The 576,716-nt window shown below is 38.3% G+C and overlaps 5 protein-coding genes across 8 annotated transcripts in view; 2 read left to right on the forward strand and 3 right to left on the reverse strand.

Moving 5' to 3' along the window:
* Positions 1 to 106,761: 106,761 nt before the first annotated feature.
* On the reverse strand, positions 106,762 to 347,863 carry UMAD1 (UBAP1-MVB12-associated (UMA) domain containing 1). Of its 2 annotated transcripts, none has more exons than XM_081243394.1 (4): positions 347,599 to 347,863; positions 322,572 to 322,671; positions 182,953 to 183,026; positions 106,762 to 108,638 (listed from the first exon to the last, which is right to left on the reverse strand). In XM_081243394.1, the coding sequence occupies exons 2-4, from the start codon at positions 322,651 to 322,653 to the stop codon at positions 108,381 to 108,383; spliced, it is 414 nt and encodes a 137-aa protein (XP_081099520.1). In that variant the 5' UTR covers positions 322,654 to 322,671; positions 347,599 to 347,863; the 3' UTR covers positions 106,762 to 108,380. The 2 variants fall into 2 exon arrangements, with proteins under 2 accessions (XP_081099520.1, XP_081099519.1); XM_081243393.1 differs by lacking the exon at positions 347,599 to 347,863 and adding an exon at positions 332,734 to 332,785.
* On the reverse strand, positions 246,452 to 248,114 carry LOC308622177 (protein transport protein Sec61 subunit alpha-like). The gene has a single exon (XM_081243391.1). The coding sequence runs from the start codon at positions 248,095 to 248,097 to the stop codon at positions 246,526 to 246,528; it is 1,572 nt and encodes a 523-aa protein (XP_081099517.1). The 5' UTR covers positions 248,098 to 248,114; the 3' UTR covers positions 246,452 to 246,525.
* An 82-nt stretch (positions 347,864 to 347,945) lies between the features above and the next one.
* On the forward strand, positions 347,946 to 351,160 carry RPA3 (replication protein A3). Of its 2 annotated transcripts, none has more exons than XM_081243396.1 (4): positions 347,946 to 348,029; positions 349,202 to 349,276; positions 350,101 to 350,209; positions 350,776 to 351,160. In XM_081243396.1, exons 1-4 carry the CDS (start codon positions 348,003 to 348,005, stop codon positions 350,856 to 350,858), a joined length of 294 nt encoding a protein of 97 aa, XP_081099522.1. In that variant the 5' UTR covers positions 347,946 to 348,002; the 3' UTR covers positions 350,859 to 351,160. The 2 variants fall into 2 exon arrangements, with proteins under 2 accessions (XP_081099522.1, XP_081099521.1); XM_081243395.1 differs by having other exon boundaries at positions 347,950 to 348,101.
* Positions 351,161 to 383,244: 32,084 nt separating this feature from the next.
* On the reverse strand, positions 383,245 to 424,249 carry MIOS (meiosis regulator for oocyte development). Of its 2 annotated transcripts, none has more exons than XM_081243387.1 (12): positions 423,864 to 424,249; positions 422,757 to 422,856; positions 416,107 to 417,448; positions 415,677 to 415,775; positions 405,359 to 405,613; positions 402,480 to 402,649; positions 399,503 to 399,568; positions 397,533 to 397,691; positions 393,368 to 393,520; positions 391,532 to 391,736; positions 386,456 to 386,585; positions 383,245 to 385,293 (listed from the first exon to the last, which is right to left on the reverse strand). In XM_081243387.1, exons 3-12 carry the CDS (start codon positions 417,398 to 417,400, stop codon positions 385,197 to 385,199), a joined length of 2,628 nt encoding a protein of 875 aa, XP_081099513.1. In that variant the 5' UTR covers positions 417,401 to 417,448; positions 422,757 to 422,856; positions 423,864 to 424,249; the 3' UTR covers positions 383,245 to 385,196. The 2 variants fall into 2 exon arrangements, with proteins under 2 accessions (XP_081099513.1, XP_081099514.1); XM_081243388.1 differs by having other exon boundaries at positions 416,107 to 417,451.
* A 21,632-nt stretch (positions 424,250 to 445,881) lies between these two features.
* The window catches only part of COL28A1 (collagen type XXVIII alpha 1 chain), a gene marked incomplete at its 5' end in the record, with an annotated part of 152,152 nt that continues 21,317 nt past the window's right edge, over positions 445,882 to 576,716 (forward strand). The window contains 29 exon segments of the mRNA XM_081243661.1: positions 445,882 to 446,002; positions 446,877 to 447,433; positions 454,097 to 454,117; positions 455,920 to 455,976; positions 457,608 to 457,640; positions 457,644 to 457,661; positions 459,523 to 459,564; positions 463,739 to 463,765; positions 468,366 to 468,410; positions 471,567 to 471,611; positions 472,676 to 472,729; positions 495,366 to 495,425; positions 496,541 to 496,609; positions 503,881 to 503,949; positions 506,434 to 506,502; positions 509,792 to 509,860; positions 515,237 to 515,305; positions 522,422 to 522,493; positions 523,250 to 523,318; positions 527,892 to 527,951; positions 528,576 to 528,644; positions 532,099 to 532,167; positions 532,437 to 532,505; positions 544,031 to 544,099; positions 546,285 to 546,323; positions 546,325 to 546,354; positions 574,246 to 574,314; positions 574,868 to 574,948; positions 575,038 to 575,073. Of these exon segments, the coding sequence (XP_081099787.1) occupies positions 445,882 to 446,002; positions 446,877 to 447,433; positions 454,097 to 454,117; positions 455,920 to 455,976; positions 457,608 to 457,640; positions 457,644 to 457,661; positions 459,523 to 459,564; positions 463,739 to 463,765; positions 468,366 to 468,410; positions 471,567 to 471,611; positions 472,676 to 472,729; positions 495,366 to 495,425; positions 496,541 to 496,609; positions 503,881 to 503,949; positions 506,434 to 506,502; positions 509,792 to 509,860; positions 515,237 to 515,305; positions 522,422 to 522,493; positions 523,250 to 523,318; positions 527,892 to 527,951; positions 528,576 to 528,644; positions 532,099 to 532,167; positions 532,437 to 532,505; positions 544,031 to 544,099; positions 546,285 to 546,323; positions 546,325 to 546,354; positions 574,246 to 574,314; positions 574,868 to 574,948; positions 575,038 to 575,073 (2,157 nt within the window).

A 576,716-nucleotide genomic window follows, 5' to 3' on the forward strand; every position in this document is an offset into this window, starting at 1 on the left:
TCTTTGGAAAAAATGTCTACTCAGATCCTTTGCCCATTTTTAATTGGATTGTTTGGTTTTTTTGCTATTGCATGAGTTGCTTATATATTTTGGATATGAACCCCTTATCAAATATGTTGTTTGCAAATATTTCTCCCATTCTGTAGGTTGTCTTTTCATTTTTGTTGATTGTTTCTTTTGCTGTGCAGAAGGCTTTTTAGTTTGATGTAGTTTCACTTGTTGATTTTTGCTTTTGTTGTGATGCTTTGGGTGTCATAACTATAAAATCCTTGACACGACTAATGTCAAGGAGCTTTTCTCTATGTTTGTTTTTTTTTAAGATTTAATTTTATTTATTTTTGGCTGCGCTGGATCTTCGTTGCTGTGCACGGGCTTTCTCTAGTTGTGGTGAGCAGGGGCTACTCCTCATTGCGGTGCACGGGCTTCTCCTTGTGGTGGCTTCTCTTGTTGAGGAGCACAGGCTCTAGGCGTGTGGGCTTCAGTAGTTGCAGCGCATGGACGCAGTAGTTATGGAACACAGGCTCTAGAGCACAGGCTCAGTAGTTGTGTTGCATGGGCTTAGTTGCTCCATGGCACGTGGGATCTTCCTGGACCAGGAATCGAACCTGTGTCCCCTGCATTGACAGGCAGATTCTTATCCACTGTGCCACCAGGGAAGTCCCTATGCTTTGTTTTTAAAAGAAGTTCAGAAGAAGCAAGAGAAAGAGGGGATATCTTGTTTTTTAACTGATAAATAACAAAAGAGTAAGTATGCAATTATTCCTACCTGGATAGAAAATAGTGATGAGGACCACCAGTTTTTCAGCTTTCATCTCCACAGCAATGCCTATCACCAACTATGATGCCAGGGGCACATCCCCTAAGCTGATACATAAGTAGAGTTTTATCATTTAACTAAAAGACTATATTGTACAAAGCCAGCACATTCAGAGGCTAAATAAAGATTTGGGGACCAGAAAACTGCAAATATTCTCTCTTTGCTGTGACATTTCATTTGTTTTATTTCCAAACATGGTGTGAACAGTACATGAGAGCAGTAGTGGTCCTATGAAGAGACTGTGCTTGATTATCATAATACTATTTTTTTAATGAGAGTTTAGAGTGATTAAAATGTGTCGATTAATTTCCTCCTCTGTGACTGAATTTTACTTTTTACCACATAAGTGTGTTGAGTGACTGTTGTTAAGGTGCAGTCAACTCATCAGCAGTGCTTGACTAGAGAAGTTATTAAAATTATTTTAAACTTTTTATAGCACAGTGTCCTACCAAGCATCCTATTGAAAAGGTTCATATTAATATATTTAATAAGCCTACATGAGGATTTAATAGCAATAATACTAGCATCAGGCCTTAGTAACTCCTCACCAGGTCACTTATTAAATGCCTTCAAAGTGCGACACTCTTGTATACTCTGTAAGGGATCCTTGTTTTCACACTTTGGTAAATTGTAGTCTCTCAGAGGTAAAAAGGTAATTTCTACAGATAAAGGTAGAAACCATGTCTAAACACAGGTTTTCCATAAGAAAGTGCAAATAAAGCAAATGGAAGCAATGGGAGGGAAAGATCACTTTTGAGGAAAGGCTTCAGAAAAGAAGAGTATGAGGAAATCTTGTCACTAGGGATACACAGGATGTGTTAGGAGATGATCGAGCAGTCTGCCTCGACTGATGGTAAATGGAAGATAAGTCTTGGTCTGTTGATGACATGTCATGGAGGTTGCCAGGCAAGCCTTGCCCTTTATCAAGTATGCAGGGAGGAGCTGTTGAAGATTCTTGAGTGGGTGGGAGAACATGAATGGAGCTGGGCTTTTTGAATATTAATGCAAGAATACTTTACACCCTGGATGGAGACTGTAAACTGGAAGATGATTTAGTAGACTTTGAGAATAGTCCATGGGAGTTTAGGTAATGAGAGTTAGGGGAATGATAGGGGACATGGAGGGGAGGAAAAGATGCAGGTGATACTCCTTCTTAGCTGATGGACCTTGAAAGTAGGACGTCAGACAACTCTGAAGCTTCAGACTTGGATGCCTAAGAGGATAGTGGTGGCTTTAACAGGAATAGGGAACCAAGAGAAGGAGTAGGTTTGGGAGAAGATAATGAGCTCATCTATAAATAAGAGAACCAGAGGATATTCAAGTGGAGACAGTTTTTTCCTTTGTTTTATTGAGATATAATTAACATATAGCACTGTATAAATTTAAGGTGTACAGCATAAAGACTTGACTTACCTATATTATGAAATGTTTACCGCAGCTAGTTAGTCAACATTCATCATATCATTTTGATACAAAGGGAAAAAAGAGAAAAAAAAGTCATTTGGAGTTTTTAAGAGCAGTTTTTAAATGATCGTTGAGAAGAGCATAGGTATGGTTTGGGGGGTTATCCATGTACATATGATAGTTGAAGCCATGGGCACAAATGAAGTTGGCGAGGGAGAAAAGTATAGAAATAAAGAAAAAGAGGATCAAGGACAAAATTTTGAGAAATTATACATTAGTGGAGGAGGAAAAGTAAGCAAATAAACAAACAATCCAAAGAAAACAAAACTAGGAAACAAGGCAGAAGGGAAGCACTTCTTAATTAAAGAATTTGGTGTCTCAGAGGATGTTTGGTAGATGTCTGTGGGGTATCTGGGAGCTCACATCCCCTTCTCTAAGAACTAATCGTCCGTCAGCACACGGAAGGTTTGGAAATGACAGCTATGTTTGTACAATTTGACCTTGTTCTTCTGACCATGGTTGGTTTGACCTGAGTTAGATAACTGACCAAAGCTGCACCAATCAGGTTTTCTCCCCTGGGAATTTGGAATTAAGAAATACAGTGTTATTCTATTAAGGGCATGAATTGGGTGATCACAGAAACCTGTGCATGGGGTGACCATCTTCTGTCACAGAAACAGAAAAGTGGAGGAAACCTGCCTTCTGAAAGAAACGAATGAAGTGACTTGCAGAAAATCAAAATGAGAACAGATGACCTGAGAGAGAGAGAGAGAGAAACTGAGAGTATGTTTATTTTCCCATGACGACTATTTTCTGTCTTATCCCTTTTCTTCAATCTTCTAAAACCATCCCCACACCTGCCTACCCCTGATGCAACTCCAGTATATTCCTACCATCAAATCTACAAATCTTTTGGCATTTGGACCCATCTCTCCTTTCTTTCTTCCTCTCCTATCAAAAGCCATTCCTCTACTTATGATCTAAATTCCTTCCCCTCTTCTTAGGGGTTTCATTTCTTCAGTTATTCCCTTCCTCTTGTTCATCATCAAATTCTTGATTATCCCCAATATGTATAAACATGCTCCACCCTAACATTTAGAAAAAAACAAAGATTCTTATGCTATCCCTTTCCATCTGTAGTACTAATTCTCTGATCCCTTCACAGCAAACCTTCTTTAGAGAGATGTCTGCAGGTTAACTCTGATTTCCTATTCAATCTACTCGAATCTGACTTCCACCCCCACCATGCCAATGAAAACTGCTGATCAATGTTGTCAACAGCCTCCATATTGCTGGACCCAGTGGATGTTCCTTGGACCTCATCCTACTCCAGCTTTTAGCAGTTTTCAACACAGTTGGTCAGGCTCAACTTCTTGAAAACAAAATCTCTTCTATTGGCTGGTCTGTCTCCTAATTTTCTAACCACTGCTGTTCAGTGACCTTCAGGGGTTTTTCCTCCTCTAGTGCCCTCTAAAAACTGGGCTCTATTCTCTGCTTTCTTCTCTGTGAACTCACCTTCTTGGTAATCTCAGTCATTCCCATAGCTTTAAATACTAAAAATGGTGACAAATTCCCAAATTAATCTCTTTAGCCTAGACATTTCCTCCAAAATCTGTATTCACATATTCATTTGTCTGTATGACATGTCAAGTCTCCGTGAATATCTGAAATCAATGCATCTGAAATAGAACTAAACTCTCAATTTCTATAAACCTGCTTTCCTCCCCTCACTATTAAAAAGAAATTCTAGGGCTTCTCTGGTGGCGCAGTGGTTGAGAGTCCGCCTGCCGATGCAGGGGACACGGGTTCATGCCCCAGTCCGGGAAGATCCCACATGCCGCGGAGCGGCTGGACCCGTGAGCCTTGGCCGCTGAGCCTGCGCGTCCGGAGCCTGTGCTCCACAACCAGAGAGGCCACAAGAGTGAGACGCCCGCGTACCGCAAAAAAAAAAAAAAAAAAAAAAGAAAAGAAATTCTATCTTTACTTTTTCCCACTTCAGTAAATGGTATCACCATTCACCCAGTTATTGTAAACAAGACAACCCAGGCAATATTCTTGATTTTTCACTCTCCTTCCCTCCCCAACTCTAACCTATCCACTGGTCCTCTTATTTGCTCCTCATGAATAGATGTGTAGTCCATTCACTTCTCTCCATCTCCTCTGCTACTACATTAAACCAAACTGCCATCATCTCTTACCTGAGCTATTGCTATAGCTGCCAACTGGTCTTCTACCTTCTACTCTTGCCTCCTTTAATCTATTTTCTGCTCATCAGTCAGGGTAAACCTGGAAATACATTGGACCTTGTTGCCTGCTTAAATCAGTTCAATGTCTTCTGATTAGTTTGCAATGAGATCCAAATTCCTTTAAATACTTAAAAGGCCTGGCCTGCTCTGGCTTCTGCCTCCTTCTCCAACCTAACCTCCCTCTATTCTCCCCCTCACCCTTTAAGTTCCAGCCACAGTGGCCTCCTTTCACTTCCCCCGAAACACCACTGCAGGGCCTGCACACAGGTGTATCCTCAGCCTAAAACACTCCTTCCACAGCCCCAGTCCTCAGTTGCCCTGCGTGGCTCCCTCACATTCTTCAGATTTCAGTTTAAATGCCATGTCTTCAGAGTATCCTTTCTGAGTCCTTGCCTGTCACTAATAACCTATAATAATGTATCATTAGGTCAGTTTGTTTCATCTGTAGTGCTCATTACATGGTGTAAATACACATTTGTTTGCCTGTTTATGTAAGCCTTCCCCACTAGATTATTAAGTCTCTCAAGGCAGGGACCTTGTCTCTTCTGTTTACTACTTGGTCACTGAACACCTAGGACTGCCTGGAATATAGCAGGTGCCCGAGAATTATTTGTTAAAACTTTATTGGTTACTGATAGCTTCCTAGTTCCTGATGCTAATCCTTGTGCAGCCCTATTATACTTTCTGAGAGAGAGTTTCTTTGGTCTTATATTACCCTCCCCCTTGCTGTTCCAATCATTTGAATAGGTTTCTGTTCTTATAGTTCAATGATCACTAATTGATAAAGTTTTTAAAAGGATGGGGTGATCAGCAATGTCAAAAGCTGTTAGATGGGGAAGAAGTTTAAGGGCTAAGCAAGGCCATTGGATCTCATCACTGGAAATCTTCACACTAATAGTGTCCATAAAATATGGCTCTGTGGAAGCCAGGGTACAGTTGGGTTGATGAGAAGGGTGAGAAGATGAATGCAAGTAATGTAGAGTTCTCTTCTTGAGAAATTTGACGGTAAACATAAGGCATGCAGTAAAATGGGATCTTGGAGTTCATCAGAGTCCAAGAAAGTATATGTTGCTTTAGTTTAAAAAGAATAGGGAAGAAGCATCTACTGATATGCCAATAGAAGCCAAAAGAGAAAAAAATGAAGTTGGACTGAGGAGGATTCATAGATTTTGTTTCCATGAGGCAGTAGAGGATTTGATCAAGAGCACAAGTTTGACAAAATGGGACAATGTTTCCCCCTCCATTTACAGGAAGAAGGGACGTTAAGAGAGTGAAAGTAAAGAAAAAATTTATGTAGAGCAAAGGAAGTTGAGCATGGCCATTTGAGGAGGTAGCAATGTCATCTACAACTGGTTGTCAAGGGGAATCTCTGGAAAGACTTCCAGACCACACATCCATCCCTTTATTCCATTACCTCCCTACCCAAGATGGTAGATGCTCTCCACTGCAACTGCCGCAGAGACTCACTGCTGCTGAGGGCCACAGTGGTTGGTGGGAATGTGCCTTATTTCTTAGGTGGGGTGGAACAGAAAAAAAGCCTGCAATCACTGAGGAGAGGGGTAGGAGAGGGGTAGTCAGAAGGGAATATTGGGGTTTGAAGAGCTCTGACATCATGAGGAATATGACAAGGACATAGAATTGTTTTCCAAACATATATCTCATCAGGCATTCCTGGGGCCCTTCTAAAAATACAGATTTCAGCCTCATTCCCTAGAGAGTCTAATTCAGCAGGTCTGGGAACAGGAGGGGTAGGACTGTATAATTTTTAACAAGTTCCCCAGGCGATGTTTATGATTTGGCAAATTTGGCAAACAGTGGATTAGAAATGAATAAAAGTTCACTAAATTTAATTGCAGGCCCCAAATATTTTCTCAGTGTTTAGCCAAATACAAAGAGATGTTGATAACTGACGTCAATTCGTGGAAATTATCCAAAGAAAACAGTTTTCAGTGGATTGGTATCTAATTCTATGGTTCCAAATAATATGCAGCAATATTTAAAATGTAAGACTAGTTTATGGATATTTCTTTATAGAGAATTTCATTGAGGAAAAGGTAAATGGAATGGACCAGCTAACAGTTATTTTTCATAATATAATAACAAGTCAGATGTTTTAAAGCCTGTTCTGCTTCTAGTTTGCTTACCTCCCAAATTAATAAGCTAAACATAATAAAAATCTAAGAATGTAACTTGATCTTACCCATTCCTAACATTCTTAAAGGAGATCTTTAGCCCAATAGCGCTAGAGCTGCTGAGAGCAGATTCAGATCCATTTAAAATATTTTTTCCATTCCCTCCCAGAAAGAGTTATTTGTACTGATATACAACAGTTGGGCCCCAGACCACTTACTGAGACCACAGGGCCTCACTAATTTGTACCAGTTTTCCTCTATTCTAGTTGGTCCTGACCATCAGGTATAAATTAGTGCTAAATCAATATTAGCTGATACTTCCCCAGGTGTGGGAAGTATGGAAACCCGATCACATGAGCAAACACAGCCCTTCTTGGCTACATTTAAAATAAGGTGGTTATTATTACACTACATGGGGAAAAGGCTTTTTTTTTCTTTTTTTAAAGAAAACTCATGCCACCTTAATTTGCATTAACTTGATAGACTGATATCAATAGTCAGAATCAATTTTCAATTGTTATAGTTTCCCTAACACCCTTCACACTTCCTTCATTCTTTCAGGGAGGCTTCTTCTGCCTTCCTATTTCTTCCCACCTCCAGCCATGCCATATACCCCACACCATTTTTCCTTTCTAGTACTACTTACTCATCGGGTTGAGTAGAGAAGCCAAAGGTGACTTAGTTTACATACCTGCTTTAATTGCTCATCTTGGGTGGAGCAGTGTCTTAAATAAACTTCAGTTTTGCCACAGCACCATTACTCAGTAAGGTATTTATACAAGTGTCATTTAATCACATGAAAATAAACAAGGCACTTAAACTTGTTATTGAGAAAGAAGCTTTAGGCTTTAGCTGCCCACTCTCCTTACTCAAGAGCCAATCTTGCCTCACTTATTCTTAGAAAACTTTTAAGCAGTTTTCCTTAAAGAAAATCTAAGAAAATCAGGCAGAGCAAAGTACTGTGAGTCAGGCTTAACCTACCTTTACCTTTGAAAGAAATGGTTCCTTTGTTAGTTATCAATAACAAGGAATCTTGTCATTTCTCTCAATATTTCCAAGTCATAGCTACTCATAGCAGAGCTATGCATTCAATGCATTCATAAATATTGAAAGCATATATGTTCAGTGTTTAACCATAGATGAAAACAGAAACAAATATTCAACATTCCAAAGAAATGGTGTGAATCTACATGATTTTTTATCTTCTATATCCTGAATTGTATAGAAATTTCATAGTATTTTTAAAGCACTTTCATAAATATGACCTTTTTGCTTGTAATAATTCTGTGAAGTAGTTATACTATTTCCATTTTACAGATGGGAAAATTGAGGCTTGAAGCCTTGGCCAGGGTCACAGCACATGAGAGATTCAGAGCTGGGAATCAGCTCTCCTGACTCCAGGCCCAGTGTTTTTCCCTCTCTATAAAAATTGCCTTTATAGCAGGAGAGTCAGGGATATGTTCACTCAGTAATAGAGAAGTATGGATCGTTTCCACCCCTGGTCTTTGAAGGACCTATGAGCTGATAGTGTATGTGAGAGAGGACACTTCCTGCCTGAGAGATTGATTACTTACATTCAGAGCAACCTGATGTTGCACTCTGATAGGAGAAGGACCTGTCTAAAATGTCCTAATTGCTTTAAACATCCAGAGTTCCCAATAGGAAGACAGGGTGTGGTAATTATATATCTTGCTTTTGGCTTATCTTCTCCATATCCTCACCCTCACAGATGTCTTTCAAACATTGGTAATTACAGCTTTCAGAGCCAAAGCCTACAAACTCATAATCCACACAGATGACATACTAAAATCTACTCAAATATGTAAGGCTGAAGAAAGTTTCAGTGCTACTGGACTCACATTAAAAGAAAACTGCTTACAAAAGAGGTAGCCTTTATTTCTATGTCACTACTGCATAGACGTGTAATGGTTTCTTGTTGATCTGTGAGGGTGTGTATTAACTCATTTGCCTCTAAATGTAATCAGTAACTTAAGAATAAAGTACACAGGCAGATGACAAGACCATATGATTAAAAGCAAATAGTCTGGCATTGGAAAACGGATCCAAATTAATGAAACTAACTTGAAACAATGAAGGAACTGCTTCTAAGCAAGAGGAAGAATCAGTATCAAGAAATAAATACAACACAGGAAAGCAGTTGTCCTTGTCATGCTGGCCTATAAATGGAACCTGAGTTAATAACATCATAATCTCTAAAGAATTCAGCAAGTTCTTGCTATAGTGGCAGTGAGATAATATATAAAGTATGGTGGAATTTCCCACCATCTGTATCACTGGCGAGACCAATGGTAATATATCCTGTATAACGTGGTGTCCCACAATTTAGGAGGGTCTGAATGTTTAAAGAATTATGAAAGTAGACTCTAGAAAAAGTCAAACTAGTTCAGAGGACTTAATAGTGATCTTCAGGTTTATTTAGTGCCATAAATATGGTATGTGCATTTTCTTTTTTTAATTGTAGAAAGAATGCAAGGAAATCTTACAAATTTGAGAAAGACAGGGTAAGTAAAAAGGACTAGCATATGTTCAGCAGCTACACTGTGCAGGGCACTCTATGTACATCATCTCATGGAATCTTCCAGAAACCCTGCAGTGGAATCCTCATAGAAACTGAGAATAAGAGAGAGTAATAAACTCAAAGATCAGAGGCCTTTATCTGGTAATTGGTCCTAGGGTCTATGTACCTTCAAAGCCTGTACTCCTGACACCAAGTCTCTGTAATACTACAGTGGGTAAGGTTATGGATATTCTTCCCTCATTAAATTCAAGATAGTTTCTAGAAAGATATATCTAGGACAGTGATATATTCCTATCTAGAAATAGGAAAATGGACTAAATTCCTCTGAGGTTGCCTTTAGCTCTGTGATTTTAGATTAAAATTCAGATCAATAGAGATTTAGTCCAAGGCTTTTATTGAGCACATTATTATAATTTTTTAATCATTAAAGATCTAAAACCTATAACATGAGTAAGACTTTAGGAATTTATATTTAAAGTTTTTCCACCTACTTAACATGTCCAACAATAAGGAATTGTTCCAATAATTAGAGTATAACCATACAATGGAATTCTATGTTAGAATTATGTAGAGGAAATTTTAATGATTATAAGAAAATGTTTTGATATACTATTATCAAAAGAATTTTTAAAAATCAGAAAAACCAAACCAAGCTATAAAGTATGTTTCCAATTGAATTTAAATATATCTTTACATATGCATGGATAAAAGCAACTGAGAGAATATATACCAAAATATTAACAGTGGTTCCTGTGGGCACTGGCATAACCAATGGCTTTTATTTTCATATCTGGGCTTCTCTACATTTTTCTAAATGTAGGAAAAAATAGGTCTTACACATATTACTAGAAAGAATGCTTTACATACCACACATGTGCCTGTGCACACACACCTGCAAACACAATTTTCTGCAAACGTTTTAAAACTTAGAAATAAAATAACAATATATTATGAACGCAATTATGTATAGGATAAGGGAAATTTATTAAATAGCCTCAAGCCCATTGGTGGCAGCAAACTGTCTGTGTACCCATTACTGAAAATAAAATTGGCCCTTCAATTAATTTCTTATTATGCTAAACTTATTATATAGGACTACCAGAGTTTAGTTCCCTGCCTAAAATCCTCTACTCAGAAGGCACACAGAAAACACACAGCTAAGCATATGGTACCGTGTGTGTAAAATGGAGATAATAATCACACCTAGCTCACAGAGTTCTCAAAAGAGTTCAATAAAATAATACTTTTAAAGCTCCTAGCACAGTGCCTGGCACATAGTAAGCACTCAATAAATGCTGGCTATCTTGGTTATTGTGTTCTACTGAGAAGCTGAAGAACAGAAGAATTCTACAGAGGAAGATGGTTGTTGATCTAAGCAGTTCATATCTGTCAGCTGGCACACATACTTCATTTAAAAATAACCTTACAATTAATGTAGGTTGTGTCCAAAGGAACCTCTGGCACATTGTAATTGCATAGTACATTTCATTCACCACACTTATCAAAGTTTTAATGAGTAATGAAAACAGGAAATGAAGCCATGAGATAATTTCATTTTTCCTTAATCATTCTGCTTATGTTTATATTACCAAAAATGACTGAAATATAAAGAAAATATTAGCACTTGATAACTACACTGTTATTTGAATCTGCACTTACAATTTCTATTTGTGATTAAAAACAGCTTTGAATTTAGATACGTCCCTTATTATATAATACAAACAAAATGTCATCTAAAATTCTTTTTTGAAAATATCATCGTCCATTTGGAAACTATCTTAGTTCAGGCTGCCGTAACAAAAATACCATAGACTGGGTGGCTTAAAAAAACCAAACATTTATTTCTCACAGTTCTGGAGGCAGGGAAGTCCAAGATCAAGGTGCCTGCAGATTTGGTGTCTTGGTGAGGCCCTGCTTCCTGGTTTGTAGAGAGCCGTCTTCTCACTGTTTCCTCACAGTGTGAAAGGGCCCAGAAATCTCCCTGGGGTCCCTTTTATAAGGGCACTAGGGCCATTCTTGAGAGCTTCACCCTCATGACCTAATCACCTCCCAAAGGTCCTACCCTCTAATACTATCACATTGGGGGTTAGGATTTCAACATGTGAATTTTGCCAAGACACAAACATTCAGTCTGTAGCAGACACACACACACTTGCTTAAATGTGTTTTAATCATCTGTTAGATAAAATTGGAATGGTTAAATGTCCCACGGTTTTTAAGGGAAATTGTTTTAGTAGGAGTCACATTTCTAGATGAAGACACATTAACCCAATGATTTCAAAGAATATGGCTTGGGTCTGGTATCACATTTCAAGACCAAGAATTAGAACCTCAGTTACTTACTAAGTGAAAGATACTACAATTATAATTGATAAGAAAACGGCTCAGAAATATGAGTGGGATTTTAAACAACTAAATTTGTTTGTCTCCCACTCTGATTGAATCCAGAAGTATTTATTTGGGGGAGCAAAAAATCCAGATGACTTGGAGGCAAATGTTTCTGTTCGTTGAAGAATAAGGATGTCTTTTGCCAAATGCAGCCATTTCCAAAACGCAATTAAGGACTATGACTCACATATCAATCCTGCCCTTTCCTATCTCAGCCTTCATTCTCTGACCATCTTCTCTGAATTCCCTTGCAGGATTCCCTTCAGGACCATTGCTAATTAATGCCTTCTGGAATCCACCTTCCTCATAGATATTGAGGCTTTTCCCACCTTTTCAGAAAAAAGTTTGCCCTGGGTGATATACAGAAATCTTTGCTCAGCCTCAACCAACTTGTTTTCTAGCTAACAGGTTTATTTGTGGCCCCAGGGGGCAGGATAGTGAGAGAGGAGGCTCAAAAGACCATTACCTTTCAGTACACAGCAAGGTAAACTAATTCCACCAAAGATCACAGGTTTCTATATTTCCTTGAATATGCTTTTTTTAAAACTTCATCAAAATTTCATGTTTTAAATATTTTTAATATTTCTATTTCTCTCTTGTGCTTGAAAGATAATCATTTTAAAGCAAGAAAAGGAGCAGACAAGGTAAAACTCAAAGAGGAAAGGCTGGGAACTGATACAAACTTGTAAGACAGTTCCCTCACTGTCTCCCACTCAGAACGAATTCATATTTGACTGGCTAGTGGCTCTACATTTATATTCCAGGTAGAAAATTACTTTTGTGCATAAATAGGGACTGTTTCTTTCTCTCTGCAAGGGGCAACTACATGATTCTAGATTTGGATACTAGAAAGCAGCTGCCAATATGGGGCAGAACAATTTAAAAGAAGATGGAAATATGGACTTTGATTTTAGAAGGTGTAGAAGAGAATAGATATCTTACGCAACTGAAAGAACATATTTGGATCTGTAAGATTAAAAGAGCCTTGAACGAGGCTGTACTTTGTGTTGGACAGACTTCCTTAGACAAGAAAGAACCCACCTGAATGCTGAGGGACAAATCAGTTAAGTGGCCTAAGTTTCACTGTCTTTAACTATAAAATCTGGTGATTAAACTGGCCAAGCAGAAGATATGATAAACACAGATGGGAATAAATCTGCATTTTCCAAGCCTGATGAATTTTAAAAAACTAAGTGACTAACTGAAATCTTGAAGATGAAAGAACCCAGACATGCTTCTTGAAGTAAAAAGGGGTCTAACTTAAAATTCTGTTGTCTCTGAGGATACATTACAAAGAGATAAAGAGACTCAAGACCACATGGATGACCTCTGCTTCCACTCTGAGACCATAAAGTTCGGTCTAGAAAATGAGTATTCTCTATAGAAACATAAATGTTACAATATGAACATTTTGCTTTGATTTCAATCCAAAAAAATAAACAAGTTAAATGTCAAAGATATCTATTCTAATTTTAACTTCTCTGTACATAACCTAATATGTAGTAGGCGCTAAAAATCTGTCCATGGTATGTGACTGAATATTCTTTATGCAATGTGTAGGTTTAAATAAATGCCAAAGTTCATTTGTAAGATACTTTTTCACATTTTAACATCTCTGAAATTGGATCAAATTTGAAATTAATGGTATATGATAGTTTAATTGGCAGCATCTTTTTTCTTAGTATCACTTTAAAATAATGATACAACTTAACAATAGATAGTGTCTTAGATTTGATGAAATACAATATTCAATACAGTTTAAAAATCAAAACTCCCATCTAGAGACTTCATAGATGTTTTAGTATTTGAGAGTTATCTTAAGAGTAAGCTGGAAAATTCCTTAAAAAAAAAAAAAAAAAGTTCCTGAGAAAAATCTGTTCTTGGGAGCAGAGGTGACATGCATGGTCAGGGGGAGGTAGGTGGGCAAAGAAAATGAGCCTAGTGTTGACATCAGTGATTTAGGTCTGGCATCAAACTCCTGCCCCTTTCCCTAAGCTCCCAAACCTGGGTCTAGTCAGCGTCAGTCCCTTTGCATTGTGTTGTCAATCACTGGTACACTGGAATCCACGGAAAAGGTTCATATAGACTAATAGCGGAATAGTAGGTAGGTAGGTGTAATGTAGGTAGTAAGTGTAATGTATTTTCTAGGTATTTATCCAAGGTTTGGCTGTAGGAGGTGTCTTTTACTTTTAAAAGATTCAAATCTCATGAGTCTTATAAAGTAAATGTGTTTTTAAAAACTTTTAATTACAGCATTTTTTCACCCTTTTTAGATCAGCTCAAAACAGCATCAGTTCTTGCATAAGGGCTTCAGAGATCTTAGGTTAAAGGAACAAAGGAGTCAGTATTATTGACTATTAAAACCAACAACTTATTGTTTAAAAAAAAGATGAATATATACATATATATAGCTATGTAGATAAGGCAGTAGGAGGGTGTGGCAAAATTGGTTACTTCTAAATAAAAACTATCAGTTTCTTTTCTCTCATTGTATTTTTAAACTTCACCATAGTAAACATGTGTTTGAATTTGCAGTAATTAAAAATAAGCAATAAGAGTTTTGTTTTTTTTTTTTTTTTTTACAATTAAACCCTGGGTACGATGAAATACAGCTGGAATCTTCAAGGGTGCATCTTCAAGGTTGCATTTACTTAATAATTTGTTGCAAGAAAGGTACAGGCACCATCCAGTCCTGCCAAAGTACACTTTAAAGTTAGTTACACATGAGACAGTGAGGGCTCTCAAGCTGATGCAGAAGGAATAATTCTGCCTTCTGTCTTAATAGAGATAGAGAAAAAAGAATTTTGCCTTCCATCTTGATAGAGACGGAGACTTCTGCGTGTTTCTGTGCATTGATAGTTTATGTGTACACACGCAATTTGCTTTCTCTGGCCAGGACACAGCAAGGAGCAGTTCACTCAACAGCATACATTTCTTGATCTGGATATTGTTCAAAATGCTGGCTCTGATGAGACTTTTATTTGGATGTTGCCTCAATCCCTTAAAGCATAAAAACCCTTCAGTACAGGTCTTTCTCCTACTGTAATCACATTTGTGCCAAATTAAAAATATTGCTAAGCACTACTTGAAAATAAGTGATGCAATAAACATCATCTTTTGCTTAGCTGTTAGCACAATATTAGGATGTTGTGCTTCCTTGACCATGTATTTGGTAGAAAATTATATTTCTGCTTTTTAAATTACTCAAAAAAGTCAGTATTATTCAGGTCCTTTGTTTCTTCAAATCATGTTATTAACATGTATTGACATATATAGTTCTTTCTTCTTTTATCTTAGGTGTATATAATTTTATCAGCTTTGCAGGAAAAACAGGTACCCTCAGGGTCTGAACTGGTATTTGAGGAGATAAGCTCACTTTTAGCTTATGCCTAATAACATTACATTATTGTTTAGAAAGAGATAGCAGGCTATGTCTTATAAATTTTAATATACTCTTTCTGTCATCGAATAACAACTGAGTTATCCTACTGATAAACCATAGGACTCGTACTGAACTGTGGATGATGTCTATTCACTCTATTTTTGCCAACTAAGAGTACAGAAAAATATTATGCAATGGCCAGCACCCCAGTGACTTTAGGAGCCTGTATACAGTTAGTGCCTCTTCACATATTGTTCATGGAGCATTTTTTCCAATGATTTCAGAAGGAGAACAAAAAGGGAATGGAAAGGATAATCAACTGAATATTTGTGAAATTGGGCAATGGAACATCCCTAAGCCTCAGTTTCCTCCCTGGTAAAATAAAGAAGATAGTTGCTTTCTCACAGGGTGGCTGTGACTGTTAAGTAGGATGATGTAATTAGATGAAAACAGTTTGTAAAGCACTATGTTGGTTATTATTATTGCATAAATATGAGCATTGAACACATTGGGAAAGACCTTATTAAATGGGGTGCTTTAGCACTCAGGGGAGCCATTACCTGGGGAGTTAGAGAAGGGACAGGTTGAGCACTGTTGATGCTGGCACTGCAAAAGCCACTCCCCAAATTTCCTGGTTTGCGGTGACATTCAGCTCATTCAAGGTAAAGGGGCCATCTGCCCCTCTCATAGCAACAGAATTCCCCTTTTGGCAAAGATGTCTGATATGGTGACTGATGTCACCACTTAATATCAGGAAACGTGGGAGTATTAATGAAAGGAGGTTAGCATTCTCTTGAGGAAGTTCAAGGAAGCTTTTCCAACGGGGAATTGAGATGGGCAGCAAACTATGATTTAAACAGCTAATGGGCATTAACTAAATATACAACAAGGAAAGCTGGTCAGGTGAAATACAGATCAACTCTTCCTGTCTCTACAAACACACCTAAGTCCTGTTAACACAGTAGCTCCACACCCCAAGTAAGAGAGTTAAAGATAACGGACTAGATGACGCCAGTGTCCTGGGGGCAGGAAGATGCCTGGTGGCTGAAGAGATGTGCTCTGCTTGCTGTAAGCAGAGTTTCTACCACCATCATCTTATTTTGCAACAACGGAGACAAACAAAGGGGATTTTCCTGAACAGCCTGAGTGACAAAGAAATGAGGCAAATGATTGAGAAACTGATGGGCCTTCATCGAAGAGCAACAAATCTGATTTATCAGCCTGAAGGGACTGCCTTCAGAGGGAAGATGAAAGAGACAAGTCTCCCAGCATGACCACTGGCTCTAACTAACAGGGACTGGCTCATCAGCCACAAGGACTTGAAGGGTGTAAATAGCGGGGACGGGGAGAAATTATTTAGTGTGGTCCAAGGGGACGGCAGGAGGAGTGATGGAAATGAAAGTCAAAACAAAGATAATTTAGACGGCTGGACAAGTCTCATGCCCTAATGGAGAGATCTATTATAGACTGTGCTGCCCTGGCCCCCAGGAGGGATGGAGGCCCGGTCGCTTGTGCCATTTGCAATTGGAAAAGGCACTAAAACGTAGATCAGCATATTGGAGAGGGAAAAAAACCAGCACATGCCCTCAGAGAATCGGTGGGATGACTTAATAGGTCTTTTCCATCTCAAATTACTGCAATGTGGCTTGTGTGCATGGGGACCTGAGTTGCTAGAATAATTTTCCATCATCTGGGCTTCTTTTCTGTTACTACAGGGCCCCAGTGAAGAGATGATAATAGGTCATGGAGAGCAGTTTCTGCATTATAAATAGAAGCCTAAGTGTGCTGATGCTTTAGTGTGATGGCAGAACTGAGTAGGTTAAGTTTCACATTGTGATGTCAGGGTAAATAAATACATACACATACTGATTGAGACAAACAAAACAACATCCATGTACTGATTGAGACCCAAGACAAAGGAAAGGAGCTTTGCCACATTTGGATGGTTAGCTGCCTACATGAAAGTTCAAGTAGTTTATTATCTAATCTAGGAAAATAAACGTCAGAATACTTAAACGCTATCTTAAAAAAAAAAGATTATTTGGTCTTCAAAAACTATTAAGAAACAGTTACTGTGTAGGAAGTTTAGAACTCACGTTTTGAACATATTTCTGTCTGTCTACAGCTGCAGTTGTATTAGCAACTGACACATTCTGAAACTCACGCTGGCCCAGAAGGGCACACGCGTGTCATGAGGCAGTGCCAACCTGGGTAACAACTGCAAGTGCAAGGGTGGGCATAACTTAGTCAGATGGAAACTGGGGCAGGCAGAGAAGGGCTGGTGTGACCGTGATTGCTAGAAGGAGCACAGCTGTGACCATCACAACCCCTCCCAGCCAGAAGATAACACAGATGCAGGGGAACAAAAATGATCACAGGGTGACAGGAGGGAGAGGCAGTGAGAAAGAAAGCAAAAAAAATCTAGGAGGGGGGAAACCCACAGATGCAAGTTCCTCGCAGGTGGAGAATATCACGGTTCCTGATAAAAATATTGTATGTGGTTGGGCGTAAGTTAAACTTGGCGTTCTGGAACACTGAAGTTTGCTACAAACAAATTCAGGGTTTGACTTACACCCGACAGATATAGGTCAACCCTCATCCTGCTCTCAGCAGCTGTAGCCAATGGGAGACAAAGCTGCCCAGCATACCAGTTTAAGCTGCTGCTAATAGATGGAAATCAACCTAACCCCATTTCCTGCCTCTCTGCTGTCCTTACTTGTCTATTCATGGCCAATTTAAGCACAGGCTGAGCTGCTGGCTTGCTGTAACTGCTGGGAGACTGATGGGGTAGAATCTGATGCTGGCATATTCCCTTCTTATCTAGGTGAAAGATCTGTTTTTAAGCCCTTAAAAGGAAGACTGTGTAAAAATGCAGTACTCCCTCATTAGCCTAAGGGCTATCCTAAATTCATAGATTTTCCTGATCTTTCACTCCAAGGAAGCTTTAGAGATGTTTAGACAGAGGGAAATCCACAATGGAAGGCTCTTTCAGAAAGGCTACAGCAGAGGTTAAATGACTTGCCCAAGGTTACTCAGAAGGGTGACTATAAAGGCAGAAAGAGAACCAAGAGTGGTCTGAGAAGAATGGGGGAAATTATCAAATTAAATCTGGAGAAAGAACATCGTCAATGATCCTCACAGTTAAAGATCTGTTGGAAATCCCAGTTCACTAACACACGTTCCTTTATCCCGGACATTCAGACTCTGAACTTAAAAGTGAGTTCAGATATGTTCCTATGCTCAAGTTCTTAAAACTGTCTAACCTGTTCTCCTCAGCAAAAGTGACAGTAGATCAAGCTAAGTCTGGTCATGTAGCTTCAACTGTTTACTCACTAAGGCCTATAGCCAAGAGCCTATGGAGTTGAATCAGAGGTTGAATTTTAGAAGAACAAGCCTTATGCTAAATGTCCTGTTGTAACTACATATCTTTCTGCAGCGTTTTATGCCTTGTTTCTTTTTTTCCCCTGGATTACAGACCAATTGGGCCAAACTAGAGCTTTAGAAGCAGAGAATTCCATAACTCAGAATCTTTGATTCACATCGTTTGCTATTTTCTCTTCATTACCTTAAGGGAGCAATGAAACCCTGCAACTACTTTGCCTACTGCTGAAGCTTCCAGAGGATATTCCTGACTGAAAGTGGTCCACGTTCTGAAATAAGAGGTTCCTTCGTGTCCTTTGTGTTTAAATAAACAAAATTAGGCTAAAGAATATTTGGAAAACATTTAAAAGAAAATAAGTCACCCATAAAATTGCCAGCCAGTAACAACCACAAGAACATTTTTGTGCTTCCTCATTTCTAGACACACGTATACTTTCCAAAATTTGTCATAAATGTTTCCAAGGTTTTTTCGTATTTTGCCAAATTGCTCTCCAGAAAGATTAAATCAATTTATAATCCATTTTCAATGAATAATTTTTTTAATGCAAACAAACTTTAAAATTGCAAGTTGAACAATGACACCTCACTGACATGTTTGTGTTCTTGCATCTGCCTCACTCCTTAGGCTGACCATTTCCCCCCATGATTGTGGCCAGTATTAGTGGACCTTGTATTTGATTCCTCAACAACAGTGTGGTTTCTGGAATTGACCCTAGTGCCAGGAATGGGTCTAGATTAACACAAACCAAACATGGTAATCCAATCTCTCTTGCCAGTGAACGTTTCAAAATCAGAACATGGCATCCTCTGACAGCAGAACTGATCCAGCTTGGTCCTAAAGTGACTCAGTGAAGCTAAAGAGAAGAACTTGTATTTTTTTTTGATAAATTTATTTATTTATTTTAATTTTGGCTGCGTTGGGTCTTCGTTGCTCCACACGGGCTTTCTCTAGCTGTGGTGAGTGGGGGCTACTCTTCGTTGTGGTGCACGGGCTTCCCATTGTGGTGGCTTCTCTTGTTGTGGAGCACAGGGCTCTAGGCGCATGGGCTTCAGTAGCTGTGGCTTGCAGGCTCTAGAGCACAGGCTCAGTAGGTGTGGTGCACAGGCTTAGTTGCTCCGCGGCATGTGGGATCTTCCCCGACCAGGGCTCAAACCCGTGTCCCCTGCAATGGCAGGCAGGTTCTTAACCACTGCACCACTAGGGAAGCCCAGGATTTGTATTGTATTGCTAGCAAAGAGACTGCATTTCTCCTCTGATGAATGTGAACAAGAAAGCATGCTGTCCCCGGTGATCGTTGGGTACCGTCTCATGATCCTGAGGGAAGCCATCCTGTCCTTCTGCTTATGTGATACAGTGGGTTTCCTTATTGTTTAGGCCAGTTTTATTTGGAGTTTCAATTTTTACAGTGAAAAATTGTCATAACTCTTTCTGTTCTATGGGGTTTTTTTGTTTGTTTTGTTTTTGTCAATTCCTGTTGGGTGTTATTAGTATTTGTATTGTTGATGTGGCAAGAACTCTACTGAGATATAGTCTTCTTGTCTTTATATTCTGAATATATCTCTAAGTTTACCACTTATCATTTACTCTTTACTCTTGTTTAATATGGAGATTATAATTTAAGTCTATTAAATCCATCAGTGTTTTTCTGCATGATATATTCCATTGCTTTTACTTTTATTCATTCATTCATTAAAGAGTGTGTGTGTGTGTGTGTGTGTGTGTGTACACTACAAGGTGCCAGGCACTACGAGAGGCAATAAGACTATTGTGAGACAAGAAAGACACAGTCCCTGTCCTCATGGAGTTCATATCCTGGTGGGGGATTGAGAATATGTTAGACATTAACTGAAAAGCCACACAAGTGTGTGTAAGCTACTAAAGGATAGAGGCTACAGAGGGAAGGACACAGTATAGGAGAGCTTTCATGGAGGGTTAGGTCTAGTTAGGGAAGTCAGGGGAAGCTTTCCTGGGGAAGTGGTGACTGAGCTAAGAATGATAAAGAGGAATTAGGTAGTTAGCTAAGAGCATTATAGGCAGTGGAAATAGCAGGTGCAAAGGTCCTGCCCAGGGGCAAGCATAGGAAACAGGAAGGACTGAAAGAATGTAGAGCATAATCCGCATCCTCAGAGGGGCCTGGTATAAGTGAAGGTGGAAGGTTGAAGGGTGGGAAGTGGGGGATGCTGACCACGCAGGGCCAATAAGTCCGTTTTAAGGAGTTGTGTCCCCTTCCTAAGATCTATGGGAAATCACTGAAGGTGTCATCTTTGACAACCACATTACTTTTACCTCCAAACATCCAATCTAATAACAAGTCCTAACAATTTTGCTTTCTAAATATCTCTTCAGTCTATCCACTTCAATCCATCCACTTCTGTTCGTCATTACCAACACTTCCTCAGCCCATTCTATCATCATTTCTGTCTGGACTAGTGGAATAGCTTCCTCAATGATCTATTTGCACCTACTCTTGCCCCACTCCAATCTATTCCTGCATGGTTATGGGAAGACAGACCTGACCTTGATACCATTTGATGACACAGAAAACACTGAAAGAGGACCAGTTTGTTTTTCATTAGTTTTGTTCTTGAGAGGTTGTGGAGTGGGCAGTTCATGAGTTTAATCTTGGACCTGCTGAGTTTTAAATATCCCTGGGATGTCCTAGAGAAGAAGCCAAGTAGGAGGTGTCTGTTAGGTAGATATCTTCTGCCTCCCCATCTAGAGCCACTCTCCACCCATCTCTACACTGTTACCTGTCCAGAGACATTGACCTGTGTGGGATGTCAAGAGTCCATGTATCCACAGCACGTGCTCCCGTGTGCTCTGCCTTCTAGTTGCGTTCAGCCCATAGGAGGTACATGAAGGAAGAAGCGTGAAGGCTGAATATTTACTCTATACGATATACATCTTGCATCATCTCTTCCTCTTCCCCACCTCCTCCTCTTTCCACCCTGCCTCCTTCAAACCCTCCTCCTCTGCCTCCTGTTCCTCCTGCTCCTCTTCCTCCCACCTCTTCCTCTTTTTTTCTCTCTCTAATCCAGTAATCATTTCCACCTCCTCCTTTTTTTTAAAATTAATTAATTAATTTTTGGCTGCGTTGGATCTTTGCTGCACCCGGGCTTTCTCTAGTAGCGGCAAGTGGGGGCTACTCTTTGTTGCAGTGAGTGGGCTTCTCACTTCGGTGGCTTCTCTTGTTGTGGAGCACGGGCTCTAGGTGCGCGGGCTTCAGTAGTTGCAGCACGTGGGCTTCAGTAGTTGTGGTTTGCGGGCTCTAGAGCGCAGGCTCGGTAGTTGTGGCGCACGGGCTCAGTTGCTCTGTGGCACATGGGATCTTTCCGGACCAGGGCTTGAACCCCTGCACTGGCAGGTGGATTCTTAACCACTGAGCCACCAGGGAAGTCCCTAACCTCCTCGTTTAAGCCTAGGCGGTAAAAGCTCCCTGAGATGCTGGACTACTATCCTCTGTTGTTTTCCCCAAACCCTTTGCAAATGATCTCTTGACTACAGTCTCCTTAATTATGGTACATTTGAGTGTGCCACCTGTCTCTTTCAAGGATTCTGACTTATACTGATAGGTAAGAAATGCCTGGGGGAGAGTTAAATTTGAGTCATCTGAGTAGAGGTGGTAATTGGAGCCGTGGGTATAAATGTGAATATCTTGGGAGACAGTGTAGAGAAGGAATGGGCCCTGAGGAACTCAAACTATATAATGGCTTTCAGAGGAGGATAATCCTGCAAAGGAATTGGAGAAGTAACAACCAAAGTGAGGTGAAAAATCAGGGCAGTGTGTGTCATAGAAGTCAAAGGAAGCAAAGGGAAGAAAAAGTGTTGGTAGTCAAGGTTATCAGTTGGTTCTGCAACGTCATTGGATTTAGTGACTTTTACCATCGTGAATCTGTTACGTATTTTCTGTGCTCCCTCTGAATAATGATCTAAATTTTTTTACGTTAACTTATCTATAATTTATTTTAGGTAAATACAGTAAAAAAATTTTAGAACGTATTTTAAGGTAAAAAATTAACTACCCTTCCTTAGCCATTATTCCAACATTATTTATTTTATACTTTCTCTATTACCATTATTTCCTCCAACATTCACTGTTTCTAAAAATATAAAGAGATGTTTGAGCACTTTCTACTAGATGTTTAAGAGCTTTCTATTTGACTGTATCATAGTGGTTCAATGGTTGTCGCTTTATCATTCATTTTAAAATGTATCCATTAGAACAAGTCTAACCTCTTAATTTTAATTTTCAGAATTCTATTATCAATAGCTCCATTTATTCTTCCAGATAAACTTTATTTTTTAACATCTTTATTGAAGTATAATTGCTTTACAATGGTGTGTTAGTTTCTGCTTTATAACAAAGTGAATCAGTTATACATATACATGTGTCCCCATATCTCTTCCCTCTTGCATCTCCAGATAAACTTTAGAGCCATTTTATCAATTAAAAAAAAACTTCATTGTGATTTTGTTTGAGATTATTTTAATCCTGTAAATTAAATTGGGAAGAAGTTAAATCTTTATTATATTGCCTTTTAGCCAGAAACTTGATAGATAGATAAGTCCATTTATCTACAAATCTCATTTTTAACTCTAAGAAAAGTGTAACCATTTTCTTCAAATAATATGTTAATATATTTTGTGAAAGTCATTTCCAAATATTTTATATTTACATTCTTCTTTCTAATGTTTCTTAGATATTCTTTGCTACTCTTTCTCTGACTTTTTTTGGTATAGGAGTAATATATATTTCTGGTAGAAAAAATGAGAAGAAATCAAGAAAAAAAAACCCTAAATATAATTCTAATAGTCAACACCCAGATTCCAATACAGTTAACTTTTTGGTGTACTCACTAAACACTTTTTATATTCTTATGTATGTGTATTTTTATATTTCTTATGTAAATGAGATATCATATTGTTCTGTAACTTCTTTCATCTGCTCTACAAGGAATATCTCATGTCAATGTATTCACTTCATTGCTGGATGCTATTCTGTTATACAGATGTACCTCAATTTATTTAACCAGACCTTTATTGGGGACCTTTGTTGTTGTTTCTAACTTTCCAGCATGAAATCATTCTGTGATAAAGTTCTTTTTACCTCCTCAATTCCAAAGAGCCTTGACATTTTATTAAGTATCAGATATATACAAAAGAATATTTACAAAATAAATGTTTAAGGATTAAAAAAAGTAACAATGACATGATCACTTGTGCATCTAGTGCCCCATTTAAGACATAGAACATTTAAGCCCCTATGTGTCCCTCTCCAGTCCCATCCTTCCTAATCATTCCATATATATATATATATATATATATATATATATGTATGTATATATACATATATATGTATGTATATATGATTTTTGCATGCTTTTGAACTTCATATAATTGGAGTTTACCATATGGGTCTTTCTGGGACGTACTTTTTCCACTTAATAACATGTTCCTGAGATGCATGCATGTTGTTGCAAATAACTACAGTTTATTCATGTTTATTTCTGTATAGTATTCAATTATATGAATATACCAGAATTTTACTCCATTCTACTGATGGTGAATATTTTGGTTATTTCTAGTTTTTGCTCTTACAAATATGCTACTATGAACATCTTGTACCTATCTCCCACTACATGTGTACAAGAGTTTCTCTCGGCCAAACATCAGAGAGTAGAATTGCTGAGTCAAAAGGCATGCATACCTTCAACCTAATAGATAATGCAAATTATCTTCCAAAATGGTTGAAATAAATTTACTCTCCCACAAACACGGTATAAGAATTCAGTGGTTCCACATCTCCAATTCCTGGTATTCCACATTTAAAAATTTTTGTCAAGCTGATGAAATTGAAATAATATGCCACTGTGGTTTTAATTTGCATTTCCCAGATTACAAATGAAGTTGAACATATTTTCATATGTTATTTTACCATTTGTGTTCTCTCTTCAGTGATAAGCCCATTCAAATCTTTTTCCCATTTAAAATAAATTAGGTTGTAGTTTTCTGAATGGCTTATAGTTTTGATATGGTCTGGATACTAACCCTTTGTCATATGGGTATAGCAAATACCCTCTCCCAGTGTGTGGCTCATCTTTGCACTTCTGTTATGGTATATCTTTTTTTTTTTTTTTTTTTTTTTTTTGTGGTACGTGGGCCTCTCACTGTTGTGGCCTCTCCCGTTGCAGAGCACAGGCTCCGGACACGCAGGCTCAGTGGCCATGGCTCACGGGCCCAGCTGCTCCGCGGCATGTGGGATCTTCCCAGACCGGGGCACGAACCCATGTCCCCTGCATCGGCAGGCAGACTCTCAACCACTGCGCCACCAGGGAAGCCCTGTTATGGTATATCTTGACGAACAGAAGTTCTTAATTTTAATGTAGTTGACTTTAATAATAATTTCCTTTACTCTCTGTGCTTTTCTGTCTAGCTTCAGAGATTCTTCTCATCCTTTAATTGAAAAAGGCATTTTCTTTTATTACTTTCAAAAAGTTTAAAAATTCTACCTACTTTTGAGTCTTTTAGACACCTAGAATTGATTTTTGGCATGTGGTGTGAGGTAGGGGTTCAAATACATTTTTTTCTATATGAATAACCAGTTGTCTCAGCATCAGTTATTTAAAGCTCATAGTTTCTCAACTGATTTTCAGTGTCCACTCTGATACACTTGAGAATCAACTTGCCAGGTTCCATTATCCATTCCTCAATGCCCACCAGTCAAAATAAATACTTTGTTGGGATTTTAAATGTAATAAAATATATCTATGGATCAATTTGAAAAGCAATGACAACTTTATAATATTGAATCTTCCTATCATAAACATAGTATCTCTTTCCATTTATTTAAATTTCCTTTGATTCCTCTCAGTCATTTTATGATTTTCTGTATACAGGTCTTACTCATATTTTGTTAAATCTCTTCCTAGGTAATTAGTATTTTTGATACTACTGTAAATGGCATCTGTCTTTTTATTACATGTTCTAACTTTTTGTTGCTGGTATATAGAAATGCATTTTTTAAATATTGACCTTATAAGTATCAATTTTACTAAAAAAAAATCTTAATTCTATTTTTATGTATAGATACTTTTGTATTTTCTATGTAAAAATCTTATCTCCTGCAGATGGCTCCCTAGTTTCTGCTCTCTAATCATTATAAATTGTATAGAAATTTTATACTATCTGATATTTCCAACACCTGACTGACTTTTTGTGGGTGATGAGTTGCTTGTTATTTTGCTGGGTCTCGCTCAAGATGCTTTTCTTTTTTAATTGTGAATTCATATTTCTATGGGAATTATTTGAAGCCTAGATAGAAGGGAGTTCATTTAAAAAGGATTTGCATGTGTTTCTGCCAGATGCTCATGGGTACTACTGAAGGAGGGCCACTTTAAACTAAATTCTCAGCTTGAAGGTTTTCCAGACCACCCAGGTAGTGCAACTCTGGCAATAAAACTCACACATGAGGGCTAGCTTGTACTTAGAAACTTTCAGGAAAGATTTTTCTTCTCCTTTACCAGTGCCAAATTTTAACATAAGCAAATGTCCTTGTTGTCTGAAATGGGGGCAAATTTATTTCTAGTATACCCTTTCAAGCTTTATGTAGGATTGTCTTTTATACTGCCCTCTTTGGGCTGGACCTAGGCTTTGTCAACTATCATCCATATTTCACAAGGCTGTGAACACTGGATCTCAAGATCCCCTGATTTGTCAAAAGTCCTCAGTGCAGGGCTTCCCTGGTGGCGCAGTGGTTGAGAGTCCGCCTGCTGATGCAGGGGACACGGGTTCGTGCCCCGGTCCGGGAAGATCCCACATAAGTCCTCAGTGCAAAGGCCATTATCAGTGCCTGGGTTATCTCACTTGGGCCTTGTTTCGAATTCATTTTGGCCTTACTTTATTAGCAGGTCACTGATGCATTTAAAAAAATATATATTTCTATATTTTATTCGTTGTTTTTAGTTATTCTCAATGGGAAGTTTGTTAAAGGCATGTAGTTTGCTAAGCATCCCCCACCTCACTTCAGCTACACCTTCTTATATCCTAGATCTTCTAATTTCCAATATCTATTTCACCTCCTAAATCTCAATTTCAAATATCTTCTCTATGGCCATCATCTCCTATCTTTGGGTGCCTCTAATTTACCAGTCCCACCTTAACAATTCTCCAACCCTATTAGGACTCCCAATTCAGTCACCTCCAAATATTCACTGTCCATTTACTCAGGTTCTTCCTCATCCATATTAGAGTCTATGCTGGGTCTCTGTGTTGCAAAATACAATAAAAATAGTGCCTTCTGTAGTTGTGCCATGCTATGGTACTGACTTTGTGTTTCATCATCATAATCACTCCCTTATACACACGTCTTTTTTTTTTTTCTTTCTCCTTCTCTCATCTGATATGGCACAGTTATTGATTAAACTCACATTTTTCTGCCTACTCTGTACCTAGTTCTGGAGGAAAACAAGCAACTAGGCTAACTGGTTTCCTTCTAAATTTATGTGGCTTCAGGATGTAGAGAAATCCTTCTGTATTTCTCTAGTCAGTCCTCTCTACCACCTTTCAAAGCAGCTTCTCTCTGCAAATCCCCAGCCTTCCCTGACCCCGGCCCCCTTTCTCAGTTGATGGCTTCCCTTATTCCATTGAGACAATGGACTCTAACACTGAAGAGCATCCCCATCCACTCACCACCAAACTCCCTGCATTTTTAATAGATTCTCATCTTTTCCTCTTGTGACTTCAGATGAACTATCTATGTTCATATCTAGGGCCATCCTATCCACTTGTGCACAGGATCCCACCCCCTTTTTCTCCCCTCCACCCCTCACTATCAATGGTTCTCTGTCATTCTGACGCCCCTCCTGCTCTGAGAATGAACACAACCTGTCAGATTTTTTTTTCTTAACATAAGGGACAACTTCTTCTGGGAAGATGAAGTTGATGTACTTTCCCATATTCCTCCAGCTAAGTGAAACTAAAACCCTTGGACACTACATATAAAAGAAACATAAGAAGGCTGAAAGGTAGAGAGAGGAAGGCAGATCAGCTAGGGACTTTGAGACCTGAGGAATGACACATGTTTAGTTCCTACGTTGTTTGTTTGTTTACCTCATATATCCCAGACTTGGAGCTGAAGAAGCTAGCAACCTGCAAACGCCAACAGGCACAGACAAAAAAAAAAACCTTCAACCAAAGCCTGCTCTGCTTAGCCAGAGAACCAAGAATGGGTCAGCCTAGTGAAATAGAAAACTTCTAGAATTATCTAGGCAGCTCTACTCCAACCAAAAACCACAGGAAAAAAAAAAAAAAAAAACTGTGGCCCCACTCCCACCCATGCCAGCCAAGTCCTAGAGGGGAGACTAGACTTCAGCCTTCCGCTAGGCTGTACCAAGGCACCCCAACACACCTGCCAAGGTGGCGGCAGAGAAGGATACATAGGGAGCTGGGATTTTCATCCCCACCAGGCATGAATGATACACACTCTCCTCCCTCCCCTCTCCACAGTACCAGTGGAGAGCACACGGGCAGCCTGGCCTTCCACCCCCCACTGGCAGTAACAAGGCCTCTCTCCCCAGCCCAGATGGGGTACTGCCAGAGAAGGCCTAGGGGAGCTTCAGGGCTTTTGCCACCACCCAGCGGTAATAAGGCACTTCTGCCCCTCCCAGCCAGGTAGGCATCCATGAAGGCCACGTGAGAAGCTGGCACTCCCACACCTGCCCAGCAGTAATGAGGAGCTCACAGCTGTAAGAAAGTGTGGACTTTGCCTTCTATGTCACTGTGTAACCCCAGTGCCTGGAATGACAGGGGCTAGTTGCATGATCTTGCTCAAATCACTCATCCCTTCTGTGTCGCAATTTGTTCCTCTGTAAAATGAGAATGAAAATAATAGTATCTACCTGTAGGTTGCTGTGAGGATTAAATGAGTCGATACATATAAAACTCCTAGAATAGAAAGTGTTAGCCATTGCTGCTGCTGCTGGCATTGTCATTATTCATTCCTTACTGATTTATGTGCCTCTTAAAATATAGCTTTAGCCGTATCCCGTGAGTTTTGATTTGTAGTGTTTTCATTATTTTTATTTTCTAAATATTCTATAATTGCAATCATATTTCTCCTTTTATGCCCAAGAGATATACAGAGGATATTTTTGAATTTCCAAGTGGGTGGGAAATTTTTGTTTAAATGTTCCTAATTTATAGTTTTATTGTTCTGTGGTCAGAGAATGTCTGTGCACTTTGTGCTTTAGGAGATTTGTTGATGTTTTCTTTATAGTCCAGTACATGATCTATTTTAAAAAATAAATTCTTCAATTAAAATAGTTTTTCCCCTTTTCCTCATTGTGAAGGATACATCCTATCCCTAGCATAAAAGCTGGAAACATACTTTCCAACACACCAAACTAGACAGTTAAATGAAATAAAAGCTTCAATCATGTTGAGTTAACATGCTTTATTCCCATTCAATTTGCAGTAAGCACAGATTGCAAAGTTCCCCAGAGGGAGAGAAATGGGAGCAGGCATACTCAGACTTCAGGTGTGATTTGTTAGTTGTTCGTCTGCTGCCTCTTTTCTCCCTCTAATTTTTTCTTGTAAAGAAGGCATTTAATTCTAGTTGAGGCAGATTGTAATTTCAAAAAGTGGCCACAGCAATATTTCTGACCCCACATGCTGTTCCAGGACCTTGCCACTTCCCATCAAGAGGTGAAGTCTATTCCCTTCCCCTTGAACTGGGGTAGAACTTTATGACTGCCCCAACAAAAACAGGATGGGGTGGATGCATGACTTCCCAGCTGGGTCATAAATGGCAATATAGCCTCTGCCTGACTGTCTGGTGATGCCCACCCTTGGAAGCCAGTCACCATGTTGTGAGGAAGCTCGGGCTACATAGAGAGGCTACTTGTAGGTGTTGAGGTCCCAGCGATAGCCACCATCAGTCAGCAGACATATGAGTGAGTGAGTGAGTGAGTGAGTCTTCAGGGGATCTTAGCCCCAAGTCATCTGCACAGCCCCTGTCTGAATTGTGACCCACAGACCTAATAAGCATTATAAACAGTTGTTGTACCTCATTGAGTTGTAGGGTAATTTGTTCCTCAGCTCTAGTAACCGTATCTCTAAGGATACAGTGACCCCAGCTAATCAGAAAATTCCAACTAGAAGGTGGGTGTTATAATGAGAAAAACATTAGACTAGGACCTGGGAGACCTAGGTCATGTTCTGGATTAACTCATAATTGACCTTAGGACCTGAATATATCATGTAACCTTTCTGAGTCCTAACATTTGAACCTTTCAGGCCCCTTCAAGTTCTACCATTAATTAAGGTCTTGATATAGAACAATATGAAAAGGTTTCATATTGGAAATACTCGATCTCTTGAGAGACTGCATATCTATATGTAATCAATGACATTCTTGGTTTTACAGTTAACTCTCACAGGGAAATCTTATTTCCCTCATTTCCAAACTATTGGAAAAATTTTCCAAAGTATTGACAGCAGAGGATAGGATCATTTTTTATCAACCCAATTTTAGCATAAAATAAATTAGAAAGCTAGCTGGGCCTTTGCTGCAAAACGTGGGCTCCCCAGTCTCAGTTCATGGTAATATATTAACCACTGCTTTAATTCTCAACTTTTATATTGTTCAGTGATCTTTGCCTGCTATTTTGGGTGTTCTTTGTTAGTTACCAGGTGACTTGTTGCCAGAATATGCTTACAGAGATTTTACTGTCTCTCTCTAGATTCAGCACTTTGAGAACGTTAAATGTGCCTTGCAAAGCTAAATCTGCTATGGGATATATAAGGCTGGTCTCTCATCAGTTGTAATTCTCTGGTAGTTGCATTGTTAAGAGGAGTCATCTATTATTCCACATACTACATTCCAGAAGAAGCTAAAGCAAGTGTTTAATGCATGCTTTCCAGTGTACAATACTGCACAGTCCCTAGAGTGTGATGACTTGGGACAGCTGCCCCAAGTCAATATTCAGGGGACCCAGCCATGCTGGCAGCTTGTCAGTGACTCAAGGAGCACCAGCTGGGACCCTGTAACATGCTTGTACCACACTCACAGAGAAACAGTCTTTTTTTTTTTTTAATAAATTTATTTATTATTTATTTTTGGCTGTGTGGGGTCTTCGCTGCTACGCGTGGGCTTTCTCTAGTTGTGGAGAGCGGGGGCTACTCTTCGTTGGAGTGAATGGGCTTCTCATTGTGGTGGCTTCTCTTGTTGTAGAGCACAGGCTTTAGCCATGCGGGCTTCAGTAGTTGTGGCACACGGGCTCAGTCGCTGTGGCTCGCGGGCTCTAGAGTGCAGGCTCAGTAGTTGTGGTGCACAGGCTCAGTTGCTCTGCGGCATGTGGGATCTTCCCAGACTAGGGCTCAAACCCGTGTCCCCTGCATTGGTAGGCGGATTCTTAACTGCGCCACCAGGGAAGTCCTGAGAAACACTCTTAACTTGCCTCCCTTTCCTGGAGTCACCAGAATCACTGCCTATTCCCTTTGTACCCCAGCGTTCCCACCACAGAACAAAGTTAGTAGGTTACCTTCTGATATGAATTGTATCGTCCCTGAGAAGCAGTTGTTTCCTATGTCTGTTTATGACAGTTGCATTTTGTTATTTTAATGATGTGATTTCATTAAATATTACATAAATAGATGAAATACGAAGACAAAGAAAAGAGTTGTTTCTATGAGCAAGTCAAAAGCTTCATAAAGTGTGAGTGATATAGCTGCAAAAGAGTGTGGGAAAAACTCTAGAAGAATTCTGCACTCAGATCGCTTCCCCTTTATCTATAAGTTTTCCTTCTCCTTTAAAGACACCCATACTTTAAATCTCAGTTAATGTTATGGATGTTCTTTATTCAAGAGTGATGCCCTGTGCTCAAAAGCCTTGCTCCTATGTCAAAAGATTGGTCAACTGATATATGCTTGTTTTCAGTTAAACAAAATGTTTTTGGAAATTTTCATTTTTTGACTTGTTACTTTAACCTACTTTTTAACAGAGCAGCACATGCTCCTGAGGAATAAGTTGGCTTGAACTGTACATAAATTCAGCTCATCTCTACTTTCTGTTTCATCACAACAAATAAAGAACTGTGCAGACTGCCCTTTCCTGCTGCCAAACTACAAACTGCCACTTTGTGATTTTGTTTTCACAGCAAGGATACTCTTCAGCTTTAGCCAGATCCCCCCAAGCCATTTCCCCCTCACTTTCCAGATTAATTCTGGAGGAATGTGATCTATTCCAGCCCCCAGAAACCTCACTGGGATGGTTCTAAGTTCATTTACACAGGGAATCCTCTGCTATTTACCCAAATCTAAAAGGCTCCCCTACCCCTTGCCCCAGGCAATTCCCTAGTACAGCACCTGGTTCCTTCTCTTCTTTGCTTCAACCAGTGTTTATTGGGCACCTATCATATGTCAGGCTCAGCGCCAGGTACTAGGTGTGCTTTAGTGAATAAAATATGTTTATTTTATATTGTCAACAACAGATATATAGTATGCGCAGAAGAGCAGTAGCTACGTCTTTTTGTCTTTTATTTTAATTGATAAATTGGTAAACTAATGAGGGAGAATTTCCATAGCACTTTTGACTTGGGAAATTGTTAGTTTATGTCATTATGTATGCATTTATATATGGTATGTATTTATTTGCATTTCTGTGGAAATTAAAAGGGCATGTAATACTTTAGTTTAATCTTAGGGCTAACAAACTTTTTCTGTAAGGGGGTCAGAGAGTAGATATTTTTGGTTTTGTGTCTTAGGGTGTCTTTCACAACTACTAAACTAAGTAAGCTGTTACAGCATAAAAACAGTCATAGATAATGCATAAATGCATGGGAGTGGCGGGGTTGCAATACAATTTTATTTACAAAAACAAGCAGTAGCCCTAGTTTGCTGACCCCTGGAATCTATTAAAATACCTTACTGCTTCTCCTACTAGCAATTAAACTTGCTCAAGCCTCTTCCCTTTAAAAAAAAAAAACAAAGTCCCACATCACTGCAAGAAGTTGTCTTGTACACACCATCTCTACCTCCCCACCTCTCATTCACCTCCAGTGCTAGAGAATCTGGCCTCTGCGCTCACCGCCCACTGAAATTGCTCTTATCAAGGTCACCAACAACCTCTGTGTTGCTAAATCCCTGAGAGTCTCCAGTCCTCTCTTTCTTACTCACTCTCTCCACAGCTTAGAACACAGCCAGCCACTCCCTCCTCCTGGAAACACTCTCTGCTCTTAGCTTCTGAAACCTCACAGGATTCGTTTTCCTTGTACAATAGTAGCCACTCTTTCTGCCATCAAAGGCTCCTTTCCTCTTGACAAACTCTAAATGGCAGAGTTGCTCAGGCCTCCATCCTAGGTTCTATTGTCTCTCCTTTGGGGACCTCATCCACTCTTTTGCTTCAAATGATGTACTGAAAGCTCCCACATTTATTTCTGCAGCCCAAATCTTTCCCGCATTCCTGCTTCACATATCCAACGGCCCTCTTGACATTTCAAATCTCTCAGGTGTCTTAAACATAAAGTGCTGAATAAATATGATTGAATAGATAAATGAGTTTACCTCGTTGCCCAAGCAGAACCCAGAGCCTAATCACTAACCCATCCCTTTTGCTCATCTCACGCATTACCCAAATGTAAGCCTTCTCTTTCCTAACCATCTCCTGAATCTTTCCCTGGCTCTCTATACCGAATTTCCAGGCTACCACAGTTGCGTCTGTTGCTAAAATATTGAAATACTTCCATACTGCTTGCAAAGAGCTGCTAGTCTAAGCCCCAGTTGTGTTGGCCTCACCTCTGGGTTCCACCTGTCTATCCAGCCTGGCCCGGCAGAGAGACGTCTGCAGACCCTGCTCAGTGCTGAAGCTACCATCCATCCTGATGAGTTAATGCTCATGCCAAACTGATTGTTAAATATTTTAATATCATGTCTACCTAATAGCACTGTTACTAAAATATTCTGGCACTAGGAAATTCTTTCTCACCCAGTTCACTGGAAAAGCCATCCAGCTGATCTCCCTACCTCTTCCTTCTGCCTTGTTCATCTCCAGACTCTGCATAGCAGCCAGAATGACTTGTCTAAAATACAAGTTGATTGCATCTCTCCTCTACTTAAAACCTTTAAACATGGATAACCATCAAGATAAAACCACAACTCCCAGACCTAAATAGACATCTCTCCAAAGAAGACATGTAGATGGCCAAGAGGCACGTGAAAAGCTGTTCAACATCACTAGTTATTAGAGAAATGCAAATCAAAACTACAATGAGCTATTACTTCACACCAGTCAGAAAGGGCATCATCAGAAAATCTACAAACAACAGATGCTGGAGAGGGTGTGGGGAAAAGGGAACCCTCTTGCACTGTTGGTGGGAATGTAAGTTGGTACAGCCACTATGGAGAACAGTATGGAGGTTCCTTAAAAAACTAAAAATAGAACTACCATATGATTCAGCAATCCCACTACTGGGCATATACCCTGAGAAAACCATAATTCAAAAAGACACATGCACCCCCAATGTTCATTGCAGCACTATTTACAGTAGCCAGGTCATGGAAGCAACCTAAATGCCCATCGACAGACGAACGGATAAAGCAGATGTGGTACATATATACAATGGAATATTACTCAGCCATAAAAAGGAATGAAACTGAGTCATTTGTAGAGACGTGGATGGACCTAGAGACTGTCATACAGAGTGAAGTAGGTCAGAAAGAGAAAAGCAAATATCATATATTAACGCATGTATGTGGAACCTAGAAAAATGGTACAGATGAACCAGTTTGCAGGGCAAAAATAGACACAGAGGTAGAGAACAAATGTATGGACACCTGGGGGGAAAGTGGGAGGGGGTGGTGGGATGAATTGGTAGACTGGGATTGACATATATATACACTAATAGGGATAAAATAGATAACTAATAAGAACCTGCTGTATAAAAAAAAAACAAAATTAAAAAAAAAAAAACAAACCCAACTCACTAATAAGGTTCACCAGACCCTTCATGATCTGACCCTTTTTCATCCTTCATATCTCACCTCCTCAGATCTCCTCTGGGCCCATCTTAAGTAGGTTCTTCCTGTTACTCTCTCCTCACACCCATTTGTTTTCTTCATTGTATTGATCACAATTTGACATTAGTGTTGATTTTTTTTTTTTTTTTTTTTTTTTTTTTTTGCGGTACGCGGGCCTCTCACTGTTGTGGCCTCTCCCGCTGTGGAGCACAGGCTCCGGACGCACAGGCTCAGTGGCCATGGCTCACGGGCCCAGCCGCTCCGTGGCATGTGGGATCTTCCCGGACTGGGGCACGAACCCGTGTCCCCTGCATCGGCAGGCAGACTCTCAACCACTGCGCCACCAGGGAAGCCCTAGTGTTGATTTTTAAAAATCTTTTTCTCCTACTAAACTATTAGCTCCCTGAGGGCAGATACCATGTCTATCTTTTGTACTGATAGGCCCCTTGCCACTGAATATTTAAGTTGATAAATCTGGGCCCCTGAATCCCTTTTAGCTTTGTTTTTCACCACTTTCTCCCTTGTAATCTATGGTTTAGCTGTATGCACTCAACAAATATTCAATAATCATTTGATTACAAACTATTCTCAGTTCCTTAAACATTCCATGTAATGGAATACTTTGCCTGGAATACTTTGCATCATTATGTCCTTTCCCCTGAACTCCTGCTTACCTTTCAGGTATCAACACTGTCATTACACCCTCCAGGACAGAACTCTTAATACTATAATTAGTATCTAGTGCTTTCCTCACTAGATGGTAAGCTTGTAGAAGGCAAGAACCATTTGTCATTTCTCATAGTTGCATCTAAGGCACCTTGCTCAGTACCTAGCTAATATTTAGCGGACCAATTCAGCCCTAAAGCAGACACCCCAAGTCCTGAGAGGGAGTCAGTGAATTTACATCCATTTAGGTGGCAATATACTATTTGTAAATGGGATATCTTCTCCCGAAGGTAAGGGTTTTTGCTTTCATGGGAAACATGGGAATTTTCCCATGGAAATTCATTGGAATGAATTTTCCCTTAGCGACATGCTTCTGTGATTTTCAGTGACTTCACCTGGAACTCACTGTTTGGCTTTATGGGCAGAAAGTGGTTTTTAGTGGGAAGTACAAAATATAGGTTACTAAAAAGATCTTTAGTGAGACTGGGTTTTGTAATGTCTTAGAGGACATAACAAGATAGCAGTTTCCCTTCTTTGAAATATTTTTTTTTATATGTTCATCCTGAATTCAGTTAAAAAAACAATCTCTTTCCTCTGCTTGTTAATGGTGGTTTTATGGTTTCATTCTTCTGGGCACATAAATATGTTATAATATAAACAAGCCAATGGTGTAATGAATCACTGCAGTCTTATTGTGCGTCTGTTTTTACTACAAATGTTGGGGAAAAAAGCTATTCACGCTCTGCATTTTTAAATCATGCTAATGTGATTAGTCATTATGATCGTACTTACTCTTCGTGATGGAGGCAAGATGTCTAAGCATCCAATGTACTTGTGAGGGGCCTGATTAGTGCTTGAGATCCAATCAAGAAGCTGCTGATGAAGTTCACATAACACATTAAAAAGTTACTTAGGACAGAGGAGTTGATCGTTGCTTATATAAGATTGTATACACAAATAAAATAAGTGTAAATTGTCCTAATGTACATTTTTATTCTTCCATGAGAATTTCAACTGCTACCATAACCTCTGAATATATTTTGCCAGGATATGTCCAGACCACTGTTTTTGTAATCAAAGTGTGAAAATGACAGAGTAAGCTGCTATTATTGTTCAATAGGAAAATTCACACATCCACATCACTAAACAGGTGTTTTCAAAGCCCGGACTTCAAAATAGTTCACCCATTCTAGCATTTTGATGTTGTAATCAAGCAAAATGAAAAACAGAAGAGACACATTTTGGTTGATTATTAGCCTGCCAAATCAGATTGTTCCTGTTATTGTCTTACACAAACACCAAGCTCAGAGGGAGAAGTGGGGAGCAGGGAGAAAAATATGGATGTGTGTGAGAAGAGAGAAAAGATGATTTTAGAATCTTAAGCGAGTCCAATAAATTGAAGACTTGTTAACAATCTCAGAAACAAAAGTCAGTAGAAAAAGTAGTATAATACTTTACATTCAGTTTTTTAAAAGACTTTTTTTAGGAGTAGAACCCTCTTTTCAGAAGGCATCTTATGAAGAAGCACAAATATATAAAACAGATAGGAAGAATATTTTTAGTAAACATTGCATTAGTTCAGATTTATCATATTTATTCAAATTCAATGAAAAAACAAGCCTGTTTTGATGAATGCCAAAAATTAAAATTAGGGGGTTAATGACAATTATCTTAAGTGAGCTTCAGCAACCAATTTATTTCTGTGATTTCTTACTTCTTGCGTATTATCAAGATTTTTCTTGGGCTTCCCTGGTGGCGCAGTGGTTGAGAGTCCGCCTGCTGATGCAGGGGACACAGGTTCGTGCCCCGGTCCGGGAAGATCCCACATGCCGCGGAGTGTCTGGGCCCGTGAGCCATGGCCGCTAAGCCTGCGCATCCGGAGCCTGTGCTCCGCAACGGGAGAGGCCACAAAAGTGAGAGGCCCGCATACCGCAAAAAAAAAAAAAAAAAAAAAAAATTTCTTGATTACAATGATAAACTGTTGGAAATGGTAAAAATAGAGTTTTTAAACAAGTTGCCTTGTGATCTAAGGATACCAATCCATTTCTAAGTAACAAGAGGGAGCTTCATTTGTCCTGAGGGCTGCACCAAGAGAGTTAACCTGGCGAGGCCAGTAAGCATGTTGTTGGCCTCTACTGTAGTAACATTTTGTAGGTGACACACTTGAATATGCCTTTTTTTAAAAAAAAAATAAAGTTTTGTAGTAGTTAAAAATTAAGTAAAATTCCAATGAAATATTTTCTGACCCCTTGAGTCTCCTCGAGGACATGGTAGGGTGAGGAAGAGTGACGACACTCTTTTGGCTAATCCTTGCTGAGTTGGAGACTCCTCCACTATACAAGGAGGATTTTTTTTTTTTATGGATTTTTTTTTTTTTATGGGCTTATGGGCCCAGCCGCTCTGCGGCATGTGGTATCTTCCCGGACCGGGGCACGAACCTGTGTCCCCTGCATCGGCAGGTGGACTCTCAACCACTGCGCCACCAGGGAAGCCCCTAGGAGGATTTTAACAAAAGATTTGTCAGCCTCCCCTGCCGCCACATGTCACCCTGCTACAGGCATAAATGGTGTATTCCTTTTCCAGTATTATCTATCTCAGTTAATGGCATCACCATTTTAGGAGCTGGGGCGGGGCCCCTTCAACTTCCCTTCTTCCTCATCCCTAACATTTAATAGCTCATGAAAGTCTATTCATATCATCTCCAAAGATTATATGGAATCCATTCTCTCATCTCCCTCCTCTTCTGCTGCAATGACCACAAGACTTGAGCCTTACCTTACCCCTCACAGCCAGAGTTTCCATTCTGAGACACACATTAGATCTGGTTATTCTCCTGTTTCAAAGCTAGTAATGCTCTCTGTCTCTTACCTGGTTAAGGCCAGACCCCTCAGCATGGTACAGAAGGCCCTTCACAGGCTGACTCCACCATTCTCCAACCTCACACACCTTGAATTCGTTACACTGTATGCACCTTATTCTTTGCACCTGTTTTCTTTGTGCCCGGAGAACTCTTATTCATCCTTCAAGTTCCAATCCAAACATTATCCCCTTTCCAGAGCATTTCTTGATTTCTCCAGGCCAAGCAAATTGCACCTCTTCAGCTTCCTTTGTACTACATATGCTTGTAGCATTTGCTCCATTTTCTTTTACTGGGATTATCTGTTTATGTGTCTCTCTTTTCTCCAATATACAGTGAACTCTTAATGAGCAGATTGTATCTCACCCATCTTTTTATCCTAAACACCTGCCATCATACTTGATATGTGCCCGAAATATGGGAAACCGTCAGTGCATATTTTTGAACTTTTTTCTTTCTTTTTTTTAACAGCATTTCATGTGGAGTTTGTTCCTGATTTGTATAGTGATAAACTAGCAGAAACCACAGTGGCATCCTGTAGTGTCCCCGTTGCCTAAATTGTCAGTTTCTTTTCTCTTTCAGGCTCTCTATGCCATTGGCCACCTAAATCCTTTATCTCCCTCCAAATCCATTAGCATATTTCGGAATTGAATTTCAAAACATCTTTTCTCTATGGTGTTTGCTTTCCCAAATTTATTTATCCTATTCCCTCCCAGGTTATATGATACTTCCCTAGTGTTTGGAGTCTCAAAAGAGAACTGATTTCTCCTCTTGGTTTTAGCAGGTCAGACTTTTGAGGAAGGCTCACTTATCCTGCTCCAAGTAACCTTGGTAGAGACTCCCTTTCATTTTGTTTCCCCACTACATTTTATAATCCTTCCCAAGAGAGCTCATATGCAAGCTATCAGTGATTTGCAAATATTAGGTCCTCTGCCTCCATATTTCTTGAGCCTTGAAGTGAGGTTTGGATCTTAATCGTTTTTGTATATTCATGTGCATATGCTACATCTATTAGATTATTGTCCTTGTCCATCTTTATAATTCAATCAAAATCTATCCCATGATATCATTACTGCTTACAAACTCAGTTATTATTCCTGATCATTTGGATGTTTTACAGATTTTTATCATCTTTTATTTGCTTCATGATTTTACTTGAAGAGAATTTAATAACACTTACTGGGATGGTTATTCTTTCTCAACCACTCAACGGTACCCACCCCTTTTCAAGGCATAACATTTCCTATTTCCAGTCCTCTCTGGGTTTGAAAAAATAGTTTGGCAATGGTTCACTAAGAATTGTAATTTAATCCTTTGGAATAACAGGCTTTTCATCTGTGCTCCCTGCAATGATCCGACAGTCTACCGCACAATCAGTTCCTTAGAAAAGAACAATGCTGCTCAAAAGAAAAAAAGTAGGGCAACATGGGAAAAATACATACATACACACACACACACAAGGCCTTTTATAAAATTTGTAAATTTAAATTAACCTGCAGAGTGAATGGCATCAAAATATGAATTATCACTACTTTTCAAAAGAAGAATTAGGACATTTTTGACAGCAAGTGCAAATGAACCGGAATGAATGTCTATGTTTTTGATCCGGACTGTGTAAACACAGGCTCATAACTAGGTAGTTTTGTGTTTATATTGGTGGAGTCTCTAAAGTTATAATTACAGATCCAGGGACAATGCAACATTCAAGAAAGGACAAACACAAGTCTAATTCTTACCTCTCATGGCCTTTGACCTTAAGAGTGTCCACATTTTTTGGTGCCCCTGTATTTTATGGAGCAGGTTACTGTAAAAATTGTACAGATGAAATCCTATATGTCTACAACACATATGTTTGTTTAAATAGGATTGGGCTATTATAAAATGTCCTCCTTTTGAGACAATTATAGGCCATCAGCAATCTGCATAGTAATTTATCACCTCGTTTTCAGTCATTATCACTGTTAGTCAACCATGTGTTCTACAGCCTTAACATCACAGAGAGTTCACTGGGATTAGTTGGGTGTTCTAAGATTCATTATCATCACTATTATTACTACAAATGACACCATTTATTTAGCACCAACAATGTGCTGAAGAAAGCAAGTTGGCACAATCTAAAAGGGATAAGAAACAATCCCACACATAAAAGGAGCCTGGGACTTGAGCTCCAGGCAAGGATGAGCGAGGGAAGATAAGATGACTGGCAGGCTCTCAGGAAAGGGTATTGGGGTGATACATTTTCATACCCAGAATGCAGTCTCCTGGAAGGACAAATACTTTGCAAAAATCCTTTTATTTCTCCCAATGGCCTGATGATCAATGGAAAGTAAAGACAGCTGACCAGAAGGCATATTTAAGATGAACCAATTTGGACAAACTGCCCATGTTAATGGCACAAAATTATTTTTTTCCGCAAAGCCTATTGGACCTAGAACTCTCTCGAATCTTTCTGAGCCTGAAGTTGGTGTCTGAGTTCACCTGTCTCAGGTTCCCCCATTCTACCAGCACAGGCTTCCTATGTGACATCCAGAGAAGGGACCCACTAAGTTAACTGAGGTGGGGTGTCAAGAGGCTGGCAGTCTGAGTTTAGCAAACAGAATACTGCATAATATAAAAGCATACATTTCCTTCTGATCTGATTATTATTGCAAACAATTTAAGGCTCTACTATGCCTTATTTGGCGTATAAAGGACACCAAGTCTAATACTCTTTTTCCTTTCTATAAAATATAAACAATCAAAGTTCAGTGACCTAAATGTGATTGTAAAATTTGGCTTGGAAAGTAAGTTAAAGAAAAAGCAGAGAAGATTTTTTTTTTTTTTTTTTTTTTTGTCTTTCATGGTATCAGCCCAAGCTTTGAACGAAGCTTAAGAATGAAAGAAGTCATTTGGAGAAGATGTTTGTGTTCCTTCTTTATGTGTTTTTTTAATGACTTTGCAAATTTATAGTAAAGCAACAATTCATATCAATAAAAATTCATTTTATATTGACAATAAATACATTCAAAATCATCTTAAAATCTGAATTATTAATGAGTAAAATCTGAATTATTAATGAAATTCTCAGTTTGCATGAAAAATCATACACTTTTCTTTATGTGAGATGTGATATAATTTTTGACACTTTACAAAGAGTTATAGGATAAACTGTAATTGCTGGGATGGGATTTGCAATAGGATAATTATTTGATCTTTCATATATCCTTATGACTTCTGGTTATAGAATTAAGGCTAAAGAGACTCGATATCTTAATAGGCCCAGATTTTCCACAATGTCTAAAGGTTCATAATCCCTTTATTATACTCCAGTTAGCATCCGTGCACATAAATGTAACTGAGAATTGAAAAAAGCCTTTTTACACCTGATTATTTCAGTTTGGTATTCTTGGTGTGAGACAAGTACATTTTTATAGAAAATGGCTGCAGAAGAAAAAAGTAATACTTGAGAAGATACAGAGTCCAATAATTCTTAAGTATCTGGGAGGATTTTAAAAGTCAACATAAAAACAAAAAATTTTGGTGGGCTTTTTCAGAAAGCAAAATGAGCCAGTATATTTCATCACTTATTTATGGTTTTGGAAAAAAAATTTTCTACAAACCTACACCAGCTAAAAAACCCTTCCCACAATGACTGGTGCCATTTGTGAGGTTACTATGGGCAGAAGATGATTGAAAAAAATATATAAATTACAAATATTGCAGTTTTTCATTGTCTTCATGAGAAACTAATCTTTTTAGACCTTCAACCTGGGGGGGTAATTTACATGCCCAATTATGAGAGATCTCATGGAATGATTGTGCACCTGCATTTGGTGAAACAGAAAGAAAACTCTCTTGTAGAGTAATGTACCATATGCAAATTGAGGGATCAAAGGAGCACAACAGCTGGCATGCAAAGAATATCTTACAGATTTTTAGGGAACACTGGTCTGGGGGCATTCAGAACTTCCACCAAGCTTGCAAAAGTGCACTGTGCAACTTAGGTAACCTTAACTGGAGTATGAATGAAAATGGCTTTTGGAGAAACAGCTAAATGTTATGGCCAAAGTCCAAACCTCATTGGCACTGATAACTGGGCAGCAAGCAAAGTGGGAAGAGCCATTAACAAATTCATTAATTAGGCTCCTCTTTACATTCCTACCATCAACTGAAAGCATACGTTTAATTTGCACCCTGCTTAATTTGTTTCAATCTTTTTTTTCCATTTAAAAAATTTATTTATTCAAGCAGAGTTGATTTACAATGTGTTAATTTCTGCTGTACAGCAAAGTGTTTCAGTTATACATATACATATATTCTTTTTCGTATTCTTTTCCAGTATGTTTTATCACAGGATAATGAATATAGTTCCGCGTGCTATACAGTAGGACCTTGTTGTTTATCCATTCTATATATAATAGTTTGCATCTGCTAATCCCAGACTCCCAGTCCATCCCTCCTCTATCTCTTCCCCCTGGGCAACCATAAGTCTGTTCTCCATGTCTATGTGTCTGTTTCATAGATAAGTTAATTTGTGTGATATTTTAGATTCCATATATAAGTGATATCACGTGGTATTTGTCTTTCTCTGTCTGACTTACTTCACTTAGTATGATAATCTCTAGATCCATCTATGTTGCGGCACACGGCATTATTTTTTATGGCTGAGCAGTATTCCATTGTATACATACACCACATCTTCTTTATACATTCATCTGTTGATGGACATTTAGGTTGTTTCCATGTCTTGCTATTGTGTGAATAGTGCTGCTATATTTCAATCTTTATTGCTAGAAAAAGGTAGCCTGCTTGAATTTCATAAAGACGTATTGGTGGCACACTGCTTATGTTTCCAGGGCAGAGTGGACACATCTTTGGTCAACACGTATATTAAATGACAGTCGTGCTCGAAGTCTCAGCCCTTCTTGAGCAAAGAAGTTATTATTCATCAGAAAGGGACTGCTAACAAGACCTTAGAGACAGTGTTGTCTATGGAAAGAGCTCTGGACCATCTGCAGCTTTAACTTGCTCATCTGTTAAATGGGGATAATAACATTTGCCCTGCTCACGTCAGATTTGTTGTGAACATCAGACAAAGTCATAATAGATGAAAGCACTCTGTAATGTGTAACACGTGACATACATAGTGCAAGGGATTATTCTTAAATTATGAATTCACTAATATCTCTTCTTAATTTATAGATATTAGAGAAGTCCTAAATCCCCAAAGAGATTAATGCAATTGTAATTATTTGACCCTTACATTTATTTTGGTTAATAATCACATGCATCTCTTATTTAGGCAATAAAGCTGAATTTCCTTTTTGAGACACCTTTCTTCCTATACTCAAGTCTGCTTTTTCTGTGTTTGTACAACTCACTGAGCTCAGCCAAGACATCAACAGGGAAGTCCTCTTGTTGATTAAAATGGGTTATTTTGGCACTTATGTCCTAAATCTAATCACCAAAGACAAGACAAAACAAAACCAATGTCCCATTCCATGCAATCCCAGAACCCTGAGCTGTCCTCATTCTTGGTCCACTGACCAAAAAACTACCATTTTAGGCAAAAATTACACATAGCACTGCTCTTCTATGTAAGCTTTAGAATAACACATTCATAAGAGAAGCATGGACATATATACAGTACCAAACGTAAGGTAGATAGCTAGTGGGAAGCAGCTGCATAGCACAGGGAGATCAGCTCGGTGCTTTGTGACCGCCTGGAGGGGTGGGATAGGGAGGGTGGGAGGGAGGGAGACGCAAGAGGGAAGGGATGTGGGAACAGATGTATATGTATGACTGATTCACTTTGTTATAAAGCAGAAACTAAAAAAAAAAAAAAAAAAAGAATAACACATTCATAATATTATACTAAGAAGCATCATCAAAAATAATCAAGATTCAGTTGTGTTCACAGAGCACAGTTTATTGTTGCAGCCTTAATTTTTCTCTTTCTAGAAAATTCACAACTCGGCATCTGGTCACAAAATTCCAGAAGCCCTTGGCCATTCCAATAAACTTTGAGGTGAAGAGGTGGATAAGCCCTGGGATGGGACATCCTTGACTTAAATTTTACATGCCTATCATATGGAGACCAATTTTTCTTGCTCTTTTTGTCTACCTACATTGTCATTTCCTTTGAAGGGGGAGAAGGCCTAGTAACCAAATGTATATTTTGCAAAAAAAATGGTAGCCTTTTTTATGATAAACCTGAGTTATAATAGTGACCATGTACAATGCTATCTTTCTCCACCTCTCTGGAAGTGGCCTCTAGACTTGAAGTCCTGGGAAGCCCTTCTTCCTTGTTGCCTTCAGGTAAATGGGCTGTCTCACTTTGTTAGCTTAAGGCTAAAGGCCCACTCTGGGGCTAATATTTCCATTTGTAAAAAAGCACCCTTGAGTCGGGGATCTCAAAGCTCCTTTCAGCTCTGAAACACTCATGGGTCATTGAGTGACACTTTTAAAGATGATCCAATTTAGTCCATGCATAAGCCTGATAAACACACTCTCAAAACTTGGGTCCTACCCTCAACATCTCTTACTTCCTACCTCCTTTATTAACTTGAGCTTTCATTCAAATTTCTACAACTGACAACCATCTAACAAAAACCCACAACTAAAATAAGGTTCTTGCAAAAGACCATTCAATTTCATCTTATTGGAACCATTTGTGTACTCCATGGAAAAAAAATATGGATTATTTCACTGTGAACAATTACATTTTGAACGACAAATATTTACTAAGATGATCACTGGAAAGCAATGCTAATTATTAGTTAACCACTTTAGCTGGCTAATGTCTTATCTAAGCTCTGTCATAACTGGCCAAGTGGCCTAGAATAAACTTCAGTTTCCTTATCTGTAAAGTGGAGCTGACCCAGCTCTTGAAAAGTATGTGTAATCACTGAGTCTCTGAGGGCGAATGACCACCTGGGACCATCTGAGACTCTTTGGGGGGTGCATTTACTCTTTTTTTTTTTTTTTTTTTTTAATTTATTTATTTATTTATTTTTTTAATTAGTTTCTGCTTTATAACAAAGTGAATCAGTCATACATATACATCTGTTCCCACATCCCTTCCCTCATGCATCTCCCTCCCTCCCACCCTCCCCATCCCACCCCTCCAGGCGGTCACAAAGCACAGAGCTGATCTCCCTGTGCTCTGCGGCTGCTTCCCACTATCTATCTACCTTACGTTTGGTAGTGTATATATGTCCATGCCTCTCTTTCGCTTTGTCACAGCTTACCCTTCCCCCTCCCCATATCCTCAAGTCCATTCTCAAGTAGGTCTGTGTCTTTATTCCCGTTTTGCCCCTAGGTTCTTCATGACATTTTTTTTTTTAAATTCCGTATATATGTGTTAGCATACGGTATTTGTCTTTCTCTTTCTGACTAACTTCACTCTGTATGACAGACTCTAGGTCTATCCACCTCATTACAAATAGCTCAGTTTCGTTTCTTTTTATGGCTGAGTAATATTCCATTGTATATATGTGCCACATCTTCTTTATCCATTCATCCGATGATGGACACTTAGGTTGTTTCCAGCTCCGGGCTATTGTGAATAGAGCTGCAATGAACATTTTGGTACATGTCTCTTTTTGAATTATGGTTTTCTCAGGGTATATGCCCAGTAGTGGGATTGCTGGGTCATATGGTAGTTCTATTTGTAGTTTTTTAAGGAACCTCCATACCGTTCTCCATAGTGGCTGTACCAATTCACATTCCCACCAGCAGTGCAAGAGTGTTCCCTTTTCTCCACACCCTCTCCAGCATTTATTGTTTCTAGATTTCTTGATGATGGCCATTCTGACTGGTGTGAGATGATATCTCATTGTAGTTTTGATTTGCATTTCTCTAATGATTAATGATGTTGAGCATTCTTTCATGTGTTTGTTGGCAGTCTGTATATCTTCTTTGGAGAAATGCCTATTTAAGTCTTCTGCCCATTTTTGGATTGGGTTGTCTGTTTTTTTGCTATTGAGCTGCATGAGCTGTTTATAAATTTTGGAGATTAATCCTTTGTCAGTTGCTTCATTTGCAAATATTTTCTCCCATTCTGAGGGTTGTCTTTTAGTCTTCTTTATGGTTTCCTTTGCTGTGCAAAAGCTTTGAAGTTTCATTAGGTCCCATTTGTTTATCTTTGTTTTTATTTCCATTTCTCTAGGAGGTGGGTCCAAAAGGATCTTGCTGTGATTTATGTCATAGAGTGTTCTACCTATGTTTTCCTCTAAGAGTTTGATAGTTTCTGGCCTTACATTTAAGTCTTTAATCCATTTTGAGCTTATTTTTGTGTATGGTGCTAGGGAATGATCTAATCTCAAACTTTTACATGTCCCTGTCCAGTTTTCCCAGCACCACTTATTGAAGAGGCTGTCCTTTCTCCACTGTACATTCCTGCCTCCTTTATCAAAGATAAGTTGGCCATATGTACGTGGGTTTATCTCTGGGCTTTCTATCCTGATCCACTGATCTATCTTTCTGTTTTTATGCCAGTACCAGACTGTCTTAATTACTGTAGCTTTGTAGTATAGTCTGAAGTCAGGGAGCCTGATTCCTCCAGCTCCGTTTTTCGTTCTCAAGATTGCTTTAGCTATTCGGGGCCTTTTGTTTTTCCAAACAAATTTTGAAATTTTTTGTTCTAGTTCTGTGAAAAATGCCATTGGTAGTTTGATAGGGATTGCATTGAATCTGTAGATTGCTTTGGGTAGTAGAGTCATTTTCACAATATTGATTCTTCCAATCCAGGAGCATGGTATATCTCTCCATCTATTTGTATCATCTTTAATTTCTTTCATCAGTGTCTTATAGTTTTCTGCATACAGGTCTTTTGTCTCCTTAGGTAGGTTTATTCCTGAAACCATTTCCACTAAGATCAGGAACAAGACAAGGCTGCCCACTCTCACCACTCTTATTCAACATAGTTTTGGAAGTTTTAGCCACAGCAATCAGAGAAGAAAAGGAAATAAAAGGAATCCAAATTGGAAAAGAAGAAGTAAAGCTGTCACTGTTTGCAGATGACATGATACTATACATAGAGAATCCTAAAGATGCTACCGAAAAACTACTAGAGCTAATCAATGAATTTGGTAAAGTAGCAGGATATAAAATTAATGTACAGAAATCTCTGGCATTCCTGTACACTAATGATGAAAAATCTGAAAATGAAATCAAGAAAACACTCCCATTTACCATTGCAACAAAAAGAATAAAATATCTAGGAATAAACCTACCTAAGGAGACAAAAGACCTGTATGCATTTACTCTTTGAGGCCATTCGGGGAACCATTTAGTACTGTAGCAATGACTTACTATTGTTGCCCTAGTGGTCCCAAAGACTTAATGCACTTTCCATAAATCTCTTGCTTTCTCTGTGTATATCAACTAATATATCAGATGGTATCTTTGACAAATCAATTTGCTTGACACAAGTGGGTGGGCATTTTACTCCCAGACAGTACTTTCCTCTTCTTGGCTTATAAAAGAACCAGAGCCAAACCCCACCAGGCATCTACACAGCACTCTACACAACAGAGTACTTTGGGATTATTTATGAAATGCAGAGTTGCTAACTGCTGTAACCTCCTCAGTGCCACTCTTGTCTTCTCTGATCTTAAGAAGAGCAGTGCTGAATTAGAGGTACTTGATAGTCTTGATTTTAACATTATCAATAATAGCTACAGGCTGTGAACATCTATCTATCCACTTGTCCTCCTTTCCTTCCATCTAGACTCAGAGAAAAAGGGACTTTCAAGAAGGTGAATCTACTTACATTCTGGATCACTTCCTATCTGCTGTCTCCCCAACTAACATTTTGATCAAATATTCATAGTCTCTCCTGCATCATCAATCTTTTTTTTTTTGCTACCTTTTTTTCAAACTCTGTGAAAAGCTCTAATCTTTTAAAACAATTTTTATTGGAGTATAGTTGATTTTCAGTGTTGTGTTAGTTTCTGGTGTACAGCAAAGTGACTCCATTATACACATACATATATTCATTCGTTTTCAGATTCTTTACCCATGTAGGTTACTACAGGATATTGAATAGAGTTCCCTGTGCTATACAGTAGGTCCTTGTTGATCATCCATTTTATATATAGTAGTGTGTGTATGTTAATCCTAAACTCCTAATTTATCCCTCCTCATCCTGCGTTTCCCCTTTGGTAACCATAAGTTTGTTTTCAAAATCGGCGAGTCTGTTTCTGTTTTGTAAATAAGATCATTTGTATCATTTTTAAAAATTAGATTCCACGTATGAGTGATATCATATGATATTTGTCTTTCTCTGTCTTTTACTTCACTTAGTATGATAATCTCTAGGTCCATCTATGTTGCTGCAAATGGCATTATTTTGTTCTTTTTTATGGCTGAGTAATATTTGATTGCATATATGTACCACATTTTCTTTATCCATTCATCTGTCGATGGACGCTTAGGTTGCTTCCATGTCCTGGCTATTGTAAATAGTGCTGCAGCGTACATTGGGGTGCCTATATCTTTTCGAATAATGGTTTTCTCCAGATATATGCCCAGGAGTGGGATTACTGGATCATACGGTAGTTCTATTTTTAGTTTTTTAAGGAACCTCCATTCTGTTCTCCATAGTGGTTGTACCAATCTACATTCCCACCAACAGTGTAGGAGGGTTCCCTTTTCTCCATGCTGTCTCCAGCATTTGTAGACTTTTTGATGACGGCCATTCTGACTAGTGTGAGGTGATACCTCATTGTAGTTTTGATTTGCATTTCTCTGATAATTAGTGATGTTGAGCAGAAAAGCTCTAATCTTAAATAAATCATACCCTCCCTGGATTTTATGCCCTTGTTTGCCTCTCGTCCACTCTTTGCTTTCTTCTCTAGTTATGCTTGTGAAAAAGAAGTCCATTATTACTGTCCTCACTTCACTCACTCACTCACTCCCTCCATAACCCAGCATAGCCTTCTCTGAATATGGTAGTCATTGGTAACGGTCTACCTCCTCTGGGTTTTCAAAGACCTGTAAAATATTTGTGATCTACAGAAAAATTGATTGGCTTAAATACAAAAAGGAAACTACAATTTTTTTTAAATTAGTACTAATCTCAAAGGGAAACATTTTAATCTCATGTCTTTTATGAGATAAATTTAATGTGGAGTTTGGCACATTTTAATGTTTGCTTTAATAGGAGGCGGGATCTCCAGAAATCAGTGTGTCCAGGATCTAGAATTTTAAGTGACCCTGTTCAGAAATACCCTAATTGCCAAATCAGGTGGACCATCTTCAGTCCTATTAAAAAGTGGCACAGTATTTGATAATGTTGACCATATCCTCCTTTCTCTTCCCTTGGTTTCTGTGATACCAAATCTCCTAGTTTTTTTTTTTTTTTTTGCCTTATGCGGGCCTCTCACTGTTGTGGCCTCTCCCCTTGCGGAGCACAGGCTCCGGACGCGCAGGCTCAGCAGCCATGGCTCACAGGCCCAGCCGCCCCGCGGCATGCGGGATCTTCCCGGACCGGGGCACGAACCCGTGTCCCCTGCATCGGCAGGCGGACTCTCAACCACTGCGCCACCAGGGAAGCCCCCAGATCTCCTAGTTTTTAACTGATATCTTTGATCACTTCTGCTCAGACTCCTCCAGATTCCTCTTCTATCCCCAGAGTTCTATCTTGGTTGTCTTCTTACTTAATATACTTTCCTTGGCAATCTCATTTTACCCAGGGTCCTCTATTCACTTATATTCTGAACTCCATCACCATCCGTGCTGGCACCTCAACTTCAACTGCTGTCATCTTTGACCCTGAAAATCTGCTCTTCCTTTCATGTTCCTAGCTGAGTAAATGGTACATTGTCCCTTCAACAGCTCAATCCAGAAGTCTGGGAGACGTCTTATACCTTTCTTTCCCTCACATCTTATATCCAGTCAATCACCAATTAATTCAGTTCCTTTATTCTCTTGAATATGCCCACTTCTCTCCATCTTTTAAAAACACAATTCTGGTTTTTCTGCTCTCATGCTTAATCCTTTCAGTGGTTGCCACTAACTTGGGATGAAGACCAAAACCTTACCATGACTCATAAGATGCTCCATGAGCTGGCCTCTGCCCGCCTCTCCAGCTTCAATTCCAGTCACTCTTCTCTCCCCACTCCTCTCAATACATAAACTGTAGCCAGACTGGTGTTCATCGTAATTCACTCTCACAACAATTCTCCCCTTTTCACAAGATGTTCCTTATTTTAGAACATCGTTCCACCCACTCTTCCCCTAGGCAGGCCTCCCTTGAATCTCCAGATTGTGTCAGCTGATCCTGTGCCTGTCACCATCCACTACAGTCACACTCTCATTACAGTCTGCGCCTCACCTTCTGCAGCTCTCCAACACACTTTATTTATTTATTTATTTAAATTTTACTATACGCCAAAAATTTTATTTTGGCATATAGTTGACTTACAGTGCTGTGTCAGTTTCAGGTGTACAGCATAGTGATTCAGTTATACATAACATATATTCGTTCTTTTTCAGATTCTTTTACAGAGTATTGAGTAGAGTTCCCTGTGCTATACAGTAGGTCCTTGTTGGTTGTCTATTTTATATATAGTACTGTGTGTATGTTAATCCCAAGCTCCTAATTTATCCATCCCCCACTCCATGTTTCCCCTTTGGTAACCATAAGTTTGTTTTCGAAATCTGTGAGTCTGTTTCTGTTTTGTAAATAAGGTCATTTATATAATTTTTTAATTGGGTTGGCCAAAAGTTCGTTTGAGTTTTTCCATAAGATGTTAGATTCTACATATGAGTGATATCATACGGTATTTGTCTTTCTCTGTCTGACTGACTTCACTTAGTATGATAATCTCTAAGTCCATCCATGTTGCTGCAAATGGCATTATTTCATTCTTTTTTATGGCTGAATAATAGTCCATTGCATATATGTACCACATCTTCTTTATCAATTCCTCTGTTGATGGACATTTACATTGCTTTCATGTCTTGGCTATTGTAAATATTGCTGCAGTGAACAACGGGGTGCATGTATCTTTTCGAATTATGGTTCCAACACACTTAAAATTCTATGTGCAATGTCTGTTTTCCCAATAAGAGTGCCTAATATTTATTAAGTACTTCCTATGTGTGAGACATTTTTATGTACACTATCTCATTTTAATCATTATAACAACTATGAGGTAGGTTCTATTATTACTCTAATTTTATAGATAAAGAAACTGAAGTGCTGAGAAATTGAAGGCCACATAGCTAGTGAAGGGTAAATTACAACTGGAACCCAGGCAGTCTGTATGCAAAGCCCATATGGATCCATGGTTAATATGCTTCAGTGAAACAATAGGCTCCATAAGGGCAGGGGCCAGATCTTGTACCTCCAGAGTCTAACACAGGATTGGCACATAGTAGGGACCGGACCAACAAGGAATTGCTGAAATAATACAGTACAAGTTCCTAGGGTGGTATACAGGTCCACCATATTCTTACCCTCATCTACCTCTCTAGCCTTTTCTCCCAGTGGGCCTGTCCCCTCCTCCCCATGCCCTGTCTTCTAGCCATATAAGCAGTTCCCTGAACAGGCCATAGTGGTTCACACCTCTGCCTTTTGTATGTTCATTAACTGCCTCCCTCAGTCATCCATTCATTCACTCACCATGCATTCATTTAATGAATACCTACTGAAGGCCAGGCAGAGAGAAAAGTCCTATGATAGATGTATGCTACTGGAACACAAAAGAGGGATGTCTAAATAAGACTGAGGAGTCAGGAAAGGCTCCCAAGAGAGGTCACACTAAAATTGTGTTTTCATTTCCCTGGAATGAGCATAGCTGCCTGGCAAGACCCTATTTACCTTTCAGGGCTCTGCTCAAATGTCTCTTCCAGTGCTCTCTCCACGGCAGAACTTACAGGGATATTGTACTACATGTCTATAGATGACAGCCTCCCCCAACAGACAGTGAGATCGTCTTACTCTCTTTGTGAATCAGCCTCAGCACAGTGAGTTCCTGGCACAGAGTAGATACCCAATAAAGCACTGATGCATGAACAAATAAAATAATGGTTCTTTTGGGGAAAACACTCCTCTTAAATTCATTGTACAACTCTGTGCATTTGCCTGAAACCATACAATTTGGCTTCGTTTACAGAATAGACATATTTCCTTAACAATATTTCCTTAACATACAAATAAGAGAGATCGGGGGACCACTGACACCTAGCATCATTGTATCATTTTATTTTAGACACAGATATATAAACCACATAAAAACACTTCTGTAGGGCTTCCCTGGTGGCTCAGTGGTTGAGAGTCCGCCTGCCGATGCAGGGGACACGGGTTCGTGCCCCGGTCAGGGAAGATCCCACATGCCGCGGAGCGGCTGGGCCCGTGAGGCGTGTCTGCTGAGCCTGTGCGTCTGGAGCCTGTGCTCCGCAACGGGAGCCACAACAGTGAGAGGCCCGCGTACCGCAAAAAAAAAAAAAAAAAAAAAAAAACTTCTGTAAACACACACACACACACACACACATACATACACACACACACTCACCCATATGGTTTTGTCAATTTGTGAATCTAATACCTTGAGGAAATAAGAATTCACACCATCAGGCCATTCTCCTGAAAGCTCTGGATACTGTGGAGAATATTACATGACAGAATGTTAGTATATTTTCTGAAAGGCAAGATGATCCTAACAATTCTCTCATCAATGAAAAGGACATTTTAATTATTGAAATAGGCCGTAAATGTTAGGCAGTTAATGTGTTTTGTGCACATGTGAAAAAAAAATGATGACATTATACCTTTTGGACTAACATCAAAGCTCACGTCTGTCACACTCTTCTTTTTGGGTTTGTCATATGGAGGGCTCTTTGAAAATTGTAATGAGATGCAAACTTACCCCAATGTCCCCTTCTCTACTAACACATAAAGGATGGGTTTGACTCTCTGGGGACCAAAGCTCTTATGGGAGCTGCTGAGGATGATGCCTGGCATTCTGCAATCCTGTGTCTGTTTGAATGTATAACCTTGAGCTACCTCTTTCTCGCTCGGGATAAGTTATCTCACCTGCCAAATGAGTAGGTTGGACTAGAGCAGGGGTCAGCCAATCTTTCTGGTCAAGAGTGAAATAGTAAATTTTTTTGGCTTTGAATCACGTGGTCTGTGTTGCAACTACTTAACTCCGTTATTGTAGTGTGGAAGCGATCATCCAAATATGTAAACAAACAGGCATGCCTGTTTTCCAATAAAAGTTTATTTACAAAAATGGTGGGCCGGATTTGGCCAGTGAGTCAAGAGTTGCAGAGGCCTGGACTAGTTGAATTCTAGCATCCCTTTTAAGCTTTTTTCTGCCATGGTATTTGGTTTCAATCATCTTGTGAGAGATCAGAATTCAGGGACGGCTGGGAGAAAAGAGGAGCACACTTTAAGAATCATTGGCTGGATGAGATGACTATATTTGACTTATCTTTTCACTTGGAATCTTTTAACTTTGTAGCATAATGCCCCTATTATATTTAGCAATTAGAGTGCCATCACAAAGTAAAATGTAAAACCATTATTCCTTGAAAAGAGAAAAGGCTTGCAGTATGAAATGATGCATGCAAGGAGTGTGGGTGATAATTTACTCATATAATCATTTCTATTTCAGTTCTGTGGCAAGTATTTCTGGAGATGGCTCACGGCAAGGAGATCTTTAAAGATGTGCACATCATAATTAACCTTTTTATATACTCTGATAGAAATATCAATAGTCTTTTCTCTGTTAGCAGTTTTAACTTTACTTATGGCCTATGGAATGGTTTGAATTAAAGAATGATGATTATAAGAAAAAAAAACCTTTATACTTTGGGTTTAAAACAAAACATGCATATTCTTCCTGTTATTTTTATTTCATGGTTAAGTTCTAGACAATGAAATCTCTATTTCTTTTTTCTCCCTGGCAGAGGAGATTAGACAACTAACTGGCTAGTACTTCTGTAGCACATAGATCAGTGATTCTCTAAGTGTGGTTGCTGGACCAGCAGCAGCAGTGTCAGCATCAGCATCACTAGGAACTTGTTAGAAATACAAATCCTCCAGCCCTACCCCAGACGTACTGAATGAGAAACTCTCAGGCTGGGACCCAGCAGTCTGTATTTTAACAAGTCTTCCAGGTGATTCTGATGCCCGATCAAGTTTAAGAACCACCAATATAGATGATCACTTTCTAGAAACACAAATTAAAGGGAAGACCTGACCTCATGCAAACAGCAGAATGAGTCTACAGTAGAGGCACATTCAGGAGGTGCAGAATAAAGGCAATAAGGCTCTAGCCATAAATTACAGGAAGAAAAGGGGCCAAGAAAGGAAAACAATAGAGAAGAAGAGAGAGATAGTACTTGGATGAGTGAGAACTAGAAAACCCCAGAGGTTCTGTTTGCAGCTGTGACTAAGCTCAGAGATATCACCATCACTTCCAGTCTCAAAGTCACCCATTTAGCAATCCTTACCATGACTGATGGGTGAGGACTATGCTAGGTGATGGGGACATGGGAATGAAGAGGCTACTCTTGGAGGCATTTTTAAAGATCCTTAAGTATCTTTGAAGATCTCCTTGCCATGTGAGCCATATCCAGAAATACTTCCAAGTGTTTCACAGTCTTGGAGTGAAAAATGACAAGAAATGGTTCCCTTGAGAATTTACAAGTAACTAATTATCAAAGTCAAAGGGAGAAACTGGATGGCAGGAGAGAGAGTAGAGACAGGATAAAGAGAACAAAGATAAAAGAGGAGAAATAAGAGGATAAAGAGAGTGAGCACTAAACAATTTTATTTGTATTAGAACATTGAGGAATCTGTCCTTTTAATCCCTCCAATTGCTCAATGGCAAGTTCTGTGACTTGGAGATATGGATCCCTAACAGTTCTTTGTCCCCTCACTGTTCCACTGAACAGAACTGCAGAGCTGCCACCAAAAGCCTTCCCTTCCCTTATGATGCTTACAATTGACAAAAACCAAAAGTAACACAGCGATGTAGACCAGTAAGCTGTGTATGTCAGAAACATCGTGATCTTACACTAACATTACCTGGTCACTCTTCTAATTCTGTGGCATAGTATTAATAATCTTAGAGCCTCATCTTAAAGTCACCTTTGGGTCCACAAGGAGAATGTTACAGATGAAACCATGTTATTAGAAACTAACACAAAATCAAACATCATAGTGCTTTTAGAGTTTGGATGATTTCTAAAAGTCTCCCTGTCAAACAGACTCACATGTTCTAAAGAATGACTTTACTGTTTTATAGAAATAATATGCATGTCTATCCTTGTTTTAAAAAATTCAAGCAATACAGAAAGGTACAAAGGAAGAGGTAAATAATTTCCCCAAGTAAAGATTACTAATGTTTGGTGAACAGAATGCATAAATACAAAGAGAAGGATAGATAATTAGAGGTGGTTTCAGACAGAGGGATCATATGGTATGTGCTATTTTTTAAAACAAAGTTTTTATTTTGGTATAATTTTAGATTCACAGAAATGTTGCAAGGATAGTACAGAGTATTACCCAGCTTCCTCTACTATGGACATCTTATATTACCATGGTACATCTAACATATTTAAAACAAACATTGATATATTACTATTATCTAAATTCAAGACTTTGTTTGAATTTTACCAGTTTTTCCACTAATGTCTTCTTGCTGTTCCAAGATTCACGTTGCATTTACTAGTCAGGTATTGTATTAGTCGGGATTCTCCAGAGAAGCAGAACCAACAGGATGTGTGTGTATATTGTATAATAAATAAATAAATTTGTTTATTTATTTATGTATTTACTTATATGAATTGGCTCATGTGATTTTGGAGGCTAAGAAGTCCCAAGATCTGCAGTTAGAAAGCTAGAGACTCAGGGTAAACAGTGTATAGTGTCATTCTGAAAGCCAGTAACCTGGAGCCCCAGGAAGACCTGATGTTTCAGTTCAAGTCCAAAGACTGAAAAAAAACAATGTCCCAGCTCAAATCAGTCAAGCAAGAGGAATTCTTCTTTACTTAGCCTTTTTGTTTTATTCATGTCTTCAATTGATTGGATGAGGCCCACCCACATTAGGAAGGGCAATCTGCTTTACTCAGTCAATGTTAGTTTCATGCAGAAACACCTTCACAGACATACCCAGAATATGTTTGATCAAAAGTCTGAGCACCCTGTGGACCATTCAAATGTTAATTTCATGCAGAAACACCTTCACAGACATACCCAGAATATGTTTGATCAAAAGTCTGGGCACCCTGTGGACCAGTCAAGTTGACACACAAATTAACCGTCACAGGTGTACATACTATTTGTAATTTATTAATTTTTATTATTAAAACTTATTTTAAATTTATTAACTTTTAATCCAACTTGCTAGGTCATTTTTTAAGTGATACCCTTTACTTAAAATGCTCACAGTAAGCACACAGCTCTCTAGCTGCCCCTACTCTTCTGTCCCCATCAGTTCAGCTGGATACTTTCTAAGAGTCAACTGTGTTTGAACCCAAACATTTAAAATCATATAACTTAATTAAATTGTATAAAAACTGATAAAATACCAATGCAAAAAGAATAAATCATTGTTTCCATAAAGAACAGGGTGAGTGTTAGGAAGACTAGATAAATGTAAGGTTATTCAAAATTTGCCTTCAAATTAGGTGTGAGCATGACAATAGTAAAATATTGGGAGGTAGAGGGGGATCTAGGAGGATGCTGCACTCAGATTTTCTCCCAAATGTCTTTCAGTTCTTGTTTCATTTTAAAGAATTCAAAACTGAAAATCCTGGAGAGTGCGTTATTGGCGTAGTTCATGCAAAAAAGATGGCCAGGGGGGAATTCCAATCAGGGGGCTGCTCTCAAAGGAAAGATCTTGGCCCCAAATCAAAAGATTGGCAAATAACTATATATTTGGATTATGTTAAAATAAAATATGCATTTGGGGAAGATGAAAAATTTCCAAAGATGAAAAGTGGTGATAATTGTACAACAATGTGTGTTCTACAACTAGTGTCATAGAGCTGTACACTTAAAAATGGCTAATATGGGGACTTCCCTGGCGGTCCAGGGGTTAAGACTGTGCCCTTCCGATACAGGGGGCGTGGGTTCGATCCTTGCTTGGGGAACTAAGATCCCACATGCTGAGTGGCCAAAAAAAAAAAAAAATTAAATTAAATCAGAAAAAAAAATGGCTAATATGGTAAATTTTACATTATCTATATTTTATCACAATAAAAAAATTAAATATGCAAAGTAGGTATGCTTATTTTTTTCAGATTCCATGGTTTCAACAAATATTTTTTTAACTTACAAATTTTTGTATTTGATAAGAGGGCTTATTCTATATTAAATTTACTTTTATTTTAATTCAATAGAAGAAAGGGACACCAATATGAAATTGAATGATTTTCAGGTAAATGATCCCTTCTGTGATTTTAAATAAAGAGATTTTAATTCTCTAACATTGCTCTAAATTTAAGAGAAAAAAAAATACTTGAAAAACTTTGAGGTTAGAACAGTGTTTCTCAATCTAAGGCAGTGCCAACTCCTTAGGATGTTTTAGAAATGAGTGGACATGTTTTTGGTGGTCAGAATAACTGAAGTGATCCTGGCATTTAGTGCCTGGGCTCTAGAGATGCCAAACATCTTAACAATGCACAGGACCTTCGTAATATCAAAGACATGCCCGTCCTCAAATTCACTAGTTCCCCCAGTGACAAACACTGAGGTAGAGTCAATATATTTTTTAAATTATGCTTTAATTTTGCATAGTCTCTATTGACTTTCTTATGAAATTTGAGTAAACAAACACCAGTTTACCTTCTTTCACCTCTCCTAACCCCATTTTTGGTTAGTTTTACTATTCTGTATAGTGCTTGGGTTTTAACATTTATATCCTGTTCTGAAACCATCATTCAAACAGTTGTTTACTCTTGATTATATTGATATTTTAAATGATTTGGTGCTCACCACCAGACTGTTTCTTGCCTTGGCTTCTCCATTTCTGCACTCTTTACCTTTGACTGATCTACTTGGTTGCCTTGAGTTTGTCATACAGTAGTTTTTAATTAATTTAATTTTTATTCCAAGAAAAGCTCATGGATTTTGATTTCTTTGCATTCTTTCATGCTTACTATCTATCTGTTGCATTTATACTAGGAGGTAACTTGATTGGGTTTAGAACTTTCAAGTCATGAATTCTTTTCATCAGAACTTTGTAGACATTGGGGCAATGTCTTTGGTTTTCAGGGTGGGGTGGGGAAGCCTGGGGTTAATCTGATTTCCTCCTTTATTCCTGACTTACTTTTTGTTGGTATACCTATATTATTATAATTTTAAAGGTTACAAATATTATATTTTGACATAATATTTGATATATACAAGAGATTAAATATAAAATATGTAAATTATAAATAATCAAAATAAAAACTTTTAAATAATCACTCAACTCAAGAACTGAAAGAATCACCAATACCATTCATTGCATCTGCCTATGGGTTCCTCCTCTGTTCCATTTCCTTCTCTTCCCCCTGAGGGAGCAACACTCCTGTATGTTTATCCTGCCTTTGCAGTATTCCAAATAGTTTTATCATGTATGTATATATCCATAAATAATATATGATTTCATTTTGCCTTTTAAAATTTAACTTAATTGTTCTAAAGATTCATCCCTTTGTGTTACTATAGAACACTCATTTTTAATAACATTACTGATACTAAATTTACATACCATAATGTTGTTCACCCATTTAAAGTATGTAGTTTGGGAATTCCTGGCAGTCCAGTGGTTAGGACTCTGCACTTCCACTGCAGGGGGCACGGGTTCCATCCCTGTTGGGGAACTAAAATTCCCCAAACCACGTGGCACGGCCAAAAAAAGAAAAAAAAATTATACAGTTTGGCAGCTGTCAGTATATTTACAGACTTATATGACCATCACCATCTTCTAATTTTAGAGTACTCTAAACACTTCCCCCAGAAACTTTAGACCTCTTAGCAGTCATTCCCAGCCCCTTCTTCCCCTGTTTCTCCATACCCTAATTGTCTCACCACCAATGATCTGTGATACCATCTCTATTACATATAAAGTTTTCATATATGCTTGGGTATATTTTCGGTTTCATTCTGTCACTCTCCATTTGTCAATCTTTCTAACTCTCTGCCAAGATCACAGTCTTAATTATTATAGCTTTATAGAAGATCTTCAGGATTACGAACCAAGATGATGGAGTAGAAGGACGTGCTCTCACTCCCTCTTGCTAGAACACCAGAATTACAACTACCTGCTGGACAATGATTGACAGGAAGACACTGGAACTCACCAAAACAATACCCCACATCCAAAGAAAAAGGAGAAGCCACAATGAGATGGTAGAGGCGCAATCACAGTAAAAGCAAATCCCATAACTGCTGAATGGGTGACTCACAGATGGAGAACACTTATACCACAGAAGTCCACCCACTGGAGTGAAGGTTCTGAGCCCCATGTCAGGCTTCCCAACCTGGGGGTCCAGCAACGGGAAGAGGAATTCCTAGAGAATCAGACTTTGAAGGTTAGCGATATTTGATTGCAAGACTTCAACAGAACTGGGAGAAACAGAGACTCCACTCTTGGAGGGCACACAAAAAGTAGTGTGCACATTGGGACCCAGGGGAGACTGAACCAGACCTACCTGCTAGTGTTGGAGGCTCTCCAGCAGAGGCAGGTGGTGGCTGTGTCTCACCATGGGGCCAAGGACGCTGGCAGCAGAAGTTCGGGGAAGTACTCCTTGGTGTGAGACCTCCCAGAGTCCCCAATTAGCCCCACGAAAAAGCCCGGGTAGGCTCCAGTGTTGGGTTGCCTCAGGCCAAACAACCAACAGGGAGGGAACCCAGCCCCACCCATCAGCAGTCAAGCAGATTAAAGTTTTACTGAGCTCTGCCCACCAGAGCAACAGTCACCTCTACCCACCACCAGTCCTTCCATCAGGGAACTTGCACAAGCCTCTTAGATAGCCTCATCCACAGAGGGCAGACAGCAGAAGCAAGAAGAACTACAATCCTGCAGCCTGTGGAACAAAAAACCACATTCACAGAAAGATACACAAGATGAAAAGGCAGAGGGCTATGTACCAGATGAAGGAATACGATAAAACCCCAGAAAAACAATTAAATGAAGTGGAGATAGGCAACCTTCCAGAAAAAAAATTCAGAATAATGAGAGTGAAGATGATCCAGGACCTCGGAAAAAGAATGGAGGCAAAGATCGAGAAGATGCAAGAAATGTTTAACAAAGACCTAGAAGAATTAAAGAACAAACAAACAGAGATGAACAATAAAATAACTGAAAGGAAAACTACACTAGAAGGAATCAATAGCAGAATTACTGAGGCAGAAGAATGGATAAGTGACCTGGAAGACCGAATGGTGGAATTCACTGCTGTGGAACAGAATAAAGAAAAAAGAATGAAAAGAAATGAAGACAGCCTAAGAGACCTCTGGGACAACATTAAATGCAACAACAATCGCATTATAGGGGTCCCAGAAGGAGAAGAGAGAAAGGACCCGAGAAAATATTTGAAGAGATTATAGTCAAAAATTTCCCTAACATGGGAAAGGAAATAGTCACCCAAGTCCAGGAAGCGCAGAGAGACCCATACAGGATAAACCCAAGGAGAAACACGCCAAGACACATAGTAGTCAAACTGACAAAAATTAAAGACAAACAAAAATTATTGAAAGCAGCAAGGGAAAAAAGACAAATAACATACAAGGGAACTCCCATAAGGTTAATGGCTGATTTATCAGGAGAAACTCTACAAGCCAGAAGGGAGGGGCATGATATACTTAAAGTGATGAAAGGGAAGAACCTACAACCAAGATTACTCTACCCATCAAGGATCTCATTCAGATTAGATGGAGAATTCAAAAGCTTTACAGACAAGCAAAAGCTAATAGAATTCAGCACCACCAAACCAGCTCTACAACAATTCTAAAGGAACTTCTCTAAGTGGGAAACGCAAGAGAAGAAAAGGACCTACAAAAACAAACCCAAAACAATTAAGAAAATGGTCGTAGGAACATACATACTGATAATTACCTTAAATGTGAATGGATTAAATGCTCCAACCAAAAGACACAGGCTTGCTGAATGGATACAAAAACAAGACCCATATATATACGGTCTACAAGAGACCCACTTCAGACCTAGGGACACATACAGACTAAAGTGAGGGGATGGAAAAAGATATTCCATGCAAATGGAAATCAAAAGAAAGCTGGAGTAGCGATACTCATATCAGATAAAATAGACTTTAAAATAAAGAATGTTACAAGAGGCAAGGAAGGACACTACATAATGATCAAGGGATCAATCCAAGAAGAAGATATAACAATTATAAATATATATGCACCCAACATAGGAGCACCTCAATACGTAAGGCAACTGCTAACAGCTCTAAAAGAGGAAATCGACAGTAACACAATAATAGTGGGGGATGTTAACACCTCACTTACACCAATGGACAGATCATCCAAAACGAATATAAGTAAGGAAACAGCTTTAAATGACACAATAGACCAGATAGATTTAATTGATATTTATAGGACATTCCATCCAGAAACAGCAGATTAAACTTTCTTCTCAAATGCGCATGGAACATTCTCCAGGATAGATCACATCTTGGGTCACAAATCAAGCCACAGCAAATTTAAGAAAATTGAAATCATATCAACCGTCTTTTCTGACCAGAACACTATGAAATTAGAAATGAATTACAGGGAAAAAAATGTAAAAAATACAAACACATGGAGGCTAAACAATACGTTACTAAATAACCAAGAGATCATTGAAGAAATCAAAGAGGAAATCAAAAAATACCTAGAGACAAATGGCAATGAAGCATGACAATCCAACACCTATGGGATGCAGCAAAAGCAGTTCTAAGAGGGAAGTTTATAGCTATACAAGCCTACCTCAAGAAACAAGAAAAATCTCAAGTAAACAATCTAACCTTACACCTAAAGGAACTAGAGAAGCAAGAACAAACAAAACCCAAAGTTAGCAGAAGGAAAGAAATCATAAAGATCAGAGCAGAAATAAATGAAATAGTAACAAAGAAAACAATAGCAAGGATCAATAAAACTAAAAACTGGTTCTTTGAGAAGATAAACAAAATTGATAAACCATTAGCCAGACTCATCAAGAAAAAGAGGGAGAGGACTCAAATCAATCAAATTAGAAATGAAAAAGGAAAAGTTACAACAGACACCGCAGAAATACAAAGCATCCTAAGAGACTACTACAAGCAACTCTATGCCAATAAAATGGACGACCTGGAAGAAATGGACAAATTCTTAGGAAGGTATAACCTTCCTAGACTTAACCAGGAAGAAATAGCAAATATGAACAGACCAATCACAAGCACTGAAATTGAAACTGTGATTAAAAATCTTCCAACAAACAGAAGTCCAGGACCAGATGGCTTCACAGGTGAATTCTATCAAATAGGAAAGAGCTAACAAGCATCCTTCTCAAACTCTTCCAAAAAATTGCAGAGGAAGGAACACTCCCAAACTCATTCTATGAGGCCACCATTATCCTGATACCAAAACCGGACAAAGATACTACAGAAAAAGAAAATGACAGACCAATATCACTGATGAATATAGATGCAAAAATCCTCAACACAGTACTAGCAAACACAATCCAACAACACATTAAAAGGATTATACACCAGGATCAAGTGGGATTTATTGCAGGGCTGCAAGGATTCTTCAATATACGTAAATCAATCAATGTGATAAACCATATTAACAAAATTAGGATTAAAAACCATATGATCATCTCAATAGATGCAGAAAAAGCTTTTGACAATATTCAACATCCATTTATGATAAAAACTCTCCAGAAAGTAGGCATAGAGGGAACCTACCTCAACATAATGAAGGCCACATATGAGAAACCCACAGCAAACATCATTCTCAATGGTGAAAAACTGAAAGCATTTCCTCTAAGATCAGTAACAAGACAAGAATGTCCACTCTCGCCACTGTTATTCAGCATAGTTTTGGAAGTCCTATCCACGGCAATCAGGGAAGAAAAAGAAATAAAAGGAATACAAATTGGAAATGAAGAAGTAAAACTGTCAGTGTTTGCAGATGACATGATACTATGCACAGAGTTTTGATTTGCATTTCTCTAATAATTAGTGATGTTGAGCAGCTTTTCATGTGCTTTTTGGCCATCTATAACTGTCTTTATTTCACTCTGAGTTTGATAGTTAATAGCTATTTTCTCTCAACACTGAATATACTATTCCATTGCCTTCTGTTTTCTGTTATTACAGTGGAGTAGTCTGCTGTGTATGAAATAATCATTTCTCTGGGTGCTTTAAAAACTTTTGTCTTTGTTGCTCTACAGAGTCACTATGAGGTAACATCTAGGCATTGATTTTTTTGTCATTTACCTGGCTTGGGAACATTATGATTTCCAAAATGTAAATAAATAGCTTTCAGAATTTCTGGAAACTTCTCAGCTATTATCATTCATTGATTAGCTTTATTCTCTCTTTTTGTGGCTCTCATTTGACATATGTTAGACTTTCTAATTGTATCCTCAATATTTTAAATTATTCTCATATTTTCCAGTCCTTTTTCCTTTTTGAATTATATTTTGGTTAATTATTTATTTCTGTCTTCAAGTTTATATGCATATATACATAAATCAATCGAAGTCTATATAGAAACTATTATAAATACAATTTAATATATAGACAGGCATGACTATATGGAAAACACCTTGGGGCCCCAGTAGGGAACTATAGAATCCCAGTCTTGTCTCTCTTTAATAAGCATGGTCTTTTTTAAAAAAATAAATTTATTAATTAATTTATTTTTGGCTGCATTGGATCTTCGTTGCTGTATGCAGGCTTTCTCTAGTTGCAGCGAGCGGAGACTACTCTTCATTGCAGTGCATGGGCTTCTCATTGCGGTGGCTTCTCTTGTTGTGGAGCACAGGCTCTAGGCACGCAGGCTTCAGTAGTTGTGGCACGTGGGCTCAGTGGTTGTGGTTCACAGGCTTTAGAGCACAGGCTCAGTAGTTGTGGCGCGCAGGCTTAGTTGCTCCATGGCATGTGGGATCTTCCCAGACCAGGGCTCAAACCCATGTCCCCTGCATTGGCAGGTGGATTCTTAACCACTGTGCCACCAGGGAAGTCCCAGCATGGTCTTTAAGCTCAAAATAATTGTACACTAGAACATTTGTGTTTACTTATACATAAAAGCAAACAATTCCTGGTAAAGATGATAATGAAGTGGATTAGCTATGTTAATCCATATTATGCTATGTCTCAAGTAGTGTTTTAAACAGTCTCTCCATTGAGTTAACTCATGGGTTGAAATTATAAATTATATGAATACACCAATGAAGAAAAAAGAAGTGGGATTCCTTGTGGGCTCATCAACAGTCCTCAGGAAATCTGTCAACACAAACAGTCGCTAGCATAGCACAAAATTAATAATATAGCCCAGGGAGAGCAAGGGGGAAAGCTGGAGGCAATCAGTGAAGGACTCATTTCAATTTAGGGCAGCCTGTATCAGAGAACCTGAAGGGAAAGAATTAGAAATGCACCCTCTGATATACCAGCATTCCAACAAAGTTATGAACAGCTGCTAGGAGTGACCTTGGGATTTCTTAAATTCCATCTGATAGTTTCTATTTTATTAATTTTGTTTAGGAGAAGCATTTTTAAAGTTAAAATAATTGGGTTAATGTCTTAAACTTCATTTTAGATATTTTGAGGATTGGGGGTGGAGAGATGTTTCTTTAAGTTTTTTTTTTAGATGACTTAGCCATATAAATCATTATATGTCCCTTTTCAAAAGTTTGCATAGATTATTTTCCTCCTGGGGCGTTTAAGTGTCTTTAATTTTTATTTCCATGTTAACATTGCAAGGGAAGATAATGTACCCACAAGTTTTTTCCTCCATTGACTTTCCCATTCAGGTTTTAATTCTCCATCCCCCCCACCCCCAAAACCTCTGGCATGTAGCTCTACTTATCAAAAGCAGGTATTGTTTTAGTCAAATGTGACACTAGTTTGAATATAGTTGGGCTGAGGTATTTTCTTTGGGGGGAACTGTGAACCTTTTAAAGTCCGTATTGCTAAGATTGTTCACAGCATGGTCCACATCTGCTACTACTCTTGAAAAATACTAACAGATGAAGATATTTATGAATTTAATGGATGAGAGTTGAGGTATGGAGCTTGGAGTGGCAGAGCCTGTATCACCCCTTAAATGGTGGGAGACACTAAGATAAGTCGATTTGGAGGGAAGGGGACACAGAAGAAGGTGGTTTCAACAAGCCACGTCTGTAACTGGCATCCTCAGAGTCAACTTCTAATTTTTTTTTCTTCCAGTTTTATTGAGATATAATTGACCTACAGCACTGTATAAGGTGTACAGCATAATGAATTGACTTATACATACATCATGAAATGATGAACACAATAAGTGTAGTGAGCATCCATCATCTGATATAGAGACAAAATTAAAGAATAGAAAAATATATTTTTCCTTGTAATGAGAGCTCTTAGGATTTACTCTCTGTACAGCACCACTGCTAATTTTTCTGTAAACGATTATTAATTTAGTGGATTTCTCAGGACCTTAATTTCTTCTCTTCAACTTCTACCTTTTATATAAGAGCATGGAACATTATGGAAGATACATTTAAATTATCTACATGTCACATACTTTCAAATCTGCTAGAAAGTTTAAGTGTGAAATTGCTGATTTATTTTTACCTGAAATGTCAACAAAGCCCTACCCCCAGCACCTCAGGGGACTGGTCTCTGTATCTGGGTGTGAATGGGTACTCCATCAGATTCACTGTGCCTGGGGGGCTGTAAAATGAGATGCCATCAGCTTAAACATCCTTTGCCTTCTAAGTTGCCTTGTATTACTATTATTTTTAATAGCAATGATAGTTTCATTTGTTAAGGAAATCAGCCTTAACAGTTAAATTCTGACTTAACAGTGGGAGCAGTTGGTGTCTCATAACACAATAGATTGTTTCTGATTTCCTGAAGAGATGTCCTTGTTAAGTCTCTTGACACAGAGTCAGAAGTTAGGGTAGTGAGAGAGTCTGGTTACCCCTGGAGCCCAGTGGGAAGCAGGCGACAGTTGGCATTTTCTCAGGAGATCCAGTTTACTCATTATTTCAGTGTTTGTGCGAATGAACACCTTCAAAGTGAAATTAATTTCCCTTTGGATTACTTAGGATATTATTTTTAATGCTGAAGTTTTCCACATGATCCTTGGCCACCCTTTTTTCCCCCCCAGAATGATTGATAAAGAAAAAAAAAGTCACATGATTGTTTCTAACAGCACATAAAAATAGATTTTGAGAAATGTTGTTATTTCCTGTGATTCTGTTGTAGATATTCTTAGTGATGATCATTCTTCAGAGGGGAAAAATGAAACAGAAAGTTTACTGTTATGTATTAAAATGAAATTTAAGTGTTTTATTGGGATGAGGGGGTGAAGCTCTCCCCAAAACATCCAGAAATGAAAATCCACCTACTTCCAAACAATTAAAACCTTGCTAATCGAGAATAAGCTTCAGAATATTAAGATCATTCTGGACCTGCCTGATGTCCTATGTATTTTACATCTGTCACCCCAGATCTGGTCTGTGAGTGAAAGGAGGGATAGAAGGCCTTTCTTAATCTCTCCAGCTGCTCCCACTCCTACCAGAGCATCTCTGGGCTGTGCCTAGAGGACAAGAGGCAAATCAGAGGAGCATGAAATCAACCCCAGCTTCCGCTTCCTCTTCTTACCACTCTCCCATCCCGTCAAGACCTCCAATTCCGAGTGGCTGGAGGAGCTTCTGATGCCGGCCAGGTCCCCTCTGCCAACTGTGCACTTGGGCAGCCTCTCGGGAAGAACATATTCCAAGCTGCCAAACATTCAGTGTCACTTGCTTAGCACTAAACTTTTAGACGACTTTCCAAGCAGGCAATATTTGGGGGAATTTTTCTGTCACTTCCTTAGGAAGGGCTAAGTAGGATAGGTTTTTAATATCCTTACAAGGAGCTGTGTTTAATAAGTTATTAAATAATTCTGGTAGATAAAATGCACTATAAGCATGACAGTAAAGGGTGAAAAAATCTAATATTTCAACTTTATTTTTTTAATTTTTATTTTATATTGGAGTATAGTTGATTAACAATGTTGTGCTAGTTTCAGATGTAGAGCAAAGTGATTCAGTTATACATATATTGTATCTATGCTTTTTCAAATTCTTTTCCCATTTAGGTTATTTAGGTTACAGAGTACTGAGCAGAGTTCCCTGTGCTATACAATAGGTCCTTGTGGGTTATCTATTTTAAATATGGCAGTGTGTACATGTCAGTCCCAAACTCCCAATCTATCCTCCCCCCTCTACATTTCCCCCATGGTAACCATAAATTCCTTCTCTAAGTCTGTGACTGTTTTTGTTTTGTAAATAAGTTCATTTGTATCTTTTCTTTGAGATTCTGCATATAAGCAATGTCCTGTGAAATTAGTCTTTCTCTGTCTGATTTACTTCACTTAGTCTGATAATCTCCATGTCCATCCATGTTGCTGCAAATGGCCTTATTTCATTCTTTTTTTTTTTTTTCTATTTTTAGGGGTTTTTTTGAATTTTTGAATTTTATTTTAATTATTTCTTTATATAGCAGGTTCTTATTAGTTATCCATTTTATACATGTTCGTGTATATATGTCAATCCCAATCTCCCAATTCATCACACCACCACCACCACCGCCGTCCACCACTTTCCCCCCTTGGTGTCCATATGTTTGTTCTCTACATCTGTGTCGCTGTTTCTGCCCTGCAAACCGGTTTATCTGTACCATTTTTCTAGGTTTCACATCTATGCATTGATATATGATATTTGTTTTTCTCTTTCTGACTGACTTCACTCTGTATGACAGTCTCTAGATCCATCCACGTCTCTACAAATGACCCAATTTCATTCCTTTTTATGGCTGAGTAATATTCCATTGTATATATGTACCACATCTGCTTTATCCATTCATCTGTCAATGTGCATTTAGGTTGCTTCCATGACCTGGCTATCGTAAATAGTGCTGCAGTGAACATTGGGGTGCATGCGTCTTTTTGAATTATGGTTTTCTCTGGGTATATGCCCAGTAGTGGGATTGCTGGGTCATATGGTAATTCCATTTTTAGTTTTTTAAGGGACCTCCATACCGTTCTCCATCGTGGCTGTATCAATTAACATTCCCACAGAGTGTGCAAGAGGGTTCCCTTTTCTCCACACCGTCTCCAGCATTTGTTGTTTGTAGATTTTCTGATGATGCCCATTCTAATTGGTGTGAGGTGATACCTCATTTTAATTTATTAATTTATTTTTTAAAATTTATTTTTAACATCTTTATTGGAGTATAATTGCTTTACAATGGTGTGTCAGTTTCTGCTTTATAACAAAGTGAATCAGATATACATATACATACATCCCCATATCTCCTACCTCTTGCGTCTCCCTCCCACCCTCCCTATCCCACCCCTCTAGGTGGTCACAAAGCACCAAGAGTAATTCCCTGGCTTCCCACTTGAGAAGATACCTGTCTCCATGCCAAGCATTCTATCAGCTTTCAGTTTTGGATTTTGGCTCCCTGAGACTGGTCACTGCTGATCTGCCTCATTCTCTTTGTCCTAAAGAATGTCCTTAGGTGCTACAAAAATACACAGGCGTCCACCACCACCTCTGAGTGATGATAAGAAGGAAGCACCACCTCCTGTGCCTCCCTGCCTGGTCTACACAACCTTCAGCAACCACAGCAGCAATCCTGTATATGGCGCCCATTTTAATTCTGTACACAAATAATTAAGTAAAAGTATAGTTATTATGGGCCCCAGGAGCACAAGGCACTATGGAAAATAAAAGCAATGTGCAGGTTTCTGCCGAGTTTTGCAGAAAGCAATACAGCGCAAAGCAGTGGTCAGTCAGGTGCAAGTCCAAATTCCAGCTCCATTACTGTTACTGGTTATATGACCTTGGGAAACTGATGTTCTTGGGCCTTGGCTGCCTCTTCTATAAGATATCTGGATAATATAGCCTATCTCATTGGTAAAAACTAATGAGATAATACATGTAAATTTCCTACTAGCACCATGCCTAACTTTTCATAGATTCAAGAAATAATAAGTAAATATCCTTCTTTATTTCCCATCCCCTTTTGACTACTCAAAACCTTTCTGCTTCCAAACAGAATCCAGTTATCACCAATGGGTGTTTCTCTCTACTTCCCCATGTCTACTGTTGGCAAAAATGAAGCTTCTAAAATTAACACAGGATGGTATCTATATCACAGACTGCTTACAGTCTACCCAATATTCATCATCCCTTTCTTCCTTATTACTGGACCCTGATTTTGCTGAAGGTGGTAAAATACTAAGCAAAAAACCCATTTCCTAGGGTCCCTTGCCACTAGCGGTAGCCTAGTGTGTGATACAGAACAGTCAGTAAAACTCTTCTTAGAGATTATTTGGAAAGTTTCTGAACACAGGTATTTTTATTCTCCCTCAACTAGCTTCCTTTTTCCAACTTCCTGGAAAGTCGGTATGATGGCTGGATTTGCAGTAGCTATCCTGCAACTATGAGGAAAATATCAAGACTCAAAATATGAGCCTTGACATACTTGAGCTCCTGAAAAATGCTGCCACCACCTTCCACCAGACTTCATATCAAATGGGAAAAATAAAGGCCTAAATTTAATCCACTGCCTTTCAGCTCTCTGTAACTCTCTTCTGAGCCCAGTTCCAAACTGATTGAGGAATTTCCTAAATTTAGGGATTTCCTTCAATCCCATTTTGGCATGAGTATCAAGGCATCAACCATAATTTCCTTCCAATTTAAAAAGAAACTCTTATTGAGTGTCCAGTATGTGAGATACTGTGTATGTAGACATAGAAATATTACCTACTGACTCATTTTTTTTAAACATCTTTATTGGAGTATAATTGCTTTACAATGGTGTGTTAGTTTCTGCTTTATAACAAAGTGAATCAGATATACATATACATACATCCCCATATCTCCTCCCTCTTGCGTCTCCCTCCCACCCTCCCTATCCCACCCCTCTAGTTGGTCACAAAGCACTGAGCTGATCTCCATGTGCTATGTGGCTGTTCCCCACTAGTTATTTACTTTACATTTGGTAGTGTATATATGTCCATGCCACTCTCTCACTTCGTCCCAGCTTACCCTTCCCCCTCCCCGTGTCCTCAAGTCCACTCTCTATGTCTGCATCTTTATTCCTGTCCTGCCCCTAGGTTCTTAAAAACCTTTTTTAGATTCCATATATATCTGTTAACATATGGTATTTGTTTTTCTCTTTCTGGCTTACTTCACTCATTATGACAGACTCTAGGTCCATCCACCTCACTACAAATAACTCAATTTCATTTCTTTTTATGGCTGAGTAATATTCCATTGCATATATGTGCCACATCTTCTTTATCCATTCATCTTTTGATGGACACTTAGGTTGTTTCCATGTCCTGGCTATTGTAAATAGAGCTACAGTGAACTTTGTGGTACATGACTCTTTTTGAATTATGGTTTTCTCAGGGTATATCCCCAGTAGTGGGAATCCTGGGTCGTATGGTAGTTCTAGTTTTACTTTTGCAGGGAACCTCCATACTGTTCTCCGTGGTTGTATCAATTTACATTCCCACCAACAGTGCAAGAGGATTCCCTTTTCTCCACACCCTCTCCAGCATTTATTGTTTGTAGATTTTTTGATGATGGCCATTCTGACTGGTGTGAGGTGATACCTCACTGTAGTTTTGATTTGCATTTTTCTAATGATTAGTGATGTTGAGTATCCTTTCATGTGTTTGTTGGCAATCTGTATATCTTCTTTGGAGAAATGTCTATTTAGGTCTTCTGCCCATTTTTGGATTGGGTTGTTTGTTTTTTTGATATTGAGCTGCATGAGCTGCTTGTAAATTTTGGAGATTAATCCTTTGTCAGTTCTTCATTTGCAAATATTTTCTCCCATTCTGAGGGTTGTCTTTTCATCTTGTTTGTGGTTCCTTTGCTGTGCAAAAGCTTTTAAGATTCATTAGGTCACATTTGTTTATTTTTGTTTTTATTTCCATTTCTCTAGGAGGTGGGTCAAAAAGGATTTGCTGTGATTCATGTCATAGAGTGTTCTGCCTATGTTTTCCTCTAAGAGTTTGACAGTGTCTGGCCTTACATTTAGGTCTTTAATCCATTTTGAGTTTATTTTTGTGTATGGTGTTAGGCAGTTTTCTAATTTCAATCTTTTACATGTAGTTGTCCAGTTTTCCCAGCACCACGTATTGAAGAGGCTGTCTTTTCTCCACTGTATATTCTTGCTTCCTTTATCAAAAATAAGATGACCATATGTGCATGGGTTTATCTCCGGGCTTTCTATCCTGTTCCATTGATCTATATTTCTGTTTTTGTGCCAGTACCATACTGTCTTGATTACTGTAGCTTTGTAGTGTAGTCTGAAGTCAGGGAGCCTGATTACTCCAAATCCATTTTTCTTTGTCATGATTGCTTTGGTTATTCAGGGTCTTTTATGTTTCTATACAAATTGTGAAATTTTTTGTTCTAGTTCTGTGAAAAATGCCATTGGTAGTTTGATAGGGATTGCATTGAATCTGTAGATTGCTTTCGATACTATAGTCATTTTCACAATATTGATTCTTCCAATCCAAGAACATGGTATATCTCTCCATCTGTTTGTGTCATCTTTGATTTCTTTCATCAGTGTCTTATAGCTTTCTGAGTACAGATCTTTTACCTCCTTAGGTAGGTTTATTCCTAGTTATTTTATTCTTTTTGTTTCAGTGGTAAATGGCATTGTTTCCTTAATTTCTCTTTCTGGTCTTTCATTGTTAGTGTATAGGAATGCAAGAGATTTCTGTGCATTAATTTTGTATCCTGCAACTTTACCACATTCATTGATTAACTCTAGTAGTTTTCTGTTGGCATCTTTAGGATTCTCTATGTATAGTATCATGTCATCTGCAAACAGTGACAGCTTTACTTTTTTTTTCCGATTTGGATTCCTTTTATTTCTTTACCTTCTCTGATTGCTGTGGCTAAAACTTCCAAAACTATGTTGAATAATTGTGGTGAGAGTGGGCAACCTTGTCACGTTCCTGATCTTAGTGGAAATGGTTTCAGTTTTTCACCACTGAGGACAATGTTAGCTGTGGGTTTGTCATATATGGCCTTTATTATGTTGAGGAAAGTTCCCTCTATGCCTACTTTCTGGAGGGTTTTTATCATAAATGGGTGTTGAATTTTTTTCGAAAGCTTTCCCTGCATCTATTGATATGATCATATGGTTTTTCTCCTTCAATCTGTTAATATGGTGTATCACATTGACTGATATGCGTATACTGAAGAATCCTTGCATTCCTGGGATAAATCGCACTTGATCACATTGTATGATCCTTTTAATGTGCTGTTGGATTCTGTTTGCTAGTATTCTGTTGAGGATTTTTGCATCTGTGTTCATCAGTGATATTGGCCTGTAGTTTTCTTTCTTTGTGACATCTTTATCTGGCTTTGCTATCAGGGTGATTGTGGCCTTGTAGAATGAGTTAGGGAGTGTTCCTCCCTCTGCTATATTTTGGGAGAGTTTGAGAAGGATAGGTGATAGCTATTCTCTCAATTGTTGATAGAATTCACCTGTGAAGCCATCTGGTCCTGGGCCTTTGTTTGTTGGAAGATTTTTACTCACAGTTTCAGTTTCAGTGCTTGTGATTGGTCTGTTCATATTTTCTGTTTCTTCCTGGTTCAGGCTCAGAAAGTTGTGCATTTCTAAGAATTTGTCCATTTCTTCCAGGTTGTCCATTTTATTGGCATATAGTTGCTTGTAGTAATCTCTCATGATCCTTTGTATTTCTGCAGTGTCAGTTGTTGCTTCTTTTTCCTTTCTAATTCTACTGATTTGAGTCTTCTCCCTTTTTTCCTGATGAGTCTGGCTAATGGTTTTTCAATTTTGTTTATCTTCTCAAAGAACCAACTTTTAGTTGTATTTATCTTTGCTATTGTTTTCTTTGTTTCTATTTCATTTATTTCTGCTCTGATATTTATGATTTCTTTCCTTCTTCTGACTTTGGGGGTTTTTTGTTCTTCATTCTCTAATTGCTTTAGGTGTAAGGTTAGGTTGTTTATTTGAGATGTTTCTTGTTTCTTAAGGTAGGATTGTATTGCTCTAAACTTCCCTCTTAGAACTCCTTGTCTCTTGTAACATTCTTTATTTTAAAGTCTATTTTATCTGATATGAGTATTGCTACTCCAGCTTTCTTCTGATTTCCATTGGCATGGAATATCTTTTTCCATCCCCTCACTTTCAGTCTGTATGTGTCCCTAGGTCTGAAGTGGATCTCTTGTAGACAGCATATATACAGGTCTTGTTTTTGTATCCATTTAGCCAGTCTATGTCTTTTGGTTGGAGCATTTAATCCATTTACATTTAATGTAATTATTAATATGTATGTCCCTATTACCATTTTCTGAATTGTTTTGGGTTTGTTATTGTAGGTGTTTTCCTTGTCTTGTGTTTCCTGTGTAGAGAAGTTGCTTTAGCATTTGTTGTAAATCTGGTTTGGTGGTGCTGAATTCTCTTAGCGTTTGCTTGTCTGTAAAAGTTTTAATTTCTCCATCAAAGCTGAATAAGATCCTTGCTGGGTAGAGTAATCTTGGTTGTAGGTTTTTCTCCTTCATAACTTTAGACATGTCCTGCCACTCCCTTCTGGCTTGCAGAGTTTCTGCTGAAAGATCAGCTATTATCCTTATGGGGATTCCCTTGTGTGTTATTTGTTGTTTTTCCCTCGCTGGTTTTAATATTTTTTGTTTGTATTTAATTTTTGATAGTTTGATTAATATGTGTCTTCGCATGTTTCTCCTTGGATTTATCCTGTATGGGACTCTCTGTGCTTCCTGTACTTGATTAACTATTTCCTTTCCCATATTAGGGAAGTTTTCAACTATAGTCTTTTCAAATATTTTCTCAGTCCCTTTCTTTTTCACTTCTTCTTTTGGGACCCTTATAATTCGAATGTTGGTGCAGTTAATGTTGTCACAGAGGTCTCTGAGACTGTCCTCAATTCTTTTCATTCTTTTTTCTTTATTCTGCTCTGCAGTAGTTATTTCCACTATTTTATCTTCCAGGTCACCTATCCATTCTTCTGCCTCATTTATTCTGCTATTGATTCCTTCTGGAGAATTTTTAATTTCATTTATTGTGTTGTTCCTCATTGTTTGTTTGCTCTTTAGTTCTTCTAGATCCTTGTTAAACGTTTCTTGTATTTTCTCCATTCTATTGCCAAGATTTTGAATCATCTTTACTATCATTATTCTTAAATCTCTTTCAGGTAGACTGCCTATTTCCTCTTCATTTGTTAGGTCTGGTGGGCTTTTACCTTGCTCCTTCATCTTCTGTGTGTTTCTCTGTCTTCTCATTTTGCTTAACTTCCTGTGTTTGGGGTCTCCTTTTTGCAGGCTGCAGGTTCGTAGTTCCCGTTGTTTTTGATGTCTGCCCCCAGTGGCTAAGGTTGGTTCAGTGGGTTGTGTAGGCTTCCTGGTGGAGGAGACTAGTGCTTGTGTTCTGGTGGATGAGGCTAGATCTTGTCTTTCTGGTGGGCAGGTCCACATCTGGTGGTGTGTTTTGGGGTGTCTGTAGCCTTATTATGATTTTAGGCAGCCTCTCTGCTAATGGATGGGGTTGTGTTCCTGTCTTGCTACTTGTTTGGCATAGGGTGTCCAGCACTGCAGCTTGCTGGTCATTGAGTGGAACTGTGTCTTGGTGTGGAGATGGAGATATCTGGGATATTTTCACCATTTTATATTACGTGGAGCTGGGAGGTCTCTTGTGGACCAGTGTCCTGAACTTGGCTCTCCCACCTCAGAGGCAAAGCTCTGACGTCTGGCTGGAGCACCAAGAGCCTGTCACTCACACGGCTCAGAATAAATGGGAAAAAACAAAGGAAGAAAGAGAGAGAGAGAGAGAGAGAGAGAGAGAGAAAGAGAAAGAGAAAGAACGAAAGGAGATAAAATTAAATTAAATTAAAAAGTTATTAAAATAAAAAATAATTAATAAAAAAAGTTTTTTTAATAATAAAAAAAGAAAGAAAGAAGAGAGCAACCAACCAAAAAACAAATCCACCAATGATAATAAGTGCTAAAGACTATACTAAAAAAAAACAAACGGGTAGACAAAACCCTAGGACAAATGGTAAAAGCAAAGCTGTACAGACAAAATCACACACAGAAGCATACACATACACACTCACAAAAAGAGAAAAGGGAAATAAATATATATATCATTGCTCCCAAAGTCCACCTCCTCAATTTGGGATGATTCATTGTCTATTCAGGTATTCCACAGATGCAGGGTACATCAAGTTGATTGTGGAGATTTAATTCGCTGCTCTTGAGGCTGCTGGGAGAGATTTCCCTTTTTCTTCTTTGTTTGCACAGCTCCTGGGGTTCAGCTTTGGATTTGGACCCTCCTCTGCATGTAGGTCGCCTGCGGGCGTCTGTTCTGCACTCAGACAGGATGGGGTTAAAGGAGCAGCTGGTTTGGGGGTCTGGCTCACTCAGGCCGGGGGGAGGGAGGGGTACAAAATGCAGGGCGAGCCTGTGGCAGCAGAGGCCTGTGTGATGTTGCACCGGCCTGAGGCGTGCTGCGTGTTTTCCCGGGGAAGTTTTCCCTGGATCATGGGACCCTGGCAGTGGTGGGCTGCATAGGCTCCCAGGAGTGGAGGTGTGGAGAGTGACCTGTGCTTGCACACAGGCTTCTTGGTGGCTGCAGCAGCAGCCTTAGCATCTCATGCCCGTCTCTGGGGTCTGCACTGATAGCCTCGGCTCGCGCCTGTCTCTGGAGCTCCTTTAACCAGCGCTCTTAATCCCCTCTCCTTACTTACCAGGAAACAGAGAGGCAAGAAAAAGTCTCTTGCCTCTTAGGCAGTTTTGGACTTTTTCCTGGACTCCCTCCTGGCTAGCTGTGATGCACTAGCCCCTTCAGGCTGTGTTCATGCCGCCAACCCCAGTCCTCTCCCTGCGTTCCGACCGAAGCCCGAGCCTCAGCTCCCAGCCCCGCCCGCCCCAGCGGGTGAGCAGACAAGCCTCTTGGGCTGGTGAGTGCTAGTCGGCACCGATCCTCTGTGCGGGAATCTCTCCGCTTTGCCCTCTGCACCCCTGTGGCTGCACTCTCCTCCGTGGCTCCAAAGCTCCCCCCTCTGCCACCTGCAATCTCAACCCGCGAAGGGGCTTCCTTGTGTGTGGAAACCTTTCCTCCTTCACAGCTCCCTCCCACTGGTGCAGGTCCCGTCCCTATCCTTTTGTCTCTGTTTTTTCCTTTTTCTTTTGCCCTACCCAGGTACGTGGGGAGTTTCTTGCCTTTTGGGAGGTCGGAGGTCTTCCGCCAGCGTTCAGTAGGTGTTCTATAGGAGTTGTTCCACGTGTAGATGTATTTCTGATGTATTTGTGGGGAGGAAGGTGATCTCCACGTCTTACTCTTCTGCCATCTTGAAGCCCCTCTCCCTCATTGTAGTTTTGATTTGCATTTCTCTAATAATTAGTGATGGTGAGCAGCTTTTCATGTGCTTCTTGGCCATCTGTATATCTTCTTTGGAGAGATGTCTATTTAGGTCTTCTGCCTATTTTTGGATTGGGTTGTTTGTTTTTTGAATATTGAGCTGCATGCGCTCTTTATATATTTTGGAGATTAATCCTTTGTCTCATGATTCATTTGCAAATATTTTTTCCATTCTGAGGGTTCTCTTTTCATCTTGTTGGTGTTTCCTTTGCTTTGCAGAAGTAAGTTTCATTAGGTCCCATTTGTTTATTTTGTTTTTATTTCCATTACTCTAGGAGGTGTATCAAATAGATCTTGCTGTGATGTATGTCATAGAGTGTTCTGCCTATGTTTTCCTCTACGAGTTTTATGGTGTTTGGTCTTACATTTAGGTCTCTAATCCATTTTGAGTTTATTTTTGTGCATGGTGTTAGGGAGTGTTCTAATTTCATTCTTTTACATGTAGCTGTCCAGTTTTCCCAGCACCACTTATTGAAGAGACTGTCTTTTCTCCATTGTATATCCCTGTCTCCTTTGTCATAGATTAGTTGACCATATGTATGTGAGTAAATCTCTGGGCTTTCTATCCTGTTCAATTGATCTGTATTTCTGGTTTTGTGACAGTACCATATTGTCTTGATTACTGTAGCTTTGTAGTGTAGTCTGAAGTCAGGGACTCTGATTCCTCCAGCTCTGTCTTTTTCCCTCAAGACTGCTTTGGGTATTCAGGGTCTTTTTGGTCTCCATAAAAATTTTAAGATTTTTTTTCTAGTTCTATAAATATGCCATTGGTAATTTGATAGGGATTGCATTGAATCTGTAAATTGCTTTGGGTAGTATAGTCATTTTCACAATATTGATTCTTGCAATCCAAGAACATGGTATATCTTTCCCTCTGTTTGCATCATCTTTAATTTCTTTCATCAGTGTCTTGTAGTTTTCTGCATAGAGTTATTTTGTCTCCTTAGGTAGGTTTATTCCTAGGTATTTTATTCTTTTTGTTGCAATGGTAAATGGGAATGTTTCCTTAATTTCTCTTTCAGAATTTAAATCATTAGTGTATAGGAATGCAAGAGATTTCTGTGCATTAATTTTGTATCCTGCAACTTTACCAAATTCATTGATTAGCTCTAGTAGTTTTCTGGTGGCTTCTTTAGGATTCTTTGTATATAGTATTATGTCATCTACAAACAGTGACCGTTTTACTTCTTCTTTTCCAATTTGTATTCCTTTTATTTCTTTTTCTTCTCTGATTGCTGTGGCTAGGACTTCCAAATCTATGTTAAATAATAGAGGTGAGTGTGGACATCCTTGTCTTGTTCCTGATCTTAGAGGAAATGCTCTCAGTTTTTCACCTTTGAGAATGATGTTGGGTGTGGGTTTGTCACATATGGCCTTTATTATGTTGAGGAAGTTTCCTTCTATGCCCACTTTCTGGAAAGTTTTTTATCACAGATGATTAAATGCTTTTTATTCTTCAATTTGTTAATATGGTGTATCACATTGATTGATTTCAGTTTATTTAAGAATCCTTGCATCCCTGTGATAAATCCCATTTGATCATGGTGTATGATCCTTTTAATGTGTTGTTGGATTGTGTTTGCTGGTATTTTGTTGAGTATTTTTGCATCTATATTCATCAGTGATATTGATCTGTCATTTTCTTTTTTTGTAGTATCTTTGTCTGGTTTTGGTATCAGGGTGACTGTGACCTCATAGAATGAGTTTGGGAGTGTTCCTTCCTCTGCAATTTTTTGGAAGAGTTTGAGAAGGATGGGTATTAGCTCTTCTCTAAATGTTTGATAGAATTCACCTGTGAAGCCATCTGGTCCTGGACTTTTGTTTGTTAGAAGATTTTTAATCACAGTTTCAATTTCATTACTTGTGATTTGTCTGTTCATATTTTCTATTTCTTCCTGCTTCAGTCTTAGAAGATTATACCTTTCTAAGAATTTGTCCATTTCTTCCAGGTTGTCCATTTTATTGGCATAGAGTTGCCTGTAGTAGTCTCTTAGGATGCTTTGTACTTCTGCACTGTTTGTTGTAACTTTTCCTTTTTCATTTCTAATTTTATTGATTTGAACCCTCTCCCTCTTTTTCTTGATGAGTCTGGCTAAAGGTTTATCAATTTTGTTTATCTTCTCAAAGAACCAGCTTTTAGTTTTATTGATCCTAGCTATTGTTTTCTTTGTTTCTATTTCATTTATTTCTGCTCTGATTGTTATGTTTCTTTCCTTCTACTAACTTTGGGTTTTGTTGTTTCTTCTTCCTCTAGTTCCTTTAGGTGCAAGGTTAGATTGTTAATTTGAGATGTTTGTTGTTTCTTGAGGTAGGATTTTATTGCTATAAACTTTGCTCTTAGAACTGCTTTTGTTACATCCCATAGGTTTTGGATTGGCATGTTTTCATTGTCATTTGCCTCTAGGTATTTTTTGATTTCCTCTGATTTCTTCAGTGATCTCTTGGCTATTTAGTAACGTATTGTTTAGCCTCCATGTGTCTGTGTTTTTTACTTTTTTTCCCCTGTAATTGATTTCTAATCTTATAGCGTTGTGGTCAGAAAAGATGCTTGATAAGAATTCAATTTTCTTAAATTTACTGTGGCTTGATTTGTGACCCAAGATGTGATGTATCCTGGAGAATATTCCGTGTGCACTTGAGAAGACGCTGTGTAATCTGTGTAAACACAGTGTAATCTGCTGTTTGGGGATTGAATGTCCTATAAATATCAATTAAATCTATCTGGTCTATTGTGTCATTTAAAGCTTCTGTTTCCTTTTTTATTTTCATTTTGGATGATCTGTCCATTGGTGTAAATGAGGTGTTAAAGTCCCCCACTATTATTGTGTTACTGTCGATTTCCTCTTTTAGAGCTGTTAGCAGTTGCCTTATGTATTGAGGTGCTCCTATGTTGGGTGTATATATATTTATAATTGTTATATCTTCTTCTTGGATTGATCCCTTGATCATTATGTAGTGTCCTTCCTTGTCTCTTGTAACATTCTTTCTTTTAAAGTCTATTTTATCTGATATGAGTATTGCTACTCCAGCTTTCTTTTGATTTCCATTGTCATGGAATATCTTTTTCCATCCCCTCACTTTCAGTCTGTATGTGTCCCTAGGTCTGAAGTGGGTCTCTTGTAGACAGCATATATATGGGTCTTGTTTTTGTATCCATTCAGCAAGCCTGTGTCTTTTGGTTGGAGCATTTAATCCATTCACATTTAAGGTAATTATCGATATGTATGTTCCTATGACCATTTTCTTAATTGTTTTGGTTTTTTTTTTTTTTTTTTTTTTTGCGGTATGCGGGCCTCTCACTGTTGTGGCCTCTCCCGTTGCGGAGCACAGACTCTGGACGCGCAGGCCCAGCGGCCATGGCTCACGGGCCCAGCCGCTCCGTGGCATATGGGATCCTCCCGGACCGGGGCACGAACCCGTATCCCCTGCGTCGGCAGGCGGACTCTCAACCACTGCGCCGCCAGGGAGGCCCTTGGGTTTGTTTTTGTAGGTCCTTTTCCTCTCTTGTGTTTCCCACTTAGAGAAGTTCGTTTAGCCTTTGTTTTAGAGCTGGTTTGGTGGTGCTGAATCCTCTTAGCTTTTTCTTGTCTGTAAAGCTTTTGAATTCTCCATCTAATCTGAATGAGATCCTTGATGGGTAGAGTAATCTTGGTTGTAGGTTCTTCCCTTTCATCACTTTAAATATTTCATGCCACTCCCTTCTGGCTTGTGGAGTTTCTGCTGAGAAATCAGCTGTTAACCTTATGGGGGTTCCCTTGTATATTATTTGTCATTTTTCCCTTGCTGCTTTCAATAATTTTTCTGTCTTTAATTTTTGCCAATTTGATTACATTGTGTCTCAGCATGTTTCTCCTTTGTTTTATCCTGTATGGGACTCTCTGCACTTCCTGGACTTTGGTGGCTATTTCCTTTCCCATGTTAGGGAAATTTTCAACTATAATCTCTTCAAATCTTTTTCGGGTCCTTTCTCTCTCTTCTCCTTCTGGGACCCCTATAATGCAAATGTTGTTATGCTTAATGTTGTCCCAGAGGTCCTTAGGCTGTCTTCATTTCTTTTCATTCCTTTTTCTTTATTTTGTTTCGCAGCAGTGAATTCCACCATTCTGTCTTCCCGGTCAGTTATCCGTTCTTCTGCCTCAGTTATTCTGCTATTGATTCCTTCTAGTGTATTTTTCATTTCAGTTATTGTATTGTTCATCTCTTTTTGTGTATTCTTTAATTGTTCTAGGTCTTTGTTAAACATTTCTTGCATCTTCTCGTTCTTTGCCTCCATTCTTTTTCCGAGGTCCTGGATCATCTTCACTATTCATTTGATTATTCTGAATTCTTTTTCTGGAAGGTTGCCTATCTCCATTTCATTTAGTTGTTTTTCTGGGTTTTATCTTGTTCCTTCATCTGGTACGTAGGCTTCTGCCTTTTTATCTTGTCTATATTTCTGTGAATGTGGTTTTTGTTCCATAGGCTGCAGGATTGTAGTTCTTCTTGCTTCTGCTGTCTGCCCTCTGGTGGATGAGGCTATCTCTGTTTGATTCTTTTTAATGGCTGAGTAATATTCCTTTGTATATATGTACCACATCTTCTTTATCCATTCATGTGTTTATGGACTGAGGCCAACGTAGATACAGGGAAGTTGTGGGGATTTGAGAAATGGCAATGAGATTTCTTTTGATTAAGTTTAGCGGTAGTAGCTGTTTTTAGACTTTCCATATGTTTTAGTTTAGATGAGAAAGTAGCAACCTAGGAAGGCAAATGGATCTTTATCCTTGGAATGGTAAATAAGCTTCTCCCCTCTTTTAAACTGAGAACCAGCAAGCAAATATAATTGTTACTAGAGAGAAATGTAAGACTTTCTAGAAACTTCCTCAAAGAGGTTCAGATGGAGAAGCCCTGGAAGGCTCTCTATGTAAATTGGGATCTACATAAGCCCAGAGAAACAATGAGCTTAGATTACAGTGACTGAGAAGAGCTAAATGTTAGTGAGGTACTTATTTGTACCTGGATACATGTAATTCTTTAGTCCTAGCACTATATATGACTTTTATAAAAAGTATGTGTAAAATGTAGAGTGTAGGTTTTATTGTGTGGCTTTTAATTAAACAGAATGTTCCTTTATATTTGTATTTATGTGATACAATAAAGTTTTATTTTATAGGAGAAAATAATAATTGTTCTTTGGCTAGGTTGGTACCATGCTGTAGGAAGTCCTAACCAGAATGGTTCCACCCAGCACCAAAGCACTGGCATCCACCAGGCCGAACTCAAACTGCATGGTGTGTCAAATGATATAAGGGATGCAAATAAAGTAAATAGTTAAAGGAGCATTTATTATTACATTAAGAGATATTTCCTGAGCATCTCTATTCATTCTACTCCATCCCAAAGGCCGAGATGTTAGAATTCCTTACCATATCCAGGAAACCAAAAAGGGATGGATAAATCTAGACAAAGAGTTTCATCTGGGTCTAAGGAAACCTACCTCAAACTTTATGAAATTCCTGTTTGGGGCTGTATGTTTTTCTTCTTCAATATAGATCATCTCCAACCCCACTGCACCTTAGAATAAAGGTGATAAGGTAAAAAGAAAAAAAATGAACCAGAAATTCCAAAGTTAACGAAATGGTTGAACACAATTATGCAAAAGCTAGGAAGCCCAAAATTAATGTTTTCCTATAAAGGATGGAGGATGATGAGTTGGGCTATTAAATGAGTACTGGAGGATGCAGAAAGGGCCATAAGGAGGATTTACTGTTGTTGGGACAGCTTTCACCTAGCATTTCATGACATTTGTGCTTTCAACTTTACAGAGAGACAATTTCATTCCTGCAGTTAAAAAAAAAAAAGCTGATATGTGATAAAATTAATACTACAAGGAGATGAGAGAAGAGGTGAATTAAGTTGATTTGAAGGAAAATGTTTCAGAAGAGATGAATACACATACTCAATTATGTTTTTTGAGATGATAGCTAAAAGGCAATAAGATTTCCAAGTCCCAGAGTTGGGACCAGCAACAATTTCAAGTCAAATGCTGGGAGGATTTGTACCAGCGACCTCTAAGCCAGAAGAAATCCTATAAAGACTGGTACAGTGTCCAAGAAGATAAATCCAATGCTTAGATATGAACATTTTGTAAGATTATCCTGTGACTTTTCATGTGTTGGAATTAATAGCAGTTCCCTAAGCCAAAATTTAGTCTAGAATATGTGCCTTTCTAGCAAATAAAGTGGTTTGTAGTTGTTATAGTGATTTTAAATGAGTATGGTCAGTATAAAAGTGACTGCCAAAGTGATCTATTATAAAAGACAACTTTTATTAATAATTCTCTGAACACTTTATTATACAAAATCAATAGGCAACTGTATTGTGTACCCAGGAGCATAGCTAGTTCTTCATACAAACCACTTACTTCAGACACCCAGACAGCAATGGGCACCCACTTCCCTCAGGCCATCAGTCAGCATGACATTGCTAAGGTGTATTTTAAATTGATAATGTTTTGGAGAGTAACAAAACAAATAAACAATTGTCTTTTTTTTTGATAGTTTACTATGTGTTAAGCACTAAGCAAAGGGTTTTAAATAAATAAGAAAGGTCTTCTGGCCAGTGGATCAAATGTAAACTGTGTGAGTAGGGACTGTGCCTTTTTCTGCCTTAAACAGAATAGATATACATGAATGAGTTCATTTGCTCTCCACAAACAATCTCATGAGGAGAGAAAGGCAGGTACCATCCTCCTAATTTGTTAAAGGAGGATGCTGATAAATAGTCAAGTCACTTGTTAAGTGACTTGCCAAAAGTGGTGGACAGCATCAGCTCTAGGGAGGAGTACGAGGGAGATAGGGTCCAGTGTTGCCTCTTTCTATGTGGACATTAGGCATCTTGTCTTTGTGCTTGGCAGGAACCATGGTTAGATTCGGAACAGGTAGAGTCAATCCTGGCATACAGTCCTGAGGCAACCACTGAGTGAAGAGGAACCTTTTAGATCACTTTGATTTGAGCCAGTGCATTCTCATACTACCATCTATTTTTTTCTATCAGAAAAAAATTGCTTTACTAAGTATTATTTACAGACACTATTGCCAGTAGTTGCCACATATTTGCCACTTAACTACTGGCTAGGTTCTCTGCTAAGCAGTTGACATATAATATCTTCTTTAATTCTTACCTCAACACTGTGAAGTAAACATTATGCCCATTTCATAAGAAAATGGTCATATAACTTGTCCAAAGTCAAGGAATCAAACTTAGACCTACTGAATTTCATGGCTCATAAACTTGTTTGCCTCACCATCTTTACTTATTATTCTATGATGTGAGTAATCAGCTGCTGATCCAGACACATTTTAATACTGTGGGTGTATTTCTAGACCTTATTTCTTAAAACATTAGAGAGATGCCTCTTTGAATAATGCAGACATGAAGAAAAGGGGGGGGGGGATTTACTTGTTTGAAAGGCATATTCCAGTGAAACTAGTGTGATGAAAAAGAGACAAACATAAAAAGGTATTACAGTCATGAATAGAGAGACATGAAAGTGAATTAACTGGGATGACTAGTGACTGCAACAATAGTCAAAGGGATGCATCTAATGAAAACACCCAGCAGGATGCCTAAAATTAACTCACCATTCACAATATAGAGATCCCATATTATCTTATTTTAGGTAATAGTATTTCTCACCTTTTCTGAAAAATATTCCTTGTTCCACCTCGTTGCTTAGGCTATTACAATGTTTCTCAACCTTTTTTTTTTTTTTAAGTTTTGCTCCCTCAGAGAGAAAAAAATAATTTAAATGCTTCCTTATACAGAAATGAAATACTGGGATAAGATCTGTTGGGTAAGGAGGGCCACAGACCATTTAATATCTAAGACATATTTGCTTTCCCAGGAAACAAGTTGCCCTGTTGAGAATGTTTGGGTTATAAAGCTACTTGATCCCTTCTCCTACATCCTATATCTGCTATTACTTCTAAACTGTAAGGGGTTATGGCTAAATAACAGGTGCTCAGGAAAAGCATATGGATGGTCAGCATAGCATTTCATGGGTGTCTCATTAACTCAGTGTATAGCAAGTTAGTCCAGTTGATCCATAGCTCCTGTTAACTACAAGGCCATTTGTTCAACTGCATAGGCTGCTCAGAAGAAGAAAGGCTGTAAAGTCAGATGTTCGGGTTCAAACCTCAGCTCCACCACTTCTCAGCAGTGATACTTTGGCCCATCATCTAACCTAGTGGTCCTCAACTAGGGGCAACTTTGTGCACCCTCCCCCCAAGACATTTGGCAATGTCTGGAGACAGTTTTGATTATCAAAACTGGGGGGTGGGAGACTACTGTTACCTAATGGGTAGAGGCCAGCGTTGCTGCTAAACATCCCCCAATGCACAGGTCAGCCCCTCACAACAGGGAATTATCCAGTCCAAAATGTCAGCTGCCAGGTTGAGAAACTTTGAGTTAACTTCTCTGCTGCTCATTTTTGTCATTGTGCCAGATGGTGTTCATTCCTTAATGGACATTTCCAATCCATCTCCTTGTTGACTCCACTGAAGAGGTTGGAAACACTAAATACTTATTTTGCCAGCCTCCCTTGCCTTGCAGCTAGGGATAGCCCGGAGGCACAGTTCTGCCCAGTAAGAGATAAGTGGAAATCTATTAGAGGCATAAGGAAAGTTTTGTTTTTTTCCTGAGACAAGAAACAGATCAGACTGGTGTCATCCCCTTCTTAGCTGCTTTCTACCTCAAACGTGGAAGTAATATAGAGAGTTGCAGCCATCTTCTTACTATCGTTAGGGAAAGGCAAGAGATTCAAAGAGAGGATGACCTAGGTATTGTTGAGGCCATGAACCAATGTCATATCACCCTCTTGTACTTCTTGTTATGTTAGAATATATAACTCCTATTTGTTTAAACATTCCTGATATACTCAAATTTAAAATTAGGATAATAATAGGTTTTTTCACTAATTTTTATTGAGGTAAAATATATAATAAAATATGCCATTTTAACCATTTTAAATGTACAACTCAGTGGCATCAATTACAATACATTTGCAATGTTGTGCAACCATCACCACTATCTATTTACAATTTTCAACACCCCAAACAAAAACTCTGCGCTCATTAAGTAATAATTGTCATCCACCTTCTCCCCAACCTGAAATCCCTGCTAACCTCTAATCCACTTATTGTTTTTATGAATTTGTCTATTCTAGACAGTTCATGTAAGTGTAATAATACAATATTGATACACAAGGCTTATTTCACTTAGTATGTTTACAAGGTTCACCCATGTTGTAGCACATATAAGAACTTCATTCCTTTTCATGGCTGAATGATATTCCAATGTATTCCTAATTTTGTTTATCCATTCACCTGTTGATGGGAACTTGGGTTGTTTCCACCTTTTGGCAATGACAGCGTTTTAAAAGATTAAATGAAATAATATACCTAAAGCACTTAGAACAGTGCTTGGTACCTAAGAAGAACTTAGCAAATGTAAGCTAAAATTATTACTGCTATCACTAAATACCAACCTGTCACATCCACCCTGTCAACTGTCTTTTGTTCCAAGGGGGAATGTGCTAGTATGTATGTGCACTGGCATAAAACTGTGATCAGAACCTACTGTACAATTCAAAGCAAATGATACTCTCATGGATCTGTGACCATGTGTGGGTGTGATGGACAACAACCACTTTCATTTATCCATTCATCCTTCCATACGTCTATCCATTCAGAGTTTATTGAGCATCTCCTATGGGAGAAATCCTATGCTTCAAACCTAAGCTAAAATGACACACAATTGATTTGTTAAAAAAGACAAAGAAGAAAAGAAGGTGCTTAATAAACATTTCTGGTGATTATGGAATAGTTCTACACTCAGTCATAAGGTTCAAAAATGTCTCTAGGACTGTGTTATTTCTCCAGAGTTATCAATGAACGAGGCGCCTGCCTTATGAAGTCCTCATCCTGCTAAGTACTTTTTAAACAGATTCATAAATATTGTTGACTTTCGTCCTTTACACCTAATGTCTCAAGGTAAAAAACAAAAGCTTGGTATAGTGACTGTCACGACTGGTGCCAAGAAGAATGCCATTGCCTAAGTGAGAAAAACTTCTACCTCCAAGTAACAGGGATAGGCAGAGAGTAGAGACGTGTGCACAGCAGGCCAACTTTTTAGCTGGTGAGAGATAAATTTTTTGGGAGAGGATCTGGTGTAGGGTGGGGGCTTATACTGACGAGCACATTAAAACAAGGAGTAGGAAAAAAGTGTGGAGGAGGAAATGATAGTAAATCTGATGTCAGTGGTGATAGAAGATCTTATTTTGGCATAGAAGACCATTTAGATGAGTGTGGATGGTCAACATTTAAGATCAACTACTGGAATGTTTGGAAGTGAGGTATTCAAGGAGCATTTGCTATGTGCAAAGTGTTTTATAACATAAGATAATTATCAGCTTGCCCTGGTGTATCTTACAATTTATTTAGTCAAAATCCACCCACACAATATCTTCAGAAAGCAAGTGGAAGAAATAGTGAGGAAATAAGAATGCTGTGGGGTTCTGAGATGGTACATGAACTCCACGCTTAGAGAACATTCATGAGGGAGCTAGAAACTGAACTGCACTGAGTAGTGGTTGGCATGCAGGAAAGAAAGGAAATACCATCAATAGAGGAAAGACAGAGCACTAGAAAGGAGGTGGTGGGCTGAATAGGCAGTAAAGATGTTGGCCTGACTGGACCACCATGGGAAATAAGGTTTAATGGGAGAGTAGTGCCCAGAAAGAGACAGGCACTAAGTAGCTCATTATTTTCAGGTCAGTCACAAGATAATATGGCTTCATTTCTAGGTGCTGGAGATTCTCATTCCGTTTCCCTAGTCCCTCCCTTGCCCACTTTTTTCATATCTTGTTGTAGTTCATTTCACACAATGTAGGCAAGGGGAAAAATATTAATGTTTCAAAAAAATAAACTAGCTCCCAACAAATTTTCTCGGGATCCTTTGAATAACTACCACACACCCTCCCAGTCACATCTTTACATGAGTTTCATTTAAATTGGCTCACTTACCTGGCATTTCCTAATGATGTAACCTATCACTGGTGCTCCAGCTGATACTGTGATTGCTACTGGCTATTTTATACTCTGGAATGAAAAGTGGTAACAATAGAGCCTCTTGTGTTTTATGTTTTGTCAAAGGCTGGGTACATTTCTGGCATTTCGTACATAACAAGTGTAACAAAGCAGGCCTGGGCCGAAGGATATGGCATCTGCTGGCCTCTGGCACAACAAAGGTGGCAAGCCCAGTGGTCTACGACCTGTAGGGTAGTGATAGACGGCCCTGGGAAATGAGGCTTTTATCACAATCTACATGAAAAAAGAAATAGTGCCTCCAGTGTATCTCCATGAACACTAGAAAAGCCTTAGTGGAAATAACCTGCACCCAGGAGACAAGTGCTTTGCTTAATGAGGATTTTAATCCTACAGTTGTTCTCTGATAAGTGTACATTGCCAAGCATAGAAACTTAGAGTCACTTAAAATTACAAGGGTGTATGGTGTTAGGGAGTGTTCTAATTTCATAATTTTACATGTAGCTGTCCAGCTTTCCCAGCACCACTTTTTGAAGAGGCTGCCGTTTCTTTCTTGCCTCCTTTATCAAAAATAAGGTGATCATATGCGCGTGGGTTTATCTCTGGGCTTTCTATCCTGTTCCATTGGTCTATATTTCTGCTTTCATGCCAGTACCATACTTTCTTGATTACTGTAGCTTTGTAGTATAGTCTGAAGTCAGGGAGCCTGATTGCTCCAGCTCCATTTTTCTTTGTCAAGATTGCTTTGGATATTCGGGGTCTTTTATGTTTCTATACAAATTGTGAATTTTTTTGTTCTAGTTCTGTGAAAAATGCCATTGGTAGTTTGATAGGGATTGCATTGAATCTGTAGATTGCTTTGGGTAGTAGAGTCATTTTCACAATATTGATTCTTCCAATCCAAGAACATGGTATATGTCTTCATTTGTTTGTGTCATCTTTGATTTCTTTCATCACTGTCTTATAGTTTTCTGAGTACAGATCTTTTACCTCCTTAGGTAGGTTTATTCCTAGGTATTTTATTCTTTTTGTTGCAATGGTAAATGGGATTGTTTCCTTAATTTCTCTTTCTGGTCTTTCGTTGTTAGTGTATAGGAATGCAAGAGATTTCTGTGCATTAATTTTGTATCCTGCAACTTTACCAAATTCATTGATTAGCTCTAGTAGTTTTCTGGTCACATCTTTAGGATTCTCTATGTATAGTATCATGTCATCTGCAAACAGTGACAGCTTTACTTCTTTTCTGATTTGGATTCCTTTTATTTCTTTTTCTTTTCTGATTGCTGTGGCTAAAACTTCCAGAACTATGTTGAATAATAGTGGTGAAAATAAACTCAAATGAATTAAAGACCTAAATATAAGGCCAGACACTATAAAACTCTTAGAGGAAAACATAAGCAGAATACTCTATGACATGAATCACAGCAAGATCCTTTTTGACCCACCTCCTAGAGAAATGGAAATAAAAACAAAAATAAACAAATGAAACTTAAAAACTTTTGCACAGCAAAGGAAACCATACACAAGATGAAAAGACAACCCTCAGAATGGGAGAAAATATTTGCAAATGAAGCAACTGACAAAGATTTAATCTCCAAAATTAGCAAGCAGCTCATGCAGCTCAATATCAAAAAAACAAACAACCCAATCCAAAAATGGGCAGAAGACCTAAATAGACATTTCTCCAAAGAAGATATACAGATTGCCAACAAACACATGAGAAAGGATGCTGAACATCACTAATCATTAGAGAAATGCAAATCAAAACTACAATCAGTCATCACCTCACACAAGTCAGAATGGCCATTATCAAAAAGTCTACATACACTAAATGCTGGAAAGGGTGTGCAGAAAAGGGAATCCTCTTGCACTGTTGGTGGGAATGTAAATTGATACAACCACTGTGGAGAACAGTATGGGGTTCCTTAAAAAACTAAAACTAGAACTACCATACAACCCAGCAATCCCACTACAGGACATATACCCTGAGAAAACCATAATTCAAAAAGAGTCATGTACCAAAATGTTCATTGCAGCTCTATCTACAATAGCCAGGACATGGAAGCAAGCTAAGTGTCAATCAACAGATGAATGGATAAAGAACATGTGGCACATATATATAATGGAATATTACTCAGCCATAAAAAGAAATGAAATTGAGTTATTTGTAGTGAGGTGGATGGACGTACAGTCTGTCATACCGAGTGAAGTAAGTCAGAAAGAGAAAAACAAATACCGTATGCTAACACATATATATGGAATCTAAACAACAACAAAAAAAAGGTTTTTAAGAACCTAGCGGCAGGACAGGAATAAAGACACAGACCTACTAGAGAATGGACTTGAGGATATGGGGAGGGGGAAGGGTAAGCTGTGACAAAGTGAGAGAGTGGCATGGACATATATACACTACCAAACATATAATTTTTTTTTGCGGTAAGCAGGCCTCTCACTGTTGTGGCCTCTCCCGTTGCGGAGCACAGGCTCTGGACGCGCAGGCTCAGCAGCCATGCCTCACGGGCCCAGCCGCTCCACGGCATGTGGGATCTCCCCAGACCGGGGCACGAACCCGTGTCCCCTGCATCGGCAGGCGGACTCTCAACCACTGCGCCACCAGGGACGCCCTCAAACGTATAATAGATAGCTATTGGGAAGCAGGGAGATCAGCTCGGTGCTTTGTGACCACCTAGAGGGGTGGGATAGGGAGGGTGGGAGGGAGGGAGACAGAAGAGGGAAGAGATATGGGAACATATGTATATGTATAACTGATTCACTTTGTTATAAAGCAGAAACTAACACACCATTGTAAAGCAATTATACTCCAATAAAGATGTTAAAAAATAATAACAATAATAATTTTTAAAAAATCAGTCATCCTTGGAAGGCATTACTTGGACTGTTTACTAAACAGAGCAAGTAGAGAAAATGGATCCCACAGTGGCTAATGTTAATTTTTTCTTCCTTTTTCTCCCCCTAATCAAATATAGCTTTCTTTTAAAAGTAAAAAAATTATAATAATAATAAAAAATAACGTTTCTAGGGTGGTAAACCTAAGATGAGTAGAGATAGTTTCAGGAGACAGTCTTTCAATTAGGAAAAGAAAAGAAACTGTTGACCCTTGATATTCATTTAACACAATGTTTTAATCAAGAATAGGAAGGTAATAAAGATTAAGAACTTCCTTTCAAATTTATTTTGGGAGACTGTTTTTGCTGAAAAGGTGTCTAATGAAAAATTTTATTACTTCTTGACGTTATAAAGTACTTGTAAGCTGTTATTTAGACAACAGAAATGCAGAATTTTGTTAACCAACATAATAGTGTTTTTTTTCCTTTTGCTTTTTATAGACTAAATGAAAGTTTTAAGAGATTGGCTACTATTATTTTCTCCATCTGTTGAAAATGATGTATATCTTCATCTTTACATCTAGGGAGAAGGAAATATCCATGAAAATGATGAACTTTAGAGGTTGCAATAATTTATGTGGTGACCACAGTGGTTAGAAATGTGATTGACTAATATTGTACAAAATCGTTATAATCCACTACAGAGATTAAAAAGTTGAATTCATGCAGTAAACTGGCTACAAAAGAAATGGACCAGTTAAAGAATATTTTAGAATGTTTTGATTGCATGAAAAATCAACATGATGGTTGTCTTAGGTAATTTTTTGTTTTTCCTCAAAAGTAAAATAAAAAAAAAAAAAGTAAAATGAGCTTGTCCTTCATGAATGTGGACTACTACCAAAAGGGTTAATATTTCCAAAACCTTCAGTAAGATTAGGTTACATAAAAACAAATGCCACAGCCCATTAAAAAAGCAGGCATTTAATTTTTATGGTGTATATTTAAATCTACACAAATCTATGATTTAAAAAGCCATGTAATTTAATTAGTATTAATCAGTGTTGATTTAATAGAAGGCAGAAGAAATTTTCTGCTCTGTGTACATTAAGGAAAACCAAAAAATAAAACCCAAGTTATGATAGATGGATGCACAGTCACTTAAACCCCCCAGATTTAATCTAAAGACTTAATCAACACTGTCTAAAAGGTTATATTATATTAGTACTAATACAGCTAACCAAACCAGAAGTATATTTCTACTTTCATAAAATTTAAGAGCTTAATTATTTAAGATTCAAGATAAATTTGGCAGCATTAAGGAAATGTAGTATATTCTAGTACAAAACATCTAAAATGTTGCAAAAGGCTTCCGACAGAGACTCAAAGGCAAATATAGATGAATCATAACCTCATACATTTCCTTGAATCAATGGTGATTCTAATATAGATGAATAATAACTTCAAACATTTTCCTTGAATCAGTGGTGATTCTATCATGTGCCCATTTGACCAACTTGTACTAAGCACACACTATATGTCAGGCATCATGTTAACCACGGAAGTATATATATGTTAGGATCCATTCACAGAGCTATGCAGTAGACAAGTGAACAATTACAATATCTGTGGGTCAAGAACCTTGAAAGAAGAGCACACAGGTTAGTACAGGACCATGGGAGGACATCCACTCCAGCTTAGGAGGAATAAGAAAAGGCTTCCCAGAGGAGGTGCTGCCTGGTTGAAACCTTGTAAAAGAATTTACCACAGGTTGGGTCACTTGAGATCGTTGGAATGAATGCAGTTTCTGTAGGGCGCATAATACTTTTAAAAAATGTCTCATGGGAGGGAGACGCAAGAGGGAGGGGATATGGGGATATATGTATACATATAGCTGATTCACTTTGTTACACAGCAGAAACTAACACACCATTGTAAGGCAATTAATAAAGATGTTTTTTAAAAAATGTCTCTTCTTCCGTTACAGTGTGTGTTTTGCAAGGACACATTCATTTTTTTAGCCCATTTTGTGAACTCTATTGTGCTGATGTTTTATGCAAGTTGATGACTAGTGACTAATGAAAACAATGTTAGTACATTGTTGCTGCAAAAGTGTAATGTGATGTGGTTTTGCACTTAACAGAAGCTCTAGTTGTGAATGTTCACAAAAAGCCTCTTCTGTGATGGACTGCTTTTAGTGAGTCTCACTAGTGGTTTTACACCTGCAGAGCATTGAGGGCTGGGCTGACTTTTGAGAGGACTGAAATTGCTTCATATTGTGATCCTAAATGTATATTCACTATATTCCATAGAGCATCCCTTAATAAGTATTTTATGACTGGAAAACAAATAAACAACAAAACAAATAAACAGTAAGAAGAAGGAAGGTCAGGGCAGTACAGGCAAAGAGAAGAGAATGTGAGGATGGTGAGAGAAGGCAGGGCATGTTCAGGAGTGTAGGGCATTGCTCACTGGGGCAAGAATGCAGAGGACTGGGTAGGAAGAGCACGAGGTGAGGTTAGAGAGGCAGGTGGGGGCCCCTATATGCCTTAAGTTGCTTCAATTCTCTGGAAGATACCAGAAAGCTATTGAGGGATTTAATCTGTTTTTCAATAAGTTCTTTTTGTCTTTAGTGTAGAGGATGAATGGGAGAGGGCTAAACTGGGTACAGGGAGATCAGTTAGGAGAAATGACACCAGCCTGGACCCAAGTAGGGGCAGTAGGTATGGAGAAGAGAGGACCCGTTTGAGAGACAAGTCTTTAAGATATATAATTAACAAAAGTTTATCATCGATTTAGTTTGGAGGGGTGTAGAAAGGAAGAATGGATAGACTCCTAGATTTCCTGCTTGAGTAATCCAGGGCCTCAAATGATATGGTCAGGACCTTGAAACTTGGAGGGAAGGATGGCTGTCAGCAGTATGCCAGCAAAAGAAGTGCTGCTTTCTCCTTACATCTAGTATCAGCTGATGGAAGGATGCTGACTGGATCGGGTCAGGCTATGTGTCTGCCTGACACATAGTAACTTCCCATCAGGACCACATGGAGTGAAGAAGGAATTTCCCAAAGAAAAGGGAAGCAGAAGGGGGGGTGGTATGTGAGAAAGAGTGTGGAGCAAACAGAAACAACAGCTACCATGGTCTGCTGTACAAGCTGAGAGTAAGAGTCAAGAGAGATGTCTGATAGCAAATTATGGCTATGGATATGGAAGTTAAGAGACTTCTGGGCTAGAGATCAATTTGGGTGTCAACACTGGCAGATAGGCCTGAATATGATTGCAGGGAGAAGTCAGAAAGGGAAGAGAAGAGAGCCAAAGATGGAATGCTGGAGTGAGGAAAAGAAGTCCCCAGTGGTCCAAGAGGGAATGGTCTCAGAGATGGAAGGAAAACCAGAAAAGCAGTATCACAGCAATCAAGGGTAAAGACAATTTCAGGAGAGTAGACTTAATCAACAGTGATAACTGCCTCGAAGAAGTAGAGATAAGGCATTTGGCAGGTTGGAGGTGACTCTTGTATGAACCAGCTCCATGGGGGTTCTAAGCAGGGATGGGAAATCAGATTACAGAAAGTTGATGAGTGAATAGAAAGCAAGTGGAGACACAAATACAAACCCCTCTCCTGAGAAGCTTGACACTAAAGAGAAGGAAAAAAGTTTATAGCTGGAGTTGGGGTAGAAAGATCTAAACATGTCTATATAAGGGAAGAGAAGTGGTTGAGTAGGAGATGTGAGATAGGTACAGAAGAGTACTAACATAAAGGTGCAGTACTGCTCCTAGAAAAACATTTTTTTTTTTCTAAAGCAAGTTCATTTAAACCCAAATGTGCTCAAAGGAAACCATGTGAAAAAGGAAAACATTTTCAAGAACAGGTCAGATAGGATTAATAAACTCTGGGACAGGAATATACATAAACACGACCAAAAACATACAAGGGAAAGTAGGCTGCTGGATAAAACCTCAAATGAGTTAATCCACAGCACCAAAATACACTGTGTTGTCTAGCATCAGTTCTTACTCATCATGAGGACATACATAGTCATTATGGGCAGAGGAAAACACAACCTGAAAAACATGGAGAATACCCCAAACAGACAAAAGGCACAATTTGTAGAAGCTTGGTAAACTAAGCATTACTTTCAGCTGTGGAAACATAGCATGATACCTTGGGGAACTTACTGGGGCCTGAAAAATGACAAAAGTTTTGAAATTCTATTCCTTGGCTTTTGGGAAGTCTCCTGTGTAGATAATTTCATGATTTATTTCATTGGTTCACTCAACCATTCAATGAATCCTGATGGAGGATTTATTATGCGCTAAGCATAGTCTGACAGAACATCAACAAGAGAGCACAGGTTCTTAAGGAAAATGGGGTGGTGGCTGTGCTTAGAAAAAGCATATTCAATTCATCTACTGTCTTTGGAATAGAAAATACACAGTAAAACCTGTCACAATTCTTGGCTGTTGGAATATAGAGAGGATACTGTGTAAAAGACATTGTAGGGCACATTGGCTTTAAAAGATGGAGAACCACTGGCCTAAGGATTCAGGTATTTCTCTTTAGAAAAGATTCAGTAAGATGAAATCTGAAGATTCATTCCTCCTCCATTAAATTCAATTTCTAATTACAGGCTATGAAGCAGGCAAAACAAGGAGAACGTGTATGTTTGTGGAAATATAGATATAAATGCTATTGATTATTAGCTCTTCATGGCTCTTACCAGTTTAGTTCACTTATCTTAATCAACCCATTTCTACTACTGCCCATAACTTTAGGGTTAGGAACCTCAAATACCTCTCTGAGATAGAAACTTCTAGATTTGCCTCATAAACAGGAGCCAAGTCTCCTGAAAGGGGAAGAGGAATGCTTAGTGTTACTGCTCTAAGCTGTGTTAAGTGATGGTTATAGCTGGTATAGTGTGAGATAGAAAACGGGATACAGTCTGTTCCAGGCTCAGAAATACACATAAACACACATTCTCATGAAGATCCAAAACAAGGATGGCAGGGGAGACTATAGGAGGAAAATAAGTATTTAGGCTTTGTCTTAGCCCAACTGCCTGTTTGCTTTTCCGCATCCATTTCTGTCTTTCTGGTCCTGAGAAGGCCTATTCAAACGACTAAGCTAACAATGCCACACACAGCATATGAGTGTACAGTGTACCCTGTAGGTGTAAGAACTCGGCTTTGTTTTGCCCTTGTTCTTGAACAAAAACTTCTTCGTTAGCCGCCCAAATGTTCCTTGTCATAATGCAGAAATACATTAATTGCGAAACAAAATAATTTATGTACCTTTTGGGAAACAAAATTAAAAGAAAAAAACATACATATAAACACACATATGCACGATGAAACTGTTCCTTCTTCCATGTGTCTCAGAGTTATAGCCAACACCTGTGGCCACACAAGGGGCAGACTTGGCAGCTGCAGAACCCAGATGTCAGACACTGGATTGTATGTCCCTGGCAGCACTCCTAAGTGGGAGGCCGTCTCCTTAACTGACCTCTGAAATGGTCTATTGTCTGACTCCCTCTCTGGCCTGGGCAGTAACTAACAAGCTGTCTGTGAGCCTGGTTCAGAGTTAGCATACTGATGGGCTGTTCTGGATGCAATTATCCTTTGCCTTACCTTTGATTGTAAGGAATTTATTTCCTTTGTAGGGGTGAAAATTGGGACTGGGCAAATTCTTGACAAAGAACTATATTCAGGTTTCTTCCAAGGACAAATAAGATGCTTTTTGCTTTGATTGGTACTTTTTGTCACAGAAATTGGATGAGATCAATTTCATGTTTTAGCACACAGGGTTTTGGTTAATCAGAAGTAAAAATAAGAGTTTCTTGGGCACCTCCCCCTTCTAATAAAAGACTGAGTTTCCTTATACTGCTTCTTAAACTTACTTCTCAAACGTTGAAAATGAACCATTTCTTTCTTTAGAAACTTAAGGAGCTACAACTTTTTGCTATTACTAAAAAAAAAAAAAAAAGTCTATCTATTGTAGAGAAGAGCTCTTTGTATCATGAATCCTCTTGGTTCTTTAAAGAGGAACATGGTTACACTATAAACTTGCCTCCACACCACTTGCTGAAGAACGGCATTATGTGTAAGATGCATTCATCACGGGAATGAGATGGGAAAAGGCCAAGTATCTAAGAGGGTTCCACTCACAATGCAACACTTGTAGCCTTGCAGGGAAGGTCTATTGTGGACACAGCTACAGTCATGGCCAGTTAAGGAAAAACACATCTGATATTTATAGGAAGATGAATTCTGGGGAAATTATAGAATATATTATCATATCCAATGTCAAATAGTATTCATCTGCACCATGTAAAATGTTCCAAATTATATTTATTGACTTTTCTAAAAATGTAAATATGTATCTTGGCCACCACTGATTTATATTTGGGGGGGAAAGGGATTGAATATTCATGAGTTCCAATATGAAAAAGTAAGTGATTGAGAAAGAAAGAAAGAAACAGATAGATAGGTAGATAGGAGAGAAGAGGCATATCTCTCATAGGGAAGAATTCCAAATAATTTATGTGGCTATTCACCCCTCAAGAAGGTGAAGCTTAATTCCATATCCCTTGAGTGTTGGCTATGCCTTGTGATTTAATTCCAAAGAGTAGAGTTTAAAAAGGATGGGGAGAGAGGTACTTTACAGTGGTACTTTACAGAGGTACTTTACAGTGGCGAACACGACCTTGGCCAGGCGATAATTGTTAACATCAATATGTCATGTTGATAGCATGTATCCTTGATATGATATGAGCTCATCGAAGGGCACTTTACCTTTGCAGTCTTCCTCCCAAAACCCATAACCATAGTCTCATCATTTGAAAATATTAGGTTAAACCCCAGTTGAGGGACATTCTACAAAACACTTGACCAGTACTCCACAAAACTGTCATGGCTGTCATAAATAAGAAATGTCTGAGAAATTGTCACAGCCAAAAGGAGGCTAAGGAGACATGACTAAATGTAAAGTGTTATGCTGGATGGGATGCTGGAAGGGCAAAAGGACATTAGAAGAAAACAGAAATCCAAATAGAGTGTGGACTTTAGTTAATAGTAATGTCTCAATTACTTAGTTTTAGCAAATGTATCATAGTAATGTAAGATGTTCAAAATAGTGAAACCTGGGTGAGAGGTATACAGGAACTCTGCACTATTTTCGTAACTTTTTAATAAATCTGTAACTATGTATTCTAAAATAAAACATTTCTTAAATTAAAAAAAAAGGTGATCAACATATTGCTATATTGACTGTAGCAGAGTTCCTATGCATCTTTCTTTTTCTCTTTTTCACCCCACCTATCTACCAAACTATATGGCATAAAGAGTCATTTTCCTGACACATAAGAATCCTCTTTCAGGCCAATGTAGTGTAAATGACGTGAAACTTATTGTGAAGATTTTAGATTTCCCAATAATATTTAGGTCATGCCCTTAGTAATATGACACTAATGCTCAAAAGATAATATCCACAAACCCGTATTTCTCAACAGCTTAAAAGGTGTAATAACATCCTTCAACCATGTATCCAATATACTTATATTGCATGTGAATGTTATTAATGACATTATTAATAAGACAATGTATTAACCTCTGAAGGTAACATACTCTTTGTTAGATTACAGTGTTCATTTATTGATCAGTTGTTATCATGAGAGGTAAGGGGGTAGGGTCCCTACACCACTGTTTTAGAACATGGATGAGATTATTTCTTTGCTACTCCATTCTGTCCTTTAGAATGATAATAAATCAGGTCTCTGGGAATTTTAGAAAATATTTCTTTCTACATACTGTTTTCTTTCTTCCTTTTTTTTTTTTCTCCTGAGTTTGCAAGACTTAAATTGCATCAGCCAAATAGTTGCTCTTATAAGATGTTATAAGGAGTGGTGTTTTTTTTTTGTTTTGATGGTTAGCATTTTTTAGCAATATAGTATTGTTTAATCATTAAAAAATTTTTATTTTATATTGGAGTATAGTTGATTAACAGTGTTGTGTGAGTTTCAGGTATACAGCAAAGTGATTCAGTTATACATGTATCTATTCTTTTTCAAATTCTTTTCCCATTTAGGTTATTACAGAATATTGAGCTTAGTTCCCTGTGCTATATAGCAGGGCTTTGTTGGTTATCTATTTTAAATATAGCAGTGTGTACATGTTAATCCCAAACTCCCAATCTGTTACTGCCCTCAACCTTCCCTGCTGGTAACCATAAATTCAATCTCTAAGTCTGTAAGTCTCTTTCTGTTTTGTAACTAAGTTCATTTGTATCATTTTTTTAGATTCTGCATATAAGCGATATCATATGATATTTGCCTTTATCTGACTTACTTCACTTGGTATGAGAATCTCTAGGTCCATCCATATTGCTGCAAATGGCATTATTTCATTCTTTTTAATGGCTGAATAATATTCCATTGTATATATGTACCACATCTTCTTTATCCATTCATCTGTCAATGGACATTTAGGTTGCTTCCATGTCTTGGCTATTGTAGGCAGCACTGCAGTGAACACTGGGGTGCATGTATCCTTTTGAATCAGGTTTTTCTCTGGATATATGCCCAGGAGTGGGATTGCTGGATCATATGGTAGCTCTATTTTTAGGGTTTTTTAAAGGAACCTCCATACTGTTCTCCATAGTGGCTGTACCAATTTACATTCCCACCAACAGTGTAGGAAGGTTCCCTATTCTCCACACCCTCACCAGCATTTACTGTTTGTAGGCTTTTTGATGATGGCAATTCTGAATGGTGTGAGGTGATATCTCTTTGTTGTTTTGATTGGCATTTCTCTAATAATTAGTGATGTTGAGCATCTTTTCATGTGCCTCTTGGCCATCTGTATGTCTTCTTTGGAGAAATGTCTATTTAGGTCTTCTGCCCATTTTTTGATTTGGTTGTTTGTTTTTTGGATATTGAGCCACATATCTTTAATCCATTTAGGTCTTTATGTTTGCATATGGTGTTAAAGAATGTTCTAGTTTCATTCTTTTACATGTAGCTGCCCAGTTTCCCCAGCACCATTTATTGAAGAGACTTGTCTTTTCTCTATTGTATAGTCTTGCCTCCTTTGTCGTAGATTAATTGACCATAGGTGCATGAGTTTATTTCAGGGCTTTCTATCCTGTTTGATTGATCTATATTTCTGTTTTTGTGCCATTACTATACTGTTATGATGACTGTAGATTTGTCATATAGTCTGAAGTCAGGGAGCCTAATTCCTCCAGCTCTGTTTTTCTTTCTCCAGATTGCTTTGGCTATTGGGGGTCTTTTGTGTCTCCATACAAATTTTAAGATTTTTTTGTTCTAGTTCTGTGAAAAATGCCATTGGTAATTTGATAGGGATTGCACTGAATCTGTAGATTGCCTTGGGTATTATAGTCATTTTGACAATATTGATTCTTCCAATCCAAGAACATGGTATATCTTTCCATCTTTTTGTGTAATCTTTGATTTCTTTCATCAGGGGCTTACAGTTTTTGAAGTACAGGACTTTTGTCTCCTTAGGTAGGTTTATTCCTAGGTATTTTATTCTTTTTGATGCGATGGTAAATGGGATTGTTTCTTTCTCTTTCTGATTTTTCATTGTTAGTGTATAGAAATACAACAGATTTCTGTGTATTAATTTTGTATCCTGCAACTTTACCGAATTCATTGATGAGCTTTAATAGTTTTCTGGCAGCATCTTTAGGATTCTCTATGTATAGTATCATGTCATCTGCAAACAGTGACAGTTTTACATCCTTTTCGAATTTGGATTCCTTTTACTTCTTTTTCTTCTCTGATTGCCAAGCCTAGGACTTCCAAACTATGTTAAATAGAAGTGTCGAGAGTGGATATCCTTGTCTTGTTCCTGATCTTAGAGGAAATGCTTTCAGCTTTTTTACCATTGAGCTGTAGGTTTGTCACATTTGGCCTTTATTATGTTGACATATGTTCCCTCTATGCCCACTTTCTGGAAAGTTTTTACCATAAATGTGTGTTGAATTTTGTCAAAAGCTTTTTCTGCATCTATTGAGATGATCATATGGTTTTTATTCTTCAATTTGTTGATGGGGTTTATCACACTGATTGATTTGCAGATATTGAAAAATCCTTGCATCCCTGGGATAAATCCCACTTGATCATGGTGTATGATCCTTTTAATGTATTGCTGGATTCAGTTTGCTAGTATTTTGTTAAGGATTTTTGTGTCTAATGGCTTGTAATTTTCTTTTTTTTTGTGATATCTTTGGTTTTGGTATCAGGGTGACGGTGGCCTCATAGAATGAGTTTGGGAGTGTTCCTTCCTCTGTGAGTTTCTGGAATAGTTTCAGAATGATAGGTATTAACTCTTCTTTAAATGTTTGATAGAATTTGCCTGTGAACCTACCTGGTCCTGGACTTTTGTTTGTTGGGAGTTTTTTTGGCTACATTTGGTCTTTATTGCTGCACATGGGCTTTCTGTAGTTGTGGCGAGCAGGGGATACTCTTCGTTGTGGTGTGCAGGCTTCTCCTTGTGGTGGCTTCTCTTGGTGTGGAGCATGGGCTATAGGCATGCAGGCTTTAGTTGTAGCACATGGGCTCAGTAGTTGTGGCTCATGGGCTCTAGAGTGCAGGCTCAGTAGTTATGGCACATGGGCTTAGCTGTTCTGTGGCATGTGGGATCTTCCCAGACCAGGGATCGAACCCACGTCCTCTGCACTGGCAGGTGGATTCTTAACTACTGCACCACCAGGGAAGTCCTTGTTGGGAGTTTTTTAATCACAGTTTCAAATTCAGTACTTTTGACTGGTCTGTTCATATTTTGTTTCTTCCTGGTTCAGTCTTGGGAGATTGTATCTTTCTAAGAATTTGTCCATTTCTTCTAGGTTTTCCATTTTATTGGCATATAGTTCCTTGTAGTAGTCTCTTATGATCATTTGTATTTCTGTGGTGTCCACTGTAACTTCTCCTTTTTCATTTCTAATTTTATTGATTTGAACCCTCTTCCTCTTTTTCTTGATGAATCTGGCTAAAGGTTTATCAATTTTATTTATCTTCTCAAAGAACCAGCTTTTAGTTTTATTGATCTTAGCTATTGTTTTCTTTGTCTCTATTTCACTTATTTCTGCTCTGATTTTTATGATTGCTTTCCTTCTACTAACTTTGGGTTTTGTTTGTTCTTCTATCTCTAGTTGCCTTAAGTGTAAGGTTTGGTTATTTATTTGTGATTTTTTTGTGTCTCCTGAGGTACAATTACATTGCTATAAACTTCTCTCTTAGAACTTCTTTTGCTGTGTCCCATAGGTTTTGGATTCATCCTTTCATTTTCATTTGTCTCTAGGTATTTTTTGATTTCCCCTTTGATATCTTCAATAATCCATTGGTTGTTTAGTAGCATATTGTTTAGCCTCCACATGTTGGTGTTTTTTACAGTCTTTTTTTCTTGTAGTTGGTTTCTAATCTCATAGCATTGTGGTCAGAGTAGATGCTTGATCTGATTTCAGTTTTCTTAAATGTATCAAGGCTCGCTTTATGGCTCAGCATGTGATCAGTCCTGGAGAATATTCCATGTGCACTTGAGAAGAATATGTATTCTGCTGCTTTTAGATGGAATGCTCTATAAATATCAATTAAGTCCATCTGGTTTAATGTGTCATTTAAGGCCTGTGCTTCCTTACTGATTTTCTGTCTGGATGATCTGTCCATTGATGAAAATGGGGTGTTAAAGTCCCCCACTGCATATTATTGTGTTACTGTCGATTTCTCCTTTTATGGCTGTTAGTGTTTGCCTTATATATTGAGGTGTTCCAATGTTGGGTGCATATATATTAACAATTGTTACATCTTCTTCTTGGATTGATCCCTCGATCATTATGTAGTGTCCTTCTTTGTCTCTTATATTAGTCTTTATTTTAAAGTCTATTTTGTCTGATATGAGTATTGCTACTCCAGCTTCCTTTTGGTTTCCATTTGCATGGAATACATTTTTCCATCCCCTTACTTTCAGTCTGTATGTGTCCCTAGATCTGAAGTGGGTCTCTTCTAGACAGCATATATATAGGTCTTGTTTTTTTATCCATTCAGCCAGCCTCTGTCTTTTGGTTGGAGCATTTATTTTTTATTTTTTTTTAAGTATTAAAGAAAATAACTTTACTTAAAAATTTTTTATTGGCGTATAGTTGATTTCCATTGTTGTGTTACTGTTTGCTGTACAGCAAAGTGAATCAGATATACATATACATGTATCAACACTTTTTGCATTCTTTTCCCATATAGGTCATTACTGAGTAGAGTTCCCTGTGCTATACAGTAGGTCCTTATTACTTATTTTATATATAATAGTGTGTATATGTTGATCCCAATCTCCCATTTATCCCTCCCCCACTTCCCCCCTGGTAACCATAAGATTGTTTTCTACATCTGTAACTCTCTGTTTTTAAAATAAGTTCATCTGTACCATTTTTTTAGATTCCACATATAAGTGATATTTGTCTTTCTCTGTCTGACTTACTTCACTCAGTATGACAGTCTCTAGGTCCATCCATGTTGCTGCAAATGGCATTATTTCATTCTTTTTTTTACAGCTGAGTAATATTCCATTGTGTATATGTACCACTGGTTGGAGCATTTAATCCGTTTACGTTTAAGATAATTATCAATATGTATGTTCTTATTGCCATTTGGTTAATTGTTTTGGATTTGTTTTTGTACGTGTTTTCTTCCCTTCCTGTTTTGTTCTCTCCTCTTGTGATTTGATGAGTAACTTCAGTGCTGTGTTTGGATTCCTTTTTCTTTTTTTGTGTGCATATCTATTGCAGATTTTTGGTTTGTGGTTACCATGAGGTTTTTATATAGCAGTCTATATACAGACAAGATTGTTTTAAGTTGCTGGTCTTTTAATTTCAAATGCATTTCCAACATCCTGCATTTGTGCTCTCCTCTTCTCACAATTGCTGGTTTTGATATCATATTTGTGTGTGGATGATTTCCTACCTTTACTTATGTTTGCCTTTACTGGAGAGCTTTCCCAGTCGTAATTTTCTTGTTTCTAGTTGTGGCCTTTTCTTTTCCGCCTAGAGAAGTTCCTTTAGCTTATGTTGCAAGGCTGGTCTGGTGGTGCTGAATTCTCTTAGCTTTTGCTTGTCTGTAAAGCTTTTGATTTCTCCATCAAATCTGAATGAGAGCCTTGCTGGGCAGAGTATTCATGGTTGTAGGTTCTTCCCTTTCATTGCTTTAAATATGTCATGCCACTCTCTTCTGGTCTGCAGAGTTTCTGCTGAGAAATCAGCTGATAACCTTATGGGGATTCTCTTGTATGTTATTTGTTGCTTTTTCCTTGCTGCTTTTAAGATTTTCTCTTTGTCTTTAATTTTTGTCAATTTGATTACTATGTGTCTTGGCATTTTCCTTCTTGGATTTATCCTGCCTGGGACTCTCTGTGCTTCTGGACTTGGGTGACTGTTTCCTTTCCCATGTTAGGAAATTTTTCAGCTATTATCTCTTCAAATATTTTCTCAGGTCCCTTCTCTCTCTCTTCTCCTTCTGGGACTGCTATAATGCCAATGTTGGTGCATTTAATGTTGTCCCAGAGGTGTCTTAGACTGTCCTCATTTTTCATTCTTTTTTCTTTATTTTGTTCCGCAGCAGTGATTTCCACCATTCTGTCTTCCAGCTCACTTATCCATTCTTCTGCCTCAGTTATTCTGCTATTGATTCCTTCTAGTGTATTTTTCATTTCAGTTATTGTATTGTTCACCTCTGGTTGTTTGTTCTTTAATTCTTCTAGGTCTTTGTTAAACATTTCTTTAATCTTCTTGATCCGTGCCTCCATTTTTCCCCCAAGATCTTAGATCATTATTATTATCATTACTCTGAATTCTTTTTCAGGTAGATTGCCTATCTCCACTTCACTTAGTTGTTCTTCTGGGGTTTTATCTTGTTCCTTCATCTGGGACATAATCCTCTGCCATGTCATTTTGTCTAACTTTCTGTGACTGTGGTTTCCATTCCACAGGCTGCAGAGTTGTAGTTCTTCTTGCTTCTCCTCTCTGCGCCCTGGATGTCTAAGAGGCTTGTGCAGGCTTCCTGGTGAGAGGGACTGGTTCCTGCCCATGGTGGGTGGAGCTGGGTCTTTTCCCTCTGGTGGGCAGGGCCAAGCTAAGGGGTGTGTTTAGAGGGCTGTGGGCTCAGGAAGACGTTAAGCAGCCTGTCTGCAGATGGGTGGGACAGTGTTCTTGCCCTGTTGGTTTGGCTTGAGGTGTCCCAGCACTGGAGCCTACAGGCTGTGGGGTGGGGCCACATCTTTGTAAGAAAATGGTGGTCTCCAGGAGGGCTCACGCCAATAAAGTATATTTTAATAGAAGTAATTTACAATGTTTTGTTAATTTCAGGTATATAGCAGTGATTCCATTATACATATACATAAAATTTTTTTCAGATTCTTTTCCATTACAGGTTATTACCAGATATTGAGTATAGTTCCCTGTGCTATACAATAGGTCCTTGTTGTTTACCTATTTTATATATAGTATGTATTTGTTAATTCCCAAATCCTAATTTATCTCCCCCCACCCCTGCTATCCCCTTTGGTAAACCATAAGTTTGTTTTCTATGTCTGTGAATCTATTTCTGTTTTGTAAGTCAGTTCATTTGTATCATTTTTTTAGATTCCACATATAAGTGATATCATATGATATTGGCTTTATCATACTAAGTAAAGTAAGATAATCTCTAGGTCCATCCATATTGCTGCAACTGGCATTATTTCATCTTTATGGCTGAGTAATATTCTAGTGTGTGTGTGTGTGTGTGTGTGTGTGCGCGCGCATATATGCCACAACTTCCTTACCATTCATCTGTTGATAGACATTTAGGTTGCTCCCATGTATTGGCTGTTGTAAATAGTGCTGCTACGAACATTGGGGTACAGGTATCTTTTTGAATTAGAGTTTTCAATTTATACTGTTTTCAATTTATCATTTTACTTTGAGAAACAGAAAAAAAGTGTTGGTGTCAATGAATGTTTACTTAAAAAAACTATTTGGGTTTCCAGAATTGTTAACAAGAAATATGCTCTTGTTAATATTTAATGGTACAATTTTAAAACTTCAGTTAATCAAGGTTTAATTAAACAGATTAATAGATTGGTCAGAATCTCCTCTCTAATTCTGTTTTTAGGAAAGAATGCAAATGTTGTTACATAAAGCTGGAAAAAAAAAGAAAAAAAAGATGAAACTTCTTGAATGTGTTTTAGGGTTAAAAATAAGATTCAGTAAAATTGCTTGTACATTCTATGCCTATAGTACTTTACAATGATAACTTGTATTGAGGAAAAGGAACATGATGCTTGATAAGAAGAGGGGAAAAAAGTGTTCCCTATGGAATTCTTAACTAAGGAATTGCAGAAGAGTCAACCAACATATTTTAGCAATATTTTTCTTAGTGAGGTATTTAGTATAGAAAAAAATAATGGGGCAGAAGGGATCTACAATATAAATATAGGTAGCTATATATTTTTATATTACTCGTTAAGCAGTTCAGTTAGTATGTATTTTGCATTTCGTTAAGACTGTTGTATGTGTCATTAGTAATGAGAATTATAAGAGCTCCCTTTCCCAGAACACCTATGGTGTGTTCAAGCTTTATGCTGCCAGGCATTTGACATACACCATCTAAAACCTAACACAACCCTGCAAGATGCATACAATTACTATTTAACTGGAGAAGGAACTAAGGACACAAGAAATCAAGGGACTAACTCCAAATCCCACAGCTTCTAAGTGAGGGAGCCATTACAAACTCTGGCTGCCTCAAATGCCCCAGAGCATACAAGCTTTGTTATTATTCATATTATAATTATTCACACTATTAAAGGAAATCTTTATCACTAACTAGGTGACTTAAATCATTTAACCTTTCTAGGCTCCAGGTTTCTCTTTGGTAAAATGGAGTTGGCTAGTTGATTTGTAATGTTTTTCCAGTTTTCAAAAAGTAACATTGATTTATATAGAGTAAGAAAATTAAAATGGACATTTTTACAATGTTTTTTGTTAAAAATAGGTCATTAACACTGGCCTTTACTAAATCTTGTGATGATGGGGATCTACCTTAAGATGTTCATGTGATTTCTCCCAAATCTCTAGTCTTATTAAAGCCAGGACTAGTGATCTTACCATTTTCAATGTTATTCCTTAAAACTTACATATAAGAGGAAATTTCATAATTTTCTCTGGACTACAAAAACTATGTACTTAAATCTTGGCCTTTCAAAGAATCAATAACTTGTACTCAGATATGAATAATGCAAAGAAAACCATTTTTCTGATCTGAAAATAATTAAAATACCAGTTTTTAAAAAATTAATGTTTATTTAAATATATTTTATAGACAAATGAAAATACTTATAAGCATATTTATAACATGGTAGACATACATATAAATGAAATGTATAAGTACTTTAGACAAAATTTAACACACAGACAAATTGATAACATGCTTACATTTGGCTTTAACATTGGCTATACATTAACACAGATATTGAAAAAAAGATATGTTTTCACAAAAACTGCTATAAAATGGTCACATTTGTCTTAGTAATAAGTTAGATTTCTTTGATGTTTTATGAAAACTATGTGAAGCTCTAATTTAATCAATCATTCACCTCATATGGTAGCATTATTTGTAAGTGAAACATATTTCTGTCAATAGAAATGTACATTTAACTTTTAAATAATTTAACATTTTATCAAGACCATGATACATATATTAAACAAACATGCATGACACATTAAAACTTGAATAATTCATGTACCTTTATGCACAGTATTTAGTTTTGCTATGGCACTCTACCTTTGTGAAAAATATATTTAAGATTTGGCACAGAATCAATAAACTGTATTGCCACTAATCAGAACAAATGTGATTTAAATTTTCCATGGCATAGAAAATGCTCTATCACAATTTACCTCTTCCCTTTACAGTTTATGGACCAATGGCAGTTTTCTATTTTAGTTGGAATAAATAACAGATATTCACGAACTAAAAGTCCTGTTTAGGTGTTTTGCCTACACTCTAACTGGAAATGAGTCAGTTGCAGTTTTTGTAGCAGTAAAACATTTCCATCTGTATTGTGCCCAACGAATTTCTAAATAAGGGCTTTACCAGCAATAATACATATCATTATGAGATGCTTTTCTTTGGGAGGCAGAGAGGTTGAAAGGAAATATGAATCTCTTCATAAACCGGGAACATAGGTGGGAAGGAGAACAAATGCCAACTGAGGCAGAAGCAGGGAACGTTCTTTGGAAAGCTGGTGAGAGAGCAAACCGTGAAGTAGCAAAAAACAAAGGCAGGAACTCAGGACTCCACCAAGGTAGAACAGACTGCCACGGGATTAAGGAAACTAAAATCTGTCACTCAGAAGAAACAGTATCCAGAGCATTCTTCTTATAGCATTCTTATATCAGCAAACTACCATTGCTTTCTAGGAAAAGTTGTAAATTTCCACATCAATGTCTAAATCAAGACTGAAGAAATTAAGCTAACTGCCAACTTTTTTTTTCTTTTTTCTGAATTCATTAATAAACACAGTGGAAGGAGAAAGGGGATAACATTAAGTAAGCTTCTTCCAAACCAGAGAAGAGAAATCACACTCCCTCTAAGTGGAGACTTCAGTTTCTTGTGGTAACTAAGAAAAATCCCTCAGTTCTTTTTCACAGTTTTTCTAAGATAAATGTGAGGTTTTGTATTTTGAGAGACCGGTTGACGGAATCTACTCCTTTCATAAAACCTTGATAAATTAATATTTGTATTTATTATTAGGGGGAAAAGGAAGTAGTAGATCTTAAGTTTACTTTTTATACAAATATGCTTTATTCTAAAAAAAAATAGAGCAATGAATGTAATATTATTTGCTTTATGATCCTTGCTTTTCTGAGGGCCTTTAAGGGCCTTTAAACAGGGAGATGTCAAAAAACATCACACAGGTTAAATAAAACAGGCAAACTTTTGTCTTAAAGCTGTTAAGGTGCAAATAGACATAAAGATTACGAACCATAGAGCACTGAGTTTTCAAGAGTGAAATCATACCAAAACCTTGATAAGTTTTCGCTGACATCATAGGAGAGTAAGTGGTCGGGAAGGTCACTGATGGTGCCCTGCACGGCCAGCACATGCGGGGCCAAGGTGAAGGGTACGTCGCTCAGAAGCTCGGCCATTAATGAGCTGTTTTCCAGAGTCTGGCCTGCCTTATTTTCCATCTCGGGGCCTGCTACAGTCACACTGGATGAGTTTTCTTTGCCAATCTAAAAATACATATATATTTAAGTCATTTAGACCTTATGGACTTTGAGGTTATATGGCATTAATATATCAAAATGTGGCATTAATATATCAAAGTGATTGAGAAATGTGGAATATATAAACATTCCCAGATTAGAACGCAGCTATTTACTTACTTGAGAAATAAATCCATCTATATCTCTACTAGGTTTTATTTATTATTATTTTTAATTAATTTATTTATTTTTGGCTGCGTTGGGTCTTTGTTGCTGTGAGTGGGCTTTCTCTAGTTGCGGCGAGTGGGGGCTACTCTTCTTTGGGGTGCATGGGCTTATTGCAGTGGCTTCTCTTGTTGTGGAGCATGGGCTGTAGGTGCACAGGCTTCAGTAGTTGTGGCGCACAGGCTTAGTTGCTCCGCGGCATGTGGGATCTTCCTGGACCAGGGCTTGAACCTGTGCCCCCTGCATGGGCAGGTGGATTCTTAACCACTGCGCCACCAGGGAAGTCCTCTACTAGGTTTTAAAATGAATCCTAAGCCCTACTCTTATTCAGATGGACCACCTACAGGCCCCTCCAATACAAATGGGCCCTCTTGCTGTTTCACTAGCCCAGATAATGTCCACAAAGTCTTTCTCTGCTTTTCCAAATCTGATGTCAGCTTTCAGGCTCCACAGAATTCCCAGCTTTCCTCTGAAATCTTATATCAACATAGTTCAAAGTGACCTTGTTCACTTGAGAATGACTATGGGGCAAATTGCCCAGGATATTATTTGGCATTTATTTCCTTTACATGTCCTTGCTAGTTGCTGTTTCACGTGCTTATGTCTTATCCCCAACTAGAATCTTGGGTCCTTGAGGGCAAATAATCTATTTACCTATCTTTGTATTCTCTGTCTTGCATACGTTACTGCTTTACCCTAATACATACTTGGGAATTTACCTCTAATGTGTACCATACATAGTGGTCAATAACCTGCCTTTCGCTGGAAGTAAAATCCTATGTGTTATGTAAGTTATTAAAATAAGAAGAATTGATACATTTTGTTCATTTTCTTTAAAGTTGGTACGTCTTGCATACAGGAGTTTACCAAAAGACATGCAGCACTAGGGTGTTCATAGTAGCACTCAATGCAAGCCCTGAGCTGGTATCCATTCATCAATAGTAGAATGGATAATAAACAGAAGTATATTTACAGCAATGAGAACGAACAACCTGCCACTACAAGCAGCTGAAACCTAACTCAAACCAGGTCAGGCAAAAATTTATTCCCCCCCGCCGCCCCCAGTCTCATGCAGAATCAAACTCCCGAGTCTTTACAAGGCCCATTGTGATCTGGCCTCGGGTACTTCTCGGACCTTAGCCCGTCTGGTCTGTCCTTGCTCAGGCCCCTCTAGTTCCACTGTCTCCTTGCTGTGGCTCGGGCACAGTCTGCCTGCTTCTGCCTCAGGCCTTTGTTTTCCAGATCCTCCGCCCAAGAGGTTCTTCTCCCACATAAACACAGGGCTCTTTCCCTCCCCTCCTTTCCAGTGGTGGCCCAAATGTCACCTTCTCAGTGAGGCCGTTCCTGACTGTTTCATTAGACTGTTTCCTGTCGCCTCACCTCGTCCACTCCAGCATTCCCTGCCTGCCTCTCCTGCTTCTGTCCTCTCTATAGTCCTTGGCACCTGGTTATAATGGTATATAATTTATTCTGATTATCATCCCTCAGAAGCTTAAGGAGTTTTTGTCTCTCATGTTCACTGCTGCATCCCAAATGCCAGGATGAGTGTCTAGCGTTCAGTAAATATTTGTTGAATAAATGAAAGCAGACAAGACTTTTGCCTGAATAGGGCTTATATTATAATGGCTATAAATGCTGATAAATTCCTATCTCTAAGTCTAGAGGAGAATGATTGTCTGTGTAAGAAATAACAATTTTGTAAAACTTTTTATGGAAGTGCAAAATACAAACAGAAATGGGGTACATCATAAGTGTATAGCTGGCTAAGTTTTTTTTTTTTTTTTTTTTTTTTGCGGTACGCGGGCCTCTCACTGCTGTGGCCTCTCTGGTTGCGGAGCACAGGCTCCAGACGCACAGGCTCAGCGGCCATGGCTCACGGGCCCAGCCGCTCCGCAGCATGTGGGATCTTTCCGGACCGGGGCACGAACCCACGTCCCCTGCATTGGCATCGGCAGGCGGACATTCAACCACTGCGCCACCAGGGAAGCCCTAGCTGGCTGAGTTTTAACCAGTGAAACACCTATGAGCAACCGCTACCCAGATCAGGAAATAGAAATGACCCTATTTCTATAGGGTCATAGAAAGAGAGTGTGCTCTCTTTCAGTCACAGTCAACTCCCTGACCCCTAGATCACCATTCTGTCTTCTAACAACATAAATTGATTCACCTATTTTTATATTTTAAATGAAGGTAATCATACATTTTTGTTTGCAGCTTTTTTCGCTCAACATTCTATGTATGAGATTCATCCATGTTGTTGCATGTGGGATTAAACATTTTTGAAGAACATATTTTTGCAGAGGAGATACATTCTGACTGATGGCTTAAAAGAATTGTTTGGCTGCCATGTTGATAGCAGGCAGTGAGGGGTACAGGGCCAGGGAAGGAAGTAGGAAGACCAGCTGGGAAAGACAGATGATGGTGATGTGGATTAGGGATGTGATAGCAAAGGTGAGAGAAAGCGGTTGGGTTTGGGATAGACTTAAAGGTTAAAGTCAATAGGATGTGCTGATGGAACAGATGGTGGGGTGTGAGAACAAGAGTGGAGTCAAGAATGAGGCCCAAGGTTTTGGCCTGAGCAATAAGGATGGGTTCTCCATTCACAGGGATGGGGCTTGGACGGGAAGATCAAGAGTTCAGTTTTGGATGTCCCCTGTGCCTAGCAGACATCTACGTGGAGCTGTTAGTAGGCAGAGGGATGTAATTCAAGTCTGGGGCTAGTGCAATCTGGTGGAGAAAGTCGGCTTGGTGTGTGTTTAAAAGAGGATGGGAGGAGAGAAAGTGAAGACAAATATGAGAACAGACTGTTTTCCAGACATTATGCTGTAAACGGGAAAAGAGATATGGCCAGTAGCTGGAAAGGGAAGTGGGGTCACGAGAACTGTCTCTTGATTTTTCTTTTTCTTTTTTTTTTTTTTTTTGCTGTACGCGGGCCTCTCACTGTTGTGGCCTCTCCCGTTGCGGAGCACAGGCTCCGGACACGCAGGCTCAGCGGCCATGGCTCACGGGCCCAGCCACTCCGCGGCATGTGGGACCCTCCCGGACCGGGGCACGAACCGGCGTCCCCTGCATCGGCAGGCGGACTCTCAACCAGTGCGCCACCAGGGAAGCCCTCTTTTTCTTTTTTAAGTTGGGAGAAACAATGTCTGTTTATATGCTAAAGAGAAGGAGCTCCTAAGAAAGGAAAACTCCAGGGAGATTCTGTAGAGAAGGAACTGCTCTTTTCACAGGCATCCCCCAACACCTAGAACAGAGGCTCTCAAGAAATACCTGTGTAGTAAAATGACTCTGGATGAATGAAGTTACCAAACACATCCCTATCAAGAGTTGTTTTACAGCTTCATGTGAAAATAAAATACCAGAATACTTTCTTAGGATGGCAACTAGAACAAATGTAACCTCACCCAGTGATGACAAAGCTTTTTAGAAAGGTCCATGTATGCAATGAATGGATAGAAACTGCTTCCTGAAACCTGACTGGGATTTAAATAGTAAGTGTCCCTGGGTCAGCCAAGAGCACAGGTATCAGTGAGTAATGATGCCACAATTCCAGCTTCTTTAAAGGGCATCACTATACACTGGTTTCCTCAAGATTACAGATGCACCAGGGCTTTGGTTACCATGGGCCAGCATGGCAGGGTGTTTAAAAACACAGAGCACAGAGCTAGACTACTTGGGTACACATCCTGCCTATTAATAAGCAAATGGCCTTGGACAAGTTATTCAACTTCTCTGCATCTGTTTCCTTAGCTGTATTAGGAAATCAATAGTAGTACCTATTTCATAGAATTGTTATGAGAATTATATGAAGTACTATAAGTAGTAAGTAATTTATGAGTAAGTAGAATAATGCTTAGCACATGTTAAAAGTCAGTGATAAATAAAAACTTTAGGAATGTCAGACCTCTCTTGGCTTTAGCTAAAGTCTAGGATCCATCCATTTCTTTTGTATTTTTTTTTGACATTCACATATGGTTCAATCTTACCTTCCCCTCTCCTCTTATATCTTGCCTTCTCTCTTAATCTCATGGGCAAATATTCCCTAGATCTGTTGATCGCATTCCATACCTGAACTTTCTTCTCTTTCTCCCTTGAGTACAGAAGGTTCTCCAGTTTCATTAGCCAAATCATCTCCTTTCTTAAACAAAAGCATTCTTAAAATCTCACCTTCTCCACTAAAAAGGAGGTATGTTAACCCGGAGCACTCTGCTTTCTAAACGTACAACTTCTAAGGTTTACCTCTCTGGCAGCAATGGTTATTCCTTTGTTCATGCTTTTATTAATGCTCTTCCCTTTCCTTTACAAATCATTCTTGTCTGTCAGAGCATAATTCCTTGAGGACAAGACTATATCTAGTATAATAAAGGCATTGAGCCATGTGGTTTCTTGTTCAAGGTCTCCTGATAAAACTGCCATATGCCATAAGCAGAAGGGGGCTGCTTCATCCACCTGGGCCTCAGTTCTCTATTCTGTAAAATGAGTGGTGAGGGGCAAAAACATAATGATGATGGTGGTGATGGTGACAGCAACTAGCGTACATTGAACACTTTGTGCCAGGCTCCATCTAAGCGGTCTAAGTATATGAACTCATTTAAGTCTTGCAACAGCACTGTAGGGCGTGTCCTATTACTAGTCTCATGTTAAAAACAAGAGGACACCGAGGCACAGAAAGGTTAAGGAAGTTGTCTCAGGTTACACAGCTAGGTAGTCTGTGGTAAAACTGAGAATCAAACTCAGTGATCTTGAAAGTTCTGTATTCTAGGATCTTGTACCTTTCAGCCATGCTTTGGGTAGACTGGCTGACTGGATGAACAAAGCCTCAAAAATTTAGGGGACAGTACTGGAAAATATGACAGTTACTAACATAGCATCTTGGCTTAATTTAGAAGGAAAAAATGACTCTACTAGCTTTTACCTTTAGGAAGAAAGGATTGAGAAAATCATTAAGGTGACAGATATTAGACTGAGGAAGGATGGAAAAGGAACTATAACTTAAGAGATATTTATCCCTGGAAATGAATCTACCAGTAGCCTGGATAAACCATGGGGAAAACACCATGGACAGTGAAACAAGATTGTCTATGAGTTGATCATGGGTGAAAGGGAGAGATAGGAAGGTACGTGGGCAAGTACTACAGTATTCTTTCTACCTTTGTATATGTTTGAAGACTTTCCAAAATAAAAAGTTTCCAAAATTTAAATTAAGTTAAAAAACACTGTGGACACAGTGTTCCACTAAATGCCTCCTAGAAGGCTCTGAGTATCAGCGGTGCTATATGTCTTACTCCAGTATCTATTTCTTAACCGTTGGCTAGAGTGCCACGTTCCAGTCTCCAAGGAGGCTGCCTGCCCTCTTGGCAGCAAGGGTGAGTGCCATGATGCAGCTGCTGTTGGCATGCTGAGAGTTGGAAGGGGAGAAATTATAAGACAAAATAAGAGTAAGTCACAAAGAAAATGGGAGTCAAAATTCAAGGACCCTACACCCACTAACCCTGATCACTGAGTCCCTAGCTTGGCAGCCAATGGCAGCAGAGGTGGGGGGCTGAAGGCTGAGACAGGTGCATGAGTCCCCCTGCAAAAAGCAGCCTTCTCTCTTAGACACAAAGTCTTTCAATTTTTTTCATTTGCATAATACAATGGGTGTTTAAAGGGAAGAATAAGTACGTTAACCACAATTGAGCAGGAAGAAAAGAATCAATTAACCTTATGGTTAATAGCCAAATTAAAAAAAATACTTCAAATATTGTGTTCATAAAGCATATTTGTTACTTTTGTGATTAATCCTGGTCACAGAAATGCTGCTATGATAATATTCTTGAATGTAAGTCCCTTCATATAATCTAGCTTTATTACTTCTTTTTCAAATTAACGTTTGCCCTTACACGGGTGAACATGAGTATACCATGTCAGAATCTTTGTTCATCTCAGGGAGAAAATAAATTTCCTTATCTGTATCGTGACAACAAACAAAGTTTACAATTAATCAGCTGTTTTCATGTTTGTATAAAAATTATTTCTTGGGCTTCCCTGGTGGCGCAGTGGTTGAGAGTCCGCCTGCCGATGCAGGGGACACAGGTTCCTGCCCCCGTCCGGGAAGATCCCACATGCCGCAGAGCGGCTAGGCCCGTGAGCCATGGCCGCTGAGCCTGCGCGTCCGGAGCCTGTGCTCCGCAACGGGAGAGGCCACAACAGTGAGAGGCCCACATACCGCAAAAAAAAAAAAGATTATTTCTTGTTCATCAGTTAACCTGTTAAAAAAGGGCTGGCCAGGTTTATCTTGGGTTCCTTACATTCTATTATCTTTGCTTCGAATAATTCAAAGTGGTTTATAGGCACTATTCTTCCCTTTCTTGCAGAAGGGCTGTAAAAATTCATGAGGTTCAATCTGTAAAATCTTCTTAGAGCTTAGGAAAAAACACACTCCAAGAGTACAAGGCACATCACACTTTTTAGTAAAGTCTTAGAAAGATGAAGTCACTTTCCCAGAGCAACAGAAGGTTCGTGGCATCCTTGTGAGCCTCACTCTTGGGTGTTTGGAAGCAAGGAAATGGAGGTTTAAGAACAGACTACTACATTTTTCCTGGCACAAAGGCTCCACTAACCGCCATGAAATCTATTAAGGGGAGCCAACTCTGCAAACCTGCTAACAATTTGGAGACTTCATCTACTTAGCCACACCAGGCTAAAGTATGAATAGTTTATTAATATGAACATCACCTATATGTGGCATCTTTTAAAACCTCCTGCCTTTTTCTGCAACCCGTGTCTCAGAGAAGTAGAGATAAAATAGTGTCCTATAAAAGCAAAATACTGAAGCATTAAAATTTAGAAACCAGCCTTAACCCCAACAGTAACAGAACGTATTAAAAGAACATGAAACCAAATACAAAACACCCATCTATCACATTCAATTTACATGCAAAGAAGGTAGCTATATCAAGCATTCTTCTAGGAAACGAGTTATAGTAAGAAGAGGTAATATCCAGCTCTGGCTGTCTATGCCTTTAAATTCTACGTCTATAAATAAAAGACATGTTCCCTTGAACAACAGCGCGAACAGGGAACACCGTCACTTTATCTCCTCAGATAACTATCCATTCTATTTTGGCTTCAGCTGCTATCTGCTTGCTTTACATCAGCGTCTTGATGGGGCTGGGGTAGGGGGCAAATCTGAGTCAGAAGCATCAGGGGACAAGAGGTTAGGAAAAGGTGATACAAGTAATGGCACAGTTAAGGCAGTACTCAAGCTTCTTATTTCTTCTAAGAAGTTACTTGCCAATAGATGTCCGGCTAGCTGATAAAAGCCAGAGGATTGGGCTCTTCCACCTACATAAGTCCTAAGCAATAGTCTCCTTTCAATTGGGAGAAATTATATTGCAGAGGTAGAGACTATTTTCTGTTTTCTGCAAATCCCCACTACCCAGAACAGTCATACCTGCACATGACAAGCACCCATTAAATATTTTGAATGGCACTGAATCTGGTCCCCTTGTTCCTCAGATACCCTAGACTTTTTTTTTTTTTTTTTTTTTTTGCGGTACGCGGGCCTCTCACTGTTGTGGCCTCTCCCGTTGCGGAGCACAGGCTCCAGACGCGCAGGCCCAGCGGCCATGGTTCACGGGCCCAGCCGCTCCGTGGCATGTGGGATCTTCCTGGACCGGGGCACGAACCCGTGTCCCCTGCATCGGCAGGCAGACTCTCAACCACTGCACCACCAGGGAAGCCCTAGACTTGATTTTTAAATTAAGGGGTTGGTCCAAAGAAACAAACAAAAGCCCAGTATACTTTACCACTGATGCAGATAAATTAGGCAGAGGAGAGCTGAAATCACTCAAAACTTCTGTGTTCCATGTGACTTGGGCTCCTAGTTCAAGGATACTACATATTTTGGTAGCAAACTAAGAGGCTAGGTTAGAAAGCAGGTATTTTCTTTGCTCCCTTTTCTTTCTGATTTATGACATCATTTCAGTTTACATTTTGGTTCATTTCTTTTGTTTCATTATTTGCTCCCCTTTTCTCTTCTTTCTTTTTTCCTCAGTGTTTCCACCTGCTCAAGCTTCCTGATTCTCCCATCTTTCTTTAAAAAAGAGAAAAAAGTTCTCCTGACTTCCTCTTTTCAGAACTCCAGCTGACTGTAAGTGAAGAAGGAGAAGCAAGCCGGCTGTCACTTGCTTCTGTAATCTGTTCCATGTATTCTTGGAAAAGTGGCTTCACTAAAGCCAGAAAATCTTCTGTACTAGCCAACTGGAGTGGGGGAGCAGTGGGAAGAGGAAAGAAGAGCATTTTAGGAAATGAACCTGGAAGAACAGTTGTGTTCAGTGTGGGATCCTGTTTCATACTGGTTTTGAAAATACAAAGGGCTGTGGCAGTGATTTTTTTAAAAAAACATTTAAAAAGTTTATAAAAATTCGTGATCTTTAACCTTAAGCTGTCCAGACATCTCCTATTTTCCCAGTAAGCCTCCCCCATTCATTCTTTACAACATGGATTTCACCCCTTCTCTTCTCTCGCCCGACATCATCACCTTCCTCCTTGCTGTCAGCAGGTGGTTAGCCTCCTACTTAATAGAGAAAATAGGAACCATCAGCTGAGGATCTCCTCTACCTGCTGTATCCAAAAGACTTATCTACATTTGAACCCATCTGTGCTTCCCTCCTGCCACAGAGGGCAAGTTGCCCTCCTCCTACCCAAAGCAAACCCTTCCCCGGTGCTCCACATTCATCTTGTCCCCACTCTTCAAGGACATGGCTTCATCAGTCAGAAGGTGTCCTCTAATTGCTCATCTTTCATATAATCAGTTCACCATTTACAGAAAATTCTCCTCAAGTCTATATGGCCCATTGACATCTCACCCACTGAACTCCCCTCCCACACTATCTTTCTACTTTGTTTCTCAGCCCGGCTGAGACCATTGCTGACACTGGCTATCTGCTTCATTCCTCACCCACTACCATCTGCCTCTCTATCTCTGCCCCTCCCCTGCCACTGATTTCTCCAAGGTTACTCATAATCACTCTTTTGCTAAACTCAGAAGATGACGTGAAGTGCTAAACTTACAGGACCTCTTCGTTGCACTTAAAACAGGTGACTCTTTGAGTTTTTATTTCTTGGTTTCTGTAACACTTGTTAGTTTTTCCTTCTGTTTTTTTTTTTGCCTATTTCTGAAATGGTATTTTCCAGGGCCTCATTTCTGTTCCTTTATTCTTAGTCTCAACACACTTCCCTGGATGAGCTTATCCATATCCAAGGTGCCTACTGCCCTTCTCCTCCACCCAAAGTACATAAGTATGTTGATAAATGCGTGTGTACACCCCCCCATCTCGAACCCAGCTTTCTGTCTAGAGCTCCTAACCCATGTGTTCAAACCCTATTATACATTTTCTTTTGCATATTCAATAGGGATCTTAACTGTGTGTTCTAAACCTTGCTCTCATCTTTCCCCTAAGTCTACCCCAAACCTAATGCTCTCCTAATAAATATTTTCTCTATTGGTGAAGGGTACTAACACAGTTGCCCAACACAGAAACCTAAATTATCTTCGACTTCTCTTTCCCTCTCACTTCCTCTATCCAGTAAATGACAGAGTCCTATTGACTCTGATGTTTTTAAAGTCTCCCCAAGTCCATCCATTTCTCTTTAGGTCCACTGTCACTGTCTTAGTGCAGGCCACCAGGGCCTCCTGCCATGAATGTTACCAGAGCTGCCCTCTATACTACATTCTCCCTATCCCTGGTGATGTCTAAAACCCATGCTCTTCCTTGCTTAAAACTCCTCAGTGCCTTTGGAGAAAAGCACAAACTCCTTCTTATCATAGCACGTAAGGTATGATCTGGCCTTGCTCATCCCTCCAGTTTCTTTTATTACCGTTCTCTAAACTCTTTACTCCATTTAAATGATTGCTGTTAGCCAAACACGCCAGGCTCTCTTTTTAGCTGTGAGCCTTGTCTTATTTTCAATCACTTTTGCCTAAATTAGGACATCTTTCTCTCTTTTACTACTCCCTTCATCTTGCCTATAGGATGCACTTCAGGACTCTTTTAGAAAGATTTCCCCAACTAACTCCTCAAACCTGGGCCATGTCCCTGTCCGTGTGTTCCCTTAACAGTCTGTGCATACCTCTCTCACAGTATATATCATGGTGGAATCGAATTCTGTCACCATCATAAAACTATGGGCAGCTCAAAGCCAGGGACAATAGATTTCCTCTCCATTTCCCTAGCAATCAGAGCAATGCCTGGCTCATGATAGGTGATCAATACATGTTTAGTGAATGGCTAAATAATTTAAATTTCTTCATATTATGTTAATCCTGGATTTCTGCATTTGTGTGTTTGTTCCTAGTAAGACTTTACCACCTCTTTTCCACAATATCACTGACATGTGATACATGTCAGACAGAACTTAAAACTAGTTTGAGACCCCAGCTACATCTATTTCTTGAAGAGAGAGACAGGTTGTTCTTGACTTGCCAAATGAACCATTTCACAAATATGTCTTCCAAAGGAAGCTCAATGTGGTCCTGCCACAATAGAGATGAAACTGTTTGGGAAATATTTTTACCAGAAACCTACCTTTCTTTCACTGAGAGAAGGACAGAAGCTAACCTTAGCTACTCCAAATTCCCCTTAATCAACTGTCTTAGTCTGTTCAGGCTGCTTAGACTAGGTAGCTTATAAACAACAGAAGTTTATTTCTCATGGTCTGGAGGCTGAGAAGTCCAAGATCAAGGTGCTGGCAGATTCAGTGTGTGGTAAGGCCTGCTTTCTGGCTCACAGACTGCCCTCTTTTTGCTGTAACATCCAATGGCAGAAGGGTCCAAGGAGCTCCCTGGGGCCTCTTTTATAACGGCCCTTATCTCATCCATGAGGTCTTTACCCTCATGACCTAATCACCTCCCAAAGGCCCAGCCTCCAAATACTCTCATACTGGAGATTAGTTTCAACATGAGAATTTTGGGGGGATGCAATCAGTCTATAGCTTCAACCTGCCTTGCTTAGGAGCCAGTGTTTCTCCACAACTATGTGGTACAGTCTGACAGAGCTGCAGAGTAGCCTGTGCTTGGGGGCAGGGGTATGGGGTACAGGGCCAGCAACAGGGCAGCAGGACTAGGTAAGCAGTGTAAGGGGAGGAAAGCCTGAGAGATGACAGCTGAAGAGGTGGGTAGGAGAGGGGATGGGGAGGTAAATGCCATTTATTTAGTTTCTGTTCACCTCTGTTAAAGAGAAAAGCCTCTTTCTTCTTTGGTTCCCATAAAGACGGATTTTTCTTTAAGCACCCTGGCCTTCTGCCCACCCCCTACTCCTCCCCAAGGAGGTAGAATGAGCTACCTGGTTGGTGGAAGATAGCCAAGGATCCATGTTTCTAGATGGGGGAGATTGAACCACCCAAGATCCTGAGGCCTGGGGGAAGTCTCTTTTTCCTTCTCTCTCTACTTGGACTAGGGGAGACAAGTAATCAGGGTAAGAGTGTGTGCTGTGCTGACTTAAACTTTCCTCACAGTCTAGACATGGGTTATTGGGACTGTGGAAGTCCATTTTAGCTGTTACACTAAGCCGCCTCCTCCATCCTAAGCTCTATCAGGCAAAAGGGTGAGCACCATCTTGTTTCTCTGTTTGCTGGCTCTTTGGTCTTATTTCTCCATTGGCTCAGGATGCAGGTGAGGAAAAGCAGTGCCCTGTATTAGGACGTTAGGACCCCACCAATTTCTACTTCCCAAAGCAACTCCATGTACAGTAAAAAAAAGAGAGGCATCTTAAACACATCGAAAAATAGAAACAAACCAGCAAAAACAAAGTGATGCGGATATGAAATGATCTGGAAATTGAAAATATAACAAAGTAGGGCTTCCCTGGTGGCGCAGTGGTTGGGAGTCCGCCTGCCGATGCAGGGGACGTGGGTTCGTGCCCCAGACGGGAAAGATCCCACATGCCGCGGTGCGGCTGGGCCCGTGAGCCATGGCCGCTGAGCCTGTGCGTCCGGAGCCTGTGCTCCGCAACAGGAGAGGCCACAACAGTGAGAGGCCCGTGTACCACACACACACAAAAAAAGATGTTAAAATATAACAAAATAATGGTTTTTAAAACTTATGTGCCCTATAAATGCTCTATGAAACAACTTATTTGTATGATTTTATCAGTTTCATAATTCAGTTAAATCTATGAGATCAGAAAAGTTCTAATCAGAATCTTAGAAAAATGGCAATTAATATTTGCTTAGTGCTTTACATGGTTTTTGAAGTTGTCTCACATACGTTATTTCATTTGAGCCTCACAACCCACTAAATCTGATTGGGAAGCTGTTATTTCTATTCTCATCTTCCGAGGCTCAGAGTTTAGTGATTATCTAAGGTCACACCACTACGAACTGACAAAGACTTGTACTCAGGGTCTCCTGACTTAGAATCTGATGTTCCCACTCCAATATAAAGGTCATCATCAAGAGAAATAATTTTAAAGTTTACCTGTCTGGTTGTTTTATTTTTTAAAGAACTTAAATTTAACAGTTTCTCTATGGACAAGTGTTTTCTGGAGGAGAGGATGAAGTTCCAAAAATACAGACTGTGCCACTCTAGAAACAGTGTTTAAAGTAACGGTTCAGCTAAGCATCTTATTACTAGGTTAAATCTATCAAGCTGGATAAAAAATGTAATAGCTTAGAAAACTGCAGCATCTGATCACCGCCAAGGTTACACAATGGCTTAGGCTTTTGTGCACAAATTCTTCAAGCTTGTTATGTACACCACAGTTCTGAAGAATTTGATACCGCTTATTAGTCACACTGGAACCTACTTAACCTCCCATTTACATAGTTTTATTTATTTCAAATATCTATTCAACTTCTTCAAAATGCAATGCAACAAGATCATATTTTTTCTAGGTAATTTCAAAGGGAAACAATGAAAAATGATCTTGCACATTTCCTCAGCACACTGAATATTAATTTCATTGTAATGATTTTCATTTTGTAAAACAATAAAGTACTTCAACTGTCTGCATATATAATCAGAAAGAAAATGGAATACTTTTCTATTTTTCAAGCTGGTAAGAGAATATAAATCTATATATTTGTTTTTGTATAACTAGATGTTTAAATGTATATCATTAGATATTTATAATTAGATATAAAAACAAATATTTTGGGCCTCCCTGGTGGCGCAGTGGTTGAGAGTCCGCCTGCCGATGCAGGGGATACGGGTTCGTGCCCCGGTCTGGGAGGATCCCATATGCCGCGGAGCGGCTGGGCCCGTGAGCCATGGCCTCTGGGCCTGCGCGTCCGGAGCCTGTGCTCCGCAACGGGAGAGGCCACAACAGTGAGAGGCCCGCATACCGCAAAAAGAAAAAACAAAAACAAAAACAAATGTTTTATACTTATATAATATTGATTGAATGGAAATAATACCATAGGATACTAGTAGGAAATACAAAAAGAAAGTAAATCTAAAAATATTAAGTAATAGCTATATGCTGGCTTTTTTGGCATGTGCTTTGATGAAATGAACATTTAATAAATTCATAACCTAAGTATAATATACATTTTTAAGAACATTTAGATTTTAATCAATTCATGTTAAGGTTGTTGTTTGAAGCCAGAAAGCTAATCTGTTTTGCTGTTCTTTTAACTGCAAAATTTATATTTTGTCATTGTTTTATCATTATTATGTAAAAACATAAATACACAATTTTTAGTATGCACTTCAAATTGTCATGCCCATAGCCAGAATTCAAAGACAATTATCAGTAGGATCTCATGCTCACACTGCATATAAACATCTTTCTAATCTCAGGAAACAAATAATTCTTTAAGAAATAGAAAAATACTAGTTAAGAAAAGCCTTAGTTTCTTTGTAAATTGAATTTGATGTGTGGAATGGTCCACACACTTGAAAATACTATGGTTGGTGAATACACAATTGTACGTTTTCACATACAGATGCAAGTGAAAGAGAAATGCATCATACCAAGTTGAGTACAGAAATTATGAAGGTAGGCTAATTAAATTCCACTCAGAGAGCATTTGAGTGATAGTGTTACCTCGGTGTGCTGTACCTAACCTAGAACTCCACTAGAAAAACAGTGTTGGGAAAACAAGAGGTGAGCAGAAAGCTGTGTCACTTGACTTTGGCTCTCACTTGCAAAAAGGTTATATTTCAAAATAGAAGATGGGGCTGGAAAAGTAAACACAGCTGTGTTTTCTCCACCCCAGTGTGAGAATGAAGGGGCTCTTAGGAGTGGCAGGAAGCTAAGTCACTTCTTGGTGCACACTCAGAGCCCCAAATAGAATGCTATTATTTCATTTTATGGCTAACTCAGGATAATATTTTTTATTGTGGTAAAATATACACAACATAAAATTTATCATCCTAACCATTTTTTTTTTGCGGTACGCGGGCCTCTCACTGTTGTGGCCTCTCCCGTTGCGGAGCACAGGCTCCAGACACGCAGGCCCAGCAGCCATGGCTCACGGGCCCAGCCGCTCCATGGCATGTGGGATCCTCCCGGACCAGGGCACGAACCCGTGTCCCCTGCATCGGCAGGCGGACTCTCAACCACTGCGCCACCAGGGAAGCCCCATCCTAACCATTTTTAAGTGTATAATTCAGTGGCACTAAATACATTCACAATGTTGCACAATTAACACCATTATCCACCTCTAGAGCTTTTTTATCATCCCAAACAGAAACTTCATTCTGCTCTTGATAATAAGAAACAAGCATTTAGGAGTCAAATATGAAAAATACAGGCAGGTACTAATCTTTTAATAATTCACTATTATTAAGAACTCTGACTATATTTTCTCAGGCCAATGAGTCCACAACAGAGATGAAATCCTATATATCTACAATAAACAGATGTAGGAAAATTATTATTATAGTATTCATATTATAATTAGAATAACAATAAAGAAGATAAAACATATTAAAATTATCTTGAATGTCAGTACTTGAAAAAAGGCAAATTAAGTTGTACGAGCTGAATGTTGGTAGAGAATCTGAAAGGTACTTCAGAGCACTGTAAAGATTGCTGGTCTAGGTTTGTTGTGGGGTTTCTTAATTAGAAGTATCTCTAGGAAATCTGGAGAGCTGTGTTCATTAAGATTTTTTTGTTTTACTCCCATAAATAGTAAGGTGACATGGTAGAATTTTCCCGAAGTTAAGTGGCAAAATCTGATAGAGAGAAGGGGTATAAGAAGGATGTATGTGCATGAAAGAAAGCAATTCATTGGAAGTAGGAATGACTGGTTATCAGCAGTGAAAGTGAGAGTACAGTCCATCTGCTAAGTGACAGAAATGGAAGATGGGATGTGATAGGAAGAGCATCACACAGCTCCTTTTTGGCCACCAGGAGACTTTACCATGGATCAACTTGCTTTTCACAATAGCCAACCCAGGGAGCAGCCTGGAGGGTGGGAGGAAGAAGTAGCACCATGTAAATCTAGGACCCAGCTATCTGCATGGTGGTTCTTGGTAATCTGAGCACTAGTTTCCAAAGATCTAGTATTTCACCAAAGTTTCTACGTAGTCAATTTTCAGAACACAGTACAGATTTTCCTTTAGCCTTCTAGAAATAATTGCTATGGCTTCAACTGCCAAAGTGGCTTAAAAATGAACACCTGTAATTTCCAAAAGTGTTCTTAACTGTACAGATTCTACACTCAGAATCCAACAGAGCTCTGTTTTCCCCTCCTAGGCCTTTTTTGCAGGTGAGTTGATGATGGGAATTCTCTGAAGAAAGTAGATAATTTATGGCTACCCATGAGGATGGAAATAAGGGTTTAGATTATGAACTCTGATATACACTAATAAGTAAACTATATTAGTTACTAGTGGCTAATTATATTAACTTCATTTTGGTTCAGTCGTAATGTTCTAATAGTGTACTTAAGTCTACTACCACAGATAGTTCACATTTAATGAGCACTTATTTGCCAGTCACTATTCTAAGTTTTTTACCTGTGTTATCTCATTTAATTTTTCCGTTTAAGAGATGGGAAATACTGAAATGCAGAGAATTTAGTCTAATTTTAGAATTAGACTTTTAGCTGCTATTCTATTCTGCCTCACAAGTACAACAGAGTCTAAGGAAACATCACTTTGTGCCTTTTTAAATGTCATGTAATTGCTTCTAAAGACCAAAAAAGTATCTTCTTCAGAAAGGGTTGTAGGATACTTTTCTAATAATCATACTTTCTTTTTCTTTCAAAACAAAAACAAAAGCACATGGGATGCTAAGATACCAATTTAAAAAAAAAAAAGGAAAAAACATTGGGTGTTGTATTATGTCTCATTTTTATATCTAGCTGGATACGCTAATTCTATGTGGATCTTAGAAACCCTGAAATTATAGACTGTTCAGACTATTTTAATCCCTAAAAGCACAGTTGTGAAGCCTCAGTAATATATTTTTAAAATAACCTTTTTACCTTAACCAAATATATTCCAGTTAAATTTAAGAACCTAAAGTAACCACATACTGTCCTTTGTTCAATGAAGATGACTCTTCCTGAAACACACCCTCTGTGGTCAATTTTCCAGTGACAGGGGCTGACTGCATTCAATTGCCCACATTTCCCAGCTCATGGCTCTTGGTGAGCAATGGCAAAAAGGTGCCAGGTGGCTGGAACCTGGGTTGCAATTTGTTCTCAGGAAACAGAGAAGATACGTTGCCTTTAACGGGCCCAAACACACGATCTGGGTCTACTTAACATTATTCTTGAACCAACTATGTTATGAGATTATATCACAGGCAAGAGAAGAGAATGAGAACATTTCCGGGACTCAATATAGTTGCAGACTTCTGGGTGGACCCTTAAATGCAGAAAAAAAGGGAAGTACATCATCACTATTTATGCCCAAAGTAGCACAAATAAAAGTGGTGCTTTCATGCTCAAAGTGCACAGTTGATTTTAAAAAGGCTCACGAGTGCATTTTTACTTCCTATTTATTCAATTGCTTTGAACTAAAACCTAAACAAAAATTGATTAAAGTGTTGTAGTTCAAAATAGAAATTTCATGGTGATTGCTTGAAAAGACATAAAAAAGATCTGGATCATCAACTAGAAAAAGTAAAGCAAATCACAAGTTTTAAAAACAATTTCAAATTACTGAGTAGCTAATCACTGAGAGGAAAACAAAGAATATTTTCACTTGCACAAAATTTACCCAATTTATGCTACTCCTTCAGTTTTCTTTTTCACAACCCAAAAAAGTTAATCTGTTTTTGAAAAGAGATCGGGACTGACAATGTACATAAAGTGTCTGCTTTCTGTTGCATGAGGTTTGTACTGTCTCCTAGTATGATTTACATGAGCTTAGGGGAAATCAATTAATATAATACATCACATCAATAAAATAAAAAATAAAAACCAATATCATCTCAATAGGCTCAGGAAAAAAATGTGAAAAAACTCTAATACCCCTTCATGATAAAAACACTCAACAAATTAGGAACTGAAGGGAACTTCCTCAACCTGATAAAGGACATTTACGGAAAAGTCAAGCTAATATCATACTTTATGGTGAAAAACTAGATGCTTTCCCCCTAGGATTTTGAACAAGACAAGGATGTCCACTCTTACCACTTCTATTCAAAATATTACTAAAGGTTCTAGTCAGGGCAGTTAGGATATCAATAAACAACAACAACAACAAAAAATAACAGATAGACAGCATCCAGATTAGAAAAGAAGTAAAATTATCTCTCTGCAGACATAACATGACCTTATTTATAAGAAACTCTAGGAAACCCGCCGAAATACTATTAGAACTAATAAGTTCAGCAAGGTTGCAAAATGCAAGATGAATATACAAAAATCAGTTGTAGTCATCTGTAGAATCAATGCTATCCCTATTAGAATCCCCACTGATTTCTCTGTTGAAGTTGACAAGCTGATCCTAAAATTCATATGGAATTACCAGGTATCCAGAATTGCCAGAACAATCTTGAAAAAGAACAACATGGGAGGACCCATACTTTCTGATCTCAAAACTCACTACAAAGCAACAGTAATCAAGACAATGTGGTACTTGCATAAGGATACACACATATATTAATGGAATAGAACAAAAAGTCCAGAAATAAACCTATGTGTCATTGGTCAACTGATTTTTGACAACGGTGCCAACATCATTCAATGGGGAAAGAACAGTCTTTTCAACAAATGATGCTGGGATGCACAGTCACATACAAAGGGAAATTGGACCCTTATAACACACCACATACAAAAATGAACTCAAAATGAATCAAAGTCCTATAAGAGCTAAACTATAAAACTCTTAGAAGAAAAAATAGGGGCAAATCTGCATGGCCTCAAATTTGGCAATGGATTCTTAAATATGACACCAAAGCACAACCAACAAAAGAAAAAACAGATAAATTAGACCTCATCAAAACTGTAAACTTCTATGCTTCAAAGGACACTATCAAGAAAGTGAAAAGGCAACCTGTAGAATGGGAGAAAATATTTTCAAATCATATATCTGATAAGGGATATGCATCTAGAATATATAAAACTCTTACAACTCAATAATAAAAAAAGATAACCTATTTGAAGAATAGACATTTCTTCAAAGCAGATAAATGGCCAATAAGCACGTGAAAAGATGATTGACATTATTAGCTGTGAAGGAAATGCCAAAAAACCCCCCACAAAACCCTCAAGATACCTACAGTGAAACACTTCACACCCATTAGGATGGCTATAGTCAAAAAGTCAGATAATAACAACTGCTGGCTAGGATGTGGAGAAACTGGAACTATCACACATGCTGGTTGAAATATAAAATGGTGCAGATACTTTGGAAAACTGCTTGGCAGTTTCTCAAACGTTTAAACAGAGAATTATCAGTCCCAGCAATTCCACTCCTAGATATACACTCAAAAGAATTAAAAACAGGTATTCAAAAAAATACTTGTATATTTTTATAATAGCATTATTCATAACAGCCAAAAGGTGGAAACAATCCAACTGATGAATAGATAAACAAAATGTGGTATATCCACATAATGGAATATTATTTAACAATTAAAGGAATAAAAAGAAATGAAATACTGGTACATGTTTTAAATGGATTACCCTTGAAAACACTATGCTAAGTGAAAGAAGTGAGTCACAAAAGACCACATATAATTCTACTTATATGAAATATTCAGAAGAGGCAAATCTATTGAGACAGAAAGATTAATGGTGAAAATTTCACCTTTACTTCCAATAGATCAAAGCTACATCTTCAAGTAAAAGATGACATATTGGTCATAGTGAGTGTTTTTTATTTTCTTGAACCCTCAATCAGACTCATATAGGAAACATTTTCATTCTTTTGCCAACATATTTTTGAAAACCATAAATCCATATTCATTTTTAAATTTCATCTAAGCAGTGTGTAATATTTAGATAAACTTGAAAGGAATATCGGAGATTCTACTATATCTAATGCACTTAAAAAACACTAACATCTTTATAAGCTCTTCCTCTACACTAATTACCATGGCCCAATTCCTTCTCTTCATTTTACTGTTAGCTTCATTGTAGTAATAATCATCCTTAGATACATGAACTTATTGAACTTATGGAAGAAAAAAGCTCTTCTATTAAGAGATAGCCTTCTATAAAAATTTACCTTTCAAGTTTAGTAATTATAAAAATTTGTAATATATTTATATTGTTTTGATTGATTATATATTACCAATAATTAAAATAATAATTCAGAAGAAATTTTCTAACACTTGGCCTATGGTCATAGTAGATATATATATACACATACATATATATACACACATATATATATATTTAATTTATACTAATATCTTTTGTTGCTAAGAAATATGGTATAGTAATCAATAAAAGACCTTCAAGATAAAAGATTAAACTCAGTGGATAGAAATCTGAGTTCAAGTAGAAAAAGGAATGATGTAAAATTTCTGATTGTTAAAGAGCCTGTGCATGTATTTTTTAGATGGATGATGTCATGTGTCAAACTGCTATGAGATTTCAATTTCATTGGACATACATGAAAGAATGATAAAATAGTTTTATGCTTAAATGTCAATATTTACAATATGTGGGAAATCCCATCCTTTGCAACTGTTAAACTTATGATAGAAAATTTTTATGACATCTTAGTATAAGGTACATTATTATTAGACTTCTTTTAAGAATAACTGGTCTAGAGTATATATACAAAATTGTCTTCACATTTGAGAGATTTTGCCAAATTGCTCTCTAGAGTAGTTGTCTACACTTATACTGACTGTGAGCATTTTCTTTTTCATACAACACCACCAAAACTCGGTGATTTTCAGGTTTTTTAATCTTTCCCAATCTGAATGAGAAAAGGTATCATATTTTAATTTGCCTTTGCTCCCCAGTTCTAACACTCTTTGCTTCAATTTAATGCTTTAAGTCTCATCTTAAATACTATTTCCTCAGAGAGACCTGCTCTGTCCACCTCATCTTAAAGTAGATCCTCCCAAGTACCTCTAGCTGTTCTCTATCTCATCGCATGGCTTATTTCCTTCACTATATTTCCAATGACCTGATGTAATTTTATATATTTGCCTATTTTATTTTAGATTCGTTTTTATCTCCTACTAAAATGCAAACCCTGTGAGTCAGGGCCCCTGTGCAGTCAGTTGTATACGTAGTACGTAGCACAACACCTGGCACACAGTAGACACTCAATAAATACTGCTGAATGAATGAACGTTTCTGTGCTGAGTAATGGACTGGTGTTATCTTCCACCCTTCCTTCAGAAGACCTCCCACAATCCACTGGGACCATAATCCCTGCCTCCTGGTCTTCCCCTTGGCTACACTCCTTAATTTTATTCTGGATGAACTTCTATGTGCATACCGCCACAAATGCTTTTGCAGTGAACTGTGTTGAACTGTAGAAAAGACAATATAAATATACTGGATAAGGGCTCCCCAGCTATGTGATCTTGGAAAAGTTGCTGTATGTTTCTGCACCTTGGTTACTTAATCTTCATATGTCTCAGTTTCCTCATCTGTAAAATGGAAATAAGTGAGCCTACTTAGTGAGATGCTGTGAGAAATGAATAACACTGATAAAGCTCCTTAATATGGTTCCTGGAATACAGTAAGTAAGGACTCAGTAAATGTTAGTTATTATTTCCTTGCCAACTTTAATGAAATTTGAAAATATAAGTTAAGTCTATCTGCCACATTCAGTATTATCCTAAATATCAACATAAGGGAAATACGTTAAGAAATCCAAGTAATATAAAATCTAATCATAACTTGAGTAACAGGTAGACTAACATCACTGTAAGAATCTGGCATACGGAGTTTTTCAAGAACAAGAGAAATTATTTTATTATCCTTGCAAATTGAGAAAGTAGTATAAATAGGGCTGGCAGATATGACAGACTTGCCAGGGTACATACAGCTTTTTAAAAACCTTTCCTTCAGAAATACAGATAATTGACCTCATAATTCTAAAAGCAGTCTTTACTTTCTAGTTATCTTTTTCATTAAGTTTGATGACTGGATAACAAAACAGCCAATAACAAATTTTTTAACATCTTTATTGGAGTATAATTGTTTTACAATGGTGTGTTAGTTTCTGCTTTATAACAAAGTGAATCAGCTATACATATACATATGTCCTTTTTTTTTTAAACATCTTTATTGGAGTATAATTGCTTTACAATGGTGTGTTAGTTTCTGCTTTACAACAAAGTGAATCAGTTATACATATACATATATCCCCGTCTCTTCCCTCTTGCGTCTCCCTCCCACCCTCCCTATCCCACCCCTCTAGGTGGTCACAAAGCACCGAGCTGATCTCCCTGTGCCATGCGGCTGCTTCCCACTAGCTATGCACCCTACGTTTGGTAGTGTATATATGTCCATGCCACTCTCTCACTTCGCCACAGCTTACCCTTCCCCCTCCCCATATCCTCAAGTCCATGCTCTAGTAGGTTGGTGTCTTTATTCCTGTCCTACCCCTAGGCTCTTCATGACATTTTTTTTCTTAGATTCCATATATATGTGTTAGCATACGGTATTTGTTTTTCTCTTTCTGACTTACTTAACTCTGTATGACAGTCTCTAGGTCCATCCACCTCACTACAAATAACTCAGTTTCGTTCCTTTTTATTGCTGAGTAATATTCCATTGTATATATGTGCCACATTTTCTTTATCCATTCATCTGTTGATGGACACTTAGGTTGCTTCCATGTCCTGGCTATTGTACATAGAGCTGCAATGAACATTTTGGTACATGACTCTTTTTGAATTATGGTTTTCTCAGGGAATATGCCCAGTAATGGGATTGCTGGGTCATATGATAGTTCTATTTTTAGTTTTTAAGGCCAATAACAATTTTTATAATGATTTCCTGGCTGCCAAACCCAAGTGGTAGGAACAAGGTAGCATTCCAGTCAAGATTTCACCAATTTCTCTTTTCCCTTCCTGTAACAATGCTCAGAGCAATAACTTCTAGCAAGCATTTCAGTAATAGTAACCTTTATTCAGCATATCCTCTATGGTCATTTTTGAGACCATCAGAAATGTCACTTGACTTTGCCTTCCTTGATGGAAGTACTACATTTGGTACTGAGTATAATTTTAACTAACCTGTGAACACTTTAGATACTAGACCAACTGCTGATGTAGGAACTAGAGACTTCCTGGAGTGAAACCACACATTCAACCCAATGACCAAATTCACGGGAATGAATTAACAACTGCCAAAATATATTCTCTTTTTGAAAATAGTAATGTGTCACTTTATCTTGAGATGGCAAACTGAAAAACAGACTGACCATAAGGTGTACTTTGATACATTTAGTAGCATAACAGATTCTGTTAAATTCAGTTAAAGTCACTATGAAGGAATAAATGACACAGAGACTTGTCAAGCTGAAAGGGGTGTCAATTAATAATATTAACAAATGTTAAAAACACTCACTATGACCAATATGTCATCCTTTACTTGAAGATGTAGCTTTGATCTATTGGAAGTAAAGGTGAAATCATTAAAAGTTATATGCCAGATAATATATTATTGGTTCCAAAGAGCTTCCAGTGGTGCCTGAAACTTTCCAGAATTCTCTTCCTCATTTAGTACTAAGTTAAAAAATTCCTCATTGGCTTAATTCATATTGGCTCAAATACATCAAAAGATGATTACCAACTAAAAACATTTTAAGAATTCTGAAACTACATGTAAGAAAACCAAATGGCTTTTTAAAAATTTATTTATTTATTTAAACAGGTACATACTGCAATTTTATTACAATCGCACAAACGAAGTTAGCATGTAGGAAATTTAAATGAAACAGTACTGTAAAAATAGCAGAGAACAAAAAAATCTAAAAAGGAAGTACACCTAAAGCATGAGAATTCAACATTCATTAGTGTTTCATCTTCAGATTTGATTGACACTTGATGATTGCAAATTCTGAAACAAACTTGGAGATCATGGTGACTACTGTGAAGAGATTTCAGCAACAGCACTAAGATTTGTACATTCAGTTGGTTTGCAATTGACTTGTTAGCCAGTTACATAGTGTATAGTACAGATTTGTCACAGGTCAGATCACAGCATTGAAGGAAAGCACCACCTTCCTGTAATTAGAAAGGATCCCCTAAACTGCACTCAGCTTAAGACATCTAATGTAGAAGCCAAATGGCTTTAAGAAATTTCGCCACATGGGTATAAATACGGACCTTCATTTCTGGAGTTAAAAAATGTGCATTCTAATTATAAAAATGACAAAGGCAGTATAATACAGAGGAAAAGAAATGATTTAGGAATCAGAAGATCAACTGTATTCATCTATTTAAAAAATATTTGGGTCCCTATAGTGTGTCTGGCACAATGCTGGGCAACAGACAGAGTGGGGAATAAACAGCCATGGTGCTGCTCTGGTGAGGATATTGGGTTGGCCAAAATGTTCGTTTGGGGTTTTCCGTAACATCTTACGGAAAAACCCGAACAACTTTTTGGCCGACGCAATAGTACAGAGGGGATATTGGGCAAAACATAAGAAAACCAACTGTGGGAAGTGTTGGTTGCAAGAATGGAACAGCAGGCAATGAAAAGAAATGGGATGGGTAGTGGGCAAAGAGGAGTAAGATAATGAATGCTGACTAAACCTATGATGAAGTATTTGAAAGTGAAAAACCTTTAAACTTATGTGACTCAATTGCTATTCTTAAATGTTAAAATATTTGAAATTTGGGAACAATTATTATTGAAAATTATTTGTTGCAATATTCTAACTCTCAATACATATCAAATTTTAAAATCTAATTCAGTGTTATAATGGTATCTGGTATAGTTACCAAAGCATAACCAAAGATTATCAAAATTTTACCATGATTTTGAAAAGCCAATTTAAAAGAACCCTACTATTTGAATGAGCTTGTTTTTTTGTTTTGTTTTTTCTTTTGAGAATAGGCCAGTGGACAAATAAGAAGGATATTTGCCAGTAAGATAAGAAGGATATTGGCATGTCTAGTGCCTTTTTAAAAAGTTGAGATATAATGAACATATAATACTATATTAGTTTCAGGTATACAACAAAAGAATTATTTGTATATATTGCAAAAAGATCACTGCAATAAGTCCATTACCATTACCACACAGTTGCAAAAATAATTTTTTTCTTGTGATAAGATCTACTCTCTTGGCAACTTTCAAATATACAATAGAGTATTATTAACTATAGTCACCATGCTGTACATTACATCCCCAGGACTTATTTTATAACATGAAGTTTGTATCTTTTGACCACCGTCATCCACTTCTACTCCCAGCAACCTCCACCTCTGGCAACGACCAATATGGTTTTTTTGTTTGTTTGTTTTAGATTCCACATATAAGTGAAATCATATGGTATTTGTCTTTCTCTGCCTGACTTACTTCCCTTAGCATAACACCCTCAAGGTCCATCCATGTTGTCACAAATGGCAAAATCTCCTTTTTTATGACTGAAATATTCATATATATAACATTATATATAATATTTTATATATATATAAATACACACATATATATAAAATACATATATATATCTCACTTTTTTTTATCCATTCATCCATTGATGGACACTTAGGTTGTTGCTTCCCTTTCTTGGTGACTATAAATAATCCCACAATAAACAGGGGGGTACATATAACTTTTTGAGCTAGTGTTTTCATTTCCTTTAGATAAATACCCAGAAGTGGGATTGCTGGATAATAGGGTAGTTCTGTTTTTAAGGAACCGCCACACTGTTTGCTGTAGTGGCTGCACCAACTTACATTCCCACCGACAGTGCACATGGGTTTCCTTTTCTCCACATCCTCACCAACACTTGTTCTCTCTTGTCTTTTTGATAATAGGCATTCTTCAGGTTTTAGGTGATGTCTCATTGTAGTTTTGATTTCCATTTCCCTGATGATTAGTGATGTTAAGCATATTTTCATATAACTGTTGGCCATCTGTATGTCTTCTTTGAAAAAATGTCTATTCTGATTTCTGCCCATTTTTTAATCACATTGTTTTTGTGTTATTGAGGTCTATGAGTTCTTTATATATTTTGGATATTAACCCCTTATCAGATATACAGTTTGCAAATATTTTCTCCCACAGTGTAGGTTACTGTTTAATTTTGTTGATGGTTTCCTTTGCTGTGTAGGAGCATTTTAGTTTGGTCCCACGTGTTTATTTTTGCTTCTGTTGCCTTTGCTTTTGGTGTGAAATCCAAAAAAATAATCACCAAGACCCATGTCCAGGAGCGTACCACTTATGTTTTCTTCTAGGAGTTTTATGGTTTCAGGCCTGAGGTTCAAGTCTTTAATCCATTTTGACTTAATTTTTATGTATGGTGTAAGATAGTGTTCCAGCTTCATTCTCTTGCATGTGGCTGTCCAGTTTTCCCAACACCATTTCCTGAAAAGACTGTCATCCCATTGTATATTCTTGCCTCCTTTGTCATAAGTTAACTGACCATGTGGGTTTATTTCCGAGCTTTCTATTCTATTCCATTGGTCTACATGTCTGTTTTTATGCCAATACCATACTCTATCTTGATTACTATAGATTTGTAAAAGTTGGAAATCAGGGAGTGTGATGCCTCCAACTTTATTCTTGTTTCTCAAGAATGCCTTGATTATCCAGGGTCTTTTGTGATTCCACACAGATTTTAGGATTGTTTTTTTCTATTTCTGTGAAAATGCCGTTGAAATTTTGAACAGGATTGCTGTGAATCCATAGATTGCTTTGGACATTTTAACAAAGTTAATTCTTCCAATCCATGTGCACAGAATATCTTTCCATTCATTTGTGTCTTCTTCAATTTCATTCATCAGTGTCTTACAGTTTTCAGTGTATAGGTCTTTTACCTCCTTTGTTAAATTTATTCCTAGGTATTTTATTATTTTGGGGCAAATGGAAAAAATACTACTATTTAGATGAGCTTTTTAATAAAGTCTCATCTGTTTACATTTTATATTATAAATGTGATATTTTATGCCTATTGTATTTGTAATGAGAGTATCTCTGTCTATAAGTGTTGTAAGGATTGTGATATCTCTCTGATAACAATTAAAAACTTACATATATCTATGGAAAAGAAGATGTCCTTAATAAGCAGATTTGACCAAGAACTCTTACTTCAATGGTAAAAGGTTTCTGGGAAAGAGGAGGAAGAGGCTAAAAATATAAGAACAAACACTTGCTCTTTTATCTTCTCTTTGTACTAAGGTAAAATTGATAATATGAAATATTACGGAATATTATGCCACACATATATGTATGTATGTGTCATTCAAACCTGCACAACCACCCTATACATGAGTAGTATTATCCCTAATTTAGAGACAAGGAGAGTGAGGCACAGAGACATTAAATAATTGGTCCAAGGTCATAGTTCATACACCACAGAACACCACTCTATACGGCCCTTAAAACTGAACTCTGGATGACTTTTCTACACGTGAGCAATTCTTTAGCTCAAATAAAGGCTGTTCTCACAATACTCACATAGAGAGTTCTAAAGCTCAGCAAGAGAAAGTAACTAGTTGCCTAGCAATTTACCAAGGAAATATATAGCCTGGAGGCCTCACTTATTACTAATATCATTTCCTAGTAATATGCTAACATGATAGTATGACTAGAGCTTACCCAATAAGAAATTGAAATTTATGACATATCTGTATTACAAAAGTACAAATGAGATGGAAAATTCTAGTATGGTATTTACTGGATCTTTTTAAAAAATATTTTCCACTGCCCTAAGTGTTCTGTTTGCAAGATTTTCATAAGGAAAACTACCTCCATCTTAAGAAAAGCTAATAACTGAAATTTCAAATTCATAAAACAAATTAAAAGGATTTTTTACTTGCACTATAGAAAAAAAATCTTTGCTCTAACTAAAGGGTTCAGTGAAGACTTCTAAGGATAGACACTTCCTCCTATAAAAAAGTATAAGAGTCACAAAAAGCTGGTATCACTGAGAAGGGCACTGGTCGCTTTACTACTTACTACTATACTAAGATGCTTTGTGACTTAAAAAAAGCAAGTCACTTAATTCCTATGAATTCTATTTGATTTTCTTATCTCTAAAATGAAGGGGTTGGATTAGAGGATCTTTTTAGATCAGTCCTGTTAAATAGAAATTAATGAGAGCCATACATGTAATTTAAAAATTTCCACTTGCCATGGTAAAAAAGGAAACAGGTACAATTAATTTTTAACAATATATTTTACTTAACCCAATATATCTAAAATATTAGTTTGAAAAACAATAAAAAAATTAATGAGAAAATTTAGATTCCTTTTTCCAGACTACGTCTGTGAAATCCAGTATGTATTTTATACTTAACAGCACACAATTCAGATTCAACACAATCCAAATTTCATGTGCTCAACAGTCACGTGTGTAGAGGCAGTTGTAGAAGTCCATTCTCCAATAATTTAGGTAAAATGTTTCAGGAGTATTCCACTATTAAAAGTAAGGCACACCAGGAGAAATTAGGCTTAATGAAATTAGCTATCCACACAGTGTGGTTTAACAGCAGCACTGTAAAGGTTCTCAACTGCAGAAGCCTGAGAATCTACCTATGATGGGCATTTCTTTGTGGTACACAGAAATTATCTGTGTTTCTCAATGATTTACAATATAAATCGTAGAAAGATAAAGAATTGACAAATTAAGCATTAGTGCAAATTGAAAATCTTTTTAGAAGCATATGGGCTGTAAATAGCAAATTAAAGGGTCCTTAATACTTGATGTGGATGTGAGTTTTGCGTTTTTCATATTAGTTGGATCACTAGCATCTTACATGACTTTGGGGGAGTAGGGATCAGAAACCTGTGGAGCGTAGATGCCTGAGAAAAATTTTACCTACTTATGATTTAGCCTTGCATTCTTATACTCTAACTGTACTGGGAATTTACAGCCTGAACTAAAATAGGAAAAATATAAAAAGAAAAAAAAAATCCAGATAGTCACTTGCTAGATGGAGTCACACCAAAAGAAAAGCTGTCATTCTGACCTGAGCATCAATTAATGACAGCTGTGGCAGAGTGAAGTTGGGGAAGGAATTACCACCAGAAGTCAGTATTGTAAAATGCCCCTAGGCTCCTCTAAGAAGAGGTATTAACAAGACACATTAAAAGTTATTGATAGAAGCATAGTTAGGCAAACCACTTTAAAAGAATCAGGCCCTAATTGACGAGTGAAATTTAAACCTTGAGCTGCACCTTGACAGGAGAAATGGTAGGACTGTGGCACGGAGCTTACTGAAGGCAAAAATCTGCACGGTGCATAATTTGTGCCCTCTCATCAACCGGTTCCCACACCTTGAGATACACATGAAGATTCTGCAGGAATTGTATCTGCAGGTGACCACGTAATGAATGTGTGGGGAGGCTATGCCAGCCTCTTGTTAAGGGGAAGGAGGACAGGGAACCAGAGTGGTCACCAAAGCAACTTCAGCCACGTGTTTTTTTTTTTAAAGATTTAATTTTTAAAAATTTTTGGCTGCGTTGGGTCTTCGTTGTTGTGCAAGGGCTTTTATCTAGTTGCGGCGAGTGGGGGCTGCTCTTCGTTGCAGTGCTTGGGCTTCTCATTGCGGTGGCTTCTTGTTGCGGAGCACAGACTCTAGGCACATGGGCTCAGCAGTTGTGGCTTGTGGGCTCTAGAGCGCAGGCTCAGTAGTTGTGGTGCACGGGCTTAGTTGCTCCATGGCATGTGGGATCTTCCCGCACCAGGGCTTGAACCCATGTCCCCTGCACTGGCAGGCGGATTCTTACCCAGTGCGCCACCAGGGAAGTCCCCAGCCACATTTTATTCAGTCAAGTGGATGGAGGCTATGAATTTAGGATAAGGATTCGTGTTGTTACATGAAAGCATTTACTCCCTCCCACGGGCAAGCAGAAAAGGATGCCTTTGTCATAAACCAAGAATTAGTATCTCAGTTTATTCTTGTTAGCAAAGCTCAATGTTAAACTTATAAAATTTTATGTGTGAGGGAGGGAGAGACTCCCTGCTAATATTTGAGATTGGAGGTAGGAAGGGTTTGGGGGGATTACAGAATATACATTACTGAGCCTGGAGCATGTTAGCTGTTCAAGTAATGTCAATTCAGTAAATTGTGGAAGTGGGATTGTAACCTAGGTCAGTCTGGCCCCAAAGCTGGAACTTTTTATCCTAGATGGAAAAGATTTTATCTGAGAATTACGAGGTGATAAGAAATCGCCACTGCAGAAAATACAGCAACCAAGTTGTAATAAATCTTCCTTCCTTTCTATACGCTCTTAAGGTTATCTCCAGCCTACCAGTCCCATGTTCGTGAACAGGTTTAAACTCAACTGAAATATATGGCACAACAAAACGTTAGATTATATTAAATATCACAACTATAGGCAGTTTACTTGCTCTCCTTTCATTTATTCTCTAAGTGTAAGAACAAGAATAGGACTCTTAATTGCCAATCCATGCAGAGACTGGTTAAATGAAACGGGTGTACAGATCTACATAAAGCTCTAGAGGGAATCAGTAGTAAAGTACTCTAAGTTCTGAGAATCTTTCATTTTAAAATAAGGTTTACCGTTCCTCACAGAAGAATCTGCCAGATTTTATGCAATCATTTTAGTTCTAGAAGCACCCAATAAGCAATTGATTGGGCCAAGAGTAGACAAGTGTGGGCCCTGACAGGGATACCTACATGCTAAAGCAGCTGACCTTTTACAAATTTTGCAGTCAAGTGCTCAACCTTAAAAGCAGGGGGCTTAATATGGCATCTTGTGTTTTTCTTAAAGTGGCAAGGAGACTTTATTTAGTTGCTGCAAAGTAGGTTCACTAAATAGATTTTGAAATTTGTGCATCCAGACTGCTGTTTGAAGGGCTGGCAGTATGGGATGGGCCATCTTAAACACAGTCATATGTGAGAAATGGTGAGATTCTCCACTTGGCACAGATGTGGGTGTCCCCACCTTTCACTGTCACAGAACAGACTGCAATAGGGTTTTGGAACTGCCTTTATACCTCAGAGACTGAGAGCTCTGGGAGGAAATGGACCGTGTCTATCTTATTCATAATTGTATTCTATCTCCAACCCTGAGAACCATGCATGGCAAAGAACAGGTGCTTAGGAAATATTTGTTGAATGGGGAGAAAAAGAATTTCTCAAGGAGGCTAAAAGAAACAACGGTGGACCTCCAGTGACCAAGATTTCTGAAGAATATGTATTGAATGAGAGATGTACTCTTTTTATTTTTTTCCCTAGGGTAATAATAGCTTTCTTCAGATAGTGAACTTTCTTCTCAATAAAATATTCACATAATAGCAGTCCAAAAATTCAAAAGGCAACTTGATTTGCTTTGCTATATTTTACTGAGCACCATCAGGAAAATGCCCACAGGTTATCAGAAAACAATACTATTTTTCTTTTAGACCTTAATAAAGCATTCTAAATTTTTGATGGCTCACAATAAAAACTTTTAAATGTCCTATTCTTATGCCCATATAGGTAATGCCAAATCATGTTTTAAACCTGTCTAGGTCTTGGTCATGCTTATCAAAATAAATTAAGGTCCATCTTTTAGACTAGAAGTACAGCACTGACAACAGAACCTGAATGATAATAAAGACAAAAACCATTACATGTAGCAATTTCTAATTTATAAAGTATTCCACATCCATAACCTCATTTGCTTTTAATAGCAACCCTGTGAAGAAGCCAGAGAGAGAGAGAGAGTTACCCTCATTTTACAGAGTGAGAACTGGGGCTCACAGAGCTAGGTCAGTGTCACACAATTAGTAAATGAAAAGTTGGCAATTTCAGGTGTGAAATAAGGACAGAAACACAGCTGAAGTATTTAAAAGATGACTGATTTATAAAACAAACTTTGGTTATTCTACTGTCTTTGCTTACCTAACATACCCAACAGAGACGCTGTACAGGAATGACATTCTTTACTGGAAAGGATCATTATCCAGCCTTGTCATCACTATTTTTGCTTTATATAGGGCCATGGAGAAAAGTGTATGTCTTCCTCTATCAGGTGATAGGTTTTTAAATTAGCTCTTTTATTTATTTATAACACAAGCTGATAAGAACTATCATGGAGGACAGAGAGGACTGGGAATAAAACATAAGAGGTTATGTCTCTTTATAGCAAACTAAAATCTGGTTGGATATAAAGGGACAGATGTACCTTATTCTTCTTCAAACTAGAATAGAACTAATCTGGAATGTTCCAGTTGGGAATATTTCCCAATTCTTTCTTTGACGTTATCTTTTCTAAGGTGCTTGCCTGCCAGCTTTCCTGGTGAGCCAGTGAATCTACATGAAAACATGCTTTTGTGTGCAATAACACAAAAATAAGATTATTTATGTTACATTGTTAGTCTGTACCTAGTATTCTTTGCATTCTTTAGTGAGACTACATCTTGAGGAGTCACTAAAGTACCTACAAATACACATTAGCTTTATTTATTTTTTTTAAGGTTTTTTTGATGTGGACCATTTTTTTTTGAAGTCTTTATTGAATTCGTTACAATACTGCTTCTGTGTTATGTTTTAGTTTTTTGGCTGCGAGGCATGTGGGATCTTAGCTCCCTGACCAGGGATTGAACCCTCACCCCCTGGACTGGAAGGCGAAGTCCTAACCACTGGACCGCCAGGGAAGTCCCTACATTAGCTTTAAATAGTACTGCTCACCCTGACTGATAACACTCTCCCTTTGTGGAGGAAGGGGCAAGACTGTAAAAGATGCACATAAAGCAATTTGAAGACATAAAATACTAGTGTTGTATGTTTAATGTTTGTCTCCTCTCTCCACTCCCAACTCCGCGACAGGAAGCCTGAAAGACAACTAAGGCTTTTAGGTTCCTATTAGTGGGGCAACACTCATCAGCTTGTCTTAGCCTTTAGGTTTGACAAGAGAAAATAAGGTCTATTAGGCAATTATTTGGCTCCCAGGGCAGGGAGTTGCATCCAACTCCTGACCAGCTGGCTTCTGATGCCTGCGGACTGCCAAGTCAGGCAATGATGGGATGGAGCTCCTTCTTGCTTTAGTATTACTCTGGAAGGTCAATTAAGAATACTGCCAGCTCCTAGGGTTTTTTTTTCCCCCAAACTCTATTAGGAACCCTTCTTGATGATCATCTAAAACTAGTGATTTTTAACCTTTTGTAAAGACCCTTTGAGAATTTAATAAAAGCTCTGGACTCTTCTCCCTGGATAATACTACTGCTGTTGCCACTGTCAATAATAATGATAATAATAACAACAGCCGTGTACTTCCATGGTCATCTTAGACCTTGAGATTAATAATAAAAATTCTAATTCCAGAACTCTATTTCATGCATCACACATGTTCACTACCACCTCCTAACAATCTACTTCACACACTCTAGAAGCTGTACTCTGGCAAGTCAGTGACTCACAAAGATAGCCAAGCCACTTTTTCATTGTCCATGATATCATTATATCTTTTGCTTCTTTATCCAGCATGGATTCTGTTTCATCACTGTAATTATTTCATTGCACACACCTTCCACTGCCTTGTTTGTTCCTACCTGGTTTTTATCTAGAAAAACCTCAAGCCCAGTTAAACCCAATTTTATGCCAACTGCAAACCTTCATGCACTTGAGTAGCTGGATGTGGGTTGGAGGAAAGCACAGAATCATGCTGACTAGTTTAAATTTTAAATTTTAAATTTATGGCCAAAAATCTCTAGAGATCATCTTCCCTTCCCACCAACAAATCTACCAACCTACTTGCAACTGCACCATATAATTTCCCCCAACCCCCATTAAATTGGATGAACTGTCCCTAAGACCAAACCATTCATTTGTACACTGCATCACTCACCTCTTAAGAACTTTGTTCTTGAAATGACCCGTTCTTTGTCCTCATTATGACTTTTATGTCTTTACCACTCCTATGAGTATCCAACATGGTATAACATCTACTTTTTTTAAAAAAGTTTTTATGCGCATCTCTCTCCTCCTACTGCTCTACTGCCCTGCTCTTCCGTGTGGTAAAATGCCTCGAAAAAGTCTCCATCCTTGTTGTTTCCACACTTCCTTACCCCATCCCTACTGTGTATTTTAGTTCATTTCTCAAACAATGAGGAGATAATATATTAAAAATATGTGTAAAGCACAAAGGACAAAATACAGCAAACACCTGTATTTTTCCACTCAGTTTAAGGAACAGAACATTACTAGGAACTCTGAAGTTGACTCTGCGTCCCTCTTGCCCGCCCCGCCCCCAATTCCCTTCCTTCCCTCACTAGGAGGTAAATGCTGTTCCTATTTTTCCAGCTATATTGAAATATAATTGACATAAAACATTATATAAGTTTAAGGTATACAATGTGATGATCTGGTATAAATATATATTGTGAAATGATTACTAGAATAAGGTCACTTACACCTTAATCACCTCACATTGTTACTGTGTTTGTGTGTGTATGTGTTGAGAACATTTAAGATCTACTCTCTTAGTAACGTTCAAGTATACAATACAATTCATCCTCTAATTGGAAGTCTGTATCTCTGGCCAACATCTCCCTACTTCTGCCAAACCCTGGCAACCACCAATCTACTCTGTTTCAGTTCAGTTTTTTTAGATTCCACATATATGAGAGATCATACAGTATGTTTCTGACTTATTTCACTTACTATAATGTCCTCAAGTTTCGGCCATGTTGCTGCAAATGGCAGGATTGCCTTCTTTTTTATGACTAATATTCCATCATACATACAGTTGACGCTTGAGCAACATGGGTTTGAACTGCATGTGTCCATTAATACACGGATTTTTTTCAGTAGTAAATACTGCAGTACTACAAGATCCAAGGTTGGTTGAATCATGAATACAGAGGACCCACATACACTGAAGGCCAGCTACAGGTTACAGGCAGATTTTTGACTGTGCAGTGGGTCAGCTTCCCTAAACCCCATGTTGTTTAAGAATCAACTGCGTGTGTGTGTATTTATATTTATAAAAATCATACTTTCTTTATCTATTCCTCCGTCAATAGACACCTGGGTTGTTTCCATATCTTTCCTATTGTAAACAATGCTACAGTGAACACAGGGGTGTAAATATGTCTTCAATAGTGATTTCATTTCCTTCAGGTATATACCCAGAAGTGGGATTGCTGGATCACATGGTAGTTCTAATATATATATATATATATATATATATATATATGTTTATTTATTTATTTATGGCTGCACTGGGTCTTCATTGCTGAGAGCAGGCTTTCTTTTTAGTTGTGGCGAGTCGGGGCTACTCTTCGTTGCAGTGCACGGGCTTCTCATTGTCGTGGCTCCTCTTGTTGCGGAGCACGGACTCTAGGCGCACGGGCTTCAGTAGTTGCGGCACGCAGCCTCAGTAGTTGTGGCTCATGGACTCTAGAGCACAGGCTCAGTAGTTGTGGCGCACGGGCTTAGTTGCTCCGTGGCATGTGGGATCTTCCCGAACCAGGGATCGAACCCATGTCCCCTGCATTGGCAGGCAGATTCTTAACCACTGTGCCACCAGGGAAGCCCTAGTTCTAATTTTTTAAGAAACCTCCATACTGTTTTCCATAACAGCTGCACCAATTTACATTCCTACCAACAGTGGGTTCCCTTCTTTCCACATCCTCACCAACACTTGTTATATCTTGTCTTTCTGATAACAGCTATTCTAAAGGTATGAGGTGATATCTCATTGTGGTTTTGATCTGCATTTCCCTGATGATTAGTGATCACCCTTCCACGTGCCTGTTGGCCACTTGTACGCCTTCTTTTACAAAATGTCTATTCAGGTCCTCTGCCCATTTTTTAATCTATTGTTTGATTTTGTGCTATTGAGTTGTATGAGTTCTTTATAAATTTTGGATGTTAACCACTTATCAGATATATGGTTTGCAAATACTTTCTCCCACTCTGTAGGTTACCTTCTCATTTTGTTGATGGCTTCCTTTGCTGTGCAAAAGCTTTTTAGTCTGGTGTAGTCCCACTTGTTTATTTTTGCTTTTGGCATCATATTCAGAACATTGCCAAGACCAATGTCAAGGAGCATACTGCTTACGTTTTCCTTTAGGAGTTCTACCGTTTCGGGTTTTACATTTAAGTCTTTAATCTATTTTGACTTACTTTTTGTAAGCAGTGTAAGATAAGGTTCCAATTTCATTCTCTGCATGTGAATATCCAGTTTTCCTAGCACCATTTATTGAAGAGACTATCTTTTCCCTATCACATTTTCTTGGTTTCCTTGTCAAATACTAGTTGACCATATGTGCCTGGGTTTACTTCTGAGTACTTCTGTTCTATTGGACTATGTGTCAGTTTTTAATGCCAGTACCACACTTTGATTACCATAGCTTCATAATATAGTTTGAAATCAGAAAGTTTGGTGCTTCCAGCTTTATTCTTCTTTCTCAAGATTGCTTTGGCTATATGAGGTCTTTTGTGGTTCCATATGAATTTTAAGATTGTTTTTTCCATTTCTGTGAAAAATTCCATTGGAATTTTGATAGGGATTGTACTGAACCTATAGATAGCTTTGGGTAGTATGGACATCTTAACAATGTTAAGTCTTCTAATCATGAACAGGAGATATCTTTCCATTAATTTGTGTCTTCTTTCTTTCATCAATGTCCTATAGTTTTCAGTGTACAGATCCTCTACCTCCTTGGTTAAATTTATTCCTAAGTATGTTATTGTTTGATGCTACTGTAAATGGGATTTTTAAAATTTCTTTCTTCAGATAGTTCATTGTTGTGTATAGAAGTGCAACTGATTTTTTGTTTTAATTTTATTGAAATATAGTTGATTTACAATGTTGTGTTAGTTTCAGGTGTACGGCAAAGTGATTCAGTTATACATATCTATCTATTCTTTTTTAGATTCTTTTCCATTATAGGTTTTTACACACATTGAGTATAGTTCCATGTGCTATACAGTAGGCCCTTCTTGGTTATCTATTTTATATATAGTGGTGTGTATATTTTAATCCCAAACTCCTAATTTATCCCTCCCCTCCTTTTCCCTTTGGTAACCGTAAGTTTGTTTTCTATGTCTGTGAGTCTATTTCTGTTTTATAATAAGTTCATTCTTTTAAAAGATTTTTTATTTATTTACTTATTTATTTAATTTATTTTTGGCTGCGTCGGGTCTTAGTTGCGGCACACAGGATCTTCACTGAGGCATGCCAGATCTTTCATTGTGGCATGTAGGCTCTTGGTTGCGGTGCGCAGGATTCTCTCTAGTTGTGGCATGTGGGTTTTCTCTTCTCTAGTTGTGGTGCACAGGTTCCAGAGCACATGGACTCTGTAGTTGTGGCGTGCAGGTTCCAGAGTGTGTGGGCTCTGTAGTTTGTGGCACGCAGGCTCTCTAGTTGAGGCGTGCGAGATCAGTAGTTGTGGTGCGCGGGTTTAGTTGCCCCATGGCATGTGGGATCTTAGTTCCCTGACCAGGGATCGAACCCACGTCCTCTGCATTGTAAGGCAGATTCTTCACCACTGGACCACCAGGGAAGCCCCTAAATAAGTTCATCTGTATCAATTTTTAGATTCCACATATAAGCAATGTAATATATTTGTCTTTCTTTGTCTTACTTCACTTAGTATGATAATCTCTAGGTCCATCCATGTTACTGCAAATGGCATTGTTTCATTCTTTTTTATGGCTGAGTAGATTCCATTGTCTGGTTGATTTTGTATCCAGCAATTCTACTGAATTCATTTATTAGTTCTAACAGTTTGGGGTAGCATCTTTAGGGTTTTCTATATAATGATAGTCTGAATTTGTGTATAGCCTTGCTTTGCTTTTCTGTATAGTTGTATCACAAATATTTATAGCTCTAAGCAATATACTGTATAGCTTGGTGTGTTTCAAATTTCGTATAGTTGTATTTATTCTTCTGTGGCTTGCTTTATACCCTTAATACCATGTTAAGATTCATCCATACTGCCACATGAAGAAGTTTTAAATCCATTTTCGCTTCCTTTGAGTATTCCATTTATGAATAAGCACTATTTATTTATTCACTCTGTGGATGATGGATATCTGTATTGTTTCCTGTTCCTACTATCATGAATAGTGCTACTGTGATCATTCTTCTACATGTCTACCAGTGTATTAGGATATATGCCTAGGAGTGGAATTGCTAGGTCATAAAGGAATCACATGCTCAATTTATGAAGAAAGGCCAAATTATTTCTAAAAGTATATTCATGAATGTTCCATGCATCCTTGAGAAGAATGTCTATTATATAGATCTTTGTGGTCAATATCAACCTTGTTAATTCTGTTGCTCAAATCATTTACCCTCTTCTTGACTGTTACTGTCTATTTCAAGGTCAGCACACTGTAGCCCATCAGCCAAATCTGACCCACAGCCTATTGCTGTACAGCCCAGTGAACTAAGAATAATGCAATGAGAAATATATGACAGAGACAATATGTGCCCTGCAAACCTTAAAATATTTACTATATGGTACTTTTTAAGAAGAAGTTTGCTGATCCCTGGGCTATTTGATAAAACAATTACTAAGAGAAGTATATTGCAATCTTCAACTCCAATGACAGATTTTTCTTTTTATTCTTGTGCTTGTGTTTCTTTCCATTTTTACTTTACATAATTTTAATCTATGTTGTTAAGGGCATGCAACTTTACAATGGTCATATTTTCCTTGTGAAATGAACCTTTTACCATGACCTAGTGACCCTCTATCTTTGGCAATACCTTTTGCCTTAATGTTTATTCTGACTATATTTGTAGTTATGTCATCCTTTTCCTTGAAACCTTTCTCTACCCTTAGGATCTACACGGGTTTCATGTAAATCACAATACTGTTTTTAGAGTTCTTTTAAGCTAGTTTATCTTTCCAATCAATCTAATAAACTTTTTAATTGGAGGATTCTGTTAGTTTACACATATTATAGTGACTGATATATCTGCAATTATTCTGCCATCTTATGTGTGTTCTTTGTTCCTCTTTCTATTCTTTTCCTTTCTTTTGGGTTGACTGAATGTCTTTATTCCTTTTAAAATCTCCACTATATTTAGAAGTTATGCTATTTCTTTTTAGTGATTACCCTAGAAATGTTAACATGCACTTAACAGAGAATAAATGCCAGTGATTTTACCATCCTCCTACATAAAATAAGGACCTTAGAATGCTTTAATTTCAGCTACTTCCTTCCTAAGTTATTTGCTATAAGCTATTACTATTTTTGTTTTATAAATCAACTTTAGCTTAGATTTATTCTCATATGAACCACTTTCTTAGTTCATCATTCCTTTTTGAAGCTCAGGTCTTCCATCTGGGATCATTTTCCTTTTGCCTGAGTATATCATTTAGAATTTCTTTTAGAGAGGGTCTCTGGTGTATATTCTTCCAGGTTCTATATAGCTGAAAAAAAATTTATTTACCCTTATTCTTAAAATTTTGCTGAATATGGAATTCTTGGTTGACAATTATATTTTCTCACCACTTTGAAGATATTATTTCACTGCCTTCTGGCTCCACTGTTGTTATTGACAAGTCAGCTTTAAGTCTACTTTCCTTTGAGGCAATCTTTCAAGATATCTTAGTTGTCTTTGGTGTTGTGTACCTTCACTATGATATGTCTAATGTGGATTTCTATTCATTCTTTTTGGAATTTTGGGGGGCTTCCTAAATCTGAAGATTGATGTCTTTCACCAGTTTTGGAGAGTTATTAGCTCCTATCTTTTCAAATACTGTCTTTGCCCCATTCTCTGATTTTGACCCCTCTGCTTCTGGAATTCCAGTTAAGATGTAGGTTAGACCTCCACATTTCATTATATTATAATATTAGTTATTATACTAATAGCTATTATTTTATTATAATATATATATAATATTAGCATCCCCCATGCTACAATTTGCATTTCTGTATCTCTGTGTTACATTTTGAGTAACTCCTTTAGATCTTTTAACCCATAAAAATCTCTCCATTTATGTCTAATATGCTAAATGTCAACCTGTGCATTGAGTGACTATTTTTAATTCCTAATGTCTCATTGTGTTCTTTTCCAAATATGCTAGATCTTTTTAAAAAGTCTCTTGATTCTTATATTTTCAAACCTGCTTATTTTTTAAATACAGTAAACATAATTATTTTGTATTGTATGAGATATACCAATATCTGAGACCTTTATAGATCTGATTCTTCTATTTTTTGTTAACTCTCACTCATCCAGCCTTGTTTCCTTCTGTATTTTATGATTTCTGACTGAAGAACTAATATTCCTTGGAACTGTATCTATGAGAATCTTTTAGGCTTGACGAAAAGGGATTCCCCAGAAAGGATTTATGTTTGTTCGTTTGCTTCTGCCTGAGCCTGAGGACACTACCAACCCAGGAAAATTTAAGCTAAGTTTTTGACTTCAGGTTTCTTTGACCCTTTAAAAGGTATTATCAAGTAACTGAAAAATGTAATGGCAAAATTTTAAAAGAGACCAAATGACAGAGTACAGAGGGAAGAGAACTGAGATCTAAACTACTACTAAAGGTTACTTTGAAAAAGAATGAGTCTTGAGACCCACATACTATGCTATATATGATAAACTTTTAAATTTCAAAGGAAAATAAACTAAAGAATGAAACAGAAAAAACAAGTTACCTACTCAGAAGACAGTGGAGTGATATGTACTTTTGAGCAAAACAAAAATTGTGACATAAGAATTTTATAGCCAGTAAAATTACTGTTCATATGTAAAAACAACAGAAAACCAGTGTTAAATATGCAAGAGCTTAAACCTATATTCAAGCCATTCTTAAAGTAATCTAGAGATGTTTAACATCATAATTAAGAAATTCAGGAAGATAAAATTATTGTATAAAGATTGATGGTAAGCATGAAAAGCAGTTAAATATGGAGATAAATTACTGTAATTGCTATAGATATAAAACCAGATTAAGAACAGTTATTTAATATAATTAATAAAATCTAACTTTTAAGATTATATTGATAAAGACTGTAAGTAAGAAGGAGTGTGGAAGATTACATTTTACATGTTACAAAGGGGGAAAGGATATAATTCTTGGATTTGACAGGCAAAATTTAGATTAGAGAATGTTTTTAGAGACTATAAAATAACCACTTACATAAAAAAGAACAATAACATCTTCCATATCATTGGAGAAAAAAACCAAAAAGATATTATCCATAGGAATGAAAAGAACAAAAACTAAAAGGAAGCAAGAGACTCCAGAAAACCTAAAATAAGAAAACTGATGTAAGATCACACATATCAGCTATTTTGATAAATGTGTTTTAAATCCCTTTATTGAAGGAAAAAAATATTCCCCTCCGTTAACTAAAAGATAAGACTTTTACCTTATCATGCTGCCTGTCATGCTAGCACATAATTCTATTTTATTTTCTTCATAGCACTTATAATACTATTAGAATTATTTTGTTTATTACCCAATTCTCTGCACTAGAATATAAGCTACATAAGAAAGGACCATGGCTGTCGTGCTCATGCCTGTATTGTCAGGGAGCTCAATAAATATGTGTTGTATCAATCAGTGAATGAGTGAATGACTAGAAATCACAAGAAAGATTAAAAATTAAAAGGCAAACAAAAAGAAAATAGAGGTTACAATTAAAATTTCATGTAAAAAGTGAGAGCAAAACACTTTTAAAATGTGTAGAAGAAATATAGGGTGGGGGAAAAGGGTTATTATGGGATTATATGATACCATGTGTGTGAAACTTTTAAAAATTGTAAAGCACTATAGAATTGAAAGAATCTTTCATTCAATAATATATATAGAGAGAATATATTTTTGTTGTTGGTGAAAGACAAAATCCATAATGAACTTTAAAGGTCCCAAATCTTGTTATATCAAATTAGAGGATTAACATAGACAAAACAAAACAAAAACATAGAGATACAGACAGAAAATGATAGAATTACAATGATGATGAGTGACTAGTAGTCACTAATATACTTCTAATAGTCCTTGATAGATTAGGTAGATAAAACATAAATAAGAATGTAGCATATCTGAATAATTTACCCCCTTGAATGTATATGTGTGTATTTTATATGCATAGAAATAACTTTGTACCCAAAACAGTATTTTCTAAGTATACATATATTGTTTAAATCAGAAAATAATCATTACTAAAGTACTTGGAGATTCCATCAGAAAAAAAGTTTTTGACAAGCTTTTCTTCCCCAAAAGGTGTTAGAAAAATAATTCATGGAATTGAAATAAAAATTTGGAATACACATTTTCTAGATGGAAAAAAACTTTAAGTCTAAGTGTCTGCAAACTGTTACTACAACTGGTCTAACATTTTTGTAAATGTCGTATTAACTAATACCTTCTAAGTAATACAATCTCAAACAGATAAATACATTGCAGGAATATCTCATAAGCCTAAATGAGTGGACAGAAAAATGGAAGAATGCTTTCTGAAAACACTAGTGCAGTACAGTTCTATAGTCACATGTTAAGTAATGATGACTTTTCTTTTTTTTTTTTTTTTTTTTTGTGGTATGCGGGCCTCTCACTGTTGTGGCCTCTCCCGTTGCGGAGCACAGGCTCCAGAGCACAGGCTCAGCGGCCATGGCTCGCGGGCCCAGCCGCTCTGCGGCATGTGGGATCTTCCCGGACCGGGGCACGAACCCACGTCCCCTGCATTGGCAGGCAGACTCTCAACCACTGTGCCACCAGGGAAGCCCAATGATAACTTTTCTGCATTAAAACTATGTTAAACTTGATTTCAGAATGCTGTGTGCAACTCCATATGCTATGCCTTGAAAAATGAAAGGGAAAGAATGAAGGTAACATTTATTGAGCAAATATGTGTTGTTCTGATGTATAACTGCATATAATAATCAGTGCCTAAAAGTATGGCTGTTTTCATTCATTTAGGAAATATTTCCTGAGCACCTCCACTATGCCAGGCATTGATATATGCACTGGGAGGGACATATAATAAAATCATGTGAAATATATTGTCTAGTAGTAGATGGTGATAGGTAATATGAAGAAAAATAAAGCAGAAAGGAGGGATGGAGAGATTTGGGGAATTATATTTTAAATAAAGTCAGTCAGGAAAGGCTTTCCTGAGAAGATGATAACGGAACAAACACTGATAGGTGATGAGGGAAGTGTGTTCCAGGCCAGGACAGCCAATGCAAAGGCACTGAGACAGGGGCAGAACAGCCGGGAGGCAGTGAGGCTGGAGCAGCATGAACAAGGAAATTGGTAATGCGAGAGGGGCTATTGGGAGACCAGATAGTGTGGGGCCTTGAGGTTATGGTTGAAGACTCTGGCTTGTAATTGGAAGTGATCTGCCTTATGTTTTTTTGTTTTGTTTTCTTTTTTTGCGGTACACGGGCCTCTCACTGTTGTGGCCTCTCCCGTTGCGAAGCACAGGCTCCGGACGCGCAGGCTCAGCGGCCATGGCTCACGGGCCCAGCCGCTCCGCGGCATGTGGGATCTTCCCAGACCGGGGCACGAACCCGTGTCCCCTGCATTGGCAGGCGGACTCTCAACCACCGTGCCACCAGGGAAGCCCTGCCTTATGTTTGAAAAGAATCACTGTGTCCTTTGCATAGTTGAGAATAGAGCACCAAGGATGGAAGAGAGAATTAAGAAGCTACTATAGGCCAAAACCACAGGATATGAAGTCATAGCACAGCCTGAACTCACACTCTGTGCTACAAGTCCACCTCTGTCACATGCACTGCTAGCATATTGATGGAAATGATTATATTAATAAAATTACCAGTATTATTACGTAAAAACAAAAAAAGAAGCTACTCTAGTAATCCAGGTAGGAGATGATGGTTGCTTGGACAGAGGTGGGACTGAAGAGAGCAAGAAGTGATGGATTCTGGATGTAACTGAAGGTAGACTCAACAGAATTTGCTGGTGGATTGGATGTAGGTAGGAGAGATAAAAGGAGTCAGCATAACTCCAAAGAGTCAGCCTAAACAACTGGAAGGATGAAGTTTCATTATTTGCATTTTACAGAAAAGGTATCTAGATATCATCCCAAAGCTCACAGTCGTTCCACAATGCCTCATTACTAGAGAAAAAGGCAACCAAAATTATGTGAATAGGGATTTCCCTGGTGGCGCAGTGGTTAAGAATCCGCCTGCCAATGCAGGGGACACGGGTTCGATCCCTGGTCCGGGAAGATCCCACATGCTGCAGAGCAACTAAGCCTGTGTGCCACAACTACTGAGTCTGTACTCCAGAGCCTGCGAGCCACAACTACTGAGCCCGTGCACCACAACTACTGAAGCCTGTGCGCCTAGAGCCCGTGCTCCACAACAAGAGAAGCTACTGCAATGAGAAGCCCGCACACTGCAAGGAAGAGTAGCCCCTGCTCGCCAAACTAGAGAAAGCCCGGGCGCAGCAACAAACACCCAACGTGGCCAAAAATAAATAAATTTAAAAAAGAATTATGTGCATAGAGCATCTACCATATGCATTACAGACTTCTCATTTTACAAATGAAGGTTGAGAAGACTTTTAAAAAGATAGTTGGTAATAGTTTCCTGAATTATGAGATTTTTTGTCCAATGACATGGTGAAACCTGAAAATGTTAAAAGGCTGGAAAAAGGATAGGAAATTTATGGATGACAGAATTGTATCAGGTTATCTAGGGATGTTAGGGATACTCGGGTAGATCTCCACATTCTTGAAGCTGATAGCATGATATATTATCCACAGAACCTCCTTGGAAACCAGTGTTGGGCGGAATGAGATAGAGAACAGACTCTCCTAAGATTAGATACGAGAATACTATTTTGCTCTGGCTTCTTCATTCCAAGTGTTTCAAATAGAAACTTGAAAAAACAATGTTCTAGCTGCTTTTCAGTGACTAAATATATTCTTTAAGCATACACACAGAGCTATATTTTGGACATTTATCATATATGTATAGCTTGCCAATTAGTTTTTCATAGGATAAAGGTTAATAGGCTCCAAGAAATGTACTTGTTTAATGTCTTCAAGCTTTCTGTTTATATTCTCTCATTTGCCATGTTAATAGGATGCCTCAGCAATACGAGTTGATTTTGTTGTTGTTGAGATAAAATATAATTCTTTTCCACCAGGCTTACTGGAAACATGACACTGGCTATCTAGAATTAATCTTCTTCTGTCCTGCTATCTTTGTCTATTTGTATAAACATGCCATCATGTGGTAATTCCCAAGAGTGAGTTCTCCTAAATCTGCCCCCGCTCCTGACATCACTATTTCAATGAAAGCTACTTCCCTCTTTCTTCCCAGTCATCTTGACCCAGCTCCTTCCTGTGCTTTGACTCTATGTCAGGACAGTTGCCAAGATCAAGAAATACTAACTCATACCTTCTGGAGATAATAACTCTCTTTTTTACTCCCAGTGCCAACCCTCCAGAGATGGCTCTGGTCTTAATTCTGGCGACCTCTCTGAATGCATCTCCTCTTCTCTAGTCTGTCCTGGCTGTACTTCACCTGGCATGCTGGGGCCAGCTTCATTTTAAAGTATAGCTCTGGTTTTTCACTCTATCAAAACCATACAGTGGCTTCATGTTGACAGCTGAATTAAGTATACATTTTTCTACCTACCTTTCAGGGCCCTCCACAATGTGACCCCAAGCTGTCTTTCCAGTCTTATCTCCTGCCATTTCCTTTACAAGGTCACTACAGCTCTAGCAGAACCAATCACTATTCCCTGAACCTGCCTCCTTTTTAGCAGCTTGGTACTTCTGCTTACACAAAAACGTTTCCTCTTGTCTATCAAAAGTTGACCTATCCTTCAGGTCCTAGTCCAAATGCAGCTCCTAAGAAGCTTCTGTGGACACCCCTGGCCTGATCAGTGTGATCACTACCTCCCCGGAGCCCGCCCCCCCCCACCCCAGAACTTTGTTTGTACAGTGCTGATGGCAGTCTGCAGACCTGAGCACCTTTCTTATCTTCAACACTTTATTCTAAGCTCCTAGAAGGTGACAAGTGTGCTTTGCTCATCTCTGAACCTCCCATGGTGGTAGGATCCTGCCTTACACAAAGTCAGGTTCAAGGATTATCAGTGACAAGAAGTGTTAAAGAGTCGACATTTCAAAAGAGGCTGTTTTTAAATGTATCATTAAAAGCCATGAACATTCCCCTCTCACTTAATTACAGGATATCAGTGGAGACAAACAGATAAAGCAGTATCTTCCTGGTCTCTTCAGTAGTCTTTCTACTCTCCCTTATAAATAGAATTTACATTATAGTGATTAAAAGTCCCCTGTAAAATGATGTCAAGAGGCCATATCTGGAAAGAGAGGATCAGTGCTAATCTGTTCCTGACTCGCTCTTCAGTGAGTAAGGGGAATATGAGATGATCTGTTTGGATTAAAGACAGAAAGGAGATGGAGTTTTCAAGGGAGAAAAAAGGTTACAAAAGAAAAACCTGTTTCACAAAATGCAGTCTGTGGAAAATCTTTCAGCTGAATGTCAAGACTAAGAAAAATCAATAAAACCTTTGAAACCCGAACTACGTGAAAGGCTTTTTAGGCTTGATGGCAAAAGACAAAGCTATGGCTTCAAGAAAGTAAAATCTTTCTCCAGTGATGGCAAAAACAATTCTTCAATATTCAGGAGCCTTCATAGCCCCAAAATATGCTTAGCACAAATTGCTTATTACACAGATAGGGACAGTCAAGATTCAAAGGGCCAGCGTTTCCAAAAGGACTTTTACCAAGGCTGTAATTAGTTCTTCTGGCAAAAACTGCATACACGTCTAATTGCACACACAATTGGCTAATTGTATCTTCAAAATAAAGGGTGAAGGGTTAATTGTATCCACATCTGGCCACAAAGGAAGAGACTGTCCTTTGAAAATATGACACTACACTTAGATGAAAATTTGCATTAAACAGCCATCCCTATTACTACTAATAATTATAATAATACCACATGCTTACAAATTAATACCTTTCATCTTGATCCTGAAAACACTTTACAAACATTAATTAATCTCACAATACTACTATGAGGTATGAAAGGCAATTATCCCAACGGTGTCAATGAGGAAATACAGGAAAGTTAGGTAATTGTCAAAAAGCCACAAAGGGAATTGGAGTTCCTGGCCCCTGGCTCTGAACACTGGCCCTGGTTACCAGGGAGGGTCGATGGGAGTCTGGTTCCCATAATCAGCAAAAATGAGCCTGAAACCAATGCAAAACTAAGTAATCACATTTAAGAACAGTGAAAACTGGTCTGTGATTTAGACACTACTTTGACTTCTTTTATTTTATTTTTTGGTGGTATGCGGGCCTCTCACTGTTGTGGCCTCTCCCGTTGTGGAGCACAGGCTCCGGACGCACAGGCCCAGCGGCCATGGCTCAGGGGCCCAGCCGCTCTGCGGCATGTGGGATCCTCCTGGACCGGGGCACGAACCCGCGTCCCCCGCATCGGCAGGCGGACTCTCAACCACTGCGCCACCAGGGAAGCCCTGACTTCTTTTATTCAAAGGAAAATAGAGAGCATTCAGAATGGAGCCAACAAGTAGAACTTTTTTGTTCCTTTTGGTTTTATGATCAAGTATTTCAGATAATGAAAAAAAGTCCAGAAAGTCATGTGATGCATCCCTAATAAATGGTACTTTCAAAAATATGTAAGAGGAATAAGTTTCTGCAAGGGATGGGTACTTAGAAAGTTCTGGCTATAGCAGCTGTGAGGTAAGGACATGCTGGACATAAAGAGGTAAGGGGCTAAAACCAAGTAAAATTAATGTTACCTTAATTCTAACCGTTGTGAATTTACATCAAATTACTAGTCAGAAGCATCTAATTAACACCAGCCCAGAGTATCTAACTTAGTACAAATAAATTTCCTTATAAATGTATATATTAGTATTTGGGTCAGCTTAATATCTTCTTTAAGAATGAGTGATATGAGGATTCACGCTTAACAACAAAACATACATTTTAAGGATTGACATAATTTATAATTATTTTTATAAATAATATGGCAGGGGAGGGGAAGATGGGAATACAAGTTTTTCTTTCTTTCTTTCTTTTTTCTTTTAAAGTATAAAGCTCTGACACCATGTAAAGAACAGATCAGAAAGGCAAAAATCAGGAGTCAAAGATCTGTCAGGAGGCTAATACATCGGATGAGGGATGATGAGGGTCTGATCTCTGGTCCTGGCAGAGGTAAAGGAGAGGACAAACAAGAGTCTCTGACAGAACCTAGTGAATAATTAAATGTGAGGAAAAGGATGCATTGCACATGACTCGAACCCCTAAATCCTACCTGACCAAGGACATCCAGGCTGATACTGCATGTTTGCTCTAATGTCGTATTAGGACTAGTGTCAGTTGAATTAACATATCATAAATATTTTTCATACATATATTTTTCATCAGTAAATATTTGTATCATAGTTTTAACCAATGAAAAGTATAAAACATTGTTTTTTAAAGTTAGAACATGAAATGTATCTTTTTTTTAAATAAAAAAGAAATGTGCTATTTTTCAGCCAGACTCCAGATATGAGACCTAAAGCACCATGGTTATGTTTCTAGCTCATGTTTCTGCATTTTCCTTTTTCTGCTCATTTACATTTATAAGAAGGAAAATGAGCTTTAATTTTTTTTTTCCCCAGAGATTCAAAGGATTTGTACCCACTAAGTGTCTTTGTATCTCCCTCCCACATTGCCAGGGATAATGCAAAACTCTGATCAAAGCAGATGCTTAAAACTTACTGGTTAAATGAATAAATTTCAGAATTAAATAAAAATTAAAGTCAAATAGAAATCACCTGTTCCCCAAATATGTAGAGACTTATTGCTGTTAGTATTAGACTGCCTGTTAAATGCAGGTGTGTTAGTGATGGCTGCTGTTCATTAAATGACAATTAAAACATGTCACCAGGAAAAATCCATTTCCTAAATAATTTACCCTTATCACCACATTTGTTATGAAAAATTGCTAGCTGCTAAATCCAGAAACAAATCCTCAATAGCAATAGTGCTAAGAATTGCCATAGATAGAAAAAACAAGAAAATATTTGAGAGATATTGCAACGCACTTATGTTTCCCTAAGGAAATGACATGACTATATGGTCAATGTTACAGAATTAGAAATTCTACCCCTTATAATAGTGTTCCATCTTTGTGTTTGAAGGGAAACCACTGATTTTTACCTACCCTAATTTAAAGATAACCTTATTGTCAATGACATCCTAGTCACATACAAAATAGAGGTCAACGTTTCAGATTTGACATTCAAAGGCCTAGATGATCTGGGCTGATGGACTTCTAGTCCTAATTCCCTCTGATCTCCTGGTCAGTGATTCCTGAGGAATGAGGGTTTGTACCATTGGTTGTGCAAGTGCTGAGGAGGAGGGGCCCTGGGAGGCTGGGGTTCAGGAGGGCTTCATGGACAAGAAGGTAGGCAGAGTGGAGGACAGGGTAGGTCAGGGGCTATCTCCTTTCTTCTCTGGATCAAAGCCTTTAGGGGCAGCCCCTCAGCTCCTACACGTGTGAGCATATATGTGTACACACAGAGGTTGGCAGGGGTAGGGGCCCTGGGGAGTGACCTAGCTGCAGTGAGCTCAGAACGAGGGGCTCTGGAAAGCCTGAGGCAGAGCTGTGGCCCCCGACTATGACTCAGTGACAGTGACTTGGCAGTTAGGTATTTGGATTGAGTCCATCTGAACTCAAGTTTGGGCCACATGTTAGCTCAGTGACCTGGGCAAGACATTTCACTTTCCTAAGCATCAGTTTTCTCAGCTGTAAAAATGGGAAGAATCAAATGATATATACATACACTGCAATCAGTACAGTACCTAAGCATAGAAGAAAAGCAATAAATAATATCTCTTATTATTACTACTAAATGTAAATCCAGAACACCAGAGCTCTGGGAAGCAGTCTTCCAACCTCATTCATCCATTTAACCAACCAGCAACTATCAAAAACCACTCTGCTTCTTAAAACACTGGGTTGAAAACTCAAATGAAGAAGTCAGTAAAAATATTTTGAACTTGATAAAAGGTTCTCAAAAGTATTTTCCCAGGAAGATGGTAGTGGTGAATGGCAAAGAAACTCTTATTCTACCACTTTCACACTTTCAGAACATTATTCAATAACCTGACACATTAAAAAGAAGAGGACAGCTCTGAAAATGGCCTCACAACTTCCTGAAACAAATGCTTACCACGAAAGTCATCTACATCATTTTGGTTAAAAACTAATTCTACAAACAACCTATGAGACACGGTGTTACATTTATTTATGTATTTCTGACTTTATATACACGTGAATTGAAATTTTTGCTGCTGGTTAACAGTAACACTAAGAACCAGATTTAGCAGCTAAGAACTAATTGTCTTATTGGATGCAGAACCTCATCTTTGTCTGAAACACCAAGCCATTGAGCCAAATATCCCTTCACAACTGACTGATCACAGAACACTGCATTTCCCCTCTAAAAAACTCAATCTGATTTGGATTTTACCATTACTTCTACTTCATTATGTATTTAAAAAATTTAATATTATCATTTTCTTAAGTCATATTTTAGCTGGCAAGGAAAGTTGGTTTTACATTTACAGTACTGGCGTGAAATTTTCTCTTTAATTATATGTATCGAGTTAAAACTTGGGTCAATTTAAAAAATATGAATAATATTTTAAAATACTAAAAGTATTTAAAGCATATAAGTATATAAAATACATTAATATAAATATCCTAAAAACAACAGGTGGTACAAGTCAAAGGTGGGGGGCTACCTCCGCCATTTTGTTTGCCTGTCCCCATCTATTCATCTCCCACCTTTTGCAGAAGGTCCTCCTTGGCCACTGCAGCCATGGTGATGACTCTCTGAAATCTGAACTTCTCCTATAGAATTTAGTCTACATTATATGATTTCATTTTTACCATATAATTAACACATAATCATATGCTATAATACACCATAATTTAAATTTTCATGTGTCTGCGTCCTGGACTATTAGACTGATAAAACACTTGTGGGCAAAAAGAATTCATTCACCTCTGTGGCACTGAGCATAGCACTATGCAAACAGTGGGCATGCTAATAAATATTTCCTGAATAGTTTTATAATTCCTTATATTTATATTTCATTTAAATAAGTGCACTTCAAAGGAAATTCTATCATAATTATAATATTAACTAAAATAAACTAATTTTTAGTCCTAAGTATTTATTTGAATGATCCCATAAAGGCAAAAACAACAGATTATTTGCCCTCATTTGGATTGTTGTAAGATTACTAGTTACATACCAGTGGGCTTTTCCCCTTCTTCCTTAGTTATAGATATAAATCATGGCAATGTGCCTAGCTACCAACATTTCCCAGCCATTCCTGCTGGTAGAGGTAGCCAATGAGATGCTGTTGGATGGGGCTTTTGGAAAAGCCATTTAAAGGGGGCTTGCTTCTGCTTCAATCCCCTCTTTCTGTGGTTGGAGATGCAGTGGCCATATTGTAATCAAGAGGCAACCTAGTATATGGGAGCCACATACTAAAGGTGGTGGAGTAGAAAGATAAAGAGTCTAGGATATTGAAGGTATCATGGAGTCATTATACTGGCTCTCAATTGCCTAACTTAGGACATTTTCAGATGAAGAAAAAAACGCTGATTTGTTTAAACCACTAGTTTGAGTGTCCATTACTGGCAATCAAATGCAATTCCTGATTCATCCAGGTGCAGACACATCACAGGCAGCACCTAGGTTATACTATCTGACAGGTGATTAAAAGTTCTCCTGCTTTCTCAAAAACACCTTTTCCTTGGTATTATATAGACTATCAATAAAGTATATCATGCCAGTATTATTCATTCTTTGGAGACAGGAGTTGAAAGCATCTGTTAAAATGCAAATACTGTCTGAGAAGAGTTACACTTTAGGCTATCAGTATAATTGAATATCTCATTGTGAATTAATTTATTAACTTCTGTGATTGGGTAGGTCCTGAGGGGATGGAACACAGGACAGGTACGTTTTCCTAAAGGAAGACTAGTCAAGAAAGGAGCAATGTCAGGCTACTACAGTAAGAATCTCTTCTTCCCTCTCCTGGCCCCTGAACCCCATCCCCATCCCCTGACTGAATTCCCACCCCAAAGAGACAGATGGTCAGCCTTAGGGGTAGAAGGTACAAAAAAATGAAAGGAGAGATACAGAACCTGAAGGGAAAGGGTGCCAAAGGCAAACTTACGTTTATTACATAAGGCTGCCCATAACCTCTCCTCTCTATAGGAGTACTTTATTTAATCTACAAGAAAGTTCCATAGTTAGCTAATAAACAGCATGGTAGATTAGCTATTCATTTGAAAATTAAAAATCACTTTTCTATTTACCAAGTGATGTGAAAGAAAGGACAAAACTGTGGTAGTGAGCAGCTAAAGCACAGGACCAGCTCAACGGGACTGGATTTACCTAAATTTTTTACCAGTGGACAGTTGATCCATTCAGGCACGCAAACACCTCTCCAGTGCTTGCTATTTTCTAGGCTCTGTGCTAGACACTAGAGATTTGGAGATGATGACGACGACGATGATGATCGTGTCTTATCTTCAAAAAACTTGCAAACCTCTACAGGAGACAGACATGTAAATAAACTATTACAACACTCTGGGATGTATGTGACACCACAAGTGTATACAAGAGCTGAAGTAGGAGAACAGAATTCACTTTGAGAATAGTGAAGGGTGGTTAGGGAAAGCCTCCCAGAGCAAATGATATCTATGCAGGGCTTTCAAGGATGAATGGGACTTTGCTAGGGAGATAAAAGGGGATAGGCATTCTAGTTAGAAGGAAGAGTGCACACAAAGCTGGAGATATGAATTAGCATGCTAAATTCGAGGACTACAAGTATTTGTTACTGCTGTAGCATCAAGTGCTGAGGTAGAAGTAAAAGAAGGGGAAGTAAGTAGAGCCCAGGTCAGGAAGGGCATTGAATGCCACACTCATCAGTGTGGACCTTATCTGATGTTAGTCACGGGAGCTGAGCCAGCGGTATGGTAAGATTTATATTTTAGAAAAATCACGATTTAGAAGAGAGCAGGCTGGAGGGAAGAATATCACCTAGGAAACCTTTATAATAATGCAGATGACAAGGGACGAGGTCAGGCATGGTAAGGGTTTGTCTGGTTCTGCTGCGTGGAGGAGGGTGAGGTGCAGGGAGAAGGAAGGTAACATCTTTCACCTGGACTGCAGTGTTCATTTTGGAAGAGTCACTTTTCACCCACCGGCCCACCACATTTATAAAGCATACAGGAGGGCTTCACTGGTGGCGCAGTGGTTGAGAGTCCGCCTGCCGATGCAGGGGACACAGGTTCGTGCCCCGGTCCAGGAAGATCCCACATGCCGCAGAGAGGCTGGGCCCGTGAGCCACGGCCGCTGAGCCTGCGCGTCCGGAGCCTGTGCTCCGCAGCTGGAGAGGACCGCGTACCGCAAAAAAAAATAAAAATAAAAAAGCATACAGGAGATGCATTTTCTCTCTGAATTCACTTTTTGAAGTTTCTTTCTTTCTTTCTTTTTTTTTTTCAGGTACGCAGGCCTCTCACTGTTGTGGCCTCTTCCGTTATGGAGCACAGGCTCCGGATGCTCAGGCTCAGTGTCCATGGCTCACGGGCCCAGCTGCTCCGCGGTATGTGGGATCCTCCTGGACTGGGGCACAAACCCGTGTCCCCTGCATCGACAGGCGGACTCTCAACCACTGCGCCACCAGGGAAGCCCCTGAAGTTTTTTTCTTTATCTGTAATTATACTGCTAGAGATTTCATACTAAATGAACCCAAAATAGAGGCAGCTTAGAAGGAGAATCCAAATTCTGCTGTAGGTGTCCTCTTAGCTTTCAGAATCAGTATTACCACTTTATAACAGAGTGTTTTCTTCTTTTTAAAATGAAAAGGAGAAGAGATGAGAATAGACCCCTCCCTGTCTCCCCCAAAATATATGGATAAATGAGAAAACATACTTGAAGCACTTTGAGTTTCAAAGAACTATAGCTATATTATGATATCTCTAAGGGCTGGGTTAGAATAGGATGACCAGCAAACCAAGCATGGAACTTACTCAACTCAGGAGGTCTCTGAGTTAATAAGAGAGCTGAGTTATGCTTATGGTTGCTAAAGTGAATATGGGTGACTTTTTAAGTCTAAGGATGATGCAAATATTGCATGGGACAAACGTATACTAAAAATTATCTGTTGTTTATCTGAAATTCAAATTTAACTGGGCATCCAGTATTTTTATTTGCTAAATCTGGCAGTTCTAGTTATGGTAGTACTTTAAAGGGGAAAAGTCGGCTTAATTAACGACCTGTGCATCTTGTTTGTGGCATTCTGGTTTCTTTTATGCAATAAGAAATGTTTTAGCTACATATAAGGGAATTCTGAAGCACGACAATATAAAAATGTGAGCATAAATGGCCACTAACTTCCAAAAACCTTACCAACAATGTTGGAAATCTCACCTTCTAAAAACTGTGCTGTTGAAAACAGCAAAGGGGGAGCATTCCTAACTAATGAAACAGTATGTTACCATTTTTAAAGAGAGAATAAATAATGTTCATTGACATATTATAAGTATTACAACTTCAAAGAAAAGTATTTCTAAAAAGCAAACAATCCACAAGAATATAGAGGCATAAAAACTCTGAAAGAGATAACATTTAGAAAAAAGTTTTTTAACAAAGCATACATTCATGATAAATGACAGAAAAGAGACCCACCCCCCAAAACGTTTTTCACGTTCCTGGAGGTCTTACTAATATGTCCTCAACTGACTACCAGGAAAAGAGAGTGACAGGGCCATATCTGGAATCCTGGGCAAGGTGGAGAAGCCCAAATGTCCAAACTGGGAATCTTGCAACATTACACTAAAGCATTGTGGCATTTTTTTTATGCACTTTAAGCTCACTTTTACTACTTCCAGAACTCTTTCCTCATTAAGGCACAGATATAAAAACTGGGAGCTACTTATAGGGTAGATACCAAATAGTCTGTCTGCTGGTGAGATACAGACCTTCACCTTGCATACATAACAGCTGGAGAAAAAAGAGCCCTTATTCATCAAATTTAAAAAGCGCTCTCTCATTTCATGCTAATTGTATGGCCTTTTGCATGATATACAAAAGATTGCCTAAAATGAAAGGAATTAAAAAGAAAACTACCAGTCTCGGAGGTTTTTTTGGAACAAGATTAACTTATTACTTTTTTAGAGAAAGTAGTTGACAGAGTAATTCAAGTATTACATTTATTTTTACAGAATGACCTTTATAGGTTTTATTATTATCAACGTCTTTCCAACTGCCTCTTGCTGCCTAACATAATGTGGCCTCATTCTACTAATCTCAGTGCTCCAAAACCCTTTAGAGATTATTATCAAACAGTTCATAAATTATAGAATTTAAAATAAAGTACATAAAGATTTTATATGATTTTTTTTTCCAAGCAAAGGGAGGCTGATACTCATAAATGTTTGCTTCCCAGCTCCTGCAACATGTCGGTTCTGCTTCAACTGGTTTCTTACAAAAGTGCAATATCAAAAATTCATTTGTAGTGATGGATATTTATTATCAATAATAATATACAATAATATAATAAGTGACAATATTATTCAAGGGTTGTAAATAAGATGATAAGCTGTGATAATTTATGACATACCATGAATTATGGTATATGGTGATATATGAAGTGGGTCTTTGAAAACCTGCCTGAATTTAGATTAAAGTTACTAAAAATATCAACCAATTATTAACAACCATGTAAAAGCCGTCAGGGGAAGAGGTGGAAAGCAGAGAAACGGTAGGTGCAGTTCATTCATTTGGGGACAAAGCTGCACTTATTCCTTCCAGAACTATCTACCGATTGCTATCAGCCAACTGAATCAGGGTTGGCAATTGCAAAGAACAGCCGCTTCAACATGCAGCCCTCGAAGAAAGCAAAAGAATGACTGGGCTGCCGAGGCTCCCAAAAGGATTGACCATTCAAGAAATTAAAAGCTGAAGCAAACATGCTAATAACTGATGTTTACTATACACGTTAAGGCTTTTTTAACCTATTAGACTGGCATTGTCCAGTAAAACTATAAGGCAAACCACATTTGTAATTTAAAATTTTCTCATAGCCATAGTAAGTTAAAAGAAACAGGTGAAGTTCATTTTAATACTTTTTTTTCCTAACTCAGTATATCCAGAATATTATCGTGGCAACATGTAATCCACATAAAACATCACTGAAATATTTTACAATCTTTCTTTCTTTTTTTTTTTTTTTGCAGTACGAGGGCCTCTCACTGTTGTAGCCTCTCCCGTTGCGGAGCACAGGCTCTGGACGCACAGGCTCAGCGGCCATGGCTCACGGGCCCAGCCGCTCCGCGGCATGTGGGATCCTCCCGGACCGGGGCACGAACCCGTGTCCCCTGCATCGGCAGGCGGACTCTCAACCACTGCGCCACCAGGGAAGCCCCTACAATCTTTCTTTCATACCAAGTCTTTGAAACCCAGTAGGTATTTTACACATATAGCACATCTGAATTCAGACTACTGGTCACATTTCAAGTGATCAACAGCTACATGTGGCAAGTAGCGACCACATTAGGCAGTGCAGTTAAAACTTCACAGCTTGGAGAAAAAAAAAAAAAAAAGGCCTTGCTCTTAATTATTACCTAATGTTTTCCTGTGAGTCAAATCTCAAGCCACCAGTGAGGTTACTTATTCTCTGTGTTAATGAACACAGTAAAAACAAAAAAGCTATACCACTAGAAACAGGGGTTGAATTCTAAGAGGTCATGCTTAATTTTCATTAATAACAAGTATTTATCTATTAAACTACTTGCTTTCCCTGGCCACATTTCTGATCCTGCCACAAGTTTCAGGAGTCTGCGTTTTTCTCTGAGGATCTAATTATCAGCCATATCACCCAACATTCAGTGAAGTTTTCCCATCTTTACTATTTGCCACTTGAATAAAATAGTGTTCCAAAGTAGTAAATTATGTAATTCCTAAATCCAAACTGGTTTATGACTAATTGGTAAGAATCATGGAGTTTCCTCATGAAAAGAGTTCCAAAAAATCAAGAAAAGAATAACTAAAAACAAATGAGTATCAAAACATACTAAATTCCAGGCTAACAAGCTCTTCGGCCCTTATGAAACTACAAAGGACCGCGTAAGGGCTTGCATGCAAAACCGAAACTCAACAAGCCATTTTCAGGAGCTGAGGCAGGGATGATCATTAGTAGAAAAATAAGTGACGGAGAGGTGCCAGTATTTAGTCCTCAAATCTGAATATTCAAAATGTAAAATATTTAACATTTCTTTCAAAAATGAATGCCAGTTTATATTTTTCTTCTTTCACATTTATTGTTAGAAAATTTTTATTTCAAGTTCGGGTTTTGACTTGACTGACAATTTCAGGCAATATATTAGAAACCAAAAAGTTAGTGGAATTATACATTTTATTATCAACACCTAAAAAGATCTTGAGATAGAAACAGAATATTCCTCTTAGTCAATTATAATGAGGTGAAGTAATAGGTTTAAATGTCAGAAAAACTAAGCATTCTCATATTCTGCTTTTATCCATAATTTATCTATAATTTAGCCTATAATTCTCATATCATCCTCAGATCTCACACTCTCCTGTAGCTCCACCTTTCTTTATAAGTAAAACTCCTTAACACTTAACTCGACTGAGGAAAGCAGTAGCATGGCGAACTGATTCATTTGGTTAATTGATGGTTAGCTATGTGATGCCCTGAATTTTGCTTGAGGGACGGACTGCCTCTGAGACATGGTTATAGCCTCCAATCCTGGAGTTCAATTATGGGCAACTGTCTTACATGATCTTGCAATGATGAACTTTTAAATGTATCGATATAACAAATTTTTTTCACCACAAATCTTCCACAGAGCAATAACCCCAACATTTTTAGACATGGAGAACAATGTTTAACAGAGCCTTGCCCCAAATAAGTGTTTAAGAAATACAGAAATAAATAAAATGGCCTGATAGTTCAAAATGGACTTGGATTAGAAACTAGGGAATTATCTATTAACCAGGCTAAGCAGGTTTTAGTTCGGCAATGATAAAAATGCAAAGTTACTCATCGGATCTTTTAGTGACTAAAGAACGTTACACCAGAATCTGAATCCATTTTTCTTTCAGAGCAAAACTACAACTGAAGTTGAAAGCACAGAATCTGATTTCAGTTCTCAATGTCAATAGGCATGAAGTGGAGGTTTAAAAAAACAAGTAAAACTCATGGAGATTATCCAACTAACAATGGGGCACCTCCTTCTGTTCTGAATCAGTGGCCCTTTTTGCACAAATGTGATTTCTGAGGGTCGCTGTAGGTCTGGTGTACAAGGGCTAAAATTCTCTTTCGTTGACTTTGGACTTGAAAGTTCACCCTGGTGAAGGCTACCCAGGCACTGGTTAACTGAAATGCTACTGCCATTGCTTCCTTCTTTCCTTCCTTCAACAACTATTTATTTGACACTTACCATACGTAAGTACTGTTTTTAGGCATTAGAGTTTCAGCAATAAATGAGACAGAGAAGATCGCAGCTTTCAACAATCTTACATTCTTCCAGTTATTACCTGTAACTTGTCAGATATAGCACACTATAAGCAACTGTTGAATGTAAACAGTATTTGATATACTAAAAATTGGGAATTAAAATTTTAAGGAGTAGCAATAATACCCATGGTCTAAAGAAAAGTTTCCGATGCTTATCATTTACTTATTTTGCCAACATCTTAATTCTTGTGCAAGAAAGTCTTGTACTATTTTCAATAGCTAAGGAAGGCAAAACACATGCCAAAAACACTTAGGAATCACTACTTAAAAATAAGAGAAAAAACACTTAAAATCACTTTTTAAAATACCACTTAAAATGTGTCTTCAGTCAGGAATGGATGCCAAAACAATCAATAAAAAGGAGAAATGTCCAAAACACAACAGAGTTTTGAGGAAAGGCATAATACATAATAGAACTAAGAGACTCTTTAGGATTTGGGAATCAGAATCATCACTGAGCCTGCCTAATGGGAATGATTAAAGATAACCTGAGAAACTAACAGAAACTATGGCAGAACCTGATGTAAATAATTCAATTTGGAAAGATGGAGTAACTTTACAAATATACTGCCATTAATCCAGCATTGAAAAAGTAAGGAATTTGGCCAAAGTTAAGTGTTTCAGTTCTACGGTAATGAGCTGAACAAGTTATTCTGTCTTTGGTCTAATCTAAATGTTCATTCCTGCATGCAACTAATATTAAACATTTATTGAGTGCCTGATACATGCCATGCATGGTGCTAGGCACAGAGAACACAATGCTGAAGCAGCCAGGATCCCCAGGTCATGATGCTCTTGGTCACCATACAAGGAGCCAGAACACAGGTGTGTAAATGTGCAGAGAGAGCAGAAGAGAGGACTTTATGCTGCCTGAGGGAGACAAAGACGGCGCCGGAGTTGAAAGATATTTGAGCAGGAGATTGAAGGAGGATCGGAACTACTCAAAGTGCCCATGAGGGGTGAGGCGTAAAGAAGGCACTGCAGGAAAAAAGGAAAATTGCACGCATAAACTCCAGGAGAAAGGAATATGCTCACGGCATGGTAAGAAACCCTGTAAAACGACACAGGACAGACCTGGATTTTTTTTTTTTTTTTTTTTTCCCGGTACGCGGGCCTCTCACTGTTGTGGCCTCTCCCGTTGCGGAGCACAGGCTCCGGACGCGCAGACTCAGCGGCCATGGCTCACGGGCCCAGCCGCTCCGCGGCACGTGGGATCTTCCCGGACCGGGGCCCGAACCCGTGTCCCCTGCATCGGCAGGCAGACTCTCAACCACTGCGCCACCAGGGAAGCCCGACCTATATGTTTATACACTGGGCAGGGCCAGATCATGAAGGGACATGCACACCAGACAAAAGTTACTGGATTTTATCCTAGAAGAAGCTAAGAGCCGCCTATGTCATCAAATAAGGCAACTACATGGTCAGATCTGTGGCAAATGGACTGAATGAAAGTAAGACTAGGGATGAGGAGGCTATTTCAGAATGTCTTTGCAATAGTCCATGTGAGAGACAGTAAGGCCTGACCCAGTGCAGGTGGAGTGGAGAGGGAGAGGACAGGACAGATAAGTGAGCTAGAAACGAAGTGACTTGGTGATCAACTGGGTTAAGCTTGGGGGAGAGGAAGAAGTCAAGAGTAATTCCCTGGCTTCCGACTTGAGAAGATACCTGTCTCCACGCCAAGCATTCTATCAGCTTTCAGTTTGGGATTTTGGCTCCCTGAGACTGGTCACTGCTGATCTGCCTCATTCTCTTTGTCCTAAAGAATGTCCTTAGGCGCTACAGAAATACAGAGGCGTCCACCACCACCTCTGAGTGATGATAAGAAGGAAGCACCACCGCCTGTGCCTCCCTGCCTGGTCTACACAACCTTCAGCAACCACAGCAGCAATCCTGTATATGGCGCCCATTTTAATTCTGTACACAAATAATTAAGTCAAAGTATAGTTATTATGAGCACAAGGCACCATAGAAAATAAAAGCAATGTGCAGGTTTCTGCCGAGTTATGCAGGAAAGCAGTACAGCGCAAAGCAGTGGTCAGTCAGGTGCAAGTCTGAATTCCAGCTCCATTACTGTTACTGGTTATATAACCTTGGGAAACTGATGTTCTTGGGCCTTGGCTGCCTCTTCTATAAGATATCTGGATAATATAGCCTATCTCATTGGTAAAAATTAATGAGATAATACATGTAAATTTCCTACTAGCACCATGCCTAACTTTTTGTAGATTCAAGAAATAATAAGTAAATATCCTTCTTTATTTCCTGTCCCCTTTTGACTACTCAGAGCCTTTCTGCTTCCAAACAGAATCCAGTTATCACCAATGGGTGTTTCTCTCTACTTCCCCATGCCTACTGTTGGCAAAAATGAAGCTTCTAAAATTAACACAGGATGGTATCTATATCACAGACTGCTTACAGTCTATCCAATATTCATCAGCCCTTTCTTCCTTATTACTGGACACTGATTTTGCTGAAGGTGGTAAAATACTAAACAAAAAAAAAAACCATTTCCTAGGGTCCCTTGCCACTAAGGGTAGCCTAGTGTGTGACACAGTAGAGTCAGTAAAATTCTTGTTAGAGATTATTTGGAAAGTTTCTGGACATAGGTATTTTTATTCTCCCTCAACTAGCTTCCTTTTTCCAACTTCCTGGAAAGTCGGTATGATGGTTGGATTTGCAGTACCTACCCTGCAACAATGAGGAAAATATCAAAACTCATAAAATATGAGCCTTGACATACCTGAGCTCCTGAAAAATGCTTCCATCACCTTCCACCAGACTTCTTATCACATGGGAAAAATTAAGGCCTAAATTTAAGCCACTGCCTTTCAGGTCTCTGTAACTCTTCTGAGCCCAATTCCGAACTGATGGAGGAATTTCCTAAACTTAGGGATTTCCTTCAATCCTATTTTGGCATGAGTATCAAGGCATCAACCATAATTTCCTTCCAATTTAAAAAGAAACTCTTATTGAGTGTCCAGTATGTGAGATACTGTGTATGTAGACATAGAAATAAATATTACCTACTGACTCACTTTTTTTTAAACATCTTTACTGGAGTATAACTGCTTTACAATGGTGTGTTAGTTTCTGCTGTATAACAAAGTGAATCAGTTATATATATACATATATCCCCATATCCCTTCCCTCTTGCATCTCCCTATCCCACCCCTCTAGGTGGTCACAAAGCACCGAGCTGATCTCCCTGTGCTATGAGGCTGCTTCCCACTACCTATCTATTTTACACTTGGTAGTGTATATATGTCCATGCCACTCCCTCACTTAGTCCCAGCTTACCCTTCCCCCTCCCCGTGTCCTCAAGTCCATTCTCTGTGTTACCTACTGACTCATTTAATTCTTACAGTAACCTTTCAAAGTAAGTAGTGTCATTCTCATTTTACAGCAAAGGGACAGGAAGGTCTGAGAGGCTAAGTACTTTATCAAAGGTACCTTAGTGATACAAGGCGAGCTAAGATTGTAACTCCATGTCTATCTGATGATGAAGTTCACATCCTGGCAGCTATCCATGCTACTGCAGGGGTTCTGTGAACTCACTCCTGTGAGGAACCATGACTCCCAAGACAATGTCTCTCTAAATTAAGTACTCACTTTTCCTAGGTCGTCCGTACTGATATCTAAAATTCAACTGGGAAACCATCTTAAAATGTATGTCTAGAGCATGAAAAAACAGTGTGTAGCAGGAGACCACGAAGTGGTTGATGTGGCAAGGGTGAGAGCTGCCTATGCCTGAGGTACACTCTGCCTGAAAGCAGCTAGGCAGGGCTGACAATCTGGAAAGGAGGCTCCTTTTACCTGGGGCCTCCAGTCAACAAGGACCCTGAAGAAATCACGTTAAACTGGAAATCAGCGTGTGAGCCTGAGGCATGGGAGAGAGAGTAAGTAAAGGTGTCCAATGTCACACACATTCTCACAGTAAAAAACAACTCATGATCTTGTCACACATAATTTTTTAAAAGAGGAGTGAGAGACAAAATTGGGAGTTGTGTATATATCTTATAACCTATTAAAAAACACTTTAAATACAGACTTGTTCTATATAAGTATTATACAAATATACATATAAATGCATATTTTAACTCTTTCTTCTTCACAATGAATCTGAAACAGCCAACAAGAAGATTCACAATAAATTTAAAAATCATAACCAGGAAAAATATAAAATAGGAGTATGAAATAAGAGGAAAATAAAGTAAGCAGACATATATCCTATAGGGTCCTAAACAGTTACTAAAACTGAGCTGTAAATTTAGGTCTGAGCATCCTCTTGCCAAAGGAAAATGGAAAAAAATGACTAGGTACAAAATTCACAATGGCCATGAGAAAAAGAGAATATTACCACCTCAGGAGAAACAAAATATTTTCTGTTAGCATAAAAGCAATAAGAAATCAGAAGACCTAAGTTGGACTTCACACAGGGGAAACTATATAACAGAGCAGACAATGTCTCAGCAATTCCTCCATAGTAAATGTCACAGTGTGTTCCACACAACAGTTTCTCACAGAGTTATTCAATCAAGCTGAAAAACAGTTCAGGGAACGCAATCTGTGCAGGACTGAGGCAATGAGATAGGAATATACGGCTCTCCAATGGGCCGGCTTGATCTAGTAATAAATCCCGGAATATCTACATGAACAAAGAGACAGCATTTTCTTTAAATTATTCTCCAACCGAAACCAACTTAAGAAGTAGGATTATGCAACAGTTTCCTGACTCTTTTCAGTTCAGAAGTTCTGAGAAAGTTTTCAGGGGCTTTTTATTATGTAAATGGTACTTCAGTCCACTGGCACTGTGCTCTTAGGTGTAGCACTTATGTGCCAATCTTTCCTCCTTCTCCAAGGAGAAATCGGCATTAAAAGGCAGAGAAAAGGTAGGCTGCATTACTTTAAAAAATTATGGCTTTTTGCTTTTACATTAGGAGGTTCTACTACACACACTTTCTATTATATAACTAATGTTGGAAAAAATATATGAATTCACACCCATAATGATTTCTTAACTAAGGTAAAAGGCAATGAGTGAAAGGCATGTACCTAAGAATATGACATTCCAAACATGGACATTAAGCAGTCCTGAACAGGTAGAAATTAATATCAATTATGAACAGCGTAGGATGAACACAGGAGTTCACTGAAAAAAAAAACTGACGTATAGTAAGAAATGGGGCCTGTTAGGTCTGGAAAGAAATGTAAAATCTATGTAAATTTAGCTGAGCTTAACTAAGGTGTAATTTTTTCTATGTATTCATATTGATGCACTCTCATAAGCATATTCACAGGAATCCTCAGTAAGGTACAAAGTGGAATATTCAGAAAATGCCAATTAGGCCAAGTACATACCTGCATGCCAGTTTTTCCACTGCATAAGGAGTCAGATGAAATTTATCCTTCAAAAGAATCTCTAGTTGTGTGTGAAGACAACATAAATAACGTTGTGCTTTAACTTAAACTCTCTATAGAGTCACAGGAAGTTACGACTGTAACATGAACCAAAGGAGGAAAAATAAGGACCATTTGATACTAATTAAAAAACGGGATTAGAAAAAAGATGGCTGTGGGAAATAGGGAACAGTTGTTCTCCCAACATGGACCTCTCACCCTGCTGATTCTGTGGTTTTTAAAACTACAAAAGTGAAAACTGGAAAAATGACAACAAAATTACTACCAACAGATAAACAGAACATTCTCTATGGTTTTTTAAATAATTTCTGAATTGGAGATAGAAAACTAAATTTGCTAAGCAAAAAACTAGCATTTCCACATTTATTTCCTCCTTCTAAACACATACAATAAACACATATTGGATCTAATGTAGCTCCATGCAATGCAATTACAGGTTCCCATTCTTTGATTCTAATTGCAATCAATTGCAATGAATCAACAGATGAGGCAGGTGATTAAAGTCACATAACTAACGAACTAAGACTGCTAAAGTTAAATAAATATCATTGTGGTCACTTTAAGCTACCTAGCTTCATCAAGCAGAGCTACAGAAGCAGCAGGTTAGCAAGTTTCTGGCAAGGAATAATTGGTGCTGAGTAACAGACTGTGTACATGAGCAGAAACACTGCATAAAATTCACATTGCTGGCTTACCCACACCATATGTGCATTTTGGATGGAAACAGGGGCAGCTCTCATACACCTCACATAGTTTGGCCTTTTCTGGCTAGGATGAATAAACATTATGTTTCAGTGTGCTAGTTAACCCCAATGGAAACGAGAAAATACCAGAATTATGACTTCTCAATTCTAATTTTTTCCAGCAAAACTGAAACTAGGACAAAGACACAGTGGTAACAAAAATATACAAATTTGAAGTTATGGAAAAGATCTTTACAAATACTGATAAGCATGCCTCAAGTTAATTCATCTTGCCAATGTTTTGAGCTATCAACAACCCACAGTAATCTGATTGTCAAATATAAAAGTAAAAAGTTTATAGATTTAAAGAAATAATAAAGTATTTCAATTGTTCTTTACCTGTGGCCAAATTTATCATTTTCCCAAACAGACTTTGTAAGCAAGAGCAAGGACCTTGAAAGTGGTTTTTGCAATCTGACAAGTTACCTGCAAGAACTTTTGCACAATTCCTTCCTAACAAGCATGAAAGCCTGATTAATCAATACCTAAAATCTTCATTATGCATCAGATTCTCCCCCTCCCCCGCCCTCCACCCCCCAATCAAAGCAGCAGTATAAAGGTTGGCGTTTGGTGGCAAAATTCCAATTCACTTTCCAAAGAGGTAAACAGCCAGGACTTCTGGGGAGGAAAAGATCTCAGACACTGCATCTAATCCCCCTACTTCACTGACTAAGAATTGAAGTTGAAGAGAAGCTTAGCAACTTGTCCTAGATCAAACACTTGGTGAGCAGAGGAATCCAGCAAAAATGTACTTTCTACTATATTATATGGTCCAGTAATTCAAGTGAAAATAAAGATTGGAGAGAAGCACCCTACAAAATCTTTTGCCCAAAAGGTATCTTGCATAGCAGGATAAACACATCAAAGAATTAAATTTACCATTTAAATGATATAAACAGTGCAATAATCCAACTGTGCTTCATTTCCCAGTAAATCACAAATTTGAAATGGTTCTATATTAGGAGAAACAAAACCCAAAAATCCTTGCACTCATCTTGGATAAAATTATATTCTCATAAACTAACTGTTATAAAGGGAGAAATTAATATCTTCAAACTAAGAGTCTCAGAATCATAGATATAGAGGAAAAAGCAAGATTTGTAGACAAATACATGTTCAAACCAGTAACCCACAACCTTTTGGGGGAAGGGGGAATATGACTTTATAACTGATACAATGACACTGACAGGTAAATCAATGAGAACAGTCTGGGCCACATGACTTCCAATGATATGTGAAGAATAAACTCCAAGTCACCTCACTCTTCTCCCTGCTGGAAAGTCCCCTAGGTGAGAGGACAGATGTTTTGACAAACCATGATCAGATGTAATGCTCTGTGATCAACTAATTAAGAGATCTTAAACTTAAATAAACCGAGGCAGGAAAGTACCTACATATCTCCTAAAGATCATCCTCAGTAGACTGTTCCATCATTTTTACTGCCATCCAAAATAGTTCTTCTGTTAATAAGCAATATCCTCACCATCAGACTTACTATCATTTAAAATATAAGATATACTCATTATAGACAAATAGGAAAATCCGAACACTGGACAGTATGATTTAACCTATTTATCATTCCAAAGGCAACTACTCTTAATGTTTTTATGTATTACATCATACTTTTCTGCACAGTTTTTATATAGCAATAATCATATTGTAAATATAATTTTGTACCTCAAATCTTCTAACTGAAATTATGAAACCAAGAGTCTTCATATTTTATTGAAAACTAATCATAAATTTCACTTACGAAAACTAAAAAATATTCCATTAAGTGGATTGCCATCTGTCTGCACATACAACTTCTTGTGGATTTAAAAGATGATTTTCTCAGAATAGAATCCTAAAAGTGGAATTACTGTCAAAGTATATTAACGTCTTTATGGTTCTTGATACTTTCAAAAATGCTTACCAAAAATGGTTGTACCAATTTAAATTGCCTTCAGTAGCAATTCCCATTATACCTGTATTTGGACTATGAATATCTTGTGAGAATTAACAGTTTCATAATCATCTTTATACCCCCCATGAGGCAGGAGACAGATGGGCCCCAGGCTGAACAGTTTCTCCCCTGTGGACAGAAACTCCATAATAGCAGAAACTCCATACAAGCAGGGTGATGGAGGAGGCTGGGCCCTGTCCAGATAAAAGACCAAATATTCCTCATTCTCGAAGTCAAGGAGACCTCCCCGACTACACATGCGCAGAAAGGCCCCTTGGAGGTCAAAAAGGGAGGGGGCACCACCCCATAGTAAGTGATGTCAACTAACCATAGTCCTCTTCACTAGAATCCTTCTTGGCTAAGAGATGTGCACGCACACAGGGAAGGACCCTGAGATATAACAAATATGGACTCAGAACCAGGCAACGCAAGATGACTGGTCAAAGGAAACCCGGAAGAAGTGTCCCATAAATGTGATTCAAACTACCACGAGGGCGCGGCTCTCTCTCTGAGCCCACCCGTGTGTCTATCCACACGTACTGTACTCTTTTTCCTCCTAATAAACACTTTACTTGCTTCACTACTTTCCGTCTCTATGTGGAAAGTCGCTTCTACACAGCTGACGGGCCAGGGCCTTGTCACTGGCCACTAGTCCCTGGTGGTCTGGTGGCTAAGATTCAGCGCTCTCACTGCCGCTGCCCGACCTCAATCTCTGGCTGGAAACTGAAATCCTGTTTCAAGCTGCCGCAGGCTGAGGCCACCCAAGATCACCCATACCTTAAATTTATAAACTTATATACCATAATTATACTAAAAAATTCTTAAAACCGAAATCCTGACAGCCAGTGGATGAATGTTTGCTATTCTTGAAACTATTCTTGAAAATCACTCGAGTCTCTTTTTTCCTCTACCACTCAACCTCAATTCTTTTCTACACACGAGTAGGTCTTTAATAGGATAATCTTATACCCCCTTTTAAGGAGTGGTAACCAAAGTCTACATCATATGGAATTTACAAAGTTCAAGGATATTCTCATTCATTTTAATGACTACATAAAAGAAAAGAACAAGGAAATTCATCCCTACCGAGTCTGAAGGCTCCTATAGCTTTGTTAAAAGACATAAAGGAAGTTCAAAAACACATTAAAAGAAAAGTGAACATTTCATTCATATGTATTCATTCTATATCTTTTTCAAAAAATCAATTTTTGTTCCCTAAATTACTCAACTATGAATTTCACATGTAACTCAACAATTTACAAATATGCAAATAAGAAATTACAAATACTGTGTACTAGATTGAGATGTGTGCTTCAAATGACATGAATAAACAAAGTCCCCCATATCTTTACTGTACTTTCCAGGGATTCTAATATTATGCACTTAACAATCTTAGCAAACACTTTGTTGCTGCTGCTACTACCTTACTGTTTTTGCAACTGCTATTAAATTTCCTAGTACAAATTGGCTGTAAGATTATTTTAGATCTTCATTAAAAAATTTATATTAAACACGCAATAAGCTACTTTGGTTAACAGAAGTTGGGAGATTATTAGTGTCACAGTTTATTATTATAAGTAATTTTTGAGTCTTCTGTCAGTATAACCACAGTATCTCAATACCACCAGCTGATAATAATCTTTATAAATCCTACTTTGCAGCTATACCATCTGTTAGTTATTATTTTATACGTCTCCATATGCATATGTGAATTAGCTGTCATTCAAAACAAATATACAAATGGAATTGTGGTTTTGTGGGGAGTTTTTTATTGGCTTGTTTTTGTATTTTGTTATCTTTAAGCTAGTGAACTAAATAAATAAACATATTCCTCTGTCTTTGAGACCAAAAATAAATGCAAATTTCAGTTATACAAATACAAACTTCCAGTTATAAGTCATGAGAATGTAATGTACAGCATGGGGAATACAGTCAATAATACTGTATTAACTTTGTATAGTGACAGATGGTTAACTAGACTTACTGTGGTGATCATTTTGCAATGCATACAAATGTTGAATCACTATGTTGTACACATGAAGCTAATATAATATTGTATGTCAAATATATTTCAATTAAATAAAGAGGCTAACAAAAATGCAAATTTAAAAATACTTTTTGTAGTACAAATAAAAGAAATTTAAGTTCAACAAACAATCTAGAAGTATCTGCTAAAACTGGTTAAAATTAATAGTCACCAAAATTGGATATAATTATATTAAAAAACTGATATTTCCATATTCATAGCTCTCAAAGTACACCTACAGACCAAAAAGCAATAGGTCCACTAGTAAATTAGTAGCTAATATGGCTCCAGTTTTCACAATATAAAACACTTTCCACGACTGAAGATTAGAAAAGAATGACTACTTACTTACTTGTAACGTTAGTTCCCTGAAGAGATGAATCATAATGACAAAAATTCAAAACCAGGCCCCCCATTAATCTGTAGGTTTATTCCCCTGAGCTGTAAATAACTAGGCTCCTATAGTAGCAGAGAGCAATAAGTAGTTGTAATGTCATTACAACTCACTACCAAAATTTACCCAGAAAGGCAACAAGAAAAAAAGAAGGAAAAGAAGGAGGAAGATAAACTTACAATTGGATAATTAGTTCCAAATTATCACTTTTTCCCCAAGTACTAGAGTCTAATGACTTTAATAAGCCCAAACACGGTTTACAGGAGCTTTATACACTACACACCAAAAACATGGTGAATTCTGTTGAGTTACCAATGGCAATTAAAACATAAGACGAAAGCACAACCTGGGAGAAACCACATTTGATGACTAAATAGTTCAGTGTTCCCTTAAGTTACTCTATTTTAGGTAATGATACTTTAGGATCATATACAGGGAAAGCTAAGGTACAAACAGTAGTAAATAATTAAAGTCATCATTAACAGAAACCCTGAAATATTTAGAGAGGGGGATTAAAGAAGAGAAAAATGTACTTAAGAAATTATGATTTCCTGGAATGAATGCTATATTATTTTCAGTTTCTTGAAGTAAAAAGTCCCACTAATTACTTATACAAAAAAATATGCTGCTTTTCATAGAGTCTTTTGTGTATTAACATAAGTTATACTCCAACTTTGTAAAATGTAACTTATTTGATGCCCAAACCAGATCTCCTTTTTTTCAAATTATATTTCATCTAGATGTTAGAATTTCCATGATGTCTGTGAGACAGCTGTACTTGGAGAGGCAACACAGTTTTGAAGTATACTTGGGCTATAAAGTGTAAGGGAAAACATCATAAACTACTTAACAAAATATATATATACATTTTTAACATGTTTATTGGAGTATAATTGCTTTACAATGGTATGTAAGTTTCTGCTTTATAACAAAGTGAATCAGCTATACATAAACATATATCCCCATATCTCCTCCCTCTTGCATCTCCCTCCCACCCTCCTTATTCCACCCCTCCAGGCGGTCACAAAGCACCGAGCTGATCTCCCTGTGCTATGAGGCTGCTTCCCACTAGCTATCTACGACAAAATATTTTAACTGCCATTTAAAACTACAGTATAGCATAGGCCAAGTTCCATTCATTTTAAAAAATATTTTATTACCTGTCATTGAGATACATGTGGGGAAAGTAGTTTCATACCATGATTTGCTTCTGTATGTCTAAAATGTTTTTAATGAGGGATTTCATTTCACAGGAATTTATATTAATCATATAAAATTAATTGTATAAATAGTAAAAAAATTTTTTTCATGGTTCAAAGCTTACCTAATACATGAAGCCTTGCTTGATTCTCCCTAATGATATTTCTTCCTCCACTAAAGTCTCAGTTATCTTTGTAGTTATGGAATTTAAGAAACTTATTTATTCCACTTTATATTATAATGACGTGTGGAGTTTTCTAATTTTCATGAATAGATTGAGAATGTCAGGTTCTATAAGTTAGAATCACGGAGTCTTACATATCTTCATATCCTCTCCGCCCCATGTCCAACAATTCCTCGAAAATAGTAGGCAATCTATATGTTTATCTGAATTCACCAAAAAAACTTTTTGGGGATACTAAAATCTACCTTCTCCAAAGGGTCTTTAGAAAAACAACTTACGTTTTGGTAATTAAGAGTGTTATTTTGAAGCTCTATGGAACCCACACTAACTGACCAAATATGTTTTCGTTATCAATAATATTTTAACATTTGTTGTATAGCCATTAAAAATGAAAATAATGAGACTTTCCTATTAGGTACAATAGTTACAATGTTTTAATCAGATGTATGTCTTTCAAAAAATCAACTGAGGGGCTTCCCTGGTGGCGCAGTGGTTGGGAGTCCGCCTGCCGATGCAGGGGACACGGGTTCGTGCCCCGGTCTGGGAAGATCCCACATGCCGCGGAGCGGCTGGGCCCGTGGGCCATGGCCGCTGGGCCTGCGCGTCCGGAGCCTGTGCTCCGCAGCGGGAGAGGCCACAACAGTGAGAGGCCCGCGTACAGAAAAAAAAAAAAAAAAAAAAAAAAAAAAAAAATCAACTGAAATCATTATACTTTGCCTTGCTAATGTATTGAGTGTCAAAAATAATCTAAATTAACAGATTTTTTTTATGGGTAACTCCTAAGAAATATAAGAAAAACATTTTTTTTTACAGTGAGAAAAAAATAACTGTGTGTTGATAATGTAAGATGGAAAACAGAACTAAATGAAGAGATTGACTCATAAGACAGCATTTGCAGAAGACCACTTATTATTCATGTATCCATCTAGAAATCACTGACTGGGCACCTATGTCACATCATATGTGTCTGTGCAGAGGCTGTAACGGTCAAGAAGGTGGAGTCTCCACCTTCCAGGTACTCACAGTATAGTGAAGTCATAAAAGACAACACAAGTAGTAAAAGGACACTGTGGTTATCTCTGGCTGGGACAGCAGGGAAAAGAGTTCACAACGAAGGTGTCACTTGAAAAGGGTTTTGGTTTTAAGATTTATTCTGTAGATTTCAAGGCATTTGGGGGCCTGAACTAAAAACAAAACAAAACAAAAACCCTGCTGTTCTTTTTCAGAAAGGGATTTGGGAAAGAAGCTGCTTGTCTATACTAACAGTCAAGTGGACAGATGAGGATGGAGTATGAGGAACCAGATTTGGAAGATATTTAAATCAAGAAGAACATCAACACCAAGAATCAACAGGACTTGATGACAGATTTGATAAAGGGGGGCTGAGAAGAATGAGTCAAATGACATTTTTAGGCCTTTAATTTGCCAAGACAGATGATGACATTCAGTGAAATCTAGATTATCACTTAACAGCTGTTTATTGAGCACCTTCTATGTTCCAGACATTATTCTAGACCCACAGTCTATTTTCACTGTAGTCAGGAGAGGCAGACAGTAAACAAGTGGATAATCTGAAATAGTGATAACATTGATGGAGAAAATAAACAGGGTTACGTGAGAGTGACTGGGGGAAGAGATGCTTTAGCTGAGGTCTTCACGAAGACTGACACTTGAACTAAGACCTGAATGATAAGGAGGCAGGCAAGTGAGGCTCCAGTAAAGAAGGGGTAGCAAATGAAAAGGCTGAGCTAGGAAAGAGCTTAACATGATCAAGGGACAGAAAGGCAGCTGGTGGACGGGGATGGGGTTTGGGGTATGAAGAGAAATGAAGTCTGAGAGCACATGGAGCTCCTTGTAGCCCACCGTAAAGAGCTTAGCAGTGGTTCCAATTACAGTGGGCAGCCAGCACGTTTGAAGCCAAGGAGTGATGTGATCTGATTCAATTTCTGCGGGCTGTGAAGAGAACGGACTTAAGGGGGAAGAATGGAGGCAGAGAGTCTGGGCGAAAGTGGTGGCTGAAATTCCTAGCAGTGCCCATGTTAAGAAGGGGTCAGAGTCTGGATATAGAGGGAGAGGTGATAGGACTTACAGGTGGAACTGCATGTAGACTGTGAGGGAAAGAAAGGAACCAGGGGTACCTCAGGGGGTGTGATTCTAAACCACTTTATAAAGGGTGGTGTTATTAAACAGTGATGGTGAAAACTTGAGCAGAGAGAAGCTTCAGGGTGGTGGGGTCAGAAATCAATAGTTCTTCTTTGCTCAAGTAAAGGCCGAACTGTTTAGAAACTTGTAAGTGAAATGGCAGGTAGACAGCTGGATACAGTCTACAGGTCTGGGGAGAGGCCTATGTGGAGATATACTCTGGGAGTCATCAGACTCTTCAACGATTTTAAAACCATGAGACTAGGTAAGACTCATCTTGACCCATCAAGATAGATTATGGGGGGGCAGGGGTAGGAAACATGAAGCAATGTTTGTGGTTTTCGATTTTTAAAGCAAGGAATAATAAATTCCATTTTGGACGCTTAAGGTGGGGATAAGTGATTAGTTGGCTTTTCTGTGGTGAATCACACTAGACTCTAAAAGTATTTTAGTATTACCCTCTTGTACTGTGACCTAACCCTCTGACAGCAACTGGTGTCTTCCCAATCCCCAGCAACTATTCAGAGAGAAGGCACTTTTATCTGTTATACCATGAGTATAAAAATCTAGTCTTAATGGTTAAGAACTGATTATATAGTGGAGAGACTAGGAAGTAGCACAATAATGAGCTCGTTTCAAATCTCTGAGGATCTATTCTCAAAAGTTTCTTTCCTTCAAAATTAATCTTGAAATTCTTCCTATCAATAAATCGACATTGAAAAATAATTGAGTTCCGCAGACATTTCCACTGAATCACATACATAACTAAGCAGTTAAATTCAAGTAATCACGGATGATTTCTAAACCATCTTGGTGGTTCTTTCCTAAAGCTCAAATATATCAATCTTTATTTCCTATCAAAGATGCTACTTATGTTCAGAACTCAATAAATATTTGAATAAATAAAAGAGATCAAGATGCTTCAACATATAGACAGGAAATTTTTCTTTGTCCTTGTGTCTTTTTTCTCAGTACTATATACTCAGCCCCTTGCACAGTGCATTGAATACAGTCAGTGCTTAATAAATATTTGTTGCATGCATTAATAAAAAAAAACAATGTACAGTTTTATGGGAAAGATGGCTCTTTTCTTCTTCTACATCAATTTACTTCCCATGTAACTTCTTTCAATGTTTTTCTCTTGATTATAAAATAATTTACTCACTGTGGAAAATATAAATACAAAAAATCTCTCTTCTTAAGATGAATATTACTCTCTATTTATAACTCATGATTGTATTCATTCATTCATTGAACAAATTTTTTTGACTTCCTGTTCTGTGCTAGGCTTTGCAGATACGGTGATGAATCAAACAGGTCAGGTTCCCTGGTGTCACTCCAGTCGTATGCAATACCCTCACGTTCTACATGTAGAATATAAGTAGAGGTGTGTCACCACATAGAAGGTTTCAAAATCCATGGATATCTCTTCCACTCTAATAGTTAACAATCCCCCAAAGTCTTAAAAATGACTACTTCAGTGATTAAATAAGGTTAGTATGTTTCTACACAGAATATGAAAGTATGTGAACTACACTTTCACGTACCCACAAAGAGCAAATAATTTTCTCAGGTGGAAAAGAACAAAAGCCTTAGTCTTTTTACCAAACAATGTCAAGGAGTGTACTTTGACGGTGGAACTGCTAATGTAAGACAGTTCTGAATAAGTTATTTTCAAACCTTTCTCTATAGGTTCTTACATTACCTATTTATTCAAATGTAATAGAAAATAATCTGTCAAGTAAAAATAATTCAAATGTTTTAACTTCAGTGTTCTATTGCTCTTTTTCCAACAGAGAGTTTCCATTACCAGCACTGGGAAAAGCTTAGTACTTAGGAAGTTGCTCCTGCCTGCCATACCCTGACTTTCAGCAGATCACCTGTTCTCCTGATACCTAGGCACCTATTTGCATAGCAAGAGTGGAAGTTACTATTTATCCTCAGAGGTATACATAATCACATTGACTTATTCGGTTTTACCCCAAAAGGACTCATTGAGTTTCACTTACCTCCAAAGTCTCATTGCCTTCTATGTCTGAAGTTTTGCCTCTTGCTGCCACTCTTTGCTCATGAGCTGTATCTCCTATGAAGCAAAATAAAAAAATAAAACTTTACCATACCACTGTGCCAAACTGTCTACTATTTATTTGAAATATCTTTTGCGTGTTTCACATTGTGGAAGCAATTACTACTTCCTTTGTTACAAAGTAAACAAGTTAATATTTAAGAACAGTAATTTTATAAAGGTCACAGAAATCATCTGTAAATCCATAGATATACAATCTAAACCAGAAATGTATCCTGCTTTATATAGGTTTACTCTGGAAAAATCAAGTGAATTTATATTTTGTAAATCAAGTCATACTTCAAATAAACTAGGAAAACTTATAATTTGAAGATAAAGCAAATTATTTTCAAACATTAAAAGTCTTTAAAAAAAGTCTTTATATGGGCTTCCCTGGTGGCACAGTGCTTGAGAGTCCGCCTGCCGATGCCGGGGACACGGGTTCGTGCCCCGGTCTGGGAAGATCCCACATGCCGCAGAGCGGCTGGGCCCGTGAGCCATGGCCGCTGAACCTGTGCATCCGGAGCCTGTGCTCCACAACGGGAGAGGCCACGACAGTGAGAGGCCTGCATACCGCAAAAAAAAAAAAAAAAGTCTTTATAATATGAGTAACTGTCCTTCAAATTAGTTTTTTAATAAGGTTTACTCTTTATAAGTGTTTATTTGTGTCTCTGTGGATTTGCCTCAGAGTAGATATATATGTTTGCATGTAGTAATTAACCATATGTCAAACAATTTTTACAGCAGGAAAGAACAATGAACAAATTCATAGATTAGCATTCAGTTAATAGTTTGATTCCTACAGGTGGTGCCTGGGAGGGTTATATTACTAAACAAAGTTGGTGACTAGGCTGCCTCTAAGGACATAGGACAGACAGAAATATAGTTAGTTAAGTACAGGCATAATTTAATGTATTAGTGTCCTATTATAATTTATTAACTAATAATCTGTGATTAACACATGGTAGGTAAAGAAACAATCAGCGTACTTCTTAAAAGCATAATGAGAGGTTAATTTAGTAATTTGTAAACTGCTCTTCCCATAAAATTAAGCCAGGTCAGGAATGTCTACAACAGGGAAGATTACAAAATTCATATATAATGACTTGGCTGACACTAAAGGTTAGGAATTTGTTAACATAGGGAAGGTCACAGTCTTCATTGGAGGTAACAAAGTATGAAAGTCTGGGCTGGGCTTAAATTTTCCATAGTGAAACACAAAAGTTAAGTTTACCAATGGCTATAGTCAAGAAAGGGCCCTGTGAAAATTTTAAAGAATTAAATAAAATTCTGTTAAATTCTAAAACCACAAAGCAAGAATTCAGTTGGTAGTTTATTTACTTAAAAGATAAAGGAAATCCCCTAAATGTTTAAAATCCAAGCACATCATGCATATTCCAGCCTACAAGTTGTGTTCTCAGCTAAGTAATACAGCATTATTACTATTGGGTGGAACCCAGCACACAGTAGGCGTTCCATAAATGCTAGCTGAGTAAATTAGTGAACTTCTATTTATAGTTTCTAGTCTATAAAACTGTGATAATACTAGATGGTATGTAATAAAAGCTTTATTTGAGCATATGGTTAGTGTTTTTCCTCTAAAACACATTTGTGAAACTTAAAAGGCAAATTTATTAAATACCATTATGATGTATTGTTATTAGTGATCTGTATGTGGAGCATAACTTGTTAGATTTTAAAAACAGTTAATGATTTTTTAAAAGAATCATACTGAAACAAAAGCATTAGGAACTTTTAAATTACATCTATAGGATAATAGTTAATAGTTGTTAAGTGAAAAATTATGTCAACTTACGTTCATGACCCAGGATGTCAAACAACAATTTTGATTTTTTAAACTCATTGTTTAAACTGACCATTTATTTGCACATCAGGAAGAGTCTTATTTTCAGAAATCCCCCTTGTCTCTGAAAGTTAGCGATAAGCTAACCAACCCTCGGTTTACAGATAGCAAAACCAATGCACAAGTTGTTTAGTTTGCTTGGGTAAAGGCAATGAGACCACTGAGACCACAACAGCATGAGCAGCCAAGGTAATGCAAGTTTCTGTATATCGAGGTCAGGCGTGTTTAATAACTCACATGCCTGAGGTTGATACGGAAGTATGTGGCATCCAATATGAAAGGTCATTTACTCAAGAAAGATTTTTTTTCACCTTTTAAAATGATTATTGGGCCATCTCCTAGCCATACAAACACTATTTGGCTGAAATCATTCAGCACAAAGTCTGTGCTTCCTTTGCCAGTTTCCGATTCCAAGGTGTGTATCTGTACCACACTTTCTCCATTTCTCCCTACTGCTTGAATAACCAGAAAGGTTATCAGCCAGTATTCTTGACATCACACAACACATCTGCCTGGAAGCAACTGTACAATCACTATTTCCTGGAATTCCATATCTGTCGATGACTCAGAACAATAACTGATTACAAGGAAAAATGCCATCTGCGAGATGATTCTCCATAAACAAAGGCACAAAATGAAAACTACACAAACAACAAACAGAAAAGAACAGGTCACAGTGAAATATAACTTTTGAAGGTTTTTTCCTCCCACTGAAGAATTATTTGATCATGGTAAAAATTCAATTATTTTCTCTAACTTGTTATAACCCACGTGAAAGTTAGATACTTCAACAATAAATAAAGATGCATGTGATGAACGTGAAATAAGGTACTTTAGTTTTCAGACATCAGTTAATTCTAATTTATGTGCTGTATAGATTCAAAAATTTCATTTGCAAGTCAGCTGTTTAAAAGGAAGCACAAAAACAACAAAATAGATGCAAACTATTACATGTAGAATGGATAAACAACAAGATTCTACTGCATAGCATAGGGAACTATATCCCTTCTCCTGGGACAAACTCTAATGGAAAAGAACACAATAAAAGAATGTCTATATGTGTATAACTGAGTTACTTTGCTGTACAGCAGAGATAGGTGCATTGTAAATCAACTATACTTTGATAAAAAATGAAAAGAAACAATAAAAATGTTCACAGTATTTACATTTCATAATGTCTTGTTTATAACACCACAATTGATTCTCACTACGGCGCAGCAAGACATCCTCCCCGTTTCCCTCCTCCCCCAGTTTACTGTCGGCAGAGATACTCAGGGACTCGCCTAAAGTCTCCCAAGTAGAAGTCAGCCATAGTGGGAGGAGAGTGCAGTCTCCTGACATATCTTGGGGGGACTATGTGGTCCGGGGGAAGGTTCCAACGGATGGTGGCTGAGGTGGGGAGAATCGAGCCCCTAAAATGGGGATCAGTGCGAAGAAGAGCCCAGGGCTCCGAAACCTGGTCCAACCCCACGGGCCCCCCTAACACTTCTCTCTACTCCATTTGTCTTCCATAGGCCCCATGGGTTATCTGGTCTCTTCCCTTTCCGCTGATAATGCCAAATACTCCTGATCAGAACAAGCCTCTGTCCTTCCTTCTGGTCCTTCGAGGCACACACACGGTCGGTCCCCTTGATACTTTCCCATAAGTTTGAAAGGCTGGAAACAGTTTTGTAAGAGGCAAAATCCCTCTTAAACTACAGCTATGCAACTTTCTTGGTTTATTTAGAGTGAGTAAACAAGAAAAGGACGTATATGCATACTAATGAAGCTCTTTTAGAATTTAAAGGACTGAAGTGAAATTCATCTGTATTTTAGATTAGTGGGGCTACATAGTAAACATTTTAGGCTCTGTGGGCCATATTGTCTCTGATACAACTTCTCGACTCTATCATTGTAGCCAGGAGCAGCCATAGATAATATACAAACCAATGCATGTGGCTGTGTTCCAATAAAATTTTGTTTACAAAAACAATTTGAGTCAGGCTGTAGTTTCCAGATCCCTGTTTTAGAGAATATATATACTCCACCTTTTAGAGGATAAAAAGCTGAATTATGTTACATGAGGAAATGAGAAAGGGACATCATTAGCGTATGATCGTGATCCCATTCTACTGGGTGAATTTGGTCGAGGGAGAGGAGAAAAGTGATGAAGAGTGAGCACCAGGTACAAGAGAAAGTGAAAAGAGCAGAAACCCTCAGTGATGGGAGGGGGAACCTGAATGCCTGTTTGGATCCCCCGGAGGAGATTTGTTTTGGGGAGGGGCGATGGGTGAGTAAGGGAGCACCTTCACTCCTTAGGCCTCCTTCGATGTGGAGGAAACTCTAGAAACATTCACCCCAGCCTCCGTCCACTCTCCAATCCCTGGGTTGGTGATCTGGAAAGACTCAGCTGCACATGGTTCTCCCCTCCCCCTTCTCGTGGGGAGGACCAGAGAGAACTGGGCTCTGTCTGCTCCGACCCTCCACAAGGGCCTCCTCCCACTTGGGGAAGCCTGCCCCAGCCCAGAAGATCCTGTAACAGGATGGAGTTCAATCTAATTCTGGGGTTCAGATTAGGAAACCCATCTGCTCCTTGATGGAAGCCACATTCTTCAACACTAGCTTTATAGGCAATAAAGATGAGAATTTGGTCTCCATCTGTTTTTTGGTTTTTTTTTACTAAATTGGCCAGATCTTATCTGGGTAAGAAGGGTGTTATTATTGGAATGCCCTAGAGTCCAACAAGACTGGGAATGGGCTGGTATGGACAGAATTGGAGCCTGCCTACGTATGAAAAGCTGTGAATACAGAAATCTGTTTTCTTTCTTTTATTGGAGAGGAATTATCTAGAACTTCGTATCTGAGAATGCAGTCTACAAAACACTAGTTTCAAGGGGTTTGCATGGAAAAAATATTTCTGTGGTCAAAAGTATGAGAAAAAGCTACAGAATGCATTCCCTTCCAACTGATTTCCAATGCACTGTAACATATTAAAGGCTCTGAGAAACTCTTCAGTAAAGAAAGTAAAAAAATGTTTTCCCAATGTTTTTTACTATAAAGCCACTTTATTCACTGGATACCTATTAAACATCTTGCAGAGTGACACACTGTGGGAAATGCTGATAGAACATTTCTGAAGTTAAGACTGAATATGAAATATATTATTTTTACCAGACTTTTAAGAAGACCCTCAACATTGCCAAATGTGTTATTTAGCTCTTGAACATTCATTTTATACAATGTTAACTCACACTTATTTTCCTTTAGATGATTCTTTTCACAACTCCCTGTTAATTCATTTAATTGCATTTGGGGCAGACTTGCAGAATGGACTGCATTCTACTACATGATTCTGATTCCAGAATAGCTGATAATCTGCAGAGGAGAAAAGGATAGCCAGACACCTTGAAGACACAGGAGAAAGCCCCAGTGCTCAGAAATATCTCCCCCACAAATTCTACCAATTAGAGATTCATTAGGGTTAATGAGCTCCTCTTTTAAAATGCAAATACCCTCTGGGAGTGTTTGCTTATTAGTCATTCACCAAGTGAAGTAGTGGAAAGAACAGTGGAATGGCCCCTCCATTAACTCCTTTTCATTCTTCAGTCACACACTCATTATCCAAGGCGGCCTGGCACTGCGGCAAGAGAATGGCTTTGGAAATGATAGAACAAAACCCAAATCCTTTACCAAATCCATGACCTTGTGCAAGTTACTTAACTTCTCAGACCCTCAATTTCCTCATCTGAAAAATGGGAATCACGATACATAATAAAGCTATTATACAGATTAAATGAGAAAACATGTTAAACACTAATTGCAGAGAAGAAGGGAGGGAAGCTGGGGCAAGATAAACATTTTGTCAGGTGTTGGTGTCAACTGCTGCTCTGCCCTTGTGAGTAGCGATTGCCATGATCTTCAGCATAGCAGAGGTGAAAGAAGAAGCCCTCTCCCACTATCTCATTTAGTGCCCGTGGCAGGGTTGTGAGGTAGGCTTTGTTATATCCTTTTAAGAATGGCAGACCTGGTGTTGGAATCCAAGTCTGCTGACAATGCCAAATCATCACATAATACCATGCAGCTTCCCATTACTTATCAAAACTTGAGTGAAGTTATCCAACTCAGTTTCACACGCTTTACATTTAAGTCTCCTCCAGTTCAGTTGCATTTTCCCTTCCACTTTTTCTAATACTGTGCACTTGCTCCCCGTTTTCCACTATAATGAAGAAAGGAGGGATAAAGAGAAAGCCAAAGTACTAATTGCTGAAGACATGCCCTGCCCAGGAGCCTGCTGCTGTCAGGCCAGGATTCTGAAGACAACTGTGACCCCACAAGAAAATAAACCAAGAATAGGAACACCTAAGCCATAGAGGGAGGAGTGCAGTCAGCAAACAAATGGAGGAAAAGGTTCGAGCTGACTAGGAATGAAAGAAAAACAAATGAAAATGGCACCAAGAACATATTAAATTAGCATACCAAGATTATTATACCCAAATTCGTTAAGGATGCTTACAACTAACACACTGGCATCAGTCTGATAATGAAGTGAATACTCAAGTAAACATCTGTTGATTCAACTGTATGTGGGAGAGGGACAATGAGAAAGATAATTCTACACACACACTCACTAAGAGCTTATAAAAAGAATTATAAATGGTTGTTAAAACACGAAGAAAAATTAAAATTAAGGGTTCGGTAAAACAGGCAATGTATTTTATAAGATATCAGTGTGGATTTTAATTTTAACACGTATTTATATACAACTTTTAGGCATCATGTTAGATTTCAACATTATGACTGCTCCTAAAAATCATACAGCTAAAACTTTGCTTACTGCATTGAAAGCTTAGGGTCACACTGGATACTTAAAGGCACTGACTCACAGAAGTAAGAATACCAGCAAATCCAACTGAAGTCAGACTCACTGATCAGTCCTCCTGGCCTGCTCTTAATTAACTAGTCCTAGGATTCCACAGATTTCTTTAGTTCTGAGTCTTGTCACTTTGTAGCTATGAGTAAAAATTTTTCTGGAAGATTTTAAGCAACCCCAAAACATCAATTAAGTATTTAACACTATGTTAAACAGTTAAGCCCAGGCATTCTTTTAGGCTGGAAGACTAGAAACTCAAAAGGCCAAATTAACTTTGTACTTGTACATTTGTACAATATTGTATCACGCTGTACAAATATGCATTCAAAGGTTTTTTGTTAATAGCTTTCTTAAATCAGAGTAAATTTACATACTGCAAGAGTACGTTGGGCTGATCATTCCTGACCCTGAATCCCAAAATGATGCTGAAAGAAAGCTCTACACAAAGGGCGGCTCTGAGCAGTCCACTGACAGGTTCTTAGGCCCTGTTGCAAACAAACAGGACTGACACAAAAAGGATTTTCAGTGCGTATGGTTTGAAACATAAATCTGTAAATAGAAAAAAAAAAAAAAAAAAAGGCTCACTCTACCAGTTTATCTGGTATCCTGAAACAAAGACTCAAATGTTCTGCCTGTTGTAGGTGAAGATGATGGCATTGATCCATCACCAATAATGCAAACTAGGCTGGAGATCACTGGCATCAAGTCACTCACACTCAAAGAGTGTCCAGTCTCCTTTCTAACCAATAGAATAAACCTGTAGAATTAGTTGTTGGTGTCAGGAGTTCTGCTCAGTCAGTTTTCCACACAGAAAAATAAGTGACCCCATGAGAGCAAATGTGTGTTTCAACCTATAGCATCAGTTGGTCTAATCAGAGATATTAGGTAGGTAAGCTGTCAATCTCTTGAAACTGAGTTCTTACATTGATCAAAGAGTTGTAGTGTAACAGAAAACTGCAAAGAAAATTTCTAGCAGAAACAATAAAAGCAGTATATGAAACATTACAATCAGCTTCACGTTGTTTCATTCATTCAACAAATATATGTTAAATACCTATTTATGTGCCATATTATCATGCTGGGCACCATATGAACTATAGCAATACCATTCCTGCCCTCACAGCATTTACAGTCTAGAGGGGATTTCAGCCAAGAAAATGGAAATCACAAAAACTGGTTGTAAAAACTAGCCAAAAACTGAAAATTATGGGAGTACCAAATCAACTAAGGAATAGAAATCTGAATGAAGCACACTGTGGAAAAAGTGGCCAGCTATAACAAAAACAAGCTTCATATTAGGGCTTTTCTTCCCTCCAGGTCCTTTCATTAAAAATAAAGTATGTAACAGTCAGTATCATTACTTTTAATGGAAGTCAAATATATCAACATGCTCTTGTATCACACAAAAGTTTGAAGAGAATATTTCTAAAAATACCAATATTACTTGAAGAAAAGTTGATAATAAAAAAATAAATCACTTGCAAATCACAACTAGAAGCAAAGCCACACATGGTGGATGTGATGAGGTGGCACGATGTGATTACTAGATGAAGACAAAGAGTTTGCTTTCAAAATGCAGAAGAGGCTAGTTGGCTTTACTGAAGACGTCACACTTCTCATTTAGTTATACAATATAAGTGTGTGACATTACTGTCCTGAGGGTCACAATATGTCATACTTAAAATGCTTATATAGGACAAGAGATTTGGTCCCTTTAAGAACTCAGGTAAAACTAAACACCACAAGGTCTGAGGGAGAAAGTCCTAATCTGTTCACTGGTCTACTAACTAGAAGCAGGTAAAGAGCAACAGTGAATCACCAATTAGCCTCCTGAGGAGGAAGGACCCTGACTGGGCCCGGGTGAAAGCTGAGGATTGCAAACTCAGGCCTGGCCATCCTTTGTTATATTTATGGAACTTTTAGTTGGGCTATGATATACAGACAGAATGGAAAAGAAAGTGGATCATGGGCTAGCCTGGGATGAATGTGCCTTAAGGGAAAGCAGGGGCTGAAAGTAGCAGAGAGCAGGGCCTTCATATGCATCAACAAGTAAATTATGAGACATCTCCTTGCCAGTGGGGCACTGCACCTCACATTTCAGTATGTGTAAAAATCACCTGAGGTGCAAATTCCTGATTCTCACAGGAGATTCAGACTTGCGAAGCTTAGTGAAGGGCCTAAAAATCTAAATTTTTAGTAAGCATTCCAGGAGATTCTAATGTAGTTGATTCACAAACAATACTTTGAGAAACAATGAGATAAACTGACTGAGATAAGTTTACATGGCTGACAGATTATCATCTGCCTAATTTGGGGCATGACTGTGCCCTCCCTCCTTTTCTCCTTCCCTCTCACATTGTTTAAATATTTAGAGAGTACATATATATCTCTGTGCTAAAGTTGGGGCCCAATACGTTCCCAAAAGAACTGAAAGCAGAGTCTTGAAATATGTGCACACCATGTTCATAGCGGCATCTTTCACAAGAGTCAAAATGCGGAAGCAACCCAAGTGTCCATCAACGGATGAGTGGATAAACAAAATGTGGTATATGAATACATACAATGGAGTATTACTCAGCCTTTCAAGGAAGGAAATTCTGACATAATGCTACAACATGGATAAACCTTGAAGGCATTGTGTCAAGTAAAATGTCAATCACAAAAGATACATACTGTTATGATTACTTTTACATGAATGTCTAGAATAGTCAAATTCATAGAGATAGAAAGTAGAATGGTGGTTGCCAGGGGCTGGAGGGAAGAGGAAGTGGAGAGCTGTTGTTTAATAGGTAGGTAGAGAGTTTGAGTTTTGCAATATCAGAGTTCTAGAGACTGACTTACAACGTTGTGAATGTACTTAACAAAACTGAACTGTACATTTAAAAATGGTTAGGATGGTAAAACTTATGTGTATTTTACCATAATTAAATATAAAAATTTAAAAAATAAGATGTGCTATTCTCTATTTAGAGCAATAAAATGGTAGAAGTTAAAGATAAGTCTACTGCTGGTCAATACTACATTTTACAATTTATTTTAGTTTTGTTCTAATTAAGTGTCTACATACAGATGTTATAATTAGTATTTATTCCATATTTATGTTGTTACTTAAATACATATGTATATTTAAAGAAAAAAAGAAAAAACAAGTGAAGCAAAACGTGTGTTTTCTTTCTTTCTGCTACAGAATTCGTTATGGCTCAATAAAGGGCCTGGCTACAAGAAACAGTTTGAACACACTTTGTACTTTGTACTACTCTGTACTAGTACAATAATGTTGTTTCTGTCGATGTATATCTGCAAACTTACTTGTACATACATTACCAGGTAACAACACAGTGGTAACAATACTGAATATCAACATGCTATACTTTTTAAAAAAAATCTCAACTGCTGGTCATAAAAATTGAAATTTTTGAATAACGTGAATCAAGAAAGCTAAAATATAAAGTACTAGATAAACAGATGAAGCACAATTATAGGTCATGCAAAACTTCAGAGCTAATATGCCTATCTTTTAAACATCTAATGCAAAACACCTAAACTTCCTCTTAGGAAGAGATATGTTTCAAGCCCCTTAAGCCTTGATGTCGCTAGGATGGGGCGGGGAGGTGGCTGACAATGAAATCCAGGCTTTGGGTGGACAAGATCAATATCAACAAATAAATTCTAAGGTCCCCACTGCTGGCTTGAATTTTCTTCCCACAGGAATCCCACCAAACCCGAGAAGTTAAGAGAAGGAAAAGAAGAAGAGAGTAAGAGGGTAGGAGTCAGTGGACAAATCAGACTTTGAGAGCCCACCACTGGTAGATCCTAATCTAACAACGAGGGGACACTGACGTCAGGAGCTCCAAAATAGGTTGACGGCACAAAATCAGAAAAGTGTAAGGGCAGAAACCCATTAAGAAGAAAGGAGTGCCCCGGTGAGAATGAGCAGATGACATGGCTAAAAAGTATGAGAATTTACTTGATGACAAGGTGAAAAGTGATGATGGGAAGAGGAAGAATCACTCTTTGCCTGCAATATTCCTCAACCTAGACCTCAACCAGCTAATACGTACTCTACCTTCACATCTCACTACCTCGCGACCCAGCAGAACCCATGCCCCCTTCACATGCTCCCATTTATTCTCATTCTCCAAAGCACTCCCCACATTCTCAGTCATTTAATTATTTGCACTTACTTGCTTAACAGTTGTTGTTTCCACTAGACTGTCAGCTCCACCAGGACAATGACATGCTTATTTGCTACAATATCCCCAGCACCTAGTACAGTAGCTGGCACCCAGTATGTACATGGTAGGCCCTTATGAAATAGCTACTGTTTGACTGACACATTACAGCAAATGTGGCCTCGTCATGAGGAGGGTGGCACACGGTTTCAGAAATACAAGTTTCTGATGAAACTATGGGATAAATAAAGGAAGCTAAAGAGGATGCACTATGACTGGTAAAAGGAAATAAGTTTATTAATAGCACTTAGAAGTGGGTGAAAGGTAGAGGCTGAAGAAAAAGGCTTACGGAGACATCAACAGTCACAGCTCTATTGTAAAGTTTGGACAGGATTTCTGCAGAGAAGAGATTTTACCAGGTTCTATGTAGTTACAGTGAGTTTGAGAAAACTGAATGAAATATAAGAGGTGGCTAAGGTTCCAAAGGAATTCTGATAAAGTATTTTTATGTATCTTATTGTATTTAATGCTGTATTTTAAAGGTTACTACTGATGCGTATTTGGCAAAATTTAAAATGCCTTCTTTAAAAAACACAGTACTGCATTAGAAATATGTACTAACATATTTGTGATATTTTAAAAATTCTTCTAAAAATAGTTTTCATGTTCAAAAAAATCTGCAGTTCTTTCAGTTTGTAAAGAAGAAATCATTAATTTCAAGCCTGGTTAAACAATAAAACCATTTGTTACTTTTAAGTTATGAAAACTGTATTATGTTTATGTACTTAAAACTTAAATTCCTAATTTATTACCACAAAATTCTACAGGACTGCTGAGTTTCATGAATTCGATATTCTTGAAATTAGAATTTGTTTACTAAATCCCTATTATATACTTATATCTTCATGACAGTGATTTCAAATAAATTCAGTAGTCTTCTAGGGGCTGGCTCCGTGAATTAGAATTCATCCAGACACGTGTCTAACTGAAACATGTAAAAAAAAATTCCAATCTTCAATAACAGTTTTTTAAGGCTTAAAGAACTATATAGAATAGACATATGCAATCTATTAAAAGAACTTAATTTGGCTATTATGTCTTGATTTGATTCCAGTTTTTTCCTAATTATAATTTTTTTCCTCATTGATCTGTTTTTATCCTGTACCTAGAAAGAACACAAAACGTACGCTTTTAAAATATGACATTTAACACCTGCCCACCTCCCTTTTCCCATCTCCTCTCCCCCTCTTGTTGATGGTGGTATCTGGTCTTAGATAGGCTGAAGGCACAGGGTTCCCTCCAAAAACCACTATTGATACCACTGCAAAAACAAGACAGCAACAACACAATGTAGAGAGGTTGGCTTGCTTCCCTCTCTTCTAACTGCATATTCAAAAATAAGCTTTTTTTTTTTTTTTTTTTTTTGTGGTACGTGGGCCTCTTACTGTTGTGGCCTCTCCCGTTGCGGAGCGCAGGCTCAGCGGCCATGGCTCACGGGCCCAGCCGCTCCGCGGCATGTGGGATCTTCCTGGACCGCGGCACGAACCCGCGTTCCCTGCATCGGCAGGCGGACTCTCAACCACTGCGCCACCAGGGAAGCCCCCAAAATAAGCTTTTATTGATCTTAAACATCTGTGAGATGACTCATACATTGGTTTATTTTTTATATACATGTATACACACAATATTTCAAATTGAAAGCAACGTCTCAATGGATCAAGACTTATTAAGTGCTGTTGTCTATAACAGAGTAGAAAATTTATAACTGTAAAAATGAAACATGCACATATTATTTTAAATGCACAGTGAAGAAAACCCATTGGTGTTGTGTTTTTCTTGTATGCCAGTAATTAAGCCACTACTGTTGGCACTGTTTGGTTTTCTATTTTAACACTGAAGGAGTGAAAGTATTTCCTATATTTATGAATTTACTATGAAAATCTTGGCAAAAAAAGAAAAAAAATGTCTGTCTAAAATGTGTGGGTGAAAACTGTTAATCAAGTGTGTTTCTACTTTTTTTCCCCCCAAGTTGGACACCATCTGTAAACCCTAGCTTGCTTCAGGGGATTTCACTGTTATATAAAATCAGTAAAATTAAAGTGGAGTAGTTGTATATATGCAACATTGTGTACAGAGGGGAGAGACTGAATAGTATTAAACATTTTCGTCTTCCTTTACCCTTTATCCCCTACCTAATATCTAGTCTACTTTTTTAAATTTCAAACTTCACTGCTCTCTGAATTGATAATTTCAATTTTCATATTGTTATTGGAAACCATATCTAATAAAGGTTTTAGTTATTCCCATGCACAGTAAGGAAATTCTCGTTTGCTGAGGTTTTGTTTCAAGAAACTGTATTGGCATGTATTTGAGAACAAGTTTTATTGTTTCCTCTGTTGTACAGTCCAAACTAATCTATGTTTATGGATTTTTGACTGAAATGAAAGACCTTAAGATTAAAGTATATTTAATATTAAAAATAAAAGACACACTATTAACCAAGCAGCTCTGTTATGTAAAGCTGTCTAAGAGTAGTTGCTTCATTCAAATCAACCTGTCTCAATCAAATTTATCCCCTTCTCCCACTCGCCACTTTGACCACCTCCAGACTTAATGAAGCAAACCTCCCTCCTGCGGCTATCATATTCCCTCTCTTCACCCTATAAAAAAGCACATCAACCCTAGCGAGAGCAAGGCCCCCGAAACCAGAGCACAGGAGCAACAGTCAGAGCATCTCAATCTAAGGAAAAAGCAAAACGTAGCTCTCCCCACCCGGCTTCTTGAGGGGGAAAATACTAAATGCTTACTTCTCTGTATGGTGCCAACTGATCTGTAGACCACGAACCTACCTACACATCTCTTTGCAAAAGAAGTTGTGAAGAAAAGCATAAAAAGAATATAGTTTTTTGTTAAGCCTGATTTTAAGATTACAGCAAATAGTGTGCTTAAGAAGTTGTTTCTCAGACTGGGAGACAGTATATAGTAGTGGGATAAATAGCTGGAGAACTTAGATTGAGGCCCTGAGTTCTCAAAACTGTAAATGGACCCATCCATATTCAAATATCAGTAGAAGACAAAGACATGATACTGTGGTCTGAATGTTTCCCCTCAAAATTCATATGTTGACATCCAAAGCCCCAAAGAAGATGGTATTAGAAGGTGAGGCCTTTGGGAGGTGCTTAAGTCACAAGGGTGGAAACTTCAGGAATGAAAGAGACCCCACAGAGATCCCTAGCTCTTTTCACCATGTGAGGACACGGCGAAGAGGCCTCGGCTCTGAACCAGGAAGAGGACCCTCACCAGAAAGCAACAATGCTGGTGATGTGATCTTGGACTTCCCAGCCTCCAGAACCGTGAGAAATAAATTTGTTATTTATAAGCTACCTAGTCTCTGATATTTTGTTACAGTAGCCTAAACAAAGACACGTTCCAAAATCAAAATAAATAAATTATTTGTGGCTTAGCTGTCATTCCTGGTTATCCGAACTGTTTCCCTACAAGATTAAGCTTGTCTTTTTTTTATAGTACGCGGGCCTCTCACTGTTGTGGCCTCTCCCGTTGCGGAGCACAGGCTCCGGACACGCAGGCCCAGCGGCCATGGCTAACGGGCCCAGCCGCTCCGCGGCATGTGGGATCTTCCCAGACCGGGGCATGAACCCATGTCCCCCGCATAGGCAGGGGGACTCTCAACAACTGTGCCACCAGGGAAGCCCTAAGCTTGTCTTTTTATTTCCCAATTTCTATGGGCAGAACATTTTTTTTTCAGTCAGTCTAGCTAGCTAGCTATCTGGGTCTTTCTTCCTTTTCTTTCTCTTCCTAAATAATTGAGTCCCAGCAAGGTAAGAAGGGGCAGGAAGACGAAGAGCTAGTGAGGAGAGTGGGGTGGCTGAGGCAGCAGTGGCCTGGTGCAGGCTGCTGAAGATGGGCCTGGGTCATCTCACTGTGCCATGAAGCGCTCGAAGAAGGAGGGTGACGATTTGGAGGGGCTTCTGCTGGCCCAAACTGGTCCATTTTAAGCAGCATAATAGATAATGATAGTAACAGATTATAATCCATTAAAATATCCATAAATAAATGATAAATGAGCATCTACAGCTTTGATGGTTAATTTCCTGATGTTGATAACTGATGCAGGAGGTATCCCTGCTTTGGGGAAATACACACTCAAGTATTTGGAAGTAATGACATATATTGTTAATTTACGTTCAAGTAGTAAAACAATAAGCTCTTTGAACCATTTTTGCCAATTTTCTACAAGTTTGAAATTATTTCAAAATAAACGGAAAATAAATGAGAGGAATAGTTAGGAAGGTTAGAATACATAGACATGATATAAGGATAAAGACAGAGAAAGTGGAAGAGATTTCAATGGCTCCTTTAACCCACCAACCAAAACAGAACTAATCCTTTACTCTTTTCACCTTTTTACCATTTTCACTCATAAGTGAGTGAATGTAGTATGCGTAGTTACCCAGGGATGTTTCACGTGTAACAAAAACTCTAACACAATTCAGATAATTAAGGAATCTTTCTAAGAAGGAGGAGCAGAAACAAATTTAAAAATACATTCAGATAATACAATAATGTGCAACCAGGCTAGTTGTGTTTATTTTCTTATATAGCACTTTTCCTTAAAAGATTTTAAGCAAATATGATTTTTCTACTCTTCAAGGAAATTGTGACAGCTTGAATGGAGAGACAAAATCTTCACAACAACTTTATGAAGAAATAATTTTGTTTATTTAACAGGTGAAGAAAATAATGAAAAAGAGATTTTAAAGTTCCTAGCATCATAAAATGCCTAAGTGGTAGAGCCAGCATTCAAACTAAACTCTGTGTGGGTTCAAGACCAACATCCCTTCTCATAGAGTTGTAAAAGGAAACAGTTAATTCTGAATTCTCTCCTTGAACAATATCCACCTTCAGAATGGCATACTCTCATAGGCAAACACGATCCATTTATCATCTTAAATTTCTTCTTTACTTAGCCTCCTTTTTGTGAATGTACTAAATGAGAGTAGACAGAGTGCAATGTCTATTTCTGGTTTCATTTCGCTTAACCAGAAGTACTGACCGCTTTATAACATTGTGCAAAACAAAGTGAATACCACAGGGTCCCTGTTGAAGCAGTTTTGTTATTGGTTTTTTAAGTAGGCAATTGATGCAATTGTTTCTGGCTCTGATGTTTCATTTCTAGTTTCTCTTAAGGACTTAGAATCAGTTTTACACCTCTCTAATGAAAGCATATCACTTTACTTCAACAATTTACAAGAGTTCATCTTTCAAACTAAAATTTGGTAGTTAAGACACAGAAGCAACCTTTGAGCTTATCTTGGCTACTATCCTCCATCCCTACTTTGAAACCCATTTTATAAGTGAGACATGGAACATGATGTCTTTACTGTCCACCCTCATGCTCACCTTCCAGCCCCAAAGCTTAACACCCACAGTAACACCCCCTACCGAATCCACCTTTTTAAAAAGATAATTTCTATTCTACAAAAGACAGGGATTCTTACATTCTCATACTCCAATTCTACTGTCATACAGACAGAGTGAATTCTTTTTATTTTGACAAAGAAAAAGCGTATTTTAATAACACCAGCCTTGGCTTACAGACCACTTAGAGCAGGTTACAACAATCTGTAAGTGACACGACCTAGTTTCATTTTACAAATAAGACAAGATAGTGCAACCAACTTGTCTCTTACAAGGATTAAATGAGACTCTAAGAGAGCAAAACTACCATCTCAAAAGAGGACAGTTCATTTCTAGATCAGGTTTGGCCACTGAGTGTGTGTCCATGCAAGAGATTACACACCAGACATTCTGCTATTGTTGCTGATGTAGACACAGAAAGTCAGTAATGTGGATTAACTAGGATTAATGTATTATTTTCTGATTACATTTGAGATTCAAGTTTCTAGGTACTTAAAAAATTAAAAGTAAACTATTTAACTGAGAAAATTTTATTTTTATTATATGTGCAAGAGCTTGTATATACATGACCTAGACATACTGTCTTACCTCTGAGAAGGAAGAGATATATATATGTAAGACAATCTGTGTCACAAACAAGTGTGTCTCACATGTACACACGTGTAAAGGTTTCAGATAGATAAATGGTATCTGGAGATAGAGAATCATGAGAATTATCCAGAACAGAAAGGTACAGGAGAATACAGGGAGTAAAAAAATCTGAAAAAAACCCTGAGATTTTTCCTTTTTTCTCATTTACTCTGAAGTTTATTTTCCACTAGTATTAAAAAAATTTCTTCCCAAACTACTGTATTCCTATTAAAAAAAACAGAAGCAGAAGAGAGAACAGATAAGAAACGGGAAATTTTAAAAATGAGAGAATGGAAATAAATTTAGAGTAACACAAACGGTAAATGATGTGGTTTTCATTGTATGAGTAATTTGCCTAATGTAATGAGAGATTATTTTCACATTTAAAATTTTCTCCATTAATTTTATGTTTAACTCTGTAATTTCCTTCTTCATTCAAAAATATAAGCTAGAGAAAATGGTTTGAATTTGACAAAGATGCATGAAAAAATGGAGTTTTGCAAATGATCAGAATTCTACAATTCTATTTTTAAAATAGTTTTCCAGGTTACTGTTTTTCTATTCCTTTATTCCAGGTATCAATTTCTCCCTTTCTGAATTCAGAAATTAAATGGCCCCAATCCCCAAAGCATTTATGGTCCAAAACCCAAACAAAAACTGTTAGCATTAATAACAGCTCAGTAAGGAAGAAGAATACAAACTGAATATATAAACTCAATAGCTTTCAAATAACTAGCTATAAAATATAATGGAAAGAAATTACCCGATTCCAAAGGCCACAAAATGTAAAATATTTGAAAGTAACTTTTTTGTTTTTTAAAAAAAGAGGTCCTGTGTGAATAAACCTATAAACTTTACTGAGTGACATTTAATAAAAATACTTGAATAAATGGAGAATCATTCCTAGGTAGTATTATATACACATAAATGTGTCAATTCTTCCCAGATAAGTGTATAGAAATATCAGTGAGGTAATTCCAATAAAATCCCTACTGAATTTGGCAATGTCTTTTAAAATTTTATTAGTAAAAATTTAAGAAGTAAGAACAATCAAGCAAGATAATTTTTTGAAAAAAAAATAAGGATGGGGGAAATTTGTGCCCTATACACTTAAATTTTTTAAAATCTAAATTAATTAAAACAATAATGAACTGTAAAGAAGATAGATCAATGACAAAAAAAAAAAAAAAAAAACAACTCAGAAACAGACCCTGGGATCTAAAAGAATTTAGTACATTCAGTTCATGTCGACAAAATTTTATTGAATACCTATGTGTCAAATACTGTGCTAGTAGGAAAGGAAACCAGTAAAACCTTTCTTGAAAGCTGTTTGGCAATATGTATCAAAAACTTACACACTATATGGTTCATTTACATACATTTCATACACACAAAACAATCTATGTGGTTAGAAGTCAGGATAATTTGGGGAGTTGGGTGAAGTGACTGAAAGGGGTTGGTTGGGGGGAGATTCTAGGATTCTGTCATTTCTATTTCTTGATACGGATGCTAATGACATTTTATGAAAAGTTAATGAACTCGTCATTTGTATATGTTTCTGTATGTAAGTTATTCATCAATAAGAAGCTCTTCAAAATTAATGACATGAAAAAAAAGTCCATTAAAGTAGAAAAAAATCAGGCTACAAAACTACATAAAATATAGTCTCAGTTTTGTGACCAAAAGAATAGAAAAGAAAAACTGCTAGAAGGAAAACTGGTAGGTATAAGTTGGGGGCTTGGGGAGGATTAGAGGAGCTAATAAGAGACAGGGAAAGCCCTCTATGGTATCTTATCAAAGAGTTATTTCTTAGGAAAGCTTGGTTTGAAGATATGGTGGTGGCTAGAGTGTATGTGGAGTAAAAGGGAATGGTTCTAAGACAGGAAAAGGCTGAACCTGTTTAAGCTCTGATGGAAAGAGTCAATGGAGGGAAAAGCACAGAAAATATATAGAAAAAGGGCAATAACGGCTCTTAGTAGGCTGGTAAGCATATACAAAAGAAGCAAACTCAGAAAGGGAGCAGGAAGGGTCTGACTACTATATATATACAAAGCTATTCTTTTTCATAGAGCTTTGCTAATTAATTTGTCAAAAAACTTGTCAATTTCACTCTCCATGTTTATCCATTTGTAGTCTTTCATGAGGCCTTCAGATTATGATATTATCTGGATCAGTCAACTGTTGTTAAGAGTTTTAGCCAGAGGATAACCTAACTCTTACTTCAAAATACTTCAGGTCAAAATAAAGACCAGGTCAAGGGAAGTCCAGGTCAAGTATAATGATAGCCAGTCCGGTGGCAAGTGGCATTTCTACATTACACCTGTGTGACTTGAAGCAAGTTATTAAACCTCACTGTGCCTGAGTGGTCTGATATGAAAAATGAAAAAGATAGTAATAGGTTGATAAGAGTCTTAAATGAGATCATCCACATAAAATGCTGAGTCTAACATGTGGCACAGAGGAAACCCCCTCAAAAACTATAAATTTCTATCATCACTTATTTTTTTTAAGTCTGGGGAGGAGTTTCTAAGATATCTGCAGATCTAGAAATAGCAAAACAATAACAGAACATGATAGGTAATGAAGCAGCAGCTCCTAATTCACAGTAAACAATCTTAGCAAAGAATATGCTTTCTCTCAAAATTTTTTTTTTTTTTTTTTTTTTTTTCGGTACGCGGGCCTCTCACTGTTGTGGCCTCTCCCATTGCGGAGCACAGGCTTCGGACGCGCAGGCTTAGCAGCCATGGCTCACGGGCCCAGCCGCTCCGCGGCATGTGGGATCTTCCCAGACTGGGGCACGAACCCGTGTCCCCTGCATCGGCAGGCGGACTCTCAACCACTGCGCCACCAGGGAAGCCCCTCTCTCAACATTTTATTGTGAAAAATATTAAATCTACAGAAAATGTGAAAGAATAGTACAATGAACATCCTGGATTATTCACCTTCACCTATAGTCACCAATTGTTAAATTTACTAACTCCCTCTCATACATAAACACACACAACTGGTGTTAGAGAATCCAAGACTCCAACTGGTTGGCTCATTGTGTAGAAGAACATACTTCATCTATTTGCCACATGTACCAAAAGTCAGCTTTTTTCAGAGAACATGATGTATTACATAGGAACTAATGACTTATGTAATTAAGGCTGCAATAACTGCAAAGACCAATGGAGGATAACACTGAGAGCAGATGAAAAGATATTTTTTTCAAGACCACCTTGGGAAATATAAAGGGTCTCAGAAATCCATTCTTAGGCCTGTTAATAAGGAGAGAGCAAAGGCTTTCATTTAGAGGCAAGAAAGCCTGACAGAGCTGGGTCAGGGTTAGAGTTAGACATGTTACTTAATGAAGTTACTATGAAGGACTTTGACAAATTTTCCCCTTAGCTATATTGAACAACATTTAAATGAAGGTTCTCCACTCCTTTTTTAAGCATCCAAATAATCATGTTCTCTGGTAGTTGATCAGAAAATCAAAAAGACACTAAACACTTGGTCTCAAATAATTAACCATCTGAAAATGTATTATGCAGATTTTAGGTTGAACCACACAATTTTTTTTCTAGATTAAGAAGTAAATACTGGCAATTTCATATATTCACATATATTTGCTCAAGAGAGAAATGACACATGTTTAATGATATTAACTGTAGTATTCTTTACAAAAGTAGAAGTCTGGAAATAATCTAAATGTCAACAGGTAGGGGACCAGGACATAAATTACAGCATGGCCATATAATGGAATATAGTAAAACCGTCAAAAGAAAAATAATTAAGAAGCTATGAACCAACTGGAAACGTTCCTAAGACACATGGTTAAGCAAAAAATGTATGGTGTGGGGGGAGTTTCAAGATGGCAGAACAGTAAGACGCGGAGATCACCTTCCTCCCAACAAATACACCAGAAATACATCTACATGTGGAACAACTCCTACAGAACAGCTACTGAACGCTGGCAGAAGACCTCAGACCTCCCAAAAGTCAAGAAACTCCCCATGTACCTGGGTAGGGCAAAAGAAAAAAGGAACAACAGAGACAAAAGAATAGGGACGGGACCTGCACCTCTGGGAGGGAGCTATGAAGGAGGAAAGGTTTCCACACACCAGGAAGCCCCCTTCACTGGTGGAGACAGGGGGCGGGTGGGGCGGAAGCTTCGGAGCCACGGAGGAGAGCTCAGCCACAGGGGTGCAGAGGGCAAAGCGGAGAGATTCCCGCACGGAGGAAAAGTGCTGACCAGCACTCACCAGCCCGAGAGGCTTGTCTGCCCACCCACCGGGGCAGGTGGGGGCTGGGAGCTGAGGCTCAGACTTCGGAGGTCAGACCCCAAGGAGAGGACTGGGGTTGGCTGCGTGAACACAGCCTGAAGGGGGCTAGTGCGCCACAGCTAGCCAGGAGGGAGTCCGGGAAAAAGTCCGAAACTGCCTAAGAGGCAACAGACCGTTGTTTCGGGGTGTGTGAGGAGAGGGGATTCAGAGCACCACCTAAATGAGCTCCAGAGACGAGCGCGAGCCGTGGCTATCAGCACGGACACCAGAGATGGGCATGAAATGCTAAGGCTCCTGCTGCAGCCACCAAGAAGCCTATGTGCAAGCACAGGTCACTATCCACACCTACCCTCCTGGGAGCCTGTGCAGCTCACCACTGCCAGTGTCCCATCCCATCATCCAGGGACAAAACACGGCGGCCTCAGGCTGTTGCAACCTCACGCTGGCCTCTGCCCCCACAGGCTCGCCCTGCGTTCCATACCCATACCTCCCCCCAGCCTCAGTGAGCCAGAGCCCCCTAATCAGCTGCTACTTTAACCCCATCCCGTCTGGGTGGGGAACAGACAGCCTCAGGTGACCTACATGCAGAGGCGGGTCCAAATCCAAAGCTGAACCCCAGAAACTGTGCGAACAAAGAAGAGAAAGGGAAATTTCTCCCAGCAGCTTCAGGAGCAGTGGATTAAAACCCCACAATCAACTTGATGTACCCTGCATTTGCAGAATACCTGACTAGACAATGAATCATCCCAAAATTGAGGCAGTGGACTTTTGGAGCAACTGTAGACTTGGGGTTTGCCTTCTGCATCTAATTTATTTCTGGTTTTATGTTTATCTTTGTTTAGGATTTAGAGCTTATTATCATTGGTAGATTTGTTTATTGATTTGGTTGCTCTCTTCCTTTTTTAAAATATATATTTTTTTCCTTTTTCTCTTTTTGTGAGTGTGAATGCGTATGCTTCTTTGTGTGATTTTGTCTGTAAAGCTTTGTTTTTACCATTTGTCCTAGGGCTCTGTCTGTCTGGTTTTTTTTGTTTTTGTTTTTGTTTTTTTTTTAGTAGAGCTTTTAAGCTTATTATCATTGGTGGATTTCTTTTCTGCTTTGGTTGCTGTCTTCCTCTTTCTTTCCTTTTTATTATTACCTTACTTTTTTACTTTGAATATTTTTTAATTTTTATTTTAATAACTATTTATTTTATTCTTTCTTTCTTTCTTTCTTTCTTTTTCTCCCTTTTATTCTGAGCCGTCTGGCTGCCAGTGTCTTGGTGCTCTGGCTGGGTGTCAGACCTGAGCCTCTGAGGTGGGAGAGCCGAGATCAGGACATTGGTCCACCAAAGACCTGCTGGCCCCATGTAATATCAAATGGTGAAAGCTCTCCAGGAGATCTCAATGCCATCTCAATGCTAAGACCCAGCTCCACTCAATGACCAGCAAGATACAGTGCTGGACACCCTATGAAAAACAACTACCAAGACAGGAACACAACCCCACCCATTAGCAGAGAGACTGCCTAAAATCATAATAATTTCATAGACACCCCAAAACACACCACTGGATGTGGTCCTGCCCACCAGAAAGACAAGATCCAGCCTCATCCACCAGAACACAGGCACCAGTCCCCTCCACCAGGAAGCCTGCACAACACACTGAACAAACCTTACCCACTGGGGACAGACAACAAAAACAATGGAAACTACGAACCTGCAGTGTGTGAAAAGGAGACTCCAAACACAGTAAGTGAAGCAAAATGAGACAGAGAAAACAGAGAAATACACAGCAGATGAAGGAGCAAGGTAAAAACCCACCAGACCAAAAAATTAAGAGGAAATAGGCAGTAGACGTGAAAAAGAATTCAGATATGATAGTAAACATGATCCAAGATCTTGGAAATAGAATGGAGAAAATACAGGAACCGTTTAACAAGGACCTAGAAGACCTAAAGAGCAAAGAGACAATGATGAACAGCACAATAAATGATATTAAACATTCTCTAGAAGGAATCAATAGCAGAATAACTGAGGCAGAAGAACAGATAAGTCCCCTGGAAGATAAAATAATGGAGGTAACTACTGCAGAGCAGAATAAAGAAAAGAGAATGAAAAGAATTGAAGACAGTCTCAGAGACCTCTGGAACAACATTAAATGTACCAACATTTGAATTATACAGGTCCCAGAAGAAAAAAAGAAAAAGAAAGGGACTGAGAAAATATTTGAAGAGATTATAGTTGAAATTTTCCCTAACATGGGAAACGAAATAGTCAATCAAGTTCAGGAAGCACAGAGAGTCCCATACAGGATAAATCCAAGGAGAAACATGCCAAGACACATATTAATCAAACTATCAAAAATTAAATACAAAGAAAAAATATTAAAAGCAGCAAGGGAAAAGTAACAAATAACATACAAGGGAATCCCCATGAGGTTAACAGCTGATCTTTCAGCAGAATCTCTGCAAGCCAGAAGGAAGTGGCAGGACATATTTAAATGGATGAAGGGGAAAAACCTACACCCAAGATTACTCTACCCAGCAAGGATCTCATTCAGATTCAACTGAGAAACTAAAACCTTTACAGACAAGCAAAATCTAAGAGAATTCAGCACCACAAAACCAGCTTTACAACAAATGCGAAAGGAACTTCTCTAGGCAGGAAACACAAGAGAAGGAAAAGACCTACAATAACAAACTCAAAACAATTAAGAAAATGGTAATAGGAACATACATATCAATAACAACCTTAAATGTAAATGGATTAAATGCTCCAACCAAAAGACACAGACTGGCTGAATGGATACAAAAGCAAGACCCGTACATAAGCTGTCTACAAGACAAACACTTTTGACCTAGGGACACATACAGACTGAAAGTGAGGGGATGGAAAAAGATAGTCCACACAAACGGAAATGAAAAGCAAGCTGGAGTAGGAATTCTCATATCAGACAAAATAAGACTTTAAAATAAAGAGCACTACAAGGGAAAAAGAAGGGCACTACATAATGATCAAGGGATCAATCCAAGAAGAAGATATAACACTTGTAAATACTTATGCACCCAACATAGAAGCACATCAATATATAAGGCAAATGCTAACAGTCATAAAAGGGAAAATCGACAGTAACACAATCAGAGTAGGGGACTTTAACACCCCACTTTCACCAATGGACAGATCATCCAAAAGGAAAATAAATAAGGAAACAGAAGCTTTAAAAGACACATTAAACAAGATGGACTTAATTGAATTTATAGGACATTCCATCCCCAAACAACAGAATACACTTTCTTCTCAAGTGCTCATGGAATATTCTCCAGGACAGATCATATCTTGGGTCACAATCCTTGGTAAATTTAAGAAAATGGAAATCATATCAAGTATCTTTTCTGACCACAATGCTATGAGACTAGATATCAATTACAGGAAGAAAATCTGTAAAACATACAAACACATGGAGACTAAATAATACATTAGTAGATAACCAAGAGATCACTGAGGAAATCAAAAGGAAATCACAAAATACCTAGAAACAAATGACAGTGAAAACATGACAACCCAAAACCTATGGGATGCAGCAAAAGCAGTTCTAAGAGGGAAATTTATAGCAATACAATCCTACCTCAAGAAACAAGGAACATCTCAAATAAACAACCTAACCTTGCACCTAAAGCAATTAGGGAAAGAAGAACAAAAAAAACCTAGAGCTAGCAGAAGAAATCATAAAGATCAGATCAGAAATAAATGAAGAAAAAAATGAAAGAAACGATAGCAAAGATCAATAAAACTAAAAGCTGATTCTTTGAGAAGATAAACAAAACTGATAAACCATTAACCAGACTCATCAAGAAAAAAAGGGAGAAGACTCAAATCAATAGAATTAGAAATGAAAATGAAGAAGTAACAACTGACCCTGCAGAAATACAAAGGATCATGAGAGATTACTACAAGCAACTATATGCCAATAAAATGGACAACCTGGAAGAAATGGACAAATTCTTAGAAAAGTACAACCTTCTGAGACTGAACCAGGAAGAAACAGAAAATATAAACAGACAAATCACAAGCACTGAAATTGAGACTGTGATTAAAAATCTTCCAACAAGCAAAAGCCCAGGACCAGATGGCTAAACAGGCGGATTCTATCAAACATTTAGAGAAGAGCTAACACCCAACCTTCTCAAACTCTTCCAAAATATAGCAGAGGGAGGAACACTCCCAAACTCATTCTATGAGGCCACCATCACCCTGACACCAAAACCAGACAAAGATGTCACAAAAAAAGAAAACTACAGGACAATATCACTGATGAACATAGGTGCAAAAATTCTCAACAAAGCACTAGCATACAGAATCCAACAGCACATGAAAAGGATCATACACCATGATCTAGTGGGGTTTACCCCAGGAATGCAAGGATTCTTCAATATATGCAAATCAATCAATGTGATACACCATATTAACAAATTGAAGGAAAAAAACCATATGATCATCTCAATAGATGCAGAGGAAGCTTTTGACAAAATTCAACACCCATTTATGAAAAAAACCCTCCAGAAAGTAGGCATAGAGGGAACTTTCCTCAACATAATAAAGGCCATATATGACAAACCCACAGCAAACATCATTCTCAATGGTGAAAAACTGAAACCATTTCCACTAAGATTAGGAACAAGACAAGGTTGCCCACTTTAACCACTATTATTCAACATAGTTTTGGAAGTTTTAGCCACAGCAATCACAGAAGAAAAAGAAATAAAAGCAATCCAAATCGGAAAAGAAGAAGTAAAACTGTCACTGTTTGCAGGTGACATGATACTATGTGTAGACAATCCTAAAGATGCTACCAGAAAACTACTAGACTTTATTAATGAATGTGGTAAAGTAGCAGGATACAAAATTAATGCACAGAAATCACTTGCATTCCTGTACACTAATGATGAAAAATCTGAAAGAGAATTTAAGGAAACAGTCCCATTTACCATTGTAACAGAAAGAAGAAAATACCTAGGAATAGACCTACCTAAAAAGACAAAAGACCTGGATGCAGAAAAGTATAAGACACTGAGGAAAGAAATTAAAGATGATACAAACGGATGAAGAGATATACCGTGTTCTTGGATTGGAAGAATCAACATTGTGAAAATGACTATACTACCCAAAGCGATCTACAGATTCAATGCAATCCTTATCAAACTACCAATGGCATTTTTCATAGAACTAGAACAAAAAATTTCACAGTTTGTATGGAAACACAAAAGACCTCAAATAGCTAAAGCAATCTTAAGAAAGAAAAATGGAGCTGGAGGAATCAGGCTCCCTGACTTCAGGCTATACTACAAAGCTATGGTAATCAAGACAGTATGGTACTGGCACGAAAACAGAAATATAGATCAATGGAACAGGATAGAAAGCCCGGAGATAAACCCACGCACCTATGGTCACCTTATCTTTGATAAAGGAGGTAAGAATATACAGTGGAGAAAAGACAGCCTCTTCAATAAGTGGTGCTGGGAAAACTGGACAGCTACATGTAAAAGAATGAAATTAGAACACTCCCTAACACCATATACAAAAATAAACTCAAAATGGATTAAAGACCTAAATGTAAGGCCAGACACTATAAAAGTCTTAGAGGAAAACATAGGCAGAACACTATATGACATAAATCACAGCAAGATCCTTTTTGACCTGTTTCCTAGAGAAATCGAAATAAAAACAAAAATAAACAAATGGGACCTAATGAAACTTAAAAGCTTTTGCACAGCAAAGGAAACCATAAAGAAGAGGAATAGAAAACCCTCAAAATGGGAGAAAATATTTGCAAACGAAGCAACTGACAAAGTATTAATCTCCAAAATTTACAAGCAGCTCACACAGCTCAGTATCAAAAAAACAAACAACCTAATCCAAAAATGGGCAGAAGACCTAAATTGACATTTCTGCAAAGATACACAGATTGCCAACAAACACATGAAAGAATGCTCAACATCATTAATCATTAGAGAAATGCAAATCAAAACTACAATGAGATATCATCTCACACCAGTCAGAATGGCCATCATCAAAAAATCTACAAACAATAAGTTCTGGAGAGGGTGTGGAGAAAACGGAACTCTCTTGCACTGTTGGTGGTAAACTGATATAGCCACTATGGAGAACAGTATGGAGGTTCCTTAAAAAATAAAAATAGAACTATCTTACGACCCAGCAATCCCACTACTGGGCATATACCCTGATATAATTCAAAAAGAGTCATGTACCACAATGTTCATTACAGCTCTATTTACAATAGCCAGGACATGGAAGCAACCTAAGTGTCCATCAACAGATGAATGGATAAAGATGTGGCACATATATACAAGGGAACATTACTCAGTCATAAAACAAAATGAAATTTAGTTATTTTTACTGAGGTGGCCGGACCTAGAGACTGTCATACAGAGTGAAGTGAGAAAGAAAAACAAATGCCGTATGCTAACACATATATATGGAATCTAAAAAAAAAAAAAAAAAGGTTCTGAAGAACCTAGGGGCAGGACAGGAATAAAGAGACAGATGTAGAAAATGGACTCGAGGACACGGGGAGGGGGTAGGGTAAGCTGGGACGAAGTGAGAGAGTGTCATGGACATATATACACTACCAAATGTAAAATAGGTAGCTAGTGGGAAGCAGCCGCATAGCACAGGGAGATCAGCTTGGTGCTTTGTGTCCACTTAGAGGGGTGGGATAGGGAGGGTGGGAGGGAGGCGCAAGAGGGAGGGGATATGGGGATATATGTATACGTATAGCTGATTCACTTTGTTGCACAGCAGAAACTAACACACCATTGTAAAGCAATTATACTCCAATAAAGATGTTTAAAAAAATGTAATGTGCAAAATATTCAGTAAACTTCCTTTTGTGTAAAAGCAGAAAGAAAGATTAAAAAAACATATATTTACATTTGCTTTCATGGACATAAAGAAACCCTGGAAGAATATGCAAGAAAATAACGGTAGTTGTTTAATTTGGGGGGAGCATGAAGTATGTGGATGGAGGACAGATGTTGGAGGAAGACTTTTCAATGTATCCCTTTTTATGTATGTTTGAACCATCTGTATCTATTATCTACTCAGAGAAATATAAGGATCTCTGAGAAAAAAATGAAGGTATTGAATATTTAGATGGAGAACCAGAAATTGTAAAATGATTCTTGCTATGTCTTCTATCTGCAACATGCAATGTTAGGTTGCCATCATTTCCATAAAAGCATAGTTTCTAGTGTTTACATGGTAACTGTTATTACTGATTTAAGATCTAAAAAACTGATTTTTTGGCATGCTATTTTTGTTTCACATTAGGGAACACAATAATATCCAAAAGGTTCTTTTAATAAAGAAACCTTTAATTTTCAGATAATTATAGATTCATTAGTTACATATTATATAGTTGCAAAAACAGTACTGAAAATTCCTGTGTATGCTTCATCTAGCTTCCCCCATGGTTTCCAATCCTAACCCCTGGCAACCATTAATCTATTTTCCATCTCTGTAAGTCTGTCATTTGAGAATATTATATATATGGAACCATAAAATATGTAACCTTTTGAGATTTGCTTTTAATAATATTTTGCAACTTTAATCCCCATATTTTATTTTCCCATATGCTTTTTTGTTAAAGTCCGGGATATTGGGGGATAATTTACATGCTATAATATTCATCCTTTTTAATATGTGTTTCTATTAAATTTTTCATAGTTTTATTGTGGTATAATTAATGTATTACAAACACATTTTCAAGTGTCAGATTTGATCTTTTCTGACATAGGTATACATTTGTGAAAGCATCATCACAATCAACATAATAAACATATCCATCACCACAAAAAGTTTCCTCAAGCTCCTTTGTAATCTATTCCTCCTACACCACACTCCCATTCCCAGACAACTACTTTGCTTTCCATCACCATAGGTTTGTAGTTTCTAGATTTTTTTATATAAACAGAAACATACAGCGTGTTCTTTCATTCCTCTTGGGTAAATACCTAGGAGTCGAATGACTGGGTCATATAGTCGATACACGTTTAACTTTTTAAAAAACTGCCAAAGGGGCTTCCCTGGTGGCGCAGTGGTTGAGAGTCCGCCTGCCAATGCAGGGCACACGGGTTCGAGTTCTGGTCTGGGAGGATCCCGCATGCCGCGGAGCAGCTGGCCCCGTGAGCCACAATTACTGAGCCTGCACGTCTGGAGCCTGTGCTCCGCAACGAGAGAGGCCGCGATAGTGAGAGGCCCGTGCACCGCGATGAGGAGTGGCCCCCACTTGCCACAACTAGAGAAAGCCCTCGCACAGAAACGAAGACCCAACACAGCCATAAATAAATAAATAAATAATAATTTAAAAAAAAACCTGCCAAAATGGCTGCATCATTTCACATTCGCACCAGCAATATATGAAAGTTCCAATTCTTCCACATCTTTGCCAGCTGTGGTGTTAAAATTTTAGGCATTCTAATGGATATAGTAGTAGCTCCTTGTGGTTTTATTCTCCATTTCCCTAATAACTAATGATGTTGAGCATCTTTTCATGTGCTTATTTGTCATCCATATATCCTCTTTGATGAAGTGTCTATTCAAATCTTTTGCCCATTGTTTAAAATGAGGCTGTTTCTTAAATATTATTAAACTTTGAGAGTTCTTTACATTTTAGATACAAGTTCTTTGTCAGATAAGTTTTGTAAATATCTTCTCCTAATCTGAGGCTTTCCTAATCTTAACAATACCTTTCTAAAAGCAGAACGTATAATTTTGATGAATTATAATTTATCATTTTTTTCTTTTATGGAGCATGCTTTTTATATCTAATCATCATCATCTAAGGTCACAAAGATTTTCCCCCTATATTTTCATTTATCAGGTTTATAGATTTGGATCTTATATTTAGGTCTATTACCCAATTTGAATTAATTTTTGTATATTGTGAGACTTGTACAGAATCCTAGGGAATATCTACTCTTAGGGGCTGAAGCGAAAAGAAAAGCAGTCAGTGACAGAGTTGGAAGAGAATAAGCAAGGTACTGATATACAGGGCCAAAGAGGAAGAGGGCTGCAATTAAAGGAAAGTTAAGGCTGTCAAAATCTGCATGGAACTTTGCACAGAGACCGATAAAAACAAACAGAGTAATGGTCACTGGATTTGACAATGAGATCAGTGGTGGCCTTCGAGGCAGGAGTTTCAATACAATGAAACAGACAGAAGCCAGGTTGAAATGGATCAAAAGGAAGCATGGATGGTGAAGAAGGAAAGGGCTCAAATCACTCTTGAATATTTCAGCAATAAAAATGAAAACACACACACACAAGACACTGAACTCAAAGAGTTTCCTGACCATGGAGAAAGACCAGGTAGAAAGAGATGAGGGCTTCCCTGCTGGCGTAGTGGTTGGGAGTCTGCCTGCCGATGCAGGGGACACGGGTTCGTGCCCCGGTCCGGGAGGATCCCACGTGCCGCGGAGCGGCTGGGCCCGTGGGCCATGGCCGTTGGGCCTTCGCGTCCGGAGCCTGTGCTCCGCAACGGGAGAGGCCACAACGAGAGGCCCGCATACCGCCAAAAAAAAAAAAAAAGAAGAGAGAGAGATGAAAAGAACAAAAGAAAGATATGAAATAACTGATGAAGCAAGGTTTGAATTGAAGGAGGATGAGAATGTGTCAAGAACACAGTTTACCTGTTGCAAGGAGGAGCTAGAAAGTGAGACGGAAATGGATAAAGACAGAGACTTTTTGAGATGGTGGCCAAGGAAGCTCAAGGTCCTCCTCGCTCAACCTTTCTGACAAAGTAGCAGAGGAGTTTCTCCACTGAGACTGAGAAAGGAGGGGCTGGGGCTTGAGAAGGTGAAAGGGTTTGAAACTGGTTCTGTGGGGGGACTGGTAGGTTGGGAATCAAACAGAGAGAAATAATGGGATTATCAAGGAGCTCTGAGAGCACTCATAGAGAAAGAACCAATGTTTCTAAGATTTAATATTTGCTGCATTCCCTTTCCTTGGCTGCCAAGAGTTCCAAAATAAAAAGACAAAAATGGGTTGGGTGGTTCCACAGCTACACATAGGATTCACAACTCTCACGTTCTCTCTCTTTTTTCTAAGACTCACACCCTGTTTGGTACGTAGAACAGGTGTCCCAGTTCCACTTTATACATGAAGAAACAGAAGGTGGGAGAACGACTTTCTCAAAATGTTTGGCTAGCCGGAACTTTAATTCAGATCTTTTAATCTAATTCCAGTAATTAGAATTTCCAGTAATTTCCTCGCTGCGTCAGGCTGCTCTCTTTCTCCAGTGCTCTTCATCACCCTTCTTACCTTAAAACCTGGCCTCAGTCAGTCCCTTAAGTGCTATTCTACCTTTCCACCACACCCCAGCCCTCCTCCATTCACCTTCCTGAACTCAGCTGTGCTCAGTCTATAGAGGCAGGAGTCTGGAGAGGAGTTTGGTGCACACGAGGGGTCAGTTTGCAAACAGAAGAACCAACTCACCAGCTGCAGCCATGCTTTGCCAATATTTAGAAAGAGCTCAGACGTGGTTCTCAGTGCTTTCTTAGGGCCTCTGGTGAGGACAGACACAAAGAACCGGGAGAGAGCAGCCACCAGAGAGTGGGGGAAATGACAGTTGGTTTTCCTCTTGAAAACACCCAGTGTAGAGCCCTCCCCCCAGATTAACTCCCAAGGTGAGGGCTGCAAAAATGGAAAAAGCGAGAGCTTCAGGGCTGTAACTCCCTGCCAGCCTTCTCCCTTCACCCAGCTTTCAAAAATTCCTCTAAAGGAAATAAAGCCCAAGAGTCTCCACTAGAAAATCATCAATATAGGATAAACACTTAGAGCAAACCTGAACCTGGCACCTTTGTTTGACCTACGGTGAAAATTTTGTTTTAGTGTGTTGGGCAATCAGTATGAGAACTTACAATGGATGAGTGTCTAGTACAAATCTTGGTTATTTGTGAACACAATCGTTTTTTAAAAAATTCAGCTCCCTCTGACCTTGTAACAGTTAGTTTGCTACTGTAGACTGTGATGCAAATTAAGGCATTTCTATTCTTATTTCAAAGTCTGCTGCATAAAATAAGTGTATGCTTTTCAAAGCCAAATGACAGCCTAATGTTCCACATTTAACTACAAGTCAACATGTCGTCAGATTATTTCATTATTATAATGACTAATTCATTAAAAAATTTATCAAGAAAAATGTGATTTTCACCTCTCGTAGTTTCTGGTCTTAAAAAACAGATAATTCTCCTAACGTTGCAACTTGTATACAAAATGAGTCTAAAAAGCAGCCTCCAATTTTTTTTTCTACAAAAGTAGGTCACCAGCTTTTTAATGCATTAAAGTTAACATAAATACAACTGTGCAATCCCTTATTAAACATTATTTTGAAAGCAGGTCTTTCATAAGCTAAATCATCTTAAAACCCATACTTTTTAGTTTGCATTTGTTATAGAAACAAACAATTATGCAGAAGTAGAGCATCTTATATTTCCTAGAGCTAAATGATATTGTGAAATAGCAAAATCTTCTAGAGCAGTATAGGGACATTTCTGCTTTTAAGCATTAAAGAAAAAATGAATACATTTAAGGTGAAAACCCCCCCTTTTTTTAAAAAAAAGGCTTCTTCTGTTATAGTTAATCCACTTTCACACAATTTTTCTTAATTACACTACAGCTGTCTGGTAAGGCACAACTGACCACTTGCAACACGAAAACAAACTGTACCCCACCATCCAAAGTTCTCGATTAAAAAACAAATGTTTTTGTGAGCCCAGAGAACACGGGTGCAGCTGCTCCATGTCACGAGGCAGGCACCTCTATTCCATTCAGCTGTGAAGAATGGCAATGACTGTAAATTGTTCTTCCTGATCGGTGCCACAATAAAAACAAACCACACTACTTTCAATTTTTCAAAGCCAATTTTTTTAAGCTTCCACTACACTGGAAACAAGAGTTGTGTTTTTCTGATTCATGGCCTTTGATTTCTACATAAACGTCCCTGTATGCATGTAAAAACAGGTCCCTGCAGGATACTTATGGAGACTGTATAGATTAACTTACCAGATGTACCAGAAGATAGACACACCATCAGCCTACCTTTTAAAGCAAGATACTATTTAACAGCTTAAACTGCCTGTGACTAAAGGATGACTGTAAAGAACATACCGTATGTGGAGGGGCATCAGGCAGCTCCTGAGAAAACGGCAGTGTGTTCACAAAACGTGCAACAAATGTTTTTGAACTTGCGTTTTAATGTGTTCACTTAAAATCCATACTGTGGAAGGAAGCTCCGGTCACACATCTGCATATGCAGCTCAATGGGAATCCGATAACAGCTAAAATCCTTGACAGAATTTTATAAGAAACCTCTAAATGTTCCCAGTTTACTCACAACGCCCAAACAGTATTTATGATTTAAGCTTGAGGTCTCCAAAGTGTATTCTCAAGCACTTAATCAATTAAAAAATGTTTGTGCATGCCTCTCTGCATTTATATACAAATATAATTTACTTATTTACAAACACAGAGCACTGTACTGATATCTAATGCACATTCAAAAACATAGACAGTTGTTTAAGGCTGGGATAAACACAATTCATAAACAGAAATTTTAAAACTGTCTTTGCACACCTCCAATGGGCCGTCTGGCACAGCTCCTGGGGACTATCCACCTCCTCTCCACCCCCATGGAGACCCTAAGGGGGCCATGGCTAATGTGAGGCCAAGTTAAGTCATTAGTAGCTTTGGACAAATTCTTTGATTGCTGTAAATTTCTACCCCTGCTCCCAACAAGATTTTCTGAGGAAACCTAAGTGTATAATCTAGTTTAGACAGCTTTTAATTCTGACTCATGACTAGTGTGTTGCAACGGAACTTAAACACGATCAAACATTATAGAGATAAAACAAGAAAGTGTTCAGATTTGTTATCCTCTACTTTGGTGGCAAAATTGTTTGCACCAAGTTATCAATGATTTCTCTCTAACACAAGACAGCAATCAATATCACCTACACTGACAAATGGCTTCCATTGAAAGTAACACCCTGTGCTGCTGCAATGATTGCGTCCCCTAACACACCAGTCACCCAACCTTTCCACATGTCTCCTATAGACACTCTGTCTTTCCAAACTATCTGCTCTACAAGTCCATTCCTTCCAAATCCCTAGCAATATGTGATGTCTGGCAAATGAAGGTGCCACCAAGTGATGACTCTGTTTTCAATGAGCCCTGTCAATAATGGCAGGTATTGTATGAGACTCAGTAGTCTACACAATTTTGCCAGGTTTTGCTAGAAACTAGTAATACAATTATCCTTGTTCTCTTGGAGCTTTAAAAACAAAAACAAAACTAACAAGAATTACACACACACGGAAACACACCACTTACTTGCCTTCTTTCTTTCTGGCCATTTGTTCTCAGTTTCCTTCACAGGTTCCTCTTATTCTACCTCCTCTGTTATTGGATATTATTCCCGAGGTCCATGTTTCCATAACTCATTGAATTTAAACCTTAAAATACAATACTTAAAGTTCTCTAGGTCTTAAAAATATAGACAATGGAGGGCACTTGTTTTTTGAGATTTTTGTGGAAGTTAATGTCACTTAAGTCTCCCTCATTGTCAGAAGCAACTTTATGTAGTTTTCACTGAGGTTCCTATATCTAGGACTATTTTCCTTACCATTTTACCCTGAAAGACAAATGAGTATCTGGGACTCATTTTGACTGGTATGCCCAAATGTGCAAATTACAGACACGAAAAAACTAAACTTCTGGACAGATGGATGAAAGGGGACATCTGTTCTTGGTGTTTCTGCTCCTCCTTTCTTGATTCAGAGTTCAAAAATTCCTAATACACTGGTCCTTTCAGCCAGTACCCATTCTTGCCCCCTCCTTTTAATCATCTCCATCCAGTACCACAGAGATGTAAAGGTATTAATTAGTCACTCATTCGTTAATTCGATGAACATTTACTGACTACCTAACAGATTATAAACATGGGGGAAAATACAAAGACAAATAAAATGTGAAGCTTACAGTCTGGGGAAGGAGAAAAATGTATAAAACTATTAAATACAAATCAGTGAGTGCTATAATAGAGGTGTGCATTCATTCAACGACTATCAAACACCTAATATACACCAGGCACAATGGTGCTGAGGAGTTAGCAGTGAAAGAAACAAGAAAAAAACAAACAAAACCCCATTGTTCTATTTAATAAACAATAAACAAATGAGCTAAGAAAATGAAGGCAACACTGAAGAAGACAGCTCCTGCAGACCGGGAGGTGAGCACAGCCTTGTCAGAGAAGCTGCCATCAGCGGACCTAGGAGGGTGAGAAGTAGGAGAGGGTAGTCCAGGAAGCAAGCAACACAGATGTGGGAGGGAACAGGGTGTGGAGTTAGAATGGCAGAAATACCTGCTCCAGCCAAAACCCAAAGGGGGAGAAGCAACTCGAAATACTGCCGTGAGAAAAGAGGAAATCCCTCTCCAAACTTGGGCTCTTTCTCTTTATGGGAAAATGAAGCCTGCTTCTCTGTTTCCATTGTTTTCCAGAGGTACAGAAAAATATAATTTGTACACAACGAATTTGACTAAATTTTCATTTCAAATTTGATAAATCTTTCAGGGTACTAGGTATAAGGAAACAAATATTTAAATTAATAAACAAATAAACAAACATAATTAAGAACAAAAACAAATGAACTTCCAGGTCACATTGTAAGTAATGCTGGACTTACAACTAAAAAAAAAGCTTTTAAATATAGGATAGTTATGAATCAGGGAAAAAAAACATAATTAAAAATGTTCACTTTCATATTCAGCATACAATGTATGTACTATCCAAACTAATATTCACATATCTGAGAGAAAACAAATCATTAGAACACAAAAAAAGCAAGAAGGGTCATACGAAAGCATATCTTAAGTACGAGAAGCAGCAGAACATAAGAGTCTGAGAGCCAGATAGCCTGGGATCTCATCTTGGCCTTGCCTCTAGCTAGCTTTGTAACCTTGAGCAAGTTACTTCAGCCTGAGCTTCTGCATCTGTCATACAGAGGTATAATAATAGTATACTGTAGAACTCATATTAGCCTAACACTGATGATCTCCTGAAAAACTGTTTATCCTCTTACTAAACTGTGTGAAAATGCTGCTTTATTAATGAAATAATTCCAGCCACTAATACTCCAGAGTTGAAACCTAAAATAAACGTGCTTAGCAATGCAAACTGTTTAATCTTACTGTTGATTGAAAGCTTAACTTCTTGGAATGTTCACTATTCACAATTAATAGCAGCAGCCATTTCTGAAGCAACACATTTATGCCAACTTTTTAAGATGGAAGGATTTTAAAAGACAGAACTTGAAACAGCTGCCTAGATTCCATCACACCAGAGGTTCTGTGAAAGCAGAATAGGCAAGAGTCCTTATAGAATCCACCAGAAAATAAATTTCACACTAGACTCTAAGTTTCCATGAGGCTAGGAATTTTTGCTGTATCAATATTCACCAATATATCACCTGCATCTAGACCTGTGTTGGAACATGACAGGATCATAACATGTTTGAATAAATGAATATGGTTAAAAATGAACTATCTAAAAATAGCCATTATTAAAAACTCTACAAATAACAAATGCTGCAGAGGATGTGGAGAAAAGGGAACCCTCCTACACTGTTGGTGAGAATGTATATAAGTTGTAGAGCCACTACGGAAAACTGTATGGAGGTTCCTCAGAAAACTAAAAATAGAATTGCCATATGATCCAGCAATCCCACTCCTGAGCATATATGCAGACAAAACTCTAATTCAAAAAGATACATGCACCCCTATGTTCATAGCAGCACTATTCACAATGGCCAAGACATGGAAACAACCTAAATGTCCATTGACAGATGAATGGATAAAGAAGATGTGGTACAGATATGCAATGGAATACTACTCAGCCATAAAAAAGAATGAAATAATGCCATTTGCAGTAACATGGATGCAACTAGAGATTATCACACTAAGTGAAGTAAGCCAGAAAGAGAAAGACAAATACCATATGATATCACTTATATATGGAATCTAAAATATGACACAAAAGAACCCATCTACGAAACAGAAACACACTCACAGACATAGAGAACAGACTTGTGGTTGCCAAGGGGGAGGGAGCTGAGGAGGGATGGAGTGGGAAGTTGGGGTTAGCAGATGTAAGCTTTCATACACAGAATGGATAAACAACAAAGTCCTACTGTACAGCACAGGGAACTATATTCAACATCCTATGATAAACCATAATGGAAAAGAATATAAAAAAAGAATGTATATGTATATATATATATGCATATATATATATATATATATACACAACTGAATCACTTTGCTATGCAGCAGAAATTAACACATTGTAAATCAACTATACTTCAATAAAAAACAAATAAAAATGAACTGTCCAAATCTTAAATGATCAATTACACATTTGTAGGAAATTACATCTATATTTAAATGATTAAAAAAAAGGAATATGGGCTTCCCTGGTGGTGCAGTGGTTGAGAGTCCGCCTGCCGATGCAGGGGACGTAGGTTCTTGCCCCGGTCCGGGAAGATCCCACATGTCACGGAGCAGTTGGGCCCGTGAGTCATGGCCGCTGAGCCTGCGCGTCCTCCGCAACGGGAGAGGCCACAACAGTGAGAGGCCCGCGTACCGCAAAAAAAAAAAAAAAAAAAAAAAAAAAGGAATATTAGGTAAGTTTTAAAACAATCACACCTTTGAGCTTTAAATGAAGTGCTGAGTTTAACCAGCTCACAATATAAGAAGGGAAGAAATTAAGCACCTTGGAGTACTTGCAGATTGCCTAAAGAGGATTGTATGTTTTAAACCAAAGCAGCACCTGCACCATTTAGAGGAATAAGTTCAACAAGATGTGGTTATGAATCTATAAATTATAAGGCTTTGGGGGTTCTTTTATTATGTGAGCAACAGCAAGTGTTTTCTGGACTTGCAGCTGGTGCACTGTTTTTACACAGCATGAGGACCTATTTTATTCACGACAAAGTTTGAGACCTGAGGCAATATCAGTTTATTAATCAGATGAACTCTAATGTTAAATAGGAAAAGTTTTACTTCCTAATATAAATTGTTGTCCTGCAGATATAAGTATGTCATTGGGTTTGCCTGTGATAAGCAATAACTTGTAGTAAAAAAAATATTTTTAATAATTGATTGAATTTAACTACATAGGTACCCTAGAAGAAAAAATAGACAAGTAAATTTTGCTGCTTACTGGCAAGGTTGCACTATTATAATCTGATGAGCTGTAATCTGTAACCACAATTTTATTAAAATGAGGAAACTGCTACATTTGGGTTCTGGCATACTTGGATTCTTTTTTTTAAAATAAATTTATTTATTTATTACTTATTTTTGGCTGCATTGGGTCTTTGTTGCTGCGCGCAGGCCTCCTCTAGTTGCGGCAAGCGGGGGCTATTCTTTGTTGTGGTGTGCGGGCTTCTCATTGTGGCGGCTTCTCTTATTGTGGAGCAGGGGCTCTAGGCAAGCAGGCTTCAGTAGTTGCGGCAAGCAGCCTCAGTAGTTGTGTCTCGCGGGCTCTAGAGTGCAGGCTCAGAATTGTGGTGCACGGGCTTAGCTGCTCTGCAACATGTGGGATCTTCCCAGACCAGGGCTCAAACCTGTGTCCCCTGCATTGGCAGGCGGATTCTTAATCACTGCGCCACCAGGGAAGTCCCTCATATTTGGATTCTAACATAAGATTCTATCCCAAACAAATGATCAGAAGGCTAATTCTGATTAAAATTATTATTCCATTATTAAAATCACTTGTAACTGAGGAGAACTGTTCTACCACTTACACACACACACACACACACACACACACACACACCCCCACACGCAACACATACTACTTTCTTAGCTAAGAATTTAATAAGTATTCAGAAAAATATCCCAAAGATACTAAATAGGGGGAAGATAATTATTTCTAAAATTTTGGATAGGCCATTTTATTTCTAAAACTACAGATTGTGCTTATTAGGTAAGCCTGTAAGGATCTCAGGTGTTCCTCTAGCTACCAGCCCTCTTCTCTCTTTAACAGTCAAACTCACCAGTCCCCAACTGAATCTACAGTAAATTCACATCAACCCTCTTTCAGTTCTGTAAGCCCCCTCTGCTCTGCAGTATTCTTCCCCATTGTCACCCCTGACTTTTATCCTTCTATAGTTCCTCCACACTCACCTATTAGGTTAAGTGCCCCTGCCCACTAAAACCCATGTGGGCAGGGATCTTATGTGTCCTGCTTCCCATACTGTATCCTCAGACCCTAGCATAGTGCCTTGCAGAGGGCCAGAGCTCCATAAATATTTATTAAACATATGAATGGTTTCTCAGTCAACCAACCAAAATTACTGCTCATAAAAGAATGTGAGCCTTTTAAGGCCAAAGACCACATGTCACTTATAATCCTCAGTGCAGGCCTAGCTCAATCCCTGACACAGAGATGGAACTCAAGACATGATTGACAGGTTGATGAAAGTTAACAAATTCAATGACCTAGCAATTTTCCATTTTGAAAGGCAACTTTTAGAGCTTTAACATTAAGCTACAAAATTTTAAAAATTTGCTTAATATGATTAATTTCCTTTTCCTAAGATTTTACATAAGTAGCAAAATATAGAAATTTAATTTAAATTAGAAATTTTTTATAAGTCACCAACAGTTTTGGAGACAATGGTATAATTTTATTAAATATCATTATTATTAAACACTGGAATATTATGCTACAAACAAAAGGAATCTTTTGAGAGAAAGATCTCAAAACCAGAGTAAGAATTTGGTTATTGGAGGAAAAGGAACAGATACATGAAGAGTAAAGTGGTGAGAAGACAGGATATGAGCGAGGGTTAGAAAGAGTTCAGGCTTTTTGATCAGTGAGATGCTGTCCTTACCAGCCTATGTGGAAAGCTGTATATTTGCTGGATTTGGGAAGAGATGACTAGGAACAGGGCTTCAATAATTTGAGTATGAGAAGCCAAGATAACATCTAATTTGATGTGTCCTTATTAATGACAGAATCAGAGCAAAGAGGTGCCATCAGTAGTAGACAGTGGCAGCTGAAATAAATAAGATCAGTGCTAAAACAGGATAGCAGGTATACATAGGGAAGGAAGTGCTTTCAAAAAAAACAGAAGGCCAGTGGCAGACATAAAAGGTACCCGGTCAAAGAAATTCTAAAAGCCAAGATCAAAAAAGGTGCTAAGAGAAAGGAGATGGTACCCCGGCAAAGACATATGAATGGTCCTAGAGTATAAACACTGAACCACAAACAATGAGGCAGAATAATCTGACCAGTAGAGACAACAGTAGAAATATGACCTCACTGTTAAAACACACTGTTTCCAATCAATTCTGGCACTGTTACTTAGTGGAGTCCTTCATGAACTCCAAACTTACCTCGAGTGATCCAGCTCCCATCATTGTCTTAAGATGCTCTTTTGCAATCTGCACAATTGGCCTAGATGTTGAGAATTGCTTATAAAAGTGTTCACATTATTCCCAGAATCCATGGTCTCAGTCTAATCTAAACAAATCTGTCTTCCAGTAAGTTGCTTATATCCATCATATAATTTCATACTGTTTTATTACTTAACCACAGAGAAGGAATTTTATTTTTAAAATCTTATTTATTAAGCCAATTCTTCCCTATTCTAAGCACTATAATTTCTATTTTCCAAATTATTCAAAATATTGGCAGCTATTGGTTTGGATGCTCTTGGGTTGGTATAAGACAAATATGTTCTTCTTCTTCTTTTTTTTTTTTTTTTTGCCATGCCACATGGCATGTGGGATCTTTGTTCCCTGACCAGGGATTGAACCTGCACCCACTGCATTGGAAGTGAGGAGTCTTAACCACTGGACCGCCAGGGAAGTCTGACAAATATGTTCTTAACACTGTCAGTTTGTAGGAGCTTTCTGCTTCCTTTCTTCATTGTAATGAGTTTGCAAGATGACTCCAAATGGCAATAGCTCTTTGTACCTGCCACATCCCATTGCAACCTCATACCTACTTTGCTGTCTGATACCACCTCGGTTGCCTTTCAGCATTACTAAGCATTTTCTCCCATTGAATATTTCACATTATTTGCTCTTACATGCATTAGCTTGCATTTTCTTAGGCTGAATCTCACTATTTCCTGTGATAGTTCTAAACCTATTTAGGTATCTTTGTGATACTTCTCTTACTTTACTATTTGAGATGCTTCCCAATTTACTATCATCTGTAAAATTGGTTGACATGCTATTCATTTCTGATTTTATATTTTTAATGAAAATGCAAAGGAAAACTAGGTAATATGCCTCTGTGCTGCATTTCATCTTAGTAAGAATGAATTTAAGTAAAAGTTGCAAATCATCATGTTATTAAATCAGTAAACCTGAATTATTTACTTACTATACAAATCATATCACTTAATTTTACAACTAGCTTAAAACAAAAGTTAAAATGATTTTTAGTATCATTTATTTTTGTACATTATGTGTATGTGGTTTAATTTCACCCATCCATTTTTTTGAGATTGAGTTAATAGAAAGGCAATGATTATTTAAAAAGAAACAAAAGTAACATTTTTTGTTTAAATTTCAAATCTTAAATGTATTTAAATTTAAAAAATTCAAATGTCTTTGGTTCTCCAATAACTATAAAATGTCATTGGTTTAATTAAATAAAAGGCACCTTAATTAAATAGCAATGATCCATTCAATATTTTAAATACTATCTCATTATATTTATATTTATTCTCTCCTACTATGCTGTTTATAACTTTTTTCTTGTGCTCAAAACATATTTTAAAATATAACTTGGCTACGGAATTTCAGAATATTTATTTCCTAAATACTGGGCTTACGTAAACATAAATCTCCTGTTTTATATCCTTGTTTACTTAGTATCACTCTAGTTTTCTCTAGGTTTCTTTTGACAGTGCCGACTTGAACACATTTAAAAAGTCTGGCAAAATTAATGTTACTCAATGCATTTTTAGTTAAATTCTGTTAAATCTTAATTATCATAGTGCATTTTTGACTCAAGAATCTTCGAAGAAAACACTTTCTAATCCAACCCAGGAAGGTTAAGAGTCAAACGTGCAATTTAGAAAAGAAATATGGCAAGTCCATGTATGTGGCTCAGTCTTAGAGTGATGTTTACACAGGGAATCCTGGCTCTGTCTGCACTATATTATGACCCTTGTCATCACCTGCCCTAGAGCAGCTGCATATGTGTCTACTTCTCCCATTAAGCCAGGCTCTCCTGCAGGGCAGAAGCAATCTGAAACCACTGTATCTTTCATGAGGTCTCTCATAGCACTTTGCACAAAGCAACCACACAATAAATGTTTGTGAAGTTGTATCAGAAGAGCAAAGTTCTTGGGTTTGCCTTGATACACAAGCGCTAAGAAAAATGAAAGCAAAAGAAACCTAGGTGAATGGGTGGTGGGAGGGGATGGCAGTGGTGGTAAGAATGTTAGCAAGTAATCGCAAATGAAAATATGTAAATGTCGTCTTATTTAACTATTATGTACTTGAATATGAGTTGAGATTTTTGTTTTTTAAAGTAACTTCTCATTCTTCCCAAGCTAAAAGCTGGGGAAGCTTCATTATTTTATTTGAAAGTATTTTCTGAGTTAGACACACCCTTATTGACACTGCCAGTGTAAATAATTTGTTCTCCTGGTGTGCCACTGCTAAACAATGATGAACAGATCAACAGTACAGGAATTCCCCAATAAAGAGTGACCCATTGTGTAGAAAACAGATCCTAAAACAAGGAACTGTATTTAGGATAGGTTTCTACTTTCTGAATTCCGGCACACCCTTAGTCCCTGGCGCCTATGAGTCAGTCTCCTGGTCAACCTGAACCTGATCTTTCAAAGGCAATGTGATTCAATTCAACAAATACTTATTGTGCACCCACTGTATGCAAAGGCACAAGAATGAAAACCTGAGAAAAGGGGGCCTGCAAAGGAGACTGAGAGAAAGCAATGCTCTGGGAAGAAGGAAAAGATATAGGAGAGAAGGGCTTATGGAACCCAAAAGGGAAGAGGGATTGGTCAGCATTCTCAGATGTCACAAAGGGTTGGAAAGCTGAAACTCCAGAAGATAACAAAATTCTTATTGAGTAAATGCAAACTACTGGGATCAATGAACAAAATTATTAATATCTTAAATTATTCATGTTTAGAATAATTTTGTTTTGTGAACATACTTGCTAAGAATAGTTTCCAGTTCTATTAATGTTATTACCAACTTCCCTGACAGCCAGACTTGAAGTTTCTTCCTTTTCCCTCTGAAAAATAATACAATAAGTTACCAAGTCCTATCACTCACCAAGTCCTATCACTCATACCCACATGATTATGGTCACAGGCATAGTTGTACAAGTTGTGTACTGCAGAAAAGTGTCACATCTGGGGGGAGGAGCATTCACATCGTGGATGTGTAGACTTAAAACATATTCCCAGTAGACGTCAGTCAAGTGTCTTATTCTAACTAAATAAATATATTACAACAATCTTCTAACAGTTGGAAGTAAAAGGTCTTGAAGAAGGGCCACTCTTTTAATTCCCAGAATGCACTGAGTGGGTTAATGGTGGCCCAGCCCAAAATGTTTTCCCCATCTATTTTCCAGTCTTCACAAATCAGACTCACATAACATCTTGCAATAGCTTCCAAATGGATCCCCTAATTTCTCCACATTTGAGTCCATTACAGAAATATTGGAAAGGATTTCCTAAAGAGTCCCACTAGTACTTCTCTTTCCAAAATGTCTTCAGGGGCTCTATGTCATACAGTCTCTTCAGCCTCACATTCAAGGCCCTTGGTAACCATGTCCTAACCTTCCTTTCTAGTCTAGTCTTACCCTACTCCCCAAGAGGTACCCTACTCCCGGTCACATCTAATTACTGTCTGCTTTACATATATCCTGTCCTTCCTTGCCTTGCTATCTTTGTCCAGGTCATTTCCTCTGCCTGGAATTCTCTCCAAACTCAGTCTTCCTGCTACAAGTTCTAAATTACACTAAGTATTGTATTTTGGGGAGAGAGGTTTTGGATGATTAAGTATTGTCTTCAGCAAGCATCCAAAAAAAAAAAAAATCATTCCCCTCCTTGCCTTTGCTTGCATTTCTGTTATCTTTTGGTGCATAACAGATTACTCCAAATTTACGACTTGAAACGATGACTATTTATTTTTAAACCTCACATATTTGTAGGCCAGAAATTTGGGCAGAGCTAGTGCTTCTTCTGTTCTGTGTGGTGATATTAGAGGCTGCTCTGGTGTTGGTAATCGGCAAAGAGATGGCCTAGTTCAGAGGCTCCCCATTCCTCCTCCTTGTCACAGACCTTTAAGGTCTTCAGCCTTTGAGGCCCAGCTTGAATTCCCCTTCTTCTAAGAATCCTTTCTAGGTCTTTCAGTCAGGTTTAATCTCTCATTGCTTCAGATTCTCTACTACGTTCTTCTTCATTACAGTACTTTTCCTATTCATTCTTACGTTAGGTTTTCATTTAATATGTAAGAAGCAAAAGACAGAGAAAGGCAAAGGCAGCAACAGAATGCTATGACCCTATAAATTTCAATCAAATTTAAAGAGAACAGACACAAAATGCTCAATGTGACTGGAACTCTTGTAGAATAAAGTAGAGGGACAGAGTTCTGTGTCCAGACTGATGCCAGACGAAGCTGATCCAGCATAAGTAGACAGCCTACTTCACATATGTATCAATATATAATTGTGTTTATTCTAATTAGCAGCACTTGTATTTACTATAAATTCCAGGAAAGAGAAACAAAATCAAGGGGAAACACATTTAGTGTCTTGTGCCATTATACTTAATGAACATTTCTAATATTGCATATATATTTTTTAAAATTTTATTTTATTATTTTTTTATACAGCAGGTTCTTATTAGTCATCCATTTTATACACATCAGTGCATACACATGTCAATCCCAATCTCCCAATTCATCACACACACCCCACCCCAACCCCCCCTTTCCCCCCTTGGTGTCCATACGTTTGTTTTCTACACCTGTGTCTCTATTTCTGCCTTGCAAACCGGTTCATCTGTACCATTTTTCTAGATTCCACATATATGCGTTAATATACGATATTTGTTTTTCTGACTTACTTCACTCTGTATGACAGTCTCTAGGTCCATCCACGTCTCTAAAATGACCCAATTTCATTCCTTTTTATGACTAATATTCCATTGTATATATGTACCAATCTTCTTTACCCATTTGTCTGTCGATGGGCATTTAGGTTGCATCCCTGACCTGGCTATTGTAAATAGTGCTGCAATGAACACTGGGGTGCATGCGTCTTTTTGAATTATGGTTTTCCCTGGGTATATGCCCAGTAGCGGGATTGCTGGGTCATATGGTTAGTGCAAATATTTTTGTCCTCAAAAATGTTCAAAATGGAACCTTCCCTTGCAAAAGTAAAATCCACATCCTACAGAATGACTTGAAGAGATATACTAATGGGACTGAAATTATACTAATAACAAAATCCACTAATTCACACTACCTAGTTAAATAACTTATATAAAAATGCAGTTTTGAGCTAGAAAAGATATAAAAGAGATAGATCTTCCTCAACTTACAATGGGGTTAAGTAGAAACTATCATAAGTCATAAATGCATTTAATACACCTAACCTACCAAACATCATAGCTTAGCCCAGCCTACCTTAAATGTGCTCAGAACACTTATATTAGCCTACAGTTGGGTAAAATTATTTAACGCAAATCCTATTTGATAATAAACTGTGGAATATCTTATGTAATTTATTGAAGACTATAATGAAAGTGAAAAACAGAATGGTTATATGGGTACAGAATGGTCGTCAGTGTATCAGTTATTTACCCTCATGACTGTGTGATCATACTGCACACTGCTAGACCAGAAAAAGATCAAAATCCAATATTCAAAGTACAGTTTCTACGGAATGCATATTATGCCATTGTAAAGTTGAAATATCGTTAATCGTAAGTCAGGGACTGTCTGTAGTTCAATCTTACTACCACTATAATGAAAAAACTGAGGCCCACAAAATGTGACTAGACTAAAAAAAAAATTCCTCTCCTGTATAAAAACAAACAAAACTAAACTAAAGGTACAAAGTTCTGTGAAGCAAAACATGTACAGAACTGTTGATGGCAGCATTGTCTATGAGAGAGGGTATAATGCCTGCTACCAGGAGAAGGGGTAAATAAATTATGGTATCTTCATGCAAAGAAATACTATACAGTAGTTAAAATGAATGGACCAGATAAATATCAACTACAAATATCAACACAGATGAATCTGACAAATGCAGCATTGACTAGAAAAAGCAAATTGCAGCAGAAGACAAAGAAAATAACAGTACTTATATAAACTTTTAAAACAAGCAAAACAATACTATATATAGTTTGGAATTATATACCATATGTGGTAAAAGTATAAGAAAATGACTTGGGAATGAGTGGCTACTTCCATGGGGGCTGAAGGGGTACACAGGCAGCTTCTGCGGTACCCATCTGTAGTGTTTCATTTCTAAAGCTAGTGTTAGACACATGGATGATTATATTATACTTCATAACTTTTGTGAAACTTAATTATTATACAATAAAATTTCAAGGTAAGAAAAGATGCATTAAAAACATCTCTTACACTTTGTCTTTTGAGATATGCACTATCAAAATTCAGCATAAACGCAGATACATAAAGACTAGGCAGATGTTGAGGGGTTCAAGACCATTGGCATAGGCTATGTGAGAGCAAGGAAGCAAAGAAGTCTCTGGTTCTCAAAACAACATAACAAAAACAAACAAAAAAATCCAACTAAGTAAACACATTTTTAGAAAATTTTAAATAAATCACACTCCAGATCCTTCCCTCAACTTTTGCATGTTGACTTTAGAGTGTGCCTCCCCAATCCCCCCACTGTGAGAGACCATGAGGAGATAGGATCAAACACAACACAGATCCTGCTGCTGCCTCTGCAGTGGTGATGGAGGCAGAACCAAGGGAATAACCACGATTTAGTGAGCACATACTATGTACCAGGCATTGATAGCTTTGAGCCTTATCTGCATTCTCTGCATTTTCTATTTAATCCATACAATGCCCCTATGAGGTAGGAATGACTATCATGTTCATTTCAGAAAGGTCAAAGGACTTGCCAAGGCCACACAGCTACCAAGTGGTGGAGGGAGGATTCTAGCCAGAGTCTGACATGTAATCAGTATATTGCTGCCTTTCTGTCTATCCAAAATTATAATTACCAAATATCTGTTAACTCATCTTCAAAAAAAAAGTTACCTAACTTACATCTGGCTCCAAAACATGTTCAATTACTTTTAAAGCAGCTTTGCTTTGGTAATTTTTAAGTATTTCCTCTTCTACAGCACGGCACAAAGAACTTTATAGCTCACTCTTACAAAACCACCTGTACTACGTCCACATGGTTGTCAACGTTTAAAAACAAATACAAATAATAACAGAAGCAATTCCAAGGGGAATTTTTCTTTGGGGGAGAGGATTAGATGGAAACATTCTAAAAAATGAAAAAGGTGCAACATCTGGAATAATTTTATTTTCTCACATCTTGGATACCTTATATGTGCAACGATGTCAAAAATAAAGGCTCAAGGAGTCCTGAAGTTGAAGTGTCTCAAGATCTCAGAATCCAAGACGACACCCTGAACATATAATTGATTTTTCTCTATTTACTAACCACTAACACATTCACATCACTCACCTCTTAATAAAAGTAGTAACTCATCTCTCAAAAAAAGGCAAAATCCTATTCATTTAAAATGAAAAGCTTTTATGCATATTAGTTTGCCACAAAATATATCAACACAGGTGTTCTACCAAACTGCTCATCTCTTCTGGGGTGAGCAGGTACCCCACGCTGTGGCAACATCCAGGAATCTCAGGAAGACTCTCAGCACCATCTAGGCCAGCGATCCTCAACCCTGGTCACAGAGTAGAATCATTCATAAACTTTAAAGAAATTCTGAGCAGACTATTATTCTATATATGATTGGTAAAACAGTACTGACTAAAAGATAACATAAAGGAATATTGTCTTGAACTTGAGGTAGGCAAAGGTTACCTGCACAGACCCATAAAGTACTAACTGAAAGGGGAAAAGATTGATCAATTCAACATTAAAATTTAAAACTTGTTTATTAAAAGACACCCTGAAGAGTGGGAAACGCAACCCCCACTGTGGAGACAATGGTGACCAACACATACATCAAAGAACAGGCTTGGGGCTGCTGTGGCCATCCTGCCACCAGAGGGGGGCAGCTAGTCTGAAGACCAGGCCTCACACAGTGGGGAATGTAAAGCCAAAGATTCTGGGCCTTCTTTAGAACCTGAATCAGGGCATGCCTAAAGTCGGCCTGACTCATGCACTGTCTGCGTAGAAGAGCCAATTAATGCCCCTTTTATTTATAAGCCAGGAATAGTCCGATTTTCTGACACTTTCTTCATAAACAGTCTCAAGTGACACTCAATTCAGACACACTTCCACTTCAATTTTCAACTTCTCTCAGAAGGCAATCCACCACCTGTCCTCATTCCTGATTTCATTCAAGCCTTACTCTAAAAAGTTTTGACAATGCCAAACTGGGGTCGTCACTTGCCTAGTCTTAGGCACAAAAGGCTATCTTTTCGTTTCTCAATAATCGTCTTTGCCCTTTAGGGTCCTACTTCAGGGTATCCTCAGTTTTAGAGTTTATTGTGTCTCTGCCATCACTTCATATTCCTTTCTTTTTGTTTAATTCACCCCTGATTTCTCTAGCCCCATGCTCCCAGGGCACAATGCCCTAACAAACACTACTTACTGAAAGCAACATGGTAACGTTGTTTATTCATTTTGTCCACAAAACACATTTATCAGTGATAAATGTGTGCCAGTCCATGTGTTTACAACTATCACCATACAATGCGTTATAATCCCTTTAGCTGTCAATAATCATAAATCCTCCAAAAATTTACATGCTTAAATGTAAAGCTTTAAATAGATCACAGGAGTCTGCCTTACACTAGCAGCACTGGAACACTCAAATCATGTACACACTGGGCCAGCAAGTTTTCACATTTCATTGTTTAATTAAATTGTTTTGTTACTTTGTACCATTCCAGTTTAAAAATATTCTTATATTTTTCTGCAAAACTCTTCCTTTACTTTTCATAGGCTTGGAAACCATTTTGGAGTTTCCTTGCCAATGCAAAAGGCTTTTCCTTAAGGCTGGCATAGGCTGGACTGTAGTGACAGGCATGAGACGAGGCAGACAGATTTTTCTCCTTTTTGCACACTGATTAAAAAAAAGTGCCACCAGATGTGAAAGGGAAAATTTAGACTCCAAATTCTGAAATTTAATCTAGCAATAAAGAAGCACCAAATTCTTAAGACACAGTGTACGTCAGCTATCTGCCATCCCACCATTTCCTCCTTTAAATGTGCTCTTGATTAGAGGGAGCCTGCAACATTTTTTTACTTTGGTTAACAAGGTTTCTTTTACTTTAGTGAACACTACTGGTGAAGGAAAACAGGACTTCTTTGCTTTAAAAGGAGCTGGTGGTGGTCAGATAAGTGAGAAACTCAATTTTGTAAGTGGAGAGATTTCACTTTACTATTTCTGACAGAGGTTTTTAAAAGAAAGAAGTACCTGTGTTTAATCCCCACTTTACAGATGCATAGATGCTTATCCTACCCGGAAGTGAGCAGAAAAGCAGTGAGGAAACAGGACAAATTAGGCCTTAGGCACAGACTAAAGATATGGGATTTTATTTTGAGATAGATTTAAAGCCAGTGTAGGGTTCTGAACACAGGAATGACACAATCTCACTTATACTAAAAAAATAAATAAATAAGATCACTCCAGCAACTGTGTGAAAAAAGGTTGCACAAATAGAATAGAATATTATGCTGCTAATAAATGAATGAGATAAATCTGTAAGTTGCTAAGGAAAGATGTGCAAAACATATAGTTAAGTTAAAAGCTAAGATGCAGAACAGTATACACAGAGTATGATCCTATTTGTGGAAACAAGCATACACATGCACCAGATTTCTCAAAATTTAAAGTCAAAGTATTTTCATACCCAAATTGTTCTAAACATACTTAAAAGTTTTCTAATAAATATTTTGGGTATTCATTTCAAACTTAAGTTCACCGAAGTTCAATTTTAATGGAATTAAACAAAATTTAAATGAAGTTAAAAATTCAGTACCTTAGCCACATTTCAAGGGCTCCATAGCCACGTGTGGCTAGAGTCTACGTTATTGGACAAAGCAGATCTAACAATTGTAGAAAACATATAGGAAAGGTTAAACCTGTTTCTGGGGCTTAGAAGTGAGGGCAAGGGATGGGCCTTTTACTTCTCAACTTTATGCCTTCTGCCACAAAATAAACTTTTTTTTTTCAAATTAAAAAGGCAGGGGCAGATGCAAGTTGTAAGGGATCTGAAGCTTATACGATTTTTAAAGCCCTTCTGAAGACTACAAAATTATGAATACAAAATTATCTAAGAAAGTGAAAATGCCTTTAGAGGTGACGAAAATTTACAAATTTTAAACACCTGAAAATACCACAAACATCACAAAACCCAGAAAAATATCATCCTATTTTTATTAATTAATCAACTGGCAAACCTCTATAATACCTTTTTTTCCCTAAAATTTTTGACTATCCACATTTTGACAAATGACAATTTTATAATATAATTTTCCACATATAAAATTAAAGAATAATTCAATGTTTCTTCTAATTGTGGTATAGGAACATAGTTGTTTAGAAATATATGTCTAGGAAAGGTTCCTTTAACTTCACAACTCAAGTCAATTTTTAGGATCACTGTCAAATTTGGGAAAACTTCTTAAAGTTAGTTTCATATGTGAGCTGCAAAACATCAGGGTGTTTCAGTTTCTTACGTGGCAACTAATCCCAAATATTCTTGAAATTGCAAGCACTCATTAACTATAAAGCTGATTGCAGACACATATTATGAAGTTTTTTGTTAACTTTCTCCATATTGTGGACAAATCAGCAAGAAACATAACTCTTTTCCCGATGTATTCATATCATTCATCCCTCTTTGTTAACTAGATCTTCAAACAATCATCAAGCCTATTTATTCTATTTGGAATTTCTTCTTCTCAAATGAATTACTGCTTTGGGGATAATCTGAATTTTTTTTTTTACAATATACTTTTGGTCATCAGAATAGTTTCTATTTATTTCACCATTTTTATTGCTTTAGTTTTATGTTCCATTATCTGAATTTTCTTAGTTCTTTAATAAATAAAGGTAGTGGTAAAAAAAAAAGAAGTAACCCTTCATATATGTTTAAATTGGGAATCTGTAATTTCTCAGTTGTCTTATTGAAACACTCCTGAAACATCTTTTAAACTGCAGTTAAAGTCGTATATTCCCAGCTCAACTTCCCTTTAAGCCAGATCCAAAAAGAAATGCCTGTGATCACTCCAGAGCAATCTAAGATGTGAAGAAATGTGATGGAAGGAGGGTCAGGGCAGAAAAGGGACAGCAGTCTTAACTAATTGTGTTTTAAATATCTTAAAATTCTTCAAATTTTGCAAGACCATATGGCCCTGTGAATACACAGCTAGAGATCTTCCCAGGGCCTTGGAGGGGGGCCTGTGCAAGGAAGGGGTCCTGAAACCTAAATCCCAGTCAATCAGCTTCTGGTAAACTTGCCTCTGATTACAGGTAAACAGAGGAGTCAGAAGACCCAGTTTAAGCCAAAGGTCCTTAGCTTAAGGAGTTCGGTGTTTCTCCCCACCTGTCCCTCCACCTCCACAGTGAATATTCAATTTCAGGCTGAAGTACACTTCCAGGAGGTCTTAGAGCAGCAAACTCTAACCTTCCTTCCTACTTGGCACAGCTAAAATTGCTTCATCTCAGTTTTTGCCGAAGTTGAGGTTCATACAAGTTTAAATCTTAACCAAAAATTTCTGACTGTTTTTCAGAAACTTCTTCAGTTTCAGTTTCAGCAATCCATTGTTTTGATTGATGCATCCAGCCTCTCTCTCTCTAAAGCTCGGGAAACGTTAGCCCTATCTTAATGTAACAACTCTGAAAGTCTCATTTGCCCCATAGATCCATTTTAAAAGACTCATTTATATGGGCTAAAGCCAAGACACATATAGTTGGGGCGGGCAATAGTCATCACAGAGCTCCATACTTCATTAGTGGAAGTAATGTAACTAGTGGTACAACATAGGAAACAGTAATGAGGACATTATAGTCACACTGCTCAGCTGTGTACACAAAAGGAAGCCTGCACAACATTGAACAATCTATAAAGCAGCAGTCAAAACTGGCTTCTTCCACAATTAAAGCTGTTTTCAGTTTCTCTTTACGATTCAAGTTTTATTTTTAACATAGAGAATCCCAAGCTCTTATTGGGGGTCATTACTTCTTAAATATTTTATTGACACTATTTATTATCTCCATTTACCCTCTAACTCTTGGAAGTCCAGCAATAGGTTTTAGTTATGGCTTTCACCAAATTCTGTCAAATCTGAAAAATACACATAGTTAAGAACACGAACTCTTAAGAGCCAAACTGACTGGGTTCAAATCCCAGCTCAGCCACTTTCTACCCGTGGTTTTGAGCAAGTCACTTAACTTCTCTGTGCCTCAGTTACCTCATCTGTAAAACAGGGATAAAATAATACCCCACAGAGATGCTGTGACCATTAAATGAATTCGTGTTCATAAATACTGAGAGTAGCGCCTGATACACACTCGGGCTGCATACGTGTTTGTTAAATATAAGAAAAATATGAATCACATGTAATATGAAATGGAAGTGATCAGAGAAGCTGAAATCAAGATATTCACACTAATTTGAGTGTTTTACTATCTCCCTTCATGTTGTTAATTCCAAACTGCCAAAGACAGTTAATTCAAATTTAAAAGCACAAACACAATTCTGAGCCAAATAAACAGCTTGTACATTATCAATCCTTTATCTATCTCTGATCACAGGTAATCAAACATTGACAAGCAGCTTGGGCTAGTAGAGTCTGATGTATGTGAAATGGACTCTAGCTGGGAAGCTTTAGGCACATCATTTAATTTCTTGGAACTTCATTTTCCGTATTTGGGCAAATGGGTATAACGCAGTCTGAACTTCTTAAGATATTTGCTAAAATCCCATTATATAAAACACACATAAAGAGCTATTATGTGGCCCAGCATCTAGCAGATGCTCATTAAATAGTTATTATTATTGTTGTAATTGACCATTATTCTACTCCATTAACATTCCTCTTTCTATATTATACTACATATTAAAGATCGTTGCCCCTCACCATTCTAGCAATATAATTACGAAAATCTATCTTCCCTATTCACTTTTGTTAAAACTGTCAAACATAATCAATGTCTGACCTTGTCCTGGACTAAGATTGAATAACATTGGTGAAAGAGATCCTTCATGGATATTTATGAATGCAAATGTGACACACAAGGTCCTTTCATTAGTACTTAACGTTATTAAAGTTTTTACAGAACTTAGATAAACTATCACAGAAAAGAATAATTACACCTTAGATTTCTGCATAATAACAGTTTCAGTTTATGCCACCTTTTGTGAGAACTTTCAAAATCTTAACATATACTACTCTGTGAATATTTTCATTACATCTGCATATTAGATCAGAGCAGATATATGCCTGGTTTTATTTTAGAAAAATATGAGGCTAAAGATTTATGACTTGCCCTCCTAAACATACCAAGAAGGGAATTCACATAATTTCTCACTATTTCTGGAGGAAGCCTTTGCTGCCAGTACTGAGAATGTTATAAAATTAAATATTAAAGGCTCAAATTGCTAAATATTCTATAAGCTATGAAAAAAATACTTACCGACTCCCATTTCTGGAAAATGCATCAACTAATGTCCCTCAAATATTTTCCCTTGGATTAAATGGAAACAGTTCAAACCCAAAGAAGACACATAGCTTTAACCTGGAATGTTGGCTGTTAGAGTGTGTGCTGCTGGAAAGTAATTAAACCATCTTATATTCTTACTTAAGTGAGATTATAAAAACCCAGAAGAGTCCTTCAAGAAAAAAATTGTCAAAACAATTTAAATTCATTTAACACATTAAATCTCACTGTATTTATTGTGGAATTGTTACAGCATTCATTTTAACTTCAAAAAAAGTAACTGATAGATATTTTCCTTGGAATCCCATGCAATTTTTCTTCAAATCTATTATAAAATACCAACACCAAGAATGGAAAGGCTATAGGCTAGAACTTTCAGAAGCGCTAGCGAGGGAAATTTTTGAAAAACAAAACAAAACAAAGCAAATATAGAAATTAATGTAATCACACTGACTTAAGAGGAGCCAAGGATGGAGGAAAATCTCATATGATGGGACGTCTCTAGCACAGCGATAAAATGGGATGCAAAGGGGTATCTGGAGTGTAGGAAGTTGGGTGTTAAATTCATTGATGGGCATGCCTGGTTCTAGGCTGACAGAGCTAAATCCCAAAGTATTACTGTATTAATAAATATTATAATTCTTCTCCCTAAATTTTTTATTTTAAAAATAATTTTAAAAACTTAAACATATATTAAAATGTACTACCATTTTCAGAAGAGCAACATGATATATAGCATTTGAACAGCTATGAAAAGGTAAAATATATTTCACAAACTTTGGTAAACAGGTGCATCAGCATTATGACTGTATTATTAATATACCACCACAGCACAATGCTGATTACTTTGCTATAAATATAAATCCAAGGCAAAGATAAGTCCTATCTCACCTGCTCCCTTTAAAAAAATTTATAGCAGCTCTAACGAGATTGAGTGATTAATTCATATTGCAATTCTGGGATTGGTCATCTAGTTCTGTAGCAGCAGCAATATCAAAATGTCATCATTAGTTCCATAATATTTCTATAAATCTATATTTTATAAATAGGTACTGAATTTATATTATGTTCGAATTCATGGAACAGAATTTGGTTTCACCTTATGACATAAACAAGTATATAATAAAACATAAATAAAATAAAATATTTAATTTTATATATAAAATAAAACATAATGCATACAATAAAACATATAATGGCTTATTAGATGATTATACTTTGTTTTCCTATTTTTGGGCCCAGAAACAGCACATTCTCTAATAATTTAATGATTCAGATTTAATTTCTGTACTTTCTTCCAAGAACACAGCAAACTTTCCTTTTCCTTCAAGGAAAATTAACTGTTAAACTGAAAATAATGACAGCCGAATTTTCAGTTATAGAGAGAAACAGTTTCAGAGAGAAACTCAGAAAGCAACAATGAAGATTTCCCATTTCTCAAAACCTTGACCTACTGGGCTCAGTGCTTCACATGAAAGGACCAAAACCTTCGGTCTCCATTCTGTTTTGAGTTACTACCCTGGCAGCCTTTCTGGCAGTTTCAATTGGTTAAAAGAATTTTTTTATTTCTGAGCAAAAATATATTTCATAATTGCTAAGTATCACAATAACCCAAGATTTGAAGCTTTCTGAGTAACACTGTAGAGCCGTGGAAAAAAATCCCTGATCTACTACTACGTGGTGACCTTTCCAAGTCACTGGATGTTTTTGAGCCTCAGTTTTCCTCATCCATAAACCAGGATAAAAGCATTTGCTCTGCCTTGTTCTAGGGATTTCTGAAAGGATCAAATAAAGTAGCATGTATGAAATGCTCTATAAGACAAAGTATTCAACAAATGGAAGAGTATTAATAATTGTAGAAAAAATAAGAGTGATTATTAATTAAATAAAATGTATTAAACAATAACTGGGCTTTCTAAGACTAGGACTTTTAAAAGAATTTTAAGAGTTATAAAGGAAAAAGGGTGAGTGACTTTTCTAAATGATAACTTCAAAAAAAATATCAATACTTCTGAGCAAAGCAAGGCTAGAGTTGTCCTCTGCCCTAGGACAGACATCAAAACATCACTACATAATATCCTCCCAAGGCAACTCCAAAACAATAGTAGGATTTATCAACCCCTTGCATCTCTATTATTTAGGAAAAGAGTCCTCATGGCCTACAGGCTAGTGAAGGTATCTCATTACTATTTCTCACCATGCACTTGAAGGCCACTTTGCCTACTGAACGATCAACACCATTTCTAATTAGATATATGAAGTATCAAAAACATGGCAATAACTTTCAGTAACAATTTACACACACACAACACACATATACAAACACTCCATTTTTAAGAAGGGATATAAACATCTTTAAAAAATTCTTTTAAATCTACAGGACCTTAACCCCTGAAGATAGCAATAAAAAAAGGGGACTGTTTGTGTAAATTGTACCAAAATAATGAGACATTTCCAAGTTTGTGTTTGAAGTTCTTTAAACAAGGTGGTCTTTTTAGTGAGCTGAGATAAAAATTTAAAACATTTTAGGGACAGAGCATTTGGCTGGCATTCTGCCACTTTCTACACCAGATAATTTCAGTTGCTGCTATTTGTCTCATATGTTTTTTATTCTCCCTCTAGGGAAGTCAAAGCCTTTTCACTTGCAGGCAAATTTTACTGTAGCTCTGGTAACTACTTTACAAGGTGATAAGCATTCACAAGAGGCTTTTATTAGGCTGGTAGCAAAAGCAAAAACTATGTGCACATATTTAGACAACATGTGTGAAATGGAAAACTTTAAACATATGAGAGCTCCAAGTTAACCTACTAAAACTGCATATCCCATGAAAAATCTGGGGGTAGAAAAAAGAAACATGCTAAATAGCCTCAAATATAACTGACTGTATATTTTCCTTGTCTTCAACTCAACATAACAGCTTGTTTAATTAACTATGTCAGCTAAGGCATATGCTAACTCATTGCTATCTGATTTTGCCCAGAGAATGTTTCCCTCCATCACTTTTCCAAATGATTTTACCAAGTTAGAACAGAAACGCTTGCTTTTATCATGTTTCTTCCATCCAGTTCCATGAGTAGTGTCCCAAAGAAATAAATGGTCTGAACTCTATGGTACAATTAAGCTATGAGGGCAACTAAGCATTCAAACATGAGACTATTAGTTAAGACACAAAGTTCAAAAGTACTATACTAATCAGAGAAAGAAAAGATCATCAGATATCATAAACGTACCAGTCATGAGGGGCCTTAAGGTAGGCCTTGGATTCTAGATAAGACTTGAGTAAGAGGAGAGAATAACAGCCTGGGAAATGACAAAAATAATGTGCCCACATGATCAGCTTCCAGGGCTCAGAGAGACTGAGCAGGAGCTCTGATGAGGGGCAGTGGAAAATGTGGGGAAACAGACCGTTTGTTGGAAATCACTGCACTAGACTAGTTTTACACATCATTAAGTAAAATAGACTCAGTGATTTTCAAGTCTCCTTCCACTACTTGTAAGTTTATATCATAAATCTAATAAAATAAACTCTCCTTGCTTTGTAAAGATACAGTGCTTTTCCTGACAACGTAACTTTTTCTGACCTGTCCACTGGACTGTAGGCTTACCATGAATGAGTTCCACCTTATAGCCCCAGAGGTTGGTTCCAGTGTACAGCACATAAGCAGGGACCAAAATAAATGCTTCCTGAATGCTACAGCACAGAGTACAGGATTAGAAAATGAACTTTCTTGGCACAGAGTAATAAAAGTATAACCTTTCTCAGTTTGTCACTGATATGTACATCCCATAAGGAGAACAGAATTTCTCAAAATAACATCACAATGTAATTAGAAATCAGAAAGAAGAAGCAGTAGAATCTCAAAGAGATTTATGAGACAACCTACAGAATGGGAAAAAATAATTGCAAATCATATATCTGATAGACTTGTATCTAGAATATATAAAGAACTCTTATAACTCAATAATAAAAACATAAATACCCAAGTTAAAAATAAGGAAAAAATCTGAATAATCATTGGTCCAACGAAAATATACAAATGGCCAAAAGGCACATGAAAAAATGCTCAACATCATTAGCCATCAGGTAAATGCAAATCAAAGCCATAATAAGATACTACACCATATCCACTAGGATGACTACAATCAAAAAGACAGACAAGCAAGATCTTTTTTGACCCACCTCCTAGAGTAATGAAAATAAAAACAAAAATAAACAAATGGGACCTAATTAAACTTAAAAGCTTTTGCACAGCAAAGGAAACAGTAAACAAGATGAAAAGACAACCCTCAGAATGGGAGAAAATATTTGCAAACGAAGCAACTGACAAGGGATTAGTCTCTAAAATATACAAGCAGCTCATTCAGCTCAATATCAAAAAAGAAACAAACAACCCAATCAAAAAATGGGCAGAAGACCTAAATAAACATTTCTCCAAAGAAGACATACAGATGGCCAACAAACACAGGAAAAGATGCTCAACATCACTAATTATTAGAGAAATGCAAAACAAAACTACAATGAGGTATCACCTCACACCGGTCAGAATGGTCACCATCAAAAAATCCATGAACAATAAATGCTGGAGAGGGTGTGGAGAAAAGGGAACCCTCCTACAACTGTTGGTGGGAATGTAAATTGATACAGCCACTATGGAGAACAGTATGGAGGCTCCTTAAAAAACTAAAAACGGGCTTCCCTGGTGGTGCAGTGGTTGAGAGTCTGCCTGCCGATGCAGGGGACACGGGTTCGTGCCCCGGTCTGGGAAGATCCCACATGCCGCAGAGCGGCTGCGCCCGTGAGCCATGGCCACTGAGCCTGCGCGTCCCGAGCCTGTGCTCCGCAACGGGAGAGGCCACAACAGTGAGAGGCCCGCGTACCGCAAAAAAAAAAAACCAAAAAAACTAAAAACAAAACTACCATATGATCCAGCAATTCCACTCCTGAGCATATACTCAGAGAAAACCATAATTCAAAAAGATACATGCACCCCAATGTTCACTGCAGCACTATTTACAATAGCCAGGGCATGGAAGCAACCTAAATGTCCATCAACAGAAGAATGCATAAAGAAGATGTGGTACATATATACAATAGAATATTACTCAGCCATAAAAAGGAACAAAATTGGGTCATTTGTAGAGATGCAGATGGACCTAGAGGCTGTCATACAGAGTGAAGTAAGTCAGAAAGAGGAAAACAAATATCGTATACATTGCTTATATGTGGAATCTAGAAAAATGATACAGATGAACTTATTTGCAAAGCAGAAATACAGACACAGACATACAGAACGGACGTATGGATAACAGGGGGGGAGAAGGGGGGACAGGATGAATTGGGAGATTGGGATTGACATATATACAGTATTATGTATAAAATAGATAACTAATGAGAACCTACTGTATAGTACAGGGAACTCTACTCGATGCTCTGTGGTGACCTAAACAGGATGGAAATCCAAAAAAGAAGGGATATATGCATATGTATAGCTGATTCACTTTGCTGTACAGCAGAAACTAACACAACACTGTAAAGCAAGTATACTCCAATAAAAATTAATTAAACAAGAAAAAACAGACAGAGAGACAGTAACAATTAGTATTGGCCAGGATATTGAGAAATTGCACACACTGCACTTAGGACTGTAAAATGGGCCAGTCCCTTTGCAAAACAGTCTGTAGGTTTTCAAATGATTAAACATAGAGTTACCAGATGACCAGGCAATTCCACTCCTTGGTATATACCCAAGAGAAATGAAAACATATAAACTCAAAAACCTGTACACAAATATTCACAGCAGCATTATTAATATTAGCCAAAAAGTAGATATAATCCGAATGTCTATTAACTGATGAATGAATAAACAAAATATGGTATAGCCATACAATGGAATATTATTCGGCAATAAAAAAAGAATGGAATAATAATACATGTTCCAACATGGATGAACCTTGAAAAGTAAAAGAAGTAAAGGACCCAGCCACAAAAGAAGTAAAATAAGCCAGTCAGAAAAGATCAAATATATCGTATGATTTCACTATGTGAAATGTCCAGAAAATGGAAATCTATAGAGTCAAAAAGTTTGGGGAAAATGAAAAGTAACTGCTACTGGGTACAGAGTTTCTTTCTGAAGTGATGAAAAGGTTCTAGAGTTGCCTGTAAAACTACACAACAAGGGCTTCCCTGGTGGCGCAGTGGTTGAGAGTCCGCCTGCCGATGCAGGGGACACGGGTTCGTGCCCCGGTCTGGGAAGATCCCACAGGCCATGGAGCGGCTGGGCCCATGAGCCATGGCCGCTGAGCCTGTGCGTCCGGAACCTGTGCTCCGCAACGGGAGAGGCCACAACAGTGAGAGGCCCGCGTACCGCAAAAAAAAAAAAAAAAAAACAAAACTACACAACAAGTGCTCAACTCTGTGAATATGTTAAAAGCCACCGAATTGTACACTTTAAGTAAGTTAATGTTATAGTATATGAATTATATCTCAATAAAGATCTTATTAAAAAATATAGTCTCTGTTTAGGGTGATGAAAGAGTTTTGGAAACAGACAGTGGTGATGGTTTCACAACATTGTAGATGTAATTAATACCAATAAATTGTACATTTAAAATGGTTAAAATGGAAAATTTTATGTTATATATATTTTACCACAATAATTTTAAGAAAGTGCAGAATGGAAAAAAATAACTTACTTTCCCCAGTTTTAATTATGAGTAGATTCTTCCTTCAGTAGAATCACTTTGTCCAAAGTAGGAAAATCCCACATCTAAAATATTTTATCAGCCCATAGATAAAGGAAGTATTAACATGATTTTGGTTGGTATAACATTTAAAAAATTTGTAAAAGATATTAAAATCAAATGCATTCAGTTTTACAACTTATAAACTTTGTATATTTGTGGTTTTAACCTGCCTTAACACTGTTGTGTTTTTTTTTTTTGGTTTTTTTTTTTTGCGGTACGCAGGCCTCTCACTGCTGTGGCCTCTCCCATTTGCGGGCACAGGCTCCGGACGTGCAGGTTCAGCAGCCACAGCTCACGGGGCCAGCCGCTCCACGGCATGTGGGATCTTCCCAGACCGGGGCACAAACCCGTGTGCCCTGCATCGGCAGGAGGACTCCCAACCACTGCACCACCAGGGAACCCCTGCCTTAACATTGTTTTTGACAGATGATGTTTGTTAACTGCTTTGCTATTTCCTGTAGTGAGGAAATTGACTGTTACACTTCAGGTTTTAACAAATAGCATTTCTACTAACCTTTGCTAATTATGCTGTGCCTGTATTTTGCGTAACATTTCATACTACATTTATTCTCCTACTTTGATTTTAGAGCAACTTACTTGTAAGAAAGTGACTTTATATACATTTCATTTTGACTCACCAGCCAAATCTGATTGTGTTGCTTCTAATCCAATTCTACACAGATACTTAAACAGAAATGCACACTGATGTGACTAAACTGAATACTTAAATGTACAGCACCCCTTTCAGGTTTCAACAGGAATGTAGATACACAGACATAAATACAGACCAAGCAAAAACAGCCTAGTGCACGCACTGTAAAAGCCATGTGCTTTACAATAAATATTTCTGTGCACGTCTTTTCAAATACACTGAGAATTATTACTTTAACATGATTGCATTTGAATGTATAGCACTTTGATGGGTTTAGTTTAAAGCAAGTCTATTACGACAGAAAGAAGAGCAAATGTTCTACCATAGTGCCATTTTATATGAAATAAAACATCAATATCAGAGATGAAAAAAATTAAAGCATCAAACAACAGTAACTCTGTCGTCAATCAAGCTTATTTCAGATAAATGAATATAGAATTTCAAATCTGTGATTACTCATAGTTACATTCTTTTCACTTGACAATCCTGAAAATCACTTTACCTAAAAATTTTGGTTCTAAATGTTAGGCTCATTAATTAAAAGAGTTAATCCTCTAAGAAGTTGTCACTTAGAAAAGGCATCTTGAGAAACAGAGTAACAAATACTGATATGAATTATGCCTTGATTTTTAAATTTTTTAATTTTTTAAACATAAATATTATATATGGTGAAAATCTCATTTTCTGTGATGAAAAATAAATGTTAATCTTTTTAGATGAGAAAAATAATGACTGATGCACATTGGATGCAAGGGCCAGGAGACTCCAGAAACCATATTTTTTATAAACTTAACAAAAAAACCCCAATACATTTATTAAGTGCACACTTTGTGAAAGACATTTTCTTATGCATTTTACATACTTGATTTCATTTAATCCTCGCAAAAATTTTGTGCAGTAGGTATTCATTATGTATAGCCACTTCATACATGCGAAAACTAAGGATGAAGAGATTAAGTAGGCTGTGCAAATGTGCAGGAGTAAGAATTCGAACTAGGATTGAATCCAAGTCCATGCTCTTTCCATTACACCATTCTTTCTTCTACAAGTAAACATTCTATCATTTGCTAAAATAATTCAGTAGCATCAGCTGTTGCAACTGTAAAAAGGCTCGGGGAATACCAGACATATTCCTGAAGTCTGACTGGTGAAGCTATATTACCCAGCTAGGAAGGGGAAATCATACTTAGGCAGAGCAATCCCTACTTTTCCAAGTTTGACACATCAGAACAAACAAGAAATCAAAACTAAATTAAACTCAACCTTAACATTTATATTTCTTAAAGTCCTATTAATCCAACCAGCAGAGGCATGTAATAATACATGGAAAACAGGATGCTAATTTTATAAAAACAGTTTCTACTTGGATTCTGCATGTTGTGTATTTCCCATTCTGTATGTATCTTGTACATGTATTTGAACATGTCTTTTACAGGTGTACATTTAAAAAAATTACTCCAAAAGAGAGCTCATCCAAGGTCATCTCACTGGTTAATTTCATTTTTAAGTTATAGTGAGGTTTGTTTTTTGGATACCAATACTTTTTTTTTTTGGCAATCTGAATTACATTTATTTTTAAACAAGTGGGAGGAATATTGAGTGTCTTGAATGTCGTGTGCAAAACTGATCCACGTTACCATCTCACCGCCACAACTGAACATGGCAAGGCGGGTACATTGGTTTCCAGCATCACAGGCAACACTGCATGTAAGTTTTTTAATGAATAATGTAAACTTCAGTGTTAAGGCAGCTGGTACTAACGCTGCACACAGGCTTAGCTCCGTGCCCATTTCAGGAATGAGACGGTCAGCACTTAAAAACAAACTGTGAGAGAAGAAAAGGGGAGCCAGCATTATCTGACAAAAACAGTGTGTCAAAATATTTTCCCTTTCACACACACAAAAAGAAATACTGGAACATTTAGAAAAACAAAGCACCCATCCCGCCAACTTCAGCCTGTTCTTTAACAAACACTTCAAAATACTGATAAATAATAGTGACTGCAAGCAGAGTTCCAGTGCCTGAGCCGATGGCCCCGAGGAAGTCAGCCAACATGGACAGGGCGCCGATGCACAAGTCGCCAAACGCAACTGCTATGGGGATGTACCTATTACGCTCATGAACCATAGAGGTATCCCTGTGGCCTCTCATTACGATTTGCTGTTCTTTAAGCTGTTTCGCTACATCTTTGGCTGAGGAACCAGACACCTCTATCCACATCTTAGAAAAGAATGCACATGATCCCAACATGAAGATGCCATAAACAACCACATGGACAGGATCCTCAAATATGGCGCCCATGGACTCAGGAGGAGAAAGGTAGTAACAAAGGCCCCCCCCTGGGTAAGAACAAGCAGGTCTTCCCCAACTGACATCAGCCCACTGTCCTGGTAAATTTACTAAAAATCGAACTGACAGCATCTGGGAAATAACATACAGGTTGGACACCAGGGCCGACTGCAGGGTGATGGGGAGGTTGGACGTGTAGAAGAGCTTGGGGTAGCTGCTGTACTGCCCTCGGTACTGGGCCGACTTAATGGGCAGATCCACACGAAATCCCTGAAAATATATAACAGCAAACATGAAAACTGTAGCAATGAGGTTCATGAGATTGGGTAAATTCTGATGATAGAAAGCCTCCCTTAGAGCTTGACCTCTGACTGTCCTGGTGGCCAGTAAATGAAAGACTGCTATGACTGCACCCTCAAACTCAGTACCTCTGCCACTGTTAATGGTAGTGGGACTAAAGGCCTTCCAGACAATGGTTTCACAGATGTTGGTGGCAATAAAGAGGGAAATCCCAGACCCCAAGCCGTAACCCTTCTGTAGCAACTCATCTAACAGCAGCACAATCAAACCAGCAACAAACAACTGAATCATGATAAGGAGACAGATTCCAGCCCCTATTTCAGTGGGATCCCCATAGAGGTCCGTCATGACATACACAATGGCTTGCCCAATGGTAATGATCATACCAGACAGTTTTGGGGCTCCACTGAATAGGGCTCTGTCTTTGGGTATATCTCCAACTTCAATGATTTTGGCTTCAGCTAACAACTGCATAATCAAACCAGATGTTACAATTGGGGAGATACCCAATTCCATTAAAGTTCCTCTGTTGAATGCAAGAATAACTCTCATCCAGTAGAAAGGATCTGCAGAATCTGATGACATGATTCCAAATAGTGGTAGCTGACAACACACTAAGAAGATGAAAAGAGTTATAGCAGTCCATAGTACCTTCTCTCTAAACTGGATTTTCCTTTCAGGTTTCTGAATTTCTAGTAGAACTGCACAGAAAGGTTTGATAACTTCTAAAAATGTGATGCCCATGGCGGCAGCTAGGGCCACCCGGCGGAGCCCAGAGACCTCAGCACGTCCTTTGCTAGCGTTCTGCGGCTCGGGCCTCAGTGCCCGCTCCCGACACGCTCCGGCCAGCCCCACCAATACATTAAAAAGGCATTCTTTAGGGAAAAAGATATAGATGTACATACATATATAATTTATATATAAGCTTACTCCAACTACACAAGAATGGTCTAATTCTTACTGAAACACTTTCTGTTAGCTTTCCCAACACCCATTCTCCTCAGTATTTTCCTCTTGACTCTCTGGCTGTTCTTTCGCAGTCCATCTGTGAACGCCTCCTATTCTACTCAAGTTCTAGGTTTTAGAGCTCCCTAGGGCCAGGTCCTGGGCTCTCTTTCTCAACATTCCCTCCCTAGGTGATCACATTCATTCACAAAGATGTAAATACCATCTGCACCCTGATAATCCCCAGATTTATACTGTAAGCCCAAACCTCTACTAAAAACCTCCATTACTACATAAAAGTTACTTAGTCCAAAAACTGAACTCTTGATGTTCCCCCAAAACCTGTTCCTTCTCTAGACTTCTATATCCTCCACCCTATGGCTCATGCCATCGGACACTTATTTAATTCTAGGGAACCTCCTTGTCCCCATATATAATCCACCACCATATCCCCAAATACATTCTAAATGTGTCCACTTCTCTCCATTTCTACTGTCACTACTCTAGTCCAAGTGACCACTACCTCTCGCCTGGACTATTTATATTGCTCTAGGCCATATCCTACAGATTCTCCTCTTTAATTTAAAGACCAGTGAGGTCTTTAAATTAAAACAAGCAAACAAAAAACAGATACTATCATTCCTCTGATTAAAACTCCTTCAATAATTTCCCCTTGCACTTCAGATTAAAATTCAAACTGCCAAGCCTTGTATATTCTGACCTGCCTGTTCCTATCTGTACTTCAGTGATACTGGTCTTCTTTCAGTTCTTCCAGTAAGCCAAAATCCTTACTGCCTCAGGGCTTTTGCACATGCTGGTTCCTCTACCTGGAACGCTTTCCTCCACTTCTTGCCCAGCTAACTCTGATTCATCGTTCAAGTTTCAGCACAAATATCACTTCCTGAACCACCTCCTAACCTAAATTAGTTCCCCCTTGTGAATTCTCTCTCATAGCATCCTTTTCTTTCATATCACTCATTACAATTTGTAAGTAAATACATATGTGTGTGTGTGTATGCATATGTGCATATTAAATGCCTGGCTCTTCCATTACCTTGTAAAATTCATGAAGACAGGGACCATGTCAATCTTGGTCACCTCTGCATAGCCAACACTTTACATAGTGTCTGGCACATAATGGGTGCTTTATAAATATTTGGTGAATTAATCAATTAGGAAAAAGTCTCCTTCTCCACCAACACGCTGTTCCTGAAAGCAACCATTGTAAGTTGCTTTCCAGACATGAAAACATATGATTAAAGGGTGAAGAGTTCAGGAGATTGGTTCAAGATGGCAGAGTAGAAGGACGGGCTCTCACTCCCTCTTGTGAGAGCACCAGAATCACAACTAGCTGCTGAACAATCATCGACAGGAAGCTACTGGAACTCACCACAAAAGATACCCCACATCCAAATACAAAGGAAAAGCCACAATGAGATGGTAGGAGGGGTGCAATCAAAATAAGATCAAATCCCATAACTGGGCGGGTGACTCACAGACTGGAGAACACTTATACCACAGAAGTCCACCCACTGCAGTGAAGGATCTGAGCCCCAGGCTTCCCAACCTGGGGGTCTGGCAATGGGAGGAGGAATTCCTAGAGAATCAGACTTTGAAGGGTAGCGGGATTTGATTGCAGGACTTGACAGGACTGCGGGAAACAGCGACTCCACTCTTGGAGGGCACACACAAAGCAGTGTGTGCATCAGGACCCAGCGGAAGGAGCACAGACCCCAAAGGAGACTGAACTAGACCTACCTGCTAGTGTTGGAGGGTCTCCTGCAGAGGCGGGGGGTGGCTGTGGCTCAACGTGGGGACAAGGACACTAGGCAGCAGAAGTTCTGGGAAGTAGTGCTTGGCGTGGGCCCTCCCAGAGTCAGCCATTAGCCCCACCAAGGAGCCTGGGAAGGCTCCACTGTTGGGTCACCTCAGGCCAAACAACCAACAGGGAGGGAACCCAGCCCCACCAATCACCAGACAAGTGGATTAAAGTTTTACTGAGCTCTGCCCACCAGAGCAACAGCCAGCTCTACCCACCACCAGTCCCTCCCATCAGGAAACTTGCACAAGCCTCTTAAATAGCCTCATCAACCAGAGGGCAGACAGCAGAAGAAAGAAGAACTACAATCCTGCAGCCTGTGGAACAAAAACCCCATTCACAGAGAGACAGACAAGATGAAAAGGCAGAGGGCTATGTACCAGATGAAGGAACAAGATAAAACCCCAGGAAAACAACTAAATGAACTGGAGATAGGCAACCTTCCAGAAAAACAATTCAGAATAATGTTAGTGAAGATGATCCAGGACCATGGAAAAAGAATGGAGGCAAAGAAAATAATGAAGGAAATGATAGCAAAAATCAATAAAATTAAAAGATTGGTTCTTTGAGAAGATAAACAAAATTGATAAACCATTAGCCAGACTCATCGAGAAAAAAAGGGAGAATACTCAAATCAATAGAATTAGAAATGAAAAAGGAGAAGTAACAACTAACACTGCAGAAATACAAAGGATCATAAGAGATTACTACAAGCAACTGTATGCCAATAAAATGGACAACGTGGAAGAAATGGACAAATTCTTAGAAATGCACAACCTGCCAAGACTGAACCAGGAAGAAACAGGAAATATGAACAGACCAATCACAAGCACTGAACTTGAAACTGTGATTAAAAATCTTCCAACAAACAAAGGCCCAGGATCAGATGGCTTCACAGGCGAATTCTATCAACAATTGAGAGAATAGCTATCACCTATCCTTCTCAAACTCTCCCAAAATATAGCATAGGGAGGAACACTCCCAAACTCATTCTACGAGGCCACCATCACCCTGATACCAAAACCAGACAAAGGTGTCACAAAGAAAGAAAACTACAGGCCAATATCACTGATGAACATAGATGCAAAAATCCTCAACAAAATACTAACAGAGTCCAACAGCACATTAAAAGGATCATACACCATTATCAAGTGCGGTTTATCACAAGAACGCAAGGAATCCTCAATATACACAAATCAAACAATGTGATATACCATATTAACAAACTGAAGGACAAAAACCATATGATCATCTCAATAGATGCAAGGAAGCTTTCGACAAAATACAACACCCATTAATGATAAAAAGCCTCCAGAAAGTGGGCATAAAGGGAACTTTCCTCAACATAATAAAGGCCATATATGACAAACTGACAGCCAATATTGTCCTCAATGGTGAAAAATTGAAACCATTTCCACTAAGATCAGGAACAAGACAAGGCTGCCCACTCTCACCACCATTATTCAACATAGTTTTGGAAGTTTTACCCACAGCAATAAGAGAAGAAAAGGAAATAAAAGGAATCCAAATTGGAAAAGAAGAAGTAAAGCTATCACTGTTTGCAGATGACATGATACTATGTGTAGACAATTCTAAAGATGCCACCAGAAAACTACTAGAGCTAATCAATGAATTTGGTAAAGTAGCAGGATACAAAATTAATACACAGAAATCTCTTGCATTCCTGTACACTAATGATGAAAAATCTGAAAGTGAAATTAAGAAAACACTCCCATTTACCACTGCAACAAAAAGAATAAAATATCTAGGAATAAACCTACCTAAGGAGACAAAAGACCTGTATGCAGAAAATTATAACACACTGATGAAAGAAATTAAAGATGATACAAACAGATGGAGAGATTTACCATGTTCTTGGATTGGAAGAATCAACATTGTGAAAATGACTCTACTACCCAAAGCAATCTACAGATTCAATGCAATCCTTATCAAACTACCACTGGCATTTTTCACAGAGCTAGAACAAAAAATTTCACAATTAGTATGGAAACACAAAAGACCCCGAATAGCCAAAGCAATCTTGAGAAACAAAAACGGAGCAGGAGGAATCCGGCTCCCTGACTTCAGACTATACTACAAAGCAAAAATAATCAAGACAGTATGGTACTGGCAAAAAAAACAGAAATATAGATCAATGGAACAGGATAGAAAGCCCAGAGATAAACCCACACACATATGGTCACCTTATCTTTGATAAAGGAGGTAAGAATATACAGTGGAGAAAAGACAGCCTCTTCAATAAGTGGTGCTGGGAAAACTGGACAGCTACATGTAAAAGAATGAAATTAGAACACTCCCTAACACCATACACAAAAATAAACTCAAAATGGATTAAAGACCTAAATTTAAGGCCAGACACTATCAAACTCTTAGAGGAAAACATAGGCAGAACACTCTATGACATAAATCACAGCAAGATCCTTTTTGACCCACCTCCTAGAAAAATAGAAATAAAAACAAAAGTAAACAAATGGGACCTAATGAAACTTAAAAACTTTTGCACAGCAAAGGAAAACTTAAACAAGACCAAAAGACAACCCTCAGAATGGTAGAAAATATTTGCAAATGAAGCAACTGACAAAGGATCAATGTCCAAAATTTACAAGCAGCTCATGCAGCTCAATATCCAAAAACCAAACAACCCAATCCAGAAATGGGCAGAAGACCTAAATAGACGTTTCTGCAGAGAAGATATACAGATTGCCAACAAACACATGAAAGGATACTCAACATCACTAATCATTAGAGAAATGCAAATCAAAACTACAATGAGGTATCACCTAACACCAATCAAAAATGGCCATCATAAAAAATCTACAAAAAATAAATGCTGGAGAAGGTGTGAGAAAAGGGAACCCTCTTGAACTGCTGGTGGGAATGTAAACTGATACAGCCACTATGGAGAACGGTATGGAGGTTCCTTAAAAAATAAAAATAGAATTACTCTAAGATCCAGCAATCCCACTACTGAGCATATACCCTGAGAAAATCATAATTCAAAAACAGTCATGTACCATAATGTTCACCGCAGCTCTATTTACGATAGCCAGGACATGGAAGCAACCTAAGTGTCCATCAACAGATGAATAGATAAAGAATATGTGGCACATATACACAATGGAGTATTACTCAGCAATAAAAAGGAATGAAACTGAGTTATTTGTAGTGAGGTAGATGGAACTAGAGAGTGTCATACAGAGTGAAGTTAAGTCAGAAAGAGAAAAACAAATACTGTATGCTAACACATATATATGGAATCTAAAAAAACAACAAAAAAAAGGGTCATGAAGAACCTAGGGGCCAGACGGGAATAAATACACAGACCTACTAGAGAATGGACTTGAGGATATGGGGAGGGGGAATGGTAAGCTGGGACAAACTGAGAGAGTGGCATGGACACATATACACTACCAAGCGCAAAATAGATACCTAGTGGGAAGCAGCTGCATAGCAAAGCGAGATCACCTCAGTGCTTTGTGACCACCTAGAGGGACGGGATAGGGAGGGTGGAAGGGAGGGAGATGCAAGAGGGAAGAGATATGGGGACATATGCATACGTATAACTGATTCACTTTGTTATAAAGCAGAAACTAACACACCATTGTAAAGCAATTATACTCCAATAAAGATGTTAAAATATATATATATATATAGGCAAAAAAGGAGAAAATGCCAGAAATGTTTAATAAAGGCCTAGAAGAATTAAAGAACAAACAAACAGAGATGAACAATACAATAACTAAAATGAAAAATACACTAGAAGGAATCAATAGCAGAATAACTGAGGCAGAAGAACGGATAAGTGACCTGGAAGACAGAATGGTGGAATTCCCTGCTGCAGAACAAAATAAAGAAAAAAGAATGAAAAGAAATGAAGACAACCTAAGAAACCTCTGTGACAACATTAAACACAACAACATTCGCATTATAGGGGTCCTAGAAGGAGAAGAGAAAGAGAAAGGACCCGAGAAAATATCTGAAGAGATTATAGTTGGAAACGTCCCTAACATTGGAAAGGAAATAGCAACCCAAGTCCAGGAAGCACAGAGAGTCCCATACAGGATAAACCCAAGGAGAAACACACCGAGACACAAAGTAATCAAATTGGCAAAAATTAAAGACAAAAATTATTGAAAGCAGCAAGCGAAAAATGACAAATAACATACAAGGGAACCCCCATAAGGGTAACAGCTGATTACTCAGTAGAAACTCCACAAGCCAGAAGGGCGTGGCCTGACATATTTAAAGTGATGAAAGGGAAGAAACTACAATTAAGATTATTCTACCCAGCAAGGATCTCATTCAGATTCGCTGGAGAAATCAAAAGCTTTACAGAAAAGCAAAAGCTAAGAGAATTCAGCACCACCAAACCAGCTCTACAACAAAGGCTAAAGGAACTTCTCTAAGTGGGAAACACAGAAGAAAAGGACCTATAAAAACAAACCCAAGGGCTTCCCTGGCGGCGCAGTGGTTGAGAGTCCGCCTGCCCATGCAGGGGGCACGGGTTCATGCCCCGGTCCGGGAGGATCCCACGTGCCGCGGAGCGGCTGGGCCCGTGAGCCATGGCCGCTGAGCCTGCGCGTCCGGAGCCTGTGCTCCGCAGCGGGAGAGGCCACAGCAGTGAGAGGCCTGCTTACCACAAAACAAACAAACAAACAAACAAACAAACCCAAACCAGTTACGAAAATGGTAATAGGAACATACATATCGACAATTACCTTAAATGTCAATGGATTAAATGCTCCAACCAAAAGATACAGGCTCGCTGAATGGATACAAAAACAAGACCCATATATATGCTGCCTACAGGAGACCCACTTCAGACCTAGGGACACATACAGACTGAAAGTGAGGGGATGGAAAAAGATATTCCATGCAAATAGAAATCAAAAGAAAGCTGGAGTACCAATACTCATATCAGATAAAACAGACTTTAAAATAAAGAATGTTAAAAGAAACAAGGAAGGACACTTCCAAGACTGAACCAGGAAGAAACAGAAAATATGAACAGACCAATCACAAGTAATGAAATTGAAACTGTGATTAAAAATCTTCCAACAAACAAAAGTCCAGGGTCAGATGCCTTCACAGGTGACTTCTATCAAACATATAGAGAAGAGTTAACACCCATGCTTCTCAAAGTCTTCCAAAAAATTGCACAGGAAAGAACACTCCCAAACTCATTCTGTGAGGCCACCATCACCCTGACACCAAAACCAGACAAAGATACTCCAAGGAAGAAAATTACAGAACAATATCACTTATGAATACAGATGCAAAAATCATCAGCAAAATACTAGCAAACAGAATCCAACAACACATTAAAAGGATCATACACCATGATGAACTGGGATTTATCCCAAGGATGCAAGGATTCTTCAATATACGCAAATCAAAGAATGTGATACACCGTATTAACAAATTGAAGAATAAAAACCATATGATCATCTCAATAGATGCAGAAAAAGCTTTTGACAAAATTCAACATCCATTTACGATAAAAACTTCGCAGTAAATGGGCATAGAGGGAACCTACCTCAACATAATAAAGGCCATATACGACAAACCCACAGCAAACATCATTCTCAATGGTGAAAAACTGAAAGCATTTCCTCTAAGATCAGGAACAAGACAAGGCTGTCCACTCTCACCAGTATTATTCAACATAGTGTTGGAAGTCCTAGCCACGGCAATCAGAGAAGAAAAAGAAATAAAAGGAGTACAAATTGGAAAAGAAGAAGTAAACCTGTCACTGTTTGCAGATGACATGACACTATACATACAGAATCCTAAAGATGCCACCAGAAAACTACTAGAGCTAATCAATGAATTTGATAAAGTTGCAGGATACAAAATTAATGCACAGTAATCTCTTGCACTCGTATACACTAATGATGAAAAATCTGAAAGAGAAATTAAGGAAACACTCCCATTTACCATTGCAACAAAAAGAATAAAATACCTAGGAATAAACCTACCTGGGAGACAAAAGACCTGTATGCCGAAAACTATGACACTGATGAAAGAAATTTAAGATGATACAAACAGATGGAGAGATATACCATGTTCTTGGATTGGAAGAATCAATACTGTGAAAATGACTATACTACCCAAAGCAATCTACAGGTTCAATGCAATCCCTATCAAACTACCAATGGCACTTTTTACAGAACTAAAAAAATAAATCTTAAAATTTGTATGGAGACACAAAAGACCCCGAATAGTCAAAATGGTCTTGAGGGGAAAAAACGGAGCTGGAGGAATCAGACTCCCAGACTTCAGACTATACTACAAAGCTACAGTAATCAAGACAATATGGTACTGGCACAAAAACAGAAATATAGATCAATGGAACAGGACAGAAAGCCCAGAGATAAATCCACACAATTATGGTCAACTAATCTATGACAAAGGAGGCAAAGATATACAATAGAGAAAAGACAGTCTCTTCAATAAGTGGTGCTGGGAAAACTGGACAGCTACATGTAAAAGAATGAAATTAGAACACTCCCTAACACCATACACAAAGATAAACTCAAAATGGATTAGAGGGCTTCCCTGGTGGCGCAGTTGTTGACAGTCCGTCTGCTGATGTAGGGAACACGGGTTTGTGCCCCGGTCCGGGAAGACCCCATGTGCCGCAGAGCTTCTGGGCCTGTGAGCCATGGCCGCTGAGCCTGCGTATCGGGAGCCTGTGCTCCGCAACGGGAGAGGCCACAACAGTGAGAGGCCCGCGTACCGCAAAAAAAAAAAAAAAATGGATTAGAGACCTAAATGTAAGACCGGACACTGTAAAACTCTTAATGGAAAACATAGGAAGAATACTCTTTGACATAAATCACAGAAAGATCTTTTTTGATCCACCTCCTAAAGTAATGGAAATAAAAACAAAAGTAAACAAATGGGACCTAATGAAATTTAAAAGTTTTTGCATGGCAAAGGAAACTACAAACAAGACCAAAAGACAACCCTCAGAATGGGAGAAAATATTTGCAAATGAGTCAATGGACAAAGGATTAATGTCCAAAATATATAAACAGCTCATGCAGCTCAATATTCAAAAAACAAAAAACCCAATCCAAAAATGGGCAGAAGACCTAAATGGACATTTCTCCAAAGAAGACATACAGATGGCCAAGAAGCACATGAAAAGCTGCTCAACATCACTAATCATTAGAAAAATGCAAATCAAAACTACAATGAGGTATCCACTCACATCAGTTAGAATGGGCATCATCAGAAAATCTACAAACAACAAATGCTAGAGAGGGTATGGAGAAAAGGGAGCCCTCTTGCACTGTTGGTGGGAATGTAAATTGATACAGCCACTATGGAGAACAGTAAGGTTCCTTAGAACACTAAAAATAGAATTACCATATGACCCAGAAATCCTACTATTGGGCATATACCCATAGAGAACCATAATTTAAAAAGCACATGCACCCCAATGTTCATTGCAGCACTATTTATGATAGCTAAGTCATGGAAGCAACCTAAATGCTCATTGACGGACGAATGGAAGAAGATGTGGTACATATATACAATGGAATATCACTCAGCCACAAAAAGGAACGAAATTGGGTCAGTTGTAGAGACGTGGATGGACCTAGAGACTGTCATACAGAGTGAAGTAAGTCATAAAGAGAAAAACAAATATCGTAAATTAACGCATATATGTGGAACCTAGAAAAATGGTACAGATGAACCAGTTGGCAGAGCAGAAATTGAGACACAGATGTAGAGAACAAACGTATGGACATCTGAGCAGGCACCATGTCATGTGGAGCACGTCCATTATGGTTTAACAGCAGCATTTTATCACTATAGTAAGTTTTAAGAGGAAGGTGGTAAGAAGGATTTCTTCAATAAAACTGTAATTATAAAGTGGTTAATTGTATTACAATAAAAAAGAAAGTATTTTATTTAGGAGTAAAAAATAATTGTCACTTTACAAAGGTGTTAAATTTTTAATAAGTTGATTTAATGTCTTATACTTAGTAGTCCCACTTTCAGAATAAGAGATATGCATGTTTTGCTCAGTCCTTATCACATCAATGGCAGTTAACTGAAAAATCCAAAATTATTTTTTAGCAAGCCAATGGTTTCATTTTTATTCAAGTTAATGTTGGCTCAATAGGCAGAGAGGACCAGACTGTCATTCTGATGTGTTTCTTATTTATTTTTAAATTCAAGTATAGTTCTAATTGTTTTAATTCGTTGCATTAAAAATCTGTTAAAAACAAAAACGAAAACAAACCAAACCTCCTACTTTACTTTTCCTTGCACTTAGAAGAGGAATTCAAAGTTCCTCTAGTAAGTTCAACACCTGGGGGAACTTCATTAAGCGCTATTCCCTGAAATTACCGCTTCACGGTGCAAAATAGGGGCTTTATAATCTGAAGAAGTTAATGTAATGTGCACCGCTGCTCAGGGACTCACAGTGGCACTGGGAAATGCTGCCATACTATTACCTTAATTAATGTTTCCATCAAATGAACGGAGTGCAAAAAAAAAAAAAAAATCATGCCTAAAAGTCAGAGTTTAAAGGATTTGGAGAAACAATGAATTCCTGATTTCAACATTAGCTGAGGAAGACTTTAATTTCTGCTCTCAAACAGTCTTTAATTCTGGTAGCTACATGTCAAGACATAAATGGATGCTGGATAAAGTTCAAAGATACTAAAATGATTAAGGAATCTGTTGACTGCTACATGTAGTAAACTGTAAAAAGTGTTATGACACTTCAGGATGGAAAAGGCAATGTAAAAGGCAGATTATAAGACTGCAGAGTGTTATGAACTGTTATGAAAGGTATATCCTACTCGAACTTGTTTGCCAAATCTCAAAATTCTAGAATCTAAGATTTCTACAACAAAGGCAATACCAACTTAAATTTTGAAATAATTTAAGACAAATAAAATATTATTCTAAGCTGTGGAGAGAAAACATCAACCTTGTAAGAATCAGTGTAAAAGTAAATTTTAATAGTTTGAAGGAGGATTTGGGTGATTTTTATAGATTTTATGGACTTAAAAGTAATCTTGCAAATATATTTGGTTGGGGATAGAGAATAGCTGGCTTTTAAAGGTTGTTATTACAAACAATAGTCATAAATTCTCACAAACCTTCGAGGTGAATGCAAAAAATACACGTCTGGACCAAACACCAGAATTCTTTGCTTCCTAGTAAAAAGTTGCTACTGGCCAGTTCTTGAATGAAAGTGTTAGCAGAATTTCAAATCTGCCTCATGCCTTGAACGTAGGAGCAATTCCAGGGTTTCAAGAATTTTTAACAATCAAGGGAAAGAAGGGGGTTCACTGCATAATAATTAGATGCTAAACAGTCTTGACTTATTTAAGCTGCCTTTCTATTTTCCCCATTGACACAGGAACTATCAAGTTTACTCAGATTTCTCTTTGGGCAAGTCCTGGCTAACCTTCTATGCTCCCCTGTGTATAGACATATATGTAGCATCTGAACATCTTCATAAGTTTCTCCAACCAACCACTGGCAAGCTGGGTTATTTCTTCTACTCTTCATGCATTCCTCATCAATCCAAAGTGGCAATTTGAAAATCCTACAGTTTCTCTGAAGATCACGAAATATCTTGATTAGTACAGCCTCACAGTTTTTCTTTTTTACATATAAATTTTAAGAAAAACTAGCTTTTGATCCTAATGTAAATATTCAGATTTTCTAAAGGTACTGCTTGACTTGCTATGTTATTAGGAACACCAGTCAGCTTCCTTGACAAAACTGATCTTGAGGAATCTAAGTTTTGAAAAGACTTCTGACTGTTTTTAGACAGCCAAGGTGCCTAGGTCAAACCATATGGCACAAGAGTAAATAATCAGTTGCTTCAAAGAGACACTTGTTGAGCTACTGATGCATGCCACAAAGAACTATCTCATTTTTTGGAGCGCTACATGAAAGGGCAGGTGTTAGGAATGGGGAAGAAATGCCAAATCTCACTTGAGGTTACAGCAGCTTACTGACAATATGGTGAATGTCACAGGGACCAGGCAAGGTAATGACGGTGAGATATAAATTGACTACGTGATTAAACCTTCAATGCCTGATGGGACAGCAGTTCATTCCTAAATATTTATCGGGTCTCATCTGTCACATTAAAAAGCTGATGTTGTAGCAAACCATGCTAACTTTCTACTTTAAAAATGCATTAATCTAAGCTACTTAAGGAATACCTATGTTAACAGTTAAGCAATATTTTATTTATTTTCAAAGTTTATAATTTGTTCAGATATTGCGCCTGAATACTGGTGCTGAGAAGTAAAAATAATTTCTTACCCTTTTCCCTAAAATTTCTGCCAGTTCTTCCAGGAATTCAAACAACAAGATCTCATTCCCTATACCCGGTCTCCTTCTTTTTATTTCCTTTCCCTGTTCTCTATCTCACCTGGGAATGTTGACCTTGAAGCCAATGGCTTGACCTTTGGCAGCTACCATCTAATTCCAAATGGAGTCATGTCAAGGCAACTGCACACAGCAGGTGTACAAGAAATGCTGGCACTTTACCATCAAGTGCAAAGACAGTGCCATTTTTGAGCATTAGCACCACCCCAGAGTGGATAAGAGCCAGGGGTTCTGGCCTGCAGAAAATAGGAAAGCAGGAGAAACACATAAAGACATGCCTGTGTGCTTTGTGACTAAGGAGCCACAGCCCTAAGAGTAGCTCAGAAAAAGGACAAATTATTGGTAAAGCTAAAGCAAGGAAATTTTCTTGATGCAGAGCATGTGGTTACATAACCATAAACCATAGTATATTTGGTTACAAGGACAAATAAAGTTCACTTATATTCATTGCTTAATGGAAGTTTTTATACATCCATATTGTTGTGCAATACTTTAATATTGATGCAGCACCTAGTGTCAATTGACCTTGAACAACAGTCCATTAAATATCACCAGGCCCTGGTTGAATCAGTAGTTAGCATCAAATACTACCCTGAGGTGTCCAACTCAGAGACTATTTAAGCTTTATGACTTGATGAATATAGCAATGATTTATTTCTTGGCACTAAGGGCACAGGGAGAACAAGCTTCTGTTTTGTTTGTTTCAAGTCAGTGAGTCAGATCCAATACTGGAAAAATTTCAAAAAGTACACTAAATTCTTCCAATGCCTATACTAGGCTTTGGTCCTATGTTAAACATCTTTAAGAAACTGGATTAATTATTTCAACAGCTAATTACTATTTAACATTCTATAAATGCTTTTATCAATTCAAATAACTATAAACCTATATGTATCAAAAAGACATTTTTCTATTAGTCTGGCTTTAGAATCTATTATCTCAATTGAAAACATGAAAAACGGGGTTATGTTGTTGCTTTGTTTTAAGGCGACCAATAAGATAAAGTTTTATTAACACTGGATTTTCTATCACACAATAATGGCTATGGTTTCTTAAAGACTCAGTATATGTAAGTGTTGGGCTAAGTTTTATTTTTTTTATTTTTTTTAATTTTTTATTAGTTTCTGCTTTATAACAAAGTGAATCAGTCATACATATACATCTGTTCCCACATCCCTTCCCTCATGCATCTCCCTCCCTCCCACCCTCTTGGGCTAAGTTTTTGACATGTACTGTCTCATTTAATCTTTACAACAATCTGATAAATTAGGCATTATTATTCCACTTTTCAGATAGGAAAACTGAGGCACAAAGATAGTAAGTGACTTGCCTAGACCAACAACTAATTAATGTCATGTGAACCAGAGCTGGATTCAGGTCTAATAAGCTCTGAGGTCTAGCTCCTGGTCACTAGGGTGGACAGTTTTCACTGGGCTCTTCTACTGTAATTCACCACAGATAACTTGCAGGAAATTATTTGGTCCAACTAGCCAAAAGGATTACTCAGACTAGGCTCCTACCAAGCATGAAACACCATTCAGTAAGGAAAGCCTCGATTAAACCCCAAGACGTTTATTAAACCTAGAGACGTTTATTGAGCGCACGCAAAAGAGATGAGAGGCAAAGCCAAAAACACAGACCTCATTTCAAGAAAAAGAAAATATTCAGGATTAGTTAAAAAGAAGCAAATGTACCAACCTTATTATTAGGGTGTTTCTACATTTTATCTTAAAATGTGGCTACTATAAAAATATGCTACCTGCCCACATTCTGTGCTCTTTCTTAAGTTACTATATACAAAGAGACAATATGACAAGCTTTAAAGAGACCAATTCAGCAAAAACTTATAAGTCAACAAAGCAAAAATAATTACTTTCTGATAGATGAAAATATAAGGGTAATTAAAACTTTACATATCTGAATGTATACATTAAAATAATAGTATGACCACTGGTGTGTCATCAAAAATAAATAAATAAAACTATCATAGGTGAAATGAATCAAATAACACTGAGTATTTCTTACTGATTTAGTTTTTCACCTGTACTGTGGTAGTAGTTTGTTTGCTCCAGGCTTCTGATCCCACAACATGACTAAACGTTATTTGCTCTGGAGATTAAATGATGGACAAAACAAAACAAAGCCCAGATTTAAGAACTCGTGGTGGGCTTGGGCAGAAACCTTGGCATTCTGCTGGAGAGAAGGAGAAACTGCTATTGAGTGAGCACCCATTCTGTGCCCAGTGCTGGGCTGAGTAGTTTACATAAGTTATTGGATCTAAACATTTCAGCAGCCCTACTGAGACCACGTACGTCATCATCCTCCTTTCACAGCTGAGGTAACTGAAGCCCAGAGAGGTTAATTAACTCACCACAGTCCCAGCGGGCAAGTAGCAGAGCTGAGATTCAACTCTGGGTGTCTGACTCATAGACAATGGAGTTCCCCCAAAATTAACACATAAAAATTATATATACATATAGTAATCTTAACTCCTTTTTCTCCAAAAATGACAGGATTCTCAAAATGTAGCTTTAGAAAAGCTGGGGGGCAGGGGTGTGACCCAATCCAAGGAAAGGAACACCCTCATGGAGTGAGGCAGCTACCATGGCTGGAAAAGCAGTGGGGTCTGTGGGGAAACCAGAGTCCCGATGACCTCCAGCCACCCCAGTTGTTTTCAGTTTGTTTCCTACCACCGGGGAATGGAAAGAGACTGGCTCTGTGAGCGGCCATTGGAAGCCAGGCTCCAACAGTCCTGGACGCGTTGGCAGAGGATGGCATCTGCCTCCTGCATTGTGGAAAAGCTCAGAGACACAGTTGCTCCCACCTTAACACGCTGAGGAATGAGTCTGTTGCTTCCTATTTTGCCCTGTCACTCTATACGAAGACATTAAGAAAATAATTTTTGGATTCAAAGAGAGAACTTTAAAATAAAAAAGAATAATTTTTGGAAGAAACATTGATAGGAACCTGATGAGATGAAGAATAACATGTTCTGTGAAGTGAAAACAAGTAAACAAGAGCTATCATGCACATCAATAAGATAATTTGAAAAGCACACTGGAATAAAATAAAGACAACTAGATGTTTGCAAGTATTGAGTTAGCAGATGCCATCTAAATAAGCAGAACTCCTCCATCTAAGGACATCTAGAAACTCAGCAGGTGAAGAAGCATTTAAATCCACCTTCATCAAACTGGCAGGTAGAAAAATGGAGCTAAAATCTGAAGATCCATGGTTTTGCACAAGAGCTGGAACTTAGGAGGAAGAAGTGTAGCAATCTTAAAACTGAGCTACAAAAAATCCAAAGCGATCAGTCTCAGGAAGAGGATCTGACCAGCAGACATCTTCAAAGACCAAATATCTCAGGTCACAGTTAAGTAGCATTCATCTGGGAACTGAGGAGAGAGATGGCTAACTTATATCAGGACTTAAGTGCAGCCTGAACTACTATGAACACTGAAAACTCCAACTGCAATCAGGAAAGCCTTCATTCCAAGAGAAGGCATTGAAGTCACTGGGAAGGAGAGCACAAAGTCCATTTGACGCAATGCTCAAAAGACAACCTTCTCTCACTAAACGCAAAGCACTTTGTTATAAGGATCATAGCTTCCCCTTTACCAGGAGATATAAAGATTTTATCAGACAAAGCAATTCTCCAATCACAGACAGATAATGAGAGAACCATTCCTAATGACAGCACAAACTTTCAGGAACATGACTCCTATGGCAAAAAATCTATGGGAGCTAATTCATGGGTGTTCCCAAGAGCTCCTAAATTGAGTCAGGTAGTCTTTGGGGAGATTAGGAATAAGACTTTGGGGTCAACATAACCAAAGCTGCCTTCGTAAGAATTAATTCTGAAGAGATTCATATCTGGAGACGAGGATATGAGATTTTTCCCTACTTGTTCTCCAAGAAGTGTGTATAACAAACTATAAAAGTGGACTTAGATTAAAAATTTGCTGAAATCTTTAGTCTTTAGTATAGAATATATATTTTTATTATATATATTAAGGTACAATATGTACCAATATATTGTCCCTTTAAAAATTACCTTTATATTATACTATCTTTCCTTCAAATTTGATCCCTTTACAGGATTTTTCCAGCTATAATATCTGTGCTTTCAAGAGTGGTATGCTATCAATCAACCAATATCAACTTTCCTCTTTGACTGACCTTGCAACAATATTCATTTAAGGTATAATCACTCTTCACGGACAAATCATTGTCTATTAAACAGTAATTTATTTGATGTGTTCCTGGAAATTTTTTTACATCACTGGTTTTATGAAACCCAAGCGTTCCATGAAAGAAACTACAAAAATAACACCACCCTATTCACAACATACTCGTTGAGCATACTTTTATGAATATAAGTAAAACACTTCATAATCTTATATTTACTATATAGTACAATTCAAACTGAATTAAAATGCTTTTTGATATCAGAGTCTTAGGTCTTAGCTATTCCCTGAACATTGTGGGAGACTGGAAAGCATTTTTAGTTAATGCATTTGGGATTAAAACCACTGCTTTTTGGATGAAAAAATAAAGTTAATTGGCATATTTTGCTTCAATGACCAAAAAAAACATAAGGTAGCAGTGCAAATTAACGGAGATGATAGGTAACTCTTGCATTTTTAAGGGGGAGAATGGAAGAACAACGAAGATTATAAATGCTTTTTAGGCTAGGCATTTGGTTTCAGCATGGTGTGGTAAAGGGCTTCATTCTAACCATATGCCTCATGCTCTTGAATATCTATGATGAAACTTCAAATGAACAGTAATATTTATATACTTTTCCATAGAATGAAGAATGACAAATCTTCTGAATTTACTTAGATGAAAGCCAATTAGGAGCGAGATTTAACTCTGGAAAGTAAAAGCACCAAAATATAGCTTAATTAAATAGGGAAGATTATTTTAAAAGCATAACCTTCCTATATTCATGAACTTCTTAAGGGTTCAAATCTAAGGGCCTTAAGTTAAAATTAAAAATCTTAACAATAACAAAGGCTACAACCACCCCCACCCCCCCGAGATACAGGAACCAGAGAATTTCTGGGAACCGAGAGGAGAGTCACATCCACACTAGGGGAAATCTAATGGCTTAATGTGACACCGCATTCCCCAAATCCCACTACCGTAGGACTCAGCTCTGACACTCCATGAGCTAACGACGGTTTCCCTAGGATTACAGAACCAGGACAGTATCTCAAAAAGAATGCTCTAAGTTCAGCCTATAGTTCTACAGTAACATTATAATAACTTTGCTAGTAATAACGTGGATCAAAAGTTTTTTTTAAAAGGTAGGGAAGAATAACCCTATACTTTGGAATTAAAGCATATACTGCTAATTCTTAACTATAACAAAAAAAAAAGAAAAGAAAAAGGCAATTACAATCCTTTGAAAATGCGAGGAAATTAGAAGTTCAGAATTATCTAAAAGAACCAGAAATTACACTCATATTTTCTTCTCTAAAGAGAGATACTCATATTATGTATGACAGAAATCTCTAATTTTATCAATAAGTGGGAAGTCTGTCTTGGTCTGCTGTATCTGGATTCAAGACATTTCCAAGCTACTGATACAAATGAAGTATATTAAGCATATAAAATACATAGGTATAAACAATTCACATGTTTTTATAAACATTTAAAGAAAGGTTCAGTGACAGAGCTGAAAATTATTAAGGTATTTTAGCAGAATACCTAACTTCAATTGACATGAATGGCTAGCAGTAAAAACTGCCCTGGGATTAAGTCTACACAGTGGCTGGTGGCATACCAGCCTGTGTATGCATAATTACCACATATTGCTATGTTTTCTGTGTAGCATCTATTTCATGCGATCACATTAATTTCAAAACATGAGCAATGGCTATTACTAACAAGGGGACCACAATTCTAATTTAGGAATATGAAGTTTATATTGGTTTGCTTCGTTTTGCGGAATAACAATTGTCGTGGCTGGGTGAAAGATACTCTCACTAAACCAATAAATAAAATCGACAAAGGAAATGCATCAGTGAAGCACTCAAAATGTCAGCCTTCAGTGCATACTTATAGCCTAGTAGTTTCTTCAGAACTATACACCAAGACCACTGATGTCCTTCCGAGGTTTAACTTGGCACTGAGCTGATTACCCGGAGACTCTGGAGTTTCCTGCCAGATAAGGGACAAACATACCAACTGGGTATGGTGTGCTACTTGCTGCTGTTTTAAAAAACAATGCCAGATTGCAACACTCTTTGTGCACAAAAATGCCTGACATTTCTGGCTTAAGACCTTTTGGGTCTAATAAATAACTCCATTTCTAATGACAGAGGTTTCTTTCATTGATGGATTTATTAAATAAATAAGTAGTTCATCAGTTTACAGAATGTGTTATTTCACACAATTTAATATGAAAGAACTAGCAGGTGGTACTATTAAGAACCATCAGTAGTAGGAATTGTTTCATAGATGACCAACTTAATCTACATTTGGAACACTGCCATCCTTTATAAAGTTTTTCCATATAACACATTCAGAGTTTTAGTGCCCATCTACTCAGGGTGTTTATGAAATCCTTGTGCAACTTTAAACTTGACCTATCCCACTGAACTATATTTTATGGGACTGTGTAAAAACTGCTGTGTATTCATCCAGACCACATTCTTTAAAGGAACTTCAAGCCAGGATCATGAATGCAATTTATGAAATCACTCAGCAGCAGCTGGAGAATGTTTTCAATGAGGTGGAAAATCAGACTGAATGTTGATCACCAAAAAAGGGTGGTTATGTTGAAGTCTATAAATTTAAACTGCAATGTTAAAGTCTTATTCACACTGATTTAAGTCACTTTTATTTTTTTTCTGTCACAAATACAACAAAGATTAAGGTTTAACGTTAACATGGAATTTTAAAAACAGCCAAAATGGCTATGATGTTATACATTTCTATTAGAAATTTTTATTATTTTTCCCATGTTAGAAGACTAATAGCAACTCATTAGAAAATGTTTTACAGCATCCTAAAGGGCTAAAATATATTTTAGAGATCACTGATTCTCCAATTGACTTAGGCCATGTTTGTAAAATTGTACTATTTATAAAAATGTATTTTTATAAGCAAACCATTTCCTAATGGATTGTGAAAGGAGAAAAATCAGTGCAAGAGAGAGGTTGGTTAACATGTTAAAACAGAACATGACTAGATGCAATGCAGTAACCTGGATTTGATCCTGGGACAAAAAATGGACATTAGTAGAAAAACTGGTAAAATCCAGATAAAGTCTGTGGTTTAGTTAATAGTATTATACCAATGTTAATTTCACAGTTCTGACAAATCTCCCAAGGCTATGTTAGGTGCAGATGAAGGATATAAAGAAACACTCTGTACTATTTCTGCAACTTCTCTGTAAGTCTAAAATTATTCCAAAATGAAAGTTTATTAATTTTTAATGTTATGAGAATGTTGGTAGCTTCTGCAATCCCCTTCTTCTCCAACTTTCCTGTACCTACTGCTTGTGACAAATTTTATTTTCCAAAGTTGGCCACCAAATCTCCTGTCACATGTTCTTTTTAGCCACATTTCCCCATTAAGAACTAGCATTTACTTAGCCATACTCTTAAATCTGAGATCACCCTGAGTCTACTTTAACCAACAAAACATGGTGGGAGTGATGCTATACCAGCTCTAAGTGTAGCTCTTAACTGGCTTGGTAGCTTCACCTCCTACCTCTCTGAATGCTGACTCTTAGAACCCAGACACCATTTTATAAGAAACCCAAGCAATGCGGAGAGGCTACATACAGGTTCTCTTTTTCACAGCGTTAGCTTGAGCCAGAATCAACCAGCCGCCATGAGAGTAAGCCACTCTGGACATCAAGCCCAGTCGAGCTTTGTGATGACAACAACCCCAGCCAACACCTGATTACAACCACATGAAAGAGCTCAACCAAGCACTGCCCAGCTAAGCCCAGACAACCCACAGAGCTATGAGAGATAACAAATCGCTGTTTTATGCCACTAAGTTTATGGTAGTTTGTTACACAGCAAAAGATAATATGGACACGTAATCATCAAAAAGGAAACTGCTACCCAGATGAATTCATGGAAGGGTTGAAAACAGAAGGTCTGAAAAATAGAAGAACTGAAAGAATAATCATTGTTTCTATTTTCACTTTACTATTCTGCCTATTTCTTTCTTTTCACAGAATTTATTGATTATAACAGTTAAGGACAATAAGCGATTTTCAGGAAAAAATACTCAACTAGAACTTCATGGGAGAATCAACTTTTTCACATTTACCAAGAGTCAAACATATCAGTTCACTAAATACTTTCTTAAAAGGGACAGGAACTACTCATTGCATTTGCTTACTAAATGACAAGAATATTTTAGTGACTCCCAACGGCTAGAGCAAGTAATCCAAGCAGAAGCTATAAAAATACTTATCTAAAATTGACTATATAATACAAAATAATAATAGCTAATATTTATCTCAGATATTCCTCACAGTCCTATCAGGTGGCTCTTTTAACTTTCTCTATTTTATCAATAAGGAAAATGAAGTTTAGCAATATTAAGCAACATGCCTAAGGTCACCAGTTCAGTTTGGGTAGGAGCTAAGCTTCAAATCCAGTTTGTATCCACAGTCCAAACCCTTCCACCATACCTCTCCTGATCATGATATTTTTCTACTTAACGCTTCTTTCATACATTTTAATAGACTATTAAAAATATTCTGAATCACTAATCAAATAGTATATTTTAAACTTGGTCTAACATCCCAATCCATAGAAGAGATATATATTCTTTTTTTTTTTTTTTTTTTTTTTTTTTTTTGTGGTACGCGGGCCTCTCACTGTTGTGGCCCCTCCCGTTGCGGAGCACAGGCTCCGGACGCGCAGGCTCAGCGGCCATGGCTCACGGGCCCAGCCGCTCCGTGGCATGTGGGATCTTCCCAGACCGGGGCATGAACCCGTGTCCCCTGCATCGGCAGGCGGACTCTCAACCACTGCAGCCACCAGGGGAGCCCCTGAGATATATATTCTTTAAAAAAAAAACTTTGTTCTGTAAAGTCTTTTATTTGGGCCAGTTGCTATAAGCCACTCAGGTTATAGCAATTTTGTTGTAGCACCTGAATAAACTAAGATAGGTAGCTATAAATAATAGGCGATTTAGCAGAATCTTTGGGGTTAACTACTAATAGCGAATTAAATACCTACGAGTCTTGACCTAACACTCTAAAATGTAAAATGACACGATTGTCTTGATTCTACCCCTAAAAATATCTCTAGAAGCAGTTTTTTTCTCCTTTCATCTTCACTATGCTCGTCCGGGACTTCACCACTTCTTGACTAGACCATTGCAAATGGCTCCCAAAGGTCCTCTGTGTCTCGAACACATTTCCTCTACAGACCATGTCCCATACTGTGACCATAATTCTGTCCTTAAAGCATATTTTTGATCCTTTTGCTCCTTGCACTCAGACAGAAAATACTTTCAAAGTATTTGAAAACCGAAGTTCAACAATTTTAGTAAAATATGCAAAGCTCCACCTCCCACTCCCGCTGCTGCCGCTCTCTGGTCCCAACCATCTTTCAGGTATCACTTCTCACTATATTCCATCAAATATTATTTGCTCTGAAAATCATCATCTTTCATTTTTCTGCTTAATATTGCTTAAACTCAGGTTTGATTGCTTTTTCCCCAAGTTCTTTTTTTTTTTCAACAGAAAATTCATGCTTCATAAGCTGATAGCACATGCTTACTTTTTAAGCTCAATCATTCATAACAGGTCACTTGGCTCAGATCAGGAAGGGAGGAGGAGGAGGAGAGAGAGACTGACACCCAGGGCACCTTTGAAGAGGTCAAATATGGGGATGTAGGCCATTTTTTTCTCTAAAATAGGAATGAACTAGGCAAGTATGGATGCCATTAAAAATAAGTAGGTCTAAAGGTAGAGAAAGGAAAAGGAGTTGGATGAGACAAGATCATCTGCTTAGCATGAGTACTAGGAGAAAGCCCAAGAAGATGTGAACAAGTCTGTCAGCCTCTGCGGGTCCAGTAGCACAGTGGTTCTCAACCTTGGCTGAACACTGGAATCACCTGGGGAGTGTCTCACCATGCAAAATGTACTCTAGAACAATTACATCAGAATATTTAGTGGTGGAACCAAGGCACTGGTATCACACCTCCAGGTGATTCCAACGTGCAGTCAAAGTTGACATCCACTCTGTTAAGACAACGCTGATGAGAAAGGACCAGAAAAGAGAGTTGACAGCTCAGATAACTAGGAAGCAGCAATGCATTACAGTGCCTGTATGCACAGTGATGGTTTTCTTCAGGAATGCTTAGTAGCCTGGGGGCAGGAGCAGATAAAGGGGAGGGTTGGCTTTATCCAGAGTTGAAAACTGGCAGGGATCAGAATAATTGAGAGACTTGATCTTACAACACTGCAGTGAGAGACTGTAGACTTCAGGCTAGACAAGAAGTCAGGAAGTCACTGAAATAAAGCTTTCAGTGAGTTAGATGAACAAGCAGGAATAGTGGCATGAAAGAGGGACATGACATCAGAGAATAGGATCCCTGGGTTTAAGATTTAAGACTTCAGAGGAGGCATCATTCTGAGTGAGCATATATTCGAGACCAAGGCCACATCAGAGAACTGCTGGAATAGAGAAGGAAAATGTCAGTGGCATAGAAAGTCTTTGGAGAACAAGGGATTGAGGCGAGGGTGTTAGCTGGGGCATTATCATGAATGATAGAGATACCTAGGCTGACTATAGGAGCTGGGAAGGGGAAAAAGCCAAGTCCAAGGGCCCTTTAAATCTGGAGCAAGTAGAGGATGGCCGGTGGTATGGAGTTTAGAGGATAGCATCCTTATTAATGAGGTAGAAGAAAAATGGACTGAAGTGGCAGCTGCAGAACAACAACCCGGATCACAGAAACCAAGTCCTAAACACACACACTTAGAATGAGCAGCATCCATCTGAGAGGGCTGAATCCTTTCAATTAATGGAAGAAAACAGAGGAGCATCTTTTCATACCTGTATTTGTTCACGTCACCCTCACCCACAGCTTAATTGTCATCAATGGCTTCCACTGCTCTTAAGATAAAGATATCATCAGGGCCCACAAGGTCTAGCATGATCTGGGTCTGCCTAACTCTCCAGCCTCATCAAGTTCCACACTCCCTCCTGGCTCTCTGCGCATCAGCCTAAGGGCCTCTTTCCAATTCACCAAAAGTGCTCTGTGTGCCCTCCCACCAAAGGGACATTTTGATTTCCTATTCCGTCTGTCTGGAACCCTCTCCTCTCCCTTCCCTCTCTATTCAGTTAACTCTTACATATGTTTTCACTCTCAAGTGTTACTTACTTAGGGAAGACTTCCTCAAACTTCCTCACTTGGTCATCTGTTCTCATAGCACTTATCAACACTGTAGTTTTACACTTATTCAGGTGATCATATCTTTAATGTTTGTCTCTCCAACTGGACTCTCACTTCCGTGAGGGCACAGACTGTCATCTATCATAATCACCATTTATTCCCAATGCCTAGCAAAGTGACTGGCATATGGCAAGCCCACTATAAATGCTGTCAAATGAATAAATGAATAAGTGAATAAATACATGAATAGATATATAAATGAACATAGCGAAAAGGCTGATGTAATCTTGATACTATTCTTATAGCAGCCAGAGATACTATCTCTCAATGGCTTCATATATGCCAGATATGGCTACTCATTTAATCCATGCATCAACCTCAAAGATAGGTTTTATCACCTCAATTTTATAAATGAGGAGACTGACACTCAAAGAGATTAAATGACTTGCTTACTGTCCCCCACCAGAGAAGTACCAGAGCCAAGATTTTCGTAGGTAGAGGTATTCTATCTCCAGGTAGAGCTGGCCTTAGGATACCTTCAGTTCAGGCCAAATTATTCCTCAAAAAAGCAACTTTAGATGTGCACACGTATCTGAACATGTATCAGTTTGACTAGCTTCAAGCTGGTACTCTTCACCTTGAATTTTACAACAGAATAAAAGGCACCAAGAGAGCTGGAAACTGGATCAACAGAAGAGAACAGATTTGGATGGAAAGCTCCATAAAATCACGGGGAGGATAGTAGCCAAAATCCTTGTAGGCAGTCACAGAGGATCAGAGAGAGGAGGAAGAAGCAGCACAAAAGGTGGATTCACTGACTGTAGAGAGCTTCCCTGAGGTGAAGGGGAATTTTCATTCCAGGGAGACCAGTTCCTGCTAAGAATAAGTCTCTTCCTTATCCGCTGGGATAAGACTCTGACATCACCATTTAGTACTTATATTCAAATACATGAGCATCTTTTTAAGAAAAACTGAGTTCTAATGGCAGGAACCCCTATGGCTCATAATCATGCAGAAGTAGAGTGGTTTTCATTTGGTAACAGTACTAGACTGTCTCCTTGACATTGCAAACAGAATTCCAACTTGTCACAGTGGCAGGTCCAAAGCACATGAACACCTATATACACATAGAATATGTGAGAAAAGAAACTTTCACATTTTTTTTCTATCTAGTTTTGGTCAAAAATCCAAGTAAGAGAAGAGCCATTTCACATACTATATTAGTTTCCTAGGGCTGCCATAAGAAAAAGTACCACAAACCTAGTGGATTAAAATAACAGAAATTTATTCTCTCACAGTTCTGGAGGTTCAAAGCCTGAAATCAAGTGTCAGCAGGGCCGTGCTCTCTCTGAAGTCTCTAGGGAAGGACGCTTCCTCCTCTTCCCAGCTTCTGTTGGTTGCTGGCAATTCCTTAGGGTTCCTGCATCACTCCAATCTCCGCCCTCCTCGTCACACGACCTTCACCTCTCTGTACGTGTCTCTGTGTCCAAATTTCTCTCTTTTTTTAAGGACACCAGTCATTGGAGGAAGGGTCACTATAATGAGTATGAGCTCATCTTAACTTGATTACATCTGCAAAGACTCTATTTCCATAAGGTTACATTCAGAGGTACTGGAGGATAGGTCTTAAACGTATCTTTTGCGGGGACACAAGTCAACTTGTTCCTCCAGAGAGCTGAAATGCTACTTTTCTATAAATTGAAATTACTAGAAGGCAGCATACCCAATCCACTCAATTCACTTCACTGAAGGCTTTTAGTCCTTCAATAAAATGCCCTTTATGTATATTAAAAGTTTAAATAAAAACATGAAAAATATTAGCTTTTTTTTACAAAATCACAATTGAACACAATAATCATTATGTTGTTACAAAAAGCCTTTTTAAAATTACCATGAGAAAAACTTGTTTCTCCTGACATCAATGAAAAGTTTTCTTTTGTTTGTAAATTACTAAGCTTTAGTAGTCTATACTATAGTGGTCTACTTATATTTAGTGGTCTATATTATAACACTACAGTAGTGTGGGGCACTGTTTCTCAAATGTTAGTGTGTGTCAAAATCACTGGGTGGGAGTGACACACAAAACACACACACACACACACACACACACACAAATCACTGGGTGGGAGGGTTAGGGAGGGAGATGAATAAAATCCCAGGTGTCTAGGACCCATTCCAAACCAACAAAGTCAGAATTGATGGGGATGAGGCCCAGACATATGCACTTGTGACAAGCATTCAAAGCGAATCTGATGAACACTAAGCTTCAGGACCACCAGGTAGGGTTTTTACACTCCCTTTCCCCCTTTATTCTTAGGGGTGTACAACTTGCAAGTTCTATTTTAATGGTCTTGTGGAGTTCATGTCCTTTATTGAAAACTATATCATATTTTTATATTTAAATTTAAGATTAACAAGCAATTTCTAACCATTCCACTTTTGAATTACTCGTTTGAAATAATACTTGTGACTATTTTTTAGGTCCTGCAGCAATTTTTTCCAAAGATGACATACATTCTCGAACAGATGGCTCTCTATTCATCCTCACCATGTCCCTCTGTGGCACACTGGAGGAAGAAACTACCATTCCCTTCAAAGATGAAAAACAAAGGCTTGAGTCCAAGTCAAACTGAGTATTTATTAAATACCTTTAGTATGCAAGACACTATTAAAAATCACCTCATCGGGGCAGGCTATAGAGCTACAGAGGTGCATCTCTGAATATGGAAAGGTTAGTGCAGCACTGAAGCACTTCCTAGCTCACCGATTCACCATCTCCTTTTTGCACAGAATTAAGCAGTCTGGACAGCTTAATGATTTTAATTGATCAGTATAAGCCGTCATGAACAATTCTGAATAAGAGCTCCAAGTTCAAGTACCTTCTTCTTTCCACATTATTTTTCTCATCTTTATTTCACATGTAAAAATCAACTAAAGCCTCTCAACTTTAAGATTATAAGGTACTATAATGTACTACAGTCACTAAAGTAAATATATATATATATATATATATATATATATATATATATATATTAGTTCCTATGGCCTTGAAACTATCTGAAAAAAATCTTGAGTTGGTTTGAAGTCTTTTGTGAAATCCCTTGTGAGACTCAACTGTTGACTGTGGTTAGAATACATTCAAAAGTATAATCAGATTGCATCATCACCATCACCTGCTCAGAGGCGCATTGAAGGCACATGTACTTGTGAGGCTGAAGCTGGCTTATTGTACTACACTCTCATGTGGGCTTGCCAGAGAGATTAGTCACCATTTTGCAGCTGGTTTCAAATTCAGTTGCTGCGATACAAGTGCAGATGCAATGGCTTACCCTAATTATATTGCTCCAGTTTAATCTTTCCATTTGTAGCATACATACTATCTACTGGATCGAGTTCAAGACTCTGAAAATTGGTTTCAAACTGAAGAGACTTCAAACTCACACACTGTGACCCTCCCCTACAGCCTGCTAATCACATTTCATCACCATATCTTTTGGATCTTCTGAATCCATCCCAAAGGTGTTTTTAGCTCTCTAAGCCATCACTGAATCTTGTTAACGAAAAGACAGGGAAAACTGTCCTTAAAAAACATTTGTTTTAGTAAAATAAAAGTTATGCCATCTCCAAAGACACTTTTTGACCTTCATTTTTTTTTCTCCATTTTCTCTCTGCTTGGAATTAAACATACTAGCAAATCCTAAGGAAGTTAATCGTAATCAGTGATTTGTAAACTTGACTGATAATCAAAAGCACCCTACAGGTTTTGGGAAAAACACAGACTTCCCAGCTTCCTCAACCTATTGAGTCATAATTTAAAGAGGTTTCTTTTAAAATTAACCTACAAGCTAAATAAAGCTTATGCTGGTACTGTTTCTGAGAGTCAGAATGAAAGAAAGAGAAGAACAGGTTTCTGCCCATTTCGGGCAGGTCTTTTTGCTGCCTGCTATTGTCCATATCTAATAAATGCCTTGTGTCAAGAATAATATCTATACACACAACATAGATAAATTAGAAATTTGGGATTAACATATACACACTACTATATATAAAATAGATAAACAACAAGGACCTACTCTATAGCACAAGGAACTATACTCAGTATTTTGTAATATCCTATGTGGGAAAAGAATCTGAAAAAGTATATATACACACACAAATACACGCGCACATATGTTTGTGTATATATATACATATATACATATATTAAAAATGTATGTATAACTGATTCACTTTGCTGTACACCTGAAACTAACACAACACTGTAAATCAACTATACTTCAATTTAAAAATTAAAAAATAAAGAATAATATCTGTACAAAGAAATGAGGTAAATTGGAACTTTTAAAACAAAACAAAAGAAAATGCTAGAATCATCAGATCCACAGAAGATAATCAGACAAGAGGCTCCAAGAGAAAATTTTTGGATGTGAACAATAATGATGAGGAATAAAACACCTATTTCCAAATACTCTTAATTTCTTAGGCATCTGATTCTATTTGCTGGATGCATATAGTTTTTTATCAAGATAACTTAAAAGTATGATTTTGAAGGTATACATTTTAAATTTTAGACTATACATTTCTACTCTCTTGTTTCTTAATCATTCATTCATTCATTCCATACTAGTGTTGTGAATAAACTGGTAAACAAGAATAAACAAACCACGCACACACCATGTGTACCATACCACATATGACATCATAAAAAGTTAAAATATTAAAAGTTTTATGATTAAAATAAACTGTACTAAAATAAAGTGTAAGAAATTCACATAATTGTGTTTCAAAATACCATTAGGGATAAAGATAACACATTCAAGTTACAGGGGACACATTATTTGGAAAAATCACTCAAGTTCTGCAATGTTTCCTCTCCCCAAATGAATGATGCCGGTTTTACTTTATTATTTGATCTAAAATTTATAACTTATACAAAAATATGAAGTTATTAATAAATGTTTTGCTACAAAATGTTAATCAACACACTGTTGACATAATGAATCACTGTAATTCTAAAAACTGGATTTCCCCAAAGTCTAAAAGCTACACAACCATGATAAATAGAATCTACAGTACTTTCAGTTACTCTGCTTAATATTCTAAAATTAAACCATTAAACAACAAGCTTAATTAATGCAACTTTCCTAAACAGACTTTCACATGAATGACAGAATATGTTAATCTGACAATTATTTATGGCCAATTATAAACTTAAGCATACACACAAATGGTGAAATTTAACCAAATCTTGGGGTCAAAATTTTAAACTCACTCTCCCATCCAGACCACAGTTCCTGATCCATACAGTTACAAATTAATTTACAAATATTATTTAACATTTATTTTATTTGTTCAAAATACAAGCTATTTTACAAACACATCATACTGTGTATGGCCTAGAGTGGGAAAAATAGATGAATTAAATACAGTAGAGGTTATCTTATCCAGTGTGATTGGAAACATTTCTTCATTTAATAAAAATCCAGATAAACAGGAAATCATTAAAAAACACACACTTTTGACATTACATTTCAAAATAAATAATGTCCATTTATTGATAATAAAGTGAATAATTTGACGTTATTTAGAAGAAGTACAAATTTTCCTGGCACTGATACTTCCCATATATTAGTATTTCTGAATGGTGATTCAGACTGTTATTCAATACAACATAGAACTATCTCTAGGGCATTTGTAACTATGACATGAGTAATTTTTTGGCTCTGGATTGCTCTTATCTCCTCCTCCTCATCATGTTAAATCCATCCTTTTCTGTCACAACCTGTATGGTTTCTGCATCATCCATAACTTTATTAAAAAAAAACCCTGTGAATATTGGTATACCATACATTAGTGTCTTACCCATTGACAAAAGTCAATTTGAGATAATTAAAAACATATACACAACAACAACAAACCATGTCCTTCAGAATCTCCTTGTAATTCAGGATATTATTAGATTACAGTTTTCACCAAGGTTCTGGAAACGCTTACACGGAAATTTTGCTCTCTACCACTATACTATTTCTAAAATGTTTGATGTCATCTATTTTATATGACTACTAGCCCTGTCTTACACTGTTTTCCCCAAATCCAAACTTAAAACTCTTTTTCCGTATCTACTCTTTAAACAACCCAAAATCTGATTCAAAGGTCGGAGCAAGGACATTACATTCAATGGCAAAACTATGGCTTTTAGGTCACTTTCTCTAAGGTCCTCCTCAGGACAGGGATGTGAAGAAACAATGTACAGGGAGCACGTTGTTCATTTCAGTAAGTTTATTTACAAGTGTTTCTATACTGAAGGTACATATTAATGGGGGAAATCCTATAAATAATTTAGAGTCCATCTGGCTGAAAAACTAAAAAAAAAATCGTATGATGTATATTTTTCTAAAGTTCTAGGATTTGTGAATTTGCCTATAAAAAAGCTTTAGTTTGTTAGTTCTAGTTGTATTACTGCCTAAGGTAACTGTAATTCCCTCTTTGATTTTTTTTACTCTATTGCCACATGCTCTGCTTTTTTATGTCATCATTTTGGAGAACTGTTTCAACTACATGGTATGATGAACCTGCAATAAAATTGGCATTATCAATAAAAAGGAAAATCATTTGTAAATTTTTGAACAACAGGTTGAAGAAAATTTCTCCTTACAAGTGCCCAATACCCCAACATCTGACTTTTCCTCCACTTTCACCCATCTGTTACTTGATGTAACCTTCCCACGTGGGGAAGATTTGGGGTCAAGCCCTGTATTTGCACTAGAGCCGCCAGATTAGAGTTCTGAGCCTTCCTTAGAAAGCCCAACATACAACTCATTATACACAATATCCAATTATTTTTAAGCAGATGAGAACTTAGAGACATTTGCATATCAGTCTGATGTAGATTCCTAGATTCTTTAAATTATCTCAGCCACACCTAAGTTGACAGCTCCTTTTTTCTATTTTAGCAATTAAACTATATGGACTATTTTCAAAACATTTAACTATGTTTTTGTAGAAATACTTACTCCTTTTTTATACTCATATATTTTTAAATTAAATTGTGCAATTACAATAACAAGCACACATGTTGAGGAGCAAAGAGGGTGACAATTGGACGGGACACCACTCTGCTGGAGGAGAAGCATGTCTGCTCACCAGAGAATAGCCTATCAGCTGCCAATATTCAAAGCTTTATAGAAAAGTTGGAGAATACTGGTCAATCTGCCAACTCATTTAAGTGAAGGTCCGTTAAGACTTTTGTTATATACTTTTCTTTGAGAAAAAATGGGACCCTTCTTTTCCATAGGAATGGATAAAAGAGGCACTGAAAAGGAAGTAAAAGGATTTGGAGGAAATTAAAGAAAAATAAATTTTGAATTTACAAATCTTTGTCAAAGACCAATCCTATATTTCCAATTCTTATTTCAAAGATATATTTGTATCATTATATTTTTAAATAAAGGTTTCCAAAGAAATTTGGTGAATACAGATCTTCTTTGACTTACGACAGGGTTATAGTCCAATAAACCGATGGTAAATTAAGAATATCTTTAAGTCAAAAATGCATTTAATACATCTAACCTACCGAACAGCATAGCTTAGCCTGGCCTACCTTAAACATGCTCAGAATACTTACATTAGCCTACAGTTGGGCAAAATCATCTAACAAAGCCTATTTTATAAAGTATTGAATTTCTCATATAATTTATTAAATACTGTACTGAAAGCAGAAAACAGACTGGTTGCATGAGCGCAGGATGGTTGTAAGTGGTTGTTTACCCTCATGATCACGTGGCTGACTGGGAGCTGCAGCTCACTGCTGCTACTGCTGCCCAGTACCATGAGAGAGTATCATGCTGCAATTCTTAGCCCAGGAAAAGATCAAAATTCAAAATTCGAAGTACAGTTTCTACTGAATGCCTATCACTTTCATACCATCGTAAAGTGGAAAATCCTAAGTCGGGGACTGTCTGTGTATAATTAAATAATAAAAGTCAATAACAGAATTTTTAAGTATAACTTTTACATAGTGAAACAAAACTCATTTTTCAAATAAGATATGAATGCAATTTCTTCCATGTGGATATAGATACTATTGTATTTTCATTAATAATTAAATCTGACGATCTGAATTCTATCAGTTAAACTAAAATAGCTAATTTTGACCACCCACAAAGCTGTAAGCAGCATAGGAGAACCTGGAAATGCTAACATGAACTGGTAAAAAAAATCTCCATTTTAATTGGATTACTCTTTTTTCTTTAACAACAACAACAACAAAAGGTTTTATCTAATTTACTACTTCAATTAAGCAACAATGAAGATGGAAAGAATTTAAACAACAAAGTTAAGAATCTCTGAATGGAATATCTAGCAGCATTTACTGAACAGACATGCTTAACTTGAGGCTTTAATAATTCCAGAAGGACTCAGGTAGCCAGCCCACAAGAGTACAGGGCTGTTTCAAAGACAGAATGATACCAAATATGTCACTGTGCTCTGAAATCTTTAAAGCACTAGAAAATATCAGACATTCTTATTAACACATATTAATTAATTCTAATGATGTAAAACTTTTTCATTAAAGATCATATAATTTGTATTTCCAAGGTTTTCCAAAATTTTAAATGAGTACTGATAACTTTCCAAAAGTTACTCTAAGTAGCATTTTAATAAATGTTAAGTTCAGTAAAATACTCAGTTTTGTAAGATCCTCCATGAAAAAAGGAGTTTTAAGCCAGTCTGGAAAATGCTGAATGAACCGAAGTTAGATATTTTCTAGACACAGTAATATAATAAAGACTAAAGGTTTCTTATGAAATGTTTTCGACCATTTTAAGCCAAGCATTTCCCATACTTAATTTAAACATGATTATCCTTTGTTACCAACTATTAACATCTAAGAAAACTAGTAAATGTTAATGTTTCCAATTTAACTCAAATATTACTAAGTCATCTCTTATTCTGTCCTAATATGAAAGATTTTACATCGATTTTACATTTTTTTGACCTACTACCTTTTGTCCTATATGTTATATGCAACATGCATTCACCGCTAATTCTGGGTAAACCTGTTATTTAGCTACACGGTGAACAACCAGAAATGGAGTCACCAAGAAACCAATTAAATAAATACAAGAAGGTAATGATCAAGTGCACGAAAGAAATAAAAATCAAAACATCAAAATTAATAGAATTCATAACAATAAAAAAGTTTTTCATACAAAAACAAATATTTGAGATCCGTCATATATATATCAACAGAAGACAACAAAAATTGAAACAACAATACAGAATTACTGTCCTTGTTTTAAAAAATAAGAATACTGATCTTGAGATGGAAGTATATAAGACAACAAACATGGCCAGAGTTCACAAAGTTTGAGATGTTGAAAACATCGCTTTTGTAATAGCAGATTTTTCTACCAAGCCGTCCATCCTCTAAAGTAAGTGGAATATAGAAATCTACCAAAAGAATTTATCTTCAAAAAACTTAAAAATTATCCCTCAGCCCCAAACATTCTATAAACGTATGTACTAGGCTGTGAATCACATCTCAGCATACATAAAGATTATCATTTGGGCCATATTCTCTGACCACAGTGCATTAAATTAAAAATCTTCACCAAAAAGATAACCAAAACATCTAGTATACTTGGAAATCTTAAAATATTTTTAAATCACTCAGCAAAGAAGGATTAAAAATTGAAAACTGTAAAACCGCAAACTAATGGAAGTAATAAAAACTAAAAATTGGAAACTGCTAATTAGCAGTTAATGGGAAATATAGAGATTTTAATAAGTATATTAGAATATTAAGAAGTTTAAAAATTGATGAGCCAAAAGTAAGCAACCAACCTAAGAATCTAAAGGTGAATTATTAGAAATAAAAACCTTATAAAGATGGTTGCTACAAAAATCAACTACATGTTTTTATACTAGCAACAAAATAGAAAATGCAATCTTTGAAAAGAAAACATTTTCAGGAGGACAAAGTAGTGAACACGCATGTACCCACCACTCAATCTAAGAAATAGAATTTATGTTAACCTTGAAGCCCCCCGATCTCACACTTCCTTACTCCCACCTCAAAGGTATATTCCTCTCTCTAAATTCCATGTTACCCATTCTCTTTTTAAAGTGTTATCATATTCATTTTAGTTTTACATGTTTTAGAACCATATATAAATGGAATGACAATCACAATGTTTAGACAATATTCTTCAATGATTTGCCTTTCTCATTCAACATATCAATATCTGGGATATTGCTGCATGTAGTTTTTAGTTCTTCATTTTTATTTGGCATTCCATTTTATAAATATACCACGGTTTATGTATCTGTTTTAATGATGAACATTTGGGGGTGTTTCTTATGTTTTATTTTATCATTAAAAGCAATATTGTTATTGGAAACGTATAGGCAGAAAAAAGAAAAAAATAACCTTGACCTAAGTCTAATACTTTGTACAAAAATTACTCAAAAGACACCACCTAGTTTATGGTATTTTTGTTACAGCAGCCCAAAGGGACTAAGACAGCAGCATAAGCAAGGGCTAAAAACAACATCGGGTAAGACATGTCATTTTAATGACTTATCCCCAGCTGGTCACAAAACAACACTACAAAATGTAATAGAAGGACACATCAAACAGACCCTTGTTTGGAACAGATGATCTCTGAGCAAACCCTACTCATCCCACAAGCCTTGCTTGTCCTTGTAGGCTCAGTGCCTGACTTTCAACGCCAAGTCTCCCAGTGAGTGGTTCACCTTCTCTCCAGTTTCTTCTGCTTTGTTTCACAGTATTCTGCCCTCCTGGGCTGCCGCTCCTCAAAAGGAACACCAACATCTGACCTGTCCAGCTTAGCATCAGGACTCATCTTCACAAAAGATGGTAAGCTAACAAAGGCTGAGTCTTCCTGACTCTCACTGGTGAGGACCCACAATTGAACAAGTTTCTAATGTTCACCCTTACAAAAATTGATCTAGAATCTCACTTACATCTACATTGGATGTGCATTATATAACTATTCACATGTATATAATTCTGATAAGTTTGAGAATATGGATAGAAAAACAAGGAGATGGAAGTCCATTTTAGACAAAGAGGAAATAAAATTCCTTAAGGGTCACAAAAAATTTGAAAATATGTAAGAAATTATTATGCAAGGCACCAAAAGACTGGGTATTAAATAGTTAATTAGCATTTTTGATGGTTAGGACTCCCTTTATCCTCCTCTCTCTACCCCCTCCTTTCCCCTCTCACTCCTTCCTTCCTACACACACATACACACACACACGGACACGGACACTCTTCGTTGGTTAAGAAATTCTTAAAAGAGATCCATACAATATAACTGCCTATATCTGTACATACACAATATAAATACACATGTGTATTTGATACATTGTACTATCTTTCCCTTAAACCACATATTATTGGCAAAAAAAAAGTCCTAATATTTATGCCCACTGTATCTGTTGAAACACTTGTCTCTAGTTACTACAGTTGCTCATTTCAGTCAAATCAGCTTAGTATGTACCGATTATAAAATATAATTTTAAGATGGCCAAAACAGAGTAGTTAGAAAAGTACATTATTATTTTATTAGCAGAATTTCCTTCTATTTTTGAATTCTATCCTAACAAAGGACAAATACATTGACTCATTTTAAAAGGTTCCCTTTAAATGTTTCAAGTTATAAAGCACTGCTGCTTTTGTAAAAGATACTATTAATTTCTTAATAAAGTGTTAAACCTGGTCCCATCATATCCAAAATGGTAAATGCTGTCTAACAAATATACGGGTGATTAAATAACGGTCGCTGTCACTTGGGTAACTGTTTAATACAGAAACAACTCATAATATATATACCTCTACAAAACTAAAGCTGAGCAATCAATAATTTTGTCTTCCTTCGTTTACAGGTAGCTTATTCAACATTAACTAGTAAATCAAGAATGAAAGGGAGGGTTGTAAATCACAAAGAAAAGATTCATTTTATTCTTAATTCCCACTTGAATGTATGTAAAATGTTAAGTTACAGACAGTTAAGGAGAAGCTGTTGTTTTGGAATATGTAATTGCTATTTAGATGATAATGGCATGGATGTCTCAGTAGAACCATGATCCAAATTTGAATAAGGTCTTAATGAAGGAGGCTAAGAGAAGAATGACGAATGAAATACAACAGTGTCAGCAACAGACCTTAATGAAGCAAATTACTTTCAGCACCTTTGTAATTCAGGAGGAGCTGCATAAAAAAAGTGACAACTAAAGGATCAAAAGCAGGACCTTTGCAAACTAAACATGCTTACAACATGACATCACTGTCTGGGCAACAAGGCATTGTGGAAGGCAGCCTCAATGTTTGGGTTTTACAGTTCACATCACAAAATAACTACATTAAAAGATCTGGCTGGGCAAACCAGTTTCCTTAGAAAGCATCTTTACATGTCAAGTTAATGACATTTCTGAACAGAAAAAGAATTTAAATGTCCAAAGATATCTTGGCTGATTTTTAAAAAGCACTAGATATTAACACTAAGAATAGTTAGAAGGCAAAATTAAGCTGGATTCTGGATCATACAAAACTAAAGAGGTCTTTTTTTAAGTTCTAAAATAATTACTTTTAAATTATTTGTTAGATTTATGAAGCATACAATGCACACTACTTAATAAGTAATGGAATCACTTTACATATTCATATTTTAAAATCAATTTCGCTTTTGCAAAATTGCACTGAGGCAACATGAGAGCATATGGCATTCTCACTGCCAAATGGAACATACGTTTAAACATGTTTAAATGATTTACTGAAGGTAACATTGATGATAGGGCTAGAAATGAAACACAAGGCTTCTAGCTTCCAAGGAAGCCATTCAAGGCAAGTAAGAGTGCCAGAGCTACAAATTTAATTTGATACCCGTAAGAATATATTTTTTAAGACTTCTAAGTTACAATAAAGTGATAATAAAATTCATTCCATATTAATATTGTAGGCAGGTCAACAAGCTTACTACCATAACAGATACAATTTTTGCTGCAGATACCAGTATTCACAACCACAGAAACTGATTCTTGCCTATTTATCCTAACTCCTCAAACATGTACACAAATAGTAATTCTATTATCCAAATAATGTTAGCACAATTATCTGTGTTAATAATGAGAAAACAACTCCTCAACATTAATTAATGAGGGCCCTGACACAGTCACGTTGCTGCTTCTAGGGACTGATTGAAGATGTTTTAACTTCAGAAATAATAAGGGGGGACTTCCTGGTGGTCCAGTGGTAAAGAATCCGCCTTACAATACAGGGGACGCTGGTTCGATTCCTGGTCGGAGAACGAAGATCCCACATGTCACGGGGCAAGTAAGCTCATGTGCCACAACTACTGAGCTCGCACACTGCAAAGAGAGAGACTGCATGCTGCAAACTACAAGAGCCCACGCGCCCTGGAGCCCGCCCACCACAACTACAGAGTCCATGCGCCCTGGAGCCTGTGCGCCACAACTAGAGAAGAGAAAACCTCCACGTCACAAGCAGAGAGAAGCCCGCGCACCACAACGAAAGATCCCGTGTGCCACAACTAAGACCTGATGTAACCAAAAATAAATTAAATAAATAAATAAATAAATAAATCTTTAAAAAAAGAAAGAAAGAAATAAGAAGGGGACAAAACATAAACCTGATGTTAAGAAAGATTCTCCATCACCTCCCTGGGCCACTGTGAGGATCTTGGGCACCACTGCAAATGTCTGTACTATACTGGATTATTTTTAAAATCTAAGTTAAGTCAAGATGGTCTATCCAAAAATAACAGAAACAACAGATAGAATGTAGAACATACTGGTTAAAAGCACAGACTCGAGCTAGTTTAAAATCCCAGCTCTGGCACTTATTAACTGTGCAATCTTGGACAAGTTATTCAGCTTCTCTCACAATTAAGTTTCCCCATCTGTGAGTTGGGGATAACAGTGTTAAGTTCTTGGAGCTGCTATGAGGATTAAATAAGTTAATCTTAGCTATCAACATTGATATTTGCGCTTCCCCAGTGGCGCAGTGGTTAAGAATCCATCTGCCAATGCAGGGGACATGGGTTCAAGCCCTGGTCCGGGAAGATCCCACGTGCCGCGGAGCAGCTAAGCCCGTGCACCACAACTACTGAGCCTGCACTCTAGAGCCGGTGAGCCACAGCTACTGAGCCTGTGTGCCACAACTACTGAAGCCCATGCGCATAGAGCCCGTGCTCCGCAACAAGAGAAGCCACTACAATGAGAAGCCCACACACCGCAATGAAGAGCAGCCCCTGCTCACCACAACTAGAGAAAGCCTGCACACAGCAACGAAGACCCAACACAGCCAAAAATAAATAAATAAATTTATTTTTTTAATTGATATTTTTATTACTTACTGGTGTGTTTCCTTGAATGGATTACCTAAGTAATAGTGTACCTCATTTTCCCCAGTTCTCAGAATTAACAGTATGTAATGTTTTTAGGCATAATTTAAATGAAGCTTTGGAAAGAGCTTAAAAAGACCAAAAATATTACATATGCTGTTAGCATCGTTATATGTTTCAAGTTTTCTTATTAGAATCACTGCTGCTATTTCCTGAACTTGTCCCTCTCTCCTTCAATCATACAGCCTCAGACCAGCAAACCCAGACTCTTGTGGTAACACTCACTGTCTCCACCTCTTCTAGACTTTCCTCAACCCTACACCAAGAATTTTCTAGACGTTTTTGATTTTTTTCTTCTCAAAAGATGATTACCCATTTCGTTCTGATCCAACATGGATTTCACATATTTTCACTAACCTCTACTCTCTCTTCCCCAAATCACCCAACATACACAAATACTACTGAGCATTATCTCATTTCTTTTCAACAACCAGACTGCATGATAACTTTGAATGGTGACTTTCATAGCTTATTCTAGGGAATAGTGATTTCATCCACATTTTTCTCCATGTAAAAATAGCAACAAAGATTTCTAATAAAGATTTTTAATAAGAGGTTACAGATCACATACACTTTTCTGTTTTTAAATAAGTTCAACAATTTCAGCCTGAATTATAATTCTTTGCCTTATAATAGAAATATTCAATTATCAAAATAATGGATTAGATAAGTATAGTACTTAGAGCCAGATGATTATATAAAATATGTATTAAGCATTTTGTGATAACACTGAATAGGCACACTGGGTTTAGGCTGCACAGTGCCTGTGACCCAATTCAATTATATTTACTTAATCCTACCTAGTTATTTTATTATGCTTACACCAAGACTTGAGTGAGTACCTTCTTAGACCATTTAAAATGACTTTTCATTCACTTCATTCATTGGAGTACATGCTTCAAAACACTCTGATAATGTAAGTGTTTATTATGATTAAAAACTGAAGATTCTACTTTTTATAATCCAGTTATTTTTCCAAAACAGTATCTTAGTAATGACAAAAACTAAAATGTAATTCATCAGTTATGCAAACTTCATTACAATCATCTTAGAAGTTCATATGCTCATTTCCTATTCTATGAAGTTCGGTGAGAGCTGATCTAAGTTGAGATCTCTTCTCACTGTTGCATAAAAAGTTTTAAAAAACAAAAACTGGTTTACAACATGTGAGCGAAGGAGCTCCCTTCAATTTAGTACAATAAACGTGTAAGAAAGAATGTCAGCAGTCTTGTGTTATGGATGTCAAGTAGTATACTGGTTCCTGGGGTGTCACATTCCTCTCCTGTACATGTACCTACATGCTGAGTTAATCCAGAATCTCTTTCCATTCATAAAACAGTACTGTCTATCCAAATAAAATAAATCATCATTTTCTTTTCAATTCATGACTCTTTTGTGATTAAAAACTGTAAGTTAAACATATTTTGGTACAGCAGCAATTCTCTAAGGCAGCAATTCTTAAACTCTGTGACCCAAGACCTCTTTATACTCTTAACAGTTGAGGACCTCAAAGGGCGTTTATTTATGTCACTTACATCTCTTGAGATTTTATCATATTAGAAATCAAAACCAAGACATTTTTAATTTATTAATTCACTGAAAATTATGTTTTACGTGTTAACATAAATAGCATGCTTTGATGAAAAATAGCTATATTAAAAACACAAAAATGTAGTGAAAAGAGAGGCATTATCTAGTATTTTTGCACATATCCTTTAATTTTTGGCTTAAGAGTGGGCAGCTGAGTTATCCTATCTGCTTCTGCATTCAGGCTGTTATGACATGTTGTTTCAATGAAGTATATTAAAGAAAATGCAAGGCCACACATATATAGTTGGAAAAGGGAACACTTCATGGATCCCATGAAAGTATCTCTTTGAGAACTGCCACTCTAAGGTATGTCTGTTTCATAATTAAAACACCTTACTGGCCAAAGAAAAAACTAGAAGTGAAAAAACTTTTTAGGGCCTCAATCTCAGCCTCTGAACTAATGGACAAATTGTTGGCATCCCTTGGGGTGTAAGTACCTATATCTTGAGGTGGGTTATGCCTGAATCAGCATGTCTAGAATTCAATACAGGTAGGAAAAGATGTTTTTTAAATTAATGGGATCTTGCTTGCCATGTGTGTTGTTACATCCATACAATGGACAAAGGTTATTTTTCTTTTTATTTATTAAATGAAAAATTAGAGTACTAATGGTGCTTCACATTAAAAAGTTAAAAATTCTAAAGGTAAAATAAATTGGAGTGATAATTTATTAGTCTAAATTTTGATAAAGGACCTAAACAGCAACCTTAAGCAAGAACATACAAGTTCAGTTAATTTGAGGAACTGACATGATTCTTATTGCAGAAGCCTCATTTTAAGCACATTTTCAAAATTTCAGCAAAAAGGGTTACAAACATGGAGTGGATTTTCATCACCATTTTAGTGGGCAACAGTAATTATTTTTGGCAAATAAACTACAGCTGTACTCAATTATATGAAGAGTCATTCAGTGAAAGTTTGGCAAGCAAGAATTTTAAAAGCAGGCAGTAAATTCAGTATAGTGCTACTAGAAGACTGGCCAATGGCATTCTCCTGAAATTCTGCTGTGGCTGGTCTTATGGCTTCAAAGAACACATAATAAATATATATTGCAACAGGACTGAAGAATGATGTAAGTAAAAATCAAGTGCTTTTCCCCTGCAGCTAGGACAGTGAAGTTGTACAGGTGGGCATAGCAACTCTTCATCAACACACAAACTAGTTGGCTGTATCTCAGCGTTTTTTGCAAGAAAGAAGAAAAGGTACTCATAGTCAGATAAGGTGGATAGTCTAGTAGCTTTACTATGAATCAAATTTTACTCACGGGAACACATTTCAGAGATTGCAATAGAGATCAGTGGAAAAATAAGATTCAATTTTTTAAAAATCACTTAAAATTATTTAAAGTATTTGTTTAATACACTAAGAAACATTTGCCTTTTATTTTCATCCTTGAGGGCTGTTTATGTGGACAAGAAAAAAAAATGTTAAAAAGCATCAGGAAAAATACAGGGAATAGGAATTTAAATGAGAATAGCCATTTCAAGTATTAGAGAAAAAGAATACCCAAGTTTTAGAAAAAAGCCATTTCAGTGTGGCTGAAACCTGGACCAGAATTCTATCTTACTTCATAAATAAAATATCATATTTTAAAAATAAACTCTATTAAAATATATAACATTAAAACTGTACTGAACTATTTCTTTCTTTGAAAATCAGTTTGGGAAGCATAGGAATGCCAGGCCCTGAAGAAGAATATGAATTATATTACCAACTTGTGAAAGAGCTAAGTTAATAGAAATTTATAGTTTTAAAATGCAAAACAGCCTTCTATTACTATACTGATATTATCAAATGCCATATTTTTAAAGCCAGGCTATGAATAATTTATCCTATAAATTCTAGCTTTTAATCACAAAAATAATGGGAGAAGATGACTAGACATCTCTATATTAATCACGTCTCTACCTTGAGATCCCTTCCATAAAGTTCAACTATATATAAATATACTTCTGTATACCTCTTCTGCCTGAATTTCAGTGTGAATTTCAGTCCTACATTTTACAAATCATGACCTTCCCTTGCTGGAAAAATTCATAAAAGAAGATAAAAGAGGTCAAAAATAGAAAAGGGAAGGGCTTCCCTGGTGGCGCAGTGGTTGAGAGTCCGCCTGCCGATGCAGGGGACACGGGTTCGTGCCCCGGTCTGGGAAGATCCCACATGCCGCGGAGCGGCTGGGCCCGTGAGCCATGGCCGCTGAGCCTGTGCGTCCGGAGCCTGTGCTCCGCAACGGGAGAGGCCACAACAGTGAGAGGCCCACATACCGCAAAAAAAAAAAAAAAAAAAGAAAGAAAGAAAAGGGAAGTACAGCTTATAGCAAAGAAACAGCAGAAATGGTTACAGTGAAATCTGAGAAAAGATAAAGGGAGATGGCAGAAAGGAAGTCACCCAGGTATCCTCAGAGAGCAAGGGATCAGACACGTGGGTAAAAGGGTCTGTGGTGAAATAATCCTGGGAAGACCAACAACTGCAAAATCCTGGATACAATAAACGGGGGCTGATAGGCAGATTGGTAGGTAAGCACAGGTAAACACTGACACGGGTCCCCATTAATCATCCCAATCGGCCTCCTAATCACACTTCTCTAAGACCATGACCAGGCAGGACCTGGAAAGCAGAACACAAAGGTCAACTCTGAATCAGAAAAGCAGAAAGACAGGAACATTTAAATGGAGGGGAGGCTCGGAAAACTGCTTCTTTTATAAATATTTTTATCTTCAACAAACCAACACAAATGCACAAGGATGGGATAGAGTGAGAGTTCTGGGGAAGTCCTCAGCAAACAAGGGATGGTAAACGAAATCGAGCCGTACAGTTTCAGTATCCCTAATTTAAAATGCATAAAATGTCATGGAGTTTGTAGTTAGCATGCTTTACTCTTTTCATTTAGCAAATGCAAAAACTGTCACAGATACACCTCCAACTTCAGGCCCCCAACCTTGGTTTCCCCTTAAGGTTTTAAGTTATTGGCCACAACTTCATCTTTACAAGCTTCAGGGCCCTGAGCCCCATAGTTAGGGAGGAACCTATATGGTTCATTCCTTTAAAGCTGTATGTATATATTAAAAAGGTAAGATAGGTTCCATTCTACCTCATACATTTTTCTCTATGAGAATACAGAACATGCTTATTAAATGCCTGATACACAAGTGAAATACTAACTAAATCTCTGCAGAGATCCAAGTGTGAATTATATAATTTTTTTCTTACTATAAAGTTTTGGGTTTGGGGGTTTGCCCCCCACCAAGGAATGAGTTACTTAATTGAGCATCTCTAAATATTTAAATGGTTTATAAGGGGGTAAAATACCACTTCATGAGAAGAAAATACTTGACTATTATTTAGAACTTTCCCTATCTTTAAATATAGTTTTCTAGATGTAATCTGACTAGAAGTAAACAAAAGACTGATTTCCACTTATGTAAATCATTTTATTTATAACTCGAAGCTCAGTTTAGAGGTTTTACCATGCAAATTCATCCACTCTCCTTCACTCAATGCAAATATTTACTGAACACCTAATATTTGTAAGGCATTATATGAGCACTAAGGTCATAGAGATTCACAGCTATGGTTCCCCAGCAATGGTAGAATTGAAAAATATATTTGCCCTCACTCAATACAGCTTTGGGGCTAAATGTGAAAAGCCTGGAGGAAGGAAGTTGTCTTTCTGGTCCTAAACTTAGAGCTGAATCTATTTCCAAGATGACCTTACAGATGGGAACATCACATCCACGGACCACCCTAGGGATTCACAGTTTCTAAAGTGAAACTTTCCAGTGCTCCTGTTTAGTTCAGTCTGGTGCCACTACTTTTAAACAGTTTAATGATTTTCCCCTTTTTATGGAAGTAAAAATAAAACAGATCTGTCCCTCTAATTCATAAATTCTTATAAAATTCTAAGGAACTAAGGAAACTAACATTTTAACTTGAGGCCCAATTTTAAGAATGGTTAAAGCATAAACAGATTTAACTTTTAAATCATCAGTTGGAAAAAGAATCAAAAGAGACCTAAAAACTCATTCTATTACCTTTAAAAAAAATCAGTCTGATAAGAAGGAAAAACACAAAACCATTCTAAGAAAAGTCTGATGTTCTCATAATCAATGGAGTCAGTGCCCCTTAGGGTTGGGGGAACCGATATGCACAGAACTCAGCATTCCTTTGCTGCAGGAAAAATCAAGATCTACTTTGTGGCTCCAAATCACTTTGAGATGAGTTGATTTTAAGACAAGATTCCCATTCCCCTATCATTAAATGTCCAGTAAGGAAGAGGGGAGGTAATAATAGAGGGCTGGAGAAGGAAGGGTGAAAGAGGTCACTGCAAAAAAGAACTTGAGAAGCTAAAGTTGCAGTGATCACCCAGTAAAACTTGGCTACTTGATAGTCAAAAGGGTGGACTGAACTGCCCAAACAGGATCTCCAGTTATATGATACACCACAAAAAAGGAAAAATATTTAGACAGAATAAAGTCTGCAATGATTCAATCTCAAACACTTTTTAAGTCAGGTGGGTCTGGTTCACGAAGTGACTTCAAAGGAAAAGGCTAAGTTTTAAACACACTGAAAGTCGACTTACAGCCATTTCTCACTTAATCAAAACTTCTATGAATTGGGTTGAAACTGATGGCAGAGATGGAGGGGGAAATGCACTCACATAATACTTATAAAAATACACTAAAGAAGTAGTCTCTGCAGTTACTTAAAAAATGAGAATTGTTGCAACCTTCTCACAGAAATAAATTTGACCTATCTGTATCTTTAAGTCATTAACTTCACCAAAAAAAAGAGCTGATAAAGCATATGTTAACTCATAATAAATAAAATCCCTTCAGAAATAGAGATATCTGTTTATTCTTTGTGCCTACCAGCATGGTGTCTAGCCCATGGGCATTCAATAAGTATTTGAGTAGGCACTCAGTAAATATTTATTGAATAAATGATTAACTTACTAGAAATCTATGAATGGTTTATAAGGACTCTATGGCTCTCCTGAAACTATACATGAAATATTGGGTCCATGGGTACATGGGCATTTTTCATCAGATTCTCATATAGTTCATATCCAAAAAAAGGTATGACTTATTTTGAGTAATGGAAAAATTATTTATCTTTCAGGCAGTCCACTATTAATATTGCTTGTTACTGAAATTTGATAAGAACTCGACAACAAAAAGATCCAGATAACACACTTTCTAGCTAGAATATGTAGTGCAGAAATTCTCTACTTCTAATTAAAAGACGAATTATATGCTCTGACAGTCAAATGAGCAGAGGGTCAGACTGATAAGGAATCCGCTCCAAGCAACTCCCCAAAGAAAAGGCCATTTAATAGCCCCTTATGTCATGGCCTGAAGGAATACCAAACTTTTCCTCGGAAACTTCTGGTCTCATTAATCTGAGCCATTCAAGAAACCAAGGAACTCTGATTTATACTTCTCAAACTGGGAGGTGAGTGTCCCCAGGAGTATTTGTGGCAAGTGAGAAAATACATGATGACAAAGGAGAAACACAGCAAATCTCCTAACGTTTAATTCACTGTTTGATGCTACACAATTTCAAAGCATTTTGTTAAAATAATTATAGCTGTATTATGCACTGAGTGCAAAATTCACATGAGTTTGAGATAACACCAGCTCCGAAGGAGAAAGATTCCTTAAAGCCAAGTGCCCACCCCATAGGCTTTAGGGGGGCACATATTCATGCCCCTTCATCATTGGGGTACTTCAGGAAAAAAGTATGAGTAGAACTGCCACAGAGAGACGCCACAATAGTTCTTCAACTTGGATTCTCCATTAATGTCTAAAAATAATTTTTTTTAATCTCTAAAAGTTACCGATAAAATATGTGTTTAAAGCAGATAACTTTAAGGAAACCCCTCAAGATGAAATGGATAAGTTATTTGCTTCATATGTCTTTTAGAGATAAACAAGTTAAATATTGCAACTTGCCTGGAAAACTTAATGACTCTGATGTTAAAGCAATAAATATTAAGCAGTTCTATTGGACAAAAATTAGAAAGCTTATAAGTACTATACAGTGAGGGACCTGTCCAAAAAAAAAGGGACTTCCCTGGTGGTGCAGTGGTTAAGACTCTGTGCTCCCAACACAGGGGGCCCGGGTTTGATCCCTGGTCAGGGAACTAGATCCCACATGCATGCTGCAACTAAGAGTGCACATGTCACAACTGAGGAGCCTGCCTGCCACAACTAAGGAGCCCATGTGCCACAGCTAAGGAGCCCTTGAGCTGCAACTGAGGAGACCACCTGCTGCAACTAAGGAGCCCATGTGCCGCAACTAAGGAGCCAGTGAGCCGCAGCTAAGGAGCCTGCCCAGCCCAACCAAATAAGTAAATAAATATTAAAAAAAAAACAAACCTCTACACAATCAGCATTGTTGTAGATGTTAATCTCACCATAGTCCAACAAACGGTTAGGTACACAGTTCACTTAGAAAAGGTATGTACTCATCAGGATTTTAATGGGTGAAAAAAAGAAGAATTTTTAAAAATAAGAAGAAAAGCAAAACAATCTGATTTATCCCTGCTGCAAACTATCTGATCTACCACAGACCATTCCTACAGACTCTGCTTGGAACACGTAACTAAGACTGAAGTTCTATAGAACTCAGAATAGGGAGAGGGTGTTTACTGAGCTTGCAAAGCTTAGGTCATAGATGGTTCCACTTCCCATAGTCAAATGTCCAGGAAAAATCAATAAATCTGTGATGAGTCTTATGTTGTTCTTAACAGATTTCAGATGGAATGTCTGAAAAGGGCAGTCTTTAAAAAAGAAAAAAGTGGGAGCGTCTACATCTGAGTCTGGGCTGACAGGGCCCTAGCCATGGAGTTATTAAGGGTAAACCAGCTGGCAAGGATCAGTGCCCACTATTCAAAGACGACTTTGAGCAGATCTAGAGGCAGAAAATCTTTACAGAGTGTTTTATTTAGCTTGAGCTTGTGAGTCACTTGTTCTGTATGAGCCAGAGTTACTGGCAACAAATGAGGAAGAGCCTTGAGATCGATAAATTTCAAGCAGTTGACATTGGTTAATAGCTGGGGAAAAGTACGTTTCCCCATGATCAAATGGGATCTGAATTTCCATAATTTTACTTGCAAATTCATACCACAAGTTATGCTATTCCGAAATCAGGCCTCATGGCCATTTCTAGTAGTTAAACTCAAGTCTTCTAAGAAGTTTTTTTCCCTAGAAAATTAAAATTTTATACTAAGACACATCTAAAAAGATTCCATGTTGTTTTTCCAAATTACCTTTATTGTGAAACCTCACAAATCAGACCGCCGAAGGTTTTTGTTTTTGTTGTTTTTTAACCTACCTAATTATTCTTATCAATTTTGACTCGAACAGAGTGAATTTCATAAAAGCTCAAGCAGAAAACAAATCATAGTGGTAACAGTTCTATCAGAAGCACATGGAGATACAGTAGGGTTTAAAAGAACCTCATATACCTAAAGGTTGATGACCTATCTCACTCCTTCATACTTTTGCCTTACTAAATCCAACTATGAGTACACAAAATGTAAAGTGAATAATGCTACTTAATTTATAGACAACATTTATGATGTGAGAAGACAGATGTGGAAAAAATAAAGAAACTAAAGGATACTTGACTGATAATTCCAAACATACACAGATATAAAAGATGCTAGGTCTACATAGAAGGAGAGTGGAAGGTCCTTGCTGAGGGGCACATGCCCAGAAGCAAGGCTTCTTTATTCAGGGCCATGGAGCAAGGGGTCAGATTCTGTCCGTAAAAATTCCACTGCCAGAAATTCAATGGTACAGCCGCTAATGCCAAAGAACATGAAAAGCCTGAGTGTTCTTGCTCTGAGACTAAACATTTAGGAAGTTCTATGCCTAAAAGTAAAAAGGAAGGAGCATGGTTGAGAAGCATGTAACCAAAATTAAATGGACAGAATCAGAGTACAAATCCATTTACTAGGTCTAGAAAAAGATGAAGTGGCAAAAGTGAGCAGATTTTTTTCTCCCTCCACATCCTTTCTTATCTAATAGAACATAACCATTCTTTGTTATAAATCAAATCCTAAAGTTGGTGAGGCTTGAAAATTCTGCCTGAGATAAACTGTGGAGAAGAAAATGTTGAAGGCAAGTAAACAGACTATTGTATGCTTACCAGGTGGGGACCAATAGGGATTTCTCTACTTGGAAAATATGCTTAAATCCTTCTTCAGAATGTTCAACTATGACTCAGAGATAAACTTCCAACTACTTAATAGTGCTCCTCTATAGGTATGGGAAAAAATCAAAAACATTTTTTTTAATGAAAGTTTTTTATACATTTGCTACAACTGCCTAATGACTCAATTGAAATAAAAATCCAGTTACTTTCAGCCAACAACTCATTAACAGACATTTCTAATAGCCTAACAATAATGACAATTTAAAAAACAAGATCTTATTCCTCAGAAAGAAAGACCTTTTTGACGACGGCCACGTAAAAATAACATGTGATTTTAACTTTATTAACTAAACAATCAATACAACAACCCACTGTAAAGGAAAAATTATTATATATATTCACGGTATGATTAGAGTTTTACTTCAAATTTCAGAGATACATCGGGCAAAATAATTTACGAAGATGAATATAAAACTTCACGTTAATATTATTAAAATGTCTGAGAAGTACAGAAAACTAAAAATAGAATTACCATATGATCCAGCAATCCCACTCCTGGGCATATAATCAGACAAAACTCTCATTCAAAAAGACACATGCATCCCAATGTTCATAGCTACACTATGTACAACAGCCAAGACATGGAAGCAACCTAAATGTCCATCGACACATGAATAGATAAAGAAGATGTGGAGAGGAGCTTCAAAATGGCGGAAGAGTAAGATGTGGAGGTCACCTTCCTCCCCACAGATACATCAGAAATACATCTACACGTGGAACAACTTCTATAGAAAACCTACTGAACGCTGGCAGAAGACCTCAGACCTCCCAAAAGGCAAGAAACTCCACACGTACCTGGGTAGGCCAAAAGAAAAAATAGAGACAAAAGAATAGGGATGGGACCTGCACCAGTGGGAGGGAGCTGTGAAGGAGGAAAGGTTTCCACACATGAGGAAGCCCCTTCGCGGGCGGAGACTACGGGTGGCGGACGGGGGAAGCTTTGGAGCCATGGAGGAGAGCGGAGCCATGGAGGAGAGCGCAGCAACACGGGTGTGAAGGGAAAAGCGGAGAGATTCCCGCACAGAGGATCGGTGCCGACCGTGCAGCACTCACCAGCCCGAGAGGCTTGTATGCTCACCCGCCGGGACTGGCGGGGGCTGGGAGCTGAGGCTCAGGCTTCCGTCGGATCCCAGGGAGAGGACTGGGGATGGCTGCATGAACACAGCCTGAAGGGGGCTAGTGCGCCACAGCTAGCCAGGAGGGAGTCCGGGAAAAGGTCTGGAACTGCAGAAGAGGCAAGAGACTTTTTCTTGCCTTTCTGTTTCCCGGTGTGCGAGGAGAGGGGATTAAAACCGCCACTTAAAGGAGCTCCAGAGACGGGGGTGAGCCACAGCTATCAGCGCAGACACGAGAGACGGGCATGAGACGCTAAGGCTGCTGCTGCAGCCACCAAGAATCCTGTGTGCAAGCACAGGTCACTATCCATACCTCCCCTCCCAGGAGCCAGTGCAGCCCGCCGCTGCCAGGGTCCCGTGATCCAGGGACAACTTCCCCGGGAGAACGCATGGCGCGCCTCAGGCTGGTGCAACATCACACAGGCCTCTGCCGGCGCAGGCTCGGCCCGCATTCGTACCCCTCCCTCACCCACGGCCTGAGTGAGCCAGAGACCTCGAAGCAGCTGCTCCTTTAACCCTGTCCTGTCTGAGTGGGAACAAACGCCCTGAGGCCACCCACACGCAGAGGCGTCCATATCAAAGCTGAACTTCAAGAGCTGTGCGAACAAAGAAGAGGAAGGGAAATCTCTCCCAGCAGCTTCAGAAGCAGCGGATTATATCTCCACAATCAACTTGATGGGCCCTGCATCTGTGGAATACCAGAATAGACAACAAATTATCCCAAATTGAAGAGGTGAACTTCAGAAGCAACGATATCTATATTTTCCCCTTTTTCTCTTTTTGTGAATGTGTATGCGTATGCTTCTGTGTGTGATTTTGTCTGTAAAGCTTTGCTTTTACCATTTCTCCTAGGGTTCTGTCTGTTCGTTTTTTTTTTTTTTTTTTTTTTTTGCGACACGTGGGCCTCTCACTGTTGTGGCCTCTCCCGTTGAGGAGCACAGGCTCCAGACGCGTAGGCTAAGCGGCCATGGCTCACGGGCCCAGCCGCTCCGCGACATGTGGGATCTTCCCGGACTGGGGCACGAACCCGTGTCCCCTGCATCGGCAGGCGGACTGTCAACCACTGCACCACCAGGGAAGCCCTGTCTGTCCGTTTTTTTTTTTGGTTTGTTTTTGGTTTTTTTAGTATAGTTTTTAGCGCTTGTTAACCCTGGTGGATTTGTTTTTTGGTTTCGTTGCTCTCTTCTTTCTTTCTTTCTTTTTATTACTTAAAATTTTTTTTAATAATTATTTTTTATTTCAATAAGTTTATTTTACTTTATTTGATCTTCTTCTTGCTTTCTTTCTTTTTTTCTCCATTTTATTCTGAGCTGTGTGGATGACAGGCTCTTGGTTCTCCAGCAAGACATCAGGGCTGTGCCTCTGAGGTGTGACAGCCAAGTTCAGGACACTGGTCCACAACAGACCTCCCAGCTCCACGTAATATCAAAGGGCGAAAATCTCCCAGAGATCTCCATCTCAACACCAAAACCCAGCTCCACTCAACGACCAGCAAGCAACAGTGCTGGACACCCTATGCCAAACAACTAGCAAGACAGGAACATAACCCCACCCATTAGCAGAGAGGCTGCCTAAAATCATAATAAGGCAACAGACACCCCAAAACACACCACCAGACGTGGACATGCCCACCAGACAAACAAGATCCAGCCTCATCCACCAGAACACAGGCACTACTCCCCTCCACCAGGAAGCCTACGCAACCCACTGAAACAACCTTAGCCACTGGGAGCAGACACCAAAAACAAAGGGAATGATGAACCTGCAGCCTGTGATAAGGAGACCCCAAACACAGTAAGTTAAGCAAAATGAGAAGACAGAGAAACAAACAGCAGATGAAGGAGCAAGGTAAAAACCCACCAGACCTAACAAATGAAGAGGAAATAGGCTGTCTACCTGAAAAAGCATTCAGAATAATGATAGTAAAGATGATCCAAAAACTTGGAAATAGAAAGGAGAAAATACAAGAAACGTTTAACAAGGACCTACAAGAACTAAAGAACAAACAAACAGTGATGAACAACACAATAAATGAAATTAAAAATTCTCTAGAAGGGATCAATAGCAGAATAACTGAGGCAGAAGAACGGATAAGTGACCTGGAAGATAAAATAGTGGAAATAACTACTGCAGAGCAGAATAAAGAAAAGAGAACGAAAAGAATTGCAGACAGTCTCAGAGACGTCTGGAACAACATTAAATGCACCAACATTCGAATTATTTAGGTCGCAGAAGAAAACAAGAAAGGGACTGAGAAAATATTTGAAGAGACTATAGTTGAAAACTTCCCTAATATGGGAAAGGGTGTAGTTAATGAAGTCCAGGAAGCACAGAGAGTCCCATACAGGATAAATTCAAGGAGAAACATGCCAAGACACATATTAATCAAACTATCAAAAATTAATTACAAGGAAAAAATATTAAAAGCAGCAAGGAAAAACAACAAATAACATACAAGGGAATACCCATAAGGTTAACAGCTGATCTTTCAGCAGAAACTCTGCAAGCCAGAAGGGAGTGGCAGGACATATTTAAAGTGATGAAGGGGAAAAAACTACAACCAAGATTACTCTACTCAACAAGGATCTCATTCAGATTTTTTTTTTTTTTTTTTTTTTTTTTGTGGTACACAGGCCTCTCACTATTGTGGCCTCTCCCGTTGTGGAGCACAGGCTGCGGACGCGCAGGCTCAGTGGCCATGGCTCACGGGCCTAGCTGCCCCATGGCATGTGGGCTCTTCCCGGACTGGGGCATGAACCCGTGTCCCCTGCATCAAAAGGCAGACTCTCAACAACTGTGCCACCAGGGAAGCCCTCTCATTCAGATTTGTAGGGCAAATTAAAACCTTTACAGACAAGCAAAAGCTAAGAGAATTCAGCACCACCAAACCAGCTATACAAATGCTAAAGGAACTTCTCTAGGCAGGGAACACAAGAGAAGGAAAAGACCTACAATAACAAACCCAAAACAATTAAGAAAATGGTAAAAGAAATATACATATTGATAATTACCTTAAATGTAAGTGGATTAAATGCTCCAACCAAAAGACATAGACTAGCTGAATGGATACAAAAACACGACCCGTATATATGCTGTCTACAGGACACCCACTTCAGACCTAGGGACACATACAGACTGAACGTGAGGGGATGGAAAAAGATATTCCATGCAAATGGAAATAAAAAGAAAGCTGGAGTAGCAATTCTCATATAAGAAAAAACAGACATTAAAACAAAGACTATTACAAGAGACAAAGAAGGACACTACATAATGATCAAGGGATCAATCCAAGAAGAAGGTATAACAATTGTAAATATTTAGGCAACCAACATAGGAGCACCTCAATACAAAAGGCAAATACTAACAGCCATAAAAGGGGAAATCAACACTAACACAATCATACTAAGGGACTATAACAACCCACTTTCACCAATGGACAGATCATCCAAAATGAGAAAAAATAAGGAAACACAAGCTTTAAATGATACATTAAACAAGATGAACTTAATTTATATTTATAGGACATTCCATCCAAAAACAACAGAATATACTATCTTCTCAAGTGCTCATGGAACATTCTCCAGGATAGATCATATCTTGGGTTACAAATCAAGCCTTGGTAAATTTAAAAAAATTGAAATCATATCAAGTATCTTTTCCAACCACAACACCATGAGACTAGATATCAATTACAGGGAAAAAATCTGTAAAAACTACAAACACATGGAGGCTAAACAATATACTACTTAATAACCAAGAGATCACTGAAGAAATCAAAGAGGAAATCTAAAAACACCTAGAAACAAATGACAATGTAAACACGACGACCCAAAACCGATGAGATGCAGCAAAAGCAGTTCTAAGAGGGAAGTTTATAGCAACACAATCCTATCTCCAGAAACATTTCAAATAAACAACCTAACCTTACACCTAAAGCAATTAGAGAAAGAAGAACAAAAAACCCCAAAGGTAGCAGAAGGAAAGAAATCATAAAGATCAGATCAGAAATAAATGAAAAAGAAATGAAGGAACGATAGCAAACATCAATAAAACTAAAAGCTGGTTCTTTGAAAAGAGAAACAAAATTGATAAATCATTAGCCAGACTCACCAAGAAAAAAAGGGAGAACACTCAAATCAACAGAATTAGAAATGAAAAAGGAGAAGTGACAACTGACACTGCAGAAATACAAAGGATCATAAGAGATTACTACAAGCAACTATATGCCAATAAAATGGACAACCTGGAAGAAATGGACAAATTCTTAGAAATGCACAACCTGCCAAGACTGAACCAGGAAGAAAGAGAAAATATGAACAGTCCAATCACAAGCACTGAAATTGAAACTGTGATTAAAAATCTTCCAACAAAAAAAAGCCCAGGACCAGATGGCTTCACAGGCGAATTCTATCAAACATTTAGAGAAGAGTTAACACCTATCCTTCTCAAACTCTTCCAAAATACAGCAGAGGGAGGAATACTCCCAAACTCATTCTACAAGGCTGCCATCACCCTGATACCAAAACCAGACAAAGATGTCACAAAGAAAGAAAACTACAGGCCAATATCACTGATGAACATAGATGCAAAAGTACTCAACAAAATACTAGCAAACAGAATCCAACAGCACATGAAAAGGATCATACACCATGATCAAGTGGGGTTTATCCCAGGAATGCAAGGATTCTTCAGTATATGCAAATCAATCAATGTGATACACCATATTAACAAATTGAAGGAGAAAAACCATATGATCATCTCAACAGATGCAGAGAAAGCTTTCGACAAAATTCAACACCCATTTATGATAAAAATCCTCCAGAAAGTAGGCATAGAGGGAACTTTCCTCAACATAATAAAGGCCATATATGACAAACCCACAGCCAACATCGTCCTCAATGGTGAAAAACTGAAACCATTTCCACTAAGATCAGGAAGAAGACAAGGTTGCCCACCCTCACCACTATTATTCAACATAGTTTTAGAAGTTTCAGCCACAGCAATCAGAGAAGTAAAGGAAATAAAAGGAATCCAAACTGGAAAAGAAGAAGTAAAACTGTCACTGTTTGCAGATGACATGATACTATACATAGAGAATCCTAAAAATGCTACCAGAAAACTACTAGAGCTAATCAATGAATTTGGTAAAGTAGCAGGATACAAAATTAATGCACAGAAATCTCTTGCATTCCTATACACTAATGATGAAAAATCTGAAAGTGAAATTAAGAAAACACTCCCGTTTACCATGGCAACAAAAAGAATAAAATATCTAGGAATAGACCTACCTAAAGAGACAAAAGACCTGTACGCAGAAAATTTAAGACACTGATGAAAGAAATTAAAGATGATACAAATAGATGGAGAGATATACCATGTTCTTGGATTTGAAGAATCAACATTGTGAAAATGACTCTACTACCCAAAGCAATCTACAGATTCAAAGCAATCCTTATCAAACTACCACTGGCATTTTTCACAGAACTAGAACCAAAAATTTCACAATTTGTATGGAAACACAAAAGATCCCGAATAGCCAAAGCAACCTTGAGAAAGAAATACGGAGCTGGAGGAATAAGGCTCCCTGACTTCAGACTATACTACAAAGCTACAGTAATCAAGACAGTATGGTACTGGCACAAAAACAGAAATGTAGATAAATGGAACAGGATAGAAAGCCCAGAGATAAACCCACACACATATGGTCACCTTATCTTTGTTAAAGGAGGCAAGAATATACAGTGGAGAAATGACAGCCTATTGAAAAAGTGGTGCAGGGAAAACTGGACAGCTACATGTAAAAGAATGAAATTAGAACACTCCCTAACACCCTACACAAAAATAAACTCAAAATGGATTAAAGACCTAAACTTAAGGCCAGACACTATCAAACTCTTAGAGGAAAACATAGGCAGAACACTCTATGACATAAATCACAGCAAGATCCTTTTTGACCCACCTCCCAAAGAAATAGAAATAAAAACAAAAGTAAACAAATGAGACCTAATGAAATTTAAAAGCTTTTGCACAGCAAAGGAAACCATAAACAAGACCAAAAGACAACCCTCAGAATGGGAGAAAATACTTGCAAATGAAGCAACTGACAAAGGATTAATCTCCAAAATTTACAAGCAGCTCATGCAGCTCAATATCTAAAAAACAAACAACCCAATCCAAAAATGGGCAAAAGACCTAAATAGAAATTTCTGCAAAGAAGATATACAGATTGCCAACAAACACATGAAAGGATATTCAACATCATTAATCATTAGAGAAATGCAAATCAAAACTACAATGAGGTATCACCTCACACCAGTCAGAATGGCCATCATCAAAAAATCTACAAACAATAAATGCTGGAAAGGGTGTGGAGAAAAGGGAACCCTCTTGCAGTGTTGGTGGCTATGTAAATTGATACAGCCACTATGGAGAATGGTATGGAGGTTCCTTAAAAAACTAAAAATAGAACCACCACATGACCCAGCAATCCCACTACTGGGCATATACCCTGAGAAAATCATAATTCAAAAAGTGTCATGTACCAAAATTTTCACTGAAGCTCCATTTACAATAGCCAGGACATGGAAGCAACCTAAGTGTCCATCAACAGATGAATGGATAAAGAAGATGTGGCACATATATACAATGGAATATTACTCAGCAATAAAAAGCAATGAAACTGAGTTATATGTAGTGAGGTGGATGGACCTAGAGAGTGTCATACAGAGTGAAGTTAAGTCAGAAAGAGAAAAACAAATACTGTATGCTAACACATATATATGGAATCTAAAAAAAAAAAAAAAAAGCTCATGAAGAACCTAGGGACAAGACAGGAATAAAGATGCAGATTTACTAGAGAATGGACTTGAGGATACGGGGAGGGGGAAGGGTGAGCTGGGAGAAAGTGAGAGAGTGGCATGGACATATATACACTATCAAATGTAAAATAGATAGCTAGTGGGAAGCAGCCACATAGCACAGGGAGATGAGCTCGGTGCTTTGTGACCACCTAGAGGGGTGGGGTAGGGAGGGTGGGAGGGAGGGAGACACAAGAGGGAAGAGATATGGGGATATATGTATATGTATAACTGATTCACTTTGTTATAAAGGAGAAACTAACACACCATTTTAAAGCAATTATACTCCAATAAAGATGTTAAAAAAAAGCTGTGATACTTATATACAATGGATTATTACTCAGCCATAAAAAGGAATGAAATAATGTCATTTGCAGCAAGATGGATTCAACTAGAGATTATCATAAGTGAAGTAAGCCAGACAGAGAAAGACAAACATCATATGATATCACATATGTAGAATCTAAAATATGATACAAATGAACCTATCTACGAAACAGAAACAGACTCATGGACATAGAGAACAGACTCGTGTTGCCAGGGGGAAGGGGGCTAGGGGAGGGATGGAGTAGGAGTTTGGGGTAAGTAGATGCAAAATATTATTTATAGAATGGATAAACAACAAGGTCCTACTGTATAGCACAGGGAACTATATTCAGTATCCTGTGATAAACCATAATGGAAAAGAATATTTTAAAAAGGAATGTATATATGTGTATAACTGAATCACTTTGCTGTAGAGCAGAAATTACACAGCATTGTAAATCAACTATACTTCAATGTAAAAAAATTTGCCAAGGAGTAGACTATACAAAATTAAACAGGGTACAAGTTTGTGCAATCCACTAAAAATTACATGGTTTCCATAAGTGTATTTTAAAACACAATGAAATTTCACCTTAAAATTGACCTTAATGTTTAAAGGATGCCTCCTGATACACTGGAAATTCTGGTTTCATAAAGGTACTTAGGGAATAAAAGAATTATCAACATCCAGGAAAACAGGAGAGAGAAACTGAAATAAGTTGGTGAACGCCTTTTCCCAATACATTTTTTCCTCTAAGAAATGCTATAAATTATTAAGTTACTGCAAAATGAATGAAAAGTTTAAGATGATACTATACTCTGGCCTTAAATCTACTAAAATAATATTTATAATTATTAATATAAATATTTTAGGAGAAACTAACAGTATTTATATTTACTCGATCAGTGTTTGGTGAATTGGAAACAAGAAGCACAATGAAATTTCAGTAGTAAGAGTAAAATGCACTTCTGCTTTTCGGAGAACTTGTTTTCATGAGAGAATCAAGAATTCAGGGACATACATCTTTGAGGCTCTTTTTTGACTTTGGGGTTATACAAGTAATATATATTAATTTAAATAAATGTAAGTAATCAAATTAGGCAAATATAAGTAGTCAAAAGGAAGAAAAAATTAAATCACCTGTAATCATAAGGTCCATAGGTAAATAAATAATTTTCCTTTCAAAGGTTTTTTAAGCATATAAATATATATATAACAAAAAGGTTTCTGCTAAATATGCCACCTTATAAACTGCATTTGTTTACATTTTGATGATAAATTACTAAAAGTGGAATTTCTAAGGCAAAGGGTATCTACTTCTTTAAAGCTTCTGATATATATTGCCCATCTGTCTTCCAGAAAGATTGTGCAAATATAAATTCCCACCAGCTGGAGGCAGGCTGGTGCACACAGCACTCAATACATTTGCATGTTTTTCCTAGGCTTTCACCAGTGTAACTCTTCTCTCTTGGAATGTATTTTTCCTCCTATTGCTACCTCTTGGTCCTTAGGAGTACATTATAAAAAATAAGATTTTCAACATCACCTCTACCAGCACCAATTTTATCTCGATTCCTGCCCACATTGTTTTACTAGTGGAAACTATACCCCCCAGTTGCCCTCCATCACCACAGGGCCTCCTCTACTTGCTGACCAGCTGTTTGCCAGAATGAAGAAAGATAGTGATATATGTGAGGGAAGCGCAGAAATAAGGAACAAAGTCCTCGGCTTCCTTCACAGAACAGAATCCTAGGGATAGAGTGGGATAACTGCCAAGTTCTATGTTCTTAAGATGTAGGTCTCAACATACTGTACCATGTGCAGAAGATTAGCTAGTTTTTTCTCAGTCTCACTGCATCCCAGATTCTGGCATTAAGCTGTCTGTCACCCTTACGTTTGGTATGGTTATAAATTTTTCCTTCTGTTTTCAGGACTATTTTAATAAAAGATTACTCAGGGCTAAATTGGGGCTATTAGCCACATAAAATTTCAACAACAAAAAAATCTTCAGACTGACTTTTAGTTGGCAGCTGGTGGACTGATTTCTTGCCCTCCTGAAAAAGAACTCAATGTATCAGAAAGCACTTCAGTACTATCAATTTATTCCAACAGAGATTAGAATAAATTGAGGGATGTGTCAGTCTCCTTAAATAGATAGAACCCAAAAGGTATCACTAAAATGTTAAGCTATTAAAAACAAACCAGAACTTTAGAGATAAAAATCTAATTGACTCTCTCATTCACCACATGAGGAATCTGTGCCCTAGTAAAGCGATTTGAACTGCATAAGCTGAGAAAGAAAATCAGCATCAGAGTTATGTTCTCCTTCAAAATGTAATCTCTTCTCACAGTGAAGGTGATGAAGTGCCTGGTAGTCAAAATGCTCTTTGCAGAACATGATGAAACACTGGTATTTCAAGTTCTACCACAAAAACTATAATTTTAACAATATTTTATGCTTAGTTATTCTAAGTTTAAATTGCCATTAATGTTCAATTTGTTTTATTTTAGGCTATAAAAAAGAATATAAAACCATGACTATGACTACAAATTGTTCAAAGAACAAAACAGCTATAGAAGTAAATATGATCGTCTGTTGGCGAGTTATTCCTTAAATAACCCCTTTGCTCCTTATTCATACAAGTTATCTGCCTAATACCTACTTTTAAACTTAATGTTGGCTCTCTCTCCAATTTAAGAAAAATTTCAGAATGAAAAACCTAAAATTCCATCAGCTTCTTTTTTCCGAATAACCGTGAAAAGACCACCATTATCCAGTTTTGGCGGTGTAACACCTCTGCCCAGTTCCAGGAAGGTTCACAAGGAACACAACTTGAGAAATACAGGTTTGTACCATGCTGAGCTACCACATGCTTCAAGGTCCTGTAACCTTGGAGACCTAAAAGGAGCTGCACTCCTTTAGGGAATGGAAAATGTTTAAATATATCTGAACTGAGAATATTAAAATATTTGGATGCACTAGCATATTTTCATAACAGGTAGAAATCATAACTGAATTTTTGTGGTGGTAAATTTAACCCAACTTTAGTAATAAAAAGATGCCCACAGGCTAGAAAGGCATTTATATCTCACTGTGAAGGGAATTCTTTTACCATAATTGGTTCATATCATAATTTGGTATTTTATATAAGGCAGATTCTATACTCTATTTACCTTCCTTTCTTTCCTTAAGCAAAAGAATATACATACTTTAAGGTATTCTGAATATACAACTTTCAATTATAAATATTTACATATGAGGCTATTTAGAATTATCCCTAAGATCTCCTTCCAGCCCTAAAAATTACATGCTGCCTCACTCCCACACTTTAATAGCAGAATGTTATAAATTATAAATCGTAGTGCAGTTTATAATTTTAAAATGTAAACATTTAAAAATAAGATTAATGAAATTTTTACCATTGCCTTTAAAAACTCTGGTTTAAAAACTGACGTATTGAGTATAATTAATGTGCAATTCAAGTAAAAATATAATAGGTATTGGTTTTAAACTTTAAAAAATGACTTTAGGGGGCTTCCCTGGTGGCGCAGTGGTTGAGAGTCTGCCTGCCAATGCAGGGGACACGGGTTCGTGCCCCGGACCGGGAAGATCCCACATGCCGTGGAGTGGCTGGGCCCGTGAGCCATGGCTGCTGAGCCTGCACGTCCAGAGCCTGTGCTCCGCAACGGGAGAGACCACAAAGGTGAGAGGCCCGTGTACCGCAAAAAAAAAAAAAAAAAAAAAAAAAAAAACAAAGACTTTAGAACTATCTGGGATGATAAAAGGAAACAGATATTTTAATTTTTCTCCCAATTTTCCATGTTTAAAAAAAGGATTATGATTTCACTTATTGCCTTCAGCATTTTTGAAAATGGTACATTTCTAAATCTGTAACACATAAAGATATATGAGTCATATAGGTGATTTGCTGTAAGTCAATATTACAATAAGTTTAAGACCATATTCTCATTAGAAGGACTGCTGACAATAAAATACCTGGTTCATATTAGAAAGGAACTGCCTATGTAAAGTCAGTAACCCATTCCTGAAAACTGGAAATGTAGGAAAATGTACCAGGGAACCTATTCCTCATTACTTCAGATAGGACAAATTACAATGTGTGACACATCAATCTAAACCTACCAACCAATTTCTTAAAGTATAACTAAAACACAATAAAATGCCTATGTATTGATATAAGCAGCAAATAATGATGTTACTATGTTAAACTCCTTTCCTGATCACCAAACAATTAATACAGTTGTTCACCAGTTGCTGTGTAGCGGAAACCTGGCCTCCCTTGGCACCAGCAATATCCAAGATGCACATCCTTCTGCTGCCACTAGGCGGGCCTTTCGAAATGTTTACATATGACTGGCAATCTAGTCATTCCATTTGAAATGTTGCTCAAGATTATTTTCACACACTGTTTTGTTAAAAACAATGAGTTTTGTAAGACATAAAAATAAACTTTGCCTGTATATACATCAACTGAAGAACCTGATTGAGATATATATATATAATGAAGTCTGGACAATAAACACCAAGAGGGGCTCTACCAGAAAAGATATCCAGGAGGATGCAGCATTACAAGCACCCTTGTCAAACATCAGTACAGACATTTTCAGCTGCAAGTAACAGAAGTCTATCTAAAAGTGGCTTAAACTTTAACCAAGGAACGTATTATCTCACTTAACAAGAAGCCCAGAGGTCAACAGTTTCCAGGCTAGTAAATCTATCAGTTCAGCAGTGTCATCATGGACCACGCTGCTTCCTCATTTTATTCTGCCATCTTCAACATGTTCCCTCTGTCTTAGGTTACCTCCCCTCAGCAAAGATAGCAACAATGGATGTAACCTCATCAGCCATTTCATCCAGATAAAACAGCTGCCAGGGAAGGGGTGGCTGTCTCTGCAGTATCTGCCTATGAGCCTTTCATGTCCAATTAGTCAGAATTGTCACAGGTGCCCAGTCTGAAACTAACTGCTGGCAAGGTGGACTGGGCCACCCTGACTGGTTGAGACAAATCAGAACTGCCCTCCCACGGCTAGGAGGAAAGCCAGTATCTCTTGAATCATGTGATCATGCAGCAGAAGGTGAATACTTTGAAGTGTGGAAGGAGGAGGAATGGATTTGGGGTAGGCAAATCTGCTCCGAATGCTTAATTCAGTTTGCATTAATATAATAACTAAAATTTGTATAATTTAAGTCCAGGTGATGGGTGACTTAAGTTAAACACAGATATATTTTCACTGGAAAAACACCTTAACAGGAGACATTACCAAGTTTTCTAACCAAATAGTAAATGATTTAGAAGTCATTCCAAAACCTGTTAACAATCAGTGGATGGAGGATATACTTTATGGAAGTCCTTGTGCTGGTTATTATGTAAGATACACAGCAGATGAGCGATCTGTAAGGTTACCATCCAAGTGGCAAAACATTTTTAAAAAGTTTAAATAACATTACAAAATGATAATCTAGCAGCTGCTACAATGTACTATGTGATTAAGAAGCAAATAAATGATAGGAGAAAATGTACACTATGAGATCAAAGACAGAGCTATCTAGAAACTGTAGAGAGCGAAAGACAAAATTTCATGTGGGATCTGACTGCAAGAGGGTATGGACAAAGTGAAGCAGGCCGGGCGCTCTGCACACAGGAAACACTGGGCCCTGGGCCTGGGAGCAGAAAAATATCCTGGTTAGAACACTGAGAGGTCCATGCAGAAGCAAACCAAGCGCAAACCATCATTACTAATTACTGATCACATGTTTAATATAACAAGTAAAAAGGTACCCCAACCAGAGTTTGGGATCTATACATATCCATTATCATCTGCCTATTTTTCAGTTTTTTAAATGAAAAAACTAACTGCAGCACCATGTCCTGAATGCATCACTGGAAAAGTATGCAAGTATACTCACACCAGGTTGATACCATAAGACAGAGGAACAATGTCAAACTAATGAACTGTCTGAGACCATCACGGTACAAGTCATTCTATCAAATATCTTAAGTGCTTGATGTTATTGTTTTGTACTGTTACTTCACCTCTATTTTTTTATCTCTTGTGATGTAGATTGTAACCTCCTTACAGATGTCACTCATCTGCTGTGTATCTTACCTAGTGGTAATTATTCCCTAATTTTTATTTAGCTGCTCAGAAGTCATTCTATTTTCTGAAGCCAAACTAGTAAAAGTGGCCAATGGTGTGTAACCTGCCTCTGACAATGACTATGCTGTCTCTGACATTAAAATAAAAATACCCTACAATCCCATGGCCCAAGTGGCTAGTAAACATCAGTATACATAGCAAAATCTAGAAAAGTGGTTATTTAACCTTTTAGGGTCACAGATCTTTGAGAATCTGATGAAATTCAGAGATCCTTCTCACCCAAAAATGCAAATACAATATTTTGCCTATAATTTTGGGAGGCTTATAGATCACTCCACTCAGGCTCTCAAACTCATCAGGGCTAAGAACCCCTAACATAGTGATAGCAACTGGGACGATCACTGGTTTTCACAGTTATCAATTCCTTTAAGTAAGCAACCCATCAACAAACTATTTTAAGGGTTACAGTTTTCCTTTGGTGCTGCCAAACATATTTTCAGCTTGTGCATCAGGAAATAATAGATGCCAGAAATAAAAATAAGTCATTCCCTAAGTTTAGAGCTGAGCTATTTGACTTAGAATACTGAAAAATCTCAGAACAATGACATCTTTAAGTCATTAATACTATGACGTAAGGCTTCAGTACAGTATGCTTAATACATTTCATTAAAAATATCACACACACACATACATACACACACATGTATAGCCATAAAAGTATACGCCATTTTTGATGGAAATACCAATTGTAGGGAATCAATCAGTTTCTAACTTAACTGATAACTAGAGTGTAGCAGCAATTCTCAATTCTTTAATAACGTTCCACTAGTTAATGCACACTTTAGACATTTCAGCTTTTAGTGGATATGAATGAACTTTCTGGTGCACTCATTGCAGAAGCACGCAGTTGCCTTCCAGTGGGAGTGGAGTAAAGACCTATATTGGGCACTCATAGGGAACTTAACTGTTCCCTTGCCTACAACATAAATTAAGGATCACAACATTCTCTCCAGCTAAACCTAGAGGCTGGCTCAGAATCATTCGCCCAAGCATTTCACTGAGCTGATCAGAATTAGCAAGTGAATTAAAACTTCTTAGTACTCACTTCTGTCTATGAAGAAGTCTGTGTAAAGTTCCCTCTCATTCTTCTTCTTTAAAATGTAATGAGGAATCCATAATGCTATTAACTTTTTATATGTAAGGAAAATGAGGCTGAAATGGTAAGTAGCCTACTTGATCACACAGCAAGAAAACGATGGAACTTAGAATCCAAATATTATGATTTCCAGTTCAGCACGTACATTAGTTAGGGTTTGGTTCATCTGCAAATGACAAAATATCAGTAGGGCAGTGGCTCCCACAGAACAGAAGTTTGCTCGTGTCTCACATAAGGGAGTTCTCACATCACAGGGCTGTTGTGGCAACTCCACAGTCTTTAAGGACCCAGGCTCTTCCCAGCTTATTCTTCAGTTACCCTCACAATGCAGTCTAGTCCTCATGGTCCAAGATGGCGGCTAGTCCTCTACCAAATCATCACATCCACACTCCAGGGTGAGCAAAGTTAGCGGCAGGGGAGAGGTGGAAGGTACATACCAGCTGTGTTTTTAAAAGGTTCCCTAAAACCTGCAATACAACGTTTCTTCATATATCACACTGGCCAGAAACTTCATCAAAATTCCACATCTAACTGCGAAATGGCCACATGGCAAGATAAAAATGCTATTAACTAAGAAAGAAAGATAAACAGATATTGAAGGACAACTAGTAGTTTCTGCCCCTATATCATGTTGAAACTAAAAGGTGGAAAAGGTGAAACTTGAGGTGTCTGACAGAATGACTTGCAGTACGATGGCCCCATACAGTTCAACTGTGTGTTGTTTCTCTGTCATATCCTGTCCATCAAGTATGAATATACAGGCACACGTTTTCAGTGATACACTCAGGAGATGATCACTGTTTTCATTAACAAATAATTCTCAACTGGATGAAATTGTTAAATTATCTCCATTTTTTTCAATTAATAAATTTTCAATAAAATAAAAACCAAAACACTACTTTACTGTTTTGAAATGGTCAGATATCTGATAGGTCATTACTGCCAATAGGATAAAATTCTAATATCTCGGAATGGCACACAGGCCCACTGAAAATCACCGTTCTAAACTCGTTCCTCATCAGTGGCCCTGACATATCCTCTCTCTCCTGAAGAACTTTTTACTGGCCCTGAATATGTCCCAGATTCCTCTGAATCTACATACTTTAACACAGTCTGTCCCACTGCCTGAAAATGTTTTGTTCCCCTACCACATCTTGTAAGAGAATTATTCCAACAATTCTCAAATATCAGCTTGCATAAAAATCACCTGCATTGCTTTTTTAAAAAATGCTGATTCTTAGGCTATAGCTTCAAAGATTCTGTTTTACTAGGTATGGATCAGGCCCAGAAATCTGCAGCATTTTTACTAGGAGCAGAGTGCCCAAGACAGAGAAAGTGCTCAAGAATGCTGATGATTACTACAATAAGTCCATCTTGCACTAGTTTAAGATGTTTTTCTTCTGGATTGGTTTACTAAAGGATTAGTTTGCTATTATGAGGTAACACCATAATTCTATCATGATATAATGAAAGAAGAAGACACATTTTCAGAAATCCACATTTGGAAAGATTACTGTGTGACCTCAATAAGAACTCTTCCCTTCATAATATGTTTTGGTTGCATTCAATGGGAAAAAACAGATACCGAATAAGACAACCACTTAAATATAAAAGAATATTGTAGTATTATTAAGATTACTAGGAAGACAATATTTAGGTCTTCCAATTCTATCTGAAATACTAGTAGAAATTGCAAAGCTCATACTGTACATTCTACTTAGAGTCTCATCCTCATTATTTATTTCCTCAACAGAATGAAATAAGAAGAGACTGTAAGTCAAAATATAAAAGCTATTCATCACAATTTTTCAGTTAAATAGTCTCAGATGTGGAAGATATAACATTATGAAAGCCTCTGAGTAAATACTATAGGAAACCCATTTATGGACTATGATGTGCACACTTAAATTTTTTTTCCCTACTGATATTATACTGAAGAAGTGCCTTCTAGGAAACAGTACCACAGTAAACCAGTCAACTACTGCTAAAGAGGTGTACTAAAAATCTGACTGCCTGATGGTTTTAGTTCAAAGAAAACATACCTCAGAATTGCTCTGAAGAGTTTACAGGTATTAATCTGTCAAATAATTTTACCTAAAGTCACTCTAGATGCCTTATGGCTAAAGACAAAAAGAGTCATAAGCCACTTGGAATTCATATTTATATAATTAACAAAATGCTTCTCAACTGCTTCATTGATTACAAAAATTTTTTAAGTTTCCAAATATATTACTTTAGGAAACAAGATTTCATTCCTTAGAATTCTGAAGCTTTCTGCTCTTTATTTAATGTTTGAAAGGAAGTATGTTCAACCTAGAAATTTTGTGGTTTTATTTGCTTTTTTGTTTATTTGTTTATGGCTCAACTGCAGTGGAAGAGAAACTGTAACTTTGTATTTTTGTGAGGTCTTTTTCAAAGTGTCTTAACACATTATTTGACGGTATACAATTACTAAATTATAGAGAGTGAACTGCAGTGGTTCTCAGCCCTGCATGTACACAAGAACTATCGGGAACTCTGGAAAAAAAATACCAGTGTCTGGGCCAAACCCCAGGCCTGTCTAATCAGAATGTAGGGATGAGGCCCCAGCACCAGTATATTTTCAAAGTGCCCCCTAAATCACAAGAAGGTTAGATCCACTGAGTTAGAGAGACAGATCCCTAATTTACATTTGAGTCGGCTGAGTCCACTGAGCCCCAATAAAGAATGAGTGGCTTCGTCACAACTAATTGTGTGCAACAGAGGGCTCAGTTCTGCTTCTCAGCACAGTGGGCACCTCTCCACTGCCCCATGAAGCTCCCTCTCACCCTGCACCCTTAAGGAGACAAGGCAGGGTGGTACACCCCACACAGAACAGCCGGGCCTTAATGGTTTCACCTCTGAATGCTGCTAGATTAACAGGTGAACCAGAATTAGGAATCAACGAATGTGAAAATTCTGTTAATTCTACCCATTAGACACATGACTCCACATTTCTTATTGGGAAAATAAACAGCTGCATGATGAAGTTAGTTGAAAACTCCTGGCACACCTCCTTTAGAACTGAAAGGTCAAGAGTAAAAACACAAAGATTGCCAAGTAAATTCACTGCAATTTGAGTTTTTCTGGATATCACAATACATGGGTAAAGAGTTATTAATAGGGTCAGTTGCTTTTTTAATCCATAAACATGATTTTTTTAAAGATTCGTTATACTTCTGTTGTAAGAATGAGGAGTAAAAATAGAAAGCACATGGTGAAAATCTGTTTACTTTTTGCCATTGTTGTTTTAATTAAAGCCTTCAGTCCTAGACAGAATCAAAGTGACTTACTGTCCCTTATGTAAATTTTTATTATACACAGCTAGATTTCCACCTTTAAATAAAGGAAAGAGTACAGAGATGAAGAGATTATCTAAAAAGTTCCATTTAAAAATGTGATAGTTTAACTTTAGTGTGTATACATGGTTTGACTGATACCCACGATGAGGAATTCAGTAGGAGACAATCTTAAAAATAACCGACTATTTCCCAAAATCTCATTTATCATTTAAACTGAAAAACAGAAGGTGAGACTAAAGTACATATTTCAATATCAATACTTAAAAGATGAAATCCAAGCCGCTGTGAATTACTAAATTCTGATTCTAAAGTCAATCAGTTTTACAAAATAATTAGCTTAATGGAAACTAGAAGTTCTTATGCCCTACTTTAAGAAGCACCTGCATATTCTGAAAAACACAATAAACTTCAGCTGTACTATAACCCCATTCCTTTCATCTATATAATAGTGTTTGTCCAATTTCATTCTGCCTGCTCCAGAGTTATATTCAGTATCTGGTCACCAATGTTAGTGAACACGCAACAGTAATCCAAATTATTCTTTTTCATTTTATTTTCCATGGGTTTTTCCTGTCGCTGTTATTTTTCCTTTTTTTCTTTCTTTCTTTCTTTTTTTTTTTTTTGCTGTAATATAATAAGCTAATTCATGCCTTTCTCTTAGTTTTGGAAAGAGTTATATGCCAACATCTAGGCAACAGATACCCTTTTTCCTAATTTAAAATAACTATAGGTTGCATACTACAGTAGGAAATTTGTAATCAACCTAAAGATAATGTCTTAAAAGTACAATTAAACATGTCATAACAGAAGAAAACCCTGGTAATTACAAATAGTACCAGCCTTTCTGGGGTTTTAAACAGTAGTGTAAGACTAAGAAAAATCGCCACCCAGTGATGCAAATGAAAACTGCAATTTGTTTTTGTGTAAAATGAGTACCCTAGAGGATTACTACAACTTCATTACTGAATGAACGAATAGTACCTTCTTATGAGACTAGAAACTAGTTACCAGGGAAAGGATGTTTTTCTACGAGGCTTTTTTTTTTCCTTATTATTATTCAGCACGTTCGACATTTTACAAAGGCTAAAAGCTTTGCAAACCTTTACAGGGAAAAAGCTTTCTGTCCATAAGTGAGCTAAATGTGTACAAGCAGCCCAGGTATTCCTATTATCAATAAAAGTGTCCAGACTCTGTCTGGACCCTCAATTTCAAGTCATGGGGTGTTGACTTCAGCAACCCAGCAATGCCATCTAATAACTGTGACCTAAAACTTATTTGTGTTAAGCAGGAAGGCTTGCCTAGGGGAAGAGGTATTCTCAAGGTGGGAAAAATAATTTATAATTTTAACAACAAAATTTAACCTTTTTAGAAATACGTTATAAAGGCCAAGTAAGATGATAATCTAACAAATTCTATAGAATCCATATTGATAAGAAGTTTTTGGTATAAATATAATCTAAGTCTTTACTTAGTTGTATCATTTAGAAGTTAATAAACACACAAAAACACTTATATACACTTATTTTCCTGCAATGTATCTATTGTACATAAGAACAAAGAAAGCTATGTGGATACATGATAACCAAAACACATGTGTCAAAGTATGGGGTCATGTTAATAAAAGTATTTCATATCTACCATTTGACCTACTTGGTACTTTTCAAAATATTTTACACAGTATGCTCTGAGACTAAGCAGATATTATATATGTCAATATAGAACCACATGATAAAAAAAAAAGCAACTCAGAACAAATCAGTTTCTTAAAAAAAACAGGTTACCATCCTGTTTTTTAAGATAATTAACTATATTCCTAATAATTTATCCTGACTTTTATCAGTCAATTCAGTTAAGGCCTTAACTGCTGAAGGATATTTTACTAATTAAACAATGTATAGTTGTCCTTAGGTTTCTGTAGTACCCCAATACTAAAATCTGCAGCGGCTCAAGTCCCTTATATAAAATGGCATATATGTGCATGTAACCTATGCATATCCTCCTGTATACTTTAAGTCATCTCTAGATTACTTATCATACCTAATACAATGTAAATGCTATGTAAATAGTTGCTAGGCATATGGCAAATTCAAGTTTTGCTTTTTGTGGAACATTCTGGGTTTTTTTTTTCTTTCAATATTTTCAATCTGCAGTTGGTTGAATCCACAGATGCAGAATCTGTTGATACAGACGGCTGACTATGTATCATCTTCCAACCTCAACTTCATTAAGGAGATTAGAGTTTTATGCAATAGTTTTAAATATTTAAAATATTAAATAGTGAAAAGTTTGGAGCAGCCAAAATTAAAGCCAAACTTTATGAATAATAATACAACCAACCCTCTTTTATTAAAAAAAGTAAACAAAAAAGCACAGCACTTTGTCTTTTAAAAATTAATGAACACAATTTAAATTTTTTAAAAAGAGCTTAAAATGTCACTAATGTCTTAAATTTTAAAATGATAATATGACCTTTTTTTTTTAAGTGATGGAGGGCTTCCCTGGTGGCGCAGTGGTTGAGAATCTGCCTGCTAATGCAGGGGACACGGGTTCGAGCCCTGGTCTGGGAAGATCCCACATGCTGCGGAGCAGCTAGGCCCGTGAGCCACAGCTACTGAGCCTGCGCGTCTGGAGCCTGTACTCCGCAACGGGAGAGGTCGCAATAGTGAGAGGCCCGCGCACCGCGATGAAGAGTGGCCCCCACTTGCCACAACTGGAGAAAGCCCTCACACAGAAACGAAGAGCCAACGCAGCAAAAATAAATTAATTAATTTTAAAAAAAAAGCAAACATTAAAAAAAAAAAAAGAATCCGCCTGCCAATGCAGGGAACACAGGTTTGAGCCCTGGTCCAGGAAGATCCCACAGGTCGCGGAGCTACTGAGCCTGTGCTCTAGAGCCCACGAGCCACAACTACTGAGCCCATGCGCCACAACTACTGAAGACCATGCACCTAGAGCCCCGTGATCCGCAACGAGAAGCCACCGCAATGAGAAGCCCGCATACCGCAACAAAGAGTAGCCCCCGCTCACTGCAACTAGAGAAAGTCTGCCCGCAGCAACGAAGACCCAACACAGACAAAAAATAAATAAATTTATTAAAAAAAAAAAAAAAGCGATGGATAGCTTAGCGGTTAAGAGGATAGGCTCTGAAGTCAGAACGCCTGGGCTAACTCCAGATCTGCTCTATGTAAGCTAGAGCAACTAGCTCTAGCTTTTTAGTCCTCCCCTGTATGTGAAGATAACACAACCACTTCATTCACATGGTTGTTCCTAGCACATTACACACATTAACTCATTTAATCACCTCAATAACCCTATTGGGTTGGTACTGTTATCATGCTCATTTTCTAGATAAGCTAAATGATACCCAGGAGGTTTCATAACTTCCCCAAATGATGAAGGGTAGCAGATATACCAAACCAAAATGCCACTTTGGCATAAGAATTATTTTGAGCCAAAGGCACTTGAAAAATAGCAGGTGCAAGAAGGGCACTCTGACCTCCCCTTTTCTTCCTGAAAGCAGGAGATAAAAAAAAGAAAAGAAACTTATGGAAAATGCCAGGAGGAAAGAAACATTCTTACCACCAGAGATGGAGAGTCAGGGGCAAGAGAACTCCACAAAATCAGAGCCTGTTAAAATAACCTTCATCTTCCTTTAGTATCCCCACATATTTTAGTTACTTTTCCACAACTGCCTCTTTGCTCAACCTGGTATATGAGAACCTAGGTTTGGCCACCTCTTTGGGTCTTCATTCTCCTGTGGGGGCCCCCATGTACATGTGAAAATCCATATGCTTTTCTTCTGTTCATCTGTCCTATGTCTATTTAATTTTCAGGCCCAGCCGGAGACCCTAAGAGGCAAGAGGTAAAGTTTTGCCTCCCTTTCAATGGAAACTCCAGTAAATTGTAGAGCCAGGATATAAACCCAAGGGGTCTGGCTCGAGTCAGCATTCTACCTGCAACTCACTGGAGAGTCTCTGCCGTGCTCCTGAGAAAGGGAGATGGTGTTACTGATGAAAAGAGAAGAACAGAGGAAGTGAGAACCCAGACGTGATGCTGACTGACAGCATCAAAACTTCAAGAGAGTAACTAAGATCACAGGACAGTAGGAACACAAGGATTTTTCATGGAAAATGGAAGAGGGCGGTGGAGCTTTGCACCTGGGAAAAAATAACGCTAAACAGAGACAAGCATCAGCAGACATGGCAGCTGAAGGACCAGAAGCCTCCAGCCAACATTTGGGAGTCTGCTCTTGCTTGGATCATCTGAATGAGGGTGCACTACCAGCAGCACCTGAAATTAAATCACAATCCTGGGACTGGGAGGTAAGTGATGCCTCACCATGATTTCCCAACCACAAGACTATGGTACAGGAGTCAACACCAATCCCGCTTAGTCGAAGGTGGCCCTAGGAAAACTTCCTCAAAATACAGCATGTCAGCTTTGGGGGAAATGCACCATTATAGCTTAGATATATCAGATGCAGCAGCTGGGACATGAAAGCATATGAGAGTAATTAATTGCCAGAAATTCCCTCAAGCATTAGAAAATTTGGATATTTCTGTCTTCTGAGGCCCAGTTAAAGACCATTTCTTAAACTAGTCTTTCCTAAGAAGGAAAGGTCCGTAACAGAAGCTTCACCGGCTAAGGCAGAATACCATGGAAACGGGGCCCCTGTTGGGCTAGTTATAAGACAGGCAGTGAAACATCTTCATGTTACAAGCTACCAGACACTGAAGTAGATTTTAGAGAGAGCAGCACCAGGGGTTTTTTCAGTTGTGGTTAAAAGTTGTCTCTGTAATGCTGCAAAGTGGCAGGCCACAGAGCCAGAGAGGTGAAGAAGACGTATCGAGAGTTCACGAAGTCCAGCTGTAGAAGCTGTATGTGCTCTCAGACATGTCAGTGCACTACACTCACAGCCTTTAAATGCCTATTTGATAACAAAGACAATAAGGTGGATTTCTAATCATGAAACAACAGAAAAGAGCACAGTTCTCTGCATATGTGTTGAGATTACAGAGGTGTTCTAAAATGAAGAATACAGAACAGAGTTTGGAAAACCAGGCTTTGCTGAAGCAAATTTCTGAGAGAAGAATTTATTGTGAAACTCCTGAAGAGGCAGAAACTATACAGGAGACTAGAGGAATCCCTGAAGTTTTTCTGTTAGTGGGGCTAATTTAGCAGGTAAAAGGGAAGCAACGCTGGCAGCTTTTGAAACAGAAGCTGGGGTTGACAGAGCCAGTTCTGACTTAGAAGGCAAGGCACAATTTCCTGACACTGTAAGAAGGGCCAGAGAAGCAGTTGTGCCCATGGCACCCCACTTTATCCCAGTCAGGAGGCTCCCCAGAAAAACCACCAACCCTGGTCAGACTATGCCCCACTACTTTACCTCAGACGTAGGGGATCTGGTCAGAGAGAAAATAACTCTGACCACTCTAGTTACTGCCCCTGTCCCAGGCCACAGGAAGCAGATACAGAAAAACACACAGGCCTGCCAGAATTTGACTGTGGAAAAGATGGGATATTCTATGTTAACATTCAGCCATGAGAAAAACTCTCTTCCGGTCTCCCAGAGACTAAGGCCAAGAAACAGAAGAGGGCCAGAGGGGTAAAATCCTTGCATCCTTACTGTGAGAGACCAGATCCTAAAGGGAAGGGCTGAAGAGGTAGAGACCCACCCACCCACCCTTCTGAATGTGTGGGGTCAGAGGCCAAGAGGGCCTAAGCTGAAGGTTCAGGATTACCCGTAAACCCAAGGAGCCATCTTCTACTCCTCAAGACACACAGACAGGGCTTCCCTGGTGGCGCGGTGGTTGGGAGTCCGCCTGCTGATGCAGGGGACATGGGTTTGTGCCCCGGTCCGGGAAGATCCCACATGCCGCGGAGCGGCTGGGCCCGTGAGCCATGGCCGCTGAGCCTGCGCGTCCGGAGCCTGTGCCCCGCAACGGGAGAGGCCACAGCAGTGAGAGGCCCGCGTACCGCAAAAAAAAAAAAAAAAAAAAAGACACGCAGACCATTTGCCAATGCCAAGGGATTCTGGGATGACTGGGCCAAGATAAAGACAGAAGAAATTGGAAACCAGAACCTGGAAAGGGAGACACCTGAGAAACAGCACCAGAAGCAAACACTCTATGAGTTCATGCAAATCCTCTCAGAGAAGGAGCTGAATTTGGCGGGAGGAAATCCAGAGTAGAAGAGGATGCGTTTCACAAGGGGACACTGGGTTTTGGTTCCTCCTCACCACCCTGTTGGTAGAGAACTGCTGGGAAGAACTATCTAAAGACTGCAAATCTCTTCCTTGAGGGGAAGACACAATGACATGAAGGAAATGTTATTTTTCAGAATTCCCCTTGGGAAGAGCATAGTACTTGGTTGAAAGAAATATTTTTTAAAGCCACTAAAATCTTAATAACTAGCAGGTAGTAATTTTATAATAGAAAATATACTAGTCTTAACATTTAGGAGACACTATTTAACATATTTAGATTTAAAAGTGTACTTCAACACTGTTGCTGGGAATGTAAATTGGTGTAGCCACTATGGAAAACAGTATGGAGGTTCCCCAAAAAACTAAAAATAGAACTATCATATGATCCAGCAATCCCACTCCTGGTAATATATATGGAAAAAAATGAAAACACTAATTCAAAAAGATACATGCACCCCAAAGCTCATAGCAGCACTATTTAAATAGCCAAGACACAGAAACAACCCAAGTGCTCATTTACAGATGACTGGACTAAGAACATGAAGTATAAATATACATGCATACACACACACACACACACACATATATATACACACACACACACATATATACATACACACACACACACACAAAGGACTATAACTCAGCCATAAAAAAGAATGAAATTCTGCTATTTGCAACATGTATGGACCTGGAGAGTATTATGCTTAGTGAAATAAGGCAGACAGAGAAAAACAAATACTGTATATCACTTACATGTGGAATCTAAAAAATAATACAAATGAATGTATATGCAAAACAGAAACAGACTCACAGATACAGGAAACAAACTAGTGGTTACCAAAAAGGAGAGAGAAGGGAAGAGGCAAATTAGGGGCACAGGATCAAGAGATACAAACTACTATATATAAAAAAGATAAGCAATAAGGACATACTGTACACCACAGGGAATAATAGCCATTATCTAGTAATAACTTTGAATGGAGTATAGGCTATAAAAATATTGAATCACCATGCTGTATACCTGAAAGTTATTATAATATTGTAAATCAACTATACTTCAATAAAAGAAATAAATGTAGCTCATTCAGCAACTATTTATTGGATGCCTGATTTAATTTTTGATGCTAATTTAAGAAGCAAGGCTTGGTGCTATTTATAAAACAGAATTTGAATTTACCAAGGATTCATCAAGACTTCTGCTTTTTCATAATTAAAAAAGGTTGACTAGCTTATTGGATAGAAAAAAATTGGATGATTTTATAAATTGAATTTGAAGGACACATCCAAACCAATGTACTGTATAAGAAGAGTCTGACTTGATGACAATATTTTAAGTGATTGATGACCTCTATTTTTATAGATTTCATATACATAAACTAACTCTGGAATTAATAGGAAAATGTTTAAAAATCAATCATATACTTTTCAAGTAATCTTTTAAAGGAAAAATAATTCATCTAATTATGATATTGTTTCCTAAAAAGACTCACCTAAAAGGACAAATCCATCTGCTTCTGTCTCTGGTACCAAGGGCTTTTTAGATTCTGGAGGCTTTCTGAAGAAGTGAAACATTGCCGCTTCCTCTGTTACCTGAAAGAGAAACACTATATAATATCAAATTCAGATGAAACCATAAAACTTTTACCCTTCTTAGTAAAAAGCCAAATACAGGGACTTCCCTGGTGGTCCAGTGGTTAAGAATCTGCCCTCCAATGCAGGGGACATGGGTTCGATCCCTAGTCAGGGAACTAAGATCCCACATGCTGCAGGGCAATTAAGCCTGTGCACCGCAATTACTGAGCCCACGTGCTCTAGAGTCCATGCACCAACAGCTAGAGAGCCTGCGTGCTGTAACTACTGAGCCCGTGTGCTCTGGAGCCTGCGTGTCACAACTGGAGAGAACAAAGAGCCCTCTCGCTGCATTGAAAGATCTCACGTGCTGCAACTAAGACTCGACGCAGCCAAATAAATTTTAAAAGCCAAATATAAAGGTATCACAATAATTACTTTTAGGAATTCTATTCCTAAACTTAAGATCACAAGCCCTCTCTAGGTGTCAGAAGACAAAATCAGAAATTAAGGAGCATGGGGGCTTCCCTGGTGGCGCAGTGGTTGGAAGTCCGCCTGCCGATGCGGGGGACACGGGTTCGTGCCCCGGTCCGGGAGGATCCCACATGCCGCGGAGCGGCTGGGCCCGTGAGCCATGGCTGCTTAGCCTGTGCGTCCAGAGCCTGTGCTCCACAATGGGAGAGGCCACAACAGTGAGAGGCCCACACATCGCAAAAAAAAAAAAAAAAAAAAGAAATTAAGGAGCATGGACTTCCAGTTTGAAATACTGTGTTCATCCTCTCTCAATTTCTGAACATGCAGGAAATAATCCAAGAAATCACTACAAGTAAAACCAAAGTCAACAGATAACACCAGAATCTGGAAGGATCTCACTAGCCATAAACTGGACACTGGACTGAGGAAAGAGGAAAAAAACACCAAACCCTGTCCAGGTTTCTTGTCATGCCATAACTACCTTAAGCCTCATGAAACTAAGGCCACCTGAAAAAAGAAAAGAAGGCACTACAAACGCCCTCTAGAGTTGGTTATCTGATTCAGACACTCAAGGACTGTATTCATTGTAAAATTGTAGCCAAATGTAAATTCCCATCAGTGCAAATATCTGTGTTGGTGAGATTATTGTGCACTACCCCCAACACACACATACACACACACACACATACACACCCTCTCTCCTCTGTGTCCTCCCATCTTTGTACATTCAACTTTGTACACTCAGGCAGGGCAACAACTCTTAGAAAACAACTGGGAAGGAAGTTGAAGGAAACTTGGGAGGACACGTCACGTTCTGAGCTGCTATAAGTAAAGCAATATAAGAGACAGCAAAGAAAAGTTCCTGGTGGCAACAAGTGCCCCACATTTCAGTTTCATATATTCCACCCACCAGAAAATCAAGCAGGGAGGATAAGTAAAGATTTTATCTGAGCAAGATGCTTCTAGAAACTGAGAATTGCACCGGGATTTGTGTAGGTCAACCTGCCCTGAGTTGTAGATCGGAGTGGATGGTAAAAGAGCCAATTTGTTGACAGAAAACACATCTGGCAGGTTTCACTTTTTAAAGGAATAAAAAATGGAGAAGAAAAACACAAGCCATGTGAAAAAGAAAATATTTCAGTAAAGAAAAAGAAATCGCCTCTGAAATCCTCAAAGGCTGAGCTTACTGGATATAGTGATGGAGCCAAAAGAAAAGTCTGGAAATAGTTTGGCACCCTCAAGAGAGTACAAGGAGACATGGCCTGTATGAAACTGGTTAAAAAAAACAAAAACAAAAACAAAAAAAAACCCAAAAAACAAGGTTAGATGGAAAAGCAAAAGGAAAAGATGAAAAGACAAAGAATGAGATGAAAAAAATAAGATAAAGAGAAACCCATGCAAGAAAGAAATGAGATCAGAAAAGAACTGGTTGGTTTATAAGCAGGAATGTAAGACAATAAAGTTCAAACTCAAAGACTTAAAAGACTGGAAGAAGCAACTAACTTCTCAACCCCAAACAGTTAAAACTAAAACAGAGAAAGCCTTTGAAGGAACAACAGATGATTAAAATTCAATCTGGGTAAGGATCAAATCAAGGATATAGCCATCACACCTGATACTAAAGCCTCAGCCTGGATGAATGTGGCACTCAGTAAATTCTTAGGCTACAATGGGTCAGGAAAAAGAGACGAAAGGGATCGGTGTCCAACTGAAGCCTTGTAGAGAAAAGATACCTTCAAATAAATAAAGGGGGGGGGCACATTTAAGAGTGAAAGAGATGAGAAATGTAGCAAATCTAAGAGTTACAGCTAGCAAAAATTGTAGGTCTGGCTACAGATACATGAAGCTGATTATAATCAAATAGATAAGAAGCCAACAAAATTTTTGGAGAGTTGTGCTGCCAAATTGACTACAAGTCTGAATTAAAGGAGGACTTTGACTATTGGAAATTTACAACAATGCTGTAGACAGGAAGCTGCCAGAGAAAACTGCTCAGCCCCCAAGGAGGGTCTATTCTCCAGTGCCTACTTTGGTGGTAGCCAAGGAAGTTACTGGAAAAGGAAGAAACTTTGGGTGGAGTGCCTGGAGAACACGGGACTGGGGGTGGGGCTCTCCTGAGAAGCAGAATCTGGGCATAATTAATGAACATTCTCCAATCTAAGGCGGGGATCCCCCAAAATGCCTGCTCAGTGGGATTCCAGAATTGCTACCACTCGGTGACTTCTGTGTATCTCCCATTCCTCCCCTTTTTGGACGACAGTGGTTTGGGCAGTTATTTTTCCCAGTTACTGTAGGGGACAGAAGGGACAGACTGCTGGTCTTTTTAGTTCATGAAGTCTCTAAAACAAGAGGTGCCACATCTGGACCTGATGAAGAAATACTGAACTTAGAGCATGATGCTATGACTGAATGGGGCCATTTGGGTTATTGCCCTTGGGGAGGGGTGAGTCACTCTGTCTACCGTAGGGAGAGAGAACTGAGTATATGGTGACCACGGAATCATTAGGGCCATTCACTGGCTCTCCACCTTATATCAGGAGACATGTAAGAACTGCAGTTTTCTACCCTCCTTGGAGGTAGGTGCGGCCATGTTGCTTGCTTGGTTCACTGTGTAACATGCCATTAGAGTGCTATAACAAGGAGCTTTGTGGCCACAGAGAGAGGCCCTTTAAAAAGTGGGTCCTTTCTAACATATAAAAGAAAAGCCTTTAATAGAAGGACTCAAATTTCCAATACCTTTTCATGTCTGGCCACAAGACAGAAATGGAACAAACACAGAAATCACAAAAGCGGTTCTGATAAGTCATTCTCAAGCCCCCAACGTTTAGATTTGTTGTTATAAAAGCCAGACCAAACTCAGCTGTAGTGCCAGAATCCCTTTTGAATGCAAGTATTTTGTAGAGAACTTATGATTCAAATAATTAAGTGAAGCATTTAAGTTTTTCATGACCTAAAAAAAATCAAACTTAAACAATATACAGTCTTAAATAGGCTGCAGCAGGTTGCCAACAGTATGACTTATGTGGCAATGCATAATATTACAGTTTGTCACTTTAGAACATTATAAAATTCCAAACATATCTGAGTAGGAGAGAGAACTTAGGTTCCAAGAGTCAAGAAACATCCAGGCACGGAAGAAACAGGTCAGGAATAGGAAAAGGTAGTAGAGACAGTATAAAGAACTCAGAATGGCAGCAAAGACTAGTTTGCTACAAACATCCATTGGTAACTGCTCTAAAATGGTTATGAAAGTACCAGTCAACCTCGCACCTGTTATTCTGCCAACCTGACCATTGCCTTAACTCCTTCCTCTACAGTAGTCACCTCAAGATGTGTTTCCATGGGAACGCTGTGCCAATTTTACAGTAAAAGCCTTGGGATTCCCTTGCACCATCTATACTGCTGCTGACATTCATGATTCATTCCACTAGGTACCTAAGTAAGTCTAACCATACATATAGCTTTACAGTAATCTCCATGCATGAAAAGACCATGTCCTGAGACACTAAAATCTGTAATCAAATTATCTTTATACCATGATATTTTTTGTACCTTTGAAAACACACACAAGGTGGTATAAAAATTTATCCCAGTGGGACCGGCAATACCATTCTAATATCTTCCCACAGCAAGAAAGCTGCATGGTTAGGTCACCACTCTAGCAGCCAGATTTCCTTTCCCCACCTAAGACTAGAACTGGGAAAGAGAACGGGGGGTAACTAAAACCCCACTAACATTTGCTGAGCTCCTACGATGTGTCACGCACTGTACCTAAATGCCTTATAGACTCTATCTCCTATAATCTTAAAATCATCCCGCTAGGTACACATAACTATTCACAATGTGTAAGTGAAAGAATTGAAGTCGAGTCGGTTAAGTATTGATGCAAATGTATATGGCTAGTAAACAGCAGAGCTAGAATTTTAAACCAAGTCTTTTTGGTACCAAAACTGAATGCTTTTCATCAACAAAGCACCAAAGACAAGGAGCCCTTAACAAGACATTTGTGTTGGACTTTAATATTTCCTAATATTAGTGAAATACATTTGATTAATTCCATTTCTGTCTTTCTAAATCCGTACTTTCCCAAGCCTTGCTCAGCTCTGTGTTCTGAAGATATTTGCTAATTCCACAATATCCACGTTCCAGACTTTCACTTACTTTATATTTATATTTTATGAGTATTTATTAAGTGCTTAGGCCTGATACTGACCAGGCACTGCAAATGCAGCACTCAACTTATATTTACGGGAACTAATAGCAACCTGAAACTACCCCATTTTGGAGGCAATCCTGAGTAAAACTAAGGAATTTAGGAGCTCCATCCCAAAAGTGCAGGAGGCCTGGAACAGTCCTGCTGCCCCCGGCTGAGTATATGGGAAGACATGAGCACTCATGCTTCTGACTTACATGGCCTTGACAGTGGCCTTCTTCTGCCTGGGCTTATCAAGCATGTTCCAGCCTCATTTCCTTAGATACGATTTCAGTATGTTAAAAACTGTCTACAGTAAGCAAATTTTACATTTTATAAGTGGGTGAAATATCAAAATTTATTCTTAAAAATCCATTATCAGCCAGCAACAACACTCTTGCCTGGCTAAGCTGTGACCCAACCCAGAACGCCTCTTAATCCCCAAACATGGGAATCCTGGAACTGCTTCCATATGGATGGGGGATGAAGAGTTCACTGCCCAAGACACAGATTGGGAGAAAATCCTTGCAAATCACAAATCTGATACAGGACATGTGTCTAGAATACATAAAGAATTCTGAAAATTCAATCATGAGAAAACAAACCAATAAAAACTGGACAAAAGCTATTAACAGACATTTTCCTAAAGAAGATAGGTGGGTCTTCCCTGGTGATCCAGCAGTTAAGAGTCCACCTGCCAATGCAGGGGACACAGGTTCGATCCCTGGTCCGGGAAGATCCCACATGCTGCGGGGCAACTAAGCCTGTGCACCACAACTACTGAGCCCACATGCTCTAGAGCCCACGTGCTGCGACTACTGAGCCCATGCACCTAGAGCCTGTGTTCTGCAACGAGAAGCCACCGCAATGAGAAGCCCGCGCACCGCAATGAAGAGTAGCCCTCACTTGCCACAACTAGAGAAAGCCCACACGCAGCAATGAAGACCCAGTGCAGCCAAAGCAAAAAAAAAAAAAAGATATGTGGATGGCAAAGAGCCACATGAAAGGATGCTCAACATCATTAGTCAATAGGCAAATACAAATTAAAATCTCAATGAGATAACACTATATACCTATTAAAATATTTTATTAACGATTTAAAAGGCTTGCCATGCTAACTGTTGACAAAAATGTGAAGCAACTGGAACTCTTATACACTGTGGTAGGTGTAATAATATAGTACTGTGGCAGTTTCTTAAAAACGTAAACATACACCTACCATATGACCCAGACCTTCTCCTTCTAAGTATTTACCTAAGAAAAATGAAAGCATATGTCCACACTTGTACACAAACGTTATACAGCTTTTTTGGTAATAGCCCCAAACTAGAAAAAATCCAAATGTCCAACAACAGATAAAAAGGATAAACAAACTGTAGCATATCCATAATACTATTCAGCAATAAAAAGGCATGAAGGCCTAAGATACGCTATGACATGTATGAATCTCAAAAAAATCAAGCTGAGTGAAAGAAGCCAGACCACAAAACACTTCTAGGAAATGCAAACTAATGTATAGTGACAGAAAGCAGATCAGTGGTTGCCTGGGGAATGGGAGGTGCAGGGAGGGAGGGTGGGAGGGAGGAATTACCAAGGATCACACGCAAACTTTTGAGGGTGATAAATATATTCATTATCTTGATTGCAGGGATGGTTTCAGGGTATATAAACATGTCAAAACTCATCAAATTGTACACTTCCAACATGTGCAATTCACCATATGCTGATAATACCCCAATAAAGCTATTTTAAAAATTCATTATTAGCATGATATTCTAGATGTTATATAAATGTTGTAGTTCACAATTATTCGTAAAATTGTCTCAAATCTCTTAAACGACTCTGTGTGTGTTACAAATGCAGTCTTTGTACACAAAGCAAGATACTTCTTTCTCTATGCATTCACACAAAACTGAAAAATAAAAGGACAGTGTCTTCACTTTTAATGGCATGCAGACTGCATACAGAAAGCGACCCTGATCGCTACACAGCACAGATCCTACTGCTCTGAAGGAGGGCAGCACAAGTGATATATTTATTTTTTCCTATTATTCTAAGACTTACCTTTTAAGTGATATTACCCATGACAAAAGGATTAAGGTAACCTGGTTTTCTCAATTTGATCACCCTCTTTCAATTTCAACAGACTATTTGACAATATAAATATGTCAAATAAACTGAAATGTCTATGTGGGACTGATAAACAGCAGTCACTTTACTATATAAGAAAAATATATATACACACATTTTTTCTTCACATTGTGTCAAAATCCAATAAATATGTAAATTTCATAGTGCTGAAAAACTAAAATCCTGAACCATGTTTAATCCTCTTCTTCTGTGTGGTGGGTTGTGAATTGCATGGTTAGACAAAAGGAATACAAATTTAGATAACAAGTTTCCTAATTTCTTCCGAGAGATGCCAAAAAAAGACAATGGTCCCATACTTTTGATAGTTTTAATCTTGAAAGACAAGATTATATTACCCAAAACAGCATTAAACAGTATAAAACATTCCAGAAGACTCAATGAGAATGAGAAGAGCCCTGTTACACTTCACAAACAGGTAGCCTTGAGTTTAACTTCATCTGATGGGCACAGATATAAACCAGGAAGAGAAGGAAGGCCTCTCCTATAAGAAGGATCACCAGGAACAACGAACAGAGTGTTTCGGAGACAGCAGAGAGATTAACCTCACTAGAAGCATGGAGGTAAGCAACAGAAATGAAGACTACAAAAGAAGAGACAAATTATTAAAAGGGCTACTAAGTCAAGAAAATGTTAGAATATCCAGAGTGGCTTACCGGGATTCATTTAATATTATTTTCTAGTCTAGGATCTTGAGGAAAGTAGTGTTTCAGAAAGATTAAATTTAAAACAATAGGCTAGACAACATGGTTGGACCGAGTGATTATCAACTATGTGAAGTAAGCCAGAGAGAGAAAGACAAATATCCTATGATATTGCTTACATGTGGAATCCAGAAAAAAAAAATGATAAAAATGAACTTATATACAAAACAGAAATAGACCCACAGACATAGGAAACAAACTTATGGTTACCAAGGGGGAAAGGAGGGAAGGGATAAATTAGGAGTTTGAGATTAACATATATACACTACTGTATATAAAATAGATAACCAGGGCTTCCCTGGTGGCGCAGTGGTTGAGAGTCTGCCTGCCGATGCAGGGGACACGGGTTCATGCCCCGGTCTGGGAAGATCCCACATGTTGCGGAGCGACTAGGCCCGTGAGCCATGGCCGCTGAGCCTGCGTGTCCAGAGCCTGTGCTCCACAATGGGAGAGGCCACAACAGTGAGAGGCCCACGTACAGCAAAAAAAAAAGATAACCAACAAGGACCTACTGTATAGCACAGGGAACTATACTCAGTATCTTGTAATAACCTATAATAGAAAAAAATATCAAAAAGAAAATATATATATATATACATTATATATGTATATATATATATGTATAACTGAATCACCAAGCTGTATACCTCAAGCTAACATGACACTGTAAACCAACTATATTTCAATTAAAATAAAATAAAATAAAATGAAATAAAATGCTGGAGAGACTGATTGAGAGAGTGGAGCCACGAAGTTAGAACGTTGTAGAAAAAGGGACTGGACTATGGTGGGAGAAATTTGAATGAAAAAGAAGGGGTGTACAGAAATGTGAAACAGGACCTAGTGACTCTCAACTCTACAAAATACTGATGGAAAGGAATTACTAAAAGACGACTGAAGTTTCAAGCCTGAGGGAGTAAAGAAAGTGATATTAAGAATAAGAAAAGGAAAGTCGGAAAAGGAAATTTAAGAGAAGAAAAAAATTAACTCCATTTCAGACAAGTTTACATGTAGTGAAACAATGACTGGTCCAAATGGAAATATGTGAAATGCAGTTGGAAAAATAGGACATAGTGCTCCAATGAAAGGAGTAAGTTGGAATTTGGGAGCTGTTAGCATGTAAGTGGTAGCTGAAATTACAAACATCAGTGGTATTTCAAACTGAAAATATAGAAATTCAGGGATTGAGATCCTGATCTCTAACATCTCAAATTATATTATGAAAATACACCCCTTTAATTATCACCAAACGGATGTGTATACCCCCATTTCTTCAAATTTTTCAAAAACATACTTGGCTGTCGTACTGGGACTAAAATGTTAACTCGACTATATTGTTTCACATTTCAAAACTGCAGAAACAACTGGCCTCTTCAGTATAATCCAGGGGGGTAAATTCAAATGCCAGGCAGATAACTAAGAGTGAAACCAGCCCAGAGTGACACAAGAGTGAAGGAAAGTTCAGGCTTGGTCTAAAGATGGCACCTCTAGGGAGGGGGGAGATGCCCAGGGAGCCACGAGGAGGAGCCCTTCACCAAAACAAGGCTTGTGAGGAACCAGTGAAAGAGCTTTGAAACGTTTTGAGCTGGGAAAGCCTGGAATCAGATTTGCATTTGCTGTTATGGCCAAAGTAAAAAAAAATAATAATAATAATAATCACTAAAAAATTAGGACCAGGCTGAGGCTACGGTTAGGGCATCTTCCCACTGACTCCTGGCCACCACCCAAGATGGTCCCAATGCATCTAGGAACCTCTGGGGAATGTAAATTGAACGTGTAAGGTTGCCTCTGTATGAAGGTCCCTCCCTTTGATGCCTGTGTGTGGGACCATGGGCCTTGGCCTCAGAGCTCCTGCTCTCACTGTCACCCAGGCCTCTTGGAGAACATTTTAGCTGAAGTATGTGTTTTATACTATTTCATCCTTTCTAGTACTTTTTCTAACTTATTTGCTTTTTCAAAATGAAACTAGCAGGCTTTCTAATTATAAAGGTAATTTCTATTTTGTATGTGCAGGTAAGTGTTGTACATCCTTAGGAAAAAAATATGGAGAAACATACACCAAACCTAATAGTTGTTGTTACCAGGAAGCATGACCAGTTTATATTTAATTTATGGTTCTTTTGTAGTATTTGCTTTTTTCTAAGTCAAATATCATATATTGTTTTACAATAAAAAATATTAAAAAAATTTAATGATGTATACTTGATTTACAATCAAGAGAACTGTGTTATTATGTTACTGTGTGCTGTGTTACTTTCAGGTGTATAGTAAAGTGATTCAGTTTATATATATATTATTTTCAGAATCTTTTCCATTATTGAATATAGTTCCCTGTGCTATACAGTAGGTCCTTATTGCAATCTATTTTACATATAGTAGTGTGTATCTGTTAATCCCAAACTCCTAATTTATCCCTCCCCCAGCCCCTTCCCCTTTGGTAACCATGACTGTTTTCTGTGTCTGTGAGTCTGTTTCTGTTTGGTAAATAAGTTCATTTGTATAATTTTTTTAGATTTCACAAATAAGTAATATTATATGATATTTGGCTTTCTCTTTCTGACTTACTTCTTTTAGTATGATAATCTCCAAGTCCATCCATGTTGCTGCAAATGGCATTATTTTATTCTTTTTAATGGCTGAGTAATACTCCATTGTACATCTTCTTTATCCATTCACTTAGGTTGCTTCCATGTCTTGGCTATTATAAATTGTGCTGCTATGAACATTGGGGTACATGTATCTTTTGTAATTAGAGTTTTCACCTTTTCTGGATATATGCCCAGGACTGAGATTGCTGGATCAGATGGTAACTCTACAAAAATAAAGATTTAAAAAAAATTTTTTTTTAAGTATCTTTGGCAGCTCCAACCACTGTTCCATGAAGGGATGTGGGCCCAGTGTCACCAAGTCTGATTTTTCAAGACAAACTAGAAATCCAACTATTATGTAGAAACCTAGTTTTTAGATGATAGCATCAAATTCAAAAAATTTTTAAATACTCTGCAGACTGAATAAATCCTCTTCAAACTGGATTTGGCCTTCAGGTGTCAAAGTTTTAGACCTAGTTTAATAGCCTAAATCTAATCAGAATAAGGAAAAACTGTAAAAGGCTTCGGAATTTAGTGGCTATTACCGTTAGCACATCTGTCCTGGTTATCTCCACCTCTGTTTATCTGACTCGGTTATGTTACAACTCTGTAGAGGCAGTTGATAACTTGCAGAAAATTGATAGTCATACAAATAATCCCTATCCACAGGATGCAATAATGCTACCCTAGGGACAGTGACCAGTTTTGCAATAATTAATAAATTCAACATTCCCTTATTTGACTATACTGTGTGATGATACTTTGAGTTTTCTTTTGAACCAGTTGTAATATTCTACTAATTTCTTCCTTAACTGATGAGTTAATAAGTCTCTGACAGATTTTTATTTGTATGAAGGAGATGATTTTGTCCTCTTTTAAAGTGTATCCATTACCTTCAGACGACCAATTAGGATTACCCAAATATTCTCCCCCTGTTTTTCCACTCATCTGGGTTTTTTATCTTTGAAAGTTTGTGATATTGGTGTCATGGGTGAGAGGTACAGGCATCTAAGAGGATAAGCAAGAGGGGAGCCAGGAAAGACATTTCAATTGATGTCGCAGATGAGCTCCCAGAACAGTTTGAAGGCCAATGAATTAAAGCATTAATAGAAATTTTATTTCCGTCTCTCTGATTTTTGCTCAGAATCCTACCCGCCCCCGCCAAAAAAAAAAAAAAAAAAACCCACTCAGGAAAGAAAATAAAAACGAACTGAATCTTGGATCTACAGCTGTTTTCCAAACTGTAGGTCTCAACCCTTTACTGGAAATAAACTCAATTTAGTGAATCATGACCAGATCTTTGAATAGAATGAAATGGCCGGGGGGGGGGGGGGGGGAAGAGGAAGAAAAAAAAGAAAAGGAGAAGCAAAAAGCTTATCAGAGAGTATCACATGTGGTAAGTAATGTTTATGAACTTTTGCTTGTGGGTGCATGTACTAGGCCCTGACATGAAATGTCACGTTTCATGTTTAGGTTGGAGACAAAAAAGTTTCAAAGACACTAATCCTACTTTGGTGCTCACACACTCCCTAAAAGAATTTTGTAAAATCATGCGCTCTCTTGTACATTTTAAGTTGACATCTAAACCTTTACATTAAAAATTATGGAGAATGTAGTTTCTAGCATATTATATTTATATGTTGAAATAAAACAACTATATCATTCTTTTAAATTTATCTCATGTAATCTAAACACCACAGCATTTTAATATCCACCATCAGCCATTTTAAAATATATAAGCAAGTTCTTTCTTTTCTAACAGCAGGAAATTTGACATTGTTCTATTTTCTCCTTGAACTCATATTTCCATTTCATTTCCACTGATCTGGAGTAGCTCAGAGATGCCCTCAGAACTAGTGCAGCTTTTACAACAAACCCAGATGAATACAAAGCAATGGTGGCAATATCATTTTTAAGAGAGTCTGTCTTCTAATTTATCACTCCTAACCTTTTCACTTGTCACCTAACTGGAAAGTGGTATCATGAACATATATAACAGGCATTAAAAATTGAAGGTACATGATTTAATAAAACTCACTTCCCTATATGACTATATAGTTGCTTCTAGCAAACTGAGACATGTATTATTTTCAGCCAAAACAGAACATCTAAAATACTTAGAAAGTCGGAAGACCTCAAGCTACAAATTGATGATTATAAAGCATAGGCATGGGAGGGTTCTAGAAGAGTGCACAGGAGCTCTGAAGAACTTCACAGTATAGATTTCAGCAGGGGTGAAGCTGGGATTTTTTTCCTTGAATTTATAGTTTTTTACTTTTTTTTTTCTATTCTTACAGTTTAAATCCTTTTCTTATTTTACTTTATACTTTTACTTTATATTAAATTAAAGGCAGGAAAAGCTTTTCAGAAATGGGACGCATAGGATTCAAACATGAAATCCTTAAATATAATACAGGAAATCCTAGGTTAAAAGAGTACTGAGGGCAATGGGGGAGGGGGTTGTAGTTTATCACCGCAACTTGATGACTTTTAACACTTGGCTTTATTTGCCATGGGCAGCAACACCGGGTTGCATTTGATAATCTCAACAGCCAGCTACTCCTCATTCCCATGCAAGATACCTACAAGCAGGAACGTTTGCAATCTTAGTTGTCACCATAATAATAAAATCCTGCTATCATGGAAGCATTACATGATCTGGAATTATTAATTTTCTCTAGCAGAATTGCTTTTCAAGCACATGATAAAGTTATTTTGAAAAGTCACAAGTTGGCCCAAGAAAATTTTAGAATAGAACCTTCTTTCTTCTCAGATCCCTTTTCCATCATTGAAAATTGACAGTCTCACTAAGGTAAAAGAGACCTCAGACAATTTTACTCTCCTCCATTGCTCTGTAAATCATCACCCCCAAAGTCTCTATCAGAATCATCAGGGAAGTTTTGTGTAGTTTTGCTGCTGTTGCTGGATTTGGGGGTTTTGTTTTCCTTTTAATTAACTACCTTATTATTATTTTCAGAATCAAGAATGGCAGCCTGGGGCTTCCCTGGTGGCGCAGTGGTTGAGAGTCCGCCTGCCGATGCACGGGAGGAGGGTTCGTGCCCCGGTCTGGGAAGATCCCACATGCCGCGGAGCGGCTTGGCCCATGAGCCATGGCCGTTGAGCCTGCGTGTCCGGAGCCTGTGCTCCGCAACGGGAGAGGCCACAACAGTGAGAGGCCCACATACCGCAAAAAAAAAAAAAAAAAAAAAAAAAAGAATGGCAGCCTGGGGTTTTCCCTGGTGGCGCAGTGGTTGGGAGTCTGCCTGCCGAAGCGGGGGACGCGGGTTCGTGCCCCGGTCCGGGAGGGTCCCGCATGCCGCGGAGCGGCTGGGCCCGTGAAGCGTGGCCGCTGGGCCTGCGCGTCCGGAGCCTGTGCTCTGCAGCGGGAGGGGCCACAGCAGTGGGAGGCCCGCGTACTGCAAAAAAAAAAAAAAAAAGAATGGCAGTGACAAAGACTGACTGCTCTTTTCCACTACTGTCTCTTACTGATAAAATGAAAAATAGGATAGCATAAAAAAGTCTCCACTGAGAGGAAATCATCTATTACATTAGACCAGAGTTTCTCAACCTCTTCACTCTTAGCATTTTAGACCAGATAATTCTTTGTTGTCAACTACTCCTCTGTAGATGGGTGCGATCACCTAGTATGTGATGCATTCTAGTCAGAAGCCATCTTAATTTCAAGAGGTTTTATTAAAACAAACAAAAACTTCCCTCTTTTTAATGCAGGACATGCAAAAAACATTCTTTTTTTTCTAAAGAAGGATGTTAAATAGTGTGAAGAGACAGAAGTTTCAAAGATAAAGTTGCTGCCTTGGAGAGCTTATAACAAACCGCGCTTATAATTTATACCATTTTGGTCTCGTTCATTGACGAAGAATGTAATTTAGAGGCTTTAGTGTTATCCCGACTCCTCTAAATTAATGGTACAATTATATATTTTTACGTTTTAGAAAAGTTACAAGTATAAATCTATGTAACTGTCACACAAAATAATTTGATTTTGGCTTAAATAACACTGATACCTACCAATAAAATACTAGTTTCTAACCACTGTGTTCAATGTTGTAAATCTAAAATGAAAACACACCCTGAAAAAGACCCCAGGCAACTCTAACAAAAGCATCTCTTCACATGAAACAAATATCTTAGGTGATTTATTTAAATAGGTGATTTATTTAATAAAGTAGTAAGGAAGAACGAAGTAGACCAATTGTGAGATCACCCCTCTTTACAACTCTCTATAGCACAGAGAAACGGAGAATCAATTTAAAAAAATAAAGCATTATTCAGTGTGGGTCTTTAAATATCTCTATTTGCTCACTTAAATACATCTAACACACAACAGGAACCATTACATACATCTTCCAAAAAAACTCACTCCTCAATTGCCCATTAAAAATCTACATCATTCGACTTCCAGTACAATCTAACTGCATCATCAAAAGTATTTCCTTCCTAAATAAAAACAAACTTCTAAAATTCAGTCGTTTGTTCATTTGCTCACTTTTTAATTCATTCAACCAACATGTTTTGAAGGCCAAATACTAGCCAGGCACAGTTCTAGGCCCTAGAGAACACCACCAAACAAGGCAGTTTCTCCAAATCCAAGGAACTATCTAATCTATTTGCTGCCTCTTGGCCTGCCTCTCTACCACCTCTCACAAGGCCAGTGGGCACAAAGCATGGTGCTGAGTAAAACCTGTGTAAAACCAGCACAGGCCATGCAAGCGGCTAACAAGTTGCTAACAGTCTAGTCAAATATTGTTACCTGTCTGAAGACTTGCTTCAGACTCTTGAGTAAATAAGAAAGCTGACTGTTTCACCTCCTCCCAATTTTTCATCAAAATGCACATAAAGAAACACAAGAAAAAAACTGGCAATAACTATCAACCATATGCCAAAGTCTGAGTCAAATGTCCATGAACTCCACAATCAGTGGGGATTGACCAAGAAGTACAACTGACCAAGAGTTCATTACTGTGCTCTCTGCCACATGCTACATCTTCTGAAATCCTATCCAAGGATGAATGAATGAATAAGCAAATAGACAAGCAAACTATTACAACAGGAGAGTGAACCACGAAGATGAAGAAAGTATTTCATCCATCCCCATTGCCTGAACTTAATTCTAAAACACAGCTGTACCTACCAGAAAAAAATAGGCTGCCAGACATCCCACTGCATGGGAATTCTTTCTAAAGTCTGGCAAAATTGGATTCCCTCCCTTGACCCTCCCCTTCTCCTGGGAGATCTTCTACCTCCATTCAAAGATGATAGTTTTTGGCCTCGGCAAGCAACAGGGAAAAATAAGGAGGGCAATGGTTTATAACTGCCCAAGGAAGACTTTGTAAAACAGGGTCCCAGACAGAAAAAGCTCCATGAGCAGAACACAGGGAAGATATCTACTTTCACGTTCGAAGAATTACAAAATGCTCCTAATTCTCTAATTCATTCAGAGACCTCAACGGTCTGAGCCACGGAAGACTCAATCTCGGCCTGGCAGACCCACACATCATGAGTTTCTGTTAGCTACTTTGAACTGAACAAGCCAAGGAACGTGTGCAACCACCTGTCTTCCAGGACTAGACCCAGAAACAAGAAGCTGCCTGTGATAGAAAGTTCAGTGAGGAAGACGAAAGTAGCCCACTCCCCCAGTCTCTGCTTCAATGAATAAACATAAGGAATGGAAAATATAGACCAAAAGATCAAGAGGAAAAATATCTCCCTGACGATAATTTTCCACAAGAAACTGTTGAACAGTATAGACAACATCTTGGTAACACTCAAATGGTTGTAAGAGGACACAGTCTCTTCCATCCAGGCTGCTGAGCAGAGCTGGGCAAAACATACCGTCACCCAGATGCTTCAGGATTCTCACTCTCAGACAAGCCCACACACTTCCTTCTTTCTGGGGAAGCACGCTGGGGTTTTCTTCCACCTTTACTAACTTATCGTTCATCATCACTAAGATGTCCAGTAGATACTTTAGGACAATTTGCTCACGCTACCAACAGTTATAAGTTACAATTTATTATTTAAGTACTTAGTGTAACCAGGCACTGTGTTCAGGGATTTACATATGCAAATCTTATTTAATGCCTAAAATAACCCCATGAAGCTTTATTATCTCCCACGTTTATACAGAAATTGAAGCTCTGAAAGGATGAATTATTTTTCCAAAAGTCACCTAAATATCAAGATTTAATCTAGGTCTATATCCTTCACCCTGTGCTGTACTGCTTCAGTGTCCAAGGCTGAGTCATCTTCCCAGCACACATGTCCTACTCTACTCTCCATCTCAGAAAAAAGCATGATGGTCCAAACAGCTGCTAGAGACAGAACCGTAAGTGTTACCTTAATTTCACCCTCTCCCTTTCATCCACTCTCCCCCACCCACTAAGTCCTGCAACCCCATGATATCTCATGAAACTTCTGGTTTCTCTCTATTCCTACTGCCCCTACTTGGGTTCAGCTCACCAACATCTCCAGTTTGATTACTGCAACCCCCTTGGGTGTCTTTCCAACATAGTGGACCCCGCTATGTTCCCAACATGTTTGTACCCAATCCTCCCCAAGTCCCCTTCTACACCATAGTTGTTTGGAAGATGTATGGTCAAGTGACTAGAGCTGGCAAATTATTCTCCCAAGAGCCGTTCACAAAGTTTGGGGTAACCATGCAGGTCTATGTAAACACTGAAGCAACAATTGTTTGGCTGAAGAGAAAGTGGTCTCAAAAGAGACAGAAGACAGTCTGGATTCTGAAAGCTTTCCTCTTCATGGCTTCAGTTCCTTATAAGGCTAATAAACCTTTGGCTAGTCAAGCTAACCCAAAATAGTTCTAATCAGTTTCCTTTTGACCTAAAAGTAAACTGGCTAGAAGGTGGAGACAACCCAAATGTACCCAAAATAAAGAGAGTACCCAAAACTAAATATGGTATTTACTACATACAATGAACTATTATTCAGCATTAAAAGGAATGAAACTCTGATACATGCTACAACATAGAAGAACCTTGAAGACATTATGATAAGTGAAATAAGCCAGACAGAAAAGGACAAATATTGTATGATTCTACTTACATGAGGTACCTAGAGTAGTCAAATTCATAGACTGTATAATGGGCAGAGAGTTTCAGTATGGGATGATGACGAAGTTTGGGAGATGGATGACAGCAATGGTTGTACAACAATGTGAATGTACCTGATGCCACTGAGCCATCCAATTAAAAATGGTTAAGATGTCAATTTTTATGTACATTTTACCACAATCAATCAATCAAGAAAAAAAAAGTTTAAGCTTGTTTAAAAAGGTCATGTTACTTGTACCAAAAGCACCTTGATCAGGATATTCCAAGACATTCATCATCATGAACCCAGAATACTCAACCTAAAATGTCAAACTGATCACTCCCTTTCCAGCGCTCTCCTCCAGCATCACTATTAAGCTCAACTCCTTGGCATGGCATATAAGGAAGACATTCCAAATTCTGGTCTCTACTTAGCTTCATTCTTAATTCTCGCCACTCCCCAGTGCCCTACTATACCTTCACCAAGACCTTGTTATCCTCAACAACTAACAGAATCCCCACATTGGCTCTCTAAAAGAGTACTTGTGGTAATGTCTTAAATATAAATATATATTTTTAATGTATGGCTAACCCAATAAAAGAATTTTAGAAATCTATAGAAGCCAGAAAAGAATCTATAAATCCACAAGGGTATATGCAAATACTAGAGTTAACATTTTCCCTGTGGCCACTTTTGATTTCTAATGGCTAAAAGCCTGGGTTTTAATTATCCATGTCCCACAGGGAAAAAGGACAAAGTCTGTGGCTAAACATCTTTGGAAAAAGGAAACAAAGATCTTCTCTGGAGTAAAATACCCTCAAACTAAACCTCAAAAAAATCAACAAAAAAGTTCCAAGAAACATGAATTCATAATCAAAAAATACTGTACAAATAAAGAAATAAGCCACAGTAAGCAAGAGTCAACAGAATCAAAAAACTCTACAGAATCAGACCCATCAAGACTGTGGGTATCAAAACTAGACCATAAACAGACTTACTTTATATTCTGTAATATATGGAGAAATAAAGGGAGACCTAAAACTATGACAAAAGAGTATCAATAAAAACTACTACGATTTGTAAAAAGAACCAAACAGAACTTCTAGAAACAAATAAAAACTAATATTGAAATTAAAGCAAATGACTCACAACTGCATAAAGAATTAGTAAACTGGAAAATTAGAAAAAATTATCCAGAATTCAGCACAAAGAATCAAAACCACTGAATTCTAAAACAGAGATCAAGAGCACATGAGGTCCTTCCTACTTCTAATCAGAGTTCCAGAAGGAGTTAGAGAATAGGAGAGAAGCAATATTCAAAGAGATAATGGTTGAAAATGTCCAAGTGCTGATAAAGACAAGATTATCAGATTCACAAAGCACAACATATTCACCAGAAAACTAAATAAAAGAACTCCTCATCAGGATACATTATACAGTAAAACTGCAGAATACCAAAAACAAACTGAAGATCAAGCAGATAGAGACATGAAAGAACAAAATCACAATTTAAAAGAAAAGCAAATATTATAAGAGTAAAATAATATCAGAGTAGTCTTGAGAGAAATTAATTGTCCATTTAGAATTCTATGTAGATAATAAACCTATCTTTTGCAAACAAGGATGAAATAACAATATTCAGAAAAACACAAACTGATGGAATGTACTGCCAACAATTCTCACTGAAAGAACTTCCGAAGAAGGTACCTCAAAAAAAGGGGGGGGGCAGGAAACAACAACAGAAAAAAAGTTGGGACGTAAAAATAAATAGTAAGTGAAGAAAATGATACATATATGAATAATTCCAAGCAAATACTAACTGCATAAGATAATAATAATGCCTAATTTGTGGAGTTAAAAGGAATCAAGATAGAACTAAAACTCTAGACAACAGCATACAATTGGAAAAAGGTCAGTGAAGTTGTAGGTTCTTGTCTTGACACAGAGTAAAGTAACTTTAGACTTTAATGTGTTTGTTAAAGCGTGACCACAAAATATTTTATTAAAGAATATGTAACATTCAAACTAATAGAGAGGAATAAAGTGGAATTATGGAAAAAAACAAAAAGTCAATTCAAAAGAAGGCAAGAGAGGAGAAAAAATCATCAACAACAACAACAACAAAGCAGAACACACAGGAAGCACAAAATGACTGCTAAAATGAATCCAAAAATATCAGTAGCCACAATCGATGTAAATGGAAAAAAGATAGAAAAACTAAACCTCTAGCTATATGCACCATTTACGAGAGAAACACCTAAAACAAGGACCCAGAAAAGTTGAAAGTTATCAGGCCAACACAGACACAAATACCACAAGGGTCACACAGTATAAATATCAAATAAGGTGTATTGGTGATAACATAAAAAGCACAGAAGTGGCAAAGCACTCATGATCCACCAAACACTAGTGTTCCCAGAAAAAAAAATCCAGCTTCCACATAACCATTCCAGACTTCACATTATACTGCAAAGCTATGGTAATCAAAACGGTGTGGTACTAGCACAAAAATAGACATACAGATCAATGGAAGAGAATAGAGAGCCCAGAAATAAACCCACACACCTACAGGCAATTAATCTTCAACAAAGGAGGCAAGAATACACAATGAAGAAAAGAAATTCTCTTCAACAAGTGGTGTTGGGAAAGCTGAACAGCTACAAGTAAGTCAATGAAATCAGAACACTCCCTCACACCATATACAAAAATAAACTCAAAATGGTCTAAAGACCTTAATATAAGACATGGCACCATAAAACTCCTAGAAGAGAACATAAGCAAAACATTCTCTCATATAAAATGTAGCAGTACTTTCATAGATCAGTCTCCCAAGGCAAAAGAAATAAAAGCAAAAATAAACAAATGGGACCTAATCAAACTTAAAAGCTTTGGCATAGCAAAGGAAACCATAAACAAAACAAAAACATAACCTATGGAATGGGAGAAAATATTTGCAAATGATGTGACTGACAAGGGGTTGATATCCAAAATATACAAACAGCTCATATAACTCAACACTGAAAAAACAAACATCCCAATCAATAAATGGGCACAAGACCTAAATAGACATTTTTCTAAAGAAGACATACAGATGGCAAACAGGCACATGAAAAGATGCTCAACATAGCTAATTATTAGGGAAATGCAATTCAAAACCACAATGAGGTATCACCTCACACCTGTCAGAATGGCCGTCATCAAAAAGTCTACAAATAATAAATGCTGTGGAGGGTGTGGAGAAAAGGGAACCCTCCTACACTGTTGGTGGGAATGTAAATTGGTGCAGCCACTATGAAATACAGTACAGAGGTTCCTTAAAATACTAAATTAGACTACCACATGATCCAGCAATCCCACTCCTGAGCATATATCCAGAAAAATGAAAACTCTAATTAGAAAAGATACATGCACCCCAATGTTCATAGCAGCACTATTCACAATAGCAAAGACACAGAAACAACCCAAATGCCCATAAACAGATGACTGGCTTAAAAAGAGGTGGTATGAGGTTTCCCTGGTGGCACAGTGGTTAAGAATCCGCCTGCCAATGCAGGGGACATGGGTTCAAGCTCTGGTCTGGGAAGATCCCACATGCTGCAGAGCAGCTAAGCCCGTGCTCCACAACTACTGAACCTGGGCTCTAGAGCCCGCGAGCCACAATTACTGAGCCCACGTGCTACAACTACTGAAACCCGCACGCCTAGAGCCCATGCTCCACAACAAGAGAAGCCACCGCAATGAGAAGCCGGTGCACTGCAACGAAGAGTAGCCCCTGCTCGCCACAACAAAGGAGAAGCCCGCGAGCAATAAGGAAGACCCAACACAGCCAAAACATAAGTAAATTTAAAAAGAAAAAGGAGGTAGTATATGTATACACACACACAGAGTGGACGATTACTCAGCCATAAAAAAGAATGAAATACTGCTATTTCCAGCAACATGGATGGACCTAAAGAATATTATACTAAGTCAGTCAGACAGAGAGAGACAAATACTATATGACATCACTTATATGTGGAATCTAAAAAATACAAAAATTAAATCTGTACACAAAACAGAGGGCTTCCCTGGTGGCGCAGTGGTTGAGAGTCCGCCTGCCGATGCAGGGGACACGGGTTCGTGCCCCAGTCCGGGAAGATCCTACATGCCGCGGAGCGGCTGGGCCCGTGAGCCATGGCCGCTGAGCCTGTGCGTCCGGAGCCTGTGCTCTGCAACGGGAGAGGCCACAACAGTGAGAGGTCCGCGTACCGCAAAAAAACAAAACAAAAAAAACAGAAACAGACTCAGACATAGAAAACAAACTTATGGTTACCAAAGGGGAGAGGGAAGCATGGAGGGATAAATTAGAAGTACAGGATTAACAGATATAAACTACTACACATAAAATAGATAAGCCACAAAGATTTACTGTACAGCACAAGGAACGATATTCAATATCTTGTAATAACCTATAATGGAAAAGATTGTGAAAGGAATATAAAACTGAGTCACTTTGTACACCTGTAACTAACACAATATTGTAAATTAATTATACTTCAATTAAAAAAAATAAAAAGAATCCAGGCTCCACACATTTGGGCAATTCTGTCATAATGGAAGCTTACTGCTTAAAGAAGTGCCTTGCTAGGAAGGAGCTGCTGGAGCCCACAGGCTGGTATCAGTCTGCTCCTCCTTTGAGCTGAGACCTGCTAAGTCAGCTCTCTGATAAGCCACCAAAGAGATGAGGAAATGAACATCCAAGCTCATGAGTCTTGCCTCCCTTAGGTGAAGTACTGGAAGGAAAAAGAGACAGCAAACAAATTCTAACAAAAAGAAAGCCGATGTGTCTACAGTAGTAGCAACAAAATTAACTTTAAGGCAAAAAGCATGATTTGAGATAGTCACTACTTCATCGCACCATTTTATTTCATAATCTTCATCTTGTATGTAGTGAAAACCAAATCTTCAAAAAAATATAGCACAAGTCATCAGAAGTTCAAGGAGAAACTGCCAATGCTACCATTTGCAATTATCTCTATAATTGAGACATTAATCAGACAAAAGGTAAGAAAACAGAAATAGCTGAATACTGCAATTAACAAGTTTGATCCAATAACTGGAAAACACAAATTTTTTCTGAAGAATACATGAAACATTTGCAAAAACTTAATGTCTTAAAGCAAGTCTCATACTTTCACAGAGTTAGTATCAGACAGACCATACCATTTGATGATAATGTAATTACACTAGAAATTAACAGCAAAACAACTTTAATAAATAAAACCTATATATTTGGAAACAAAAACAACCTTTGAATCAAAGAAGAAATACGCTGTAAACTAGGAAATATTTAAAACTTAATGATGATGAACATCTACTTATGAAAAACTTGTGGGATATGCCTAAAGCAGAAGGTACAGGTTACTATACCGAACCCAGAACGTTTTACAGGTGAGTTCTACCTAACAGTCAACGAACAGGTGATCCAAGTTTACACAAAATCTAGAGAATAGAGAAAACACTCCACAACTGATTTCATGACACTACTCTAATGCTAATAATACCAAAATCTGACAAAGACTATATACAAGCAAGGAAAACTACAGGGCAGTCTCACTCATGAACATGAATGCAAAAATCCTAAACAAAACAATAGCAAATCAAATCCAGGAATATGAAATAAAAGACATCATAACCAAGTTGTGTTTCTTCCAGGAATGTGAGTGTTATTCACCACTGAAAAATATATTCATTTCAATCATCTCAAGGCAAAAAAAATGCATTTGATCAAACTCCATAAACACTTAGTTAAAACTTTTATCAAACTAGGAAAGGAAGGGAAAGTTCTTAACCTAATAAGGTTGTGAAGGACTTCCGGGAGGGCTCTTTAAAGGGAGCTGAGTCCCATTAAGGTAGACCCTTTTGTCTGCCCACTTCTTTGCTGCTTGGAATGGGGACTACATGGCTGGTGTTCTACCACCTACCCTGGTCTATGAGGTGATGTGGATCAACGGGAATTCTCCTACACTCCTGACAGGAGGATAAATCGGTACTACGCCACTTACGAACGGCTACACGCGTGATAAAACTATACAGAAAAGAGAGTGTTTCTTTCTGGCTGGTAGAGAGGAGGACTTAACTGAGGATGCCCACCCCTAATGGTGACGTTCCATTTCTTACTCTAAATGAGAGGCCCACATGGGCTCACTTCATTTCTCTGGAAACTATACGTATCAGCTATGTATACTCTTCTCCGTGCATTAGATAACACATAATAAATTTCACGTGACTGAAAAAATATCCAGGAAGCTATTTTAAATTATCTTCTTGCTCATCTCCCTGTTTAGAAAAAAAGATGCTCTTGGTAGGCAAAAGTGCTTTTTTTAACTGTTATAAAACAGTGCTATTAGCATCTGGTGCTTTAAGGGCTGCTCGTTAAAAAACAGTTGCTATTAAAGATATTCATGTGTACTCTATCCTATATAATGCGATCAACTTGGTTTCCAAACCCTCAAGTGCAGATGTTAAGGCTCTACACGGAATATAAAAGAGGCTCTGCTCACTTGTACCGACAACCACTTTTTTATGCACCAACTGACATGCACCCTGCATCTGCTAACGAAATCCTTCAGATGTTTCAGTGACAGCAACATTAAAAAGCAAATATATTTACATAGATGCTAAGTGCTAAATAAACACGGAGAGATGCAAACTATCATTTAATTACGGCACATCAGATTTCCATCTTAAATTGCCGAGTGATGTCTCAAACTGGAACTTCTTAGCTTAAGGCAACTGCGGGACTAAACTGGAGACTCTAGATAGGTACCTGAATTGGCTTTAGGCAAATTGATGGACTCGGTTTCCAAAAAATAATAATATCCGCCACCCCCCCCCCGATTTTTTTTTTCCCAATTTCCGGAGCACCGTTGGCAGGTTTTTTTTATGAGCACTCATTCGGGAATATCGCTGGCAAGACAGGTATCAAATCCTGGAAGATAAAGCCCTCAAAATCAACAGCCACATGAGCCAGCAACAGATTCAAGAATCCCCTCAAATCTCCTTCAAACGCGTTATCCTCCTCACCTCCTCATCTCCCCTCCAGAGTCCTGAGATGTGGAAAGCGATAGGGAAAAAGATTCCTGGGGAGTTAAGAAGAAAGAGTCCGTAAATCATATGGACAAAACTCAGTCAGCTGGGACCTTGCCATTGAGTTATCTAACTTCCTCATTCTGCGGATAGGTAAATTATGTCTCAGGAAGAAACGCACCTGCTCAGAATCTAACAGCCATTTAAATTCGTCTCCTCTCCTAGCCCAGTGTTCCTTCCCTCACCCACTCCCAAATGCTTCAGTTCGTTGCTAACAGTGAGGTGAGAAAACCCGCACCTCCACAGTGTGCCCAAAACGTCGGGGCTAGAAAGGGTCATAGAGATAATGGGGTCAGGCCCCTCCTCTCACAGGTGGGGAAACTGACGAAGGAAAGTGACGCAGCTGGGGCGGTAAATCAGCGACCCTCTGCCACCGAGCAGCAGGAGCTTCACAAAGGCTATGAAAATCACTGGCGACCCCACTTCTCGTTTCCAGAAGGGCAGGGGTCAAAAGGAGACCCGCTCCCTAGATTTCATTCAGCAAGAACCCCGCGCTTCCCAAGCAGAAGTGGGAAGAGGGGAGGCGGGGAAATGCTAACAGCTGGTGGCGCAGCACCGAGAGTGCCACGGCGAAACAGGTACCCACTCCCGCCTCTCTCTTCCGCAACAGTAAGGCTGCGGCGACTCCCGCGAGAAGAGGTACCTGAGGCTCACGCCGCAGTCCCCCGCCGCACCAGCACAGGAGCCCGCCACCCTGCTTCCGGGGTTAAGTCGCGGCGGGGAGGACCGAGCCCTCAAAAGGGAGCCTCAGCCCCGCCCCATCCAAGCCCCGCCTCCACGTACGCTTCGCGGAAGACTCAGGTAACTTCCGGAACGCCGCGCGTCACTAAGCAGCCGATCCCCACTTCCGGACGGGTCCTTGCCTTTTTCTTCGCTTTCGGGTGACTGCGCGATTGCAATCGAGATTTCCGTGCGTTTGATTGGTGGAGCGAGAGAGCTGGTCTCCGCCGATTGGTTTCGGAGGAATCCGCCCCGTAGACGTCCGTGGGGCGCACAGTCTCAGTTGTCCGCTAGTTTCCGGCCGGCTGCCGGCCTTGTGTTGCAATCATGGTGGACGTGATGGAGTCGCCCAAGGTGCGCATCAACGCCAGCATGCTAGCTCAGTTCATAGACCAGCCCGTTTGCTTCGTAGGGAGGCTGGAGAAGGTGCGCACACTCACCACCCTGGGCTCCTTGGGGGAGGGGATCCGTGACAGGGTGGCGGCCTCAGGGTGTGTAACGGAGGGTGAAGGAGGAGGGACAGCCTTATAGCATCACTGCGCTCCCCATTGCTTTATTTCTCACAAGGGGACTTTTTGCACACTTTTTAACCATTGCAGCCCTATTTTGGCGCTTCTTTTAGGACGCGGAATCGCAGCGTTTTCGAACGCGCTCCTTTCTAAATTCTAGCGTCCCACCCTCGTTTGTGTTTACTTAAAGGAAATTATAGACATAACTCCATCTACTTCCTGATTTTTTAGTTACCCAGATTGGACAACTAGTCCAATTTTCTTGTTTCCTTCTTTTATGCAGTTTCCTCTTAGACTTCGTTTTCTCGTTGAAGTCGCTTTTCTATAAAACATTCTTTGATTGTACTTCACTGATCCAATACCTGTCTGTTATTTTACCCCATTATTAGAGTGCAGCCCCTCATCCTGCTGCTGAGAAGCAGGCCCAAAGTGTCGGGATCAGGGAACCGAGAAAGCTTTTGTGTAAAGGCTTATTAGTTTATTTCAGTCACATATCTTCTTGAAATAGGTGTATTCAGACTTCACAGATAGGGAAATTGGTTAGGAGTAGTGTATGGTTCAAGGCCGCAGTAAGTAGCAAAGCTGTCATACAAACGAGGTCTGACTGCACTCTGTCGCAGTCTTACAGGACTAGAACCCAGGTTTTCTGACAACCAGTTCTCTCTTTACTTCCTCATGCCTAATTTTTAAAAACATATCCTCTGTGGGATACGTACCATTTAAATCATGGGTGGCAGTAGATCTCACTTTTAGATAATATGGACTCTTTAATTGTTTTTAGCATAGGGTTGCCAGATTTAGCAAATAAAAATACAGGACACATTTGTATGGAAAATGTTTGTTGTTTATCTGAAATTCAGATTTAACTGGGCATCGTTTGATCAGGTATGTATGCTAACACACGATAATGTGAACCAGTTGAACTGTTCAAAAACAATTGCTTTGTGTGCATCGATTAAGTAAGTTTGGGTCAATCTGCTCATCTTTTGTCAAACTTTTAATCTTTTTATTTTTCAGATTCATCCCACTGGGAAAATGTTTATTCTTTCAGATGGAGAAGGAAAAAATGGAACTATTGAGTTGATGGAGCCTGTATGTTTTAAGTATTAATTCTATGTATATTATAATTAATTCTTCATCTTGTTTTGGTTTGTTGCTCATGTTTCTGATTCTTGGAGTGGATGTATAAAGGACCAGCTTATCAAACTTCTCTCTCTCTAAAATCAAATATTTGTCCTCTTCTTACATTATATTTCTCTTTACATTTCTAACCAATGATTGTTTGGGCTCTGTCATTTTTTAAATACACCCCTTAAATGCTGGGTGACAATTCTCATTCCTTATGAAAATCACATAAGAAAAATCTGTTTAAATCACTTTTTCCTTCCTCAAGAGTTTTATGTTTTTAAAATTCGGTTTTCTATTTTTGTTTACATTTATTTTCAGTTGTCACTTACTTGTTTTTACATTTTATGTTTATTGTACTTAAAAATATTTTCTTGGTCTTTTATGAAGACAGATCTGTATGCTGTTTGGTTAATGGATGCAGAACACACTGTACAAATGTAGTTAATAGAAAGTTCCTTTCAATGGGTCCTTTTAAACAAATTACTCCTTGTGGAAATGCTGAACATTCTCAGTATCTTTAAGTGATTTTGTCTTCAACTTAAACATTTAACTGTATCTTTGGACCCAAAGCCACTGCTGAAGGTAACAGGACTAGTGACATGCTAACAGTAATAAGTACTCAAACATTTTTTAACAAGTTTTAATTCCATTTTTATATTGATAAATTTTAAAATTATTTTGTTACATGAAATGAAAGATAAAATTAGTAAACTGTAGAACAATTTTCCAAGTTAATTATCAACTGAAAATGTGATAACACCAAGTTGACATTTTGTTCTTTGTGTTAGCTTGATGAAGAAATCTCTGGAATTGTGGAAGTAGTTGGAAGAGTAACGGCCAAGGCAACCATTATGTGTGCATCTTATGTCCAATTTAAAGAAGATAACCATCCTTTTGGTAAATAAAACATCCTGTAATTCATGGAATTAGGTGGAAAACAGTTTTATTTTTAACTTGCTATATCTTGGTCTTGAGTTTCAGTCCTGCTACATTTTCAATTTCTATAGAATTTCCTGATCCCAAAGGAAAATGGCAGGACATTTTGGCCTGCTTCTAAACAGTGCCTGTGTATGTAAGAAACTCAACAAAAATTAATTAATATTTGTGGAAAGAAAAGTTTTTTAAATGGGGTAAACAAAAATTGTGTTAATAGTTTTGTTTGATTTTAATATATAGATTAAAGGCATCAAATAATGCACAGCACCTAAAACACAACCAGGCAAGAACTGTGCCTGTACAATGGATGTCAAAATGGGTGGTCTCCTATACTCCATGTCTTTTATTTTTTGGAGCCATAGTTAAATAAATATGATGATCTATATCTCAGTTTTAAGAAATGGATTGTGAAAACAAGTTGACCTCTAAAAGGGAGAGAAAAGAGAAATAGGTATAACTCTTTAGATAGTAATTGATGTTACAGCTTTCCACTGTAGATTAAATGTTTGCTGAACTGTTTCTTTCAGATCTTGGACTTTACAATGAAGCTGTGAAAATTACCCATGAGTTCCCTCAGTTTTTTCCTTTGGGGGTTGTGCAGTATGGTTGAACTTGATGAATTTTTTATGATTGCTAATGAAGCTACATTGAAGATTATTAAAGGAGGCCCCTGATATTTAAAGGAGAGATTCCTGTGATTTTTAATACTTTTATTTGTTCTCTTTTTAATTTCATTTACCTAATGTTATTAGATATTCCAGTATGCCATTTTCAACAGAACTGGTTTATTGACAGTTCTCACCCAAGTCCTAATAAAGAATCATTTCTCTGGCATATGGTCAGATTAGATGCAAGAAAAAAGCAGCTGGCTGAGTTTAGTTTTCTGTTTTATTAATAAAAGTTTAAATGATACATATCGTTGGTCATATCATTCTTATTCTTTTAGTCATCTATTCAGGCACAAACTTGGAATTTCATAGCTGTAAGGTCAGGACTTAGACTTACCAAATGAAACCCTGGGCCAATTGTGTTAAGAATTTACTTGCTACCTCATGAATTACACCATGTTGATTACTTCCTTGACACTCTGTGAAAAATGATTTTATTAAAACAGCAAATAGAATCCAACATCTTATGTAATTTGTGAGTACCTACCTTAGTCAGGGCTCTAGAGAATCAGAACCAATAGGATATATATGGAGATATATATATATATATAATTGTTAGGCAGATTGGCTTACATGGTTATAGAGGCTGAGAAGTCCCGAGATCTGCCATCCACAAGCTGGAGAACCATGAAAGCCGGTGGTATAATACAGTGCGAGTCCGAAGGCCTGAGAATAAGGGAAGATGATGGTGTAACTCGCAGTCTGAAGACCTGAGAACTGGGAGGACACTGGTGTAAGTCCCAGAGTCTGAAGGCCCAAGAACCTGGAGCTCCAGTGTCTGCAGGCAGGAGAAGATGGACATTCCAGCTCAAGGAGAGAGCAAATTTGCCCTTCCTCTGCCATTTTGTTCTATTTGGACTCTCAACGGATTGAATGATGCCCACCTACTTTGGCAAGGGCCATCTTTACTCAGTCTACTGATATAGATGCTAATCTGTTCCAGAAACACGCTCACAGATAGACCCAGAATAATGTTTTACCAGCTATCTGGGTATCCCTTAGCTCAGTCATACTGACATATAAAAGTAACCATCATAGCATCTCTTTCTCAGGATTTTAAAACTGAGCATTCACTAGGCCAAAAAGGGGATACCTGATCATTAAAACAGTTGGTGGAATCATTTAATTTTTTAAAAAATTCTTTTCAACTGTCATTATCCTTAATATGAAATTCCTACTGACTTGTACTTCATACCACCAAGTACCATTGGGAGTGGGCAGGCACGGGTGTTGCAAGTGTAGGACAGTAATACAGAGTAACTGGTGACCTATGTGGCCACAAGTTTTCTGGCCTGACCCATTTTCTTCAGTGAGGAAGTAAACTAATTCTAAATCCATTTAGGTTGTAAATTATACCAAAAATATTTATTTTAAATTGGTACCATCTTCAATTTCAACTTTCACCCCAAAATATTCTACAAATTACTTAAGCAACAGAGCTACTCATGGTAAAGCATTTTATTACAGGAAGTAAAGACAATTGTAATTGAAATTTAGGTGTAGGAGGGACATCAGCTAATCTCAATAACACAGTGTTATCTCCAGTGCTAGAGAAGGGGTCAGTCCTCACTTGTGTTAACCTCGGAAAACTCAGTGCTATTAAATGTTAAAGGTGTCCTGTTTGAAACCTTCCCTTGAACTTCTATGTTCAGTAAACTGGACTAAATGACTAGGGTACCTTGCTTTCTGACAAGTGAATCCTTTACACTAATGATTTATGGTGCCATTTCTCTAGCCCCAGCTTCACCTCTGAGCTGTTCAACATCTGCACTTGCATGTCCCACCAGCGCTTTAGCTTGAATGAGTGTAGTTTGAATAGATGCAGCCCCCCTGCCATGTGTTCCCTGACTTTTTAGTAATAATTTTTTAAAGATAATTCACATATATAATTCACCTATTTCAAGTGTACAATTCGGTGGCTTTTAGTACACAGAGTTGTAACTCATCACCACAATCAATTTTAGCACATTTTCATCACCCCAAAAAGAACCCCTGTACCATTTACCCGTCATGGCCCAGTCCCTACACCACCACTCCCCGCTCCCTAGCCCTAAGAAGCAACTAATCTACTTTCTGTCTATAGATTTACCTGTTCTGGATATTTCATATAAATGGAATCACATATGGCCATTTGTGACTGACTGATTTAGCATAATGTTTTCAAGGTTCATCTGTGTTATAGCATATATCAGTGCTTCATCCCTTTTTATGGCCAAAAGTATTCCACTGTACGGATACACCACATTTTGTTTATCCATTCATCAGTTGCTTTACATTTGGGTGGTTTCCACCATTTAGCTATAATGAACTATGAACATTCATGTATAAGTTTTTGTGTGTACATCTTTTTTCTTTCTCTTGGGTATATACCTAGGAGAGGAACTGCTGTATCAAATGGTAAATATGTTTAACTTTTGAGGAACTACCGGACGGTATTCCAGAGTGGCTATACCATTTTACATTCCCAGCAGCAGTGTTTGAGGATTCTAATTTCTCCACATCCTCAACACTTATTATCTGACTTTTTTATTATAACTATACTAATGAGTGTGAAGTGATTCTGATTTGTCTTGTTTCTTTTAAAGTTACCATAAGCTACTCTGTTGGCCAGAAAAGCTTGAATACCTCTAATCCTTTACACTGCCACTGCCGCTATAAGTTCAGACAACTGTCATCTCTCACTTGAGCTATTCCAACAGCCCTAAATATATTACTGGACTTACTGCTTCCAGCCTCTTCCAATCACCCGGCCAATAGAGTGCGTTAAGCATCGATTGTACTACAATTGATACTACGAAGTTTAAAAACCAGAGAAGTGTGAATAGGGGAAAACTTCCTGGAAAGCTTACAGTGGAGAAACCGGGCCAATATGACCTTAATGAAGTGAACAAGGTTAACACCACCAGTGATGACATGTGGATAAATCGTGTGCCCTCTGATGTAATGGGATAAGAAAGGCGCTTCACCTTTGTGCTATTTTTTCATAAATGCATAATGCCAGTCTAATCATGAGAAAATATCAGACATACCCAAATTGAAGGACATTCTACAAACTGATCAGTACCCCTCAAAACTATCAAGGTAATGAGGAAAGACAGAATCTCACAGAGCACAGAAGACTAAGGAGACATGACAACTAAATGTGATGTGGGATCATGGACTGGCTCCTGGAACACAAAAAGGACATTAATGGAAAACAGGTAAAATCTGAATAAAGTCTGGAGCTAAACTAACGTACCAACGTTGGTTTCTTAGTTTTGACAAATGTACCAGGATAATGTAAGGTAACATAAAAGGAGACAAACTGGGTGAGGGGAGGAACTCTATCTTTGCAACTTTCCTATAAATCTAAAATTACTCCAAAATAAAAATATGCATTGAAAACAAAATCAACACCCGCCAGAGGCTCCCCAGTGACTAGGTCAAGTCCACATTTCTAATTAGTAGTTCAGACCCTCCACAATCTGACCACGTCTCACCTCAGTCCCAAATCCTACTCTCCCCTGGAAGCAATCCTCCAGCACTGATCTACTGTTGCCAGAATACACTAGACCCTTTAAAATCCGGATGCTGTTGAACTTGCTCTCTGCTCTGATTGGAATGTCTGTCTCTATGCCCAAAGGAAAACATTCTCTAAGCTTTCCCTAACTTGGGCAAGCAGAGTTAGTTGCTTTATGTTATATTCCTCTCATCGCACTTAACTTGCTCATAGCCTTTTTTTCGGATTAAAAAATATATAGATTATATACATTTTTAACACTACAAAAATCAGAAGGTAAATTTCCTACTGTCTCCCCAGAGACACTCCTATGGATTGGTGGATTGCTTTCCAGAACTTTCTCTACGTAAACTGTCTGTAGGACCTCAGTATACTTCTCTGCAACATGCATTTTTCATTTAATAAGTCTTGGCAATTAACATACTGAGCTATCTCATGCTTTTTAATGGTTGAAAAATATCCACTGCGCCAAGTGTTTCCTAATTTATTTAACCAGTCTTCTAATTAGTCTTCCCCACTAAGAAGAGGCCCTTATAGATGAAGAAACTGTAGCTTAAAAACCTGTTTTATTTGTATTTCCCAATGCCTAACATAGTGTATGAATAACTTAGTTCATCCATCCTGGTTTGAGAAGCCACAAAGCTGAGAGAAGAGGTAATGAAGGCCTGAACCATAATTTGGTGAAGCGACAAAGAATAGGAGGCCAGGAGTTGAGAATATATTATAATGGATTCCATAGGATAATGGATTCCATAGGACTCAGTGATGATGCTAGGACTTACACAGGGTAAGAGCCAAGGATGAGATCAACAGGTGAGGAAGCAATAATTTCACTTCAATACAAATTTAAGTAGTTAATAGGGCCTTGGGTAAAGATGTCCAGAAGATATTGGAAATGTAGGACCAGACAGAGATTTGAGAGACAACCTAATATTTAAAGTAGACTTTAAGAGATCTACCAATTAGAAATCTCTAGTGGTTTGAAACCCATTTTTCCTAAATTTGGGGCAAAATGCATTTGGCAACAAAACCTGATAAGAATTGTAGTGAGGCTACTTATAGTCTTTATCCTACTTCCAGTAAATACTCATATGCTTCACTGAAGAAATATTACCATGTTTGACTAGAGGGTACTGCCCCTCTGGGAAGGGTGTTTCATAACATATGGTAAATATACCCTCTGACTTTTCTAAAATCAAAGAATTCTGAATTCTGAAGTACATATGGCTCCAAGAGTTTCAAGTTAGGGATTGTGTTCCTAAATCAGGGAACAGCATCCAGAGGAAGAAAACCACAGAACCTGGGGGTGGGGGGGAACTGTGCACTTATGGAACAGCAGTGGGAGAGTGACTGAGTCAGGAGAAGGACCCCAGTGGTGCCCAACACCTAGTAAACACTCAATAAATATTCATTCACTGAAAGAATATCGTGAAAGGCAATGAAAGAGAGTTTCAAAGACCAGTCAATGATGCTGAAAGCTCAAAGAACGGAAGATGACGATTGAGGATAAAACACTGACATTACTAACTTATATATCACACATTTCTAAAAAGGACTAGGCTACAAAAATAAAAAGGGTAAACATCTCGAAAAAGGAGATAACAACTACAAAAACACTCAAGAGGAAATAAACTTAGGCTTTAAATTAAACTCCAGGTGTGCCTGGGAAGCTAGGAAAAGGAAGGAATAATAGGCCATAGAATTTTAATAGCCTTAAATTTATCACGACAATCAAACTTTTCCCTAATATTAAATTCTAAAAGGAATATCACACAGAATCTAATGTGAGGGATGAGGAGCTACAAAGTGGTTGCCTTCAGTCATAATTCTACAGATGTTTTTCAAATGATTGTTTTTATTTTCATCTGACAAAGACAAAATTAAAACCAACTCTGAAAACATCTCTTCATGGGGTATCACTTTGAGTGATAAACTAGTATTACTAAATTTATAGAATTTTGAGGTTGTCTTTTAAGGTATTAACTTAATATGCATTAAGTCACTCAACAAATATTTTGTGTCAAGTCCTGGGCTAATTGCTAGAAATACATTTAACAAAGTCCCTAACCTCTGAAATTTCAATCTATGGCAGTTTAGCATAATTGCCAAAGATGTCTCAACTCAGAACTATTTAATATTTAACTGGTCTAAGGTTTCAAAGAAATCCATCATGATTAAGAACAACCAAATTCTGTAAGTTCTATTTAGTGAAATTCCAATTTGGTTTCCTCCCTTACTTAATTCACATGGAGTTTGATTCTGATCAGTTGCTGAAAGAAAATTAATAATCCTAGTACCACAGGTTATCATTCCTAAAAAGATGATGCTGCACCCCGGAGGAAGATGGCGGAAGAGTAAGACGCGGAGATCACCTTCCTCCCCACAGATACATCAGAAATTCATCTACACGTGGAACAACTCCTACAGAACACCTACTGAACGCTGACAGAAGACCTCAGACCCCCCAAAAGGCAAGAAGCTCCCCACATACCTGGGTAGGGCAAAAGAAAAAAAGAATAAACAGAGACAATAGGATAGGGACGGGACCTGCACCAGTGGGAGGGAGCCGTGAAGGGGGGAAGGTTTCTACACACTACAAGCCCCTTCGCGGGCGGAGACTGTAGGTGGCGGAGGGGGAAAGCTTCGGAGTAGCGGAGGAGAGCACAGCAACAGGGGTGCGGAGGGCAAAGCGGAGAGATTCTGGCACAGAGGACCGGTGCCCTCAGGCACACACCAGCCCGAGAGGCTTGTCTGCTCGGCCGCCGTGGCGGGCGGGGCTGGGAGCTGAGGCTCGGGTATCGGCTTTCAGTCGGAGCGCAGGGAGAGGACTGGGGCTGGCGGCAGGAAGAGAGCCTGAAGGGGTTAGTGCACCACGGCTAGCCCGGAGGGAGTCCGGGGAAAGGGTCTGGAGCTGCTGAAGAGGCAAGAGACTTTTTTCCCTTTTGTTTCCTGGTGCGCGAGGAGAGGGCATTAAGAGGGCTGCTTGGGGAAGCGCCGGAGACAGGCACGAGCCGCGGGTAAGGCACGGACCTCGGAGACGGGCGTGGGCCGCCGCCGCCGCCGCCGCCCGCCGCCGCGGGGCCTGTGTGCGAGCGCGGGTCACTGTCCGCCCCGCCTTCCGGGGGGCCTGTGCACCCCGCCACTGCCGGGGTCCCCGAGACCCGGGGACGGCTTTCCCGGGAAAGCGCACGGAGCGCCACGGGCTGCTGCAACGTCACGCCGGCCTCTGCCGCCGCAGGCCCGCCCCACACTGCGCGCCCCTCCCTCCCCTCTGCCTGGGTGAGCCAGAGCCCCCGAATCAGCGGCTCCTTTAAACCCGTCCTGTCTGAGCGAAGAACGGACGCCCTCCGGCGACCTACGCGCAGAGGCGGGGCCAGGTCCAAGGCTGAGACCCGGGAGCTGTGAGAGCAGAGGCAGGGAAATCTCTCTGTGCAGCCTCGGAGGCAGCGGATTAAAGCTCCACGGTCCATTTGATGTGCCCTGCGTCTGTGGAGTGCATGAATGGACAGCGAATCATCCCAAATTGAGGAAGTGGACTTTGAGGACAAGATTTAAGACTTTCCCCCCTTTTCCTCTTTTTACAACGAATTATTCCAAATTAAGGAGGTGGACTTAGAGAGCAAGATTTCAGACTTCTCGCCCTTTTCCTCTTTTTACAACGAATTATCCCAAATTGAGGAGGTGGACTTGGAGAGCAAGATTTTTGATTTTTCCCCCTGCTCTCTTTTTGTGAATGTGTATGTGTAATCTTCTGTGTAAGATTCTCTCTGTATAGCTTTGCTTCCACCATATGTCTCAGGGTTCTATCGGTCCGGTTTTTTGTTTTTTTTTTTTCAGTAATTACTTTCTAATTTTAATAACGCTACTATATTTCATACTTTATTCTATTTTACTTTACCTGCTCTTTCTTTTTTTCCTACTCTCCCTTCCTCCCTCCCTCCCTCCGCTCCTCCTTTCCTTCTTTCTTTTTCTTTCCTCCCTCCCACCCTTCTTCTTTCCACTTTCTTTTTCTTTCCTTCCTCCCTCCCTCCTGTCTTTCTTCCTTTCCTTCCTCCCTCCCTCCCTCCTTTCTTTCCTTCTTTCTTTCCATCCTTCCTCCCTCCCTCCCTCCTTTCTTTCTTCCTTCCTTCCTTCCTTCCTTTCTTCCCTTCTTCCTTTCTTTCCCTCTCTCTTTCTTTCTTCTACTAATTCTTTCTTTCTACTTTTTCTCCCTGTTACTCTGAGCCGGGTGGATGAAAGGCTCTTGGTGCTGCAGCCAGGAGCCAGTGCTGTGCCTCTGAAGTGGGAGAGCCAACTTCAGGACACGGGTCCACAAGAGACCTCCCAGCTCCACATAATATCAAGCAGCGAAAATCTCCCAGAGATCTCCATCCCAACACCAGCACCCAGCTTCAGTCAACGACCAGCAAGCTACAGTGCGGGTCACCCTATGCCAAGCAACTAGCAAGGCAGGAACACAACCCCACCCATTAGCAGAGAGGCTACCTAAAAACATAATAAGGCCATAGGCACCCCAAAACACACCACCAGACGTGGACCTGTCCACCAGAAAGACAAGATCGAGCCTCAACCACCAGAGCACAGGAATTAGTCCCCCCCACCAGGAAGCCTACACAACCTACTGAAACAACCTTAGCCACTGGGGTCAGACACCAAAAACAACGGGAACTACGAATCTGCAGCCGGCAAAAAGGAGACCCCAAACACAGTAACATAAGCAAAATGAGAAGGCAGAAAAACACACAGCAGGTGAAGGAGCAAGATAAACACCTACCAGACCTAACAAATGAAGAGGTAATAGGCAGTCTACCTGAAAAAGAATTCAGAATAATGATAGTAAAGCTGATCCAAGATTCTATTTCCATGATCCATAATCTTGGAAATAGAATAGACAACATGCAAGAAACAGTTAACAAGGACCTAGAAGAACTAAAGATGAATCAAGCATCGATTAAAAACACAATAAATGAAATGAAAAATACTCTAGATGGGATCAATAGCAGAATAACTGAGGCAGAAGAACGGATAAGTGAGGTGGAAGATAAAATAGTGGAAATAACTGATGCAGAGCAAAATAAAGAAAAAAGAATGAAAAGAACAGAGGAGAGTCTCAGAGATCTCTGGGACAACATTAAACGCACCAACATTCGAATTATAGGGGTTCCAGAAGAAGAAGAGAAAAAGAAAGGGACTGAGAAAATATTTGAAGAGATTATAGTTGAAAACTTCCCCAATATGGGAAAGGAAATAGTTAATCAAGTCCAGGAGGCACAGAGAGTCCCATACAGAATAAATCCAAGGAGAAATACACCAAGACACATATTAATCAAACTGTCAAAAATTAAACACAAAGAAATCATATTAAAAGCAGCAAGGCAAAAACAACAAATAACACACAAGGGAATCCCCATCAGGTTAACAGCTGATCTCTCAGCAGAAACCCTACAAGCCAGAAGGGAGTGGCAGGACATAATTAAAGTGATGAAGAGAGAAACCTGCAACCTAGATTACTCTACCCAGCAAGGATCTCATTCAGATTTGATGGAGAAATTAAAACCTTTACAGACAAGCAAAAGCTGAGAGAGTTCAGCACCACCAAACCAGCTTTACAACAAATGCTAAAGGAACTTCTCTAGGCAAGAAACACAACAGAAGGAATATACCTACAATAACGAACCCAAAGCAATTAAGGAAATGGGAATAGGAACATACATATCAATAATTACCTTAAATGTAAATGGACTAAATGCTCCCACCAAAAGACACAGAGTGGCTGAATGGATACAAAAACAAGACCCATATATATGCTGTCTACAAGAGACCCACTTCAGACCTAGAGACACATACAGATTGAAAGTAAAGGGATGGAAAAAGATATTCCATGCAAATGGAAATCAAAAGAAAGCTGGAGTAGCAATTCTTATATCAGACAAAATAGACTTTAAAATAAAGACTATTAGAAGAGACAAGGAAGGACACTACATAACGATAAAGGGATCGATCCAAGAAGAAGATATAACAATTGTAAATATTTATGCACCCAACATAGGAGCACCTCAATACATAAGGCAAATACTAACAGCCATAAAAGGGGAAATCGACAGTAACACAATCATAGTAGGGGACTTTAACACCCCACTTTCACCAATGGACAGATCATCCAAAATGAAAATAAATAAGGAAACACAAGCTTTAAATGATACATTAAACGAGATGGACTTAGTTGATATTTATAGGACATTCCATCCAAAAACAACAGAATACACATTTTTCTCAAGTGCTCATGGAACATTCTCCAGGATAGATCATATCTTGGGTCACAAATCAAGCCTCGGTAATTTTAAGAAAATTGAAATTGTATCAAGTATCTTCTCCGACCACAATGCTATGAGACTAGACATCAATTACAGGAAAAGATGTGTAAAACATACAAACACATGGAGGCTAAACAATACACTACTCAATAACGAAGTGATCACTGAAGAAATCAAAGAGGAAATTAAAAAATACCTAGAAACAAATGACAATGGAGACACGACGACCCAAAACCTATGGGACGCAGCAAAAGCAGTTCTAAGGGGGAAGTTTATAGCAATACAATCCCACCTTAAGAAACAGGAAGCATTTCGAGTAAACAACCTGACCCTGCACCTAAAGCAATTAGAGAAAGAAGAACAAAAATACCCCAAAGCTAGCAGAAGGAAAGAAATCATAAAGATCAGATCAGAAATAAATGAAAAAGAAATGAAGGAAACGATAGCAAAGATAAACCAAACTAAAAGCTGGTTCTTTGAGAAGATAAACAAAATTGACAAACCATTAGCCAGACTCATCAAGAAAAAAAGGGAGAAGACTCAAATCAATAGAATTAGAAATGAAAAAGGAGAAGTAACAACTGACACTGCAGAAATACAAAAGATTATGAGAGATTACTATAAGCAACTCTATTCCAATAAAATGGACAACCTGGAAGAAATGGACACATTCTTAGAAATGCACAACCTGCCAAGACTGACTCAGGAAGAAATAGAAAATATGAATAGACCAATCACAAGCACTGAAATTGAAACTGTGATGAAAAATCTTCCATCAAACAAAAGCCCAGGACCAGATGGCTTCACAGGTGAATTCTATCAAACATTTAGAGAAGAGCTAACACCTATCCTTCTCAAACTCTTCCAAAATATAGCAGAGGGAGGAACACTCCCAAACTCATTCTACGAGGCCGACATCACCTTGATACCAAAACCAGGCAAGGATGTCACAAAGAAAGAAAACTACAGGCCAATATCACTGATGAACATAGATGCAAAAATCCTCAACAAAATACTAGCAAACAGAATCCAAGAGCACATTAAAAGGATCATACACCATGATCAAGTGGGGTTTATCCCAGGAATGCAAGGATTCTTCAATATACGCAAATCAATCAATGTAATACACCATATTAACAAGTTGAAGGAGAAAAACCATATGATCATCTCAATAGATGCAGAGAAAGCTTTCGACAAAATTCAACACCCATTTATGATAAAAACCCTGCAGAAAGTAGGTATAGAGGGATCTTTCCTCAACATAATAAAGGCCATATATGACAAACCCACAGCCAACATTGTCCTCAATGGTGAAAAACTGAAACCATTTCCACTAAGATCAGGAACAAGACAAGGCTGCCCACTCTCACCACTCTTATTCAACATAGTTTTGGAAGTTTTAGCCACAGCAATCAGAGAAGAAAAGGAAATAAAAGGAATCCAAATTGGAAAAGAAGAAGTAAAGCTGTCACTGTTTGCAGATGACATGATACTATACATAGAGAATCCTAAAGATGCTACCGAAAAACTACTAGAGCTAATCAATGAATTTGGTAAAGTAGCAGGATATAAAATTAATGTACAGAAATCTCTGGCATTCCTGTACACTAATGATGAAAAATCTGAAAATGAAATCAAGAAAACACTCCCATTTACCATCGCAACAAAAAGAATAAAATATCTAGGAATAAACCTACCTAAGGAGACAAAAGACCTGTATGCAGAAAACTATAAGACACTGATGAAAGAAATTAAAGATGATACAAATAGATGGAGAGATATACCATGCTCCTGGATTGGAAGAATCAATATTGTGAAAATGACTCTACTACCCAAAGCAATCTACAGATTCAATGCAATCCCTATCAAACTACCAATGGCATTTTTCACAGAACTAGAACAAAAAATTTCAAAATTTGTTTGGAAAAACAAAAGGCCCCGAATAGCTAAAGCAATCTTGAGAACGAAAAACGGAGCTGGAGGAATCAGGCTCCCTGACTTCAGACTATACTACAAAGCTACAGTAATTAAGACAGTCTGGTACTGGCATAAAAACAGAAAGATAGATCAGTGGATCAGGATAGAAAGCCCAGAGATAAACCCACGCACATATGGCCAACTTATCTTTGATAAAGGAGGCAGGAATGTACAGTGGAGAAAGGACAGCCTCTTCAATAAGTGGTGCTGGGAAAACTGGACAGGGACATGTAAAAGTTTGAGATTAGATCATTCCCTAGCACCATACACAAAAATAAGCTCAAAATGGATTAAAGACTTAAATGTAAGGCCAGAAACTATCAAACTCTTAGAGGAAAACATAGGTAGAACACTCTATGACATAAATCACAGCAAGATCCTTTTGGACCCACCTCCTAGAGAAATGGAAATAAAAACAAAGATAAACAAATGGGACCTAATGAAACTTCAAAGCTTTTGCACAGCAAAGGAAACCATAAAGAAGACCAAAAGACAACCCTCAGAATGGGAGAAAATATTTGCAAATGAAGCAACTGACAAAGGATTAATCTCCAAAATTTATAAACAGCTCATGCAGCTCAATAGCAAAAAAACAGACAACCCAATCCAAAAATGGGCAGAAGACTTAAATAGGCATTTCTCCAAAGAAGATATACAGACTGCCAACAAACACATGAAAGAATGCTCAACATCATTAATCATTAGAGAAATGCAAATCAAAACTACAATGAGATATCATCTCACACCAGTCAGAATGGCCATCATCAAGAAATCTAGAAACAATAAATGCTGGAGAGGGTGTGGAGAAAAGGGAACACTCTTGCACTGCTGGTGGGAATGTGAATTGGTACAGCCACTATGGAGAACGGTATGGAGGTTCCTTAAAAAACTACAAATAGAACTACCATATGACCCAGCAATCCCACTACTGGGCATATACCCTGAGAAAACCATAATTCAAAAAGAGACATGTACCAAAATGTTCATTGCAGCTCTATTCACAATAGCCCGGAGCTGGAAACAACCTAAGTGTCCATCATCGGATGAATGGATAAAGAAGATGTGGCACATATATACAATGGAATATTACTCAGCCATAAAAAGAAACGAAACTGAGCTATTTGTAATGAGGTGGATAGACCTAGAGTCTGTCATACAGAGTGAAGTTAGTCAGAAAGAGAAAGACAAATACCGTATGCTAACACATATATACGGAATTTAAAAAAAAAAATGTCATGAAGAACCTAGGGGCAAAACGGGAATGAAGACGCAGACCTACTTGAGAATGGACTTGAGGATATGGGGAGGGGGAAGGGTGGGCTGTGACAAGGCGAAAGAGAGGCATGGACGTGTATACACTACCAAACGTAAGGTAGATAGATAGTGGGAAGCAGCCGCAGAGCACAGGGAGATCAGCTCGGTGCTTTGTGACCGCCTGGAGGGGTGGGATGGGGAGGGTGGGAGGGAGGGAGATGCATGAGGGAAGGGATGTGGGAACAGATGTATATGTATGACTGATTCACTTTGTTATAAAGCAGAAACTAATTAAAAAAATAAATAAATAAACTTAAAAAAAAATAAAATAAAATAAAAAATAAAAAAAAAATAAAAAGATGATGCTAAATGTAGAGTATTAATAAAGCATAGGTTTCAAGTTACTTTCTAATTGTGATATTGGTTTGAGGTAAGCCTCTTATGTTCTTTAGGACCTCAGTTGACCTAGAGCATAGGGTTTGGTTTTGTTTTTTAACATCTTTATTGCAGTATAATTGCTTTACATTGCTGTGTTAGTTGCTGCTATATAACAAAGTGAATCAGCTATACGTATACATATATCCCCATATACCCTCCCTTTTGTATCTCCCTCCCACCCTCCCTATCCCACCCCTCTAGGTGGTCACAAAGCACAGAGCTGATCTCCCTGTGCTATGTGGCTGCTTCCCACTAGCTATCTATTTTACATTTGGTAGTGTATATATGTAAATGCCACTCTCTCACGTAGTCTCAGCTTGCCCTTCCCCCTCCTTGTGTCCTCAAGTCCATTCTCTACGTCTGGGTCTTTATTCCTTTCCTGTCCCTAGGTTCTTCAGAACCTTTTTTTTTTTGGTAGATTCCATATAAATGTGTTAGCATATGATATTTGTTTCTCTCTTTCTGATTTACTTCACTCTATATGAAACTCTAGGTCCAACCATCTCATGAGAAATAACTCAATTTCTTTCTTTTTATGGCTGAGTAATATTCCATTGTATATATGTGCCACATCTTCTTCATCCATTCATCTGTCGATGGACACTTAGGTTGCTTCCACGTCCTGGCTATTGTAAATAGTGCTGCAATGAACATTGTGGTACATGACTCTCTGTGAGTTATGGTCTTCTCAGGCTATAGGGCATAGGGTTTTAAGATGGCTAATTAAGACCAGAGGTGTAGGCTATGGACAATTTATAGGGTAATACACTCATCTTGGGGGCAAGGATTAAATTTGTCATTAGCATGCCATTGTTTCTTCTTTACCTATTACAAAATGTCAGAGACAGGACACTATGTTCTTTAGAATTTCCTTGTCTTTAAGATTTGGACTGAACTATAGTGCTTTCACATATGAAAAACATTTTTTTTCAACCTGATTATTTCTGTAGGTGGGGAAGTAAAGAACAACAACCTCTGTGGACTCTACATAATGCAGTATTTAAGATGCAAAATTGAGAAAACTTTGAGCCAGTTCTCAAAAAAACACTGAGCACTGTAAGTTGGAAGAAAGGAAAATATATAAGCAGTGTAACAGTTTTGGGCAATGCCATAGATGACACTGTGACTTAATTAGCCCCCTTTTTAAAAAAAAAAAAAGACTATTCAGTTTTCACAGACGTTTGAAATATTACCCAGGAAAATCAGGCAATTATTTTGGCTGGTAAGAAGAATCTCTCATCATAAAATGTTATATTGAAGTAGTAAAGTTTATTTAGTAATAATAGGTTTCAAAAATGGTTTCACTGGGCTTCCCTGGTGGCGCAGTGGTTGAGAGTCCGCCTGACGATGCAGGGGACATAGGTTCGTGCCCCAGTCCGGGAGGATCTCACATGCCGTGGAGCGGCTGGGCCCGTGAGCCATGGCCACTGAGCCTGTGTGTCCGGAGCCTGTGCTCCGCAACGGGAGAGGCCACAAGAGTGAGAAGCCCGCATACCGCAAAAAAAAAATCTAAAAAAAAAATGGTTTCACTGAAAGATCTTGGTATCTTGTCATCCTGAATCTTGAGAGATAATCAGCAAGGAGAAATTCTTCTATTGAATAATTGCTAATTAAAAAGCTAGATAACTTAATATTATTTCTACCTTAGATACTCATTTTCGAAATGAATATTATTTAGGTCTTAACATTTATTTTCATTAATTCAACTTCACTTAATATACAATGATCATTTAAAGCCAAACTGTATTAAATAAATTTAGCATAACTCTATAGAAAATCAGAAACAGTATCACATTTCACTTAAACATTTTAATATTTTTCTTTAGCTTTTGAGGAGCTTTAAGTGTTATGAAAACATTAGACCTGATGAGAAAATACATTTATCTACAGAGATTCATCTTTTCTTTTAAGTAATCAGGGTCCTAGTGAGTCAATTATTTTTTTCATATCGCTCAGAAATGTTATGCCTTAATTGGTCATGTATTTGACCTTTCATGAGAGGCAGACAGTGGACCAAGAGCTACCTCATTTTAGAATCTCCTCAGAAATGACTAAATGTCTTCCAGATGAACATATTATGGATCAAGGGAGGAGCTAAAAATTAGAATCCACTGCCTCCAAAGCAGGGGAATTTGTAGACTTCTTTTTCTTTTAGAACTCAGTGACCTAGAGGAATTAACCCACTGGGCAATTTCCGTCACTCTCAGCAGTATGATTAAGTCATGAAAACAACTCAGTATGAGATATGATATGTATATATTTCTACCCCACTTGTTTCCAAAAAAAAAGAATTTAAGACAGCTGCAAAGCCTTCTATCCCTTCCCTGTTTTCTCATCATAAATTCATACAATGTGACTTTCCCAAATGTAAACTTGAGCTACCAGTGGAAGTAGAATGGGACGCTCAATTAATTTACTATCATTTGTCACCAGAATATTAATCTGCTAAAACTGGCATTAATATCCTGCTTTAACCCTTATTAAGGAAAACTTTAAAATGTCATTTCAAGATGAATAAAATATGTTCTATGTTGCTTTTCTTCCTTATTTTATAACCTAAACCTATTTGAGGTACAAAATTAAGAACATATTCTAGGCAATTCAGAGAAAATACATTACCAGTACATATGAACTCAAAAACTATACCTAGAGAGACCTTCAAGATGGCAGAGGAGTAAGATGGGGATATCACCTTCCTCCCCACAAATACATCAGAAATACATCTGTATGTGGAACAATTCATAAAGAACACCTACTAAACGCTGGCAGAAGACCTCAGACTTCCCCAAAGGCAAGAAACTCCCCACGTACCTGGGTAGGGCAAAAGAAAAAAGGAAAAACAGAGACAAAAGAATAGGGATGGGACCTGCACCTCTGGGAGGGAGCTGTGAAGGAGGAAAACTTTCCACACACTAGGAAGCCCCATCGCAGGCGGAGACTGCGGGTGGCAGAGGGGGAAAGCTTCGGAGTAGCGGAGGAGAGCACAGCAACAGGGAGGTGGAGGGCAAAGCGGAGAGATTCCCGCACAGAGGATCGGTGCTGACCGGCACTCACCAGCCCGAGAGGCTTGTCTGCTCACCCGCCGGGGCAGGCGCGGCTGGGAGCTGAGGCTCGGGCTTCGGAGGGGAGGTCGGGTCCCAGGGAGAGGACTGGGGTTGGCTGCGGGAACACAGCCTGAAGGGGGTTAGTGCACCACAGCTAGCCGGGAGGGAGTCCAGGAAAAGGTCTGGAGCTGCCGAAGAGGCAAGAGGCTTTTTCTTGCCTCTGTTTCCTGGTGCACGAGGAGAGGGGATTAATAGCACCGCATAAACGAGCTCCAGAGACGGGCGCAAGCCACGGCTATCAGCGCACACCCCAGAGACGGGCATGAGATGCTAAGGCTGCTGCAGCCACCGAGAAGCCTGTTTGCAAGCACAGGTCACTATCCACACCTCCCCTCCCAGGAGCCTGTGCAGCCCGCCACTGCCAGGGTCCCGTGATCCAGGGACAACTTCCCCGGGAGAACACACAGCGCGCCTCAGGCTAGTGCAACGTCACACCGGCCTCTGCCACCGCAGGCTCGCCTCACACTCCGTACCCCTCCCTCCCCCCGGCCTGAGTGAGCCACAGCCCCCGAAATCAGCTGCTCCTTTAACCCCATCCTGTCTGAGCAAACAACAGACGCCCTCAGGCAACCTACACCCAGAGGCGGGGCCAAAACCAAAGCTGAACCCCAGGAGCTGTGCAAACAAAGAAGAGAAAGGGAAATCTCTCGCAGAACCCTCAGGAGCAGTGGATTAAATCTCCACAATCAACTTGATGTACCCTGCATCTGTGGAATACCTGAATAGACAACGAATCATCCCAAAATTGAGGCAGTGGACTTTGGGAGCAACTGTAGACCTGGGGTTTGCTTTCTGTATCTAATTTGTTTCTGGTTTTATGTTTATCTTAGTTTAGTATTTAGAGTTTATTATCATTAGTAGATTTGTTTACTGATTTGGTTGCTCTCTTCCTCCTTTTTTTAATACATAGATATATACTTTTTCCCCTTTTTCTCTTTTTGTGAGTGGGTATGTGTATGCTTCTTTGTGTCATTTTGTCTGTATAGCTTTGCTTTTACCATTTGTCCTAGGGATCTGTCTGTCCGTTTTTTTGTTTGCATGTTTGTTTGTTTTTTGTGTTTTTTAGTATAGTTTTTAGTGCTTGTTACCATTGGTGGATTCGTTTTGGTTGCTCTCTTCTTTCTTATTACTTTTTATTTTTTTTATTTTGAATAATTCCTTTGTTTAAATTTTAATAACTTTATTTTATTTTATTCATTCATTCTTTCTTTCTTTCTTTTTTTTTCCCTTTTCTTCTGAGCCGTGTGGCTGACAGGGTCTTGGTGCTCCAGCCAGGTGTCAGGCCTGTGCCTCTGAGGTGGTAGAGCAGAGTTCAGGACATTGGTCCACCAGAGACCTCCCAGCTCCACGTAATATCAAACAATGAAAGCTCTCCCAGAGATCTCTATCTCAACGCAGAGACCCACTCCACTCAATGACCAGCAAGCTACAGTGCTGAATACCCTATGCCAAATAACTAGCAAGACAGGAACACAACCCCACCCATTAGCAGAGAGGCTGCCTAAAATCATAATAAGGTCATAGACACCCCAAAACAAATCACCAGACACGGTCCTGCGCACCAGAAAGACAAGATCCAGCCTCATCCACCAGAACACAGGCACCAGTCGCCTCCACCAGGAAACCTACACAACCCACTGAACCAACCTTACCCACTGGGGGCAGACACCAAAAACAATGGGAACTATGAACCTGCAGCATGTGAAAAGGAGATCCCAAACACAGTAAGTTAAGCAAAATGAGAAGACAGAGAAACACACAGCAGATGATGGAGCAAGGTAAAAACCCACCAGACCAAACAAATGAAGAGGAAATAGGCAGTCTACCTGAAAAAGAATTCAGAGTAATGATAGTAAAGATGATCCAAAATCTTGGAAATAGAATGGAGAAAATACAAGAAACATTTAACTAGGACCTAGAAGAGCTAATGAGCAAACAAACAATGATGAACAACACAATAAATGAAATTAAAAATTCTCCAGAAGGAATCGATAGCAGAATAACTGAGGCAGAAGAACGGATAAGTGACCTGGAAGATAAAACAGTGGAAATAACTACCACAGAGCAGAATAAAGAAAAAAGAATGAAAAGAGTTGAGGACAGTCTCGGAGACCTCTGGGACAACGTTAAACACACCAACATTCGAATTATAGGGGTCCCAGAAGAAGAAGAGAAAAAAAAAGGGACTGAGAAAATATTTGAAGAGATTATAGTTGAAAACTTCCCTAATATGGGAAAGGAAGTAGTCAATCAAGTCCAGGAAGCGCAGAGTCCCATACAGGATAAATCCAAGGAGAAACATGCCAAGACACATATTAAACAAACTATCAAAAATTAAATACAAAGAAAACATATTAAAAGCAGCAAGGGAAAAACAACAAATAACACACAAGGGAATCCCCATAAGGTTAACAGCTGATCTTTCAGCAGAAACTCTGCAAGCCAGAAGGGACTGGCAGGACATATTTAAAGTGATGAAAGGGAAAAACCTACAACCATGATTACTCTACCCAGCAAGGATCTCATTCAGATTCGACAGAGAAATTAAAACCTTTACAGACAAGCAAAAGCTAAGAGAATTCAGCACCACTAAACCAGCTTTACAACAAATGTTAAAGGAACTTCTCTAGGCAGGAAACACAAGAGAATGAAAAGACCTACAATAAAAAACCCAAAACGATTAAGAAAATGGTAATAGGAACATACATATTGATAACAACCTTAAATGTAAATGAATTGAATGCTCAACCAAAAGACATAGACTAGATGAATGGATACAAAAACAAGACCTGTATATATGCTGTCTACAGGAGACCCACATCAGTCCTAGGGACACATACAGACTGAAAGTGAGGGGATGGAAAAAGATAATCCATGCACATGGAAACCAAAAGAAAGCTGGAGTAGCAATTCTCATATCAGACAAAATAGACTTTAAAATAAACACTATTACAAGAGACAAATAAGAACACTACATAATGATCAAGGTATCAATCCAAGAAGAAGATATAACAATTGTAAATATTTAGGCACCCAACATAGGAGCACCTCAATACATAAGGCAAATACTAACAGCCATAAAGGGGAAATTGACAGTAACACAATCGTAGTAGGGGACTTTAATACCCCACTTTCACCAATGGACAGATCATCCAAAATGAAAATAAATAAGGAAACACAAGCTTTAAATGATACATTAAACAAGATGGACTTAATTAATATTTATAGGACATTCCATCCAAAAACAACAGAATACACTTTCTTCTCAAGTGCTCATGGAACATTCTCCAGGATAGATCATATCTTGGGTCGCAAATCAAGCCTTGGTAAATTTAATAAAATTGAAATCGTATGAAGTATCTTTTCCGACCAAAACGCCATGAGACTAGATATCAATAACAGGAAAAAAATATGTTAAAACTACAAACAAATGGAGGCTAAACAATACACTACTTAATAACCAAGAGATCACTGAAGAAATCAAAGAGGATATCAAAAAATACCTAGAGTCAAATTACAATGAAAACACAATGATTCAAAACCTATGGGATGCAGCAAAAGCAGCTCTAAGAGGGAAGTTTATAGCAATACAATCCTAATTCAAGAAACAAGAAACATCTCAAATAAACAACCTAACCTTACACCTAAAACAATCAGAGAAAGAAGAACAAAAAAATGAAAAAATTAGCATAAGAAAAGAAATCATAAAGATCAGATCAGAAATAAATGAAAAAGAAATGAAGGAAACAATAGCAAAGATCAATAAAACTAAAAGCTGGTACTTTTAGTACCAGCTAAATTGATAAACCATTAGCCAGATTCATGAAGAAAAAAGGAGAAGATTCAAATCAATAGAATTAGAAATGAAAAAGTACAAGTAATAACTGACCCTGCAGAAATACAAAGGATCATGAGAGATTACTACAAGCAACTATATGCCAATAAAAAGGACAACCTGGAAGAAATGGACAAATTCTTAGAAATGCACAACCTTCCGAGACTGAACCAGGAAGAAATAGAAAATATAAACAGACCAATCACAAGCACTGAAATTGAAACTGTGATTAAAAATCTTCCAACAAACAAAAGTCCAGGACCAGAAGGCTTCACAGGCATATTCTATCAAACATTTAGAGAAGAGTTAACACCTATCCTTCCCAAACTCTTCCAAAATATAGCAGAGGTAGAGGAACACTCCCAAACTCATTTTATGAGGCCAAAACCCTGCTACCAAAACCAGACAAAGATGTCACAAAGAAAGAAAACTACAGGCCAATATCACTGATGAACATATATGCAAAAATCCTCAACAAAATACTAGCAAACAGAATCCAACAGCACATTAAAAGGATCATACACCAGGATCAAGTGGGGTGTATCCCAGGAATGCAAGGATTCTTCAATATATGCAAATCAATCAATGTGATAAACCATATCAACAAATTGAAGGAGAAAAACCATATGATCATCTCAATAGATGCAGAAAAAGCTTTCAACAAAATTCAACACCCATTCATGATAAAAACCCTCCAGAATATAGGCATAGAGGGAACTTACCTCAACATAATGAAGGCCATATATGACAAACTCACAGCCAATATCATTCCCAATGGTGAAAAACTGAAACCATTTCTTCTAGATCAGGAACAAGACACGGTTGTCCACTCTCACCACTCTTATTCAACATAGTTTTGGAAGTTTTAGCCACAGCAATCAGAGACGAAAAAGAAATAAAAGGAAACCAAATCAGAAAAGAAGAAGTAAAGCTGTCACTGTTTGCAGATGACATGATACTATACATAGAGAATCCTAAAGATGACACTAGAAAACTACTAGAGCTAATCAATGAATTTGGTAAAGTAGCAGGATACAAAGTTAATGCACAGAAATCTCTTGCATTCCTATATACTAATGTTGAAAAACCTGAAAGCGAAATTAAGGAAACACTCCCATTTACCATCGCAACAAAAAGAATAAAATACCTAGGAATAAACCTACCTAAGGAAACAAAAGACCTGTATGCAGAAAACTAGAAGACAGTGATGAAAGAAATTAAAGATGATACAAACAGATGGAGAGATATACCATGTTCTTGGATTGGAAGAATCAACATTGTGAAAATGACTATACTACCCAAAGCAACCTACAGATTCAGTGCAATCCCTATCAAACTACCAATGGCATTTTTCACAGAACTAGAACAAAAAATTTCACAGTTTGCATGGAAACACAAAAGACCCCGAATTGCCAAAGCAATCTTGAGAACGAAAAACGGAGCTGGAGGAATCAGGCTCCCTGACTTCAGACTATACTAGAAAGCGACAGTAATCAAGGCAGTATGGTACCGGCACAAAAACAGAAATATAGATCAATGGAAAAGTATAGAAAGCCCAAAGATAAACCCACGCTCATACTGTCACCTTATCTTTGATAAAGGAGGCAAGAATATACTATGGAGAAAAGACAGCCTCTTCAATAAGTGGTGCTGGGGAAACTGGACAGCTATATGTAAAAGAATGAAATTAGAACCCTCCCTAACACCATATACAAAAATAAACTCAAAATGGATCAAAGACCTAAATGTAAGGCCAGACACTATAAAACTCTTAAAGGAAAACAAAAGCATAACACTCTATGACATAAATTACAGCAAGAGAGCTTCCATGGTGGCGCAGTGGTTGGGAGTCCGCCTGCCGATCCAGGGGACACGGGTTCGTGCCCTGGTCTGGGAAGATCCCACATGCCACGGAGTGGCTGGGCCCATGAGCCATGGCCGCTGAGCCTGCGCGTCCGGAGCCTGTGCTCTGCAACGAGAGAGGCCACAACAGTGAGAGGCCCGCGTACTGCGAAAAAAAAAAGAAGATACATCACAGCAAGATCCTTTTTGACCCACCTCCTAGAGAAATGGAAATAAAAACAAAAATAATCAAATGCGACCTAATGAAACTTAAAACCTTTTGCACAGCAAAGGAAACCATAAATAAGATGAAAAGCCAATGCTCAGAATGGGAGAAAATATTTGCAAATAAAGCAACTGAGAATTAAAGGATTTAATTGTCAAAGCAATTAAAAGGGTTAATCTCCAAAATTTACAAGCAGCATATGCTGCTCAATATCAAAAAAACAAACAGCCCAATCCAAAAATGGGCAAAAGACCTAAATAGAAATTTCTGCAAAGAAGATATACAGATTGCCAACAAACACATGAAAGGATGCTCAACATCACTAATCATTAGAGAAATGCAAATCAAAACTACAATGAGGTATGACCTCACACCAGTCAGAATGGCCATCATCAAAAAAATCTACAAACATTAAATGCTGGAGAGGGTTGGAGCAAAGGGAACCCTCTTGCACTGTTGGTGGCTATGTAAATTGATACAGCCACTATGGAGAACAGTATGGAGGTTCCTTAAAAAACTAAAAATAGAACTACCATATGACCCAGCAATCCCACTGGGCATATACCCTGAGAAAACCATAATTCCAAAAGAGTCATGTAACACGGTGTTCACTGCAGCTCTATTTACAATAGCCAAGATATGGAAGCAACCTAACTGTCCATCAACAGTGAATGGATAAAGAAGATGTGGCACATATATACAATGGAATATTACTCAGCCATTAAAAGAAATGCAATTGAGTTATTTGTAGTGAGGTGGATGGACCTAGAGCCTGTCAGAGTGAAGTAAGTCAGAAAGAGAAAAACAAATACCATACCCTAACACATATATATGGAATCTAAAAAAAAAAAAAGGTCATGAAGAACCTAGGGGCAAGACGGGAATAAAGACACAGACCTACTAGAGAATGGACTTGAGGATACGGCGAGGGGGAAGGGTAAGCTGGCACGAAGTGAGAGAGTGGCATGGACATATATACGCTACCAAATGTCAAATAGATAGCTAGTGGGGAGCAGCCTCATAACACAGGGAGATCAGCTCGGTGCTTTGTGACCACCTAGAGGGGTGGGGTAGGGATAGTGGGAGGGAGACGCAAGAGGGAGGAGATATGGGAATATATGTATTTGTATAGTTGATTCACTTTGTTATAACGCAGAAACTAACACACCGTTATAAAGCAATTATACTCCAATAAAGATGTTAAAAAAAAAACTATACCTAAGGTAACAAACAAAAATAATACTTCCCTGTTTAATCTGTGATTTGAGGTTGATTCTTTCAGTGCTTAGTTAAAGAAAAAATAGGCCTAATAAAAGGGCGGGGGGCAAATAAAAATTTGTAAATTTCATCTACAATAATTGGTAAAAGACACCAGTTACATATACATCTATGATTCCTTAATCAAAGGGCTAGAAAGGATTATAAGCACAATATGCTTCTAGGTATGACTCCCTACAAAGTCTGGAATCCATGACATTTGGCTTATATCATTTTTAAAATAGAATCTAGAGATAAGTATTCTGATAAACTGTCTCACTGGAAATGAGGTTACGAAACTGCAGAGATTTGGGAAAATAAAATAATGCATACAGAGCCATTTGCCGCAACAGAACACTGAGGGATTTATATAACGAAAATTTCAGAAATGAATTATTTGGATTGATGCATTTGAACTTTAAAATTTTTTGAGTTAAAATCATTAAATCAATGACATTTAGAAACAGTCATGCTGCCTTCTGTGTTCTTAACAGATTCTAAATTCAGCTACATGTGTGTGTCTTGTGATCACAAGATCTGGTTACAAATAGCAATAATTGTTGCAAAGTAAATTACACGGTGGCACAGGAAAACACTCCCCCTGCCAGCAGAGAGGAAAGTGGTTACCTCACTTATATAGCCTGAACGTTATATAATGAAGATTACAGACTTTAAAATTTCAATAAAGGATGTATGCTAAAACAGAAAAACTATTTGATGAAGATTAAAAAGATTGCTTTATTTAGGAAAGAACTTCTAGAGCACTGATGAGAAATATTTAAGTGTTTATTGGCTATGGAAACTGCTGTTACTAGGAAACAAATTTATTCATTTCCATTCATAAGAATGTGGGCATGCAAATAAGAGTTTTATTCATCAAATAAGGCTTGAATATATTACAACATATTACAATATACATCACAAAATAATATTGTATAACAAACACTGTACAACATTTATACAATATTATTTATATACAATGTATTATATTTATGTATTATATATATAATTGTAACAATATACTACAATTATATACACAATATATTACAACCTGGAAATAGGTAATTTCTACTTAGATGGACTCAGTATACGGACAAAAATGACTCATGAAATACTTAAAATCATGAATTGTTAGAGTTTTAACCCCCACACATTTTAGTAAAAAATGGTCAGGGCATACCAAATTTTAGAGCTAAAAATGGCAAACAGGTGAATGCTGACCAGTTGGTAGTTGCTGCCTCCAATACGATGCGGAAGAAGGTTCTGAGAAAAAGATCGTAATTGATTAGCAACTTGTGTCGAGGGTAAAGAAGAGCATAGTTACTTGCTCATCTCCAGATCGAGCACATCTTAGCCTAACCTGTTCATCTCACGGTGACTTAAAAGAGTCATTTGACATTGGGGAATTTTAACATATAAAGGAAGTTTGTTATTGGGCCACTTGTAGAATTCATGTTCCCATGTTTTGTTTTGTTTTGTCTTTCCCATATCACAACAATGTTCCCTCTTACTGAAATCATATTCTGCCCACTTTCCAGAATACAAGTCTCAGTTATTTATATCACTGTTGGGTAAACATGTCCTCTACTTAGCAGTACTCAAAGCTGCCTCTTCTAGCTTCTTAAAATATACACATACCAGAAAAAAGATGAAAACTAACAATGCCATCAGCCACAGCCTAACTACAAGAATCTAGAAAGAATCTTAATCAATATAGGGCAGAAACAGCTGGACTGAGAAAAACCTACGATGGCTCCATTTCACTGTATAACCAGTCTCAGCTCTGAAGAAAATGCACATGCACTTTGACCAATATAATTTCAGGTAGTTGTCTTAATTCAGAAGTAGATTAAACAGTTGGTCTCATGAAATTCAGAACAGAGCAGAGACAGGAAACAATGGGAAAACATAAGAGGAATGGACAAAAGAGTCATATGCTGGAACACAAAAGTAACTGAGGGGAAGTTTAAGTTCAGTAATATTGACAACTCTCAGGCAGTTATCCCAGGAGCAGAAAGAGATGCTAAAATAGAAGTTCTAAGTTCTAGTTATTTTCCTTGAGTATATCACTTTACCAAAACTACAATCTATCATTTTTTTCTAGGCCTATGCAGACCCTCATTCTCCGCCATCTGTTTTAGAAATGCAGCCCACATCACCAAGACATCTAAATTGTGATGTTCTTATCTCCTCATTCTCACATCTGCTTGCTGAAAAATTAGAAAAGTTTCATTTCACTGCATCTGAGTATCATTTGTCAATCTCAATCCTCCAACTTCTTTCCTTTCTGGACTAATTCTGGCCTTTCAAAACTGTGTTTACCCCTTTACTTTTTCTCTAAAGGCAATGATTTGGCAAGTTTACTGTTCATCATTGCATGCAAGTTGTGTAATTTCATATATGTATTTCATATAACACAACAGTGATTAATAGAGAGAGTGGGAAGTTTGGAAGTCTTAGTGGTTTGTACTCAAAACAACAACAACTCAACTTCTATGCCTTCCATCCTTCTTTCCTCAACCGAAGGTTTTATGATGGTAGCTGATCAGCAAAAACAAAACAAAACAACCTTACCAGGTGGAACAGAGTGACTCAGAAGGGATTATTTTATGTTATTTTTAATGCTGTAAGTTAGTTCGTTTATTTAAATGCTAATCTATTGTCCTAGCATAACCCTCCCATGGCAGAATCAATTTCAGTAATGATGCTGATGGCTGCAGTATGATCAACTGAAGCCTCTGCCACTTGGTACAAAAGGAGTGGAAATGATAGACAACTCATTAATCATTTATCCCAGAGATGAATGTGTTCAATTGCTGATGGGGTACTGTAGGTGAATGCTGTCAAAATGAGAAATATCAATTGTCAGGCCTCGTGCATAATAATGGTAGAGCTATTTTTAAGCTTCTTTGAAAATTACAATTATGCTCTTTTTCCCTACAGTTCCATCAGGTATGCTTGGCAATTTTGTTCTATGAGAATCCATTCTTATTCTGCTCAGATGTCTGTGCTTGAGAAAATATATACTCCTCAAAACTTAACATAAGATATTTGAAAAGTTATTTAGAAATCAGTAGAATTCCACATATTGGGAGTGAACTCTTAAAGAATTGAGAAGCAGAAGAGGCAAACCAGGAAAGGTACTGAATAACTTTTTGGTTCATTTTCCCCCATAGGATATGTTTTATCAGCAGCGAGGGCAATATACATTTTTAATTTCTCAGACCCCTAGAAGGAACAGATATACTCTATAATTCCTACATTTTCTGTAGCGATAACAGAATTCAATGAAATAGACTTTAAAAATTTTTTGTTCACCAAATTAGGTGAACAATGTTACCAAAAGAAATGACCTTGAGAATCTGCCCCAGCTTATCTCCAATTTGTCTAATGCTTCCAGTGGAAAATAATGTTCCTGGACTGGAGGAGTATTCTCTCTGGAAGCCAGCAGTATCTTACCATTCACTTAGAGTTATACTCACTTTTCCAGAAAGAATTTAATGTATTTCAGAAATCTATCTATCTTTAAAAACTGGTGCATTCGTCCTAAGAGTCACAACTGATCCTACATTCCATTTTTGAGGAATGGAAGGAGGTCAGATTTAAGATGAGAAAATGTATTAACTTCCCCACATTTATCAAGTTGCTGAGTATTTTGCTCCATAAATTATACATTTTCATCTATTTGGAGAACATTTATGTGCCATAAAGCTACACACACATAGTTGTACAAATATTAAGTATACCTGCTTAATGAATAATACGAATTTCCAAATTACTGGGGAAAGTACTTTTTCTTTGACATAACTGATATATGTAGCACAGGAACTTTGTGCCATTCTAATTTTTACTATAATCAACTATCAGATTACTGGATGCTAAAAAGGATATTTCATTTTACCTACCACATGTCTGGCAGTGGCAACTTCTTGAACTGTCACCAGCAAAGTATATGGCTGCAATATAATAAAATGTGGACAAACATGAATTTTGACATTTGCTCTTTCAAACTCCAGGCTTTCTTGCATACACGTCCCCCACACCGCAGCTCACCCTCCCTGCCCATGTACATACGTATGTATACATATAAGTGGAGCTAATATTCTTTAAGCTAAAAGATGTAAGATCAAATCATTTGCATGATTTCTTACGAAAATGCCTGTTTCAAGTTTATGATACATTAATCCCTTCAAATGCTCTTCCAGACTACTCTTGTCTTTGTATTTTAAGAGCCCAACTAATTAGATTCCTATATCTTAATTTCCAGTTATGAAATTATGTTAAGGCAACATGCTTTTCATAAACTGAATGGTGAAAGGATTGTATGCACTGAATTACTATTGTTGCTATTTCTGACATTACATGAATTATCCTTTAATCCTAAAGTTACCTTCTTAGCAAAGCCTTTCAAAACATTGTACTATTAATAGTAGATCAGTAAGAAAATTACATTTTTAAATTAATTTTTATTGGAGTATAGTTGCTTTACAATGTTGTTAGAAAATTACACTTCTGAAAAATGTAATGGGCAACCTCTACTTCCTCAAATTATTTCTAATTAGAAAATAATTTTTGAAAGTCCAAAATTAGAAAATTCAATAAACTGACATTTCTTTTGGCTGCAGAGACAAGATGCTATGATGATACTCTTTCCAGCAATTATAAATATTAATCTGAGTGAATTTGAGTCTGAAAACAATGCACATGTCTACCGCTTCCATTAGACATTACAGCTCCTCCAAGGCAAAGATGGTGCCATCAATCCTTTGAAATCATAACCTTAAATGTCTGGCGCATGTAGGCATGCTGATGCTTGGTTCTTTGATGGAAGAATGGACATGCAGGCATGTTCAGAATTCATCACTTAAACATAAGTAGCTTGTTAAATTATTGGAAATGAGTTGAGTAAAATGCACTCTACACTGGATTGGACAATAATTAACTAAATTCTAAAAACAGAGGACAGGTGTCCTGCCACAGGCCCAGAGCCAAAACAGAGGAGTCAGGAAATATCCTGAGGAACATCTAGGAGAGAGAAGATTGAAACAAAGTCACTAATTATGTAGTACTATCTCAGGAAAATCAGAACTATTTTATAGATCCATTTCCCAATGTGTTAAATGGAGAACAAAATGCACTGTTTCCAAATATGACAAAAGACACAATTAAGAGAAAGAACCACATCTGTTTATTATTCTTATATATTACTGTAGAATATGAAATCTAGAAAAATGCTTTCCAAACAATTAAATCTCAGTAATCATTTTCAAAATACCTTATAGCAAGTTTCTTCACCTCATAATAATTTGATTGTTCCTTATGGTAAGAACAAGATAACAGGTCATGGGTAACTTTTATAAAAGCCACTAAGGTGTGTGTGATATGCATATTCATTTATTTATACATTCATCATTATTGTAGAAAAACTAGAAGATGCAGATAAGAAAAATGCCACTTAAAATTCTATTCTTGAAAGATGACCAGTTAAAATTTTATAAATATTCTCCAAGTGTTCCATACAAATATATTCTACATATACTATCCTATAACTTGCCTTTCCCTCCATTTATATCATGAATCGTCCTTTGTCAATAAAAATACCCATACTATTTTAATAGTTTGTTAGTATTCCATCGTATGTATGTGACAATTTCTTTACTTATTATTGAACATTTAGGTTTCCAAGTTACTATAAAAAATACTGATTATCATTTCATAGAAACATACACCTTTGTGTACTTATCCAATTAATCCCTCAGAAAATATTTCCAATATGTCAAAGGGTATGAAGCTTTTCAAGGCTTTTGATACATATTACTCACTGTCCTCAGGAACACTTGTACTAATACTCTCACAAGTTGTTATTTGAGAATGTTCCTTTCCCATAACCATGAAAATACATATTATTCCTTTTAATTTACACAGGCAAGTGAACAGTATCCTGCTGTCGTTTCAATCAGCATTACCAATTTAACATTTATTTTTGTTGGCCATTTTAATTTATTTTGGCTGTACAAGTCCTTGATCAATATTATCCATTGGTTGTGTCTTTTCCTTATGGGTTTGAAAAGGTTCTTTGTGAATTAAGGGTATTAAATTTGTATGCATGTTGTAGCTTACCAGTTTGCTTACCTTTTAACTCTTTATGGTATTTTTGCCATACCAAACTTTAAAGACTTGGAAAAGAAGCAAGGGCGTGCCTCCATCCACTTTCCTCTTCTGCACTGCTATGTGCAGAACCAACGGTAACCACTTGATCCTTGTTTTATTCCTATTATTTCCCCACTACGTTGATGCTGGCTGTTTGAGACAGACAGTAAAATAGAAGGGGAAAAAAATGGAGGAAAAACATTTCCTTTTCATGATAAAAACTAAATCTAAAGAACAAATCAGGAATCAATTTTTGGATTTTATCAACTGCTTTTTACATCCAAAGAGCCACTGACATGTCTTTTCTCTTTTGGCATATTAATACTAAATATAATAAACCCTCAATTGTCATAGTGGATTATTCTCCTATACACAGCCCATAAAGTATGACATGGAAGTATAAAACAGTAATTAAAAGTACAGATTGGGGGGCTTCCCTGGTGGCGCAGTGGTTGAGAGTCCGCCTGCCGATACATGGGACACGGGTTCGTGCCCCGGTCCGGGAGGATCCCACATGCCGCGGAGCCGCTGGGTCCGTGGGCCATGGCCGCTGAGCCTGCACGTCCGTAGCCTGTGCTCCGCGGCGGGAGAGGCCACAGCAGTGAGAGGCCCGCGTACCGCAAAAAAAAAAAAAGTACAGATTGGGAAGTCAGACTACTGGAGTCGAAGTCTTGGCTCTGCTATTTATTAGCTGTATAACCTAGGACAAGTGACCTAATGTCCCTATGCCTTAATTGCCTCATGTATAGAATGGGAGCAGTAATAGTGTATCTGCCTCACAGGGCCACTGTGAGGATTAAATTGGATAATGTGAATGGTACCTGGCAAATAAGCACCAACAGTAACTACTGTTCTCAGTAATATACTGTTGGATTAGATATTGACTTTACTTATGAATTTATCATGAATATTCCTAAATGAAATCAGTTCTTTGTTTTGGCAATCTATGTTAATCTGATACCTGGATTACACTATCTGTTAAAAACATTTTGGGAACTTTCCTTCTGTCTATATACTCTAGTAAAAAATTAATAGTTTATAAAGATTAATATTTTCATAAAGTGCTTTCTATAATCAGTAAAGAAACCTACAAAATTTTCGAGTAGGAGGGAAGAATAGGCAGATGATGTAATGGGAGAGTAGTGGCTAGGAGAGCAGTTGTCCAGCTAGCCCCATCTCTGCCATGGCCATGGGGGTCACAGGCCCTCTATACGAGGATGTTGAACACACACCTAAAATGCCTCTCCCCTCTCTCTGACGCCTCTGAGATGTTAGACATGTACAACTACTTAGTGCCCACTTTTTTTAACTACAGCTATCCCAAAGGAGAACAAATCTCACAGTGTACTTCCTTTTTTATTATCACCATCCCCCCAACATTTTTACTTAAATGAACATCAAGTGTAATAGAATGGCAGAAAAGGTAGGATTTTACTGGGAAAATATTGGATATTTTCTCCTATGAAGGCCAGGACTTAAGAGTTGAATATAGATATGAAAATCTCAAGTTTTCAATGGTTACTGGTCAACTGTCCAGATTTACCAAATTTTTAATTTTCATCCCTGGGTTCACTCTTGTAACACATTAAAATCCTAGGTAGTCGTTCAGAGGACTTCTTCATACAGCAGAAAGTAATATTCTAAATACAGGATAAACAAAAGTAGCTAAGTTCTATCTCAAAAGAAAATGCCATAATTTATCCAGATTTGGAAAAACAAGCTCTTGGGAAATTTTCACTACTGAGACAATTGTAAATGTACATACTTTGTTTAAATTATACCATATTCAATTAAAAAGTACTGACACATGAGTAACCAATAAAGATTAGGTAACAATGACTGTTAAGCACTACCTTTTACAGAGCATTATGTGACGGATATAACACTTCATGTTTATTTCATCACCTAACACACCCAATCACCCTATGAGGTAGGAATTTCTATACCTTTTAACATATTAGGAAATTGAAGCTCAAAAAGGTCAAGTCACTTGGCCAAGATACTGGGGCTAGGATTATAATTTATATTTCAAAACCCATACTTTGAATATCTGCAGTCAAATGAGTGACTGAAATTACATCCAGCCATGCAATTAAATGCAGGACTATTTGTTTCTCACTCTAATACTTACTCGGTGTAGCACTGACAATGGAAATATACTTTTTAAATATACCATTTTAATGAATAATAACCATTCTGGAAAGCTGAAAAACAGAGTCTACAAAAAAGTTACTTCTAAGACTAAGAATCAAATTTGCCATCAAAATAACTACTAATACTATTTTATTATTTTATTGGATTATTTGCAGAGTGGTCATAATTTCTAGATTAGACATGTTGACTTCAATCCATTTTTATTCAATTTAAAAAAATAATAAAACACTTTTATTAAACACTTCTATTGAACATGTTTAGGTAAAATATCTCATTGAGTTTATAAACCCAAATATTAGTGACCAAGTAATAAAAATGAAAAAATTAGTCTATTTTCATGTTTCACATACAATGAAATGCAAAACAAGCATAACAGACATCTTATATGAATATTTGGGTTTCACAGAAAATATTAGAAGGCTGACATAGGCATAAACAATTATTCTTAGAAATGTCATCCTGTGATTACAGGCAGATTATATAATAGACTTTATGCTTATGTCTCATATTGTACTTCCAAAAATTATAAATATTTTAGATATAACCCTATTCTAAACATCAATTCAAAAATTTACCTTACTTTAGCTAAGGAGAAATGAAAATGTATATAACAGTTTGACACTAAAGCTGACTTTTCATATTTTGGACAGAGTAAATTTGAAAGAAACACTTCAACTGAAGCAACTTTAAAGGTAAAGGTTATGTTTTAGTAAAATGAAATCAGTAAGATTTACTTAGAAGACTGGAAAAAGTCCTCTTAATAACAATCTTTGTTTAAAAAAAAAAAAAGATTGTAACTATTCCCAGTTCTTTCATTTAAACAAAAGATTGTCATCTAGGTGAGATGTTTAGAGTAGGTATGCAATGTTTTCCTAGAAAAAAGACTTTTGTCACAGATCTCAAAGTACAAAATAAATTTAATCCACCCTTGTTCAGGATTTAAGTCATACCTCAAATTAATCTAACAGATCTTAGTTTCACCAGGTAAAATTGCTAACGTGAAAGCTTCTAAAATTCTTGTTTAACATATTTCTTTCTTCAAAATCTATAAGATAATTTTTAGGCTTTTTATTTTTCTATAAGTACAACTTCAACTATGAAATTCAGTTCAGTCCTCTGCATATGTCAGATGATGCTACAAATCTTTTGTATTTCTCTTCCAACTATCTAGCTGTGAAAAGGGAAAAAATAAAATTTGAAAATAAAGTCCCTAAATTGGCCCAAATATACTTACTTTAAGAAACTTACATTAAAGGTGAAATTGTCTCCAAAGTGACTCTGGTTTCCCCAACATCTCCCAGTCTACCTTAGAAAAAACAGGATATTCTGCAAGAGGGAATCTGACAGTAGGACATAGTGACATAGATTATGCTGAATGGTTGGTCACATATAGACTTGTATAGACTTTGTATTCAGCCAAATGCTTCCAGATAATGAGCATAAGATGATAAATTAAAAGGGACAGAAATCTTTGAAGACAAATAAGGACATTGGAAAGCAAAAGGTTGAAAAGGAAAATTTTATATGTTTCCTTGAAATGGTGCATATTTTTCTCCTCAGAAGAGAAAAAGTTGTAGGATACACTCTTAATTTTGACTTTTCTTTGGAAGACAATAAATCTCTGTGCCAAAAGATTTCTTATCTTAAAATGAAAGTGTATGACAGAAGAGAATCCTTAAAAATATATGTATCAATCACACCTTGATAAATAATTCTCCAGTGTAGGGTAGGGGGCTTTCTAATTCTGAAAGTAAAAATCCACAATTTAAATTTAATCTGGAAGGAATCTAAGCATGAGTAAGCTTAAATTACCATCTGAATCACTGAATTGGTCATATTATTCTATTTTAAAAGTGTACAAATTTTACTGAAAGATAACCAATTGCAACATAAAAAGTATGGTTTCAAGGTCTGTTCTTCGTCACTCCAGAAACTCTGTTTGCACAGTGTTCATAATTTCAACAAAACCCTAAAAAGTTCTTTCCAAAATGAACTTTTCCAACCTACTGAACAGAATTCATGCCCACACTCTGATGTTCATTTCAGCAGCATTTGTCTCTGTGAAGTACATCAAAATCACTCAAACATCAAATTGGTGATTTGATAGAATGATTTATTTTCCCATTACAGGAAAGTCACAAGTGACTTGTTCTGAGGTATGTTTCTGAGCTATGAAGGACATCTATCAGAAAGCTCCACACTTGAAGGTTCCTCTTTAGGGGGTAACATTTTATGGCTGGACAGTCTCTGCAGGTACCAGATTCCCTGTTGTATCCAACTGCATACATTTACACGTGCATGCAGACACAGGACACTCGGCATGATCCCTGAAAAATAGGTCAAGTCACAGTTAAACATCTAAATTACACATACATACATACATTTATCTATATACCTATCGATATCTATAATGCAATTTTTCAGATGGCATTTGAAAAATACAGGAATTAAAACCCAAAGACAAAAAGCATTAAAAGCATTAAACTAGAAATGAGTGCCAAGCTGAACATGGGGAGAAAGTTACTGAAAAATGAACAGCTTCACTTTCTAATATATAATAAGCTATCTCATTTACAGTTATGAATGTGACAGGGATGTGCTCAGAGTTTAAATTAAAGACAATGTGACAAACTGGGTGTAAAAGTTATAGCACTGAAGAGTACAGGGCCACTGATACTACTCAAAGTAAAAGTTAAATACGGTCTTGAGTCTCCACTGTATGAAGTGCATACTTACTACATAACAAACTTATTTACGAGATAACTAATATAGGAGTTTGACATGTATTCTATCATTGAATTCAGTTACATACTATATATTATATATGATAGGATATTCGGTCAGTCATAAAAAACTGTAAATATATCCTTTCTCCAAGTGAAGTTAAATAATGCTTTTCAAATATTTAACCCAAACATAATATTTAAACAATTTCTTATACAAGTATTAATTTTATAGTTTAAGATTACATAGGCTAGTGATAGAAATGTTCACACCACCTTTGTTAACTTAAGTGACAGTATAAAAGAAATTCATCCTTTGGCTGTATACACCTGAACTATTTAAAAGGCCACCTGCTTTATCTCCTCTAACTCCAAGCCTATTAAAGAAAGAATGGGGACTTCCCTGGTGGCGCAGCGGTTAAGAATCTGCCTGCCAATGCAGGGGACACAGGTTTGAGCCCTGATCCGGGAAGATCCCACATGCCGCGGAGCAACTAAGCCATGCGCCACAACTACTGAGCCTGCGCTCTAGAGCTCGCGAGCCACAACTACTGAGCCTGCGTGCCACAACTACTGAAGCCTGCACGCCCTAGAGCCTGCGCGCCGCAACAAGAGAAGCCACTGCAATGAGAAGCCCCTGCACTGCAATGAAGAGTAGCCCCCACTCGCTGCAACTAGAGAAAGCCCACGCACAGCAACGAGACCCAATGCAGCTAAAAAATTTAATTAATTAATTAATTAAAAGAAGAAGGAATGTGCTGATTACCTGAACCAACTAAGCATGTGTCCAGCATGCCCACCGTGTCTGCAATTGTGACACCATGTAAACCAGTTGTTAAACTGAGCTAATTTTTTGTCTTTGCTCAAGTCTACCTTTTCATCTGATTTGGAGCCTCCTATGGGTTAAAGACAGTGATCTTCATTAACTATATCATAATACTTTATTCAAAGTTTCTTAAAAGGTATTTCTAAAATTATGTCAAAATACAAATCACATATCATACTGAAACAGCAATTTTAATGCTAGAATCTAGTTTAGATTGAAAAAATACCAAATAACCAGAGTTTCCTTACATTTTTAATAGTCAATAATAAATGGAAAAATAGAAATTATCAAACCCACTTAGAAGCAATCTGAATTAACAATTTTAGAGAAACAATCAGTAGTTTAAAAAACTTCCCATAAAGAAAATACCAAGTCCAGTTTACAGGTGAGTTCTACCAAACACTGAAAGAACAGGTAATTTTCATCTACACAAAGAATAGGAAAGAATAGGAAAGAGGGGCAATTTCCCAATGCACTTCATGAGGTGGGTATAGCTTTGCTAACAAAATCAGACAAAGCCAATATGAGAAAGAAGATTATAGGCCAATCTTCCTCCTGAACAGACATAAAATCCTAAGTAAAACATTACCAAATAGTATGATTTAGCAATTCTACTTCTAGGAAAATGCACTAGAGAAACTTTTGTGTATGGTAAAAGGAAACATATGTAGGAATGTTCATAGCAGCACTGTTCATAACACTAAAAATCTGGAAACCAAGTGTCCATCAATAGTAGAATAGAAAAAATTTGTGTTGTAGTCATAAATGGAATACAAAGCAGTAATTAAAAAAAGGAATAAATGACCACTACATTAATCAGCATAATTGAAACTAGAAAAAAAAAACCCAACTCCAATGTTGAGCAAAAAAAGGCTTGTTGAAGGACATATGCGTATGACTCATTTACACAGAATTTAAAACACAGACGACAGTAAACATGTAAAACAACTATACAGACAAGCAAGAGACTAAACTAACGCACAATTTAGGACAGTAATGACCTTTGGGAAGAGCCCAAAGAGGTGGTATGAAGTAGGGAGAAACAATCCAAGGCACTAGTATAGACAATGCTATCTTAAAGCAGAGTAAAAGACTCACTGATGACTGATTTATCATAGTACACGATGTATACATTACTATACATTTGTCATTCACAAAAACTTGAAGAAAAATGTGTTATTACACATGTACATTTACACATGTACATCTACACACAAATTTACATAACTTTTAGTGCTTGAAAAATGCTCATTCTATTAATTTTGGTCACCTTAATATGTTTTATTTTGTCCTAAAACAGCAAATCAAATTATTTTAAGATCATATATAATTAGAGACAAGAATAGAAGAATGAGTAAGTAAAAATATTAAGTTTAATTAAGCAATTGTGTACCTATTAAGACATAATGCTATGTTCAAAATTTTACCTGGGCCATTGCTGGTCACACTGTAATGACCAAAATTGTCTTGCAAACAATTATTTAAAATACCCATCTCTTTTTGCTAATGGTATGGAGATGAAAGGATGTGAAGGTGGTTCAAGGATTTAAGATGTACACACACTGAAATTCTTCCTAAAAGCTTCATAAAAACAATTAATAATGAAAGAGAGAAAGAGAGAGAAGAGAAAAAGGAAATACAGACCTTTTAAATATAAGGTATTTTATACCTTTGTGTATAGTTCTCACTAGTGACTTTCACTTTGTTTTGTAACTTCTAATACAAAGAGAAAACAGACTGAGTCCAGAACAAATTAATCCTTGTTTCTGATGAAGCTGAATATAACAGCTCTACCTCACTGCCATGTGAGAAGGCATTTTAAGATCAAATAGCTTTTAAATTTAAAAGATTTATAGTGAATTATGAAAAGTGCTATAGAATAGTTGAGGGTAACTAAAGTTTCACTTAGGCACTAACAACAGCAATAATAATAAAAAAAAGAAGAGTAAGAAAGAAACTAATATATAATCTAACTTTTAAAAATATATCATACCTAGAAGTTAAGCTCTATAAGGACAGCGATTTTTATCTGTTTTGTTCACAGTAACATTTCTAGCACTTAGAAAAATAGCTATGAAACAAACACTGCTGAATAATGTTTATAATTTTTAATGCTAAATGTTACTGTTTATAACTTATAAATATTATAACTAAACACTTATAAACTCAGTGAGACAGTTTCAATAGAGTTCCAATCTTCAAAGCACAATTGACTGTAAAAATTTGTCAACCCTCAGTTAAATAAGCTTATAGAAATTCTGGCCATTTGGATCACAAAGCATGATGGATGGATGCCATCTCTAATTGCAGGCAAAGCAACACAGAGGTTTGTATACCTAAATCTTTAAACTGCCATGAGAAAACATTTGATTTCTATCAGGTCCTGTTTTATTTTGGAACTCAGATTTTTCTGATTTTACAGAATAAAAAAAGAAAATGCTTATTACTTTGTAATTAACTCAGCTCAGTAATGCCTTTAAAGATCAGATTCAGGCTCCCCTAATTTTCCTACACTGTTTCCTAGGCTCTATCACACTGATGCACTTGGTAGTTTCCATACACTCTCTGTACTTATCATCTTAACTAATCTCTTTACCTTAGTTCATGCTTTGTACCCTTTGCCTACAACCTGGATAGGCTTCCCTAAAATCTTCACATATTTAAATCTATCAGACTTTAGAGGACCAACTTAAATGGCATCTTCTTTTTGAGGTTTTTCAGATATGCTTCAGATAGAAGCAATGTTACCCTCTTGCAAAATTCCTAACATTTTCTTTATATAATATCCCTTATTCACCTCAGAGAGCTAGATGTATTTCAGAATTTGGAATCTTTGGGGATGTCAGGAAAATAATGAGCAAATATTATATAACACCTAACAAATATTATATAACACTTATATAAGTCTGAGGCACCATCTTGTAATGAAACACATTAGCATTTCTGCAGTGAAACATATGAATGTTCACAAATAAACAAGAGAAATAAAAACTTTAATAACCTCACGTCAATTCTGAACAGATTTTTTCTTTTGCCAAATGAGATTATTGTAAATTCATTAAAAAAAAAAAAAACTTTGGCTTTTCAGATCTTTAGAGATTTGGGAATGACAGATAAAAGATTCTGGACTAGTATTTATTTTCTAGAACATATAATTTCTTATTTTACATTAGCTATTCTGCTCATTATATACCATAAGCTCCAAGAGGATCTTTGAGTCATCCTAGCACATCAGCCTTAACTTAGTGCATTAAACAAGTACTCAAACCTATATAAAGAAATTATTTCTGAAGCAAATTTAGAAAAAAATTTCTGAAGCAAATATGAGAAAATGTTAAGACTTGATAAACCTGGGTGTTGAATATTCGTTAAATTAACAGTCTCTATAAGAGAGAACTTAAAATGTTTTATGATTTAATTTTCTTCAAATTCCAGAAAATTGCTTTTATCTTTTCTTACCTATTTCAAAAATAGAAAAAACTGAAAAGCTAGTATCTAGCAAAAAGGAACAGCACTCTAGCCATTACAGTTTCCTGAGGCTTATGGTCCAAAAGACATATTAAGTTGAACTATTTCCATGTATCTCAGTTCACATAGAAATTATTTACGCTATATTTTGCCTCCTTGTTCTTTCATTGTAGTAGATTTTTATTCCCAATTGTTATTTTCTATTTATTTGTATCAAGGACGTAAAAAAAGTGATCAACATGCAACGTTAAAAATGAAAATCCTTGGGGCTTCCCTGGTGGCGCAGTGGTTGGGAGTCCGCCTGCCGATGCAGGGGACGCGGGTTCGTGCCCCGGTCCGGGGGGATCCCACATGCCGCAGAGCGGCTGGGCCCACAAGCCATGGCCTCTGAGCCTGTGCGTCCGGAGCCTGTGCTCCGCAACGGGAGAGGACACAACAGTGAGAGGCCCGCATACCACAAAAATAAATAAATAAATAAATAAAAATGAAAATCCTTGATTAAAGCTTAAGTCAAAACTAACATGTGCATTTGAAAACATCACATATTGCATTTGTTTAAAAAAAGGCACTATATTGAAAAATAACTTAATGATATTAGCAAATCTCTTTCACAGATGTTAATGTAACAATTAAACAGACTATTTACAAGAACCAGCTACAGAACGGAATTCCAGAATTTCACAACTAGAAGGGATCTCCCAGTCCAACACCTCATAAGTAAGAGCGTTAAAGTGACTCTCAAGGTCACCCACTAAATGTCACAGAGCCAGAAGTACAACAGGCATTCTGATACCATACTCAGTTCTTTATTCCTTATTCATTTACCAGTATGCCAGATATTCAAATGTTTTTCATTAAATTTTTTGCTATAGTATCATTTTCAAGTTATATAAATAGCTGAAATATTTCTAGCCACTAGGTACATTTTATTCAATTATCTACTGTTCTCAAAAATTTTCTCTATATGTTTACTTTAAGCAGTAAACAATAATGTTAATATTTCTAACCATTAAAAAAGTATATGTATTTACTAGGTAGCTGACAAATATAGCAGAAGCCAACACCAAAACTTAGAAGTAGAGGGATCTGACTTCTAGGTTAATACATTCTCTACATATTTTTTCACAGGTAGATTTTGAACATGAAATAAGAGAAAATGTTAAAGTGTTTTGAGACTATCAAAAATTCTTTATGCACACAAGGTATTTGTTACTAGATGGGGCCACAGTGACTTTTAAACATAAAATTTGAGGGAGCTCCTCTTAGAAAAAGTGGTAAGAAAATGGAATAAGATTATTTAATATTTAAGCTCTTCTCACGAATGTTAAATTGTCAAGCATTTGTGAGATTACCTGAGATATCATGGATATAGATTTTACTTTTAATGTACAGATTTCATAGAGAACACAAAAACCTTCAAGCCAGCGAAGTGGCTTGCTCTTAGAAATAATATAAACTCAAGTGGGTATGTCTTTTATTTACAACATCAAATCAATTATGTAGAAACAATTTCAGCTCCAAAAAGTATACTGTAGAATTATGTCATACCAGGACAACTAGAAACAGGTGTTCCCATATTGATGAGGCAAAGTGCACATCGAGGAAGGGGTTTTCGACAGCCAGGACAACTTGTGACTTTAGATTTTGTTGGTGAGCCACTGACACCATACTGACTAAAACCTCTGCCCTGATGGGGCACAGTTGAACAGCTGTAGGAGATAGACTTTCCACAAAAATTGCAACTCACAAACACCTATAAAACAAATGAAAGGAGAAATAAATATAATGCAAATCTTCATGAATAAAATATAAAATAATCAAAGTTTGATCCTAACAAATTACTTTTAAATAATTTTTAAATTTTATTGTGTATTATAAAATAATTTATCTGCTAGGTTGATGAGCTCTCATTTAAGACTTCCACTTAGCAGTTACATTATTTGAATACTTCTTCTCTGTTACCTTTGTTTAGTTATATTCTTCCTAACATCACTGTGATCTACAGAAAAAAATAACAAGAACTTTAGAGTTCACCCTGGGACATTACAGAATATCCCAATATGACTTTTGATACAAAGTTCAATGATATTATCTCCTAAACAAAATTTTCTTGTAAATAAAACACTCATTTCCTAAGATAAAAAGGAGTTAAGGATCCTATAATAGTTAAAACTTTAGAATAATAGCAATATAAACTGTTCATTACGCCTTTATATTAAACTCCTAGACTCCTGAACACTTATGATATAGATTAGTAACAAATATTACCATGTACTGCTATTTGATTAATACTCAGGTTGTTTTAATACAAACAGTAATTTCTCAAATTTCTAAAATAAGAAAATAGCACCATCCAGTGCTCACATGGAGCATATACCTGATATTTAACATCTGAACTCAGACACAGTGATTTCACATCAAGTGCTTTATGTAATAATTGATTTCACGTTGCTTTTTCTGCTTTATTTTTTTGTGGTACGCGGGCCTCTCACTGCTGTGGCCTCTCCCGTTGTGGAGCACAGGCTCCGGACGCGCAGGCTCAGCGGCCATGGCTCACGGGCCCAGCCGCTCTGCGGCATGTGGGATCTTCCCAGACCGGGGCACAAACCCGTGTCCCCTGCATCGGCTGGCGGACTCTCAACAACTGCGCCACCAGGGAAGCCCACGTTGCGTTTTTTAAATTGAAGTATAGTTGATTTACAATATTGTGTTAGTTTTAGGTGTACAGCAAAGTTATTCAGTTATATATATATTCTTTTTCAGATTCTTTTCCATTATAGATTATAACAAAACAGTAAATATATTCCCTGTGCTATACAGTAAATCCTTGTTGTTTATTTTATATACAGTGTTGATCTGTTTTTTAAACTACTGCTTAAAGAAAAAAAAATCTTTCTATGTCTAATTAGACATATAGATATATATGTATATACTGTTAAAGAAACAACTCCTGCCTTATTACATATAACAGTGAAGAAAGTGTCAATATGTAAGTGGAATGTGTAAGAACATACAGTAGTTTAGATTCTGAAAGATCTTGGAATATATTAGAAAACCTTGGACAACCCTAGGACTGATTTAGGTTTGCCTAAGATCCTCTAGACCTGCTGTGGTTTGCTCTATGTCAGACTAAAGCTCAAGTCACTGAGATGATTGTTAGGAAGAGGCATGATCAAAAAAACAGGAAGATTAAGGACAAAGTGCACTCTGGGATAGATAAAGACATGGGAACTCAACATGCGCAAAAGAATGAGTATATTGATAACATTTTATTAAATTGAACCCTCAACTTACCCTATATAACATGCTGTAAACACTTCTATTTTTTGGCTGGGCTATTAGGTACATGTTACAATTTGATTCTCTCCAAAACAATGTACTTACCTGTGCTAAAGGCTTAGAACTGGGATCCAACTTACTCCTGTGAATATCAAATTCAGCTCGTTTGTGCCAAAACCTCCAGGCATCTAATAAATTTCTATAATTCTCAATCCAGTACTGAACTCTTTCATCTTTAAGAACATCTAAGGGAGAACCCTAAAGAGAAAACATGAATTATTTCAGTTTTTAAAATTTTCCTGGGTAAGCCTGAAGATTCTAGGCAACATGCGAGTATGCGGCACACGGGAAGAAACAGGCCTATTCTTTGCCAAAAGCTGGCTCCTAATGAGGATACAGATAAAATAACTGATGGAAGCTCCATTAATTTAAGTTGGCCTCTACCAACGACATAAATATGCACTGTACATACCATTATACCTTGCCAGGGAAATGTAATTTTCTACATCTTATTTAGGTTTAAAGACCTAAGAGCAATCAATTCACCTTCCTAGTTGAATGCAGTAAAAAAAGACGCAAATATTTTTTGTCCCAACAATTAAAACCTCTAGGTTCACAAAATATATTTACTATCTCATCTAAATACACACCAAAATTACTCAATCACATTTAAAAATAATACTGAGCCTGGTCCTTCATATCTAGCAATGTACTGTGAATTAAGATGCTATTTTTGTATATATACCTATTTATCTAAAAGTTAAAAATGCCTATTGTCTCCCTCGCCTTCAATTAAAACATATATTTATCACCTTCAAATTAAAAAAAAAAAAGAAGAAAGAAAGAAAAAAACCAAAACTGAACCAGAAATGTTTAGTTCTTTTGCCCCTAGGCCACAGTGAAAAGGAACAATTCCTTTTCCTTAAATTTACTTTAGATTCCTTCTCATTAAGAACTTCAATTTTTTGCCACTAAGACTTTTCCTAAAGCTGTATTTTCCCTGGCAGCTGTGACACTCCACATTTCACCTACGCTTGCTTTGGGTTTTCGTAGAATGCTTTTAGCTCTGTCGAGGATATCGTCCTTATCTTCACATGATGAAGAAAGTAGAGAAAGCCTCTACCTCCAATGATGCTACGGCCATTAATTTAAAGCCAAGTTTTTCCGGTTCTGTTTGGGAGCCACAGAGAAAGTAAAATGTCAGAGGCAACTTAGCATGCATCTTATAGAAAAAGGGAAGAAACCTATAACAGCTAATAAAGACAATCTACCTTTAGACATTCTATCAAAATAGAAGCATATCTTTTACCTAGTAATTAAGTATTAATTTCAATTACTAGAGTTAAATTTAGCTAAAAGAACATGTGAAAAACTCATAGTTGACAACTTCATTTCTTAAAAAAATAAGCATCTACTACAGTCCTAATTATGACCAACTAGCCAGAACTAAGTACTAAAGTATAATAGAATCCCTGATTTAAAAAGAAAATTCACAGAAAAATCAGAAATCTTCATACCCCACTCCTTCCCCTTCCACGGCAGTGAGGATAAACTAAGAAAGAATCTGGTCAATTCCTATTTGGTAAGTCTTCTCTAGAACTGCCCCAATAAAACTTAAAATGATGGTCTGAAAAAGTCTGCAGAGAAAACAGTTCAGAGATTAAGTCTGACCAAATTAAAATTAGAAGGGCTTGGGAAATGCCATGGGCTTCCCATAGTAACAAAATGTAAGACCTAAGTGATCAGCAAGTAATTGAACTTCCAAAAGCATTAACCAACATTCTTCAGAAAAAAAGGAAAAGAACCCAGATGTCTATAATATACTGCAAACAATGGCCAGTATTCAATTAAAAAATCACTAGACATATAAAGAAACAGGTAAATGTGTTTCAAAGTAAAGGCAAAAGGCAGTCAATAGAACTAAACCTTAAATAGCCCTTATGTTAGAGCAAGTAAAGATCTAAATGCAGCTATTATTCAGACTTAGGGGAAAATAGTGTTTTAATTAGTAAACAGATAGGGCTCTGAGCTGAAAAATATAAACTATAAAAAAATGGAGACTCTGGAACTAAAAAGTACAATAACTGAAATTAAGAATTCCCTAGAAAACCTAACATCAGATAGAAGGTGACAGAATAGCCAATTAACAAATCCAAAGAATTTATCCAATTTGAAGAACAGAAGAAAAAAGATGAAAGGAAAATAAACAGAGCCTCAGATATCTGTGGTACAGTATCAAATGGTTTAATATACGTGCAATAATAGTCCAAGAAGGGGAATGAGGTTGAGGCAGAAAAAAATATTTAGAGAAATAATGCTTGAAGACTTCCCAAATCTGATGAAAAACACTGACTTGCAGATCCAAGAACCTCAGTGAATCACAAGCAGGACAAAAAGAACCACAACTAGGCTTGAAGGGTTAAACTGCTAAAACTCAAAAGAAAATCTTGAAAGCAGCCCAAGGAAAAATGAAGCATTACACAGGGGAAACAAGGATAGTAATATGTGACTTCTCATCAGAAACAATGGAGGCCAGAACACTGTGAAACCACATCTTTGAAATGCTGAAAGAAAATGAGCGAAATAGACATTTTCAATTAAAATTAAGCTGAGAGAATCTGTCCCCAGTAAATGTGAACTATAAGAAATGCTAAAGAGAAAGAGCAAAGGGAAATGATATGACATGGAATTTGAGTCTCTGGTAAGGAATAAATAGTACCAGGCATGGTAAATAAGTAAGTAAATATAAAAGCCCATGTTTTCATTCTTCACATAATTTACATAAAAGACAACTGACTGTTCAAAGCAAAAATAATAACACTAGGTTGTAGTTTATAATGGATGTAGAAGCAAAATACAAGACAATAGGACAAAGGAGGGGAATGTGTAAATGGAATTACACTGTTGTAACATGAAATATGAAGCAAAAAGTGGAAAGTGTCAGGTGTGAGGTAAGAAACAGAAAAGGTGAAGTAGGAAGCATGATGTATCAGGTGTGAAATGTAAAGTAAGCGGAGGTAAAATGTTGACAGATGAGTTAAGGATGCATATTGTTAGACCTATAGCAACTACTCAAAAGAAGAAGATAATGAAAAGGGGTATAGCTAAAAAGCTAATAGATAAAATAAAGTGAAATACTAAAATATTCAATTAGCCCAAAAGAAGGCAAGAAAGGAACAGAAAAACAAAAGGAAGAAGAAAAAGCAAAAGAGAAAACTAATAACAAGATGACAGACCAAATCTTGACCATATAAATATAAATGGAGGGAACTTCTCAATTCAAAGGCAGCTGATCATCAGACTAGATTTTTTTTTAAAGCAAGATTCAATTACACACCACATTTTAAATGTATTTTATAAACCTTGTTAAGAGGTTACCAACTATTTGCATTCCATAGCCATATATCTACAGCTTGGTTTAACAAATGTGAACTCATTTCAGTAAGAAAACAATGATACCTTATGCTATAGAAGGACACCTTTTCTTCCATAGTCAGTGGCCTGTTACCTTAGGGTAAGTTTACATTGTGGTTTGTGGGCCAATCAATATCTACTTTTGTTCATAAGAAGGTAGGGTGGGGGGAGGGGGCATTTTACTTTGCTTAGCCAGTATGCAGCATGCTATCATATTGTATAAAAGGATAAGGACAGGAAAGAGAACACCAAGAAGGATAAGATTAGCTGGGGGGGCCATAGGAAATCTCAGGAAAAAGCTCTAAAATGTAACCATATTTCCAACAAAAGCAAAGTAGTACGGAATCTTTGCCAGGAATCCATTTTTAGCCACTGGACAGTAAAAACTGAGAGAAAATAGATGACCAATTATACCAAATCATGCCCATTTAATAAATGAGGAAATGAGATAATAAAAGGGAATAATGAGAATTAAGACAGCTGTGTGTAACTTGCCTTCTGTATTTCAAGAAAGATGTATAGTAATTCAGATCAGGGAAAGGCAATCTCTTTGTAGAAGGTGTTGCTCTGTCAACAACTGGAGAAAACGAAGAGAGGTGTCTCTGCTCCACTTGAGCTTTACATAAATTCAAGACTGACACTTCTCAAAGTGAAAGGAAAACCCAGATAACCCAATACAGGAGGCTTAGGGACGTAAGGTAAGGCAGACGTCCTGTAGATCAAGTGATTAAAGCTAAATGTCTTCTAAAGATCGTCAGCAAGCAACAGGGCATATCCACTCAGTGAGGGAAGAAAATACTGAAGGCTAAGCAATTTTTTTCTCCTTAAAATATTGCTGCCACCAGGCTGCGCTAACCTGTAACATGCAGTAACTTGCTGTTTGGACATCTCCAGTTTGGTCGACATAACTCTCCATTAAGTCCACTCCATCTTTAGTAAGGCCTGTAAGCAGTATTCCTTCCAAATTTCCAGCCTCTTTCATTTCGTTGGTCAGCTTTTCGATGTATCTATTTAACTGGAAAATTCAAAGTGATTTTTCTAAAGCAATACATTTGATTATTTATATTTTCTGCTTCATAAATTCTACATTTGAAACAATTTTACTCTTAATGGAAAACAGTTTAAAAGAAAAGCCCTTGTAAAAATCTAGATATGTGATTTCTAAGAAGTCTGCATCTATTATAAATTACAATACAGCATTCATGATCACTTAAAATATTTTTTTTAAAGGCAAGGTATTTACTATCTTTTGATAATTGTTCTATAAAAGATCCACAGAGGGTTTACTATTTTAAATTTAAAGAGAATTGTCCTTATTACTTTGCAAAGTTCTTGATGTCTATTATACAGTACAAAGTAATAAAGTCACAGAATCTGAGTTGGAAGGGAACTTCAAGATTACCAACAATAACCATTTCTTGTATTACATATAGGATGGATAAACATTAAGGTCCTACTGTATAGCACAGGGAACTATATTCAATATCCTCCTGTGATAAACCATAATGGAAAACAATATGAAAAGAAATACATATAGGTATAACTGAGTCACTTTGCTGTATAGCAGAAATTAACGCAACACTGTAAAACAACAATACTTCAATGAAATTTAAAAAAAAAGAACTTGTAAATCTCTTTTGGGATTTAGATCTGTAAAGCTCATGGGTCCTTTACAATCTTATCCTAAACAAACAAACACAAAAACAAACCATTTCTTATAAGGTCTTGCCTGACTTTATCCTACCCCAAACTCTAGCCAAGATGGCTTTATGTTCCCCAGCACTTTCTCATTATTGTAGTACTCAGCACAACGTATTACTAGTTGTTTATGTGCATTTCTCTCTCACTATCTACATAGCATATTCAGGTACTAGCTGTTTATTGTATTAAAAAATGAAGGAATCCTTTGATAGCATCGCTAAGAGGTGAGTTTAACATCTTTATCTACTGATTAATCTCACTCACCACAGTAGAAATAAACTAAAATATTAAGTCAGCATTTTTTTTTAAATTTTAGTTGGTTTACAATGTTTTTAGTTTCAGGTGTACAGCAAAGTGATTCAGTTATACACATATATATCTATTCTTTTTCAGATTATTTTCCCTTATAGATTATTACAAGATATTGAGTATAGTTCCCTGTGCTATACAGTAGGTCCTTGTTAAATCAGCATTCTTAAATAAGTAAACTTAGGTATGATACATGTTTATAATATCTCAATCTAATAAATTATTACCTCACTTTTTAGAAGAATTTATATATAAACCTCACAGATACATATTTATACATAAAGATTAGTTTCTTAATCCAGTGACAGTAAATATATATATATATATATATATATATATACATATTTTTTTTTGCGGTACGCGGGCCTCTCACTGTTGTGGCCTCTCCTGTTGAGGAGCACAGGCTCCGGACGCGCAGGCTCAGTGGCCATGGCTCACGGGCCCAGCCACTCCGCAGCATGTGGGATCTTCCCGGACCGGGGCACGAACCCGTGTCCCCTGCATCGGCAGGCGGACTCCCAACCACTGCGCCACCAGGGAAGCCCGACAGTAAATATTAATCACTTTATTTTTTTATTTTTTTTTTTTGCGGTACGCGGGCCTCTCACTGCTGCGGCCTCTCCCGTTGCGGGGCACAGGCTCCGGACGCGCAGGCTCAGCGGCCATGGCCCACGGGCCCAGCCGCTCCGCGGCATATGGGATCCTCCCAGACCGGGGCACGAACCCGTATCCCCCGCATCGGCAGGCGGACTCTCAACCACTGCGCCACCAGGGAGGCCCTAATCACTTTAAATATGGAATTAAATCAGTTCTTACCTGACTATCACTAAGAAATTTACAAGCAAATGCCACTCTGTCACGTACCGCAACTTTGTTTTCATACTGAAAAGAAGAGAAAAAGCAAAGAGTTACTTTCGGGTGCTATGACTTATAAATTTTTGCAGACTAGGTATTTTATACCTAATATATATTTTGATTTTCAAATGTATTAATAGGTTACTGTGTATATACTGGCAGAGCCACTGATCGCCTAAGATGTTTTTCTTAATGTAACTCTAAGGAAACTCAGTGCTAAGGTTATTGTCCGTAGAAAGTAAAGATTTACCTCTTAAATAGACCAATTTAGTTTAAAAAAAGTCCAGTTCTGTCTTATATAACTTTAACATAAAACAGAAGCAATGGTGAACAGTTCATCAAATTTAAGATGCCATGTAGTCCTTTCATCATAGAAATTAATTTTAGTGAAACTGAGGAAATCTTTCCTTGGCTTCTAAGTTAATCAACAAGTCTAGGAAATCTGTGAATTACCAGTAAATATACTGGCTCAGGATTTAGAAAGAATATCAATACATGTTTCTAAACACAAAATTTTAAAACATACCTTATAAGTAAATAGACACACTTTTGTGGCTACTGTAAAATACTCTTATATAGGTGGTTTGTGGCAAAATAAAAGGCATTATGATAAATTCTTAAATTTTTGTATACTTGTCAATAATGTAAAGCACTATTTTGAAAAGTGTTTACTATAAATGTAGAAAGATACAATTAATTTTGTGATAAGTAAAAAATAGTTTAAGGGTGGATAAAGGATCCTATTTCCACTGAAGTCTTCCATGAAATATAGTTTTCCTCCTTTAAACATAAGATCACTTCAGTTGATACCTTAGTGTGTTTTCTCAATTATAAAATATGGTTCTGCCCTAAAAAGGGGACATATTTGGTACAAATTAGATTTAACTCTTAGACTATGTTGCATGTGTTACAATTTTGATCTGGAAAGAGTTATAAATATTCTCTGTCCCATTTTATAGCTGAAAAATCTAAAACCCAAAAAAGTTAACTGACCAGCTAAGGTAACTGTGCAGAGCAAGGACTCAGACCTTTACCTTCTGATTTCCCAATTCAAAACTTTTCACTAGATTACTATAACTTAACAATTTTTTAAAAAGAACAACGATAATTATCATTATTTACATATAAAGTATAATCAGGGACACTCCTGAAACAGCTTGGAAATATCAATAAAAACTTCCTACTCAAGATATGATATCCCTTACTTATTTAGGTATAAGAAAAGAAGGTATTTTTAATAGGTCACTTAATTGAAAATACAGAAGTTTAACATTTAGACAATATACTTCTCCATCAATTTAAAATCTGAACAATCCATTTCTTTTTCTAGTCTTCATTGCCCTCTACCACTTCCTAAAAGTATCATTTTATTTCTTCAAGATGCAACATTTCAAGTCTTCTGTTTAACAACAAAGAGTAATAATTGTAAAAACAAAACAAAAAAAACCCAACATGCTCTTGGATATTAATTTGAAGTGGTTAGAAAGGTTCAATAGTAATTTGTTAAAAGTAATGAACAAAACACACAAAGAATTGTCAAAATGGACACTAACAACATTTATTAATATATTCATTCATTTATCTCAATAAAATACATGTTTTTATAAATTCTTCAGAACTGACATTTAAATTATCAATGTGTATTTTATAATATTGGGTTGGCCAAAAAGTTCCCTCAGTTTTTAAGTAAAAATAAAGGACACATTTCTCATTTTCACCAAGAACTTTATTGAACAACGTATTCACCATTTTATTCTACTACCTTCTGCCATTTTTCAGGCAACTTCATAATTCCATCTTCCCAAAACTTTTTACCTTTTTGAGCAAAGAACTGTTCCAGGTGCCTATTACAGTCACAATACAATCTAACAAAATTGTTTTGAATGAAGTTAAAAGCGCTACTAGAGCCATCTTACAGAAAAAAATGAATGAACTTTTTAGTCAACCCAATAAATGTTACAATTGCAAAAAAAAAAAATAGAAATACATTTTGCCTTAGAAGGCTCTTCTCAGTGCTAGAAAGAAGCCCAACAAATGCCAAGAAAGTTGTGGTACTAAGGTGAAGCTTAAAACCCAATAACTAAAACTGATAAGCAACCCTCACTTCTTTCTTTCCGCACTTTGTGACAAAGAACCTATTTGGTGATGTGTTCATAAGTGATTAAAGCAGGAGAGAGAGAAAAAAAAAAAAACAGCAATGAAAAGACCAAATAGTGAAAAAATAAAATAGTCCACTGTAAGTAGTGTGATCATATAATTTATCTTCCAAACTGGTATGTGTCTGTGAATGACAAATACTAACTCAGACAAGATACATGGTTATCCTGACCATAACTGATCATGTATTGATTTACTTAACTAAGAAAAAAGCCAAAAACAAAAACACCATACACACATTTAAAAGATTATATTTCAATATACTATGCATGTTTCTATAGTTGTAGAGTTCTAGAGCTCAGTTCCTAAGCTAAAGGATAAAATCTTATTCCTCCAATGTCTGTAAAGTATATTATTAAAACCATTAAAAAAAATCAAGCTCAGTTTGCTATCGGCTAACTCCAAATTTTAAAGATACATATTTTAAATAATATAAAATGCATCAAAATATGACATTATTTTATGCAACTGACATTTGAAAATTTTAACAAAATTAGATTAAAAACTCCTATCTTAAAAGGAGAGTCTCGGGCTTCCCTGGTGGCGCAGTGGTTGAGAGTCCGCCTGCCGATGCAGGGGACACGGGTTCGTGCCCCGGTCTGGGAAGATCCCACATGCCGCGGAGCAGCTGGGCCCGTGAGCCATGGCTGTTGAGCCTGTGCGTCCGGAGCCTGTGCTCCGCAACGGGAGAGGCCACAACAGTGAGAGGCCCATGTAACGCAAAAAAAAAAAAAAAAAAAAAAAAAAAAAGGAGAGTCTCATGAAACAGAAATTAGCTTACCAATACTCCATCATAAGATCCTGTTTCACTTGTCAGAAATGCAAACATGACACACAGATACGGGTTGTTTAACTGTAATCGTAAAGTGCTGCACATTTCTCTCCAAAGTGAGTTCTTCTCATCCGTATAACCCGATAAAGCCATTGCTACCACATTAAGATTCAGATCACCTGCATATTAAAAAGAGACAGCTAATCAAAGTAATCAAAAGCTTAATGTCTCCTAGTTCTTCAACTATAACAAATAAAGATCAGAGGGTGAATTTACCCCCCAGAAAAATAAGCCTATTAGAATAAGGGTTTTGACACAGACTAGAATATCTGGCAAGAACCACAAGCAAAAATTTCCATTCTTATAAAACTTCTACCCATACTGCAAACCCTGTGCAGGACAAGCACATCTTTTAATTCTCAAGTTTTCATCCCAGACAGATTCCTACACAGTATGTTAACTTAGGATCTAAATGAAGAGTAGTGAAGCAATACTATCAGAATCATTGCCAACTTCATCAACAAGTTAATTTATGTGGAGATGTTTCAAAGTGTTGATAGTAAATATTATTGTATCTCAGGACTACAATTTTCAAAATCATTTGTTTTCCTATTCCTACATATATAATGCTCATGCTTATGTATATGTTTTATCAGCAAAGTACTGAAAGCCAATATTTCAGCATTCTTATTATAGTATTATACTTTTAATTTTTCTAGGACCAAATTAACTATTATTATAGTATTATACTTTTAATTTTTCTAGGAAAAAAGTAACTATCAGAATGATCACAGAACTGTATTTAGACATATTTGCAACAAAGCATTTTTTACCAATAGTCTTTTAAACATTTGTTCTTAGCAGTTTATACGGCTGCTGATGAGTTGCTAGCCTGGCAGTCAGCCCTACGGCTGCCTAGGCGTCTAACATTAAGTTTAGCTTCAAAAGAGAAAATTAAATTCATCTTTAGCTTTTACTCTTAAGTGTTTTCTACATTTATTATAGGAACTTTATTAGGTTTCTTGATCCTAATCATTTACTTTTTTTCCAAATAAAACAGCATTTCCCACTTTATGTTCTTAATAGCCTGTTCCTCATTTCTATAAACATTTTCCCCAAGTTATTTTGTGCCTGCTTCCTGTGCTTACTCTGTTAAAGTCATTTTTCTTTTTCTTTCTTTCCTTCTTTCTTTCTCTTTCTTTCTCTCTCTCCCCGCACCCCCCCTCTTTCCTTCCGTCCTTTCCTTCTCTCTCCCTCTCCCTCCTTCCCTCCCTCCCTTCCTTTCTTTCATTTTTTTAACATCTTTATTGGAGTATAATTGCCTTACAATGGTGTGTTAGTTTCTGCTTTATAACAAAGTGAATCAGCTATACATATACATATATCCCCATTTCTCCTCCCTCTTGCATCTCCCTCCCTCCCACCCTCCCTATCCCACCCTCTAGGTGGTCAGAAAGCACCGAGCTGATCTCCCTGTGTTCTGTGGCTGCTTCCCACTAGCTATCTATTTTACATTTGATAGTGTATATATGTCCATGCCACTCTCTCACTTCATCCCCAGCTTACCCTCCTCCCTCCCCATATCCTTAACTCCATTCTCTATGCCTGTGTCTTTATTCCTGTCCTGCACCTAGGTTCTTCAGAACCTTTTTTTTTTTTTTTTGGGATTCCAAATATATGTGTTAGCATACGGTATTTGTTTTTCTCTTTCTGACTTTAACATTAAGAAACAACAACAACAAAGGAATATCTTCTTTGAATCCTGCTTAGAACATTTATCTCCAAATGGAAAGGAATATCTGATTCACAGAAATCTTTTCTCCAGTCCTCAACCAGGTTATTCAAATCACTGAAAAGATACTTTCCCCTATTGTTAGTATGGGTGTTTAAATCTAACACCAAATTTTCCAGGTACACAAGACAAGGATTATCACGCTCTCAGATCATAGTAAAATTAGAATTAGAAATGGCTTTAAATATCAATTCTTTTTTCCATCACCACATATCTTCTACTGCACTCTCAAATGGGGAAGACTTATGCTAGAGCAAAACTGAAGGAAAAGAGGACAATCTGGGCAAAACATTAGCTTTTTCAACTTTTAGACTGCAAGTAAGTATATTACAGTTAATTTCAGGTGTTTTTCCTATGGTACCACAGAACTGTAATAGCTTCAAAATGGACCAGCAAGTAAAAATTAAGTATTCTGAATACTCATAAATAATTCAGCCAGGTGTATTAAAAACTGGTAGGTATATATACATCTTGAAGTGAAATATTCCCAATAAGAAAAAAACTGAATTCCTGGATTAATATTTATTTCTCTGAGTTTTCTCTTGCAAAATGTCAGGGTGAAAACTTTATCACATATCTTTGTTTCTTCTTTTTCAAAAAAATATTAAATGGAAACTATGTTCTAATCAGCAGACTCAAGTAGAAACACTTTTGCAGATCGAAGTATGATTGTTATAAGAACCTATGTTAGTCTAACTAAAAGTGTCATTCCGTTTCCTAAAAGTCAACCAAAAACCATACAAAAAATAAAGCAAAAACTAAAATACTCTCAAATGTTTGCCATAAAAATGCTTGCAAACTAAAGTAGTCCTAATCTCCAAGAAAATACATTTTTTAAATGTATGTGAACTATCAAGGAAAAAACATTGAAATGAACATACTTGAGTATTCCTTATAATTAAAAAGACAATTAAGACATTTCCTTTTTCAATAAACAAAAGGGATGGACTAAACATTTACTTTAATAGACACAGTTCTGTGCTAATTTCTTTCAAAAAAACTTACCAAAAATATTGACTAGAGTTTTAACAATTATCAGCATCTTTTCTTTCAAGGATTCTATGAACGGCAAATATCTTATTATATAACCCAATACCTTTTTCTGAAGATGCCCCTTCATTCAGGATCTGGATTGCTCGTCGAATATCCAAGTTGAACAATGCCACAGCGGCAGCTCTCTCCCATTCCCCTTCTTGTACAAGGGAGTTCAAAAATGGCCCCACGTCGACATCCGTTCCTTTCTTTATCCACCCACAAAGCTGTAAAGCTAAGATTCTCTCTTCATTTAAATTCTGAATATCAGTTTGCTTATCCAACCCACTCCAATTATGTCTGCTGCTTTCTACCATTCCTAAAAAGAGAAACATCTTTATATTATTGTTTATTAGTGTTTGAAATGTATTTGGAAAATAAGTCAGTTTTACATAGGACTATTTCAGCATTAGATTTTAAATATTCAACTTCTCAGCCACAATTTCATGATAGCATAAGTATAAAACATGCCACAAACAAAACACATTTTACACGTTGTTAAGTACAAATTTCCCCGAGTTACCAGAAAGAGCTGTGGGACTAACAGTCAATGCTTGATGGGCTATGCTGAGTCACTGCTTCAGAGCAGCCTCCCTGACCACCTAATCTAAAATAGGGTGCCACCTGTATTATCTAACTAACCATTGGTTCCTCTATGTCCTTTACCTAACATAAGCTCCCGTATTTTATTTAATTTATTTTCAGTCTTATCTCTTCTCCTACTAGAACATAAGCTCCAAAAGGGCTCGCATCTTTTCTTTTTTTATTTGAAAGGTATCCCCAGTGTTTGAGATCCAATACTCACACTGTCTCCCTCCCCCTTCTGCCACTCTATGTATGAATATATACATCTATATGAAAAAAAATGAGATCAAAAACATCAAAGTACTTTGAAATGTTAAGTACTAAGCTAAAGTACAATAGGAATTATTTGAAGGTTCTCCCCCCTTACTAAACCAGGAGACTTTATGGCCTCATTTTCTTTTCACAAGGAATTTAAATAATTCTTGTAACATTACTTAGATTGCAAACAAGGCAGCTGATCCTAACCGGGGGATAATTTCACGTAAGATGATACTTGGTGCCAAATTAAGGTAAAAGAAAGATGAAACTTAAGGACTCTATTAATTGCAACTCAAATTCTTAAAAGTTCTAGAAAGTTTTACCATCAAAATTGTCATTAATTATCTGTTCTTATTTTAACAAAAAGGATTTTCAGAATAAACTGAATTAGGAATTAGGAAGCAAGAATGTCCAACATTACAAATGTCTTTTATTAGTAGTAATTTACACTTGTAATTTACAGCATCCTACACTATATTGTTGCATCTTCCAACCTCTTTCTAAGGGTTTCCTCTCATCAGCATTTAAACACACTTTAATCAATTCCATGTTAAAAACAAAAACTACACAAAAGCCCTCCCATGACTCCAGATTCACCTGCTGCTATCATTGTATATCTTTTTATCCTCCTTCATACAATCAAATTTCTTGCAAGAATTAATTAAAATGGATGACCTCTTTCTTCAACCTACATTTCTTGCCCATTGGACATCTTTATCTAGCTATATCAAATTTATCCCAAAATAAACTCTTTTCTTATTTTCAAATGCATTCTACCTATGTTATTCCTATCTAATTAACTGCGATTAGTATTATCCCAGTTGTCTTGGCATGCTTTCATTTTTCCTTCCCCTCCATCCCCTGTATCCGATTAATTAAATTCTGTCCCACTCTCTATCCACATTTCTCTAGCTCTTCTGCCACTTACCTTCATAAGAACACCATCATATCTTGCCTGATAACTGTGGCTTCTGAGGTCCCTGCTATCAATCTTGATCCCCTCCAATCCATTCCACACACAGAGTGACAGCTCTAAAACACAAATTTCCCTAAACCCTTACCATGATTTCTAAGTCCTGGTTACCCCACTGCCTCAATTCTCTCTTCGCGTCCTCTCTCATGCTCTGTTCCTGCAATACTGAATGTGCTATGCTCCCTCTCCTCCTCTGGGATCACTGCATATGCTGCTCCCTGTCTGAACCCTGTCTTTGCCTTTACCTCTTGCAGGAAACCAACACTAATTCCTAAAACCAAATTATGAATTCTTCTATACATAATTGTCTGTTCTTCCTCATATTATAACTATTTACTTGTCCATATCCTGAAGTACACTTAACCCTTGAACAACATGGGTCTGAACTGCATGGGTCCACTTATACACAGTTTTCAATAGAGAAAATACCTGTGTTTTCATTTTATAGATCTCTAAATGTGGGGAAAAGTTAGTGTTCGATTAAAGATCACAATATGTGGAAACAAAAGAACGAGGGTTTGAGTCCTGATTCTACCAAACTGTTTCAGCTTCCTGTCCTTGAATGAGTCATTTATCAATTTCTTTGTTTTTCAAGCAGAAATACAAGTATGCAGATTTTTGAGTGGGGTAAAAGGGATCAGCAACCCTAACTACCCCCTCTCCTTGTTTAAGGGTCAACTGTAGAATGTAAACTCCCCTAGAGCAGGAATGCTATCTATCTTGTATAGTCTCCATGAGTGAAGAGACTCAGCTATCTTGTTTACAGTTATGTCTCCAGTTCCTAGGAGAATTCTTGGCATATAGTGAGCAAGTAATAAATACCTGCTGAATGAATGAATAAATTTACCTCATATTACAGTTGTAAGAATTAAAGTAACATGGAGAAAGCAACAAGTATGATGTCTAATTCATAGTAAGCACTCACTATATATTATCTGTCAGCAAAGTTAAAATTTAGCTCTAATAAACTTGTGCATTAGGTAATGGTGGGCAAGATGGCTCAATGTGTTGACTTACTATTTGTTGAATTATTAGAGATACAATTAGAAAAGAAGTATGGCCAGAGAAAAGACTGAAACTTAGGACTGCTATCTTTGACAGTCATTTCTCTACTTTTTACTTTTTGGGTTGCAGAAACAAAATATCTAAACCAAACCAAACAAAAAGCCAAAAGTCTATCAATGAGATAATCTTTCCAACAGTAGTCTTTTTTAGTTTGGGTAAAGACTACTCTTGACTCAAGACAAGATACTCAGTTTGTCTCTACTGCACCAAAAACATAGAAAGATATTCCATTTTCCCCCCTTGCTTTTCCTCAGAGGTAGTGTATTGGCTTTTCCCTGAAATATATCAAAGTACAGCTGGACCAGTCCCTCCCATCAGGAAGCTTGCACAAGCCTCTTAGATAGCCTCATCCACAGAGGGCAGACAGAAGAAGCAAGAAGAACTACTATCCTTCAGCCTGTGGAATGAAAACCATATTCACAGAAAGACAGACAAAATGAAAAGACAGAGGACTATGTACCACATAAAGGAACAAGATAAAACCCCAGAAAAACAACTAAATGAAGTGGAGATAGGCAACCTTCCAGAAAAAGAATTCAGAATAATGAGAGTGAAGATGATCCAGGACCTCGGAAAAAGAATGGAGGCAAACATTGAGAAGATGCAAGAAATGTTTAAAGAACAAACAAAGATGAACAATACAATAACTGAAATGAAAAATACACTAGAAGGAATCAACAGCAGAATAACTGAAGCAAAAGAACAGACAATTGAACTGGAAGAAAGTATGGTAGAAATTACTGCCATGGAACAGAATAAAGAAAAAAGAAAGAAAACAAATGAAGACAGCCTAAGAGACCTCTGGGACAACATTAAATGCACCAACATTTGCATTATAGGGGTCCCAGAAGGAGACAAGAGAGAGAAAGGACCCAAGAAAATATCTGAAAAGACTGTAGTCGAAAACTTCCCAAACATGGGAAAGGAAATTGGCACCCAAGTCCAGGAAGCGCAGAGAGTTACAGGCATGATAAAGCCAAGGAGAAACACTCCAAGACACATAGTAATCAAATGACAAAAATTAAAGAGAAAGAAAAATTATTAAAAACAACAAGGGAGAACTGACAAATAATATACAAGGGAACTCCCATAAAGTTAACAGCTGATTTCTCAGCAGAAACTCTACGAGCCAGAAGGGAGTGGCACAATATATTTAAAGTGATGAAAAGGAAGAACCTACAACCAAGATTACTCTACCCAGCAAGGATCTCATTCAAATTCCACGGAGAAATCAAAGCTTTACAGATAAGCAAAAGCTAAGAGAATTCAGCACCACCAAATCAGCTCTACAGCAGATGCTAAAGGAACTTCTCTAAGTGGAAAACACAAGAGAAGAAAAGGACCTACAAAAACAAACCCAAAACAATTAAGAAAATGGTAATAGGAACACACATATTGAAAATTACCTTAAATGTGAAAGGATTAAATGCTCCAACCAAAAGACACAGGCTTGCTGAATGGATACAAAAACAAGACCTGTCTATATGCTACCGACAAGAGACCCACTTCAGACCTAGGGACACATACAGACTGAAAGTGAGGGGATGGAAAAAGATATTCCATGCAAATGGAAATCAAAAGAAACCTGGAGTAGCAATACTCATATCAGATAAAATAGATTTTAAAATATAGACTGTTACAAGAGGCAAGGAGGGCTACTACATAATGATCAAGGGATCAATCCAAGAAGATATAACAATTATAAATATATATGTACCCAACATAGGACCACCTAAATACAAAAGGCAATTGTTAACAGCTATAAAAGAGGAAATCGACAGTAACACAATAATAGTGGTGGACTTTAACACCTCACTTACACCAATTGACAGATCATCCAGACAGAAAATTAATAAGGAAAAACAAGCTTTAAATGACACAGTAGACCAGATAGATTTAATTGATATTTATAGGACATTCCATCTGAAAACAGCCGATTACACTTTCTTCTCAAGTGCACACGGAACATTCTCCAGGATAGATCACATCTTGGGTAACAAAGCAAGCCTCAGTAAATTTAAGAGAACTGAAATCATATCAAGCATCTTTTCTGACTACAACGCTATGAGATCAGAAATAAATTGCAGGAAAAAAAACGTAAAAAACACAAACACACTGAGGCTAAACAATAGATTACTAAATAACCAAGAGATCACTGAAGAAACCATAGAGGAAATCAGAAATTACCTAGACACAAGTGACAACGAAAACGCGATGAACCAAAACCTGTGGGATGCATCAAAAGCAGCTCTAAGAGGGAAGTTTATAGCAATACAGTCCTACCTCAAGAAACAAGAAAAATCTCAAATAAAAAATCCAATCTTACACCTAAAAGAACTAGAGAAAGAACAAACAAAACCCAAAGTTAGTAGAAGGAAAGAAATCATAATGATCAGAGCAGAAATAAATGAAACAGAAACAAAGAAAACAATAGCAAAGATCAATAAAACTAAAAGCTGGTTCTTTGAGAAGATAAAACAAAATTGATAAACCTTTAGCCAGACTCATCAAGAAAAAGATGGAGAGGACTCAAATCAATAAAATTGGAAATGAAAAAGGAGAAGTTACAACAGACACTGCAGAAATACAAAGCATCCTAAGAGACTACTACAAGCAACTGTATGCCAATAAAATGGACAACATGGAAGAAATGGACAAATTGTTAGAAAGGTATACCCTTCCAAGACTGAACCAGGAAGAAATAGAAAATATGAACAGACCAATCACAAGCACTGAAATTGAAACTGTGATTAAAAATCTTCCAACAAACAAAAGTCCAGGACCAGATGGCTTCACAGGTGAATTCTATCAAACATTTAAAGAAGAGCTACTACCCATCTTTCTCAAACTCTTCCAAAAAATTGCAGAGAAAGAAACACTCCCAAACTCATTCTACGAGGCCACCATCACCCTGATAACAAAACCAGACAAAGATTCTACAAAAAAAGAAAATCACAGACCAATATCACTGATGAATATAGATGCAAAAATCCTCAACAAAATACTAGCAAACAGAATCCAACAACACATTAAAAGGATCATACACCATGATCAAGTGGGATTTATGCCAGGGATGCAAGGATTCTTCAATATATGCAAATCAATCAGCACCATATTAACAAATTGAAGAATAAAAACCATATGATCATCTCAATAGATGCAAAAAAACCTTTTGACAAAATTCAACACCCATTTATGATAAAAACCCTCCAGAAAGTGGGCATAGAGGGAACTTACCTCAACATAATAAAGGCCATATGTGACAAACCCGCAGCAAACATCATTCTCAAAGGTGAAAAACTGAAAGCATTTCCTCTAAGATCAGGAAGAAGACAATGATGTCCACTCTCGCCACTATTACTCAACACAGTTTTGGAAGTCCTAGCCATGGCAATCAGAGAAGAGAAAGAAATAAAAGAAATACAAATTGGAAAAGAAGTAAAACTGTTACTGTTTCCAGATGACATGATACTATACACAGATAATCCTAAAGATGCCACCAGAAGACTACTAGAGCTAATCAATGAATTTGGTAAAGTTGCAAGATACAAAATTAATGCACAGAAATCACTTGCATTCCTATACACTAACAACAAAAACTCAGAAAGAGAAATTAAGGAAACAAACCCATTCACCATTGCAACAAAAAGAATAAAATATCTAGGAATAAACCTACTTAAGGAGGTAAAAGACCTGTACTCAGAAAACTATAAGACACTGATGAAAGAAATCAAAGTTGACACAAACAGATGGAGAGATATACCACATTCTTGGATGGGAAGAATCAATATTGTGAAAATGACTATACTACCCAAAGCAATCTACAGATTCAATGCAATCCCTATCAAATTACCAATGGCATTTTTTACAGAACTAGAACAAGAACTCTTAAAATTTGTATGGAGACACAAAAGACCCCTGAATAGCCAAAGCAACCTTGAGAAAAAAAAAAACAGAGCTGAGGAATCAGACTTCCTGACTTCAGACTCTACTACAAAGTTACAGTAATCAAGACAATATGGTACTTGCAGAAAAACAGAACTGTAGATCGATGGAACAGGATAGAAATTCCAGAGATAAACCCATGCATCTATGGTCAATTAATCTATGACAAAGGAAGCAAGGATATACAATGGAGAAAAGACAGTCTCTTCAATAAGTGGTGCTGGGAAAACTGGACAGCCATATGTAAAAGAATGAAATTAGAACACTCCCTAACACCATACACAAAAATAAACTCAAAATGGATTCAAGACCTAAATGTAAGACCAGACACTATAAAACTCTGAGAGGAAAACACAGGAAGAACACTCTTTGACATAAATCACATCAAGATTTTTGACCCACCTCCTAGAGTAATGGAAATAAAAACAAAAATAAACAAATGGGACCTAATGAAATTTAAAAGCTTTTGCACAGCAAAGGAAACCATAAACAAGACGAAAAGAAAAACCTCAGAGTGGGAGAAAATATTTGCAAACAAATTCAATGGACAAAGGATTAAACTCCAAAATATATAAACAGCTCATGCAGCTCAATATTAAAAAAACAAACAACCCAATCAAAAGATGGGAAGAAGACCTAAATGAGCAGGAGACATTTCTCCAAAGATGACATACAGATGGCCAAGAGGCACATGAAAAGATGCTCAACATCACTAATTATTAGAGAAATGCAAATCAAAACTACAATGAGGTATCACCTCACACCAGTTAGAATGGGACCATCAGAAAATCTACAAACAACAAATGCTGGAGAGGGTGTGAGGAAAAGGGAACCCTCTTGCACTGTTGGTGGGAATGTAAATTGATATAGCCACTATGGAGAACAGTATGGAGGTTCCTCAAAAAACTAAAAATAGAATTACCATACGACCCAGCAATCCCAGTACTGGGCATATACCCAGAGAAAACCATAATTCAAAAGGACACATGCACCCCAGTGTTCACTGCAACACTATTTACAATAGCCAGGTCATGGAAGCAACCTCAATGCCCACTGGCAGACGGATGGATAAAGATGTGGTACATACATACAATGGAATATTACTCAGCCATAAAAAGGAACGAAATTGGGTCATTTGTAGAGATGTGGATGGACCTAGAGACTGTGATACGAGTGAAGTAAGTCAGAAAGAGAAAAACAAATATCGTATATTAACGCATATATGGGGAATCTAGAAAAATGGTACAGATTAACTGGTTTGCAAGGCAGAAACAGAGACACAGATGTAGAGAACAAACGTATAGACACCAAGGGGGGAAAGTGGCAGGTGGGGGGGATTAAAAAAAAAAAGTACAGCAGAAACAATAAACCTCAGAATATTGAGAATGCAATGTGGTCTGACCTCCTATATAGCTGTAAATACTATTTATGGGGGTAATACATAACTGCCCTTTTACTTTTATTAGTAAAAATGGAAGTCTCTAATTAAACTCTTTCATTTTATTATTTATAATAAAACTTACTTTTTTGGGTCAAGAGCTAATGAGAGAACACCAAAATGAAATAGATGATATAAGTAGTCTACTGAATCTTCAATGTGAACCACAGTAATTTAAAAGTCCTTTAAAAAAATCAAAATAATATAACCATTTAATTGAAATGTTTAATGTACTCTTATTAAAAAACAGCATTTTATTTTGTATTTTTTTGTAGAGTATTTATGAAAGTCCTATAAAAAAAAAAGTTAGATTTATTACTTCTACTGCCACTCTTTGACTAAATAATGTAAACTGCTTTTCTAGCAGCTTGAGTTGGGCCCAAATTTGACTGCTATCAAAAACTAGATACCAAATCCTATGTTGGGAAGATAACTATAATATAACCCACAATTCAATTCCAATGAAGACAATAAGAACAACTGTTTAAAGAAGTCAGTGAAAAAACAGTAAGTTTGGCTCTTCTGTCATCTTTATTTTACTCTTAAATAGTTTATTAATTTGAATCCTACATTAATTCATGCATCATTCAATCATCAAAGACTACTTCACATACAGATGGCCAAAAAACACATGAAAAGATGCTCAACATCACTAATTATTAGAGAAATGCAAATCAAAACTACAGTGAGGTATCACCTCACACCAGTCAGAATGACCATCATCAAAAATCTACAAACCATAAATGATGGAGAGGGTGTGGAGAAAAGGGAACCCTTCCACACTGTTGGTGGGAATGTAAATTGATACAGCCACTATGGAGAACAGTATGGACGTTCTTTAAAAAACTAAAAATAGAGCTACCATATGACCCTGGTACCAATCCCACTCCTGGCCATATATCCAGAGAAAACCATAATTCGAAAGGATGCATGCACCGCAATGTTCATTGCAGCACTGTTTACAATACCCAGGACGTGGAAGCAACCTAAATGTCAATCAACAGAGGAATGGATAAAGAAGATGTGGTATATACATACATACATATATATATATATATATATATATATATATATATATATATATATATATATATATATATATATCAATACAATGGAGTATTACTCAGCCATCAAAAGGAAAAAAATAATGCCATTTGCAGCGACATGGATGGACCCAGAGATTGTCATACAGAGTGAAGTCAGAAAGAGAAAGACAAATACCATATAATATTGCTTATACGTGGAATCTAGAAAAATGAACTTATTTGCAAAGGAGAAACAGAGTCACAGATGTAGAAAACAAGCTTACAGTTACCAAGGGGGGGAAGCGGGGGCTGTGTGTGAATGAATTGGGAGTTGGGATTGACATATATACACTACTGTATATAAAATAGATAACTAATGAGAACCTACTGTATAGCACAGTGAACTCTAATCAGTGCTCTGTGGTGACCTAAATGGGAAGGAAATCTAAAAAAGAGTGGATATATGTATATGTATAACTGATTCACTTTGCTGTACAGCAGAAAGTAACACAATATTGTAAAGCACCTATATTCCAATAAAAATTAATTTTAAAAAAAAGGAAAAAAGGAAACTGAATCTACGGCAATTAAAAAAAAAAGACTATTTCAGGTAAGACACCTCAGGTAAGGCCATACCTCATGTCATAGTTATACAGTACTTACCATTGGGTAGCTAAGTGAAAAGGTTTAGGCAGCAAAGTAAAAAGGGGTCTCCTTCAGTTGGAAATTTTTTAATTTAGTTTTTGTAAAAGCAAATACTGTGATAAAATCTGAACTAACAACCAGGATCCTATAAATCCTCTAATGTAATACCTTTCAAAGTGGGTCTTCAAAACCAATAATAGTGAATAAATTAATGAATAAATTTAGAAAGTCAATCACTTCAAAGAACCAAGACTCCTTCCAAAAAGAATTTTAAATATAAGAACAATTATGCATTTAACGCAACAATTCACTAAAAATATCTAGTCAAAAACAACACAACAAAAAAAGAATATTTATGTATACTATCCTGAGATAACTAAATTTGGGGGAAAAATAAGAGTACAAAAATTATAAACATATTGCAGAAAATAAAATAGAATTTTCTTACCCAAAGATGATTTTACAATTGATTTAATTCCTGAATAAACCAATGATCCTTTGTTGCCTGGAGATTTCTGATCCATATCTTCTGTATACTGCTTCATAAGTATTTAAGTGCATAGGAAATACTAGTAATGATGCATAATAAAATATTTCAAAGCTAAATTTATTTTGATTTGGAGCCAATTCATAATAGGCATCAGTGCAAGAAGGTGGTTGGTTCTACTCTATTGTAGAGATATATTTTTCTCCCTCTTACACAATCTGCAAAGCAGTGTTTCAACAGTTTTAAACAATTTTACTTTGGAATTTTAGTATTAAGTAACTTGCATCTGCACATAAAACATTCAGCACGATATTTACAGACTGACTTTTCGGCAAATTTCAAGACCATTTCTACCAAATTCATCTTACAAAACTCACAATGCAAAGGATATAGTGCAGAGTATACCAGAGTGACTTGAGCTGTGGATCTTCATTTCCCGCTAAAATATGGTTTCTCCACACCTGTTCTGTATCAAGTCCGTACCTTGATAAAGCCCGAAGGCGCATCTTCGTTGCTATATCTTTTTCTAAAGAATTATCATTTTCTTCTTCCGCACATTCATACAAATGACGACCACAAGCCCACATTAAAGATGTAATTGGGCTCCAGGCAAGAGAGATCCTTTCAAAAACAGTGAAGTCAGACATTGTTCGGTTGGGAGTTACAACTATCATTCGATTTTGACTTGTTGGATGCCAAGCAAAGGAGGCAATGTAATTGTCACAAGGTTGCACACTTCTTTCAATTATTGTGGGTTCAGTTTCATCTCCAATGGGAGTGGGTGTGTGCTGCATATCATATAATCTAATAATATTACTATCCCTTGTTAAAGTGGCAAGCAGACCAGTCCTAGTTGGACACCATGCTACTTTTGTTAAGGGCTTTGGTTGCTCAGTCAAAGTCAAAACTGGCTTCTCAAATTTCCTAAGATCCCATATTGCAACCTGACCTTCATAAAAGGAAGCAACACGATCATGGAAGTATGGGTCTACTGTCACGCCCTGGACAGCTTTTGTATTCACAAACATCTTTTGGCTTGTATTCCGAAGATCAAAAATGGCTAGGTTACGATGCATACCAGCAAGGAGAAGTTTCTGGTCTCGTGGAAGCCAACAAAGAGAGAGACAAGCATCATTCTGTCCTAATTCATAGAGTGGTTTTGTTACTAATAATGTTGTTTCAGTTTCACCTGCCGAAAGTCTTACTTTCTCCATGGGAACTATATCAGGCGTGTATTTGCTGCAGATGTCCCAAATCAGCACTGAAAAGTCAGCTCTATGTTTATCTAGACCAGCAGCAAGCCAGTTACTATCCAATGGATTCCATGCAAGAGTATTGCATTGTCGTGCATGTTTTGGAACAAACTCTTTTCCTATCAAATCTTTGAACTTTGAGTTATGATCTTGACCAAGACTTGTAAGTACAACTCGACCATTTGCTTGTCCAACTGCTAGGAGACATTCAGGATCATAATTGAGATACCAGGCAACACATTTCATATAGGGTGTTTCTGAATTTATTGAGAGTAATGTAGCTGCAGAGTCTTCAGATAAACGTAGAGATCCAGCTTTGAATTCTGAATTCACAGTAGATTCCACGTGATAAAGGCTAAGTTCTGAGTCACATACAACAAATCTATCAACCTGGTGTGGCGCCCACAATATATCAGGTTTGGTACCACTCATGCTTACTGATGATCTCAAAGAGTGCAGTTAGGTCCATTCACTGAAAATCTGCTTAAAAATAAAAAGTTTTAAAATGCTAACAAAATACAATTCTAAGCTGAATCAACTATTCAGAAAGTCAGGAAATTTTCTACACAGGTACTCTGTTTTTCAATATATTTATATTTCTTCTAATTGCTATGAATTCAAGACAATATTTATTAATAAAAGGGGAAAAGAAGAACTTCCTCCAATAAGATGAGCTGGTAGGAATCTGAGAACTCCATTCTGGCTTTATTTCCCATGATCAGTTATCTTAACTGCACTATTACTAGTACCTTCAATTTAACCTCAGGGTTGAAATAACTTCAGTGTGGTGAGCAAATTAATAAGTATGATCCATCTGAAGGGGATAAAACTTTAAAGGGTTATGAATCACGTACCTAAGCAACAAGTTTAAAGCAGCACTATCCAACAGAAACTTCTGCAATGATAGAAATGTTCTGTATCTGTACTGTCCAATATGGTAGCTACTAGCCACATGTGGCTACTGAGCACTAGAAATGTGGCAGTGCAAATTTTAAATTTTATTTAATTTTAATTAATTTTAATATAAATAGCCATATGAGGCCACCATAATGACCACTACCCACTACAGATTTAAAGTACAAAGCCACTAGTTTCTTCCTCAAATTTCAACGATAAGAAGCAGGAATGCATTGAGCGGAGTCCAGTTCAAATCCTAGCTCTGACATATACTAGCTATATACCTCAAAAAGGCCTTTGTGTTTGGGGGTCCTTTTATTTTCTCATCTGTACAACATAACTGGTTTAGACTAGTGTTTCCCAAATTTCAGTTATTCATGTACCACCTGTGCCATTATTTAATATTTTTATTTAAACTGACTCATTTTTAAAATCTGAAAATCAATTTTAATTTCATCATAAGGTCCATGAGTCATGGGTACAATATGCTAAATATATTTTTTTCTAACATACTTAAATAAATATATAACTATTAAAAATGCTTGATTGTGTTACCTAAAATCATCCTGTTTATGACCAGTAGGACACACTGCACTTTGGGAAACTGAATTAAGTGAGCATTAGAGGCTCTTTCAGTTTTCAATTCTATAAACTTCGAATAGGTATTTGAAACAGGAATTTTGAAAAGATAAATATGCTAGTAGTAGTTTAAGCACATAAGCACTAAAAATAGTTTTGCTAAAAATGGTAGTTTAATAATAAAAGCTACTTACAAAAATGTAAATTTCTGTTTTTAAGCAAGTCTGGCTAGAGGTAACAGTCTGGATTAAAAATGAACAAAGAGGGCTTCCTTGGTGGCGCAGTGGTTAAGAATCACCTGCCAATGCAGGGGACACAGGTTCGAGCCCCGGTCCAGGAAGATCCCACATGCCGCGGAGCAACTAAGCCCGTGCACCACAACTACTGAGCCTGAGCTCTAGAGCCCGTGCTCCACAACAAGAGACGCCACCACAATGAGAAGCCTGTGCACCACGATGGAGAGTAGCCCCCGCTCGCTGCAACTAGAGAAAGCCCGCACCCAGCAACGAAGACCCAACACAGCCAAAAATAAATAAATTAAATAAATTTATTTTTTTAAAAAAAGAACAAAGATACTCATAATCTTCATGGCAACTGGTATCTGTACACCCATGTTGTCAGTTCTTAAAGAGTGAAGTTATGGTTCATTCATCTCTCTATACCCTGTACCAGATGCAGAGCCTGGCACAGACTCATAATAAAGATATTCTAAATAAATTCAGCTCAGACATATGTTTTGATCTTGTAAAAGTTTCAGTTAGGAATTATTAGTCTAGAATTTCAATAAACTCATAAAATTTAGATGACTGGGAAAAGCCTCTAAGAATTCTCATACCACCTTATTTCCTTCCTTAATAGTTCTGAAGCCCAAGATCAATCATTTCAATTATATTCTAACTAGCACCCTCAATTTCGTCATTTCCTTGACACTTTTGCCTTCCCCGACTAGCTCAACTGTCTTCTTTCTTCCACTAAGGCTGCAGAGTCTCACAGCTCTGCAGACTGACTCCATAAAAAATTAAGGTAGACAACATGTCTGGCCTGTGGTGCTGGTTCAGCAGTTCTTTTTTTTTTTTTTTGCGGTACGCGGGCCTCTCACTGCTGTGGCCTCTCCCATTGCGGAGCACAGGCTCCGGACGCGCAGGCTCAGTGGCCATGGCTCACGGGCCCAGCCGCTCCACAGCATGTGGGATCTTCCCAGACCGGGGCATGAACCTGTGTCCCCTTCATCGCCAGGCAGACTCTCAACCACTGCGCCACCAGGGAAGCCCCCAGCAGTTCTTTTATTCATCTTGCCACTCTGGCCTTTATGAAATCAAAGTGATCTTTTTAAAATACAAACTTATCCAGGTTATCCAACTCCTGTTTAAAACCCTCTCATGGTTTCCAACTGCTGTTAGCATAGAGTTCTCATTCTTCAACAAAACCTACAAAACCCTAAATGCTTTGGCCTATCTACTGATCCAGCCTCAATGCACCCTGTTCTCCTCCCTGCTAACTGTGTTCTAGCTACACTGTCCTTTTCATTGCCTAGAATGTAATCCTCCACCCATCACCATACCTTTGCAAATACCATTCCCTCCGGTTGGAGCATTCTTCCCTCCCTTCTCGGCCATGTTAAAACCTGCTCAACCTTGACATCAACCACACTCTATCCCCTCCCCAATCTAAATCAGGTTACTTAGATATATACTCTCAATGGAGAATATTCCTTCCCTTTAAATCACCCTCTCGGGCTTCCCTGGTGGCGCAGTGGATAAGCATCTGCCTGCCAATGTAGGGGACACGGGTTTGATCCCTGCTACGGGAAGATCCCACATACTGCAGAGCAACTAGGCCTGTGCGCCACAACTACTGAGCCTGTGCTCTAGAGCCTGCAAGCCACAACTAATGAAGCCCGCGTGCCTAGAGCCCGTGCTTCGCAACTAGAGAAGCCGCCGCAATGAGAAGCCCATGCACCGCAATGAAGAGTAGCCCCCACTCACCGCAACTAGAGGAAGCCCGTGTGTGGCAATGCAGACCCAACACAGCCAAAAATAAAATAAATAAAATTTTAAAAATAAACAACAAAAAAATAAATCACCCTCTCCATCTCTCCTACTAGATTATAAACTCCTTAAGAGCAGGTGAAGTATCCTTTTTGCTCTCCATTTGAACCTCTAGTACCCAGCACAGTGCTGGGCACTTAGTAGATGCTTAGTAATTACTTGTTAAATGAATGCATTTGTTAAATGACACCTCTCACACTGCTTTCTCCAAATTTCACTAATCTCCCCATGCTTACACCCACTGCCCTTTCCAGTAGGGGTTGGCTCAAGCCAAGAGCAAAGTGCTCACTGTCATAACTCGTTCCAATAATGGGTAAGGGCCCACAGTGAGCAACCCTGAGAGGATCACTCTAATACACTGACTTTCGTTTATTCTATAAGCATTTTGGGGCATCTTCTATGTTCTAGACACCGTTTTAAATGCTGGGAACACAGAGGTAAACAGGGACAAATAAGGTCTCCTGTTGCTATGGAATGAACTGTGACCCCCCCAAAATTCGTATGTTGAAGTGTTAATCATGACTGCATGTGACTGTCTTGGAGATAGAGTCTTTAAGGAGGTAATTAAGGTTAAGGCTAAATGAGGTCATAAGGGTGAAGTCCTGATCTGACAAAACTGGTGCCCTTAAAATACAGAGAGAGATACCAGAGCCCTCTCCCCAAGTGAGTACACAGTGAGAAGGAGGCTGTCTGCAAGCTAGGAAGATAGCTATCACCAGAACCAGACCATACTGGCACCCTGATCTCAGACTTCCAGCCTCCAGAACTGTGAGAAAATAAATTTCTGTCGTTTAAGCCATCCAGTCTATGGTATTTTGTTATGGCAGCCCAAGTGAACTAATACACTAATAAAACCTGCATTCTAGTGCTGAAGTTATGTCCAATCTTAAAGAGAATTTAAAAATTTAAGAATGAGAAGGAAAAGAAGCACCTTGTGTAACAGGAAGTAGCTAACACAACAAAAAGAAGGAACAGATGCTGCCAAGTGAGGCTTTATTCATACTCATGCCCTTGCAAACAGAGGAAACCTCTTAACTGGAGGTATCCTTAGATCTGGCCCATCTTCCTACCTCACTGAAAGACAAATGCTAAAATAAGCACACTTTTTATATAGGCTTTCTTCCTACAACTGTACTCTTTACACAAATGATCCATGGTTAAAAAAAAAACTGGGTGCCACATGGAAAAATCCATCTTAGAAAAAAAAGAAAGTGTTACTATAATTTTTAAAACAATTTGATTTACATGACTCTCAATGAAGAATCATCCGTATTTCTTCTGATATTGTGCACATATTTATATTACCATCCACAAAATCTGACTACAGTAACTCATACAGAATCACAGAACTTGAGAGTTAGAAAGAGGCTAGCAAACCCTGCGTAATTCACATAGGAGTAAAGAGAAGGCCAGATGTTTTGATTCTTTTCCAACACCACCCTACTCCCATCCTAGATTACTGCACAGAGAAAGGGTCAGCTACATCACTTGCAGGGCCCCCTTCTTCAAAACTTATTAAGAATTTCAACACTGTGACAGCAGAGCATTAAACCAAGTGCCAGGCCTTCTAAAGATGGGCCTTGTGTGACTGCATGGCTCACACACCATGAAGCTGGCCCTGAATACAGAGGTACATCTATAAGCACCCTCTTAAGAAATGTACAGCTGACCCTTGAACAACTCAGGGGTTAGGCCGCGGACCCTCCAATGCAGTCCACATGTAACTTATAGTTGGCCCTCTGTATAAGTGGTTTCTCCTTATCTGTGGTTCTGCATCCTCAGATTCAACCAACTGTGGATTGTGTAGTACTGTGGTATTTACCATTGAAAAAAAAATCCACGTATAAGTAGACCCATGCAGTTCGAACCTGAGTTGCTCAAGAGTCAACTGTATTTCTTTACAATCCAACACAATATAGATGGATCCTGGCTCCTGAACAAACACCACTAGGAATATGGTGGAGAGCAAAGAAAAGTGAGCCTGGAGTCAGAAGACCTCCAGCCACTACTAGCTAGACCCTAACAAGCCCCTTAATATTCCAAGACTATATATAAAATGGAGATAGAACCCACCCTATCTCCTTCTCACAAGAGTTGTGACAATCAAATTAAATGAGTTCTATGCATCAACAAATGCGTCAGTATCACTACGATTCCCTTAAACAGCTCTGGAAATTAATGTTTTCAAATGCTGGAGACACTGAAAAATTGGGGGTAAAAGGGGTAGGATTTGCAATAATTACAGCTTATATTTAGATGCTCACCTTCAAGTATAACAAGCACTCACTTCCCATCAATGGTTTCTGAGCAAAGGAAAGCCATGATGATGATTCTGTGTTCCTCACCAGAACATCTATAACAGCACTGTCCAACAGAAACATAGTGTAAGCCATATAACTTAAAATTTTCTAATGGCCACATTGAAAAAAAAACAAAAAGAAATAAATCTAATTTAGCAATATATATTATTTAACCTAACATATCAAAAATATTATCCTTCCAACATGTAATCAATGTAAAATTATTAATGAAAAATTTACTTTTTTTCTTTTCTTTTTTTTGTGGTACCAAGTCTTGGAAATCCAATATGTATTTTACACTTTCAGCACATCTCAATCCTGTGGGGCTACTGGACAGTGAAGATCTATATAATACTAAGTATACAAGGTATCCAATCACCCTTTTATGTTGTTGTCTTTTCTACTTGTCTTATCATGACAAATAACAACAGTAGCAGTTTCAAGAAATTTCTACCATCACCATCTTCAAGGAGATGCTCTATATATCTCCAAATTTCCCTTAAAATATAGTTAAACAAAAGGCTGCAAAGGCAGTCATTTGCTAAGTAATTTAGGAATGCTTGTGGCTCCTGTGAGAAGCTTTATCCTCTTACGGAATTTTCATTTCTCGTATATGCAGAGGACAGAGCTACGCGGGTGACAGGCCCTTTAAGAAGTATTTATTTAGAGTACAACCAGAGCAAGGCTGGCTGCTCTGCCGGGTAATGCAGAAATCTAAGGGCGACTCCCACGCTCCAGACACCTGGCTGAGCTTCGCGTCCAAGGGGAGGACGCGGTTCTAGACAACCCGGCCGCGGTGGAGGCTGCAGCGCAGACCCAGCACCCCGAAGGAGGTCCCCGAGCCCGCGGGCCGCTCGCAGCTCTCAGGCCCGGCCTGACGCCCGGCGCGGTTATCCCGCAGCGCTGAACGCGACTCCCCGAGCCTCGGCTCCAAGGAGGACCCGGGGCCCGCACCCGCCCGGGCTTTCCAACTGGGCTCGCCCGGGCGCCTAGCGGCCGTCCTGGAGCTCCCGAGCCCTCGACTCGGGCGTCCCGGTCCGAGTGCGGAGACGCGGCCCGGCCCGCACTCACCGACCTGGGAGGCAGCGCTGCCTGCGTACTGCCGCTTCCGGCCTAGTCGCAGCCCCTCCCGACGGGGTTGGTCCACACGCCGGCAAGATGGCGGCCGCACGACGCGGCCAGTAACCGGGGCCACAGGACCAGAGGGTCCACTACCCGACCACCGCGCCTCTCAGACGCGCGGACTTGCCTGGGCCTGGGAAGGGGAGTTCCCCGCTACGAGCCCCGCCCCTCGCTCGCCCGCGGAGTCGCACCGCCCTGGGGCGGGGCCACGGCCCCAGAGGCCCCGCAGGCCCCGCCTGCTGTCCAAGCGCCCTGGTCCATCTCGTCAGGTCCCGCCCCCTGAGTCCCCAGGCGGGATCCTGGTCACGTGTAGCCGGACTCCTCTCAGAGCTGGGTTATCAATTTTAAGGGATTTGGATGCTTTAGCTCATTTAACTGGTTTAAATTTCCATTAAGGTACTTCCCTGGTGGTCCATGGTTAAGACTCTGTGCTCCCAATGTAGAGGGCCTGGGTTGAATTCCCGGTCAGGGAACTACATCCTGCGTGTGGCATCTAAGATCCTGCACGCCCCAACGAAGATGCCCTGTGCAGCAATTAAGGCCCTCACAGCCAAATAAATAAATATTAAAAAATAAATTTCCATTAAAAATTTATTTGTGGGCCATCTATGTAGTAGAAAGTCCAGGGTATTTGGTTCACGATTTATTCACTCATTTACTCATTCCACAAACACGTCTCGAGTGCCTATTGTGTACTTGCTGTAATTACTCCCGTAATTGAGTGAATGGGGCTGCCACAGGTGTTACAAATCTTATAGAAACTTTCTTCAGGTGTCCAGCAATCTGTGCTTGTCTGTTCACAGTTAAAGGTGGGTGATTTGGGGCTTGTGATAGATATAAACAGCATACTGAGCTTAGTCCTGATGATTTTCAAGGCGGATAGTTTGGGTAAGAGGATGAGTTTGGGGAGAGTATTGCCTGTGGAGGTATAAGGCTCCTTTTCACTCCTGCTGTTGGAGAAGTGGAGGCTTAGGAAGGTGCTGAGTACTGAGGGCAGATACCATAGGATTCATCACTTCAAACACTATCTTGCCAATCTTCTCAATAGTTTTGGTCCTGGCCCCAAATCCCCAACCTCAGACCAATACAAGTTCCTTCCTTATCCCCTCCTACCATACAAAGCTGAGGGAAACATCTCACACTCAGGAGGTGACTTTGCTTCCTACTTCAGAAAGGAAATTAAAACTATTAGTTAGGAATTTCCAGAGTCTCCTACTATTTTCTCTTTCCTTCCCCTCACATCTTCACTCACTCCCATTTTTACCTTCTTATAGCTGACGTAGAGAAAGAGGAAGGGCCCTCTATGCTGTTTCTCCTGGGACCTAGCACCATCAATTTTCTCCTCTTCCATGGGTCTTCAACCCCCTCCTTTCTACTGGTTCTTTACCTTCAATATATATTCAAGTCACTCCCACTTTTCTCGTTGAAGAAGAAAGCCATACTCACTCTCTCTAATCCCACATCCTCCTGTCTTCCCCTGAATTCGGTTGACTCAGACTTTCATGCCCACCATTCCATTAAAACTGCTCTTTACTTGCCTATTGTTGTCATCCCCTTCCGGAATATATGCTCCACATCCTCAGTTTTCATTCTGTGAAACCTCCACCCGCAGTGTCAGCAAGGCATTTGGTGACCCAGTGAGGAATGACCATTCCTTGGCCTCCCTTTCAGCTAGGCGTGGCTATATCGAAAAAGACTCACGGACTTAGAGAACGAACTTGGGGTTACCAGGGGGAGGGATAGTTAGGGAGGTTGGGATTGACATGTACACACTGCTATATTTAGGACCTACTGTACAGCATAGAGGGTACAAGGACCTACTGTATAGCATAGAGAACTCTGCTCAATATTATGTAACAAACTAAATGGGAAAAGAATTTGAAAAAGAATAGATACATGTATATGAATAACTGAATCACTTTGCTGTATACCTGAAACTAATACAACATTGTTAATCAATTGTACTCCAATATAAAATAAAAAGTTAAAAAGAAAAAAAAAAAACTGTGACCAGTGAGATGTGAGTAGAACTGGATCATGTCCCATAAAAGAGAAGCTGCTTGCTGTCTACTACCTCTTCTCCCTTCTTGCTCTCTGGAAAATGGCAAAAAGAAACATGGACTAGAAAGGGAAGCCATGCATTTAGGAAAGCAAAACTGCTCCATTAGTCTAAGTCCCCGCCTAATTTGGGGAGCTGAGGTTCCCTCCTCCCTTGGATCAGCCACAGAGTTTCGACCATTACACAAGACAAAATAAACTCTCTGCTTTTAAAACTTACTGTTTGTTCAGACCTGTTTGTTACAGTGGCTTAGCTTATTCCCTAACTAATAGACAGGGACTCTGCTTTATTCTCTGCTTAATCTCCAAGACCTAAAACAGTGCATAGCACAGAGCATATGCTCAAAACTTTGTTGAATAAATCCTAAAGCAATATCTTTCTCTGCTCTGCGCTCCCCTCTAGCTAATATCTTTTTCTCCCCTTCCTTTTCCGTCTAAGCTTTTGTGAAAGTGTTCTCTTTTCACATTGCTTTCAGTTCCTTGCACCCTAAAGTCCCCATAGGAAGAAGTGACACTTTTCTCATTCCACTTGGAGACTGATTCTCCTTCTTCACTAAACCGTGTTCCTTGTGAGTAGAACTGGAGAATGTCCCTTAAAAGAGAAGCTGCCTGACATCGACTTATTCTTCTCCCTCCCTTGCTGTCCGGAAAATGGCAGACAGTATTTTCCTTGTGGAGAGTAAACTTTTAGTATAGAACTTTGGATTTCCTCTAGCGCCCGACTACATAATATGTATTCAAAAATATTTATGAAGTGGGAGAGTACATTGTATTTGTTGGAAGATTAAACCGTATCAGGGAATTTAACACACTGGTCTGAGGTTACACTAGCTGTCTTTATCAAACATTCATTTTTGGAATGGATGCCAGAGTTGCTAGTCTTAATGTTTGTTTTGTTTTTTAAACTTCTGTAACCCTAACAGGATGCTCTTCTTTTTAATCTCCTTTATTAATGCTGTGGCGATCCAGTACAGGATTTTTTGTTGTGGTTTTAAACCAGTAAAGGAGAGCAGGTGAAGATGGCTAATTTCCTTCTTATTTACTGCTGCCCTCGGCAGCAATTCAGCAACTACTGGAATATTCCATGGAGTCTGTGACTGGCTAATCCCAACTCCCTTTATTTTCACATGAACAAAATCAGTCTGTACCTGAGAGCAACTTTTAACTCTTTAGGCAACAAGTGGAAATTAAGGCCCCGTGAACATGTGATATGGCTTAGGTAATCTTTTTACAAAGGTTGAGGATGAGAAGATTTGAGATATCTTAAAATAGTGCTCTTTAAAAAGTACTCTAGGGCTTCCCTGGTGGTGCAGTGGTTGAGAGTCCGCCTGCCGATGCAGGGGACGCAGGTTCGTGCCCCGGTCCGGGAGGATCCCACATGCCGCGGAGCAGCTGGGCCCGTGAGCCATGGCCGCTGAGCCTGCGCGTCCGGAGCCTGTGCTCCACAGCGGGAGAGGCCACAACAGTGAGAAGCCCGCGTACCGCAAAAAAAAAAAAAAAGTATTCTAGCACACTCCCAAATTAATTTTGTAAAACAATGTACTTATTCATACATTTTGGGGGATTACATCTAACACTGTCATAGTAAATTTACAAAGTTGCCAAGGTTATGATTTTTAATACATTTTTAATGTTTATATTGTAAATAAAATGTTTGTATTGAACTTCGAATGTATCCAATGAAATTTAAATACGCTAGTGTAAATTTCTCACTATCATTCATTAAAAAATTTAGTGAATAAGCTATTCTTTAATTGTAGGAAATTTTATATTATTCTATTTTTTTCTCCTTGAACCTGTATGTCCATTCTACTGTCTCCCAGTGGATTATTTATGAGTTTGATAACAAACAATTATATAGCATGTACTACATGCCAGATACTTTACAATATAGGCTCATTTAACACTCTGTCTCAGATTGGGCGCTTTCAGAGCCGTCTTTCAAGATGGAGATTAGGATGTAGGATACTTACTAGAGAGTATTCTTGAGATAAACACTTGTGAAAGAGAGGAAGAAGATGTACGATTGGGCAGAGGGAGAAGCCGAGCTATGATTCAATACCAATAAAGGATTCAGCCAATCCATGGGAAACTTTGGAAATGAACTGGCCCTTCAGAGTTGTCTTGAGTTGGGACAAGGGACCCAAGCCCTTATTACTACCTCACTGATGTGGATGTGTCATTGATGTGAGCTGTCCCTTGAAAAAGGATGACTTTGAATGAGGCAGTTTTCTTGGCAAGGCAGTCCCCAAAGAAGGCTGACAGCTGTGGGCCAGCTGCTGTTAACACTCCCAGCAGCTGAAGGAATAAGTCACTCATTACTGAAAGGGGACATCTGGGTGGTGCATCACAGAATTCACCACAATCTTATAAGGATGAGGCTGATGATTTCCCCACTTAACAGATGAGATAACTGAGGCACAGAGAGGTTAAATAAATTGCCTAAGATATCTCTTAAGTGGTGGGGCTAGGATATGAACCCAGACAATCTGGCTCTACCCTTGCGCTTCTAACTACTGGTCCATTCACTACCAAATAAAACAGCCTCTGATCTAATTCTATGTGCCATTAAAATTATCTTTTAAAACAGAGGTTAGCAACCTTTTTTTTGTGAAGGACCAGATAGTAAATATGTTCAGCTCTGCAGGCTATACTGCCTCTATCACAACTCCTCAATTCTGTTGTTCTAGTACAAAAGCAGCCACGGACAGTTCGTAAAGGGGCATGGCTGTGTTCTAGGAAAATTTATTTACAGAAACAGGTGGCAGTTTGGATTAGTTTACTAACCTCTGTTTCAGGGAAAAAAAATATTTCAAGATAGAGGAAACACTCACCGTTTATTGTTATAGGAATAAAGTAGTACCAGATGGAATAAACATAATGATCCTAACCTTATTTTTTAAAGACTAGAGGGAATTGTGCTAACATTTTAACAGTAGATGTCTCTGTGGGGTAGGTTTAAAGGTGATCAATATTTTCTTTATTATACTTTTCTATTTTGTGAGATAAAAAATGTAAAACTTTTTTAATGAGAGAAAACCCAGTGAATATTATTTTAAAGAGTATTGTTGGAGATATTAGGATGCTTAATTCCATAATGATAGACAGACACTTCAACTTCATAATCCTATACCCACAGAGTTAAGTCAGAGATAATAAGGTTCAAGCAGCAATGCAAAGTGTCTATCAACTGCGGTAGTTTTAGGATGATAACCGCACCATGGGTGATGCGAACATTTCCTGCTTTGCTCATTGATTGCCTCTTCACAGGGTGTCTGTTTCACTAGTGGATATCTTGGCGTTATGGATTAAATGTTTGTACTTCCAGGGCTTCCTGGGGCTTCCCTGGTGGCACAGTGGATGAGAGTCCGTTTGCCGATGCAGGGGACGCGGGTTCGTGCCCCAGTCCGGGAAGATCCCACATGCTGCGGAGCGGCTGGTCCCATGAGCCGTGGCCGCTGAGCCTGCGCGTCTGGAGCCTGTGCTCCGCAACGGGAGAGGCCACAACAGTGAGAGGCCCGCATACCGAAAAAAAAAAAAAAAAGTTTGTACTTCCCCTGTCAAATTGATATATTGAAATTCTAACCCCCCATGTGATGATTTTAGAAGGTGGGGCCCCTGTGAGATAATTAGGTCATGAGAGTGAAGCCCTCAAAAGTGGGAGTAGTGCCCTTATAAAAGCGACCCTAGAGAGCCCTCTCAACCCTTTTCTGCCATGTAAGGACACGATGAGAAGTCGGCACTGGAACCCAGAGGAGGGCCCTCACCAGAACCCGACCGTGCTGACCTCATCTCAGACTTTCAGCATTCAAACTGTGAGAAATTATTTTCTGTTGTTTATAAGGGACCCAGTCTACGGTAATTTGTTACAACAGCCCGAACTGACTAAGAAATTGGGCTTATCCCTTCCAATGAGCACTGAAGCACTAAAGTAGCAGCCATCAACATTACAATCAAATCCCAGTGAAACCACAGCCATCTTTCTGCCTGGTCTCTTCCACTCACTGGGTGGGATTTGAGTAAATCACATTTGGGCTTTTGAAACAGATAAGGTCTCTAAATTCTGCTAATTTCTCTGCTCCCACAGCCATTGCCCTAGTTTATTTAGGTCTTAATTACTGCTCACCCAGACAATAGTCTCCAAACTTGTCTCTGGTTCCCCTGTTCCTACCCTTTTATGCTAAACCTTTGATCTTCCTGAAGCACATCTCAAGCGACTCTCTTATTTAGAACCCTTCATTGACTCCTGTTTCCTACAGACCAATATCCCAACTCCTCAGCCTGGAGTTAAGATGTCAATATTGTTAAGTCTTTGTGGTTGATGAGAAAGAAAATTTGTATTTTCAATGGATCAACTTAATTTTAGAATTACCTGAACCCAATGAAGCCCAAAGCAGTTGTAAAAGTAGGCTTCTTTTGGTAGTAAAATGAGAAAAAGATTTCCCGAACCAACACTGCAAGTTAGGCATATATCTAACTATGAAGATAATGAGTTCAGAACCAGTGTCATTTTGAGGAAAAGACCAGGTCACCAAAAACTCAAAGCATATCTGATTGGCCTCAGCCAATAATTTGGATTGTTTCTGATGTAATGTGCAATGTGTGACTATAAAATCTTCAAATGGGTAATAGACTTAATTCTCATGTTCAAAATCTTGGACTATCAGCCGCTTATTTGCAAAACTAAGCCTGGCTTTCTCAGCTGAGTATAATTGTAACCCCAGGAAGAAATGGAAGAGGTAAGAATTCAGAAGCATAGAGAATCAGACTCAGGATAGAAATGATGAGGAAACAAATTTACTTCCTAAGTTTTAGCCCTTTTGTATCAGTCAGTTTTATAGTCATTGCAATGCTGAGTATATTTTGTCTTCTTTTGAAAAACATTTAAAAAGGGGGATTCAGTTTGCAATGATGTTTATGAGTTTGGAGAAATGTAATCTATTAAATTAGTATATTTCATGAATTATCTGTATAAGTGAGGTATATAAATTGTTTTAAAATTAATGTTAATAAATGGTGACTATTCCTCTCTATGTAACATACACAAAAGCTTCTGGGATATTAAAAGAAGTTATAGACATGAGATTGTCCCCATTCTGGCCCAACATATCTTTCCAAGTTGATCTTTTAACCCATACTAGCTCCAGCCCTACTGAATTATTCCCAATTACTTTTACAAAGCAACTTCCCTAAACATGTCTTTATTCCATTTTTCCCTGGAATATCCTTTTACATGGCTTAGAAAAATTAAGTTCTATCCGTTTCTCAAGATACGTCGCTCAGTTTCTCAAAGTCTCCCACAACTGGAGGTTAGGTCTACCTTTCTGAACTCCTTGGTACTTGTCACTGTGCCTGTCTCACACCCTTAGCCTCTTTACACATACACACACACATAATTACATATTATATTATAATAATGTTATTGCAGATTATATTACAATATACTCATAGGGTTCTACTGTGAATTCCTTGAGAGTGGGATACACATTACAATTATCATTGTTCCCCATATTATTTGTCGAATCAAAACAACGAATGCATGATGAAAAATTAAAGAAACACATGAATGCTTCCATTCCAACTCAAAATTTAAAAATATTATTGCGAAAACAATATTGAAGGAAATGTCTTAAAATTCGGATATTTCTACCATGCACAACTGTTTTCATTTCTCTGCTTCACTTTCAGGATTTAGCTATGCTCATACAGCATATTTGTTTATGTAACAGGATGTTAAAAATAGGATTTGTCATCACTAGACTGGAGCTAAACGATAGGTGATGAATATTCGCACATTCCAAAGTGATATCACCTATGCAGTACTAGCATAGTGCTAACACCTATGCAGTGCTGGAAAAACTTTGTAACCTGAAGACCTAAACACACTGAAGGATATAAAGGGGTTGGAAATGAAGAATCTGGGAGAGATTTTTTTGGAGAAATTCATTTCCAGGGAGTCTTACTCCTTTTAGAGGTCTAAAAGTGCTGTTCTCAATGGAGAGCTTGATCTGTGCAACTGGGAACAGGGATGCAGGCAGGAAACGTGGCACACTGCTGTCTGAGCCATGCCTGGAGACTCAAAAGGCCAACTAGTTGCTCTGAAGGCCGAGAGGTGAGAGGTGCATCTATGGGAACACTTCATTCCTAGTGTTTGTCAGGATAAACGATGCAGGAGTGTGCCCTGCAGACTAGATGTGGGTCACAAGGGCAGAGAGGCAGCCTAGAGCAATCAGTTAGAGGGCTTTCTGGTGGGAGGGAAGCGACTTCAGCTGATAGACTTTGGAGGCGTTTCATTTGTGGCGTGAAGGAGGACTGTGTTTGACACCTGCCAGAGAGGAGACCTTGCCAGGTTTAAGAGATCTTGACAAGGGATCCCCAGTGAAGCAGAATCCCTGACGAAAGCAGGAGAGCTGGAGAGTGGAGAAAGGGATCACGTGAATATCTTCCAAAACCAAAGCAAAGTAGTAATCAGTTAAGTAGATTTTTCCAGGCTTTCTGCCTGAAGACTCAGAAACTGCTCTTCATGAGTTTGGGGAAGACAGAGAGGCACAAAGTGGGGAAATGGAAATGACCATGTCCCCTTTCCCACTGCAGGCTTCCAGCCTGAAGTGAGCCCCAGCTGGGGAGAGGAGAAGCTTTAAGCTCAGAGTTTTAGCTGCTACATGGAAATAGACTTTTTAATTATTGAAACATCAGTTTTATGACTCAATGTGAAAGAAGTGATTTTTATATCAAAGACTGATTCAGAGACTCATGACACCTGCCTATAATTTCATCCAAGGGGAAAGGAAAATCCTGCCCTCAAAAATAGGTATGAAAGGACAGTTGGGGGAAAAATAAAGTTGTTTTGTGATGGATCCTATGGAGTCCTGCTCTTTCAATAAATTGGTTACATTCAACTGTAATCAGAATGAGTGAACCATTTTATGCAACTAAAATTTCAAGTCTTTAATAAATTAGTACAAGTTGTAAAATATGATAAATACACAAAAGTTTTTGCAATTGTACACTAAAATATTAATTGCATAAACACTGTGATATTACACAGGGCTGAGGCCTATGGTTCTGTAGTTAGTGCATTAAACACCTCCAGGAAGGCCATTTGCATCATGGTTATTCTACAGTTGTCAGGCAGCAAGAGTCTTGAAGAAGGGACACTTTTCTAATATGAGGTATGATGCTATATGTTACATGTATGGTACCTTAAAGGAAATGATACTGTATATCCCAAGAAGTATTCACGCATGGTGTATTAACTAAGCAAATGCACAGACTAGTAAAACGGTTATATTGTGATGATGGATGTTTTCACATTGAGTTTAAAAATAATCTCTCCAAAAGCAACTTGGTTTTTATTAAGCTGGGGGAAAAAGCATCTGTGTAATTGTTTATTTAATGGTTTAAAAGTTAAAATTCCAAATTTTCTTTGTTTTTTTAACATGTCAGCCAAGAAAATACATATCTGTCATATTTGCTGTCTCATAAGTGTGCCAGAAATAAGTGTATTGGGTGAAATTGAATAGCACCAAAGACTGAATTTAACTGGAAGAGACTGTTTAAAATGGGAAGGCACTCAATTCTGTGAGAAACTCTAAGCTTTTTTTCTTATCTTATCCTACTATCTTATTCTATTATCAGGAACTTTGTCTCCCAATACATGTAAATTCTACATCTCTGATTGAAGATCTAAATCATTTCCTGTTTATATAGAAATAATTTCTTATATTAAAGCCTGCAAATTGTTTATTAAATACATGTGTTATTGCCTAACATTTTTTCTTTCTTGTAGTTTTACTATATATGTCTGGGAAGTAAAACTCCCACTTAATAGCCTATAAAGTCTGCTGATGTATCAGCAGTTGCCTTGACACTATTAGATGCAAGTAAGCCCTACCCTGACTATTAAATAGAATAGAATCTAAAAAATATAAGAGGAAGGACCACTTCCAAACTCATTTTATGAGGCCAGCATTACCCAAACCAGACAATGACACCAAAAGAAAAAAAAGTCACAGGCCAATATCCTTTATGAACACAGACGCAAAAATCCTCAACAAAATATTAGCAAACTGGAATTCAACAATACACTAAAAGGATCGCACACTATGAACACGTTGGATTTATTCCAGGGATGAAAGGATGGTTCAACATCCACAAATCAATGTGATACACCACATTAACAAAATGAAGGACAAAATTCATACTGATCTCAATAGATGCAGAAAAAGCATTTGGCAAAATGCAACATCCATTTATGATAAATAGAATTGGATAAGCTTATTCATTCTAATAAGTGCATTGACTCTATTCATTTTTCTTGTAGTTGAAATTAACATTGGTGTTCCTAGCATCTCTTTAAAATTTTAGTTTCTGAAAATTATTCCTTTTAACCTGAATGTTTTCCTTTGTGTTTATTTTAGAGGTTGGGGAGTGGAGAGTATATAAACAATGAAATAAAATCTACTCCCTTTTAACTATGCCCACATATATACACAGGGGGATGGGAGTTAAGGGTGATAATTACTCACAGCATTCTTCCTCTGGACTTGGAGTTATTGATAATTGAGAAATACATACAATAGAGACATGGAGATCAGAGCGTCAGCATTACTCTTAGTAAAGCTGAATGCAGCTTGGACCTGCCACCCCAGCTAAGTTTCCTGGTACTAGTATTCATGTCTAGACTTTGGACTTTCTCACCAAACAGAACCTTCCAGCTGCAAGGGACGTTACTCACTACTTCCCATCCTTAGATCTCTAATAGTAAGTTATGTAGAAGATGAGGTCAAACATGCACAGGACTTTGAATACATTAATTGTACCCACTCAGGAAACATGGACCGGTGGATGTTAGACTATTACCCCCATCATTTAGGATAAATCTAAATCCTCCTCCTGTGGAGAGGACGGAATAAGGGGAGAAAAGAGATACCAAAGGTTATACACTAGCAGAAGTATCATAGAAATATGAAAGCAGGGGCGTACTTGTTGAAGAAAATGGGAATGTCAATCAACATCCTTGTTGGAACTACAGTCATTGATCAGTTGCAACCATAAGTTGGCCAAAAATACAAGAATTTGGCAAAAATCAATGGAAGCATCCTATGAGCTTCAATTTGCTATACGGAATTTCCAGTAGATAATAGTGTGTATTTGGTTATTACAGTATTTGTAAGTACATATCCTTCATATCAGTAATATTTAGAGTAAACTTATGTACATATATATATATACACACACACACACACTTTTTTTTTTTCAGGGTCGATTGTTAAATACTTTTCAGCAAACTACTGGGTACTGTCCTTTTCCTTCATTTCCTTCCCTCTGCTGGGTCAGTTGGGTACTAAGCTCTTTGATTCTACTTTCTAAACATTTCTTGGAATTGTTCACTTCTTTCCATTCCTACTGCTGATGCTTAAGAGCCCTGTCTCTTATTTTCCTAAGTTTCCTAATAGGTCTCTCAGTCTCCAGGCTTGCTTCCCTACAAGATTAATTCTTCACATGGTCACCAGAGTGATTTTCCTAAAATGAAAATGTAATCATGTCATTCCTCTGCTTAACATTGTTCACTGGTTCCTCATTGATTTCAAGATAGTCTAAACCCTTTAACACAGCAGAAAAGAAAGTGCCTACTTATCCTCTGCTCCCTGCACTTCCAACCTCCATGTCACAGTCTGGGCTGGGTGCCCTCTTTGAAGGTCTCTTTTATAGATATTATCATGCTGTATTGCTGTTGCCTTTTTTTGTCTAATATTTTGTTATAAAAATTTTCAAACATACACAAAAGTTGACAGAATTATATAGCAAACCCACTACCCACCATGTAGATTCCACAATTAACATTTGATCTATAATATTTGACATATTTGCTATATCATAATATTCATCCATCTACCCATCCCTCTATGCATCTTCTGTTTATATAATGCATTTCAAAGTTGCAGACACCAAACACTTCAGCATGATCTTATTAGCTAGAGTTGGATATTTGACTACTTAAAAATACTTTTGGTAAAATTTGTCATTGCCTTTTTCTTACCTATCTCTTCCACTAGGCCGAAGTGACTGTGTCATTTGTTTTCTACCCCCCAAAAAAATAAGACACAGTATGCCTCACACATAGTAGGAACAAGGTTAACGTTTCTTAAATGAATACGTTTCAGATTTCATCAGATGTTAGTTTCTTGATTCATATATCAAGAAATTTTCTCACCCCTTTGATTCATCTTCTTATTCCCCTACCCAGAAAATTTGTAGACAGCAACTTTCATTCTACCTATTCAGCATCATAGGGAATTAAGAATTTTAATCTGTTAAAGATAGTAGACAAACTCTCTCATGGTGTCTTTCTATAAAGCCCCACAAGGTGGTGCCCAAATATCTTTTTTTCAAACAGTAGTCCCTCAAGACCCATGGTCAGTCCTCACTAATTTCTGTTAGTATTTGGCACTTCTGAATTTGGTTAATTAGTGTAATGGAATATTATACATATAAATATAAGTAAGAAAAATTACTTACATAAATAAAATTATACATGTGTATTTCCGAATCTATGGCTCTGGATATAAATGATGAATAATGATATTAAGTACCTTATATTTGTGCGAGTTGTATATCATTAAAATGTTTTTCACATCCAAAATAGTAAAATATGAATTCATCTAAAGTCCTATTTACTGTAAACTTTGTCCATGAAAAATTTACCCTTAGTACAGAATTTAAAAGGACAGAGGAAGAAACAAACTATTGTATAGGAGGAACTATGTAATTTAGATGTAACTCAAAAAATGATGACTCTGTTACCTCAACTGGGGACAATGTTGTGTGAACCAGAGCTGTAAAGGGTTGACATAATAATAATAAGTTACTTAATGTTCTTAAAACACTTTAGTTCCAGGAATTTGATTGATTTATTTAAAAAACTTTCCTTGTTGAATATTCTTATTAAATCCCAAATGGACTGAACAGAAAACTCAAATGGATGTTGAGTTTCTGCAACTTTTTATTCATGCAAATGATGATATCTAACCATATTACTAGCTGTATTTTGATCAGGTATCAATAACATGCACAGTAACCACAGTTTACTCAAATCAGTGTAACAACAATCCCAGGCTACTCTGGCAAAACTGCCCAAACCTAGAGGAGAAAGTTCTTCAACTTGGGGCTCTCATAAATGGTGTTCATTGCCTTTGATGGCCCAGGCATTAAGATTTACACAGTGAGAGATGAGACTCATTATGTGCTGGAATTTAGCCCATGATAATTTGTCTTGAGCCATTTGCTACTAAGGGAAAATTCCTATTTTTCAAACATAAATTGTTGGCCATATAACAGGCTCCTTTTTCTCCTGCTCTGGCACAAGCCTGGATGGTACAAAGGCCTAGAAACCTCCTGGGGTATTTAGGGATAATGAAAGATGACCAGCTGATGTACAAAGATCTAAACTTTGTTCCCTCACTATCTCACAGGATGATCTTTGGGTGGGTCTCAACACCTGCCTTCTATTTTATCACCTGTGAAGTGGAAGAATCAAACAAAAGTGGTCTCTAAGTTTCCTTCTAGTTCTGAGATTTGATGCTATTATTCGTCCCCAATAAAAGAAAAGTCTAAATACCATCTAGTGGGGAATGGAAGAATTCACCAAGATACAACACTTTCTAATACCTGAAAATAAAATCAACTAAATGAAAAATAGAAAATATTTTCCCCATTAAAAGCAGAGTTTGGTCAAGGCTTAATAAATAGATCAGGGGCCCCCAAACCCTGGGCCACACAGAAGGAGGTGAGTGGTGGTCAAGCGAGCGAAGCTTCATCTCCGCTCCCCGTCGCTCCCCATCGCTCCCCATCTCTCACATTATAGGCTGAACCATCCTCCCCCACCACCGCCCCATGGAAAATTCGTCTTCCACGAAACCTGTCCCTGGTGCCAAAAGGGTTGGGGACCACTGAAATAGATCCTATCATTTATTTTTGGGTGGATTCTGCATGAAAATGTTAAGACTTCTTTATTCACTGAAGGGAATAATTTTTTTAAAAGTTGGACAGTCAAACTTATGATAGAGCAAGACCTGTCTACTTTCAGATATTTCTTAGAAAGGAAAATTGTAAAGATTTCCAGATAGCACCCTGATTTTTTGTCATAAAAAATCTGCTCTTAGTAAAGAATAAACAACACAGAAAGAGAAAATATAAATATTGAAGGAAAATTTTAGAGAAAGATTTTAATTGTCATAAGATTGGTACAATTGGGGAGACTTCCCCTGTGGTCCAGTGGTAAAGAATCTGCCTTACAATGCAGGGGATGTGGGTTCAATCCCTGGTCAGGGAACTAAGATCCCACACACCGCAGGGCAACTAAGCCCGTGTGCCACAACTACTGAGCTCGGCGCCTCAATGAGAGCCCGTGTGCTGCAAACTACAGAGCCTGCGCGCCACAACTAGAGAGAGAAAATCCGCACGCCACAACTAGAGAGAAGCCCTCGCCGCAATGAAAGATCCCGCATGCCCCAACAAGGCTCCCTCATGCCGCAACTAAGACCTGATACAGCCAAAAATAGATTAAATAAATAAATAAATCTTAAAAAAAAAAAAAGATTGGTGCAATGGGAGTTTATGCCGTCACTGGGAATTTATGCTGTCACTGTGGTCTAGGGCACTATGTGTTGCATAAGTGACTCAACTATTCAGGCAGGGGACCAAATGATAAATAATAAAGCAACATATATCAGAGAGTAAATAATACAAAAAAATTGTGTAGAGGGAATGTGGAAGAGTCAACTTAATCAGAATTTGGTGAGGGGAGGGGTAATGGAGTCATGCTGTACCAGAATTAAGGGATGCCACATTTCCTACATTTTATTACCAAGGATAATTTTCAGGGAGATCAGCTCGGTGCTTTGTGTCCACCTAGAGGGATGGGATAGGGAGGGTGGGAGGGAGACACAAGAGGGAGGAGATATGGAGATATATGTATACGTATAGCTGATTCACTTTGTTATACAGCAGAAACTAACACACCATTGTAGAGCAATTATAGTCCAATAAAGATGTTAAAAAAAAGGATAATTTTCATTTCCTTATTGTTGAATGCTTTTAATCCTTCCCTTAGTTAATAAATAGGATCAATACCGTTTTGGTGTTTTTCTAATTTACTGTGAATGACACGAGAGAATGTCTGTCATACTTTTGGAGCCAAGAAGGATAATGGATCACAGAAAGTTCAGAGCTTTGGGGCAAGTGTTAGAAATTCTATCAACATTTTATACTGAAAAAAATAGAAGGGGACCTCCAAGGACAAATTCCTCCAAATTGGGTAAAAAGGACATTGACTTCTCCCTTCTCAGTTGGAAATGTTCTTTTCTACCCTGGGTGAGCAGTATGGGAGGTAGAAATTGGGAGAAGATTGTGAAACATTAAATTATACCTTGGTCTTGGTATAATTAACCAATGTCTCATATGTAACTATGAGACAAGTTTGCGTTGATGCGTTACTAGCCCTTTTGTGTTTCTATAACCTCAGGCAGAGAACACCTTCCAATATATACAAGTCATGCCAGATTTTGGTTCCTTTTAAATGATCCTAGGACCCCAAAATACCATCACTGTTGAAATGGAGACCTTGGCACTGGTACCAAAACAAATAAAGCCAACATAGATTCTATATGGTTGAGAATTTTTAAAAAGTTGAAAAAAGATTTCTTGTCTAGCAGTGCTTTGAAGGAGAGCAGTCTGTTGTATCTGGGATCTCAGGTGATCGATGAACACTAAAAAAATTACTTCTAATTATCATTCTACTTACTCTAGGCCACCCACAGCAGGAATAGCAAAAATAGGGTGTTTTTCTGTAAAGACTTTGCTACAGAACAACTGTCAGAAAAGCCTGGACTCCAAGTTGCCTTTTTCCAATCATCACTGTTATCTATGCTCTTTTATTTGGTCTGCGTGTGTAGCAGTTCAAGACCATCCTTAAAGTTACGGCTGCAGCCTTCAGCCATGGTGCATTGTTTCTCTGGGTGCAAACCTAATTGTTTTTTTGTTTTGTGTTTTTTGGGTTTTTTGCGGTACGCAGGCCTCTCACCGTTGTGGCCTCTCCTGTTGCGGAGCACAGGCTCCGGACGCGCAGGCTCAGCGGCCATGGCTCACGGGCCCAGCCACTCCACGGTATGTGGGATCTTCCCGGATCGGGGCACGAACCCGTGTCCCCTGCATAGGCAGGAGGACTCTCAACCACTGCGCCACCAGGGAAGCCCAATCTAATTGTTTTATATACATTGACAGAACAGAAGATTTTCTTTTGAGTCCTCTACCCAATCAACTCAGTGCTGAGTGCCACACCTCGTGAGAGCTGGCAAATCTTAGGTTTGGGTCACCCTATCTGGCTTTGGGGTACAGAGGGGAATGAATAAGTAGGCAGGATTCTGACCCCTCACCTATTTCAGTCAGAACAGTTCTAAAGCAGGAGGGCTTTAGTCCATTTCTTGCCTCCAGATTCACCTGTTTGCATCTTTGAGGTACTGTTTTTCTGTAATTTGTTAATCTACCCCAGGAAAAAGAGTTGATCTTCTGAAAAATTGCCACTTCCTTGTCCCACGATTCTCTTCTCACAAAAGTGAAAGGTGTGGCTAACATCCAGAGGCTATTTAGGATATATATGTGGTTGCTTCCTGAGAAATTACATTGTTGCTTCTGCGATATATACACTATTTCTATTTTTCTATTACCAAAGCCCCACAAAACTCCCTTAGTTCCTCAAAACCTGCTGTGTGGTGAGGAGACAATGAAGACATTCACATTCACATGGATGCCTAATTTAATGCTGCAACTGTTGTTACAACTGAGCCTCTGTGATCAGATAGACCTGAGTTAAGATCCCATTCTGGCATTCTCTAGCATTAGTATGACAGTGGGCAAGTTACTGAACTCCTCCCTGCCTCAGCATCCTTATCTGTAAAACACGAATTCTTGCAGCACTTACTATAAGTAGATGGTTTGCTTTTGGAGGGTTAAATCCCATAATGTGTGTGAAGCAGTTAGCACAGTGCCTAGCACCTGGTAAAGAGTTCATGAAATGGAAGCTATTATTGTCACAATAAGCAGAGCCATAAATGTTAAAATGTCTAAGAAAGCTGATTCTAGATAATTGTAACATGAACATTTACATGCTTTCTCTGATCGTCTTGCGATTCTTTACCCTTGAGGCAGTCTGTAGCGAAGCCTGCTGCTAGTTGCATTAAGTGTTGCACAAACACTGACTTAATATGGGCTGTAACCACAGGTAGAAAATAGGAAGAAAGAGAATGGAATCACTACAGTGACCACCTTTCCTGGACGGAGACCTCAGAATATTGAGGTCCTCCCTCTCATGTTACAGTTTGATAGAATCTTGATAAATAATTAAATTCACTCCCTCATTTCGTAAGTGGGAAACTGAGGTCCCCATGTTAGAGACAGAACCAGGACTAACTTCAGATCACTCTTCCACTATATATTCTATACATTTTATTATGAAAAATTTCAAAAATCACAAATGTAGAAAGACTAGAATCATGAACTTTTATATACTTATTGCCCAGCTTCAATAATTATCAACCCATTAACTCTCTTGAAAAACCAGGTTTGCATCTGAGTCTGGTATGACTTACCCTCTTTCACAGAGATCTTCAGAAACAGTATCTTACAGAGCAACCCCCAGGCAAAAGAACAGAAAGAGGACATGGCATGAGAAACAAAGGCAGGCTGTAAACAAATGCCTAAAATGTAGAAAGTCTGCCCATTTTTACAGCAGCCTGGAAAACACAGACTTGTTATGAAAGGACACTGCTCCTTTAAATTACTTACTGATTCCACCCAGATCTTGCACCCTGGTCAAATGCCTGACCACTCTTGCTTTAATTTAATCAAAAAACCATGAGTAGAAGATTACAAAAGATCCAAAAGCAAAGACAATTTTTATTTCCCACGGAACAGAACAATATCAAATAACCAACTCCATCCCCAACAATGGTCCTTGCTGTTGGCATTTGCTTAACCAGTCTTTAATTCCTGTTTGATAAACTTTATAAGGTAAGACGTAACCGTTTTGTTTTAATCACTTGAAATCAGATAGAACATCTAGGAACTGTGGAAGACTAAATGGTTTACATACTTATGATGTGAAGAAAGCTTATCAAATTTTTTTATCCTCTGCTACTACTTTAAGTGCATTATCAGGGAAATATGAATAATTGTTAAAATGTAGAAATTTAAATTTTATTTTAAAGTTATTTTTAAATTGATTTTTAATTTACAGCTTACTACATAGAATTTCAATTATGTTAATACCTTTTGGGACATCTTTTTCTTAATTTGGAACAAGTTTTTATACTTTAGTATTAACTACAGAATTCTTTATAACATGGTAAGTTTAGCAATTTGAAGAGTATTCGATCATGTTATTTTCATGGCAAAACAAATGAGATGCAAACACTGTGAATAAAATTAGTAAACTCTGCTGAAAGATAACTGTACTTCTGAAAAGTCGTAAAGTCTCTTGGATTTATTGATCCTGATATTTACCCCAAATAAATTTTAGGCAAAAAAGCCAAAACTATGGCATTTGGTTAAAGATGATCATTGTTTCTACATTTATAAAATGTAACCTATAGTAAGCATAGAGGTTTATATTTCTTTTATTTAACTAATGGCATTTTCCCCCAAAACCTATTTTGCTTGTATGTGACATGTAAATGAGAGAAAGGTGAGAACTATGAAAAACTGAGGTGAAATAAAACATGGCAAAAGTGATTAGAAATGGGTGGGCTCTTTAGGTACTAAACTAATAAAGAAGAAAGAGATTTCAGGGAAGTATTAGAACTAAAAAACTGGAGAAAGTTGTAAGGGTGTCCTCTGGCTAATATCAGAAAACAGAAAGAAATAGTATGACTTTGGTTTGGGAGAACTAGATAAAAAATGTCAGAGCAAAGAGTAATAAAATATGAGATATTGTGATTATTGCTAATGAATCAGTTGTATTAGGGAACATTGTATATACAAGGCTTCGGGTATTAATTCATAATTATATGCCAACAAACTAAATGAGCAAGTGCTTAGTTCTGGGAAAGATGTGTTTATTTGAAGCCAGCATTTCCGAAGCCCAAAATGAGGCCTGCAAATGAGAAAAATGTAGTTTTCATCTCAGGCTCCTATATGGGAATCCCCTTCCTTATGTTTTTGAAGAGCTGTCTTGCTCTACAAGCTTGTAAAACCTCTCTTGTTCTCAATGAAATTAAATTTTCTGTCTCTTATTTCCAGAACTTCTGAGAACTTCCTTACGTACAGGGTCAAAAAAAGAGAGATGGCATATGTAATACTACGGACATGATATTATACCTTTTTCCCCTCTGAAAATGCAATAGCAGCTGTGTTTCGCTACGTAGACTTATCCTTATACTAATCTTCAGTGTTAAACTTATACAGCCCTCTGTATTCTTCTCCTTGGTTAGCAAGGGATTACTTGGAGAGACATATCCTCGTTGTGTTCTACTTCCTCAGCACACTTCTTCTTCTTCTTTTTTTAATACGCAGCTATCTCCACATCTTAGCATACCTGGTCTGAAGAGCAGTTGCCATTTGGTCAATTACACTTGAGGCACTTGCCAAGAGAGATGCTTGGCCATAGTGATACAAAGTCAGCTTAATAAAATTCCTGCTAGTTGATGCTATTCGAGGAGCAAACAATGGCATGGAGCCATCTACTGGTCCATCCCCAACCCAACAGCTTCTCATTGGGGCTTCTCCATCTGGCATGTATGAAAGAAGTCAGTCACCCATCTCATTCCTCACTGCCTTTGCATATATTTCCACCCCCTATTCAGAGTCTGGAAAAATCATGCTATTTCCCAAGTTACCATTCCATGAAGGAAAGGTGCCAAAGAAGGAAACCGTTATTCCTTTTCCAGAACTTCTGAAGTCAATATACTTTAAACAGGCAAGCATTTTCAAACCATGCAGAACATTGGTTCAAAATAAGCTTTCTTGTTTCCATTCTAGGGTATACTGAGCTAGCCACACAGGAGTCTTCTCTTGCCAGGGAAGCCCGTGGGTTTAAAAGGCATTTGGGGGCTTCCCTGGTGGCGCAGTGGTTGAGAGTCTGCCTGCCGATGCAGGGGACACGGGTTCGTGCCCTGGTCTGGGAAGATCCCACATGCCGCGGAGCGGCTGGGCCTGTGAGCCATGGCCGTTGAGCCTGCGCGTCCGGAGCCTGTGCTCCGCAACGGGAGAGGCCACGACAGTGAGAGGCCCACATACCGCACACACACACAAAAAAAGGCATTTGGTACATAGCTGGGCATACTGAGTGCTAAAGTTTGCTGAAGATTTAAATACAGGATTAGATTTTAAATTGTTAATCTACCCAGAAAAATAGTTTCACAGGGATGTTCAGAGGGGATTGCTTTCTGATTTCAAGTTCTCTTTCTGCACAGTAGTTCTTCCAGCTAACACTTAGAAAATTAGTTTTGCTCTCATAATTTTTTTTTTGGCCTGGTTTTATTTTTTATTTAAAAAAATTTAAACATCTTTATTGGAGTATAATTGCTTTACAATGGTGTGTTAGTTTCTCCTTTATAACAAAGCGAATCAGCTATACATATACATACATACATCCCTGTATCTCCTCCCTCTTACGTCTCCCTCCCACCCTCCCTATCCCACCCCTCTAGTTGGTCACAAAGCACCGAGCTGATCTCCTTATGCTATGCGGCTGCTTCCCACTAGCTATCTATTTTACGTTTGGTAGTGTATATATGTCCATGCCACTCTCTCACTTTGTCCCAGCTTACCCTTCCCTCTCCCCGTGTCCTCAAATCCATTCTCTAATAGGTCTGTGTCTTTATTCCCGTCTTGCCCCTATGTTCTTCATGACCGTTTTTTGTTTTTTTTTTTTAGATTCCATATATATGTGTTAGCATACAGTATTTATTTTTCTCTTTCTGACTTACTTCACTCTGTTCTCATACTCTTTTGATTGACTGGATATGCAGCTGTAGTACAGCTTGGAACTCTGGTGGAGTTGAAGTTAACAAAGTAAACACAGAAAATGGGGTTCTATGGAAACAGAAGGGCAATTCAGTTTTTGACTTGACCTCTGAACTCATTGAAATTATGCATGTAATATTAAGACAGAAATGGTGGTGGTTCTCTACAACCCTGTAAAAATATTGGCATGGTCAGGAATTAGTTACAATGAAAACAAATGAAATACCCTTGCAGCAATCTGATACTACCTTGGAGAAGGTGGAAAAGTCAAACAGACCCTGTGATCGAACCACAGTCATCATATAGAGTGGGACTGAAATGTTTTTAAATGGCTGTGTGCCTCCTGCTCCCCATAATATAATGGGAAATTCAGACTACTTGGGTGTAATTCTTTGAATATACAAAAATATTCATTAATAGATGTTTGGTTGTGTTGCCGTGATCTATTTGGATTAGAAACTTTAAAAATCTCAATGTGGGGCCTCCCTGGTGGCGCAGTGGTTGAGAGTCCGCCTGCCGATGCAGGGGACATGGGTTCGTGCCTCGGTCCAGGAAGATCCCACATGCTGCGGAGCGGCTGGGCCCGTGAGCCATGGCCGCTGAGCCTGCGCATCCGGAGCCTGTGCCCCGCAACGGGAGAGGCCACAACAGTGAGAGGCCCGCGTACCGCAAAAAAAAAAAAAAAAAAAAAAAAAAAAAAAAAAAAAAATCTCAATGTGGATAATTTTTTATAAATATGAATGAAAACCCTTTTCTCTTGCCACATGCCAGTTTTCAATACCACTGGCTTGAAATTAAAAATGGCAAACTCTATATTTTATTAAAGTATTTATAACTGATTTTTCTACTAAAGGTGATACACGGCAGATGATTTTCACCATCTACCATAATGTGGAACAGACATTTTGTCTTGTATCTCCTGCTTTTGCCAGCTTTTATGAGTCAAGCAATATATGGACAAAGAAAGAAAGGATCAAAGTCCAATTTACTTGCAAGGAAAAGTCTCCAGGGTAAAAAAGTATTTTGTTCTCTCTTTATTAGTTTTAGCCTCTTAAAACTCCAATATGAATTTTTTCAAATAGTATCTGATGTAAATAGCAAACCACATATTTAGGTATATATGTGATATTCTATTTTGATATGATAATAATGCACCTTACAAACTTATAGAGCATACTTATAAAAACATCAGAATTTCTAGAGCACTTGTACATTTATTATCTCATTTGAGCTTCACAGTAGCCTTGTTAAAATGGGCATGACAGAGATTGCCACTCTCATAGATAAAGAAACTGAGGCCCAGAGAGGTGAAGTGGCACACTCAAGGCCGCAGGCAAATTAATTAGTAAGTCACAGAGCTAGGATTCAAATTTAAGTTCTCCCTGTTAGGTTTCTTTGTCCCTTACCACTGCTACAATGTGATGTGTAGTCATTTTCTCCCTTGATTTCAAAAAAGTTAAAAAAAAAAACACTGCACCAAAACAAGATGGGGCCTCACCAATATGAGATACAGTTTGAGAATTAGGCAGAGTATTATTTACTTCTAGACAACTTTGGCTAGTGTTTGTTGAATTTTTAAACTATAATGTACTTTCTTTCCCTCTCACTTTAAGCAAGTTTTACTTTGGGAAGATGCTCGGAATATATGGTATTTTGTTTGCTTTTGATTTGCACAATTTTAAAAGAGGAAAAGAATTTGTAGACTTAGAAAGAGATTTAGTTCTTTACAATGTAAGCCCTATCTCCACAGTGCCTCTCTTTTTCACTTCCTTCTCCTCTCAGAAGCAAGCAATTCACGACCACACCACCTCAGGCCTTTCCTTATGCAGAGTTGTTTCACGAGTAAGGGCAAGGATTTTGCCTAACCTGTTCGTCCTATTTCAGACCCCACTTGCTTCATAGATCTTGTCTTCATCGTGGACAGCTCTGAAAGTTTTAAAATTTTTCTCTTTGACAAACAGAAAGATTCTGTAGATAGCTTGAGTGACAAGACTTTTCAATTGACCTCGGTTGGCTCCTTGAAATATGACATCAAACTGGCAGCCCTTCGGTTTAGCAGCTCTGTCCAAATTGATCCACCTTTTTCTTCTTGGAAGGATCTACAGACTTTTAAACAGAGGGTCAAGTCTATGAATTTAATTGGGCAAGGTACTTTCTCTTATTATGCCATCGCCAATGTCACGAGGGTACTTAAGAGAGAAGGGTGCAAAGATGGTTTGAAAGTGGCTTTGCTGATGACTGATGGCATCGACCATCCAAAGAATCCAGATGTTCAAAGTATTTCTGAAGACGCCAGAACTTCAGGAATATTATTTATCACCACTGGACTCTCTACTCTAGTCAATGAAACCAAACTTCGTTTGATATCTGGGGATCCACCCAGTGAACCCATTCTACTGTTGAATGATTCAACCCTTGTAGATAAAATTCAGGATCACCTGGTAGGTACCTAATGGGTTGGTTTTGTATATATTTCTTACCATAATATTGATAATTTGTTTACAAATTCTGTAAGGATAGATAGTGGGTCAAAAAATGAAAGGGAAAAAAATCCACCTTGGAAATGGAAAAGGAGAATCTCTCCCATGTGTCTCTCTACTTTCTTGATAGTTTATACCACATAATCTGGGGAAGTCCCAGACTCATTCTCTGGAACTTCACTGTCAGCTACTGCTGAGGATTTTGGAAGGATTAATTTCCATTCATCCACCTCAGACTCCTGTTTGTACATCCTGGGCTCATTGAACACTGCTGACTTATATTCGATTTGTAGTCAACTTGTGGTCTGCTATATTTGTACTAAGTCTTCTTTTCCCATTACACGTGTGCAGGAATATTTTTTGACTGTTTGTCTCACCTATTGCCATATTATGCTCAAGTGAAGTTCACAGACTTCCACTTAAAAAAAAAAATCCCGGGCTTCCCGGGTGGTGCAGTGGTTGAGAATCTGCCTGCCAATGCAGGGGACACGGGTTCAAGCCCTGGTCTGGGAAGATCCCACATGCCGTGGAGCAACTAGGCCCGTGAGCCACTATTACTGGGCCTGAACATCTGGAGCCTGTGCTCCACAACAAGAGAGGCCACAATAGTGAGAGGCCCGCGCACCGCGATGAAGAGTGGCCCCCACCTGCCACAACTAGAGAAAGCCCTTGCACAGAAACGAAGACCCAACACAGCCATAAATAAATAAATAAATAAAATTTAAAAAAAAATCTCCTTGTTTTTTAGGTGTTAACAAGATCACCCAGTTTTAAATCAGCTATAACCTGCTGTCGCCCCACAGTTTCTCCCATCAAATCAATGAGTCCCACTAGATTGATCTGATTAGCTGTGTCACTGCTTTTCTTTATTGGTTGTGAGAGCCTTTCCTTGCTGCTAGGGAAAGCACAAGGCAAAGCAATCAAAACAAAATCCCTCTTCACAACATTTCTCAAGGAGGAAACTCCTGGAGATAAGGTGGTTGATTTAAGTGTCAAAATTGATTTTCTTAAGAATATTGATTTAAAAAAAATTTCTTGAGAGGTGGGCAAGGACAATGTGTCCTTTAGGTTCTGAGCACTCCATATGGGCTCTTTTCTATCCGTTGAAAAAACCGCAGGCCCCGTTTCAGAGTCTGTTTTTCTCCTTTTGTCCCTTCCCTCAATTCTTTTCCCAACATTACTTTGATTTTGTTACTCTCAGTTGTTTTCAGCATGAGATGCTGAGTTTTCCTTACCTAAATAATAGTGATCATGTCTTGAGTTCTCTCTGTGTATTATGCATTGCTCTGAGTACTTTACATATTGTATTTTATTCAATGTTTACGACAATCTTATGATGTAGGTACTATTATTATCTTCATTTTATAGTTGAAAATTTGAGGCCAGCTAAAAACCCTGGAGTCTGCATGCTTAACCCTGTAAAGTTATATTGAGAAGGAGAATAGTAACTATTTTTTATGGTTTTCTCAATTAAAATTGTCTTGAAACAGTTAAGGAACATCCCTTCTCCCAAGTTACTATCGTTTCTAGCCTTTTTTAACTTGGGCGTTAGGGGTAGATGGGGAGAATTCTGACTAGACCGCAGGTGATAGGCTCAGCTCCCAGGTACTTGGGGTGAATGCTTATGTGAGCATCTCTTCTGCAGGAAAGGGGAATGTGCTGGCTGCCTGGCTAACTGCCTAGCCCTGCCTGTGCCATAGTTTGAAGAGTCCTCACCCCTGAATAAAAAAAGTGAAGTTTCAAGCATGTTCAGGAGAGAACCCTGGGGTTGTGATGAGTCACCTGTTGCTGCCTGGAGAGGACACAGGACAGGCAGCTCCTTGTTTGTCCAGATGTGTCAGTCCAGGAGGTTCATACGCCCTCCAGACACACCCTTGCCAAGAGCTCCTGCCCAACTGAGAACACAGGCTGTTGGCAGTAAACCTGAAGCAAGACTGCTTGTTTCTGGGGAAACCAAAAAATGACTAAGCATCCTAATGACTCTGCTCTTCCATAGCATCCTGTGATTTCAGCTTATTTGTTCAGGTGGAAGCTCTGTGAATAAGCCACTTCTTAGAAGGAGGTGCTGCTTTCCAAACAAATTCCAGAATCCAAAGAGCTTATTAGGCTTTTCAAAGAAAGATATACCAAGCTTCAATGTTTCAAATTGCCATGGTCTAGGAAGCAGAACTTGACTTTTGATCAGACCATTGGAAAAAGTCCTCATCTAATCTGTTTCTATTACATCTGTAGTTCAATTTTTTTAAACTTTTTATTTTGTAATTATTATGCAGTTGATTTTTTAAAATAAGTTAATTCAGTATAATTTAAGTACACATCTGTGTCTGCTTTGAGTGCACATTTCCCTGAGTTTTGATAGATGTATACACCCATGAAACAACCAGCACAAGTAGGATAGAGAGCATTTCTATCATCCCTAAAAGGTTCGTTATGCCTCTTTGCAATATGTGCTTCCCTTGTCTCTGAGATACTGCTTATCTGACTTGTCATCCTAGGTTAGTGTACTTTCTAGATTTTTACATAAACAAGCTCACACCACGTGCACTCTTTTTGTGTCAGGCTTCTTACTGCCAGCATAATGATTTTGAAATGCATCTGGGTTGTTTTTTGTATCAGCAGTTTATTCTGTTTATTGCAGAGTAGACTTTAGTTGAATTTATGGACAGGAGTGTCCACAGTGAACAGATTTTGCAGGAGCCAAGACAAATCAAGGAACCACCACACATTCCTTGACACCTCTTGCAGGAAGTATCACATAAGAATCCCATGAAAGCATTTTAGTTCTGAATTACCCAAGAGAGACCTGATGATTCCAAGGTGAAGAAAATATTTGTGCTGCTATTTTATTATGATTTACATAACAGTATTGAAACCTAAGAAACAGATTCAAATCAATCTCCTGGATATATTACTTAGTCCTTCAAAAGAGCAAGAGAGAGTACATAGAGATTTTAAAAATTCTTTATCACCTTTGATATTAAAATTTTTAAAGTCTTTATGGGAATAAAGGTTGTGGCAAATTGGTCTCATTCTGTGAAGATAATTAAGCAAAACATCCATTTAGTGTATCCTCTCCTTCACATACAAAGAAAGGATCAACTTGATAATTTCTGTATCGTCTTTAGAATCCTAGTCTTCATTAATTTATTAATTGTGGTCCACTTCCCAGTTTTTCAAGGCTTCCTCTGCTTAGAGCCTTACTTCTGTTCTCTAAGACTTTATAATGGCTATTCTGCTACTGTAGTAAGCTGCAAATATTTTTTTTTGTCACAGAGTTTGTAATCCTTGCCTACTAAGTTCTTTATTCTCACCCCATTTGCTGTCATGCTAATAACTTTGACACCTTCCTCACATTTTCTCTGTTCCCTTCTCATAGCCTTGACCTCACGGTCACTCGCAAAACTGGCAATTCCATTCTAGCCTTCTTTTTTCACATATATGCCATCATAAAACTCTGACTCCATTAATAAAATGCCCCTTCTTTTGCTCTGGTGAGGTCCTTTCTCTATTTATATTTTTTCATTTAAACCAGTGGTCCACAACCTTTTTGGCACCAGGGACCAGTTTCGTAAAGACAATTTTTCCAAGGACTGGGGCGGGGGATGGGGGAAGGTTTCAGGATGATTCCAGCACATTACATTTATTGTGAACTTTATTTCTCTTATTATTACATTGTAATATATAAGGAAATAATTATACAACTCACCATAATGCTGACAGGAGGCAGGGCTCAGGTGGTAATGTGAGCGATGGGGAGCGGCTGTAAATAGAGATGAAGCTTCGCTCACTCGTCCGCCCCTTACCACCTGCTGTGTGGCCCAGTGCCTCACAGGCCATGGACCAGTACTGGTCCATGGCCTGGGGGTTGGGGACCCCTGATTTAAACTACAGTATCCACCTAGACCTTAATTGAACATGCCCTTCCCTCTGGCTTTGACCATATTCTCCCAGCTGTCCTCCACACAGCCTGCCTCTCCACTTAAGTGAAAGGCCTCACTACTTCCCAATTTGCCAGCTCTGTCCACGTGGGCCCTTCTGTCCACTCTTTTCAATGTCCCTTCTCACTGCTTCCTTTGTCTGATTGCCCACACTAGTCTTTATGCCTTTTTTCCTTATAAACTTTGACATATAGAACAGCATTCCATCAATGAGTTGGTCCTTTGCATTCCTTTATTCAAAATTATCCACAAAGTCCAACTATTCCAAGAAACTGTCCTGTTCCTCCCCCTCAACGCCCCCCGAGTCTAGGATCTCCTTCCCAAGCAGCTTGCTTTGCCATGTTTTCTATCACTGGGGCTTATAGGCTGTAAGTGCCCTTAGGGAACGGAGCTTTGTTCTTTGTTTCAAACAGTCTGATCTGTTATGTAGTTTTGAATCCATTTTTGTTTCCACAGAAATATAAATTCCAGCAAACACAAAATCAAATGAGTTCCAAAAATAATTAGTAAGTTGTGCTGTTATGGCTTTTAAGCCCGTGGCACATATTTTTAAAGGGTAATATGGCAAAGCAGAAATTGAATTTTCAAATGAAAAGCTTAAAAGGTGTAAAATTACACATCAGCCACAGTAGCAGTTAAATATATCAGTTTAAAATTGATAAGGATATTGCTCATTGTAAAAAGGTTGGTAAAGTGACACAACTTTGAATTTTTCCTTATTTTAGTAGTTATTTTCAAATATTACAATTTGACTTGAATTATTAGTTGTTTTATTGTCTCTTTTGAACTCCTTTCAAATTCCTTTCCTCTCTCTCCCTCCCAGAGGAAACCAAGTTTCTGACGTATATTTTAAATATTTTCACAATTTGGATCACATTGTATGTATTCATCTGCAACTTGCTTTTCCACTCAACTTTTTAGGAAATTTATCTATGTTAAAATACAGAAATTCAACTCATTGATTTAACTGCTGAGTAGTATTTTGTTTATTGATCCATTACACTATTGATGGATATTTTATTTCAAATTTTTCGCTATTAAAAACAATGAATGCTGAAATATACAAGTACAAGAATTTCTCTAGGGTATGTCTGGAAGGGATGTCAGGATCACAGGTGGAAGCAAGGACTTGTCCTGGGCAGCCTAGAGATAAAGCATGTACATTTCAACTTTCTAGGCACAGCCAAATGTTCTGGAGAGGGTAAAGCCATTTTACACTAAAATCGTTAGTTTTTCTGAGTTCCATTCTCCACATGACCTACTAGTTCTTAAAGATACAAGTATCTCATCTGCTTTCAGCCTGGGTTTACAGTGGCTAGTAATTTAAAATCACTGGGGCAGGGGATGATGGAGGGAGAGGGAAAGAAAGCCGTAAGTGAGACTGAATTTGGTAGACAGGGTCTGTGGCCAGAGTTTTACATCTCCCAAGACCATGTTGTCAAAATTTCTCATTTTATAGATATGGAAAATGACCTGGAAGGATATATGACTTGCCTAAGGCCAGGTGGCTAGATAATGGTGGAAACAGGATGAAAACCCTGGATGATGAAATTCCCAGCCTAAATTTTTCTCTGATTAAATCCCTAGAATCACTTAAAGCATTTTGCTGTCTCTTCCCTCTAAATGATTCATTTGATTGGAAATAGAGGTAGAGTAAAAACAAAACTAAAAGGATGCAGAGTCCTCCATAAAGGTACAACTCTGACTTATCTTTAGCTTCTTCATTACATGCTTTATTTTTAACATCTTGCAACAAATATTCTAGTGCTTTTTGCTTCCATCTTCTATTTTACCATGTGTAAATTACCCCTCAGATTCAGTCATAAGGCATTAATTTGACACATAACTTCTACCTTAAGAAAGCAATAATTCTATCTGTAAATGTAAGTTCTGTCCAGTGTTTGACTTCAGACACGACCTCAACCATCAGTGCTCTTGTCAGGTAATACCACACTGAGCTCGAGTAGGGTAGTGAGACCTACATATTGGACAAAAACCACATCAGGAATTTCTCTAAAATTATGAATTTAAAGTAGTTTTGAAAAATATTCTGGCTACTTCATTTCTGTGTGGTTAAGTAGAAAATAGCACTGAACTTTGTTAGGCAGCTCAGCCCAAGTGTGTGACCTTGGGCAAGTCACAGCACTGCGTCTCACGTTTCCTTATGAGAGAATGAGCTGCTGGACCGCATTGACTTGTAAGGCTCATTAATATTTCATGAAATTATCACCCTAAAATTTATGTTTTAATGCTGAAAAATAAGTGCATATCTGTAAAGGAATAGAAAAATAGAGAAGAGAAAATACACAATTACATATTCTGCCAAAGTCTGTAAATAAAAGTGAGAAATTTCTTATTATGGCTGATTAAGCTTGTAGCCAAACTATGGAGATTACAGAGCTGATAAAAAAGAAACAAGAGATAAAACATAGGATGCAAAAGGATAAAATTTCTAGAAAAAATTACTTTTAATGAATGCTAGTGCCCTTCATGTCTTCTATTAGTAGACGGCTCAGAGTGCTCCTTGGGTTGTTGGCTGCGGCTTTATTGATTTTACAAGGTTAAAAAGGCTGAATTGCTATTTTTCTTGGAAATTGCATATCCCATAGGGAATGATTAAGGTTAATAAGAAGCTGGAAGCAGAACCATGAATTGAGTTAATATTTCATTCTTTTTTCCCTCCTAGGATATCTTATTTGAAAAGAAGGTAAGCACCACATGCTGTGATTACTATGAATTACTCTAAAAGCTCACATAGGCAAACCAGCATTATAATTCACATTAGAAGATAAGGTGTGACTAAATAAAAATGCTTATTTCTTTTTAAAATGAGCCACTCTATTTTGAGGCAGCCATTTGATTTATTTTATGTCACCATATCCACTGCAGGTTGGAAATTTTAGAAAAAGTAGGAAATATTTAAACGATTTTAGAGAGTGATTTTAGAAATCAATGATAACCAGACAACATAGTTTTTGCTGACTTTGATATGACTTCCTTTTTTCTAATTGTGTCTCAATATCTGCTACTTATGGGGGTCCTCCACTCTAGGAACTGTGCCTTGTGTTGGCCAGGGTTAGGCAGTGTTGCTGGCTAAGGGACAGGGCTTAGAGTTGCCCCCTGCTGCCTGGTGGCTGACTGAGTTTATTCTCCCTGTTGGTGGCAACCAGACCAAGTGACAAAGGAAGCCAGCCAATATCGATTGGACAGTACTCAGCACAATAGATGACCATCAGCTTGCTGAGGACTGCTCTACTGGATGTGTGTTTCTGGGCAAAGAGTTTGGAACATCTGAACTTTGTTCGATAAACTGATTCTTTAACATTAGGAGTATCACATAAAATAATAGGAGCCAACCAAAGCTTGTAGAGCACTATGTTTCATTATTTTATATGCCATTAAGACAGATTAAAAAAAAACCCTCTGGGGCTTCTCTGGTGGCGCAGTGGTTGAGAGTCCGCCTGCCGATGCAGGGGACACGGGTTCGTGCCCCGGTCCGGGAGGATCCCACATGCCGCGGAGCGGCTGGGCCCGTGAGCCATGACCGCTGAGCCTGCGCGTCTGGAGCCTGTGCTCCGCAATGGGAGAGGCCACAACAGTGAGAGGCCCGCGTACCACAAAAACAAACAAACAAACAAACGAAAAACCCTCTGTCAATTAAACTATGATACAGTACCTTCTTATGAATTACAATTTTTCATTTTACACTATGGCAAGAGTCCTTTTAGATTTATTTAGATATAGATTTTTAAATCCTATTATTACTTCTGTGCATACAGATAAGGGAAAATATAAGCAAACTAAATTGGTTATTTCTAAAACTTCTTCACATTCAAAGTTGAAATCCTCTAAATCACTTTTTGTCTCAGAGTCATTATTGGCTTTTCTACACGATACCAGCTCCTGTGCCACCCAAAGCGTTGGTGATGCAGTATTTCTTCAAGTGCTCTTGTTTTATCTCTGGAGCTTTATTCCATCTCATTCTGGAAGCACTGAAGTGCATGCGCAGAAAATACCAGCTTCATCTTGGTTGGGCCTGACTTATTTAATATGCATTCTGGTTTCAAAGATGTGAAAATAAGGAAAAATATGCATCTTAGAATTGATAAAATATGGTATAAGTCAAATTTTTTCCTTTTTTTGAGCAAAGGAGTATTTGGTGTTTGTATATTATTGAGCCTGGATGTGTTGTATAGAAGAGAAACAGCAGAATTTCCCAAAGTCCACTGAAAATGTTTATTTTTCCATTTTAACTGGCAAATGATGTTATACATAAATTTTTAATGGGAGGTCTATTTTATTTAACCCTGGCAACATTTAATAATACTTTATTAGCTAGGTCTTCCCAGATCAGAGTTTTCCTGGAAAAATTTAATAGGGAGAGCAAAAGCTCCATATATTTGCAAGGTAAAGTTTCTTCAAAGAGTGCTCCATTTAGTTGTGTACAGAATGAGATTTAAAATGCTATATTTCACTGAGTGTTAATATTGTGTTTCATTATTGCTTTAGTGTGAACGCAAGATTTGTGAATGTGAGAAGGGGGATCCAGGAGACCCAGGGCCTCCTGTGAGTATATTTCTGTTTTGAACTTAGGGTCAAGTCCTAGCAATGATAGCTCTGCCCTGAAAACACTGGGCTACTTTGTGCTGTTGAAAAGCAGTTGTGTGCAAATAGCAGCAAAAACAGAAACGCTGTTCCTTTCTTTTATTCCTAAAGGGATACATTCTGTCCTTAGAAATAAGCTTGAGATTTTACTGAACTGAATTGAGGGCAGATTTGGTTTAAAATGACGACGTTCTTCCCACGAAGGATATTTCAGCATCACTTCTGATGCAACAATTGAAGCTAGAATTTCTCAGTACTGAAGTGAAAATTTAGAGAAAGAGCTCATACAAATCCTCAGTGCTCTAGGCAAAGCTTTATCCTACTTCCACCTAGAAACAAGTGACCTCTCCAGAAATTAACTGTGTCTTCACACTTAGCCAAGTGCAACCCCAGAATGCCTTGTGGGGAGGAAGCTTGTCAGGAAGCTCTGGGAATTAGAGTGAATTGCGTGAAATGGAAGACACCACTTGGCAAACAAAGGTAAAGGGCAGGATTTACTAAGATGATTCAATACTTGAAAAGATAATCCCCAAAGGAGTGCTTCTTTTATATTCTGCCCTAATATCTGGTAGGTGCCACGTCTGTACCGGGAAGGCATTGGAAACGACATCACAATGACTGGAGATGCTGAATGTTTCTCTAACAGACACCTTCAGGTGCCTCCACGCTGCTGCTTCAGTTTTCTATTTACTTCTGTGATTTCAAACCTTAGAAGTCAAAAGCCCTGTGGAAATATTTCACAAAAATTCATCGATAATGTTTTTGAACTGATGCTTATATTTGGGGCAGGGAGGGGAATGTGTACAGTGAATTTCTTAAGACTATAACACATTTTCCCTTGAGTCTTGGGTCCAAAGCCTATACTTTTTCAAATCATTCTACTAATCAAGGCATTAGAAAGAGGGAGTGTTTGTCTTTTTTTTCTTCAAAATACAAGTTAGATACATTACATGATAATGTGGCAGTCAGTAGAAGCTGATTTTGGCCAAAGCAAAGGTTTAACTTTCCCTTCCTATAAAGTCTTAGTTTATACTTATTACACCAAGAGATTGCCAGGGAAGGTTTGCTTGGGATATTCAATTACATTTTAGAATAAACAGTAAAAAGAAACCTTACAACTGCTGAGCTAATCTGACAATTTCAGTCCCTTAATATTGTTGGAAGAGATTACTGTACCATGTTTTAATAAGGATAGCCATAGAAATATGTTATTTAAAATTTATTGAGTGTTCCCAAAACCAGTTCACAGAAAAGTGAGATTTTTGGTGGTTTGAGAATAGGAAAATAAAATGCCTTTCTAGAATAGGATTGAAGAACTCTCTTCTTCCATCTTTTGAGATTCTCTCTTGGACATCAGGGATAGAGAGACATTATCTTTTTTGAGCAAATCTAGAGAATCTGCCATTTTAAGACTGTGCCGTCTTCCTGGTGTGTAGTAAGGGAAAATAGAGTTGAATCTCTGCTTGGTAAGTAAAGTGTTTTTTACAATCTTCTCTAATTTTATGGAATGACGCCGATCAGAAATTAATGTAAGGTGTAGGAAACTAATAGAATACCTGGCTCCATATAATCTTTTTTCCCTTTGCCTTCAGGGTACACATGGAAACCCAGGTATCAAAGGTGAGTGAAGACCTAAAGGAAACCTGGTAAATGAATAAACAGCTTTCACTTAAACCAGTGTATCGCCTTCTAGGTCTACTTAAATAACAAAAATTAAAAAAACAAAGGATTGTAATATATGCCAATGCCAAAAACCTGATGATTCCCACGAAGAATACAGGCCATTTACTTCCTACATCATCTGTCTGGTTTGTGTAAGCTTGTATTTACAAATTCTGAGAAACATATGACCATTTTAGTCAATAAGTTCAGGAAACCTAGGGAGCTGAATAAAGAGAAACTTGTTCTAAATAATGGTGGCCTAAATTAATTACTACAATGTTCCACGAATCACTAATACATATTCCAAAACAGATTGCTATTGACACTTGTATTTTTTATGGATTCACTTGATGGGTAACTCACCTACAATAACAATAGGAAAAACACCAGATTGTCTCTTACTCCCAAACCAAGTTCAGGCATTTCCCCAATTCTTTTCTTTGTGTACTCATCAAAAAAATCCTAGATTAATTTAAAAAAAATCATATCATTGTTGGGATGATGGTCTTCCAAGTTCAAGAGCAACAGAAGGAATCATAGGAGAGAGATTAGCAGATGTAACCATGTGAAAATTTGAGGAAAATTCATATATAATGAAAAATAATAATTAAAATAAAGAGGAAAAATATAGGGAAATGTTTATGTCAAAATACAATGGACATTGGGTTAATTGCTATAGTACATAAAGACTTTATAGAATAGGTGAGAAACTAATAATTAAATGGTCAAAGGACACAAACAATTTTCAAGAGAGGAAATAAATCCAGTGAAAAAAGAAATAGAAAAATGTTTAATTTCACTGGATGATGAATGAAATTTAAAGACAGACAACGAGGTACCCTTTACTACTAATTATTCACATTTTAGAAACTTTGGACTCAAGGGTGTTGGGTTGTTTTTTGCAAGGGAGGGGAGTAATTTTCTAGTTCACGGAGTTTGTTTTTTTTTGTATTTTAAATTATAAAAAACATTTCTTATAGCACTTAACACAGCAATATTAAAACAATAATAACTAGTGATAGCAATGTGGTGATGAAACTGGTTTCCCCTTCATTGCAAAGGTAACCTGGCACAAACACACAAACATTTTTGGAAGCAATCAGGCACTATAAGAAGCATTTAAATATTCAAAATTTTAATGCCAGTAACTCCATTTCTGAGAATATGTTTAGGGAGGTAATGAATAATATAATAAGTTAGGTACATGAAAGTATTTTTGCCAGTTGCCTGCTTGTCAAAAAAGGGAATGTAAAGCATCCTTGGGTGGCTTTACAACACACACACACACACACACACACACACACACCCCTACACTCACCCATTTGTATGGGTCCAAATTGATGCCATCATGTCTTCTTTCTGCTTTGTTAAATACGTGTTGTAAGTCTTTGCATGCATTTCATTTATTTGGCTTGTAATTTTGTGCCATATAATATATTTTCCTAAGTCTTGCTGAAATCAAGCAATCACTCTTAAGGACATTTTGGAAAACATTCCAAAGTCCCTTGGAGAAAAGCCAGAGTAGCTTGGCTCCGAGTGGGTACAATGCTATATTTGAGAACAACGGCCGTGTTGTTAAACTAGGATGCAAGTCTCGGCCTAAGCTGTGAAAATATGCCTGGATTCTGCACCCTATACATCTGGCTTCACTCCAAAGGGCAAAGGCTATCTGAGCTGTTATTTTCTCCCCTAGACTGCATGGTGAAAATGTCAATGGTCAAGGTCAAAGATATTTTCCCCATTGGTTTAACATATTAATCTGGGAAATCTGAATAGTGAATTTTATTGAGCAATCACTCGCTCTGCAGGGCCATGGAATTTTGACTAAGTTTTTTCTTGACACAGGGTGATGCTCAAAAAGGGGAACCGGGAAAAAGAGGCCCAGGGGTACGTACACAACTGAAATGCCTTCCTAAGAAAGTAATCCCAGGACACTAAGATTCTGTAATGGATCATTTTGACCCCTGCAGTGCAAGTGCAGAAATGATTTATGTCCATGTGTGCTCTTGATGGCTCAGACAGGCAATCAAACAGATTATGATCTTAGAAGTGGAAATGTGAGGAGAAAATACTCTGTCCAAAAGGAGTGATAATGGGACAGGGCAGTCCACCACATGACATTCCTTGATACTCAAGTTGAGATTTGTGAAAAGCTCAAATAAGAAAAATATTTTGCTTTGCTTCCTGTGTTTTTTTTTTTAAATAGAGTAAATTAAAATTCTGGGAGCAGAAGAATTACATAATCTCAACTATCCTTTTGTAAATCCAATTCTACAGGCAAAAGAAGAGATTGTTCTAGTTGATTTATTATCCCTAAAATTAGAAGATGTCAAGAGATGGTGTGAGAAATAATTATAGTACATTTCTTCTTTTGCATTGTCCTGGAGGACTGCAGCAGTATAGCAAATAGCAGAGAAATGTACAGTGACTTAAAAGGAGGCTGGCATTTCTCCTCCCAGCTTTTCCCCTTGGATGAAAGCCCAGGACTCAGACCCAGAGGTTTTAAAAATGGTTCTCTTGGTGTTTTTAATCAATTTCACGAAAAATTCTGATAGAAAATTTGATCATTTCAATGGAAATTCCTTCAGAAATTTGTGTTAGTCATTCAGGAAAGACTTCTTAGGTAGCTTATATATATAAAGCCTATTGTTATGTGAAAATTAAATTAAGACAAAGCACTTATTTTTGTGAAACATTCATTATCTCAGAGGAGAGGTAAAATAGCTACAATATGAAGTGGAATGTCAAAATATTGTAAAAATTTCACACATAAAGTATGGGCATTCAGAGGAGACCAGAGCTATCAGGGTAGGTTCTACAGGATGACCCCTGAAGGGTGTAGGACTGGGACAGGTAAAGACAGAACAGGAAAGTGGAAGGGGCAGGCATTCTAGATGGAAATTGCTGTGAGTAGCAACCAGAGGGAGGGCAAAGTGTGGGGAACGGTGAGATGGGGTGCCTAGGGAGGAGTATTGGCAGAGCGGGTGGTCCATGCCGGCTGGAAGGCTGGGCTTTGCAGGGTGATGGGCACCTCCTGAGAGTTTAGCTGAGGCGCATGGCCCAAGAGCTGTGGATTTGGAAGATTAATCTGGCCTGGCTCTAAAAGCAAAACTGAAGTGGGAACAAGCAGAAGGAAAGAGCATTTTGAAGAAGGTTTCTTGCTATAGGCTGTAGGAGAAGTAACAGGGTCATTAGCTAGAGCTGCTCCAGCCAATGTGAAAGCTGCTGGCCATGCGTGCTTACCGAGCAGTTGAAAGAGGCTAGCCAGAGTGGAGGTGTGCTGGAGGAATAGACTACACACTGAATTTTTATGAGTTAGTACCAAAAAAAAGATGTAAAATATCTCATCAATAATTTTTTAATATTGATCACATGTTAAAATGACAGTTTTTGGACCTATTGTGATACATACAATATATTATTAAAAATTAACTTCACCTGTTCATTCTTGCATTTTTTTTTTTTTTTTTTTTTTTCTTTTTGCGGTACGTGGGCCTCTCACTGCTGTGGCCTCTCCCGTTGCAGAGCACAGGCTCCGGACGCGCAGGCCCAGCGGCCATGGCTCACGGGCCCAGCCGCTCCAGGGCATGTGGGATCCTCCCAGACCGGGGCACGAACCCGTATCCCCTGCATCGGCAGGCGGACTCTCAACCACTGCGCCACCAGGGAGGCCCCATTCTTGCATTTTTTAAGTGGCTGTTAAGGAATTGAAAATGACATAGGTGGCTCGTGTTATACTGGACAGAACTGGGCTACAGTGGTGACAAAACAGAGAGGAAGAGAACATTGTGAGAACCAGGAAGGAGTAGAAATGAGGGGATGCAGTGACTAGCTCTACCTCAGATGTTCAGCAAGATTTACTGAGCACTTGCCATGCGCTGGGCCCTCTTTTAGGTGCTGGGGGTACAGAGGTGAGCAAGGTGGAGAGACCCTGTTTCATAAATCGTTCAATCAACAGACAAACAAGTGAGTAAGAACTCCAGTCAGTGAGAGGGTTATGAAAATATAAAACGGGGCCACTAGGAGGTCCTAGGCAGAAAGAGAAGGAAATATAAAAGCTCTGAGGCGGGAGCAAGCTTGGTGGGCCCAGGAAATGCAAAGAGAGACAGAGTTTGAGGAAGAGTGGCAAGGGAGATGAGGCTATGAGGCAGGCAGGGTCTAGATCATACAGGGCCTTCTTGGCCAGGGTCAGGAGAGTGGACTTAAAACTAAGTGCCCTGGAAGCTGTTGGAGGATTTTAACTGGTTGGATTAAAAAAATGGAGGGGGCAAGTTGAGAGCAAAGATGATTATAAATTTTGATTCTGTATGATTTGAAATATGATGGTACCATTCATAGAAATAGGGAAGTCAGGAGCAAATTTTGCAGAGACCAATGAGTGCAGTGCTGAATATCTTAAATTTGAATATTTTACAACTAGTAAGTAAGGTGCCCTGAAAGGAAGAAAGAAAGGTGAGATCAACCAAACATAAATTGACCAGAGAGTTGGGAAAACAAAACAAAAAACAAAAAACAGGAAAAAAAGAGAGTATACTATAAAAAGTAATATTCCTTGATTTAAAAAAATTTTTTTTTTTTTTGCGGTATGCGGGCCTCTCACTGTTGTGGCCTCTCCCGTTGCGGAGCACAGGCTTCGGATGCGCAGGCTCAGCGGCCATGGCTCACGGGCCTAGCCGCTCCGCGGCATGTGGGATCTTCCCGGACCGGGGCACGAGCCCGCGTCCCCTGCATCGGCAGGCAGACTCTCATCCACTGCGCCACCAGGGAAGCCATATTCCTTTATTTTTGTAAACTGTATTGGCCCCTTCCAAAATACAATCTTAACGCTCTTAACATAAAATAATGACAGAATTTTAAATATGGGGGTATAAGCAGTGGAGGGCACCCCAAAATTCCTGAGATTGATTCCTTTTTTAGCGCTGCAGACATGAATTGTTTTTATAGAGAACCCCAATTTAACTATCTTAATGTGGCCTTTAATTTCAAGCACGATACTAAACATAGAACTGTTTATGTGAATAAGTATTTCTGACAGGGATTAAATTGTAGTGTAACAATTTTTTTGACTAGTTTTACTCTTATTTTCAATTTCTCAGTGACTGCACATTTGGGGAGAAGTGTTATTTCCTTCCTAAAGAATTCCTTTTTACCTTTTGTAAAAAAGTCATACACAACAAAATTTTGTACTCTGACTCACAAGTAACTACAATCACAGCTTGTTTATTTTATTGGTTTCTCCAGCTCACTTAAAATACTTCTTACAATTCTATTTTCATACTTAGAAACTAGTTGTATGAAAAAGACATGTGATCATATTAGAAAAAGACTTGCTGTTGCTTAAAGTTGGTAATTTACCAGTCCGTTTAATATTCAGTATTGTGTTACTTAAAGGGTTTATGGGCAGCGACACAATGGAGAAGGCTGTGCAGAATTCCCAAGAGTGACATACAAAAGAAGCAGAGGCACTGGCCCCTTATTTAGCCTGAGATAAAATATAGTAACTTAAAGGTCACTGTCTCACTAAGGTTGACAAAGGAACCATTCATTTCCTGATGTTCTATATTCTAGACCGAATTTGAAAGGAGGATCATAATGCATATAAATATTTACGGACATTTTAAAGGCCATTATCTCAGCTCATTTTCAAAGCCAATTTTTCTAAACTGTCTCTGTGAACCATCCTCAGCTGTGATAGTTCATAGTTTAAAAGTCAATATAACAATTTTGAAAGCACTATTATAGGTCATCACTTTTACAATGAGATTCAGTGTATAGTTTCTCCTTTAGCTTTGGGCCAAAGGGTAAGAAATTGGGTTTGAAAAAATATGTGGAACTGAGAATAGAATGTAATAAAAGGAAAATATAGGTTCTTTTCTTCCCCCTACTATATGCACATTCCCTAAGTGCAGAGAGAAGTGGAAGACCTTACCTTTATATGGTCTTAATATCCAAGACTATACAGATGTGTTTTGTTATACTTTATAAAATGAAAAACATCAACTACTTCCTCCAACTATGCCTTCTAATACCATATTTTACTTATCTTTTCTTTTTTAATTAGGGAATCCCTGGGTACAAGAGTGAGAAGGTAAGTCGGTAACAACAAATAGATCAGAATTTCATAAAGAAAAACAGCAACATAACTGTATTTATATATTTAATAAAAGTTATTTTCCTTTATTTTTGTAAGTCTGGATTCCCAAATTCCTAAGTATATTCTCAACTCTGTTAACATAAAATAATAATAGAACTTAAGATACAAGTGTATGTTATAAAGGATGGAAGGAAGCCTAAGATTCCTGAGAATCCAGCCTCTCTTAGTCCTGCAAATACGAATTCTTTTAATAGAGAACCCCAGTTTAATGGTCATGCAATATGGGTATCAATATCAGAAGTTTCTATGTACAAATGGATGCAGCAATACTACAATTAGACTGCTGCCTTGGTGCTTAACTTCCTATGAAATGTAGACACAAGACCCTCTCATGGGGGAAAGAGGATCTATCCTGGTTAAGCAGTAAAGAATTACTTAGTTCATTCCATCAGGCACCTGGGTAGAGCTTGCGGGGCAGTAAATTTGACAAACAAAGGTTATGAGTTGGTACATTATTTTATTATTCTTTGCAAATTACCAATTAGGAAATCAAACTGCTTCCAAAGAAATTAACACGTTAGACTGGGGCTCAGGAATCTTCGAGAGGGTTCAGTGGTTCATTCATTAGTTTAAGCTACTCTTATTATATGCTCTCTATTATCAGATTTTTCTGTCTGAAATCAGAACATAGCCCTCATCATTTATTCTGCAAGAGGCATGCACTTTACAGGGTCCTGCTCTGGGTCTCCTCCAGCCTCCTCATTCATGAAGGAGCCAGGTGTCTGCAGAGTGAGAGGCCCATGTCCCCTTCTCCTGGATCATGCTTTGGGTAACCAAGCCCCTGAAGTCCCTGCAAAATGGCCTGAGCCTGCTTCGAAGGCACACACGAACCTCCTTCCCATGTCCATCTTCTTCCTAGGCCTGAGGGAAACCAAATGGAAGTTTTGTTGGGGCAGGAGGGGGCTTTGTTGTGCTGTCTGTGGCACCATCACAGACATATACAGCTCCTTTGGCTGTGGGAGGAGCTGGAGGTAGGAGGTGAACTGAGAGCTGGGCTGTGGGCTGTGGGCTGTGGGCATGGGCCTCCCACATAGACCTCTGAGGAATTCCAAAATTCTCTAACTTTTTACTCCTTTTGGAGATACATTTGTCAAGAAAGGAAGCCAGAACATGACTAGTTTATTAGCTCGATTTGGAACTTTCAGCTTCTTAGATAGGTGGTATGTGGGCCTCTGCTTATACTCTTGCTCTGGGCCCTGTAAACATTAGGGGTGAACATACACACAGGCATATAAATATATCCCTAAACACTGGAAATGTTAGGTCGAAAAGGGGAAGAGTAAGAAATGCCATGATTCTGTACTTCGCCGTCAGAACCTGGACAACTCAATATCTTAGAGTGTCTGTTTCTTCATCCATATAGAACTGGATTAATACAAGCCTCCCTAATTTACAGGGTGGTTGGAGAATCAAATAGAATAATGGATGTGACAATGTATTTTAAATTATTTGCTGGTCTATAAACATAAGGTGCTATTATAAAGAGATAGGGAACAAGTGATAATATGGGAAAGTTAAAAAAGTTTCATGATTGTAAAACTGTCCTATATATATAGTTGAAGAAATTTCTCCATGCCACCACCATTTTGATTTAGACAGTATGCTAATTATCAACACCAGGAAACTCTCTGTGTATTTTTTTTCTTTGAAAAGATTCACTTAAACTTCTGGGGAATTATAGATTCACTGGAGGGGCCCTTGTTTGGAAAATACAAGCTGTTGGAGCAAAATTACCCTGAACCGTCAACATTCAAACCAGAATTTCACCAGTCTAAGCAGCGTCAGAAATCGAGGCTGGGAACAGAGCTAATCTGTTCAGTTTTTTCTGAAGCACTTGCTCTTGGGAGCTTTGTAATTCTGCCCATTCCACAGGGATTACTGAGCCCATCAAAAAAGAAAACACTTTTGCAGAGGCGAATAACATGAGTACAGTATCTTCATTGATGGGAATCTGCCCCCATACCAATGCTGTTCCTCAGGACCCTATAGCTAACAAATCTGTCTGGACAAATGGAATGTGAATTCTAGCCCAAAGAATTTTGAGCATATTTATGGTACTTTTCTGTTTTCTGTTTTGATGGTTGACTCATTTTATTTCCATCCAACATTCTTCAATTAATTGCTTTCTAATTGATTCTTCAAGAGTGATTTTCCATTTGCATTCAGCAGTAAATGTTCAACTTGTTTTAAGTGAAAGCTCAGTTTTTCCTGGGTCAGTTTGACTCACAATATGATGTGGAGAGAACAGATGGCTTTTGTTTTTTGGGTTTTTTTAAACCTTTTATTTTATGTTGGAGTATAGCCGATTAACAGTGTGGTGATAGTTTCAGGTGCACAGCAAAGGGAGTCAGCCATATGTATGCATGTATCCATTCTCCCCCAAACTCCCCTCCCATCCAGGCTGTCGCATAACACTGAGCAGAGTTCCCTGTGCTATACAGTAGGTCCTTGTTGGTTATCCATTTTAAATATAGCAGTGTGTACATGTTGATCCCAAACTCCCTGACTATCCCTTCCCCCCACCCTTCCCCCCAGTAACCATAAACACATTGCATAGCTGGATCTAAACATTGTACCTCCCTCTTGCCTGCTCCCCATGCCAGCAATACCCCAGGCAGGACCCTAGGCAGAAGTGTCAGGTTAGTGGAAAGTAACTTGAAGACCATGGCAGTGTACCCTGTTCAGCTTTGGGCAGCTGAGGGAGAACACGGACTTGGGAGCCTGACAGACTCAAGCCTGTGGTCATGGGCAAGCTACTTAATCTCTCTGAGCTTCACTTGTGTATGAATGGAGATACATACACCTTGCAAGGCTGTTGTGGTGATCACCAATAACATCAAGACTCTGGCACATACTCTGCATCCATAACTGGTGGTCACAATTATGATATTCCTTCTCAGAGCAAAGTGTGGTCTGCAGGTTGGCAGTCAATCTGTGAACTATTTGTTGCTATTTTGTGATGAGATGAAGCTTGCACAAGAATATAAGTCCACTGTATCACTAAACATACTGCTTAGTTCAGCTGACATTTATTTTTCATAGCAAGACTTCCCTAATGAAGGAAGCAGGGCAGTGATGAACATTCTAGTGCAAGTTCCTTATGTAGTGGCACTTTGAGTTGCATGCTTTAGAGGAGCACAGAAATAATAAAGCAGCAGCAGAAACCGAAACTAGTAGTGAGGGCACCAGCCTAGGAGTCATTGGCTGGCATGGACATTTACATAAATCATTTAACCTCCCCAACTGAACTGCCCTATCTTAAAAATATGAATTGCTTCAAGGCTCAGAATAAATATAGATATGTATGAATACACTTTGAAAAGTCTAACTGCAGTTGTTTTTCTAATTCACCTTGTTTCTTGTTAGTTCTAATTATTAGAAGTCTTGAAAGTCTGATATAGTGGATTTGTTTTCAGAGGCCCCAATTCTCATTCTATCTGAACATTACTTAACCTTTTTAAATCACAAATTTTCAATCTGTGAAACTGGGCTAATAATATCTACCTCAGACAGCTAATGTCAGATTAAGTGACATAATGTCTGTAAAATAACATTAATAATAAACAGGAAAGCATAATTTAAATGTCAATTTGTTTTTCCGTTAATATTCCAGGAAAGGCAGAACAGCAGTCTGTGGTGATGAAAAATACACAGCATGCTTGTCGCCATGCCCAACTCTCTCTCTCACCGCAGACCTTGATCATTCATCATGGCTCCTTTCTCCACCAAGTCCGGACATGCTCTCAGAATCTTTCTCTCACAGTTCTCTAGGCAAACACTACTAATTGATCAAAGTTGGTGCTCAGGCTGGAGCATATGGTGTTGTGGAAAGAATACGGACTCGGAGTCTGAGTAGACCTGGGCTGAGACCTGATTCTTCTTACTAGCTCCAGGATGGAGCAAAGTTACCTTGTTGAGCTTAAGTTTCCTCATTTATAAAATAAGATGAAGGTGAAGGGGATTATGAGGTACAAACTGCCAGTTATAAAATAAATAAGTCACAGGGATGTAATGTACAGCACAGGGAATATAGTCAATATTTTGTAGTAACTTTGGATGGTGTGTAATCTATAAAAATATTGAATCACTATGTTGTACACCTGAAACTAATATGATATTGCAAGTCAACTATACTTCAATAAAAAAAGACATCTATGGATCAAATTGAAAAAAAAAGGAATTGTAAAACTAATCTCATTGGGCTATAATGTGGATTCAATTAAATCACATATGCAAAAGACATAAAATAGGGTAGATGCTCATTAAACCTTAGTTTCTTTCCTCTTAATTTGATCCATGTCTCAAAAATGTTAAACCTCATTAGGTGCTATCACTAATTTGATTGTGTTAAGAATGGCTCATGGGTAAAATCTTTCAGAGTTCAATGCCCAAACAACTCACAGTATTGAGGATAAAACTGTGTATAACTCATCAGACCGCTCAGGTCATAAGATTCTGCTGGCCATCTTTTAAAAAGAATCCGAACACTGAATGACTGCAAATGTCTTCTTATTTCATGTATTCATTTTTTTAGGGTGAACGTGGAGAATGCGGTAAACCAGGAATAAAAGGTGACAAAGTAAGGAACTTGTTTTTAAAATGCTAACAGCTGTGATCCCTTTGGGACTGAGTTTCCTTAAAAAGAAATTCCTGGATTCATTATGTTGCTCTCATTACTGGAATTAGAGAGTCATCGGCTCAATTTTCAGGTCTATAAAACATGAAGCAAAAAACAAAGCCATCCCTAACTTTATTTAATGGAGCCCCCAAAGGCCTTTCTTACGGACCATTAAGACTTTGCCTTGTGGCACCCTAACCTTTGAGGCCACTAAATGTTATGGTGAAAAGAATAATTTAACTAGCAAAGTCAATTCAAGCTCCAGTTGGGTCAAAGGAGAATTGTTTTCCAGATATAAACTCTGAGAACAAGCACCTTCCAAAGTAGAGTGAAGAATTCTATGATATAGGTTAATGAAATACTTTTCAATAATGTGGAAGAACTAGACACAGATAAGGATTTGAAAATGCAGCAAGCCACAGAAAATTGGGTAGTTATTTACCTTTCATTAAAAAATAAATATGAATAAAATATGTAAACTGGAGACAATATTAAAATATTAAGGAGTTCCTTAATGGACCAGAAATACATAGAGTGTATATTTGAAACATGATAAAGGGTCCAAAAAAGTACAGAGTAAAAGTAAATAGTTTTCATTATAGTTAAGAACGGTTACCAGCATGCCGCCAAGATACCAAAGTCTTTCAATATCTATTTTTTAATTATGGGAAGAGTCAAGGAGAGAAAACGAGGAGGAAGGTGAAAAGAAAAGGATAAAATAGTGACACTGGCTTATGTAACTAAACACTTTAAATAGGCTGAGACTTTCTGGAAGCTTTTAAACTACTGTAGAGTTAAAGGTCAGATGAATCTGAAAAATGTAGGCTTGGTAATTATCTCTGGACAAAATGAAAGGTGTGATAATGAATTGATTCTTCCTGGAGAATACCTGAAAATGGGAGACGGACATAGACTTGAAAATACAGAAGAATGGACACATAGAACAAAAATGAGTCAAAAAATAACTGGAGAAACTATTTGAAATAAAAATGGCTGACAGGGCTTCCCTGGTGGCGCAGTGGTTGAGAGTCCGCCTGCCGATGCAGGGGACACGGGTTCGTGCCCCGGTCTGGGAAGATCCCACGTGCCGCAGAGCGGCTGGGCCCGTGAGCCATGGCTGCTGAGCCTGCGCATCCGGAGCCTGTGCTCTGCAAGGGGAGAGGCCACAACAGTGAGAGGCCCGCCTACCGCAAAAAAAAAAAAAAAAAAAAAAAAAAAATGGCTGACAAAGATTTAGTACAGTTCATTGACTAAGATGGCAGGGATTGTTAAATGCCCTATTATTTTCTGTGCTATAAAGAAAGAAAAAATACTGCCCATTATAAATATAAGGTGCAACTGATTGTACGATGTATCCCAATTTCAGAGATGTAAAAATCTGGAAAAATGCATGTCTAAGGTCAATGAAATATAGTGCCCTTGATGTGAAGAGTTCATGTGAGTTTACACATAAAATGTACAAAGAACACAAAGCAACATAAAAGAGGAAATATAAATGGGTAATAAATGAAAAAATTATCCAAACACATAAGCAATCAGGTAAGTAAAATTAAAATATTAAATATTACTTCACCTATCAAATTAGCAAGCACTGAGATAATATATAATACTCAGTATTGATGGAGATATTGTAAGATGAAGATGCACTCTCTATACTCAGGTAGTGAGAATGGAAATCTGAACAAAATTTATGGAGGAAATTTTTACTTTTTCTTTCCATATATGGTGTGAGAGACAAAAGAGGGTGAATGAGAGCCTTAAATGTGCTTACAGTCTCTGTGTCAGTCATCTTCTTCTAGGAAATTATCCTTAGGAATGAATCAGAAGTTGAACAAAGATTTATATACAACGATATGCACTATACTATAGTTAACAATAGAAATCATCAGAAACAACTTAAGTGTCAAAACTAGGGAAATGAGTAGCTATGACAGAATCATATTCTTGGATATTATTCAGTTTACTAAGAGTTTTTAATGACATGGAAAAATATTTTTGATAGAATGGAAGACCAGATAAGTAGGACACAAAATTGGATATACACTTTGATCAAATTATTTAAAGAAAGACCTACTGGATGAAATAATAATATTGGATGAAAATATGCCTCAAATGTTAACAGCTGTTGCTGTTAGAAATTTACTTTTTTCTATAATTGTCAAGGTATGTCTATTATAAACAGGTTACATTTTGGTAATCAGAAAAAAAGTGGAAATCTGAGAAAAGAGAGACTAGATAATATTATACTGTCATAAAAACAAATTTTAAAGGGCTTCCTAGTTATGGGACATATTGAAATACTTTCTGTTAGAAGAGTGTTGAGTATAAGTTGTGTTTTGCCAAGTTCTATGTATTGAAGATGGGCAAGAGAGTGATCTAGACATTGTGGAAACTCACTAAATTTTTTTAAAATTTATTTTATTTATCTATTTTTGGCTGTGCTGGGTGTTTGATACTGCTCACGGGCTTTCTCTAGTTGCGTCAAGCGGGGGCTACTCTTCGTAGTGGTGTGCGGGCTTCTCATTGCGGTGGTTTCTCTTGTTGCAGAGCACAGGTTCTAGGTGCACAGGCTTCAGTAGTTGTGGCACGTGGGCTCAGTAGTTGTGACATGGGGACTCTAGAGTGTAGGCTCAGTAGTCGTGACACACGGGTTTAGTTGCTCCACGGCACGTGGGATCTCCCTGGACCAGGGCTCGAACCTGTGTCCCCTGCACTGGCAGGCGGATTCTTAACCACTGTGCCACCAGGGAAGCCCACTAAATTGTTAATTTAACTGACATTGCCTTGCTGGAAGGAAACAATATTCCACCAAGTTTATTGCTTTCTAAGGATTCTTAAGAAATAAATTTTTAAAATTCTGATCAAAATGTCAATATACAGGCAAAGGACTTAACCTAAAATCGTGTTTTCATGGAGTCTGTTTACTAGAGAAAAGTTTACTAACAAGTTGGCTTGTTAATTAGGATCATTTTGTTAACAGTGAATTTGTTGGCTTTGATGTTTGGATAACCTGGGAAGACTGGCCATTACTGGGAACACAGTTCCTTCTCTTCCACGTAAAATCATTGCAAATTGAATGGATATTTAGAGCAATTTACCATTAATTTTATTCCACAGGGATCCCCAGTGCCAAATGGACCAAAGGGACCCGGAGGACTTCAGGTAAGGAGGCGAAAACCAAATCTAAGTCTGTATTAGAACACCTAGGGAGCTTTTGAAATCTCTGTGCCCACTTGCACCCTCTACCAATTCAGTCAGAATGTCCGGGGATTGGAGTCAGGCATCAGTATTTTTAAAGATTCTCAGGTGATTCCAATGTGAAACAAAGTCTGGAAATTGGTGCTCTAATATTTTGAATAACTAACGCAGGCTCCTTCAAAGATAGGTGCCGGCAGGTGAGCCTACTTAGTGAGTAGCTGAAGGGATAAAAGTTAAAAAATTAGCGTTTAGGAAGACGAATAAAGTCAAAGCAGTTAAAAGCAGGATGTAACAATGTTTGCATTGCTGCTCTAATGCAGTAGGAAAAGCTATGCATTTAATCTAAATTACAGCATTTGTATTGTTCCATCATGATAAGTAGTAACTGCTCAATAACACGGAATGATTCTTTAAAGCATTTATTTTAGACTTATCCCAGGGATTTCAGAAAATAATTGGATCAGTTTTTCCAGTCTGGGGACTTGTCTTGTCTAAAGCTGTAACGGGAAGAGGGTGTGTATATGTGTGAAGAACTAATTTCAGCATTTCAGAGAGTCTACTGAAAATTATACCTTTACCCAAAATTTCCTAGATGGCATCTAGTTGACCATCAATGCCTTTGTTCTGGTCTGAAATTGTGTCAGGACAGGGGAGTAACTCTGATTATCACAGGTCATTGGAAACTCCAACTTACAGTTATATATGCCTTAGATATATATTTTTAAAGTTGTTGTTTATTCTTTCCAAAAAGGGGTCCAGCACAGGAATAATGTTGGAAACGCAGGTTTAGAAAACAAACACCTCATTAATAAATGTTTGCTCTCAGTTTAGGTACTATTTTAGAAGCTGTGTGTTTGACACAAGGAATTTTATCTCATTCCATTTCTCAATCGTGTGTAACCCCAACTTAACTCTGACTTAGATAGTCTGACTTCTAACTCCAGGATCTCTAGGGACCCTAATGAATGATTCATTCCTGATTGGCCTTCTGTACACAGAACTAATTCTTGGTTTTCATCTTGGAGCAGGGCATTACTGGACCTCCAGGGGATCCAGGCCCGAAGGGGTTTCAAGGCAATAAGGTAATCATTCCCGTTGATTATAGACAGGCAGAGGGCCTTTCCCGTAGTGAGCTATGGTAATACATGTTTTTATTAGGCAGAAGTCAATGGATTCTTTGAGGACAAATCTTTGGAAATACATAATAACCTGCAGGTGTTATACACAGAATCATGTTTAAGTACATGCAGGAAGACAGTGTCATAGTCTTTTCATTTATTATTATTATTTTATTCAAAGGGGCATTATTAAATATAAGCCATTATTTTTGCAGTGTTTCCATCTTACTCCTGCCCTTTTAGTCATTTTATGACTCACTAGAAACTGAAAAGTAGTAATAAGCAACACAATTCAAATCACTCTGTTTCCCACAGGTAATGTCAACTCAATACACAGTTTATAAGAGAAGGGATATACCAACAAAAAAAAAACCTGTCATACCAACAAAAATTAAACTTTTTTAAATTGCGAGGGTGTAATCTCTATCAGTACCTGCCTTGTACTGTCATTCCACAGGTAACCAGGCAAGACATATAGGGAGGGGTTGAATAAGAGCCAGATGGAACCAAAAGTTGAGATAGAAGGGATCTTTAAAAGACCCGTTTATAAGACTCCATTTTCCAATGAGAGTGGCCATTAATTTGCTGAAAACAAGCATTTTAGTGCCTTTTTAACACTTCTCAGTGCTTAGTAAATTCCACAGATATAGTAAATATCTAATAAATGGTGTTGAGTTAGTGACTGGAGATCTGTGGAATTTGTGGCAGTAATAATAACAGCAGACAGTACTGTCCCCAGAGGACCCTAGATAAAGCCAATCTTTTAAGGGTGCTATTAAATTTAAGTTGTGGGGAGCAGTTGGGCTACTTGACTGTTCTTTTTTCCAGAGAGAGGTAAGGGAGTGACACTATTTTTAATGAGATAATGACAACGTGTGATTTCCTGGGGCAGTTTTAATTGGCAAATTAAAATAGAATGAGCTTCTCAGTGGGCGTGTGCTTAAGGCTGTCTGGGGAAACTGTCTTTTCCAGTCCTTGCCTATGATTAATTCCCTCTGGGGGAAAGAACTGGCTTTTCTGAATACTGAGTAGAAGTTTTTACAAAATTGCTTTGGCTGTAGGTAAAATCCTGCAGCAAGGAAAAGAAAATATTTTGACAGTCCACGCTTATTTCTAGGATTCTTTGGTTACCTAAGCTGATAATTTTCACAGGTTTGTGAAAAAAGAGGCTTAAAATCAGGGATCAGGTTTGGAGTTTGCAACAGTGATAGAATTATAGATTGTTTGAGCCACAAGGGATATTAGAAATCATACTGGCCCAAAGTTTTCATTTTGGAAAATGAGAAGTCTGGAAATCAGGGCGTCTGTGGAGGTGCTGGGCTGGGAGCAGGGCACGCAGCTTCGGGAGACGGGTGATGGCAGTTCATAAAAACGTGCCATCGTTTGACCATTTCTCTTCATGTCTTATACAGTTACTCCTCAGATTTTTCTTTTAAAGTGGATTTATTTCCACAGAATTTAGCTTTTAATTCTAAGAATGCATTAATTCTTAGAATAAATAATGAGTCAAGTATATTGGGGGAGGCTGTAATTTTCTGACATAACACTTCATGCTCTACTTTTGCATCATCATCATAAAAGGAGTCACTTTTCCAAAGGTATCTGAGGACTTCAACTTTCCAAGGGACTCTCTTTTAAAACATTCTTTTTTTCAAAAATTTTGGTGAAGACATTTAACGTAAAATTATCACAGTTTAAAATCACAAAATTCGGGAGCGCAGGGAAAGGACTGGGGCTGGCGGCAGGAAGAGAGCCTGAAGGGGTTAGTGCACCACGGCTAGCCCGGAGGGAGTCCGGGGAAAGGGTCTGGAGCTGCTGAAGAGGCAAGAGACTTTTTTCCCTTTTGTTTCCTGGTGCGCGAGGAGAGGGCATCAAGAGGGCTGCTTGGGGAAGCGCCGGAGACAGGCACGAGCCGCAGGTAAGGCACGGACCTCGGAGACGGGCGTGGGCCGCCGCCGCCGCGGCCGCCGCCGCCCGCCGCCGCCCGCCGCGGCCCGCCGCCGCCGCTGCTGCCGCCGCCGCGGGGCCTGTGTGCGAGCGCGGGTCACTGTCCGCCCCGCCTTCCGGGGGGCCTGTGCACCCCGCCACTGCCGGGGTCCCCGAGACCCGGGGACGGCTTTCCCGGGAAAGCGCACGGAGCGCCACTGGCTGCTGCAACGTCACGCCGGCCTCTGCCGCCGCAGGCCCGCCCCACACTGCGCGCCCCTCCCTCCCCTCTGCCTGAGTGAGCCAGAGCCCCCGAATCAGCGGCTCCTTTAAACCCGTCCTGTCTGAGCGAAGAACGGACGCCCTCCGGCGACCTACGTGCAGAGGCGGGGCCAGGTCCAAGGCTGAGACCCGGGAGCTGTGAGAGCAGAGGCAGGGAAATCTCTCTGTGCAGCCTCGGAGGCAGCGGATTAAAGCTCCACGGTCCATTTGATGTGCCCTGCGTCTGTGGAGTGCATGAATGGACAGCGAATCATCCCAAATTGAGGAAGTGGACTTTGAGGACAAGATTTAAGACTTTCCCCCCTTTTCCTCTTTTTACAACGAATTATTCCAAATTAAGGAGGTGGACTTAGAGAGCAAGATTTCAGACTTCTCGCCCTTTTCATCTTTTTACAACGAATTATCCCAAATTGAGGAGGTGGACTTGGAGAGCAAGATTTTTGATTTTTCCCCCTGCTCTCTTTTTGTGAATGTGTATGTGTAATCTTCTGTGTAAGATTCTCTCTGTATAGCTTTGCTTCCACCATATGTCTCAGGGTTCTATCGGTCCGGTTTTTTTTTTTTTTTCAATAATTACTTTCTAATTTTAATAACGCTACTATATTTCATACTTTATTCTATTTTACTTTACCTGCTCTTTCTTTTTATCCTACTCTCCCTTCCTCCCTCCCTCCCTCCGCTCCTCCTTTCCTTCTTTCTTTTTCTTTCCTCCCTCCCACCCTTCTTCTTTCCACTTTCTTTTTCTTTCCTTCCTCCCTCCCTCCTTTCTTTCTTCCTTCCTTCCTTCCTTCCTTTCTTCCCTTCTTCCTTTCTTTCCCTCTCTCTTTCTTTCTTCTACTAATTCTTTCTTTCTACTTTTTCTCCCTGTTACTCTGAGCCGGGTGGATGAAAGGCTCTTGGTGCTGCAGCCAGGAGCCAGTGCTGTGCCTCTGAAGTGGGAGAGCCAACTTCAGGACACGGGTCCACAAGAGACCTCCCAGCTCCACATAATATCAAGCAGCGAAAATCTCCCAGAGATCTCCATCCCAACACCAGCACCCAGCTTCAGTCAACGACCAGCAAGCTACAGTGCGGGTCACCCTATGCCAAGCAACTAGCAAGGCAGGAACACAACCCCACCCATTAGCAGAGAGGCTACCTAAAAACATAATAAGGCCATAGGCACCCCAAAACACACCACCAGACGTGGACCTGTCCACCAGAAAGACAAGATCGAGCCTCAACCACCAGAGCACAGGAATTAGTCCCCCCCACCAGGAAGCCTACACAACCTACTGAAACAACCTTAGCCACTGGGGTCAGACACCAAAAACAACGGGAACTACGAATCTGCAGCCGGCAAAAAGGAGACCCCAAACACAGTAACATAAGCAAAATGAGAAGGCAGAAAAACACACAGCAGGTGAAGGAGCAAGATAAACACCTACCAGACCTAACAAATGAAGAGGTAATAGGCAGTCTACCTGAAAAAGAATTCAGAATAATGATAGTAAAGCTGATCCAAGATTCTATTTCCATGATCCATAATCTTGGAAATAGAATAGACAACATGCAAGAAACAGTTAACAAGGACCTAGAAGAACTAAAGATGAATCAAGCATCGATTAAAAACACAATACATGAAATGAAAAATACTCTAGATGGGATCAATAGCAGAATAACTGAGGCAGAAGAACGGATAAGTGAGGTGGAAGATAAAATAGTGGAAATAACTGATGCAGAGCAAAATAAAGAAAAAAGAATGAAAAGAACAGAGGAGAGTCTCAGAGATCTCTGGGACAACATTAAACGCACCAACATTCGAATTATAGGGGTTCCAGAAGAAGAAGAGAAAAAGAAAGGGACTGAGAAAATATTTGAAGAGATTATAGTTGAAAACTTCCCTAATTTGGGAAAGGAAATAGTTAATCAAGTCCAGGAGGCACAGAGAGTCCCATACAGAATAAATCCAAGGAGAAATACACCAAGACACATATTAATCAAACTGTCAAAAATTAAACACAAAGAAATCATATTAAAAGCAGCAAGGCAAAAACAACAAATAACACACAAGGGAATCCCCATAAGGTTAACAGCTGATCTCTCAGCAGAAACCCTACAAGCCAGAAGGGAGTGGCAGGACATAATTAAAGTGATGAAGGAGAGAAACCTGCAACCTAGATTACTCTACCCAGCAAGGATCTCATTCAGATTTGATGGAGAAATTAAAACCTTTACAGACAAGCAAAAGCTGAGAGAGTTCAGCACCACCAAACCAGCTTTACAACAAATGCTAAAGGAACTTCTCTAGGCAAGAAACACAACAGAAGGAATATACCTACAATAACGAACCCAAAGCAATTAAGGAAATCGGAATAGGAACATACATATCAATAATTACCTTAAATGTAAATGGACTAAATGCTCCCACCAAAAGACACAGAGTGGCTGAATGGATACAAAAACAAGACCCATATATATGCTGTCTACAAGAGACCCACTTCAGACCTAGAGACACATACAGATTGAAAGTAAAGGGATGGAAAAAGATATTCCATGCAAATGGAAATCAAAAGAAAGCTGGAGTAGCAATTCTTATATCAGACAAAATAGACTTTAAAATAAAGACTATTAGAAGAGACAAGGAAGGACACTACATAACGATAAAGGGATCGATCCAAGAAGAAGATATAACAATTGTAAATATTTATGCACCCAACATAGGAGCACCTCAATACATAAGGCAAATACTAACAGCCATAAAAGGGGAAATCGACAGTAACACACTCATAGTAGGGGACTTTAACACCCCACTTTCACCAATGGACAGATCATCCAAAATGAAAATAAATAAGGAAACACAAGCTTTAAATGATACATTAAACGAGATGGACTTAGTTGATATTTATAGGACATTCCATCCAAAAACAACAGAATACACATTTTTCTCAAGTGCTCATGGAACATTCTCCAGGATAGATCATATCTTGGGTCACAAATCAAGCCTCGGTAATTTTAAGAAAATTGAAATTGTATCAAGTATCTTCTCCGACCACAATGCTATGAGACTAGACATCAATTACAGGAAAAGATGTGTAAAAAATACAAACACATGGAGGCTAAACAATACACTACTCAATAACGAAGTGATCACTGAAGAAATCAAAGAGGAAATTAAAAAATACCTAGAAACAAATGACAATGGAGACACGACGACCCAAAACCTATGGGACGCAGCAAAAGCAGTTCTAAGGGGGAAGTTTATAGCAATACAATCCCACCTTAAGAAACAGGAAGCATTTCGAGTAAACAACCTGACCCTGCACCTAAAGCAATTAGAGAAAGAAGAACAAAAATACCCCAAAGCTAGCAGAAGGAAAGAAATCATAAAGATCAGATCAGAAATAAATGAAAAAGAAATGAAGGAAACGATAGCAAAGATCAACCAAACTAAAAGCTGGTTCTTTGAGAAGATAAACAAAATTGACAAACCATTAGCCAGACTCATCAAGAAAAAAAGGGAGAAGACTCAAATCAATAGAATTAGAAATGAAAAAGGAGAAGTAACAACTGACACTGCAGAAATACAAAAGATTATGAGAGATTACTATAAGCAACTCTATTCCAATAAAATGGACAACCTGGAAGAAATGGACACATTCTTAGAAATGCACAACCTGCCAAGACTGACTCAGGAAGAAATAGAAAATATGAATAGACCAATCACAAGCACTGAAATTGAAACTGTGATTAAAAATCTTCCATCAAACAAAAGCCCAGGACCAGATGGCTTCACAGGTGAATTCTATCAAACATTTAGAGAAGAGCTAACACCTATCCTTCTCAAACTCTTCCAAAATATAGCAGAGGGAGGAACACTCCCAAACTCATTCTATGAGGCCGACATCACCTTGATACCAAAACCAGGCAAGGATGTCACAAAGAAAGAAAACTACAGGCCAATATCACTGATGAACATAGATGCAAAAATCCTCAACAAAATACTAGCAAACAGAATCCAAGAGCACATTAAAAGGATCATACACCATGATCAAGTGGGGTTTATCCCAGGAATGCAAGGATTCTTCAATATACGCAAATCAATCAATGTGATACACCATATTAACAAGTTGAAGGAGAAAAACCATATGATCATCTCAATAGATGCAGAGAAAGCTTTCGACAAAATTCAACACCCATTTATGATAAAAACCCTGCAGAAAGTAGGTATAGAGGGATCTTTCCTCAACATAATAAAGGCCATATATGACAAACCCACAGCCAACATTGTCCTCAATGGTGAAAAACTGAAACCATTTCCACTAAGATCAGGAACAAGACAAGGCTGCCCACTCTCACCACTCTTATTCAACATAGTTTTGGAAGTTTTAGCCACAGCAATCAGAGAAGAAAAGGAAATAAAAGGAATCCAAATTGGAAAAGAAGAAGTAAAGCTGTCACTGTTTGCAGATGACATGATACTATACATAGAGAATCCTAAAGATGCTACCGAAAAACTACTAGAGCTCATCAATGAATTTGGTAAAGTAGCAGGATATAAAATTAATGTACAGAAATCTCTGGCATTCCTGTACACTAATGATGAAAAATCTGAAAATGAAATCAAGAAAACACTCCCATTTACCATCGCAACAAAAAGAATAAAATATCTAGGAATAAACCTACCTAAGGAGACAAAAGACCTGTATGCAGAAAACTATAAGACACTGATGAAAGAAATTAAAGATGATACAAATAGATGGAGAGATATACCATGCTCCTGGATTGGAAGAATCAATATTGTGAAAATGACTCTACTACCGAAAGCAATCTACAGATTCAATGCAATCCCTATCAAACTACCAATGGCATTTTTCACAGAACTAGAACAAAAAATTTCAAAATTTGTTTGGAAAAACAAAAGGCCCCGAATAGCTAAAGCAATCTTGAGAACGAAAAACGGAGCTGGAGGAATCAGGCTCCCTGACTTCAGACTATACTACAAAGCTACAGTAATTAAGACAGTCTGGTACTGGCATAAAAACAGAAAGATAGATCAGTGGATCAGGATAGAAAGCCCAGAGATAAACCCACGCACATATGGCCAACTTATCTTTGATAAAGGAGGCAGGAATGTACAGTGGAGAAAGGACAGCCTCTTCAATAAGTGGTGCTGGGAAAACTGGACAGGGACATGTAAAAGTTTGAGATTAGATCATTCCCTAGCACCATACACAAAAATAAGCTCAAAATGGATTAAAGACTTAAATGTAAGGCCAGAAACTATCAAACTCTTAGAGGAAAACATAGGTAGAACACTCTATGACATAAATCACAGCAAGATCCTTTTGGACCCACCTCCTAGAGAAATGGAAATAAAAACAAAGATAAACAAATGGGACCTAATGAAACTTCAAAGCTTTTGCACAGCAAAGGAAACCATAAACAAGACCAAAAGACAACCCTCAGAATGGGAGAAAATATTTGCAAATGAAGCAACTGACAAAGGATTAATCTCCAAAATTTATAAACAGCTCATGCAGCTCAATAGCAAAAAAACAGACAACCCAATCCAAAAATGGGCAGAAGACTTAAATAGGCATTTCTCCAAAGAAGATATACAGACTGCCAACAAACACATGAAAGAATGCTCAACATCATTAATCATTAGAGAAATGCAAATCAAAACTACAATGAGATATCATCTCACACCAGTCAGAATGGCCATCATCAAGAAATCTAGAAACAATAAATGCTGGAGAGGGTGTGGAGAAAAGGGAACACTCTTGCACTGCTGGTGGGAATGTGAATTGGTACAGCCACTATGGAGAACGGTATGGAGGTTCCTTAAAAAACTACAAATAGAACTACCATATGACCCAGCAATCCCACTACTGGGCATATACCCTGAGAAAACCATAATTCAAAAAGAGACATGTACCAAAATGTTCATTGCAGCTCTATTCACAATAGCCCGGAGCTGGAAACAACCTAAGTGTCCATCATCGGATGAATGGATAAAGAAGATGTGGCATATATATACAATGGAATATTACTCAGCCATAAAAAGAAACGAAACTGAGCTATTTGTAATGAGGTGGATAGACCTAGAGTCTGTCATACAGAGTGAAGTTAGTCAGAAAGAGAAAGACAAATACCGTATGCTAACACATATATACGGAATTTAAAAAAAAAAATGTCATGAAGAACCTAGGGGCAAAACGGGAATGAAGACGCAGACCTACTTGAGAATGGACTTGAGGATATGGGGAGGGGGAAGGGTGGGCTGTGACAAGGCGAAAGAGAGGCATGGACGTGTATACACTACCAAACGTAAGGTAGATAGATAGTGGGAAGCAGCCGCAGAGCACAGGGAGATCAGCTCGGTGCTTTGTGACCGTCTGGAGGGGTGGGATGGGGAGGGTGGGAGGGAGGGAGGTGCATGAGGGAAGGGATGTGGGAACAGATGTATATGTATGACTGATTCACTTTGTTATAAAGCAGAAACTAATTAAAAAAATAAATAAATAAACTTAAAAAAAAAAATCACAAAATTCACTGCCAGGTGAACACAAAAAATTCATTGTCAGTTAAAAAGATGTCAGTATCTAAAGAATATTGGGGGTTCTTGGGATGGAGTGAGCTGGGAGTAAGCTTCTCATTTTTCTCCTAGTTATATTTTTGGCTTAAGGTCACAGATTTAATGGTCTCTTGACTGTTACTTGGAGACTATTACTAATTTCTACCCCTCTTTGGATCTGTCAACCAGAGACACATGTCACATTCATTAATTGTCTTAGGTTTTATACATTTATTCTTGTATTGTCTTAAAAGTCAGGTTTCAGGGAATGACTTCATCTTGCATCCCAGAATGTACTTCTAAATCTTAAAAACTTAATAAACTATTTTTTTGCTCAATCTGGAAACAATGTTTTATAGTGACATTTCTTTTTATCCATTACCATTTTATTACAAAATGGTTTTACGATATTGCTCTTGCAATTCATGCCAAAAAAAAAAAAACCTTTAAAATTCAGTAATTCTGTAGTTTCCAATGGACACAGGGAGGATTATTATTTTGAAGCTTCTAAAGTAACAGATAGCACTTATTTAGTGTATATTTACTATGCACAGATACAGTTCTAAATACCCATTTAAGATAACACCACCTTCTGAGGCATGATCTATTCTCACTCCCACGGTATAGATTAGGCTACTACGGCACAGAGGATTTAAGCAATGGATTCAAGTCTACACAGCTAGGAAGGAACAGAGCCAGGATTCAAACCCAGCCAGTCTGCTCTTCACCACCATATTTATCTCTCTCCTTAGGAAAACTGCTGAATTTCCTAGATAGTCAACCTGAGATAAATGCCTTTCTTTTGGACAGTATGGAAATTGCATCTGTCTACCCCCTCTAGTGTACTCTGGCTGGAAACAAAAGTCTGTTGAGAGTGCACTTCTACTTGGTTATAATGTTCATCTGAAAATGAAGGAAAAGAAGGAAAGGAATCTCATGGGGAAAAGAAACCAGTAATGTGCATTTTCAAATATTTTGTCTCTTAGGAGACCTTAAAATAGAAAATTTGGACTTGCAACATTTGCAAAGATTCCATGGGAGTTTCTAGATAGGGCCTGCCTATGAATTTGAGTTTATGAATAGTCTCTCTGATGAGCAACAATCCCATTCTGTTGCTTTAGTGGTTGGGTTTTCTTCATCAAAGGGTTTGCAGAAAAGGTGGCCAAAGAATAAAAGGAAAAAATAGCATGTGAGAAATTAAGGAAAAATGTGATTCTGGCCCTATTTCACAAATCATTTCTGTCGTTAGTATTCTCCATATGTAAAGTAGTATTCTGTCCTAAATGACCTTGTTGCCTTAGAAACAAAACATAGATGTTTCTCAGAAGGAAGCCACCTCAGCCTCTCCCATACATGAGGGTCAAGAGTGGTATTCATAAGAAGAACATCCCATCAGTCTCTAAAATCAATTAGAACTAATTATCATCACGCAAGTATCTGAGAAGCCATATCCCTAGGACCAAACTGGCAATGTCCCTAACGAGAGAGCACGGTGCTCCTTCTCAGTAAAAACTGAGGGCCTAAGGACCCTACACCGCCTTCCAAGGGCTGGTGTGGTGGTTCAGGTGGCAATCCCATCTGGCCATAGAATGGGCCCTCCAATAACGAGAAAGAATGGTTCAAGACTGGCAGGGCTCTCAAATCACAGAGAACAAGTAACCAAAATCAGTTTTGAACAAATAAACACAGTAGAATGCTGGATGTGCCAGGCCCACATTAGGTAATTTTTGCCATTTCTTTTTTTTTTTTTTTTTTTTTTTTTTGCGGTATGCGGGCCTCTTACTGTTGTGGCCTCTCCCGTTGCGGAGCACAGGCTCCGGACGCGCAGGCTCAGCGGCCATGGCTTATGGGCCCAGCCGCTCCGCGGCATGTGGGATCCTCCCGGACCGGGGCACGAACCCGTGTCCCCTGCATCGGCAGGCGGACTCTCAACCACTGCGCCACCAGGGAAGCCCTTTGCCATTTCTTGATGTCCTTCTGAGGTTATTTCTGAAGGGTGTTTTCTTCTCAAATCTCATCCATATCTACTCTTTCCAAGACCCTCTTTGTGCTCTGGGAGGAGGGACTGCTCACTGTGGCCTGAGCAGGAAATAGCCTGTGACACGTTGAAGCATCCTAGCATGAGAGCTTCGGTGCTAGGGCCAAAAGGGCATTAGGAATTATCCCTGACGTATTTCTCCAAGGCAAAGCAGCACATGTTAATCCTCAATTTAAAAATACTGTGATATTTATGTTATATAGTAATTTATCTTAATAGATGTATTGCCTCCCTTCTTCTAACTTCTTCCATTTTTCTACTCTAGGACGCTCATACATTTTCTGCAGGGCTTTTCCCCCCTACGTGTTTTCTTCTTGTGCTACACTCAAGTATAAGAAACTCAAAGTCCTCTTACTTTATGTTCAGTTTAGCTTCTGAGATGTTAAAAAAAACTCATAGAGAAATAGCACCAGTCTGGTCCAGTTTAATAAATGGATATGGTCAGGGTAAATAATCTCCAGTGAATCAAACATCCAGCCCACATCCAAAATAAACAACAGACCTAGTATTAGTGAATAAGTGAAACTTATGTTTTAAAGGAAGTAAATGAGGGCAAATGAAGCACTTAGCCCACTCCAAAGCTCTGCACTGCACATGATCCTCGGACACCCTACTCCTCCTTACCTAGCTCTGTCATACTTCCATCCCATTTGTTGAGGTTCCCAAGCATGGTAGATAATTTTTTTTCATAGTTGGTGTTCTTATAAAGAAATTAAGTAAATGAGAGCTAAATGTACAGATCCTGAAATTAAAATTGTAAACCTAGTAAACATCCCTACACATCATCCTGTTTTCTTCAAAATGCTCTATGAGAAGAGGTTAGTTTTTAAAACAGGGATGGCTGTCCACCTTTGACATAGCTATTAGGAATGCGGATGTATTTTGGTAACTGAAAGAGTACTAATCAAGTTTCCTTTTAGTTTCTGTGCATTATACCTTTAAACATTGCCACTCTTCTTTCAAATATGAACCATTGGCAGGAGAATTAGATAGATATGTACACGTCCATCACTGTTTTTGAAAAATCCAAAGCAGAAAATCTAGGGACAATGGGTCAGGAGTATTGCTATCATATCTGAGAGAGAAAAAAATTATTATATGTACACTCACACATGTTTAAGATAAGCAACAAATAAATATTTGTTGAATGAATGAATGAATGAGGAAATAGTCTTAAATGGAATGAGCTGTCAACAGTATCATACTGCAGACAGGTCAAATAGGCAGGACCTATGCAGTCACTTAGATTGTCAATTTTGCAGGTTTGGGAAACCTTTGAGAGATTGGAGAGGTGACAATGGATTGTGGAAGGAATCAGAGAGAAGGGTGCAATAGCCAGGAATTTTGACCATTCTTCCAAGATATCTGGACAATAAATAGAAACAGGAGAGTATAGATGTAATCCATCAGAAGCTTCTTGTGCCTTGAATAACCTAATGCGTTATTTGTAATTCTGCTTTCTTCTAAGAGAGGCATGGAGGCTTGGAACTTAATTTTTTTTTTTTTTTTACAGTTTCAGATATACAAGTTAGAGTCTTATGTTTTCTATAATGTCACTATTTTCACTAGAACAGATATATCATTAATGAAGATTTAGTAGTTTTAAAAATTCATTCTTGGGGCTTCCCTGGTGGCGCAGTGGTTGAGAGTCTGCCTGCCGATGCAGGGGACGCGGGTTCGTGCCCCGGTCCAGGAAGATCCCACATGCCGCGGAGCGGCTGGGCCCGTGAGCCATGGCCGCTGATCCTGCACGTCCGGAGCCTGTGCTCCGCAACAGGAGAGGCCACAACAGTGAGAGGCCCGCGTACCGCAAAAGAAAAAAAAAGAAAAAAAAATTCATTCTTTAGTTTTGCCATTATTTGAATATCGATGCTTGATTTGACTTAAAGTTAACTTAGCAGCTTTAGTAGGTCAACCTACTGAACATAAATAATATTTCAACTGTGGTTTGGAAAGAGTTCAAATACCACAAATATGAACTACGAAGAAGCTGAAACTTTCTCCTCAAACTAGAAGGTTGTGTAGTTTTATTTCAGCTCTCACACAACTCAAAAGCCTAAAAATCCCCTAACATCATGATGTTGCTTTCAACCACTAAAAAAAAATCATGATTTCTAATAGGATATAATTCCTTATAACTTGATGGGAAGGAAATCAGGTGAAACATGTAGACATCAACAATCCCTAGTACAGAATAATCAAACAGAAAACTTTTTTAAGTTCATAGCTCTCAATACAGAATAACTATATTTTTGGCTTCATGAAAAGTATTTTTAAGTCCAGGGTATTCAAACACGTCAGCTTTTCCAGTTGTCCAAAACCAATAATGGGCCTTCTGGTTCTCCTGGCAGGCTAACACCTTTGAACAAGGTTGCGACTGCTCAGTGTATAGCAGTGTGAAGAATCCCTTTACAATTTTAATTACAAATATCTGTCTAATGCAGAATCAGAGACAGGCTGCCAAACTATGTGGCTGTTTTTCTTCGGGGATGTCAAATTCTAAATGCTATTTCTGTCCTGGGCCTAATTAAAGGGAAAGAATAATTAGTAATCCAGCGATTCTTTTTGTGGAAAGGGCTTTGACCTACGTGCCTATCTGCCCACCAGGGTACTAAATGAGCTTATTAACTCATTTGACGTGAGACAACTAATAGTGACAACTTGAAGTGGCTGCCAGAACATGTGGCGTGTCAGCCATTGGCTTCAAGACAGATGATTTTCCTCCCCAAATCTCTGACACATATGGTCCTCAGCAGATGGGGTACACCCTGCGTGCGTGTGTATGTGCACATGCGTGTGCAGAGCCTGCCAAGACAAAAACTCCGACGGATCAAGGCACCCAAAATGCTGCCAAAATTTCCCACAAAGGTGCTGAGTCTAACCCACAGGCCCAGTCAAGTGGGGCACTAATGTGGAACACAATGAGTTACTGCATGTCTTCAGAGCGCTGTCAGAATTTTTTTTTAATACTTATACCAGTGCTCTTAATTAATTTAAGTTGCAGCAGCAACAGTGCAGCAGGGAAAATTAAGTTTATTCTAAGAGGAAGGTTTTTTTTAATTGTGGTAAAATATACATAATATTTATCATTTTAAGCATACAATTCAGTGGTATTAAATACACTCACAATATTGTGTATCCGTCATCACTATCTGTGCTCAAAACTTTTCCATCATTCTAACGTAAACTTTGTACTCTTTCAACAATAACTCTCCTCACTTTCCTCTGCCCCCAGTCTCCAAGAGTAGGTTTTTAGGAAACATATCACGCTGTTATGAACCTCTCTCCTCTCGTAAATTGGTGTCCTTCTTCTCCAATTTACGGAGAGGGTTCACCTGAATAGTTTCCAGCCACTCATTTCGTGCTAGAGGAGTCCTAAGAGTGTCCACCAGAGCCTAGATTCTTAAAAGCTCTCCTGATGGGCCATGGAACAGTCCTTCCTTTTAAGGAAAATGACACACAATTCCTTAGGTTTTATTATATATAATGAAATATGACTTTCCTATTAGATTGGAACATATGAATCATCCTTTTTGTAAGTCAAACCTAGCTGTATATTGTCAATTTCATTCACTTTAACATAATAGCAATCAAGAAAAGGAGTTGAATTACTAAAATCTGGTACAACACTACAATTTTCATCACATTCTCCAGCAATTCTTTGGTATTATGGAGTTTTTTCTTCTTTGAAAAGCATAAGTAGGTAGAGTATGTGAACAGTGATCTTTTCTCTTACCCAAGTAGATGTTATTTAAAAAGATTGCAATTGGAGATTTTAAATAATGATGGTTCCAACAGTGCAGTTGCTTAATAACTGCTTTATATGTAGAGTTACATTGTGTGATTACAGTATTGCCAGTTATTATTTATGTTAACTTTACCACTAATTCAGTGACAACATTGATCCAGGTAGACTTTATGTGCCTGAAAGGGCATATAAGTTGGCTTGTAATAGTATATACTTTCATGTGGCTTATTTTTATTTTAGAGATTCTTTGTCTTCATATGATGATTCTTCAACTATGGGTAGAATGTAACTATCTGATTTTTGTGTTTTTCATCTTGTAACAAAGATAAATTTAGTCTGCAATCAAATGATTTTTGAAATACTTTAAGAATGGAAAAGTCCCAAGAGGCAGTTTGGCATGGTGGTTAGAGCACTGGCTCTAAAGCCAGACTGCTGGGGTCCAAACCCAGCCCTATATTGTATTAGTTCTGTGATTTGGGAAACTCACTTTTCCTCCTCATACCTCAGTTTTCTCATTAATGTAATGGGTTAAAAACAGAGTTGTTCGGAGGATTACATGAGTTGATACATGAAAAGCTCTTAGAATAACACCTGTTACATAGTAAGTGCCATATGTATCAGCAATAATTAAGCAGTTAAGTATTTTGACAACCCTCTTTTCATTAATGTAGAACTAAGCTAGCCTGATATATTTTCTAAAAATAGGCCTTTTATTACATAACACTTCTCTGAAATAAGAGAAACTAGGAACTAAAAATAGAGCTTGATTTAACAAGAATTTGATAAATGTTAGTTTCATGCCTCCACCCCACCCCCGTTTTTCCTTCTTTCCAAAAAAAAAAAGGGCTTTTCTTGACTTTTCTCCCAAGCCTTTGTATACAGTAATCACTTCATTGAGTTTCAGCTAAGAATGTATTTTGTCCATACTTGAACCATTTTGCACCTACAAAATGCTCATTCATCATTTTCGTCCACTGGGAAAGTATGAGAATATTTGTCACAAGACTTAAATTATTACAGTTGGTGCTATACATATCTGGGAAACGATAAAAAGAAGTTGCTAAAACATCTATCTAATGTTAAGAGCCCAAGGTATGACTAAATTATTTATAATTGTATTATTCAAGAAGAGGTAAAGTTCTGTCCTCAAAAAATTCAGAGTCTTGGACAACCATTCATTATTTATTATTTTAGGGAAAGGAAAGATGTTGACTTTGGTTAGAGCCAATGTCCAGAATAAGAAGTGTTGGGTTTCTCTAGCTGAACTTTCCATACAGTGTAACCTTAGGCCATCTATTGGCCTTCAACTGAAAAAAAAAATGATTAATTGTATCTGGATAAGTTTGTAGCAAAAACTGTGCAATAAATACTTTATATCACTATGTAATGTATGCACAGTCGCTCTTAGTTAAAAACGTAAGTAAACCAGTGGGAACGCCAGAGGAGCAATTCCAAACCCCCAGTTCCCCCTGCCTAGACCAGGTTTCCTGTTTTGTTCACCTCTAGCAGCTGGCACAATATCTGCTCCTTAGTCACTGTTCAGTAAATGTTTGAGGCCTGGATGGTTGAGTAGATAATATCAATTAGCTAAACTTTGAGAATGGAGAGCGGAGCAAAATCACATGACATCCTCCCACAGTCTATGGGGAGACATATTAACACATGCAGAAATGCAAAGTTGCAACTGAAAAAGTTGCTCTGAAAAAGAGGAAAATGATGTTATCAGTGCCTCTAGAATAGGGATTTTACCTGACCAGAGAGGCCTTCCCTGAAGCCATGCTGTTTAAAATAAGATCTGAGGGATGAATAAGGATTAACTAGGAAAAGAGAGAGGTAACCACATCCCAGATAGAGACAACAGCACATGCAAAGACCCTGTGGCAGGAGGGAACATGGCAAGTACAAGGAACTGAACAAAGGCCAATGGTGCTAGGGTGGCTAGAGAAGAGGCAACTAATAACAAATAGTTTTGAAAAGACCACAGGACCACACCATGCAGGGGCTCACAAGCCTTGGAAGGAGCTCTGTCTTTACCCTAAGAGCAAAGGGAAAGGACTTGAAGGGTTTTACTCAGATTAAAATTAGAAGATTGCTCTGGCAGCAGTGGACGGGTGGGGGATAAATTAGAATGTGCTAGAATGGATGCATGTAGAGTATTAAGGACTTTGCTATAGTCTGAGCAAGAGATGGTATTAATTTGGGGTAGACTATAGAGGCATGGTAGAGGACACAGAGGTGGATGGATTTGAGACTTGTGAGCATATTGTTAGGTGTTGGTGATGCATTGCATATGATGGATAAGGGAGTGAGATATGTTAAGAATGACTCCTAAGTTCTGGCTTGGCATGTGGAGGGGTCTTGATGCCCTTCCCTGAAATAGAGAATGCTGGAAGATGATCAGGTCTGTGAGTGAAAGAATATGACTTTGTCTTTGGAAAGGATGAGTTCCTTTTGAAATTCTCTTTTTCCTGACTTCTTTTATACTGCCTTGGTCAGCTCTCCCTGCCCCCTTTATTTCTTCTGGGCCACTGTCTTCCCCAAATCCCCACAAGACATCTCTGTGTTCTTTCACTCCCACCCAACTTAAATGTTGGTACTCTCCATGGTTCTGACCCGAGCCTCCAGCCTCTTTAATCACTCTAAAGCTGCACTGTCCAATAGAGTAGCCATACGTGGCTTCTGAGCACTTGAAATGTGGCTAGTCGGAATTGAAATGTGCTATAAGTGTTAAATACACGTAGGATTTCAAAGGCATAACATTAAAAATAATGAAAAATAAAATCATTAGTAAGAGTTTTATATTGCTTATATGTTGCAATGATAATATTTGGGGTACATTGGGTTAAGTAAAATCTGTTATTACTTCCTTCGTGTGGCTACTAGAAACTTTAAAATGACAAATGTGGCTCACTGTATATGTCCAGTGGACACTGCAGCTCCAGACAGTGATGCTGTCGTCACCTCATTCCTGTCCGCTTGCCTCACAGAGCTGCTGACTGTCCCCAGCACATTTCACATCATTTTATGCCTCACACTCTCTCCTTCTCCAGAACTTTCGTTCCCCCTCTCTCCTACTAGATTAAATATGATTCTTACATTTTTGTTCAGAGCAAATGTCTCCACTACTATATAAAACTTTCCCAATTCCTTAAGGTAGAATTAACCATTTCTGCCTCAGAGTCTTACATGCTCTGTTAATACACTTTTTATAGCTAATTCACATGCTTATATTTTGTTTTATATTCGTTTGCCTCTCCAGCCAGATTCTAAGTGTCTGCAAAGTACAGGTGCAACCTGATTTATGTCTATAATTATGTTAGGGGGTACTGGGTACCAGGTTGGTGCTCAATGCAAGTCTGGTGAATAACAATTGCTCTACACATATGATACAGCTACCATGTGACTGGTTATGACTTAGATGTTTTAAGACAATATTTCAAATCCTCTCAACAATGCTGCAAGGTAGATATAATGATCCTCATTTTGCATATGGGGATCTTGCAGAAGCTCAAACTGTTAGTAAATTATAGAACCAGAATTCAACTACACTGACTGAATGAAAAAGCCATGGGTTTTTTTCCTGTGATACCATGCATACTGAAAAATGAATTTAAAAATGAAGATTATATTCCTACATCATAAAATAGGAAAAAACACCAATTTCCTAAGATTGTTAGAAGATTAAATGTGATAATCTATATGAAGTGTCAGGGCAGTGCTTGAAAGCAGTAGGTTTTATTAAACATTGGCTTTCTTCCATCTTGAGGTCCATAGCATAGGCATCCTTAATTTCTGAGAAGGATCAAAGTGGTTTACCTAACCTCCTCGATGCCCCTCACATGCTTACACTCATGTTCACTTTCACTCACACTCATCCAAAGGCCATGAGACACAGACTTCTCTGGGGCTATCGACTTTAACCCAGTCCTCTTTGTATATCCCCCTGATGTTTAAAGAAAGTGGAGTAGAGAAATAATAAGTAGTACTGAGGGTATTCAATCTGTGGGTGTGTTTGTTGGTGAGGATTAGGGCAGGAATAATAGCAAAGAAGGAATCAAGCCTGGAGTCTTTCAAGGCTATGTTCCCTTGGTGAATTCCAGGAAAATCATTCGGAGTAGAGTGCTGACTCTTTTCTTCCTGTTCTGTCTTATCCAGCTATGGTATTTTACAATCAGAACCACTTTCTTTACCATCTCAGGAATCTCTGTAGGAAAGGGAAAGGGGAAGTGTGACAGGGATAGACATTAATTATGGACCAATACTGTTCTGCACGTCCTAGGTTGAGATGCAAGCCTCCCGGGAAATAAATTTAAGCAGGTAAAGTGTGAAGATATGTTGCTATGGGGCTGTGTTCAGGTAAGGGAAAGTGGCCCCTCTATAACCTCATATCCCTGTAATTCCCCTGAAAAAGCAATATTAGGAAGTCTCTCAGTTGCTGTTGGTAGGGGACCAAGGCTAAAGGGAGCTCATGCGCTCAAGGGTAATATAGTTCTTTATCCTCTTGGCTCTCCTGGCTCCCTCATTTCAAGTTAACAGCAGAACCAGCACCTTGTCCAGAGCTGGGAAACTTTCTCACCAACCTGTGCTCTTGTTTGTTTTAGATCAAACATAGGGACAAGTACACAGTAGGGCAGAGCTTCCACTATAAAACACTCAAATTCTCCTCCAAATACATAATACATTTAAAAGCCTTCTGATCCATTACAGAACCAAACTACATACCAAAGGGCAGGGAATGAAGAGAATAGGGAACTTAGAGCCTTATACCATTATTATTATTATCATCATTATCATTATTTTAATGGTGTGTTTTACCTCTCAAACTAGCCCCTTGAGTGTGGGGCCTTTGTTTTAAACTTCTATTTATTACCATCCACATAGCAAGTACTTGGTGTTCCTTTGCTAAGTGATGGAAACATTCACCCCTATGCCGTGTAACGGACAAGGTGATTCCAGCTTGAATGGAGAGCACAAGAAGTTATAAGGAAAGATTCTTTGAAGTTAAAATTTGGAATCTTTAGGAAACTGAATATTCTCTAGCACTTAAACTTGAGATTAAGAAAACAACTTCAAATTTGGGGAGAAATGTTATATTCTCCCCAAAGAGAGAATATTTGTCTGATATTATACAGAGAGAAATACCATGGCCAAGAACATGTAAAAGATAAGAATGGCAATTACTTGGCTGATTCAGAAAATTTAACCTATATTAAAAGATAACTAGAACCTTGAATTTTATTTTATTTTTTTTGGCGGTACGCGGGCCTCCCACTGCTGTGGCCTCTCCCGCCACGGAGCACAGGCTCCGGACGCGCAGGCTCAGAGGCCATGGCCCATGGGCCCAGCCGCTCCGCGGCATATGGGATCCTCCCGGACCGGGGCACGAACCCGTATCCCCTGCATCGGCAGGCGGACCCTCAACCACTGCGCCACCAGGGAGGCCCTAGAACCTTGAATTTTAAAGGAAAAAATTCAGGTTGATTTATCTGCCAGATTGACTTGTACTCAAAAGGATAAACAGAAGGTACTTTTCAATTCAAACGCCAAAGCATCATGAACTCTTACAATCAACTGATTTTGAGACAGGTTTTCTTTGTTTGATTCATCTTGAGCCTCGACATATCTTTTAGGGAGGCGATTTAACTGTGACCTTTCTCCTTTCTCTTCTGTTCCCCTTTGCATTTGGCTAAAGTCAACAAACTTCTTTCAAGTAATGCCTCTACCATATCAATATAACATTGCTCTAGTTACTAAGAGTCCCCTCCAAAATCACAAGCCTCTGGGGAGAATTGAGGCTTTAGCTTAGTGGAAATTCCTTTGTTCCCCTCAACCTGGGAGAAGGTTTGTCTCCACTTCCTGTCTGTTGGCTTATAAAAGGATGAAGAGAAGAGAAAAATCTGTAAGTTTAGTGAAATTTTAAATAGCAAATATTCATTATCTCCAACACAAGCATGCTTTGAAATTTTTCTTAACATAAATTAGAGGTACATGCATGTATGTAAAGAGAAAGAAAAATACCATATGATATCACTTATATGTGGAATCTAAAACATGACACAAATGAACATATCTATGAAACAGATACAGACTCACAGACATACAGAACAGACTTGTGGTTGCCAAGGGGGAGGGGGGTGGCAGAGGGATGGATTGGGAGTTTGGGGTTAGTGGATGCAAACTATTATAAACTATAATATTCAGAATGGATAAACAAGAAAGTCCTACTGTATAGCACATGGAACTATATTCACTATATACTATCCTGTGATAAACCATAATGAAAAAGAATATATATATGTGTAACTGAGTCACTTTGCGGTATGGCAGAAATTAACACAACATTGTCAATCAACTATACTTCAATAGAATTCTAAAAAAATAACAATAAAAAAACCCGAAGGAAACACACCAAAAATTAACAGTTGTTATAGATAGATAATGTAAAATTTTCTTTGTATGCTTTTCAATATATGGCAAATTTTCTACAGTGAAGATACATTATTTTGATAAACAGAAAAAATTAGCCTTATAAAAAAAGAAATGGTAATCAATAGCCACTCTCCTTTCCTCTATCAACATGCCAAAGGACCAGAAGCCTGAGAGACCTAAAGACCCATATCCCTGTGGGTGATACTGAGGTGTGAGTTTGTGAAGGCCAGGTAACCCCTCTGGGACTCAGGTTCCTCACCTGTGAAATGCAGGAGTTTGAGTGCCGTGGTCTCAGTTCTATAATGCCTGAATTCTATGATGGGCCTGCCACATCATAGACTATATTAACTGAAAATGCTTCTGGTTTCTAGTAACAAACATCTCGACTAATAGTGGCTTAAATCATAAGAACGCTTCTTGTTGAGTAAACAGAATGTTTGAAGGTAGGTAGTCTAGGACTGTATCGGGAGCTCAGTGCGGTTGTCTAGGAGCCAGGCTCTTTTTTTTTTTTTTTTTTTAATAAATTATTTATTTATTTATTTATGGCTGTGTTGGGTCTTCGTTTCTGTGCGAGAGCTTTCCCTAGCTGCGGCGAGCGGGGGCCACTCTTCATCGCGGTGCGCGGGCCTCTCACCGTCGCGGCCTCTCCCGTTGCGGAGCGCAGGCTCCAGATGCGCAGGCTCAGCAGTTGTGACGCACGGGCTCAGCTGCTCCGCGGCATGTGGGACCCTCCCAGACCAGGGCTCGAACCCGCGTCCCCTGCACCGGCAGGCAGACTCCCAACCACTGCGCCACCAGGGAAGCCCCGGAGCCAGGCTCTTTTAAATTTTTTCTGCATCATCCTCTTCAACTGTTGGCATTCATCTGAGAGACTGTTGCCTCATGGTTACAAGACAGCTATCACATCTCCAAGTAGGAAGAAAGAAGCAGAGGCAAAAGCTTCTCTTTGCATCCAGTAAGGTCCCCACATCTCATTTATCAGAACTGAGTCAAAGGATTAACCTAGATTAATCAGTGGCAAAGGGAAAGATTCTACCCTTGTTTTAGACGGATTATCATTCATCCTACACATCTGAGGGCGAAGAATAGTTGCCCACTGACCTGAACAGGTCAGACTTCTAACAGCAGGGAAGAAAGAAAGGAGAGGATGATCCCTGGGTAGAAAACAAATGTGTCTGTCAGAAGCACTTAATAAAGATGTATTGAACAAATGAGTGAGGGCCACGTGATGACTTTCATGGATCCTAAAAACTTCTGCCTTTCTAGGTACTTTCCTCCATAAAAATGTTTAAAATTATATTTTACAACTGAGTTGGTATAAAGAAAAATGTACTCCAGACTGTATTCATTATTATATATACTATTATTATGTTTATTTTTTATTCTGATTTTAAAAATTAAAATGGAGACATTTTCATGAACCCTAGATACTGGGTCATGGCTAAGTCCATCCTGGGTCTGTGCTGTCTGTCCAACTGGATGGTAAACACTTGAGGGTGGAGACTGTGCGCTAGGTTTTGTTGATGCCCTCAAAGCCCCTATCACATCACTATACGTCTAAGAGCTGCTCAACAAATACTATGGAGTTGACCTAACATGTCACTGTTTCTTCCTCTAGGGTGAACCTGGTCCTCGTGGTCCTCCAGGAGCCCCTGGTATTGGACAGCCAGGTATTAAGGTAAAGATACTGGTCTCTCGGCCCATTGATGACTACTGAATTTATTGTAGGGCTGGGGGAGCTGTGATTTGAACTCTGCTCAGTGTTACCCTCATGGATACAAGGAGGCTGTCTGTATAAGTTACTTACAGGCTGGATGCTTGGACACTGCAATGCCCTGGTCAGGGGCAGTTACCACAAGAATACTCTATGTATTTTTTGATTTGGTTGGAATGAAAATTTTGCTTGTCTCCAAATACCCACCCTCTTGCCAACATACATCTAGCTCTGTTGAGTTTTCATGGATTTTACATGTTGGCATGCAAAAACGTTACTGGGAAGTGAAACACCTTAACATGTCAACTATCACCTGCTCACATCAAATAAGCACGGAGGGGCAGAAACCAGAAGAACCATGACACTGAATAAGTAAATGTTGACGGAGAGGTTTGTAGGGAACTAGAAAGGACTAGAACACCCAACAACCTTGGGTGCTCTACATCATGCAGGATGTACTAGAGCAGAAGTGCTTATTTTAAATGGCTTTTCTATGTCATTGGGACAATAAGACTTCGACGCGGGGCTAAACCAGAGAGCAGTACAAAACAGTGCACTTCGAATGTAATCAGGTGTCACCATGGAATGCATTTAGACAATAAGCACATTGAGATTCCAGGGAAGGTGGAGTTTATACTGGCAGAGTTACTGGAGAAGAGTTCTGAAGGAGAAGAAATGTGAAACAGAACTGAAGGGCGAGGTGAAATGGAACAGGGCAGGGTGGCGGGGGATGCATCCCCGGATGGTGGCGAGGGGCAGAGAACAGCACGGGCATTGTTAACTTGGTCATTTCAGTAACCAAAAAGAGTCGTACACAGTCTGACCTGTCAATTGCTATGTAATCGTTTCTGAAAGCTGAAATTGCGTTTAGACAAGAAGGAATGAGGAACGTTTGGGGGTAATTTGTTCACTTAAATTCAAGGCATTTTTCCTCCTCTAGGTTTTTTTTTAATCTTTAAGAGTTTGAAAAATTTGACAATTTTGCTATTTATCTTTGTTGAAATCTCCAGAGTATTTTGTGCTATGTGTATTCTTCTTTTAAAAAAGCAAACTTTCATTCAATTATTTCTTCCTCCTAGGGGGAAAGAGGCCAGGAAGGAAGAACTGGGCCTCCAGGACCGATTGGTGTCGGTGAGCTGGGCCAGACGGTGAGTAGCAAGAAATTCTAGGTGGAATTAAAAGGACAAATATAGTTCTTATATGCTCTTTTGGGTTAGAATAAATGGTTAAACTAAGCCATCTTTATCTTTTTAAACAACAAAAGACGATAAATATATAAAGACCAGATCCAAGTGTTATTTTTCATAACATTTGAAATAGGGATATCTATCTATCTATTTATCTATCTACCTATCTATCTATCTATTTATATTTATAGGATATGTACAACAGGCTCTCTCTTACTGTAATCTTTTGTGAGATTAATCAGTTTGTCCTAGAAGGAAGGAGTTCTCATATGTCAAAATTTCCTAGGAGATAGATCTAGATTCATACCTAATGTCTATACTTTGTAATTGACTTCCCTGTAACCATGAGAAAATCACTGAGAATAAGGACGTTGCTCATTACCTAACCCGTGAGTATACTCTAAAGCTAGAATTGATCATGGTAGACAGGTAATACCTGTGTTATTTGCAGCTTCTACCTTATGTAGCTTTGATATTTACTATTGTTGGAAAAGAAAAAAAATTCTGTCAAAAGAGAGCTGGAGAGGAAACGAATAAAACATGACTGTTCTGGAATAAGAAGCTTTTTAACTTTTCAAGTAATCATTATTCTCCCAGGAAAGAACAGTAGCTGACTTGCTGGGGTAAAAATAAAAACAACCGATTGTGAATAGTTGGTCACCCAATTGGGCTTTGCATTGCATAGTTCCTCACATATAATATTCACAGAAACCTGTGCTTCCTTGCTGTACTCTGAGAATGAAATGGTACTATACTATCTGAGGGCTAGTCTTTTCACCAATGTCTTGATACACTAATTCAAAAAAGAGAACATTATATAAAGGAAAAATACACTGGTCTAATTATCTACTGTGTTTCCACTAACTAGATAGGTCTCTTAAAACTAAACCACTGAAAAAGAAGAATATGAGCTCCCTGCAGACACTGCTGGTTCTACACTGGAGAGGCTGGAAACCTAGAAAACCAAAATGACATCAGCTAGAAATATACAGGCCCAGATAGGTTGCCGTGTATAGAGGGAGTACAGCAGAGAATTTGGGAAGTTTTAGACAGAAATGAAAAAATCTTTTCACAATGTTCTGAATAAGTGGGAATAAAAGTGAGCTTCATGTTTCACTGCAAGGCTTTTATAAACTGTCCAAAAGAACCTGAGATTTTTGAAGCAAGCATAAGATCTCTTCTTTTTCTTCCACGTGCCTACTTTTAACTTAATAAACAGCTCTGCCTTGCTGCTGGATCCTAGGAAAGACTGAATGGCTAATCATGGGACAATACACGACCATATATGTCGAATTTTTTTTTTTTTTTGGCTGCATTAGGTCTTTGTTGCTGCATGCTGGTTTTCTGTAGTTGTGGCGAGCAGGGGCTACTCTTCGTTGTGGTGTGCGGGCTTCTCATTGCAGTGGCTCCTCTTGTTGCGGAGCATGGGCTCTAGGCACGTGGGCTTCAGTAGTTGCAGTACGCGAGCTCAGTAGTTGTGGCACACGGGCCCTAGAGCTCGCAGGCTTCAGTAGTTGTGGCACATGGGCTTAGTTGCTCCGCGGCATGTGGGATCTTCTGGAACCAAGGATCGAACCTGTGTCCCCTGCATTGACAGGCGGATTCTTAACCACTGCGCCACCAGGGAAGTCCATGTTGAATTATTCATCATGAACTGGGTGTTATACAAGCCATCTAGGCTACGTGTCGTAGAAGTTCATCATTATTCTTGAAGATACAAATAGTTTCATGAGTAATTGGCTTAGACTCCTATGGCATCTACTCCATTGCTACTTTTCCCACAAGCCACACCTATAGCCCCATATGAACAGACAAAGGAAGAAGAAAACTGAGCATGTTTTGCTGGCCTAGCTGGAAATAGACTCCTGTTCTCTGCATGAACACAGAGTATGAAGATATTTGTGTCCTAGGTGAATGCTCACCAAACCACATCCATTTAAAAGAAGGCTCTAAATAAACAAGTAGACAGGATGTCAATCAATCTATTTTCCCAGCTCTACTACCATCCACTCAGTTTTTTTTTTTTTTTTTTTTTTTTTTGCGGTACGCGGGCCTGTCACTGTCGTGGCCTCTCCTGTTGTGGAGCACAGGTTCCAGACGTGCAGGCTCAGTGGCCATGGCTCATGGGCCCAGCTGCTCCGTGGCATGTGGGATCCTCCCGGACTGGGGCACGAACCCACATCCCCTGCATTGGCAGGCGGACTCTCAACCACTGCGCCACCAGGGAAGCCCCATCCACTCAGCTTTAATGAGTGGCTGGGATAGAGGTTATACACAGGATCAACATAAACTTCCTTTTAACAAACCTAATATGGATACTGCCACTGCTGAGTGACCAATCTGCAAAAGGTACATGCATGCCTGATGTCAACTTTCTCTGGAAAGGGCCAGTCACATTGGTAGTATCAATATGTTGACTAGCCGGAACTCCTTCATAATGGAGAGGGTCATGATGATGGCCATAATTGGTGGGGGGGGGCCGGCAATTAATCAAGTAAGGATTTGCCATTACTGTCCACCATTGAAGGACTTACTGAATGTCTCCATAGATCTACTATGATGCATATAAATATGGATATATTTGTGTGCTTCAAATTCATGTGTTTCATGAATCTGAGAATTCAACAATTTTGAAAGTTCTTAGTTGTTATCTCTTCAGATATTTTATTTTTCCATTCTCTATTTATTCAGAAATTCTGTTAGATATTTAGTTGCATTTTAAGGTGATTTGCTCAAATTTAACTCATAATTCACAAATTTATCTTTTTCTGGTTACAAAATGTCCTGAAATCATACCTTGTATTTTTAACTTAATGAGTATTTTTTAAAATTCTGAAAGCTACTTTTAAAAATCTGCCTTTTTTTTTTTACTAATATGTTTTTGCTATACTGTCCTCTTTGCTTCTTATATTTCTATTCTTTTCTTAAGACCATTAAAGTATACTTCCTTTTTTGGTCTCTATTATTTTATCCTATTATTTGGCAACCTTGGGGAAGTTTACATTATACTGGCTCACTTTTACTCACTGAGAATTATTTTCTTGTATGTTTTGTACCCTCACATCTGAACTCACTGCCAGCCAGGTTTGACTGTGAAATCCCAAGTGTTCTGTGTGGAGCATGTTTGAAAGAAGTGTGCATTTGCATCTCTTATGTGCTCCAGGCACATCCTTGATGCTATTGTCTTGATTAAGGTGTCCCCAGACCACCAACGTGGTGTCACTTGAAACTACAAACCCATACACAGCACAGGACCAGGTTAGGAGTTTTGGGGCCCATTTAGAGCCCAAGTGAAGGTAGACAAGATTCTTGTCATTCATAACACTGTGTTTATGGGATGGCTTTTTTCCACCCTGCCCTTTCGTTGAAGATATATAACTTTGAAGGTCCTAGCTTTATGGGGGGGTGGATCTTAGTTCTAATTTTCTCCTTGTTTTCCATCGAGTGAGCCAAAGTCTTTGCTCCTGGTTCTCCCTCTTATACTACAAGACTTTGTCCTACCAGACAACCACACTTTTTTTTTTTTTTTTTTTTTTTTTTTTTGCGGTACGCAGGCCTCTCACTGCTGTGGCCTCTTCCGTTGTGGAGCACAGGCTCCGGACGCACAGGCTCAGCAGCCATGGCTCACGGGCCCAGCCGCTCCGCGGCATGCGGGATCCTCCCAGACTGGGGCACGAACCCGTGTCCCCTGCATCGGCAGGCGGACTCTCAACCACTGTGCCACCAGGGAAGCCCACAACCACACTTTTTAGCCAGAACAGTTACAGTGTCAGCTTACATGCTTACCTCTAGTGTTCAGTGCTCTTTTTGTTTTGGAACCCCATGATTTCCCTTATTTATTGATTTTGGGGGCCTTCATTTTAAAGAAAAATGTGTATTACTTGCCCTTCTGTTTGTAGCTAGAGAGTTTTCATGATATTGCCAGAACATGAAATTCTTGTTTGTTTTCTTGCTATCCAATCACAATTACACAAATTAGAGTGACATTGTGATGTCTTTGATTTAATTGGGAACTAAAATCATAACAAAGATGGGAAGGATCTCAAGTAATACATGAAAATATTCTCCCAAAATGTCATAATAAAAAGTCAACAATGAGAGCTTTTTAATTATTTCAAAGTAACATAAAGACTTACCTTAGGACTGACAAAGGTTCTGCTGAAAGAACTTTTGTTTCTTTGTCTGAATCACTTCAAGTGGTTTCAGGTTTAGTACTAACTATTCTTTTTATATAACAGTGATAAATAAATCTGATTGACTGAATTAATATTCCAGCTCCATGACCTAACTTTGAACTGTCAGCTACCTTCTTTAATTATATGTTTACCACTAGTTTTGTGTTGGTCTGACAGATGACTGATTCATGAATAATAAATTGATTCAGATTCTCAGGGTGATCTGTTTGTTTTTTGTGCAAGGATACTCAGAGCACTATCTGTGAAAAATATCCCCTGAAACAAAACTATAATTATTTTGAAGTTAAAAGTATAGTAGATTTCACTGTTTTAATATTAAGGATAATTTTTATTATTATTGAGCATATTTATATGTAGCATATGCTTGCAACATATACTGAAACCACTTTTATTGATTACCCACACTACTGAGATTATTAAGGAAGATAATCAGATAATGGACAGTCATATTTTATCTTGTTAATGTCTCATATAAAGCATTTCTGATCAGACTCTGTTAGCTGATAATTAGTTCCTTCCACTAGATATTTTTAAATTAGAAGTGTTCATTAGAAGCCAAATAAGAATGTCATAGCTATAATTAGTTCTCATGGCCTTTGAAAAGGACATTATTTTTTACAGAGCATATTCGTCTTTTAAAAAATAATCTGTTGGTACCATCTTAATAAATTAACAGTATAGTTCATCTAACCCAAGTACTTTCTCTTTCTCTTCTCTGGTTGGCAGTCATCTTTCATCTTGACTGTTTAGCTGGAAAACTTGAGAATATACTGATAGTGTAGAATATTACTCTGACAGTTTCCAGTAATTACACCTTGAATCACTCTTTTTTTTAATGTCCCTAAGAGATTGTTCACAAGCATTAACTCTGTTCTCAGCAGCCTGGAACACATGACTCCTAAAAGCCTTCATTATTTTCATTTTCACCTTGGCTAACGTATTCTAGAAATGCAGAGACGAAGGAAGGGTCTGTGCTTACTCTGTGCAGCATGCCTCTCTCCATATTGCTTAACATAAAGCCGTTCACTCTGAGACTACCTAATTTGTAAAAACTTTATAAAAGGACATTCTTAGCAATTGCAGGATTCAAGGGAAATAATTTTGTTAGTGATAGCAGATATTTGTTGAGTGCTTAATATGTAAGAGCTTTAAATCTCTCTGAGCTAATCTTTATATTAATATGTGTGGTTGAGGTAGGTACTATTGTTACCACCATTCTGATGACAATGCTGAACTTTAGAGAGATTGAATTATTTGCTTAAGGTCACATTGCTACTATGTAGCAGAGCGGGGGCTTGAACCTCAGTGCAAATGACACCCAAATCTGCTTTTAGTTACCATGCAAGACTGTAAACTTTATGAGACAGGGAGCAGGGCTGCCTACTGTTTTCAGACCCTAGCCCAGTGACTCGCACCTACCAGGCTTTTGGTAAACATTTGTTGAACGAATGGGGAAAAAAAATTGAATGAACTGGAAAAAGATTCCTTTGCATTCAATGTAAATTGAATTATTTTCATTTGTCATATCGGTGGGGAAGAAGAATAATTTGTTAATATTTTTGGTATTGTGTGTGATATTAGCTAGGGCTTGTCTGTTTAGTTTGCAATCTAGTTTTCACGCTTATGTTTATTTTCCCCCTCGTTAATTGCTCTTACATTAGAGTAAACTGTCATGGATATTAGAGCTTTGATTAAGGTCTTGGATGGTTAAAAGCTAGTTTTCCCACAAGCATAGCAATTTAAATTGAATTAAATGCTAGCTTTTCCCTTCAATTAAAGTCTTTACTAAATTGGCTATGCACAAATACTAAAGAAGACTCTTTTAAATATACAGTATTAGGGAAAGGCAAAAAAAAATTAAATATGGGATACAGTTAGCTTTCTCTCTCACAAATCTGTAGCTGTGATCAGTCACTGATGAGCATAATGCTGTATCCTAGTTCTGCTACCAGGCTTGAGTAGAAAGTATCTCTTAAATTACCCTGGATTACTACATACTGAGTCCCAAGATCACTCAGAGGGTCTGCAGCCAGCTGGCTTTGGGGCTCTGGGCAACTCAGTAGACCTTGTTCCATCAAAGATTTACTGCCCTGGCAAGAAAGCCCTAATTATCTTTCTAGGTGCATTAGAGGAAAAGCTCCAGTTCATGCTTCTACAATTCTTGTTGTTAGTCAACAACTAACTTTGTTGTTGTTTCTACTTTTTTTTTTTTTTGCCTTCTGGCCAAGAAGAAAGAGGGGAAAACTTTATAACCTTTTAAAATTCCAGGTTTAAGTGACTATTTTGCTATTATTTTTCAATGAGTATGTTTCCTGTCCGTCCATTTCAAAGCCTGGGACTGTGTTGTTCTTCTTTCCTTATGTGAGAAGTCCTCACCTATCTGAGTGCCTTTTTGAGGAATAGCCACATGGGCTTCTTACTTTTAAACACTGAGATGGAAAATCCTGTTCCTCCTTAATGATTCTATCACGATTCCTACTTGCACATAAACCTCCAGTGGATTCAACCAGCTCCTGAAAGAATTCAAGTCTGAATCTAAATTTATCAGGATGGAAATTAAAACAACATATGAATAGAATTCAGTGCTTTAAAACAGCTGTGTAGTGATTTCTTCACAGGGCTCCCCTGATACCTAATTAAATTATTAATCACTTCACATCCTTCTCCAGGCCACACAGTCCTAGATTTTTAGCCTTTCCTCATAGGATTGATTTCCTCATCCTTATTCTGAAGCATCACTTAATTTCCATTTTCCTCCAGTTTGAGAACACCGGAAGAGAACATCTTATGCCAATCAAATGGAACAAGTATTTAATACAATGAGAATATTATTCTTCACAACTCTATGATTCTACTGATCAGTATGGAGTTTACTAGAAGGATTCTCATTAATCACATGAACAGGACTATGCCCATGTGAACTGAAATATGACCATTTTCTTTCTTCCTGTCTCCTCCCTTCCCTCTTCTCCCATTCTCTCTTTTTCTCTCCCTCTCTCTTTTCTCTTGCTCCTCATCCCCTCGTATCCTAACCAGGGTCCCCGTGGGCCTGAGGGAGCACCAGGAGAGAGGGGCTTACCAGGAGAAGGACCTCCAGGACCAAAGGTAACAACAACACCTTCTACACTGAGGAAAAATGCTTTGTATTGCATGGTCATGAATGACAAATTTAAAAAAATGTGTCCTAGCCAACTATCCCAGGTCAAGTGTTCTCCTGACCAGCTTCACCCTATTAAACGAAGTAATATGTAAATTTCCCCTTAACATGAAGCTATAGTGACATTTGCAAATATAAATAAGTAACTGAAAGGCTGCTTCTTCATATAATTACTGCATATGAAATTAGAGAAATCTCTTAAAGTAGTTTGTAGTCATTAAAGTCACAGTGATAAATAGCATCTTTATGCCCAGAAATTAAGTTATTGAACGTGGCTATACCAAGCTTTACCCACAGCTTTGTTTTGTGAAACGTACAGAAGAAACAGTCTAATAAAACAATTTGTCATAGCACTTCCATTAACATAAGAAAGGAAACGTGGGTGGGTGGAGGGAATTGGAGTTACCATATTACAAGAAGGAGCAAAATGTTATGCAAGACCTACCTTTTACCTGGCAATTGAGAATTTAAATGTTTCCACTGCCTCCCATATGTAGTTCTTGGAGCTCAGGTTCCTCTAGACCAGGGCTTGGCAAACTTTTTCTGTAAAGGACCAGACAGTAAATATTTTAGGCTTTGTGAGCCATACGGTATCTGTTGCAACTACTTAACTTCTGCTGCTGCAGCATGAAAGCAGCCCTAAACAATGTATTAATAAATGAACTTGGCTGTGTTCCAATAAAGCTGTATCTACAAAAAACGTGCAGTGGGCTGAATTTGGCCAATGGTCTGTACTTTGCTGATCCCTGCTCTAGACTCTTTACCCATAATATATGGCTCATTTGTCAAAGGCCACCTAGGAAATGATTTTCCAAGACACTTTGGGCAGCATCAACAAAATTTCAGAGTAAGTAAGGATAAACTTTGGGGTCCTTTTTCCTTCTTTTCTAAAATCTTTCCCCCAGAGACACATGCATGCATACACACTACCCAGAGAAGCATGTGCTGCTTTCTAAGTGTCTAAGACCTTCCACTTCAGTCATTCAGTCGAGTCACTGAGATCCAACCTTCTCAGTACGGCCTCACACTCTAAAATTGCTTCTCATTTTCAGCCTCTTCCACCATGATCAATATTCAGTTATCTATGAGAAACCTAAATCTCAACTAAAGGGAAGTCAACTAGTTAAAACAAATAACTCACATGAAGTTGTAACTGCTGGAGTGAATTTTAAAAGAAGCCCTTGTTAACTAACAAAGTTTAATTTGTGATAGTTAATGGAAATAATATGTTGGATGAAGGGGACATTACTAATGCTCTTGACTAACCAAAATATCATCATGAGAAGGCAGAGGCCAGCAATTTGGCACTACATTTCAGAAAGTTTTATAATACATAATTTCTTGAATTTTTTTGGCACATAGTAAATTTCTATTTATGTGTAGCCCAAACAACCTGAAAATTCAAATAGCCAGAATTATTTCTCCTTATAATCTGTGGGGTTTAAAAAATAAGAAATAAGTGAGAAAGGAATAAATGAAACACTGCGAAGCATATTTCAGGGCATGTCTTAGTGACAGTTTCAACTGTATGATATAATGATACACTCCTTCATAATAACCTACTCTGACTCATCAAAGAAAGAACTCATTATATTCAGTGTTGTTTTAGGTTGACTGGACACAAATATACTCTGTGGTAACAATCAGAAGAACCCATTAGTCAGAATACTTCACTCCCCAACCAGCAAGACCAAATTGGAGTCTTCTGTATATTCTTCTTGGGGCTACTTTGCAATGACGTAGGGCTTAAGTGAAGAAATTATGAATATAGAGGGACATTAAGGTGTGTTTTCCTGTTTCCTAGGTTTCCTGCAAACGTTCTTTGATTTTGCTCCCAGTTCATGAAATGTGTGCTATTTCTGATTGATTATATGGTTTGTTTTTCATACAAATGCACAGTGTTATGACTTCATTGATATTACATCACAACCAGAGCTATTCACATAGGTCATGTGACTCTAGAAGCATATCCAAGAAGATTTTCCATGAACTCTTCTAAAACTAAGTTTTCAATAAATGATTATAAATTCTGGTATAAAATATGTAATAGATAATTCAATCTTAGCAAATATTATTTCATATACTGAGAGACAAATTTTCATTGTGTAATGGATCCAGTTATAGAAATGTTGAGGAAATGGAAGACTGATTCTGTTAGTTATAATATGTGATTGATCAGATCTCCCATTTCCAGATATATCTGAGTATATTAGGAATGGAGAGCTTTTCCAACTTTAGTGATGCTGCATGCGTTATGCTTGGATAGATTCTCTTTATGAATGTTAATGCCAATTTTCTTTGGCAATTTACAAATCTTGGAGTTAGAATTACCCACTTGTAGTTAGCAGTGAATTTAGATGCTTTGAATGCTTGAACTGTTTTAAAATCCTGAATTTTATTAGTGAGTTGATATGCCTTCCATATACTTTCAGAGTGAAAAAGGTTCTGAAGGACCAGTTGGCCCACAAGGATTAGAAGGCCCATCAATCGAAGGGGACAAGGTACTGCAAAAGGGTGTATAATAGAAAGGATGCCAATACAGTTATTTTTTTCATTGTTCTTTATGTATGTTCATTTATGAACTATGTACAACCTGATGATCATACACCACGGGTATCCAGTTAATTATAAAGGCCTTAAAGACCAGTGCAAAGGGAAAGCTGCCAGAAGGGGAAGAGATATAAGAAATGTGCAAAAAGCAGAGAACTCAAATCAGTTTGGAGTCATTTATATGTCAATATCTAAGCATAACATTATATTAAAATAACAATTGACATTGATGATTATCTTGGGTGTTGTATTTCTACTTGAATTACTTATTCCTTTTATTTACTATTTACTGGTAGCTGTCTCTTCTGGGCATCTGTATTTAAATAGTAGAGACAGTGGTAAATAGTGAATTATACAAATTTTAGATGTCATACAATTCTTGGTTCAAATAGCTCAGCACTGGTGGTGTAACTCTACTTCCAGAGTACCTTAAAAGTATGTAAGATGCTCTTTCTGCCTTTGGAGTACTGAGTACAAGAGAACTGTTGTGTTTGAGTTTAGTAAATTAACTTATCCAGGTGTTGTTGACATGGCATTCATGGTTTTACATCTGGGGCTCATGCAAAGAAAACACATTAAATATCAGAATATTATCACATAGTAATTGCAAAACTTTCATCTGCTATTCCCTGACCAAATCAATACTGTCTTCCCTTTCTTCCTTTCCTATTCTTTTACATTCTGTGATTCAAGTGGCTAGATAAACACTATGATAAGGACTCTCAAATACACACAATTGTTGCAGCACAAGGAAGTAGCTTTAATATAGATATTAAATGTAAGTAGTAATACCCCAAAGAGGATCTCTCTTATTTTTTTTGAATATTTGCAGAAGAGTGATATGAGTTGGGTTTGGAGTTAGGGGGAGTGAACATGAATCTTGCTTCTGACATCTATCAGATGTGTGAATGGGAGTTACTTAACCTTGTCTGGAAAATGGAGACGCTTACTTTCAGAGGGTTGTTGTGAGGATTAAATGAGATAAAGCATGAAAAGCATTTAGTGCACTCTCTGCCACATGATAAGCAATCAAGTTCTGAATCAGAATAGCCCAGCTTTGAAGTAGAACTTGAGTCCTTTACATGTTTCCATCCATGATATTTATTTAGACTAGGGATTGACACAAAGTGAAACACCGAGAAGCACATGCCAGGACATGTCTTAATGACAGGTTCAGGTTTTTAATATTATATAAAGTAGGATCTAATGATGTGCTTTTGTTCATAAAAACATATTTATTTTAGCCCAGGCATTGGCAAACTACAGGGCAGGCTGCCTGTTTTTGTAAATAAAGTGTTACTAGAACACAGGCACACTTGTTCATTTGGGTATTGTCTATGGCTGGTTATGTACTACCAAAACAGCATTCATTCATTATGAAAGAGACCTTATTATGACCCAAAAGCATAAAATATTTACTATCCAACCGTTTAAGAAAAAGTTTGTAAACACTGATGTAGTCTAAATACAACTGACATTAAAATAAGAGTATTTATTCATGTTGCCTAATCCAGTCATCAATTCTCAGTTGCCAACTTACTTGACCTATCAGTAGCGTCCTCTGCTAGCATCTTCACCTTCTTGAAACAATCTCTTCACCTGATCTCTCTGGCTGCACCTTATCAGTCTCTACTGCTTGTTGTTCTTCATCTCTCTGACCTCTAATACTTGGAGCCTCCAAAGGGCTCAGTCCTTGAACCTTCTCTCTTCCCTATCTACTTGTAAACTCACCCAGTCATGGCTTTAAATACCATCTATATACTGAGGGTTCCCAAATTTATGTCTCCAGCTCAGGCGCCTCTTGCCTACTTGATACCTCCATTTGGATGTCTATTTTAGGCATCTCAGGCTTAACATATCCAAAACTAAGTTCCTGGTATACGCTCCCCCAACATTGCTTCATCTCAGTCTTCTCCTTGTCAATAAATGACAAGTCCATTCTTCCACAAACCTCAAAGACATCCTAGGGTCCTCTCAATCTGTAACAAATACTGTTGGCTCTATTTTCAAATTCTATTTAAGATCTGAGCACTCCCCACCACCTTCACTCAACAGCCTGGTCCAGGCCCCCATCACCTCTCATAGGGACATCTCTTCAGTTTGTTCTCAGTACGGCTTCCAGAGTGAGCCTTTCAAGACTATGTCAGATCTTTCACTCCTCTGCTCAAAACCCTCTAGTGGCTTCTCATCTCCCTCAGTGAAAAGCCAAAGTTCTTACTATGGCCTAAAACACCCTACTGATTGTTCTGTCTGAGCCCACTGCCACGCTTCCCTGACTTCATCCTCTACCACTTCCCTTCCGCTCACTAGCTCCAGCCACATTGCCTCCTTGCTATTTCTGGAATCTGCCAGGCATCACCCTTGCACTGGATGTTTGCTCTGCCAGGAATGCTTTTCCTCCAAGTTTCTACCTGGCTCATTCCCTCTCATCAGTGAGACCATCCCTGGTCACCTGTTCCAAGACTGCAGCTGTCTCCCCATCCCTCCATTTATTTTTCTCCTTAGCACTTATCATTATTCAACATACTATTTATTTCTTCTATCCATCTTGTTTATTATCTTCTGTTTCCTCTACAAAAATGAAAGCTCTATGAGGAAAGAGAGTTTTGACTGTTTTGGTCACGGCTGTTTCCCTGTGTTTGGAACAGTTCCTGGCAGGTAATGAGCACTCAACAAATATTTGTTGAAACACACAGAGAATGGATGAATGATATTGTTTTTCTTACTGATAACTCTCACTTTATTTCCCAAACTTATTCATGGAAAGAGAAGGTGAGGTTCTTTAATTTTGCTGCACTTTCTTAATTTTTAAAATGCATTTTAGTAAGATTTGGAGGGAAAGGGTATTTAGAAATTTAAAAAATATTTTTCTTTAATTTCTCTCTCAAATATTTATTTTCTTGCACCCTATGAATTTTATACTTCTAAATATTTCTGTTATGATCCTAACAAGAAGTGTCTGTGTCATTATAATAACAATTCAGGAATTCTGGGTTCTTGTGTGAAAAATAAATGTAAACTGGGGCAAAGAGTCACCAATTTAGACCAAATAGTGAAAACATCATTCACTATTTTGGCAAATTTGAACTACAAACTATTTAAAAGGAACGGTGTTTTCTAACTTTCCATGTGGAGTTTCTTTATGGTTTAAAGACAGACTTTAATCCAGCATAATTCAAGATTAGCATAGTATGAAATAATGAGGGTAGTTGTTGTACTTCTGACTTATTTTCTACACAGTGGGATATGCGACCTGTGGGACCCCAAGGACCAATGGGCATCCCCGGAATTGGGAGTCAAGGGGAACAGGTAATCAACGCTTTCTCTCTTTCCCTTTTGTATAGAACATTCTGGCTTAAACCTGGTGTTCACTGAAGGCCAGTACTGCAAACTGCTATAAGAACATTTGATAGTGAAATTGCAGTGGAATATATATCCAAAAGTGCATGTAGGGAAGGATAAGATGGTTTCATGAGATTTTAGTTTTTAGAACTTCTGAAGACTTCAAAAATAAATTGTATGTTTCTTGGTGTTGTGACTTTTAACATTAAAGCCTAATTTACAGGACAAGAGTTTTGGAGCATTATCTTATATTTTTAGTTTCCCTTGGGAGCGATAATTTATTTACCTGTTGGTTTGTGTGTGTTTTTCCCCCTTGAAGCTTTGTGAATGATGAAATCCCACTCTCTTCTGATGCCAGAAGATTAGTGTTTCCCACCCCCAGCCATGTAGCAATCTAAAAAACTATTAAACTTAAAACAAGGACCATAATCAGAGGGAACCACTTTACTGAGGGGGCACTGTTCCTGAAGAGAAGCAAACCACAGATAGGGTTTACAAATAGCTCTTGGCCCCTCTTGGTCAGAACAAAAGAAAGATCTGTGAAGCTGTGTCTAAATTTATGGCTGGAATGACTTCCAAATTCTTCTGATCACAACTTTTGGAAAAGCAAGGCAATTTTGTTAGATTGAAATAATATGAAGAGGGCTTCCCTGGTGGCGCAGTGGTTAAGAATCCGCCTGCCAATGCAAGGGACACGGGTTTGAGTCCTGGTCCGGGAAGATCACACATGCCGCGGAGCAACTGAGCCCTTGCGCCACAACTACTGAGCCTGTGCTCTAGAGCCCGCGAGCCACAACCACTGAAGCCCGCGCGCCTAGAGCACGTGCTCCGCAACAAGAGAAGCCACGACAATGAGAAACCTGCACACTGCAACGAAGAGTAATAGCCCCCGCTCTCCGCAACTAGAGAAAGCCCGCGCACAGCAACGAAGACCCAACACAGCCAAAAGTAAATGAATTAATTAACTAATTTTAAAAAAGAAATAATGTGAAGATAATATAACAGTACTATCTACCTACATAATCTCATTTAATCAAAGTGACCAACAAATCCAAATTTATGCTGAATGTCCTCCTGGGTAGAAAGTGGCAAAACAGTTTGATTAAAATTTATGATTGTGGTTTGAATTATTCTGTTGCTTAGCAAACTTCCTTTATCTAGGGTAGTGAGAGAAGGGAAGGATAAAAAAGGAGATAACTCCAAATCTCACTGTTGACATGAACTCTGAGCTTATTTCTACTCATATTCTAATTAATCAGTATTTTTATTGTTGCTAATCCAAGCAACAGCCAAGTTGGGTATTACTCCTTTTTCTATTTCCTTCCCCTTGGTAGAGGTCCTAGTATAATACATTAGGTGGATTAGGGTGCAGAAAAAGCCAGGATAAATATTTATATAATATTTAGACAATAATTAAGAGCTGGTCTGTTTGGACTACACAAGATCATGGTTTGACTATGCTGCCAGGCATTCTCAGACTTTGTAGTTTTTTTGCTGGTTTCAGCAAAACCGTTTCAGCTAGTTTCGGATCTTGGAAGTGACAGCGCTGTCACGTCCTGGGCCTTGTGGTGTTCCTGGTGCTGAGTCACCACTGTGAAGCTGAAAATGAGGTTCAAAGAAAGCCAAGCCTTTCCAGGTGGCCTGTGAATCTTGGACCTCCCACCTGCAACTCCCTGATGCCTTTAATACTGTTTCTTGGTGGAAGCTGTTGTTCTACAGCTTGAAAAGAAAAGAAAAGAAAAGAAAAGAAAAAAAGACCCCTTTGACTTTTGTTTTCTCACCCCCTTCTCTTCTTTTCCAAGAGAAAAAACCTTTTAGGGCATATGTGACCATATGGAGCTGGCCCCTATTGGATAGGAAATTGAATGGAATGTGTCATTTGTAAACTGTCTGAACAAGAAAAGGATTTGTTTACCTTTTTAAGACAAATGATTTCAATTCTACTTCAATTTAACCTCTATGCGGGCAGTTCCCCATTTTTCTTCTTATCCTTAATTTAACATGTTTACCCATTGAATTACTTTTATAATTAGATCTTCCCATTTCTCTTACAGACATTAATTTTCCCAGTCATCTGTTTCTGGGGGAACTCCTGTTTCCAGCAACATGTTTACAGTATTTCTCAAGTGGCCTGCAGATTTTCACTAAATACTTGGACGCTTGACTACTTCAAATCTCTTAAAAATGAATCGAAATATAAATAACCACATATACCTGTGTACACATGTATATGAACACATATCCTTTGAATTTTGGGGGGTCTTGCATGCTACTTGTAGACTATTGTATAGGTCAGGAAGGATTCCTTCTTATAATGGTTCAGTATAAATACTGAATCTCAGCTTCCTTAAGTTGTTTAGACTGCTTCATCTTCATCAACAAAAATGAACAAACAGTTGTATCATCTAGCTGGAGAAAATGGGATAGCATTTGTAATAAAATAATCATGTATCTGTAACCATTATTTGTACAATCATGGCCTGTGGGGTGTAAATAAAACAAAATCTTAGTTTTTTCTCTCATCATCACTTTAAATTTTTTTCAGTGGGTAAAGTTTTTTCTTTTTCTTACCACAGAAAAAAATTACCAGCAGGCTACAGACTTTCCTTATCACTTTTAGGTAATAATAAGTTATAGGATCACCTCTAAGTTTCAAATCAGTTTTAATTGTCTAACAAAAACTATGTAGTCAATGTATTAATCTTCCTTTTAATCTTCATTTATCTTGTACAAGCTGCAGGGAGAATCTGTTGTCCATGGGATGGAAGGTGCTTCTTATCCTCCCAGGCTGAATCAAGGATGGGAGGATGGGAGGATGGAGGTTCTTTCTTGGCTGGTCTATTGTCAGACGGCTTTGGGTCCTCTGGTCTTGGCAGGTGTTTGATGCTGACACTCTTCCTGGTGGGGCTCCTGCACTGCCCCTGTGACTGCCCCTCCTGGGACATGGATGAAGGACTTTTTCCCTCCAGCTGTTTCTCCCCATCAGCCTCTGCTTTTCTGGGGCTTTACTCTATGCTGACTCTCTCTGTTGGAGTTCCATTACTCTTCTAAGTCCTCTTGGACATGATTCAAAGCAGTTCCAGGTCAACTCCAAGCATCTAGAGTACATCTGGGCCACAGGAAAAAACTCGTGTGTCCTTTGCACTGACAAACTCTGGATGCACAGGCTGATCCCACCCCAGCCCTCTGCTGGCTATCACAGCCCATTTTAACTTTCTCAGGCATGAGTCAGACACTGGTCCATTGTGTTCCAAAAATAAAAATCAAGGTCTCCAAGTCGTTTCATTAATGTTCCCTGGCTAGAATGTGGTAAAGAGAGAAGCAAGCCAAACCCCTTCCATTTTCTCCAAGCAAAACACTTTATGAGACTATTTTCTCCAAAGAAGACCTTATTACATCCTGTCTCTTCTCCCTTTTTATACCCACAATGTGAATGAGAGTCAAGTATCAGACCATTCTTCAGTTTGCTGTTTGCAGGCTATCGCTTCTTAGAGCCTAGGTCAAATTTTCAATTTCACATCCTGAGAGATATTGCTTGGTACAGCTAGGATACAGGTTTGCCTGCATGTACTGAGGTGAAATAGGTTAATAAGATGGAATTTTTGTTTCTCTTATTTAAAACTCCAAGCTGGCGTGTTGGCTCCATTCGTCAGGGACTTCAGAGTTTCAGGCTTCTTCATTCTTTTTTTTTGCGGTATGCGGGCCTCTCACTGTTGTGGCCTCTCCGGTGGCGGAGCACAGGCTCCGGACGTACAGGCTCAGCGGCCATGGCTCACAGGCCCAGCCGCTCCACAGCATGTGAGATCTTCCCGGACCGGGGCACCAACCCGTGTCCCCTGCATCGGCAGGCGGACTCTCAACCACTGCACCACCAGGGAAGCCCTCTTCCTTTGTTTTTGCATTCCCTCATTTCACTAATTAGTAACTGCCTGTGCCTGCTCCTTAGAACTCAGGGAAGGCCCAGGAAATTAAAGCCTTTTCCTACAAACAAGAAATGGGGGAAATGGAGGGACTTTTGTACCTGGGAGGGCCTCACAGGGTCCTACTCGATTTCAATGCCCTTTTTCTTTTATATTACTCAATCCTAAGGGGAACAGGGCAGACAAGAAATGGAATAAAGTTTTGGATAGAGAGGTTAATCACAAACTCAACAGAGGAACTCAGTTTTATGGGGACTCAGTTTCAAATCCACAGACACAGAACCGGTGGCTACCAAGGTGACGGACTATATTTACACCATCTTAATTTACTGCTTTTATTACTTTTACTTGTGAGACCCTGTTCTAGAAACACAAGCAGTAACATCAGTAGAGGTTACCTGTGGGCTGGCTAGTTTTCATTCCCCACAGTAGGTCCAACAACCAAAACGTTTAGTTAAAGATATGGAGTCAGGGACTTCCCTGGTGGCGCAGTGGTTGAGAATGCACCTGCCAATGCAGGGACACGGGTTCGAGCCCTGTCCTGGGAAGATCCCATGTGCCGCAGAGCAACTAAGCCCGTGTGCCACAACTACTGAGCCTGCGCTCTAGAGCCCACGTGCCACAACTACTGAAGCCCACGTGCCTAGAGCCCATGTTCCACAAGAGAAGCCACCGCAATGAGAAGCCCGTGCACCACAACGAAGAGTAGCCCCCGCTCACGACAGCTAGAGAAAGCCTGCGCGCAGCAACAAAGAACCAATGCAGCCAAAAATAAATAAATAAATAAATTTCTAAAAATAAAAAAATAAAGATATGGAGTCAGAAATAACCTTGCAAATAAAAATTTTTCTATGAACTTGGAAGCAAATTACCTTCTAAATTAGAACTATTATTTATCTCTTGGGGAGAGGCATGACACTTATTATTTAACCAGCTGCCCTTAATGTTGCTTCAAAGAATCACTGATCATTATTAAATAAATACTCCTCTGAAAGTACCTCCCTTTCAGTAGATTCCTTCGAGAGTCCCATGTGAGAAGTAGCTCAATAGAATACAGTTACTGTCCTTGAGATTTCTGATTTGAGCTCAATGGTGAAAGCTCAGGTTGTTCTCTCTGGTTATGATACTGCTTTTGATCAGCAGTAACCTTGGCTTCTCATGTGTCAATTTTAGTTACTCTGGAATATAACTGCCTATCTTTTCCAAATATATATATATATATATATATATATTTGCCTGAAATATATTTATATTTGAATAGATACATGCACATATACACACACATATGTGAATAGAGCATATGAAACTCAGTTTTTTCTTACTTTGCTGATATGTTTTGCTCTTAGGAGATCAAAGGTAGGTATATATTATTTTTATTTTGCTGCTATGTTCAAATACTCTTCAAATACTCTTACCTCATTAGGGAGAAGTAGGCCAGATAGGACCTACAGATCCTAGAGCACCAATGGGACTTGGAGTGCAAGGTCCAAAGGTGAGTTGTCTAAGCTGCTTGGAAGCATTTATGTAATATTATGTAAAGTTTCATTTATATCCAAATGCAATACATATCATGTATGTGTCATCTGTTATTTCATCAGAAAAGAGTCTGATGCTTAACTCGTATTGTTTAAGAAAAATCAAAATCTTAGTTTATTTTAGTGATGATTATTTATATTTTTTATTTATTTATTAGCATTAGAGGTCCTGTTTCGGCACAGAGTGATTCTTTAAGAACATTATTGTCTGCCATATTATAAAAGCATTAGGAGAATTTCAGTAAAGTTTACTTCCCTTCTTTTGTTTTATAGCTGGCTCCTTCTCATCCTTCAGATCTCAGCTCAAAAGTTACTTCCTCAAAATTCATTTCCTAAATATAAAGTATGTCCACCCCACTACTGTTACCCCAGACTGTTATTTAAAATCACACTGTTCGTTTCCCTTGCTTTTTACCACTTACCTCAACTTGCATGTTTTTTGAATTACTTTTCATCTTACTACACCCTTTAGAAACGCACTGCCCAGTATGGCAGCCGCTAGCCACAAGTGGTTACTGAATACTTGACATGTGGCTGGTACAAACTGAGGTGTGCTGTAAATGTACTATACACTCTGGATTACAAAGCCTGGTACAAAAAAAAGAATGTAAACTATATGATTAATACATTTGTATATTGATTATATATTGAAATGGCAAAATTTCAGTTGTATTAGAGTAAGTAAAATGTATTATTAGAATTGTACTTATCTGTTTCTTCTAATGTTGTAAATGTGGCTGTTAATAATATAATTACATATATGGCTTGCTTTATATTCTATTGGACAGTGCTACGCCACTGGGGCAGGGATTTTGTTTCCTTTTTTTCTTCTTTGTTACTGAATCCTCAGTTTGGGGGACAAAACAGGTACTCAATAAGTGCTGCTGAATAAATAAATGAATCCTTATTTTACCCTTCACAATTTCTATAACTCATCCTGAAGGCATATAGAATCTGGCAAGCTATGCTGAGCATTAAAATTCATCATTGTTCTGCTGTCATTGACATGATCCTTATGAGAATTTGGGTATTAGAAGAATATGTAAGACACAGGTCTAAAACAAATATACATTTTACATATATATAAACATATAATTGCAAGAGACACAAAATATACTAATATAGTGATCATAGCTGCCATTTATTGAATGATTTTGATGTGTCACACAATGTGCTGTGCTAAATATGCTAAGTACATATATGTGTGTATATACATATATATACTATATTTATGTCTATACATGTCTATAGTATGTATATATGTATATATACATATTATGTCACCTAATACCAATTTCAGAGAGGCCATATAGAGTAACAAGGCTACTAGGCAGTTAGACTACCTAAGTTCAAATCCCAGTCTTGCACTAGATGGATATATAATCTTAAGCTTCTTTCATTTTAAAAAATGAAATACTTAAAATATACTCACTACTATAGAGAATAACAAAGAACACCCATGTATTCCACAACCCAGCTTTATCAAATATCAACATTTTGCCACATGTATTCTAGAATTTTTTAAAAAGAAGCATTACAGATATAGCTGAAGGCCTCTGCCTGTGCTGCCCAATCCTATTGCCCTCCCTTCCCTCCCCAGATGTAATCATTATCATGAATTTGGTGTTTATCATTCTTTTGAAGTTTTTTATAATTTTCCCATGTTTTTATGCATAAGCCATATATTGCTTTCTTTGTATTCTTGAACTTTACATAATATATCATTCTGCAATATATTTATACTCAGCCTTAGTTATTTGTGTTTTTATATGCCTTTAATCCATTCAGTTTAATTATTTTATGATACTATATTGTATGAGAATACCTCATTTAAAATTTATGCTTTCCTCTTGATGGACATTTAAATTGCTTTCCATTTTGTGCATTTGCCAACAATGCTGCCATAAACATTCTCTGGGTTTCCTCTTTTGTAAGGATACAAGTTTCTCTCATTAGCAGGATTGGATGATCACAGAGTATGCAAGTTTTCAATTTTGATACTGTGAAAATCCTGCCCAAAATAAACAATGGGTAAAATGTTTGGACCAGATTACCCTCCTTCCAGCAACAGGTGAAACTGCTCTTTTCTCTACATTCTTGCCAGTATGAAGCGTGTAAAAATACATCTCATTGGTTCAGTTTTTATTCCTTGATAACTGAACAGTTTTTGTGTGCTTAATGGACCTCAGTTTTTCTCTTTTGTAAATTCCTGTAGATACTGATTTTTTTTTTTTTTGATGTTGGGTGTTCCTTTCTTATTAATTAATAGTTCTTTATATATCTGGATAATAGTCCTTTGTTATTTGGGTTGCAAATCTCTTAGGCTATGGCTTGTCTTTTTCACTTAGAGTACTTTTCAGCATATACAATAGAAGTTTTAGATTTTGATGTGTTTCTATCCCTTTATGGTTTGGGCTTTTGGAATATTATTTAAAAACATTTCTTGACTCCAAAGTCATAATATATTCTTACGTATTTTCTTCTGAAAAATTTGGTGTTTTACTTTTTAAAATTTAGGTCTTTAATACACTTGGAATTTATTTTTGTGGATAGGGCAATGTAGGGAGTCTATTTTTTCCCCATATGGATAACCAAATATCCCAGCATCAGTTATTAAGTAGCCCATCTTTGCCACACTGATTTGTAATACCTCCTATGTCATATATCAAGTTTCTATATTTGTGAAGATCAGTGCCTGAGTTCTCTATTCTGCTCCATTTGTCTATTTATATCTCTCAGTGCTATTACCTCTCTGTCTTGATTATGATAGATTTATAATGTTTTATCATCCACAGAGAAAATACTCTCATCTTCTTCCCTGGTTATTCTTAATTCTAACATATATATTTTAGAATTGGCTTGTCAAATTTGACAAATATCCTGTTGGAGTTTTTGAAATTGCATTGAATCTGGATTAAATATTGAGTCTTTCAAACCACAGAGTAAAGCTCTCTACCTTTTTTAGGAAAATATTTGTCATTTTATCCATAAAGATCTTCTACTTTTTTAGTTAAAAAGGTACCTTGGAGAAATTTTTGCAATTGTGAGTTGTTTTTTTTCTGTATCTTCCAATTAACTATAACAGGTGTATAGCAAAAGTATTGTTTTGTTATTGTTATTGTTTTGTTTTGGTATATTGATTTTTGTATCCAGCCAGCTGATAAAATCTCTTATTTCTAATTGTTTGTAAAGTCCCTTGCTTTTCTACTCCCTGTGTACATAAGCATACTGTCTGAAAATAAAAACAGTTTTGCCTCTTCCTTTTTAGTTCTTTTTCTTATTCACTTTTTATCATTTTACACCGCTAGGGTCTCCAGTGCAACGTTTAAAGGAAGTGACTTCAGAGGAAATGCTCCTAAAATTTCACTTTTAAGTGTGACATTTGCTGTAGGTTTTTTTTTTTAATATAAATTTATTTATTTATTTATGGCCGCATTGGGTCTTCGTTGCTGCGTGTGGGCTTTCTCTAGTTGCCATGAGTGGGGGCTACTCTTTGTTGCGGTGCGCAGGCTTCTCATTGCAGTGGCTTCTCTTGCTGTGGAGCATGGGATCTAGGTGCATGGGCTTCAGTAGTTGTGGTGCGTGGGCTCAGTAGTTGCGGCTCGTGGGCTCTAGAGCGCAGGCTCAGTTGTTGTGGTGCACGGGCTTAGTTGCTCCACGGCATGTGGGATCTTCCCGGACCAGGGCTCAAGCCCGTGTCCCCTGCATTGGCAGGTGGATTCTTAACTACCAGGGAAGTCCCTGAAATCTATGTTTAACATATATGAATAGTTTGTTATTATTTATTGCTAAATAGAATTCCATTGTATGGATATACCACAATTTGTTCATCTATTCATCTGTTAATGGAAATTTTGGTTTTCTCCAGCTTTTGAATATTATAGATAAAGCTCTTATGAACATTTATGTACACATCTTTGTATAGACATTTGTTTTACATTTTTCTTGAGTAAATACCTAGGAGTGAAATGGCTGGGTCATACGATAAGTATTTAGCTTTTCAAGAAACTGCCAAATTGGTTTCCAAAAGAGTCTGCATTCTGTCTACATTTTCAGTGAGTATGGAATTCTAGATTAATGGCTCTTTCTTTTTTTTTTTTCCCAGTACTTTCATGATGTTGGTCCCCTGTCTTCTCACACTATTTCTGATGAGAAATCTGCTGTGATCTATACATTTGTTTCACTACATAATGTCTTTTCTCTGGCTACTTTTGAGATTTTTCTCTCTATCACTGGTTTTGAGCCATGTGATTATAATGTGCCTTAGTTCAGTTTTCTTCATATTTCTTGTGTTTGGGTTTCATTGATCTTCTCGGATCTATGAGTTACTGATTTCATCAAATTTTGAAAATATTAGGTTAGCATAGCTTGAAATATTTCCCACCCTCAGCCTTCACCCAGGAAATTCTCACTTAAATTTAAATGCTTGGAGTTTTCTCACAGTTCACAGATGCTCTGCTTATTCTTATTCAGTCTCTTTTCTCTGTGTGTTTCATTTTGAATAGAGTTTATTGCTATATCTTTCAGATTGTTTATCTTTTCTTCTGTGATGTCTAATCTGCTTTTACTTCTATCCAGTGTATTTTTATCTCATACTTTGCAATTTTCAACTCTAGCAGTTCAATTTATGTCCTTCTATATCTTTCATATCTCTATTTAACAAGTTTTAACTTTCCTTTAGTTTCTTGAACACATGGAATGCAGTATAGTAACTGTTTTAATGTTCTTATATGCGAATTCTATCAACTGTGTCATTTTCTGTGTCAGGTTTTTGCAGCTTTCTTTAATCCCTGATCATTTTTGATTAGCTGTCAAACATTGTGAATTTTACCTTTTTAGGTGTTAGATAGTTTTGTATTCCTATAAATATTTTTGAGCTTTGTTCTTAGATGCTTCTATACTACTTGAAAACAGTTTGAGCCTTCTGGTCTTGCTTTTAAGCTTTATTAGGTGGGACAAAAGCAGCATTTAGTCTGGGGTTATTTAATTTTTCCCCACTACTGAGGCATGACCCTTTTTAGAACTCTAATCTATGCCCTCAGCACTGTGAAGTTTTCTTTCTTGCCACTGGAAGCAGGCACTGTATCTCTCCTGATGTCAGTTCTCTCTGATCCTTTAAACTGGTTGTTTTCTTGGCCTTGGGTAGTTTCTTCACTTTGTGCTGAACAGTATTCACCTAAATACTCAAGGTGGATATGCATCAGATCTTCATAGTTCTCGCCATGGCACTCCTTCCTCTCTGGTAATCTATTGTGTGAATTTTTGATACCTTGGCTTACCCAGACTCCTATCTCTGTCTCCTTAAATTAGAAAGACTTCTGAACTTTCCCTGGGTTCTCTCTCCCTGCACCATGGCCTGGGAACTTTACCCAAACAGTAAACTTGGGAAATTGTAATTTTCACCTATTTTGTTTCCCCTCTCTCAGGAAGTATTATCCTTCATTACTTAGTGTCTAATGTCTTGAAAGTCATTGTTTCATATATTTTGTCTGCGTTTTTAGTTGCCTCAGGTGGGAAATTAATTCTAGTCCCTACTGCTCCATTTTGACGAGAACCTTAAGTTGCATCCTTTTTCTTAGGTAGACTGGTCTGTGATTTTGTTTTCTTATCTTGTTGTATGACTTTTTAAATCAAAGTTTTATTAGCCTCATAAAATAAATTGGGTAGACTTCCCTCTTTTTCTATTTTTCAGAACTATTTGTATAAGAGAGGGAATATCTCTTCTTCAGATGTTTAAAAATTTGGTAAGTTTTGACTGTAAAACTAAGTGTGTGATCTGGGAGGGAGAGGAAGTTCCAGACTTGCAATCACTGATTCAGTTTATTTAATGGTTGGTTTATTTAGTTTGTTCATTCCTTATGTCATTTATGTAATTTAGATTTTTCTTGAAGATTATCCATTTATTAATGTTTCTAATATATTTGAAATTGTCACAGAAATGTTCTATGATCAAAAAAAATGTTACTATGTATATAATTATATTCACCTTTCATTCCTAATACTGTTTTTTATGACTTTTCTTTTTTAATATTAATCATTACTGTTAGAAGTTTATTTTCTTCGTATTTTTAAGTATTACCTTTTAATTTTGTTACTCTTCTTGCTTTTTGCTTGCAAGTTTATTATTTTCTGCTGTCATCTTTATTATATCCTTCTATTTATTTTTAGGTTCACTGTGCTTTTTTTCCACTAGTTTTTATAATTTAGCTGAAATGACTTTCAATTATTTTCAACATATTTTCCTCTTAATAAATGCAGTAAGGACACTTGTATACTGTTTGAAAGTAGCATGTGTTTTCTCTGAACATTTTAAAGGACTTGTTCTTAATCACAAATTAACTGGAAAGTGAGTAGAATTATTGAATATTAGACCTGGAAGCAATGTTTGGGTCCCAATGGTTTCATTTCATTTTTATATTAGTTTTTTTTCAGGATTGCTATCGCTAATTACCACAAACTGTGGCTTAACATAATAGAAATTTATTGTCTCACAGTTCTGGAGGCTAGAATTAAAAAATCAAGGTGTCTGCAGGGCCATACTTCCTCCAAAACCTATAGGGAATCTTTCCTTGCCTCTCAGCCTCTGGTGGTGGCCAATCCTTGGAATTCCTTGGCTTGCAGCTATATCACTCTAGTCTTGGCTTCTGTTTTCACGTGGGGTCCTCCATATGTGCCTGTCTTCACATTATGTTTTCCCCTTATAAGGACACCACTCACATTAGATTAGGATCCACCTTAGTTACCTCATCTTAAGTTGATTACATCTTAACTTGATTACAAAATAAGGTCCATTCACAGGTGCCAAGGGTTAAGACTTCAACGTATCTTTTGGGGGAGGGGGCTGGTCACAATTTAACCCATAACAAATAACATAACCCAAAACTGAGACCCAGAGAGGTTAAGGAACTTGCCCAAGGCCAAATAGTTTAATGACTATTAATTACTATTCAGATGTCCCTGATCATAGGCTTTTCTCAGGTATTACAAGATGTAACCAATTTCGAGTACCTTAAAGGGGAGTTCCATGATAAATATGAACTTCTGGGAAATAAAAACCTTTGCTCATCCACCAGGGGGAGCCAGGCTCAACAGGGCTCTCAGGACAGCCAGGAGTACCGGGAGAAAACGGAGCTACAGGGAAGAAGGTAACACTGCTTTTCATATTATTGGTGTAAAACTACTGAATCACACTGTATCTTGGTCCTGCAGAAGCTCAAATTAAACCATTCAAGACAAACTTAGTCTTTTCAAGAAAAAAAAAAAAAATCCCACAACTCAATTTCCTTTTTCTCTTAGTTCAGATAAAAGAGCGCCAATTCAAAGCCTGAGTAGTATCTGACACCCTCTGCCTTCTCTCTGGTATTTTGGCCACGGTATCCTACAGTGACCTAGTCCCTTTGGGATTCCTAGAAAGCACTTTTATTTAAACTTACAGAAAAACACTTTTTTCCCCCCTCCAAAAGGAGAGTCTGTAAATGCATTCAGGAAGTAAGGCTACTATAAAGATTTCCTGAAGTATTTTGAGTTGACATTTGAAATACTCATTTTTCAATATAAGTAGTGGAAAACAGCAGATGGAAAGGCTGAAGGTCTTTCTTGTTTTTTAAAAAAACAAACCACCAAATCTGAATGAAGAGCCAAAAGAAAGTGAGCTTATTGCTTTGGCAATTGGCTGGGAAATTGGAATTTTTCATGGTATTTCAGCTGCTCTGAGCTAAACTGGAGTTTGATATGAATTTATTCAAGTTGGTAAACTTCCAACTTAATTTTGAGACTAGAGTGAAGGTCTGGTCTGTATTGGAGGATTGCAGCAGAGACTGCTGGCTGTAAGAAGAGACAAGGTGGGTGTGTACATACTGTCTATGGAGGGTCAGCTAAGACATCAGTGCCATTTTCTCTAGGGAGAAGTGGGGCTTCCAGAAGCAAGAGGCCCTGAAGGACCACCTGGAAAAGGACAACCTGGCCTCAAGGTATGGAATTGACAGTGGTAGGGGAAGGGAAACAGACTGCCTGAGTTCTGGTCCTGATACTAAGGAGCCATCTTAGGAGAAATTTGATGTTATTCTTGCTATGTCAGAGGTGTTTACTTCTGGCTTAAAATTATGGATACCAGCTTTTGAACTTTTGTAAGGCAGCAAGTATGTATGATTCATTTTCATTTTCCTACCATCTGCCATTAAGTCCCAGCTTAGAGGAAGAGTTCAACACATTTTCTTAATAAACAGCCAAACTGACATTTAAAAAACACATAGTAAGGGAAAAGAAGACTTGAGATACATCAGTGAGATGTCAAAGTCCATAAATTTTTTTTCAAATATTTATATAATCTCACAGAGTAATAAGAAATATAACCTTATTAAGTGGTACTTTCACAACATGGAATATATTTATTTTATACATTGTAGAAATGCTAGTTGAATATCATCTTTATATGTCAAGATGAGAATATCCAAATTCATCAATAAGACCATTAGTGACATTATCTATAGCCTCTAAGGTGTCAGATGTTCCTGCATTTCTTATGTGCGGTCATCAATGACCATATAAAGATTCTGAAGAATTATATATGAGTAAAGTAAAATTAAAATCCATATACTCATTAGTGTTCTGTTTATAATTCTATTAAAATAGTAATTGATAGCTTAGATGTCTATGTCTTGTGAAAATAATGGCTAAAATTGAGTTGTTTACCTTAAATGTGAAAAACTGAAATATATTTGTAGAATTTCAAACATTTTAAATAATTGACTAACCAGACTCTGAGATCTATTTTTGGTGGGATGGGAAGCAGGGAGTAAAAAGATGAACAGAGAATCCCTTTTCAACATGATGCAAAAAATACTTTTAGAAATAATTGCCTATTAACATTCATGAGAACTAACATTTTCTTGAATATACTTTTGGAAAACAGACCCTTGGACTTATAACTGAAGCTGTGGGAATGAATGATAGCTCTGAGAAAGAGAGCTAAGGTTTGAATCCCACATTTTACAGTAGCTGGAGCAAGAGCATTCAAAACAGCATGAAGATAGGCAGAATGCATAGTAGTCCCATGTTAGAGAAACCAAGGAGAAAGGGTTTCAAGAGGAAAGCAATGGGTGGTGTCAAATAGACCAGCAGAGCAAGAAGAATATGCACTGACTGGATCTGTGGCTTTAAGGTGATTCGGGGCTTACGGAAGGCTATTGGAGAAGAGTGGTAGGAATATGTTACATATCCAAGGTATGTTATGGTTCAGTGTTGGCACTTTGTAATAATAGTTGGATTCTTACTGTTGGCTTCTGGGATGATTTAGGTCAATAAGTTCAATTTGGTAGTTAATGGGAGAAAACAAATAGTTGTGGGTAGATCTCATTTCTGTTGGCATTAATAATGATACAATAAGTTATATTCGATATGTGGACATTCAACGGGTTTTTTTTTTAATGACCTGTGTCACTACTCTCGATTAGTATGCATATTAGGGAGTTCTTTGCATGCCTGTGGATTCTACAGGTCACCTTTTCTTCTTAGTGAAGTGTCTGCATTGCCGATGACCTTGGTATAGTCCAGTGGTTCTCAAGGTGCAGTCCCTGGAACAGCAGCACCTGATGCTGCTGTCAGAAATGTAAATTGTTGGACCCCAATCCAGACCTATTAAATCAGAAACTCTGGATGTGGGCCCAGCGATCTCCAGGTGATTCTGATGCATGCTTAGGTTTGAAAACTGGAAAACTGTGGTATAGTCATTTATGTCATATATATTGAATGGCCTCGGCTACAAACCCCAAGGAGTTCTTTTGCTGAGCTAGGCACAAACTTAGGTATGGTGCCTTGCAGTTGAACCCTAGTGTAAGGATAGTTCTGAAATTCTCTGAGGCTTCTGGCTGAAGGTAATACAATTCTTTGGAGGTAGCATTTGTGTACACAATCCTGCTGGGGAACACTAGGCAATTTCTAGCTCTGCACCAGGTTAATGCTCACTCATCTTTCTACCAGTTGAATTATTGGCCTCCTTTGGGAGAAAGAACTAGACTCTCCACTGAGGAAGAAACAAGGCTGGATTTTTAAAATGTCTTATTTTTTGTTTTAAAACTGAAACAGCAAAATATTCAGTAGTTGGGATAAAGTTAGGACCATAGAAGGTATCAATTCTCTATCATCTTGTTTTGCGGAATAAGAACAAAAAAGTCCCAGACTGGGCGGCAATGCAGTAAAGGATGAAGAGCAGTGCTTCAGAAGGCAGGAGAGTGAGGTTCTCGTCCTGCCCCAGCCTGGAACTTTTGGGGGCCAGTCAACTTCAATCATAGAAGGAAAAGAGTAATAGTATCTATCTCACAGGGTTGTTGTGAAGAGCTAAAAGAGTGAATAAAGAACTCAGCATGGTTCCTGGCACATCGTAAGTGTTCAGTACATGGAGTTATTCAGAGAGGGAAAAACCAGTATGTGAAATGGAAAGTAGGGCATATATGTCCTGAAAAACTGCCCGAGACAGGGTGCTGAGGAAGAAGTAAGGAAATTGTGAAGCAAGAAGTTAGATACGTGTCCTGACTAAGCAGGAGAGAATATTGAGGTCATCTAGATGTGCTCAGGGCTCTAGGAAGACGCTAATTGTAAGAAAGAAACAGGGAGTCTGTTCAAGGACCAGACTATTAAAGAACAACTAAAAAAAAAAAGGGTACCAGCAAGATATGAGCAGGTACAAAAAAAAAGGCATCCCCTATAGACCAGTAATTCTTAAACTTCCGTATCATCAGTATTGCCTGGGAGCTTGTTACAAACCCCTGTTTCTTGGTGCCATGCCTAGAGATCTGGATTTAGCATGTGGGTGGGTCCCAAGAATCTGCATTTCCTAAATAAGTGTCTTCTGCTGCAGGTAGTTCAAGGAGCACATGATGAGAAAAGCCATTATATAGGAAATGTGTTGGATTAGTATTAACAAATGTGATTACTCTATGTCTTAGTTACGCTGACTCAACGTGAATATTTTTCTGTGTTTTGAAAGGAAGTTTTTTCTGATAAAGAATTGCCATATTTCAAAACATACACACATAAATAAGGGTCTTTAAAAGAATTGCATACTTTCTATGTATACAATTTTGTATTTAAAAGTAACTGGCTTCTCTTAAAAAAAGAAGAATAGATTAAATCTAGAAGCATAATTTTGCTTCATCTGGTTTTAGTGATATTTTAACAGGTTAACGTTTTATCCCTTTGCCATGGGATTGAATAGGGTGGTTATCTGTTGCCAGAGCCCTGGCCATGTCCTGTGCCATTGCCATACAGGTTTGGAATTAAGGACTGGCACATACAGGCCTCGGCATCACTTGGCCCCAGCGGCCAGTGTGCTCAGCCTGTTGGTCGTATTATGGAATCAGCACAGTGGGAGGCCTCAGCTGTGAAGATGGAGGTGGCTCAGGGCAGGAGTCATCACCAGTGAGTCTGATTGACAGAGTTCCTCCTGGAGGAAGCAAGAGGACCAAATAGTCAATTTTGTAAGGCAGGAGGAGGCCAATGTTTTGGTGAAAGTACAGTGAGCAAATATTTTAGGCTTTTTGGGCCAAGAAGCAAAATTGAGGATATTATGTGGGCACCTATTTAACAATCATTCAAAAATGTGAAAACCATTTTTAAATGATTGTTATATAGGTGCTGTACAGTAGAAATTAACACAACATTATAACTCAAACATATTCAATAAAATAAGTTAAAAAAAACAAAGACAATTGCTTTGCACAGTGTTTTAAAGTGCAGTAGTGGTGCTTATATCAGAATCACCAGAGGTGCCTCATAAATATTCATATTCCTGGGCCCAGCCCCTAGACCTATTGAAATAAAATCTCCAGGCCTGAAACCCTGGACCCTATCTATATTTTACCAGATTTCTCTAATGATTTCTCTGTTTCCTAAAATTTGAAAATCACTGATCTAGAACCAGGTAGCACAGAGACATTGCTTGTTGTTCCAGACTGAGTCTTTACTGAGACTCATACTGAGACAAAAAAAAAAACAAAAAAACAGAGAAATGTTTTAATTTTCCTGTTCAAAATTTCATTTTTTTAAAACATAAACTCTCTACTTTTAATAAGGGAGTGAGATACCACACAATGGAAGACTGATATACTGTGGACCATAAAATAAAATAACAAAGGAAAAAGTTATAAACTAGAAGGAACATTATTTACCTACCAAGTGTACTCAAAAACTTACACTAAAGGTATTTGTTATAATGGAACAAATATTTCCCTCTAAGCTTCCTGGCACACAAACACAAAAGTGAATCACCACAAATTGCATGATTTTTATTAGCTAAGAAAAGGATGCGCGAGAGAAATTTCCTATTACTCAGCAATTAACCGAATGCATTTATTAAAGGGAGTGAAATTTTAACCATCAATAACTTTAGTAGTGGTTTAACAAAGATGCTCAAATATTTTCACACTGGTGTGTGAAACAGGTCACAATACTTTAAAATGCTAGAAATACATTTTTATATTTTTTAATATAATTCCTGTATATGGTTTCCTTGTTTGACATGTAATGAGTATTCTGCTCTTTTTTTAGGGTGATCCAGGGATTATGAGCCCTTTGGGGATGGCTGGAACATCAATTCCTGGGCCAAAGGTATGCATTCTTGGGAATAGTTTTTTTTCTTTTACTTGGGTCTCTGGCAGTTGGAGTGGGGAAAAGATTCATGAAACCAGTGAACTAGAATTTCAGTTTTGGAAGAACCCAAAGATATTATATAGCTCCACCCTGATATTTCACAATTAAGCAGATGAAAGGCCAGCAGCAAATTTAAGATTAGAAACCAGATTTCTTGCTCCTGGTCTTGAACTTGTCACTTTACCTTGAACTACCTCCCTTAAATCCTAGACCCTAAAGCATGTAAGAATTTATTGCATTTGTTTCAGAATAATCTGCTAATCAGAAAGTCTGGCAGAAAAGAAATCCACTCAGCTGTAAGAGCAATTCCTGGACGTTTTCACAGTCTAAATATTTGAGTCTAGAGAGCCACCTATTATTTCAGTGGCCTTTCTCTGAACAGCTTAGTAGTCTTTACTGACAGTTTTTATTTGCTTAAGATTCGAAACTCCCCTCAAATACATTAGAAGATGTACTCTCTCAGGATCTGATTCTAATAGATTCAGCCCTTTATAATTGGCCAATGGCTTTTTTGCTCTGTGCCATTATGGTTTCTCATAAAATCTAAAGCCTGAAACTGTGAACATTATTTGAAATGTACAGGGAGATACAGGAGGACCTGGGTTTCCTGAATTTAAAGGGGAACCTGGAATTGCTATTCAAGCACCAAAGGTATCCTTTTTTCATGTTCTTTCGTTGTTTTTGTTTTTTCCTGTATGTGAGAGAAGTGAAAGTAGATTTAATGCATCATAAGTTGATGACTGTGATTGTTCTACCTGAAGCCTCCGCGCTGATGAACTGAAATGTAGGAATACACTCTATTCCCTTTAAAACAATCAAGCTAGCAGATCATTTGTTTTTCATAAATGTGGGGGAGGATAGCTCCTCTGGTAAAATATCTGCTGACTAAACAGTTGATTGAAAATGCTTTTTGTAATATCTTTCATATGAGATTATATGGCCTCTAGCCTCCTACATTTACATGATAATGGCCAATGTATCTCTTCTAAAAAACATTGTCCAAAAAGTTCATGTTTGGAAACTTTACTGAATCAGATTTCCCTGCTTTGTTGTCCATCATTCAGAGTTATTTCAACTGAAAATGCAAATAATTATAGGAGAAGACAGCTTTTAGTAATCAACACTTTTTTCCCATGGCAACAAAGTACCATTTCCCTGCTCACATAAAACCCAGCATCAAGCAAAATTCTACATTCCAAATGTCAACAAGCACATCCCTGTTTATGAGAACAGGCTTTAGGGCTCCATAATCAGCACTTATTAAATTAGTAGCATGTTGTTATGTAGCTTTGAAGCTGGCTTTAGTTTATCAGATTGTCTCTTCTAGATGAAAGGGTTCAAGTACTAACGTCAGTGATTTTCAAACTTCAAAAAAGAAAACTTAGAACCATCTTTGAAATATAATGCAAAACCTATTATATACTGACATAAGTTGGAGTGGTTCTTTTTGAAGGATGAGGTAAGATCCTGACCTCTGCTGTTCTTAATCACTTTAAGAGTCCTCCTTCCTAGGGTGATGATCTGGCTTATTTGAGACAGAAGAGGTTTCTGGGATGTGGCATTTTCAAGCTAAAACAGAGAATGTCCTGGGCAAACGAGAACAAGATGGTCATCCTACTGCCCAGACTCTGAGGCACACAGGAACCCAAGATATGTAAATATTCTATGGAAAACCAAGTTATGTATGACTCAAGGAAAAAATTCCAAATTTCCTAATGCTAAAACTACAGATATGACCTCAATCAAGAACATTTGCGTGACATTTTTCATATTGTTTGATAACTTCATGAATCTGTGTATTCCTAGGTCCGTGATTTAAAAGTTACTTCTCTCTACTTATACTATTCTTTACAATAGAAATAAAATCTAATTAAATGTGCAGCCGGGGTTTAAAAGCTCCACCTGTTTTCTACTGATCATTATTAGGCATCGTTGGTGATAGTATTTAAAGTTATTTGCCTCTTCAATCAATTTTCTAACCCCTTGGCCTCTAATGATACTCTTTCTGCCATTCTCCCTAATGCATTGGTTTTTAAGCTCTTGGAGGGTTAAATGTTTGATAAAAGTTTTGGCATGTTAAATTCAGTTTTGTGTATCACTTCAGGGACCTCCCAGATTTTTTTGAAAGCCCATTTCGAAACACCTGATTAAGATGTCTACCCTAATTTCTGTTGAATGAGAGAGACACTTCAAAGTGAATCACTCTGCAAGACATTTTCTTGAATCCAGTGCAGAAAGACCAAGTGGCAAAATTCCATCCATAGAAATACTGTGAGGCATCCAAAATAAAAATCTGAGCAAGAACACTGCCCTTTCCCCACCCCCATTAGCATTAGAAGTAACAAGCTAACTGAAATTTTTGTAGGAGAGAGGACAAAGATCCCCAGGAAAAAAAATGTTCAAAAACTATGAATGTTTCAATGGCTTTCCCCCCACTCTGGATGCCAGAGGATAAAAAATAACAGATGCTGATAATTTGTTATAGGCTTGGAACTTAGAAATGAAAACTGAAAGTGAATTTTGTTACCAATTTTTTTTCTTTCAACTTAACCAGGGAGCAGTTACTGCTTTGTTTTGTTGCTGGCCTGCTCCTTATGTAAGCATGCAGAGAAATGGGCATCTTATTTTAGGACCTGTCCCATAGAAAATATTTAGCATTTTAACCTTGAACATAATTGGAATAGGATAATAAATTGCTTCTGAGAAGCGACCAGTTCCTTAGTGGGGAATACACCAAAATTCACCTCTCCAGAACAATTTGTTTTTTCTCTGTCATACAACTTTAAGAGATCACCTTGGGTTTTTGTTGATGATAAATAGTACCTTAAGTGTTTATGAGTGGCCACATGTTTACTGAAGATCGTTCTTAAGAACGTTAACCACATAAAGCCAGTCTCTTTGTTTTAACGGGAAATAACAGCTATTGCATTCATGATTTTCAAAATCAATTTAACTTTCTTGTTGCTTAAATTGCTTAAATAACTTTTTTTCCCTATCATTCATTCACAGGAGTAGAATCAGGAGCAGTTTTGGGGAGTTAGATTTTGGACAACACTTTGGCTTGGAATAATGGCACTTTGATTTCAGTGTTTGCTTGCATATAATACAAATATTAAGAATCCTGATACTTCTTCCAATCTTGGAAAACAAAGGTCTATTAGTAGAGTTTTCTCCTAATGTGGAAAAACATAAATATTTAAAAACATGAACAGCTCTTTATCAAAATAATTGACGTGTATTGACAAGGGCCATTATAAGAGTTATCACAGCAACAGAACGGAATGTGGTATAAATAGAAATGTTTTAAATATAAGTGTAGTAGACTTACAATTAATAAATCTTCTCTGGTAAGAGTTTTCCTCTTTTTCTCCATTTTAATTTAGCCAGAAATTTCTCCAAGTTCTATTTGTACAGAGAACTCTAATGTTCAAATGGCAACAATTCTCCTTCCCTATCCTCTATATAAGAGGTCAGTAGTTGCTACTAAAAGTTTTTGATGCCCAAGGTCATCACGGTAAAGCAGTATTTATAACTTTTTCCTAGGTCTCAGGATATGAACCACAAACTCTATGTCCTATTCTTTTATAAAGTGTTTTTTTAAAATTAATCTGTTTTTAATTTTTATTTGAGCTTATTTATTCCTCACCTAATTTGGGCCCCATTGAGGAAGATAATAGATGTAACATAATAATAGGTAACCTACAGTATCTTATTTTATACTTAAACCTTTACTACATATTCTTCTCTATTCTTCTCACATGATGCTTACTAAATTTTCTCATTGTATACTTCCTGATTTATGATGCATTAAAAATAGGTAATTTTTAAAATTAAAATATCAGCAACTAGCCTTTTTCTAATGCCCATGAAGTGTGTTTCCCATAGAGGACTTTGTAATGGTTCATATATATTCTCTACACTCATTCCATGGGTAAGACTTATGAGGAGATAAGGAGTTACCATATTTCCTTCTAAAATTTTTCAAACCATTCCTTTGCACTTATCAAATCCACCTTTGGCATGTTGAGTTGGTTTTGTGCTTAAGTTTTGCCAGGTGTTTCACAGTTTAGTCTTATGATATCTCCTGGCGTTGGAATTTACCCAGGGTGCCCAAGGCCTTCGGGGACCAGTGGGCACTCCAGGACTCAAAGGTGACAGCTATCCTGGTGTGGCTGTAAGTGTGGACATTGCTTTTATTTCCTTCCTTCCTCTCTCCCTCTTTTCCTCCTTTCCTTTCCCTTCCCTTTCCTTCCTTTCCTTTCATTCCTCCCTCTCTCCTTTCCTCCCTCTCTTTCTCCCTTCCTCCCTTTTCTTTTCTTTTCTTTTTTCTTTCTCCCTCCTTCCTTTCCTTTCCTTCCTCCCTTCCTTCCTTCCTTCCTGAACACTGCACACAACAAGGTTGCTCCAAGGTTGCTCCCTCTCTCCCTTATTATGTCATCTCAGGGCCCTGGAGGATTACCAGGACCCCCTGGACCAAGGGGTTTACATAGAGAGGGAGACACTGGAGCAAAGGTAAGACTTTAAAGTAGGTAACAGTAGCTTTTAAAAATGTACCTTTAGTTTGGTAAAGGTGAAAATCTTTATCAGACATGATAGAAGAGGAGAAGCATCTACAGAATTGATCAAGTTACTTTTCCTCATCTATGGACTTCCTGGGCCTTGTACTCACTTGAACATGTAGATTAACTTTATGGTTTTTGGTAGCAACTCTCACATTCCTTTGCTGCCTTGTCTTCCTGTACTAAGAACAGACTTTGGTTCAGATCCCTCCCCTCTCTGGCCATGCCCCTGCCTAAGTGCTCTCATTCAATATCATGGCTTTAACCACTATCTGCACACTGATGGCCTCCAAGTTTCTATCTTCCCTCCTCTAAGCCCTGCTTTCACACGTCTAGTTTCTTACCATACATCTCCTCTTAGATTTCTCACAGACAACTCTAACCTAACATCCAAAATAAAGCCTTTGATTTTCACTCCATAAGCCTGGAAATGGTGCTACCAAGCACCCTTTGCTCATGCCATGATACCTGAGTCATTCTTGGTCCTTCCTTTCCCTCTCTTCCCTCCCCGTGTAGGCCTATGGTAAATCCCATCAGTTCTACCTTCGAAATGTATCTTGCTTCTGGCTGCTTTTCTCCTGCTGCTTCCATCAGGCAGCCCACCATTATCTCTCACCTGGGCTCTTCAAACCTCTTCACTGGTCTTCCCTCTTCCACCTCTGCTTTTCTATTACCTAGCAGGCAAATTGATCTTTTAAAACCATAAATCAGATCACATCCCTTTCCTTCTCAAAAAAACTCTCTAATGGCTTCTCTTTATACAGAGAACAAACTCCAAGCACTTTCCATGGCCTCCAGGGCCCTTCACAACTTGGCTGCTGCTCCCGCCCCTTGCTCCCTTGCTGCCCACCTCTAGCCACACTGGCCTGCCTTCCTTCAGCTCACTCCTGCTTCCAGACCTTGGCTTTGTCAGGATAGCTCCTTCTTCAGGTCTCAAATCTTGCCTCCCGGTCCGCCATACAAAAGGCAATCCTCTCTCCCCACTCCCATCACTGTCACGTCCCCCAGTGTGTTTCCTCCATAGCATGCAGCATTTCTGAAATCATCTTGCTTATTTACTGCTCTGCATACTTCACAAGAGTATAAATTTTCCTGCAGGCCGGCTCTTTGTCGTACTAACTTCTTGGACCAGAACTAGATGTGCTACCCAGTAGGAACTCTATAACATGTTGAATGAATGGAAAATGAATAATCAGTGTTACCCTACAGAGTGAAATTCTCCTTAGAAATATACCTACTCACTTAGTTTTTCAAATGCTTTCAGGTCATTAGAGAACGAGGTTGTAAGTGCCTAATGTCAACATTTTGTCTTGAGTTTTTGGCCTCTGCCCCAGCACTTGGGAGTGTTGACACCTTGACACTGCTTCTGTACAGTGGGGCAAGTACCCTTTTGGCCTCTCCCAGGTAGAATGAAAGACTGGAGACCCATCGCACTCAATTCATCTCTAAAGGGGATCTTGATTCCTGCCCATCTCTGTGTGTTAGGGTAATCAGGAAGGTCAGGGAGATGTGTCTAAAAGTGCTGAGTAGGCTGTGCTGAGGACAGACGCTTAGGTGCTTTTGTCAAGGTTCTGGCTTGTCTGACTCAGGACTGAATCTGATCCTCATTTGAATGTGGGTATTGAAATATTCTTTTATCTTTAAGGCAAAGTGTCTGTCAAAATGTTAAAATTTAAAAATAGAAAGAGGAACTTCAGTATGTAAACCGCATTACTTTCTGCTGAGCAAAACATTGGTAAAGACTTTTGTTTTTACACTAAACATTCCTTTAGTTATGGAACTAGAAGCTTATTCCTATTCAAAATAAGGCAGGTGTTAAATATACTGGAATGCATTTGTATTCCAATGGAAGCATGTAACCATTTACATTTCCACAGAGTAGATTATTATAAATATTTTATATAAGTATACATTGTATTATATTAAATTATACCATCGCGTTACTGCTTTACATTTAGCAGTAATAATAAAGACAGGCACTTAAGCACAAATAGTGAGCACTTAAAAATTTGACTCTTGTGGGCTTCCCTGGTGGCGCAGTGGCTGAGAGTTCACCTACCGATGTAGGGGACACAGGTTCGTGCCCCGGTCCGGGAAGATCCCCCATGCCGCGGAGTGGTTGGGCCCGTGAGCCATGGCCGCTGAGCCTGCGCGTCCGGAGCCTGTGCTCCGCAACGGGAGAGGTCACAACGGTGAGAGGCCCACGTATTGAAAAAAAAAAAAAAAAAAAACGACTCTTGTGCATGTTCCACCATGTCAGGTTATTTAACATGCAGACTAAACATTTACTAAATGAGTTCATTTATCATTTCCCTCTAAAAGTCCCTTGTATTTTTTTCATACACATTTTAAGGGGAAAAATCACAGGAAAAATAAAATGTTCTTTCAAAATTTTACCCTGCCTATTTTCTGTTTTTGTTAACAGTCAGCATGTTGTCAGAAGATGCCTTAAGCGAAACTCATATTCCCTCTGCTAACTCACACAGGAGGCTGAGTGGAAGCAGTAGCCTCCAGCTCACGTCTACTGAGGGGAGATGGGAACACAAGTGAGGACCTGCCTCCATCCCGCTGCCTTCTCCTTCTGTCGCCCCTTCCTGTGGATGCTGGGAAAATGCATTACCCTGGCCCTCTCTAGCCCTGGAAGGAGATGTCAAGAGTGCAAGCTAGTCTTAGAATCAAAGAACCTGTGGATCATGAACTTGAAAAATAAAGGAAATTCTAAAAGCAAACACCAGCTTTTAATAACTTTCAAAATCACCTCTCTTCTTTTATAGAAGGCTTAGAGACTTTATGGGCCCTTTTTCATTTTTTTTTCCTGAAGAAAACTTTTGGACACACACACAAGCACACACAGCCCAACAGAAGCTGGTAAAGAAAGGGAAATATTTGGAAAAGTCTAATTCCACTTAACTTTGTCCTTTTGGTTTGGTAAAGTGGAGGTGAGACTCTCAAAAAACCTAAGGTTGCCAATGGTAGCAAAAGCACAGGACTCAAATGTATGCAAAATTCCCCTCCTTCCATTTTTTCTTAAAATGGCAGAGAAATCGTAAGTGCATGGAAATGTGTGGGTTTGTGTGCATGCACACACATGTGTGTGTAACTGTATAGACATATAATCAGACATGTTTCTTATTTAAATTCTGTGTTGTCACCTTAAAATATTGGCCTTAGGGCATTAACTTACAAAACAAATGTGTTTTGAAATGAGGAAACCGTTAAGGTTGACGATTAATTTATGGTGGGTTTTGCGATATTTAGTTAAGGTCACATGTGTTTAGCATTTGACACAGACATTCGAATCAAAGCTTCTATGTTTCAAAACATATAAAAAACAGTCCCTGACATCTTGCACCCTTGTGGCACTCCATGGCTTTTTTCCAAGTGGAAGAATTCCATTATGACATCAGTGGTTACAGTACTTCTCTATACACTTCCCTTGAATGAATGTAATCCAAATTTTGACAAGGGCTTCTGAGAGATTTCTAAAATTCTTGTAAAAACTACAATTTCTAAGGAGATAGTAGATACAGTTTTAAAATCTACTTTTTTTTTTTTTAGTTTTTTTGCCACACCTCAGGGCATGCGGGATCTTAGTTCCCTAACCAGGGATGCAACCCATGCCCCCTGCAGGGGAAGCGTGGAGTCTTAACCACTGGACCACCAGGGAAGTCCCTAAAATCTACTTTGGAAACATGCCAGAAAGAGGAACTGACAATTCAGGGTTTTTTTGCTAAGTTGGAAGTGCTCATCCAGTTCCCTGAACCCTAGACCCAAATTGTCTGCTGGATGATGAGGAGGGCAAGCTCAAAGATTCTACCTAACACTGCTGCCATTTCTCTCCTGGACCCAGAAAGATGAGAAGGACCCTTTGTGATTTGGGGACCCTCATTATATAAATCTCATCTCCCTTTGACAAGCCCAGATAATTCTTTGCTTCTGTAGTTTCACCCCCATAGGCTAGTGAATCACCCCAGGGCTGATTCACTGACATCTCTGAGGGTGAGAGTTTACTCTTGGCCTCCTGGAAGAGAACTACAAGGAGTGGCTCTCCTGAGCTCCAGAGGGCAGGAGCATCTTGCCAGGCACCTCTCCCAGCTCTTTCAGCCCCCATCAGAGTGCTAGTTCATCACAGAGAAAGCCAAGGCCTTCCCCAAAGCTTTGCGGCAGTTGAGCTTAGGCCAATTCTTGCAAAGAGGAACTTTAAGCTCGCTTTGGAGCCCTCAAGGGACCTTTTAACCATAAAGTGGTTGGAATAAAGTCTGGGCAGAAACAGCTTGTTGGGTTGTTATTGTTGTTATCATGATTGTATACTACCTAAATATTATATGTTACCTAAATATTTCCAGAAGCTCATGGCATTTTAAACAACTCTCTTATTTTATAGATAAGGAAATCAAGAGCCAGAGAGGTTGAGCAACTTGCCCCTTTACAATGTAAGCAGTGTTGACACTATATTGTGTTGAGTGTGAGAGGGAGTCTATAAATATGGATGAATGAATGAAAAACTAAGTGCATGAATAAATCAGAGCAGGTAGAATGACTTGTCCTGATCTACAGATGCTCAGTCTTCAATACTGTCCATTTTCCAACTACCTCGGCACTGTTTAGTGTACAGTTAGATTGTTCCTCTTTCCATTCTAGTTTTTCTATTGTCAAAACTTAAATTATGTAAACATTAAGCAGAAGCATAAACCTAAAACCCAAAGAGTTAAACACTTTCCAAAAGCTTTAAATGTTTGATTATAAATACACGCTTTATTTGACAAAGGTGACCCATACTCATAAATTAAAATGGAAGTCTATGTGAAATTCCACTGAGTATCATTATTCTAAAAATGTTCCCAGCATCTGAATAGCCCCTCTGTTCTCTGCAATGGCTCACATATGTGCACACCACCAGCAGGCAGTGGTGGAACAGAGGAGCGATTCACACAGAGACGCATTAGGAATTGGTGGATTCCACTGGCGGACATGGACTGGACAAGGAACTCCATTTTGAACTGTGTCTGACAAGGAGGGCTGGCCTAGGATACAGACTTAATGCTAGTGAAGTTGAGGGTCCATGATTCCAAATTGGAGTTGAAGAAACCCACCTTTTATAATATGACTGCAAAATTGCTACAGGCAGGACAATCAGCTTGAAAACAGGACTAATTAAAGCCAGAGCCATATCAAGTTTAAATACCAGGCAATTTGACCTTTAGATGCCAGAAAAGGTCACTTGACTAGGTGACTTTTCAAGGTTACTCCCCAATTCAGTTCCATGCATGATCTCTGAAATCAGAGTTGGAATGTAGTCTACCTTATAATTTTCAGTATTGCTTTCATTTCTCCTTGCTGTTTTCCTAGCTCTGCATTTCTCTTCCCCGGAGTGCATACATACCTTCCTTTCAGCCTTAAGGATGCACACTAAATCCTCTTATCATTCAACACCCACATCACCATCAACACACTTTTATTTTTAATCATGCAGACTGGAGGAACTTTCCCCCAGTGGAAAATTATATTGAATATCTGTACAAGAGCCTTTTCTTCTCCCTGATATTAAGGGCGCTGTCAACGTTTTTATTTTTGAGATTTCTAACTCAACTAAATAAGAAAGAATGTCCCTTTCCAGTGAGATTCTTGGTACAGGGGAATCATTTGCTCATCTTTGATGAGTTCATTTTGAGAAAAGGAAGAAACAATCAACAACAAATCCTCCCAAATCCTAAAGCAAGTTTTAAAGTTATCATTTAAGATACTGTTGCTTTGGGGTAAATATTAAAGTTCTAGGAGAGAAATTGATTTGAAGAATTGAAATTATTTTAAATATTTTGAAATTTCAAGCTGGGAAAGTACACTAAAGGAAATGTTATAGCGACTTGAGTTTTTGTTTTCTAGCACCTTCTTGTTTCCCCATCCCCCTGAGAAGTATGCTGGTAATTGTTACTGTCTCCCTTTTCATCTTAAAGGGTGTCAGTGAAAAACAACTGAGTTGTACGACAATGGCCAGTCTATAATTAATACACATTATCAATATCTGGGTTGTCTGTCCGTAAGCTTAGAAGAAGGCCTCTAAAATTTCCATTGACATACTGGCAACCAAAAGTGAGGTATTCAGGAGTCACCAAACCATTACATATACTCGTTACATAATTCATTCCAGAGTGGTGCTTATATTTGTGGTAGTTGGAGGCTTAGTAGTTATACTTTAATTTTATTTAAAAGCCAGAAAGAAACATTAAGCAACTGCTAATCATCACTTTGACTTCTTCTACCTTATTTTAAAACTCAATCATTCCTTGGTTTCATCATTTAGTGGACTCTTCAGAGTAACATTTTTTGGGGAAAATCCTTGAGAAGCTAATTCTTTTCACAGTGAATTCAATTTGCTTTTTATTGTCCCAAAGTAGAAAAGCATGAAATCACTTTTAGAACAACTGTAACCTGCTTCCACCGCCCTCTCATAGAGTGACAGAGACTTAACTGGCACAAACAAAGGGAGAAATGGTGATTAAAGCTTTATTAATATATGTAGGGGGAGAAAGTCTAACGGGCTGTCTTGTCTCTAAGAGTACTATCTTCTCAAATATTATATTTAAATCTTATAAAACATAAAAGGTATAACAAACTATTTCCTTATCACTGGTCCACTTGAAACCTTTACCACTTATTAGCTCTGTAACCTCAGCAAGTCATTTAATCTCCCTCAGACTTAGCTTCCTCATCTGTGACTTGGGATAATAAGCCTACATCAAAGGGTTATTCTGCGAAGTGAATGGAATAATGTCTACAAAACATTTTTATGAATTCTAACACACTAAAGTAGTAGTAGTAGTAGTAGTAGTAGTAGTAGTAGTAGTAGTAGTAGTAGTAGTAGTAGTAGTAGTTGGGGTATGCATTACTATGCCAAATGAAGTATATTTGCAGTATGGATAAAAAGAGAGTAAGAATTTGTATAGCTAGGAGATCTGGAATGAAACCAATTGAAACATCGGGGAAAACCACAAAACTGAGGAATGGCAATAGAGGCAAAGGGAGAGGGAAGCCTTAGACAGCTGGGTACTTGTGTAGGTTGTGTGGGCCTCTTGGGAATCTTACAATCAGGATGTTTTCTTTCTTCTTTTTGAGAGAGTGTGATTGACTCAATGTAGGAAAAGGACTTCCACAGCCACATAGCCATGGTCTTTGCATTAAATGGCAGCTGGAAACAAGTCTGGGGAGAAGTTGTCATCTTGCATCTAGCTCCAGCCAACACCAAGCTGGGAGACGGACTCTGGAGTCAGACCTGGGTTTGAATTTCTTCCAGCTGCATGGCTTTTGGCAAATCATGTATCCTCTTAGGTCTCAGTTTCCTTATGCAGTAAGTTGATGTTAAGAAGTTCAGATAAGATAATGGCTAAAATGCTCCTGCCACATGATAAAAAATAAATTTTAATTTTGAGTTCTTTTATTAAAAATTAATTATAATCATTTTAATATTAACCAAAGCAAATATTTGCCAAAGAGAAAATGAATGCATGTGATAGTGCCTTTGCTTTCTTTTTCTTCTTTTCTTTCTTTTAAAATGTAAAATGTTCAATGAATGATTACTAGAGCCATCATAAGATTATGTATGATTTTAATGAGGTTGAAACTAACCACACTGCAGGGTTATGGTCTAGGTAAAACCTTTACTGAATCATTTGCTAAGTTCATATATGCAAGCACTGCAGAAAGTCCTAAACTTGGCCATTTTCTATGAAATTGAAAGGAGTATCTCCCATCCGGAATCCCTTTTGTGGGCCAAGAGGAATCTGGAGGCAATCTAAATAGTTATTCTTTTTTTGAGGGAGTGGAGATGAGAGGGTAGGGGTAGGATTTATAAGACTTCTGGTCTTATGAAATTGATGGACAAAGTTAAAAATGGCAACTCCAGAATTTGCTTTCAGGTCTGTTCATTATCTCCTAAAGCAAGGGCTCCCTCTGCAGGCTCCAATAACCTTGGATCCTGTGTGGGAAGCGAAGTCCAGCTATGCAAGTACCTATTGTAAAATCTTATTTGTGAATGTCACTCTATCCACAGACAATAAAACTACATATCTGAAAATATCATAGTAAATGCACCTTTTAGGTACCATTGGCGCTGCACTGTAGCAAAACCAGAGTTATCAAGGGATGAAATGAGTCCTGACCATGGTCCTCTTGTGCTCATTCACCTTGTTGTGGTCTAGTGTGGATGCATGGCCCGTGGAACAAAAGACACTATACATTTTCAAGAACCCACCATAGTGGAGGGACACTATCTCTGTGGACTTACACAGCTCATTAAGGGCTTGATATTCCCATCTACTGAAAAGTATGATCCATAAACACCAAGGAACCACCCTAAAACCTGTTACTGACCAACTCTAACACTTGCAGAATGTGTTAAGGTAAGTCTTGGTTTAAAGTCTATCAGATTCATAGAAGCATATATCAGGTTATATTAACATAGATCAAGAGATTACAAAAGACAACTTTGATAGGTAAAACATAGTTATATGTCAACAATTACATAGAAAAGGACAGATAGCTTGTTTGAAGTAGACACTGCAGTACCACAGTTGACATGGATCACACCCTTAAAGCTCATTGGCCAAGGTTCAAATATACAGAGGGCAATAAGATGTCCACAGAGGCAGCTATTCTATTGCATTTAGCCTTTAGACACTCCTGAAGGGTGATGGTTGGGGGAACTGAATAAGAGAGAAAATGGAGCAAGTGTGTGAAACAGTAAGGTATAATTGGAGACCCTCACCTGGTGAATTTATAGATACTCCTTTTAAAGGTACCTCAGAAGTACTCAAGAAAAGAAGAGATAATAGAAATGTATATAATATAGAACAAGTTCATGTTCTCTACTTGGAACTCTTGATGATAGGGGTGATCATTTAATCTGGGGGAAACTTGGGGTGACTAAAACTTGGCAGTCAGAAGGAGAGAGGTGTTAAAGAGATAATTAGTACCTGTGGTCTCAAAAGCAGCTAAGTATTAAGTGGAAGAGATGGATAGAGAAAACCAGAATCATAACAGTGGCCTGCAAGCAAAAGGGAATACATAATTATGAAGTAGAGATTAAAATAATTAACTCAGTAATAAAGTTTAAAGGTTTCCCCATTTTTAAAGGCCTTGTTTTCTCTAGAAGTATTTTAGGGTTTGGAAGTAGAAAGCAAAGCTAAATAAAAGATGGGATTTTTTCTACATAAACAATTTAATCATTTCTTATCATTTATGACTTTTGCACTGTTGAAAGCTATTGATATCAGCTACTTAGCTCCTAACAGGACATGGACAAAACAGAACCTAGGCCTAAGAGCTTGGGAGTCTAGGTTCAAAGGCTGGTTCTGGCCTTTTTTTTTTCTTTATAACTTTATTGAGGCATATTTTACTTATCACAGAATTCACCTATTTTAAGTGTAGAATTCAATGATTTTTTTTTAGTACATTTACCACGTTGTACAGCCATCATCACAAATCAGTTTTAGGACATTTTCATCCCCCCAACAACATCCCTCGTGCCCATTTACAGTTAATCCCCCTTCTTAGTTCCTATTCCTGGCCCCAGGCAACCACTGACTTACTTTCTGTCTCTATCAATTTGCCTTTTCTGGACATTTCATGTACATGGACTCAAACAATATGTAGTCTCAAATATTTGATTTATTTCATTAAGAATAGGGTTTTTTTGTTTGTTTTGGATTTTTTTTTTTGCGGTACCCGGGTCTCTCACTGTTGTGGTCTCTCCCGCTGCGGAGCACAGGGTCCGGACACGCAGGCTCAGCAGCCATGGCTCACAGGCCTAGCCGCTCCGCGGCATATGGGATCTTCCCAGACCGGGGCACGAACCTGTGTTCCCTGCATCAGCAGGCGAACTCTCAACCACTGTGCCACCAGGGAAGCCCAAGAATAGTTTTTGAGGTTCATCCATGTTGTAGCATGTAGCTATAGTTCATTCCTTTTTATTGCTGAATATACCACATTTTGTCTATCCATTTAGCAGTTGATGGACATTTTGGTTGCTCCCAGCTTTGTGCTATTATGAATAATTCTGCAAAGAGCATTCATATGTAAGTCTTTGTGTGGACATATGTTTTCATTTTCTTTGGGTGTATACCTAGGAGTGAAATTACTTGATCAAATGGTAAAATTATGTTGAACTTTTTAAGAAACTGCCAAACTGTTTTCCAAAGTGGCTGTACCAGCAACACACAGGGTTCCTATTTCTTCACATCCTCTTAGCCCTGCCTCTCAATAGCTGTGCAGCTTTGGGCAAACTTTAGTTCCCTCTGTAAAAAACCAGGTGGGGTGGGGAGTTAAGACTTACCAAGCACCTGCTCTGTGCTAGACATGGCGGCAGAAGCATGGCATTCTTTGTCTGCCTCCACTGTCATCTCCATGAAAGGTAGATATGATTTTCTATGTATCTGATGAATTTACAGAGATTCAGAGAAATTAGGTAAGTTAGTCATTGTCATACAGGATTCTTGTGAATACTAAATTATATCAAGTCTCATATACGAACACGCAGAGCACAGTGTTGGGGACACAGAAGGCGGTTAATAAAGAGATTTTCATTTCTCTGCTTCTTCCCATCATTCCCATCTCAAATAGGTCTAACCACAGGCCTGACCTGCGCCCATCAGGCCCCAACAACTTTCTGGTGATAGTTGCCTATTATGAAACTGTCATGCAGTGGCGGATCTAAAAGCCTTTAGAGAACCCACCCTGCAGTCATAACCACTCTAGGGGCAGGAGTATCCTAAAGCCAATCCCTAACCCAAGTCGCATAAAAACATGAGAGCAACCAGTTCAGGAGAGGGTTATATCTTTTAGCCCTTGTTTTTTATTCTTGTCTCTTCTTTCTCCCTCTATTCACAATGGCAGTAATTACTTTTCCAAATTCCTGAGAAGGGAGTTCCGAAAAGTATATATTAAGGTTGCCAAGAATTTAATTGACTTTATTGCTCTGAAATGAACCCGTATCGGTTGGCTTGATAAATGGCAATAAGAAATAAAAACAGGGCTTCCCTGGTGGCGCAGTGGTTGAGAGTCCACCTGCCGATGCAGGGGACGCGGGTTCATGCCCCGGTCTGGGAGGATCCCACATGCCGCGGAGCGGCTGGGCCCGTGAGCCATGGCTGCTGAGCCTGCACGTCCGAAGCCTGTGCTCCGCAACGGGAGAGGCCACAACAGTGAGAGGCCCACATACCGCAAAAAAAAAAAAAAAAAAAAAAAAAAAGAAATGAAAACAAAGAGGAATAACACTCCCTTGACCAAGTATAGAAAAGTGATATGGAAGAAAAGTGCTCAATTATCATCTTAGTCAAATTCAAGGGTTTGGGATTTTAAAATATATTTCTGAATATGAAAATTCATATGAAATATTTTAATATGAAATATGAAATTTTATATGAAATATTATACATCACAAAATTTCTTTTAATCAATAACTTGTCATTCATTGTGTCTTTTCAGGGAGAGCCTGGTGTCAGAGGCCCTCCAGGCCTCCCTGGGCCTCGGGGCATAGGAACCCAAGGGCCAAAGGTGAGTCCCTCAGGTCTGTGCTCTGGGTGAGGGTCAGGTACCACCCATGATGATGCATAGGAAGTGCTCATTCTGATGCTGACTTAGTTTTCTCTTGATTGTTGATGAAGAGTCTTATTTTCTTATATCATGTGAACTTTCAGTAAAATAGAACATTTAGGTCTATGAAGCCATTCGCTTCCCCCAAAGAAATTAGAAAGTTAATGTCTTTTTAAAAAGTGATTGCAAAGTGCTCAAAATATTCCCAGGTTCCTTAGAGGCTGTGCCATCATTAAGAAGCATGTGTTTACTTTGGCCAGAGGTGCCTCAGGTCGCCTTTTAACAGGACACCAGCTGATGGATCTATTGTGTGCTGTGCCCGTAGTTCGCTCTGTCCCCAGTGCAAGGGCCTAATTTATTGTCCCCGTGGAAGGTGAGAGGAACTTCCTTTGGCTCCCTTTGCTCTCACTTCTATTTCTCTTCCTTTTGTCGCCTCCAATTTGGTGATTATTTATCCTTTTATTCTTTTAATGCAGTGTTTCTCAATGAGGGAGATGTTGTCCTCCCCTCTCCACCCCAGGGGGACACTTGGCAGTGTCTGGAATCATTGTGGGTTGTTACGTCACACTGGGGAAGGAGTGCTACTGGCATCTAGTGGGTAGACGCCAAGGATGCTGCTAAACAACACCCTACAATGCACAGGACAGCCTCCCATGATGAAGAATTATCCGGCTCAAAATGTTAATTATGCTGAGGTTGAGGAGCCCTGTTTCAATTGTTCATTCATTTGTTTAACAAATATTCCTTTGATTTGTTCAAAAAGGGAGGTAAAGTATCAGGCATGTTCATAGGGCAAACAGGTTTCAGAGAGCCACCCATCACAAATTCAAATGTTAAACATGTATATTTACATCCAAAATGCACAGAAGTGAATTAGAATCCTATTATCAGAGAGGAAAGGGAAAGGCCTTTATGAGGCAAAGATTTGACTGAGGATCCTAGAATTACCAAGATTCTTAGTTTATCCATTTTTGTCCATCAACTCCATTTTGACCATGGGCTATTTCTTTTTTTTTTTTTTTTTTTTTTTGCGGTACGCGGGCCTCTCACTGTTGTGGCCTCTCCCGTTGTGGAGCACAGGCTCCGGACGCGCAGGCTCAGCGGCCATGGCTCATGGGCCCAGCCGCTCCATGGCACGTGGGATCTTCCCGGACCGGGGCACGAACTCGTGTCCCCTGCCTTGGCAGGCGGACTCTCAACCACTGCGCCACCAGGGAAGCCCAACAGTGGGCTATTTCTTAACCTTACAGATCCCTTTATATGGATAAAGATCCCTCCAAGATGTTAGTAGTTGTTATCACTGGGTGATGCAATGATGGGTCTGTTTTTATTCTTCATTGTCATTTTAATTTCTTTTTCTACTTTTTTTTTTCCAATGAGTTCCTCTTGCAATCAGAAAAAAATAAAGCTTTTTCCCATATTGGAAGAAAAAGACTGACTTATACAGTAACTTTTATTAACTCAGGATTTCTCAAAGTTTGTTTCCTCAAAATGTTAATTTGGGAACTTCTGGGATAAACAAAGTTAAACTAACCTTTCTATTGTGGGACTTCTTGAGGCTTTAATATATTCATACCGTGGTGTAGAACATTTTCCAATCTTATTTGACCACAGAAGTCTTTCCTCAAGAAACATGGGGTCAACTTAAGCTGTAAGAAACATATACTGGGAAATGACGCACATTTTGCTTCATGTACATATTTTCTTAAAAATTCAACTCTGATCCACATCAATAGCTGCTGAATCTTTAACTGCAACCCCTGTGAATTAATACACCATATTGAAATGGAGCAACACAGTGAAGTCTACATAGAATTATGTATGAGTGGTCTTCGAACCCCTGGTGTTCTAGGGGTTGACGGTAGAGCAGCTTGGAGGAGTCCAAGCAGATGAGGCTACGGGGCCAACGCTTCTGCTTACTCCAAGCAGCTCTGTCTTATCTCTTTACAGCTGGATTACATGTAAAACTTTTGCAAAGCATTCTGTGGCTTAAAATTTTTGTGAAAACACTACTTTATATCAATATGGGCAGCGTGGATGTAGGTCTCCATCAGACTGAAGTGAGAATGTAGCTGAGAGCAGTAGTCTGTTGTTTCTTTCTAAATCTCCTTAACCTTCTCTCCGATTTCTCTCTGTCTTCTAACAGGGTGATACTGGGCAGAAAGGCTTGCCTGGCCCTCCTGGCCCCCCCTGGCTATGGATTACAAGGAATCAAAGTAAGTGAACAGGAGTGTGCCAGGGTCGCCTCTCAATTCACTAGGGCGATGGGGAGAAGAGGTTGTGGATAATACAAAATACGACTATTATGAAATGGACTTAATGTAAGCTTAGCAGTTTTTAGAGGCATCATCTAAAAGTGGAAACATGGTGTAAGTCCAACAGCTTCACAAACGCTAATCATTACATAAGTAGCTTGGAGAAAAATTGAACGGGTACAGTGGTTTACTGTTCCGCTGGTTTCTGAGCTGAACGGAGAGTCTGTGCCCCACCACATGTGCTCTGTCTCCCTTACCTTCCTCACCTGTAGCCTCCGTTCTTTGCCCAGGGCTTCCCAAGTTCCCAGTTTTAGCTCACAATGGACTCACCCAGGGAGCTTTTGAATAATGCTGCTGCCCTACCCCAGAAGAAGGAAATCTGAATCTCTGCGGGTAGAGCTTGAGTACTGTGGGTTTAAAAGCCCCCCACATGATTCTCCTGAGCATCCAGGTGAGAACCCTGACTCTGTGCTACCTGAGTTCACAACCGCCCATTCTGCTTGATTTCTGTCTCAGCCATGACAAGCCTATCTATCAAGATGGGACTCCCAGGGTCTCCCTTGTCTCAGTAGACAAAATTTGGCATCTACAGTCTGCTGTGTAATTGCAAACAATTCCCTCTTCTACTTCTAATATGGTTTATTTATTTTTTATTTTGTTACTGGCTCCCTCTCATTCTATTTGTTTCCCCCCAAATAAACTTCTATGGTTAAGCTTCAAAAATAATTCCCTCCTGGCTAATTGATATTGGCTCTAAAAAAGTGGAAGCATTTGAGCTTCCCTGGTGGCGCCGTGGTTGAGAGTCCGTCTGCCAATGCAGGGGACACGGGTTCGTGCCCCGGTCCGCGAAGATCCCATGTGCCGCAGAGTGGCTGGGCCCGTGAGCCATGGCCACTGAGCCTGCACGTCCGGAGCCCGTGCTCCACAACAGGAGAAGCCACAACAATGAGAGACCCGCGTATGGCAAAAAAAAAAAAAAAAAAAAAAGTAGAAGCATTCAAAATAAACTCTTTTTTAGATAGCAGAATTTCTTAGTAAGCAGGAGGCAGTAGGAGCTGAAGATAATAAATGTGAAAATGCTGTGTTGAAATTAAACCACCTACCTGTGTTAAGAGTGAGCTTTGTCGAGAGCAAAACTCATTGAATCTGTGATAAATCTTCCAATCTATCACGCAGAGTCTAGGGCTTCCACTGCAGATCTTTTTTTTTTTTTTTTTTTTTGCGGTACGCGGGCCTCTCACTGTTGTGGCCTCTCTCGTTGCGGAGCACAGGCTCCAGAGGCGCAGGCTCAGCGGCCATGGCCTATGGTCCCAGCCGCTCTGTGGCATATGGGATCTTCCTGGACCAGGGCACGAACCCGTGTCCCCTGCATCGGCAGGCGGACTCAACCACTGCACCACCAGGGAAGCCCCACTGCAGATCTTTTACGTAACAGTTGTTCATCTTTCAGGCTGAGGATCCAAGCAAACGCCAGTTAATACTGCTGATAGTGAACAAGCACAGGAAAATACAGCAGAAACCTGCTTCCTTGTAAACAGCATCTTTCATACTTAATCTTTCTATTCTACAGTTAAAAGATAGTTTTGTATTTATGCGTTTGCTTTAGCAATGAACCTATAATTGCCCACCGGCTTGTCACCAAGCTCAGTTCACATGTGCTGTGAGTTCATTATCACTACCTCGTTAAATCCTGTGCCAGCTTTCTCCCTTGTTATCTGGGAACTATTTCCTTATTGACATAGGGGCCTCTTAGGCTGCACTTAATTTAACCTTACCAACTCTGCCCTTCCTTATGCCCTCCAGGTTATGCCATGTTCAAAGTCCCTCCTGAGTGAAACTATGGTGGGAAATCTACCATAAAAAGGAAAGAACCAAAATGAAAACTGCCACGTATCCAGTCCTATCAGAAATGAGATAACCTTTCCTCCACCGAGGGTTGTGGCCTGATGCTACTTGGCAGTGAGCCTTGACCAAGGCTGCCTCACAAAACCTCTCTAGACATCCTGGCATCCTGTTGGCAACAGGGCAAAATTATTTCCCTTAGGATGCCTACCTCGTTTGTCTGACCCTGGCTTGTACCATCACTGCAAAAGGGAGGGAACTGAAAAATCGAATTGGTGGTGTTCCTGAGTCATTTTAAGGCTACATATTTAGTGAAATTTCATTTCTTATGTTCATTTGTTGAATTTATTTCACACCCCTTTCTAAAATCCATTTGAATCAGTGAAACTTGCTTTAATTGGTACGTCTGTTGGTGAGACTTCGATGGACGCCCTTGCTGTTAACCTTTAACATCAGGGCCTGACTTGTACCCCATCTCTCTATGCCATCCCAACCACGGGGAAAATAAGGGCTCGGGATGCAATCACAGAAGTGATCTGCTCTAGCACTGACCTAACTTCGTTGCTAGAATATTGACTTTTCAGTCAGTTATTCATTCAGCCAACCAACCGACCGACCAACCAACAAACCAACCGATACTGACTAAGCACCATCTATGTCAGGGAAATAGGCTAAGTGCATCATAAAACAATGAGTAAAAAGATGTGAATTCTGTCCTCATGGGGTTAGACATAAAATAGTCACTTTTTGAGCTTCAGAGCATATGGAGGGGTGGCACGGTGAAATGAATTGGGTTACAGGGGTAGGCAAGAGCCCTGTAGGGTCCAGTAGGCCACAGTAATGAGTAGTCTTAATCCTAAGGGCAACTGAAAGAGCAGGGTGACATGATCGGGCAGGTATTTAGACAAGACTTGCCATTGCTCTGCAATCCCCACTGTGGCCCAGCTGCTCCATGCTGCAGAGGAGCTCCAGCTCCTCCACGGGCCTCAGTGCTTTTTCTCAACCACACATGTCTACTGATTGTATGGATGAATACAAGACTGTGGCTCTTTTGTCCCAAGGTGGCCTTGGCCATTCGGGTTCACAGCATAGGTCAGGAGGTTACATGATGCCACCATCTTGTCCCACGTGAGCCTCCAGCACTGACCATTGTCCCTAGATATGCCAGTAATCCTCAGATTAAGTCAGGAGGGAGAAGGGATGGGGCTTGGTCTTGAGGGATTGCTTGATGTGTCAACTAGCCCTTGAAGGGCCAAGAGAGATGGAAAGAGAGGATGGGTCATCCAGGTTAAAAAGCCAAGTATGAGGACAGACAGAAATGGCTTCTCCCCCCACCCCCCTCTTCATTTCTACTCAGGAGCCGTGCCTGTTTTCCTCTCTCCATCTTTGTTTAAGTCAGTTCCTGTGGCCTGATCAGCCCTGACATTCTCAGAGGATCAGGAGGTCCTTATAAAAATAGGATTCCTGATGGCCCTCCATTACCTTAGGAGTTTCTGAAACAGATGTGTGGACTGGACTATGACTCCTGCTATGCATAAATCCTTCATTCATTACAAAAATGAGCTTCCATGCCACTGGCTTCCATTCTCTGTTTAGGTCTGAACATGACTGATCTCTTACTGGCTGAGGAAACACTCCCTGTGTTTAGGTTGTGGCAAAGGATGGGCTGACTGATATTTCAGACCTCGCCAATTTGTTATCAGTGTGAACAAATAGCCTCAATGACGTGCTGGGGGAATCCAGTGAACACTACCTGGTAGAAATCCCAGTGTCTCCAAAGCTGACAGAGTGTGATGACTACAGTGGTTCCATGGTCACAGAGCTAACAGATCAACTTCCGAGAATCCTGGGGCCCAGAAATGGAGAGAAACTTAGTCCCAATGACCTCTCCCCTCGATCTACACTCTGATCTTCATGATCTGATGGAAGGAGAATGAGCTTGAGAGCCGCTCGGACCTCAGCCTGAATCTGTCTAGTTGTATAAGCTTGGGCACCTTATTTATCTTTGTCGAAGCTTAAAACGTACTCATCTTTAAAATGGGGATAATAAAGCCTATTTCACAAGGTGTTGTAAAGATAAAATTGTACAAAATGCCTAGTACACAGTAGTGGATACTCAACCAGAGCCTGGGCTATGGAGTCAACAGATTTGAATCATGGCTTCCTGAGTACTACACCTCTGCCTCAGTTTCCACATCTGAGGAATAATGATAGTGAGGATAATAATAGTACTATTTTCTAAAGTTGTTATGAGGAATAAATGAAATTAAATGAGACAGTATGTGTAATATATCTAAAACAAGGTTTGACACATGGCTACATATGCCATAAATGTTTGTAGTTATTCACATTATAATTTCTTCTAGCTTCCCTTCCCTTTCTACTAGTCCCTCTTATATTTTCCAGAATGAAGGCCCAGAATTTTGACAGTCATGTGATGTAATGCTCTAAAACATAAAATTTTGGTTGCATTAATTAGTGTAGGCCTGGCACCTGTACCAAAAAGACCACCAAATGTATAATGGGTCAAATACAACAGAGGTTTCTGTTCATATGGCAGGCCAATGGGAGTCTTCCTAATTGGTGGGCAATTTTCTTCCACATAGAATTTCAGAGAACCTCAACTTCCATTTATGTTTCCTCCATTGGATGGGCCCCTTTACCACTTACACCCAGCAAGCAGAAAGGGGAGAGTGTGGAAGAGGCACACCTGCTTCTTAAGAGTCTTGGCCAAGAGGTGACACACATCACCTCTGCCCACGTTTTAGTGGCAAGAACTAGTCTCATGGAAAGCTAGTCTAACTATGTGACCAGAAAGAAGGGGAACCAGGGGTTTGGTAAAGAGCTGGCAATTGCCATGCAAAATTCAACCTGCCTCCAGGAAAGATGGAAATTTAAAAGCTATATGTTATTCTGAAGTATGTTGGTGCTTCCGGAAGAAAACAGAAAACAAGAGTGGTCTCCATGGCAACTTCCAGAATGCCTGTCACTCTCCTTATACTGTCGGGCACAGTGATCTGGCTTACAGGGACTGGGTTCAGCTTTATCATTCTTTTTATCCTATCTTCAAAAAAAAAAAAAAACCCTCAGAGTCTTGCTATCTTCTTATTTCAAGCAGCATCAGAAGTACCACTGGATAATTTAGAAATTGCCTTGAGTAGACAGGCTGAGTACCAACCAGCCAAAGAAGTAGAGCAGGCTTGGGGTTTAGTGAGATGAGGAAACAAACAAGAAATGCTCATTCTTGTCTTTGACAGAGCCAGGGCCAAAGGTACACCTGAAACCAGGCAGGAGAGCTGTGGTTGAAAGGCTGGAGAGAGGCAGGGATGGCATCAGAGGAGGGAAGCAGAGCTGATACAATGAACCTCATATCATGAGACAGAGAAGCCAGCGATTAGGCTCAGGTGGAGAATAAGGGAAGGGTTGGAGTCCTAGGGGATTACATGGGATGCCAGTAGCATTGGAAATCAGCAGGGGTGTGAGGATGGGTGAGTCAGCCCAGCTTGCATAGGGACAGCAAGCTGGGCTGACTCACCCAGCTTGCTGGGTGAGTTATGTAGTACTGCGTCCTATAGTACTGCATAATTTATAATTATGTGAACATGCGGCCATTTTAGATTGTTGTTTTTCTCTCCCTTTCCTTCCTCCCTGCCTCCTGCCCACCTGTTCATATCTATCTAATATACAAAGATGTAAATACTATATATGTATTTCTTTTCTTTCTTGTAACAGATATTGTCCATATAAAACAAAGTTGAGGGGCTTCCCTGGCGGCACAGTGGTTGAGAGTCCACCTGCCGATGCAGGGGACACAGGTTCGTGCCCTGGTTCGGGAAGATCCCACATGACGCGGAGCGGCTGGGCCCGTGAGCCATGGCCGCTGAGCCTGCGCGTCCGGAGCCTGTGCTCCGCAACGGGAGAGGCCACAACAGTGAGAGGCCTGCGTACCACAAAGAGGGGAAAAAAACAAAAAAAAAAAACCAAGCTGAGTAAAGGACATGGATAATAAATTACCCTTAGTTGCTGCTACCATCTTGATAGCCCATGAATTTCACTGTTGAAAATTTATAAAATGTATTTTATCTTTTTCCCACTTCTCAATGCTTGGTTAGAAATAAGTTACTAGTATATATGTTTTCCCTTCTCTATTCAGCAAGGTAAGAGACATCTTTACTGCTCAGAGCTTTGAGCCTGGGGAGAGATCTAGGGCCATATTATATGCTCTAAATTCCATGTGTTATCTTATGCAAGCCTCGCCAGCCTATAAGGTAGGTTCTAGGAAACTAGGGCAGAGAGATGTTAAGTCATGAATCAAGGTTGCTCACAGCTACCCATCCAGGCGGCCCCCCTGAAATAATCATGTGTTGCGTAGTAATCAAGTCAAGGTAGATGTCAGAGAGAGGAAAAAGATCAGTTTAACACTTTCAAAATTAAATGCCACTCAAAATTTTTATTTGCACCTTGCGATGTAAAGTTGGCCCTTTGAGAGGTGAGATATATACTGTGAGGTCTTTTTTCTTGATAATCTAAAATTTTTTAAAAGAAAGAAGCATAAAAAGTACTTCTTTTTCCCTGAGCACAATTCTGTCCGAAGCCAGGGGTTGGACTTGGTGACCTTTTGAAATCAATCACCAGGCATAAGGCTAGGAATTACAGCAGGATCTGGGCTGGCATGCGTAGCTGCTGTGGGGTGAAGCGGTTATAACCACTATACTAGTCACACATTCAAAGGCTTATCAAGTCCTTTCCGGTTTGGGTGGTTGAACGACATACTCTTTTGTACTGCAAACCTCTGTGACAAGTCAGTAAGTGGCCAATTGGTCTGTAATGTAAACTTTCTATTGCTTTTACGGACATCTTAAGAACTTTATAATACTGGCTTTTTATTATCAGCGTCTTTGCTTATCTAGCTGCAGATATGACTTCTTATTTTAAATATAACAAGTGAGGAGAAATGAGGTAAGTTACCTGTTCAAGATCACTCACAGAATCCCTAACAAAGCAAAGACTGTGGAGTCTATGGGTGTTGGTGGCTCAAACTGACAGGTAATCAACCTAACCCCAGAATAATCTCTCTTTCATCTTATGAAAAAGTCTTCAAACAATAATTCTTTAGAGCTGCTTCTCACATTATCATAATGGGAATCATGGGTCCAACTGGTGTGCACTCTGCCCTAGGTAACCAAGAGAAGAGCAAAGAGTACTGAAATAGAGAAAAACAGGCAACAAAATTATCTGCCTCTAAGAGGGAGGGAATTAGGAAGAAAAAGGAGAAAGGGAAATAAAGGAAATTGGTTATGGTGAATTGAAATAAAGAAATTGGTTATGGTGAATTCTTTAGGATGCTATGGTTAATAATGCTTTTGGCCTTAAAGTTTCTACTACCTGAAATTAATGTAGTTACTGTCTTTTGGTTACATTTTCCTGGTATTCTACTTTCATCCTTTTACTTCTGCCTTTTTGTATCCTCTTACTTTACATGTTTCCTTTAGACAACAAGTATCTGGATTTTTAAAACTCTAGTCTGACAATGTTTCTCTTTTGCCAGGAGCATTAATTCATTTACATTTAATGTAGTGAACTTTTTTTTTTAAGATTTATTTATTTATTATTTATTTATTTAATTTATTTTTGGCTGCGTTAGGTCTTAGTTGCGGCTCGTGGGATCTTCGTTGTGGCTCGCAGGATCTTCGTTGAGGCATGTGGGAACTTTAGTTGCGGCACGCTGGTTTCTCTTTAGCTGTGGCATGTAAGCTTCTCTCTGGTTGTGGTGCACAGGCTCCAGGGAGCATGGGCTCTGTAGCTGTGTCGTGTGGGTTCCAGAGCACATGGGCTCTGTAGTTTGCGGCATGAGGGCTCTCTAGCTGAGGCAAGCAAGCTCAGTACTTGTGGCCCACAGGCTTAGTTGTCCCGCGGCGTGTGGGATCTTAGTTCCCTGACCAGGGATTGAACCCACGTCCCCTGCATTGTAAGGAGGATTCTTTACCACTGGACCACCAGGGAAGTCCCACTAGTGAACTTTTAAAATTTATTTCTACCCTCAAATTTCAAACTATTTGTCCCACTTATTCTATGTTTCTTTTTTTTAATCTTGTCTTTCCATTTTAAAGATATATTAATTTAACTGTTGCATTTTCCCCTTTACTAGTTAGGAATTTACACATTTTCTTCCTCTTTTTTCAATACTTCCTCCTAAAAATATTCATATTTGCCTTATGAAATATCCATACCAACTTTCTGGTTACTACAATAACTTAGAATGCTTTAATTCCATTTGCCCCTACCTTAATATTATTATTGTGGTTTTATATTCTAATTAATTTTAAATCCTTCAAGACATTTTTATATGATTGCTGTTTATTTACATTTATCCACATATTTTCTAGTCTCTTCCTTTTTAATCCACCTTGCATCTCATACTGGAACCATTCTCCTTCTGCCTGACTTGGATTTTTCAGAATTTCTTTTGGTAGGGAAATTCTACTAGTACAATCTCTCTCCATTTTTGTTTGCCTGAAACTAAATATATTTATTTCTCCTTAATATCTGCTTAAAATATATTTTTCTGAGTATAGAATTCTAGGTACACAGTTTTCCTCTCAGTGCATAGGAGATTTTCCCATCCTTTGGCGTCAATGTTACCTGTTGGTTTAGCTATTCCATTGGTGGTAATTTGTCCTTTTCTCTATGGCTTTTTTTTTTTTTTTTCAGTACGCGGGCCTCTCACTGTTGTGGCCTCTCTCGTTGCGGAGCACAGGCTCCGGACGCGCAGGCTCAGCGGCCATGGCTCACGGGCCTAGCCGCTCCGCGGCATGCGGGATCTTCCCGGACCGGGGCAGGAACCCGCGTCCCCTGAATCGGCAGGCGGACTCTCAACCACTGCGCCACCAGGGAAGCCCAACAGTGAGATTTTATAAATCTTATTTTTGGCGTATGCAATTACGCCTTTAAATAGTGGCTCTTAAATTTCAAAGGAGAAAATAAATTTTTTATCTATTAGAATACTAGTCTTCTGAAAGTTCTCCAACTGGCTCCTGTTGGTTTTAAGTCAGTAGTTCCCATTGTTATTATTATGCCAGTTTTAGAAAAAAATAAATCTTCCACAAACCTCAATCTGTTCTTCCTTCTTAAGTTACCTTACTGTGGTGATTTGGTAAAGCAAACAAGTTTTCTGTGTCTTCTTGTTACGTATATACTTAAATAATAGTGCACACACACTCTGCCAGGATTGTGAAATGAGTAATGCTAATACGCCCTTCAAAACAGAATGCTTTTGTTCTGCAAATAAGGAAAATAAGTTTACATACAAATTTTAAAATCAGATCTTCTTCCTGCTCAAAATCAAGGATACTGACTCTAATACTCAGTCTTGGCTAGTTGTACAAAATTTTGTTTCAGTAGTTCATTCAGTAAGTGTTTATTGAGTATAGGTAAATATGCTGGCTCTATTCTAGGTGCTTGGGATGTATTATGAGCAAAAGAGACAAAGATTCCTGCATTTATGGAAACTGCATCCTATTGACAATAAATATAATAAATAAGTTATATAGTATGTTTGAAGATGAAAACTATTATGGCAAAAAAGGAGAGCAGGGTAAGGCGGATAGAGGGTTATGATGAAGTTTTAAGAGGATAGCATCATGAGAAGATAACATTTGAGCAGAGACCTGAAGGATGTGAGGGAGGGAGCCTTGTGGATTTCTGAGAGAAGCACATCCCAGGCAGAGAGAAGAGCTTGTGCAAAGGCCCTGTGGTAGCAGGAGGCTGCCTGGCATGTTTAAGGAAGAGCAAAGAGACTTGTATGTCTGGAGATGAGGTCTAAGAGGTAACAGCAATGAAGCTGGAGGAGGGCCTGATCAAGTATAGCCACATAGGCCCTTGGAAGGACTTTGGCTTTTACTCAGAATGAAGTGAGGAGCTATTTTCTAGGTTTTGACCAACAGCGTGATATGGTCTGACTGACTTTTAGAAAGAACAACAGTGACTGCTGGGCTGAGAATAGATGTAGTAGGACCAGGACCAGGATTGGACTAAGGAGGCTATTTAGGAATCCAGGCAATTATAAATGGTGTTTGAAAATCTAAGTTTTATAATCTAGTTATGTAAATTTAATTCCCTAGGAAAGAATTTATATCTAGTGGCCTGTGTCTGAAAACAGAAATGTGTAATGGGAAACATTCTGACAAAATTGATGCCAGATATGTAAATGTGACTGCAAATCTACCAACTGAATTTTGAGCTATTGAATCATACTGAACTATACTTTATATCTGGATTGTGGCACAAAAATAAAACATCCTAACCCTAGATACATGTTTTCATTATGCATTTGGAGAGAACAAAGGTGGAATTTTCCTCTCCTCTTTTGCCTTTATCTCTTTGCTCCCTTTCTCTCTCTCTTCCGTGTATGATAATTACATGCTGAGACATTATAGGTGAAATTGTGAGGTTTATAAGATATACGTGACCGAAGTAACACTTGCTGTTACCTGACTTCCCTGCCAAAGTCCAGTAAAAGAGGTATCTGTCTTCTATTGGCCATTAGAAAACATCTGGAATGTACTTTTTAGTAAACTAAACCCTCATCCATGGTAAAGATGTGGATGTGAATATGTTATCCAAAATCTATTGATAGTTTATAATTTTTAAAACCTTTATGTATTTATATAACAGGAAAATAAATCTAAAGTGTTTTAAAACACATACCCAAAGAGATCAGCTTCAGAAATTAGCAAGACTGTATGATCCAGGCACCCAATCTTAAGTCTTCTCAACACCTTAGCTCCCAAAGATCTAGTCATACCGAAAGCCTTTCAATTCTCTGTGAAAGCTGTGTTCCCTGGCCCCAGGTCTTTTGCATGTACTGTTTCCTTTTCTTGGGGAGATCCTTTTACCCCCCACTTCAGCAGGCTCACTCTTACTCATATGTCAGGCACATATTAGGTAGCACTTCCTCCAGAAGTCCTCCCTGTTTGTTTGTTTTGTTTTGTTTTGTTTTGTTTTTTGGCCGCACTATGCAGCTTGTGGGATCTTAGTTCCCTGACCAGGGATTGAACCCTTACCCCCTGCAGTGGAAGCGTGGAGTCCCAGCCACTGGACCATTAGGGAATTCCCCCTCCCTGTCTTCTTAATTCTGTGTTCCCTTTGTGTTTTCACTGGATAACCCCCATGATAGCACTTCTCACATTCTATCATAGGTGCTTGCTTTCTTATCTAACCACAAGACTGTGAGCTACGTAAGATGGCGAATGTCTTGTGTCTTTTGTTTTTTGGTACCTGAGCACCCAACAAATGCCTGGTGCATATTAGGTATCTAATAAAAAATGAATCCTGTCTATAGCCTTCCTTAATATTTATCATCTTGCCTATTTCCAGAGCATTCACTCAATAAATATTAGTCAGCATCTATGATGTGCTGGCCACTGAGCTAAGTGCAGGGGACAGAAGTGACTGTGAGGCTAAATAAAACACCTATGCATGGAGGTTAGATTCTATAGACTTTCCATCTACCAAAAAGAAACTTTGTATAATTTAAAAAGAGATCAAAACATGCAGTGGAGAAGAAAATAGGGACCAGTGGATTGGGTCTGTGGGCTTTTTATCTTATAAAGGATAAGATGACTTTCTTTAATATTTTGACTTCATATTTATTTCACCCACAGTGAAAACTACAAGTCTACAGAGTCTGATTCTATAAACCTCTTTATAAAGCACATTTCCTTCAGTCTGAGACATCCGCTACATACATTCTCTCACATGCTATCTAAGTAGCGAAATGTGTTTGTGTTGAAAGTATTGGGTTAAAGATTTGTATAGGAGATGGATCTGGGAACTAGGGAGACTGAAGCATATTTCACACCTCAAGGAGAGCCCATTTTTTGTGAGCCACGGAATACCTGTATTTATAATTTACCACTTCTCATTGCATAAGACAGTGGCATTGCAAACAGCCTTGACAAGAAGAAGCAAAATGTCCTCAAGTTTAACCCTGGTTACTTTGCTGGTGAAATCATGAACTGCAACTCAATCCTAATAATGGCAGCCAATGTGGAAAACAGTTTCCCAGAGTTGTCAGCTGTATTGATAGTAGATTCTAAAGTACGAATTAAAGGGACAAAAGACACAGGGCGACACTTCTCCAACTGGGAGAATCCCTTTACCACCTGCTTTTGCTTCTTTTGTCAAAACGCTCCCTTCTTGGCTATGCTCTTTGTCTTTCTTCACTGTGCATCCCTAGCCCTTGACATTCCATGCTGCATGTTGAAAAATGGGATAGAAGCTCAGGCAGTGGGTAGAAGGAATTTTAAGCATTCTTACTTAGGGATTTGGGATAAGAACCTATGCCTGGCATACTCAAAGAACATCAGGGACAGGATGACTGGAATGCAGTGAGTCATGAGGTGTGATGAGAAGTCAGTGGAGAGCTCTGCATAGAGGAGTAACCTGATATAAATCATGTTCTGGCAGCATGTGGGAAGTAGACTGTGCGGGTACAAAGACAAATTAAAAGTTGGGATAGGAAGAGATTGCCAAAGTGCAGGTAAGAGATGGTGCTGGTTTAGCCCAGGGTGGTACTGGTGGAAATGGGAAGGGATTCCACCACTGGAATTGGTAAATTGGATTCTGGATTGGATGTGGGATGTAATTTAAAGGAGTCAAGGATGACTAAGATTTGGGGCCTGAACAACTGAAAGGACAGAGTTGCCACTTTCTGAGATGGGAGAGACTATAGGGAAATGGGGATGGATAGGTATGGAAAAAATAGCTCACATAGCCTGAAATTTTGATTTGGACATGAAAAGCTAAACCTCCATCAGAGCTTTTTTTTTTTTTTTTTTTTTTGCGGTCGGACCCGCAGGCCCAGCGGCCATGACTCACAGGCCCAGCTGCTCCGTGGCATGTGGGATTTTCCCAGACCAGGGCACGAATCCATGTCCCCTGCATCAGCAGGTGGACTCTCAACCACTGTGCCACCGGGGAAGCCCCCATCAGAGCTTTTAAGTAGGTATTTGGGGATAGAAATCTAGAGTTTGGAGCAGAGATCAATACAGGAAATATACATTTGACTTAACAATATATAGATAATATTTAATGTCTTGAGAGTGGATGAGTACATGTGGGGAGTGAATGCACATTGAAAAGAGAAGTGGGCCCTGGGCCCTTCAGCAAAAGGAGGTTTTTATAACGAAAAGGACTCTGCAGGGGAGACGGCAAAGTAGTAGCCAGTAGGTAGAGAACCAAGAGGAGGTGGATCCTGGAAGCCAGGTGAAGTGTTTCAAGAAGGAGAGCATTGTCAGCTACTTTTGGTGCTGCTGATTGGATGAGAGCTGAAAAGTGATCATTAGATTTGACAACATGGAAGTCACTGGTGATCTTGACAAGAACTGTGTGTGTAACACACACACGTATTCATGCATACAGAGGGGGAGGGAGGGAGGGAGGGAGAGAGAGAGAGAGAAAGAGAGAGAGAGGAGAGAGAGAGAGAGAATAAAATACAGGGGGAAAATCTTAACAACTGATGAATCTGGGTGAAAATAATATGGGAAATATTTGCATGATTATTGCAATTTTTCTGTAAGTTTGAAATTATTTTAAAATAAAATGTTTTAAAAAGAGATAATGGTGAGAAAGGAAGTGAAGACAGAACATATAGGCAACACTTATGAAAAGGGAAACATAGAAATAAGACTGATAGGGCGAGTGAAGTGTGTGATTAAGGAAGTTTTTTTTTAAAGGTGAGAGATATTATGGTATGTTGTATGCTGATGGGAAAAACCTAGTGAACAAGGAAATATTCATGATGCCAAAGAGGAAGTAGCTGCTAGAGGCATTGCCCTTAATCTTCTGAATTAGAAGGGTTTTTCCTCGTCCTCCGCCCATCCATCACAAGAATCTATTCTACAGCATTCTCAAAGGCATCTGGCCATCCAGGCTCTGGGCATGCTAGGGAGAAGAAGCTTTTTTCCTTTCTTGTATGTTTTCCAATGACCTTGTAACAAATTCAAAAAGCTTTGTTACCTTTTAAAATGAAAATTGCACATCCTTGTATCAAATCCAAAGACCTCACAATCACTCAAAGTTGTGAAAGTCTCCCTCTGTCCCCTTCAGTCCTACCCTGTAAAGGTTGCCTCTGTTTGCAGTTTGGGGGTGTAGCTTCCACATTTTCAACTAGATTGCAAAAACACGCACATATATAGCACAGCAACCTTTAAAAATCATTCTATACATAATTTCGCCAACTCGCTCACCCTACCCGCTCCTGCATCTCAGTTACTAGAGCAAGCATGGCCCTTCAAATCAACACATAAAGATTTACTATATTTTTTTAACAGCTACATAGTAGTCCAATACGTGGGTGTAACATAATTTATTTATATGTTTCCCTTGAGAACATTCTTGTATTTTCCCATACTTGTACTGGTATTAAATATTTCCATTTCAATATATATATTTATGTATGTATTTATGTATGTATGTATGTATTTATTTATTTATTTATTTTGCGGTATGCGGGCCTCTCACTGTTGTGGCCTCTCCTGTTGCGGAGCACAGGCTCCGGACACGCAGGCTCGGCGGCCATGGCTCACGGGCCCAGCTGCTCCACGGCATGTGGGATCTTCCCGGATCAGGGCACGAACCCATGTCCCCTGCATTGGCAGGCGGACTCTCAACAACTGAGCCACCAGGGAAGCCCCCGTTTCACTATATTTTGAAAGGCTTTTTCTATAGCTATAATTGGTAGACCTTTCTTCTTTATGTTGGACTGAAACCTGCCTCCCTGTGAATTTTTCTGCAGTTGTTAATCCCTTGATGTGGTTTTCAACTTCACTGTGAGCATGAGTCTAGGCTTATAAAAATTTGTGAATATAATTTCATTATACCATATTTGTCTCTTTTACTGTTAAATGTTAACTCAAGTGTTTTCTTACTTTAGCCTTGAAGCAAGCATGATGCAATTAAAGCCTGAGTTAACTTTGTTAATAACAGAATTTTCTTAAAAGATATGTTTTTATAGGAGACTGTGACTTTGTTTTCACAATATTTCATTCTGTTTCTTGGCCTCAGATATGCCACCCACATCTGTGTGTTCTGTGGTACAGCAAGGACAACTCTTAGGTTGTCATTATGCAGCTTACGAAGACAGTAGAAGAGTTTTACAGGGAAAAATCAAGAGAAAAATGTCCATATATGAGTAGCTCTGCCCCTCTGAAACTTGCATCTGAATTGTCAGGAACAGTTACTACCATGCTAAGTTGAAAGCAATGAGAAAGGAAAACAAGGCATATAAATGAATGAGGTTGAGGACAGCCTATAGGAATTATTAACCATAAGCCTCCATTGTACTTTTATTCTTTCAACTTTTTAAAATTAACGTAATTTTCTTTATTTTCTTAAAAAACAGACTTGGATATATTTATCATTTCCATTTTTTAAAACAAATAATTATTTTCAACTATTTCAGTTTTTAATTTTTTTAATTGTGAGTACACTTAACATGAGATCTACTCAAACTTTTAAGTGTACAGCACAGTATTGTTAGCTCTAGGCATTATGTTTACGACAGATCTCTAGGACTTATTCATCTTGCATAACTGAGACTTTATACCCGTTGTCTCCTCATTTCCCCCTCCCCTGAGCCCCTGGCAACTACCATTCTACTCTGCTTCTGTGAGCTTGACTATTTTAGTTATCTCATATAACTACTATCACACAGTATTAGTTCTTCTGTGACTGGCTTATTTCACTTAACCCTCCTATGTTCACTGCAGCACTACTCACAATAGCCAAGATATGGAAACAACCTAAATGCCCATTGAGGGATGAATGAATTAAGAAGATGTGGTATAAACATCTAATAGATTCCTAATCACCGCCCTCACAAAAGAAGGAAATTCTGCCATATGTGACAACGAGGACCAACCTGGAGGACATTATGCTAAGTGAAATAAACCTATAATACTCTTGTTTAAAGAATTCATAGGACTTTATAAATATTACTCCTTTAATCCCCATAGGATATCCAGAAAGAGACACATAGATGAGCAAGTACTGTGAATCCTCTGGTGAAAGAAATACTCTAAGAGGGCAATTAGCTGTTAGTCCTTTCTGTGCTTTTGATTCCTGGTAAAGAATAACCAGCTTATAGAATGCTACTGTCTTTCAGTAGCTGTCATCCTGATAGGCATGTAACATGTAACACACAGCATTTAAAAGCAATCTATGTCCACGATGGCTTTTCAGTGCCAGTGTCAACCATACCTCCAGAATTTCTTGGTGGGAGGGGGCAGCAATTTAAGTGTCAGGGAGGCCAGGGGCCTGATCTGGAAGGGTGCTGGCATAGCAGGTACTCTGCTTACAGTGGGTTGGAGGTCAGCGGTGTGGCTGGAGATCATGGGATGAAGTGTGGGTGTAATCCACCCCTGGGTCTATTTTTGGGTGCGCCACACAAGTTAATGGGTCTCACCAAACCTACTGATAGGAAATAACTTAGACCTAAGGGAAGGCCTGGCTTAAGGTCACATTGGTATATTCTTTTCGATATAATTAAACATGTAACGTGTAGTCTAAATGCATATTTCCCTTTCCCCAGAATCATATGGTGATGATACGAAGATCATTTTTTTTACCAGGCTTCACACCTAAAAGTGTGACAGTTAAGAGACATTCATTGTGACAGCTGGAACTGCTACCTTCTGCTTATGTATAAAGCTGCCTGCTGTACTTCTCTGTTCACTTAACAGAAAAGGCTCTCACCCTACATTTCCTCTTGATGTTTCTGAAGGCTGTGCATACTGAAGTTAGGTAAATCTAACTAGCATCTTCCCTTTGGCTGTCTGTTCAAGGAAGAATGGCTTATATATTTTGATAAATTTGGAATTCCTAGGTTTATGCCTCATGAAGACTGGCTTTTCCATTCCTTTTTCTTTATGGCCCCAATCCCAGGGGATTTGGAAAGGCACTAGCACCAGCTTTTAGGAGGAAGTAGTTACTTGTTTGTGTGAGATGTTAGGGTGCTGGGGTGATCTGGGCCCAACCAATGGTCCAGAAACATTAACTGAATATCTGCTTTTGCCAGGCACTGGGCTAGACACTAGGGGTAAAATGACACCCAATATATGGCCAAAAAGTATGGGGGAACCAGAAATAGATCTATGAGTTAAGGTTAAGATGAGATAAAGCCTGCAGAGAAATAGGCTACAAAACAGGGGGAGCCAGACTGTGAAGAACCTGCATGGCTGAGCTGAAGAACTTCAGTTGGAGTCTATCAATCAGTGATTCTCAAAGCACGGCCGCCAACCAGCTCTATCAGCATCACCTAGGAACTGGTTAGACATGCAAGTTCTTGGGCCCCACATAGACCTAATGAAGTGGTAACTCTGAGAGTAGATCCCCATAGCCCTTGTGTTAACCAGCTCTACAGATATTTCTGATGTACACCAAACTTTGAGAACCACTGCTCTGATGACAGAAAGGCCTGGAAGGGTTTGTTTATTTTAAAAGCTCACTTTTATGGTGATATAATTCACATGCCATGCAAGTCACTTGTTTAAAGTATACAATTCAATGATTTTTAGGATTTTCACAGAATTGTGCAACTAGCAATGCAACCTAATTTTAAGACATTATCAACATCCACCAAAGAAACCCCGTACTTCATAGTCACTCTCCATTCCCTTCCCACTAAACTTCTAGTCCCAGGCCACCACTAATCTACTTTCTGTCTCCATGGATTTGCCTATTATAGACATTTCACATAAATGGAATCACATAACATGTGGTCTTTTGTGGCTGGCTTCTTTCATTTAGCATAATGTTTTCAAGGGTCATCCATGTTGTATCAGAACTTCCTTTTTATGGCCAAATAATACTGCATTGTATGGATATACCACATTTTGTCTATCCATTTGTCTTCTGTTGAACATCTGTGTTGTTTCCACTTTTTGGCTATCGTAAATAATTCTGTTATGAACATCCGTGGGCACATTTTTATGTTTTCATTTCTCTTGGGTATATAACCTGGAAGAGTTTTAAGAACACATATTGACACAGCCAGTTGAATGTTTTAGTATATTTGTTATTTAGTTTGGAACAATGCTTCTCATTCTTTTGCCTCCATACCATTCACATGTCCAGAACACTCCATCAGCAACTATTCTCACCGTTCCCTTTTTAGGTAGTGGTGTGAGGGTAGGAGGTGGATTGTGTAGTTGGAAATATGCTCCTCCCCTTGCATCCTCTGGGTCTCCTGTAGCATCTCCTCCCCCTGCCCCACAGTTGAGAATCTCTGGTATAGAGGCATAGGAGCAGAAGTAAAGACATGGATTAAGAAGGCTTCCCTGGTGGCGCAGTGGTTGAGAGTCCACCTGCCAATGCAGGGGACACGGGTTCGTGCCCCAGTCTGGGAAGATCCCACATGCCGCGGAGCGGCTGGGCCCGTGAGCCATGGCCGCTGAGCCTGCAGGTCCGGAGCCTGTGCTCCGCAACGGGAGAGGCCACAACAGTGAGAGGCCTGTGTACAGCAAAAAAAAAAAAAAAAAAAGAAGAAGCTATTGTAACAGTTTAGTCCACAGGTGATGTGCATCTGAGCCAGGGCAAGTTTAGAAGGGATGGACTTGTTGAACCTGAACCATCATCATTAGTGACTCATAGCCTTCTGCCAATTTCCAACTATGCTGCACAGGCAAAGTCGTACACTGACTTCCCTTTGGTGTGAAATATTTTTCAGCATTGCTTTCTCTCCTGGAGGGAGAAAAGCCATAGAAGAGCATCACTTCTCAGAGAACAGTCTTTGCCTGCAAAATCCAAAGCCACCCTGGGCGCAGCTCACAGCCTCCTCATTTTAATGTTTGAATTTTCACCTTCTGACAACTTGAAATACAAATGATTTCTGAGCCAAATTATTTCTTGGTAATTTAATGCAAAATGCTCTGTGCTGTGATCTGATCTGCTAAAGGTGGGAGGAACCATAAGATTCATATCTGTGATAGTTTCCTATGGCTGCTGTAAAAAACTACTACAAATTCAGTGATTTAATACAATACCAATCTATTCTTTTTCAGCGCTGGAGCTCAGAAGTCTAAAATGAATCTTATGGGGCTACAGTCAAGGCATTGACAGGGAGTCCAGAAACTGGGGGTGGGGGCTGGATCCTATTTCCTTGGCTTTACCAGAGTCTAGGGCCACATTCTTTGTATTCCTTGGTTTATGGCCCCTTCCTCTATCCTCAAAGCCAGTGGTTTACATCTTCTCTCTCTGCCTCTGTTTTGCTGTTTCAATCACCAGACCTTCTTCTCTTCTGCCAGCTAAGTCTCTCTCTGCCTCTCTTTTGTAAGACTATTTGCGACTGCACTTAGGACCCACCCAGATAGTTCAAGAGAATCTCCCCACCCAAGATCCTTAACTTAGTCACATCTGCCAAAACCTTTTCGCCCCTAAGTAAGATAACATTCACAGGTTTCAGGCATTAGGCCCTGCATAGCTTTGGTGGCCATTATTCAGCCTACCTCAGTATTAAATCAGCACACTGCTGCTTCTGGGTCAATTCTTGTGTGTTAATGAAGGGTATATGGAAAAGAGAAGAGTAATTTGGAAGCATATACCATTTCCTGGAATCCTTTCATTCAGCAAACTTATACACAGGGACTGAACGCTGGGCCAGGAGGCCCAGAAGCAGGAGGCTCCATGTCCTGCTGCTGTGGTAGCAGCTGTGGCCGCACAGGCCAGCATTCCCACTGTGCCTACACCCTCGCAGCCCAGCCGAAGCGGCCTGTGCAGTCAGCAGAAGGCTTCTTCAATGAGTCACTGTGGTTTTCTGACTTGCGGCAAACTCCTCACCTGCTTTGTTCAACTGTCTCCCAGGCTAGTGCCACAGGAGATATTAATAAAGTCGACCGGCTTATAAATAATGGGTTGGCCCAAAAGTTCGTTCGGGTTTTCGGCACCATCTTATGGAAAGCCTGAGTGAACTTTTTGGCCAACCCAGTACCTCCTTTGGTGACCCACAATAGGAAATCTCCGCTGGCACTTTTCCATGCATCTCTACTTTGTTATCTCTTTTCCACATGGATCCCAAATGCTCATCATGAACTTTACCGAGGTACCCATGGGGGTTTGTGAGGCTCAACAAGACGGAGATTAGGATGCATGGTCTCTAGGCAACTTCTACCAGAGATGGCCCGCCTCCACATCCACTGTCTCTAGCTTAGGGCGATATGCAGGGCCCTGGAATTAGTACCTCAGAGGGTGGGAAGGTAAATAAGATGAAGTGCTTCAATTTGGGGAGTTTAAGATAAGCAGGCCAGAAAGGATACGAACATCCAAACCTGTTCTGAGACAGGCTACAGGAGAGGGGTGGGTAGATCTGGGGGAATTACTCTTGACTGGGGGGAGGGCGAGTCAGGGAAGACTCCTCAGACGTGTTTGGTGGGCTGGGACTTGCCCACAGATGGGATGAGCGTGTTCCCGGAGCACAGATAAGGTCAGAACGAAAAAAGCATCCCAAGCCTGGAAGACTGAGAGGTGAGTGAAAGAGGGAAAGCCAGGAAGAAAGGCAGATGTGGCGAAGGAGAGTTTCTGTATTTGATAGTTTTGGTTCCGAAATGGCCAGCAGGAGGAAAGGTCTAGAGAGCAGATATAATGTTACGCCTGGAGCTTAGAGACTGGGGTAAGACTGGGGATTAGAGAATTGGGGGTTATCCCCAGAGGGTCACCATGGATGTGGACAGGAATAAGGGTCCAAGGCAAACATCTACCTTGAGGGCACAGAGAGCACTGAGAGAGACACCGGAGTTCTAAAACACAAACCGACAATGACACAAACAAACCACGAGAAACTCAGGAGGGAAACCAGGAGGTTGCACCATGCAGATGGCCAGCAAAGGGAGCATCCAGAGTCCCCTCTCTCTAGCAGAGGAACTGCCATAAAGCCGACCTTGTCATTTTGTATTTATCATTTGTGGTCAAGTGTATTCAAATGCCATGCAAGATATTTATGAAATTTGGCAGGTTTTACAGAAGGTTATTTAGGCAGGAGGGCAGGATAAGTCAATTTATGCAACTGAATCCAGCTGATAAAAACCCTCGAAGCTATGATGCTCTTTGCACTGTGACCTATCAATGTATTTAATTCTAGACTTTATGCTAAGAACCATTTTGTTACTGGAAAACGGGACTAAATTCTGTGAGTTGGATAGAAAATCCTAACAGTGAGCACACGTGCCCATGAAACAATCAGAGTCCCGTGAAGTGGCTTGGCTTTTGCTGAAATTATTTGCAGATATTCATGTTGCTACTTGTTCAATTACTTTATCATCTGCTGGTAGTTATAAACAGAAAAATGGAAGTAGGGACTAAAAGTTTAAGAAAAATGACTGGGGGGAAATATGGCCAAATGGAGCACATTTGGCTATGACTGTTGTGAGCTGAACTAGGCCAATATGGACATTCACAATTTGTCATATTCTTTTCAACGACTGTCGGTAGTCTCTGAAGATTAGAAGTCAGCAGGAGTGACCTGCCTTCTCCTAGACAAACTTCCTGTTAGGTGCCATGCTCCAATTAAAGCAAGTTTCAGACAGAATTCTACCCTATGTTCAGCTACTTATTAACAAGTAGGCACAAAAACATGTACTGAAAACTGGGTCCAAATTCCATTCTGTCTCTTTAAGTACTTTAACAAGTACTTTGCCTAAAATGATCCCTCTGAGGCAACGACAACAATGGTCTTATGATGGGACCAACTAACCTCTTAATCAGATCAGGTGACAGGATTCTTTATTATGGGATGAGGGTAAGAGGCACCTGTTCTGAATGAGTTCTAGAATTTAGGGTACTCTACCAGAAGCATTCATGGGGTGTGGGCCCACCTGGCTATTATACCCGATTTATGAAAGAGGAAAGGGCCTGTACGACACTTCCAGCTACCACACGTCTTGAACACCCCGTTTTTCCCCCAGGGATCAATTGTTTCTATCATCCTTATGGAGCAAATTCAGAGGGCAAGAGTCGAGTCACCTGTCTTTGAAGTGTGGACTACTGAGTACAGTATTTCAAGTGTTAACTCAGCAACCCGAGTGTAAATTAACTTGCACATACACACATTCATGGTACTGTTTAAACTGAAGTACATTAAGGTAAATTACAAAAAAATAATTATAATAATTAACTTTCTTTTTACACGAATATGGAAAAAGCCACTGTGGTAAGCTGAATAATGGCCCCTAAAAATGTTCACGTCCTAATCCCAAGAACTTGTGAATATTACCTTACATGGCAGAAGGAAGGTTGCAGATGTGATTAAGTTAGGTATTTTGAGATGGGAAGATTATCCTGGATTATTTGTAGGCCCTACATTTAATCATGAGTGTCCTTATAAGGGGGAGACAGAGGGAGAAGAGACTGTGGAAGAGGCGATGTGATGATGGAATCAGAGGTGATGAAGGGGAGGAAGAGGGAGGAAGAGGCCACCCGCTAAAGAACACAGGTGACCCCTGGAAGGTGAGGAAATCGGGGGAAACAGCTGCTCCCCTCAGAGTGTCCAGGGGAAACCAGCCTTACCAACACCTTGACTTTAGCCTAGTGAAACTGATCTGGACTTCTAACTTCCAGAACTGTCTGAGAACAAATTTACGTTGTTTTAAGCCACTAAATTTGTGGTCATTCATTATAGGGGCAATAGGAAATGAATGTAGTCATCAATATATATATATTTTTTTCCCGGTACGCGGGCCTCTCACTGTTGTGGCCTCTCCCGTTGCGGAGCACAGGCTTGGGACGCGCAGGCTCAGCGGCCATGGCTCACGGGCCCAGCCGCTCCGCGGCATGTGGAATCTTCCCAGACCGGGGTACGAACCCGTGTTCCCTGCATCGGCAGGCGGACTCTCAACCACTGCGCCACCAGGGAAGCCCTATAGTCATCAGTATTAATGTTAGTAGCATCTTGGTCCAGCTCATGGAAATTTCCATGGGAGCTGTTTTGAAAACCCTTGCCATACATGGCTGACAGTTCTTGGGTTATTAAAAAAGACGCTGTCCTGAGGGCCATAGAGAGAGGACCTTTAGTGTCTAAAGGTCTGGGCCCAAGATTCATTCCTGCAGGCTTTAGTCTGTTTCCTTCCCTCAGCTGCCATGCATCATCATCTGTGCCCTAAAGGCTTGCTTCACTTCCCCTGGTTGTTTTAATTTTTGTCCCATGGGGGCCTCGGGCCCTCCCCTGGGGGGGGCTGCTGCCTCCCTCCCCTAGGTCTGCCCCACTAGGGAAACTTCAGGACTTGCCCTGTCCCCAGTCTCTCTCTTGAGCACTGGTGAGGTCCCAGAAGAGACTGGGTGGGTGGGTATGAATTTGCCTTGTGCCTGGAGCTCCCAGGAGTTTGGTCTTCTCCAACTAGCCCACACTCAGCAATTTGTTAAGAATTTTAGCTGAATCCTTCTTATTAGCTTTTATGACATCTGTCATCTCCAGCAGGTAAGTGCCCATGTCCTGTCTCTCCTTGGAGGAGCCTGTGTTTGCTTAGATTTTGTGTAAGCTGGTGGCTCTGCAACCATAGCTCTATGGTAGATTCAAGGAAAGTTGCGATTTCATAGATTAGTTAGCAACTTTGGTGAGGTTGTAAGAATAAAAGCAGCCTCGTTTTCTACGTCCTACGAAGAAGCCAGACATCCATTTTATATTTTTTGGCTCATCTATGAATTTGATTTTTTTCCTCATAGCACCTTACTGAGAAAACATTTGGAAAGAAACACTGTTGTTTCCTGACATACCGGTAATATGAACGCCACACAAATCTATTAAAATATTCAGGTAGTTGTGCATTACCCTTAGAACTCTCTCTCCCAGAGAATAAGCAATCATCTGCAAAATTAAAATGATCACAACTTTAGCAGAAAAGATCTAAGACTGAGATATAGTGGTTAAGAAGCTGGGTTTGAAATGTGGACTTAATTATATATCTTCAGATAGACAGCTTCTTTTGTGCAGTGGCTTCTGACCCATCTTGAAATCATTGCTATCATTTTCCTGAGACTTGCAAGGAAAAAAAAATCTGATTGGATAGTATTCACCTCTGCCAAGCCAAGGCATGGACTTACGTGCTAAAGGCTTTCAGCCAGATAGTCTACTTAAGAAGCCTTCAAGTATCTTGAAGGGAAACTGGTGATTAAAAAGAAAAAAAAAAAAAGCCTTTATTATAGGGAAACCCAGCTGCCTGGAATAAGGACAATGTTAACAATTATACATAAAATATCTATATTATGAAGTAATGCAAAATAAATTCCTGAACATGGAGCTGATTCTAACATGATAATTGGCTATTCTGAGGCTTTCCCCCCACCCCCAGGGCATGGCAATGAAGCCACAGTAGCTTTTAACTTCACAAGAAAATTGTGTCATTTCTCAAAAGCACCTAGTCAGTCATAAAAATTTATTGAACATGCTCTAGATTAGCTGCTGTGGGAATCTAAAAGGTTGTAAAATAAATAAGTATTCTGAATAATTGTCAGAAAGGTATCAAGTTCTTTCTGAACCCACTTTTTCTAAATATATAATCCCCAGTGATAATTCACCATCACACCATAGTCCCAGCCCCTTTGTTTTTCACACTATTCTGTCCTTTGGGGTTGGAACAAAGCCAGCTACAGATTTCTCCCAAGAACCTTTAATCTCCCCAACACCTGGCTAGGAACCCTCCTGACCCTGAGGTACCCGTGCTCTCAAGCATAGCCTTGACAACCCCAAACCACCTTTCAACCAGGGACCTGGTTGAATGAAGATGTCCTTATTCCCCTCCACAAAAAATCTGAGATGGCTAATTTATGCCGAAGTGTCATTTACTGACACATCTTTCTTCAGAGGATACCTTCCTTGTAATTTTTGTTTTTTAATTTTCTTTTTAATGAGAACAGAGAATGGAAGCATCTCAGGCAGGAATCTTCCCCATGTCCTTCATCTCACTCTGTAGGCTGGCTACCTAATCTGTATGACAGGCTAGTCCGTATGTAGACAGACCCTTCTATCTTTCATAGTCAAGATGAGGCTGCAGATCACTCTTGGTAGAGCATGTTTTCCAGTAAGTGTAATGAGGTTGGGCTGTGTCATCCATATATTCCCACCTATTCCTCTTCATTATGCCTGTGTTGGCAGTGTAATCTTTAGAAACAGAACAGATTTTTCTCCTCTACTTTGTCCTGCTTGAATCTCCAGCTTGGAATCAGAGTGTTGCTTTACTGTTTGGGGCTTACTTAACTGGCTCTAATCCTTATCCAAGTTTCTGGGGCTCCAGGTTTCCTGGGAACTATTCTGTAAAGTGAATAAAGCAGACCAATGATCCCGGCCTGTCTCCTTTAACCAGCTAAGCACCTAAGGGGCACTCCTTCTTCAGGGGAGAGTCTCCTTGGATAGACCTGAGACATCTGTGCACATCACTGTATAAATATTCACTATGAGCCCTCTGTGCTAGAGCATTGTGTTTCGCTCAAATGTTAACAGGGTGGAAAAGACATTCAGTAAAGGAGTTCTCTGCAATCTGACCACAGTAAAGAACTTGCTATGAGACCTCTACAGTTTAAATGAGGAAGCAGGGGCTTCCCTGGTGGCACAGTGGTTGAGAGTCCGCCTGCCGATGCAGGGGACACGGGTTCACTCCCCGGTCCGGGAAGATCCCACATGCCACGGAGCGGCTGGGCCCGTGAGCCATGGCTGCTGAGCCCGTGCGTCCGGAGCCAGTGCGTCCGGAGCCTGTGCTCCGCAACGGGAGAGGCCACAACAGTGAGAAGCCCACATACCGCAAAATAAATAAATAAATAAATAAATAAATAAATGAGGAAGCAAAACTACACCTCCCTACCTGCCGTCCATTTAGAAATACTACATGACAAAGATGAAAAGGGCCTCAGAGTTTAGCCAAGCCAGCTTGGCTAGGGGACAGGGATGGATGCAGGAAGAACTGAGCACTTCATTTACCAACAAGAGAATCTCCACTTATATTCATTTTATTTTGTACTTTACTGTATAAGATTTGTTACAATGAAAGAGTTCTCTCCTAGGGATGTGTGCAAAGATATATACAAGACTATTTGCTGAAGCATTATTTGTAATAGGGAAATACTGGAAACAATCTAAATGCCCATCACTAGAATAATGTAGTCTAGTTATTTAATGGAATGCTGTAGAGCAGAGAAAATTAACAAACTAGAACTACATATATGTACACAGATAAATTTCAAATAGATAGTGTTGAAACTGAAAATACAAATTAGATGCATAAATGTATCGAGTATTTGAAGTTTAAATATAAAAAACAATATTGTGCACTGTTTTAGAATATACACATGTGTAGTTAAAGCATAAAAACGTAGATATGGGGCTTCCCTGGTGGCGCAGTGGTTGAGAATCTGCCTGCCAATGCAGGGGACACGGGTTTGAGCCCTGGTCTGGGAAGATCCCACATGCTGCGTAGCAACTGGGCCCGTGAGCCACAACTACTGAGCCTGCGCGTCCGGAGCCTGTGCTCTGCAACAAGAGAGGCCGTGATAGTGAGAGGCCCGCGCACTGCGATGAAGAGTGGCCCCCGCTTGCCACAACTAGAGAAAGCCCTCGCACAGAAACAAAGACCCAACACAGCCATAAATAAATAAATAAATAAATAAAGCAAAACTGTCAACAAGTAAAAAAAGAAATAAACAAACAAAAAAAATGTAGATATGAGTTTTGCATATCAATTTCGGAGACAGGTTTCCTCTCTCCTTCAGGCAAGGGGATTAGGTACATTGGGGATTTCAATGGTATCTGTACTATTTAAGTTTTTAATATGGTGTTATATCAGTGTTTGTCTTTTTCCATATAAAATTTTGTGTCTGAAATATTTCACTATAACACTTTTAAAAAGAAACGGCTCTGTTTTTAAAAAGCTTGAAAGCCAATGAGCTACGACAAGGGGTTCAGGAATGCTGATATTTGAAGTTACAATGGTCTCCAAGCAACCCTCTGTGGCACTTTCCAGCAGTGACCTTCTAAAGCCCATCCTGCCTTCTGGAGCCTTGGATCTCGAGCCTTCGCAAGCCTATGGCAAAATGCATATTATACCCCTACCTCCATCTTTGATTCTCATTAAGTTGGTCTCAGGTTTTTATTGAGCATACCAGTGATTCTAGTGGGCATGGTCAGGATACCTTTGAGAAAGATGCTAAAGGTAAGCAAATCAAATCCCAGGAGCCCATGGTCCTTCAAACCTTCGCCAAGGACTCATTGCTAATAATGATCTAAAGTAGGGGCTGCTGATCCAAACAGCATCAGTGCTATGACTTTTGTATACTTGTTAGTGATTATTCCTGTTTCATGTTCAACATCATGAAAACCTTTTAAACCTGTGCGGTTTTGAAGATGGGGGTACAGGAACAGCAGATAATGTTAAGATATGATGGGGAAAGTTAAAAACAAGTACTGAAAGGAAAATATTTTTATTTTCCAAATTTAGGAGGTATTGAATTTAGATAAATGGATTTACGTTGCTACAAATGATCAGGTATGGAACAAAGAGTGTACGGTGAATTATAAAAACACTCCTTGGCATTAATTGGGGAGAGATGCTGTTAAATCCTCTTATACTCCATTATTAAGATAACACATGCTTTCAACATATCAAAAATATAGAAAATGTAAAGAAGATTATAAAAATTACCAGTAATATCATGACTGAAATATCAATAACAGCTGCTTGTTACTTGTGAACCCGTTGATGTCAAGTTCACAGTTTGAAATTGGCAAAGGCGGAAGTATTTACACCACAGAAACAGACAAATGCTATAAAACAACTCCCTCACTTCCACCCCAGATAAGTAGTTAAATTTTTACTAGCAAAGTATTGAGCCCATCTGACTTATATGTGTATTTCCCCCCAAATTTAGATAATGCTATAATGCAGTTTTGAAAGTGCAGATGTATATCAGACCGAAAGTATATTCTGAGAAATATCTTGGGAAATTAACAGGAGCATCCCTTTCACATATTGAGTGAAGGGGGAGCAAGGATCTCAAGGCTTCCCAGGGCCAAAGGGCATGACAGGCCATGGCCTCCCTGGCAGGAAGGTAAGTATTTCAGGACCTAAGAGAAATGCTTAGGTTTAGGATCTCAGTAGCTTAACTTGAACTCTGGAAGAGCTCTCATGCACTTGACACTCTTCTCCTTACAAAGCTCAGAGGAAAAAATCCATTTCAGAGTGAATCCTTATGCATTTCTTTTCCTAACTACAAACATGTTTACTTTATGCAATCTCATTTTCTTCAAACTCAAAAGCCAGCTGATAAGGAATAAATCCTTACAACGTACCATGTAGAAGATACCAGATAACTCAGGTGTTAACCTGTATAACAGTTGAAGTTCCTAAAGGCAGTGAGCTAATCGGATGGCATCTCATGGTCTCCTCACCTTGAGGTCCCGAGTTCATCATGAATTAGATTATGGTACCTGGGGGGATGTAAATAAAATGCCCCCCCATTTTTTTCATATAGTATATTCATATCAACAAGAACCACAGGTCTTCAAGAGGTACCACAGCTGCAAAGAAATAAAACTTTAGGGTTCATCTTATTTGGTGTTAATATTCACATTCTAAGCTTATCTTTTCATCGTATTATAAAGGGAGAGCGTGGAGAACGGGGCGATGTGGGAAAGAAAGGGGATAAAGGGGAAATTGGAGATCCCGGACCCCAAGGAAAACAGGCAAGAAGTGATTTTTAACATCTTATGGTAATTGTATACAGTAACTTCTTCCAACCTACATTGACTGTTACTCTTCTTCCACTAAGTAGGGGTTACACGGACCAAGAGGAGACCGAGGGCTGACAGTGAGTATCAATCCTGGAGGGTAATTGAGGGGTTTGTGCTCACAAAATGATTGCATTTGTGTTTTAGCTTTAGAAGTGACTTCTTTTGACACAGAATTAGTGCTGACATAGATGCAGGAGGTAATTGAACCAGAATGTGAGGGAGACATAACACCCAGCGCCCTTATCCAGCCTTGTGGTAGAGATATAACTGCCCACCCCCTGGTAGAAAGGTTAACAAGGAGATGAACTGTTTAAAAGAAGTCAGATGAGCAAGGGACTTTTTATTGTACATGATCCTTCACATTTCAGCATGGGGGCTCTTTTTTCCTGAACTAGTTCCTTTAAGAAGTGCTCTGAGAAGAACAGCAATCACAAAATTGGGATTACTTTTATGTACTGACTCACCTATTCAACAAATATTTGTGATGATGTACAAACTTTCCCTGTTCTTCTCTCTTTTGTTCTCTTTTGTTTGCACCACTACAAACAAAAAGCTGACCCCTGAAAGTCCCACAGGATGGGAAAGTTCTAGAATTTCTATAGCAAAGTCTATGTCTTCCTTTCTAACTTTGAGACACTACATCTCCTGGAGTTGAGGAGAAATAGGGACCTTCTCTTCTCCCCCCCTTTTTTTAATTGGGGTATAGTTGTTTTACAATGTTGTGTTAGTTTCTACTGTACAGCGAAGTGAATCAGCCATATGTATACATATGTCCCCTCTTTTTTGGATTTCCTTCCCATTTAGGTCACCACAGAGCACTAAGTAGGCTTTTTCCCTTTTTGATTCTTTGGTGGGTCATGGTCTGGGGATGTTGACCTTATGTATAGTGCCAGGAAAACCCAGGGGTGGGAGTTCAAGTGGTGAAGGCGAGAGCTAGACATGTGACAAACAGAACTGTGCGTGGTTTTATGGCCCATCTGCCTTTTTCTCTTTGTTGTTCCCCACCAGAAGTCAGACCCTCCCCAGATGCCTATGGAGGATGAAGCAGCTATATATGCAGCAATTTCTCCCTAAAGTAGCAGAGGAGGGTATATGTAAAATGCCCAGAGGAATGTTTCCCATAGGTTTGTACCCTCCCTCCTGTCCCAACATGGAGAGGGGAACTGGTTTCCTTCATCCATGCAGTTGTTCATTCACTTCACCAACGTTTATTGGGCACCTACCCTGGGTCAGGGTCTAAGACAGGCACTGGGAGAATAGTTGAGAGGAAGAGACTCTGTCTCTGGACTCAAGGAGCTCACAGCCTAACGGGAGAGAAAGACAAGCAAAGGATGTTCACCTATAGTTTGATAAATGCTGTGATAGAAGTGATATGTGGGTCCAGAGCAGACAAAATCAGGTATGGCTTGATGCAAATTCTCTTTTCCTTCACTCTTCCCTTTTTGTAGCATTTAGAAAGCCAAGGTCAGCATTAAATGAGATTCTAATATGTGACAGGCTCCTTCATATGAATACCACCCTGACCCAGTACTGCAGGGTGCCTGGGGGGCCCATGTAAAGTACGGCCCCCACTCTGCACCCCTGGACTTCTAGTCCTTCTCCAGTTACACCCCTTCCCCCAGGTGAGGAGTGACCACCCTGAGCGCACGCCCCCCTCTGTACTGCACTCTGGATACACAGGATCTCAGAATTGCCCGAAATGGCCCCAAGTTTGGAAGTT

The sequence above is a fragment of the Mesoplodon bidens genome (genome assembly GCF_964165515.1).
Source record: "Mesoplodon bidens genome assembly, chromosome: 9".
Lineage (NCBI taxonomy): Eukaryota > Metazoa > Chordata > Mammalia > Artiodactyla > Ziphiidae > Mesoplodon > Mesoplodon bidens.

Coding starts and splice junctions, on each gene's coding strand:
- LOC308622177 (XM_081243391.1), bottom strand. CDS start 248,097: ATGTACATCTATATCTTTTTCCCTAAAGAATGCCTTTTTAATGTATTG.
- UMAD1 (XM_081243393.1), bottom strand. CDS start 332,784: ATGCCATTTGCAGCAACATGGATGGACTTGGAGATTATCATACTAAAA. Junction 322,672..332,733: donor AGATTATCATACTAAAAGAA/GTAAGTCAGAAA, acceptor TTTCTCTTTCAG/GTAACAGAGGAAGCGGCAAT. Junction 183,027..322,571: donor AGATGGATTTGTCCTTTTAG/GTGAGTCTTTTT, acceptor TTTGCTTCATAG/GAGATACAGCTCATGAGCAA.
- RPA3 (XM_081243395.1), top strand. CDS start 348,003: ATGGTGGACGTGATGGAGTCGCCCAAGGTGCGCATCAACGCCAGCATG. Junction 348,102..349,201: donor TCGTAGGGAGGCTGGAGAAG/GTGCGCACACTC, acceptor TTTATTTTTCAG/ATTCATCCCACTGGGAAAAT. Junction 350,210..350,775: donor AGAAGATAACCATCCTTTTG/GTAAATAAAACA, acceptor TGTTTCTTTCAG/ATCTTGGACTTTACAATGAA.
- MIOS (XM_081243387.1), bottom strand. CDS start 417,400: ATGAGTGGTACCAAACCTGATATATTGTGGGCGCCACACCAGGTTGAT. Junction 393,521..397,532: donor CAAGTTACTGCATGTTACAG/GTTAGCGCAGCC, acceptor TTTTCTCTTTAG/GGTTCTCCCTTAGATGTTCT. Junction 391,737..393,367: donor GTTCTAAGCCTTTAGCACAG/GTAAGTACATTG, acceptor TTTGTTTTATAG/GTGTTTGTGAGTTGCAATTT.